We start from the raw sequence: 523,363 nt of genomic DNA, 5'->3' as shown, positions 1-523,363 counted from the left end.
GCGAAAGTTACTTAGAGAGAGTGACCTTATGTATCATCATCATCATCAGTCGATTGCGCAGCAGGCTTTTTCTAACCCTAATTCTAGGCTAGCTCCTCATTCCCAATTGATTGGTTTTCTAGAATATCTACTGTGTCAGCGCGCACCCATCACCTACACATGGCCGGCGTAGTTCGAAGTGAGTGATATCCACTTGTGAGCCATCTAAATTGTAATTTCTTACACATAAACTTTTAAACACTTTGTTTGTCGAGGCGGATATGAGGCGGATCTTTTTCCAAAAAAGCTCCCTTCTTTTAAAACCGCTCTCGAGCAGATACCTTGCTCCGTACAGGTTCCCCTCTTTATACTCATATACGACTATTACGTTACTTTTCTGCAAATAAGCCAGCCTATTGAAATAGCTTGAGTGAGCTCGATTGTTTTCTGATCCATGGAGTATCAGGCAGGCGGTAGATGCGCCTGTTCACATTGAAAAAGAAGTAAAGGCGTTCAACTTGAACTTAAAGGTGGCTTGGCCTCTGTGAAATATCGTGTTGAGAGTTGAGCGTCAGCTACGTGTCGACATTATCAACTCTACAAACAATATCGGGCGATTGTTATACAAGGTAGGGGAAAAGCTAAGATTCCTGTCAAAGAGATTCGTCCTCTCCATCACAGGAATGTACCTGGATCGACAAGGGGTCGAACCCGGGGCCTCAGAGGTAACAGGCGCTGATGTTACCAGACTGCGCAATTCCAACGGTCAATGTGCCACAGGTCAATTCAAATACCAGTAACGTGACGGGAGGCATGGAAAATACAATGCTGTAGAATATTCAACTATATCAAATGATGATTGATATCACGTCAGCTCAGACGAAATGTCTTTCCACGGGACCATACCCCATGGGTAGGCAATGTTCCTTTGAATTCGACGGTGAACTCTCGAGAATAGCTGCCCACATGTGGATGACCTACAACCGTAGGTTGTATTCGGTGCAAGTCAGCGGGAACACTTTTCATTTCACAAAAGGCGGTATCCAGAGAAGAAGTCATAATATTATTATTACTAAATTGTACATTGATATGATAAACGACTTTATGTCGATATCGGTTTTTGAACTTGCTTGACGTTTGATGTTGTAGAATAACTCCTAAAGAACAGTTCAATCAATCAATCAATCATTTTCTTTGCGTTCAGGTTGACCTGAAGTGAGAGCAAGTTTACTAGATTTCTGACACTCTTATTGGTCTCAATAGTTTTTGACTTAAAGGGGGACTATAGGGAGGAACATGCAGGTCATATTGGCCACCTTCAGGTGACTAACATACAAAGAAAGCACAATGGCTGTAGTCAAAAGTTGCAATGAGTGTCGGTGTCCCAACAGGCAAATAAGAACAAACTAAGTTTCATTTTGCGAACTCTTTATTATTGTACATTCCGAGGATGACAGGTGGCGCCTTGTTCTGTAGGAGGAAACCTACACAATCGGAGGGAGTTGCCAACTCCATCACACAGGTGACTGGTGCTTATGTTTATAATGACATCATACATGAACATCACATTGATCGTAGTCTATGTATTTGCTGCACCACTCCCACTATGAAAAACCATTAATTTACCACTTTTGAATATTCAGTATAACACTCCATGGTATATCCATCAAACCTATCTACCCTTATTTACACGATCCAGCTCCACTTAAGCATTCGTTCTCTCCAGAAGAAAATTATAAACAGACGACCTCTTTTAATGTTTGGCACGGGTAATGTTATGTACAAAATGAGTATTCAACAAGTTATTTCCGCAATCATCTAATAAAATGTCATGTATTGACAAAAAACAGCATTTTTTGAGAAAAGAGAACATGCTCTCATTGGATAGTATAGTGAAATATATATGTGGTACGAAAGGACTGTCTTCAGTTGGCTCCATTCCGAAAACTGTCATTGATCACAAAGGCTTCAATTTCAAAATGACTCTTCCTGACAAGAGCGACGTTTATCAATTCCATTTCTGAACACTGTTGTGAATAAAACATGGTTTAAAGAAGAAACCAGCCAACAGTCTCTTGTTGCGAATGTGTTAATTCATCAGAGTGCTGTTTTGAACTTTCCCGGTCTGATCAGAAATCTCCTATTCACTTCATTGAAAAAGTCGGCCGGAGGTGTAAATGCTGGAACAAAAGAAGAAAAGTGGCTTTAAAATCGGTGTTTTGCTAATTTCTTTCAGCTATGTGTGCGTTTGATGCGAGCTGTCTGCCGACCCTCTCCAAAGCAAAGACGTTTCTCCAAACATGCTATCACTCCAGAATTATTGCTCCAGAAATAATTTCCTATGGAGTATAGGTGGTGCCAGTATGTTTAGAACTTAGGAGGGGGTCAGGATTTAGGTTGTCTTGCCAAGGACATCTGCGCATATCAGTCACTTGAAAACCACCAATTCGATTATTTAGCTACCGCCTATAATTCCCCTTCAAAATACTTACGTGGCGTTTGCTGATAAATGGGTTCATTTGGAGCAGTGTAAAGCCTAGGAGATGGGTTGTTGTATTTCCCCTCGTCCGCAGCTTGGTGATGTGGGATGGACGGAGGTGGCCTGCAGGGGATGTCATTCATGACCTTGACATGAGACACGGACACAGTGGACGCTTCACGAGATTGTGATGTTGGTCTGTCATGGGGTTGAACCCTGCCCATCTTTCGTTTGTAAGGGGCTTGTGGATCGTCCAGCCGTTGGCTAAAGGATAAAGTATGCATGCCAGTTTTAATAATCTGATTGATACAATGGTGCAAAAGCACAACAAATTTGACTTATACAATCACTGCATTATAGCCATCAAACTTTCCAAGGTGACACAAAATAGATTTTGATCAACATTTTATTGGTTGCGACCAAACTGAGTCAATCAAAATATATAACAAATATACACACTTCATTGCCATTGTACTTTTGCCAAATCTTTTGGCGATGCATAAGGAAGTAACTATTCCAAGGATCAGCCCCAAGCTCATAATGAGGCCAAGGACGATATTTCCACCAATGGTATCCAGCATCCAATCCGTCACGACTGGCTCGTCACCATATCTTGTAATTGATGTGACCTTGTGGGTGGCAAACTTCGCATTTGCCGTGATTGAGCTGGCGGGTTCCTCGAGGTTGTCCTTGGTGTATGCCCTCACGATGTGGCTGGCTGTGAAGAAGACTTTCTCCTTCCCTATGTTGCCTATCTTGTCCGTTGAGGAGTCTTTCAGGAAGTACAGGATAAGGATGGCACCACTGCAACATAATATACAACGTAGTTCATGTAATTGTCGAGTTTTCTGATTTGTAAGCAATGATTAGCATAACAGCGATTTTCAATCCACTGCACTCCAGATTGTAAAAGCGACAAGCAGTGATCATTTGGACAAACACGGAACAGACAAACAGTTATCACGTTTACGATAAACAACGAACATAACGTGAAAAACACACTCATCAGATGAACATACCTCGACTTTTGGTTTATTTTGCAAGCGCAGCTGAATGACAAAGCATAAACAAAGGCTAAAGAATAATCCTTCTTCGTCAACTTCAATGAACTACGACCAAGTCCAGAAACCCTGGGCCGAAAACTTTCAATATCACTGAGATCAGTTTATCTCGAGTTAACCAACGGCTACAGCCAAAAATGACTGAAGACAATTATTGAATGCCATTACAGATAGAACGGAAACAGACCAATAACCAATAATTTTGGCAATATGAGAAATGATAAATATACATGTTCCAGTATCATTGCACTTACCTTTTGCTGTCAACGATGGAATGCAGCTTTGCAACACATGGAGTACAGAGAGAACTAGCTGCTGTGAGGAAACTATCAAGATTTGCCTTTATTTTGTAGTAAGCTGGGCTATGTGCTGTCGTCCAGTTTGTCAGTACCTTCCAACCGATGTAGGTGTCAACACGAATGGCCTGGGTCCTGGGGAGAAGGAAACGAGAACCATATAGCAGTAGGCCCTACATGCTAACACAGAACATGTTTTGCCACTTCCATGCACTTATAACCGAGCACACCAACATTTTCCCGTCCCAAGTGAAAATCCGTTGAGGTACCGTTGCCAACTCATATACCGCTCAAGGTTGTTCGTCAAAAGCCGAATTCAAGGACCACATTGATGCTGTTACATTAGGAAATGAACCAACCACAATGTGTTATTTTTGAAAGACTATGAATACATTTAGTTAGGATTCTTCCACTTTGTTTAAAAAGTGTTAACATTATGCTCACAATGAAGTCTCAATCTTCACAGGATCATTGTCCTGACACTGAGCAATAAGGACATATTCCCGGTCTGGGTCCAGTGGTGTCACAGCAGAAGCGATCTTTCCCGTAGACCTGCCCATGGTAAAGTTATCTTTCTGTTGGTCCTGGAGCCATAGGTAACTAACGGTATTGTAAACTGTAATCAATTAAGTTAAATATTGTACTATGGGCAAAGGGTGGTGATAGAACAGAAAAGCAAAAGTGTGGCAAAAAAGTGACGGCATGAATCGCATCTAGCCCGCTCTTTTGATATGACTAGTTCATTCTTCATGTCAAAAATGACCAATGAAAACGTGATCTCTATGTAAATCCTGCCGTAAGAGAGGGCCAATTATACGCAAACTTACAAACATCTTTATCGGTACAGGAAACCAAACCAACCTCCTTCCCAACAACATCATTATACATTATCTCGAAGTTGTAGAAACCTTTCAAGAATGTTGGCCTGTTGTCGTTTATGTTGTTGACTGTTACAGTGACTGTTGCGGTGTCCCTCAGCTTGCCCTTGTCCTCAACGTAGATTTTGAAGGTCATGGTATTCCCAATCATCGCCTCTCTATCAATAGGGCTCTGGACGCTCAAGTGGGCAATCGTGGCTGTTATCTTTACGGTCTGGAAATAGTTGTATGCCATATTCGCATCCAAAGGATCGACATAAAATCGTAAGATACCGTTTTCTCCGATATCTGGATCCTTTGCCGTGACGACGGTTAGACTAGTACCCTGTGTAGACCCTTCTGTGACTGTTGCTGTATATGCGGTCTTGGTAAACGATGGCCTTTCATTGATGTCGGTTATATGGACGGTTAGGGCAAAGTAACATGTCAAACCGCCAGCATCTGACACATAGAACACTGCAAAAGTAAGCAGTAAGAGTTACATCTTGAACTGTCCCCTTCAGAACTGAATATGAAAATGAATCCTTAGACTCATGTCACTATTAAAGTCTTATAAAGTCAACAGCGTACATTGCACTACCAATATCGAAAGGCTACTAATGCTAATGTGAAAAGGTAAAGAAAAATGACGGAAGGTGCTCTTACACATGCAATGTTCTTTTTCTCGCCCTGACTTACTTCCAAATATTGGGCTTTTCAGCGTTTCGTAGTTAATGCCCGTCAGATTGATTAGACCTGTATTATCGATGGTAAATCTGCCTTGGAATGCCAGGTTTTTTGTAATCTTCACGTAGGTCAAAGTTCCACCATCCTGGTCCGTGGCGGTGAACAGTTTCCAAGGATTCTGAAGTAAGAAGTATAAGTCATCATGTTTCTGTAATGGCCAAAGCAAGGGAATGAGATACACGTATTTGACAATTTTAGAATGAACAAGAAGAAAAAATTGGCACACTTGTAGATTAGTATTACGCAACATTTATCATGAGAAAAAGATATAAGGAATACGACAGTAAAATGATTTCCATTTTTGATCAGTACATGTTTTTATAAGAAGAAGAACCTCATATTTATTATAATGTGCCTGCATTGGTGAAGTTAGCGTCGCGCTGAAATGAATGTCCACTTACATATGTGCCTATTTCTGGTGTTGTGACATGCAAGGAGCTTGGAGAACATATGGGCGGGTCATTCTTATCAACAACATTCACGGTGATGTCTTTCGTTGTACAGTTGGCCGACGCACACACCTTGATAACCACTGTGTAGAGCTTTACTACCTCATAGTCGAAGTCAGGGGTATGCGCTGAATAAAAACGACCACCTGAAAATGAAATGAGATTGCTTTAATGTCTGTTTATGTCTGTCTTAACATAAGTAATGCATTACTTATAGTTTTCAATCATTCTTGGTCAGGTAATTTTATCTAGTCGGCTTGACTGAGGCAGTCTGTTCGTCATCCTAGTCTGTCTTTCTAAAGGGAGCGACAGGGATGATGAAGGAAGCAACTTACTACTGTCTACTCCAAATTTGGCTTGTCCACTGAAAGGCTTCACAAGATGACTGAAAGCAAGCGGACGATTATCTGGATCAATGGCAAACACCTGAAAAATATTTTCAAAAAAAGTATCAATATACATATTCTGTTGACTAATTCATATAAGTAGACAGGCACAATATATGTTTGTTATCCATTATGTCAATGTACACGTTTGAAGTGTTTGATGATGATGATGATGTTCACCTCACCAGTAAAAGAGTGCTTTCAAGGGCCTGGTCCTCATTTACAGAAACGGCGCCTGGCCAGTGCACATTCGTAAAGAGCGGACTGTCACCGTACGTATTGTTGAGGATCTTCACGGTCAATATGGCGCTCACAGGAGCCGTTTTACCATCACTGACTATCACTGTAATCTGGTATTGACTGGTTGTCTCGTGATCGAAGTTGGGAGATTTTACGTATTGGATGTTTGAACCTGAAAATGAAAGCGTCCAACCTACAAGGGTCAACAGATACTGTGTATAATCGATCTTCAAAATGAAAATTATTTTGCAGATCTCACAACGACGAGAGCTCACAGCAATGACACAAAATACAAACATACGTAACAAACTGCATCATAGGGAAGCAAAAAGTCAATCGGATTCCATATTACTTAATGCTGTAAAGATAATCTTACCATCCTTTGGGTCCTGCTTGAATTTGCCATCAAATGGCTGCGGGTTTATGTAATATTTCAGTGAAGTTCCCGCATCAGGATCAGTTGCCGACACCGTAAAAATATGAGTATCATAATTATTGTTGTCCGTCTCGTACAGAGATATTGTCTTTGGTAGATTCTGAATAGTGGGAAGTTCTGGAACATCAGAGCACGGTACAATGATGATTGCTGGTGTGGCTGTCTGGGGCGGCACGCCTTTGTCCTTCATATGAATGGTTAAGGTGTAAGTCGGTGGTGCTGCCGCTTCGAAATTTAGACCTGGGTTCATGATACTGATGATACCAGCTGAAATGACGACGCAGAGTGAGATGTAAGCAATTTTAAAAGAAAACAAAAGCAAAGGTTTATTGGAACGTGTAAAAACATTAGGCCGCCTCAAACATATGTTCCTTTTCTTAAAACAAAAGTGTTGAAGTAGCCCCCCCCCCCCCACAGTTGATATTTTCAATTCCTTTCTTACCTGTTCCAGTCGGGTTAATGGCAAAGGGTGCTGCAGGCAAAACAGATGGTTTGACATCAATGGACCACAGCATCGTCTGTTTGGGTAAGTCCTGGTCCGTGTAGGTCATGGTATGGACAACTGCTGCCTTATTCTCTGGGATGGCAGGATTGATGGTGAAAGGATACTTGGCATCAAACACAGGTTTGTCGTTGACATCCTTTATGTTGATGGTTAAGGTAGAAGTGGCAGTGTACAGTGGGTCACCTGTGGTACCGTCGGTAACTGTGACTTGGACTAGATACTGAGCCTTGGTTTCATAGCTGAAACTTTGTTTAGTTCTAATTTCACCAGCTGTAAAAAGAAGGAAACAGAGAGTTAGTAACCAACACTCAAGCAGTAGCTACGACTACAGCAGAGTCATCTACTACTTCCAGGCTGAAATGTCCGATGTGCCAAAGATCTCACAGATTGGTGGACTGCAAGGAGTGGCGCCAGAGCCGAGTGAACCAGAGATGGGAAGTGGCCAAGAGGGAAAAGTTATGTTATAGATGTCTGAGAGATAATCATCTTGGCAGTACCTGCAAATCCGAGCGAAATTGTGATATCGACAACTGTGGCTAGACGCATCACCGAGATTTGCATTACAAGAAGAAGTCCGAAACGCCAAACACCAATTTCACAGCCAGAGGCGACTCTAATCATCAATCGAGTAACAAGAGCGGATGTTCCGCTTTTGGTGTGACACCGGATGGCAAGGTGAAAGTCACTAGAGTAGCATTGCGATTGATTCCAGTCGGAATTGCGAAGCCAAATGGAAAGTCGGTCCTCATCAACGCGTTTTTAGACGATGGTTCTGACTGTTCATATTTGCGACAAGAGATAGCTGATGCTTTGGGATTGAACTCTACTGCAGCCAATCTGTCCATTTCAACGTTAGTAGGAAACACGCCAGTTACCAGCAACAAGCAAGGTAGTCGATCTAAAATTAGAGTAGGACTTATAACAATATTTGAGAAATATGGTCAACTCGAAAATGTTGGCAAACAGATGATGCTGCACGTGTCGCCTGAAAGTGAGAAGCTGAAGATTATCGGTTACTGTAAGTGTTTGAAGGTATCTCTTGCAGAACTTGATGACTCCGCTTCTATTTATCTGGACGCAAGAGATAAGACCGATGCTCCTTCGGACGTTGTTGAAGCTGATCCCAAGAAGATTGGAGGTAAGGCAGATGTTGCAGTTCATTGGTCTCGAGAGCTGGAAGACGTAGGAGATTGTTCCAATTCGACATCGAGTGGTGATGAGGAAGAAGTTGAGGCGGCAGATAGAGAGGGTGAATCTAGAGATAGCAGTCACAAAACTTCAAGCAGCCAACGTAGAAAGCCTGAAGTAGATGATTGGGTTGACCAGACGGCCGCTACTTCTAGACCGGGGACAAGCAAAGACTGCCAGTGCCAGAGCCAGTTATGCTAGACTTCAAGCAAAGAAGAACGCAGGATCGTAGCAGCGTATCCTCTTCATCTTCAAAATCTCAGAGATCACGAGAAGCGGCTATCAAGTCAGAAATTGCCACTCTGCGAGTAAAGCAGGAAAAGGAGACCTTCACCAAAGAGATGAAGATAAAGGAAGCTGAACACCAGTTAACCATCAAGAAGATGGAAGATGAAGCGGAGAGATCAGCTTTAGAAGCAGCTCTGTTAGATGATGAGGGTGAGATGCCACACCAGTTGTCAATCGTCACCAGACACCTGAGTAATCGACCACGCCCAGACAGAAGAATGAAGACGCCTCAACAGAAGAAAGTGTCGCCATCTGGAAGTCCTTTTGGTCTGCCCACGCAGTTCTCACTTTCCCCTGAGAAGTTATCTCACACGTTCGAAGAATATAAAGATCTTCGTCAACTTTTCCAGGGAATTGCAAAACCTCAGTTGCCGAAGTTTGATGGGAAGCATGAGAAGTACCATGACTGGAGAGCTCTGTTCGACATTTTTGTACATCAGCAGTTTGTTCCAGTTCGTTATAAGATGGTGATCCTGAAGTCTTGTTTGAATGGTCATCCTGCACAAATGGTTGAACAGCTGGGCTACACCGACTCACAATACCAAATGGCTTTGTTCAAGTCAGAACAACGATATGGGGGAGACAAGCGGCTTCTTCAACAACAGATGGACAATATCATCTCGTCACCAGCTGTGGATGATCATGATACGAAAGGTTTAGAAGATTTGTCCAACAAGTTATGTGACATCGTGGCGAAGTTTGCAGACCTTGGCCGAACACAAGAACTCGTTGGATGCTCGTCGTTGTACACAGTTGTTCAGCAGAAAATACCGGATAAGCTACTAGTCCGGTATCTTGACCGGTGGGAAGAAGATGACGGTTTGGAATGTTTCGTCGAAAGGCTCCACAGACAAGTATGCCTAGAAGCTGCCGAACTGACACATCGAAGGAAGCCTAATTTTAGATCGACTACCTTGCTTCTTAACGAGATTTTTAACTTCTACCTTGAGGCTGTCTATTTCTAAATCTATAGCCCCAAACTCCTGGTCAAGGAACTTCAAAGCCTCTTCTGGATCTTCTGGCTGATCCCAGACATTGTCTCCTAAATGTGCTGGTGGTTTCTTCGCACGAGAAGGAATTAACGTCCTTGCACCTTCCCCTTCATAACCATGATGACATCCCAACAAAGGTACAGAAACATATACTTACTACCGGGATTGATCTGAAACTCTGCGTTAAAGGTGGTAATGGTGTACTGAAGGGCACTCGGTACCCCAACGTCTCCTTGTGATCCCTTCACTGTGAACACCGATAGCCCGATAGCTTCGTTTTCATTTACAGTGGCAGTGTTTGGGAGATTATCAAAAACTGGAAAGACAATAGTCAAACATCACATACATTGGTTTCACAGGGATACATGTTGCACTATTTTGTTTCTCCAAAAACATCATTTTGTGAAACCACTTATCACATTGTTCATGTGAATGAACCGTCCTGTCTGTCAATTTTGGTTATAAGAAAGGGGCATATACCATCAAGTGATGTTGAAAATGATTTTGGCTGCCATTTTTTGCTGTAGGAAAGGGGAATGCAGGGCTAATTTCAAAGATTTAAAAAAAATTTACTTTGCTCGATAAAGGATGTGATTTTCTACTCTTTTTAAATACTCACCTGGCCTGCAGTTCTTCTTGATATTTCCCGTGATTAAACTGATGCACCTAAAGTTGTTAGAGTCATCGACATCAAGGTACTGAGCGTTATCACCCTCGGAGATATAGACGCACAAGTAATTAACTTTGGAACATTTGACCTGAGGTATGATCAACTCGTCCGCAGGGCTAGTAGTCGGGGCATACGTCTGGTCCGTCTTCGTAACAGTCTGCGTCTGCGCCGCCAGGCTCTCAGGGAATTGTACTTTATGCGATAGTTTCCCGATTGCAAGAGTATCCAATTTCCCGGACCCAACATCCACATCAGAGAAGGCCATTTTGAGTTGAAAGTTGTTGCTCCCCGCAGGTTTGGTTGGAGGGGGCAAGATGTCGTTCCCAGAATGTGCTGGAGCAACATTTTGCCATACAATGTCGAATTTAAAGGCACTGGCTTTCGAGTCCTTTATATATTGCACAGCAGTAGTTGGTTTCCCAGCAAAGGTTGAAATGGAGACATCTGAAAAGATAAGACGAATATTTCAGTCAAATATATATTTTGTAGAAAGAATAGAGTTGCCTGTTTTCAAGCTCAAAATTCTCATGTTCTTTATCTTATTCGTATTGGATGTAACAAAGGAAGTTTTTCAACATTGACAAAATGTGTTTCTCTTTTTTCAACTTGGTCAGGCACAATTGCTAGACTTACCTGGGGAACACACTTTTACTGCAGAAATATCGATGCACTTGTGGTTATTTGTAGTATCTTTGTCGCCAAACAGTAAGGCATTGTGTTCAATAACAGCACATATGTACTTGAGATCATTGCATTTTGTCTTTTCCAGCGATACCCGCACAGTTCCTCCAAGTGACAATGTACTTCCTACAGGCAGGGCGGCCTTTAGGTTTCCTGCATTAGCAGCGGAAGGCTTGTAGAGGAATGCCTTGGTGTTTGTAACTGTAGCCGCATAGAGTGCAAGATCTTTGTCGGTGAGTCTGATATCGACAGCGTAGTTCCAAGTCTTGGCAAGCGGAATGCCCGAGTTTGCCCCAGTTGCGATATTCTTGATGTCGAGTGTGAAGGCCACGTCTTGCCAAACATCTTGGATGTACCTCAGGGGGTCTGGGGTGGATGGAGGTGTAATGGACCATGTCAAGACAGAAAGATCTGCAAAAGGAATCAAGCACTCCTCGATTAAAGGAAATAGAATGCACATTCCCCGAGGCAAGGTTGGTTCTCATTCTACTCATTCTTCTCTGATATCTGAGGAAAATTTTAATATTTCACCAAAATCAACATTCAGAAGTGTGTGATAAATGAGACCTGATGGCATTATGACCAGCAACCCCCCATACATAAAGGAAATGAATTCCTGATATGAAAGAGAATGTGGTACTTACCTGGTGTGCAACCTTTCTTGTTTAGTATGTCGACACATGTGGTATTGGGCTTCAGATCTTTGGGAGTGACAACCGATGAAGAGTCCAAATAACCTGCACCAGAGCCTGGCCATAGGAAAGCGCAGAGCCACCTAACGGCCTCACATGCTGAAGAGGTGAGCGGAATCACCGCAGTGCCCGAGACGGATATTTCTGCAGCGGTGTTGAGACCAAGGGCTTTGCGGCGGTCCGTGTCGGACAAGGTGGTTGGGATCAATGGAAGTCCGAGGCTATTTGTCGTACCAGCAGCATTCATATCAACATCTGAGAGTTTCAGTTCCACCTGAAATGTGAAGTGTTCCAAATCTCAATGTGATCAAGGCTGAATCATGGATATGACAGTATTTACATAGGATAAAGGTCAAAATCTATACTTGAATGAAGTGTATCATTCATTGAAAATCGTGTTACCTTGTAGTTGTAATTCGGTGACACTGCGAGATAAATCACATCTTCTAGTACAGGGGTAGTCTTCACATTCTTTATCTTCATGGTAAAGGAAGCCGTTGTGGTTTTTCCAACTGCTAGGTTGGTTGAGAGAACAAGACTGCTCGGTTGTGGGTCTGTGAAGACAGAAAACGTCACCATGCTATATCTTGTCAAAACTATCTCTAATTACGAGCATCACCACATGTGTCAGCTATATGAGGACTTTTCCTCCAGCTAGATAAGGACTTTTCCTCTTACCTATTCATTGGTGTTTTACAGCACTCTCAGTAGCTGTGAGGGCTGAGAAAACAGTTTCTCAGGCAGATCATCAGATTGTTTCAGACGTTCTCATTAAAAATCATGAAAGAAACCGACAGGGCTTTGGTTACGACAAAATATGAACACACTGAACATTCACATATGATGTGCTACCTTTATAACCTACCCGGGGCGCAACTTCGGACTCCGGCAAGTGAATGGCAAATCGTATTGGTTCCAACGCCAGTCAGGGTGGCGGCTGCCTCAGTATAAGAAGCTGTGCCGGCTGCTACAATTTTGACACAAACGAATTTCGCATTTGGACAGTGCGTAGCTGTCATGGCTGCATAATCTATGCTACCAGAGATGGGAGTAGTAGCACCGGCCCCATTCACCCCAGGCAGACCAATCCTCAGCTCAGAGTCTGAAATCGTTAGTGTGTTAGCTTTCACACCTAACAGAGTAGCAGTTGGGATGCTTGCGGTGCTGTAAAATGATGTCAGAGCAAAGTTCTTTCTCGGAGATGAAACTGCAGGAATATCATAACCTGGGCCACTCTTAGCCCTGTTCCTTATCTGAAGGATGAATGCGATGCCTTTCTTTCCGAGTGGTCCAACGAGCGGGCTTGAGGCAGTTGGTAAGGTCGTGAAGGACACAGCCTCAACGTCTGGTGGGAGAGAAAAGTGATGAGACACAATGAAAACAAACCTTGGTAATATTTAGCATAGCATACATCTTTCATTGTATAAGCTTTGAGCTACGTTGAGCAGGTGCAAAACATGCATTGTGCTATTTAAAACTGAACAACACTTCCAAACTTTTCTGACCAAAACCAATGATTTGCTGACAAGGCTACTTGTGAAAGTTGCTTGTCAACTCCAAGTCGTCATTTTGTATTGGTGGCGATATGCGGTATGGCAGATTTTGCGACATGATTCAAGAAGCAGCTAGTAGCAGCCCAGGCAAGGTTTGCCTGATTTATTACACTCACCTATCCCGCATGACACCTGGTCCGTCACATCCTTACATTTCCAATTATTCAACAACCGAGTTTTGTCCTCAGGATATTCATTGGTCTTTGGCAACGAGTTAACACAAAGATACCGTATACCAGCACACTTGGTAGCATCATTTGGAATCTTGACCTTCACTGCGCCTTTAAGCAACTTGGTCCTCCCAGCTATGAGGCCAACTTGGACATCATTAGATGGGCTGACTGTCACATCTGCATTGTCAAAGGCTGCTATTCCAAGGATGTTTGAGGCAGTACCAGTGTTACGCACATCAACATCCGAGAGCACAAACTTGAGGTGGAAGTTCTCCTTCCCAGCACCAGCTGCCTTCTTAATATCCGTATTGGCATTGTTATTCTTGACCGTCACTTCAAATGTGAGTGTTGCCTGGACATCCATCAACATCACCACATTGTTAGGTTCGTTGAACACTATCACTTCCACATCTGAAATAGCAATACATATTCTTCTAAGATGGGTACGTGGCCAACCTGTACATCAGTAGAACGACTCACTGTCAATCGGGGGCAGCTTTCCGTACCGTGTTATTTGGGAAGTGTTTTGTAAGAAAGGGTGGCAATCAGATAGGTGGGAAGAAATTCATATCTTTCTGGGCTACAACTTAGAACAGCTTCAAATGAACTATATGATGTTTACCACTACAGGACAGAAAAACCCAACTTACCAGGATGACACGTTTTCAACAGATTTGGTGTAATGAGACTGGTAGACGACAGTAGTAGATTAATAAACTGGTAGGTATGGCATTACTAGCCGGTTACTCTTAGGTATGGCCGGTTAGGTATGGCCCAAGCATGTAAATTTTACATAAAAAGAAGTTGTAAACCACTGCAGCACAGAGTAGATGATCAGATAGAAGCTGAAGTAAGACTTACGTCTGACAAGCATTTTTGCTTGTGTTGTTTGGTTATAGTGCAGCACGGCGTGTAAGAAAATGAAGAATAGTGTGATGATTGTTTCCAACATGAAGGTCGTAGTAGATTATTTCACGAATTACGGAGACTGAACAAGTCTTTTAGCAATAACGTTCATATTATTTATGAAAGATTCAACAATGTTTACCTCGAAGCAAAACTGGTGCTCTTTTTTCACCAGGTCTGGTGTCACCAATAATCAATCTATTCTAAATGTCCTAGGAAGTTCTTGGAATGTTTTAATAAGCATATAACTCTTAAAACATATTAAACTACAGCTTCGCAGAAAAGATAATCGCCCTGATCTGATCATGTTGGAAGAACGCAAAGTCTCCATACTGAATTTAACCCTTTTCGCCCCAGGCTTGGATTAAGTAGATTAATAAACTAACCAAGGACACGTTTTTAACAATGATTAGTCTCGATAATGAATTTAACCCTTTTCGCCCCAGGCTTGGATTAAGCAGATTAATAAACTTACCAAGGACACGTTTTTAACAATGATTAGTCTCGATAATGAATTTAACCCTTTTCGCCCAAGGCTTGGATTAGATCGACAAACTTATGAAGGACACATTTTTTTTTACAATGATGAGATATAACTAATATTATTTAGAATAGGCATGCTGATTTGTTCATGATAAACACCAAGAGTTTAGTTGTGGCAAGCCATGATGTATTCTCATTTTGTAAAAGAGATAGCATTCTTCCCTGGCATTTGCAAAATACAGTTTAGAACATGTGATGTGCATAATTAGAGAAGAAACACGCAAAAATTCAGATATACCAGTATGCTCTTAGAAAAAAAAAATTATTGGTCAGGAATAATTAAAACTGATATTAGAGAAAGCCTGCAGCACAAAATCAGGTTCTCAAGGCGATGCTCTCCTATACATTAAAACACGACCAACTGAAATATATTTCTCAATATTTACCAATGTCATATTTCTCTTTGCCAAAAGTATGCAACTATAAAACACGCCAGGAACAGAATATTGATATTGCAACCTGTAATCGTTTGCTAATACATGTTCTCTGGCTATTTGCTCTTCAATTTGCATTTTACATTCCATTTGGTCCGGTCACATAGCCGTAAAACAACTATTGAATTTAACCACTTGTGTGCCAAGACATAACATATTTGTTTCAACAACAGTTACAAACTTAGATAATGGTCCGATATATGATAGACAAAGGTCACACTGGTTGATCGCTTCATAAATGGGCATCATAATTAGGGGATTGGGGGATGAAATTCACATACTAGTGGGGCGTGCATCATAATACAAAATTGGCAATGAATGGTTTCACAGTATCAAGTCAATAATGTGTAATAGCATAAAACCAATGATTACACTCAGATAAGGTATCATGACTGGATGTTCATCTTAGTCTAAACAGCAGCCTTATCCTAATTAATTGGTATCAAGACATTTTTGTTACTTATCATTGTAGGTTTAATTTTCGCCAAATTTGGTCAAACCATTTTGAGACCTTACCTGTAGCGACTCCAGAACTATATTTTACTCCTTCGCTGATGAGGATAAACATTAACAAAATTGTCCGCTCTGAATCATTCATCTCATCAGTTATCCGAAAAAAAAGGTCAGAAATAACAGCACAATAAACTAGTCCACCAAGATCAATTCAACATGCTCATCATTGTCACCACATCACACTACAATGTCGACACATGGCGGTTAATTGAGGCTAATGCCTGGGGACTGTTTTCGTCCACACCGAGAATTGATATTTTTGTAGAATGGACAAATAGAGATGGGTTTCACAAGGCGACACTCTAAATGACAAATCAATAAGAAAGACAACTGACTCGCCCAATATCATTCTCAACCACATGCCTCATACAAGGGGAGACGAAAGGAAGGAACAGAGGAGTTTTATAATGGCAACCTCCAGATCATTTAATGACCAAGGCAAACAAGTGCTCTCTCCATGATCTTAGCGACCCAAGATGACCAATAAATAAACACACAAGTATCCTGCCCAAAATCCCACCACAATTGGGAAAGAATCATTTACTTGACCAAGTGATGCAAGAAAAAAGTGACTTTGCCTAGGTCTCAAGGTAGTCTGATGCGACTGCACAGACAGTTGATGTGTCAAAAGATGGCCATGGCCTGGATGCTTATGACTGATATCAAGACACCAACATAACTCCCGAAATAAGTCTCAAATCTCACTCATGATATGACTACAAGAGAATATAGACTTTGCCCAGAATCACACTCTAATCCCCAACACTAAAAGTCCCAGGGAGCGAAACGACTGGGGGGAAACAACCACAATTAGTGTTGGGTACCGATGTCCCAATTTTGGTTAGGCCTATAAGTCATTAGTCATTAGTCATTAGTCTAACCAGAACCACCATCAGGTTGACTTTATACCCCGCCCCATTGCATAGAACTCCCTATTCGGCTTAACATTTGCTACAAGAGCTATCCTATTCTCCATGGAGTAGAAGGCTGTAATTGCTCCGATGTCCCACGCATCCTCTTTCGTCAGCCCATGCTTCTCTAAATCCTTAAAATGTTTCTCCGTTATGGTCTCTGTATGACATACGGCCATGGCAAAGCGAAGGATAGACTTTTGACGACTGTTTAGTTCTGCTTGCTTCCAATTTGTTGCAATCTGTAATGAAATCAAAGGAGTCTGCTGAGGCAACTGGCTCATACGCAGGAGCTAACGACATGCCTAACGACGACAGCTGTCCGGGAAGATGGCAATACTAAGTCATTGCACAACTATTATAACATGGATTTGAGACAAACGTCATTGGCAAGGTCACGCGCAGCGTAGCGAACGACCGCACCGGATAGTTCTCAAGCTCTCCGAGCATTATCTTGCTCTTTCAAGCACCTAGACTAGAGGCAGTCTTCTTCCTTTAGTAAGGGAAGACGCCGATCCACTGTGTCCGGACTATTTCTTCTGTAAGGACAACCTACTGTGCGGAGTCCTTGGGACAGCGTTCCGAAGGAGTGAGTACTGAGTCGGTGCTATGCCACGTCTAGTTGCATACTGAACTTCCAGCGGTATCGCCTCCGTAGCCTCCGCCCATATTGACGCCCGTTGTATGTCAATATATTGAGGGTCAATATGTGTTTCTGATGAGATTGTCAATGTCCTTACCTGCTCCGCCAGTAGCGGGTTCTTCGAGTAGTTCCGGTGCATCGCACTGTGTTGAATTACGCAGTAAACGCACTTGTTAGCAGCACCAGTAGCAATAGCTATCATTTCCTTATCCGTCTTCGTCAAGTTGCCTGAAATTAAAATGAGACTTCTTCACAATTCTGAGGGTCCCAAGACATGAACTTTGGCAGACGATCCGGACGAAACTGTTGGGATCGAAGGCTGACCTGAGCAGTCCAATTTGTATCACATCCAAAACACTGAAAATTTGTGACAGCTTGTTTAATAATAATATGAAGTGGGATAAAATATGACAACCTTGTTTGAGCTATGAAGATATTCAGAACATAATTTCAGCACTATAGGGACACTGCTCTTTCTCAGTCTCCATCAGTAAGTCAGTTACCTATGATACCTAGCTTACCCTTTCCGTCAGCCATCAAAGTATCGTGATGGTTGAAAAATGTTTTGAATTCGGCAGGACGACGAGCGAATACTTTCAAGGCATTTGGCAGAAAACCCATCTGAAATAAATGAGAGGTATAGATTGAGACGGTTTCGACGGCCAACTGTAATTCAAGTTTTCGGTGCTGTTCGTCCTTGGACTTGCTACTTTTACTCTTTTTACACATCCACTCGCTATAACACCCTTTGGCCGTCTGACAGGGGAACAAAATTTTGAGGCGAAACACCCAGATGCGTCAGGAGACTGAGAGCAAAAATAAAATTCTGAGATATTTGTAGCCGAAAAACGTCGTTTTTGCCAATGGATTTGATCAACGAGTCTATGCAGACCCGGTGTTAATTCTCTCCTCCCTCTTTTTTTTCGTATATGATGACGTACATTTCTGTAGGAGTTTAACAAAAAATAATCCGGTACGGTTTTTATGCTTGATGTGGACGGTGCTGATGCCTCGTTGTCACTGGGTAAGGAAATAAAAAGCGCACCTGTGCTTTCACTTCCATCATTCTTGCTTTGACGGTCTGGTCATTTGGTTCGAACGCCATTTCTGGAGAATCATATCGGGAATTGTGTTTCTTGGGGCTCTTGTCGCCTTCTCGGGTTGAGGATGTTACAAACAATTTTCCGTCAAGAGAATCAGGAGAAATAACTGGTTTCTTTTGGCTCTTGTTGACTGCCTCCGGTGTGGGTGTTACAAGCGTCCTTTCGTCGGGAGCATGAGAAATGGGTTTCTTTCCTCGCGGTGATATCGTAACACTGACAGGGGCTAGACATTTCAAAGTATATGTATTAGAGGGATGTAAGTAGAAGTACTGTTTTTTTGTCTCCCCTAGCAAAAGTCGGAGGGCTATATGACTGCTTCAACAACAGATAGATGAGACCTCATTGACTTAACTTTTCACTCTGTCAGACACCTGACCTGACGAAAAAGCTGTACAACGATGAGTGATACGCTAGTATGGTTCGTAACCGACGATTTACGCATCATTTTGACCTACCGGTTGCAGAGAAAGGCATCTCAGTTGATGATGTATATGTCCTCCCAGTAATTGATGATGTACCTGTCGCCCAAGTTGGTGGTATATTTGTCGCAGTTGCTGATGATGTACTGGGCGTCTCAGCTGATGATGAAGGTGCCCCAACTGACGAGGTCTCAGTTGTCCTTTTTGACTGAAACTTCGCCAGTCGTCCACATATTTTCGAAGCAATAACCGAAGCGCTCTGGATCGCATCAATACCATACTGGCTCAGAAAGAACATATTTTCTTTCGCCGGCTTGGAGACGAAGTTAGTCATGGTGTCTTTTCCTTTGTCACCGGCATAGAGAAGCCTGACCCCCATACTTTTCAACTTCAGGACAGCGTCTTTGTCCACGTCGTCTACATTTGGCCATTCGCTTGAGATGATCAGGCCAATGCGAGGTACTGGTCTGGAACCAACCTTCTTCTTGAATCCCCTAGAAACAATCCAAAAAAATAATAGAGTGAGATAATTACTGAAAAAGGCGGCCGAAACTGGACCTAGATTTTGATACAGTGACAGTGATTGATAAAAGTCATCCTCCGATATCTGGATTTTGGACACCTCCTCTCATACAGTGTCAGTGTGAGGGTAAAGTGGAGTCTCTACAAACGAGGCCGACAGAAATGATGACATGTCATGCAGAGACGGTCATGCAGTCTACAGTCATACGCGCGCCCACGAATTTGGAGATTAAAAATTAAGAAATATTTTCGTGATTTTTATTTTTGCGAATCCAGATTATGCGCGAAATCCGCGAATATGAAATGTTCGCGAAATTTTAGGAGTTTACTGTATTTGTTTACTTGTATAATAGAAATTTTAGCGCTTGGTACAAATTGGACGACTCGGGATCTCTATCACTCTGCATTCCGGCGATTTTCTGTTGAATTTCTGAAACATTATAGGTCAGGTTGGACACCAGAATGGTTCTGTCATCGTAGAAAATGATTCCTATACGTATGGCCTTTCCGCCAACTGTTAGCCTGTTGATCAATGCCTTCAAGAATTGAATGAAGTTGCTGACTCCTTGTCCCGCGTTGGCCAAGTTATTCGTGATGTCCACCAAGAGAAAGACGTCGCCCTTGACCGAGGTATTGCAAACTAAAATAGAGGAACAGTAGAGATAGAAAGCGTGATACGTTAAGGATCGAAACCCGTTAAGAGTTGCCAAGGTTTCCAAATTGCTTAAGCCAAACTTATATTGCTAACTTTATTCCATGATACTGGCAGCGGAAACATATATAATTATGTAGTGCTGCAACCTGAAAAGAAGCATGGGATAGAAGGAACTGATAAATTTACGTACCTTTTGGTTTACTTGCGTCCGGATTGTCCAAAAATGATGTTAGAAATGCCATAAAAACATAGAGGACGATCACACTGCTTGATTTCGTCATCTCTAAGGTTTCACCGCTACCACATGATTTATGTTGCCCTGCGGTGCATGTTCTAAAAGCGACTAATTTAAGCAAATCCTTGACGATACATTAAGTGTCATCATTTCTTCTTCTTTATATCTTTGAACACAATCCACGTTGCATATACGTCATAAGAAAAGCAAAATTCCATGAAAATATCAAAAGAGATGTATTCATCATCTTCAGGTTAAAGGCAAATCGTTCAAAAGGTTCATGATGGACCCCTGAGGTAGTCCATTACTTCATCAATCTCCCTTACTTTGGGCAAGGGACGAGGCAGGTCCACTGACTGCGTCCGGAGTGTAGTGTCACCTGATGGTCCAAAGGCTGCCACTCCGCCTCCGGGGCACCTCGTTCTTTCGCCGATAATAAGAAGAGACTACCAGGATGACGAAATGGACTGCCCCAGGAGTCTAGAGAGGCTGCCGTCTGTCATTCCTTCTGGTATTTTGTAGGCTAAAGAAACGGGTATAATATATACAGTGAGATTGCGGTTGTGAGACGTATCAGTAATAATTAACATGAACATTCTACCAACAACGGTTTTTACACTATATATAGTACACGTTTGACTATAACTTTTGATTGAAGTGGTTTTCCTATGGACACATTCTCATCTCGTAACTTAACATTACTTATTTAGTTAGTCACAATTTGCAACAGACGGTAGCACTTACGAACTGTTATTTCGAAATTTGGACATTTTCATAAGTCCGCGCCCTCTATCTATGATAGCGATTGCTTTTATGTGTAATGTGGCGAGCAGACGGCTTTCAGTCTTGTGCCTGTCATAAAGGGGTAAACGTCGGATGTCGTCAAGGGTTTGCAATACTTGATACAGCGCTTAGATTGGAAGTGTTAGAGAGGTCACCTCATCACTTTGATCTACGACAGCGGGAACTCTCAAAATTCGCTTGAAATGTTTAGAAATAGCGGACAGTGGTGCGACGCAGTCACAATCTCAGATCTCAAATTTAACGCGGGAGGCACGTGCAGCTAATCTCAGACGCAGCATAACCGTTAGCTATGGACTGTCAGATTTATGGATTTCTTGTGTTCGTGTTCTTGTGCGGCCTTCATGGGGGTGCAGTCCGTGGTCAGCTAGTTTGTAATGACTGTGACACAACGCTTTGCGAGAAACCGGTTGATTGTCCAGGAGACATTATCCTGGACCAGTGCAGATGCTGCCATGTGTGCGCGAGGATGGAGAACGACACGTGCGGGGGTCCATTCGATGCCTTCGGACGCTGCGCCGACGGGCTAGTATGCTTTGGATCTATACAGTCTCTGGATACTTTATTTGGAGTTTGCAAACCGAAGGACTTCAAACCTGAAAACAGGACAGACGTGATTTCTAATATTCTAGGTAAACCCTTAATTTAATTATTGCCTGCCATTCTTTGCGTTTTGCTTTAACTCTATGTCTTCTTAACGAACCCTCACAGCAGGTCATTAATTCCCTCAGCCTAGACAAGCGTGCTTGTAGAGTAAGTGGATTCAACCAAGTCAAAATTAAATTATTTTGTGTCCCTCAGGCTGGTGTAGCAGGAGGTTTAGTCCCCAATAAGGCATATGTATATTCGAACAGGTAGATCAAAAGTGTTCCAGGTCTGCCAGGTCAGGTTACTGCCCAATTGCACTTAGTTTTGGTGGTAGTTTGGGACACTGAATGCATCCCTGCCTAGTATATACAGTGGAACTTCCCTTAGTGGACACCTCTCTATTAAGGACACCCCTCCATTAAGGACACTTTTTGGTCCCAAATTGGTTGTCTTCATTCATTCTGACCAGGCTCTCTAATAAGGATACCTCCCTATCAAGGACAGCATTTGTCAGTCCCAGGAGTGTCCTTGATAGAGAGGTTCTACTGTATATAGCTATAGTCCCTAGTACACCTAGTACCTAGTACATTAATACATACATATATAGGCCTACAGTAAGAAATGTAATGATATTTTTGATACCTGGTTGACACACATATGATTATGTTAAATTGATATCTTATTAATGTGTTTTTTGTTATCATTCTTGCATTATCACAAAGTCACAATCATAGACGAAACATAAGATTTTACAGACGAAACATGAGTCCATACATGGTAACTACCTTTCCACGCACAAAGGGCCATATTGATAAATGATATTTCATGTGAAATGTAGGTCATACATGTGTAGCCATTTTATTGAAATGAATTAATAACTCTGAAATCGTGAATGGACAATTGAAAAAAGTGAATGAGAATGTCACATATAGGCCTTGAGAACATTGGGAAAATAAAAAGTGTTATGTTATGCTTTATAGACGGTTTGCTGTAGTTTGTGGTTGACTGTTGGGAACCACTAATTACTGGCAGACATGATTGATGGAATTATTGTTGGCTAATTGCATTATGAAGTCATTAAATGGAAATGTCAGATATATCATGTTAGGCAGTGATTGTATAGGAATATAACTGGACTGCCTGAGGTTTTTAAATTTTCTGCACTCATTGATATTCTACCTTCTAATATCTGATTGACCTGCATCCAGTTGGCCCCTGTCTCTATTCTAGCTTTTAAAATGTCACAGAAACTTGGATAAGCTCCAGCACAATTGGTGGATTGGCAATAATATCCCTGCATCTAACCATTTTCAAAGTACATATCGTTTATTTTTGTGTCACAACTCAATAGACTGACAGATTATCAGTTTTTTTTGTTCATTTGCATTGTAGAGACAATGTCACAACTCAAGTTGGGGTGAGGCTTTATTAAAAGACGGTCCACCAAGTCAATGTAGCAACTGAATAACTTCTGGTTTTTCAGTTATTAAGCATTGATTTCTGTCCTCAGAGTGATGGCATTCCTACATGCCTGGTATTTGTCAAGGTGCAAAGTGGATTTTAAAGTCTGTTAGTATTTTATGTAGACACCTCACAAATGCAAAATGGTAACAATATTTTGACAAGGGTGCCATGTATAAACTAAGTACAGACATTTTTGGTCCTTGTTCTTGAAGACACAAACTGTATGCTCATGTGGTCATGAAATTTGTCCACTGAATTGAGGTCCTTTTGGTGACTGGTACCAATACTGTTGGCTGGCTCTCTCTATTTGATTTAAGGTTTTAATTATCAGATCATTGCATGAGTTCAATGAAAAGCAGCTGCTTTGCATTAAACAATTACATAAGTTTTTTCTAATAAGCCGGAACAGTACAGTATGGAACAGTACAGTATGCCGTTCAGGTACAGTGGAACCTCCCTTAGCGGACACCTCTCTATTAAGGACACCAGTTTTGTTCCCAAAGTGGTTGTTTCCATTCAATTTGACCTCTCTAATCAGGACACATCTCTATTAAGGACAGCACTTGTCAGTCCTAAGAGACCCAAGGGTTCTACTGTACTTCAGACTTAAATACTTTCTGACAGCAGTACTTCTGCAATATCACCATCATCACCACCATCATTATCCGCATCTTCATTTTCAGTTTTGTGGTCCATTTGGGTTCTTTGCCATATTTGGAGAACTTTTAGTCAATTATACCATGCAGGTTACTCATTTAGCCTGTTCAAAAGGCACTCAGAAACACAAGGAATCGGTGATACATGTACAGTGGTTTCAAGTCTCAATCAAAGGATGTGAAGAACCAGGAATTTATCCCATGCACACCAGCACATCCAGAGAAATACTAATATCTATTATCATTTCAAGTTCTCCCTTGACTTCAAACCCGGGCCAAATTGTGTGTCAGACCAGCAGCGTTAACCTCCAGATAGAAGGCTTTTCAGTCCTATCTTGAAAGTCACAGTTGGTCCTCGTTGAGGTTTTAAGGCATTGACATGATATTGTTAAGAGAAATTGTTACAAGATTCTTTATCTCAAATAACTGCAAACCTTTTGATTTCTTTGTTTGTGACAGTTTGCTTGTGTTTCGAATAATTTCAAATCATCTTACCCGGCCAGCCTTTCATGCCCTACTAGTACTAGTCATCTTGAGTGTAATAATGTCTCTTTGTCACGCTTGCTCTGCTACATTTAGAACTACCAAAACCAACTCATAATCCAGTGTAATGTTATGATAGTGCCGACTACTCATGAACATAGTAGAAAGTTCATTGATAAAATAAGTTTGTTTAAATGCATGAGACAGAATTTAGGAAAACCTTTTTTCAATTTGTGGTCATCAGTTTTATTGGCAAGGTGTTGTAAAAAAGGTCTATATACTTAAATTTATGTGCATGGCGAAATGTAAGAGTTGTTCATAACAACAGTAAAGTTGCCAGACCAGTACTCTTAGCAGACCAACCCTGTTGCATCAATGAGTGCAATATCGTGTTGGGCAATGCCAATGAAACAAATAACGCAAAAGCATTTCAGAACAATGTTTTATTCCAAATACCTGCATCAGGCTACTAAACCAGGTCATTTATACCCAAAATTACACTTACACCACTTATCATTTGGAAAGAAATATAGGTTGATACTTTAAATTTATAAATAATATCATTAGATCTTCAGTACATTGTAGTAATTGTACAGATCACTTTGTTGATCAAACTGCAGTTGTTTGATATTGCACAAAAAGTTGTGAAATGTTGGCTAGGGGCCCAAGCTGAGAGGATAATTTGATGAAATTAGAGGCAAGTGGATCAAGTCCCCGATAGTTGTTGGCAAAATCACAAGTGAAAATCTAGCCCATTGAATTGCAACAACTATGTACTGTTTATATGTGCTTGATGGAACTTGTGAACCTCTTCTGGTGAGGATTTTTTTGTTGGTTAGTTCTCAGTTGCTTGTTAACTTTAAAATGTTCCTCCTGGGTATTCCCCCAATGCTAAAATGATCCCATTTCAGAGTTCTTTTACAGAGGATCTGATGAATCAAGGAGGCTTTGCTCCTGGAGACTCCCCCTGCGTTATTTGTAGAAAATCTTTAAAACTGTGTCCTTGAATTGTAGGATATATATATTGACCCTAAAAAGCACCATGGCCCCCCCTCCCTTTCTCTGACTGTTGGTATCAGGCTGCATTTCTGTGCACGGAGTTTCAAAATGTTTTATATGTACTTAGCAAAAAACCCTACCCCCTTCTAGTCAACCTGACCACAGTTTTATAATAGTTGATACGATTATCAAGGCATGATTAGAAATGAGGCGACACGTCCCCCTCAAATTCTACAAGCAGACTAATGGGGGTAAAATCCCTAAGGTAAACTTGCATGAGGGTAAAACGGAGCCATTTACTGGGTGCTTTTAGTTCACTGAAGGAAACAAGTTTGTAAAAAGCTAAGTCTGAGTTTCCACGATCCATGTCCAGTTTTGTTTTGCTGCAAGAGGGCATGTTTTCAAAATGCTTAGATGGTTCAGAAAATTCAGTTGCAATATAGGTTCACAGAGTTAAAAAGTGAATAATTTGCTTATTTTCAATTGGCATTATTGCATATGCTGCTTAAAAGTTCAATGGAAATTTATTGGTTTTAAACGCATAACAGTTGAAGTTTTGGTGCTATTCTAAAAGTTTTCACGAAATAAGACACTTGCGAAAAACTGAGTAAGGTGACATGAAAAAAAAAAGTTCTAACCCCTGGACAAACGAAAAACAGGAAAAGGCAAGGGCTTAACTGTGTCACAACATGGTAATAGCCTCAGTGGGGGTGATTTGCAACTAAAACAACCCTTACTAAGCCATTTAGACCCTGACAAAACAACAGGTGAAAAGGTGGCTTTCTGCTTATCCCTCATTACAGGGAATTTAAGGGTCCATTCAAATGACTAAGGAAACCTAATATCTCATCAGCTGGTTTTGATGGGAGGATAAGGGTCTTTAAACCAGGATATAAACATTGTTTGGGTTTAAGAATGATCAAGCAGTGGCCTTTCCCTAATCGCTACAAGCCTTTTCTCCCTCTAACAATTGAAAGTTGATGGATATTTTCGAATGTTTTTGATGGAAGGATAAAGCCCTTTGACCGAGGGTATAAAAATTGTCTCTGTCTTTAAGAGGTAGTCTTTTCCTAAGTCTTTCCTGCCTCAAACAATGGAAAGTTGGTGAATATTTTGTGATGTGACCTCAAGACGGGGTTCAGTAGGTGCAATTCCATCAGATGGTACCATGGACCCAGTGATACTCTAAGTTCTCTACTATTGTCGCTATAGTCCCTTTACTCTCTACTATTGCCATGAAAGTCCCCTTATTCCCTATGACTGCTGTTGTAGTCCCTTTAACGTTCCATTAAAGTTGAATGACCACTAAATCCAACACAAAACTGGTCACTTGCTGGTGTGGTTTTCTGACATCTTTTAAATCATTAAGGGCGATTATTAGTGTACTCATAATCTAGAGAAATAATTCACCAACTTTAGCTTTGCATTACAAGGTTGAGACAGTACTAAAATGGAAAAAGAAAGATGTCTTCAGGCTATTATATAAACTGGCTCATGTTGTTGTCATCTGACAAACCTCTCTGGCCATAGATAATATCCCCGCTGTTATTTAAGCGATGTGATGTATGACAATGGGGACCGGCAAATCATGGCCTCCCATTATTGGAAACATAAAGCTAAAAGCAGTGCAATGTACAGAGAAGGGTGGTGTATCCTAATGCTTTGTGGGGTTACTGAAAGGAGGTTTGTCTTGATATGGAGATATTTTATGCGATGAGCATGTGGAATGACACTGATAAGGAAAAATAGCTGGCGGGAGGGGGTTTATTACAGTTGATGTAATGGTCGTGAGACCCAGATATGTATTTGTATCACTCGATGTTAATACACCAGTTCAAAAATCCTCCTCCCTTTACAAAAATTCAATCAAGACAATGCTTAGACATCCTCATTATCCAGATCCAAATTTGTGCCAGTATATCATCATTAAGGCGCCAGTACATTTCATTCTCATGAGAAAAAAATTAATTTTTGTCATGCCCTGGAAAAACGCCGAACTTGAATGACTGATGTATATACACGCCAATCTGTGGCTTTTATTGCAATAATGATTGATAATGGCAGCATGGGTTATACCAGTTACTCGCCACTAACTAAGGTCATTACAGTGACCAATATAGGGCCAATGTGTCACCAAATTAGATTCCTCTCCTGTCTACCAATTTAGCACATAATAACTTTGATTGGTCATTCTGTCTCATCGTAATTGGTAAACATAGCACATAATGTGTTTGCCCAGTTAGGGGAACCACAGACCTTTGATGATTAACCCATCATCATTTTCATGTGGGGTCTCCAGGAAAATATATCATTCAAAGCAGAACGCACTCATTGGAAATTGCGGGAAATTGTTTTTTAGCTCACCTGGTGAGCTACATAAGCCGTCACGGAGCATCTGTCATCGCATTTGATCGTTAAACTAGAGTATGTATCTGTTTTGAAACACTTGGAATAAAAAGAGGCTACCACTCTCTTCCACAGCATCCAGCCGCTTCTAGTTGGAAAGAGATGTTCTTTATCTTGACAGAAGCTATCTCGTATTACTCCTCTGTGTAACAGGAGATGTGCTCGTCACTTACTTCATGATATCACAACTTGATATTTCCATTGGGATTCATGGCGCTTTGGCTCAGGTTTCTGATGCAGAGCATGAAAGAACAGAATAGTGTTTTCGGTAGTTTTTACGTAAAACCTCATGAAATACTTTTGGTTGGAAGAAACTTGATAACATTTACATTGCTGATCATAGTGAAATGTGTTTGGGGATGGGCAAATACCATTTTTTCAATAAAAAAGAAGTTATGCATAAAACATACCTCTCTTTCAGACAGGTCAACAAAGCATTGTTTAGACAACCTATTCAATACAAAATTTCACTATGTGATGAAATATGTGCGGGTGGTTGCTAAAAATAGATTGTTTTGGGGTTTGTGGTTGTCTCTTCAATTTCCGGAATGCTAGAGAGCATTCCAAAAAGTTATGATACTTGATCATGCGGATTCATGATAAGTTGTGTTGGCTTGTCAAGTGTGGTTAGGCAGGGTTAATGGGCACTTAGACGCCCACTCATGAACTTCATACCTCATAGTGATGAAATTAATTTGTTTATTGGGTGCCATATGAACTTGGTGGGTCAAATCCATCGAGTAAGTCTGTGAGAAATCGACAAGGAATCGGTGAATCATCAGATGATGAGTGATCGGTGCATATTTGTATTGGTGCGAACACCAGCCCAAAAGAACATAATGACCCAATTCTGAGAAGAACAAAAAATTATCAGTCTGAGATTTATCGGTTTATCGGGGGTTAAAATCTTGAATTAATTCATAATGTCATTGATTTTTGACCTGTTAGGTTTGTTGTCTACAAGGATGGAAGACATTCCTTTGGAACGAAATCATGCTGTAAGATAGTAGGATTTATCCTTGCTGGTTGCAAGCATATTGAAAGAACAATGTCATTAATTTTCAACTTGAACAAACATATCCAAAGTATGAGGCACTTGCGATAATAAGGTCAAAAGAAAATGATTCTGAATAGTCTGCATTTTAATCAAAACATTAACATCTGTGCATTTCTTTGTCAATTAGCTAAGCGATGCGAAGAATGCAATCTACGTCATTGAAAATACTTACGCACTTTGAGATTTGGATTGTATAAAACAACTTCCCTATCTGTAGCCAATGGGGAACCAAGGTTTTCTATCAGAAGTAATGTACTTTTCGGGTAATCGATCTTGCCGTCACAAAGAAAATGGACTTCGGAATGGAATGCACTGGAGTGCGATATCATATTTTGTTCAAAACTATGTGGGATGAAAAAACAATAAATTCAGGGTTCAAACAAAGACTTAAATGAGGTTAGAATTTCTGGCAAAATATTTACTGTTTCAGAATTGTTGGGGACATTGTGTCAGGTGTCCTAAAACTTTGATAAAATCTTTTATTGTTGAACCTGATCGCATTAATCAAGAGTTCAGTTGAGGACAAGCTCTTCAGACACCCATTGAGAAAGGACGGCAATATTTGTACAGTATTTTTAGAGTGCCCGCCTTCAACATGGAGGGGTCCTTGAAAAATGATATTCTTCTTGTCCCCTCATCTAATAATCTGCAATATGGCACAATGAAAGGTCATCAACATTATGCATTCAGTTCTCACCTAAAGGTTGGGAATGGACATAAAACTGAATACAGTGTACAAGGGTCAACCTAAGACCCTGATACAGCTCACCAAGAGTAGGTATAGTGTTTTCCTTATGAAACTTAGTTTAAGAATAGGAACATTCAGCATCAAAGGTACATCTTATGGCTGGCACTATGTTGAATCTTATCATGTCTTGAGCATATTATTTATGAATTAAAGGACGACTATACACAGGAGCCAGCGGGTCAAATGGGCCAGTTTCAGGTGACAACTATGCACAGTTAGAGGCCAGGGTCGAGATTGATTCATCATCAAATGTATTTCTTGCATAAGTATGAATAGTTTTGATGAGCTATCAGATGGGAGAGACCCCTCCCCTATTAGCGACTTTGTTTTACCTAAATCAGACCTACCTGGCTCCAGACTCCCTTTAATGCATACTTCTTTAACCTGTTGGCCCAATTTTAACATTGGAAATAAATCACATATGGCTTTAAGCCAACTACCTGTTGAATCTAATTCATCCAAGTGCTCTCAACCATTGTTATCAAATAAAAAGTATGAAATACTTGGGCATATGTGAAACAAGAAATAAGATGTTAAGAAACGGAACAGAAATGAAATGAAATAGAAATGAAATGGTAAGTGAAATTGTAGCATAGCATTGACAGAATTTATTGGTAAATTACTGGTCAGAAGCAATTCCCCTTGTCTCCTGTCCAGCATCACATTTATAATAAACTCATACCCTCTGATAGATATGAGTGAGGTTTTAAGGAATCAGCTTGGATTTCGTAGCAGACCAGATCATGGGCATCTTATCAAGTTTGACTGTATTTGGTATTTGGGATACAAAGAAGGATGTTACTTCTGACCAGAACTGTAACTAACTAACAAATTATTAGGATGAAAAAATGCCCATTATCCCAGGCCATCTTCCAAGAGTCGTGATGCTGAATTGCTCCTTTCCCATGTGCCATGGTGGTTACAGATCTGACAAAGCGCGACCATATATCATGTAGCAACAGCCAATCGAGGCTAATTGGAAAACATTAGGTAACTTTTTATAACTTTATGCATATTGATTCGTGCTGTGTACATTTGCACAGATGGCATAATTCCGTATTATGGCACTTGAGCTGTATAAGTTCCAAACATTTTTTTGCTTTTCATTCATTGTAGGTACTAGACCAGACGGTATAAAAATTGGTAAAAAATATACACTTATGTATTTTACATGAGTTTTTTCAGCAAATATTTATATGAACATATATGAATTATTTATTTTTGGGACAAGTTTAGAATGCCTTATAATGTTATTAGGTTGTTACTCTTGAGTTCTTTTGTGGATGATGTTGCAGTTGATGCCTGATAATGGTTCAAAATGTTGCATATGAAGACAGTCCAGCACCATCATTATCAGTGTTCTCCACAGAGCCATTTGTCAGGGCGTCCCCCTCATCGTAGCAGCTTTTCTATTGTAAGCTCCATATTAACCGGCCTGATCCTGATCAAATTTGTCAAGCTAGTTCGGCTTAATTCTAAACCACAAATCCATTAAATCATGAGAGTTGACATTAGAATGAGTGCCTTTCCTTGTCGTATGCTATTGAACTTGCTATCCATGAGGCATAGGATTAACTGTTAAAACCAATAATCTGGGCAAGACTGATCTACGTACATGTTAATCCGATTCCTTTGGCAACATTGACATATTGACCGAACAAGATCCCCTTGAGAAATTTAAACAAATTTATGCAAATTTTAAATACTTTCATAATGTGCAAATCCAAACAATTACCGGTACTGATCCAAATCAGCTTTTTGTGTGTTAGATCTTGGGTTAAATATCTAGCATGTCAAGCAGCTTACATCAGGCGGCTGATATGAAACAACAAATATGATAGCACTGTCTACCATCTGTGAAGTCACACACTTCTCACTAATCAGCCAATTATTAGGCAAACAATGGCAAAGTTTATGCTGCCAAATGTAATCATTTATCAAAATCATAATGTCATTATGACTAACCATCACATGGACAATCGTCAGCATATAGTAGTTACCAGGCAAGACCGTAGAAGGGTGGGCAGCTGCCCCTTCCAGTCATCTTCAAAAGACAGGTTTTCCATGATTTGGCACAAATCAGGAAAAACAAAAGGGCTCAAATATTGGACCCTTTTGGGACAAAAAAAGTGATATTCTGTCCCCCAGAGAGCCTTCTGCCCCTCTCCCCCAAGACCAAAAAGTACGGTACCATTCTTCAGTGTTGTTCCACAGTCCTCACCTTAACCCCCAAGACTTTTATTCGGCTGAAAGTATTGGGTGGCATAAAACCGAGCAAGTTCATTTCCATTGATATCTTGCCGATAGTGAGATTCTTCTTTATCTCTTCCTTGGAGCCCTTGATGCACTCTTGACATGGCGAGATAGTGCTATCAAATGTGATATTAAGGAATTCATTACAAGCTCGCACAAAATGGCATTCTTGCCAGTCACCATGTTGCACTCTCGGGATTATCAGTCTGTCATTTACTTCTTGATACTGCTTTTAAAGTTGATCATTCTTTATGTATTGTTCTTGAGAGGGGACCCATTCTGAAGGCTATGCTGCCAAGCTATTTGAAGTAAAGTGGCTGTCCTGTGGACAAGTAGAAAATCTTCAGTTTTACTACAAAACCTATTGCAGGGATTGCACCAATAAGTTGCACAAGACATCTTTTGAAGCAGTTTCCCTTCTGGCAACCGTGCAGAAAACCAGACCAGTCAGACTAGTCAGCTTCAGCATAATTGAGGTCTTATCGCTTTTAAGCCGTTGTCTCTCCATTGTACCCTTGGGGAGCCATATCAGAGAGATTGTGATACCAAGGAGCTGAGGAGGTTGCTTCTGGTTTATCGCTCAGGTGATTAGGAGAATGATGATGATTGGTGAGGCTGAAGAAGATCTCAAGCATTCCGAGTTGCTGTTGTATTCATATTCAGGAAATGAAGTGTCTTCCCCCAAGGAAAGCACTAGCCTGCTGAAGCATGTGTTTTGGGGATGGATGCTAGTATTTCAAACTACTCATTAATTTGCTTCTAGGATCTTGTCTGGAGAAGTCACAGTCCTTTGGAAGTTATTTTTGCATGGGGAAACCAAAACATGTTGGGTGAAGATATCTTATGCCTGATTGTCACATTGAGAATCATGTTAGTTTTGGGTGGATGCAACTATTTCAGTTATACAGGCATTAGTTTAAGTAGAGTCCCCTCTTGATAGAATCAACACTCCAGTGCACTTACACATGCTAACAACCTCTTGATGCCACAGTTGCCAGCCATATAACATTCGGTTAATCTCTTAAATTATTGCCTTGCATGTACTCCGGGTAGTATTCAGCCAATTAGCAGCATTTTTCCAATACTCTTAGCTAAGTTAACTGTTCATATTCCCAGTGGTTTCCATCTGATTTAGCATTGAAAATGGTGAAAAATCCAACATAAATATACATTTGTTGCTCTCTGATTTTTGCTCTGTTTATAGTCTGATGCAGAATATCGAGAAAGCGATGCACCATTTTGCTGTAATTTGCAATATATGCCATGCATGTTGTTCAAGCCAATGAGTAGTCAATTGAGAGTGGGGGAAACAGTCTTTTTTGGGATGCCACGATAGACTAAATACAGCCAGAATTATTGGGATTGACCCCCAAGTTTTAGTGGGATTCGCATACTTCAAGAGGGGTAAAAAATTGCATAATCATTTCTTCGGAAATGAATCAAAACCACTTTTCTAACAGTTGGTTCTTAAATCTTTTAACATTGCATGACCTTTATGATGATGGATGACTTAGACAAACATGACTTATTATCGATTAACTCTCACTAAATCCATTGATCAAATTGACATTCCTTTGGTCTGTGCAAATGTGGTGGCCATCAACCATGGATGAAAATACAGATATGTTTGGTGCTGTTTTGACATTGCACCGGATTCAACTTAAGAAAATGTGTAATGTGCCATATAACCTGTAATTCTGGCAGTTTTTAATGTAAGTTGGGTACTATTCCAAGTGACAGTATTTTCGCAGTGACTGCTGGTAATAACTGCTGACCTGCCCCGTTACACTTGCCGGGATTTACTAACTTTTCTCTGAAGTGGGGTCTTCTTAATCTCATACCCTGAAAGTTTCAGTGGGCAGTTTTGTGTGCTTTGACATGCAGTACCTTTCTTAGTATTCCTATTTTCCTATATTCACCACTACTGCTCTAATGATCGAACCTGTCTTGTGGAAAGGTGTAGCCATTTTAAACCAAATTTACACCATAGAAAGTATCGAATATCAAAGGGTGATGTGGTGAATAGGATATGTGCTGAATCCTTAGTGGATTTGAGATAGTTCACACTGATGGATTGACAGCATTAAGGAATTTTTCCCAAACATGCCAAAGGTACATTTCCTCATCAGCATGGCATTTCACTCTGATGGCTTGACAGCATTAAGAAATTGTTCCCCAAAGTACCAACGGTACATTTCCTCGTTAGCATCCACTCCCCGACTAAAAGAAAGTTCTCTGTGTGGGCTGTGTATTCTTTATCACTCTGGGCGGAGAAGTTAACGGACCAGATACTCTCAGGACAAATTACCTGTGTCGCCTCACAAGATATGCAAAAGTAGCAACATAAAAGAAGGTTTCACATTCTGTGTGGGTTGTTTATCCCTTTTTATGCAAATAGTCGTCATGAGGTGAAAGTTCCAAGTTCTGAAGTTACTGTCCCTGGTCATAAGTGTCATCATTTGCACGACAGAAAGGGCTGATACATTTGTGTGGGTAGATGATACTTTCGCGCTCAATAAGCTGATCAAGAGGGTATATCGTATATGTTCCATGGCTGGTATCATTAAAGGAAAGGTCTAAGTAGCATTCTCTTCTTACACAAGGCTTTGAAACAAATGGACTGATGCACTATGACAAATTGATATGGTTACCTAAACAAGACTTTTTTCGATGATTTTGCTGTTTTTGGGAACCATCCACTCTGGAGGAATTTCCTTTATGAACTGAAGGTAGACAGCTTCGTGCTTGGCACCATGTCGAGCCCTGACCGGTTATGCGATTGACGCGTAATCGATCAATATAACACTCAAAACACTCACAGGAACAGGATTAATGTTCTGTTTTGCTGTTAATTAATGTGTCATTGTAAACTGCCAGAAGGGATGATAAATAAAGCATACATGTTTATCAGATTCCCTTTGTCAGAGACCATGAATGAAGTTGACAAAGTTGCTGGGGATTTAGAGACTGTCAATATACCAATACTCTTGGCATTGTTGATTGTTGACGTCAGCAGCACCTAGCAACCAAAATCTTTAGATCCATCTCCCTGGAGAAATTAAAACTTCGGTTGAAGTTGGCAATTTAATGGGAACACTATCTGATTTTGTTTTCAGAAATTGCAATGTTGAGTAGTCTCTGGGGTAATGGTGAAAATGTCTGTCCTCAGTGAAAATACCCTCTGTAGCTGATTCTCTCTTTGAGACCTTCTTCAAATTCCTGCGTGTGTTAGCTATAGCCAACAGCATTGGAACTCTGTCAATTTGGTAAATTTGTTTTCTGCAGCTTTTTGGGAGGAAATAGGATGAAGGTTATGAATGAACCAATCAAATGATTCTTGCAGATCTCGATGTAGTGGTTTTCTTGAAATCTCAGCCGTGGATACAGAGTGGTGCACCCCCCCCCCCCCCTTATTGGAGAAAATCTGCCCCTGATTCTTCTGTAGTTTTCAAGGTTAGACACCAACAAAAATTAAATTGTGACCAAGAATGGACGTCCATAATATTCATCAGAACTTCTTTTTTCTTGCACATCTAACCTTTAAATAAACTAAGGAAGATTTGTTTGCAGTTTTTTAATCACATTTTCTTTTTTTGATCATCATTTAATGTGTTTGAAGCATTCCCAGATGATAAATGGTTGCCTATTTCTTATGGTAATTGCTTGGTCATGGTGATGTGTTATGAGAATTTGTCATCGTTTAAGTACAATGTTTAGATTATCACCAGGAACACTTTTAAATCATGTCATATCTTTCTTGGATCACTTTCAAATGACGTCAATGATAACTAGCAGACATTACAAGTGTTTAGTTGAGTTTTTGTGTTCTTCCATTAGTTTAACGAAGCGATACCCAACTGGAGATGTTGGTTGTCTCACCAATTGGCCAAATACTGCTTGATGGGTGGAGCTAAAATGCAGGCCAAAATGGGGGTGTCTCTCTGAGGTTTGGGGTGAAATGGCTGATCCTCTTGAGCAGTGTTTGGACATCTAATAGTGACAGTGAGGTATCAACTTCTATTCTAAACACCCTGAAACTACTTTTTGACCACTTCCATATTTAACACCAACTCGAGCCGTAGTTGTGGTTGCAACACAAAATTGGTGCAGTTTTTGTGTTGCAATGAGGTACAGTGTTTCAGAGGGTAAAAAATGAGGCACATATTCTTTACTACTGACATTTCTTTAAAAACGTGACTGATCTCACCTGAGGAAGCGGACAATTAGGTTAGGCCAAAGCTATCAATATAGATATCAGGATTGGGTGAGTGTAAGGAAGACTGTTGAATTACCCAGTGACCCTAAAGAATTTGTCACAATTGAAGTTTGTTGTTATGCTTTGTTACTTGAAATATCGCAGTGGCTTCACTGTAATAAATAACTGAAAACTATGACCCGCTTAAACTAAAAACATGGACCTGCTAGGAAATTTCGCACGTATTTGAAATACCTTGAAGCTACTAGACTTTAAAATTAGTTGGCAAAAGAGTCAATTTATTGTACATGTACCAGTAATGGTTTCACTTAAGTGACTAAAGTTAACATTTAATAGGATTTGGTAAACTAGAGCTGTTCTTTTTTCACTTGTTAACTTAATTGAACTCGTCTGCCTTTGAGAAGATCAAAGAAGTTTTTTGTTCTGCTGTGTATGATCTTATAAACATTAATAAAGTGTAAACTATGAAACGTGGTGAAGGATATATTATCAGTATGTAACCTGTGAAGTTTATGATTACTCCTGCGATACCACACTCATTCATCAAACTGAATGACGCTGGAACAGGAAGTTGTTGGTGTTTCTTCTGAAACACACCTTGTGGTTTCCAAGGTAAAACATTCCAGTTTCTAAGGTAAACAAGCATGATTTCACACTGTCAAGAATGGTTTATGCTCCAGCTGCATTCAGTTTAGATTTGACAGAAACCCATCGCCATCTACAATGCAACTCATCACGCAGTAACAGGTGGTAAATTACTTTTGAGACTTGTGAATTATCTATCTACGTGCTCATGTAAAAGCTTAAGTAATGAGCTTCATTTTGGATACCACTCCCATCAGTGTGGTGACTGAGATATTCATATATATATTGCTACCAAATTTTGTGTGATGTGTCACATGAAACCACTTTATTTTGACTGTCAGTGTCACATCAATTGTATGCATCGATACATAGTAAAAGACAAGTTAAATCTGGGGTGTGAACACGAAGGTATTAGAACCTTTGATTTCGTCAATGTCTAGCATTCCTCCTTCTAGTAAGGAGCAAGACAGCCAAAAGTAAATCTCCTTAAACATGTTTAAGATGGATAACAAGGCCAGTTGCCTTTCAGACTCCATTAGTGTCTTTATAGTGTCTGGACGCATCATTATAGTGCTATCAGTTTATAAGAAAGTGACAATGTGTATGAACAGGCCAGCAAGACGGTAATACAAGAATGGAATTTATGTATTTATCCAGATTTGGCTGATTATGATGATGAAGAAGATTAAGAAGAAGAAGAAGAAGAAGAAGAAGAATTAGAATATTTTCTTGTTATTTGCTAGTTTTGTTGTTCTCACCACGATTTGTAATATGCTCACCTGCAACATTTCCAAAATCAAGAAGTTTACCAAATCTACAAATTCTATCTTTACAGAGGAAGAGATTGATCCATGTGCCGACATACGCTGTCAGGTCGTCTTTGCTCCAAGATGTCCGTCGGATTCTAAAGCTATCGGGGGCAACATTTTACCTGGTGAATGTTGCCCGTCGGCTGCCAAATGTGTTTGCAACTACTTGGAATGTTTGAATCCTGTGTGTTCAGCGGGATACAATAAAGTAGTGACGAGCAGGAATACCGGAGTGCCGGGAAGATGCTGTGATATTTATGAATGCAGACCAATAAGTAAGTATCCTTCTTGATGGTGGAATGGTTCGTTCTTTTGTGTGCGTGCTTGGGACATGACCATTTAAGGCAAGAATTTTGTGACAAAAATCCAGGAACACCCAGCTAATAGGAGCGATAGCCATTGGATAGGAACCGATTAATGTTGTAAAAGCCTCCTATTGTCAGAATTGATACCTAGTGCAAGATGAGATGCTGTAGTACTACTATCACATTCTTAGTCATTCTTGCTATAAGCAACAGTGTATTGAGCAGATATCTTAACTTAAATCAATGGGCACCTGTTAACTAAAAGCAGTGTCGAGTTACTCAAGCAGTGGTTCTGCTGATCGCTTATCATTGCTTCCTGCTAGAAGCAGCAGAAAAAACTAGAATGAACACTAAGAATCTTCACTCCCACTCCATTACCTATCTAACATGATGTCCTGTCAGTAATGCCATCAGGTATCTTTTTAAAACACCCACATCAAGTCAATTCCAGTTTGAATTGGCCCAATGTCCAGTAATGAAATGCGTACTGGGGTAACAATGATGTATTAGTATTTCTATCAAACTTTGGTTGAGATTGTCAGAACCTTTAAACTTCAAAATTCTTCTGTATTTTCATATCTCCAGTGTCTACCTCAGTTCATTTTGCCAAAAATAGAATCTTATCATAGAATTTTTAGACTGGGAAACAAACACAATATCCACATACCTGCATACTGCTGATATATTTTGGGACATTCTGTACATGTCATTTAGTGATGTCTGTCTGAAGTCAGGTGTTGCCGATATTTGAATAGAAGGTAAAAGGTGTTTTGGAGGATTGGCAAACGGAATTCCTCTCAAAGCAAAAAAGCACATACTGGCCATTCCAACACTAATATGAACAAAATACCACGTCAGCTTTAAATGCACATATCCTTAGAAATGCCAACCGGACATGTGTCTCAATCCCATTGCATCTTGATTTATTCATTTGAAAATGTACTGTTTTATCATTTTGTTGTCTCATTTTGAGTTTGTATGAGTCTTGACATGACCATATGCAGCCAAAATCTATTTATCTCACTGGTGACCTGAGAAATGTAAGAAGGTCACATTATTTCGTGATTTCCGTGGTTTGTCCAGCACTGAAAGTTTGAAATAGATTTGTCTGAGTTTTCCCTAGAACAGGAAGCTATGCATGCAACATTTCATGAGCTCCATCACACAGAGCCAACTGAGAAACAATGGGACGGACAGCTAAGGAGGCATAAACATTGGAGTACTGTGGAAATTGCACATTCAAGCCAGAGTAACCTATCATTATGAGAAATAGTTGGTTGAGATGTTTATCATTATCTGTTTCCTCATTGACATTTCTGACAGAAGCTTGTCATATTTTCCTGTTATTTGTAAAAAATACTATACCAGCTTCTAACCAGAAAGGCGTAATTTCTCAATACTGGGTGAAGAATGGCCACCTGTCTACGACATTCATCAATATCTCAAAAGATGTGAGAATAACTTCTTGAAAGCTTGTTTATACCCATCAGGACATACCTCTACAAACATGAAAAGTAATAATCATGCCGCCAGTTATGTTCTTGGTTGATTTCCACCGCCTCCGTCACATTATTGTCCACTGTATCGTCGACCGCCCCCTCAATGTATGCTGCGCATAATCTAAGTGGGGTAAATTTGCAGTTGTTGCACTGTAAACAATTCAACTTTTTGATCATGCTATCCATACCTCATATGGGTTGGGGTTTTTCATTTCTTATTTATAATGTTTGAAAACACCTCTCCGGCAATTTCACCACTATGGTCATCAACCATTTTACCATTGATTGTTCCTACTGGGAATCACGTAGTACATGTATTTGGGAACAGCATCAAAGTTGAGCTTGTGGGAAGTTGGAGATTTTTCCCCGCTGGACAGATGAGTGTAACTTTGAGATGGTTCACAAGAGGATGGGTAAATGGGTAGAAAAAGGATACCATCTCTATGATGTGAATGTCACTTAGAAAGGTTATCAATTCGCCTTTGGTCATGTAACATGTTTTTGGCTGGTTTTACCTTACCACTGCCTGTCTTTTTGTCAGATTGACCTTCTCAAAATTACCAAAGCCTCCTCTGGACTGAGTTGTTGTTCTGGGAATCCACTTTTAGAACAGACCCTCATGTTTCTGATGAGTGGCTTTATTCTAACAACCTTTTTGAAAAAAATAATGGCTTTAGTGGACGTTGTACAGGCCAACTGCAAATCTGGTAATATCCAAGAATTTCATTGCATTATCAAGTTTTGTGTGTTTCTTCTGAAAAAAGATATTCATTTGGCGTGTTCAAAATTAAATTTTCTGCAAAATTAGGTTCAGTGAACTTCTCTAAGAAAATTTACTTTACTGATTGAATTTCATTATCTGGAGCTGTAATCATGCATGTTACATTTCTTTATTTCGTAATTAACTTAACATAAAACTTGGAATATTGCTATGTGTAATATCAAATCTAACAGTGGTGAAAATTTGATATCGATAATATGAAATGTAACTTCCTTTTTATATGACCACCCACATCTTGTTAGCCTTCAATGACAGTTGCTTCTCAGGGGATGTCAAGCAAGAAATCTGCAGTTATCAGCTGAGCAGCAAATTGAATATCTCCAGCATGTTGCTTTAAAAAGGTGTTGTCAGGAATATAAGGCTACCGTTTCAATCTTATGTCGTCTCACCTGCTTTTTTTGAAGGCTAACAAAGACAACTATCTCTCTTCGGTGTTGATGAATGTGATTTACCTCAAAACAAGTACAGCTAAAGAAAAGTTTACATTTATCTGACGCTTCAAAATGAACTGTGAACTCAAGTGGGTGGCAATTAGAACACAGGCTATTTTTGGCTCATGGTGGGGGAGTCTATAATACTGCAGTGTCCGGCCTCCGATGTTGTGGTCGTCTGTCTGTCTGTATCCTATTTCAGAACAGCACCATCGGTATATCTTACCGCCATTGGTTTTTGAAACCTAAAGCTACCAAATTGAAATATTTTCTTAAGAATTTCACTGAGTTAATTCTCTTTTATATCCTTAGGCATTACCTCGAACTATTTTGCAATAAAGATCTTTCTAAAGCGATCATGTTTTTGCACCAAGATCAAAGTAGAGTAGCAAGCCTTGCTGTTATTGTTCATGTTAAGGAAATTATTCCCTTTCCCGACCCCTTCTTCCTGGAAAGGCCCTTTAGATGCTAAATAACATGAAAGAAGGCCTATGTTCTCCATGATTTTCATTTGTTATGTTGGCAGATTGCGATATAGGCCATGTTGATAATACTAATGGGCTTTGTCAAAATGTAAGCCTCTTTAGAACATAATCATGTTTGAAAATGTAAGATAACAGGAATCTATAAACGGAATCTTTGATGTATTTTGTCAGGTGCACTTCTTTGCAACTGGTATTTGATTTTTTTTAGTTTGTCATAATAATTATCAGAGCCCATCGGGTGTTTTTATTCCGACACAGTTTAAAGGATATTTTTGCTGCATTATGCAAGGTAAATCTTATGAGAAGACTATAAGCAGTAAACAAGTGCTCAATATTTTTGGAGCGGGGTCAAGTTTAAAAATTCCTCAAAAATTGTGTTCAAGCACGGATAATTCACAAGTATTATAATATTAGGGAAATACATTAGAAAGGTACAGGAAGAGGTCACTTTATTCAGTAGTAAAAGCTATCAAAATCATTAAGGAAATTTGCACAAAACGTTCCTATTGAACTTTATTTATGGTCAAGGATGTAATTTGAATTATTACCAATTGGTATGAACTGCTTTGTCACTTATGTTGACATAATTTACAATATGACATTCTAGATCCTTATCCTGTTGACCATCTTGACAACTAATTGCTGGTTAGATCTATATCTTCGAAACTTTCAGGGTACATTTGAAGAAAAAACCTTGTACCAATAGAAATACTGACATCATTTGAGCCAGTATCGTTAAAGTGAAACTATAGTGTCTCCATTTTGCCAATCTACACCAGAACTCATCAAAAACCAACAAAATGGCAAAATAAGGAGTACTCTGAGGACATTGTCACCTTTGGTCTGCATGGCCTGCGGACCATATCTTGCCCGATTTTCGGTGTTTGAAAGTGTTCTGGTGTTCCTAAGATTGGCAAAATGGAGTCACTATAGTTTCACCTTAATTTGTCGGTAATCATTGGTGCCAGAAGATGAACGCATACAAGGCCATGAGATGCTTGAAATCCTCTTGCTTTTTGTATTATGCCTACATGGATTGCAGAAAATCATTATATTATTGTTAGCAAACTGATAATCCATTCAAGAGCGTACATCTTTCATTCTCGTAACATCGGTGATCTTGTCACCTTGGTAACTTTCGTGTGACTGTTTGCTACAGCACTTGTTGATGAAGGGATGCTTCATAAGTCTCTTATTTTCTTACTGGCAAGATTTTGCCGCAGATGCATTGGATTGTCTGCCAGTTTTAACCAGTTATAGGGATCTGTATAGCTTCCATCGTCATCAGATCTAGCAGGAGAAAGAGATGCTGACATTGTGGATTTCTTGTCACCGTGGTTACTTTTCTGTCGTGTGTACCATTAGCCATGGCACATGTGGCTGAACGTCAGTTGCTGTTGGCCTATGTCTTTTCATGCTAGGGTGATTTTAAAGAAGGTGATGAAGAGTTTGTAACGAAACATTCTCATTAGACTGAAATGTAGTTTCAAAATTTTCAGTGTCTTATCTGCAAGGAAACATTTTGAAGAAGTTGATGAAGTGTATTTTCATCTTGAGAGGTTTGGTTGAAGAAACAATGAAAAGTTTGTAACCAAAGATTCAAACTCGACTGAAATGTCATCACTATTGTTCGACGAACATCCTTGTCACCTTGGTAACTTACTCTTCCGATAGCTCATGGTGCTCGTGGAGAGTTGCTATGGTGTTATGAAGGCCTCTTCTTTTCTGTAAATGACGGATTTTGTAGAATCTTACAGATGCATGTTGCTTACACTCCACATCTCCTTCTTGGTTAAAATAGGGGTAGGAAACTCGCTTAGCAAACATCTCTAGAAGAAGGTCATTCTTCCTGTATACAGTCAAGCCTGGAGATGGCTAGAGAGTTCGTTTGCACAGATCTTCATTAAGCACAGATCTATTTTTGTCTTTTTAAAATTATTTATCAGATATCAATTTCACACTTTATGTTTTCGGGATAGGATCAATGTATGTTAAAGAACGATCAAAAGTTTTGTGCAGGTACATTCGCCCACCTCCTCAACTCCCTCAGTGCAGACTCTCAGATCTTTACTTCGGTTCCTATTGTGTGAAGTTGAAAGCACTTTAAAGCCCGTCTTCCGAGGAACAAACTTTATAAAATGCTGCCGTCAGAAGTACTTCTAATTGCCATGGTAACTGTGTTTATTTCAAAAAGGTTTAGGAAACACCTGTAAGAATAAAGCCTTTGAAATTTGATAAGGATAAAGATATGATGCGTGGTATTTTTCTCGATATTGTGTTTCCTTTGACAATTTGCTTAATAGCTTATATAGCTATATCTGTCTTCCTTGCTGGGATGGAACTGGTGGCCATGGCTACACAGATTCTCAGATACATCCTTCAAGAAGCCTAGATGTAGATCGCAGCTTGTGCTTGCTGCCTTAAACTTTTTAACACCAAAATAACTCAGCTTGCTATATAGTAATGACCTTTTCGCCATGCTTAGTTTGGATAAGTTTGGAGCTGGTCAGCTGCGATTTCCAACAACCATTGATGTACATGTGCCTTGAAATCAGCTTTGTATCCCCCATTCTATATGATACTCAGAAAATAGTCTCATTATTTTCGTATTTTCTTCTTAATCATGTTTATTGAGACTATACCTTCATACCATGCCATCCTTTTGCTTCTCCATTCAAACATCCAGGTCAGTATCCGTGCCTGCACAGTCACTTCAAAAGCCTCACAAATTAATGACTGACTTCAAAGCATAAATCTGGAGAATCAGATTCCAATGCTTTGATAGTCTCTAAATAACACAATATCAAAGAACAGATTGTCTACAGAGCTACAGGAATAAACATCATTGTGTTCAATCATCACGTCTCCTTATTCATACAATCATCACCTTGGATTATTCATTATGTGTTATTCTTTCCTTTATAAAAAAGCAATTGCAGAGATTCTCCTGAAGGTTTGTTCTCATTTGTCAGTTGCTTTCTCATGTTCCATTAGCGTATTAGATATTGTCACATGCAACATTAGATTATTTTTATCATCACTCCATTGTCACCTTCATAGGAACAACCACCTGTTAGTTGCACTCTCTTCTCTCCTGTATAAGGTCTGTCAATTTTCAAGAATCATCCAGTCCGAACCTTTTCTGCTCAGCATGGATCTTGGCCTATTAGCCTGATCAGGGCTTGATCCTGAAGAGAAAAAGAAGACTGTTCCACAGTTCCTCAAATGAGGGGTTTGCGCCTGGTGCACCGCCCATATCTTCACCTGCCAATTGACGTGGTATTTCTCTGACTGTTGAGTAATGTATGGGCAGGAAATGAATATTTGTCACTGACCTCATATAAGTGAATGTGGAGTATTTTATTTTTTCAGTATCAGCATTCTCTGCATTGAGATTATGTATTCTTTGGATTGAAATCGATGCCTTGTTTTCCCAGGGTTGCATGAGTGTGATAATCTCAAGATCTCCATACCTTTTAATGCTTCGCACAAACTAGCAATTTCTGTTGCTGCGACCTGCAATTTGCAACAATATTATCTCTTGTCTGCAGGTAAAACATATATCACTGGGTTTGATATTGACCTGCGATCACTGAATCTTGTTGCAGATACCTGCGATGACCACAGCAAAGAAGTGATTTTGTTATGTGCGATCATAATTGCAGGTCGCAACTACTATAAAGGTATTTGAAAAACAATGTATTTATTTGGAAAATAAGAGCTTTCTGATTTCACAAAGAATGCAGTGTATTTAATTTAGCAACAAGAGTTGACTAAGGCATAAACCTGAATCCTTCTTCAGAGTTCTAAGTAAATTTAGTAGTTTACTGGTTTGTGGTAACATTGACTTTCAACTTCAAAAATCACTTTGGTTGTTTGATTGTGAACAAAGGCTTGTTTGGTTAGCTTTGAAGCTATTCTTGTGGTGGAAAATAGAACAAGCTTTAAAGTAAAAGGCAATGTTTTTGTTTACTCTCGTTGACAGGGCAAAGAAGATTATCGGGGAAACAAAATTACTCCTTGCAAGAATAGATAAACATGAAGAATGTTTTGTACTCCTCATCTTCATCATTTATAATAAAGAGCCTGATACACAATGTAACACTCCTGGCTATCACACTATGGTTTGATATCTGGGAGAACCTATTATTGTAACTCTGGATAAAGGGCTTCGAAGTAACTTATTTTCCTGGCTCTTCACAGTCCCATGAATGAGACATTAATACTGAGGTTCCTTGTATCTGGTGAGAAACATGAATACAGCTTGTGTGGACTCTACCTCTGGTCAAAGATGGAGTCACCAGGCCAATAAACCCAATTGGTGCCTAACTTAAGTGGCACGTAAAAATGATCATTCCACCTTGGAGGAGGAAGACCCTTAAGAATAACAATAAGTAAAGAGCTGATGCTGAAGAAGAAGAAGAATCATGAAGAAGCTGATGTCTCAGGTTGTAAACATCAAGGAGATGGATGAGACAATTATTGTCACAGTGAAGGTTCCATGCATTGCCAGAGGCAATTTTTTGTCGTCGCTGATTATTGCACTCATCTCTGGCATGCAGGCTTACCCTAATGGACACTCTCTGGGCCAATCCTAAAAGGCTGAAAACACACATTGCGTAATGAATTCTAGTCTATAAAACCTTCCATGCACCTTGTCGTGTTCACCAGACAACCATGTTTACCATTCTAATCGTTGTTTTCAAATTATCTGCCCCTTAGACCATCAAATTTCTCAAAATACCCTACGATTAGCAAGATTGAAAGCTCCATCAGTTGTTTGATTTGATGCAATGCCAACACTACACCATCAGCAGCATCAACATTAGCAACCTCAGATTTAAAAAACCCATAAAATTGTGTCGTGAAATTTGTCATTCTGTTAAAGGTGAAGGGGTCACAGTTTTGCGTCATTGTGGGTTCTGAATGGGGTGTTATTTCTGTGTTTTTTGCTTACGCTGTCGCAATATTTTCCTGGTTGATTCATTACCTGCTTGCTGCTATCAGCCAAGAGATATTTAATTGAGAACAATCTTGTTTGGCTTCTGGACAAATCTGCTTAAATTGTTGGTTGTTCAGGTGGGAGAAGAAATGTGTCCATAACTTGGAGGAATTGGTCTTCTAATGGAAGTTACACCGTGTTTTCCTGGCTGGGCTTGTTCTTTGTTGAGTCAGAGCATAAAAGAACTAAATAATCAAATGATATGTGTAGGGTTTCATCATGTTTTCAAGCTTTCTTAGCCATGTTTTTGTCATCCTTTTGTCATTTAGTAAGATATTTCTGCCCAGAGCTTAGTTTACTTCGGCTGAACTATGAGATGTTGTGGACTTTGGTTGTGGTTATTTTCTCTTTAATTGTTCGGTATTTAGTTCCAATGAGTCAACATCTCCCTGACAGGGTCAGTAAGGGGCCAACTGTTCCAAACAAAGTTAAAAAAAGAAAAACATTAGAAATATTTCAGTAACTTATGATTTATACCTATTTACCATACCATTTCATGTGCACCTGTGATTATGTATAATGAATGTCCATTCTTTCTTTCAGGCGTGTAATATAATAAGATAATAGAAGTTTATGTTGGATCAAAAGCAGTTTTAAAGGAGGATGATGCCAGTAACAGCCGGTCATCAAAAGTATATTTACAGTGTTCTTTCATGACAGGCAGTATGTCAGGCATCTGAAAATGTACTCAAATGTCCATTTGATAATAAAATTTACAGATTTTCTCATCTTTTCCCTCCAGATGACCCATGTGCTAAAGTTGAGTGTGAGGAGATAGACCAAAACTTGAAATGTCCTGCAGATAGCTTTAAATTACCAAGCATTCCTTCAGCAGATGGCTGTTGCCTTGTACAGCAGGGGTAAGTCATATTTACATTCTTCATCTTCTCAGCAAATAGTGGAATCGCCTTGTACTACCATCATACTACCATTAGAAAGAAGATATGGACTTACACCGCCTAAATTTAGTCCAAATGCTATACCCAGTGGATGACTTCTCCGTATTACATACAGATCGACGATGTTTCTCCCAATACGTATTGAATAGGATACAGATGAAGAAAAAGATTATTCTATGCTCCAAGCAGGATGAATATCAAGATTACATTGGCTTACATTGTTACGGCAAGAGCATTATGTGAAAAAAGTAATGGAAGAATTCATTGGAAAGAAATGGGTGACGTCAATGGAACGTCATTTTATGTAGACTGCGGCTTGCTTTTAGGTAGGAGTCATATTCGGATTAGTGCGAGAGATCCACCTGGGTGTACCCATTGAGGATCTAATCAGACCTTAGCATCGTCATTCGAACCGTTTTTGGCTCACTGGTATGTTGAGACTGTACAATACGACTGAGTCCGTCATCATCTGTGAACAATTCACAAAACAGTGACCTCAGAGATGGCAACAAGCTGATGTCATATGCTGAGGTGTTGGCAAAAAAAGTTTCATGGCAACAATAAAGGTGATGGCAACAGTAAAGTTGATGGTAGTATTAAAGTGCTACAATCGGAACATTTTTGACTGGTACTCATTTATAAAAATACACCCGGGTGGAGTCTGGCGAGATAGACAAAAAGATCTGCCTTGTTTGACTTTGTGTTCAAACAAGGTACTATAAAATTTAGAATGCAACCAGGCTTCAAATTTCAAGACGACATTCTAAATAACCTGATATCTTCCTTTGAGAGCTACCACTTGATCAATATCCTTAACAAGACTGGTTCATCTTTCTTGATCATCTTTCCTAAAGAAGCAAAGGAGCTCAACCTTCTGTTATTAACAAGTTCAGGTCGTTGGTGTTATTGGTAACCGATGCCATGCTTGTAAACAGATATTATTGGACCGTCTTTAATTAAATCCCATGGCTTAAAGGGAGTCTATTGGCAGCAGCCCAGTAGGTCAGAATAAGTTACATGAAGTCCCCAATAGTGTCTCTCCCACCTCACAGTACATCAAGGCTAGGCATGCTTGTATGGGGAGTATATCTACTGAATCAAACACAACCCAGACAACGTGACCATATCTCTTCCATGAGTTTTGGGAGCTACCATTTGGTTGAAATGGGTCATCCAGGCATTTGATCTTTATTAGAACTACAAAGGATCCCTACTGGGGCTCCACCTTCTCTCTAATTGACAAGTTCAGGTGTACAAAGCAGCATTACTATTGGTAACCAATGCCAATCTTCTTGTAAACCGATATCATTAGACCCTCATTCTATTACTTATCGAGCCTGAAGCCTGCAAGGTGCCCAGGGCAATTATGGGTTTAACCACGCAGCATCTATGAGACCGGAGATGAAGGAAATCTCTCAACAGATGATTGTAGATGTGTTGTTTGATTCAGCTGATATCCCTCTGACCTGTTTGATTAGTTCCTTGAGCTTGCTGATAGGCTTCAGAAAAAGAATATGTTATTCTGACCAGAAGTAATGAATCAATAAGAGTGTTTTTACCTCTGGCACTGAAACATTATTTGTTGCGATAAAACCTGTTTAATGGAGACCATTGGTTATATCATTTTATCAGCTGAGCACCGGCGCTTGTGCCTCTTGTTTTATCATTTTGAGCCATTCAATTATAATGGATATGAAGTGTATTGTCTATTATCTCATGAAAGAATTACGCGTCTTTCAATCACACAATCAACGATTTTGGTTTTCCAGGGTCAGACATGTCAAGCAGAAAATCCAAACATCAGTGTTTTCTTCGCACTTCAAAGTTATAGCTTCCCAATGTTGTAACAAATTAATTAGTGGTGCCCTATCGATCTTCAAGTGTTGTGTCAACTTTGTCAATCAAACCTGTCAAAATTGCTCGAAATCAATTTGGTAGGATAACACAAGTGTGAATTTTGATAATCATCTTAATTACTTGTTGGCACCATACAGTTAAAGGCATGGTTCTTCCTTCAAAATTTGAAATTTGAAATTGAATGTAATAGTTTCCAGTATTGTCAATATTGAACATAAACTCCATTGAACATTGCCCGAAGAGCTTTGGCACTGCTCACATCATGGTAACAGGCTGAGAAATCTCACTGGATTCATTTGGACGCTCAGGCACTATGTCCTTGGCAATATCAACATAGAAAACAATGATTAAAGCGAACTGGAACCGCCAAGCCAGTTCGTATGACCTCGTTTTCATTTCCCGCGTATCGGGTGATCAGAGCGAGGCATGAATGAAACATGGCGCCTAGCTGTCAATCATTCAGTGACGTCACTACTATGGAATTTACTACGAAAATTCATGAATGAAAGATCGCATGACTCACGTGATTCTCACATGATTCTCAATAATAACAAATTGAACTGCGCATGCTCGGGCACTGGGGGCGGAGCTACAAATCTGAACTCGACTTTCTTGGGTGGTGAAAGTCGAAAAGTTGAATAAATCGCTCGGCGGTTCCAGTTCGCTTTAAGTGTCCAAGGCATGATCGTTCAAAATATAGGTGTCTTTAATCTTAGTCAGTGCCATGCTAGAAGCGAGAAATGTCAAAATATTCTTTTGGTTAAAGGAGTAAAAAACCCGATACAAATAGAAATTCAATTACTCGAGAGGTTCTTTGATGTGGAAATAATAGTTGCTGATGGGCTTTTTATATCTTTTCTTTGGGATTGCCTGTGGTTATGACTTTCTTTGGTCATGTCGATTAAGGACAGCTGAGCATGTGGTCCTTCGGCCTCTTGTTATTTTGAAACTGTCGGCCTTTGGTGATGTCCACGGTGTCGAAACAATTCTAATGGTAACAAATCAATTCTCTACTTAATCTCACCAATTATTGATGGTGGTAGTTGCTATTATCGCTAATATGATATTTGACTCCTGTCACATATTGAACAGGCGATAACAATATCATATCGAGATTACAATGTCTGTGATGGTGAAATACCCAAATGTTGAACTTGTTGCCGTCATTGGATATTATCACCATTCTGACTTGTTGACTCCTGTTGACCTTGGATGTCACATCGCAGACAATAATCTTTCATGTGACAATCTTCCTCCAAAAGCATGACACATGTCAATTTAATGTCAGTTTTAACATTTGAAGTTGTAGTATCTGGTAAGTGTGGCCAGATTAGGTTGTGGGTAGGTTGTCACCCCAGTCATCATCCGGTCATTGGCACATTAGGGGAATCGACCATAAAATCTGAAAAAGACTTGGCCTCTGAGTCTCAGATGCCTGGATCTACCTCCACTAATGCATGGCAGGCTGTTAACCTGAATACACTATTCCCGCTACTTCCCAAAATTCTATTACCCTGATCTTATTCAACATATCACAGGTGTGTCAAAAAATGTTGCCTAACTTTACTTCTCAATTATCCTCAGGAGCTTGCCAGATCATCTCACCTTCATGTCAAGCCGGAAATTTCCCCTTGTCAAGGTGATCTCAATTGCGAACAATTTATTGATATTGACCATTGCATATCCTTATTTGGTAATACAATGCAACAACGTCAACAAGTTTTCAGGAGTTGGTGACTTATGAATGAATTCATGACTATTAATCAAATTGGCTGGTATGCCGTGATGAAACGGTTGCTAATCTAATGGGACTTGAAATCCAGTGTTGACATTCCCCGACTCTAATATGGTGTAATCTTCTCACTGCGAGGAGGATGTTGGTCAATTTGAGGTCATTCAAAAGACAAAGTGGCACTTGAAATCAGTGAGCATATTTGTGGTGGATACAGGACTGGTTTTATATGTAAATAACTTTGAAATTGACTTAAGAACATTGCCATCTTCTCATATACTGCGCATTTAGGATAATATCCAAGACACATGTACATTCCACCTCACTTATTTGTCGTCAATCGTTTGTGTTTTTCTTAAGATTCCTCAAACCTGGGATGACATCGAAATCAAAAATGTTGTTCTTGGTGAATCCGTTTCATCAGTGTATCAATATTTACCCCCATAACAGATTATTAGCCTTTCTTTACCCGTGTGTGCTGGTCAACAAAGTATGTTTGGTATTTTTCTTGTGTCTTGACATTGGTGGCAACAATCGCTCCTTGTTTACGGACACACCTCTGTGACACCTTGGTATTTTGTTTTGATTCTAAATAAAGTCTTAGTGGTAAATTTGGGGTCAACTCTCACTTCTTTGGCTTGAATTTTCTAAATTGGGATAATGCCAACTGGCTAGATTGTCTGCCAGGCCCAAAACAAGGATAATTTCCAATTCAATTTTAAAGCACATCTATTCAATGCACTTGCAAAAGTTTGGGGTACATAAACATGTTTGCCATTGAATTAGTCCATCATTTCCCAAACTTATCCATCGACATAAAAAACAAAATTAAAAATTGTCCCAAAATCATAAATTGGTCAATATGAAAATCCAACTAAGAGGCCCCCAGATACCTACCTGCAAACAAAAACACTCAAAATTGTCGGCTTGAGGTCAATATATTCATCAAAGAGGCAAAATGACAGTATAGACATCTTGGGAGTAAGAAATAAACTAAATCTGCTAAAGAACCCAACCCGTTCCAGCATAGGTACATGTACATGCATCAAAGAGTTAATATTGCATTCTGTGATCCCAGGCGAGCACAATGTCCCTGATCCTGCCTTCTCACTTGAGAAATATCCCAATAAGATAGACCAATTTTGAGACCGGATGTTGAGCTAAGTTTACTCAACATATCCTGCCCCTGTGGTTTCCATGAATGAAGGTGTAGAAAAGAGTTGTACGAGATAACTTATGGAAATGTTGTGTTCGTGGTGGTTTCACTGTAGGGGTTGTTTGTAGCAAGATAAGCTTGATTGTATTTTCACTAGCTGGGTGGTTTGGTAAACCAATAAAAAAAAGGTAGACGAGCAGTGCTGTCTTGGTGTTTGAGATGTCGGATTCATAAACTGAACATAATGGGTCCAATACTCAGCACTGAAACATTGCTTGTCATTTTGGGCTACACACTTCACCTGCCTTGTCTTTTGAAACAGATGTATTTCTGTGTCCCCAATTGTGGACATTGTCTAGTCCTTATCATTAATAATCCTGTGTCTGATCTGTAAATCTAGCCATATATCGCGGGGAATCACTGCATTAATCTCCAAAATCTCATATCAAATCAAAGAAATAATCCAAAATGTCCACAAATGATGCCCACAATGTCTGCAGTTTTATGATGTTGACATTGGCTTTGATATCGCCGGTATGGACTTAACAGATTATGGTGTAATAGAGTCATCAATCAGCTGTAATCGGTTTGTGGTAGACAAATATATTTGGTGATGATTTCTCTCAAGGATTTGGCGATAGGAGATAGTGGCCCTGTCTTTGATTGTCCTTGAAAATGTAAAGGGCCGGAACTTAAAAATGTCAGTTTGGTTCATCATGTCTTCTCTGTTGAAATATTGAGTCGCTTGATAACTTCGCTCATTATTTTCTCTGGACATGACAACTAAAACCCCCACACCCATAATCTTTTCAGGATGACCTGCCATCCACAAGCTGCCAGTGCTGCCCCTAGGCCTTTATGTCCTGTTGATTTGAAGGTACAGATTCTTCAAATAACTCCAACTTCAGCTGCAACATCGACTCAGGTCAACTCATAATTATTTTCCCCATGACAATTAAAAAACCCACCCATAATCTTTTCAGATGTACCTGCCGTCCAAAAACCGCCTGCACTGCCCCTTCATGCCCTGAGGGACTGAAGGTACAAATCCTTGAAGCTGCTTCAGAAAAGCCGGGAAAATGCTGTGATACTTTCAAGTGCTATAATGGTGAGTGAAGGTTTAAATTCTTCTTCTTTGCATTCACTCTAAAGACATTCCCCATTTGATGACGATCTTCCCTGCCTACTGCTGCTGCTATTCTGCTTAGTCATCACAAGTTTGCTGTAGATTGCCATTAATCAAGAATTTACTTTGTACTCTGAATACAGCATCAGTGCTTCATCCTTGGAATGGACTTGCACTGGAACAAACGCTGATGCTGTTGCCATTTTTAGAATAGCAATGGTACAGAGAAGCCCATTAAGATATTACATATCTGTAAAAGATATATGGAAACCATTGTTGAACATTTTTAACTGTTAACCTTTTACATTTGGCTGCTTTGATGGGATTGAGGTGAAAGTTTCATGGTGCAAATATAACACCACTTTTATGACAGGATGATATCAGCCATAGAGACTGTACACTAAGCTCATTTCACCTTTGTGTGTTGCTCTTTTCCCATAGATCAGCTTTCCTATTAAAATATCTCATCCTGAGTATGCTTGTACATCAACAATGCTATCACCTGAAAAAAGGGATGGTTCCGGAAACCTTGTCAATCCTATTGTTTGGCAGCTTTAAAGAAAGATTCCCCGATTTTTTAAACCTCTGGTCAGTTTGAGTACCCCAATATTTTATTAACAGTGCGACAGTTTTTTTCGGGAGAATGATATTATTTCAGGTGTCTTTTCTGAGGTTTTCTTTTATGAATCAAAATAATTGCATTGCTCTTAGCACATATGGATTACATCACTAATCTATACTTGCTTTGAGCCATAGGAATATCTTGACTTAAAAGCTGAATGCAATTGCATCATAAGGTCTCCTTATATCAACAACAAAATGGCTGACAAGTCTTGGTATATAGTATCTCCTTGGCCACGACTGAGGACCATACCCAAGTCACAAGATCATCTTCCATTACAGAGAACCGATATATAAGCTTACAAGAACCTATACCCGCTATTTTACCAGTTCCAGGGTCTTTTCCAATATTCTTAATTCTGATGTTGCTGTGCTGCTCAAATGAGCCATGTTATCTGAGTTAAAAGCAGTATCATATTTCCTGTGATTTTGGATTGAGCGCCTTGCGTATGATGTTGCTTTTTCTCCCTGTGAAGGCAGCAGGTCTCAAATGGCATCTAGGCACTTGGAAATTCTCCTCTGGGAGTTTGGTGTGACTTCTAATGGTGTTGTGTTTGTTATCAAACATGGGTTTCACAAGATACCTGCATTTAGCTTCCAGCTAATATGCTCTTGAATTCTTCTTTGTCAATAGTGTAACAGGTAAAGTCTAAAAAGTCCATCTTCTGGATTTGAACAGGGATGGTTGCTTGTTTTCAGCAAAATAAGTAAAACAGAATATAAGAAAACAAAGCTACACAGAAAGAAAGGTTTTTGAGCCTTTTGAAAACGTTTTAGGGTTTTTCAGACAACACCATTTGGTTACTTTGTTTTATGACAGCATTGGGCAGTCTCTTCAGTCTCACATAATTAAATGAGATGCCACTAAGTTCTGAAGAGACTTTCCACAATGCTTTCAACAGACTTAATCTTACATAAGCCCACTAGAGAATGTCTCTTTGTTGCAGAATGTCTCATTTTCATACCTTTTACTAGGTTCCTTTCTCTTTTGTTGTGGAATACTCAATATCTTTCTTAACTCTTTGCTGTGAAATACCTAAGTTGCTTAACCGACTTGTTGTGGATGCTGAAGTTACTTTATCCTTTTGTTGTGGAAAGCCTAAGTCTATTCTAGAATGAAAGTTTGATGTCAAACTTCCACATTCTTTTCGCTTTCCCCAAGTTTCATATTTCTGTTTTGTGAAATGCTTATAGTTACTCTGTAAATTGAATGCAGTTGGTGTGACTTCCAATGTCGCTTTCATGGAGAGTTACACATCAGCTCCATGCTAAAGATTGCTGCAGCACCCCATTGTACAGTGTGTGTCATTTCAAAGATGTTTTTGTTCATCGTTGTGTCTTGTTTTATGTGATTCACACTTACCATTTCAGGTTCGATGAAAATGTGTGATTACCTTGGGATAAAGCTCTTGGATGGTGAATCTATCACGGTTGACAAATGTACCAAGTGCCGTTGTGAAAATGGCTTATCAATGTGTCAGACTGAAACCTGCAACGACATTCCATTGTGTGGTTGGCTTGAGACTCCAGCTGGAGAATGTTGCCCGGTGTGTCAAGGTATGTCATTTGTTGCGTCCGCTAACATTCTCAAAGTTTCTGCTTTTGTTCCAGCCTCATGGCAAGCTCCTTTTCTTCCCAGTGAGTACTTATACCAACCTGGTTTCTTCTTTTGATGGTCACATATGGTACTGTCCATGATCCTTTTTTGGAAATCTCTAATACTAGCATCCCTGGTAAAGTGCTTTGATTTTAGGAATATACCGAACTGGAGGTATTGGCTGTTTCATCAACCAACATGAATGTGGAGCTGAGGCAGCAGCCAACCAATACCGACAATGAGGTATCAATCTGTATTCTAAAACACCTCAACTCAACAAATTTTAGGAATAACCCGCCAAGAACTTTTTTGGTGAACCATGTGCATATGTGACCATCATGGCTGATCTCTCTGGGTACCATGCAGTACTGTTTTAACAGTTGTTTGAAGTAACATTGTTAAGTGGATCATGTTTGAGTATGTTTTCAATATCACTGGTTGTCTTCGTTTTTCATTGAATCGGTATAAGGATTTTAGAATAACATTGTGAGATTTTTTTACTGAGGCTGGCAACATACCCATCATGATGGCAAGTTGAGATGTGTCTAATCATGAGGGCAGGTTCACATGACATCTTCAACTTAGATTGGCAGCTATGAACCCGAAAGTATGATATAAAAAGATACGGGAATCTCAACAAAAAATTTGTTTATGACTAGTTGTTACTTCCTGTAGTGGGCCTTCTACTCTCCTTCTTCAAGTCCTCAAAATACTCCTCCTTCTGCTAAGATTTTCTCATTGAATCTTCCTCTACTTCCTTGAAAAAAAACTAACTAATGTCTGTTGTAAATTTATACCCATTTCACTTCCTTGCCGATGTTCAAATTGGCATTGGCAAGAAAGTAAAAGGGTAAGGTAAATTGCTGCAATTAACTATAATTGTACCACTTTACCTATGATTTCATTGTCATCTTCATCATTATTGGATGTACAGGTATTTGTTGACTGAAGTTGTGACCTGGGCACTTGATATCATGTTCTATTGTCACTCCATGTGTTGATGTTGATTTTATTAAATGGGTTGTAATTGTCTGTGTATTTATTGTGGCAGTTTTTATGATATATTTTCATGCATTTGCAACTGTGTTCCTGTAGTACAGGATGATGCCCCCAAAAAGTTTATAGAATTTGTATGAATTTATTTAGATATTCAAGTGGGAGGCTAACGAAGATTAAACTTTTCGATGAATTGTCCACTATCTATTTCTATATGTACGCAAAGATAGATTAGGTTTATCCTTGATATAGTGGTTTCAAAAGTCACAAAATGGGTGAAAAATTCCTAATCTGTGGAGTAAATATTTGAACCCAATAATCTTCTAGAGGATTTGTCATTCAATTCAAATGCATGAAGCTCTATGTGTGACTTAGCAGTGTGCTTCAAGTTAAATGTCATATGTTGGTCTGCTTCACGTTACAGGTTGCTTAGCATCTAGCGGCAAAGCGTACAAAAATGGCGAGCAGTGGAATGAAGGAAACGACTGTGTACATTGTCATTGTGTTGACGGAGAGGTTTATTGCCAAGCAGAGATGTGCGCAGTTCATTGCTCGAAACCGAGGAAAATTCCTGGTCAATGTTGTCAAGTTTGTGATGGTATGCATATGTTGTAAGTAGGCATGGCGGATTATGAGAAGACCAATTAGTTACATTGACTGAAGCATATCAAATAAGAATGATGACATCAATTAGAAAAAACCTTTTTAAGTCAGATGTTGGAAAAAGAAAAAGCTTTTTCGATGTTGGTAAAAATATTAAGCTTTTCCAACTGAATTATCATAACAACAGGAGGAAAGTTTGTCCAACCAAATGATAAGAAAGATTTTAACTGGATGAAGCTTTTCCGACCAAATGGTGACAAAGACAGAATGCTTTTCCAACCAGTTGGTGAAAACAAAGGAAATCTTTTCCAACCCAATGGTGACAAAATGAGAAAGCTTTGTTATGCTAAAGAGTCACGTAGCTGGTTTGTTTTTCATCACTTATCCGACATCGTGATACTTCCGACACATATTGTTGCTTTTGTGATTTTGTTGTCATTTAGTCATAATTACATTTGGTCCTTTTATCCATTCATGTCACGACACCAACTTATTGCAAAGGGGGTTACCATCGTGACTGCCGTCGGTGCTGACATGCTAGACTTTGTCTCATCAGGTGGGTGGGCGGGGTGGGTGTTGACACATGTTCTCCCATATCATTTTCCTGATGAAAAAGTTTCCTGCTAATCGCGCTGTCTCCATTTCTTCTATGACGCTGTCAACACTTTGAGTTTACATTACTTAGATTTCCCTTGAGGGTGTGCTAAAGCTTAGGTTATGTAGGTGCTGCATCTTCCTTAACTCTTTGATCTTCCACACCCACTTGCCAGCTTGATATAATGAACGGTTAAAGGAGTGAAGTTGACAGAGAAATAGGGCAGTCACCCAAGATTTTCAAGCCCTTTAAAAAAAGTTACAAAGAGGTGACTTACGTGCACTTGGAAGAGTAAACAAAGATCAAATAAAGGAGGAGAGGGAGAAGTTACCTCAGGACTTGCTATGAGTTCCAGTTTGGAAGAAACTATTGCTTTTTACCAGCAATTCCGAACTTACTGGCTCTTCCATCAATCTTGCTAAACCCTGCTCCAAAACACACAATGCCACACAGTTATGCACCGTAAGTCAAAATCTTAGATTGGCAGGTTTTGCAATAAAATTTAAAATGAAAGTCTATTACAGAACAGATAGAGGCAACTACAACATTTTTGCTTGCTTTCTCTAGACCCCGAGGTAGTAACTGTAGCTCCGAACTGTCCCCGAATGGACAACTGTACGAGGCTGTGTGCTGCAGGATGGGACAAGGATGACCGAGGATGCTACATATGTAGCTGCAGGCCACGTATGTACAATTCTATACTATGTTGACCTTGTTTTGCCTCTTTTTTGACACTCACCATTTTGTCCCGAGTACGTTTCCTATATTTGCCTTTTGCAAAAATAGTGGTGGGTGGCCTCATTTATAGGTCTGAATGTGTCGAACTCTTAATGAGAACATTGTGGGTTCGCATAACCAACACTGACCCATGGCTTGCGATCTTGGGCCATTTACTTTACTTCAAATGCTTTGTCCTTCAAATGTGACGTGAAGCTGAGATTTAGAAGAAACACCAAAACTAGTTTTAAAAAAAGGCAAGATGGGAAAAGTGATTATCGAGGACTCACCAGTGTTGTCAATATTTGTACACGTTAGAAATATTCCAGTAATGTAGCCAACACGCATCTTCGTCACATTGTTGTTTATTCTAGGGGTTGGTAGGTTTTAGGTGACCTCCATCCTTTAGTTGACTAATTAAATGATGAAGTAGACACGATAAATATCCTTGTGAACATTCCCTCACATGATCTCTTTGTAAGTGACCTAAATTGAATGTGATGTTAGTTAATTTATGTATTTCAATTTTTTTCTGAGCACTTTTAATTGTTATTGAAAATTCATTACTGTTTCAATCTTATTTCTAAGAAAGAAGAAAAGAACATGTTATTGATGTATTGTTTGTGAAAGTCAACTACCTTTGTTTGTATATTTGAACTGTTTGTCTATTGTTGAGGTATTTTTGTGTCTGTTGAACTTTGTATAGAGGCCTATAGAAAAATTACTGTATCACAGTACTTCTTTCATTCTGAAAATTTTGCAAACTATTTCAATTGACAAAATTGAAATCAGAAAAATTTGCAAATATTTTGAGAGTTGATGTTTGACCTCTCAGCATGAAAAGCCTGTGCTATTGTTTGTTCCTTTACAAGTTCTTTAGAAATTTCCGTTACCATACTGTGTACAAGTTGGTCCCATTTGTGTTTTGAGCGCACTCATCATAAAACGGACAGGCAATTTCTAAAAACTTGTACTGTTGGATACAAACTTTAGAAGTTGCATGATATTTGTTGATTGACTCTCGCCGACAAATCATGCTAACTGACCATGTCCCATTACAGCGCTCTGCGACCTCAAATGTCCATACGGGTTTAGACTAGACCAAGATGGCAACCAAGTGTGCAACTGCGTAGACCCACCCCCGGGCTGCATGACCCTCAAAAGGTGCACAAAATCATGCATATATGGATATAAACGTGGGAAGAATGGGTGCCTAAAATGCCGCTGCAACACTTGTCCGTTTTTCTCCTGCCAAAAGAATTGTACGTTTGGTTATGCGGTAAATAGCGAGGGCTGTCGAATATGTAAATGTCAAGGTAAGACTGGTATTCCATTTCGCACGCTACTCCTTCGAACAAGATCTTAGCATGGAACCCTGATCGCTATATGACAAGGCAGCTGATCCACTCTCGCTTATTTCCTGTTGTAGAATATCGGAAAAGTAGGAGCATCACCCTGTCATATTTCGATGGAATGAGGCTAAATCTGCATTTTCTGCTTGCCTATCTTGTCATCAAGCATGGACTTAATAACCAACTTAGCCATCTTTCCTTCTTTCTCGCTTGTAATAATTAGGAATGCTTAAGGCTTACAACTATTGTCTTTCTAACAAAGTCAATATCCTAGTACCCGAAACAGCAAAGGGGATGTTAATCATACAATGTACATGACACAAAACATGATATCTGTACATCTAATTATTTTCCTTACGTGCATGCAAGAATAAATGAAAGCTTTCATTCTTGGTACTGATGTAAAGGAAATAATTTCATTTGATAAACAGAGATGTCAGATAGAATGTAAACGTATACATCCAGGGATCTAATTGTAACTTCAACCTTTCCGTGGTGTATCAACTTTTGAACCCTGTTGTGCGTGTAGTGTACTGTATTCCATTTGTTTCCCTCTCAGTCAATCCTGCCCCACCTAATGGTAAGGATCCTTTTCTACAATCAGTTGTGAATGATTGTTGCTCGTATGAGTTATAGATCTGAAGGAGTACGCCATTCGTAATTACTGTTGGTTTGTGAAAATAGATATGCAGTTCTACACAATGCGGTAGTACAGTTATGTTTCATATGAAGTTGCTGAAACTTAGTATTCATAGTATTTGTATAACTGTCTACACAGCGGCAATGTTGAAATTTATATTTAGTACGTATTAACGAAATTGGGAAATTTTCAAATTCAATTACAAATCACAAATTTTCAACGAATGGCATAGGCCTTTAACCAGTTATGTTTCATAGGTAGGTTTGATATCTAAATCAAGTGTCAACCTCAAGATAACACCAGATTACTTCAAAATTTGAACTTGAGTTGACCGAGGATGTGTTAATTTTGTCCCAGGTTGAGGACTTCCAATCAGCACACATCGGTTTTCACTTTCAATTTCTTGAAATTTTGTTCCAACTTGTGCCCCTGCTTCTTTCAATGGTGGCTTCGGAGGGGTATTGAGTAATTGGGTGCCAAGACTGATAACTGGGAAAATATGTTAATTTTGTTGTGCAGTACTTGTTTTCTAATGATGTCCTGCTTCCTTTCAACAGTTACTTCAACACTGCAGGCACCTACATTAAAAACTCTCTGGACCTTTTGGTGATCAGCCTGTGCAATGCTCTATGCAACATCACAATTGTGTCCTTTCCTTCCTTGCCATGAAACATTTTATCATATACCTAACTGAATTGATCCAGGAGACAAAATCAAAGAAATCGAAAATTTTACTCCGAAAATTCAAGTTCTTCCAAAATCAAGGGAAGTGAACCTGGGCCAGTCTTTTATGTAAGAGAGTATTCGTTTCCTTCCATACCATCCTAAAAGCTGATTGCAGCTTGTTATGGTCACCAAAATGCCCAGACTAGATACACACATGAGAGTAGAAATATTCATCTAATTGTCCTCTTGTTGGCGGTGTTTGAGAAAGAGGCATCAAATTTTCATGAGATGTGCATTTCCCCTTTAAGACTTGCGGAAGAAAAACAAAGGATTTATTCAATCAATTTTTCATTGAATACGGAGTAAGACATTATCTTAACTACTTATTGTAAGAAGAATAACCAATCAGCTATAAGACTTGCAGATATTTGTATAGGGAAATACAATAGATGTATGAATTTTTCATGAGATGTTTACTATTTTCCGCAATACTTGTAAGAATAATGGACATTTGGCTGATAGAGTTCCCCCCTTGGGCCAGTATAGAAATAATGTGCTAAGTCTAAGTGCCCATCAGAACACCTTTAACCCCTTCACCCCTGAGATCCTTGACTTCTCAACTTGTTTAATGTGCCATTTCCAGGCAAGGAGCCCAAAGAAGGAGGCTGCTTCTGTTCTTCTCTTATTTTAATGACAGTAACTTTGTTTAGACAGGTACCCCTTTTCCCCCCTCATGTAACCCTTGAGAACATGTTTGGAGAAGTTCTTATGATTATGACAACCATTTTAGATGAATTATCAGACTTTTGAAATGACAACCAGTAACTGACAGTCCTTGACATGCATCAGGCATGTTAGTCCGTAATCAACGACATACATCTCTTATGCCTTGGAGCCTAAATCAATATCAAAATGACAAATGTTGCCAATTACATCAAATACGGTACATCAACCTCATTCCTTACATATCCTTATGGCATTCACACAGTCACAATTCAACATCTCATATGATCAGAAACACTGCTTTCGACAAGACATTACATTCAAAGCTTCTGCTTTGAACACCCACACACATTCTGCAGTATTTTCCTTTGCAATTCTGTGCATGTTTGCTGGCTCTTTGCTTGGCTTAATCAGAGGCGCATCCTATGCTGCATGAGGTGGTCATGTGATAATATTTGACTAATCAGATGCCATTATTCTTGTTTCTGTCTATAGTTACTGTCTTGAAAATAGTGCCTCATTAAATTTGTCTTGGCAAGTTAGATTAACCTCCCCATGTATGCAAACATCATTTGTATTTGTTACTTAGTCGATCTTAGGTGGCAGCATCTTCTAGTTCCAGGTTCGCACTTACTTAGTAGTAAAATTGAAATAAAATAACTGAGTGCAGTGAAGTCTTTTCAGAATATGACCAACAATTATGCTCTTGATGACATTGTCTTTAGTTGTCTCCACACAACCCACTACAAACCCGCTACCCAGTTTATGACCATAAGTGTTAAAATATCCTACTCTTACAAGACAGTTGTTCCAATTTCAGAAAGAACAACCACAGTAGCTCCAACAGAAAAAGCCACAACGATTGCCATGATACAGCGTCCCTCAATTTCACCACAAATGTGCTTATCCTCTGAAGGGCGGGTCTTTGATGACGGAGAGTCCTGGTATGATGGATGCCGCCATTGTTATTGCCATAGAGGGCAAGAGATGTGTGCGTTGATCACGTGCCCGGGAGTCAACTGTATCAACCCAATCATTCGAATGGGCGATTGCTGTCCATCTTGCCCAGGTAGGGATTTATGCATAAAAATGATGGCAGACCAATTGCGATTTGCTGTTTTCCCCCGCTGAGCAATCAGACAATCGGAGTACCAAGACCTTAAAATGCCCTTCATTTGTCACACGGGTCACTTGGTCAAGTTGTTTTACATCACCACACACAGGCAAGGACAGCAGAAAGATGGCTTTAAAGTCTTAGAAATCATTCATTCAATCCATGCATCTCAATTCTCAAGTCAGAACATCAACACTGCCATTAATATGGTGGTGCAAGGCAAGGACAATCAAGAAGATTTGAACGAATGATACCTTGCCGTGATGTCTTTGGATTCAATAAATCATCTATTTCACAAATCCTTACAGGTTTATGAAAATATTTTTATGTGCTTTTTCAGGTGACGACCTGTCTGGGCCAGCTGTTGTGCCCTCAAAATGTTTCTCCTACAAGGGAGAATATAAGGCTGAGGGGGAAACCTGGGCAATGGATGAATGTACGGAGTGTATCTGCCACAACAGCAACGTCCTCTGCGAAATGGAACGATGTCTACCTCTACCGTGTAAACAACCGGTAAAACTGCCAGGAATGTGCTGCCCAATTTGCAAAGGTATTTTGAGTAATAGTTCGTGCTGCAAGACAATACCCCTGGCATAAACATGCTAAAATTACTTTGAATTCCACTTGTTTAAGAGACCTTTTAATACCACATCAGCCATTCTGACGCTGACAGGAGGGACTAGAGTTAGCTGATTCTAGTTTGCTGCACCAGAAAATACTGATAATCATGCATTTGCATCAATCAGTATTGCAGTTTCTTTATGAGATATGAGCAGAAGAGCTTATGACGTACAGTCAGCATCCCTTGGGTAAAATGAGGGTAAACTCACATCTTGAATCCAATTTCAGAAAATGAAATCTCAATTGATGTTCCTGAGACGAACCAGTCGTGTTCATCAGTGAATGGTGGATCCTACAGACATGGCGACACGTGGAGGACGAACCCTTGCATGAGTTGTACGTGTCGCCATGGGCAGATCCACTGCTTCTCCCAGACATGCCCCATCCTCAAATGTAACAATACAGTCCTAAGGAAGGGGCAGTGTTGTCCTTATTGCTTCGGTGAGCACATGCAGTATTCTTAGCAAACAGAGTGGCACTGACAAATCTGGATTTATTGGCACTGGAGTTCATTTCCAGTATGCTTCAGGACAGATGACTCTCTCTTGTTGTAATGTCACATCACAAATCGCAGAGTAAGATGATGAGTCAAAGCTGGAGTCGACATCCTAAATATTGAGAATTTTAAGTACTCCTGCTACATCTACTTGAGGTTGGTGTCTCCTGAACAGACACCCCCCTATCTAGGGACTCCCTTTAGATCCTACAATACCAGTTTCATGTAATTCGAACTCTGTAATGAGAATTACTCTTCAAGGATAGGAACTCCCAATGGTGTGGACAGGACCAGGAGCTTTCATGCAGATGACACAATGTCAGAATCATTACTTCTTTTTCCAGATCCAGAACCAGAGGACACTGGGAAGTGTAAATACCATGAAACTCTGTATGATCCCGGGGAACGCTGGTCTCCCACGTTATGTAAGAGGTGCAGGTGCTCGAAGGGCAGGGTCAAGTGCCACGAGAAGGTGTGTGCCAAAATGGACAACTGCGCCCTGTCGCATATACCACCTGGGGAATGCTGCCCTGTGTGTTCAGGTATGTATTCTAGATTCATTCTATGTTCAGCTTTGATATTGGAAAGGTCTAGCAGTTCTGAGATTTTCAGCAATATGATGGCTGTCAAATTATTTTGAACAACTTCTATTGAATCATTGTCAGTTGTCTATGATGAACACAAAGGTAACAGAGAGGTTCCATGAAACTGAAGGATTGAATTTGGTGTCAAAAAAACTTATCTTGTCATGATATAGATAAATTTTCAAGGTCATAACAGTAGGTGTGCCCTGTCCAACAGCTAACCTCGACAAATGAACAGAATGACAAAATGTCACCAATCTAATGGACAGTGCCTTTGGTTACTCACTCTGTTCATTCATCTGTTATTTTATAACAGAATTCAAAGTGAAAAAGGCAAATAAAAGCAAAACTGAAAGCAGAGAACGCAAAACAGCCAATGTTTCACCACATGACAACACCACTGAAGGTAGGAGGGGAAAGTCTTGTTGAGATGTGTTGTCTGCTAAAGTCATGTCTATGCTATTTGAATGTGTTGGTGGTGAAAAGATTTGTCCTGCAGTGTTTTCCTTAATTCAAGGTTTCTTCGGTAGGTATGTGATGGCCCATGGTTGTGATCCGAAATTTAACCTTCAAGTTGTGCGACCTGAGAATTCTCTCTATGGGGTGACATTAACTCGAAGTTGACGTTCGTATCAAGTAACTTTCCTTGAAGACTAACTGGAGACAACCCAAGACACATGTCTCTATATTACCCTCTTTACAATCAGAGACGATAGCTTTGTTGTCTTAGTGGTTTGACTGTCTTCATGACAATCACAGGATTTAGTTGTCTCTACTTTCTTTGGACAATCAGTGATTGATGTCTTTACTACCTTTAGTATTTCTATTGAGAAACTCTCCAGAAAAAGATGTCCATCTCAATTGCTGACATTATTTCCTTCTTATTTCAGATGATAATGGTGGTCAGATCGAAATGACAATCATCGCAATCCTGGTGACAATCATAGCAGTTCTCTCTCTCGTAGTTCTAGCACTTTTTATCGTCTGCATCCGGCGCAGAAATAGACATTCAGTTGACATCGACTCGGTGCCAAAATCCCGGTCACATGATCGTAATCTCAACAATAAACAAAACAAAAATCCCAAACGGGCAAAGCGGGATGAAAAGCCACCACGAAGGAGACCACCGAGCTGTGCGAATGTCGATTTAACAGGTGTGTTGGATTCGTCACAACCGGATATTATATCCGTTAAGGGCATGGATCCGTATAAACTATCATTGGATGATTCAGGGAGGCATCTAGAACGCGGCGGCATTACGACTTTCACTAGCGACAAAGAATACGTTGAAGACAGTAAACGGAGATTACCTGATAAGTATAAACCAAATTCGGAGTGCGCTGCTATAATTCATGTAAAGAAAAGTCCACAGAAGTCATCGGATGTGTAGTCGGGGCTTTGGCACCACCTTGTACATTCTCACAGCTTCAATATCAGTTCTGTGGTGCCAGTTGACATTTCATTGGTTTGGTTATCTGAATGATTAGTTATAAGTTACTGGGTAGATTCTAGATCATGTCTTTAACCAGTGAAAAAAACATTTATTACGGCTTTGATGATACTAAATCTCAAGTTAAAGTTTGAGTGAAATTTATGTTTGAGTAAAACTTATTCCGGATTGTGAATTTAAGTGCAACGTGTTCTTCATTTTGTAAATAGCTCACAAAATAACTAAAGTATTGACGTATCACTGGTGATATATAGACTTTGTAACAACTAATAATATTTTTGTGCGAGGTTTGTAAATTTGTAGATTTCTAAGCGACTTCAGCTGCAATAATGCACGAAAGCAGCCTAAAAAGGTGAAAAAGGACCAAAAACAAGGGATGGGATAGATTTTATTTGTTCTCTTTTCCCACTGGAGTGCTGGCCCTTGATAAGATGGTGCGTCAATTTGATTTGCTCCTATTGAAAAGGAAAAAAAAAAAAGGAAGACGGTTGCTTGGTTTCAATTGTGATAGTTTATTACTGGTGTGACCCTGGGAGTTAAGTTCTCTTTAGGAGTTTAGGAGTTAAGGAGGCAACTATTCAAGAGGCACTGTTTCAGTAAGACACTGTGTGTACTAGTCGAATGATTTGGGAAATATATGGGGCCATTAAAGTGACATGCTCAAGAAATATAATTAGATTTTTCATGAGAAGTGAAACATATATCAATAGCTATTTGTCAAGTTAATGTTTTGAATTCTCTCATAAGTTAAAATGTGAGGAGCAGTGAAGTAGCTACCAGATGCACCCTATTAAATTTCTTTAAACACAAGTTAAAATGTCTTTTTCTCAACATTTCCTGTACCTTGATTATTTTCCGGCCATGCAGATCATATTGTTTTCTCTGCAGAGAGACATTGATTTGCTTCGGTGAGAATAGAAGAAAATTATTGTAAAACCATGGTCACAATTATGTACTGTATCAATAATTTGCTTGCCTGAAAATTAGCCATTTTCAGAGAGAAAAAATGACTTGACATTTCTGTCTTTACTAATTATCTTGACTTTATGCTAATGATGACTGTTAAAATAATATTTGTGTATATTTTGCCCATGACTCCTGCATTCTATATGAAGGTATACATTGTACATATAACTGATATCGTGTTATCATTTTATACCTTTCATGATTTGAAGAAAAACTGCCATGTCGATGTGCGTGTGTGTAGTGTGTTTGTAAAATTTCGTAAAAGTAGCTATGTCGTAATGTATATTATTATATATACATGTACTGTACTTGTGTGAATTGAATATAAAATGTGTGAGATGATGGATTGTGCAGAATGAGTCTTATCCTATGGCTATAATATTTGCTATTATTCAGCATCTTTAAGTGTGATATAATTGCAGGGTTTTGTAAAGATAGAAAAGTGGAAAGCTGTATAATATGGTTGGAGCTTGCTCAGAGTTGATATAGAGTATTCTACGGGATAATTTTTGGGCACTGGTTGAGTTTGAACCAGTTTCTATACTCCAGCTATCCCATCATTGGATATGACACTTTAAAGTCCTACGGTACTCCTTTCATTAAAAATCTTAACTTTAATGGGGACATACTGTATATCAATGTTTACAGATTTAAGGAAGTTTTCCCGAATGATTTGAAAAAAGGCATTGATGGAAAAAGAAAAAGTCGCATTTTTATGGGCATTGAGAAGTGGTTGTGATTTCTTAGGATTGTTCAGGGATGGAGGAACTTGTTGTCATAACTTGAGTCTCACATTTTGGGTGGTTGTAAATGAACGATACAATGGTATTACCTAAAATTGTATAAACACATTGCAGATATTTCAAAATTTAAAAGAATAAAAGAACTCTGGCTGTTGGAGGGGGGGGGTTACACTAATATGACTCTTGTGGGCTACATTCTTCGATGTGAAAGTAATACTTGTATATAAGTGAAGTAACTATCAAGTGGTACTTTGAAATTTGCTCAAAATACTTTTTGTACAAAATTTCTGATATGTGCTTCTTTTCATTGAATGTTTGTGTTGACAAATCGAGTGATTTACTTTGTATCTTTCTTTTGGTTTCAAGTATAATTACGCTGTAAACCCCATTGTGATCATGATTCTGAGGAAAAAGTTTTGATTTCATAAAACTTCTAGTGATGTCTTCAAAAAGGGAGACTATGAGCAGGAGGCTGGTGGAGCTGAGTAAGAGACACAAAATCACCTAGAGGTGTCTTTACCATCAATCTCACCGTATATTGACATTATTCACGCTATTACCTATTTGTGTGAGATATATTTTTCCGATTAAATGTATCCAAGCATTCTAAATTAGTCACTTTGAAATTACCAACTGGACCCCGCTCCAGTTGTACAGAATAGATTCATTGATAATGGGGTTCGCAGTTCCTTTCAGCTTACTGTTCAATTAAGTCTCAATAAACTGTTAACCCTTTATAAATTTTGTTTTACACATTTTCTACTTTGGATCTTTTTACCAGTCAATATCAAGTTTGTACCAGTAATTGTTTGATATAAATACAAGTAACCTTGTTGTCAAATAGACTTCCTTTTATATCTTCAGAGATCTTCATGAAGTTTCATTTACCCAGAATCGTTAGCGTTGTCTTCAGATTCTCCATATGTATCTTCCCTAATGCCTAGACTGTGTTAAAACTTTCACAATACATGTACTTTATGAAATCGTTGGTTTCTTCCAAATTATGGATGTTCCGTCACTGGTATTTCCACCATGTGAAGACAGCATTTCCATATAGTGCACATTGTCAGTATTGCAGAAGGAACTGTGCGTAAATACACCAACATGGATTGGACAAAATTGACCTGACATTGTCGCACTATTTGATGTGGCACAGATATAGGCTCAACTGCCAGCAACAGGGAGTATGGACAGGAGCTATCCTACTTGATTCTGGCAGTTGAGTCAAATAACTTGATCATAGGTGCCTGTTACATGTCCTGATGTGATTACAATCTATTATTCGGATTGGTATGATGTATTATATATGATGTAAAATCTTCCTGAATATAGTTGTCATTTTGTCTGTAATATTCTCATAAATGATATTTATGTTGATTCATACAAGATTAAATCTGATGTGCCTAAATAAAATATGTTTTGCATAAAGGGAGAGTCTTTGTGGTTTATTTGTGAAACTGTATCATCAGTTGTGATGAGGACAAATACCTTAAGACAATGACTCAAGTAGCCTAATAATGTTCATTGTAGCTCTTGTACCTAGATCATTATCTAGTTTCTCATAGCTGTAATGAAAACAAATATAGGTTTGAGACACCCTGTGCAGGAGACACCACCATAGGGCAAACCTTTTGTAGTTGTGACAAGCATGTGTTGTTGTTTTGAAACACCCTGCCCATATGACGGAGCACGGTTTAGGCTGTATCAATGCATGGGTCTGGCCACCAAATATTGTGATGAGGACAAAATAGGGCTTCTTTTGAGACATCCTACCAAAGAGACAACACTAACATTGGGCAACCTTCTCGTGGCTGTGATGAAGACAAATATGAGACCAGGGCACTTTGCATAGGAGTCACCATCATGGGACAAGCATCCTGCAAACATGGAATCAACCCAGTTTAGTGCAGGAAAACATCTTCCTACTAAGGGAGATTTACTCTAGCAACCATAAACACTACTCTGTTGGTTAGTTTTTCAAGTCATCATTTTCAACATTGGACATCAATGCTCAGATCATACTGGTAGTCTGCATCAAAAACGTTCAAAAATGAGAGATGTTACGCTAGTATTCTTGTTTATTTCATACAAAATACATTTTGATTAAAGATAATGTACATTAAGGTGAACATATAACAATACATGTAATATGTATTCAACTAACGAATTGATTGAGGCTTAAAAAACTAAACTACTGGCAATGCAAGCGATATCTTCTCAAACAAGATTTTTTTTATATGCACCTTTGTGAAGATACAGGATCTGGTTTCAACCAGTCCTTTCCTCAACATTTTGTAGATTGTCATCATCATCATCATTATCATTACCGGCATCGTAACCATCATGGATTTCTGCCAGAGGTATGGAGTCCACTAAAGGCAACTGTCCACTTGTGTGAGATCTTTCACTTGCCCTGGCATAGACTGTGATTATGACACTGCATAGCCACTGCCGATCTTTACAGAAGGCCGAGTATTACACAAGTGAAATTTTGCAGAATAATATCAAAATAAAAGTGGCACCACACAGCATGATTGCAAATTGGCAACAGCACCAAAACTATACAGCATAAATAATTGCCTCAGATGAACACTAACAAAACACAATAAGTCTTTGACACCAAATAATTTGGAAATTACATGTACATGACAGCTGCATTTTACAAGTACATATGAACATTGAGTACAATGCATCATGTACACAAAATGCAATAAATCAATAATAATTTAAGGTGGTATGAAAACATCAACTATCGAGTATGGCACAAATTGAACAGTTCTATCATGAGTAGAGGTCACTCACTGGTTCAGATTGGAATATTGATTGATCTCCAACTTTCGCATTCCACAGAATAGTGCCTTAGAAGTATTCAAATTTGATCCTATGTTTGATGCTCATCATCTGTCCTGTGCTGGTTGATTGTTGAAGTCCATCACAGATTGCACCCCTTGATAAGCCTGTTGGAGAAACTCCAGCCGAGGAAAAGTATGCTGAAAAAGAAAATAACTGGCTTTTCATTTTCATAAAATATATATGTTTTATTCATTCTTGTTTTGAATTGTGAAAAGCTGGTGCTGCTTTACTAATGTTTCAATAAGCATGGCATAAACATTTTGCAGATTTTAACTCACTTTGAAAAGTGGTAACAGCCGATGATCGTCCATATTTGGTTTCTTCAGGAGTATTGACAGTATGTGCAGTATACATTGCTGAAAAATAGAAAAGAAGTTATTTCAAGTTATTAGTATTTACAATACAATTACTATTTCATTACATGCCTTTTCAGGTTGCCCTGTGCAAATGCTCAAAGCAGGGGACCTGTGGAAATTGGTCTTTATAGGTACCACAAAATTATGCACCTTCCTCAGACATTTAAGAGTTTTCCAATCAGTGCCACATGCTTCTGAGAAAATTTCTCTTTAATCATAAATCTCATTAACTATTTGCTGAAGTGTGCATTAATGTTATTATCTCTTCCAGTTAATAGAAAATCATAAACCCACCATAGATATAGATTCTTGAATAATGATATCTTTGATTTCACTTCTGTCGAAGAATATAGAGGTTTGTCTTCCGGAGGCAAACTTGGTTGTGATCTGCACACCGAGGCAAGAGATCACCAGGAGAGATTCTGGAAAAAATATCAGATGATTGAAATTGGAACTTCAGGACTTTCTATACATTTTTTATGAAATACTATTCAAACTGAACACCGGTACACAATCCAGAGTATTATCAGTAGCACCATATTTCTAAAGATAAGAAAAGAATTTACAAAGCAAGGAGATGTGTATCAGTGTTTTTCTTTCAGAAAGAACAACCAAAACCAAACCAAAACAAAATATTATTCAAATCATAGCTTTAGTCTTACCTTCAATAACTTTGCGATTCAGAGTCCAACCACAAAAGTAGAGAATGCCCGCAACCAAAACAAAGAGTATTCTTTTGTCCTGAAATCAATTAGTCCGAATTGTTTATAATCATCAGCATCTTTTAACATATTTATACTTCCTTACAGTTCTTACCTAGGTCATGGAAATTCTGAGTTGGTAACCTTTTTCCGATCGAAAAAAGTGTGCAGTAAACTTGTCAATTATTGGCTTCCATTCCACCAACCCTGATCTGCCTTGTAATCTTGTCTTAGGGTGATGTTGTGTACCTAAATTGGACACCTTCTGCCAATTACTCAGCTGGTGAATATTCATGAATGCTTCTTCCCCTCCAAGGGACCTTTCAGGAGAGACTTGATAGTTGATAGACTTTCAAGATATTTGAAATATTTCATGTTTTAGGCATTGTCTTTAGGTTTGAAGTTACGGTTCAAGTCTAAAGTAAAATCTTAAAGTATAAGAACATGTATACACACCGTTGTATATAACTGGAAGTAGTACTCTAAAGCACCAACATGAAAGACAATGAAGAACACAATCCACAGCAACAGATTAGTACGCCCTCGTCTGATGATATACTCCTTACATAAATCACTGTCATGAATGATTTCCTGAAAGTTGCTTTGTTTACTGAGAACACCAGATGAGTCATATGAAAATGTTTTCCCACTTTTTGCAGGCTCAGAATCACTTGGCTTTTTGGTCTGAGTCCTTCTATGTTTCATGCTGTTATTGTTGTTCCCTGGTAATTTCTCTATGTTGTTTCCATGCACATGGCCATTGTCTGCGGCTCCATTACTTCCCCTGGTAATGAGTGCGAGGTCTGCCATCATGATGGTTTACCAAATCCTTTTTTCAAGTAGATTCATTATACTGAAAGTGTAAAACAATAAATTTAATCATATTGCTCAGACTGAATGTGCAGAGCCAACAACTATGTACAGCAGCTCTCCACTCTGATCAATCAAGTTGTCTACGTCACGACTACTCTGTTTCGAGCACAACAGAGTTTCTTTAAAGCTATCTTGCTTCAAGAGGATGAGAAGTGCTTCATATCGCAGTCATTTCTGAACTTTCTCTCCGAATCGTTAAAATACTGTGAAATCGACCAAAGTTTGTGAGGGACTGACAGTGACACGACTGAGTTTCGTCCGAAAATAGATAACTGTTTACACACAAATGGCAAAGCAGGAACACGTCAAAACGTCAACGGGTCATTGTCGGACGTAATTCGCTAAGAAAATCAAAGGAATTGAAGGATTTATTAAACTCATCAACATACCATAAGTTTTCAGTGAAGATCAACTGTATTCCTAGATAAATCACTTAGCGAGCAATTCATTCACTAAAATTTCTGTGTCATTTCGTGTGAATTTTGAGCGAAACGACTTCGATTTGGAGCGAAACGACTGGGGGCGAAAAGGTCAGGGTAATACTCCCGTTGTGAACGGAAAGAGCGTCAAAATGGCTGCCAAGCATCACAAACTGGCTGTCTATGACGAACTGATTGGACATTTGGAGGGGATTCTTTTCCAGATTCCGGTTATATCATTTATAGATCGCCACTGCCTGAGTAAGTGCATCTTTTGATCGATAGTTTTGCCCCATTCTAACGTTAGTTATTTGCACAACATTCATTGCACTGCTCCACTCAACACTGCCTGGGCCTGGGTCACTGGGCCGGCTAGTGACAGACTGTGTCACTGTCAATTTGGGCCTCCAGTGTATGCATTATGCATGCACTATGTAGCATGGCATGTAGATGTACACTATCAATGTCACTTAATGCCTACTCGGCTACAGTAACACTGTGTCTAATTCTCACACCGTCTGTGTAGTCGATGTGGAGTCAGTTACTTAATTTGCACAGTTGCGCACTCAACTCACTGTGTGTATCCCTCATTCCTTGTCTCTCTCTGACCTTAGACCATCCTCAACATCACAACTCATGATTGATAGAGCCAGTATGTGAGATAGTGTTCCAGGCAGTAGGCCCTTTAAATTGTCATGGGTTGAAACTTATACCCTTTAAGTTATAGTATATTATATAGGCCCTCTAGGTTATGGTGGCTGCCTGGGTGAATTCCTGAACATATCTTATTATTGAAACCGTGTATGATGTAATTGTAAGGCACACCCATTACTGATCGGTGTGAACACCGTATGAGGTCAGATCAGGGTGTATAAGGATAAGGCCTTGTGTTGTGAGTCCGAACAGTACAGACAGAATACAGCGTATACCCAAAGTTGAGTTGTTGACTTGTTGATATGGGAAGTGGACCTAAAGGACACGGCCACATATACATGTATATTGTCTATGATGCTATAATATCCTGACATTGCGCTTCGATCGAAAGTCCCGTCTCGTCGGCAGGGATGGTGATAGGTTGGTAATCATCATGCATGATGAGTGACAACAATGTCTTATACCGTCCTAGTCGGAATTAATTTTAATACATATTTTATGACTCTGGATGGAATGTGATGCTTTTGAGTTTTATTATCATTCATGCTGTATATAATTCTGACTATCACCATACTAGAAAAAGCAGTTAAAAAGCAGTTAATATTAATGATCATGTAAGTATACCAATACTGCTATTTTATTGCTAGTATTTTTTCCTAAATAATGTACATTCTGAAGAGTCATGAACAATGTGCGATTGTAAACGCAACTTGTATGGCAATTGGCACTCCAATGTTGCTATTAAATGAATTAATGTATTAATTTCCCCCATTGCTATGCAACTGTTACTATTTCCTCAGTAAGTTGCTATTTATTGATTAATACGGATCCATTTATCAGTCGGCTTTTTATTGCCTGTCAGGTGTTGTGTGTTGAGAAATGATGTATGGCATGCCGACTTAACAGCGGTGAATATCAGTCCTAAAGTCTCCTCTCTTCTCTGCCGACATCAAGGGCCAGGAAATCCGTCGGATGCACCATCATTATAAACGGGTGGCCAATCAAATTACTCAACACAAAGTAATTGAATGACAGTCTGTCTGGAAGTAAAGCAAACCTTGCCAAGCCAGTTCTGTTTATTTGTTCTACATGTTCTAAATGTTGTATTCCCGCTTCTTCAAGAAATCCTAATGTTGGAACCTTGCGGCATTCGCCCTGGGAAGTGAAAAACTGATAATGTGTTTTATTGTGGCCATGGTTACCAACTGCTGCAGTATTGGAGTGGATCTATATTTAGTTTGGTCCAGGGAATGTGAAAAACGTATAATAATTAACAATGAAGAATCAATGCTTTTACATCCCACATGAGGAAAAATTGAATTTCACCAGCTGATTAAGTATAAATACTTGTTAGTACTAGTAATTTTGTAATGTAACCCAGCAACGCTCCTGCAGTAAATTGGGGCCTTGTTACAGTTAATGAGCAGATCCGACTAATCAATCTTATTTCCATTCGGCATACTTGGTGTGATGCTCTAGCTAACGGAAATCATTGTGGTTGTGCCGTTGCCATAGAAACCTCTCCAGACATATTCCTAATGTGATGTCGATTTTGATAATTATCACTTGGTGGTCAGTAAAGAAGGATCTGTATCTTGTCTGTGTCAGGTTCAGCTACATCAGATACGCCAAGTTAACATCAAAATGACGACAGAATGTTTCAAAATCAGATCAGATTTCAAAACAGTGATGCAGATGATGATTTTTTTTCTGATATCTTTGCATTGTCAAATGTACGTAACTCAAATGATGAAGATAAGAAATCAAAATGTTTTCTTTTGTGATGGAAAGTTACCCAAATTTAGTGGTTAAATGGATGACCCTCAGACTATACCACTGCCAGGATCAATATGTGTGGTGAAACTCGTGTTAATGCTACAAGATTATCAAGGTCTGAACATGTCTAGCTTGTCTTTTGTCCTTGCTAGGTTGGTGGTAGTTTGGATATTACAGCACTGTTAAAATATTAACAAAAATTAAAGCACTATGGAGAAATGACTATTTCCCTTGTTGAAGGTTTATTTAGTTAACAATGGCAATGCAAAGATATGGAATGAATTCCAGTACATGTAAATTGTGATGTGGCTCACACCTATTTTACGAAAAAACTACTAAGCTTAACAATAATTTGCAATCTATTATCTTTCCAGTATTTGAACCCGATGTTGATGACAACCCCGAATATAAAAAAGTATGGGAACAATACAAGACCATGGTGAGTCTGTATATAGCATCTTGACATACAAGCGTCAGTAAAACGGCTCATCATGAACGCATCCTTATGCTGATGATGAAATAGAGGAAATGGGCAACATGTAAAGTGCATCATGACATATTGATTAAATTTGCACTCAACCATGCTGATATGTCATACATGAAAGGGGTACAGATGTGTGTCTGTTGGGGTATCTATTTATTATGAGCAATTAAAAAACAATCCTATTGCAGTAACCTGCAAATAATGCAAAAATTAGTCTGTGCTGTAAAAGTCAAGGATGAAAACAAGCATAGTCCCTCTCATACCAAGATGTTGTGCATGTGCAAAGCAGTTCATGCTCCAAGTTTAAATTTTCTTTCTACATGTGCTGGAGGTGGCACTTTTCAAGCTGTTCCTGACTGAAGAAGGTGATAAATCTCTTTGCGCTGGGAGAGAAGTTGTGCAAACTGAATCACAGTTGAAGTGCATAATAAAAGGTTTGAGGTTGTCCCTAAGATGAAAACTGCCTGTTAGATGAAGTGTTGCAGTTCATGGTGATACTGTCCTTGGTAATTTGATAGAATTCTCTTCTTATTCAGGTCGCCCAGTTACTGGAAGGCTTCCGAGAAGATTGTGGCCTTACCCATGAGCAGATCATACAGACACTGAAACAGATCGACAAAGAAATAGACTTAGAGGATAAAGTAAGTCTCTGGAATATGATGTCTAAATCCTTGCAATCCCAGTCTCTTTCATTGGACTGCCCATGTGATTCATTGTTGATGTTAAGAGACTACGATCTAAAAAAAGAAGGTCAAAGAATGCTATTCTTTGTACTATGATTACTATGTATTGTTAGTTTGCAGTATTCATCTAAATCTTTTTCTAACTGTTAGAGATTTCGCTCCTGTGTACCGCATAACATGTAATGAAGATCAACTGAAATGAATAGTCCTTTTCTCTTTCAGAGTATATTCGAACAGATGTTTGCCACCGAGAGTTACAAAGTTTTTGTGTCCATGATGGCAAGAAAAAATACAGAACTACAGCAACAGGTCAGTAAAATTTATCATAACTTCCCTGGTCCATCCTGAGAGTTTTCAGCAGAACTCAGATCAGCTGCTCAATCAGTGCTACAACATAAGTATTTCTGGCACTTACCCATAAGACATCCAAGCCACTACACCACCATGACTCTTCTATAGTTAAAAATATGTAATGTGTTTTATTCTATCCTTGTCTTTCAGGTTATTCTAGTCATTTTAAGTCAGACTGGTAGTGTTCCTGACATCTGTGTTCCTGGTGATGTGGATGACTTCAAGAAAAAGAAGACCACAGAAAAAAAAGAGCCCTCTGGTTGTACTGGTAGTGTCATGATTAATGAAGATGCAATATTAGCAGCCGTACTTAAGTAAGTTGTGTTCAGATGTTAGATAAAAAGAAATTGATTTCTTATAGATTTGGTGTCAGTTTGAGCTTTGAATACCTCTCACAGTTGTTAGGTGAATGCATCATCTTCCCTCCATCACTCTGTAACTGCCAATTCCAGAAAATCAAAAGAAGAATACGAAGCCCAGCAGGCACGACAAAAGAAGAATAATGATGCTGATGTGGAGAAGGTGTTACAGTTGTCGAAACAAGAGGCACCAAAGCTGCAGCAGCAGCATCAAGCCCAGCAAGAGAAGCTCACTCAGGTATGCATACATCTCGGATAAATATTCTTCGATTGCGCCATTTAGAATGGTGGAATGGAGAAATGGGCATCTACTGGGTTCTTATTAGCTCAAAGAAGTAGACTGTTTGAAATGTGTTATTGGGAACTGGGCATCTACTGGGGCATTATTCGCTGGATGAAAATGAATTTGGCTGCGTCGTCATGTCGTTGGTCACTTCACACTCAATGTCCTTTCTAAATATTTCTCAATTTAGGACCTGCGTGAGTGTGCCCATGATGATCCTCCTTTACCTGGGAGACAAGCTGCCAGTACCCCTAAACCCAAGGAGACAACCAAGGTGAAAACATTCACTGCATGCTCTTAGATATTATCCTTTAGTTCATGCTTGTTAACTATCTTAGTAGAAGTTTATTTCAGGAGTGTAAAAATGTGTTGGGAGGCGGAGACTTCTATCGTGCGAGTTGAAATGTATGGTTTAATTTCATACTCTTTATTTTTCATTTCAACAATGATTTTGGACCACCCTGACTTGTTATCTGCCGACTCTCTTGTTCCGTTCTTTATTTTTGCAAACTTTTGCCTGTAGAGGGGACATGTTGAAAGAGGAAAGGACTAACTTAATGACAAGTTTAAATTTATATCCTTTGCTTATATCCTGAGCTTGCTGTTGTAGAATGTCGTTTAGGCAATCCAACACTTTAATCTGGTTCTTACTTGTATGAATCTGCAGATTAGAAGTGCTTTTCAACCTGTGTAATGATATGGAACAGTGATTGTATTCAAAACAAATGGTTTGTTGTCACAATTTCATTATTTCTAAATCAATTTTAATTGATTTTTTGTCAATTTTGCGCATCAAGGCCAAACCACGGTCCAAAACATCTGTGATTGCTGATGTTCATGAAATCAAGAATGATCTGGAGCAACTTGCTGGCCCAGGTTACAGCAGCCCGAAAATCAAACAACAGACTTTCGACGAAATGAACGATACACTAGAAGCACCCTCTGGGGTTAAAAAAGAAACATCTCTTGAACAGAAAGCAACTGTGATTGAAACAAAAACAGCTGCGGTTGAAGCAATGGCTGCTCGATCGCAAACAGCCATTGAATCTGACACAGACGTTTCACCTACTTATTCTCCACTGACAACTGGAGAGGTATGTCTTTTAGTATGGCACCCCTTTACCTAGACTGTGTAGTACCCACATCTAGCTAATATTAAACAAAGTATGCTCAAATATACTGTTTTAGACCCAATTTAGCCGGTTTGGGCACATAGGCCTATTACTGTTACAGGTAAGATAGGCCTTTTGGACCGCGCCCCTCACTTGGCTAAATCGTGTCGACACAGTATATTGAAATATTTTTGAAACCTTTTTTGCTCATTCTGCATGCAGCTCTTTTTTACAGGGTTCACCTGCATGCTGCTCTTTTCAGGAACTTCAATTTGCATGCATCTTTTTTACAGGAACTTAACTTACTTGATTTGCATGCAGCACTTTACAGGAACTTCTTTTATTTTTCTTTCAGTACAATGTGAAGTGCATGGATGTGCATGCTTTTGAAGCTAAATGTGCACAACTTGTAAAGTAGAACTATAAAACTTTAGAGATAATTCTTCTTTTTTAGGATCTTTGAACCTTTTTGCATGTCTTCTAGTTCTACTTGATTCTACTTCATGCCAATGCCAACTCAACTACAATTGAGAATGGAATCACTGCTCTCACACCACTAGGTCTATATGACTTATATAAAAAGTGAATTATTTTAACCCCTTTGCTAATAGTAAACTTAACTGCCTTAATTCACTAATTTCCAGTTTCAAGTATTTCAGAGGTATCAACTTATTTCATGTCACATATTGGAAGATTTCAAAATCATGTGAAAGAATTGACTAATTTCTGTCATCCTTATTTGTACAGGCAATGCAGGATTTGACCTTGGGTTCTTCAAAACAGGTGACCAAGTCTGGAAAGAAACCGGAGACTGAGAAATCTGTAAGTTTTCATTTAATTTCATGATCTTTGATTGGCTTTTAAGCTCAGTTGCCAGTGTCATCTCTCTTTGCTTGACTTCATCCTGAGAAAATCAAGGGTCAATGTTTACTTTGAAGTGCAAGCTCGGAGAAACCGTTGCTTTCTTTTTTGTCGGCAAGATAATGAACAGTGGAAATTCGAGTTTGGATACCGTAGCTACAATGTTAATAGCTAGTGATTCTTGGTCTCTTGTTTCAGTCCTCACCGGCTGCTAAACCAGCAGCTAAGGCCCCTGCCATCAAGATCACGAATGAGCAAGCGGCAGCGAACTGGCTTGCTGGTGCGATGAGTGATGTGGACAAAGCTGGTGTCAAAAATATGGCTGTAAGTACAGATTATTAGAAGCTGGGTCGAGTTTTTCCAGACCAGCACTGCTACAGCATGTCAATTGATGAATTATCTGAGGAGAAAGTCTGTTTGTTGAATTAGCCGGGCACAATTCATTTTGTGAGTCTAGTCTTATTGTCACACATTTATTTCCAGGAGGGATATTCAAAAATGTCACAGGAAGAACTCAAACAGCGGCAAACTTTTCTGAAAGAACAACGCGATAAGTTATTGAAAATGAAGCAAGAGGAAAGAGAAAGCCGATACCTAAAGGCCGAAAAGGCAGCATCATGCCGTCCAATGTCCGCCCGTGCAGGCCGATCAGCTATGAAAAGTGACAGTGCAGCTCCTGCTGTCGACCAGAAGACTTTAGACATGCGTAAAGCTATCGCTAATAGACTTAAAGAAGAGGTGATCGGTAAGCACTGATGTTTGTCTGGTGTTGTGTCCTATTCACATCAGTGCACTTTCAAACTCTGAAAGGATGCTGAGACATTGGGTGATATGAATATAGACTATTGAGACTGGTTCATGGAGTGCATTCAGTTTGGTTTTGTAAGAATGACCGAGTATAAGTGCACTTGAAGTTTTCAGTCGGAGAAGTTACTAGAGTCTTTATTCTTATCACCAAGAATTAGTAAAGACTAATCTTTATTATGAATTCTTGATATCACCCATTGTCTTTGGTCCTTTTGAGTACTATCTCCATTAAGTTTGTTCAAACCTTTTGAGTTTTGCTGCTGCACATCTTGATTTAAAGAAGCTGCAAGTTCATGGGGCCATTTATATCGACTTCACATCTCACTCTCAGCTGCCAGCCTTCACTGATCACAGAAAATCTGACCAATTCATTTAAAAAAGAGCTGCAGTCTGCTGATATGAGAGCAGTTACTAAGACGAATGGCAGGGAAGTAAGATTCTATTTCATTTGTATTTATCCATGCAACTCCTCCTATGGCCAGAATGGTGTACATTATTCATGACTTTTAAGAGCTCAGTTGACATTTGATTTTTGTGTGAGTGAATGTCTTTTCAGTTTTCTGCATCATCTTTATCAACTTATGCAATGCCTATGATTTTTATGAGTTTTTTCGTGGACACAATTTTTATTCGAAACAATTGAATCATTTTTTGAGGCGTGGATTTGTTATGTTAGGTTCTCTCAGGATCTTTTGCGCCCCAGTGCTTGTAACTTTCAAAATGTATGTTCCGCACTTTTGCTGGATATCCAAAAAGTTGTTGCTGGCCATGTTTGTACAGATTAAAAGTAATTCCATTCCTCCAAAGACATACCCGTCCTATCACTAGCAAGTTTCTTGGTACATGTATGATTCACATCTCTTTTAGTGTGTTCTCATATTAGTACATGTATTTGAATTTTAGATAATATTAAAGCGAGATCCGTCCATGGTGCAATGTTTTTAAGCTTGCCATTCACTTAACATTGTGTCAAGTGGTAGTGTATTAGATAAATGCCCTAGATTGTTTAGAGTGATATCCTAGATTTGTTGCCTCTGGGTTCATGTTTACTGTATGAGGAGTGTCTCAAAATAATAAATGTCAGTCTGATTAATTCTTATTTCTTTTAAAAGAAATGAATTCATGCTGTCTGAAAAATCTTAACGCGACACCCTGTAAATCCTGTCAATGTATGGTTGTAAAATGTATAAGCCATATAGCTTTATGATGAAGCTTTAAAAAGTATGTTTTATGGCCCATCAGTGTCTTATATGAGTGTGTATGCTGGTTTTGTAGTTGTGACTTCTAAGGTGTATTTTCCCAATATGTCCATTTGTAGGGTTTATGTTGCCTGGTATCGATTACTTGGTGGTATTGCCAGTGTTAATAACTGTGGAAAATCAAAAAAAAATCACGTTTTTGTATAACATGTTTGTGCACACCAGAAAGGGATGACGGTGCAGAGTGCAAATTTTTTGCGTCATTTTTGACCAATCTAAAAAACATCAGAACTCATCCAAAAACCATGAGGACATGCTGACATGTTACAAACTTAGCAATCTCTCAATTTTTGGTTGATCACACAAATAAAAATTTCTAGTCGAAACTCTAACAAAAGTATCTGCAGTGGATCAAAGGTCCTAAATTTGCTCACATTGGATAAATTATGTGCCCAGGGTAGATTTTTCTTAATAGTTAAAGATAGGTTTGAACAGGGCCATCATGGTACTTGTAGTGTAGTATAGAGGTAGGCATATAAATTGATTCAAAATCAAGACAACTTTTCAGGAATGGGTTAATAGTTGTTGATCAGCTAGTCTGAGCGATTTTTATTTGTTTGAACAAGCAAGAGCAATGGAGACGATGTTTTGATAGCCTTTTCACCTTATGTTATGTTCTATTCTGTTGATGTATTGTTTCATTCTCTTATCATTTGTTGGTATTTGCATCGACCAATTACGTCTTGATTATGTTGTTTCCTAATCCTAAGGAATTGATACCTCACTGTCGATATTGTGTGCCAAACACTGCAAGGTTGAAGCTAAAATGTTGGCAAAAAGACAGCCAATGCCATCGGTGAGTTATCTATTCTTAATCACATCAAACTAAACATCGAAATGTAATTTTTGACTGCTTGAAACATTTTGCACCGACCCAAGCAGTTATGGTTGCCCAAACATCACCACTGCCTCAAGAGTGAGGGACAGTGCTGTGCTACAACCAAGGTGTTTTAGAATGTTTGACCATGACACTTTATGTATCCCAGTCTGTCAAATCAATCCAGTGATAATAATTGACAAGTTCCCCTTTTACCGGAAAACACAGTTTTGAGTTGTATGAATACCACTGCTACAAATCATTACAAAGATCTTTTTGAAACCACCCATTTGTTATTAAGAGTGAGATTAGTAGGATGATATTAATATGAGGACTGTTATTTAATAAAAGGTGAATATGATGTGATGAAATTATGGAATGTTACATTATGTAGATTGTGTGCTATCAATCTGTGAATAAATGCAGATACTGATAATATTCTTTCTTCTATCTTTATGTTATGGCACCCTTCTCTCCAAACATCACCTTTTCGTTTTTGCCCCCTCCCTAAACTCCATGCTACCAGAACAAGGACATATTCATGACTCATTTGAAGGATATTTCACACATGTGGAGCACGTTTTGGAGGACTCATAGTCTAAACAGGGAACATGAATATTGGTATGAGATTATTGCGATTACAAAGAAGTACTAGTTTGAGCCAATTGAGTGGCATCTGTACAATAGGCCACCTTGCCTACATGAAAATGATGCTCCTTTAAACCTGTCAACACGGTATACCATTTACTATGAAACTGAACAAGAACATTGTTTGGTGTTGCCGCTATTAGCTCAAGTGGAACCTTTCGGACTGATGTTGGCAGACTCCTCTGTTGACAGGACTCCCTTTCTACAATGAACACTGATGTTGGTCTGCAATTTGGCATCGCTATCCAACTTGCCGTCTGTAATTAGGACACCTTTTTATCAAGGATGGCATTTGTCAGTCTCCAGGTGTCCTATATAAGGTGGTTGTACACTTGTCAAGACCAATTGAAATGAAGAGGTTGGGCCAGGTTTGTATAATTTTCACTGCTATTTTCTTGAGTTGACCACTGTTGATAACCTTTAAACACTCACACACTCACACCTGCTTCTCACACTGAAATGGAAGTTCTGCTTTTAACCTTTTTGAACCATTTTCAGGGAATGCAGTGTTAGCAACATCAAATCTATAACATTAGAACTTGTTTGATTTCTTTAACAACTTAATCGTCGTGCTATAGTAATATATACTTCATCAGAACTCCTATTAGAACCCTAGAAGTAGTAGTATAAACTAATCACCCGATATAGGAAGGTTTGGCAAGAAGTTTGATATGTGATGAATACAAGTATTTTCAATGTGACAATGCCAATAAGTACAATTAATGAGCCTGATCTGACAAAGACAGCATGGCAGAGAAGGTGTAGTGAAAAATTTCAATAATCTTTTTTCCATTAAGTATCTTCTCTATACTTGCAGCCTTGGAAGAAGGAATCTAGCAGCTGATAATCCACAGAAGTCCCCACATTTGAATTCTTCAGTAGAGCTTGAGAACCTCACAAAACATTTGAGACCATCTGTTGAGGTATAAATGCCTTAGAAACAATATTGTGATTCCCACTCACTGACACATAGTAGAGTGCTGATGGTGCAGGCCTACTATAAGGCCATAATGCTAAATGTTCAAGCTTTGAAACTGTTTGAAGAACAATTGTGTTGGCTGTATTTCCTTGACAGGGATTCATTTGCACGTACATGTATAACAGTTTGATGACGAAGGGTCGTGTGCGAAATAGATTCATAGAAAAGACAAAATACATGACTAACTGTACGACACAAACTGTCTAAAAATCATGAAATATCAGTTTTATGTTGTGTTCACTGTCTATGCCTGCCAGTTTAGTTTTCTGTCCAACTGTCACATCTGAGTGGGTGATAGCAAAGTTGGTGATGACACCAGGCACAGTTGTAAAATGTCACAAAATGTACACCTCCCTCAAAAACCTGGTCGAAACACCAACTTTAAAATCACCCAATTCGTCCAAGTTATTAGTAATAAGTTTCAGCTGACTATTATCTTCTTTGTTGCATGACTGTTTAGGATGTGATATCATCTTGTGATGAGTGCCGAGCCAAGTATCCTTTTATGACTCTGTGATATTTGCTTTAGAAGTGCATGAATGTACCTTGCAATCACTATGATGTTTGTCTGCGCTGTAGAAATAAAGCACTTTACACGACATTGTTTTTCTCTTAAATTTGTGATTTCCTGTAAAGACTATTGGCTGCATTCTCACTGTACTGAGGAAACAGGTGCAACCTGTTCCTTGGCTCTATATGGAGGCCGACACAGCCTAATGTAAGTATGTATCACTTTGAGGACAAAGTCACAATCTGGTCCGAAGGCTGTTATCCATTGTCTTTCAGGACAAAGACACAACCAGATCATGCTGTGAAGTATTGATATTTAGAACAAAGACACATCTTAATCCAAAGCTGTTGTATTTTCATATTGAAAACAAGGACACAAACTGATCCAAGACTGTGGCTTTACATTTTGTAGAAGGAGACATCCTGCTTGAAGGCTGCCATCTGTCCATATTGGGGACAATGTCACAAGCTGTTTCAAGACTGGACTGTCCTTTTTTGGGAGAGAGACAATACCTGCTCGAAGGACACAAGCTGATTCAATACTGTGGGCTGTGCATCTTGGAGGGGGATATACTATCTACTCGAAGGCTGTCATCTGTCTATGTGTTGAGGACAAAGACACATAAGGCGATTCATGTTTGAACTGTCCATTTATAAGAGGGTGACTCAATTTACTAAGCTGTCATCTGTCCATATTGGGGACAAATGACACAAGCTGTTTTAAGACTGGGCTGTGCACTTTGAAGAGGGAAATACAACCTGCTCGAAGGTTGTCATCCATTCATATGGAGACAAAGACACAAACTGATTCAAGACACAGCCTGCTCTGCTAGAAGGCTGCTGTCTGTCCATAGATACACGATTGGACTGGGAGTTTGGCCCAGTACTCTACCATTCCAACAGCTGATTCAAAATCTGCTCGAAGGTTGCCGTCTGTCTATATATGAATGACAAAGACACAAGCTGATTGAAAACTGGACTGTCCGTTTTTATGAGAGAGACACAACCTGCTCGCCAACTGCCTTCTCTCCTTATTGGGGACAAAGACACAATCTGATTCAAGACAGGATTGTACGTTCTTAGGTAAGAGACAGAACCTGCTGCTCGAAGGCTGCAGTTTGCCCATATATTTCGGACAAAGACAACAAGCTGATTCAAGACTGGACTGTCCGTTCTTAGGTAAGAGTCACAACCAGTTCGAAGGCTGCCGTCTCTCCATATTGGGGACAAAGACACCAAGCTGACTCAAGACTGATTCCGTTTGTAGGAGAGAGACACAACCTGCTCGAAGTCTGTCATTGGTCCACATTGGTGACGAAGACACAAGCTGATTCAAGACTGTGGGCTGTGAATTTTGAAAAGGGAATTACAACATTCTCCGAGTCTGTCGTTGGTCCATATTGGGGATGAAGGCACATAGGCTGATTCAAGACAGGGATGTCCATTTTTGGAGGCAGACACAACAACTCGAAAGCTGTCATCTGTCCATACTGGGGACAAAAACACCAAGCTGATCAAAGCATATGGACTCCGTTTTGGGGTGAGAGAGACACAACCTGTTCCGTGATCCAAGGCTGTCATCTATCTGGTGGAGACAATGACACAACCTGATCCAAGAGTGTTAGATACCCATTTCGAGGAGAAAACACAACCTGACTGATCTGTCCGTCTTGAGGTGAGAGACACAACCTCCCAATGCTGCCATCGTTCCGTATTTCGGACAAAGGCAGAAGCTGATTCAAGCATAATGACTGAATTTTGGGGCGAGAGAGACACGACAGGAAAATAACACAAATTTTGACTGTAAACTGTCCGTCTTGAGGTGAGAGACACAACCTCTCAAGGCTCCTGTCATCTGTTCATATTTGGGACAATGACACAAGCTGATTCAAGACTGGACTGTAACTTCTGCCATCGGTCCATATTGGGGACAAAGACACATAGGCTGATTCAAGACTGTGGGCTGTGCACTTTGAAGAGGAAAATACAACCTTCTCCAAAACTGTCATCATTGGGGACATAGACAGAAGCTGATTCAAGACTGGACTGTCCGTTTTTGGGAGAGAGCATAACTTGCTCGCAGTCTGTCATCTGTCCATACTGGGGACAAAAACACCAAGCTGATCAAAGCATACAGACTCCGTTTTGGGGTGAGAGAGACACAACCTGTTCCACGATCTAAGGCTGTCATCTATCTGGTGGAGACAATGACACAACCTGATCCAAGATTGTTAGCTTTCCATTTCGAGGAGAGACACAACCTGACTGTGAACTGTCGTCTTGAGGTGAGAGACACAACCTCTCAAGGCTGCTGTGATCTGTTCATATTTGGGACAAAGATATCAGCTGATTCAAGACTGAACTGTCAATTCGTCCTGCTTGAAGTCTATAATCGGTCCATATTGAGGAGAACGACCGAAGCTGTCTCAAGACTGTGGCTGTGCATTTTGAAGAGGGAACTACAACCTGCTCCTAAACTGTCATCGGTCCATATTGAGGACAAAGACTCAAGCTGACCTAGACTGGGCTGTCTGTTCTTAGAAGAGAGACACAGCCTGCTTGAAGTCCATTGGTCCATATTGGGGACAAAGGCTGATTTAAGACTGGGATGTTCAACTCGCTGTCAATATTGGGGACAATTACACCATCTGATACAAGACGACTGTGGGCTGTTTATTTTGAAGAGAGACATTCTGCATCAGTATTACAGTCGTCATCGGTCCACATTGGGAGCAAAGACACAATTTGATCCAAGCATTTAGACTCCATTTTGGGGTGAGAGAGACACAACCTGTTCCGCGATTCACTGACATCTATCCAGTGGGGACAATGACACAACCAGATGCAAGCGTGTTAGCTGTCCATTTTGAGGAGAAAACACAACCTGGCTGTGAATCTTGAGGTGAGAGACACAACCTCCCAAGGTATTGGGGACAACTTTGAGCTTCCAGTTTTGAGGGGAGACACAGAGACACAGCTCCCAGGCAGCAAGCAAGCATCAGTGGGCTTCTTGTGGCAAAATAGAGGATTAATGTGACAGTGAAAGCCCCTAGCAGTGGACGACTGGTAAAAGAGGACCATAACAATCAGTGGCTAACTGGTGGTTGGTACCATTGGTAGACTACTGTTTTTGCAATTTATAAGCCTCCAGTAGGTAACCCATTTTTGCTGTCTGGGGTCCCCTGTCTTGCACAACTGGTTGCCGACTTGAGGAAAGATGGTTTCCTCTGTTTCACGGCCTGTGGCTTGTTCAGCAGGAGGAATAGTCATCTTTTATTGATATACAACACACGTCTAGGTGTTGTAGAAGGAGTAGTAACCTGTGATGGGTGTAGGAGGTACGTCCCCCTTGCTTTCACAACCAGTTGCTGGTGTAGCAGGAGGAATAATCTCCTGTCTCATAATCTGTGTTTGGTGCAGCTGAAGGTACAGATGTATGAACCCCGGTCTTTCACAACCGGTTGCATAGTTTCCAGTCATTCGAAACTTGTGCCTTGGTGGAGCAGGAGGAATAGTTCCCTCAGTCATTAGATTGTAGCTCATAATTCACACGATTTTTCACAACTTGTGCCTGGTGTGGCAGAAAAGGAAATAGCCCAGGCTTTGAAAACCTGGTCCCATCGACTCTCACAACCAGTGGCTGTTAAAAAAAGCAGGCAAATCCTTTGTCTCTCATCTGAGAGACGGAGGATCTTGCTTGCTACTTTTAGATTACAAGCCACATGTGGCTGGTGAAGCTTGTGGCAAATGAGGAGCGTGGGGGCAGCAGCAGCCCCTGGTAGTGGAGCACTTCAACCACCGTTCGTCATGATCACACATGCTCAGCGGAGGGTTCCAGAGGGGCTGACCAAGCCAATGGTCATGCAGCAGTATTAAAACTTGCGACCCTTTTTAAGCAAAGCCTTGATTCCATCGGACACAATGGTGATGATGACAAATAAGCCAACAACAAGAATATGTATAAAGCTTCACTTATTTATTAACTTGGTTATCATATTACAAGATAAAAATCCCTTGGGGCTACAAAATGTACTAGGAGATGGAAATAGTTTTGAATTTACAATTCATGATCCGAGCCATCAAGCCACAAAGGGCCATCCCATCATAAAACATTCTGTACATGCTTTAACTCTTTCCTCTCCTGCAAAAATACCCACTCGGTGTTTATGCTACTAATATACAGGTTTGTACACTGTGCCTTAATGAACTTAACTGATGCAGAATGAAGGATTTAGTCGCAACATGTGTTCCCCAGCAGACTGTTCATGTCAGATTGTTAAGACAAGACCCTTGGAGCTCTGACAATCTGAGAACCAAAGCGATCTACAGATGGCAGCAGATGCAGTATCAGTGTGGCGACTCACATATCGATGGCTGACAGACAACGAATTGTAAGAAGTTCAGCTCCAGCAGAAGCCATCCTCCCACAACAGGGCCTTGGATCACTTCTAAAATACACTCCAAAAGTGTTCGAGATTATTTTAGAAGTGATACAAAAGCCTGCAATTGAAAATGGCTAAATAGGTATTTTCTGCCACCTGAATCATCTCACCACACTGAATAGTCAAAACGAAAGTAATTTTTTCACTTTCTGTCGCTTTGTTGGTATAGTGAGAGGCCCTCAGTACAATAAGCAAGCATGTCCCTAAGATGAACCAAGTTTTATCAAGGACAACAAAAGTTCCTTGAAGTTGTAAAAATGATACGCTGACATAGATACCCCCCCCCCCCCCAAAACTGCAAGAGGAAAAAAATCCTTAAAATTTATTTATGAACTTCTTTTAATCCATGAAAATCTTAAGGTGCCCCAAGTGAAGAAGATATCTTCAGATTATTTTGGCTCCAACTTCTCATTTGACATCAATATGATGGAAACATGAGGATGAAAACTGGAACGGAAGCAAGATTACAGTGAAAAACACTGCTTCCAAAATATCCCAGACAAAATAGGATGGGTGCCCCTACATTACCAAGTCAATCTTAAACAAGATGTCCCATACATTCTCAGAAACATTCAATTACACTCCCTTAGAAAAAAGGTGATTTTCATTTGAATCGTACATCAATATACAGACAGCAACAATTTATACATAATTCATGCACTTTTACTTTTTGTCACAGGTTTCATCAGAATTGAGAGTTCCCGTTAATCTTTCTGGATATTTCTAATTCCTAAGGCGAACTAAGATTTTTCAGCAGCTTTCAAGTTTTGAAACATTTCACAGGTGCACGTACAATTACAAAAGGTTGTTATGCGATAGAGTAACCCAGACTTTTTTCACAATCCACCATAACCAAAGTCGCATTTCAAGAAAATTAGGCCTGCTCAGACTGAGGATTCTATGATGAAGATTTACGAAAAGGGGAAAATCTTGAGGAAATCTATACCCCTATCATCCCAGATTATCGAAAATAAAACAAACTAATTTCTGCACGATTTGGTTGATGTCGGAATGATTAAGGCACGACAACACTGGAATCTCTAGCTTTTACTGCGAGTTAACTCCTAGTGGCACATGCAAAGAACCGCTACTACAACTATACTTGTAGTCAACAGTGAACAGGTCAAGATCATTTTTACCAAGACCACTAAAGGAAACAAGCAAAGTGAAGTCTCTTAGACAGATAGATTGGTATGACTGAATATTCTGGTAGTGCACAGTTGAGACTTCAGACTCCCAAATAATATCTTTTAAAAGCCTCTAGTTACTCATGGGGAACGCAAACAAATGGCCCGGGGGCTCAATCAGCATTAGAGACAAATGCCATTAGCTCAACTATCTTCATTCAGTAAATTTCATTCAAAACAGTAGTGCTAATATGTGACTACTAATGCGGATAGAGCAACCAGACTGGTTTCAGATGTTACAGTACTAAACAGTGACATGGCATACATGCAGATGAATACACTGAGATGTTGGCATTGTGTTACATTGATTGTACAGTAGGTCACATGATGAACAAATAGTCCCCATTGATATTTTACACTCAGTTCACTGACTCGGTGTGGATTTTAAGTAACATGATAAAAGGACACCATCTTCAATGACAAAAATTTAACAGACAGTGGGACAGGAACAGGCATTATTTCACAACAACCAGTCTCCATTTGTGAACTGCGACTTGAAGCGATGCAAAATCCTTCACTTCACTTCAGAGATTATAAGGCACTGGGAGTATGCTGTACTCTGCATAACGCTGCCTTTCATACAGCAGTAAATTATAGGTATTGCCAATATTTTCAAAAATTGAAGAAACTATTTAAAGGAAGGAGCATGCATTAGCATTGCAACTTGCCAATTCATGACTTTGAATTATGATTCCAAATATAACAGTTCTCCCCATTAAGGACAGAGGGTGTACTTCTGAGAAGACCAAAAATTTCTATTTTAAATTTGACCCACATTTCTTCAAACTAGCTGTCATTACTATTTTACAGCTTTCCACATGTCAGAGATGACACACGGTTCTGTTAATCACCTACCCCCCAGGTAATTTATCGTACCAATGATAGAGTCTCAAGTCCTTTAAGGGTTTGAACAGTTGCCATGTGCCTGCCACACACAGGCTTTTGAAAACACCAATTCAGTAATCAGAAGTTCAGCTTAAGTGTCGAAGTGAGCTAATCAAAGCTCAAAATGAACCGTAGTGTACAGGTAGCACCCAGTTATTGAGCAACCTCATTTCCTGGGCAACCTCATCAACAAATGGGCTGGGAATTCAGCATCCCTGAGTTTGAGAATGCACAGCACAACATCTCCCAAACAGTGCCAAAGAAACGTACTTGTAAACTGAGATCAAGGCACACATTACTACCGATATTCCACGAAGAACTGACCAGTGCCAGAAGGCTGGTTCATCATCCAAAACTAAAATGTATTAAAATATGTGCATTTCATACAAAAGAGACATTGTCCATACAACGTCTGATTTCTCCCTACAGCACATCTGGTCCTAGTCAGTGGTAAACATCAACACCCGGGATACATCCTGTACAGAGATTATTTGGTAGCCAATCTATAAATATTTATACCTACTCTAGCATCACAACATCACTGTTGACAGCGCTACACATGGAGCATATCTAAGTCCCAAAAACGATGAATATTATTGAGTCGCATCAAAAAGTACTATGTTTACCTATTAAACTATTTGAATATTTCAAAATAGAACCCAAATTTGTCACAATATATTTCATTAGCATGCAATCTAAGTTGATCTGGTGATCTGTTGCCCGCCCCGCCTGCTGTTTATCTAGGAGTAAGACAAACCTTGAACTCACTCAAGTTCATCGCGGGAACGAACGGCCCCCTAAAATGCCAAGATCCTTCCAGCAGATCTCCGAGATGCACCCTTTACGGAACCACAGACATCCTGCCAACAGTAGCACAGAATCATAGGTCTGACACTGAGCCGAGGACACAGACAACACATCCATGAACTAAATCAAAAATATTCACATTTCATTGTTTTCAGACGTCATTCATTTGATTGCTGTGCTCAATAGGAGCAGTGTGTTCGACACCAGTCCTGACCTGACTGGCAACTGCAGGGAGGCCGAGCCTGACACAGTCCTAACATGACCAACCACTGCAGGGAGACATGGTAAGAGATGAATCCACATCTGCAAACCATTCTTGATTGTCTCAGCTTGTCAAATGGGTCACATGACCCATACCAGAGACAGCAATCCAACTACAACACCTCCGCAGGCTGACCAAAAGGACATGATTCTGCATTTACACTTCACAAATATTGTCTCTGGTCCTTTACGTGGATAATCGTGGACGCTTGGCTGCCGGTAGAACACCATCTTCATCCTCTTCATCGTCATCAGAGTCCTCGTCTGGATAGTCTACGAGACCAACCATGCCAGGCTAAAAGAGACAGAGTCGATGATGAAACTTTTTTTTTCGACTTGGCAGTGGTTTAGATAGGGTTGGAATGTAAGGAAATATTCAACTTCAAGGATTTAAACTTCCATCACCTCCTGACTTCTAAATTTCTAGTTCTCCAACTTAAGTGCAGAATTAGGGGGGGAGACTCTGCGTTGGTAACAGGCATCCAAACATGTTCAAGGTTTTGCCTCACAGGGAAAGGGCCAAACCTTGGAAGGTGGACCAGTGAGAGAAGTACTGTAAACTTACCTTTCTACTCGTGGCCACACTGTTCAATTTGGCCTCCTCCTTGGGAGAAGTGTTATTAGTCCCTGAAGTAACAAAGTTTTTCTGCGATTGTGTGGTCGGTGAGGATGAGACAGGAATAGTCACATTGTTTTCATCTTTCGGTGAAGCGTTTATCGTCCCTGAATTGACTGAGAAGAGTTTCTGCTGTGACACAACTGGCATGGCGTTCACAGGGCTGTTCTTTAATGTGATGTTGATTGGAGACATTTTGTTATGGAGCTTGGGGGGAGATTCGTTCAGGTCGACGTTCTCTTTTACTGAAACAAGACATGAAGTAACAACATCACAGTTTTGCCAGGAGAGTGAACAACATAGAACAGGAAAAAAGATATACACCACTTTTACTCACACAAGTTCACTGTCAAGAAATGCTGGCTTCGTATTAAGTAAAGTTGAGGTGAAAGAATAATATGTGGCATGACTAGAGTAGACAATTATCCACATTTTTTCATTCCTGCATGATCTTCATTTGCATCAACGAATAGCTTAAAGTGAATGGGAAGACACGGGAGAAACAGTAACAATACCTTTCCTATTTTCTATAAGCCTGTTTATTTGGTCTAAATCCGAATCCAGCTTGCTGCCCTTGAGCATATCAGCTACAGGCACTATGGTTTCCCCATCCTCTAGCTCGTCCTCCTGATCAAACCACATCTCCTCTTCCTCCTCCAACGTGCGAGCGTCCCGCCGAAACCGATTATTCCGCAGTATTGAGGGTACACTACAATGAGGAAGGGTTATATATAATTCTTAACCACAAGGTGTTTCAGAAAAGAATGACAGCAAACAATTACAATTGTGTCAGGCAGTGACTCCTTCATTCACCTCTTATGACTCATCATCAGAAAGAAGTGGAGAAAAATCTTAATACACAATTACTGGAGATTAACCCTGGGTATGGACTACCCCTCAAGTGACAAGGGATTGACCACTAGAATAACAGTCCATGCATACCTATCCAAAACCGGCTTATCTTTCATTCTGTCCTGCTGCTGTTCATATCGCATCTTGAGGGCCTTGAATGTTGGCACGTAGTCCACCCCGTCAAATGCATTCAGATGATTTTCAACTATATGAGCACATAACACCTTGATATCCTCCTGAAAAAGTCGGCCAGAAAAATTAAACACTGAACAACACAAGCAAAAGAGCTTTTTTTCTCAAGTAGACTCTATAGCTATGAGATGACGTCGTCTATCCTGGCCAAAAATAAAAGCCTGTAACAACAACTGGTTTGTGTTTCCAAGTGATTATAACCATTGCTAGATCAGATCCATCACTTTTTGCTTTAAGGATATCATGTTTCATTCTGGTCACTCAAGTTTTTAATCCAAGCGTGCTGCTAATGAGAACTGTGGAACTGATTCATGAGAATTGTCTAACATTAACTCACCACTTTTATATATTCGAACATTTCTATCATTGCTGAGTTTAGCAGGTTGTATTTCTTCCCATTTGCTTTAAAAGCTTCCACCACTGGAAGAAACAGGTCCCCCTTGATTATGTAGCGATTGTGAAAGTCATCTTTGAGACCAATGATTTTACGCATGAAGCGAAGAGCACCTGGAAATAGAGGCAATACAATTTTAGTTGTTATTCTTACATATACTGTAAAAAAAACGTTTTGAACAATCGACCAAGCACAACATTCCAAGGTCCATTTAAAATCAATGCAATAAAGAGTGTAATCAACTTAATTAGACGTGACTAAAAATGTCTCAAAGAGTCATTCATTGGAACAGCCAAGTTGTTAACAAATGCTCCACTTTCTTAAAGTTAATATATTGGACATTGAAGCAGAGAGTTAACTTACTTAGAGCAAGGAAGGCATGTTTTGACTTGAGTAGCACTAAAACTCTTCGCAGGAGATCTTTGTTGAATATGTAGTTTCGTATGTGGTACGTATGATGCTCCACACAGAAGGATAGCAGCTCCAGGATAATGCCAAGTAACTGGGCAGTCTGATAATCATCTCGACTTGGTTTGTCGTCGGCCGTGTTAGCAAAGAGAGGAGCAGTGAGCACATGCATGCTATGCTTGTAGAAGAAACTTAGGAACTCTGTCTTCTCCGTTTTCTGGAAAGAGAAAATTTAAAAAAAATTTTCAACTGGTAAATCAAAGGTGAAACCCAAAGCAAGCAAAAGTGCAGAAACCAAAGCAAGTTTGAAATCATAATCTTGCAATTACTTTTCTTAAAGAAATTAATTTGTATCAAAATGTTTTCAATTTCAACGCAATGTTGTTGAACACTTACATTCGCTGAATTCGGCAACATATTTTCTGGGTCGATCAAGATCTTGATAATACTAATCAGTTGCACAGCACATCCCAGTTCTGAATCTGTGATTATCTGTTCAATGACTAGGTTGATGAGGAGATCGTCCTGGAAGTACAAGGAGCAGATTACAGACATTTTTACAACAAGAACAAGGGCAATGTGATAGCATTCATGGTTACAGTTATTGTTTCTCAAAAGCAGAGATATGGCAATGAAATATCTGCCATCTTGGATATTTGGCACTGCTAGTGATTGACACCAACACCGAAACTTTACCCTTGCACACTTGAGCTTGACTTGAGGAGGACACAGGGGTTGGTGGCCAAACTGCACAGCCATAAACGGTGCACCGCCATGCCTTGCCATTGTTAACACAAAGGATTTGAGGCAATTAACCGAGTTGACTTACATCATCTTGTGTCTGTCCCTCATTGAGTATGAACTCCCTGACCATGGACGGACTGATCTCAATGATGAAGGAGAAGATGGCAATGGCAGCTTCCTTCATCACGTCATCATCTAAACCCAGGATCACTTCAATCGCTGATAAAATGCCAAGGTTGGACAACGTCTGAAAGACAAAAAGCTAAATCAGTTTTTCAAAATACCTGCGAGATCATGATGACTTGAATGGAAGCTTCCATCAAAATTGGCCAACTTTATTTCAGAACCTGGACGAATTAATTTTCTCAATTTCAAAATCGTTGACAAAAAAATTTGAGTATGGACAGCTTCAAGAGCTTGTTGATGGTTCTTCTGTAGTAGCACTCAGACAGACAGCTTCTGCTGCAAGTCTGGTCATAATATGGTTGCAGCAACTGGCTAAGAAAGTGTGACATCGACATGTAAATCCACATTTGAACAGATGCCAAAAGTCAACATGAAAACTAAAGTGCAATAACGTAAGCAAAGACACTAAATGTCAAGGGCCACGTGAATGGACTGGTTATCAATTTCCTGATGAATGTGGCATTGTCACGTTATCATCATTATGGTTCGAAAGGTTTCTTCACCACGTCCGCTTGTAAACAAATCATCATCAAATTCATTGATTTTACACATTCTTCATAATCACACTTCCCACCAAAGTAACTTACCCCAAAGAATGAGTCCCTATTATTCTGTTGTAGCGTTTGTGAGAACGTGCAGAACTCTTTCAAAAACAATACCATGTCTCTCCTTTTACTATCGTCCGTCTCATCATCTGTCAACTGCGCAAATATTGTCTGAAGAAATTTCTCATCGTCCTGCAATAACAAAACAACAATCAAGCAAGGTCAACATAACATGCTCTTTGGTTATTGGGCCCAGGCTCATTTTCATTCAGCACACAACATTTTCATTCATGCTGCATAATGTTAACAATTTGTACAGACACCTAATAATCTTTAAAGCATCCATTTGACTTTTTGATAGGAACACTAGGATTCAGCTTGTAAGATGCCAATTAGATACAATACGGGGGGGGGGGGGGGTACATCATACAAATAACAAAACTGTTAATAATTAGATTGAACATGAAGCCAAGTGCATTAATAATTGTAGAATATAATTCCTGATAATGCTATCATAGGTCTACTACATGTGTATAGGTACAATCATTTATAATAAAGACCAACCAATCTTTGCAGACACACATATCATCAAAAGGCCAAGCCACTCATTCAAGATTTAGAGTGGAGATAACAACAATGGAAACAAACAGACCAGAAACACAGCAAGTAACAATACAAACCGAATACAATGTAGTGTTTATATGTTGTATCGGGTCAAGATTTAACTGGCAGCAAGCCAAGTCTGTGTAGCCAGATGAGTACATTCTGCACTACTAACATAGGCATAGGCCCAAGTCCAACACTAAACCACTGTGTGTAAAAATCCAACACGTGCTGATCTCTCAATTAGGTAATTACATCTAGGCTTTGTACAACTAACACCAGCTGAACCAGCATTCATGACACGAACAAGTATCTTTTTAACATTTTGAAAATACATGTCCAATCTCCAGCTGACCTGCAAAAAATTACAACAGAAAACCGCAACTTCCTAATCCTAGACTAGATCTAGTAGTAAAATACCATAATGATTTTGGAGAAGTTTGAAATTTTAAGCTAAAAAGATACGCAGATCACACATTATACAATAGTAAAAAGAAAATTTTGCAATCTATCTGGATGACCATGAATATTTGCATTTGTTATTTCCAGTAAGCCCTCCAATGATGATGCTTTCCTTCCCCTCCTATTCAGCATGAATAAAACACTGGATTATGTGACAATATTTACATAGAATGAAATATATCTTCACACCAAGAATCAGTACTATCATCTTGGAACTTCTATTCCGACTCATGCCAATTATCACATCTCCCACAACTGTCAGACATGTAAACATGTGTTGAATAAAATGTTGTACACGTCAAGATGATCAGACTCGCAGTGTGCCGAGTTGTTCACAACAGTCGGGGGCGTCCATTTTACAACCAAACATCATCTACTCTTAACTTACCTGAATCATGGTCACTATTTCCACTTTCCGGAAGAAAATGAATGATCCCAGTGTCGAGAGCATGTTCTCTTCAAAAACTGAAGGTGTGGGGAGTATCACGTCCTGAATGTACTGTACTCTAAATGTCTGATGAATCTTATTCAACAGTTTTTTATTTGATATTGGAATAACTTCCTTGAACTTGGCAGTGTTCCGTAAGTAGTCTCGGTGTTTAGCAGGCTGTGGTAACGAGGGGTCATACTCTAGCACGCCTATCACATCGAAAATTAACTCATCTGAAAACATGATTTCAAAGAGCGCATTCTTGTTCAGTAAAAATGTACTTTTGAATATGTCGTACATGTGATGTAGTCCCTCCTGATTTTCCAAATCTTCACAAATGTGAAACAGGTCAAGGAGTTTGTTTAGGTATGCCTCATTTTCTATTGCCATAGCGAGTTTTTCACGACGGTTTAGGTTTGACTGCGTGATTACATTGTTGAAGAGTTCTGATATTTCCTCAAGTCGACTAAGCTCGCAGGGTGGTAGTTCAATAGGTGGTGCAGAATCCATCACCTCCTCATAGCGCTCATCTTCCGACTCTTCAACAAGGTCCTGAGTGACTTCAACGGAGGGATCCTTCCCTTGTACCTGAAGTGAAATGGTAAAACACACTGATTTTTCACTTAATTCAAATGACAAGCCGATATGACATCAAAAATATCAAATGATACGCAAATTTTTCTACTTTTCAACACCTATCAAATGGTCCTTTCAATTAGAATTCAACCAAGTTCTAATCTGAAAAAATTCGAACACTTAATAACCCCTATTGCAAAAAGATGTTTCAATCAACACAAAGGTGTTCTTCAAAATGCTTACCTGGCATATTTTCTCCCATATCTCGTCACAGCCAGCCTTTTCCTGGAAACTAAGTGCAAGATCATAGTTGTCTGCTTCTGACCAAACTATTAACGTCTCCTGCAATGACAAGATAAAGCCAGAAACATGAAATTATGTATTTTAGCTATTCTGGCTAACAGAAAAAGTGACCCATGGTTCACCAGCTCCTTGAAAATCTTTGTTAAATATAAACTGTAGTCAAAATTTCTAAGGGAGACAAGCTTACATACTATGTACATGTACATCAATACTTGCACTGCTGTCGGTGAAATTGCACCAATCCATGCCACTGGGTATTAAATTACAATGTAGGTAAAAGTGTCTGGATGAATGACAAGTGTAGACAATATCCAATTTGAAATGTGCAGTCGAGTTAACCACAATTTGAGACAAACTATGACAAGTACTCAGTAGTGTATTTTAACAATGAAAAGAACCGCTTCAGTGCTCAATGGAAATTCTTATGAAAACATGACATATTCATAAAGGTTCGTATTAAATGATAACACATTTGCACCAGAAAGCCAGGAGTTTAGCATTTTGTAGGCCACTGCAATGGAAATGCTGGCATGCACAATCTCTTGATTGAAATAAAAAAAGAGTTTTCTTATTTCTGGATGACCGCCATATTATCATAATTTGCATATATTGAAGTTGAACCAGATTACAATACCGTCACTCTATGTCTTGCCACCCCCCATATTTACATCGGACGAACATTTTTAAAAACATCCCCAGATTCTCATCCGAAAACGAGACACATGTAAATAATGACTGGTGTGGAACTGTGGTCAAGTCATACCTGTTGTTTTTGATAGGCAGTATCTGGCTGTATTTTGGATTCTAGCAACAAGCAACCTGAAATGAAGAAGATAGTGAATACACACATTTTGGCCCATAGGTAATGATACTGATATAGCGAACATTCCAGGAACTGTTAATAATTTACTTTGGAGGTTACATGTACACTATGATACTTATGGTCAACCCCTGAACGTTCAATCTATTCTAATCAGTACTGAACTGTGCTTGAAGTTGATATGGCCTCAATGTCTCACATGGCCTGGATACTATTGGTATCACAGGGCTAGGTCAATTTCAAACAGGCCTTGTGTCCAGGAAGTGAAACTCAACCATGCCCAGCAATGTACTTGTTACTAATATTATTACACTTCTACCTGAAGATGAGTCTTTGTTTGTCAACAAGGGTAAGGTCGAAACTGGCAGATAGAACATGAGAAGGGGCACAAAGAGATGATTGAACTTGGAAGTACTACTTTATTTATATAATATTATATAGAAAATGAAACCGCTCCATAAACTATACCCATCTTGTTTACAGCGCAGTGAGCGAGATAGCAGTTCACACAAAAAATTTAGCAAATTTTGGCTAAATGTCAGGAGGAAGGAAAGTGACAAAAATTCTAACTGATTTCTAACATTCTATTTCTACCATACAAATAACTAACTATACCCTCCTGTTGGCTCTTACCATCTGTTTCAGATATAACCAGGAGGGACATGCCCTTGAAGCGCTCAACGTAGGCCCACGAAACATGACCAGTTCCTCTGTCGTCCCACTGCCTTTCTTCATTCAACATGTACAATTTGACACGTCTCCGAGTATTTGTGTCATCCATTCCGTACTGAATACCGATAATACCGACCCACAATGACACAAAAAGTTCTGCTACTCTTCATAAGTCAGTATCTAGCACCTGAAACTGGAAAATTACAACGTCGTCTGACAACACAATGGAGAGAAAACCTGGGACGAAGCCACATAAATTTTGTGTTTTTGTATGAAATTCGGATGGCGGCGACGTGCCGAAATTCGAAAATGGGACAGCCGATGTATTGCGCTGCAATTGTCTGACTGGTCGTTCGATTGTTTATTCCGATACACTGGAACCTTCCTTAGATACTAAGGAACCATATACGTATTTATGACCTTCCTTTTTCATCGGTAAAGTATAAAAATATTACCGATTCTCTTATTTCAATACATCCGAGACCATTCCTATAGCCGCCATCTTGAATTCACAAAAACAATATGTGGGGTCCACAAACTCGATTTCGATGGGTTCCAGCGAATTTTTGGCAATTGAACATTCGTAATCCACCACAAATAAAATGTTGATTTCATGACCAACATCTGTATTTCAATTGTGATACTTGAATGATAATAACTTTTCTTTCACTTGTCTTAAAACCAATGTATTCGTTACGACAACGTCTTAGTTTGACTCTCCTCCGAATGGTGGCAGCATTGTGCAGAAAACGATTTCTTATTCAGCTTTTATAACATGTATAATATCACTGTTCAGATATATTAGAATTGAGGACATTCACATGAAAGGTGTGAAAAAGATGGTGAATAAACTAAAATATCCCAACATGATTAATTACCAGATACCTCCATGGAGATACTTAGAATTTTAGGTTTATGTTAAATTTAAAGCTGAACCGCATATTTTTTACCATTACAAAACCTAGATAAAAGGTCAAGGTCATGGTGTTCCACTTTTAAATCATTCATATATATATGCGCGCCTATGTAAATTTCCCTGTATGTGTGTAAGTTAACGGTATATGATTTAATGAAAATTTGGTGATAGTAAAGTCTAAAAGCCAAATTCCTAATAGTGTCTGGTAGGTAGGACAATCATTAGTTCTAGCCTGACCGAAGAAATGACTGCCAATTTTTGGCTCTAATTGTCTAAACAGCTCATGTTGATGTTTTGATTTAACATTGCAGGATTAAATTGTGGCCAACCTAATTCAGAACAACTTTGACACACACAGCCACAGGATAGGATGAATGAACACATCTCATAATGGGTAGATACCGAATGCCGCGATATTCCTACCATCTTAGCTTGGCTGGGACATTGGTAGGAGCTGTTGTGCTACTTAGGTAAAGGTTTGTCAGTGTAAGAACACACTTTATTGAATGGTATTGCTTGTCAACACTTTTTCCAGTCTGGGTTACTGAAAACTTGGGTCGTGGAGGTGGCTGAACAAGGGTATAGGTGTAGACAGTTGTGACATTGTCTTCTGGTTGGCTCCATTTCATTTCTGGTCTAGCTGGCCAGTACAATGTACTCCAATCGCAACCTGTGTATTTACCTAGTCTTTGCGATCCCCTGACCAGTTCTCATCTGTCAATAAATGGGACAAATGAATCAGGTTGAATTCAAAATAAATTTGAAAGTTTCTTCACAGATAAACTATAAAATTCTCAATTCTTGTAAATTGCAGAGAATATGTTGGTGGAAAGAAATATGGAGGAAAGGAAAAGCTTGTTGGTAAAACAGTGATTGTCACTGGAGCAAGTAGTGGTATTGGAAAAGAGACTGCTGTAGAATTAGCAAAACGGGGTAAATATGAGTGATATTTGGAGCACCTGTCCACTGCACCAGATCCTTCCTTCCAAGTTCTCCTTCTTTTGGGGACCGAGGCTCATGATCAAGCAGGCCTTGTTCTTCTCTTTCATCTTATTGTAACCACTGCCATAATCAGTCTTTCAGACAATACCAGTAAACCATTTACATTTATCGGGATATGGCCCCTTCTTCACCAGGGTGTTCTATTTTCAGGAGCAAGAGTGATTCTTGCCTGCAGGGATGAGGAGAAGGCAACAAAGGTTCGTGCTGAGATTGTGGTCGAAACAGCCAACAGGAATGTTGAGGTGAAAAAACTTGACCTGGCTTCGATGGCATCAATCAGGAAATTTGCCAAAGACATCATTATAAGTATGTGCTTCCTATTTTCATCTTATCATCATTTAACAGAGTAGACACGTTTTAAGATTGATATTTGAAATTAGTCACTACAAGTCAGCTCTTGAGTTTATTGGTTGTTACTGTCCCAAATCTATCAGAGAGAGCATGACAACTTCTTAATCTCACTGTCTCCCAAGTAAGGCAGTCATATAACAATTAACACACCAAACAGGTTGTAAAACAAGGTTTAGTGGCAGTGCAGAGTGCTAAGACATTGTCACAACCAAAGGAAGACATGCAGAGACACAGCCATGTTAACTTTGTGAGAGTTCTGTACGACTTCTGTACATATTGAGACAATATCATCACCAGCGGATAATAGAGACTTTACGAGTTGGGATTTGCCAATATGGAGAAGAGTGCTAAGACCTTGCCTGTTCCCAGTCCCAAGTTCAACCTGAAGAAGCTCATCTCTTACTTTCCATTCTTTTTCGTTTTCTTACTGGTCACACTTTTTCAGACGAAAGACACGTTGATATCCTCATCAACAATGCTGGAGTGATGCGATGTCCAAAGACACTAACCGAGGATGGCTTTGAGATGCAACTTGGTGTAAATCATTTGGGACACTTTCTGCTGACAAACCTTCTTCTTGACAAACTGAAAGAGTCACAACCTAGTCGTATTATTACGCTATCAAGTGTTGCTCACACGAGAGGGAAAATAAATTTTATAGACTTGAATAGCAGCAAGGATTATGACAAGGCTGAAGCCTATAATCAGAGTAAATTAGCAAATTTACTATTCACAAGGGAATTGGCAAAGAAATTAGAAGGTATGGTGTGTTATCATCAACACTGTTTTATCATTGTTGCAATGTAGTTCATGTGTAAAACTGGCAGCCTTGCAAAGGATCAGTATAGCGCAAGATCGAAAATTTTGAGAATCCTATAAGAGGTAAAACGTTTATTGAATTAGTACTTCTGTCTTGATTAAAACTAAGGCATGTGTCTTTTAAGGCAAGGCCACTAGGTAGTTCTTGGCTAGCTGACAACTCGTTCCTTTGAGGGTATTAGAATGACTGCAGTGTTCCATCATTACATACTCTAAAAAATCCTGCCATTTGATTTCAGGAACCAAAGTAACAGCCAATGCTGTCCATCCAGGAATAGTCAACACAGACCTGGGACGACATTTAAGTCTTAAAAAGTCGTATTTCTCATGGATCTTTCTCGGTCCGTTTCTCTGGGTGTTTACAAAGACGCCAAAGCAGGGTGCTCAAACAACCATATATGGTGCAGTGAACCCTGGGTTAGAAAATGTGTCGGGAAAATATTACAGGTACATGTATGGTGTTTTGATTTTACTACATATAGAACAGCAGTCCGGTAAATGTTGTTAAGAAGTGTAGATGAGGAACTGTTCTTGGCTGGGCTGTGGGGTAATGTGGTCTCCACATTTGTGCCTGTGCAGTTTAAATGGTGGAAAATTGCGGCAAATTCCGGCTGCCTCCGTATCATAAACTCTCGGGGACCAGGACATGCTCACTCAAGCAGGAAGTTGTAATCGGATTTGATTAATGTTGGGAAGGCTTTGTTTTATTCGAAGAAGAAGAAGTGGAATCTTAATTCATTCTATCTTATTTTTCAGCAATTGTAAGGAAACTAAACCGTCAAAGGATGCTCAGGATGATGCTGCTGCAAAAAGATTATGGCTAGTTAGTGAAAGATGGACTCGGTTATCATGACACGTGTGAGGACTTTGGAAGTATGTGTGATTTTTCTAGTGCAAGTGACATTAGTTGGTGAGAGTCAGTTGAGCTTATCAAGGAGTTCATTGGAAGAGAAGAACCTTAGTCGGGTAAACATGAACTAAACAACGTCGACTCGACTTCCAGACTCAATCAAAGTCATCTGGTGACATTTTCAAATTAACTTAGTTCAAGATTGCACATGAACTGCTTTCACATTGATGAATAACATTAACTTGGAAAAGAATATATACAAACATTTTGATTTGAAATGTGCAACAGGTGGAAATAATGAGGTCGTATTCCAAGTTGGGAGTGGCTTCCTACAAATTGCAATACAACTTTATTATTAACCCCTTATGCACAGGCCTGGATTTGTCAAACTCTTGTGGATAAAGATTTGACACAAAATTCATCATAATCTCAATATCAGCAACGCATCATCGTTCTGCTGAGGGTCCGGCATTTTTACATATGTTTATGATTGTCTGAAATATATATGGAGGAATTTCTACAACATTGTTGTTTTCATTTTTGGTAGAATAAAATGTGGACTATGTTTTCCGTGTGATGCTGCCCATTATGTGATAAATGATGCGCGATATTGATGACTACACACCTCTAATTCCTCAGCAATCTTGGGCCAGTCAAGAACAGATTTTTCCACGGGACCTTACTGTTGTCTGAAGTACTCCTCTGCAACCTTGAGATTGATGGCATCACTCATGACATCTTTCTCCTTCATTATGCGGCCCACTTGCTCCTCCGGCAGTGGATTTTCTTGTAGTCTAATTGCAGTAAGGAGGCACAGGGGCAACCTTCAGCAGGCTTCAAAACCTTTAAAATCTGTTTGAATAAAGATAGTTATGAGTGATTATAATGCATTTTATAAGAGTATGGCCAGCAACTGAAGGTCTGAGATTTGACACTATGATTAACTCCTCAACATGCAGATAGTCTGAAATCTATTGCCCTATTTGGCCGTTAGGCAAGTGTTGGATCTGATAAAGGTTTCACCATGTCTGAATGGCTGATTCTTGTGAGTGTCATCATTAAAGTACTATATTCATCTAAAAGGATCGCCTGCATTTGCCAATTCCCCAGACAGAATGTCTCATGTGAGTGTTCTGTTCACCCTATTATGACTTGAATGTGACATTGTCCACCTGACAATCCCAGACATTCACTGCTCTGTAACCCGAGTCTGACATTCCCTGTGACAGAATATATGATTGTTCTGTCTCTCCCATTATGACTGGTGTCTTGTTGGTCACAAACAGTGTCTTCACAACCAATGTCTTCGAGACAATGACGGATCTTTCTAAAATTTGTCAACAGCCTTGGAATAATGTAAATGTGACAATCCCCATGACTTGATGGTATACCAGCAAATGCAAGTCTCTCCCACTCTGACCTGAATGTGACATTGTCCATCTAGTGATCCCATACACGTACTGCTATGTAACCTGAATCTGACATTCCCATGGATGTTGGGATTGTTCTGCCGCCCCCCCCCCCCCCCCCTTTATGACATGAGTGCTGTTTGTCACAACCAGTGTCTTCGAGACCATCCGGGCCCTTTCTGGAATTTATCAACGGCAGAGAATAATGAAATTCCGGAGACACTGGCTTGAGATGAATGAGACTGATCCCATCCCCTTGTGCTCTATCGAGACCGAATATTGTGATTGTCCGGCGCAGCGACGGCCGCAGTGGATGCAAGCTTTGACGGCTCCTAGCCGGTTTTAAAAGCTTTTCCATTGGTTCAGAAAATGGACCCGCCCTATGGTGTGGGAAAGGGGAAAATCTCACAATACTAAAAAAACGAGGTCATTTGCAGCTGTTATTGCCAAAAATATTATAAAGTTAAATACACAGTCAGTTTTAGTATTATAATTGGGTTTGTGGCAAAACACATTTGGGGTTTGCTGACCCAACACCCCGCCAAAAAATGTTGAGGACCGAGCCATATTTAGAAATGCGGTCATGGTTTTCAACTGTCACGTGACCGCGCACTCCTGCACGAGGCTGCAGACGTTACCCATTTCGAGAGCTTTCTATTTTCGCATTTAATTTCCGTCTCCAAAGACAGATTTTGTTGGATAAGTAAGAAAAATTTCATGTCAGATTACTTCTTTTTGATCTCGTGATCACAGTGGATTGCATTTATTTTGATTTTAGTAAGCATGATCCCTATTTTTCAGTCGGAGAAGTTGGCGGGATGTTTTGCGCAAAATTTGGCAATGCGCAAAACGGCTTTGCTGCTCGGAGCATAAAATCTGTCATGAATGATGATCGAATCCGCCAACATCCTTGTGAAATAGATTAAATAATATTAATTTTTAGGTTCTATGTGAATTTCTACATCTATAGAGACGAATGTTGTGAAAAAATATTTGTGCGATGAAATGGATTTTGAAAACAAAAAACTTCGACGGACGCAGAGTTCACGCTAGTAAAATACATTGTTTCATGCACTTCAACGTGCAACCATGTACAATTATGTACAATAATGTACAATGATGTACAGTGTACTGTTTTCAAACATGAATTTGAATGTTTGAGAGCTTTAAACTTAAATACTTGTCAACAGAACTTGTTGTTCGTTATTGTAAGTCGTTCTTTTTGGTTTCCAGTTTGAAATCGGAAATTGACAAAATATTTTTACACGAACTTGTCCCCACTTCAGGACTTTTTCGTGAAAATGTCAGGGTGAGAGATGTTCCAGCTCACTTCCTGGAAGTGGATTGGCATAGTAAACAGTGTAGAAATTGACACTGACAGCAGGATGAGCCAATGGTAAGTTGTTAATATCCAACTTTTCTATTCTGTTTCTCAGGTGATTTTGAGTGGCCCGTCTCTGGATTTGGTGTGTTCTTCAGACTGTAAAGCAGTGGTTGATTTAGAGGGTGGGGCAAAGAAGGAGGAATAATGCCAACCTCTGCCCCTCCCCTCCCCCACTAAATACGGACCTGGTCTGTTGCCGATTGAATTGAAGGTTACTATTGCTATAGCAACAAGACTTGTGAAAGGAAAAGTTGCAAATAAATAAGTTACAAATAAATAAACATCCGGGACAAGGTGACACTACCAATTGTCAATATATGTTTTCTGTCTTCTCGATTTTAGCAATGAAACAACCCACAGTCAAGTGTTGCCTGAAAGCAGAGTTGCGAAGAAGCTTTGCCCAGAGGAAGTATATCCCCAGCTTGGAGAGCAACAAAGCCCAGAAATATATTTTCCCTGGAATAGAAATCGCCTCACTGGATATAACAGAGTTTTCAGGTGAGTACCTATGGTAGTCGTGCAATGGCCGTCTTAGGCCTAAAAAAATGCATTGGGAGGAATAAAACGAAAGACGGACACGGTGTTTCGGCAAAGTTTTGCCGGTAAAGTTTGAGTTTTATTATTATCTCACATTTGAAAAATATCTTAGGGTCGGGGCTTTTCGGTACCCCCTAGGTCAGGTGACCTCTGACCCTGAATTTCAGTCCGGTCTGATTCTCGACTTGGCCACCAGTGGGGCCAAAAGTGAAAACCTAGAAAGTGTGATATCTCGCTTATTAGTGATTCGTTTTCAATGACATTTTTATGGCAGGAACTCCCAGCAAGGATATATCACAAATTCTACGGGATTTCGATTTGACTTACTTTTCACGGTCACAGAGGTCAAATGGCGTAAATTGGTTGTTCGAGTATAACTATGGCATGTTTCTTGACCACTAAAGCTATGAACTTGAAATTTGGTACACATGACTCGCTACGTCATGTTACCTCGGACACTGAATTTAGGTAAAAAGTGCAATATCTCATTTATTAGTGACTTGTTTTCGATGATATTCTTATGGTACTTCCTCCAAGCAACGATACATCACATGTCATACCGACTTTGGTTTGACCTATATACTATACATGTACAATGTTTCTTAACCAGGATGAATTCCAAAGCCCCAAATATCTATACAGTGAGCACAATGGCCTCTGTCCGTTTCATTTCTTTTACTCACAATCTTTCCTCATCGTTATTTCAGCTGGGACCTCAGATGAGTATGTGCAGGAGAATTTAGGACAGCGTACCAAAAATTGCCTTCGACCTTATACGATGGATGATAATGACGTCAAAGGGGCATGACGGCGGTTAAACCTATTGCGAATGGGCAGCATTTTCCGTCCCAGGATTTACATCAGGCATGTGTCGGGGATCAGGCAGAATTGGGTGTAGGATATTCTGAAACCACGCACATATTTTTCTTTCCGGCCATGTTGCCAGTGCCACAAAGGACAGAATTGAAGTTGGTTCCAGCTTAAATATGAACTAGAATTATCAGAGGCTGTCCAAGAGAGCCCCCGCACCCTACAGTAAAAGGATGATGCAGCTTGGATGACCTGGAAAAAATTTCCACTGACCAGGTGCCAACATAAACATGATAGAGGGCACTGATAATTAGATGCCCAATTTGCCTCCTTGGCAGGTCCAAGCATGTTTGTTGTTTCGTGAGAAATTCACCATGCTGTAAAGCATGCATTTTGAAATAATTCTTTTTGCCTGTGATCTGCGCCTGTGCGAGACAATGATGCAGATCATAGAACTCTGTGAGACGGTGACTGCTGGTTAGGAAGAAGACTCGTCCATGCATGTTTAATAAAATTCAGAAGAAATATGGCTGCAGTCAAGACGTCCTTGAGTGAAAAGCTTGAGGTGTTACAAATTCAGGCATTCTAATAGTTTGAGTTATTTATAAGCCTGCAATGTTTCAAGGAAGATGAGATGGAGAGATACAACATACATGGAGAAACACGTTTCCGTTACATAAATGTCTGTGTGTGTATCCTGAAGAGGGATTCAGTTGACTTTGGAAGGAGCACACTTTTCGGGTAAGAAAATTGTTCTTTATATTCCGTCAAGTAGTCGAAAAGCTGTCAGCATTGAGGTTTCTTGCCCTTCATTCAGGTATGATTATCTAGGTGTGGAAAAGCCAGGGGACCATTCCGCGTCGTTGTTTATTTTGTTAAGAAAATTTTAGTAATGACAACTGTGGTCCTTTCCAGCTCCTTCATCTGATGGCACAGTTTTGAAAAGAGAAAAGCGACCGCACCATTGTCCTCCTGTAATCAAGCCAAGGTCCGTCCACATGGTGAGGGTTGCAACTCCAACACTACTAACAAGATTTCACTGTGATCAGCTGACTGGAGAAAATAATGAAGAAATATATAATGTTCTTGCAAGGTCCATCAATCTTAGAATACAAGTTTGGTGTGCAATGTGAATCTGTGCAGGATAGATGTACAGTAGCCTGCCTGCCGAATGACTTATCAGAAAGCAAGTATGTCCAGAATGACAAGCGTATAACAAGTCAAAAAGTTTTATAACAGATTTTAGTCATAATATTGGTCAAGTGTTGTCCTGTTGTGTTCCTTTGATAGAAATTTTTACATTCTAAATAGTTGTTAGTCTGTAGTGCTGGCAAGTTCCTGGCAGATAAGGTCCTAGAGTGAACTGCAATCACCGTACGATGTCCCTGTGCATTTGACAACCCCCCCTTAGTAAGCCAGAGGTCTTCATGGAGCTGTTTCTAAAAAGTTTGTCTTTGTAGAAGTCATTAAAATCAAAAGAACTTGTCGTATTTTCAGCACCTCAATGGGAAAACCACTGGTAATTGAAGCTGGTTGAGCGCCATGACATCTCTCGTAAACAAGCAACGTTATGGACAAGGATCACGTGGACCAAGTTCAAATGTCTTGAACACGATAGGCCCCCTTCCATGCTGACTGGAAAAGACATCTATCATCTATGGTTTGTGCATGATTTAAGGGTATCCACAGTTTCTTTGCTGTAATAATTTGAAAGCAGTGGAATTCAACGATAGTGCGACAGCATTTCCTGTCCTTGCCAAGGACCTAAATATTTGATGACATCATTCCGTTATATATTGCACTGTTCACAATCATTTTATTGTCATCTTTTAGGGGCTGTCGTTAATAGAAAGTTTAATAATGAATAGTAGAGCGTATTTGATAAGACCGGCTATTTCGGATCAAAGTCCCTGTCCCTGATCGAGAGAGGCTCCATCATCTATCGCGTGTAGACCACTTGGCTTTACAGCCTGCCTGGGTTAAACGTGGTCGTGGGAAACACCACAGTTAAATGAGTGCAAGAGGAGATCGTTGAAATCACTGGACAGAGAACATCTGCTGAACATCTTTTTCCTTAACTCACATTCAGTCCTTATCATTATTACAGCTTTGGTTCACCAGTTGCATCCTCAGATTATTCAGGACATGCAAGACATTGTGAACATGGAGAATATCAAGAAGAACCAAGTGGTGCCGAAAATACCTGAAGATTTACTTTTTCAGCAAAGAATGACTTTGTAGGCCTAAAGGTTTAGAAGTTATACCTAAATTTCTCAGGACTATGGCTTACTCCTATTAGGTAGCCTGGAAAACATTGCATCCTGGATGCAGAGAAAGACTGTAGTTTAGATTACTTGTCAGTTAGTTTTAGTGGTAGTTTTCACTGTTGAAGGATATATACACAGATTTATAATTTATTATATCCGCACTTTCGGAGAAAGTTCAAATATATTGTTTTCATCAAGTTTGTCCGTCCGTCCAACTTGGCTCTTTCTTTGGAGCAGTACAGTTGTAAGATAAATCCTGTTTGTAATTTTATAAATTAGTTGCTCATTAAGGGCTTACAAAGATTATGATGCCTTGCTGGCATATCTGCATACCAGTAAATATGTGCAGATTCATTTCTTGCTTTGAAGCAATATTGTTGCTACACTCCTAAAGCGGTGGCAATGTTTAGGTCTTTTCTGCCTCGCGGGCAAATCTGCATACCAGTAATTATGTGCAGACTTGGCTCTTCCTGAGATTGTAGGACTGGGTCCATTGAATGTAAACAAAAATAATCGATGCCTATTTACAAATGAAATGAAGAGTCTGCATTTTGGTGCAACTCCATATAACTGTCAGGTGATTTCGCTCTGAACTTGTGACACTCTGATCGGTCTGAAATAATCATCATCCCGCCCCTCTGGGAAAAATTTGCAGCCAGATTGCACCATTTCCTGTTACTGTCTGAGAGATGGCAATGTCAGGGGTGCATGACGGTGGTATAAACCTATTGCGAATGGGCAGCACAATTGGGTGTAGGATATTCAGAAACCATTGCACACTCCTGAATATGCGGTGGGTTGGTACCCCACGCTACGTAAGGAGTAGGTTGACGGGTAAGACTTTGTCCACGTGAATGGGTCGTGCCTTAAAATGATGAGAAGTTGCGAATTGACGCCCTGTGAAGTGTCCCTCGACCAGCTAGTGCTAATCCGGTCACTGTCTCCAGGTCACCATGCCTCGGTCAATGAGCGGGCGAAGCACCCAATGGCTCCGTCAGGAGTACATCGTCAACTTCAGCCCGTAGTCAAACCGGTACACGCACAAATATCTTAGTTGAGAGTGGGGGACATCAGTAAAGTGCTTCTCATCGGGGTAATACAGTACCACTGTATACAATGACCCCATTTTTTGTTGGATTCATTTCCACTGAGGAGTGGTCGATAATGAGAATTTCAGGCCAGTCTGATTATCACCAGTACAGAGGGCAATTATCTAATAGTTATGTGGCTTTCCCTCAAACTGTATACTCTTTCATGTCAATTGTAAATTAATGTTGCTTGGTAGTGTTCAGGGTCTTTTTGTCGAACAGGCACATCTGCATACCAGTAAATTATGTGCAATTATCATTTTTGCTTTGAAGCAATATCATTGCTACACTCCTAAAGCAGTGGCTGTCTTCAGGTCTTTTCTGCCTCGCGGGCAAATCTGCATACCCAATTATATGCAGACTTAAGTTTTGCTTTGAAGCAATATCAGTGCTACACTTTTGAAGCAGTGGCAGTGTTCAGGTTTTGTCTGCCTCGCTGATATATCTGCATACCAGTAGTTATGTGCAGACTTGGCCCTTTCTTTGGAGCAGTACAGAAGATAAATCCTGTTTGTAATTTTATGAATTACATGTAGTTGCTCATTAAGGGCTTACGAAGGTTTTGATGCCTTGCTGGCATATCTGCATACCAGTAAATATGTGCAGATTCATTTCTTGCTTTGAAGCAATATTGTTGCTACACTCCTAAAGCGGTGGTAATGTTCAGGTCTTTTCTGCCTCGCGGGCAAATCTGCATACCAGTAATTATGTGCAGACTTGGCTCTTCCTGAGATTGTAGGACTGGGTCCATTGAATGTAACAAAAATAATCGATGCCTATTTACAAATGAAATGAAGAGACTGCATTTTGGTGCAACTCCATATAACTGTCAGGTGATTTCGCTCTGAACTTGTGACACTCTGAACGGTCTGAAATAATCATTATCCCGCCCCTCTGGGAAAAATTTGCAGCCAGATTGCACCATTTCCTGTTACTGTCTGAGAGATGGCAATGTCAGGGGCGCATGACGGTGGTATAAACCTATTGCGAATGGGCAGCACAATTGGGTGTAGGATATTCAGAAACCATTGCACACTCCTGAATATGCGGTGGGTTGGTACCCCACGCTACGTAAGGAGTAGGTTGACGGGTAAGACTTTGTCCACGTGAATGGGTCGTGCCTTAAAATGATGAGAAGTTGCGAATTGACGCCCTGTGAAGTGTCCCTCGACCAGCTAGTGCTAATCCGGTCACTGTCTCCAGGTCACCATGCCTCGGTCAATGAGCGGGCGAAGCACCCAATGGCTCCGTCAGGAGTACATCGTCAACTTCAGCCCGTAGTCAAACCGGTACACGCACAAATATCTTAGTTGAGAGTGGGGGACATCAGTAAAGTGCTTCTCATCGGGGTAATACAGTACCACTGTATACAATGACCCCATTTTTTGTTGGATTCATTTCCACTGAGGAGTGGTCGATAATGAGAATTTCAGGCCAGTCTGATTATCACCAGTACAGAGGGCAATTATCTAATAGTTATGTGGCTTTCCCTCAAACTGTATACTCTTTCATGTCAATTGTAAATTAATGTTGCTTGGTAGTATTCAGGGTCTTTTTGTCGAACAGGCACATCTGCATACCAGTAAATTATGTGCAATTATCATTTTTGCTTTGAAGCAATATCATTGCTACACTCCTAAAGCAGTGGCTGTCTTCAGGTCTTTTCTGCCTCGCGGGCAAATCTGCATACCCAATTATATGCAGACTTAAGTTTTGCTTTGAAGCAATATCAGTGCTACACTTTTGAAGCAGTGGCAGTGTTCAGGTTTTGTCTGCCTCGCTGATATATCTGCATACCAGTAGTTATGTGCAGACTTGGCCCTTTCTTTGGAGCAGTACAGAAGATAAATCCTGTTTCTAATTTTATGAATTACATGTAGTTGCTCATTAAGGGCTTACGAAGGTTTTGATGCCTTGCTGGCATATCTGCATACCAGTAAATATGTGCAGATTCATTTCTTGCTTTGAAGCAATATTGTTGCTACACTCCTAAAGCGGTGGTAATGTTCAGGTCTTTTCTGCCTCGCGGGCAAATCTGCATACCAGTAATTATGTGCAGACTTGGCTCTTCCTGAGATTGTAGGACTGGGTCCATTGAATGTAACAAAAATAATCGATGCCTATTTACAAATGAAATGAAGAGACTGCATTTTGGTGCAACTCCATATAACTGTCAGGTGATTTCGCTCTGAACTTGTGACACTCTGAACGGTCTGAAATAATCATTATCCCGCCCCTCTGGGAAAAATTTGCAGCCAGATTGCACCATTTCCTGTTACTGTCTGAGAGATGGCAATGTCAGGGGCGCATGACGGTGGTATAAACCTATTGCGAATGGGCAGCACAATTGGGTGTAGGATATTCAGAAACCATTGCACACTCCTGAATATGCGGTGGGTTGGTACCCCACGCTACGTAAGGAGTAGGTTGACGGGTAAGACTTTGTCCACGTGAATGGGTCGTGCCTTAAAATGATGAGAAGTTGCGAATTGACGCCCTGTGAAGTGTCCCTCGACCAGCTAGTGCTAATCCGGTCACTGTCTCCAGGTCACCATGCCTCGGTCAATGAGCGGGCGAAGCACCCAATGGCTCCGTCAGGAGTACATCGTCAACTTCAGCCCGTAGTCAAACCGGTACACGCACAAATATCTTAGTTGAGAGTGGGGGACATCAGTAAAGTGCTTCTCATCGGGGTAATACAGTACCACTGTATACAATGACCCCATTTTTTGTTGGATTCATTTCCACTGAGGAGTGGTCGATAATGAGAATTTCAGGCCAGTCTGATTATCACCAGTACAGAGGGCAATTATCTAATAGTTATGTGGCTTTCCCTCAAACTGTATACTCTTTCATGTCAATTGTAAATTAATGTTGCTTGGTAGTATTCAGGGTCTTTTTGTCGAACAGGCACATCTGCATACCAGTAAATTATGTGCAATTATCATTTTTGCTTTGAAGCAATATCATTGCTACACTCCTAAAGCAGTGGCTGTCTTCAGGTCTTTTCTGCCTCGCGGGCAAATCTGCATACCCAATTATATGCAGACTTAAGTTTTGCTTTGAAGCAATATCAGTGCTACACTTTTGAAGCAGTGGCAGTGTTCAGGTTTTGTCTGCCTCGCTGATATATCTGCATACCAGTAGTTATGTGCAGACTTGGCCCTTTCTTTGGAGCAGTACAGAAGATAAATCCTGTTTGTAATTTTATGAATTACATGTAGTTGCTCATTAAGGGCTTACGAAGGTTTTGATGCCTTGCTGGCATATCTGCATACCAGTAAATATGTGCAGATTCATTTCTTGCTTTGAAGCAATATTGTTGCTACACTCCTAAAGCGGTGGTAATGTTCAGGTCTTTTCTGCCTCGCGGGCAAATCTGCATACCAGTAATTATGTGCAGACTTGGCTCTTCCTGAGATTGTAGGACTGGGTCCATTGAATGTAACAAAAATAATCGATGCCTATTTACAAATGAAATGAAGAGACTGCATTTTGGTGCAACTCCATATAACTGTCAGGTGATTTCGCTCTGAACTTGTGACACTCTGAACGGTCTGAAATAATCATTATCCCGCCCCTCTGGGAAAAATTTGCAGCCAGATTGCACCATTTCCTGTTACTGTCTGAGAGATGGCAATGTCAGGGGCGCATGACGGTGGTATAAACCTATTGCGAATGGGCAGCACAATTGGGTGTAGGATATTCAGAAACCATTGCACACTCCTGAATATGCGGTGGGTTGGTACCCCACGCTACGTAAGGAGTAGGTTGACGGGTAAGACTTTGTCCACGTGAATGGGTCGTGCCTTAAAAATGATAAGAAGTTGCGAATTGACGCCCTGTGAAGTGTCCCTCGACCAGCTAGTGCTAATCCGGTCACTGTCTCCAGGTCACCATGCCTCGGTCAATGAGCGGGCGAAGCACCCAATGGCTCCGTCAGGAGTACATCGTCAACTTCAGCCCGTAGTCAAACCGGTACACGCACAAATATCTTAGTTGAGAGTGGGGGACATCAGTAAAGTGCTTCTCATTGGGGTAATACAGTACCACTGTATACAATGACCCCATTTTTTGTTGGATTCATTTCCACTGAGGAGTGGTCGATAATGAGAATTTCAGGCCAGTCTGATTATCACCAGTACAGAGGGCAATTATCTAATAGTTATGTGGCTTTCCCTCAAACTGTATACTCTTTCATGTCAATTGTAAATTAATGTTGCTTGGTAGTATTCAGGGTCTTTTTGTCGAACAGGCACATCTGCATACCAGTAAATTATGTGCAATTATCATTTTTGCTTTGAAGCAATATCATTGCTACACTCCTAAAGCAGTGGCTGTCTTCAGGTCTTTTCTGCCTCGCGGGCAAATCTGCATACCCAATTATATGCAGACTTAAGTTTTGCTTTGAAGCAATATCAGTGCTACACTTTTGAAGCAGTGGCAGTGTTCAGGTTTTGTCTGCCTCGCTGATATATCTGCATACCAGTAGTTATGTGCAGACTTGGCCCTTTCTTTGGAGCAGTACAGAAGATAAATCCTGTTTGTAATTTTATGAATTACATGTAGTTGCTCATTAAGGGCTTACGAAGGTTTTGATGCCTTGCTGGCATATCTGCATACCAGTAAATATGTGCAGATTCATTTCTTGCTTTGAAGCAATATTGTTGCTACACTCCTAAAGCGGTGGTAATGTTCAGGTCTTTTCTGCCTCACGGGCAAATCTGCATACCAGTAATTATGTGCAGACTTGGCTCTTCCTGAGATTGTAGGACTGGGTCCATTGAATGTAACAAAAATAATCGATGCCTATTTACAAATGAAATGAAGAGACTGCATTTTGGTGCAACTCCATATAACTGTCAGGTGATTTCGCTCTGAACTTGTGACACTCTGAACGGTCTGAAATAATCATTATCCCGCCCCTCTGGGAAAAATTTGCAGCCAGATTGCACCATTTCCTGTTACTGTCTGAGAGATGGCAATGTCAGGGGCGCATGACGGTGGTATAAACCTATTGCGAATGGGCAGCACAATTGGGTGTAGGATATTCAGAAACCATTGCACACTCCTGAATATGCGGTGGGTTGGTACCCCACGCTACGTAAGGAGTAGGTTGACGGGTAAGACTTTGTCCACGTGAATGGGTCGTGCCTTAAAAATGATGAGAAGTTGCGAATTGACGCCCTGTGAAGTGTCCCTCGACCAGCTAGTGCTAATCCGGTCACTGTCTCCAGGTCACCATGCCTCGGTCAATGAGCGGGCGAAGCACCCAATGGCTCCGTCAGGAGTACATCGTCAACTTCAGCCCGTAGTCAAACCGGTACACGCACAAATATCTTAGTTGAGAGTGGGGGACATCAGTAAAGTGCTTCTCATCGGGGTAATACAGTACCACTGTATACAATGACCCCATTTTTTGTTGGATTCATTTCCACTGAGGAGTGGTCGATAATGAGAATTTCAGGCCAGTCTGATTATCACCAGTACAGAGGGCAATTATCTAATAGTTATGTGGCTTTCCCTCAAACTGTATACTCTTTCATGTCAATTGTAAATTAATGTTGCTTGGTAGTATTCAGGGTCTTTTTGTCGAACAGGCACATCTGCATACCAGTAAATTATGTGCAATTATCATTTTTGCTTTGAAGCAATATCATTGCTACACTCCTAAAGCAGTGGCTGTCTTCAGGTCTTTTCTGCCTCGCGGGCAAATCTGCATACCCAATTATATGCAGACTTAAGTTTTGCTTTGAAGCAATATCAGTGCTACACTTTTGAAGCAGTGGCAGTGTTCAGGTTTTGTCTGCCTCGCTGATATATCTGCATACCAGTAGTTATGTGCAGACTTGGCCCTTTCTTTGGAGCAGTACAGAAGATAAATCCTGTTTGTAATTTTATGAATTACATGTAGTTGCTCATTAAGGGCTTACGAAGGTTTTGATGCCTTGCTGGCATATCTGCATACCAGTAAATATGTGCAGATTCATTTCTTGCTTTGAAGCAATATTGTTGCTACACTCCTAAAGCGGTGGTAATGTTCAGGTCTTTTCTGCCTCACGGGCAAATCTGCATACCAGTAATTATGTGCAGACTTGGCTCTTCCTGAGATTGTAGGACTGGGTCCATTGAATGTAACAAAAATAATCGATGCCTATTTACAAATGAAATGAAGAGACTGCATTTTGGTGCAACTCCATATAACTGTCAGGTGATTTCGCTCTGAACTTGTGACACTCTGAACGGTCTGAAATAATCATTATCCCGCCCCTCTGGGAAAAATTTGCAGCCAGATTGCACCATTTCCTGTTACTGTCTGAGAGATGGCAATGTCAGGGGCGCATGACGGTGGTATAAACCTATTGCGAATGGGCAGCACAATTGGGTGTAGGATATTCAGAAACCATTGCACACTCCTGAATATGCGGTGGGTTGGTACCCCACGCTACGTAAGGAGTAGGTTGACGGGTAAGACTTTGTCCACGTGAATGGGTCGTGCCTTAAAAATGATGAGAAGTTGCGAATTGACGCCCTGTGAAGTGTCCCTCGACCAGCTAGTGCTAATCCGGTCACTGTCTCCAGGTCACCATGCCTCGGTCAATGAGCGGGCGAAGCACCCAATGGCTCCGTCAGGAGTACATCGTCAACTTCAGCCCGTAGTCAAACCGGTACACGCACAAATATCTTAGTTGAGAGTGGGGGACATCAGTAAAGTGCTTCTCATCGGGGTAATACAGTACCACTGTATACAATGACCCCATTTTTTGTTGGATTCATTTCCACTGAGGAGTGGTCGATAATGAGAATTTCAGGCCAGTCTGATTATCACCAGTACAGAGGGCAATTATCTAATAGTTATGTGGCTTTCCCTCAAACTGTATACTCTTTCATGTCAATTGTAAATTAATGTTGCTTGGTAGTGTTCAGGGTCTTTTTGTCGAACAGGCACATCTGCATACCAGTAAATTATGTGCAAACATCATTTTTGCTTTGAAGCAATATCGTTGCTACACTCCTAAAGCAGTGGCTGTCTTCAGGTCTTTTCTGCCTCGCGGGCAAATCTGCATACCAGTAATTATGTGCAGACTTGGCTGTTCCTGAGATTGTAGGACTGGATCAATTGAATGTAACAAAAATAATCGATGCCTATTTACAAATGAAATGAAATGATTATCACCAGTACAGAGGGCAATTCCAGTACAGAGGGCAATTATCTAATAGTTATGTGGCTTTCCATCAAACTGTTAACTCTTTGTAAATTAGTGTTGCTTGTTACATGTCACATTCAATGGCTCATTTTACCATGAGCAGGCCCATTTAGGCCTCTAACTGTATAGTTTGTAGTATGTGATTTGGAAAGTTGTAAATCTTGTTATTGGAGTAAAGATTGTACAATGGAACAAGTGTCATTTTGTTTGCTTTAGTTGTAGGATTGGAGTTGCAGAAGAGAGAAAAAATCCTAAGACTTCCGAGTTGTGCCTTGCATTTATAAGGGTGAAGATAGTAGTAAAATGTGCTCCACTCCTGTATTCTTTATGCAAAGAGGTCTTGATATTACTAAACTACTTCAAAGATTGGCATTGGAACTACCGGTAATATGGAGGTTTGTACTCCAGCCCAGAGTTCACCTTGTTCTGGTGGCTTGTTTGGGACAATGTCACAACCTGTGATTATACCCATCAATCTGATGCAGGTTAGTCATGTTCGTTGGTTTATGACATTGTACCAGTCCTGAGCGCCTTCACTGAGACCCGACTACTATGGTTGTCGATATTCCAGCCCAGAATTGACCTTGCTCTGGTGGTTTGTCTGGTACAGAGTCACAACCTATGATTGCACCCGTCCTTCCTAATGCAGATGCGTTGTATCAGTTGTGAGCGTCCGCACAAAGACATAAAGACTAAAGCCTCCAGTCCCTGCTCCTAGAGCAGATCAAGACTTCAAGAAGCGACCATAAATCCAGTACCAGCTCTAACTGTCATTGCTTGGAGATCTTGACGGAGAGATAGGCCTATGTTCCAGGTCTTCCTCCTTTGATCCAAATTGACAGTGCCTCTCCAAGAGCAAATTTTTGTCCAAGATGGATCGATATTGAATGGTGGATCCCTTATAGGTTATTTATGAACCTATTACATGCAAGTATATGTAAAGGACTTTTTCAAATACTCCCAACTTATGTCTAATCTACATTGGTGATAAGCGTATGGAGCATGAGAAAAAGGGGACAAGAAGTCCCAAGACCACCCTTTCATTGAAAATTGGCTTAGGCGACGGTTACGCTGTCTCGCGGTAAAAGTTAGAACTGAAAATTTTGGACGAATATTTCAGTTCCACTGTCCACCGCGAGACAGCGTCACTGTCGCCTAAGCTAATTTGACTGGGTAATGAAATGGAATCGATTTCTTTTCATTCCTTCCGAAAATAATGAGACTATTCCTATTCCCCGGGGCTTGATATAGGAGGCCTTTCTTGTACCCTTTGACTAAATATAAGTGCAGGAACTGATCTTCAAACCTTCAGATTAGCAATCTCTTACACCAAATTCAATTCAATCAATTCATCCCAAGCCAGTTTTTTGTGGGCAAAGTCACAAACTGCATTCAGGGATAGATTCATTATATCTTGTTCTCATCAAGTTGAAGCAATGGACTCCAGAAAGCCAGGAGCTGATTCAGGGGGAACATACAGAGGCTTTTTTTTCCAAAATTAACCATATGGCCACCCCCTACATTTTTTAACCTCATCCTTCCCTGAAATGGAATTAAAAACAACCCAAACCAATTTGATTTCATAATATATTGTACACTTTTTTATAAGTGAAATGTGAAATTCTCCCAGAAAAAACGCAACTCCTGCTAGGAACATTGTAAATTTACAACACATACGTCAAAGAACACTACAATAACATTATCATATCTCTTGAGAACCCATTAAAATCCCACCGGAGGTCCACTGGAATAATCTTGGAAACACCACTGGTTATGTTGAGTGGAAGTGGCTTTTACAGTCATGCATCAGCACTGCTTACCACTGGGTTAACAACCTTTTTGAAATCACACTGGAAGTCCGCTGGAATAAACATGGAAACGCCACTGTTTATGTCAAGGGGAAAAAACCTTTAAAACAATCAGGGCCTTCCAATTGTACTCTTTTTAGAACTTTCCACAAATAAGGACAACCCCTATGTAGTAGCTTTCAATGATTGTTCAATTTTTTTCTGTCGAGCCGTTTTCACTCCAGACGCAATGGACAGGCCTTGTCTTATCGCCTGGTACATAGAGGAAGGACAATCAGAATGACGAAAGGGACAGTATTGGATTCCCTAGCCTTGTTTGGCTCTGGAGTGGCAAGTACAGCAATGGATTGGGGAACAAAAATAAAGGAGTACAGTAGAACCGCTCTGTCAAGGACACTCTTGGGACTGACAAGTGCTGTCGTAGAGGTATCCTAATTAGAGAAGTCAAATTTAATGGAAACAACAACTTTGGCACTAAAAGTAGTGTTCTTAATAGAAAAGTGTTTGCTGAGGTGGGTTCCACTGTCAAAAAGTCTTACCGCAATTGCTTGGAGGTAGGCCTGGGTTCCAGTCCATCATCACAACCGTCATCAAAAGTTTTAAAATACTTGTTGAAGACATGAAGCAAATGAATCAAAATGGTAGATATGTCGAGGTTATTTGCAAGACTAGTATATGCAAATACAGCTTAAGGGCCCCACCCAGGGTCTTATGTCATTGGCAATACCAAAAAATTTATTCATGCGAAAGGCCTAAAAACCAGCTCAATTTCATGGGAAAGTGACCTAGGCAACAGTAGTGCTGTCTAGCGGTAGAAAGTCAAACTGAAAGTTTTGGGCGAAGATTTCAGTTCTTCATTCTGCCACGAGACAGCACCACCGTCGCCACAACTGATTTTACACCGCACGTGATGGAACTTATTGATTTACAATCACATGTCTTTGGAAGATGATCTGTATCCCCGGCTTGAATCAAACAAAGTAAATTTGATTAATGGAATAGCTGTTCATCATTTAGTGGCAGACTCCGGGGCTTGTTTGGTTCACACCACCTTTGAACTTTTGATTGCTTGGGTACTACTATCCCTACTCAACAAGGCTTAATGAAGAAGGCCTTCTTCATACCCTTTGATTGAATATAGGTAGGGTAAATGATCTTCAAACATTTTAATAATCAGCATAAGAATTTTTACTCACTTACACCAAGCTGGGGAATATGTAGCACTCTACAAAGCACATTATTAATCAATTTTTGGCAATTTCTAATTGACAGCAATATAACATGAGATATCCAGGAGTAGGCCAATCTGGTGTAGGCCTATCTGGCTTAATTCGTAAAAAAGACAGGCACTTCAATTCTTACAGATGAATGAACCTCTATTGAATGAAAAAGGAACTGGTTTCAATAATAACTAAAGCTAGCAGTCCCCTTTCATTAAATTCATTCAATAACAGACAAATAACAGTTATTACCCTGTCCTTTTCACCAACTGAAGTGTGTCAAATATCATGCAAATGACATCTTTTTCAATAACATTTTTGTTTCTCAGTACAGTAGATTGACCACACTTTTCCCTTATAAGGCAGCAAAAACACATACTGACAGTTACACTACTCTTAATTACACTACCCATTCACTATCAACTTCATCAAGGCAGGTTTAAATCTTGGAACCCTCTACCCCTGCCTGTCGGCCTTTTACATCCATGTTTCCTCAAGTTACTTAGGCCAGCAAATCCACACCATGCACACAAACGGTTTGGCTTCACGTATATTTCCATACATATGGTCTTTCTCCTGTGTGAATACGTATGTGAACATCCACTTGTATTTTTGGTGAAAATCTTTCCCCTCAAATTTAGCTCATATACCAGTGAATCGTCTTTTCATGAACACTCCGAAGATTGAGATACTCGCCAGCCAAATGCCTGGTCCACCTCCACGAGTTTCCTCAGTCTTTGAAGGCTTGGTCTTCGCTTCTGGAAAGAAGTGTAGCAAAGTTTTCATGGCTGTTTTTTGGGGAATAGCAAAAATACATGACAATAAAACACCTGCAAAGACGTATTTTTTAGTAGTTTTCACAACACTAGAAGATGCTGTCTTTGCTATCCACATGAACTTCACATGGTCCGGAACGTAATATATTTTAGTCTTTCCTGTCACATACATTGTACTTTTAATCTCTTTGATATGCACTGTATTGAACTTGCCAAACTCTTTCTTACCAATCTAAATACATACCTCAGCAATCAAACTTTTATCCAGTTTACCCAAGTCGATGATGGGCACCATAGATGGGCGTCCATGAGCACATTGGAAAGGCAGGTTGCAGGCCGAGAGAGAAGTGATGAGGTCTTCACATTCAGTGTGAGACAAGCGGTCTCCAAACTTTATTGCACCTGGAATGATTTTTAATAAGAAGGACCATTCTCCAAAGCAGACATAATATACAAGTAGACAGGATGATGCCATCAATGAATAAAGTTCTGTTCATTGGCGAGGTGGATGGGACGACATCATCAATGAATAGAGTTCTGGTCATGCACAAGGAGGATGCAGAAGGACCTGTAGAGAGTCCTTGCAATTCATTGGAATGCAAACTTCAACTTCATCAAAATTACAGTAATCTGTTTCTTTGTAGAGATTGTAAGAAGGTGTTTCAGAAGCCCGAAGCATTTGTTTAAGATTGAAAGAAATACTCAATATTCAATAAGTGTGAGATAGGGAAATTAAGACATTTTACAAACCATGACATGACTGGGACCAGAGAAGCTTCAGGATAGGCTTGGGGATGGCGGCTGCTGCTCCAGAACTCCTCTGCAGTGTCTGAAACAGGAAGTTAGGATTGATTTACTTGAATGGATGAAACACTTCTGCAGGCCATATCTGCTGCTGTAACATGTACTTCCAAGAAGTGGGCAGATATTGTCATCATCCTCATCAATGTCCCAGTCGTGTGGCCATTGGCAGGACACTGCACTGTTGTCCTGATGAGGCAGATCAGGTCACTCAGGAATTATGGTATTATTATGCTGTTCAAGTCATGAAGTTGCTTTGTCCATAAGACTGCAGTCCTTTTAGAGTACAGTGGGACCTCTGTTAGCTACCACTTCTACCAAGGACAGCCTCTCTATTAAGGACACCACATTTGGTCCCACGTCCGTCATTTCCATTGAACTAGACCCCTGGAAAAGGACACCTCTCAATTGAGGACAGCATTTGTCAGCCCTAAGGGTGTCCTTAATAGAGTGGTTCTACTGTATGTCTTCATTTTTTTAGCGAGATGTTCAGAGGTGGACTGCTGACAGGTTTCAATGGTTGCTCGAATAACTATAAAATCTTCTATTTGAGTGATACATGTATTTCTAGTAATAGATGTTATATCATAAGCCATATTCTCTACCCTACCTCAGCATGTTCTCGAAGAAGATCCATCACAGCCTCCTCTAATTCAGGACTACATCTTGCTGCTTGGTCATCTTTTCCTTGTTTGCAGAGACACTTTGGAAGCATTTTAACCAACACTGTGTCCCTGCTGGCCTTTTCCACTTCGAAGTGGACACCTGGGAGGATAACACCGCCCATTATCAACTGTATTACAAATTATGACCAGTACATTGCATTGAGTATTGTCTTTTGCATTAGAGACTAATTATCTTGCAATATGTCTTGATGTGTACTTTGGTAATTTGACAGTTATAACAGATTCATCTCTAACTTTTAGTTGTATACTAGTATAAAGTAAATTTCAAGCCATGTCAAATTGTTTGGAAAACCGAGTATCTGTATACCAGTATTCTGTCAGGATAACTACAACAAAAAGTCTAACTATAAAGCTATTGTAATATCGAGGCTTCCTGGTTAGGCGGCAGCATATCAAAATATGTAGACTCTTGTAGTCAAACAGTGTTAGCCCCAATGAATTGCCCTCCAATTTCTTTTACTGCATGTTAGAACAGAATTTGGTTCAACAAGCCTTTGCCTACCAATTTTCTTGAATGACTTCTCTTGTGCTACCATAGCCCGGACTTGCTGTGTTCCAACCATTAGTTTTATAGCTGGTATCATCGATACTGACTTCACATTTTCTTCATTGTCATACAAATCTACAAAAACAATTCTATGACCAATCCGATAAAAAGCATAATGGGAACCAGGACTATTATGACTTGTGCATGTTTTTTTATTATTGTAATAGTGTGCAATTTTCATCACATATCTCTTGAAGTCATTGAAATACAGCTGCCACTTAGAACTGAAGAAAGTGCATTGAGACACTTACCCATAATGGATTTTTCAAGTCTGATTCTTTCATGAGCTGCATGTTGATCGACGAAGACTAACAACTTGGGATCTGAAACAGGGCAATCAAAAAAGTTGATACATCAATGTATTAAACTGCATCCCGAGAAAAGTGTATTTTCAATCCTAAAATATCCAGAGCAGAGTATATTGAAAACCTGACTGGTTGTATAAAAATATGATTAAACTGGTACACCTTATTCAACTTTGAAAAGAATGAGAATGCAGAGGTAAATTTCCAAACATTTGCTCGAACGATTTTGATATGAGCAGGCCTGCCTTTGAGTAGGGAAGGACTTTTAATTGAGAACCAATTGGCGAGGAGATCCTTGGTGATACAACATCTTGCTGTTGTGGGGTTCTTCTGATGAGTGGAACAGCTTACCGGAGAGACATGGCTTGTCATTCATGCTCATCAGACAGGCAATGAACTTCTGATCAACTTGCTCGACCACCTGCAGAGAAAGCAGCTCATGATTAGCAAGGACAGGACATTTGAGATCAAAACTATTTTCAGGTTGTTACCTTGTCCTGCCTTGGAGGAGACACCATAAATAGTATTCAATCATTTGTCGAGTACCTTGAAATCGAAACAACTACATTGTAATTTGATACTAAACTGGTACCAATTTTTTCATCCGTCTTCATTTCTTTTCTCGTAACAGCGAGCCACAGGTCTTTCTGTTTGTGATACTATCGAGCTTTCCATTGCAAACATCTACAATGTACATGGTCACATCCCATCCACACCCACCTTGATACTGTGGAACACATCCTTTGTGAACTTAAAGGACTGCAATGAGTTGTAGACTTTTGTGGCACCCCACCTTTTTCCTGCCATTTCAATGCTCATGACTTCCTACAATAAAATAAACAAAAATTACATCATACTTAATGTAAAATGAGATGGCAACATGGAAGGAAGTGAATCGTCCTGGATTGTAGTGGATGGTCTTGACCTCTGGACATCCAGCAAGTTACTTAACTTCAATTGCCTCATCCTTTGTACGAGATGTAAAACAGATTCCCTAAGCACCTTGCATTGCCAGGGCAAACACAGACTACCATATGATGACAAAATCCTTGTTTGGCCAAGGATGAAGTCAGAGGCCATAAAACTCAACAGGCACCCAGCTTTAGTCAACAAACAGATAATGCTCACAATTAAATTGAAGAAGAACAGTGTAGTGTTACCTGCGGAGGTTCCTTGAAAACAGGATTATTCCATTCTGCGAACATTTTCTCAACCTCTCCAGATGAACATCCTCCGTCCTTTCCACCAGTTTGTCTCCACTTCACATCTTTGTCCGCATCCTGTTTCTCCTTATGCACCTGAAACAGCTTGGTCATTTTCTCTGAAGGGGTTGTGGAGAGACTCACTTTCCTCTCTTCCTTTGGTCTTGGCATCACAGGGCTGGCTCCGTGGGAGAGAAATCGATGCTGGTTAAAACCTCCTGAAAGACAACAGATGCTCCATTTACTTAATCATAAACGAATCCTATTAGTTGTTCTTTTAGTATCCCTATCTGGTTGTGGCATTGTCCTCAAAAGACCGATTTAAATTATACAGCAATTGTACTTTAAACATCAAAGAATCGCTCTCTGTGTAACACAGTTGTTACGAGGACGATTTACTTGAGGTTACATCACATCGCGTTTGTCTTGCAGCCCTTTTGACTGTAAACCCCAATGCATTGGAAACATTGGTCATCAATGAAGACAAGACATCATCCTTTACTTTTCATTTTGTCTTTGTTGTGAGCATGCACTTCTGAAGGTCTGTCCGTAAAAGTTGGCTTTTCATACGTTGTGTTCCCAGTAGTAAGATGAACATACATGGTCCTCCCTGAAAAGTAGAGCATAGACTTTAAAACTACACATAAGGATTCTTTTTACAGAAAAGGCGATAGATGACTGTTGATTGAATTCAAGCAATTCTGATGCAACTTTTAACCCCTTAGAAACTTGAGCCTTGATTGTCTGGGGTTGTGGCAATATATCAGTCCCAATACTGAAGTAATTCTCTTTTCAGCTCAAGCAGAACATCATTTTTTAACTTACCACTCTTTGGATCAATCATGCATGTATAGGCACAGCATCCTCCACTCATCTCTGTCACCTCTTTTACCACAGCTGCATCAATGCTTGAACCAGAATCGCTTCCTCCGCTACAACCATCCTCATTTCCTTTGGGCTGCGCCTTTCCAGGCACCAAGTCCTTAGCCATCCTGAACTCACTTCTACTGGATGTCACAACCTCATATTCAGGCCTGCTCTCTCTGCCATTTGACCCTCCGTTTCCTGCAGTCAAATTACAAGCTGTGAAATCTGTCTTTCTGTTATCCTTTAAGGAATCTTGGTCCTTATCACCAGCAACTCCAGCATCACAATGAAAAATATCATTCATATCAGTGCTTGGTTTTCCTTTGGAGAGTACATTTGGTTTTGAGGTGCCACTTTCCTCTACTATTCCTGGAGATCCCCTTCTTAGATCTGCCTCTGTACAATATCCATAATGGGAATCTTCAGGCAATGCAACGCTGACAGAACTAGGGAGAATCTGTGTATCATAAGAGTTTAGTGCATGGACATTGTCATCATTTGTGACAGTTTCCCCTGCTTTACTGGGTGCTTGACTGGAAATGTCTTGTCCTGAAGTCAGTGAAGGCCATGTTGAGAATAGATCTTCAGATCCATCACAACATGTCCTCGGAATTTCACCACTCTGGCCCTGGGTTGTGGCATCAACAGACTGGTCCCTGGTTATGACATCTATACATTTCTGAGGCAAAATACTTAGGGATGTCTCTAGATCATAAGCACTGCTGTAAATGGTGGTTGACTGGGGAAGTATGTCTTGGGTGCATTTCAGCCACTCAGGAGTATGCTTCTTCAGTATGTCACTCATCGGAGACCTACATCCGCTGTCCTGCAAGATGTCAGACAGACATTCTGAAACAATATGCTGCAATTCAGGTGTTTTTGTCCTCACCGTTTCATCCTTTTCAAGCGCATGGGCCCATCTATGACAAACCTCACCTCCCAGACTTGCTCCCAAGTTTTGGGCTGCATCAACAACTGATTCTGACCGAGCAACAAGAATTTCACCACCAACTGATTCGGTGTGTGAAACACCACCTTGTCCTTGATGCCACGAAAGGAAAGAGAAATTAGCATCGCACACTGACTTGTGGTCTTTCTCCGTGGATTTTGCACCATTCTCAACTTCCTTAGCAGTCGAATGCATACTGCTGGTCATTGCTGGAGAATCTTCTGTAAGTTTTTCAGTGTTTTTCTCATATTTTGATGCCTTCGTCTTCTCTATTTCTTCATTGTAGCGCTGGAGTAATAGCTTTTTTCCAGGAGGTTGTGACATCGCATTTTCAACTTGAAATGTTGAAGACAACTCTTTCTTATTTTGAGAGTTAGTTATGTCTGTTATACTAGGAGTGAAGACACAAAATTCATTGTCAACATCTTTGGATGAAATTTCTGCTGGTTGACAGTCTACATTTGGTTGGTAAACTTTAGCTATGTTTTCATCATGACAAGCAATAGAGCGTGAAAAACTTAGTTTCTGACATTTTTCCATCTGCTTAGCATCCAATGGAGTCATCTTTAGGTGGTTGCACCTAGCTTTATTAGCCCAACTCAAAGATTCTTCTTCAGATTCCTTGACTATGTTGTAGCTTTGCACTTCAGCGTCAATTTCACCAGGACAACGCTTTCTTGAAATCTGTCTTTTTCGCATGGTATCATCAAAACCTTGATGCACCCAACTGCCAGTGTCCTGAGGAGACATCCCTCGGGTCTGTTCATCAGCAATAGTTATTTCAAACCCTTGTGTACATGGAAATTTATTAGAGTCCAAAGAACCTCCAGATGGTGGAAGCTCTGGGTCAAAATCTTGAGGATGTACATGTAAATTCCTTGGACCGACAAGCCTGCCAGCACTATTATTTTTCCTCACTTCCCAGGGCCCAAGATCTCCACTCTCTATTGAAAACACCTCTCTGAATCTCTGCATGTTTCCAACATGATCCAGTTCTGAAGAACCAAAGGAAACATCAGGATTTGAAGAAGTCTGTCCTTCAACAGAATCTTTGACACCACTTGTCTTAGGGTCATCTAGTCTTTTGCAATTACCACTGTTCCTTTTTGCTTCAGGTGTTATAGAAATAGGCTCCACTGGATAGATGTTGTCTACAAATGCATCACTCGCATCTTGGACGTTGCCAGTATGGCCTATCAGACTCTGATGAGATCTGGTGCTTTTCTTATCATTGGCCCTTTGTCTACTGTTCCGTTGCTCCTTTCTGGGGAGCCAACCCAAGTCAATCAAATCAGACTCATTGCTTCTGATCGTCGAGATGCATGCGTCACCACCCATCACACCATAAATTTGACAAGACTCAGGTGTAGGTGTGTTTGACTGATCTGAGATTAACTCCATTGGTGTTTGTTTTCTTGAGAGGTAACTTCCATGAACTTGCTGCTCAACATTCTTGTCAAAACAATCAGTGTGGTGGACAGAACTGAATGAGACCTGTTGTGACTTTCGTCTATTCTCAAATCCTTTTTCATAGCAGTCATCATCGACCAAATTTGGTCTTGATTGATTCCAAGCTCCTGCATAGAAGTCAGACTCTTTACATGGGACTTCCTTGCTGCAAGGCAAAGGTAGACTGTCCCTAAATCCTGTACCAGATCCACCTCTCCCATAGTCTCTGCCAGTGCTACATGATGGCATATCCTTTGAGGACATTCTTAACAATGGACAGAAATACGGACTGCAACTACCATCTGTTAAACCTGTCTTTCCATCTTCTCTAGACTCAACTGCTTTGCTGGTGACTGACAAGAAATTTCTCCTATGACGCCCAGCTTTTGAAGATTGGTCAATCAAGTCCTGATACAAGTTCTTTGGTTCTTGGATCTCATGGTCACTGTCTCCATGTTTAAACCAGGAAGACTGGTCCAAGCTCTCTTGTCTCCTTTGGTGCAACAAGTCTTCCTCATTTTCAGTGCATACCTGCCTGGACTGCGGCACTCTTTTTGTAACACGCTCAGTTGCTTTCACATCCACCAACAGCATACAGTCATCAGGATACGGTGGACACAATCTATCTGCATCACCGACAGAATAATGAACTTTGTTACTACAAACGTTATATTTTGGATGTGTCCTTCTGATGTCCATTTGATCAAAATCCAAATGATCAACTTCAAACTCTCTGTTCCATTTCCTCCAATATTCCTCCCCAGATTTCTTTCTAGTGTCACGCTGAATATCTGTTTCAATACATTTGTACCTTGAAGTTGAATCTAGTGGGTTATCAAACTGCTTGTGATATTGGTGAATGAGACATGGTTCTGAATCAGTGCTGCTCCTTCTTTTATAGTGATATTCATTTGAGTGATCTGTCCTTGACAAGTTTTCCCTGAATACAGGATGTCTATATTTCCTTTCAGGAATTTTACTTGAGCCGAGCTCTGTACGGTCCACAAATTTCCTGCCTGAAAAATGGTCAAGCTGGCCTTGTTCAGAGGTTCGAGTAACCCAAGTCATATCAAAGGTCCCCTTTGACCTGCCAGTGTCCTTGTCATTATTGTCCATTTTCAAACCAGACCTGTATACATCATCAGTCAGGTTCTTCTGGCCCTTCGAATTTCTTCCAGTGTCTCGTCGTTCTGGTACATCGTATTCCTTTGCCTTGGACAGTCCAGTGCCATCTGCCTCCAAACAAATAACGTCTGGCAGTGTTTCCTTCGGAATAGCTTCCATCGCTCCTGTTTTCTTTGCTACCGGTTTGATTGGAGCAAGAAACATGTCGTTGATATTCTCTTGGTTATGATCATAACCATGACACTTCAATAATGCTGGTGTCTTCTTGTACATTCTACGAATCCTGCGCCACAGACGTGATGTTCTCACAGTTTGAATACAGCGTTGGGAACCCTCGCTCTGAGACGATGCAAATGATCCAAGTCCCTTTTTTTCCTGTCTGAACTTCCATAAAGAACTGTGATCATTTGCAGAAACTTCGGTGGGGATTTCTCTTGGAGGTACATCATCACTTCTGATAGGTTCCATAGGGTTCTCATCCTCATAAGGACTTGTTTCAATATATGCAAACTTTTCCTCAGCTATGTCTTTCGGTTCTGTTCCACAACTTCTAAACATTTTACTCTTGCGTAAGTTGCTAGAAACCATGGATGTGTCGTCATCAGGATTTTCCAACTGACAATGGACCCTCTCCTTCTGATTGGCACCAGTAGATTTTCTTTCACTGGAAGGCCTTGTCCTTTTATGATGAAAGAGGGTGGTTGGGGATTCCAGACAAGTTACACCAAGTTGTTTTGAAATCCGACTGTGTCCAACAGTTCCATCTTGATCATGAGTGTAGCCACAGGAAACATGTTTCTCATCTGCTGCTTGCCCAGCCACCTTTGTTTGAATGCATTTCGAAATCCCAACTTTCGAATGGTCTCTGTCCAATATCCTTTTTTGGCAAGAGTCCTCACAATTCCTTTTTGAAGTTCTTTCTCTCAAATCTGGTTTGCAGGATATCTTTTTTGAGGAAGATTTCACACTTTTCCTTTTCAAATGAGGTCTCTTCCATTTGGATTCCTTTCTGCCAACAGAATTTGTCTTCACAGAGACCAAGCTCTTCTGGCATCTCAGACTCGATCTTCTACTTTTGCGACCACAAATATCAGGAAGATCAACAGAATAATCTGGTGTTCTTTCAGAATCTGTAGATGATATATCAACATATTTTTTGTATAATTTCTTCCTTTTTAAACAGTTCTCTGTTGCTTCTTTTACTGCACAAACAGACCTGGCTTCTGATTTCGGACAATGCCTATTTAGTTCACCTCTGGATTTGCCAACTATAATATCACGACTTAGAGTTGTGACAACCTCTGGACTATCAAGGATTATGATTGATTTGACCTTACTATTTGAAATCATTTGATGATTTTGGATGTTCCAAGTTTCATCTCTAATGTTAGCCTCCTTTCTGCAATCCTTTCTTCCCATCTCCCTCTGCTGTTTGGGGATGGGTAAGGTTTCTTCATCAGAAATGTTCTCATTACAATGGTCTAGTCTGTCCTCAATACTTTTTACTTTGCTGTCAACATCATGTTGATCACTAGTCACATCACCGATTGGTTTGTCTCCCAAGATCATCCCAATCTGAGATCCATCATCAGTTGTGCCACAACCTTCTTGCTGCAATATCAAACGACTATCTCCACAACAAGCGCCCATCAATGGACTGTCGTCAGCAACAACTTCTTCTCGAGCCTCATCACTGACAGCGTCTTTCTCTGATGGTATTGCCCTCCTGGCTGTACTAGAAGCCAAAACATTACTCCTATCATAACTATTTATGCCCTCTCCATAACCAGCAGGACCAGGTGCTCTGACCTGTTCTTTACCAGCCGTATCATTCCCAATCTCATCAGACGAAAGGAAACCTTCGTATTTTTCAGAAACTTCCTTCTCTATTCTCATCAACAGGTTCTCCCTGCGGAGGAAATCCCCAACCATTCTCTGAAGTTGTCCTAAAAGAGCATTCCAGTCTCTGAATTCCACCAAAGTCTTACCAGGATCAAATGTTATGTCATACTCTGAAAGGGGACAATCAATCCTGACCACAAACACTGGATACAATTCTTTCTCATTGCCTGGGCTCCCCAAGTTTGTTGGTGACAGCAACGCTGGCACAGATTGTTCTTTGCCTCTAGAGTTCTTCTGCACAATCAATGACTTGGACAAAAGGACATTCAGTGTCTTATGTACTTTACTCTTGAGGACAAGGCGACCATTTATAAAGACATACTGGATGTTCTTGTTTGTATGTCCCTCTTTGCTGAAGTATCCTGAAACGTTAGAGCGATCGTCCTCATTACAAATCTCAACCAAACTTTTTGCCAGCTTGCCTCCAAAGATATGTGCAAAGGCCCCGAGGGTTGAACTACTCTTATGTGACTGCAAAAGGACACATCCAGCAGCATCATTCCTGAGAGAAATAGAAACATTTGGGTGTATCAAAGAGAATGCCTCCAGCCTCTCCCGTATCCTTTCAAGCTCGAGATACTCCCCAAAACATTTTTTTCTAACTGGTAAACTATAGAAGAGATCATCCACAGTGACCGTTGTGCCAGAGCTTGGTCTGCTGTAGGGGTACTTTGAGACTACAACAGGTTGGTTTCCTGTGAATTCAACACTGAATGTATTGCTTGACCATTTTCCTCTTGTTTGGATCTCCAGACCATTTGAGATTTCTCTGATGCTAGCCAGTGCTTCCCCTCTATAACCATAGTGACACAGGTTTTGAAGGTCATCAAGTGAGTGACATTTGCTGGTCATATATCTGGAAAAAGAAACCAGAGTTAGTTATTCAATTCACTGCAAATACTGGCGCCAACTGTTACTAACTCTGAAGTCTCTTAAATGTTGAAAGAATTTTTGATTCAAAGAACAAATTCAATAGTCCTTGTACCCCGACTGGAGAGAGAATAAAGTTTTCATCTGAAATCAGAGATGGATTCAGGAATAGTTAGTAATTGTACCTTGTCCCAATCTTTTCCAAGTCATTTTCTGTGATTCCATCACCATTGTCAACTACCTGAATCCAGAATCTTGAGAGGTCCACTCTGACAGCGACACAGGTGGCACTAGCATCCAAGGAATTCAGCACCAGCTCATCCACACACTGGCAGGGGCTGCAGATGGCAACAGATGAGCGCAGTTGACTCCTTGTCCGAGGTGGAAGCAACCTTAGCATCACAAAAGCTTCAAACAGATTAATGGATTGTCTAACACTAAGTCCAGTCTAACATTAGTCAGTAAATTAGTGTTCTTGCAAACGATGACCTATCATTAAAAAGAGTTGAGGTGAAATACTGAAAATCAAACACATCAATAAATATCATAATTACAAAAGTCACTGATGATAGTCACATTGATGATAAAAATAATAACTTGGGACCCCAATCAACATTAAAAACTTTGGGCCTTGGCAAGTAAACTTGTCGAATTAATTTTGTTAGCTATCAGTGGTGTTAGTGTCGAATGAAATGTGATGGTCTGATGCATGTCAATTGTCATACAGTCATGCATTAAACGCATGCAGCGCATGGTCTAGGCAGACGGCGTCAACTTCAGAGTCCTCGATGCCTGAATAAGACCGAAAGAAAGTAATATCATTACACTCATAATGTTGTCGATGATCCTATTTGTTTACAGAATGCTAACTTTCATGAATTTACTGAGTAAATAATGTGTTTTCTTTGAAATATGAGTTCGAATTTTCCGTCACGAAAAGCTTTCCGCCACGCAGCATTATACTTATGTGCGGGGCGCACCGAAAGAGTTTTGATGGGGAAGCTGGAAAAACGACAACGACCATGTTCGCTAGGGCCGGAGAAGCGAACATCAACCCCTGATTTCCTCAGGATGGACAACAAGGGGAAAAATAATTTAAATCAATATTTTTATTTTTAAATGTATTTATTTTCCTATATAAAAATAACTTGCACGCATATGAATACGTGACGTAACGAAATATTTATATTTACAACTTTTTGACGGTAATTCGATCCGCTGTCTTCTCAACTATAGGCCCCTACGTCCTTCCCGTGATGTAGGCCTAATGGGTGGCCCTTTTTGACGAAACCGTCCCGAAAGAACTGGTTTAATTGTACCACGAGAGCTCCAGGAAAGAACAACCACCCAGCACAATTCTCATTCCTCGGTTATGCAATAGCACCGTGAGGTGAGGCAGTTTTTTTATGTGAACACACGCAGCAATAAGAGAACATCAAATTGATTGTCATTAGCTCAGTCTCTTAATTCCACCTTAACCATTACACCTTCTTTTGGAATCAGTAAGGTGGCCGACTCACAAACGTCCATGGGAACAACCGTTTCTTCGCATCGACTGAGCGTGTACTTTCGTAATAATGTCACTAAAATCAGCTTCATTTCTACCAAGGCAAATCTCATTCCGATGCAATGTCTTGGCCCAATTCCAAATGGCAAGTATGCTGCTGAGTTGCGGCTGGCTTTCTTTTCTGGGAGGAATCTGAAGTGAACAGGGGAAGTTAATACCCTAAATAAGTACATTGTATAAGGTAGAATGGAATGGTGCAATTGCTCTAGGCATGTCGCAAAGTAGAGATTTGTTTTGGCAGGACGGGACAGATCCGAGTAAAGAGATATAACGATTTTGGGGACCTTTCTCTAAACACAGATTCATAGCTGACTTCATCCAATGCGGCTTGCAGTGCATCTAATAAGACCTACCTATCAGGGTCAAACTCTTCTGGGTTGTTTCCCCATAGCTCTGGATCGGAGTGCAACGTCCTAACGTCTGCTACCACTGAAAGACCGCGAGGGAAGTGGATGCCTTTCACGGTTGTTTCTTCAATGCACATCCTGGTTACACCACTGGAAGAAAAGAGCAAACTGATGATGAGCAAGAGTGCCTTTATAAAGTGGACCTCCGATTCCGAATCACTACCTACCGCACCCGAAAGCTGGGAATGATTGAATAATTGAAGGACGAGTTCGGTTGTGCTCCGATCGTCGCCGGTTTACAATCGCGCCTCTTGCCGGAGTTGGCATCAAGACGGAATATCAAAATGATTAAGAGACCACTTAAGACAAGAGAGAGAGACGACTTCCCAACTTAATCCAATACGAAACGTAAGACTAACCCATAGATGGGTTCATGCATGACTGTATTCTGATCTATTACTGCACTAATGTTTACCTTGGTGCAACGGGATGCAGTCTCAGGACCTCCGAGATCACTCTGTCCAGATATTTTAGTTCTTTCAGTTGTTCGTATGTAAAGGTGGCCTCATCGCCAACTATTTCATCGATTTCTTCCTGTATCTTCCTCTGCATCTCAGGATGGATGGCCAGTGCATGGGCGGCAAAGGCCAGGGTCGTGCTGGTGGTGTCATACCCAGCCAACAGAAATACGGACGAGTTGGCATAAAGTTCCTGGAAGAAGATACAGATGCATGTAAAAACATGTCATCCAAAAACACGCGCGTCTTCACTAAAATGGGTCCGTGTATGGAGAAGGAGGCGGCACGGTTTCAATGCCGTGATGAGCAAGAAGAAGGAAATGTGTATGGAGAGGGAGTTAGCGTTGCACGCGCAATTTAAAGTTGAAAGTAAAACATAACGGGCCGAATTTACAAAGGGTGTTTAGCATAAAACAGCGTTTAATGTCTGAATAGACAGAGTCAGGGCCTTGGAGGGTTTCTTCATGAAAACCGCATTAGGCCCTGAAACTGATTATGTAGAATTTACACGCGTCTAACTCTTAAACACCCTTCGTAAATTCGGCCCAACCTGTTTTGGACGATTTTGATCAAAAGTTGGATTCCATCAGATTATGACAGAGCGCAAACCGGGAGAGTAAAGCACTTACCCCCGCCTCAAGAGATTTCTTTCCCTTGAACTTATTGTTGTTGTAGTCTGATGCGTCTAGGAGTTGTTGTAAGAAATCTCCTCGGAGAGACTGAAACGGAAGTAAGATGATAAACATAAGTTCAACGCCAATAATGTTACAAGGTTATACGCTTTGTTCAGCAATAGATATATAGGCCTAACGCTATACATTTCTTACTAGAACGAGACACAAAGTGAGGTACGGTCATGGCTTCATCACTTCAGCAAGCAGTTAACACATAGAGCAATTAGAGGTGAACGTGTATGGAAAAGCAGTGCCGGGAAGGCTGAAGAATGGTGATGTAGCACTGAAACTCGGGAATATTCTTCAGCCGCAACCGCGGCCTCCCATTGCATTCCACTTTCACGTCACAATGTAGCAGATGGGCCACACATCGGCGGGCACAAGAAGGAGACGGTCGTATTGATTTGAAACGACAATGTGTCGGATTGGGGAACTTTTCCGTACAAAATTGGAAATCGGGCGTTCAACTCACCGCTTCCCTTTTCCTCTCTTCAATCATGCCCTTGATTGCTTCCTGAAGGATGATTGAAGGGTTGGTGTCAATTTTATTGTTGTGAAAGGCCATCTGCATCTTGTTCCAGTATTCCTTCAAGCTGGGAAAGATAACTGGAATTAGAATTGAAAACAAAAAGTTGACAACTTATTAATCATCGTTATTTATCTTCTTTAGTTTCTTTTGACTAGGACCGTCTCCTACTCAGTTATTTCTTGAGACGACACAGAGGTTGGGCATCATTTACGACTCCCACTCCGACTTCAAATTTGAGATTAAATATCAGGTGTCTAATGACAACTTCCAACTGAACTAATGACGGTGGCTTCGACGTTTTCCTATCAATTATTTGCGCCTCTAAAGAGTGAATCAACTCTATGTACTCACCTCCCAGAATAATGGACATGAGGAACACGGGTCTCTTCTTTAAGCCCTCCGGAGTGATAGACTGAAAGCAATCTCTGCAGAGTCTTCTGAAAGCTTCGAAGTCCATTCCATCGCAATCGAGCCCGAAACCCACCCGGCAGATGGTCTCCAACGTGCAGGATTGGAATTCCCTGAAGATTTAGGTACACGTTTTAGTAATTTAAAGTTGCACTCTGTACACGAGAAACCGAAAACAATGTACACCAATTCGCATTTTAGGACATTGCCAGGGAATTGAAACTGTGATGACAATTGTTATAACACATAAAGTATGATTGATAATCAGTTAAAAATAAGCCGTAGAAAAACTATCTGAGCTATATTATTAATTCGTGGCATTTCATCCGTGAATAACTTTAGCCTTTGATGAACTTACCTGTAAATATCAAACGGCTTGCTCTCCAATCGCCTGTCCTCAAGGACCTTCATGAACTTGTCGTTACACTTCTGAACCTCTGGCAACATCTGTGAACAGAATAATGATACATGTACATACATGTATATCATTTGTCGTTTAGAAGATGGCCAGGAATGACCTCTTTCGGTGGCACAAGGGAATAATTTGTATTAGTACCAACAACCCTATTCCTGGTACAAAAAGGTTTCCAACTTGTGGTCTTTTCTAATATGTAGGCCAGCCTATATTTCTGGACGGTTCGTCGCTCAGGTTGAGAATATCAATGTTTCGTAACCACGGAATTAGTTTTCAACGCCTTACCCTTCCCCTATCGTTATATATGTCGATCTCAAATAGCATTGGGGCTCATCTTGCACAAAGCTTTACCTCTCTATTTAACTATACACGTAGTTGCCAATCTTACCTGTTTTAAATTGCTGGTTCTAAATAATGGCGACATAATGTCCCGTTGCTTCTTCCATCTTTGACCGTGTGCGAAAGCAATATGGATATCCTCTCCATCTGGACCCTCACCAACTGGCAAAGGCTGAAAAGTAGCATGGGAACATGTGAGTAATACCATAAAGGTATAAACGTAAATCGTCCACTCGTGCTGCTGTTCTTGACGGGGATTGGTCGGTGTATACTTTCGCCAAATTCTAATTCACTAAGTTTTGATTGTGTAGCCTATTTCACATCCATTTAGATAACACAAATCTGAAATCTAAATGTCGTTTAAGCTCCCGACACTTTACCTTTCTGGCAGCAAATTTGCTATGTTGAGTGATGAAAACCTGCTTCAAAATTTCAATATCGGATGTAGCCAACATGGGCAGTGGACCTTCAAAGAACCCGTATGTCTTGCCGAACTTCTTTGACCAATCACGGATAGCATCGCTCATTCCCTAAAATGCAGAGAAGTTATTCGATTGGTAATAAATTTATATAGGGAGTTTTCGCAAATCCCCCGAAACGCCAACACGAACGCCTATCCCATTGTTCGAGCTCCTGATCAAGATGTCGAACAATGGGATCAGCGCTTGCGTTTGCGTTTCGGGAAATTTGCGAAAACTCACTACGACACTCGAAAGGTGGTTGAACAAATCGGGTCGGCATATGCATCCGTCACTTCATCTGCAGTTTCAAGGTTATCACGCTATTCCGAAGAGTTTCCTACACTTTCCCTTTATCTCGAAATTTCAATACTTACATCTTTGGTCTCCTGCAGATTACCAATCAAGAAGTTGGGCCTAGGCCCGTTTATGCCCCGGACCTGGAATACTAGAAAGGCTTGCCTTCGTCTCCTGGAAAAACAAATGTAACAGGCACTGTTAATCGTTTCTTCCATTGAACAAGAACTACATACTTTCCTCTTCAAAGAGAAATAAGAACTGCTTTCCTCTTCAAATGGTAACAAGAACTACTTTCCTCTTCAAATAGTAACAATAACTTCTTTCCTCTTCAAATAGTAGCAAGAACTACTTTCCTCCTCAAGTGGTAAAAAACTGCTTCTTTCTTCAAATGGTAACAGAAAAACTGCTTTCTTCTTACAATGGTAACAGGAACTACTTTTCTCTCTAAATGGTGACAAGACCTGCTTTCTTCTTCAAATGGTGATGAGAACTATTTTCCTTTTTAAACGTTAAACATGCTTTCGCAAATGGTCACAACAACTACTTTGGTTTTCTTTAAGCGGTTAATGGAACTTCTTAGGAACTGATTTCCTGTTGCAATATTGTTATAAGAAATATACTTATCTACATTTTCATTGCAGATTTCACATTTAAATGTCTAATAAGCGTCACTTACCAGCAAGCAATAACCATGAGGATGACCGTCACCAGCAGCAAAGCTCCGTTCGCACCCAAACGACCATTTTCGTTTGTGACTCTCACCTGAAATAAAAAGACGGTCCGTGCTATACAACAATTTAATTCAAAACCGTTAAACAAGTTCTTCTTCGGTTCACAGAAATACTGCGAATTCAAATGATAAAAGCGTTAGTTGCAGCAATCAAAATACGCCTGAATCTTCAAAACTGCGTTGCGAGTATTGTTTACAAGGTAAACATCGGCGATATATTTTTGAATTCATCAATAATTGTTGTGGCGAACCTTTTAAAACAAACAAAAACAAACAATTAGAAGTCTGCTAGAAACTTCAGGCCTACTAAATGTCCATCCTGTGTTCCGCGAATTCAGGACACTTAACCCCTTGTACACTAATATATATATAAATAAGTCTGACACTTCTTTGAAATAAAACAAGTCTGCCGGAACACGAAGGGAAACCCCGTATGTCGTTTTCGCCGACTGTCCAGAAAGGGCGTAATAAGTCGGATTTTAAAATTATCCAAGGCAGTCATTCATAATTAAAACGCATGTTTGGGCCTCAATCCCTGGGCATAACCTCCCACATGGTTAACCTGCTTTCAAATAAAAAAGAATGAAAATCCCGGATGCACTTACTTTAAGCGCCATTTGAGCATGTTAAACGTGCTGGCAGTTGGTGCCAAAACTTAGGCCTATGAAAATGATGCCATCGAACGATGATTTGATTTGCGATTATTTTCAAACCCAAGTTGCCCTTTTTCCTTTTAATCGGGATTTTTTATCTTTTGAATGGTGCAAGGGGGAGCATAATGCTTTTACTGAAGGGTGGGTGACCCGTGATGCATAGATCTATGACATCAGGTGTTGTTGTTCATTCCTGTCATTCGACTTGTTTAGTTGTTGGAAGTGACATTACCCAATAAAAGTGTCAAAAATGAACCAGTAATAAACATCATCTGCAGTCAATGACCCTCCATTAACATATTTCAAGAGTGTTTGTGTTTGTGTTAAAGGAACTAGCATATACCCATGGAGCGGGCAAAGTTGAAATGTAATATACATTAGTTAAATGGGCACGATGATTGAGCTACATTAAATTTCTAACGTTACTGAAGTTTTATTAAAGGTTAAACACGAAATTAACTGCATTTAGGGGGAATATACTAATCAACTCTACTATATTTGCAAGAATAATATCAAAATATTATTATTCCGTCCGATACAAAAACTAGGCCCTATACATTTTCTGTTGTCAGGGTTTTTGCATGCAGAACCAACTTAGCGGAGATGCGGCAGTAACAGAGAGGCCAAGAAATTGAAAGGGGTGTATAGAAGAGAAACAAAATACAAACATTTGCAATACCACAAAATTAGGCCTTTCCACATTACAAAAATGACGATCAATGTGTCTTTTCATGAAAGAAGCAAATGTGATTGGTTCATTGCCAATCATCATTTATGAGAAGATGGATTGAGACCTGCTGAATCGCCTCTTTAAGGAATACCCGATAAATTGAATAATTTACATTCGTATTCAACTTAAAATGAGAAAAATCTGAAAATCGTGTGGAAGTTTCGAAACAAAATACTTACCCTGTCTTTGATTAGCTCTATCGTCGTCTCCGCTTGGTCGCGGCGGAGCAATGCCCCGAGGAAGTCTCTAAGAAACTCCATTTTACAATTTGCAAACAAAATCTTTTCGTCTGGGACTGATGACAGTGTTTGTTGATATTGAACTCCACAGATGGTCTCCGCAAACGATCGAGAGAATTTAAGTACGAACCGCGTGCCGTCTGTGACGTATCTTTGAACTAATTTGCCATTGGCTGGTGAGACTCGTTCACCTTATACCGTTCTTACTGACGACTCCCAGGCCCCTATAGGCCCTTGCTCTTTGCGCCGCTAAATACCAATGCTGTCAATTTGTGAATGTACGCCATTAAGCTTTTCAGAACTAAGAAAGGTTTTCTTGGAAGTCGAAACCACAATAAAGAGATATTCCCCATTGCAGTATATCATTTATTTGTTGAATATACGTCAAGTGCGCGGAAAGTCACATTTGTGAGGGTAGTTTTTGTTTTTGTTTTATATGATAAATTGGATGAACTGCAATTGCTGAACGAATATCAGTCATTGACCTGATTTGAATTTGACCATGGGGTAGCAGAATTAGTGGTGCATCTCCCGAAGTGGTAACGGGAAAGTGAAAGCCGATTTTTCAGATGGTGTATGGGATTGTTCTGCTATTACAACGCGATCTGGAGTAAAAAATATAGGTTTTCCCGTAGTATATAGTGCATAGAGCGCGGTTGACCAGTCGCATTACCTCGCACTGCTATAATAACTAGTCGGATTTTGGCCATTTCACACAGAAGATGCAGCAGAAACAAACTCCTCACTTTATAGACGCAATGTTGATTTTAACGAATATACATGTACTTTCCGTAAATACATGTATGTAGACTTGACAGCAAATCACAAGGATAGCCTTTCAAAAGTTTTGTGATTCCAAGCGATTTGAGGCGATTGAACAGCTTTTATCAATCTCTTAAGGACCAACTGAATTACTTTATGTATTTCCAAGAAAACACCTAAAAAGCTGCCAAATATCTTCAATGTTTTGTGTGAAATTCTTTTGCTATAGTTTATGTCAGTATAGATGCGCGAAACACTGCAAATCCTAATGCCAAATGTCGATGGCACAATGTCATTTTTTTAATGCAAGGGGTCGTGATTGAAAAACCTCTGTAACTAAGCGAAAACTGCATAGCATCGGCCAGTAGCCGCAGAATCAAAGAAAACCTCACCATCCATGGCTTTAGTCAACTACGGCGCCTCCCACCTTTGGCATAGTTTTGGTATTACCATTGGAAAATTCACTGGAGCAGTGATATATGTTGGGGGCCAACTTCTCAACCGAGACTGTAACAAAATACTGTGTCGTAACCAAGCGATTTAAATCGCTGCTATACCCCCTAATAAATCACATGCGACGATAATTGCTCGTATAGTGATTGATCGTATAACTGCGACAAGAATCGGTCAATCAATATAATAATTTATATCAAAGATGGCGAGTGATTGTAATCAGTCGCTGGTCGCAGCGATTTATAAATCGCACGTTTGCACGTTTACCTACATGTATGTCTATATATCTCGAGGAAATCAGGGGCATGTCGCTGCTACCGGAGAAGCGAACATTGACCCCTTATTTCCCCAGGATGACCTCGGTCAGGAATCAAGTCGAATTTTCGAATGGTGAATCTCTTCAATCTATAAACCTGACCTGACCTCTTTTTCAGAAGGCCGCGTTCAGTAGGCAAGTCCGGGGACAAGACCTAGGACATGTTGAAAAAGGCTTTGATATTTTGAATAATCTAAATCATTTATGGCGAGTATTTCCAAGAAATGTTTACGATATACATCCAAATATGGCAACTGAATAACAGGTCTTCTGTTCTGCTCCGTTATTCTATATTTGATAATTTTGCCAGACAAGTTCTTTTGGGTTAGTTTGTCTGCGCTAAAGTGTTGAGACGGGGGGGGGGGGGGGGGGGCTTTAAACACACTCTTAAAATACTTTCTCTTAAATGGTAGAACTTGAATCGTATGGTGACCATCAGTAATTACATTGTATAGATGCCCGCAGGCAGTTTCTAGATTCATCTCATGAATTTTGAGGCCTTTTCTGCCATTTTGACTACAGACTACGGGCAGATAAAGACAACATGATGTTTCTATTTCCATGATAACAGTTAACAATGACAGCTTTTCCCACTACAATTACCTCCTAATTATGAGATCTTCACACTTTTTGGTATTCAAATTTCAAATAGACATTACCCAAAATACAAGAGCATCGTGTTCCTACGCAGGCCAAATTTTCAGTCGTAAAATATATCAACTTCAGTACATCGTATTGACCGTACTGAACTTTATTGTGGTTCAAAAACCAGGGTACTTAAATTATCAATCGATATAACTGCGTGGACTGCCCTATTAGTACTTAGTCCATGCAGTATGAAGTTCAATAAAGTGAAGTTCAGAAAAGCGAAGCTGAGGTTTATACCGGGGTATTATCTGTGGTTGTTCCCCATTTTGCAGTGTTTCCCCGATTGTTCCCCTATACATTCACGGATTAAGTGACCACTGAATACCAAACAAAAACCATTCGAGTCCTGATTTATTGTTGGGAAAACACAGGCACACTGAAACATCACAGATATTCCACCAGTAAAAATGCAATCGCCTGTGGTAATGGTAACATCCACCTCAAAGACAGCTTTCTTGCCCACTAGGTATTCAGAATCGTTAAGCTTCGAGTCCTATCCATGGGGAGAGCTTTCATACATAGGTATTCAGAGTAATTCTGCTGCTCAGGACACATCCAAGGACAGCATTTTTGCAGGCGTCCACAGACAGCTTCAGGGCAGTCAGCCTAGTCACACCCTCAGGGACACTATTCATACACAGGTATTCAGAATAATTCCACAGCTTTGCACAAGGTGCACTTCTGCTGCGAGTTTTGGCAAGTCTGTCACATCATCTGGGGTGGGTGGGGGAAGGGGTTCCAGCTTCAGGTATCTTAGAAGGGGAATATCAAAACCTTTTATACTATGGATTGATGATAAGTGATCATTTCACTGTATTTATGGATGCTATATATCAACTCATTTCATTCAATGTGTAACCGGTGAAACCATGGTCACAGCTGGATAGGTCTCAAGTCATGAAAGAGCAAAAGAGGACATTACCAGTGTGTCATTTTTTTGGCATCCCGAATTGATGAACTTCAGAAAGGATGCGATGTACAGAGAAAAAAAGACGAGCAAAACAGTTTTCTATCTCCAGATTTTAATTTAATTTATTCATACAAAATTTGCAATGATCAATTATATACACAACACAATTTCATAACAAATGTTTATCAAATACAAATCACCAATCATATACACAAAATTCTCGCTCTAACTACGTTTCCATATAAAAGAAAGGAGAAAAAACATCCTGAAATGCTAACTTGATTAAAAGAGTTCAATTTAATCCAAGCATGATGTAGCTTCTGACAAATTACCTTAGTCCATCAAAATGAATGAAAGGCTTTTTTTGAGTCGACACTCAAAATAACTGCTCTCCTTTTGACAAGTTAATCCATTTTTTATAGAAGAGCCAAATACTGTTTACTCAGCCAGGTGCTGTTGTTATTTTCAAGCATTGTAATGATATATGCTTGTGGTACCACGCAGAATGTCGTGTCTGCTCCTAACTGATTTTACAGTGAGTAAGTGAAGGCAGAGGTATCAAAAGCAGGTAATGACACTTTTTGGATGAGAGCAATGGTTGGTTTGCTAATTATCTTTAAGTAAGACAAATAGTAGCAGAAAACAAAAAAGTACTAATATAGTTACAGAATACCTTTTTGGTCAAATAAAGTTTGATTAATTTCTGTGTATCCTTTCTCCTCAATTCCTATTACAGATTTTTTGGTTGTATTGGTTAACAATAAATGTCAATATAACTAAAGAGAAAACTAGTTTTCTCTGGTTCGAAAAGGTTTATAGGTTTGCCACATGCAAAGTTAATTGACACATTCAATCAACTAAAAAGTCAGCAGAGCATTCAGTGTGGGGATTTTGACCATTGAAAGTGCCAAAAATACTCGCATTTCTTAAAAGTTCAACCAAATTCTTGTTAGTCAAGTTTTTTCATACCGACTAGAATTCCCCTTCGGCCAAAGGTGACGGTTGGCTGACCCTTAAATCACAACAGATCAATTATCAGCAGGGGGCTGTTATTTAAGGCAAGGTGTCACCCCTCATTATGCCCGACAGACTAAAACTCAAGGACTTGCCTCACATCGATAAACAAGATGTAAACAGAATTCCTGACTTTCACAGGGTTCATACACCTACTTTAAAATATTCAGCACCAACGCAAAAGTACTAGTAATAATAAAGAGGATTACTTGTCCGTTATTAATTCTTGACATCAGGTACCTAGCTCTTGAAGGTCTATGCCATCTGTGTACATGTACCATTACTAGTCTCCAATAACAAGATGCATGGGCAATTTGGTGGAATAGTGAGCAACTGTGGGGGAGTTTGGTGGATCTGTAGAACCAGGCTAATGAAGGGTAAGCATTGAGTCTGATCCACTTACTCAATATGACTAGTCAGAAATCAAACAAATCAGAATAGTGCAAATTTCGGAAGCTCTAAAATGTCAAGATGGATCTGTAATATCATTGCTCTACATCTGATGCAAGGGCGGATCCAGAAGTCGAAAAAATCAAAAAATTCCAATTTCAGAGATTTTTCATGAATGAATATGGAAGGGGGTGGGATGCATCCCCTGTGATGTAACAACCAATCCCTTTAAGCATTAGTGATATCCAGGCCAACATTTCTGATGTGAACAATACACTTTCATTAGTAGAGTACATGCTCAGCTGCAAAGCAAAATCCATCACATTTTCACTCTAAAGTGGTCAAGTGCCATTCAAGTCCACCTGTTGCTTTTGAGGCAAATACTCATACTTCCCAGATCTCAATCAAGGGTCACCAAAAGTGCATTTTTGTGGAAATGTACTGAACTTTCTGTTCCTTTCAAAATAGGCCTTGTTCAGCACTACAACCATTATAGTTATGGAAAGATGCAACTGATCATCCCTACTGTTTAGCATGGATGAGCCCCGAAAAGTCACATGACAGACTGCACCTCCTGGATTTGATGACCACTACCTCATTGGAGGGATATCACCCTCACAGTCGCTTGACACTGACACATTATTACAACCAAGCCAGATTTTAACTTTGGTCCTAATTCATCACCAGACAACAAGTTTCACTAAGGTACAAAATATCCGCTGGAATTTACAGCTGGTTTCTGATACATATAACAACCCCTTGTGAACGGTGTGTAAGGTGGCAAAATATTACAAATCACAACAATGAAACATGCCAAAACAGCATGCCGTTAATTACTCAATTAAGACACCAGAAATTACTGTTCAACCTTCTGATGAAGTGTCGTCATAGAAAAAAATTATGCTGAACAGGATACTGTACCAAAGATACTCAAATGCAAATTATATACTCAAAAGATCATTTTCTGCCTTCTTGGTTTTCTTATTTTACTCCCCAGGAGCAGAATAGGTGTAACATTACTTGGCAAGTTGTCAATGAATGGACTATTTTCCGACATAAATAAATATCAGCAGTTCTATTTCAAAACCAGAAATTTGTCGTAATCTCCTGGAAGACAAGTGGCGCCAACTGGGAATTTCTGAAAAATTTGCTGTTTTTTTGTCAGCGGCACAATGCTAGGCAGCAGAAGGGTTAAATTCAAGTTTGGTGTGGTCATCAGTCGTATTGGCAGAAGATCACGATTTTAAATAAACATTTCATTGGTGCTACGGCTAAAGGATGGGATCGAAGTTTATACAGATCTATTTTGGATCGGATTAAACTCTAATGAAGACTACCCAAGAACAACATTGCTATTTGATAGAGCATTTCGAATTTGAAGCCAAGTCCAGTCACAAAAAGGAAGGGCTTAGCAGAGCCTCATTGTTACTTCAAAGGAATACTGCAAATACAATTCACTGTTTGCACAGAAGAGCAACAATACTGGAGGATTATCTTTTGCAAAATGTTACAAACATAAGGGAATTCAGCATCTTAAACAAACACTTTGCCCTTCACAAGTATGGTAGGCTAACAATACTATAAACAGAAGTATACATCATTTACACGACACTGACATTTTCAATGCCAGATCAAACAAGCTCACATGCAGATACAAAGAAAATATTGCCACTTATACAGCGGTGTTGATCGTTGGACAAATGGAATGTATATTGAGATCATTGACTGTAAACCCCCTTATCTTCATGGACCCAGTCGTCTGTCTGGTGGGGTGTTTCCATACTGGAGGAAAAGTTTGCACTTTTGAAGGTTTTGTATTGATATTCTTTAGTAGAAAAGCTTTAGTATTCTTTACCATGGAATGTTTACACAGCCATTGTCCAGTGGTCTGTCCATTTTTCTCAAGTGGTCTGACTTGCTATTGTAACTAATTGCGCTAAACACAACCATACTCATACCAGACGGATGATTTTGGTTTTGGTTCACCTTCTGCAGGTGGAGGAGGGCGTGGTGGGGGCTCTGTGTCCGGATATGGCGGCTGGTTCTTGGGTGCCTCAGGTTTCGACCGACCAGGTGTAGCACCGGATGAGCGAGTCATCGTAGCCGGGTATGGCTTCACAGGATGTACCACAGCTCGTTGCTGTGATTGTGGAGACTGGCCATACGGTGTGGTCGGTCTCCCATGCTGGCCATTTCCAGGACGTATGGGGGTTGGTTGGATGAGGGGTACCTCCCCTTCAAGAATGTTCGGATTGCTGCCTCTACGTCTAGGTGGTGCTACCGGTTTATTTGGGCTATTTGAATGTGCACTGTCTTGATAATTTTTCACCATTCTACTCACAGAATTATCATTCTGGTACGAATTATCATTCATCCGTTCATTGTACTGAGTGGAATAGCCGCCACTGTCAGGGTTCTTTTGATTAGAATTCACTCTTTCAGGAGTACTATTACTTGGTCGGCGATCAACAGTTCCATAAGAGTTTGTGTACGTGTTCTCGTAATTTGGATTCGTGGTCGCCCCGCTAGGCTTTCTACCTAACGACGCGGATGCATATGCCCCGTATCCTGAATTTTCACCCTGAAGTTTTGAATCTGAATTGTTTTGTCTCGGAATGTCCGTTCTTGATGGCGACGCCCCTATCCTGCTATCCACACTGCCTTGGTGGGTCAGGCCTTGGCGTGTTGGTGAAGGGGGTAGCTGACGTCCTACACTCACACCACTGCTTCCACTGCCCCCTGGTTTGCGTACAAGTTGGATCCCACTAGAATGTCTTTCAGCACCTTGGGACGGACCATCACTTGATGACCGAGGCCGATATTCACTGACAGGTCTCTGCCTAGGAGCAGTTGGGTAGCTACCTTCCCTCGATGGCCTTGCTGGTGGTTCCGGCATCACACGCCGCCCCATAGCAGCACCCATAGCAGATCGGGGCCTCTCATAGCTCGGTGTGGAGGCAACCGGCGTAGAAGAGAAGTTATGCTGGTTATATGCCATAGGTGATCCCATGGCTGACATCGGCCTATCAATACCTTGACTATAATTGACACTAGCATTTGGATTAGACTCATTAGAAATCTTTGAAATGTTCACAGTGGACTGAGACAGTATATTTGCAGGTTGGGTATAACGTCTTTCATTTGAATCATTGTGAGAGAGATGTGGGCTGGTTTTCTGCGGAGTGTAACTTGAAAATCGACGTTCTGGGGTGCTGTTTTGCGATAAGTTGGAAGATCTGGACGTATCGTCTGCTGGTCTGCTTTGGTCTGATAGTGCTGCAGACACGGCCGTAATGTTTGCCAAGCTAGCTTCTAACTCTGCCTTTTCTCTCTCTTCTCTTTCTTTTTGCTCTTTTTGATGTCTTTCCTTCGCGTTCCGCCGCTGTAAAAGAGCAGACGTAAAAACATAAGTAAAACTGATCATTGAAAGAAAGAATTCAACCAGATGTCAAAGATCAAGTAAGAAAGTTGCAAAGAACCATATCAGAAACCTGCAAAATTTTAGTAACTATTCCCAAGAGGATAAGGCATGAAAACAGCAATTATTAAATTTTTTTAGCCTGCATGAACTGCACTGACAGGAACTGTATGAAAGTGCGCAACGGACTGACCTATCGAAACGCTATCAGATTAGTAAGCAAGAGCGCTCGCACAAAATCTTAGCTAATCGAAATCATATCATAATTGTCTTCAATGCAAGGTCCTGTCAACCTAAATCCCTTTAATTTGTATAATTGAGCAGTCAGTTGGAGGTTTGGGTGATTAACAGTCAGTTATATTGATATTGATTCAGGTATATAAAGGGACATGCGACAAATCTTTCGGAAGAATAAATAACAATCTAATTGACTAAATGAATGAAATGAAAAGTACATTGAGGAAAGAATAAATGCATTTTACTTTGATGATGGACATGAACACCACTTGTTAAATCCCTTTTACCGAAGTGCCAAATGCCAAAATTAACGAAAGATCATTTTGGTCAATCAACAAGGGAAAGTTCATTTTCAAAAATCAATTCGCCTTTTCCTGGAGAGTGCCCCATGCAAAGGAGCATTGTTGCAGGGAACAAAATGGCCGACTTATGGAGCCAGCCTTTGATGTTTCCAACATCACATCAGTCATGACATCGAAATCAACAGAGGCTGATCCAGTAACTCAGCGAAGTTCCGCAACTCCATTGCAAGAGGTGCTTTTCTGGAAAGAGGGGAATGCTTTTGATGCGATTGTCCAAAATGAAGACTGTCAGTTGAGGTAGTTAGGGTTCAAGTCAGCTACCCATGAATAAGGACTGAGGGTGCCATCTGTTAATGAGGAAAGAAAATGGCCCCGATCCCAAAACATTTCTTCCAACCTAAAGATCTCAAGACTCAACTATGGCTGTGAATGGCATAGATATTAGAAATCTTTTGAGTTCCCATCGAAATGACCCTCATCCTGAATTAGCTACGATAACTTGCCTTGGCATTTCGAGGAGGGAGACTGAACTCCCTAAAACCACCTCCTGTGAGAAAGGCAGAAGACTGAATGTTCAGCACCATCAGCAAAGTAAAATGTTGAGAAACCATCCATAAACTAGCTACAACGAAGGTGGCAAACACCAACCTCACTTTCAGAATTTGATCCTTTTAACAGCACTACTACTCTATCTGCCTTATTTCTGATTTCAAGCCCCTCATCAAGTGCAGAACTTATCCCCAGTCCTTATCAAGGGTTACGCTGATATTTATGCTTCGAAAAGTATCAAAACAAAGAACTACTTACAGCACAGGCAGATTGCCCAACATACAAGTGTTTAACTGATAAAATTTCAACAAAAGTTGCCACTATCATAAAGAAACTTTGTGCATATTTTCCAAAGTATTGAGGTTTCTTTCTCACATGACTGGACAGGAAAGTCTCTAAAAGCATTCACAGAGACTTGAAGAGAATATAAGTCTACCAGTATGATTTGGATCTATTTTGGTTTTACAAGCCAATGGCCATATCCAAACGTACCCTGGTTTCCGGCGAGTTGTTCAAATCATCCAAGAACTCTTTCAGACTCATCAGATTTGTCTTCCCTCTTGGTGAGTCCTCAGGAGTGCGATCGTAGATACTCATCGAACCTGGGATCAGCTTCTTCAATGGAAGGTGAAGGTCGCTGGAGTCGGTCGAGTTCGTCTTCTGACTGGACGTGGAGCGACGGTCCTTGGGCTGGTCGTAACCTGACAGAAATGGCAACAGATTTCAAGTTAATGGAGAGCATATCAATAGACTTTACATGGGGTTGTGTATAGCAACATAGAATCAGTACCTGGATCAGTGCACTATCAATGTCCAATGGCTGACCAAAATCCTACCGGAAGGTTAACCTTACTCGGAATCAGGTATAAAGCTAGTTTCTACGATTCAATCCCAATAAAATAAAAAAAACAGTAGGAAGAAGTCAGCACAATGTACAGATAGAGAGATACTGAATTTGCCTCTTTCCTGATCAATACCCATAGTGGTCAAGCAGATGTGGGGAAACAAGGCTGACCCACAACCCAGCTGAGTTTGACCACTCCATCACAAGAGGCGCTCATCTGAAAAGAGGTGGATTGGAACTCCGAAGAAATCATTAGTTCTGGCTCAGCAGTGGCTCCCATACTCCTCCTTTGAATAATGTGTCTACACAATGATATTGGTGATAATGCTTGCATGTTTAATGTCAGGTGAAACTAAAAGGTGAGGAATATTAAGAGGAACTCGGGTGAACTGAATAAATGGTCAAATGTCACATTGAACACTGTGATGAGAACTAAGATGATGAAAACTACATGTCACAGAGCAGCACTGAGAGCAACTGGATGCAACATCAAAAGCTATTGTCCACATTACAAACACACTCAACCTATCCTATCCACCTTGGACGTTGGTCACAAACCATCAATAAAACAACAGCGAACAACATAAGGATACACAAGCACCTCTACTCAGCAGTATTGAGAGAGACGGAATAAGAGCAAATATGGACACAAAGACAAATCTGTACTAGGGACAACACTGCCAAGAACAACATGTGATGTTCTGCAATGAAGGTGTATGATATTGTGTGTAAGTAAAACATGCCTTTCGGATATGAAATTTTTTATAGTGGAATGTTTTTCCTTGGCGAGCCCATATACACTGGGGACGACACTGCCGAGAACAACCTTAGATGTTCTGCAATGAAGAAGGTGAATGCATCTTTGTGGAGGTAACATGTATGTAAAAGATGGATATTCCAAATGCCATTAACCAATAATAAACATTTTGCCATAACTTTTAATAGCAAATATCTGGTATTCGATCTACTCACCAAGCCTCCTGCCTGAGGCGGGACGTGCTGACGCATAGCGATATTCTAACCTGCGCGGAGCACGATAACTGTATCTAAAATCTTTAAAACCTGAAATGATTTAGAAATCTCTCCAATATATCTTAACTTTTTGTGCATTTGTTGCAGAGGCAGAATACAGTTTGTCGTAAGGCTGCAAAGGAGTGGAGAGCGGTTGTGTAAGTTGAATATTGTTTGTATAGAGAGCAAACTCGACTTTTTAAACAAAGCGGGAAGCTCTGGAGCCTCGGGACAGCAAATCAGGAGGGTTGAGACATGAACGTGTGGAATATAAATGGACAGCTTCACCTCCCAAGTACAGCACCAGCGTGGACACCACAGGACTGAGACAGAACAGATGCCAGACAAGGAAGACAAGTGATAAGAGCTAAAATCTGTTTAGAAGCGTGCCTGATCCATTTTGTTCCATTTCTTACATCTCTATCTTCCAAGGACAGCATGCAGAAACGAGGACAACATGCAGAAACGAGGACAACACAAGATCGAAGCAAACAGAGGCCAGACAAGGTGGACTTGCGATTTGATACAAGTTAAACGAGGCGTGCAAGACACATTTAGTTACAATCCTGAAATTAAGTGTAAAAACAAACACTTCATTATAGGAACAGCACATTGATATTGATGCTTTAATGCACTCCAGTCAACTTTAAAGGTTGAGCAAACCCAGGGGTCAAAGAGCTCCACTGCATATTTCAGGTTAGATCACTTAAGATATTACTCTATGCTGGAGGATTCAAGCTTTGAGGACTACTAATATCGATGCATTAAATCACCAATATGGCTGGACTGCCCCAACAAAGATACTACTTTTCAAATGAATACGCAACTCAAAGCAACAGCCTACTGTATTAAGCTGCCAGATGTATTGCGGGCAATCAAAAGTGGTCTTGTTAATGGACTCTTAATATGTACATAGGCTTCACTAACAAAACCCTCACAATATACGATCAATTTATTTTCAATGATTGAAAACCTCCACGGCTTCATGAGAGAAACCTGGGTTGACCCATCTGCACCATGAGTATTGAGGACATCTGTTCGGTGTCAGTTCATTGATATGCACACACTGCACTTTACAAATGGGTTTATACCTTTATGAACGAGTCTAATAACTGTGGCAAAGGACATACTGGTTATGACTTTAAATCAGTCAACGGAAAAGCACTCACTTCTGGAGGGGACTAAGCCTCAGTAATTTTCTTTGTCACATGTTTGATACAATTATCAATCATAAAAGAATTGGCACCATCCCAATTTCTTGAACTGATATTTGTGAACGGTTGTGAACTCTTTTTAAAATTGAAATTCACGACAAAGGGCGTTTTCAAAGAATCTAAGAATAAGCTTTGAAATTTAAAAAAGGACTGAAGCAAAGTTGAACCGGATAATTCATAATACCCAAAATAAGCCATTGAGGACTTCTATTGCCATTTCCCACCCACTTGTGTTTACGAGATTGGTTATCCTCTTAATACATCAGTCGAAAAAAATTGACACAACTTTTTGCACTTCAAAAAGTACAAAAATATGACACTGATGAAATACGAGACGGTCAAAAGCCAGTCCCGTGACAGAGACAACAGAAGTCTTGAGATATAACCACTGAAGAAACGTCTTCCCCTTTCACTACTTTTGTGAAAAGCATTCTAAAATTTAGGTGGTATTTGGGGTATTTACATGTAGCACTCGAAGCAGGTGATAACACACAGAAGCGTAAATTTGTGAGAAATTGCTATACATCAAAAAAGGAATAAGCTGTAGACCATGAAATAGTGCAAGAAGGTAGTACACATTGTATCTAGATAATAGTTTTTGTAAAGAAAGAGTAAATGTTGTCAGATATATCCTGATAGATATAAAGAATAAAGAGGTTCACCAGGTGAAAAAAAATTCTTTGCAGATGTTTTGACATTTAGCAAAACAACAGCACAGATTATTTTATGAGTCCCTTTCCATGACAAGCAGACATTTAAGCATACAATTCGATATCCGGAGTAATTCGTGTTTTAGAGCACCAGCAGATTTTTGCATAGGCAATAAAAATACCTGGTTTTAAAGGCCTCAGCGAAGAGCTCCTTCTCGGAACATAAAAGTCTCTAGAAAGTACATCAACTTTGCCATCATTGTGATCTTTTAACAGTAACATAAAGGCTGGAACACAGAAAACATTCTCTACTTCATTTCATGAAAAAATGACTCCCCCACATGCAAAAAAGTGGCTGGGGAAAGTGGTCAGTGTTTCCAATTTAATGGCTCAGTCTCGGTCATATCTTTTCAATTCTTGAAAAGAACTGTAAGTATTTTTAGATACTTGAGATGAAATATAACATTTTCTTCATATGTTGCATTCTCTGTCTGAATTCCCCAAAAATGTAAGTGCTCTTTTTTATGAAAATGGACTATGGGTACAGACATCTAGTCAAAACAATATAGGTTTACAACATATTTCAGCACAAAACTCACAATCACATAAAAACACACTATTTCACAGTAAACAACAGGTGCTATATTTACACAACAACACAGAATTTGAGAATATTAGAAGCGGACTTGAAAACTAGTGTTGGTGAAATTGCAGGTTGTGCTTATGCTACCCAAAAATGAATTTGCCTCTTCAGGATCAAGAACACTTTCAAAACCCAAGAAATCACGTGGTCGAAAAACTCTCTGTCAATGTTGAACATGAAAATCTTTCAAAAGTCTCAAGAAGATTGATTAGACTAAAGTTTGTCCCAATTTCTTTTCCAATGCAGTTTCAACGAGGCTGCATTCAGCTGTTTTGCCCAAGGCCGATTAGCAAATCCTGAAGTGGCAAATGACCATCTAGTCAAGGCATTATAAAGTGAGCCACGAAGCACATTTCTACCTTGTTTTCCCTTTAATTGAGTAGAGGTGCTACTGGTAGAGAGCGCCACCGAGGCACGGCTAGATGACGTATCAATGTTTGTGATATCTTCGCTGGATGTTACACCTAAAATAGTATCACGAAGAATTTTCTGATACTGTCATAATTGGCTCCCACAGCGATGCAGAATTTGAAAAACTTAACACTTTATGGAAAAGTTAAAATAACACTGGGGGTGAAATATCACAAAGTTAGTCAGTCTCACATCAGAGTTTGTGAGCAACATGAGGAGCATCAATGTGCAGAAAAGTCTCAGTTAACTCTGTTCCTCTTGATCCTACTTAGCTTTTAGCTTTTCTGAATTGCTAGATTATTCCCACCAGGGTTTGATTAGACTTCTAATGCACAGCGGATGCACATGTACCTCCCTGCACCATGCAGCAACATTGCTAAAGCTACATCTCAGCAAATTGCAAATGCGAGTTCTCCAATGAACAGAACAATCGGAAAATGCCTGAAAAGCAAATTTCTCCACCCACCTCTTAGCGTGAATCCTCCTTCATCAGGCTCATCTCTGGACAAAAGATGGATGCCCGTCGTTGATGAGGCAAGACCACGATTCTTCGAAAGTTTGGGTTCCGTCTGGCTCAAGTTGTTTGTGCTTTTGCTACCCTGAAGCTGGCTGTGGACGACTGAAAGCGCAAGATAAATTTTGAAAATGGTGATCAAAATAACAACTTCTATGCAATCCATGACATTATCGGTACTGTATGATATTTCCATCTTGATATATTGATGAATCACAGAGAAGCTACTTGCCCTTGCAAATACAGAATCAAGTCCCCAAGAGAAGTCTATTTCAGTTCTTTTTCTTTTGTACATCTTTTCTCATTATCGTTACTTTATTTCAGAAAACAAATATCTGGTCAATTTTTCAAAATAAGACCATAAATTCCTCCACTTTATGACAAGGTAGTGGATAAACCTTCAAATGCAACTGCATGCACCAACAAATGACACTGCCAGTGCCATCTGTGTAAATATGTCCAAATTATTGCCAACAGTCGGGACCTTATCTAGGCCTACGAATGGCATCAATATTCATGAGCAAAAGTAGAAAACAGAAAGATAAGTATTCCCTTCACCGATCTGTATCTGTTAGAAAGCTTACTGAAGGAGACATGCATTGAATGAAGTAATTTGACACTTCCACTGCCACAGATGTCTAACACATAGGCTGTTAAGAAATACGTCAGCTTAATTTTAAAAGCATTGGCAGAAGGAAAAAACATCAACAAGTATGAAATGGAACAAAAATAAGCCATTAGATGCAAAAAGCTGAGCACAATTTTAGTGCTTTTGGATAATATAACTTAAGAGACAACACTGAGAGAATCAAAGTACTTGAAAGGTGTTTTGCTGTGTTTTGTCTTCAATTAATGACAACAACGCAATACTAACATCAACATGATGAAATTCACTAACCAATGTCAATGGCAGGCCTATGGCCATGACTTTCAAATTGTATGCAACAATTGGACATACCTGTGGACAGAGACACACACCGATACAACATTTAAAACCTGCTGCAGAAGAGACATTTTAATGGAGATGACATTTTTGCACATTTTTAATTTGGCGTAAACTAGATTCCATGTTTGCTGACGAAATTTAACGGTTAATGCACCAAAATCACTTTTCAAATGTGACATCATCTGCAGCAGGCATCAGCTAAGCACAGACATGATACAGAGGAAATTTACAAATATACAAAGAGCTATACCCCACCTCAAGTACAGTTATCATTTTTGTATGATAGATCCCGAATATCACATCACTTTTTGACAGCTCACCAGAATTTCTTGGAAACTGGAGGATTATCTGTTACTTGAGATGCAGTTTACACATAAGTGCAAAGAAGCAAGGTTGAAGCAAGACTATATTATTTTGGTGCCATGCCATGCCAAAATATATCAAAATACTCTACCGGCCGGTTGGCTCATTTTTCGTGGGGGTGGTGTACGTTTTTCAGCAGACAATGGAGCACCACTGAATAGCTGTCCCATACTTTTACTACGGTGTTTTTTGCTTAGGTGACCTGGTGTAACAGGAAGTGTATGGTTATAAAGGAGTTGTGTAGAAATGTACATGTGAATGATCAGACGCAAAAACATTGGCAAAGTCTAGTTTTTTTCTTCAAGAAATATTGCCAAAGTGGTTATTGTAGGAGACCAGTAATGTAACTAAGTTAAGAAATTTACCATAGTTAAAAGGTGTCACGAGGCCTACAAACTTCTTCAAGCAATAAATTAGGGGTTATTTTGATGACCACAGACCCAATGGGAAATGTTGATAGAGTTAAGCTTCACTGTCTCATGAACAGCGTATCATGTATAAACTTGAGTGACTTTACATGGCAATGTACAGCAACACACAACAGTTTTGAAAAAGTTTTCAATCAACCATATCCCAGATTTCTATTTCTATTCACATCTAATGCTGAGAGGAACGTGCAGCCAAACAAACGCAGCCTCCAGAGTAAGTCTCAAATGCATGATAGTGCCGAACAAATGATCACCATTTTCTCACACGGTGCATTACCCATTGGAAGTTAAACTCTATCAGTTTAACCCAGAATCAAATCAAACCAATTTCTTGGTCCTATGTATCAGTGCTCACCATTTCTCCTCCCGTCAGTAGAATCTCCGTATGAACCAAGTGATGAGTTATCGGGACTCCCGGTGGAATGTTCTGGAGTACCACCTTGACTTTTCCTCTGATTCTGCAAAGATGAATATCAAGGTATTCAACATGCAACTCCTAATCTTTTATTGACCGTAAATTTTGAGAGAAGCTATCATACCTTTATCAAGATTTATCACTTTCTCAGATCTTTAAAGCCAAAAACATTTCTATGGAGCAACATTGTTTTCGTTTTCATCTTTCAATCTAGGAATCAATATTTCATTTCGCCACCTACCCTATTGATAAATCCCCTTGCTTTTCTCACAAGATTGGCACCAAAACTACGGCTCCTGCAAAAACAAGGATAGTAAGTTCGAGAAAGTGTTTTGTCTTTGATCTCTACAAATATCTCTACAATACAGCCATGGAAGATCCTCTACACACCAGTCAGCAACAATGATGGAATGAGGGACTTTTAAGTTTATGGTATCCAGGTTTTCCTGAACCTTTTGGAACAAACAATAACCGGACCCAAAACCTAGAATAGAAAAAGTTCTTACTTTTTCGGAGAAGGCTTATAACGTTTGTACTGTTCCATAATCTTTTCTTCCAGTTTCTCTTTCTGTCTTCGAAGGTCTGCAAGTTTTTCCCTGAAAATTAAAACAAATGCACTTGTAGTTAGATTGAGAACTACACTTATCAAAACATTCTAGTGCACAAGAGAGGTTAAAGAAGATGTATGACTTCTAGTATGGCATCAACTGAATTAAATTCATTCAGTGACACCTTTGAGTGACTGAACTGAAGACATAGTGCAGACTCGTGGATGGCTTGTTCAATCTGACTCAAAGGATAAGATTAACTTACAGATATGATCTTTCATCATCATGGGCTTGTTCCTTGCTCTCAAGAGTTTGCGTTAGGAGTTCTTGGTTCTGTGTGAGCAGGGCCTGAAGCTGTAACATCAGGGCCCTGTTCTCCTCCTCCAGCTGGTTATTCATCTGTTGCAGGGCCTGTAACAGATCGCATTCAGGTTAAAACATGTCATAAGACAAAACAATGAAGCAAGTGGCATCAAAAACACAACGATTCATGTTTCTCTTTTTCGAATTGATTTTTGAGAGAGAGCAAATTATTCAGTTGCACTCGTAATGCTTATTAGTCATGTTAGTTGAGACACACTGCAGAAGCACCATATGAAATGGGAAGAGCTCATTCAAGAGCACATTCGACAGCCAACAGCAGGTGACGCTATAGCTGGCGATGCCAAGTGCCGTGATAGGAGAAACTTTGAACTCTTTTACCCATTTTTCTGTTTGATCATCTGATACTTGACTAGGAATAGCAACTGATTATGATTCCTCAATCATACCCACCTCGACCTTGTTAGCCATCTTGGAGACCTCCACGTCCATAGTGTTCAACTGATCCTTACACTCGGCCATATCACCCTGCAACTCTGTATACATCAACTGAAGATTATTATACTCAGACTTGACGGTCTTATGTTCCAACAACAAGTCCTTGAGCTCGCTGTTCAATTTATCATTCAAGTCACGTAGTCGCAAACACTCGTCTTTCACGTTGATGTAATCTGACTGCAGTGAGCCAAGCGACTTAGCCTCATTTCGGATCATATGCCGATCGTGTTCCACAGCCTCGCGTAACACGCCAATGTTCTCTTTTTCACGCAATATCTCCATGTTCGTTCGTTTCAAGTTCTTGTAGTCAGCCTTGAGCTGTTTGTGGACGGATTTTAACGAGCCATGTTCGGAGATCAAGGACTCGTACTCTGATGTGAGTTGTTCATGGAGGGACTGCAGGGCTTCGTGATCAGAGACCAGCGACTCATGAGCACCCTGTAACTCTTCGTGGCTGGACATGAGATGCTCATGATCAGACTCTAAATGACCAAACTGATTCTTCAGCGAGCTGTTCTGTGATTGGAGGGCATTAATCTGGGACTGAAGGGTTGAGGTCTCAACCTGAAGTTTGGCATTCTCCTGCTGCAGAACGTTACACTGCATCTGGAGAGTTGAGACTTGGGAGTGGAGGTTGTTATTCTGGGACTCAAATTTATGGATCCTTTCGTCCATTGCCTTCGACTGTGTTTTCATGATCTTGTTTTCTGCTAACAGGGAGGCATTCTGAAAGAAGAAGAGGGACAGGTTAGAGAGAACAGATCTCTTGGACATTATCTGCACCAGCTAACCACCAGCAGAGTAAACAATACAACCTCTAAACAGCCAATGCATTTTCTTGAGGCATCTTGATAACAAGGTGAGCTTAAAAAACATGGCCACGTCTGCCTTGGTTGTCCCCAAGAAAGCATTTGCCTCAACAGTGCCTTCCCACGCACCCAAAATCTACCCCATCCTAAAGATTCTTCAAATTCACTGACAAGAATAGTACTGGACAGAAAATGTGTATTGAAATTAAGAGAAAAGAATTGAAAAACATCCCAATCACAATGCTCATAGCAAGTGTGATGAAGAGAGAAATGTGACTGCTGTATAACAGCAAAGAGAAATGGTGCTGTTTTAAAATGAAGCCTTGATAACCCAAATGAAATCATTCTGATTCACTTCCAACAAACACTGATACAAATCGGCCACTTGTACAAAATGAAATTCCATCCACAGAATAACAGTAAATTAACTATGACATCAACCAAACAACGACGAATCAAACCTGTCTGTTTAGTTCTATACGTTTTCCATTTATCATTTCTATCTCTTTGTGCAGAGAAGAGTTCTGTAAAGGAATCAGTTAGAACATACAAAACAGGAAGATGTACTGAGAATAGGATAGTGTGAGCATAACTTGGTCCTGGCAAAAGGCTGCCTGCAATGTCATTGGGCATCAGTGATAGCATAGTGACAGAACTACATGTACACTGCATGCAAATCAATGAAGAAGACATCTAAAGACTGATTAGGTTTTAGATCATGGACCAAACAGTCCTAAACTAACCACATTTGGATAGATTCAACAGCTCATGCAAGTACAATACAAGTACGACACATAGTTCATACATGCCAAATGCTAGAAACCTGCCAAGTTTAAACCCAACCCTGCTAGGCATAGCTGACATCCACTGCCTTTCAATGAAGAAATCCCAAATTAATGATTCTCATGCAAGCCCTCAACACAATCATGACGTTTGACTTAGTGAATCTTGATCTAAGGGCAGAAACACTTGACAGCCAGAGGCAACTGTTCAATTTGGGATTTGCTTCTTGCCAAGAAGTGGTATATTACCAAATCTACTGCAGCTGTGATGAACGTCAGAAATAGACTTACTGTTCGCTCCACTTCCACAAGGTGCTCCTGTATGTGGAGAATGTCACGGGCAGGGTTGTTATGGGCAGTCTTTAGGTTCACCTGGGTAACCACTCGGCTGGAAAAAACCAAGAAAGACAAATGAAGACAAGTATAGTTCAGTACACATTTGAAAATGACCAGTCTATCTTAAAATTATCATTTCATGGTACATGACGGAGTGTCAGAAACCCTTTTAGCAGTTGAAGTTCAACTGGCACCATTTGATCTGTTCGTGTCAAACAAAAAGCTTGTCAAAGAACTTACTTAGGTTTACCATCTCCATGAGGTGACATGAGGATGGTGGTGTTCGGGGCCGATCCATCAGGAGAGATTAGCCCATCCTCTTCAACCGCTTGCTGGAGACTATCATACTTCCTCTTGGCGAGTTTTAACTCTGATGAGAGTTTCTGGTTCCTCGCCATGGACTCCTCAAGGCGGCTTTCAAGCGACTGGATTTTCTCACTTTTGATCTCAAGACTCTTCTGGTGGGCTCCAACCATCATAGTTTCAAGGGCTTTGAACCGACTGGAAGAGATGAACAGGTGAAAATAAGACAGGAGAGTCAGAGTCATGAATAAGGAGGACTCACAATTCTTCAAAAGCTTCAAGCTTTACAAAACATTCTTAACAACCTTTCTGTTAACATTAGAATTGTTGGACATCCTCTCCTCTTGTGATTGCTCACCTTTCACCCTCCGTAGATTCTGCCATCAATATCTTCTCCTTGTTGAGCCCAACCTTCTCCAAGTCTTGGGAGAGTTTATCAAGTTCATTACTCAACTGCTGTGACCTGATCTTTTCATTGACAAAATCCTGAAATTTTTTAAATAGTTTTTGAAAACAACTATAAAGGAACAAAGATTAGTCCATTCTGAAACACAAACTCTGCATACTCTATGCGACAGCCCAACATTTATCTCAACAATTAAAGAAGATTGAAGCTACCCATCCAAATTGAGGGCATCAATCAAGTGTGTGCAAAACTAAAGTCAGAGGGTTTGAACAGAAGTCAACCTTTGGTTCAAAACTAGAAGTGTCCTTACCTCTCTCAGTGTTGCCAATGTCTTCTTGTCCATCACATTCTGTTGGAATAAGTCTTTATTCTCCTTCTCTAGTTCACGCACCCGTGTCATCACGTCGCGATTCTTATCCATCGACTTTCGATTGTTCTTGTTCTCCCGATCAACGGCCGCCAACTTTGCACTCAACTCATCGATGGATGAATCCTTGACTTCTGTCATCTGCTGTAACTTCTTCAAGTCCTTCTCTAACAAAGCCTGCTCTTTATGCAGCGCACCATTCTCTTGTTCCAGCTCTGTATTTTCACGCTCCATATCTTCTAACTTCCGCAATGAGACTTTCAATGTTTCTAATGTCTTCCCCAACTTTTGGTTCTCGTTTTCTAACTCCTGATTATCACGTTGTAACTCGTCAACTTTCCTATTGGCAAGTTCCAGACTCTTGGACAACTTCTGGTTATCGTTATCAACGTCAAGAAGATCAATCTCCAACTGGTCGTACTTCATACTATCGATCTTTTGATTCTCTAAAGCTTTCTTCAACTGCTGAATCTCCTTATTCAACTGGTCGTTGTCATGCTCTAAATCCAACACCCGCGACGATGAGTTCTTGATATTTTCTATCACCCGATGCAGACGCTGATTCTCAACAGTCAACGAAATATTCTCTTGCTCCAACTGCTCCACTTTAGCCACAGTTTTCTTGAATGATTCAACATTTTTCGAAAGTTTACGATTCTCGACCTCAAGATCGGACGCCTCCTGTTCTAATGTTTCATACTTATCACAAGTTAATTTCAAAGTAGTGATCATCTTTTGCAAATTAGAATTCTCCCTCTCTAATTTTTCCGTATCACGTTCAAGATCTGATACCTTATTCATGTTATTTTGCAACCGATCGTGTGACTTTTTCAACTGGCGATTGTCAAATTCCATTTTGGACAAGTTGCCCCGTAGTTCTGTCACCGACTCATGTAAACGTTTATTCTCTTTCTCAATGTCTTTGAATCGGATATCTTGAGTCTTTTCATTGCGTTCCCGTAACGTCTCCACCGTCTGCATCAACTGTGCATTCTCCGTCTCCAATTCCTTAACCTGCCGCTCAGCACTTGCCTTAATAACCTCGATCGTCTGCTGCAACTGATCTTTTTCCCGGAACACCTCCTCTGTTGCATGCTCCAACTCGATCACTCGACTGGAATCCTTTGACATCGACGTCTGTAACTTTTCAACTTTCTTTGCCAAACGGTTGTTTTCCTTCTCTAACTCGAGTTGCCGCGTGGTCGACTCTAACATGGAGCCCTCCCTGTTTTCATCGAAGAGTTTCTGGAGTCGCTGGTTCTCAAGTTCTAATCGCAGAACCTTGGCATTGGCAGTCTCACTCAATTGGTCAGATAAGGAGTTTCCTTTTCCTGGAAAGATTTAGGATAACCAATTACCAACTGTTTGAGTGTGACGATCACCTATTTCGTTTTTAACAAGAGTGGACTTTACATCATGGAAAATGGTCCAAGACTTTCAGTGTCCTTTTCTAGTATTTGAACCTCAAGCGTCAATTATCAGCCCTGTTTATCATATATAATATCAATGGTGGCAGACTTTCTGAGTCTACCAGTGAGCTACAATTTGTTTTGCAACATCTGCCAAGAAACGCAAAAGCATTCCGACTTCAACCTAAAGCAAATGGTGAGCCCCAAAGCCCTGACCAGGAAATACCAGCATGTGCAAAGCATATGAACCCATCGGAAGGTCACAGCACTAGAGGGAATATTTTTGTGCAGAAGCAGAGGCTACAATATATCATTGGACAGAATGAATGCAAACGTTCCGGTACAACTTCCGAACAAGGTCAAGTTGTCATACAGTCATTGAGCAGGCCGAAAACCAACTTCTCAAGACCAAAGATGCAGGAAGATGATTTTCTCACATCATACTGTAATTGTCACAAATAAACTACACGTAGCAAGCCCACCAAGCACTGTGAGTGAGGTCCACATAGGAATAGTTGAAAAACCTTTTGGCAGGGAAAGGAAGGGGAATATCTAAGGATGTTCCAAAGCTTTACCTACAGTTCCAACAATGGGTGTGCTGCTTAGCGAAGATAACATGGAATTTGATTGTCAAGTGTAAAGGTAACTCTTTCAGACCGAGAGAAAATTCTGCAAAAAAATAAGCCTCACTATGCCGTGGGCTCAAGGGGATTTAGAATAAGGCAGTGGAAGCATTGACCTGAAATAAACCAATCTCCAACATGAAGCTGCTGGGTAACAGAAGGCTGGGTTTTGGAGAGTGGATGGGCTACCGGCAGCAAGGGAGCTAACAATACTAAAACACCTACTACAACATGAACATCGCATGCCTAAAACACTCACCCCAACCTGCAGATTAACAAAGGAAAAAAATCTCTGGTTTTAGTAAACAAATTCAGACGTTACAGTATTTTTTTTATTTGAAAAGATTAGTGTTCTGGATGAACCACACTTGGTCGCAATAAAAGTGATGAAATATCAGCTTTATCAATAAACTTCAGCCTCTGAATTGATTGAAATGCACCCCGAATGAACTTCGGCTGATTTCTTTTGCTTTTACAGCCTACCACTCAAGCCTTGTTAGAATTAAGATTATTTACGTGTACACACTGTTACAGATATATACAATGACTATCTCTAATTTCATGCAAAATTTATACAATTCTTCATCTTGATAGTCAGCAGGGCCGAGTTGTTCATAAGAATGAAATAAGGGTTTTGGTTATAATACTGCTGGCAAAACTTTATGTGCCGTCACATCCTGGGTTAATTCTCTTTATGAAGTCTTCAGACAATAATATCACTGTGAGAGCTCAAACTGCTATGAACAACCTAGCCATGACATTTAAACTGATTATAGTCTCGCCATGTTCTCACCTCCTGCATCCTTCATTGCTTTGGTCAACTCATGTTCCAGATTGGAGCTCTCATTCATACTACTCTTGATCTCATACTCAAGTCGTGCATTCTCCTCTACCAACTCTTGGATACGCTCACGATCGATATCACGTGCCTGCAAGAACATTAACCATGATATTTGAATCTGCGGTGATAATATTATACAGGGGATGAAACATCCTCAACTCCAACAACACAAGCAACCCAAGACTGGTTTCAGTTCCACGTCTCAGCAAGAGGTGGCAGCAAGGTTTGTCATGGTCAACATCCATGCAGAAGAAGAATCTAGGAAATTACTCAAGGAACTTACGGCAGTCGATTCCTCAAGCTGTTGCTTATATCTCATAATCTCATTCTCCAGTTCTATCACAGTTTCAACTCTCTTGTGGCTGCTCGTCAGCTGATCTTCAAGCATCTGTTTTGTCTCCATCAAGATCGTGTTGTCTTCTCGGAGCTCCTATGGACAGAAATTAAAATCATGGAAGTGACTATTTGGCAAGCCCGGCTCACCAAACTGCGCCTTTTTTCTGCCCTAGATGGAGAGCCGAACTCATGCATATTCAACCATCCAGGAGCTCATTATCATTCGTGGCAACACGGTCAGCAACACTGGAGTTACAGTGAAACGCCTTAAATGCACACTAATGCATTTAACATACTTATCAGTTAAATCATGTTTATGACTTTTTTTGTAAATCCATACAGTCATGTACATGTACATGCTTCTTCATGGATTATTGACCAAAACCCGAGTTTAGTAACAGAAATTGAATCGAGAGCGGGAAGTCGGCCATTGTTTAATATGCGCATATAAATTCGAATATGACGTCACTGCTCTCTGATTGGCCAACATGTTGTAACCTCTCCGGCTCGCCAAAGAGGGTAGTATTTTTGCCCTGTTTGGCAAGCCCGGCTTGCCGAACAGGACAAAAAAAGATGCCTGTTCGGCGAGCGGCTTGCCAAATAGACCCGGCCTAAAATCATTGAAAATCTGAATCAAGGCTGTCATTTACCATAGTTCATGAGCTAGGTTGACACTTATCTCAACCCCAGCATTAGTTACAAGGTTGAGACTTACCTCAACTCTGGCCTTGAAAAACTCCAGCTCATTTAAGCGTTCCTTGTACTTGAGAATTTCAGTCTCGTGCTTGTCTGCTCGGCTGGCCTTCTCTTTGAGGATGTCCAGTTCATCACGGTACGTCCTGGCTGCCCTGGCATCTTGACTTAATGTTAGATTCTAGAGAAATAAAAGGCATAAGTCTCTTTCAACATCAAGTGACTAAAAAACAGTACTGTTTGTACCCCGTCTTATTCTTTACCTTGACGACTCGGCCGTGGGTGGGTGGGGGGGGGGGGTCAATTATGTCTAGGGACCTCAGTGCATTCTCTTTATTGACACAATAATCAAGCTAATTCACTTATTATTTAACAATTTTTTAGGTTTTAGCAAAATATCATTGACAGGGTTAACATATTTAATGTTCTCACAACGTCCAAACATTCACCCAGACACTCAAGACCAGAATGGAATGCACTGATCAAATATTCAACAGGTCCATAAGATGGCAATAGTGTCACGAGTTCTCACCTCATTCCTGAGCTTGGACAACAATGTCTTACTCTCATCTAGTTCCTCCTTCAGCTCTTGAATCAGCTCATTCTTCTCCTCCCTAAAACACAGAAATATTTCAAGTATTATTTGCTGCTAGTATTTTTTTATATCAATTGCGAGTTGAAATATTAAACATGTATGGGTTTGATCTATTGATTAAATGCCAAACTCATTTTCTAAAATTCATTCAAACATATTTCTGCCTGAAATACAAATTATTATGAGTATCACTCTTGACCTTATCAACAGTTATAAATTGTAATGAAACGGCCAGGGGCCATTGTGCTCACCGTATACATCTTTTAGTAGGCAGGATCATGCTTAGTTTAGAGGTGAATATGGTGAACACAATCAGGCATGAAGACTTTTTTTAGATGTGTATTGATGTCAAGTAATAAGACAGGGCAGTATATATAAGTTTATGATCCAACCAATAATTGTCTATGACATCAACAAGATCAATATCGTGTGATTGCTAAGAGTCCCTGCAATAAAAAATTCATCGAAAAAAAGTCATTAATAAGCGAGATATTGCATGTCCTACTTTTTCAGTTTTGACTCCCTGGTGGCCAAATCAAGAATCAGATCAGGCCAAAATTCGGTGTCAGAGATTATCTGATGTAGGGGGTTACATGTACCAACTTTCAAGTTCATAGCTTCAGCAGTTAAGAAACGTGCCATAGTTACACTCTAATGGCCAATTTACGCCATTTGACCTCTGTGACCTAGAAAAGGAGGTCAAATCCAAAAATTGTAGGACATGTGGTGTATCCTTGCTAGAAGTCCCTGCCATAAAAATTTTATCGAAAACAATTCACTCAAATAAGCAAGATATTGCACTTCTTCCTTTTTCCATTATGGCCCCCTGGTGGCCGAATAAAGAATCAGATCAGGCCAAAATTCGGCATCAAAGGTTATCTGATGTAGGGGGTTATATGCACCAAGTTTCAAGTTCATAGCTTTACTGGTTAAGAAACGTGCCATAGTTTACACTCTAACGGCCAATTTACGCCATATGACCTCTGTGACCTTGAAAAGTAGGTCAAATTGAAAACCCGTAAGACATGTGATGTATTCTTCCTAAGAGTACCTACCATAAAAATTTTATCGAAAACAAGTCACTTATAAGCGAGATATCACACTTTTCAGATATCCACTTTTGGCCTCCTGGTGGCAAAGTTGAGAATCAGATCAAACTGAAATTCAGCACCAGAGGCTATGTGATATAGGGGGTTATATGTACCAAGTTTCAAGTTCATAGCTTTAGTGGTTAAGAAACGTGCCATAGTTTACACTCTAACGGCCAATTTACGCCATATGACCTCTGTGACCTTGAAAAGTAGGTCAAATTGAAAACCCGTAAGATATGTGATGTATTCTTCCTAAGAGTACCTACCATAAAAATTTTATCGAAAACAAGTCACTTATAAGCGAGATATCACACTTTTCAGATATCCACTTTTGGCCCCCTGGTGGCAAAGTGGAGAATCAGATCAAACCAAAATTCAGCACCAGAGGCTATGTGATATAGGGGGTTATATGTACCAAGTTTCAAGTTCATAGCTTTAGTGGTTAAGAAACGTGCCATAGTTTACACTCTAATGGCCAATTTACGCCATATGACCTCTGTGACCTTAAAAACAAGGTCAAATTAAAAACCCGTATAATATAAAATGTATATTTGCTATGAGTACCTACAACAAAAGTTTTATCGAAAACAAGTCACTAATAAGCGAGATATCACACTTTTTAGATATCGACATTTGGCCCCCTGGTGGCCAAACAGAGAATCAGATCGGACCGAAAATCAGTGTCAGAGGTCAGCTGACCTAGGGCATTCTGTGTACAAAGTTTCAAGTTCATAGCCCTAGCAGTTAAGAAACGTGCCACTGTTAGGATACGACGACGACGACGACGACGACGACGACGACGACGACGACGACGACGACGACGACGGACACAGCGCTATCGTATAGACTCCCCTTACGGTGAGCCAAAAATGCTGATGTGAAGACTGATGCACAAATGCTACAAATGCCAAATTTTACCAAATTTGCATGCATAGTAACTTGGCAATGGCAAAATGCTTTTGACCTTAATCTGATAACCATAACCATAAGACATTATGCACTGTATTCACCACAACCACTGTGTTAGCTTCTGGTCTTGTTTGACTCTTTCCTTCAGTAAGCAATCTAATGGGGTGTATACGAGGCAGGAAATTAACTGAGCTGAAAATTGATTTGCTTGGACGCTCTTCATTATATCGTTACTATATTGGTAATTAATGGAAGGAAAGGTCAGATGTGGGCAGAATGATTTATCCGTGTATGGGGTAGTGGGTAGAACATAGCGAGATCTACCCTTGTCTCGCCAAGGCGATTGGAGATGCCTGTTTATAGCTAAACACTACTGAAGTATGCATGTAAGCAAGAATTTATAAATATCTAATTCTTATAGTCTTTATTCATTATTGATGTAAGGCATTGACTGTTACTCTAACCACAAAAGTTCATTGGATCTTTTCAAATACTGGTACCAAATCCTGAAGATACACTTACAATTCTTGTCGGATTCGCCTGGTCTTTGCTTTAGCGTCGGCCAACTCAACGCCGAGGTGATGTTTCTCTTGAGCCATGGGGGAGCCACCAGCCATTGTCCCGGCTGCCTTCTGTGCTGCCTCCAGTTGCGACTGGTAGATGTCAAGATTCGTCGTGAGGTCGCGGATTTCCTGTAAAATGTGAGAAAAAAAAATCCATTTTACAACTGCAAGACACTTATAAAAACCTCAGGGGAGAGAGCCGAATCTGATCTTCTACACTTATGAAGATACACAGCCAAAACATTTTCTCTTTTTTAACCTGAATCGATTATTGCTACGATGTATGCAACAGCAAGCTGTGATCAAAGGACAATATATCAATATTGTACTAAAGTACATTTATGGGTTGTTACCACACTTAACATGCTTAGAATCCAGTCACTAATGATTATGCCGCACAACATACTTTCTAGTAATTCATAAATTAATCACACATTCATTCGAAAACAAACTGTTGCAGTGAAGGGCGGAACACAAATATTTTGCATCTAGACCATTACACATTGTCCACCATTTTGCTCTTTGGAGTACATGGACGTCAACTGGCCAGAAGCCATATAAGTTAAAAAGTTAAAAGAGGTGTGTGTCTTGAGATAATGCAGCCCGGCACTAATGATCTTTCCTGCTTTTCTGCATAGAGGGCAGTTCTGGGATGTCTGCACATTTTTGGATGAAAACCTGCAGCGCCCCTACACATGAACTCTGCGAGCAATTGTCATAAGTCCCTGCAAGGATTCTCTCGAGACACGTCTCTCCTTTTTTCTCTTTTTAGCCTTAATTGTTTCGACACCAACAGCTTTTGACAAGGCCTCAACCGACAACTCATGCATTAGGCATTTACAAACAGAGGATTTCCACATATATGACCAACATCAAGTCATAAAGCCTTTTCTAAGCCGAGCAAAGTGTTTATAAATATGGCAGGTATGTTTGAAATGATAACAATTCAGAGGTCAACCACTCTATGCCAGGCCTAAGGTCAATGTTTTACTATCAATTACTCTGTCTTTGCATTAACACATGGGTGCAAAAATGTTTTCAGGGATAAAATATCATTTGGCAACGCTATGTATTATGTATAAAAATGTCCAGAATGGAATGATATTCATCTCAATGTGTATTCATGAAGACACTGTGGCTGCATTTTGATACATAAGGCTAATGTATGTCCTTCTTGAGAAAGCAGAAGCTTTTGCTCAGTCAAAGCAGAAATGTTGCAAAAAACACATAAGCATGCAGGGAAGCATTTCTGTCGATGTTCTCAAGTTCAAAATTGTCAAAATATCTATATCTTGAATCCAGCCAACTCCAGATGATGGGAAACATAATAAAGCAGCACAAACATCTGCATGCATAGAAATGAGCCAAAGTCACCCAGGAGAATCAGCACAACATTTCTAGAGGGCAATCTCAAGCTCGGATTAAGCTAGGATTTCCTGGGAATGTCATCCCTATTCCTAATGTCACCTCATGCTACCTCAATCCGAGCCCAACTGTGCTGATTGTCCAGGTTGAGTCTCCCACAACTACCTGACACCATTGGGAGAGATTGACTACCAAACCAGCAAGAAATCATTTGACGGAACAATACCAAAACAGTAAGTCAATACTATGAAACCCATCCTAATATGAGGTTACCGTACTAATTTTCCAAATCCATGCCACAGGAAGATACAAACAAGACAAAACAGCAATCACTGAATAACCTAAAACCATTACTTACAATCTAGAATCAGATATGAAACAAAAGGAAAGGTTCCTATAAAGCTTTTTATTTGTGTTGACTGGTAAAGAGAAACCAAACAGGGCTGTCCGTAGCTAGAGCCAGCAACATCTTTGCTTTTTTGGAACGTTGAAAGCAATGGGGTTTCCACTCAATTTGGGATGATTGCCAATAGTTTGGCAAAAGGAAGGTTCAGTTTTTGCAGAAGGGCAATGGTGTTCTTATAGGAGTTATAAACAAGGAACATCAGTAGGCTAAAGGCGGATATGACCGTCAACTCAGTTTCCATAAACCAGGTAACGTTCATGCGGTGGTTTTCCACTGTAGTGGCATCAGTTACATCCACAAGAATGATTGCAAATTTCACCTCGTGATATAAGTCTACCTTGCCAGGTACTTTTCAATCACTTTGTTAATGTAGTCAATGTCAAGGAGAAAATAGTGCCTTTCTATTCATGAACAGCTGAGCCAAAACCTCTCGATTTATACACTTTTTATGATTCCACCAATCAAGCAAAACAATGCATTTTCTGCTCATTAGTTGACAATGAGGCCAACAACATCCTTGATTTGTGGCCACAGATCAATTTATATTCGTCAACTGTTTGGAGCAAGAATATATCACAGAGTTGTCAAAATTGGATATCTGCAACTGAATATTGTCTGTGCAAGAAGCTAAGGAGTGCTGAGGACAGAAAGTTGCTGTGTTCATTCTCAGTCATCATCATTCCGGTATCCTGAGTGACCATATCTATGGTATCAAAAGGTCCACATTAGTGCCTTGATTGGAGTTCAAGATGTAAACAAACCCAAGGTGCCCTGCATAATTTGCCGTGTATGGCTATAGTGAAGAATCCCCAGTGCCATCTTATGGGTATAGTGCCCAAGTAGACAGAAACAGAAAACCAAGTCTCTAGCACTAAGATTAGGGTTTCTTCTTTGACAGATCCAGTCCTAGATGATGCATATGAGTGCACATTGATCATAGAGTACAACAGATTTTGCTATGATCGTCAAGTTTGCATTTGAATTGCAGCCATATAGAAAGGGTTGAAGTATGCTAAAGCGGTAGACCATAAGAAGGGGTTAACCTGATTTTGAGATTCCACAAACTGAAAAACGAAACAATGAATATTGAAATGGCAAGGTATGAAGTGGGCTATTGTGGCTATATCATAACGATTGGTTGCATGACGGCTAGAAAGATTACAATCAATCAGTCTGAAGCTTCAAGGAGGGGAGTTTTCACTATTAAAGGAAATATCGCAGCATGTGAGAGAGCCACTCATATTATTGTAGCCTCACTCCACCATCAACAGGGAATTATGAGAAGTTAACTACCTAATTATAAGTCATGTATTTGAGCTATCAAGTATCCATGTTCCTCCTCCACAACAGGTGATAAAGAGAAAGGAACACACTACAATCACACAATATTGATTCAGCACTTTCATCTCCACAGCTTTCATCTATTGGACCGCTAAGCAATATTGATCACAGCTAGCCACTAATCATGTGGCTATATAGCTTTCCAATCAATTATACAAATATCAATAGTTGATTAGGGGGTAGATTATCATTATCAAGTGTTACTATTTTTCCAGCTGGTTGTTACCTTTAATCTTCCGGGGATATTTCCCGCAAATAATGGAAATAAACTGTAAAGGGATCAAATCATTATCACAGTACTACAATTAGAAAAGCCTTTCTCTGACCTGAAGCCTTCTTTTTCGAAACACCCCTAAGTGTGATTCTTATATTTACCTCAACGAATCCATCCCTTTCTCTGAGCAGACTCTTCAAGTGATTGCAGAGGATCTTGGTATGCTCGGGATCCATGTCCTCACCGATGTCCATCGAACAAACATTCTTTCTGTCATCCGTGATCTGAAAGAAAACGATTTAAGACTCTCATTCGCAAAACAGCAATGAGGACATCACAAAATCAAAGATTTCTCTGCAAAATCATGGTGTCTGAAAAATGCAAATGTTTTGCTTGTGACTATTGGGCAAATGCATTGCAAACATTTAATCAATCAGCTTGCCAATACACCATATTGCAGTGCATTAAGTAAAATACCAAAGCGCTACATGTACAACTGCCGATCCTGCAAGCACTGAGATGCATCATGGCCAATGCTTGCAACTTAAGAGACTAATCTCCCTCTGGCAATGAAGAGAGGACCTCAGAGTCGACTGCCAGGTTTAGAGGAGACAGGCCTGATTTTGCAGTAAAGCCAGCTAGAGATAACGGCTGAACCAACAACCTTCAGAAAAAGAAACTTGCAACAATCAAAATAAAGTTTCAGCTGATCTCAATCAAAGATTTTAGCCTATATTTTTGAAAGTGTCGTCACTGGGAATGCTCGACAGAAATACCCGGCTCCTGTGTCATTTCCAAGCAAAGCCAGGCCGGAGGATATTTGCTATGAAAATACCTAGAACAATACGACAGAGTGTAAAACAGTGCCATCACTCCATTGTGCCATTTCCATGCCTTGAAGGGATACCAAAACCGTACTACAACAATAATGCGATTACATAAAATGTGATATCTCTGTGTGATTAACACTGCAGCAATGTTAAACTCTACTGTCTCTCCTACCACAGTTCATGCTTCATGAGTTGGACCTTGTGCTCACCTGTAGTGTTGGTGATGGTTACAAAGGTCAACAGTGAGTTTAAGATGAATACTCTCACCACAATATTACAGCGGTGCAAAGTTATAGACCATAGGGGACTATCAAGTCCCTTTCAAGTTAGGAAAGTACAAGCATGGCAGATCATTAAAGCTGAACTGTCAACAATGCTTCAATCACGATTTGCACTGAAGTCATCATAACACATCCAGCTAAGGGGAAGCAAGCTGGAAGGGGAGGAGAATATGGAAAGCATCGGTGCTAAACTCGTCTCGGAAGTTGTGTCGAGAAATGAAACTTGACTTTTTCGCTAGTATGCCAACAATAGTATGCCAAAATATACAAACATCAAACATATCATAAAGACCCACCGTATTTTGTTATATGCCCTAAGCTACATAACCATGAATCGTACTACAAACATGATAGTGAATATGCAATGAGACCATATAATATACAGCACACCTGCGGTGGTAGAATTGAGAAAGGAATACGATAAACAGCTGATAATACATGATCAGTCGCTGAAAAAACATGATCTGACAGACACATCATAATCAGCTTGCAGCATGTTTCCACCATGCAATGAATGACATCATGTCTGAAGTCCTCATTTTCCTCATAGGTGTATAGTTCATGTTCAGACAGTTATTTTGGTAGTCACGCTGCACAACCAGAGCAGCATTCTTGAATTTAGAGTCAACTTATCTCTGCACTCTGGTTGTGACTATGAAAATACACTTTTGTGGATTATTTGGATGGAGAGGGGACCAGCTGTTCCATATTGCTCCTTTGGATACAACACTTGAAACTAAAGGTACAGCATCAAAATTCAAGGTCAAATGTCATGCAATGCTAAGGTACATTAAAATTACAGTAGTGATACGACCCACCGCTCAAATAAACACAGCAACCTTCACTAAGTATGCCAATTAAGCTAACCATGCTCTGATCAGTTTGCCAATGGGAGAATTATTGGTTAATTATTAACTTAAGTATGAGCTTGTCAAAATATTGATCTACTGATAGCACATTGATAATCAAGGGGGATTTGAATATTGCTTAGAGTTAGACTGAGAATATTGGGACTGAGTGACGCAGCATCCGTAACACTACATCCACCCCTGGCCTACTGGTTTTTGGCCGCGTGGGTGACTCACACATGAAGTGAGGACTCCTCCCGAACTGTTGAACCAATAGTCCACAACTGGACTGAAGCATTTGCGCATCAGCTTTAAGAGTCTTCAGCCTTAATACAGTTCACGCTCATCTGCCAATAGGTTTCCCTGGCAACGACAATGGGAATACTTGATTAACACCTGCTTACGTTAAATTTTGCTTATTTGCATTTTCAAATAAGTACTTTACATTCAAAAATGGTAAAGCTGTTCACTGTCCTTCAATAGGAAACCATCATATGACATAATCTTATCAGCATACATTGATTATAAACTCATGGATTAGTATGTTGAACAAGGTCAACCCTGTCAAAATCGAATACTTCAGACTAATAATTTGACTTTTGATGAAATTAAAGGGATTATAACTTTTGATAGATAGTATTATTATCTTGTGTAATTTACAAACTAATGATCCCAGTATGTCAATGTTATTATTCTTCAAGGCAAATCATGACGCTTTATTGTTAACTGTCTCAAAGGTTGCATCTGTTGAATCCCCAGTCTTGGGTGACCATAAATGACTAGCCGTTGGCCACTTTGTCAAACACTCAATGATGAAGTAAAGAAGACTAATGGGTGGTACTTTGGTTTCTGGTCCAGGCAATGGCCACACCTTTGACATGTTTGACCATAAACGTAAAGAGAGATAACCCTTACCAGGAATGGTGTGCCCTTAACCAAGTCTGAATGATCACAGCTTGATTCAAGGAGCACTTCAGGACAAGCTAGCAGCATATCACCACCTATTTATGACACTTGGGGCATACTTAGACCCTCTCATAATGTCCTCTTCAAGCCTTGCATTCTTGGTCAAGCAGTTTTCTAATGACACCAGGAAATACAGTGTTAACCCTAGACTAGACTACATTGTTAACCCTAGACTGAGGCAACCAAGTAGGAGATGCTCAACATGGTACAACCATGTATCATACGCAGACCTTTGGTTGGGTATCCAATGTTTTGATATTCTCAATGATAGCAAAATGACTTGCAAAAGGTCACAAACTATGACAAGACTCACCTCTTGAATAAGGTTGACCATCTCATGCTGCACTTCAATATCCAATGACTTGATATTCTCAATGAAGTCTTCTTTCTGTTCGCACTGGACGGCACAACCCAGCAGCAGTAACAACGCCTTACGGATTTCTTCTTCGGCTTGTTCTGGAAGTAGAAAGGAATATTTTAGATCACTCGACGAAGCAACTGATGAAATGAAAGTGAAGATATTCCACCAATGAACTTGAGGAATCCCATTCCAACCGTTAGAAAATGATAGTTCTGCCTCAGGAACTTCTTTGATGATAAAGTGTCCTGCCTCAGGAACCTCTTTGAGTAGTAAGTTGAATTTGATTATCACTTCAGTGCACTGCTACAAATCAATGGAAATTTTGTTTTGCAAACTTAGCAGGACTCATTTTGTTAAAATCATAATAAAACAGTTCTGCGCATCCATTTACTAAATCCATTAGTGTATTATCACTAGATCAGTACCATAATGAAATGAATAATGTCCTTTATTCTTTTTCCTTTTATAATAATATATTGTAGAAAAAAGCACACTGCGTGCACTTTATGGACATATGACCATTGAACCAGCCATGCCAGCAGTGCGTATATCTATTCAAAATGACAACTTTCAAATGGACTTGAAATGATTCAATCTTTAGGAAATGGTGTTATTTTCATACATCAAACGGTAAATATCAAAGGTTGCTTCAAAATGGGAAGCCACTCGCCTAGAACCGGTGTCAACAAGACATAAATCATGCATCAGATGTGCTTGTGCATAGACATTAAAACAGAGGTGAAAAGTGCAAAGGAAACTAAAGTAATCATGAAGAAGTATGTGCCAAATTGGGAGGCTAAGGCGCACAAAGACCATTATGGTGGCATGGATGAAACAGTAGGCAAAATTACGAGCAAAACTAATATAACGTTGATCCTAAGATTTGCGGTTCCAACACATCATCAAGATGATAATTGAGTTGACACTATGTTTTCTCCTATTGTTAATATAAACGCTTATTTCAAGAAACCACTTTTTAAAAGACTAGCCTACAAAGATGTAGTGTACCTGAGTGTGGTTCTCTGCTGATGGCGAGTACGTTTGGAAGTTTCATCACAATAAATTGCTGCAGACAATCCTGGAAAGATAAAGGAGAACAGACACATTAGCTACGTCAATTCATGTATAATATCAGTAGTTTGGCTTCATCTTGATGATGAGATTTCAACAAAACGATGACAACTTTGGTCAGGATGTCATAATATGCATGTATATGTCTGTAAGTAATGTACCTAACATTATCATATTCATAATTGGAGGAAACAAAATAATCTCACAAACACTTTATCACCAACACAATGTTGGCATCAAAATGACAGATCAATTTATCAAAATCCAAAAATCAATAGAGAAATCTCACTGGGATATAAAACAACATCAAATTTTATAGTACCACAGTGGAAGGTATATTGACCAAAACCAGTCTGGGGCACTTGTTGGAGCAGGGTGACACCTCACACATGACTCACCTAATCAGACATGAATGTTTCATAAGACACCAATTCCGTCATTTTCCTCCCGCCCAAACCAGGGTACTATTGACACTAAATAGCACCTGAGCTAGCCATATTGCTATGTTGTCGTGGTAACGTCAACAAACTATCAAACATGGCTTCCCACCCAATGAGTCAGTATAGAACAACCAGTGGAAGCTAGGAACTGCAATGAGCTGCACAGCCACAGGGTAATTGATTGGAAAGTTGGATTAAAACAACTAGAGGCGAAAGGGCCGTCTGCCTTTGATCCTTTATTCAGATATGACCAATCAAATAAAGAGTGTGAAATTACCTTCCATACTTTTAAAAAGGGCTCCTCCCAAGAAAAATGTCCTGCAAGACAATACATGCATCAAGAATGTAAGGACAGACAAATAATGTCTGTTTTTAAAGCCCAACCTGGGGTATAAAATGGAGAGGAAACAGGTCAACTTATCACTTTCTGGTTGAGCAGTATAGTGAGATGTTCTCATAGTATATTTCATGTCATGCATTATATATCATGTATGTCATGCATTATGCATTTAGTATGCACTATAGAAGCTGCCTGGATGAGTCATCACTTGGACCAAGCAAAACAATCCATTTAGCCTCAACACACTATCAATGAAAGAGCACAAAATGGTTCTTTATGAGACAGATATTCAGTAACCCATTCATCCTTTTTGTGGTTTCTCGTACATGTATACTATGTATGCTCCAGTTAAGAAGGTTTAAATGGTGCCATAAAGAAAACCTGACAAATTATGTTTGCACCATTCGGAAAATTTAGGCCCAAATACACCATAAGAATACTAGAATAGTGCCTTTTGATGCGCTGTTTAGGCCTTTGGTGGGCCTATGGCGCCCATCAGGTGCGACAAGATAACATTCCTATGCATGCAGGGCTTCCGGTGGTTTTCCTCACTTTCTCGCACAATGGGACAGCGTGAATGCATGAAAGGGGACAGGTATATTTTCCTAAGACCTATAATCGATCACAACACTCAATATCAAACTTGACTATTGATAACTGATTACAACCTATATCTGCAAAATTTGTCCATATATTGACACCGAATTTAGTGAATTATTGCATTATGAATCTGCCCAATCAAGGGTGAAATGAATTTGGAAGTTTACCAGGTTGAGGTAAGGTTGTCATCTTTTCATATGGTTTTCTGAAGAAAGTAAATTCCACACAACGACAAGAATATCATTAGGACTAGAATTCTATAGTCTCTAGTGCAAATAAGTCTGAGAAAAACATAATTCAAAATTTCTCACTGGGTGCGTCATTGAGCACTTTTGTGTCCGATTTGTGTAGGCCTACCTCATTTACTGTTGATCAATGAGTGCATGTAACTACTCTCAGGACTTTCACCCTTGATAATATGCAGACCCAATGTTATCATATTATCATGCTGTGACTAATTGTAGATTAAATTAGAAATAAGATATACCAAAAGAAAACCACCGCATGATGTTGGGCAGAGTCAACTGGGTATGATGACCATAAAATCAAAAATGTATGTATAATGACACGTACACATTTCTGAAAAAGACAGCAGCTCCTGGCTAGGTCACATTATTTAGTTTTTGGGGAAACATTGCACCTAGTTTAGGTTCCAGGATATGATAAGGCAAGATTATACCAGTACATTATAATACTACACAAAATATCACTGTAACAACATAAGGCCAACATAACCTGACAATATCAGAGTACGAGATAAAACTGTTGATTGAAGTGATGCCAGTTAAGTGAGGTGAATTGGCGAGATATTTATTCTCAATAATAAGGTTATTTATACTACAAACATATTCATTTAGGTTTATATCAATTTGATATGGTCCAAAACGAGCCCTATTAACAGTTCTGAGTCAGCACTATTTGCAATTATCAGTGTCAAAACTTGTAATCTGGTTGGGTTATCAGTGGGTGTTTCCCCAGTGAGTCACAGGATATGACCTAGACTGTCACCCCGACACCCCGGGACCTTAATAATGTGGAATTCTAAATAATTTTGGTTGATATCATAGCCAGCTTGAGATGTCCCAGAGGCACAGGTTCAGAAAAAGCTGTCATAAATTATGACTGCTAATTTGGGTTCCACGTGGCACGTCTCATTCAGAGGACAAGGCAATCAAAGTTAAGTGATTTGTCAAAGATCACAAGTAATGTCTAACAGAGTAGGGAATGATACCAGCAAGTGGGAGCCAGTCACCTTCACCACTGGTTACAGGAAAATTCGTCCCCGGATAATTCGTCCCCGGAAAATTCGTCCCCGCAAATTCGTCCCCGGATAATTCGTCCCCAAGGAAAATTCGTCCCCGGAAAATTCGTCCCCGAGGATAATTCGTCCCCGAGGATAATTCGTCCCCGGAAAATTTGTCCCCGAGGATAATTCGTCCCTGGAAAGTTCGTCCCCGAGGATAATTCGTCCCCAGAAAATTTTACAAAGTTGAAAGTTTCTGACTTTACTTTCTAAGACTCTTCAGTGTTGTCGAATGGACTGTAGTAATAACTACTACTATCGATTTTTCTCATTCAGTGTAACACCTCTCTTTACTACCATACTAGCTAGTTACCTACCCCACTATTTTTATAGTAGGTAGAAGTAAGCAGGCGAAATATTTTATTGAAGAATTTAGAGCTTTTCTTTCATTCTGACCAGTAAAAATACTTATTTAAAAAAAAAAAATTATTTCGCCTGCCTACCTCTACCTACTATGAAAAGAGTGGAGTAGGTAACTAGCTGGTAGGGTAGTAAAGAGAGATATAATGAATGAGAAAAGTCGAAAGCAGTAAGTAGTAGTTATTACTAGAAAGTAATGTCAGAAACTTTCAACTTTTGTTTAATTTTCCGGGGACGAATTATCTTCGAGGGCGAATTTCCCAGGGATGAATTATCCTAGGGGACATATTTTCCGGGGAGGAAATTTTCCTAGGGGACTAATTTTCCAGGGACGAATAATCCTCGAGGACGAATTTTCCTCGGGGACGAATTTTCCGGTGACGAATTTTCCTCGGGGACGAATTTTCCAGGGACGAATTTTCCTCGGGGACGAATTTTCCAGGGACGAATTTTCCTCGGGGACGAATTTTCCGGGGACGAATTTTCCTCGGGGACGAATTTTCCGGGGACGAATTTTCCTAGGGGACGAATTTTCCGGGGACGAGTTTTCCGGGGACGAATTTTCCAGGGACGAATTTTCCTAGAGCCTTCACCACTAGACTAAGCCATCACAATGGAAGCGCTGGCTATCAGGGGATCAAGCCAAGGAAAGTGGGAGAAGACAACTTTCGTAACCTCGTATGATATCTGGGATCAAGAAACACAGAACTCATTTCACACTGCCTCATACATTGTCAAAGGTTTGATACATAAAATGTGAATTATGAAATTCTAATCAGTCTCTTATCAAAGGTCTGGGGTCTGCAGAAATTGTAAAGGTCTGGGATACAAAGACATACCGACAATTTCAACGGGAAATTGCCCCACTGATCGAAGCAATTTGCCTTTGTGTGGCGAGTAACTGGAATTTTATGGGCACATGCATGCAGGAAAACCTGTATGGGAATGTACAAGTGAAGGGAGAAATACCATGGGTTGGCATCCTTCAGAGATATCATTGAAGATACCATCATCGAAAGAACAGGACAATCGTCACAATCACTTCAGTTTGGATTCTTGATGGAAGTAAAAACAGCTACGAAACCACGTTTTCCAATCGGAAAAGGACATATTTTTTTAATTGGGAAAATGCCCATCTGCTAGTGAAAATGAACCGATAATGACTTACAGAACAAAGAGACATGAAATATGCAATGTCCAGAACAATGGGGCCAGATATGCAACAAAGAGACCATACATGTAGCAGTAAGACAATTCCGATGTTCCCAGGGCTTAGAGACGTAGTGAAACCCAGCCCTGCAGCTCTCAATTCAATGCAATTCCATTGAAAAATTGCTCGTCTCTCCAAGCAAATACACCAAATTTCCTGTATGTTTTCAGCGTTTAGGGGAATCTAGGGCCAAGCTATGCAAGGGACACATATTTCTAGACCATGCACCCCTTTCACACAGCATACATAGGCCCTTAAGGTGAACAAATATTTGAAGAAAAACATTAGCTCAACCAGACCTTAAAAGTGTAAATTCTTTAGTATCGATTGAGCTCTTCACAGTATATAAGTCTATGTATGGCTACAAACATTGATTTTGGCCTAAAATAGGAAAGAATGAAAGCAATGACTTAATTTTTATATGGCGTTTTGTACGCTGTATCAAAAATTGTATTTGGGACATATTCGATCCATGCCATTCTGCTTTTTTTCTAGCGGAGTCAACAGCTGTCAGTGAATGGCGACGGTGACCGAAAGATGGCAGCGAAAGGGTTAAGGGTGCCAGCAGGACCGGCTAGTTCAGGTCCGACCCTCAAATTGTCCTTCACACCAAGTGCGATACACCTGTCACTTTATTTGGATAAGAGTGAAATAAGGAGTTAGTTGTGTTGATTGGAGGAAGTTTGTTCACTGTGACCTACAATACCTCCAAGTCTATCACAATAATATTCATAATCTTGATGAAAAGCCAACCAAATATAAGCCTTATGCTGAATAATTTCCCATACAATCTGTCTAAGGTATTCAGAAAGGCTTAGGCTTAACAGGGCCTACGCACCGTAAAATATTCCGAGCAAGTTAGGGCACATCTGAGTGAGTTAATCAGATTTTTATTTGAATAGCGTTTACAGGAACTAATAAAAGCCTAAAGCATTCTTCCTACATTATGATTGTACATCATAATGTGAATAATGCTCATACTGAGTATAAATTGGCTCAAGGATTTTGATTTTGGATTATTGACTTCTAAAGATTGAAGGAATGTTCTGTGCTAACCCATCTGTTTGATATCCTGTAGGTCTTCCTTGCATGTCCTGTCATCCATTGCCTTTTCCTTAAAAGGTCTTCAAGACTCTCATCTTCTTGCAAACAGAGGGTTATTCCCTCGTAAGATTTGGAAAAATGGGAAGAACCAAGTCAAAGTAAAGGCCCTGATAAGTCAAGAGGAAAAACTAAAGCCCACCAGTAGGGGAACTAGAAAACGGCAGTCATCTGCGACACCGCACGCCTCGGAATTTCTCTTCCTGTACCTGTGTTAGGGCATGAACAAATCAAATAATATCATATTTCATCAACAGCATACTACACCTTTCATTTTCACAAAAGCTGGAACAGAAGCGGTTATCTGCTGACAAATCATCTTGTAATGGTGCCAACAGCTGGTACTGTATCAATGGGACAAGATCTATCGTGAACAGGTTTCAGATGAAATCAATTCATTCCTTTCAATTGCTACTTGTGTCAATTGTGGTTTTGAAATCATGATTATGATCTCTCATTGAGACTCAATTAAACCATCAATACTACCAAGGATGAGCTGCGACTTTATCTGTGTCAATGGACACTTGACTTTACACTATTCGGTAATTGCAATGACAAGTGACTTTCCTTTCTTCACAGCAGAGCTTCATGTAAATGTACAATGTACCATCCATTGATTTTAAGTCATTCTCGCTTACCTCATAATAAATCCTGATATTTTTTAACAATATATCCCAGTTGTGAAGACGTTCCTTCAGGTCCTCTACATTAGCATTGATGTGTTCACGGCTCGCCCTTGGATCACTGAAATGACAGCAACATCAAATACATCAGACTCGCCAACGCTTCAGAACTAATTACTCTATAAACTCAAAAGAGTATACATGTACTCTATACCAAAGGATAACCCACAGGAGAAATGTTTGATTCAAAACAATAGGCTATCAATCAAGCAGTGTACCCCCTCATGCCCTACTTTTGTGTTTAAGCATTGAATTAGAAATCAAATGCATTATGCTAGCATACTGTTACATCTTCAATCAATGACACCAATTCAAAATGCTTGTTTAGTGGTAACCATGGTGACAGAGAGGGAAGTACGGATCTGACATCACCAGGACATCGATTCTACAAGAAATGTTTTGTTTGGCAACGACTATGGGTGATGCTCTACCATCATCGAGCTCTGAACTTTTAACAAGGACACAGCCTCATCAATATCGATAATGATCCTGCAAAACAAACACATGACAAAGATAGGGCTAAAGGTATGTGTCTCTAAGTGAAGAACATATTCAGACACTTTCACACACCAAACACTTCGCATTGAAAGTAGTAGAATCAGGCCAGGCCCCTACTTGAGGCCATAACTCGTTGGAAGTGGGACTCAATGAATACCAACCAAAAAAGACTGCAATTTGACAACACTGGAGCAGAAAATTGGACTAAGTCAGTTGGAATACTATCAATAGAGTAACCCCAGGCCTACCAGATTTTCACTAGCCTTTTATAATGATATAGTCACCAAATTATAGACTTGGTTGACACTAGAACATGATGGCATTCCCCGCCGCACCCCTGCAGTACAGAATAGACATTTAAAATTGAATTTCTGAGACAGGAGAGTGATTTTAGTATGTGATTGGTCTGGTTTAAAATCAATTGCAGTATAGAACAGAGATTTTTGCCAGCTTTCTTTGACAATGACTATGGTAATCATGATGGTTGTCGTGTCAGACCACCAGGCACTAAAATTTAAACCCTATATAGCCACCCTTGCTAACAAGGGTCAAATGCCTGCTCCTCCCCTTTACAAATTACAACAATATATGGGAAAATAAATACATGAAGCCAAGGATGTGGATAGCCAGAGACGCATCCTCGCCCGACAACATGTATGTATGTTCCACACCAAGCATGCCAAGTGGGTGGTATCAGTCTCAGTGTATCACACTTCATACATGCACATGCCATAATCAACCCACAGGTGTTCTGTGGTGACACAAATCGAGGAGCGACTGGTGTGTCAAGCATGTTCCTGTCTTTCAAAAGGTCATGGTCCGCTGAACAAGAAGGTCACAATGCACTGACCACTGATGAATTGTGATGGAAAATATGACAATAAACCGGAATTATGACAGTGCCGAAATAGGATTTGTTCTGTACGTACTCCCAGCTCTAACAAAATGCTACACATTCATTGATTGTAATGTAAATGTAACAGTTTAGATGGATGGAGGCTTTTTTACATTGAAGTGACATGTATGAGGCCTTATTTACACTGTTTAACGGTTCGAATACAGACAGCCATGATTAGTTTATGTGTCCTCTTGCTTCCCTTATCATTTGTTTTGCTACATCTCAAAATGAGGCTGGCCGCTGTGCTTATCTTATTAATTCTCCTCTGGTCCATACTTACATCTGGTGCATGACATCATTGAGATAAGTCCCATCAGCCAGGGTATCATAATCAACCCTGGTGTCACAGTCAGCAAATGTCTGCACCTGAAAAGTGAGATTTTAGAGAAATGAATCAAACTCAGACAATCTCTGCAAGTATGATTTAGGCCTTAATTGGGTTAGAAATATGGCATGCCTTATTTATCATTTTCATCAATGACTCAGGATATGTACTTTACCATTCAGTGAACAAACATACCTTCAATATTGATAAGTGGATAAGAAAGGTAATTTGGTCATCATTCCTAAATATTTGTATGTAACGTATGTCACATTGTAGGTTAGGTTAGGGCTGGTAAAACTGAAAAGTTACAACATCATGGCAAAGATCCTTACCCAAAGAACAAGGGGTGTCTCCATAAAACTTGGGGCAGCCATGCTGAACTCTCTTCAACAGTAACACGGACTGGCTTCACAATATATTCCAAAACGAATGATAATCCAACATGAATGACATAATCCTGCACATTTTACATCTTCAGCATCCTATGCAGGCTATATGGACAAGGGGCACAAAACGCATTGTCAATGTGTAATATTTACATTATTCCCGTAGCTCTAGCTAGCTGTACTAAAAAAGTTATGTATCGTAGTGGTTCTATACTTCACACACACATTTAGTGTACATTCATTGTACAGGTGAGCTAAATAAACAACCTGTTAGTTTTGACAAGTCTACCAAAAGTGGTCGATTTCGGGATAAAGACAAGTGAAACGTGTCAAACAACTATATCAATTAGGGAGACAGTATACAAAGTGTGCAAACTCAAAGGACGGAAATGAAATCATCTGTTTGAAAAGTGAGATAATCACTGAATTTTGGGAACAAAATGACAAAACAGAACAGCAAGTATTGTGCTAGGCGAATTACGTCGCGTGGTAACAATGCATAAATGTGCTTCGAAGTTAGTGCGGTAGATCGAACAATCGTATTTCTCATTTTAGTATCTAACATCTCAAATAAACCAACTCTTCCTTTTGTATTATTGTATCAGCAAATGTTAGACTAAATAGATATAATATTTTCCTTAAAATCTTGATTGTGATTTATAGAACTATTTTTACCTGCAATTGGGCGAAGGAATATTTCAATTAGGCAGTGCTGACATCTACTCGTTCAGAAATACACTAACTACCACCTGCTACGATAACCAGCTGGAGGAGCATAAAGTGTCTGCAGCTTCTGCATCCTCATCCTGAGAAAATCCGGGGTAAAATGTATTTACATTGCTCAGCTTCCAGACAACGCGCGTCAATATGGGCGGAGGCTACGGAGGCAATACCGCTGGAAGTTCTGCTAACACAGCCGGACATTATACAGCCTAGCCTAGGCATATGCCTCTCTCCAGAAAATACACTTTTACTCCGTAGGCTATTTCCTTATTTTTTCTCTCATTTATATATTTCGGCCTATTTACTTTCAATCAAATGAGTCGATTGATTAGAAATACCAGGCAATACATTAGCCCTTCAAACTTTCTGCAGGAGCCAGGACATCTAAAAATATGACATGCAAATAAGAAAGAAAGGTTTGAAATGCGAAATGAATTCATCGTACTGACTGAGGTGGCAGGTCTACAGTCTTCACTCCAGTGACTGGGAGTATGAATTACACGACCAGGTTTTGATTTATAGATGGCAGATAAGAACTTATATTGAAAGGGAAGTCGTGTAACATTTACAAGTATGACTAGTATTTATGTCACTTGTATCTTAATGTCTCCTATTAATTGCCGATAAAATATGTCGGCACTAAGCATGCTAAGTTTTTATGCCTGCCAACTCCAGGTACCTCCAGTGCTCCTCATGCCTAGTCTATATTTTGGTCGTGAACTGCATTTAACAGGAGAGGTCGTTCCCCGGCGAACTCGACCCGGCCCTTCTGAAATCAGCAGAAAAACCTTCAATTTTCTCCTATTATCGCCCAATGAATTATCTTCACATTTACAGGAAAGGTAGAAATGGTATACCAACTAAACGGGTGCAACTGATATTCACATAGAAGAAGAAATTGAGCCAAAAAAACAAAAATGTATAACCTTGGAGGAATTATACATACTTGACAAGTATAATTCCTCCAAGGTATAACCCAGCCGAGTTGGTTTTTTACCCAGGCCGAGTTGGTCCGGGCCGAGGCCGAGTTGGCGTTAGGCCGAGATGGCGGGTAGGTGTAAACTGTGGACAAAAGTGTGGACGAAAGTGTGGACAGCGGCCCTCTAAGTTTGGTGGGTCCCATCTCTCTCACCATATGTTGACAACTTGGCAGAGCAGCCAGGACTGATGTGGCCTGGTTGTGACTGTCTCACTCTCATCTCTCTCATCATGTTGTCAAGACGGTGGAGCAGCCAGGACTGTTTGGGCCTGGCTGTGACCGTCTCATATCTCTCAGTCTCACCATGTTGACAACTTGACAAAGCAGCCAAGACTGATGTGGCCTGACTGTCTCATCTCTCTCATCATGCTGTCAACACGGTGATGGAGCTGCCAGGACTGATTCAGCCTGGCTGTGACTGTCTCATCTCTCTCACCGTGTTGACAACTTGGCAGAGCAGCCAACAAGACTGATGTGGCCTGGCTGTGACTGTCTCATCTCTCTCATCATGTTGCCAACACGGTGGAGCTGCAAAGACTGATTTGGATTGGCAGTGACCGTCTCATCTCTCTCACCATGTTGACAACTTGGCAAAGCAGCCAACAAGACTGATGTGGCCTGGCTGTGACTGTCTCATCTCTCTCATCATGTTGCCAACACGGTGGAGCTACAAAGACTGATTTGGACTGGTTGTGACTGTCTCATCTCTCTCACCATATTGTCAACACGGTGGAGCAGCCAGGACTGATTTGGCCTGGCTGTGACTGCCTCATCTCTCTCATTATGTTGTCAACACGATGGAGCAGCCAGGACTGATTCGGCCACGAGATTTATGAGCTCCTAATAGATTTAAACTTTTGTTCTTGTCGTAGCACGGGTCACAAGTCTAAAAGCTGTCGTGACCTGCTACTCCTGTTGTAACATGGGTCAGCTTTGTCCCCAGGATATTCTTCATCCCCATGGTTCAACTGGCTAAGTTCCAATTCATCTTTTAGCATCAACATCTCCTATGACCCATCTCGCATGTAAAAAATGCTCCAGCATGATGCCTGAGCAGAAATCCCCCCTACAAGCAGCCTAACATCAACTTCGGAGACCAAATTACACCCAAATGTCATGAAATTTTCAGAAAATGAGTTTTTTACGTTGTGCTTATTTCGTTTATGGCTACTAAATTTTATTTTGATGATTTTATACCTGACTTTAAACCTGGTGAACGCTGGTGGGCGCTAGTGGGACGCTGGTGGACACTGTTTAGGATGACCGCCCATACTCGGTGATAAACCATTCAATGTGAACTCAAGTTGATGTGATCATCATGTGAGATAAGGATTCATACTGGTGATAAACAATTCAATGCAATGGGAACTCAAGTTAATGTGGTCATTATGAACCATTCAATGGTAACTCAAGTTAATGTGGTCATCTGAGGGATGTGGATTCTTACCGGTGATGAACCATTCAATGGGAACTAAAGTTAATGTGGTCGTCTGAGGGATGTGGATTCATACTGATGATGAACCATTCAATAGGAACTCAAATTAATGTGGTCATCTGAGGGATGTGGATTAATACTGGTGATGAACCATTCAATGGGAACTAAAGTTAATGTGGTTGTCTGAGGGATGTGGATTCATACTGGTGATGAACCATTCAATGGGAACTAAAGTTAATGTGGTCGTCTGAGGGATGTGGATTCATACTGGTTGTACTTGTAGGCAAAAATAGTTGGCCCTCTCTCAGACCAACTTTCGTTGATCCAAGATGGCGGCACCACTGAAGGGAAGGTGTAAACTGTGGACGAAATTGTGGACAGCGGCCCTCTAAGTTTGGTGGGCTGGCATTTCTTTGTCTTTCAATATATTTAAAAGAAATTGCAGTATATTATGCATTATAATCTTTTTAATGGGTCAGCGAAAGAAAGAAAAAAAAAATTTGATCTGTTTTACAGTATGACTTGTCTCAGTGAAACTGACTAGTATAGCTCCTGACTGATTTACAGTAACCTTTCAACAGGGCTTCAGTGGTGCCGCCATCTTGGATCAACGAAAGTTGGTCTGAGAGAGGGCCAACTATTTTTGCCTACAACTGAATGATATTGTCATTGTCATTCAAATAAAAGTAGTTTTTGTGAAAGAATATTATTTGGACTAGTTAGAAATATCACAGTTTCAACAAATTCTTTGATAATTAGTCCACATTTGGACACTAGACCTCGCATTTCCCCGTCCACAAAGTCAAAGGCCACTTCGAAAACCTTCAAAAAAGCCCGTCCACTCATTGATCAAAATCACCCATCAAAATAATTTTTTTTCTTTTTTTCTTTCGCTGACCCATTAAAAAGATTATAATGCATAATATACTGCAATTTCTTTTAAATATATTGAAAGACAAAGAAATGCCAGCCCACCAAACTTAGAGGGCCGCTGTCCACACTTTCGTCTACAGTTTACACCTACCCCGAGATGGCCCTGCACCAACGGGTAATATGTAAAATAATTGCTCTAAATGTGTATATTATTCCGCCGTGACAATAATTCATATTCAATGATTTAGAAACACTTAAAATGATTATAAATAAGATAATTTCAACAAATAATATAAATGTGAACGATTTAAATTAATCTTAAAGATGCTACAGGGAATAATATAAGAACTATTTCATCGGAGGTGTCGGGTACCTGCTGAGTAAATCTACCTCCGACCTTCGGCTGACCGTAGCGACATTGGCACCCGGCTCTTCTAATTTTTCCACTTTAATTGCGGTATCTGTATTCATTCAGCTAAAGATCACAATGGTAATACGCTTTTTATGTCATGAATATATCAGACATTCAAACCAATTCCAAATAAGGCAATGTTAGGGTGTAAAACACGCAGTACTTCACGCCGAAGTGGTCGGGAATATCATTCATAATCGAGCATCACCGATGTTGCACTGTCTGCAGTACACTCCTGACGCAGTGGACTGGCAAATATAGTATAAAGGTGTTTTGTTTTGATTGTGTGGGGCAAAGCTCAGAACCATTTACTCAATATGCTAACACCAATGGGTCAAGTCATGCAACTGAAGTAGATCCGGCGGCGACCCGCTAAACATTGTAATGTCAAATATGATTGATTTCAGGCTGAACCACTCCGTGTTGTAGTAACTGGTGCTGCTGGTCAAATTGCCTATGCATTGTTGTTCAACATTGCCAAAGGGGATGTCTTTGGTGACCAGGTAAGCATAACAAATTAAGTTGTCCACAGCTCAAATACCCGGGTTAGTTGGGCATCTTCACTGTACTTTGGTTGGTGATATTAATAATGATTATAATTATGATGAGGGTCATGTAATGCTTGTTTCCAAGATATTGTCCACTTAACTTTCAAAACCCAACTATTTTCAAGTTAGACATGATATCATGGCTGCTTATTTTTCAGCGCATGACACTTGTCCTTGTAGACATTCCACCAATGATGGGAGTTGTTGAAGGTGTGGTCTTGGAACTCCAGGACTGTGCTCTGCCGCTTGTCGCAGGTTGGTAAAAATAGGTTGTGCCTAGAAAATTTCTTCTTCGCAATGACAACTTTCTCGTCAATAACTTCATTTTGAAATGGGCCTGTTTCCACAAAAGTTAACCAAGTGGAGTGTCCGTGTTCAAATTGTCTTGAAATCTTCCTTCCATTGCAGATGTGGTCGCCACAGCCAATCCTGATGAGGCTTTCAAGGATGCTGATGTCGCATTCATGGTTGGTGCCATGCCCAGGAAGGAAGGCATGGAGAGGAAGGACCTGCTCAAAGCTAATGCTAACATCTTCCAAACCCAGGGAAAGTCTATTGACGCTCATGCAAAGAAAACTATCAAGGTATGGTCTGTCTGCATCATTTGCAGCTCTTTCATGTTTTAAAACCAATTGCAGACTTATGCCACATGATTATAATTGTTGCTGATGTTATTTTCAGGATATGACCAAATAAGTATCAGTGTTTATACTCATAGTAATATTTCTATTTATTACTTTTCAGGTCCTTGTGGTTGGAAACCCAGCCAATACAAATGCTCTCATCACTCAAGTGAATGCTCCATCCATTCCAAAAGAGAACTTCAGTGCTCTCACAAGGCTGGACCAGAACAGAGCTCAGGCTCAGGTATGTAGGGCCTCGGCCACAGGGTACTGATTGCCACCCTCAAACAATAGAACAAAAATAATTTTTTGCGTTTTAAGTGTGTTTTCAAATAAATTATATTTACGCATTTAGATCTAGTCACATTTCTGATGACAATTTCACTGTTTCCTGAAAGCTAATCCTTGTGGAAACCCTGTAGGCGTAGCATTCATTGATAATTTAAGTTTATTTGTTCATCCGCCTAAAACTCTTTTTTGGCTACAGATCATTTCAGGTCCTAAAGAAAGGGATAGGAGAGTTTATATAACTCGTCGTGATTGAACCTTCCATCAAAATCTCAACCTTTCCTGGTCTCGTTTCAGATTGCTGCACGTGTTGGTGTTGCCTGCAATGCTGTTAAGAATGTTACAATCTGGGGCAACCATTCCTCTACCCAATACCCAGATGTCAACCATGGGACAGTCACATTGGCTGATGCATCGTGTAAACCGGTTCCAGCTGCTGTCCAGGATGATGCCTGGCTAAAGGGAGATTTTATCAAGGTAAACCTGGGCTATTTTTGGTAAACTGCTAGTCTTACAATGCAGCAGGGCCTAGATTCAAATTGAGGAGAATTTGGACTTGTATCTCTGAATAAATTGGCTTGGATTTCTAGAAAAGTATTTCTCTCACTCTTTAAGAGCCCTTTCAACACAGAATTTGGTTCAACTCTTTGAGGTTTCCACATTGTAAGATTACCAGCATGTTTTTGTGTCTTTTCATCTTCAGTTTTCAACTCTGTTTTCAGACAGTACAGACACGTGGTGCAGCGATCATCAAAGCCCGTAAATTATCCAGTGCCATGTCTGCAGCCAAGGCCATCTGTGATCACATGAGAGATTGGTGGGCTGGAACCAAGGAGGTAAAGTATTCCTATTAAAATCAACTGTTTCCATCGATGACCTAAAACTGGTCATGAGAAGCTGTTATTTAGGTGAATAACACAATGTGTGAAAGGGTCATTTATAGAGTTAGTTCATGTAACTTGGTAATTTCTTTGAATAGTTTTTCTGTCGTACTTTTTTACTCTCCATTAAATTATGTTTTTGTTTTCAGGGTGAATGGGTATCCATGGGAGTCATTTCTGATGGCAATGGTTATGGTGTTCCAGCTGGCCTCATCTACAGCTTCCCAGTCAAAACATCTGGTGGCACCTGGAAGATTGTTGAGGGGCTCTCAATTGATGACTTCTCGCGAAAAAAGATGGACAATACTGCAGCCGAGTTGTTGGAAGAGAGGATGGAAGCTCTAGGCAATTGACGTGTTACTAGCAACCTGTAAAGACACACCCTAGACCCAGATACCTTGTCAGTTCGGCCATTCTCTTTTATTGCTTGTTTGGTAGAATTGTTGATATGGATTTAGTTATTTTGTAATCGATCAACGTTTGGAAAAATTCTTCCACTCAAATTAATATAAACAAGTGATCAGTGATAAAGGAGAATGACCTTTGCTGCTAGGTATTATCGCTTCATTCGGTAATAGGCCTTATCCTGTCAGTTTTAGAGTTATTGCTGGAAATATTGGCATTGCCATTAAACACCTAAAGGAATAGAACTATTTGACTCCAGATCTGTTGGGGAAATAAAAATACGTACTATGGTGCAGTAACTTGGTGTCCGAGGAAGCTAGCTTTCCACAGAAAATCGAGAATTTGATGTAATTTGAATACTCTGTTATCATTTTGGAATGGGGCAGTCTCGCACTCTTCAAATAATCGGATTTATTTCTTGCATGATATTTAAGTGTAAACTAGGGCACATCTAGTCGCCTTCTGTATCTACAATATCTATTCGGCTGTTGCATAATATTGTTATCCTCCAGGGGTGGTGTTCTATGTCTTGTCAATTTATTTTCAAGAAACAAGAAATATTTCACCATTGTCTGCTGGCCCTACCCCATTTGTATTCTGGAACATTTTCTTGTTTTGAAATCCTATTGTTTACCCTAACGAGGAATTTTGTAGTAAAAATCTTGTCATGGAAACGAATGAAATCGATAATGAAATGCAAATTGTATCAGTTTAAGAGAGAAAGAGAGAGAGAGAGATCTTTTGTGGTGTCGCTGCTTTTGTCAACTGTTATAATCTCTTCAAATTTATCCTGATTTTCCTTTGTTGGGGATGCTTTGGGTCCAACAGGTTGCTTGGTATGTTTCTTTGAAGAAGGAAAATACCAATAATGGACATTTCTACTTCATCTTCGTGTAGTGTCTCAGTGATTGAGAGACAAATTATAATCTCGTGTTCGACACCAGAAACCAATATCTCTGTTCCTCAATACATGGAGCAGTTCTGTTTGCCATAAAATGATCATGACATGTATATCCATCAAAACATTTTACATGTACGTGTATACAGCTGATTTGATGTCAAGTATCATGATTTCAGAAGCATGCAAGCTTATTAAATAGAGCAGACAGGCTTTCAACTTCAAGTTGGATTTATATAGCAACATCTTGAGTTATCCAGTCTCGGGTCAAATTAACCAAGTCTCGCTCCCTCCCTGAGAGAGCAGCCCCAAAGGTTGCGCACCTCTCGTCCTTGCCCAACGGACTTGCGTGCAATTATCTTGCATGTAACTGAAAAGGATCTTGGTCTTTGTAACATTGTATAGTGTGATTTCAATGAGACACCGTGATCTTTTGACTGTAAAGTTTGAACACGAACAAATTCCACTTGCCTGATGCCAGTGTCTATGGTGTAGTTTTCTGTCATAATGTGCTAATATAAGAATAAACTTAATACAAAAGGTGTAGATTATAATTGCCTTCTTTGAATCATTTGATCAAGCTCATTTGCAGCCCACATAACAGCTTACTGAGAGGGTTACAGAAAACGATCTACCTGGGATGGGTTTATATCTAAAAGCATGTAGGCTACATCATCATGGATTTAAGAAACCTATACGGAAAGATAGTAAACAAGAGTCAGTTATATGGAAAGAATTTGATGCCTCGTAGCCCTGAAATTACTGTCCTCAACATAAAAGTGTCATGGCTCAGATTTGAGCCTGCCTATCCCCACTCCACAGCCTACTGTGCATCTACATGCACCAGGTTACAAAAGTGGCAGAAACTGCACTGATTGTCCAGAGGACACATAACATCTGCTACCACCTGAAAGAAGGCAAGGTCTGTGCCTCGCATGTGCTTGTGCAGGGAGATATTGATTAGTGTAACATGAACACTATCATTAAATTGATGCATGAATGTCACAATCACAGCAGCATAGGAACACTGTCACAACCATGCTGTTTCCAAGTCTGAGATAACCCTAGAGCCCTGAAAGCTTGAATTTTGTCCCCTAGCCTCAATGAAAACACAATGAAATCTTGAATAAACACAATGAAAGCTTGAATCGTGAAAGAAACTGGCTTCATCTGTGCATTCATGCCATGTATCATATGTAGTTTGCATCACTGGTAGTGTTCCTCTGCCGGATGTGACCATTGGAACCATTTTGACAAAGATTCTCCAGTCCCAAACAGTTTCCTCTTTGATTATCAATAACTGACCTTCACTATCACAACCATACCCTGGTACTGAGACTGCAACCACTGGCATGGCTGTCCCAGATTTCAATTTCACCGCTCTAACGTGACCCTCTATTTGAGTGTGTCCAATGGTGAATGTCACTAGCTAGTGTGGTTGTGACACTGTCTCAATCCAATAGAAGATATTTTTGGTGGTGTACACCTAACCCAACCAAAATTGGTTCCTCTGGGCACTACATGGCCCAATCTGATGGAAATGGTGCGGAATAGGAGGCAATGTTTCATTCAGAATTGAACAGATTTGAGGGGTCCTTAGTACTACCCTTATTGTATAAGGGCTATTCTTCAACAGGATCTCTCATTTAACCCTTTTGATTGCAATTGTCTCAAAATATGACTGTGACTTCATCTCAATGCAGAATGTGTCAGGTCACCACTTGCGGGACAATCCCTTGTTCTCACATTGTGAATGCAATTGTATCAAAATAGCAATTATTGACATCTCTTGCAGACTGTGAAAGGTCAGGACTTGGGTGGACACGATCCCTTGGAATTACTGAATGTGTAGGTGACAACGTCTCACACGAAACAGACAAAAGATTGGACCTTCTAATTGCACTAAATGCCCAACTCCTGAGATGGAGTGGACCTGTCATCAATCACATGGCGAAACGTGCCAATAGAAGCATCAAATCATGTTCCATGTCACGCCCAAAGCTCTTCCAGAAAATGATATGCGAAAAAAACAAATGTTTTAGACTTAGAGATCCTCATTTATTTCATAAAATGACTCTGTGTATCTATTATCAAATCATACATTTCTTAGTTTAAAAATTGAGATGCTGCAGCTTCGAGTATTCATGACTAAATACCATCATATCTCGTTAACTGCAATTCTTCATCACTCTTTGATAACGTCTCTTTTTGGCTCAAAGTATGGATATTCGGCAACATCTCCATGTATACCTTTCACCAAAAACTCATTTTGAATTGATAAGATTTTGCGTCTGCCCACAGTTCATGTTGCCATTGGCTTAGCCGTCTAACATGATAAAGTTGAGAAACAGGAAATGTCCACGGAACTAGACAAGACTGAAACATGTCTCGGTGGTCACACATCACTTTTTGCCTTTTGGTGAGAAGTAATCCAGAATACTCTTCTTATTGGCAGCTGGACTCTGAAAGAGAGAAACAGGATAAGTGATTAATAAGTTTGGATAAAAGAATCACTACAATCTCTCATAATCAGTAACGTAACACAAGAGCACAAGCAATGGAACCTAAATACACTTTTGACTTTTGGTATAAAGCCTTTTTTATCATTTAACCCACCATTTCGGACACATTTCTTACCTTCCCCAGTGCAGGTGATCCAGGGCGACTGCTAGGATTGGAAGAAGTACGAGACACACGTCTGCTCAATCTAGGTGAATCACTTCGTTTGGGTGTAACTCGACTCTTTTGCTGCTTGGAGAAAGTTTTCTTCCATTCACCAGGACTAACACTGTTTTCTTTTCCATTCGTACTTGGAGAAGCACAGGGGGCCCTGGGCTGGGGGTCGAGAATGTAGTTTGGGAGATTGCTAGTCGGTGAGGCAAAGGACGGATCGTTAAAGTTCAGTTTCACTTTGCGTACAGGGGTTTTACAATCCTTTTCTGTCCGCATAGAATTGTCTACAACAGGACTCAAGGCCTGTTTGTCACCCTCCTCTAATTTGCGCACTTTCCCTCGGTTTTGATCTGGGGAAGAACTCCCGGTATCCATATCGATAAGTTTCCGTTTGACACCTTTAGAGGGCACTGCACCTTTTGAACTTTCTGGAACAGGATGAACGAATTTCCTCGGAGAAATAAGCAATCTCCTTGGGGACGCAGGCACAAATTTTCTTGGTGATTTTGCAGACATTTTTGAGAAATTTTGTATCCAGTCTTTGATTGTGCTGGGTGATTTTCCAATGTTACTGAACTGTGGAAATGGGTGGATCACCAGTTTACCTGTAGCACCACTAGCACCAGATGATAAATCAGTAAGTTTGTTTGAAGTATTTCCACATTTTTCGAATGACTGTGTGTACTGCTTGATGTCCTTGTTTACATTTTCAGCACCATTCATTGATGTTCCGATATCCCGATGAGATCTTTCTGCTTTCCCAACAAGTTCATTTGGCTCTGGCTGTGTCTGCCGGCGATTCAAACGCCAGAATTTGATTGTGCTATCGTCTGATAATGTGCAGACCTGAAAGAGAAAGTCATAAAGTTTCAAATCCTTAAAATCCCTCACCTACACCTATTGTTGAAGTAACAGTCCACGAAAATGCACTTTTAGGAATACTTGCATAGGGGGGGGAACTCTTTAAGTTCAGGCCTCAACCCCCGAGTTTACACAGCTAAACGTTGCAGCAAATTGGTGCATATTGATAAGTTTACCTTGCCAAAGTCTGTTGGACACCATGCCACACTTGTCACCTCTCCAACGTGACCTTTCAAGAGGACAGGACTGGCCTGGGGTTCGTTGACATCCCAAATGTAAGCATGATAATCACTGGAGCCACTGATTAAGAACTTATCCTCAGGACTTAGTGCTGCCTTGACATAGAATGTTGAATTCTGATGACCTTTGTAACAGGCCTCTGCAAAGAAGAAAATTTATTACCAACTAGGAACATGAATACTTCTTATTGAGTCGGGAAACATTAGCCACAAACAACCAATGTATACATAAAAGAAATCATACATTACCATTACGTTTTAAAGTCAGAGTTTTAGCATGACGTGGCACCCTGCCTTTTCTTAGTTTTCTCTCATTGCCCAGCCTTTTTCCATCAGTGGCCAGTGTATTGTCTTTTGAAGCAGGGTGTTGCACACTGCTTTTTTTGTCTGTGTCCTTTTCTGCCCTCTCTTTCAGATTTCTACTAGGTAGTACATGCAGTAAACTACTTTTAGCTTACCTGGTTTAGGAGAGTAGTTCGCAGTGTTGAACTGATATATTGTGTCATCTGTACAGCTGGCAAAAAGCCTTGATTTTGACTCATCCAACACAAGACTTGAAAACCCTGAAGAGAAGTGAATACACAAGTAACGCATGGCACTCAGGTCCTTGCTGATTAGAGTAGTGTTTGATATGTTTCATTAAGACCATAGAGATTTTAGAAATGTTTGACTGTAAATCACCCTTACACAGTTGGGACACCAGAGTGGTTCTATTATGTACAACAATTGTGCTTCACTCACCATGCATCCTGATACTATTTCCTGCATATGGAAATGAGAATTTTGGCATTGGGTCAGTTTTGCTATTCCCCGCTAATTTTCTTATATCCCATACTTTGATTATTCTGTAAAGACAAAACATGGCTTCAACAACTGTATGCAACTAATTACATAACTGATGAAGGACATACATGTATTAAGTTAATGCTCCACTAGATGGTTGTCCATAGGCATACCCATTTCTTAAGAAGTAACTTCTCACTCAATGAAAAAATTCATGAAATCTAAGATCTACGAAAGATAGCCCTATTCAACTTTCGTTTAGAATTTTAACCTATTTTCAAAACTTACCCGTCTGTTGCCCCTGACGATATGAGATTATACTCATCCTGAAACAGGACAGCTGTGACACTCGGTAAACGTACACTCTGGAATGAAATCATAATTTCTGTGAATGGAGAGCCACGGCTTAAGAGGTGCCCTTAGTTGGTTATGGAGTCAAGACTCAAAATTACTCCCACACTCTGCCAGAAGACAGGGTCGCTAGGTCAATGAAATCAAGAAGTACCAAAATGTGGTGGCCCATAAGAAATGATGTCCTACCTCTCCAGTCTTTTTAGGAGCTCGCTTCTTTCTAGTTGAATTATTGATAGGGCCATGAGCACAGTTGATAGTACTTATAGGCGAGACACCCTCTGAAATTGAAACACTAGAAGATGACAAAAGGCTGCAAATATGAGGCAAGCTAACTGATGAAATATTACCTTAAAAAGTGTGAACTATATGGTAGCAGATTATAAACCCATGAAATTGAGCTGTCTTGACGGAACTCAGCTAAAGTTCTTGATTTGAAGTAACGTATTCTCAAAACTTGCTCTACATAAGTAAAAGACAGACTTAAAAGTATTTATCTTCAATCTTCAAATGGCAAGGATAGAGTAATTCACAAACAGAAACATACCCAAAGACCCACATCTGTTATCCCACAGCATTATCTTCCCATCTCTAGCACCAGAGGCAAAGGTGCACTTATCCTGTGGTCGGAACTCCACTGACTTGACACTACTTGTATGGCCCTTGAAAACTGATAGCTTCTCCTCTTGGAGGACATCCCACAGGACGCATGTCTGATCTCCAGATGCGGTCAGAAGCTTCTTGTCACCTTCCATCCACGCTATGTCAAAGATAGCATTCTGGTGGGCCAACCATTCTGAAAGAAGAGTTTATTTTTAACCTGTGAAATTGAAGTAAACGTTCCTTGCATTCTAAATGTGACTTTGTCCTGAGAAGGTCGATTTTGAAGAAACAGGATGAAGAGGTGTCATTTTCACAGTCCAGAAAAACAACATAAGGGGCAAGAAAAGAACTGAAGTGTGTCTTCCTGTCAAGATTTTGACCAAACAATGAAACCTGAAATGTCTACATACCTTTAAATAAAGCAGTCGGGTTAGCCTTGTTTGTATCATACAGAACAACACATCCATCTTCATCTGCTATGGCCAAGACATTACTGTGATCCTTCACTGAAACAGTAGACATGGCAGAACATTAGAGAGGATTGTATTATATACATTTGCTTCACTTCTCATCTTTCACTCCAAGTCAAAGCATCCAATTATTGTCTCAGCATCAGTTGGTACAATCTATACTTCTTACTTGAATAAAAGCAATATATAATTACCTTTGCAGAAAGAACAGGCAAATGGTGGGACTTCATTCTGAAATCAAATACGTAAAAGTCAAACTGAGCAGCAGTCAAATGGGCTGGAAAGCATCATAATATTAAGTTTAGCATTATCAATAAGCATGAGATTATTTATTTTACAATATAATTACCCCATTATCTTGGCCTTCAACTAAATGATCATCCCATCTTCGGCATTCAAAGTTCACAAGAAGAGAATGGACATTGATATCTTTCTTGCAACCTGAAGTGAAAAAAAAAGAAAAGCCTTCAATCGAATCAGTTCTGGATAAGTCCGATATCGGAAACGTTTCCGATATCGGACTTATCCAGAACTGAAATACAAACACTGAAAAGAATTTTATCATCACAGGGATTTGAGGCAAAAACTACTAACATTAGGATGATGGTATAGTAGGTTACTTCTGACAAAGAAATTATTTCTTGCACTTGGTCATCTGTGTCACACTTTACACTTGTAGCATGATAAACATGATAAAGGTAGTGTGTAAATATGGTGAGGTGACACTGGTGTACAAAATGCACTAAAAATTTTCATTAACCAATTTCAACCTACCAAATCTTCTATTATTGATGTTGATAACATAGTTATTTCTAGTGAAGTTCATTCTATATTTATCAATACATATACCGACGTATCGATAATTTGATTATATTGCTTTTGATTCAATTGTTTAAAGAAATAGGGAAAAAGTATCAAAACAATTATCTTGGGGAAGCCCTGTCACGTTGCACTTTCGCGCCAAGTGACGTCATTTTCATTTTCTATGAAATGTTTTAGGAAATTTTTATAGTTTGATATCCATCAGCGTAAATATGATAACAGACTACATTCTCAAAAATATAAATTTATTATAATTATTTCTCAATAATGTTATCTCTGTGTTTGTTTTACTCTCGTTGTGGCGAGAAGCCGGCAGACGCCATTTTACATTCTAGAACATTGTAGAACTCGTGGAGACGACGTAAATTGTATCGGATAACATCTCATTTGTTCATTAAAATTTGACAACTTAAACAATTCTATTATAAACTAGAATAACCAGCAATTCATAATGCCTGGACAGGTTGCCAAGAGGGCTGGTAAAAAGTCCGAATATCAAGATCGTGACAAGCCAAGTCAAATTCGCTACAGTAACATCACTGCTGCGAAAGGTAAACACTGCACGTTATATGCATTGCATTTTTCATAAAGAATGTAGATTTGGTAGACTGACTGCATTCCATGCAAAATCCTATAGTCCGGATAAGTTATCTCGCCCTATGCAAACTTGTCATTATGATCCCCAACATGATTATGATATGATATCCAAGAAAGAACTGAGTGAATAAGTCTGAGAGAGTTGCACCCGACGCTTGGACCGGACAGCTTGAGCTTTACCTTTGCTTTGAACTTGAAGCATCGAGTGGATTAGGGCCTATGATTTGCTTCGTATACTTTGTGAGACTGTGTTAGTTTGCACTCTGTTGAGCCATCTCGCTTTGTGCCTATCATCATTCCAGCAGAGGCCGCGTTATGGTGTGGTGATGTGGTTTTAAATAGTTTAGGCTTTGATTTGTAGTGATTTCCAATCAGCATTCCCTGGCTTTCACTTCCAACGTAACTGCTAAATTTTCTTTGTATAATATTCCAGCTGTTGCAGACGCCATCCGGACAAGTCTGGGTCCAAGGGGTATGGACAAAATGGTTAGTCTCAGATTCCGTGGAGCTTTCAAATTGTTAGAAATGACTTCTTTGTATTTATGATGATCAACACAGACCTGTTCTGCCAAATACGTGGAGATGATATGTTTTCTGAAATGCAATAAGAAGTCGGCTCAATATACCTAAGCATACCAAAGACGCACTTTAATTTGACAGCTTTTCAACCCTTTGATGCTTCCCTGGCTAAAGATGGAGCAATTGGTCGATAAACACAATAAAGATGTCCTTCTGTAGTGGGATGCAATCAGTGAGCAAAATGTCAGCATTTGAGTATAATATACTGTTTCACTGAACAGCTACAAGATATTCATGCCTACATGTTCTTTTGAAATGCTGTTATCATCTTTTCAGATCCAGGGCAGTTCAGGAGACGTTACAATCACAAATGATGGTGCCACCATTCTAAAGCAGATGCAGGTGCTTCATCCAGCTGCCAAGATGGTATGTTTTCGGTCCAGAATGGAATAGTGTTGCATGTATGTCATGTTCACCTCTTGAATTATAAAGCGAACAGTCATAATTCTTATGGCACAAATACCGGCATGTTTTATTGTTGATTACTGTACATGTAGATCTTCTTTCTTGCAGTTGGTTGAACTTTCCAAGGCCCAAGATATAGAAGCAGGCGATGGAACCACCTCTGTTGTAGTGATTGCTGGAAGCCTCCTTGATGCCAGCCAGAAATTACTCGCAAAGGGAATACATCCGACGACGATATCAGAATCTTTCCAAAATGCTGCAGCCAAGGCTTGTGAAATAATTGAGGAAAGTGCTGTCAAGTTAGAACTCAGTGACAGAGAAACACTCTTGAAAAGTGCTGCGACATCTCTCAATTCAAAGGTTAGTATATTTCATTTTCTTTGTGTACTGTGTCTGCAAATTCTGAGTAATCCATTCCAATGGCAACCCAGATTTAATCCTTGGAATATCATTGACATTTCTGGGAGGATATTCACATTGTCACTTCTGCAGTACATCTTCATTTCCTAAACTTTTCATTCTGTTATCAAAATATCTTTCCAGGTTGTCTCACAGTATTCAAGCATATTATCTCCCATCACAGTAGATGCTGTACTCAAGGTTATTGACCCAGCCACTGCCACTAACGTGGATCTCAATGATATCAGAGTAATTGAAAAATTAGGGTAAGGATATGAACAAGTTCATTTCGTAAATCATTTCCTTCTGAGATTTGAGTGCAGAGGCATTAGTGATGATTAACACAGACCTGTTCTGGAAAACTTTGGAGACAAATATTAAGATCTGAAATGCCACCTTAAGAAAGTTCTTTTAGGAATGATATCCAGCCCTGCCCCATCTGCTCCTTACCAATACTACTGTAGGAGTTACTTATTGGTGAGGTTAATCACACCCTATTATGATATATTTTACTGTCCTGACAGAGACTGTGTCTTTAAGCTAGATTTAGTTATTAGCTAGTTTCTAAACAACTATTTCTCTTCTTTAGGGGTACCGTAGAAGACACTGAACTAGTTGAAGGTGTTGTATTTAATCAGAAAACTGCCGGGTCTGGTCCTCATCGAGTGGAGAAAGCTAAGATAGGCCTTATCCAGTTCTGTTTGTCACCACCCAAGACTGATGTAAGTACTGCTGTTGATATGGTTCTATGCTTTGGGGGAACACTTTCAAGATTATGCTCTACATGTATAAGTAGTCTAATGACAGCGCTCCTAGCTGTTTACAGTTAGGAAAATTCTTTTCAAGAGATAGTCTTAGATTTTAATTGGCCGTTTTCTATGTTATAAGAACTTCGGCACGGGGTACTATTGCCAGTGTAAGGTATGAATTTTGAATATTTTATTCATGGGTATCTTTTCTTCCAGATGGAGAATGAAGTTGTTGTGTCTGATTATGTGCAAATGGACCGCGTCTTGAAGGAAGAACGACAATACATATTGAACCTTGTCAAACAAGTCAAGAAAGCTGGCTGCAATGTGCTACTCATTCAAAAGTCTATTCTGAGGTAAGCAAAAATTGTCTTCGCGAATTTACTGTGAATGCAAGTGGACTTATTGTTTGAAACAACTTGTAATGCAGTGGTGGATTAACTTTTGTCTGTAACTTGACTTGATTGATGTCTTCAGCACATCTTCAAGGTGAATAACATCAGAATTTCTTCTGCCATTAATGATGAACAACACAGACCTGTTCTGCCGAAACATATGGAGAATATTACCTACTTCTGAAATGTAGAAGAAATGTTTATGACAGATCCTGTCAGTATGTGTGAGTGATGTTTTGACATTTTCATAATTGGCTCGTAATCTTTTCAAGGGATGCCATCAACGACTTAGCCCTTCACTTCTTGAACAAAATGAAGATTATGGTCATAAAGGACATCGAAAGAGAGGACATTGACTTTCTGTGCAAGGTATGTTTATGATCTGTTGTTTACTGAAAAACCGCAAAAAGTTGAGGTGTGTTGCCTGAACAAAGACATGATGGAAGCTGAAAACAGAAGACTTGCAGAGTGTCTGGCTGACTGATTTAGACTTGTTGAAGAACTTGACTCATCGTTAATCAGTCCACCTAAATCGACTGCTTGGAATTTCAGAGTTTAGGATGCAAGCCCATCGCTAGTATAGACCACTTCACCCCAGAGATGTTAGGATCTGCAGAGTTGGTTGAAGAGGTTCAAGCTGGGGGTAGTAAGATTGTCAAGGTATGTACAGATGTAGTTATGTTCTTGGTCGTCGAGTAAGCCAGTGGTAAGTACAGTTTACGCAAGATACTCCTCAATAAAATATAGGTACTAGAACAAGGTTTCATTGTATCCTCGAAAGACTTGTTTGCTGCCGATTGCTGATGAACTTTGTTATGTCTTCAATGTTCCTCTTCATAAGATTCCTTCTTTTTTTGTTCCAGGCCACTGGTGTTATGAATCCTGGCAAGACTGTGTCTGTTCTTGTACGTGGTTCGAATAAATTGGTCCTTGCTGAAGCTGAACGGTCAATCCATGACGCTTTGTGTGTTATTAGGTGTCTTGTCAAAAAGAGGTGAGAAAATTCATACAATTCATCTGTGAGACCTGTGACCTATTGTCTATTCTAACAAATGAAATAATCACTTGCCCAATGTACTGACATCCATGTGTGTAAGGGCAATTCCTTGCATCATGTGGCTCTGTCATATGTGGCGTATGGGAGCTGAATGCTTTATTGCTTGAGGTGTATTCCCTTTCCACAACATTGGAGAGTAACCATGTCCCCTGTCCCTCTGGGATGGGTGAGGGCAGAGTCTTGTATATTCCATAACCTTCCCATAGTCACTATGTGACCATGATTGGGGAGATAAACCATGCAAGATACATTACTTTCTTTTATGTTTCTTTGTAACTGAATGGTTGTAGCTTCTTTGAAAATATTTCATAACTTTCATCGTCTTTCACTCACTAATTATAGGCCTACCTGATGTGTTGACGTCCACATGTGTTCGGGGTAACTCCTGACATCATGTGGCTCTGTCAGATGTGGCGTATGGGAGCTGAATGCTTTATTGCTTGAGGTGTATTCCCTTTCCACAACATTGGAGAGTAACCATGTCCCCTGTCCCTCTGGGATGGGTGAGGGCAGAGTCTTGTATATTCCATAACCTTCCCATAGTCACTATGTGACCATGATTGGGGAGATAAACCATGCAAGATACATTACTTTCTTTTATGTTTCTTTGTAACTGAATGGTTGTAGCTTCTTTGAAAATATTTCATGACTTTCATCGTCCTTCACTCACTAATTATAGGCCTACCTGATGTGTTGACGTCCACATGTGTTCGGGGTAACTCCTGACATCATGTGGCTCTGTCAGATGTGGCGTATGGGAGCTGAATGCTTTATTGCTTGAGGTGTATTCCCTTTCCACAACATTGGAGAGTAAACCTGTCCCCTGTCCCTCTGGGATGGGTGAGGGCAGAATCTTGTATATTCCATAACCTTCCCATAGTCACTATGTGGCTATGATTGGGGAGATAAACCATGCAAGACACAATCCAGCATCATCACCACTATTTCTTGTTCCTCAAAGCAGCTCTGTTTTAAAAAGCACAGATATGTTATCATATGTAAGTTTGTCTTCTTTTCAGGGCTCTGATTGCTGGAGGTGGTGCCCCAGAGATCGAACTCTCCCTACAGCTGATGAAGTATTCCAACACACTCGCAGGAATGGAACAGTACTGCTTCCGGGCATTTGCTGATGCCTTGGAGATTATTCCATTCACCCTAGCAGAGAATGCAGGGTTAAACCCCATCTCCACAGTTACTGAGCTCAGGAACAAACATGCAAAGGGAGAGAAAACTGCTGGTATTAATGTTAGAAAGGTACATGTAACTTATTGAAGACTTCTTATACTTATAGTTGCAGAGCTTATTGATTTATTCAAGAAGACAAAATTGCACGACTGAGGCTACATGTAAGTTATACTACAGGTCCTGTCAGAAATTGGGGGATTTAAAAAAACATATTCAATCCTACCTGTACAGAGGTTTGTTTGACAAAATGGGGAGCTTAGCATGTTTTGTGTTATATTTCAGGGCTGCATTACCAATATTCTGGAGGAGAATGTTGTTCAGCCTCTGCTGGTCTCAACCAGTGCCATCTCACTTGCTACTGAAACTGTCAGGAGTATCATGAAGATTGATGATATTGTAAGTAACGCATGTGCCTTTTAGAATTATATCCCAGTCTTGTAACCAAGGTCCAATGTGTTGACATCCATATGTGTGAGAGTAACTCCTCGCATCATATGGCTCTGTCAAATGTGGCGTATGGGAGCTGAATGCTTTTATGCTTGAGGTGTATTCCCTTTCCATAACATTGGAGAGTAACCATGTCCCCTGTCCCTCTGGGATGGGTGAGGGCAGAATCTTGTATATTCCATAACCTTCCCATAGTCACTATGTGACTATGATTGGGGAGATAAACCATGCAAGATACATAGCATTTTCATATTTCTTTGTTGTAACTAAATGGTTGTAGTTTCTTGAAGATATTTGATAACTTTCATCATCTTTCACTTATCATATCCAATGTATTGACATCCATATGTGTTCAGGGTAACTCCTGACAACATGTGGCTCTGTCAGATGTGGCATATGGGAGCTGAATGCTTTATTGCTTGAGGTGTATTCCCTTTCCACAACATTGGAGAGTAACCATGTCCCCTGTCCCTCTTGGATGGGTGAGGGCAGAATCTTGTATATTCCATAACCTTCCAATAGTCATTATGTGACTATGATTGGGGAGATAAACCATGCAAGATACAAACCAAAATCCATTGCAGTCAATTTGTTCAAGTGAATACAAACTCCTGCAAATCAGATGTAAAGTTCAACAGTCAAGTTCATCTCAGTAACATAATGTCTATCTATTCATCATATCTGTTCACCATATATTTTGACATCTTTCCCCTTCTCTCTTCAGGTCAATGTAGTTGGACGTCATCATTAGGGATGTTTGAAACATATCTATCAACTAATTTTGGAAAGCAATGGATTTCAAGCTCATCCACACTTTGTGATGGAATAATGTCGGTCTTGTGCTTCATCAGACATTTCTTTGTTGCTTTGGTCAGGATGCATGGACTTCTGCAGTATATGATAAATAGATGTCACTTTGTTGATTATTTGTTACATAACTAGGACAACTATGTTAACTTTATTGATATGTTATCATCACAAAAAAGCTGACAAAACTCGTTTTTAAAGTGGTATAAAACAACCAATTTGATTCGGACATTTTGTTTGGTACAAATATCCCCTTCTCTTGAACCCCCAATTTGTATGTCCAAACATCAAGTCAAACTTTCTGGATGACTGTGGAAAGCCGAACTTGTACCAGGTTGTCTCCAGTAAGCTGAGAGAGCTGGGTTGGGAACTTTTGTTTTGAATCGGGAGCAAATAAGATAAAATTGCTTGTCACCATGTCTGGTTCCTGGTAGTCTGTGACGAGGATGTGATATTTGAAAATATAGTTAAGGTGTGCTCTTAATTTACATACTTCGTGTAGCTTTTTGTAAGATTTTTTTGACAAATATAATGTATCTATTTCAGTTTAAAATATTGATGTAAATTCAGTGACAATAATAACCAACATCACTGAAACTGAGGTATCTTAGTTTTGTCCTTTTCATTCTGTATGAGGCTTTTGATGGTCCAACTGATGACATCAACTTGCTCAAGTGGCTCTTCATTAAAATGTCAGTTGCCAATGCAAGTTTAAAAATTTGGGCGTTGCAAGTCGGATCATCATTCTGTCATATGCTAGGTGTATTGTCTCTGACTACAGCCAAGCAAGCTGAGAAAACTTTGGCATTGCAAGAGGAATCATATTTCTGTTGTATGAAACAAGGTAACACGGTCAGTCCGCCTGATTTTCCCAACCCCATATGAAAGTGGTAACTTAAATTGCAAAGGATCAAAATGAGATGATGACAAATATTTGCAACAAAACTGGTTACCCTCCCTTAAGCTTCAATGCCCCCAAGATGAAAAATTAAAGCGTATATCTTCCATTACTGATACGGTTTTTAAGAGACTACTCATTTGAGGTTTATAAGGAAGCGAGCCCCCAGTATTTATCACAGTATTCACTGTCCTGATTGTAACATCTTGACCCTCAATGTAAAGACATTGCTCAGCTTCCAGACTCTGCGTGTCAATATGGATGGAGGTAATGGGCAGTTCAGTGTGGATTGTAACAGTAGAGGCATAACAGCTGGAGATATTGCACTTGTTAAATAGTGCCTGATACGGTGTGTTTTATCCAGGCTCCCTCTGTTTTGCATTGCTGCATTCTTCTGCAAGAGGGATCATCTGTAATAGTGGTTGTGTTGAGAAACTGGTAACAAATCAACTGAACTTTCCTTTCTGCTGACATACTGGTAGAATGGTGGCATACTATTAGTGTGGTGGGTCCAAAGATGGATTCTAATACATGTCTGCCTGAATACTGTGGTTGGGACATTAATTGTCTAAATTAATACAAACCAAACAGAGTACCGCCTTATTCGATCCATGGTCGATTACAGGGAGTTTATCTGAATAACCATTCATAATAACAAAATAACCTGGTCTCACTTAGCTGGTTGTGACTTTGTCTCATAGACTACCAGAAGACGCATTGCAGCAGACGACAGTTTCGTGTCGGGCGCAAATCAGTGTTCCGGAAATAACCGAGTGGCTCCGACTTGCTGGTGCCAATAGCGGGAAATTTTGAGTATCGACCACGTGGAAAACTGCGTCGTTTCGGAGCCATGCCAAATTGCCACGTCTCGTCGGTGTGTAAAATGTACATATTACAGAGGAAATCATGGGTTAATGTTTGTTTCTCCAGCGTTTGCAGGGCTGGAGAAGCGAACATTAACCCCTGATTTCCTCAGGATGCCCATTCGGGGTCGGATAAGCGAACATTAACCCCTGATTGCCTCCATCCGGCACCGGCGGTTTCAATATACATCGCCTGACGAAGGCGTGAAAAAAACTGAACCTCTCAGATGGATTTCCTCAGGATGCGATTCAAAAGACCGGCGCTGACCCGCCCCACTACAAAGCTCATTCCCTCGGCTGACTAGCGATTCTGTGAACTGACAAACGAAATTCGTATTCCAAGTCACGAGCTCGTTATAGCGCATGTCGATCTGCAAAGATACATATCGTATATCAATGTGGTATCATCGATTATATCACGAGATATTAATTCAAACTCTTATTCAATCTCGGAGATGAAGTCGGAGTATAGGAGCCCGGCATAGCCCGGAGGATAGGAGTCGGAAGGATGCGCAACCTCTCTATTCTAAAACCGTGAGAAATATCACGAAATGTGCGGGTATGTTTTCTTGTGCTTAATCGTTCCCGCGCGTCCAAAGCATGCTTTCGACTCGAGAGAATTCTAGAAGTCGGGTTAGGGAAAAGTTATTGTCTTTTTGAAATCAAATATATAAGGTGTAACCCGGGGTGCATCACTTCCAGCATCGGCGGGTTCAGAAACCAAATGATGATCTCTATCGTTGAAAATGAGATGGTCGTATCTGATAAATCAATTCTTATCTGAAGAGGCATGAGCCAAACTCACCTGCTGATATCTGTATTTTTGCCCGAGCCATGTGCACCTTTTATGTAACCGCACTGACTCTCCATGTTAATTGTATCTTAATTGTCTCGCCGTCATAATATCATGTACCATTTTCCAACAAATATAGTAAATAAATAAGTTCCCAGTGAGATTTGAATTAGTGTTTTCTTGTTTTCTCAAAAGTAGCTGAAATGAGGATAGATGGAGGACAGATGACCTCAAATATTGATAAAAGCAATAACTGTTTACACTAAGATCTTTTATACGGCTACCGTGACACAAACTATTGATTAAAGTGATGCCATTGTTACATGCACATGACATAGTTATCTGAATGGACAAATTGGGTAATTCTTTCTCTGATCGAGCATGCGCGTATAGAAAATGAACGATTGACTTAATCGTTTGAGCGGAGGAATGCGAGGTGAGGTAATCTTTGCTGGGGGTCAGCTCGTCTGTGCGCGCGTTGCGCTCATCATTCAGGTAAAAATAGCGCGCTCCGTGGAAGGCCCCATGCAAGAAGAAAATAGTCCTTCGGTTATTCGGTCTGCTGACGCGCGGATTACCTCGATTGACTGCGTCTTGTTGTATATCGATTATGCATGAAATCATCCTCTTAAAGTGGTCAGGTGATTTTTAATGCCCATACTTGCACCGCTATAAAGCCAAGCATTATTTCCTCAGCTGAGAGATGACAAAGTGTATTACTCTACTTTCACCGATCTAAGATTAAGAACGGACGGAGCAAAAAGCTTACGAATCGTTTGTGAAAGGCACCGACGAGTCACGTAGGGCCAGGCCAGTATTGAATATGTGTATAAAAGATATCAATACTCATTGGGTGGGCGGGGCCGGGTTGGGGGTTTCAAAGTCGAACTCTAACTTGCATCATTGTAGGAAGGGAAAACCAAACTATCTCTCAAAGTTAACCCTTCGAATCTGATTCCGTCTAAAATTTAGCAAGGTTCATCTCAATCTGGTCGAATTGCATTGGGTCTGGACCGCGGAATGCGATTTCCTGTAACAAAGCGAGTCATGATCATGATCACTCACATGCCTTTTGCATTGTTTAAATGTTAGTGAGCAGGACATCCCGCTCGCTATCAAGGACACATCGCTATAAGTATAAGGACACCTTCACCCAGTCCGTAAGGGTGTCCGTTGTAGTGTTTTGGTCCCAATTACAAAAATATGTCGTTTTTATTCACCTCAACGCTGTAATCAGGACACTGAGGAACATCGTCAGTCCAAGAGCTCCGCCTACCCCTCGTCAGGTGTGAAAATTATAAGGGGCCAACTCACAGTCATTACTGCTGTCCCGTCATCTTTTTACCAGACCAATGGGTGATTAGAAACGGATCGATAATCCTCAGAACTTGATGTTAACCTAGAGACAATGTTTTCATAACTACGCAATTTCTTCAACATATCGATATCAAGCTGCTGCTACTTCGGATCGGAATTCCATTCCAACTAGAGTTGACCATGAACACCAATGGATTGTACATACATGAGACATGCATATTTTGGTAAGGTTGGGTGGAATAGACTTTGGGTCATTAAAGGGCTGAGAAAGTACCCCTGTATTACGAACACGGCAACCCATCGCGGGCCTCAAATTAACCATTTCCTTGCCAAAGCTTTAATCCTGAAATACATGCACCTATCGTGTGCCCCATTAACCCTTAACGGCACGGATGAGTACACCCTATTGTGTTCCCCATTAACTCTTTCCTACCTGGATGGCTAAATGTCCATCGTGGTCCCCTTTAACCAGTTACTGTCAGTAGGCCTAGAACTCCGACAAGGTGCACCGACGTATACGGAATGGTTAAAAATTCTCTCTAGCTATGACGTATGTCACACCGGTATTCGTCACCACCATGTTTCACAATCAATCGATACTATAATTCCCGTCATATATATCAACTGAGCTTCATTTGGTCAGACACTTGGGTGATGTTGCATCATTGGGGAAAATATTTTCGTTTAGGCTATATACATGTACATGTATACTGGGTGTAAAAACCGTCATGATATCGATTTTTTTCCCCATTATATATGCGAATAACTGCTGACTATTAGGCCTAGCTCCAAAGATTAAAGATTCATATGACTTTTGATCAGACCTGAATAGAGTAATGTGTTGCTGAATTGACGTTAGTAGGTATTAGCGTTGACATCAGTAAACATTAATCCCAAACGCTCTCCCTCTAAAGCCCTGCGGTGTTAATGTCCACGGATCTTGTCACGGAAACTAACTACGGTAAACATGACGAAAGGGGGCATTACGAAAACATAATTCTATCTGCCCATTTTAAACGCAATTAACACATACAGCATGACCCCCCCCCCCCCCCCATTTGATTTATGGTCATTAGTCCTTCCTGAAGAAAAGGGATATCATTGGCCTAATATTTCAAACCCGATACTGATCTAAATTACGCTGGATCATACATGGGGAGCAAAATTCCCATACACCTTCTCTCAATTCTATGTTATGCTTCATTATTGATTTTACCTCAAAGCATTGGCGCATTTTCGCCTGCAAAATACTTTTGTTTAGATCCTGAACTAAAAAACATTGAAAAGAACCCCAAAATGAAGGCTAGGGACAATACCCGCTATATCAAGATTGATTTTTTATCGCTTTTGAGACAAAACATTTATCATTGATTGTGCGCTCTAATACCGTTTTTGAAAGTTGCATGATAGTTAGGTTCATTGAGAGCCCGATTGAGCAGTTGGCGTCAGCAGTAATATTGGCGCGTCCTGCTACTAGATAACGCTTAGTTTAGCTTACGCTGGCGTTTTTCTTTAACACCATTACCATGAAGGTATCACTAAATGGTTTCAGAAGGTTGCAATTGTCGATATCAGCTTCTTAAGATAATAGCAATCGTTAAAAACGAAATGAGTTTTGTTCTGTTTTATTCCATTTGGTACTCCTTTAGAAAGAAACGTGGTCCAGACAATGAGAGTGTTGTAACTTCTGACGAAACTTCGATGTCAGTTGATACAGTCCGTATATTCGACGAGCGCACTTTACCCATTCAAAATCACCCTATCCTGGGCAATCCAATTCGCGAGTCATCTCGTATTCCCACGCCGATCTACCGGCGTTGATCGTTTATTTGTACGTATGATTCGTGACGTTCACCGCCGGTAAGTCGCGGTTTGCGTATTCCTGAATTTCGAAGTGTGCGTTATGTCTCGGAAAACAGCTTTACTTAAAAGACGCGATACATTGTACATTCGGATCTGGTGATCTTACGTAACACAATAGTCGAAGTTCCGTCTGGTATGAAAAACTTTTCTTGTGCATGCTTGTGATTTCTTTTACGGCGATCTTTCGCTTTGAAGGATTTTGATTGTGAATGAAATTCACAGAAGGAGTATGTTAGCTACGCTGGCGTTTGACTCTAACGCAGAGTTCCTTACGCATTCAGACAGGTGTTGAATTCGTTGACCATTCGCCATTCGCGCCTTCGTCTTTTATTCGGGTTCTCAAAAAGGACGGACCAACGACCATAAAAGAAAACAGGCACCGTCGAGGGGAACTTGACGGGAGAGTGACTGAGGAGAGCCGGTGGACCACCGCGTAGTCTGCATGCTGACCATTTTTGGACGAAACCCTAATCTGATGCTCTATACCATGGCCGACGCGTGATCACAATCTGGACGCTGTAGCCGTTGGGTAGCGTTTGTTAGTGCGTTTTCGTCTTCACCTTCAGAATTTGACTCGGTGTAGCAGTCACAAATGTCCCCCTACAAAAGTGTCCGATCCTATTGTATTCTCAGTGACGCTTCTCCTGGACCTCTTCAGTCCGTGTTCACCGTCAGAATTTGACTCGGCGGTGTAGCAGTCACAAGTGTCCCTAGAAAAGTGTCCGGTCCTGTTGTATTCTGACACTTCTCCGGGACCTCTTCAGTCCGGGTTCATTCGCTAATTCTAAACAAGACCGAGTCAAATTTTGGGATAAAATTACGTATACGGGACAGACCCACCCAGCTTCAGAGCCGAGTCACCGGTATAGAAGTAGAAATGTGGAAATATACGAGAGTCCGGTCCTGTTTACACTCCGGATGTAGTGGACCGGCCTCGCCCCTCACACTTACAAGATCCAATTAGGATGACGCAATGGGCTGCCCCAGGAGTCTATTTGTATTTTGACGGGGGGGGGGGGGTATATAATTGTTCTAAAGATTATGGTCTATGGTCCCCGCGGGGTCCTAGTACAATTCAAACGTTTTACACCGGCCGTATTCACGGCGTGCCTCAAACCTATACTCACGGGGCAGTCCATTGCGTCATCCTAGTCGGTCCACCTCGTCCGGAGGGCACCAAAACCTCGACGCTAGAGAGTTGCACAGAAATATCTCATTCATATCGCACAAGTCATCGAGATTGTAAAATATATTCACCTTTGCACAAGACTATATCATGGAACTTGAAGATGGTCAATGAAAATTGTTTGCAATAAATTCCCGATTCCCTGCGCAGGCGAGGCAGGTCGACGTCCTTATTGAACAATCGATAATGCCACGTCAAAAAATCTAGTAGGCGCAAAATCCCATTCGCTCAAAATATGTTTTTGACCCCTCTGGGACGCCATGGAGTGAAGATTTTCAGCTAATTCTGAAAAGAAAAGTTTATTCGCACCATATAAGGCCAAGTTCCCCGTGAAGTTAGTCACGGACTAGTATTGTGTTCTGAACTAGAACCAGACCCAGAGAGCGAGCGTTAATTCGATTCTGATAAACGTCTCCATATTGATCTTATTCCACAGAAGTATGAAGACGAATGATGTATGTTGGGCGTGGCGCATTTTGGAACTGAGCCGAAGTCATTCAGGTGCCCGTTTAGGTAGGAGTCCGAGTGAAATGTTGAGTTTCGCATATGCTATCTACATGTATACACTGCAGTTTCGCCTTCATAGCGCTTTTCCAATCCTGGCCATGAGCGCTTCGGAACATCTCTGACACAGCAGCAGGCGGCTTTTTATTTCAAAAAAATTAAAACTATACCCGAGGTCGGTGGGATCCACAGGCAATAGTGCGCGCAGTGACTTTCTTCCGTGAATAAGGCTCGCCCGAAGACACGTCAAAATGTTTTTCAATTCTCCCATATAGTTTTTCCTTTTTTGTTTTAATGGATTTAGATTGTGATTGCAAGTACAGAAGAGATGTGAAGCAACTTTGGTGATGCAGAAACAGTGCCTGAAACTGATTCTGGTGATTATTGCCTACAGCAAGTAATACATTCTTGGTTAGATTATGTAACCAACGGGCCTTATTTTGAGGCTTTTGCGAAGGAACAGGAAAACTTTTTTGACAATATTTAGTGGCCGGGAATTGATTTTAAACAAATTGTGTTAGTACCCGTCACGAATGAATCGAATCAGAGGCATTATTTTTCCCTTATATGATATATTTTTTTCTTTTCTCAAAATATCTTGGGGACTCATCCGCTCAATATGGGTTTGACCCAAACATTTTTTATGAATGAGAACTATATCTTTTCTAATCGTATTCTGTGGTAAGAGACAGGTGTTATCTGGCTTCACGTCAATCACAGTTGCATAGCAACAAGCCTCTTGGCTAAAGGCGCATTAATTGAATGTTTTTTAAAAGTAAAATCATAGTACACAAAGAGGCCCAACATGGGGTGTCCTATAAACCCTAACGGCGCAGAGTGGGTTAGGAAAATTCTGGAAACTGATTGATACGAAAAAAACTTTTCAAAAGTGCGTATATGCAGATGCCTGGTCATGGATAAATGCATGAATGATTTGAGGGCCACTCGGAATTTAATGATGGCATTGACCTTTAACCTTTAATTTTGGAAATGACACCATTAATTAAAAAAAATCAAAACCTTCCACGGGATGTTATGTCTTTACACTGAAATTTTGTACTAAACTAATGATGGGGTTAGATAGAGTATTTCAAACGCTAGAGTTTGATACCATGGAAGGTACCACTTTGACAAGAGTCATCATATGTCTAAATAACTGACTGTAAACGATTATAGCCGAAGGACGCATGACGTCACGTGTGAAAAGAGAGGAGGAAGACAGAGAAGACCGGGGAGAAATGGCGATTCTGTGATCTGTCTTTTGACCCCGGTTGCAGTTCAAAATTGGACTACATCATCTAACCAACTTCTTCTGGCAGTTTATAAGGATAATAAACGTATGCTGGGGTCAGTAGAATCACTTTAACTCAGAAATGGCGGCAAATATGTACAGAGTTGGAGGTAAGTGTATTTACAATGGAAAAGCATGGAAGAGTCGATATGCCCTGCATACCGCGATACCGCGGCAGAATTTCACTTGACCACTCCATCGATTTTGAAGATTAGGGCTTCCCTAACAGCTAATTTATGATTCCACTGGGGTCTATACTTTATAAGTAACTTCTAGCTAATTTCTTATGGCCAACTTTGAATGACATTTTTGCGAAAATTGTAAAAAGTTGAGGGTGCCGATGCAAATTGGGTTGTGATGCGGTCCTAATGAATTTAAGATTTTTAATTGCCGAATATCACTCAAAGTCATCAAGCCAATTTAAAAAGTCAGGTTTCCTGTCAAGGAAAGGAGTCAGGCCCTTGCTTTTGAAACAGAGATTATCGCGAAATTCGACCTATAAATGATGAAATCACGCACACGCGCACTATTTTTTGTTGCGGTTGGTTATTGATCTCATATTCACACAAAGACCTTTTTGTTGTTTTTTTTTGTTTAGACTATGTCTACTTTGAGACGTCTTCAACTACTCCGTTCCAAATCAGAAGGATCGAAGAACTCAATAAGGTGAGTCTATGGTCTCTTTTCTTTACTTTGACGTAGTTTCAGCAAAATCAGTTGAACCAGTTTATCAGTAACTTTGAGAATGAGATGAAGCCACATGCATTTTGTACATGGTGGCTATGACACAGTATTTACTGGGATACACTGTATAAAATCTAGGAAAAGGCGAAACAGAAAAAAAAGTGTCATTTCTCTGTGGATTAACATTTTGTTTTCGTTCTTTCTTTTACAGACTCCAAATGGAAATGTTGAGGCCAAAGTCATGTGCTTTTACCGGCGGCGAGACATTGCCAGCTCACTTATTCAGTTGGCCGACAAGCATCAAAGTAAGTAGCATTAAAGGTAGAGTAGTGTTACTCTGTTTTCAATCTTTTTTCTTGATGAATGTTTTTACAGTTTGAGTTATGCTTAGAAGTTTGGCGATGTCAAATCACCGGTTACTCATAGGCAGATCACCGACGGAAAAATCATAGTTGGTGAAGATAATGGTATATTTTGGACCAAAAAATGTATTTTTGAAAAAAGTATTGTCTAAAAAATGTTTGGATATTGATGCAATTGCAGTTAAGCCAGTCATCTCTGATCAAAGATAACAAAATCATGATACACAAGTTGAGGTATTAAAACAAATTTTCTAACTGGTTTTCAATTAATTGGTTTCTTATATCAAATATAGGTCATTGGGCCAGTTGTATTATTCCAACTTGTATTATAACATTATTGGATGGGATAACTGATGGGTGAAATAATGAAATTGGACGTATAACATGTTTCAAAAAGTATTTCAATAACCTTCCAATTCCACCTGCTTAAATTAAAAATTAAATTTTGTTTTATCTGGTTAAAAATTACTTTCCTTCATCTAATATTTCAAAATCAAAAACCTACAGCTTGTTTATTTATCCTCTGACATGGTGTACATTCATAAGTGTCCACTTCCCGCAGCGTGTGACATTACCGCCTAATGTGACGTATCACTCCTCCATCGGCGGAAAGTTATTGATCTGCTAGTGCTAAGTGCTTGGGTTGTCTTGAAGCATTAAAGGATAGATGGCAGCACTGCAGGTTCCCTATAGTTTCAAATGGCAATAAACCCATGTTTCCTCATCTTACTCCAGTTAGTTCGATCCCCACCTTCATAACTGGCGTGTTTCTTGCGATATAGGCTTATTTAAAAAAAATTAAGATGTTGAAGGTTCCTGTATAGGACAGTTTGTAATTGGTTGTGTTTTGGCTTGGTCCGGAAATAGTTACTTTACACATGCCTAGTGTAATGGAAATCGAATGCGTTTGTCTGACTCTAGCGCTAAATCTCCCGTTTTCCCGCGATGTTGATGAGTATTGACTGTGTTGAATTTGCACTCTCCGTGTCAGATTTGGATCGAGTAATCAGTTGTTTTCTATGAACTTTGGCTGCAGAGAGTGACTGAAATCATAAATTTTTTCATAGTTCCCAGGTTCATTGAGGATGTTTTTGCTTCAAATATAAAAGTTTTACAATATTGGCTGTTTAAAGTACTTTAATTTAAACAACTTATCATGATTTTAACCTACAGTTGTGAAGGAGTAAGAATGAGTATAGGAGTTATAGTACATTACATCTCAGATTCATTTTCCCAGCTGATGTTCAAAACATTGGCTTTAATTTATTTCATGAATATTTTCAGTTGGTGGGAGCTCTGAGTTTTGCTTTCATTCCAGGACAGGTGACATACTACATGCTGCTCTTTCCTTCCCCTCATCCTGATGACGCATGTATCTTATCTTCTCTAAATTATTCTCATTCCAACAGGTCAACATCTTTTTGATGATGATGAGGAGCCAAAGTCACCGACTGAGAATAATGAACATGAGGAAAAATCAAATTCAAATACAAGTGAGTTGATATTTTTATTGACTAAAAAGAACTTGTTAAGGTTACACACTCAAGTGTCAGTAAGTCCCGCCCCCCCCCCCCCCCCCCCCCCCCATGACAGTGACGCATACCTTTATTTCAGCAACTTGGCAATGGGTTCAAGTTACTATATATTCAAGTTGAATACACATGATTTAGATAAGATTCTCAGCAAGGTGGGGAAAGTGCCTCGCTCAAGGACAAAAGAAAAAAGTGGAAATCACAACCCCCTGATAGTCACAACCTATGAGCCCAGTGTTCTAACCAATGTGCCATTGATATCTCCAACTCCATTGTCATTGTGTGAATAACCCCACTATTGATCTGTTGTGACAATTGGTTAACCTGTGTGTCTGCAAATAAGGCCTGCTTCATCTTCTCAAGGAATGCCTGTACAATGATGGTTGCCATGGTTACTACTAGTCATTAGCTTATCAGGAACTTTCTTCTCATATCTAAGCCGTCAGTTGAATAAGAATTTGAAACAGCCTCTGAAATTCTTTTGCACTATTATTATAGCTGCCCAGTACCTGGAGTCCTCCACCCTGTACTTGTGGTACCTGTGCTGGCTAATCCCTTCAAGCATTGACCTAGTTTCTGTCGGGAGGTGTTATAGGGTTAATGTTTCCTTGAAGCTGCTGATCTGATATCTACATTTGAATAGGTTATTTAGTGGGGTTGAATTCATGTGGAACTGGTGGGCTGCATCAGCTGTAGAATATATGGCAGGGAGGTTCCCACTGTCTGTGAGCTGCTTTTGTGGTTGGGTGAAGGTGCTTGTCATTCCAGGTCTGGGTTTGTACTGTAAATTTGGATTGGTGTTGCTGTTGGATTTGTTTTTGGGGTAGGAGGGGGTTGCTTGCTTTGGTCGGGCTAGGCTACAGAGCCAAGGAGTTACCTTCAGGAGACTCTGGTGTGTGGGCGAGTTTGGCACTAGTACATGGGTCATCATTTGAAGAATGATGTAATCAAATCCTATGACCATGCGGGTGGTATACCATCATATCTCAAGACAGCAGCCTTCCTCTCTCTTGTTGTCGAGCACTGGGAAACCAGAGAGCTTCATCACTGACAGCAGCTTTTATAATGGATCTCTCACTTGTCATCTGAGCACTGGGAAGCCAGAGACCTTCATCACTGACAGCAGCCTTTATAATAGACCTCTCACTTGTTGTCTGAGCACTGGGAAACCAGAGAGCTTCATCGCTGACATCAGCCTTTATAATAGACCTCTCACTTGTTGTCTGAGCAGGGCTTCATCGCTGACATCAGCCTTTATAATAGACCTCTCACTTGTTGTCTGAGCACTGGGAAACCAGAGGGCTTCATTGCTGACATCAGCCTTTATATTAGACCTCCACTTGTTGTCTGAGCACTGGGAAACCAGAGACCTTCATCACTGACAGCAGCCTTTATAATAGACCTCTCACTTGTTGTCTGAGCACTGGGAAACTAGAGAGCTTCATCGCTGACATCAGCCTTTATATTAGACCTCTCACTTGTTGTCTGAGCACTGGGAAACCAGAGACCTTCATCACTGACAGCAGCCTTTATATTAGACCTCTCACTTGTTGTCTGAGCACTGGGAAACTAGAGAGCTTCATCGCTGACATCAGCCTTTATAATAGACCTCTTACTTGTTGGTACTTTGAGACCAACAGAGAGCCTTGTCTTTAGGCCTCTCACTTGTTGACTGAGCTATGGGCCCCGATCTTGATCAGTGTCACTGGCATCAGCCTGTAGACATATCCCTTGTTGTCTGAGCACTTGGATTAGTGACGAATGCCTGACTTCCTCAAATGTATTCCTTATTGAGAGCACAGCACCATTGATTGTTTGTACTCGGGAAAGTTTTTCTTGCTTATTCAGCTGTGCTTCTGCTAGGCTTTCATGACCATAACAATTCATGCAAATTAGCTACATCTTTGTATGAATATCATTTAAATATTTAACTTTTGAAAATCAATAATTTCAGAAATTATGTTGAGGTGTTGGGCACTACTCTGACAATCAGTGACAAGATACACCTTCATGATAATTGAGGACGAAATTTTAGAATTAAGAGTCCCCTTGTCTCCGAAATTGACCCAATATCTAGGGTGTTTAACTGCAGGAATTGGACCTGTGCTGAGAGTGTTGCTATGGTTACCAGATTTAGCATTTTTTCTGCCTGATGATAGATTTTCTTTACCAATATTTCATACCTACTGGTGTTGGTTTGAGACTTGTTACAAAGGTGTACAGCTCAACAAAGATGTGGTTTTTCACAAAAATATACAGACTTCTTGATAATTTATTTTCAAAAATCACTGGCTTGCTACAAGACATTGCACGACCCAGAAAAAATGCTGATGCCCATTTAGGAATATGAATATCTTGTAAGCCCCGCTAACCCGTCCTTTGTCAGTGGCAGTGAAATAGTCCGGCCCTGCCATCACAATAACAGTACAAAGAACCCTCAAACAGAGGTGTTCCTAATTCAACAATAAATTAATGGAGTGGCTGTCGTGAAGCAGTTTTGAGTGATGAAATTTTAATGTTCACTTTTGTCTTGTTGTGTTTTACCAGATGTACCCTTTTTGGTGTTGCATATGAAGTTCCTCACCTTTCTGCCCTTCACAGACTTGTCCACTGACAATATATTGAGCTGGTGGAAAGCTGTTGTCCTGTTCATCCTCCTTTTCATGGCTCATGACCAATCTCACAATCTAACATGGAAGGGACCATGGACGATTTGGGGCTTATGATGGTTTGTCATTGATCAGCGTCGTATGGGGTAGGGGCACGGCCAGGCTAAATTTACCTTCAATTCAACTCCCCTCTGATAAACCTAGGAACTTGGCACATTTTTATGACGTTTCCAGTTAAAAGTCAAACGTGGTTATTCAGCAGAAGCCCTGCCTGTGCAGTGCAAAAGGGGAGCAACAGAAAGAGGGAGAAGCATCCTGAGCTGAGGTCGACTATATCTAAACTCAACTTGAAGTATTGAACTCTGCTGACCGAGGCTGGGTTGTTCAAAACCATAGTTCTAACATGACAATTTTGATGGGATTTTAACTGAAAGTTATAACGTCTGTAAGGATACTTTTGAATAACTAACTGATACAACATGATTTTTTTGGTTTTGAATGCCTGGGCCCTGAAGATTTAGTTCCAACATTGGTGACACATAAATTCTGTCACACTGGAAACTGAGTAATGTTTCAGACTGTTTTATTTTTGCAACTTTCTCAGGGAAACAGCACTTTTTGGTTTGTTTTCTGTTACAATTTATTTGACTTGTTGGTTGTTTTGTAGGATACACTAACTGTGCAGAGTTGGCAGAGTCTTTATGAATTCTTGGTTATACATGTACACACTCAATGTGAGATTTTGTTGTAAGAGCTTTATCAGCAGTCCTTATGCTAGCTTCTGTGGTTGTCAAGTCCGAAAAGTTGGGCATTGGATTGGATGGAGGAGAATTAGCCGTCAAATTTGTTGCTGATATCTACATTACAGTATGACTGGATAATCTTCTTGTCAATTCCACTCACCATTGGGAGCAGAATTTCTGGTGTGTTGATAATTTTGCATTTGAAGTGTTCTGCTGGTTTGGATGTGAGGCACCATTTGCTAAGGCATGACACCTGTGTTGACTGCTTTCAGCTGGTATCCTAAAATGGATGTAATCTTATCCATTTCCGACTAATACCAAATGATAGATACTAGGGTTGGCGAAAAGCATCGTTCTAATTTGGCGACTCACTGCAATAAGACTATACCTTGTTGTCATACTGCTTCTTCTAATCAATTGGCTGGTCAGGCCACATGTTTAAGGCCAAGAAAGTTAATTCCATTGTTGAGTCCCATGAGTGTGATTTTTCACCATTTGGTCTGAGCCAATTGGCTAATTCCAATCAAATTAGGGGTTATCAGTTCCCGTTTTGGTCACTTAGCTATTCCTTACATTGTATTTTTCAAAAGATAACAATTTCTTGATTATCAATTAAAATCTCAAAAACTTTAATTCCTTTACAACAAATTTGATTTTTTTCAGGGGCTGGGGTGACCCCTCGGTTTTGGTCTTATGTAATTTGTGATTTGAACTGACCATTAGTTTTTGTTGTCGGTTGTGGACAACCGGGGATTAGCATTTGAATTACCATACCATGTGCCAGGTCAATAGGAATGAGTGAAGAAAGAAGAAGAGAAAACAGAAAGCAAAGCATATGTGCTAGTCATGTGATCAGTTATGTTCTGGCTCTTTTAACCCTTGGCATTGTGCCATTATATAAAATTAAATTAAAGAGCTGTTTGAAATTATCCCGAAAAAAGAGGGAATATTGTTGGATGCGCCTGTGCGGGATTCTCCAGTGTTTAGCATGTGATCTGTAGATGTCATTCAATTGTTAGTTTTTCGTGCTTGGGTGAACTACTTTTATGGTGCAGTCTTTAGGGTGGAGGGATACATGATGCAGCCCTCTGGGGAACATTGAGGACTACTTTTTGAGATGATCTAAAAATAGTGAAGATGCGTGAAGGTGGCTTTGGTTGAAATAAAATAAAGGTGATTGTAACACCACGCTCTGGGGGAAATGGGGCTTTAGTTTGTTAGCCACGGAGCGTCATGGGTGACATTGATCTGGCGGAGAGGTGTCTGCTGTGTACAATGCTAAGATGTAAAATATGTATATATATAAAAGTATTGATTGGACTGCAGTTATGTAAAGACTAAGTGCCTTGTATCATTGGGGCCCCAAATGGGTGACACACAAAGCTAGACATGCCATGGCTGCCCTTCATGTGACCTTGGGTCCAGTCTTCATCTCCTTCCAATGGTCACCAAATTTTATTGATTTTTTAATTTTATTGATTTTTGGTTTGGGAACAGTGATCAGTAATTGGTTAACCCTAGTATCCCCATTCCTTGACTGATTTTGTTAGAATTTTGTTATCAATAAAATCAATGCATTTGCTATCTTCTTAACCCATCGTTAGCTATCATCGGCTTGCGTTGTTCAAGAAAAAATGGGGCATGGCACTATTGACTACACTGCTGACTATAGTCATGATAGTCTCATGGAAGTCTTGTTAGCCGTAGCCTACACTAGAACCTCTGTTGTCGGGACGCCGTGTGAACATACAAGTCTGGTCCATTACTGGGAGGTGTCCTGATAACAGAGGCTAGAATAGATGGAGGTATCATGTATTGTATTAGGGTAACTGTGTTACCGTGTCCTCGTCCTAGATTAGGTATCGATTAGCATGGTTCTGCTGTGGGGACAGCAGTCGTTAGCTTGGCAAATATACTCTTATACAGGGGCACTGAATAGTCAATTTCCCGATAGAGAATTTTTGCGATCAGCAGATAGTCAAAGAGGTTCTACATGTATGGTATTTTTGTACTGCGTATTACAATATATGAGTAGGCCTACATGTCATCTACTTGGTAAAGGTATGACTACGTAGATTATGAAATTATTAACCCTCCCAGCTGAGCACGCATGTACATGTACAACTGGTTATGTCATCTACGATAACCTGAATGAGCTTTGCGTAGCCTGCTGGTTATTTGTCTATGTTGAGAAAAACCAGTAGCTGCATATCATTGTCTGCTAGTGTTGTGGTTAACCCCTTCCTGTAGGCCTTCTAGTCTACACATTTCTGGGGGAATTTGCTATGGAAGATCATGTGTGTTTACACATGTGCTTCCAATGAATGACTTCCAAAATAGAGTCACAACCAGGCAAGGACATTGTCACAACCAGGCGAGGACATTGTCACAACCAGGTGAAGATGTTGTCACGACCTGCCAAACTACACTTTGTTCACAGCCAGTACAAAATGGACATTTTTGTATCTCGGCTGCTAATGCTATCAACACTCATGTTCCTTTCCGTTTTCTCTTTGCCAGGTGCCTTGGAAGATGGGGAAAACGAAGATCCAGAAACGTCCGACCAACAGCGCCACCAGCTGAAACATCGGGAACTATTTCTTTCACGGCAGGTTGAAACATTACCGGCCACACACATCAGGGGGAAGTGCGTCGTTACACTGCTCAATGAAACAGAATCATTAATATCATATTTAAATAAAGAAGTAAGTTGATCATGAGATGTCCCTATATGGGCAAAAAATAGGTCACATCTCTGTCGCCATTTTGGCGGTAGTTTTGTTGGTTCATCTGACTGATGAGTGAACAGGCAGTTTGAGATCCACCTTGTGAACTTGTGAGGAATTGTGTACTTATCAAGATAAACCATCTTGTGTGCTTCATTTGGCTCTCAAGGGCCTATGGGTTGACCTTGAGGTGTCTACAGACAGTCACTTGTATGATCAAGTTGAGGACCTGAAATATCGCTTCCAGCTGCTGCTGAGTGTTGTTCAGAACGCTGCTAAGCCTCCTGTTTTCGTTCATTGATGAATCGGGGATTACCAAAGTTGTTGGGTATTCTGAACCTCCAGAGGTAGTCCCTTGTGTAGCCTGTGTTCATACGAATGGTGTAACGAAGTCTGAGGTGACTGGGAGTCCCAAACTCAAGGGTCAAGATGGTAGATGTGATTTATTCACTGATATGTGAAAGTGTCTGTGAAGAAATAGCGTGCTATTTTTATTATGTTGTTGTAACTTTCTTTTTCAGGACACATTTTTCTATTCATTAGTATATGACCCACAACAGAAAACACTTTTAGCTGATAAAGGAGAAATTAGAGTAGGTTCTAGATATCAAGCAGATATAACGTCATTATTAAAAGAAGGTACGTAATATCCACTTTGTCTTGAAAGAATTTGACGATAGACTGTTCCAATGAATGAATCCAACATTCCAGTTGAAAGTGAACTAATTCTCCAAAGACTTGGGGGGGTGTTGAGTAGAACTTGGTCTGACCATGAGGTGAAATTTTGACTGAAAAATAAAATATGTAGATTCTGCAGCGACAACAGTCCATTGAGTAAAACCTGTATTAAATTAAATTAAGGCCTACTTCCTAGTCTCTCGTGCATAAAACCAAGGATGGTTATGTTTGTTAGTCATACATGTGTAAATCATAATTGACCCATCGTTTGATGTTCCAGGGCAAAGTGATGATAGGAATATAGAAGAATTGGAAGAATTAATATGGAGTCCTAGCCCTGATAACGGTCTTTCAGATAAACAAACAGATCAATTTTTAGTAATAGCAAGGTAAGAAAATATAATGGCAAAAAAATATGACCAGAATATTGTCAACATTTGGAGGGAGTTTGCATTCTTTGGTAATGCGAGAATGAAAAGACTGCTTAGAGTGTGTTTTGTTTTAGAATTTAGAATGTTTATTATCATTTGGTCTGGGACAAATTCAGAAGACATTGCTTGGAGTTGTTACATCTCGAAGTAGCCTGAACTTCCAAATACGCTGTGTTTTGACCAGAAATAGATTTAGAGAATGTTTGTGTTTTCCTAGTCCTCTTTATTCCCATGACCAATGGTGTTTTTTGTCTCCTACAGGTCGGTTGGTACATTTGCCAGAGCATTAGACTGTTCAAGTACAGTCCGACAACCTAGTCTACACATGAGTGCAGCAGCAGCATCTCGAGATGTAACACTAGTAAGTTAAACCTGTGAAATCTGGTCAGCATCAGTTTTGATATCAATCATTGTACTTCTTGACCAAAAATTCTTGACTGGAACAAATGAAAACAACTTTTCATTGTTTGTGATTTCCTTCTCTCGAGCATGAAATGATTGTAAAAACTCAAAAAGCTTTTGGCAGAGTCGACTAAATTAAAGATAAAGACAATGTTGAGAGTTGTTGGATGAAAAGCTTGATAATATAAAAAATATCGATCTTTTCCAGTTCCACGCCATGGATATATTACACAAAAGTTGCTACGAGTTGGCCAAGGCAATCGCTAGTTTAGTTCCACAGGGCGGTCCAGTGTTATGTCGAGACGAGATGGAAGAGTGGTCAGCGTCAGAGGCAAATCTGTTCGAGGAAGCTTTAGATAAATATGGAAAAGATTTTAATGATATTCGACAAGATTTCGTAAGTTGAAGAATGTTATTTTGTCAGCTTCTGTTCTGAAAATATAGTATTTTGAAAAGGGCTCTTGACCTTAGAATTTTGACGATTTATTTAAGCTTTTGAATGTATTGTTGTCAGTTTCATGATGGGGAACAGACTGCGACACAATGCCGTGAGTGGTTGTTTGGAATCTTGGGTTGTCGACATGGCTCGCTGCTGGGGGTCGAACGAAAAGACATGTGTAGGATAAATATGGAAGATTGAAGGAGACCCCTTAAAGAATCATTGTGTGGGCGAGGTCGTCATGACTTGCTTCTTGAAGTCGGATTTTCATTCTTTATTGCATCTTTTCTGTCTTCTTTTCAGCTGCCATGGAAAACGCTGAAGAGTATTGTTGAATATTACTACATGTGGAAAACAACAGATCGATATGTGCAACAGGTGAGCTCAGTTTTCTTCTATATTTGAAATGTTTGAGATAATTGATTTATAGCCTTTTGCCTGACTGCATTTCTGTGCTTGCCAAAGATGATTTTTGCAAAGCCCAATTCTGGTTTCTTACACACTGGATATCTTAGCATAACTGCCATAAGTCTTGTCGGTCTGAAACTTTTGTTTCATCATTATTTTTCTTCACCAATCAATGAATAAGGATTATTTGTCTGGCTCTGAAATTCTTTACCAAATGTTCCCAAACAGTCCACAAGGTGTAATTTCGTACTTAGATAGAAGTTCATAATTTCATGAATTATCCCTAAAACTGATTCTATTTTCTGTTTTCAGAAACGTATCAAAGCAGCTGAAGCTGAAAGTAAACTAAAGCAGGTTTACATTCCCAACTAGTGAGTATAGAACATTTAAAAAGTGTGCTACAGGCTTTTTTTAACCCTTTAAGAATGGTCTTGATTGATGCAGCATTCCATAATGTCCAGATCCTGACTTGAATTGAAACTAATAGCAGAATGGTTGTTAAAAAAGTATTGATCAGCCAAGAGAGTCCTTGGGTTACACTGGTATGAGAACAGAGAATCCCTTCCTGCTCCTACTTTGGTGCAGTTTGGTGTGATAAGCTTGATGTTCCCGTGAAAAGTAGATAGATGAGAGAATGGTACCCGGGTATCTTTTGTTGTGTCAGTGCTCAGTGTCATGTCTCTTTTTGCAGTAATAAGCCCAATCCAGCTGCGATCACGAATAATTCGAAAGGATCTGATGCCATCTCAGGAAGAGCTTGTGAAAGCTGTTATGGTAGGTTGCAGGCTGAGTTGTTGTCAGTGGTGTATGCATGTCATGGTGACAGTAAATTCACGTAGCGTTTTTGTTTCAGGAAGCGTTCGTGTCTTGACCACTTTTCTACTTGTTCATAGAAACGAAGCTTCAGTGTATCAGATGACTTCACATGTTGTCTTACTCTGATCTAAAAGTAATCCGGTCCATCTCTTGTGTGGGTAATATCTCTCTGTTCACAGTAGGTTGTATCTGGTGACGTTGAGTACGTTGGTTTTTGATACTGGGGTAGACCTTCAAATGCCTATTGAAAACAATGACAAAATCTCTCAACTGCTGTACTGTAATGATAGATTTTGAGCACAACATGTGTAAAAATTGTAATGTTTATAATTGATTTGTTTTAGCTGCTACCTCCCACCAGTGGTACTCGTGGGGTCCCATCCACATGCAGTGTCGGTTGTGTTCAAATTGTTGGAATTACTGGAAGAAGTATGGTGGCCTACGGATGCCAACTCGACTAGGTAAGCTCAATTCAGACATGACCAACAAAGTTGTCCCCTATTTGAAATAACTTTTTCTGAACTTGTGGGTGGTACTGGATATGCCATTTTAACACCATAAAACTACAAGCACACTGCTGGTAGACTGCTTAATATCTGATAACTCGTTTACTCCCTGGGCACTTATTTCATTGCCGAAGGAACTCTCGGAGAAACGTCCTATTACCCGTCGTTAAAAAAGGCACTCGATGCACTGGAAGGCATGGAGATATGCAGAGAAGCAAGCTCACCGAGGCAGCTTTACTGGATGGAGGTGCCCAACTAACTAGGCTGCTTTTGGGAAATGGACCCTGAAGCCTCTGGGAGCATATTCATAGAATAGCTTACGTCGGATGACTGAAAAACATTTAATTTCTTCGTTAGTTGTAGTTTTAGAAGTGTACTTGATTTTGATTTGTTCATTTTTGATCTGAGCATCTCATTGGCTAGGTTGACGATGCTTCAAACTCGAATGGTCACATGGCCTTTCGCCTGTCCAGATTCTTCGCTCATTAACTCTCCATGGAGCTTTTAATGCGATTAATTTTCTCGGTAAACTTGAAAACTCATCGCTGATAATTGAAGGACATCTTTAAAAACTGCATGAAAATAACAAATTGTGTTGTCTATCAATTTGGAGAAATCTGAAACAAGCCGTTTTGGAAATTTTCTAGTATCGTTACAAAACCTTGAACAATGGGGGACTCAGTTTAGCATAACATCGTAATGAAGATATCTAAAAAAATCTTTGCATTTTGTAACTATTTCAGATTTTTTGGACAGCAAACCTGGTAAATGCTTTTGTTATCGATGTTGTGGCCAATCCTCTGCAAATCCAAATCACTCATTCTTAACTGGGGTGTTAGTTGATTGAGTACAACTTCTTTATAATCCTATTTTCAATACTGTTAACCTCGTGTGCTCAGTTCATAGTCGTATCTGCATGACACTGTACCATAGGTTACACCAAAGACCCATTACTTCAATATGGGTATTTGGTTACACCATTTTACTTGTACACCCACACAACAGCATGAACTCCACGTACATTAACAATGCTGTTACATTCATGTCACAGAGTCAAAAATTCCGCTTTAATTCAGATTTCACCTCCGAAATTTGGTATCTTCCTGTGGTGGACGCCCTTTAGCTTTTGTACAATACTTTGCTAAGCTTCTGTAAAAGTCTTTTATTCTTTGAATTTGGTGTAAAAACTTGGATGTTTTGTCAAGCCTCCATGGAGGGTGTCTTGTAGTGCAGCATATTGTAACTTATGATTCTGGTAATTATCTGTACACTGCCATTCAGTACTTCAAAACGTCTGTTGTGGAATTTTGCAAATAAGTATTTAAAAAATAGAATCGTTAATGACATTATACTACAGGGAACTCATACTTATTTTGTATCTGAGCAGTCTTGAATGGCAGTGTGGCTTTGCTTCATGTAGTTTTGGCTAGTAATGTGACACTTAAAATACATTAAGTCTCACATTTATGAATGATGTGTTTGGTGCAACCCAGAACAGAAAACAAAGTCCCATGTGGCCAAGTGACTTACTGGTCTGAGCAAAATGCAGTTGAAAACTTGTATACGGTGAAAAAGTCATAGCTTGACACTGACAAGAAGATCTCCACATCAATCCAAAGGTCATAAAGTAAAGATGTGGAAAAAAAGTCAGTTTGCATTTTCATGTCACGGTGTCTCCTCATTTTGTTGTAGTCTCTTTTCATCTGTTAGAGGGCAGCACCTAACAGGCATAAATCGGGAAGTCTCTTGTCATTGGTTCACTTTGATGAAACATCTGATAAAAATTGTCTCAGTTTTTACCGATTGAACTGACAGCTGAGCATGGCTGAGCTTGGTGTGGTAGTATCAAACTATCGTAGGTGATTCTCTGCTGATGGCAATAATTGTTGTTTCAAAATCGCGTCAGATAAAATGAAATGGTCTGATATCATAATGATTTGCATGTCTTCGCCTGTGTGTGCTGCCTTCTTCAGAACTGAGGAATATCCTGTATTAAAATGTCGGCAAACTAGATTTCGCCACCTAGATTATAATAGAAAGCATGATGTGTGTAGTAATTTCCGGTCAACTTCCAACTGGTTTTCTCCCTCAACCTCATATAACCCACCATAATCTCGCGACGTTGCACTGACAAACTCTGAGCTCATACTAAAAAATATTGCTATAATCATGACCTGTTACCTATTTTGTGAAAAGTGCTTGTTGAATAACCCATGGAACTCAGCTCTTCTGAGCTTAGATCCATTCATCTGCCAGCAGAAACCTAACACATAGTCTGGTCGGAGCTCCTAACAAAGTAGCAAAGAAAGCACCTTGTTCACCCAAACATCAGTAGAAATACTTTTCTGCTACTAATATCCCAACAGGTACTTGGTTTCCCTTGATATCACAGCAAGTACTTTATCTACCCTTGTTGATGATGTTTTATATCTTCCTTTTGTTTCACATTCTTCTTGATTTTGCAGATGGTGAGAGACCAAACCCAAATCAAAGACAAGGTTAGTTTCTATCAAACGAAATATATTTCTGTGTGTTCTTGCAGGGAGGGTTAGTTCAGTTTGAGCAATATTGGTCCTTGGTGAGCTACTTCCTGGCACCGCCATTGCCTTTCATTCTGTGTAGTATAACATGTCATGATGTCGGTTACTGAATAGCTTTACTGTGCGTGTCAGTCAGAGTTTTGGATCGGCACCAGTCTACACACGTCACTTCTCCAACAGTGTACATATATGTATGTGTCTCACTTCCACAAAATGCACAAAACTTCCTGGTGTCCTCGATCATTGTGAGAGTTAAGGTTAGCTGATTGGGTGGGTGGGTGGGTGTAGGGGGGAGGGAGATTAGAGCCCCTTAGAATATGTTGTCATTAAATCAGTGGGACTGGTCCCTAAATTTTTGCCACAAAATATAATGAGAAGAGGTAAACATATCTTTAAATAGGATATGTATCTTTAAGAAATTGGTGAGACCTTGATTAAGAGTACAGCAAAGAAAGAATTTAGACCAATTTCCCACCTCTGCTTCTCTGATTTTTTTGGAGCATTCCTACCTGTAGCACTGATTGGTTCACGTTTTCCTGGTTTCTCACTTTGTTTTTTCTTTTGTTGTTGTGGTTGTCATAGAAACCGGAGGTTATGGTAAGTTTGTGGGTGCTGGCATAAAATACCGCCCTTTTAATTGTGAATGTATCAGTTTCAAAGATATCGTAGTATTATTTACCCTTATTTTGTGTGTTAAGTTAATTTTCAAGTCCTTGGCTATCTGCATGCTTAGCCAAATCTGAATTTCAAATATTTCTGCCACAAAAAAGGTTGGGTCAAAATATATGGAAATTTCGTTGTTACATGTCCATTTATTGTTGTATGTAGATGTATGTTCCATTCCAAATCTTTAGTACTCGTGGGCCTTTTGTTTTCACATGTTTGCGTTTACAGAAATTACTGTTAAGTGGTTGTCAAAACGCAATTAAAAGGATTCAAAAGTTGCAATTTTACAAAACCACGACATCCGGGTTACTGTTCCAATGACGTAAAACAAGCATTGATTTCCTAGGTTGCAGAATTGCCAAAGAGCAGATGTACGCCTCTTTTCTGTTGTTTTTCCCACTGACTTCCCTTACCCCTGTCAGGCTATATTCCTGCACTCACTCAACAAATACATACCAAAACTCTGGCAGTTTGATAAAGAGTACCCTCAGTTTGGTTGCAGTGAACTGTCACAAACTCACCCAATCTTCAGAAAACACCTTTTGAGAAACCATTTCCTTGGTGTATTAATTCATTTGACGGAATTATGAGACCTGTCCATGAAAATATGAGACCTGTCGCTCGGTGTTTAATTGACACCTTCTGAAAACGAAGATAGGTGTTATAGTTGCCCCTTTATAAATGTATTTTCATTTGCTTTGTAGACGCATCTGTGTTATATCTTTTGTTGGTTTGCTTTGGTTATTTTGAAACATGCATGTTCTGTACACCGACTGCAGAAATGACATGAACTGTGAACTACACATTATATTCATCAAATCTTGCTCTGGTGGCAAAGTGTCAGAAAGGCCTTTGGTCACAGATATCAATGTTTGTAATGAAAATAGTTTTAAGTCCATTGTGACTGCAGCAGTCCTTGTGATCGCAGCGAAGACCAGCTAGGTTTCAATTTGATGGAAGATGTTCACTATGAACCCTTTTAAAATGGAAATTAGGAATGGGATGGAATTACCCTCGTGCCAATAAAATTCTCACTTTACCACTGCCATAATAGTAAACTGACCAACCATGATTAACACAAGTTTTAAATCTTTGTTCTTCCAGAGCGTCTTGCTCATATGGCAGCATTGAGGATGCACCGTTGTACAATCAGCGGCTGTGGAAAGGTAGGTTGTTTGTCCAGCCTCTCATCTTACTCCTGATGTCTTGTAGAATGAGACAGCAGAGTGTCTGTCAAAGCATCATGATCATGTCTCCAGTAAAGAAATAATGAATTCTTTAAACCAAAAAGAAAATCCATTTGTGACTCTATAATTGTATCTTTTTGCAGGAGTTCAAGTTGAAAGCCCACCTCGCTCGTCATCTGGCCACTGCCCACGGATTAGCTGTTAGGTCTGGTAGTCCACGACCAGTCATGAAGACGCGAGCCGCATTTTGTCTCATCACTACGGCGCTCACTCGCTTGTCTCGGCGCGTTTGTGACGACATTCTTAGGATACGTCACTCTGCTAGGAACCCTTTCCAACAGATCAACATTGCTGGCATCAAACAGGAGTGTAAGTAAACTCAAACAATTTTTTAAAAACAGAAAAACATTCAGAGATAGCTTTGTATTGTAGAATTTTGGTAACTCGCTGTTTCCAAGATTTGCTTGCCATCCTTGGGGCTGTGAAGAACATTTGCTTCTAGAAGTAGATAATATTTTTGAACTGTGAAGTTGTAATTTTAACAGCTCATTTAGTAAAGCTGACATCCTTAATATTAGAGTTGCCAAATCTATGTATGCTTTAGTTAAATCGTCATTGGAAATGTAATAGTGCTGCTGTTTCACCTCAATATGTCCAATCTCGATGATTGCAACTTAAAAAGCCTTATAGATTATTTGGTAGTTAACTCTGGGAGTACCAGAGTACGTAGGTGAAGGTCGCCAGAAAGAGAGGGCAAGTTCAGTAAAATTCTTGTATTGTGATATCAACTGAAAACTCCTCATTCTTTTTTGGTTGACTTTTTACTCCTTATTATTTTGAATTACTTTCATTTCGTTAAATTTCTGCTGATACAGTAAATGTAAGAAATCACATTTGATTTTGCCGTGCACCTCATGAATGTTTTCACCTACATGACATGTGATCAGACCATGCTGCCACCTTGTGTCTGTGAAGTAAACTATTATGCAAAGATTTTAGTTCTATTATATTTCGGTGATTTTTAGGCAAGGAAAGGGGTTACCTAGACATGTACAATGAAGATGGTGAACGATTGTCGACTCAAGGTAGTTGTCCTCTCTTTCTGACTGATGCCTGTCATCACTGCTCCCTGCATTGGAAGTGATTGCCTAGGCCAATTGGTCTGCATTCCTTTATTTTTAACCGAATTTCACAGAACATGTGCTGAGGTGATAGATAACTTGAAATGCAAGCCAAAACACTCTTGAGGTGTTATCATTTATGTGTGGAGGCACTGCACGATTTCCCTGTTGATGCTTGCCTAGGGATTCCCCACACGGTCATGGCTGCCGTTTTGTGAAGACGTCTTAAAGGGTTATTCACTCGTTGGCCATCATGAAAGGCAGGACGTCATTGCTCAAGTGTAGATTTAACGAATTCAATGAATTATGGCGTAGAGTTTTGCAGTGTTTGAACAGCATACAAGTGAACAAAGCCTGCATTACAAATCATTTCACCACCTCAAAATTTGTTCTATGGGATTCGGTCGAAAAAGTATGCTGGCCACATTGGCAACAGCAGTCATTTCTGATTCGGAAAGTAGTCATTACTATACTAATATGCTGTCAGAGCAGTTGCAGAAGATATCTTATACAATGGCCATAGTGGGTGTGAAATAAAGCCACCACGTTCGTCTGATCTTCAGCTGTTGATATTGCTACAACTGCTCTCTTCTACAAATTCTTTTCTTTCCACTGGCGCGCGTGAAGTTCACCATTTGAAAACCGTGCATGTCTTATTGGATGAGATCAACTGCAGTAGCACAGGTGCTACTATAGATTAATAAGGGAACTTTCTAGTTGGGAGTTCAGGGCTGATGTATTTGCACACACTTATCTATGTCACACTTATCAATACGGAATACTTTCTGAATGGTTATTTTCTTCAGAATCAAATCATTTCATGAATTGCCTTCTGAAAAAAATTATTATTCTGTGGGAAATGGTTTTTTTGGTAGTCTATTACCTCTTTCTTGAACACACTTAACAATTTTTCCTGTTTTATCATTAACACAAACTAAACTGGTTAATCTGTGATACATGGCACAGAGTAATTAGCGACTAGAAAGCCAACACCTTGGCCTATAAAGAGTCATAATGTGGTGATGAGTACAGACTCGCTTTTAAATCTAATCTTGCCTATTTTCATCAGTGGAGATCAAGGAAAGACTCCTCTGCAGCGAAGGGGCACGCTGTCAATGGAATTAGCAAAACACTGGACCTTCACAAAAGCTACTTCTATTAGCAAGATTATTCGGTAGTTCACTCTACTCTTTGTGCTGCGTGTAATGAAGACTTATCTAGAAGCTTTCCATCTCTGATATATCAAGATCATCAGAGATCTCAAATAGAATTTCCAAGATTCTTGAGGATTTTTTTGCTGATCCTGTATAAAATCCTTCTTTTTCAGGCCAGACTCGTCTCACTGATGGAAAAGTCCTCGATCAGTTGAAGCCCAAAATCCGTCAACCAGTCGAGAAGATTCTGAGCCGTCTTGGCATTGATGTCAAGATGGAGAAACCACCGTTACTACACCGTGCCGACAATCCGGATCGTAGGCCTAGGAAGCATTCATTCCCGATGTCCTCCTCAAGTAGGAATGGCAATGCCACCAATCAAGGTCAGTGCGAAATGAATTTCATTCTTCATGTTAATGGGTGAAACTGACATTTGTTGGTTGCTCAAAGAGTCATTCAAGTAGCAGATTCTAACTCCCAGGAGCAGATTCGGACTCGATTGAGACATTTGTTTGTTGCTGAAAGAGTCTTTCCAGGAGCAGATTTGGGCCAGGCGTTTGGAAGATGTACTCAATATGGAATTTATACTGTTCTTCCTTTGTTACAGAAACCAACAACCATGCCAACAATGATGTGATGGTATCCAGCGGGACTCCGTCCATCATGAAGAAACGGGGATATGAACAAACTAACGGCGTTGATGGTAGGTCATCATTTTTACACATGTTCAATGAAACTTAGTGGCTCTGATAAACAATGACGCTATGCTGTCATCTAAACTACTCAGTCTAATTTCATATCATAGAAATAGCTGCATTTGTAATAAAACAGGTTGGTGCTTATCCCTGAGAGCAGACAATGGTGTGGGGAGGACAATTTGTGGTCATACAAGCATTGGTAGTTGAAGGAGGCAATTGCTTTTGTTTACAAGATTTCTGCTGCATCTAATTTCATAGGACTATGAACTAAAATTTAAACTTTCCATATTGCGGTTGTAGGTTTGTTTTGATTTTCTGTGGTTTGGGTTGTACAATTGTTGCATTGTGTTGGTTTTCAGGCGGCCCGGCAGCAAAGAGACCATCAATAGGTGTTATCCGTCAGGCTGGTTCCATCAAACCTCAGGTAAGTGATGTATCATTCGATGTAAGTAGCATGGTGATAATGAGGCAAAAAGCAACGTCGGGACAACCACGCAAATATGACGGCCATGTTGTAAATCTTGTTGCTTAGATTTGTGTCAGTCATTTATTTGAGATGTTGCGACATAAAACGTGACCGCAGTTTACCGTGTGCTCTTCAGTTCAAACCTTTATGTTGTTGCTGTACTCCTTTCATTGACCTTTGACATCATAGCCCCACCTTTGGCAGAAAAAGAAAAAGAAAACAATTTACCGCAGCATTATAATGTTCCTGGCCATGTCAATTAACTATGGCTCTGATCAACTGAACAGATATTAGTGCTGCGTTCAAATTGTTTCTTTTGGTGACAGTGGTGGTGCTATGTATTGATTGGTGAAAGGGGTATGTAGTCCAGCATGATCCATAACTAACTAAACCTGAGCCCGCCCTGAAGTCAGACCACAAGAAACGGCCAAGAATATCATGTACATACATAGAAAAGAAGCCTAATCCTAACAACATGGACTTTCTCCGTTGAGGAAACGACAAAGGGTTGACCTTTGACATTGCATGTTCTGTAGCTCATAAATATTCATCATATTTGCATGTTTCTTATTGCCTCATTGCAACCATGCCTAGGTGGCTGGGTTTTTACATCATCATCGTCATTCAAATGTCTCTGGACACAATGCGTGCGTGTTTTGCACCCCAACTTTCCTCCAGTGTCTGCCCAAAGTACACATTGATGGCTCATCTTGAAAGTTCTGAGATTTGGCAAAAAACTCTTTTTTCACCCGTTTAGATCATCCAAATTCTTCAAAGGTAGCTTAGCCTAGTTATGACTGCTTGCAGTGATGGCAATTTGCTTGTGGTTTGTCCTCAAAATTCCTTTGTTGAATGCTATCAATTTTGACGTGTGGAAATTCTTGCATACTGCATGCTTTTTGGCCTGGTGGTCTTTAAATAACAATAATTCTTGCGGTGGGTTGGCGCTCTTTATAAAATCTTGGCGTTTGCTTCTTCGTGATAATATCAAAGCACTCACTTGAAATCAGTGGTTTAAACACTCGGTGGTTACTGCACTTCTTTCTCTTTGCGATTTGGGTTTTGTAAAAAAAAACTATGTCCTTGTCTTAAAAAACAAAAATTAACTCGTCTAACTGTAGATAAGTAGTCCTGTGGCTACGTTAGATAAAACCTCTTTAGAATCGTGAACTCCTCAAAACTGTCCAAAACTTTCTTAATTCCGATCTAAGCGAATGCATGTGAACTAAAGGGTTTACACATTCCATTTCTCAGGGCTATAACCTGATGAACCATCATGGTATGAATGGGCGTGGAGGGAAAAACCCAACGAAGATAGGCAACCGAAAGCTCCTCAGTTGGGTAGACGCACCTGATGATGTTTACTTTGTGTCCACAGAGGCAACTAGGTAGGTTTCTCGTTCTATCTCGGTATTGTGCGTCGTTGAACTTGGGCTTCTTCATCACTCGCCACCTCACACCTTTATATGTTCAATCTTTCTCCTTGTTTTCCAGAATAAGGTAACAGTTTGGGTGAAGTTGGTGCGACTGGTGGTGAAGTCCATTCTTGAATTGGTTTGCTGGGCTCAAGATAAGATTCATCTAAAATACATTGCCTTTTTGAAAGGATAGGGTTTTGAGACATGCAGATAGCAAATTTTAATGCACATTCTAAAGAAAATTTTATTTGAAGGGAATGATTACTTTCTCCCTTGAGTTTAATAGATGTGCAACTGGAAGTGAAATGTTTAGCGAATTGCTTAGATTTACTTCTTATTTTGAGCCTTGCAGCCTGCCTTTTCATTAGGGCCATGTTTTGTCTTTACTCCATTTCACAAAAAAATGGCACAGCAGGCAAAAAAAAGGCGAATGTGCCCTGGAAAATTTGTCAGTATTTCACTTCAAATGGCTTTTTCTTGGCCATGCTTTGTCTGATTCTGGCAAAGGAAGTATTTTCAGATACTTCGGACTTGGTCGTTTTTGAAAGGAGAATGGCAATGCCTTGTTACGAATTGAGGCCCTCTAAGACCAAGAAGTGTCCTGAGAGAAGTGTTATGTTCTAATAACTAATTGTAAATTTTCAAAGTTTTGTATCTTATTTTCCAGAAAACTGAGGAAAACTCTGACGAATCACGAGTTCCGTCGCGCCGCCCGCAAACCGTGGAGGAGGATTAATGACATGAAACTTCCTTCATTGACCACTGCACCAAAGGACCAACCAGTTGTAGTGATCGAGTGAATAGACACATTTATATCGTAGAATTGTTAAAAATAGGATGGAGACCATTGATTTTGTGTGGTTCTTGTGGTATCTTCGGATGATTTTCAATTGACTCTGGTGCAGGCAGACGGAGGACTGTACTGGTTGATCCAGTGTAGCATATTCAAGCCTTGTTCTGTAGGAGTTTTAGAAGTTACGTAGATGGAGGGAAGGTTTCCTGTAACATGGAGACAAATATGCTTGTTAAAGTCAAAACTGCCAGGGCATGATTTTGCGTACTCCTAAGTCACTCGTTTTGGATCCTCAGATATGCATTATGGTGATTTAAGTAATCAGGTTAAGTGATTTTAAGAGTTGTTATTCCGGGTTGTATGCATACATGATGACGCAGTTCTGCCCTCGGTTCTGATGGCTTTGTCATTGCAACGCAATACTTGTGTGTGCACAAACGATTTGTTGGTTTGCTGTACATGTCGAGTACTGCGCATGCAGAGAGCTGTACAAGCTAAGTGCTGTACGAGCTGAGTGCTGTACATGCTGAGTGCTGTACAAGCTGAGTGCTGTACATGCTGAGTGCTGTACATACAGAGTGCTGTACACGCTGAGTGCTGCACCAAGTACACTTCAGGATCTTTGCATTTGAGAAATATGATTATGGAGAGGTAAAACGTCGAGGAGTTTGCTATAGTGAAACTTAAGATAAACTAGCATCCTATACATTAAGTTGACTATGCCTCGGGCAACACCATACACCATACTAACCACAGCTTTGCTCATGCAGGCCTATGTTCAGGCCAGTGGGTGTGGGTGGGACTAAGATTAAAAAAAACACATCTGCATGATGCATAGTTAATAATTAAGTCCAGTTAAGTGCACAAATTGAAATACCCCACAATTCAGGGGGAGGGTTGCATTACTTTTCTAAGAGATCGGTGAAACTTGTCGATAATTCAGTCTTCATCTGTGTGTCTTACTGCTTTGTGAGTTTGATTTGGAAAATATCATTAAAATTCACATTTTTAACTTCTTCTGTGTAAATGAGTTTGATTAGGTTTCCCTGAGGGTAGTTTTCAAGGAATATTTTTTGCTAATTATTGTCCAAATAGTTTGCTTTCCTTTTGAATTGGTTGAAATAATTCTCAGACAATCATGAACCTGGGAGGTTCTCTGCCGGTACACCTCAACTTTATGTTGAGATCACACCAAATTAATTAATCCCTGGATAAAACGAAATGACTGTTATATCATTTGGTGTGATCCAGGGATTAATCGTCACCCGAGATAAAATTATTGTGGAATAGGTCATTTCTATCCCTTGCTCAAAATAAGTTAGAAGTGGCCATTCAGATTTGATTTCTTACCTAACACTGCAGTCAAGTAATGTTAAGATTTGCTGAGGACCATTTTGGACAACTTAAAATCGTGTCTGTGGTATTGTCAATCACTGATTTCTAGCAGATGGCTATATTTTCAGCAAATAATGTGCAGTCCTGATTGCCAAAATTGACCGTTTTGATTGAACAAGGAATATTACTCTCCATAACGGCAAAGGTCAGAATGCTGTATTGATAATGATGATATGGTGATGCTGGGAAGGCATTGTTATTATTCCTATTCGCTCTCATCTATGATAATATTGTCCCACCTATCTTTTCTCAATGGGTTGAAAATCCCCAAGACGCTGCGGTTTGGTTTGTTCAGCGTGGTTGGGTTCGCATAATGTTTTTGTAGAGTTCTTGCTGGGGCAAGTACTACAGTGCATTTTATGGTGAGGGCCTGCTGCATTTTTCATAACAGGGTCACCACTGTGGAAAAAAACCCACATTTCTCCCTACATTGTGTGAAAAATCACTCTGCAAGTTGAAACTTTTCCTTTTAGCCATGGTGACAATGAATGTGAACAGTCAAGCATTGACTGAAGTTGCATAACAGGTTTTTCCTTGGATTTTGGCAAGGGGGTGTGATAGAGGAACAGGCTGTCAAAAAATATTTACAAAGTTGCGTGTGTCCTGACTGTTTATAAATGAAGGATGCTTGACAGGAAAAGCCCTGCTACTGCAGTTTGTTTTAATTTTTGCACGAAAGTTTTCATTTTTGGTTAAGATTGTTCATTGTAGCAAATCAATATGCAAATCAAATTCAGTCGGGCTTTGTAGGATTTCGTCATAAACTTCTTACATATCTAAGCTGATTGCGTTTCAAAATCCTAGGGAAATTCCTGTTCATGTAACCTGCGTGTATAGCTTATTTCTAGTGTTTAATTTGTACTTCATGATTTTGATTTTTGTCTGTAGTAGGTTTAGTGCACAGTATGTTATCCAGTTCATCACCACACACAGATTATTATTCGCAGGGGTTCGCCTTGTTTTGTAAAACGAGTTGAATCTCCAAAAATATCATTAATTCATTGTAGAAATTGTTGCATTTCTTACTCAACAAGTTGTTACACAAATGTGAGCCAGCTTAAAACTTGTTCCGTTTTGGAAAGGTGTTTCCATCAAATGGGTGTAGATAGATGTGAAGTTTGAAAAAAGTTGAGGGAAAGGCTTTTCTGAAGGCTTGGACTGATGTTTTTTTCAGAAATGTTTAGGAAAATGAATAATCAAGAATTGTGGCAAAGTCTCAAATACTTCACCTTGCAAATCATGTATGCTGTTTAAGATTTTATATCTATTACAAAAATGCCCTTCCTTTGACCAGTACTTGAATTTCTACAAAGATTTGGATGCCCTTTAGGTGATTTAGAAATTTATCTGGGCATGATCTGTAAAGAATGTTTAATGAGTAATTCAGGTTTTCAACAATTTACATGGTTTAATCTTTTTGCCTTCCTTTTTTGCGTCCTTCTTTTTCGAAAACACTGTTGAACTAGCACAAGCCTGTTTTAATTTGTCTGTAAATCGTAGAACAATATGGTCGTAACTCGGGACTGTGATGATACAGTTTCCAAACAATGAGATAATTTTTACCATGGACAGGAAGCAATAGGTAGAGGTCCAGTAAGTAATGAGTTTTGGTCTGATACAATGAACCAATACTTTAGCATTGACACATAAGCACATGAAATTGACATGGACTTGATTTGTATTGTATTGGACCGCTTAAACTACTGCTGCCACCCGCATGTTTTGACAAGACACGGGAGGGAGGGAAGCTTTGGGGGGGAACTCTTCACTGCTCGAGTCCAAAAAAACTTCTGGCTTTCTGTTATCTTTTGAAAAATGAATTCTTAAAGAAACAACTAAACAAAATTACCACAGGTTATTGCAAGAAATAAGGAAAGATCAAAGCTGTCTATAAATGGGAAGCATGCTTTTACATTAACTGCATACTCGGGAGAATTTATACATTCTAGCTGATTAGCGCTTGCTGCAATTAGACTTAGAATACTGGCAACAAAGAGACACCAATAAAAATCTTTGCACTTAGCTTTCTTGCAGATGTAAACCGAGTTCTGAAACAACTGAATGCTGTTAACCCCTTTTACATTATGTTCTGACTTTGCACTTTTGCTGGTCTACAATCTCTGTGCTTGCTTCTTTCCATTTATTGTGCAGTCTTCATTACTAACTGCTGGTCTGCAAGTTAAACACAGGATGGTGTACATAAGTAATTTATAGCTTTTGTGTTCAGTTCCGCAATTATAATGACATGGACATGTACAAACTTCTGTAATATTGGTATGTCGGTATACTGGTACATATTTATGTCATCGAACGTTCGGGCGATTCTCGTTGCTTCGAGCGAGGTCAGGTTTTCTATAGCCCTCGAACTATTTATATATTTTAGAAATCTTGTGTATAAACATAGTCTGTACTACTGTAAATAAACCAAAAAAACAACAGGAAAATCCTACTAACCTTTGAGTGGGCAACAGATATACAGCACATTGTGGTTGTATCATAGTGTAGACTTTTGCCAGGAGGTAATGCTTTGTTGTACGGTTACTTTATTGTAAGACAAAGGTGCAGGAAATGACACTGGAAAATCTACCCTATCCAGATTTGGCTGGAAACATATATCAAGGAATTACTCTGGCAATTGATGTCGTGCAAATGGGTCATGTTGTGATGGGGTATTGCAGCAGTTTGTGTAATTACCTCCTTAGGACAGAAACCAGGACGTTTTCAGATCATGTCTTTAATATTTGACCGTCAGAAACAGTGGAAATCTTGTAAAGTTATTCCTTTCTCCAGAGAAGAGTCACCTGTCATATTGTGTCATCAGCTGATCTCTTTGCTGCTGACATAAAAGACATTTAGTATTTCTTGTTGACTAGCTCAGTTATGATTCCTGTTTCATTTCTTGCATCCTCCAAAGCCCGCCTTTGTGTATTACCACCAATACTTTCAGAGAAGACTGATAAAACTTTTAATAGCTTGTACATCATTAGAACCTTCCGTAAGTCTTCTGCCGTACTTGAATCAATCCAGCAACAGTGTATCATTGGACTGTAAGGGACGTCACTGGTAACATTTTTGGGATTTTCATCAAAATCTATCAGTGATAAAAAATTTATTTTCCTAAAAGTCATTGTCAAGGTCATTTCTCCAAAAAAACAGTATTTTCAAGCCAATGATCGTTTCTGGACAGAATCCGGCATAATATCTGAATTAAAAAAAATAATGATTTAGAATGCAAGTCTCAACCTTATCAAAATGTGAACTCGCATTGTTGCATATGGTCAATGTAAGTTAATACCAAAATCTCTCATTTATGTGAAAATTTACTCTGGACTTGAATGATTTTGGATTTAAGGATTTAAGGTTTACTTCAAGACGACACTTATGGTTGTTGATTAAGTACCTGGGCAGACTTGTTGAAGTTAATGGTAAAATTGCCTCAATAACATGTAGACAATAGTTCTTCAATTTGGGATGGTTCTTTAGTGAAGTTCTCTGAATATCTTTTTTTCTATTAATTTTTCAATAAATGTTCTGGAAAATCAGTAATTCATTGTCTTCTTCTTTCATTTCACTTGGTTTTGTATTTTGGAACTTATGATGCTGAAGGAAAGAGCTGTCAGACCAGATCTGTGGAGAACATACATCTCGTATCCGTTGTTTGATAAAGCGTTGTCATGAACATGTTAGTTCCTTTACTCTGGCTTATATACATGACACGATTGACAAGTGTGACCTCAATGTAGCCCACTCTGGGAAAGTCCAGTTCATTCTTCATGCAACAGCAACCGGCATGACTTGAAAATGTCACTAGTGACTATGTTAACCCGCCCAGAGACAGGTGGCCAGTGTGTCTGTCCTTCTTGCTGCCTGGAGACATTCAGGCGTCTGGGCATCCTTTCACCTCTAGTCTGCATTTCGAGTGAGAAAGGCCCAGTCCAGCAGGGCTATTTTCCTCGAGACCAACCCCTTTCCAAGTAGGTGGAGCAGGATGCGAAAATTAGCGAAGCCCTATTAGGTTGGTGGCAGGTTGAGAGAGCTTCCAGTCTACTGTTTGCCCACTGCTTTCATTTTAAGCCCAACCAGCATTTGCTACCAACAGAATACATCATGACATCTTCTTCATCTGGTTACGAGAAATAGGAACAATGCGACTGCAAGCACAAATCATGAGTGGATTGATAGGCAAAGTGAAGGCAGTAGACTGCAACCATCATGTAGGCCCTCCTATTGTGATTTGTGTGCCGCAGATTGTGGCTGGTTGTGCTAGCTTGCAGTCGGTACAATTCCGCCCATCACTAATCAATACATTTGCAGCCCCATCAGCATTTGCTACCAATGAAACACATCTGTTTCGTCTTGTTACCAGAAATAGCCACACTGCTCCTGCAAGCACATACTGAACTGTTTCAAGGAGATGAAAGAACAAACACTGAAATTTGAATTGACTGATATCATCATTTTATTTCATTTTTCTGTACGTCAGGAATCCGGCAGATATATTCATGATTCTGATCAACATGGACTGTAGGGAACAGCTTGATCAATTCAATAGTTTCTTGATTGCTTGGCTAAAACAGTCATTGAACCAATGTTCCTGGGTTCCATCTGTGTATGAGCTCACGACAGTACAGCTACGTATTACGAAAATAGTCCTATCCAGTTTCAACAAGACCACTTCAAACATGAGCCAGCCGAGACTGTTGCTGTCTTGCTAACTGTGCCGCCTGCAACTGTTGTTTCTGCAGGTTATCATCCCAAGATTTGATCATGAGCGTTGTCCGAGGTCCCGTCTTCCAAAGTAATCCATTCTCGTCAATAATGGATGCCTCGATATAGATCATGTGGAGTCCGAGAACTGGGAAGGAAAGCAGGAACTCGGAGCTGAAGTAGTCGTTGTGTGGTTCACTTGTATAACTCATCTCATTGGGTGGATTTTCAATGGGCTGCGAATAGAATGGATACAGCTAAGTGATATTATCAACGTGTGAATACACTTTCAAAGCAAGGTCTAAAATCACTGAGAAGAACTGATTGGTGATCAGAGGCTACACGAGGATGATGAAAATGACCCCAGGATACAGACTGGAGTTGACATCATCAATGATGTTACGATGCCTCTCCAGTAATACAACCTTTTGACAGATCCTGAATGCTTCTTTAGCCAAGGATGCTCACTGTAGCTGGTCTTTTCAAGAACCAACAGCAAACAAAGGTAAATTAAAACATAAGCAGAGACAGATGTCATAGTGATGTGTATGTAAGTACCTTGACATCTTGTGCTGTTTGGCTTCTGCTCTGTAATGATGAGCTAACCTCGATTTTGACCTTGTGGATTTTACGGAACAGCCCAGGTCTATCACCGTGCTGAATGACCCCTTCAACTTTCAAGGTCAAATGTGTATCAGCCTGGATAGAGATGGGGTCATTTGGATTACGAGGCTGGGGGGATATTGCAAGCTGGAAGAAAAAAAACAACATAAGATTTCATGTCGATCAAAGGTTGTGACTTCCAAGTTTGAACAGTGAAGGGATGCTGTTTCTGACTACCCCACAGAAGTGAGGTCAAAGTATGGATATATATTGGACATATGCTAATCTTGTGGCTTTTCTGAGTTGTCAGAACAGATATTTAGTCAAGAATTTGTCATGGGCAATGGCTCCAATGGAGAGCATCTACATAAGAAGATTTTCAAACAGAGGTTTTACTGGTGTCTTTGATGGCAAAAGTCACTCGGAGGCAGAAGGCCAATAGCATTACATGAACACCTACCTTAATAGTGGTTGATTGTAAAGTCTGGAAGAAGTACCGTGGCATGCAGAGTGGAACACTGGCCAGTTTGATACATGCTTTCATTAGGAAATCAATGTGCTGAAAAGGAGACACAGATCTAATCATTTTCAAATATACTAAGGCCACATTTATTTGTGTTTTTCTTTCCAAACTTCAGAGTCAATTCAAACAAGCATTCCCTCAAATGGGTTTGGACTTTATAATAGACCCTAAGCCTCCTGGCCTAATGATACCCATGAAGCTTGAGGAATAGCACTCCTTGTCCTTATCCCAACACAAAATGGTATAAGCCGAAGCCAGGCCTACCTTGTATGAAATTACAGAGCTGTCTGTTGATAAACAGATTTGCCTGAGCTGGCCAAGGAGGTTCCTAAATGCATCCGTCAGGCCCTGGCCTTCAAGGCTGGCAGTCAGGTGGCCGGCAACTTCTTGATCAACGATGTCACTGAAAAAGATGGATGTAAACAGTACATTCTCGAGTTACAGCCTTAGGACCAAAACCAGTGCCCCTAACATTGAGGGTGTCCTGCTAACCAAGGTACCTGCTTGGGTGGTTTCTACCAAAAGTTACAGCAATGGCTGCCGAGATCGCATCACTTTCGTTGTGTTATGAGTGTGTCTTGGAACTTATCCTATAACGGACAGTGAATTCAAAATGAACCTTTGCTGCTTACCTAACCGACTTTTTATTGAGGACCGTTTCGATGATATAGACAATGAGCTGACATGATTGTTGTAGTAGCTGAACATTATCAAGGCTGGCAGGGTCAGCGTCAAATGACTGCTCATACAATGTACTGTACTGGGTCACCAGATTGGAGAACTGCTCAACACTTCTTTGAAGCTGTAAAGGTGTAGAACAGCTACATATAGGAAACATCATGTGAAAAACTTGGAAGATGTCTTTTATCAAATATGTAAACCCTGTGAGGATGAATAACCCTCTGGCATAGCGAGGGTTGGGCAAACCATCTGACATTGGGCACAATGATCCGCCAGTTAAAGATGTATGGTCTATTCTTATAGGTGAAGAAGACATGTGTTTATATGATTGAGTAGTTTGGTTCCCTTCCTACAAGTAGACATGTCGAGTTTTACAGCGAATGCAGATTTATTGCTAAATTCAGCTCACCTGTTGAGCCCCTCGTCCACACTTGTGTTGTTCTTGACCAGTTGACATTGCAAAGGTCGTAGCTATGGCAGGGGGTGGGTTCGTTCGGAAACAGGTACAGGCATTGATCAGCTGGACATAGGCAGTGAGAGTCTCCACTCGCATTCTTGTGTATTCAATTTGGAATGTCAGTGGATATGTTGGTGTCGTAGCAGCCTGAAGAAGAAAGTAACATATCAATTTCTGCAAGTCCAAGCAAAATGCAGGAATCAGTATTGCCTTGCCCAGGAAAGCTGTGGCACAGGTAGTAACACAGCCATTTCCTCTCAAGCAAAAGAAGTGTCTCTGAAAATTTTCTTACTGTGGGTTGTTAGGCTGATGTGAGTGCCCTCTCCCCAATTGATGTTACATTCCCGAGTCATTGCAATGTGTGCATAGCTTATTGCTCCCACACATCACACTCAGTCCTGCGACCAACTCCAGCTCTCTGATCAGTTGGCTGTCTTAATGAAAATTTTTCATGCTTATACCCAGAGCACAATTAGCCCAGCAGTATTACCCCCCATTTATCCCAAAAGGGATTGTCCCACGTACCGTCAAGCTTGAGATGCCTTTATAATAATTAACAGTTGCTTGGTTGATGGTGTCTATAGGACTCATGTGACCGCTATATTCAAGATCACTCAGGTAGTTTTCCGCTGAACTAAAACTCTCTAACGCACCAACCCAGAAGAAGAAATGTTCAGTTGAAACCTAAAAGAAAGGGGAAAGAGATACCTGAATAAAAAATTCTGCCGCAAGGATGAAAATTTCACTTAGACCAAATATTTTCCACACAAACAAAACTACTTAGTTTGCCTACGATGCAAGTTCTTTCTGTAGTCTGATCATACTTATAGGTTTATATCGAACTGAAATAGTTCAACTCCTACCTTTGTCATTGTATCCCTGCACAACTGTGTCGCAACCTGGTGATGTCCGTATCGGAGGGCTTGACGTATGATTCGGTATGCAATCCAGTAGCTGGTATCGTCGACAAAGTTCCCAATGAGATCGCACACTTCTTCTGGTACGTTGCTCTTGGTGAATGCTTGAAAGAGGGTGGTAATCAAAAGAACCTGGGAGAGAACAAAACGAAGGCTGAAGAGGGGCTGTATAGTATTTTAGGATTGAGGATATCCAGAGAAAATCGGAAGTAAACATTTCTCCAAAATTGCCAACTTAAACTGCGGAAGAGTTAGCACAACATTCGCTCAATTCAAATTGGAGATGAGTATGGCAGAGAAGACCGAATGGACCACAGTTAACGCTGTAACGCCAACAGGCCCCTATGTCCAGTAGGGGTCCAAAGTTCATCAATGCTAAAATCCAGCAAGAGGCCTGTTAATTATCAACCAGAACCAGAGTTTGGAAGGAGTGAAACGCACATGCACATGATGTACATGAATGTACACACAGCACATGAAGAGATTTCATTGTGTTCTCCACCTACCCCTAACATTTCTCCATCCATATCCTCTGGTTCCCCCAACTCTTTCAGCAATGTGACGACATCAGCCATGGAACTATCTAGCACATCTTTCTGCCTGCTTCCAATCGCTGCCAAACTCTCCGCTAAGTACAGAGCTTTCTTGCCTGATGTGATGTGCAGCACACCAGTAATAGTGCTGATGAAGTTACGACTCAAAGCTGGACATACTGAACACAACTTTACCACTGACTTTAGGCAAATCTGGAAAGAAGGACATTTGAAGTGATTGTTATAATGATTCAAAAGACATCATGAATAGTCCAGTGTTTTGAGATTCAATTTTTATTCATGCATCTGACTCTTGTCAGTTAGCGACTATGTCAGCTCAATCAAAAACAGAAACTATAGTTAAAATTGCCCTACCTGAAGTGATTCCTTGCTGTGTTCAGTACTCTCAGATCCTGACAAAATAGCCAGGGCATCCAAAGCACTGGCAGCATCATCACACAAGGATCCTCGGTTTGGTTTCTGTGACTTGACGTTGTAAACAGCCATATCTGTGAGAAGTTCTGCTGCTTTGGAGGCAAGAAGGGTGTTGCTGGTGTTGCAGTGTTGACACACAGTCAGTGCTGGTGAACCTGAAATTCAAAACATAGCTGATCAATACAGTCTTTTGAGACTTGAACCAAAAGATAATATTTTAGGAGAGGAACAGATTTCTCCTACATGTACCTTTAAATATTCATCCTCGGGCCTACCTCTACCTGGATATTTTCTTTACCAACATTTTGGTAAAGTCTCATGTTCTTTTGGTCAATAAACTGATAACAAATCAAATCACTTCGCAGAAATCAATGTCAACAAAGCAAGTGCAGACGTCACCTCTTCCTACCTGGAGATGAATCAAATTTGCTATTGGCAACAGTCTTAGACAGAGTCGTCAAAACATGTAGAGCACCCATCTTCAATCCATCATAAGATGTACTTGTAGTAAACTGACATAATGCCTCGATATCTTCCTTATTCCATAAATGTGCCCCTTCCTTGGCTAACATCTTCAGATCTTGAAGCACTTGAACCTTGACTGCTCGTCTGGGATCATGCTCAAGGTAGTTTAGAAGGAGTTTCACCTGAAAATATTAGAATAGGTAAGAGCCAAAATGACCAAGGTGCATTTCTGTGTTTTGAGAAAACAGTAAAAGCGAAATCCACGCAGATGTTTTTGTAAATAACAGGCTGTTTTGGCTGTCAGTTCAATGCATAAGATAAAGTCGATCTCTCAGAATGGTTTTAAGACAAACAAGTTTCTATTGTGGAATAGGCTTATGCTCTACATTTTGCACATCTCTTCGAAAATAATGTATGTGGCACATACGTTATCTATCAACCATTACTTACCTGATGTGGTATACTGATAAGTGACTTGGCCGAAAGTTCGGACAGGGTATGAAGGGTTGTCAAGACAAAGTTACAAGCTGGATAAGATGGCAGAGATTGTATGCAGAGGTCACGGACCAGGGTGGCTGTCTGGGCATCATGATACATGTACTGGAAGATCGGGATCACTTTCAGTTTCATCTCCATTGGATTTTCGATGCCTTTGATGATTTCTGATACCTTTTGGCATACTGTGGTAGCAAAGGTTCTGAAAGTAGATAAATACTTCACTGGCTGTTGATGCACATACCAAATGTTTCTAATTTTACTCCTTAAAATGTAATATCCTCATATCAAAAGCCATACTATCACCAACAAATATTCACTGAGACTGCGTGAATGACCTTCATTACAAATGTCAAAATGTTAGGCTAACACATTACCAAAAAATCCTATTAATGATTTTTTTTCCCAAAACGTTGTGATTTTTCAGCTTTACTTACTTTGACTGTGCAGCGAATCTTTTGGCTGCTACGATAGCAGCTTCTAGTTCCACGGAATCATGAGAATCGAGACCACTCATGATGCTGTGATGAACATTTTTCCTCTCGGGGATGATACAGGCCATGCTACCGAGGGTTCTGAAACAAAGCCAAATAAACCTGAATGATGATTGTTTGAAAAAATGTTTCTTGAAAATGAGAAGGCAGTTGACTCTTATTGAGGAAGCAAACCATTTACAAGAATCTCCAGTGCAAATGCTGATTTCATAATATCAAATTCAGCACCTACCTGACTTCCTCCGTCACACTTGGCACCAATGACCTCATCCTAATGCATAAAGCATTGTTATAACCGGGTTCTTGGTGTTCTCAAAGTTAGGAGATAAAGTGAATAACCGCCTTACCTGAGAGTAATTGCCCTGGCAATTGGATCATTGCTGTGAATGACCGAGAATATCCTCCGAATGAATTCATCCACATTAATGACTTTCTCAAGATGCTTTTCACTCTGCTGGGTGACTTTGAGAATGCAAAGCCGAAGAAAATTGGTCCTAAAAGCAAAGTATGTAAGAGTGAGACTTCACTTGATAACACAGAGGGTAGAGTAACAACGTTTTTATATACATGTACCGGAAGTAGAAACTTTCCCTTTATTGATAATAGAAACTTTCTCTTTTCACTCTGAAAATGTCTTATTCTAAATATATCCTGCTACACGTACAAGTAACACTGATCCACAAAATACAAGAATGTTTTTGATGGGACACCCTTGTCAAACCTCTTGGTCTGATACTTACCCAAATCTAAAGACATCTCCAAGCTTTAGGAATGCAGAATTGATGAGGATGGGAAATGGATATTTCTCAAATAGTCTTGGGAACCTGATGATTGATTCACATTGTTCCCCTACTTTTACCGACCTCAGACCTGAAACAAGAATTATTTACTTTGGGAAATGACATGTCTATCCATCATCAATTATAGAATGGGGTTTAAATTCGCAATCCCTGTGAGCATTTTCTCATGCGCAACTGTATATGGCCAGGATCCTAATCTGCCATCGAACAATCGGGAGGGACTTGGTTTTCAGGGGACTAATTTTACTTCCACACCACCAGCTGTCATCCGATAAATCAGAAGTAGGATTCCAACAGTACAAATTCGTCCGAAAATAGAAACATCGGGCAACACATATTCACGTTTCTGGCGTGAAATAAGACCCCGATCGTTTTAAAACTTGTGGGCGATAAAAGTACCTTTATCAAGGTCCATCAACAATGCGTTAGCATCTTTTTCAGGCTCTCCAAGTAGGCCTATTTCACCTATAGCACTGGCAACAACTCGGCCAGATCTGCCGGTAGAAGCCATGGCCAATCAGTCTCACGCAATACAAACTTCCTCTTCAATTCATGTTCCAGTTTTCGAAACCGAAGTATAGCGCACGACTACATGGACTAATCATCAAAAATGGCAGGAGAGGAAACAAAAAAATTTCTTGGGCTTCTAAATGGCCTTGCCAAACGAATTTACTATGGAGAATCTGACATTACTGATGATTTCCTAAAGGCAGAGTTATACCCCAATCTGTCAGAAGAAGAATTCAGGCTCCAAACTGCAAAATGTCAACGTTTGATAAAGGTGAATGCAGAGACAGTGATAGATGGATGGCATGCATGGATGGAAGTGACACACCCCTTTTTCAATTTAGCATTAAATTGCAAGTAACAGAGTGAATTAACTCTTGCTGACATTGACACATTGTCACTCCATGTAGCTTCCGGGGTGATGAATGATAAAGGGATAGAGATGACGGAGGGCTCCCGATCGGGCGATCCTGTATTCCTCGGCCTCGCCCTCGGTGCATGATCTCGTCTGTTCAGCTGTATAGAGCATGATAAAGAACAAAAAAACACATGGCATGCCACCACACAGTCTTTTGTTTGCAACACTGATGCATCCACAAACATTGCTCCATGGTGGTGTTGTATAGTAATTGTAAAACCTTTCTTAATTCTTATGAGTAGCACTGTAATGTGTAATTCTTGGAATTAAGTGTGCGAGATTATTGGAATTGGGTATCAGATAAGATACCTGTGAAAATTCCCACGGTCTACTTTTAATCCTCCATTCTCCCCAGCGTGATCAATTACGTCAGCATTGATGCGGCTCCTCATTGGATGGAGACGCATCAACGTTGCCCCCTGATTGGTGCAGACAAAGCTGCGCGTGAATACAAAACAGCTATCCGCACGCTCTCGGCAGAGAGAGAGAGAGAGAGAGAGAGAGAGAGAGAGAGAGAGAGAGAGAGAGAGAGAAGAGAGCGATAGAGAGTTATTCCAGTCTCCCGAGTATTTTATAATCACGTGCACGAATCGTCATCCCGACGAACTATTTTATCAATTATGACTTTGGTGTGTATAATTTTGTGAAGCAGTGTTAGAATAAAGGATCCGGACGTTAGAAGGCAAATTCAGGACTTATTACGTTTGTAACCTGTGCAAATACAACAGTGGAACTCGTCTGATTGCCTTACATCATGTAAATCAAACTTATAGTACTGTAAGGCCTATTCATTTTTAGAAGAATTGCAGCTTTATCTGCAAATATAGAAGATGCTTAATATTCCCTATTCTTTTTTCAGACTATGGCGTCTTCAGATATGGACTTTGACAAGTTAGAAGCATTCTTGATATCACAGACGAAGAAGCGAGACGGTGCTATCACTGAGGAAGAAGCCAAAGTTTTCTCAAAATTCTGGAGAAATCACAAAACTAAAATACACGATACATTAATTGCTGCTACAAGTTGGAACAATAGTCTTAAGAGCGTGAATTGGCGAATTGATGTGAAAAGTCAGTCAAAGAACATTGATCAATTAAACATACCCACTGCCATTATGGAATTCCAAGTTACTGAGGGGCTGGACAAAGCTAAGGTGAGTTGAGTTGATCACCAGCTCTTAAGTAAATCCAAGTCTCTTTGATTAATGCAAAGGAAGAGCTTTCCTCATCAACCACCAAACTGTCTGTGGCATCCGCATGCACTCTCACTAAAGCTATTTTGTTGATGAAGGTGAAAAGAAAATAATAAAGATTGGTATTCCTCCGGAACTCTTCACTTTCTACCTGTAGCAGATTAAAATTAATGGTGCCTAGACCAGGGTTCAAGCCTCACAACTCCAGACTCGAATACTTACGCAGATCACAATAATGATGTTATGTGTTATCTTTACAGGAACCTGAAGTGGTGCTTTTCGAGATGGACGAAGAGAAACTGACAAACGTGCTGTCGAATATGCAGGAAATTGAAAAACAGATCAATGCCTATTGTAATCAGTGACAATCACAAAACATGGAGCAAATTTCCATTTATTCAAATCGAGTGGATTTCTCAGGGAATGCAGCTTGATTGTTGTGACATTGATTGAGCTCTGCATAAAGGTATTGGCTCATCCACAACGGCAGACAAGATGATTAACTCTGCAGATTCCTGTTGATAATTTTAAAAAATCTTTCAATCTACCCGGTAGATGATAGTGAGGTTCATGATTTGCATTTGTACTACCAGTACTGTGATGACATTCCAATGAAAAAATGGGAAATTTATTGTAACAATCTGATGACAGTGGTCCCCCTAATTGCCTAAAAGAGTAATAATGATAGAGTCTGAAGTTTCAAGAGAACCTTACCATCCGTGTCTGCACTTGTAAGAGAATTATAGGTTTGTATGTCAACATAATATGTTGATTTTAAACCAGTGTTAGAACTTAAATGCCAGAGTTTATCCAGGTGTTGGAAGTAAACACAAAAATCCTGTTGTAATCCTATTGCTTACCTGTGTAAGGTGTTTATTGTTATAACTTTAGAAAGAGGTGTATTCATAATAAAATAGATCAGTCATATGCTTTCCTTGTTTTCCCCTTACTTTGGCATCTGAGGAGTGAAACTGCATTAAATTATCTTGAGATACACTGCTGGGTGGGTGTGGCATCGTCTTTTATCATGTTTGTCATCTCACAAGATGCTGGGACAGAATTCCTAGTGTTTTCCTATTGTAGTTCCTTGCTCTGTCATTGTCTCTCGTGGCTACATGTATAAGTTTGTCCCTGGATGGTTGTACTGTAATAGTGATTAGGACATTGTCCCAGTTGATATCTTCATTTGGAGACCTGGATCAAATTCTGTCACCGAGTGGGGTCAAACTGGGCATACATTCGATCACTATCACTATCAGTCGTATTGTGTCAGACATATCTAATCAAGGTCAAAAACTCCCGGTTCTTTAGATGACCTATTGTTTTAATAAGGTGGTCTAGTCCAGAACCTGGTCTATTCATGATCTTTCTAGGCCACTTTTTGTCTGATCATGCTAAATGGTGATCAGAGTGATAGTCACTTCATGTAACTACCAGTAGTAAAAACGGGTTGCCAAAGTTTTGTTCCTTGAAATGCTAAGGGACTGAACATTACTGTAAGGTCTCCCGATTGACTGGAAATTCAGAACCGAAAGTCTTTAAATATAAGAAAGATGCTGTCCTGCAGACAGAGGTATCCACTTTTGGGAGATACCACATTATCATGAAGCTATTGTTTCCATGTCCCCAGTGGTTTTCATATTTGTGTTCCCACCTGCAAAACGTTGTGGAGCAGTGTGGAGTGGGGGCAATCATGATTTTTGTCCTGCCAAGTGGTTTGACAAAACAGTTGAGGTCCAGAAAGATGCCAAATGCCCAAAGCAAAAAAGCCAAGACGATATCAATCCTCACCCATATTTTATTTTGTAAAATAATCCATTTAAGTTACATGGCACTTTACAAATGGTCAAGCAAAGAAAATTAGGCCTTTTCCATTTGGATTTTTCGCTATATGAAGTGATACGGTATCTTAGCACTAATAGTGTTTTGTACGCACAAGTGAATTCCAAAGACCACCTTTTTTAACATGATCAATGGTAAGGTTTCTGAGACTAAGTCTCTTTTTGAACAGCATATACATATGGTAAATAGCATAATACGGCAAACCGGGGAAATCATTAACATCACATCAAATTCTTCTTACAATCAGCTGTGTATGAAATTATGAACAAATAGAAAAAGTTGCCAAAATCTGGGTAATGGCTGATAAAGAGTTGAACAGAATCATGCTCGTATCACCCCAACAGGCAACAACCACAGGAATACTTTATTCTTTCATATCTAGCAAGCACATAAATAATAACCAATTTTATGCATAACTACAACATAAAATGTAATAGGCCTTACTAAATTATTACTTATGCCGAATGATGGCCGTAGAGAGTAAATCGACCCTGATTTTTTGGAGAAAATCACACCTTGATCACTTCTACTAAGTGATAATGATGTAGCGATTACAACAGCATCACAATATTAGCGAAATCACCGATACATCAGGTGCGAACTAGCTCTTTTCAGCCAGTCTATAAAGCTCAATAAGCCACATATATACAGCTATTTACATCCACTGCTAATACAGAATCATAGATGACTATGAACCCTCCCCCCTTGAATTGAATGGAAACAACCAATTTGGGACCAAAACTTGTGTCATTACTAAGGGAGCATATCGAATTCAAATGACTCAACAGTCTAGCATATGGCAGTCTCACCAACCCATGATTACCATTAAAATAAACAATTGCGAGAAACAGCTGGATGAGGAATAATTCAAACATATAACAAAAAGGTTTACCCAGAACCAATTGAATTTAATTCAGACATATCAAGAGACGTGAATTTAGAATTGAGTACAACCTGCAAGGTTACTCAGAGGAAATAAGCCCAAACTGTTATAAACAACCTCATAGGAACATCATTGTTCACTAGATGGGGTGATCCGTTCATAAAACATGGACACCCAGTGATGAGCAGTGATTGTGTCAATGACCTGAATTTTTGAATAACATGAAAGGACCACAACAATGAGATAATGAATGCACTGTGTTGAGAACTGAATAGCAGTGTCCATGGCAAGAGGTAAAATATTGACAAATTTTCGCCATTGCAGTTCATGAATTATTCTGAGCAGTCAATTTAAATCCTCTCATGGTCCCAAAGGAAACTCATGCACTCACTATTAAAGTTGACTAATAGATCTTATCGATACAAGTACTCTATCTCATCTGTACTCTCTACAGCAAAGTAACTATTCTAGGTTCTTCAATTTTTATAAGTTTTTATTCAAATTGCTAATCTCCAGCTCCATTGATGTGTATGCAAATACGCAATGCTTGAATTGATAGCACTGTGAACTGAACAGTCTACCCTATGACTAGTGTCCAATCTCTCAACAAGGCTTGAACTATTTTTAAATTTAGCATCTTACATGTTAACTTTTAATACCAATTTTTGCATTTTATAGCAATTGGTTTGTTTGACCGAGCCCCTTTTTCGTCAAGCAAAAGGATTGAAATGCATAACCAATGAACTTATCCAGTTTAACTGAGTCTTGCTAAGTCCAAGTTGAGAACAAAATATACAATACATTAATACAACTTGGACTGAAGGAATCATCTACTATTGACAAACAAGAACTAAATACATAGTTCGAAACTTGAAAATTTAAATCGAACTGACCAATCGATCAAACTGAAGTTAATAACCAAAGGAATGTTTTGAGAGAAAACTGAACAGTTAACTGTTGGTAAATGCTAGTTGACACACTACACACATGATGAAGAACTAAGTGGATCTAAGATTTCGACTTGCCTAAAAATTAACCAATTGATACCAGTGTCAGTGAGTTGCATTTTCCAAATTATACAAAATTAATCTACTCAGATCAGGGAAAATACTGTCCTTTCTTTAAAAAATGAAAAAAATTTAGTCCAACCTAAAAAGATACAAATACATGCACATACTCAATTTTTCAAAAACCCACTATACCCATATTTGGTTTATTGGGCTAATATTCAGTGTGAACTGTGGTTCTCTCAATGCCTACGTATCTAAACACCGCTGGTGCAAAGTAAACAACATTAAAAGCGACCATGGTATAGGTGATATACTTATAGGGCAACTCAACAATAAGATGCTGCAGAGATCTGTTTTCCTTCTTGTAACCAAAAATATAACAAAGCATATGATATGTTAGCGCTTTCATCACAGTCCGGGTTGCAATAAGAATAACAATACCGAGCATGGTACGAAGCATCATTGTACCGAAGTATTCGGCATTCGGAATTTTGATGCCATACGGAGGTAGATCTGTTGTAACCTGGTAAATTTCCCATTGGAAGTTTACCCAGGATGCAAGGCAAACACCAACGCCAACGGCAAGAATCATTGTCGTGTCTCCACGCGCCGTGCTCCATTTGTCCAACGTCGGGTAGAATATACACATCGCGAGCGAGACGACAATCACGGCTGCTGGGGAATACGGGTGCGACAGGATGAAGGTGTCTAGCGTGTCCAATAGGGGGTGCATGATGCCAAGAATCAACCCAGCAAACAGGAGTCCTGCAATGATATCCTGAAACAGACAAAAATATACTGATTAGTTCATGAACAGATGGAGTTGAACTACAGCAAGGACGGTGACCAAGACATGCAATGACCAAAGTACATGTAGTTGCTATGTCCAGCAATTGATACCCTCTTCCTCTAATTCCTCTACGTTTTGTTGATAGTTGCACTGCCACTGCTCCAATCATGTTACCTTCAACTTGTATGTCATTCATGTAGATATTTTAACTGATGTCTGACATAAGTATCAGAAATGGGTCAGTCATCCACCAGACTCATACATGTCATATGATGTTTACAAATGTAACATGTCTGTTTTCCTCAAGTGTAAACATTCACCATGCCGGCAAAGTGTGGATAATGTGAATTGGTTAATGTCGCCACACTTTACCACTGTCGTACAAAATAGCACATTTTTTCTCCCCTCTTCTTTCCATAATCAACTCAACTTATTGGTCAAGTATTTTTCAACTCTTGGTGATCAACACATGAATTTTACTTTTGGAACAGTAAGCACAAATACTCACGAGCACAGTGTGCATCCCAAGATACAGTCTGCTCAAACAGACAAGTGTACACCAAGCTGTGGCCAGTGCCAATGCAATCACATGCTCATACTGAAACATAAAATAGATAGATTTTATTGACTCATGTAGACCAGCAGGATTTATACCAGAAACATCTTTGCAGCAGGGCTCACTATGTTGGTAGTAGTTGGGTGGGATCACGTGTAACTGTAAATATTGTCATCTGAAAGAGGAATTCAATTCATTGAAATATAGTGGTATCTGCTGCCAATAGTGGCATGTAGTTGTAACAGACGTCTTATTGCATATTGTATTGCTGTCTAGAGGTTAGGGATATCTAAAAGCTTAGTCATTGAATTCTATATATTCCTCAGTATACCTGGTCAGCCAATGGTGAATTAATCTGGCTACCGGGTAACTATTTCAATATTGGTCGAAAGATTTGCCCTTGACCCTTTCGCCCGCCCAGACACATTACATAACAACTCTAAATATACATATCCATTGTACAAGGTCAAGGACCATGCTGTGTTTTCTGAGACATTTTCTACATTTTTTGGCTGGCACAATCAAGATTTATTTTGGGGCTTTGGGGACTTTACATATAGCTAAACATAATTTAAAATGGATGAATGATTCATAAAACTTTAATGTAAGTGCCTGCCATATCGTCTAGGATATTTTGATAAAATTCATGAAACCCCCACATGGGGATTAGCATCGATCTAAATGCAGACTAGCCTGCCCTAATAGTCTTATTACTTGTACTAAATGTACCGGTAGACCGCCAACCAACGACCATGACATTTAATGAAGGGGTCAACACATATTTGCATTCTGTCTAGTCTTGCCCATTTATAGTTCAGCAACCACTTTCATGCTTGACATAAATGTGACATAAATAGTGACATGACAAAGCCAAGTACTGGTACTTGTGGTAGGCCTAGTATGTATTAATTTACAATTCACAGCACAAAGAACATTGTATTCAACTTGGCATTAAATGAGTGAGTGACTCAAAAATACTACTTAATCTTACTGTTCATTTCTATCAAATCAAATTCTTTTTAAAAGAATACTATAACAGTAACACTGACAACTGTTTTTGATAACCGAGAAAAGGCATGATACTTTCAAGGCAAGAAGAATTTCTACTGTTTTGATTGTAATTCAACAAAAGTTTTAAAGAAATTTAACGACTGCAGATCAGATTAGAAATGAAAATCAAGTCAGAGATTACAATTTGTCACTTCAATCACTCTACAATACTACAATCAAGATGTACAGACCGGGGGAGCTGGCTGTACGTACCCATAAGTCTTTGCGGTAGTCTCGCGCGTACTTGATATAACCCATCAAGCTTTTCTCCTTCAGAGAAATACTGCGTTGCGCTCAAGTGCCTTATAAGGCTGTGAACAAAATTAACGTTCGACCAATGAGAAAGCCACATTACCCTGCATACGAGGTTGGACGCGTGATCACTAAATGACAAGTAAAAATAGAATCAGACCACATGTTTCTATGTCAGAATGCTGCCGTTTGCGCTGTAGTACACGTGTGTTGTCCAAATTTTCGATTTCAAGCAAGTTTAAGGCCAACCTCGTGTCCACCAGACTAATGCATAATTGGCAGTTGAGCGCAACGCAGTATTTCTCTGAAGGAGAAAAGCTTGATAGGTTATATCCGGTACGCGCGAGACTACCGCAAAGACTTATGGGTACGTACAGCCAGCTCCCCCGGTCTGTACATCTTGATTGTCGTATAGTACCACTCACTGACCCACCTCATATCTATTCCAGGTAAAGACCAGTAGTGAAAACGGGACAGCCGCACCGACCATTGCATGAGTTGATGGCATTCCGTATTCGAGTTCATATCTTTTCTCCATTCGAACAACAGGAGGGGACGCAGGTCGTGGCCAACGAATGAGGTCTTTAGCTGCCTGACCAAAGTACATGATGGCACACCAAATATAACACACTCTACGCCCAACGAAGCCATCGACATTCCATAGCCAGAATGGAAAGAAAGCACAATAAAACACCTCATTGCCAAGGTTAGCTCCAAAACAGAATAAATAGTACAGAAATGAGTTAGTGACATCATATGTTGTCAGTTCCTTTCCATTGGCATCTTCAATCTCAGAGCCAGACGTTGACGACTCGCTGTCTTCAGCAGAATCTTCAGTCAGTTCCTGCGAAACTGGGTCCCCGTTCAGCGTACCATCCGTCTCCGTAGAAGTTTCAACAGTCCTAGATCGAAGCCTGTAAGCATGACCATTAGTGTAGTCACCATGTCCCCCAGCATCACCATTCTGGAGGTAATGCTTTGCATCACCATTCATGAAGCCATTTGCTTTACCATTTGCATTGGCACTTCCATTTGCCACTCCATTTTGCTTGGCATTTTTTGCCGGGCACGGAATGATCCCACACAAGCGTTGAAAAGCAATGACAAGCTCGGGCCCTTCGAGCCACTCCAAAGTTTCCAACATGTTGTCGGATTCGTGAGGTTCTAATGAACGATATGATGATCAAAGAGGTGACAGATATGACATAATTTCGTGCTTAGTCGAGAAAATCGGGCCACAAATGTCAACAAACGTGCCAGATCTTGGCCATGGAATGAGCTGATCGAACCTTGACGATAGGACTCGTAATCATATACATCATGTACTACAAAATACACTACAGGATTTCTGGGAACGGGAGTACAATCGACCGGGTCAAGGCGAGAAATTAAGCGGAATATTTTTAGTGGCGCTTCTCTGACTAAGCATCTTGACACACAAGCATCCGACAAGGGGGTTGGAGCATGGATTGGAGTAATGAAAGGTGTGAGGGTGTGTGTGTGTTAGTGACCTGCCAGAAACCAATGAAAGTGTGGGGTCAGAAATCTTTGACTAGGCCTATAGGCCGGAAGTTTAGCTCGCGTTCAATTCACACCATGAAACTTCCTTGTCCACACTGTGTATTGTTCATGACATAATAATAAAATAAGGAGTTATGGATGATGGTTGATAGTTCACACTATTCATTAAACAAATTTGAAGATAAAAAAAATCAAATTTCAACATTTATTGTAAATCAATCATTGTCTGATTACATCCGTTATTCCCCATTCCCCATTCGTTACTAAGGCATCATACATGTACCATCATATCATCAATCATCATGATGTATGGCAGTATGTACATGTATACACCACAGGGCATTCGGGGCCAACACGAAAAAACGTGATTGTTACTTTTTCATGCTTTGTCCTGATTGCTTATATCACATAAAAACATGATTGTTAAAATTCACACAGAAACATGATTGCGGAATCACATAAAAGCATGATTATGGTATTCACTGTTTATTGATAAAAATGTGTTGTCCTCCAGAAAAAGATGAATAACAGGTTCATTTTACATATTATGATATAAATTTCAATTGGTCGCGCTAAAGTGCCTGTACAATTTCTCTATTTTAAGTAGTCTGCTAAAAATGGCTGACCACACGAATTCGTCGACCAAAATTTTTGATATTGTGGTGTTTGGAGCCAGTGGATTTACTGGCCAATATGTTGTTGAATACCTTGCAAGAGTGTTTGAAGAGGAAGGAGGGTTAAAATGGGCTGTTGCTGGTCGTAGCAAGAAGAAACTTGCTGCAGTTCTTGAGGAAGCTTCCAAGCAAACAGGTGCCCGAACTTCAGCTCATACTCATACACTTTCATCACACAGTAATCGATGCATTGGGCAGATGTTCGGCGGGTCCAAATTTCATCTGATATCGCTGTGCATAAAGTTTGCTTAGTCACTGTACGTTTTTACTGGCGAGAGAGATAACCTTAATCACAAATCATAAATGTTATGTTCACATCTTGATTCGTTGGGGCCTTACGGCTACGCCTACGGGCCGGATTTTTGTTGATCTGATCTTCTTCAACCAAACAGGGTTTTAGCAATTGAATTAGGGTTGGCCCTCAGGATAGGCCTTTTTGAAGAAGATGAATCGGCGCCAAAACAAATCAAATGCGCACACTCAGAACACATCGGAAGGCCTAAGGCAAGCCGATTTCAGACAATGCCTATCGAGACACGGAGATCCTTCAAGGTGTCAATGTCTAGGTGAAACGCGTGACTGGTTAGTGCCAAAACAAACTTCTTCGAATTCGTCTTTTGTCAGTGCGCACACTTCAAAGAAATCCGAGCATTGGTTCGAACTCCAATTCCACTATCAATCATTGTCAAATCATACAAACATATTTTATTGCACTTTTCAGGAAAAGACCTGAGGAACATGCCCATCCTTGAGGCAGATGTTTCCAACGAATCCTCACTGAATACCATGTGTCAGCAAGCACAGCTTGTTCTGAACTGTGTTGGTCCGGTAAGACTGACTATGAAACAAAATCATATGATTGTTTTTATTTATTAAAGAGTTCATCAATGGCAAATGAATGTTCAATGAGAAGAGATCACTTGAAAAGAGTCACCTGTAGTAATTTCTGGCTTAGAGGGCCAAATTCTTGTCGAGACACAGTTTTATCCACCCCTCCCCTTGGATCAAAAGGAATATCTGATTTGGTATCAAAATACCTAATTGAAAAATTCAATGTCTTCACACATTTTTAGTTGTGTGCTGTGCAACCTAATTTTTGGCCTGTACAAGGCACTTTCTGAAAGTGAACTTTGATCACTGTTCATTATGCAGGCATTATTTTGATTTTTTCCTCTTTTTCCAGTATGTTTTCTATGGTGAGAAGGTGGTGAAAGCTTGCATTGACAACAAGGCCCATCATGTTGATATCAGTGGGGAATCACTGGTAGGTTCTAGAGAATTGCTAAGACAGGATCACCATATGTTCATTTCTCCTGAGGAAGACATTTGAATGATAGTATTTTACCACTAGAAAACTAATAAAATTTTGAAATGAGAATCGGGAGGATTCAAAGCCATATAGATATCAGCATTGAAATATTCATCTTTTCCTTTTTAAGTTCCATGAGAAAATGGACCTTAAGTACCATGATAAAGCAGAAAAGGCTGGTGTCTATGTAGTAGAAGCATGTGGATTTGACAGTGTTCCAGCTGATATTGGGGTTCTTTATGCAAAGAAGCACTTTGATGGTGAGTAGAAATAGCTTCATACTTTCTATTAAAAAGAGCAGCAAGAATTCAAGTTGTGGAGAACCATCCATGGCTATTGTTGCTGATGGCATTCTTGGTCTATTCATCAGTTACGTGTTATCAGGCAATCTTCTTAAATCAAGACTCCTTGTTTAAAATGTTGCCAGATTCAGAATAGGTCCTGAAGTTCAAATATACCAGTAGTAGGGCCAGTGAGATCGCATGTTAGTTAAAGGTCAAAATAGCATAACATTTCCAAGGAGTAGCTTTACGTCCAAGCCAAATATATGTGATTATTTGATTGTTTCCGGCCTTTGCTTAACTTCCAAGGGGAGTAAAAGATCAAAATAGAGTAATATTTGCTTAACTTTCAATACACATATTTCTTTATGTTTCAGGTGAACTTAATTCCATAGAAAGCTTTGTTGGGCTTCAGGTAAGTTGTGTTTAGGGAAGTCTTTCAACACGTTTGATCAATATCAAATACTGGCTGTTTTCCAGTTTAAATTTCTTCAGCCAGGTGCTGTATCAATCCAAATTTTGTAATTATTTGACCTAAATTTGGTTTAAACAAGCCAAAAAGACCAACAAAAGTAGCAGTATGTCTGGAAGAACAAATACCATGTCGATTTCGCCACATTGTTTAATTCTTTATCTGTTTGTTTTGCAAGGGTGGTGGCGGAAACTTTGGAACCTATCACACGGTCGTTACGCTGCTCAATCCAGAGAAGGGAGAAGAACTGAAGGATGTCAGGCGAGATCTTTTTAAAGAGAGATTGCCAAAGCCAGATTATGCTCTGCCAGCAAGGTTCGTGGTTGTGCCTGTAGTCCGTACATTTGGTACTTAACTCTTTGTGGGGATAACAGCATTCACGGTTTCAGTTAGGGCATGGGATGGAATGATTATAAATGAATAATCCGTTATCTCCTAGTATTACGTACAACAACGAATTTTGATAAAGATAGCACAGCAAAAAAATGCACTTTTTCAGGAGTGCACTTTCCTACAGTGACGAGGTGAAGGGCAGATTACTTCCCTTCTTTCAAGGCGACCAAGATATTGTCAGAAGAACAGCGAGACACAACCTAAATGAACACAATGAAAGGCCTGTAAGTTGATTATAATACATCCTAATCCTATTTCCAGGACCCCTATCTCCTACAGTACTGAAGCAAATGGGAGGGTATTGCCATTCTTTCCACAAGACTGTGACATTGTCCGCAGGTCGACGAGACATAACTATTTTGAGAATAAAGAAAGACCTGTAAGTTGTGAGTTACTTCTGCCTTTGCTGTAAAAATCAGAGCAAATCTCTGTATTCATCAAATAACCTGGAGTTGAAATGTTTGCTCTCTCAGAAAGATGCCAGCATTGTCGATGTAAAAGACAGAGATTTTGGAAAGTTGTTTTGCTCAGTTGAACTGACATGCATTCGTTAACTTTCTCAAATAAAACCAAAACAGTTTTTTATAGCTGGACTGTTTATTCCTCTCTGTTGCAGATTCAATACCGGTCATACATCCGTATGCCTGGTATTCTGGCATGTCTTGTTGCCATCAGTATGGGAATCACCCTCAAAGTGTTCTCCACATTCCGACTTGGTCGACGCCTCTTGTTGAAGGTAAGTTAACTCCGATGAAATCTGTGGATAACAGAGGAAGACCTGTAGGCCACAGCTGGATTCGTGATATCCACCTACCTAAGAATTTGAAGCTGTTGTCTCACACTAAGAATAAGAAGATATTGGAACCATTCTTAAATGTTAAATCAAACTGCTGAAGACCAAAAATCCATTTGCCTGGTGCATTGGGTAGACTTCTTTAAAAACTCGTCTCGAAAGTGAGAAAAAGTAACCTGTGGTGGCATAACTCTTTTGGCAGTTACTAGGTGTTTTCCTGTCATCAGCAACAGTACAAAACTGTGATAGTGGCATGTGTTTTATAGGTAGCATGCTGAATATCCTTCAAATGAGTTCTTAGAAGCTGTTTCACTTTTTCAGTATCCGCGACTATTCACACTTGGTGCTTTTAGCAAGAATGGACCAGCACGCAAAGTGGTGAGTAAAACATTGATGTACAGTTTGATGTCTACTTGATGTAGAGTATGATGTCTACTGTTATAAACCAGGTGCACATGCCTTTGTCTCCTGAAGAAAGGGTTTAAATCCACCGAGAAAGAAATTCTGTATGTAAAAATATACAGAAGAATTTCACGCCGTGACAGAGTCTCGTGACATCAAAAACTGGCATGAAGTAGCTGAGGGTCACCACCTGGAGAACCCAGTATCCCACATGTGCAGTGATTATTTGACATATTCTTTCATAGATTGAGAAGTCGTCCTTCATCCACACAATGGTTGGCCGAGGCTGGGGAAAGAAGCTGCCTGTTGGTGAGAAGCATCCCCAAGGGCCAGACAAGAATATTTCATTCAGGATGATTGCACCAGGTAGGTTAAACTCTACTCGGCAAATCATTGTCCATGTCTTTGTAATCATTCAAGAGTTCTGTGTCTTGAGAGGAAAACCTCCTTTCGGGACATCTTTGTTATTGACAATTGTCTGCAGTTGGTGGGTTTGTCTACCCATCACATGTTGGTCATCTGGAGACCAACAATCATTCTGAATCCCCTAAAAGTTGACAATCACCACAACATGACAGTTTACTCGATTACATGTAAACAAATGGATATAATCAGAAATCCATTTGTGAGCCTCACTTTAATGCACATGACTGCTGGTAAGATCAAGTTATGCTTATTTTCGTCTCTTCTGTTTCATGCTAAAACCTATTCTTCAGATGCTGGTTATGCCTTCACCCCTCTTGCCATGGTTGAATCCGGACTGACCATTTTGAAAGAAACATCCAAACTGCCAAAAACGTTAGTAAAAATTGAACTTGATTGACATTTGATCTAACGTGGGGAGCTGCAACTGGTTTTTTGGGAAGTTGAGCTCAGCAGAAACTTGGTTTGGAGCCTTTGATGCCTTGATAAGTAAATCTCAATCTTTTGATTCATTCTGACTTAAGCGCCGTGGAGATGAGAAATTTAAATCACTGCGATCTACGATTACAATCGCTACTATGTGTGACAAATAATCTCTTGTAATCAATTCTTGTTGCAGGCATCTGCAATGACCACTAGTCTAGTTTCTAATCAATGTTTGTAAGCTCTGACTTCTTTTCCAGTGGTGGTGTTTACACTCCTGCCGCAGCCTTTGCAAACACAAGCATCATTGAGAGACTTCAGAAGGGCGGAGTCAAATTCCAGTTGTTGAACAAGCTGTGAGGAGATAGTGTGTACTGATTCCTTATAAGGACAGATACGTAGCAAAAGTTGGACTCTGATGAGTGAGCGAAATGATCAGCGATTGATTACAAGGATATTGATCATGAATTGATTTTAGAATTGATTGTAAGACGTTGCAAACACAAAACCATCATACCCTGTTGACAGCAAGCACAACGTAGTCAAGGCCAAAGTTACGCCTGTAGGCCCAGCGACTTAATTTTATACATCTGTACACCCAACTGTTAGGTACTGAGTGATGTCAATCATTGTCGTCAGGCCATTGGCGTCAGGCGAGGGTAAGGGGTCCAATTGACAGTGGCAATCTTCTCTTTGAAGCAATGTAAACAACACAAATGCTAGCAAAAGTCGTGAGCAAAAGCAATTGTGCTGGATTTGTTTGTGCCTTTGGGAGGGATTGGAACGATCTGCGGTGGGAAAAACGAGACACAAACCTCAAGTGTATCTATGTAATTGTATTAATACTTCCCAATCAAACTGATATAAAAATTGTCAAAAGACAACAAGATATTTAATCATATAAAAAATAGTCTCAGAATATTTGTCTTGTCTGTTGAGTATTGAAAGACAGGTCATTATACCAAGTACCTTTATAGTTACTTGATTATACCCATTAGTGGATCCGCTCATTGTCAGGATGAATGTCATAAGACGCATAGAAGGACGAAAGAAAAGATGCCACAGAAGAGGATGATAGTCTGGAGAAAAGAATCCTTATGACATGTGCCAGTTAAAAGTCATTGATTTGGTACAGGTATTTGGATCAGAATGTGCAGCAAGCGGTGAGAATGGATGGATGAGACACTTACAAACCATGAAATTAAGTACATGTAGTTCATTTTTAGGCCTAACGCCCGTTTAGTAAAAGTCACAACCATAGATTATGACATTGTCACAACCAAGGAAGACAGGACAAATTGTCTAATGTCAGCTGCTGCCGTCTGTACTTAACAAATGGAACTAAAATAAGTTTCTAGTTCGTTGCACTAGCACCGGTGGCGTTCCAATTGCTGAGATTTGCAGTTTGTCACATTTCCTCAACCAGTGTGGAAGCAGAGATGGGCTCTTCAGATACTTATGATTTTGTAGTGTTTGGTGCTACTGGCTTCACTGGCCAATATGTCGTAGAGGAACTTGCAGTTGCCTGTGATGGCACTGAATATACCTGGGCCATTGCTGGGCGAAGTATGGAGAAATTGCAGAAAGTTCTGGCCCAGGCCTCCAAACAGACAGGTAAAATTTCACTGTGGTGTAGAGTATATGTATACATTGTTTCTATATGTTGTGTAGATTTCATTGTAAACTTTGTACTCCTTATTGCATCCTCTATATGTGGTCAATTGGTGCATAAGCCTAGGCCTTTATTTTTATGCAGTAGTCTTACTATAAATATAATACTAGGATGAAATCGGACTTGTTGCGGAATTTTTTAGGCCTGACGTCGGAAGCTCCAAGGTGATCACTGCAACAGTCCTATTTGGCAATGATATGATGTGACATTGCAATGAACTGGCGATGAAAGGATCACTTTGACCCTTTGTTCCAGGTCAAACGCATGATTTGTCAACGCCTAAACAATCTTTTTCGAAAAGGTAAATGGGAGTGTGAAACACGATTTGGCAGGATGACCTTATACTATCACCTTGGCAGCATATTCGTGCCTTTATGACAAGAAACTGTTCCTATATTAGGATTTTGTCTTTCCGTTGCCTTGGGTTACACGTAGTATTAGTATTTATCCTGCATTACCTGAATCTCCGTCTGGAAGTTTTTGTAAATTTGTACAGGCCTATTGCATGTCAAGTCCCCAGTTGGTTCTTGGATCAAGTGTTTTGATTGAATTATCTAGGTCACATTCTGAAGATCTTCATATAATGGGCCCTACTCCATGTACTCTTCTTGTGATACAGTTGAATAACATCAACTGAACACTTTGGCCGTGCTGAGAATAGGTGACATTGTTTTCGACATTGTTTTCCTCGGTCTAATATGAGGGTAACTTTTTAAACAAATCTGTCAATTTTAATTATGTCTTTCCACAGGTTGGAGCAAGCTGAAAAATTGCTTCCGCAATACAGGGGTTAATGGGAGGACTTTGCCTTTAGAGTTTGTGTTTAATTGTCTGGCAGACGTATTGAGTTTGTTCAGCTCTTTGATTATTTAGTGGTTGATGATGATGTCCAATTGATACCAAGTATTTAGGCAGTGTCTAGATGACATGCAAAGTCATGGTTTTCTCAGACATGACTTATTTGCATTAAATGACTAGATCTTCTGTCATGTTTATCGATTTAGTGCCCTGGTATATAAATATTTATAATCCAGGCAGACCATGCAACTGAAGACATGCACTATCAATTCAGGCCTGAAGTACTTTAGACATTGGCTCCGTAAAGATTTCAGAAAAATTCTATTATTATTATTGTCAGCCTTTAAATAGAGTGTCTGAGGAAGTCACTAAGTCAAGTCTGCAAGGCTATAGCCCAAGCCAAATGGCTCATCAGGTCCGAGCTTACCCACTTTACGTAGCATCAAATGTTTAGGAGTATCATCCCTCTGGATGGGATGCTGGTCCATCACACATTAACATCTCAGTCAGGACAGGTACCCATTACCTCCTGGGTGGAGAGAAGCAGTGTATTGTTGGGTTCTGTGTCTTGCTGAAGGACACAATTTAGATGAAACAGCACTCCTAGTTCTGGGAGTGTCACCCACAACCTTATCATAAGCTCCATCAACTACGCTCAAAGTCCAACCACTATGTCACTGGTCTCCCCTCCACTATCATAACAAGGTTATTATAAACGCAGACAGTCATTATCAAAAAAATATTTTCAGTCATGTTTGTTTTCTACACTGATGTATGTCAAGGTCACCTTCAGGAAATAACAAGACGGTTATGATCCGTTTTTTTTGTCATCCACATCGTCATTGAAATTTATGCACTGAATGTCTGGATTCAATAAGGCTACTGTGGTATGCTGCGTAATCCAGCATGAATTGACTTGGTAAACATGCAGTATTGGTATTGTCATTCTCTCTTTACACAGCTGTGGGATTGGACAGATATATGCAAAAAAAGTAAATATGTGATATAACATTTATATTGGTTCCTTACAACTGCGCTATGATTTTAGGACAGTGACCGTGGGTCAAATTTCGAGAAGAAATAGGGTATAGAAGTCATCTAATTCCAAAATAAAAAGTAGAGACCCTCAAAATCATTCAAAATACTTTGATTGATAAAGATATTTTGATGATTTGCATAAAAAGTTCTGGTTAAAGAGATTTGCCCATGTCTCACTCTTGAAGAGAAGCCATCCTGTCAATATATTGATTTTCATTACTTTAGAAGGTCAATTAAATCTTCCTGCAATAAGTGTCTTGAGAATAATCTATCTGCAACCGATTTATGACAAAAAACCTTCTTTATATCTATTTTCAGGACTCGCTCTTGAAGAAAAGCCTATCCTGATGGCTGACATGACCAGTGATGAAGCACTGATGGACATGTGCAAGGCAGCCAAAGTCCTCCTGAACTGTGTGGGACCAGTAAGTTTACAGAACACAAAAACGTCCATAAGTGAACGTCAAATTCCCAAAAAGTTATTCTAATTATGCACAAAGTTAAGGAAACAGCAGAAGAACGAGTCCAAGGAGATTTCAATAAGATTAACATGACAGTCTTGGCAGCCCACTTGATATAGTGATGTGTTTCTGCTTCGATACTCGCAGGTTATACTAAATAAAGATATTGAAATATATTCATAATATGATGAAGTTTGATATCTGTTTTGTGATTTCATTTCAGTATCGTTTCTTCGGTGAGAAAGTGGTGAAGGCGTGCATTGAGAATAAGACGCATCACCTGGATATCAGCGGTGAGCCACAGGTAGGGAATGCAAGGTAGAGTCTGCCTCGCTAGATCACCAGGTTCCTATTATTGTCATGAGCTTATCCTCATACTGACTCATCAAGTCTATAGTTTATGATCCCACCTTGATGGAATGGAATACCAGTTCTTTGCTATTTAGTGATTTACCTGCCAAAGTGGAAGGATAAACACATTTCTGGATTTCTCGAATATTTGAGACCAATATGTCTTGCATTGAAAGTTTTTTTATTCTACTTCAAAGTTTGCTGTAATGAAAACCTTTTTGAAGATGACTAAATCTTTGAAGATCAGATACATGAAGAGTAATCATAAATAAGAGAAAAAAAACCTGATTTTAGAGCACAGATCTATCTTGTATTGTGAGTTTAATGCTCACTCAGTTTGGATAATCTTTGAATCTTTGAAAGACATTGTCAGAAAAATCTTAAGTGGTGGGTTAATTGGAATGAACTATCAGGATGATTAGCTATTTCATTTTGATTTTGTCCCTTTCAGTATCTTGAGAAAATGCAGCTTCTCTATCACGGCAAAGCCAAAGAAAACAGCACCTACATCATTGGTGCATGTGGTTTTGACAGTATTCCGGCAGATATGGGCTTGATCTTCCTCAAGAACAACTGGGGGGCAGGCGAAGTGAATTCTGCTGAGAATTATGTTGAAACGGAGTCAGGCCCTGATGTAAGTAATAATGAAGTGCACATGGTTTTGTGCCTCAGTTTCTGTACCCATTTGTCCTGCTAAGGAGACTCTGCTACAAGGATACACCCTCTCCATGTGAAGGCTAACCAACCAATGTGTACAAAGAATGATAAAGGTAACAAGAAACAATCTATTTGGTTTTTCTTGCATCTTTCAGGAATATCTTGTAGGAATAATCTGATATTTGCTTTAAGTTTCTTATCGAGTTCGCACTCAAACAGTACATGTGCTTTCAATTGCATTACCTTCATTTACTCTTCCAGGGAGGTGGAGCTCATTATGCAACCTGGCAGTCAGCCATTTATGGATTTGCTCATGCCCATGAATTGAAGTCACTCAGAAAACAACTCTATCCATCACCACTCCCCAAGCCATCATTCAGACAGACCAGGAGGTGAGTCGTTTTATGTTGCATACATTCGCTTGCCCTGCACATATATTTATTTACAAGGAGCTGTATCTGTTATACTGATGGAGTGTCTGCTAAGACATTATTAGCTCTATTAAGTATTTGGCTGTGAGAGAGAGGGAATAGATCAGATGATGTTAAATTTGAAACCAAACTGCTCAACTGCGCAACATTGATGTTTGCTTTGCCAATTTAACTTGGCTCCTTTCATGTTACCTATGTTACATTGATAAATCTTCGCAGATTTCATGTAAACATTGTTTGAATTTCTTTTGCTGAACCGGCATTTTTTTCATTTTAGGTCTGTGGTGTTCCACAGTAAAGACGTCAATGGTTACTGTGTGCCATTCCCTGGGAGTGACCGCTCGGTTGTGCAGCGCACAGAGAGGTACATCCACGAACAGAAAAACACAAGACCGGTATGATCATCTTAGTTACTTGTTCTTTTCCTTCTATCAGAGTTGACCTGAGACTGCTAGGTCCACAAAGGCATTTTGGGTAAAAAGCCCTGTCTACAGAAAAAACCCATCTGGGACCAAAGTCACGGACTCAATAGTAGATAGGGTGTCGTGCTAACAGAGGTGTCCAGTAAGAAAGGTTTCACTTATATGTAATGGTTTAGCATTTCACTCTATTGTCCTTTCTTTCAGGTTCAATTCCAAGCTTATTACAGGGCAGGCAATTTGCTTGCTACACTTGGTCTTTCTGTCTTTGGAATCATCTTTGGACTTCTGGCAAGCTTTAGCTTCGGAAGGACATTGCTCGAAAAGGTATATTGTCATCATTAAGATTTCCTTCTTAACACTTGAAATGTTAGGAAATTATAAGCAATTCATTAACTGATATTCTAATTTAGCTCTCTTTAGTAACCATTCTGGTCCTACCCTTTAACACCTTTAAGGCAGTACCACAGGAATCGAACTTGGGTATGACTTTTTAATATTTGCAAAATGTTTCTCAACAAATCCATGAATAACTGGCCAGCAAAGAAACAAAAATGATAGTTTTAAGCGCATCAAATTTCAGTTCCCTCGCCTATTCTCTGCTGGCAAATTCTCGCACGAAGGTCCGTCAAGAAAACAGATTGCGGACTGTACGTTCTGGATGTTAATGATCGGGGAAGGATGGCAGAAGAAAATGACGCCCGAAGAACAGCACAAGGACCAACCGGATAAAAAAGTCCGAGTGAAAATCTCCGGTCCTGAGGCGGGATATGTGACAACTCCAAGATGTATGGTTGCTGCTGCTCTTTGTCTGGTGGAGGAACCAGATAAACTGCCGGCAGGGTAAGTTAGATATGTTAAAAGAGAACTGACATGCAATAAAGCCAAAATTTTTTGCAGTGCTAAAGGTTGGCAAATTAACTCATTTTTGCTTGGCAATGGACTTCATATCGCCTTTGCTGCCAAAATTCAAGAGGGGCTCATCTACAAGAGGCAAACTTGAGGAGAACAAGTCGAAATGTGGACGTCTTTCTGGGTGTCTTACGAAAAATTGGCCCCCAGAACTCTTTGCTTGGGATCGGAACTCATCATCATCATACTGTTAACTCTTTATTTATGTGCATATCATCTTTTATTTCAGAGGTGGAGTCTACACCCCTGGTGCTGCTTTTGCGGACACACAGCTAATGGACAGACTTCAGAAACGTGACATCAAATTTGAGGTCCTCCCAGAGGAATAAAGGAGTCACGATGATATTGCTAGTACTGTATATGATATGCAGATGACATCGTCATCGCCATATTGGACGGCAAACACATTCCTGTACTAGTAACACTGCACTCAATTGCTTCATAACGCAAGTAGTGCAACTTAAATTCACCCTGAGGTGACATCAGTGATTCGCAGTTGGAGACCAGGTGTTTGTCGACCAACATGGAAGTCTCAAAATAATAAAATGTGCTATTGTTAAAACAGGTTTAACCAACTCTATTCTTTGAATATGGGTAAAATTTGCTGTCTTATCCTTCAAAATGAAAGATCTGTTCTACCACGACCGCCTTATACATACATACCGTCCTTATCTCCTAAAAAGGAGATGAAGTTTATGCAGAGAAAGCTAGTTGAATTGTTCGATTATAGGTTCAGAGATGGTGGACAGTTGAAGGAATTTTGGCATGTCCTTCATGCTTGAACCATGTTCATTTCTCATTTTTCATCAGTCAGTGTATTCAGAATTTATTGACTTGGGCCTAGGTCCATGTATGTCTCTGTTGGAGAGTCATGTTTATTGATATTCGAGATTACATCATGTATTTGCATGCTTTGAGTTTTATGGTCAGCTTAAGGGTCTATGCTGTTCATCATGTTCATTTGTGTTTTTTTGTTGCTCATTAAATAGAAATATACGATTTGACCTCTCTAGTAAGGACACCGCTCTGTTAAGGACAGCATATGACAGTCCCAGGGGTTTCCTTATTAGGGAGGTTCTACTGTAGTTCGCTTTTCTTGGCTTCATATATTGAGACATTGTACTTAAACGGTTTGATTGAATGTTTGACTACTTGGGAAGGGTTATTGCCCGGCCGGCACTAATTTACTAGACATAGCTCCTGTATAAAGACCATTCTCCGAAGTAAACTGTCATAAATGACGCAAGTGACTGTTATATCACTAATTTGGCTTGAAGGTGACTGGGTGCCTTGTACTTGCGTATAATTCTATGGGACCTGCATTTCTGCATAATTTTTTATTACATTCTAAGATTAATGTATGTGCCTGGTATTTAAGTTATATTGGTACAGATGAAGTCCTTACTGCATGGAATGCAGCATGATTGTGAAGTATTACAATAAAGGAAATACTAACCTTATATGTCTTTTGATATTAGTGTTTAAGGTATTAACATGCGCTGGGAGGTCCTTGAACTAAAATCAAGACATGGAGGCTGTCCAGAGCTTAAAGACATGGGGCGGAATCTGAGCTCCACTTACAGACCCAATAGTGCAGGGCTAATTTCAATTCCCACACACCTCAAATTTCACGCGTTGCCCAAACAAATTTTACTGGAATGACTATCTTTGGTTGTGGCTGCATTCTATATTTGCAACCCTTCTCTATTTTGGACAACAAATAGAGATTGAGGCTCATCAGTTCTTAGGAAATGGATAATGTCCTAAAATGTTCTCCTGTCCTTCAACCAGTACGAGATGTCCTTGTATCCTTTGACCAGTTGCACCATTTCCTTGTGACCAGCTGTCTAATGTCTTTGTGACCAGTTAAACAACGTCCTGGGACCAGTTGGCCAAAGTGCTTGTTGTGTGTTGGACATTGTCCTTGTAATCAGATGGACAATATCTTTTATGTCTCTTTGAGTTCTTCACCAATGTCGTTTTTCCCAGGGAACCAGCTGTCTGTTGTCTCTGGCAAGTTGTGATTTGTCCCTTTTTTGCATTGTGGTCCTGGATTCTGTTGTCTTTTTAAGGCCAAAGCTGAGAAATCACAGTGCTTGTGGTGTGGTTGGGACAGGTTGTGACAATGTCCTGGGTGTGTTACATGAGTATAAACAAAGACATAGGCCTACAAAACGACATGCTGTTATCCCAGCAAGAAGCCGTCAAAACCACCAAGGACTGGAATCTATTACCGGCAACGGTCCCTGGTTGTTTTACAGTAGTGGTAAGATATTGAAAATACAATTACTCCAAATTCTAAAAGTCGGGCGCAAAGTTTATTCTGAGTGCAATCACAAATGGATTCTGTGACCTTGCGTACGACTAAAAAGCTGAAGTTTTCGGAGCGCTGTCAGTCAATCCGGAAGTTCTGCAAACAAGACTAAACAGATACATTGTAGTTATATTGTGTCCGATTTTTCACCAAAACCTTGTATGAGTTGTAGATAAAGGGTGCAAAATGACGCACTCTAAGAGTAGCGTCCCTGATGCCAGTCATGAGCATGAAAAGGGGAAAGAAAAGGGTCCACAAGCTCAAGCTGACCAAATCCAAATCCAAACTGACCGTCCCAAATCTAAAGGGAAATGTCGGAGTTGGTGCTTTTGGGCGATGTCGGTGCTGGTGGCAGGACTTGCCATTGGCGTTGGCCTTGTCAGACTATGGTAAGAATTTAGGGAGCTGAATTCAGTTTGAAATAGGATAATTTGTCCTCGAGACGAGCAAGCTAGTTGGGTTTAGTGTCCGCCGCGGTAACTATATTATGTCACAGGACACTTTTGACAGCAAATATTGTAGGCAGAGGTGGCGGTGCATGACCTGTCAACTTCACTTTCAGCTTTAAAGGTGGTAGTGCCTTCATGCCCGGCGAGTGGTATAGAGGCCCTTGGGGTCTAAGGGTCTATAGCCTATGCTAGCACGGGCCAGGGGAGGGGGCACAAACGATGTGCCAATTAGATGAAGGATTATTCTGTAATTTCCTTGCAAAATGTGAATAAATTTAATTAAGGCTGTGAATCTTTTTGATAATTTCCAGGGCTTTTCACCTCAAAATGATATCTATCACACATGAAGCAGTGTGGGATGTAGGAATCGAAGGGGTGAATATGTTCCGTGCCTATGATCGGGATGACGATGGCTACTTGTCCATTGAAGAATTTGGCCCTATATTTCACATGTTAAACATAGCTAATGTAAGTGTAGAATTTAAACATTACAAAAAAAAGCACTGCAAGATATCTATTTCTAAAATTAGAATTCTCGTTCAGAGGCAAAAAAAGAAATATTGTGATGTTGGGATGTAAATCGCATTGTAGCACTTAACCTAATTAGCTGAGCTGAATTGTTCTTGTGACTTTCTGGAAATTTTCAACCATCCCAAACATCGTTATCATCTGAATGTACAAGTGCAAGGTGTCCATTCTCACTGTACAGTTGATTTATATCACCCTTCTTGTCTTTCCATTAGTTATTTCCTTTCAAGCTGATAAGATATTGATTTTATTGATTAGTTCATGAAGTATCTGGCATTCAATGCAACTGCCACAGATTTCAGTCTTTGCAGAGGCAATTTAATAGGAAAATCGAGTACTGTCAGTTTCCAGTGCGATGTGATGGTTAAAGTAGACCACGGTCCTTTGATTAAGAGTCATTCACCTGTTGCATGTTTTTTAAATGGTTGAATTCTGGTTTTAGGGCACTGTATCAACTGTTGAATATGAGCAATACATTGAACATACAGACAACGTGCTGACCATCAGGACTCACTTTGAACCATTCAATCTCTCGTCCCTTTCAAAAGATCTGCAAGACAAGGTAATTGTTTGGTAATTTGACTCAGATAGAACTGAATTGATAAATAGCATTTCAGAATTCGTTCATACTTCTAAAGTTGTAGAGTTCCTTGTACAAAAGGAGCCGGTATCTTAAACCAGGCAGTATTTCGTCTTTTTAAAAAACATACCATAGTTTCTGATTCATTTGGATACATTTGATAGCAGAGGTCCTTGATTTACCTGTCTCGTCAACTTTGATAAGAATTTGATCGAAATATTTGCTTCCTTTCAGCATGGCAGTCTTGAATGCCTCCATGGTTTAAAAAACTGGAGAACAGTGCATGCAGAGTGGAGAAACTTTGCAACCAGACATTTTCAAGTTTTTGCACCACCAGATCACAATTACATCAGCCTCGGTCGAGTTTATGAGATTATAAGGTTCCCTGCCGTAAATTCAGATCGTTCAAATCCATTGTTGACGAGTAATCGTTATGATCCGCCAAAATATGAAGAACATGAGATCACATTCCAGCGTCTGTTGAGCATGTTTCATCCTCGTCTTTTTCTGCACATGAGATTCCCACCTCAAGGTGGATATGCTGCTGTTCGAGCATTCAGTATAAAATATGTGGACATAGTATTCAGGTATGTGGATTGTTGAGGAAAAGTTGATTGAAAGAATCTTCTGTGAATAGAGTTACTCTCAGTTAAATCATTGTTGTTAAATTTTTCGCCATTTTTAGTCCCTAGAATTTAAATACACGTACTACAGTGTCAGGTTGAAAAGTAGAGCATCTCTTTCTGGTCATCTGTTTTCAATTCTATTTAGTGGAACATTAAGGATCTTTTCAGTATTAAAAGGGAACTGAATTGTACCATTGTGATTCCTGGTGTAATAACTGTGAGATTGTTAACACCTTTTCGAACATTAATCTTGGCTACATTTACCTTTATAACAATCTCTCCATCAAGAAGTAATATTTGGACCTGCCTCAATTCCAGGATCCATGCTGAGTACCAACTCAATGAGCCTCCATATCATCCATTTTGGTTTACCCCGGCTCAGTTCACAGGCAACATCATCATGTCTCGAGATGGATCAGAGGTCAAGTATTTCAATATGTACGTTCCAAATGACAGGAGGCTGAATGTAGGTAAGTATTAAAAAGTGACACTTGCACTGTATCTCGTCACACAGAGGTTATTTTCTCTAGAATTTCCAGAATAGGCTCCTTTAAGGATACAATCAAGTGTTCGTCCAATTTAACTTGGGTTTTCATCATATGTAGCGATGCGACATCCTAGGACAACAAACTACGCTGTCCAGAATGACTCCTCAGCCATTCAGACTTTTGAACCATGAGCATCTGGTTAGCTAAAGCTTACCTTTGTCATCTTTCCTCCTAAAGTTTAACATTTTGACTTGTTGACCACAGATATGATTGTTTTCAGACATGGAATGGTTAATAACAACTAAACAGCAAGACATGGAAGTAGACATTGGACATATACCAAGGATGGAGCTAAAGACGGTGTCCGCATCCAAGCAGGGTCAGATGTCGATGATGATGGAGGATATGCAACAACACCCTCTGGCTGAGGAGCCCCAGCATGAAGTCGAGGCTGAAGAGATACAGTGGTTTGATGAAATCTCTAGAGAGGAGGCAATGAAAGCTATAGAAGTACAGCTCTACCCCTTTAAAACGGTAAGCAATTGCCCATGGCCATGGCAAGTTCTGCAGCAGGTGGCGTGCTTTGCTTGACAGTCCATCATTGTGAGGTAATGTTTTCAACCTGTTTGGTCTTTCGTCCTTCGTAAAGCAAAAAGTGTAAAAAAATCTGTAAGAATTATTGGAATGACAAAGCTCCCTCAAATAAAATGGCGAAAATAGGACTTCTGACAATAGTCTTGCATCATTGTACATTTCATCTTTCAGGTTGAATACTACAATTTTACCAAAGTGTTTGACGTGGCCAAAGAACAGGACAAGCTTGTACACATGATCATGTTGTGGGGGGCACTGGATGACCAGAGTTGCTGAGGTTCAGCGCGGACTCTTCGGGAGACTGCTCTCGAGAGTCCGCTTGTTGTAGCTTTGCTGCAACAACACTTTGTTAGCTCGTGGGTCCTCAAGGTTGATATAGACGTAAGTATTAAATGTGCCATGCATTTCATCAACATATGTGTGTTGATACCTGGTGGCAGATCCACGACTCTTGAAAAATGGATGTAGTATCTGTGTTTCCGTGTGTGTTTCCCTTATGATAAAAAGATCAGGCTTTGAGTGGTTCTTGATCAATTGGCAGTCCCCTACTCCGTGAATGGGAGAATAATATAGGAGCACTGAAATCAGTGAAACACTAAGGGGTGTTACAGAGGCACCAGGCCCTCGCTTTTTTTCTCTTCGAAAGGTTGAAATTTATTGGCCAACTTTCAACCTTGAAATTTGCCTGGCCTTTGCATATATTGGATATCAGTCAAAACACAAATGGTCTGATTATTGAGATGCCTACTCACTCTCTGCAGTAACAGGAGATAAATATTTCATATTGTTATATAAGGGGGCTACCTAATAAAAAAATATCCATTTCAGTCATATGTAAATGATATGAGCCTTCCTGAGGAGACCCGGAGAATGGCAAAGATCTGTGATGAGGCGTATGACTTCCCTGTCATGCTAATTATCCTCGATAGCAATGGCAATGTTATCCATAAAGCTAATGCTAACACGCTGATGGATGAAGAAAACGGCTTAGTAGCAGAAGCACTGGCCGCATCAGGGTAAGCAAAACTTCCCATTTTTTGTGGAATATTTTGGATGAAGAAAAAACACAAGTAAAAGTAATAGTATTTGAATGTACCATTCTCATCTATCTTGCCCAACAAGTGCTGGTGCACTTGGTTGAGGTGAAATTACTCATCTTCTCCTCCACTGAGGAATTGCACCCAGCCCCTGAGGCAAGGTTGTTTGCAAAATATTCACTCTCATTTGTTTTATTTGCAGCATGATGCATGGAAATGCAAACATCTACGATAAATTCCTAAAGAGAGGATTGGGGTTGGGGAACCGTATCTAGAAGACATCATCAACATTATATTTGTCTTGAAATGTAGAGAGAATTACGTGCAGAAGAATTTGAAAAGGATTTGATCTTTGATATTATTCTATAGTTTTGGATAAATTTTTCAGAAGATATTATTATTTACTGTTAAGAGCAGCGCTATTTACTTGTATTGAAGATGGAAGAGTCTAAACCACCAAATTGAGATTGTAGAATTAATCTAAATAGTGTATGTTTGTTGTCACTTTTTATCTATGCAGTGCTCTTGACCAATTTTCCTTTTCTTTGTTTCACTACCAGTCCAATGTCTTGCCCTCTGAAAAATTAACGCCTGCCTGCTTGAATCTCAGTCCCACTTGCTGATAGCTGATGCAGGCCTTTGAAACATGAACTCATTCAAGAGAGAATTTTAAACAAACATTCCAGAAAAATACTCTTATAAATCTTGCACTGTCCAAGAAAATGTCACATTTGTATTTTTGAGTAAAAGAGAAAATTCCATTGAAAATTTAACCTTTATTTTCTCACAATTTGACTCAAAATTTAGCCTCTTCTCTTGTTTTGTATACTTGCATCTCTTCCATTTATGTGTGCTTTACATGCAGGGTGCTGCTCTTTCGACTCGTTTGTTTTTGTTAGATTCTAAGAGTGATCACATTTGAAGAGCTTGCCATTGTTTGTTGGCGTTTTAACAAAACTGTATCAGCTTGTCTTATATATTATTTTGCTATTAACTTTAAGTGTGTTGCTGCCATTCTTTGAAGTTTTATTGTTGGCAGGTATCAATAAGCTATACCAATAATAAAATTCAAATTATGGACCATAGTGTTCTACATGTACTGCTGGAGACTATTTTGGATCTAAAACAATTGTTAAAACATCATCTTATCATGCTAATTTGATTGTGTGTGTGTGTGTGTTGTCGTATATTTTGTGGTTATTTCTCGACTTTCTATCTCAAGCTAGCCTCAATGTGCATATGACGGCTGATCTTAAAACACCTTTGGTGTGGGGTCTGCCTGATGTTCCCACATCACGGCTTACTTGACTTATAAGTCTGAACATCCTACTTGCTTTACGATTTGTGTGATAATCATATCGGTGTGATCAATGCACCTGCCATTTATCATCTCTAGAATACATACCAAAGATGATTCAGATTTTGCCCAATTGAATTGGCATGGGGCATGGCATTTATCAATATGTTGGTTGGATTCTCCAGATACTTTGGAATGAATTGCAAAGATAGTGTTGGATCATTACGTGTGATATTGAAGTTGATTTGGCAGCTGGTCTGTCTCCTGTATGTGAAGAAAAGGGCTGCATTCCCACAAATTTTATTTTCATATTCATTTACGAAAGATCTTGTGTTTACATATGAGATGATGATTGGCAGGTGTCTTTATGTCGTGAGAGTTTATTTTGTAACAAAGATGCATTTGGTTTGGCTCAGAGCTAACATGTTTGTTTGACTTTATATTTTGTAGCAGATTAATCATGACACCCCACCGCTTATTGCAGAAAATCAAAACTGTGACCTGATAAGTACCATATAGGCATAGGTATAAAATACATTGTCTGTAAAGAAGGAAATGCCTTATAACCATTTATTAGTGCACATATATCCGTTACCACAGCACTGATAAAGAATACCTCAATGGCTGATGTATTATTGGAGGCATATAAACATATCATTTGGCTGATGTGCTGCTTAACCTTTACAACCTAAAACAATACAACTATTCAGAGCTTTTCTCTGCAATTGCCTCCAGTAATATTGAGATTTATACAGTACAGCAATGTACCCTGGGCCATCTTGTAATAGGAACTAAGTAGTCTGGTGGATATGTTTACTCTCAACAGATTTTGGTACATTTTCATGTTGGCGACATTAATTGTCTTCTTCCCAAAGGGCATGCTGGCCTACCATCAGACTTACGCCTCAATATTTATAACACGGCAATCTAGAAGTTTGATAGGTAGGCCTGGATGCCTAAAAGGGGTACATGTTAAGAGTGTTATATTAAAGGGTGACACATGTAAGTGTTTTCATTGCGGATACTCAAGATATTGTTTTCTCTAGTCACAGAACACTTTGATATTAGTAGTTGTTATAATGATGTTTATGTGGACTGTTGAGTTTCTTGCCCTAGACATTCTCTCGGGCTACTTAGTTGAATGGGGATTGCCCGACACTGAAAGTGTTGTGATTGGTCCAGATTTGTCAGCGATGCAATTTGCATTGTGTGAACCTCAAATCCTCTGGTGAGGACCTAAAAAGCTCTTGGACAGAAATCCCCATCATCTGGGTGCCTCAAAAAAGATCCGATGAGTGAAATTTACATGCAGCATGTGCATACAGAAGTGTAACCGAACGTGTTGATATGCTGTAAACTACTATGTTTATGCAAGTCATAAATACTCATAATACATGTACTTATATTTACCTTTTTCACAAATTGTATGTTTAACAGATAGTATCCAAGTGTGTAACATCAGAATATGTACTTACAATCGAATAGGCTTCCAAAATAGAAATCATTTTGCAAATGATTTGTTTTGTTATTTTCATAAACCTGTAACACAGTTCAGTTATTGCAGCTTCAATTTAGACTAATTTATGTACAAAGTCCTCTCATAAAGCTCCATATTCAGGTTCTACCCTGTTTACATTCACATGTCACTCGATAGTGGGGGAAATCTCTTACATATCATTACATAGTGGCAAGTCCTATTCATACCCGCTTCCAATCATGTGAGCAGGGTGTCAGTAAGTCCTGCTTAACTCGTCTCTGATATTGTTTATAAAGGCCCATGTTGGAGACTTCAAAACAAATGTTTGCTGATGATAGCTTATCCCCTAGTGATACTTCAACTTTCATTTTGTCCAATTTGGATCGTAAACTAGTGGATAGAGTTGACCTCCCATCTTCTCTCCCTGAAAAACCACCAAAATTATAATTGGCAGGAATGAATATAGAAAGGTGCAGTGAGAGAGTATGTCGGCATATTTGTCTTGGTGACACCATTAAAATGGTAGAACATATTCTTGAAGAGGATCTCTTTCTTGCCCACTCATAGCGTTGGATGATCTCATTTACAAGAGATCTACTCTTCCTTAAGTAAAGGATGAGATAATTGATTGACTTGCCCGAGGTGTGTCAGTGTCTGGTTTAGAACTCACGGCTTTTGAATCCTTGGTTGGAAACCTAAACTACAAAACAAGGCTGTCCCTCTCATGCTTTAGCAAGTCCTATTTACCTTGGGTATTTTGCTTCCCTTGAGGAGCTCTTCGTCTGTATTTGATAGAACACCATCGGCAAAATAGTTCAGTACTGCTGCACGACGTGGAGATGGAGATCTGAAAGAGTACATCGGCTTAAAAAATCCTCCCAAAAAATGAAAAGTCAAGATTGGTTATTTAGCTCCAGCATGGCTGAGACAAAGCACCTACCTTGTACACCCATCTTTGCTATAAAACCAACAAATACTGATTGATGAACATTAGTGCTTGATAGTATGGTCTCAAAGAAAAGGTGTTTCTGAAATAGCCTTTGTAACTCACTTGTTTCCGTAAGAACCATGAACGGCAAGTGGATGGTGAAAGCTTGCCTCTCCCTTCCTCAGGTTGCCACTAATTGGCTTGAATTCTTGCCTCTCTTCATCTGTGAGTATCGTCTGCAAAAAGGGTTATATGTGGTATGACCAGTTGCCTCTTTATAACAAATCAAGTGGAGGTCCAGGATTGGGGCGCGTAATACTCACTTCCATTGGAGGAACGATTTCTTTTGCTGCAGATGGGTTATGAGTTATAAAGTCTGCACTGCTATATGTCTGGGTCATTATTAATTAAGCCAAAATTGATCTAATGGTGATTGGCCTGTTTGAATTTGGGTTACCTTGATGGACTCCATGTCCTTGAAGTTGAAATCTGTTACAGGCAGTGGTAGTCCTCCATTCCGCGTCCACCGGTGAGAGCCAGGGATATAGTGGAGGGCACCATTTTGTTCAGTTTGATCATCTAGGGCAATGTGGACTGTCATGTGACGCATGGGAATTGTCCTTGTCCAGTAGGAGTAGTCTTGGTGCCTATGATGGAAGGAATTGTATTGAGAAGCTCATAGGAGTGTGTTGGTGGGTTGTGATATTCCATTCCATAGAACAAATTCATGTCGGCATGTATACAAGGATGGCTGTGATGCTCTTTCCAAATGAACTAATGACCATGTTTATTGGTCTTCAAATTTTCATTGATTAACTAGACCTAGAATTGCTAAGACCCCTGGAACTACCATGTATGTCACCACGGTATTGTCTCCTCCAACTACAGAAATTGCCAATCCCAAAAACATGCTTCTGCGTTGGGATGGTGGCTTGCTGGTATTAAATTTCAAGACAAAAAGTATCAAAGAGATTGCTCAATGTATCAAAATGGCTCTTACCATGCCACATTGCCACCACATCTTGCTGGCTTTGCAAACAACTGATCATGCCAGAATCTGACTGCGACCTCTCTCCGGTCAGGGTGGATGAGTTGTGAACAAGGCACCTGAAATAACCAATAAAATATCCTCAGCAAGCAGGAAACCTGACCTAGTGATCTGAGAGGATAGGCTCACTACCAAGTCTGTCGCTTGAAAACGTCCTCGTAATGCCTGTCGGGCACAGGCCCACCAATTAAATGTTCATCGTCATCTTGAAGACATCCTCTAGATCTCTATAATCTGCAGGACTCCCTCAAGTAGCCTGCAACTATCATCCTCAAGATATCCTCATAATTCTGGCTGCATTCAAGATGTCTTTGCTGTTGTCAAAGATCAGATCTATACTCACAACAACTTGGGGCAGGAATACTAAATCATGGAAGCGTTTGGTGAGCCTCCAGTGACCCAGGGCATGCATGAGGACATTCTCAGGATCATTTGCCTGATTTCTGTGGAATTCATACAACATTTTTTCTCCTGGGTGGCTGTGGTTTTCATCCTGTAACAGTCAATTAAGGATAAGCACATCACACGGAATAGGATACAGCCAGGAGGGGGAAAGACACATTTGTCTGCTATTTTAGGAGAGACTGTGAAAATAGAAAGAAAAGCTGATAATTTACTGACACAATAAAAAGACGTGATTAAAACTAGTCTTTATCAATTCCTGGGGCACAAGTTCAATACCAACACCGACCCGTCTAACTGACACATCCCTAGAATGGATTGGTCTTCAGTCTAATTGTTGGCAATTGCCCATTAACTCACCAAGAAATATCTGTAGTCCTCAAGGATTCGGTCACAATCTTCATGAGAAAGCACAGGCACGTGAAGGAGAAATCCATCTCGCCAGAAGGTATCAATTTGTTCTTGGCTCAATTTAAATTTCGACCATTCACTGCAATCCTATGCGACAAAAAGGAAATCATTCTCATGATAGGATAAATGACTTAAAGTTCTTCAGTACAGAGTTTGCAACATCACTATTGATTCATGGTTCTGGGGGTGTGACTAACCTCAGCCCTTAAACGATTTTACAGAATCAGTGGTGATAAAGATGTAGAGGGAAAATGTGTCCTCAGCTAGGTTGTGACTGTCTTTGCAAGTGGAAATCAAACAAGCCAGTGGTTAGCTTTTTGTTCATGGAGGGGGGGGGGGGGTTGATTGCATATTTAGAGAGGGTAGATCTGATTCCAAATCAAAGGCATCACGGTTTCACATACCTTGATAGGTGGACCAAACTCCCCTGTGGGCTGATGGACGGTACTCCAATCTGGCACCCCTGGAAGGTGATCCACTGGTGACACATCGGAACTATACTGAGCAGCCATTGTCCTATGACCTATGCCTTGTCTGTTATGCCTAGTTGATAATGTCGTACTAGTATATCTGCACAAATGGTCACGACTTTACATTTAGGGCATTTTTACATCACTTCACAGTGGAACCTCTCTTACCAGACAGCTCTCAATTTAGGTCCAAAATTATCAGAATGACCTCTCTTATCAGGTCACCTCCCTATTAAGGACAGTACATGTTAATCCCGACGGTGTCCTCAATAGAGAGGTTCTACTGTATATGGTTATACAAAGAGCCTTTGGTAATAGGACTTTATGATAGGATCCTATCAATCATTATCAAGGTCAAGGACAATGACATGATTGAATGACAAAATATCAACTGTAAAAGTTATTCATCTATTGCCTTTTATGGTGCTTTTGAGAAAACAAGATGCATACTGTAAGATGGCTCAGCAAAATATCTTATCGATTACTAAAACCCGGAATCACATATCATGATAGAATGCTAACCATTGTCATGCAAAAATGTTAGGAATGTCATGCATGTCATGGTCATGATTGATGGTGTAGTGACAATCAGAATGTGCCCCGCCCACTTCAGTTATACTCCGTTAGGATAGATGTCGACACTGTCAAAAATTTTCTGAATTGCTTCCGCCTCACGTGACCTCCAATCTTCCTGACGCGGACAGCGGGGTGGTGGATGTTTCCCACGTTTTCGGCACAACATTCCATTTTTGCGAGGATTTTAGGGGGCAGATCCCGTGTTTAAATTTTCGGAGACCAAGATGCAGTATGATGATAGTGAAGATTACATGACGCAGGAGGAGGCGTGGGACTATGAAGGACTCCTCGATCCGGCTTGGGAGTTGCAGCAACTGAAGGTAAAATTCCTGATCCCAAAAGTCACTCACTTATTTGAATGTTTTGGTTGACTTTCAACCCTTTTTGACCGGATCTGCAGTGGTGGTCTCGAAGCCATGATCACAAACTCTATCTAATTTCAAAATCAGACCGTGTCCTCTTGTTATTAATGTGTAAACATGATTATTTTTGGGGCTGATCGAGGATTTAGGCGGACGCCATGTTTGGTTTGCAGGCATTTTGATTGGTGGGTTTCCACTGTACAAAATGTACACGGTTGATACACGATACCTTGTCCATCCCAAAATAGGCACCTGTAATCTAAACCGACTACTGTAGATACAGGTAAACTACATTGTGGATACCAGATTTGGGTGGGATGCTTCAGAGTGTGTTATAGTACCAGTAGGCAGTATGAGGTTTATTTCAGTATTGAATACAGAGTCGGAGCCGATCGGAGAAAGACGAGTTTGAACGTTTTCGTTTTATTGATGTTTGTGAAGGCGGTACTACTAGTACTACTTCTCACTCTAAGCTTGAGTCAGTAATATGGGGCCAGGGTATTGGAAGTGCGAACAGCTAGTAGAGGCACTGGCCGACAGGTAACGCGGGCCAGGCAGGGCACTAATATTATCAAACATGCAATTTTAAAACTGTTGTTGCCAGACGATATTGTCATTAACAGTAACAGCAGCTGGGTGTATCCAATTGAAAGATCAGTCACGCTGTGAACAAACAGAAATGACAACATGCCTAAAATAAAACAATAAAGTTTTGTTCATTTGTGGATTGATCATCACCCAGATGAGAGTCACTCCTCAGTACCACACTATAAAGGGACTGGTGGTCTGGGGTGATTGCATTGACGGGAGAGATGTTTAAAAGTGGTTGGGGATTGCATTTGCAGCCCCACACACTTTGAATATCTGCCCATGACTCAAAGCCACGAGTTTAGGCCAACGAAACCTGCTGAGGGTTCAATAAGGAAGCAACGAGTTTAGGCCAACGAAACCTGCTAAGGGTTCAATAAGGAAGCCTTTCAAATAGATCGAAGTGTATTGTATTGTAATTTGGATGATTGACATGAAGAACAGTGTTGTCTGTGTGTAGGGCTGCCTAAACACCTACACAATGACCAAATTTTTTGGCCCATGATTGATAATTGTTTACCAAAACATACCTGCGTACATGCCTACAGAATATTTACCTACTGTCCAGTATAGTTGTCTACATAGCCTTCTTCTATACTTGGGGTATGTAAGTCAAGGTCATAGTACTTGACCGATGTACTACATGAACATTCATAATGTAATGATAGTAGTGTACTGTTGTGATGATGGCCAATAATGAACTGGGATCAGGAAGCCAGCTTCTTCATTGATTGAACAATTAGTGAATCACACTTATTTTGAAATCATAGTGTACATATAAGATATCTCATCTCACCAATCCAACCAAATCATGGATTGTAAGTCGAGGAAGGGGTCAGTGTCAGAAACCACCCCCTTCACTTTTACCAATACAGGTTCAGCGACTCATGTTATTGTTAATGCCATCATTTTCAACCTAATAGGTGGCAATACATGTACCCCCAGCAGTATGTTGGCTCGGCGTATGAATGAATATATTAATGATTTGCTGTCCTGCCTATGTAGCCTAGGCCTTGTGTGATCTATTGCTTTTGTCCATGTCCTAATTTTCTGACTGCCGGGTTCATATTGAATCGGTGAATAAAACTACAGTTGTCAGTAGGCCCTGCATGTACATATATCACCTGGTGGTTGGTGTTTTCACTAGGGCATCGTCTCTAGGTTCCACATGCACCTGTGATATTCCTGGCCTTTTGATGCATATATGGTCAGTACGGGATATTTAAGGTTTGCCAAAACTGGTGTGGTCATTTGGCAGCGTTGAACCTTTTGACTCCTCAGATCATTATTTTGACAACCCAAGACACTTTACCTCTGCAGGTTGTCTTCCAAAATATGGTGCATTTGGCCAACACAAGATGTCCCTCCTTTCAATAGGCTTTGTATTGAGGTTCTTGGCTGAGGGCCTAAGTATGTTGTCAACTCTAAGCGTAAAAAGAAGTTGACTTGGGCTTTTGAAATCCTCGCAAAGGTAACTCTGGCCTAAGACTGAACTTCTCAAAATAAAATCAAGGAAATGTGGGTTCCTTGATCATGTTGATGAGTTCCTTGTTGTGGAATGTACGGTTATGGTAATGCGAATCAATCCATACCAAAATAGTTGTAGATACCTCAACCTGAGATTTCAAATATTTTCAATTGTCATTCCATTCTACATGTTCTATCCACATCACCCGCCTGGCCATGGTGTATGTATTTGTCAGATTCCGAAGGAAATATGACAATGACAAGAATTTTTTGTGTTTTCCTTGACCCAGATACTGGCTGAAGTTTCTGTCTAGGCTGTGTGATGACAGATCCTGTTATTTGTCCTCTTAATTTGAATATTATTTACCAAATAAAACCATCCCTTTCTTGATTCCTTTCTTAGCGGTCAATTGTCCTCATTGGGACATAATAGATACTGTGCTCTATTTATTGCATGTCCCATGTTCATCGCACATTTCGATGTACAATACAATCAAGCATTCTTCTGTTGGTTTGCTGCTTAACCTCTTGGTGGCCAGATAGGGACCATTACATGTACGTGATGATCATCATGATTTTTCTTTTCCCATATGAGTCTAGCCAGAAAAGGCACAATTGATATTGTTCTACCCTCAGGACATACCAAAACTATCCCTGCCCTCGGTCAAACCTCACACACATTATAATCTATTTATCCTCCCAGCCCACCTTGCACTTGTTGTATTGATTGGGTCTTAAAAAATCGATTGATTTAATCTGAGCCTGTTACTGTTACAATAGAGATATCACTTTCAGCTTGATGTTGTATTAAATAGAGCCTTTGGAGTACTTTTCATTGGTAACAGGATTACGAATTGATGAACTTGTAAATGTCTGCCTGTTGTGTTGCTGATCAAGTAGGGTGGTGTTTTGATATCGATGAACATTGCAACAGTGCACAATCTCTTTACAGATAAACTTGTTTGGTTCATCTTCAACTTCAAGTACCGGTAGTCTTCTTTTTACTTTAGAGATTTCCTCTTACATATCAATGTCAATGATTTGTCAGAGGAATGTTAAGATTTTATGCTTATTTAGTCCCAAAAAATGCAAGGCCTGATTCAATAGTTTTGTCATGTTTGAGTCGATGAAATCACATGGTTGTCTGAAGATTGGTTGGGACACCTCTCTTATACACTGTCAACATTTTAGCTCTTCGATGCATCGATTATATCATTAGGCCATGATCTATTCAGGTTCAGGTTTATTATGAGATCAAGGACAACATACTGCAATTTAAAGTCATTAAAAGTCTGTAGATTTATAAGATATCATCGACAAATTTCACACATCATTTGCTTGTCTAATTATCGTTGACTATTTGTGAAATTTGTCATTCCTAGTCAAGTATAAAAGGAAGATTTTGAATGTGTTATTACATTAAAACAAGGATCTTCACTTAAAAAGATAACTTGCAAGTGATCGGTGTTAAATTTTGTTTGATTAGGTTCACATACAGTCAGCACGACTTGTTTGATTTCCTTTGACATGTTTTTTATTCTGTGTACCAATGTTCATCTTTGGAATGGGTCAATTACGCCCAACTTTATGGTAAATTAGACGTTGTCACCTAAATACTCAGAAGGAAGATTTGTGTCTACTCAATTTAAATTAAAATGTCTGCTGACAGTGTTCTTCATTCTATAGTTATTTCTGTTGAAGAAAATGGAAACTGGGGTAAATTTTCACTGGATGGGGTGTTGCTGCATGGCAGGTAAATTTGGAATTGAAATTTAAGAAAAAGAATGTTGCCCATGTGACTCATCACGATTTGTTCCTTGACAATGACATATTTCAAAGCACTTGTCAGCAAGTAGGCCTTGTTGTACATGTAAACCTTGTTTTGTGTTGCACAGAAAATGTTTTCGTTTGTGAGTAAAATCAGATTACCCTGCCCTGTTAGTAAGCTAACTAAACAATCTGATTGTTGCTTCATTCATTAGCCACTTCTATACTCTAATTATGACGTAATCAGATCAACAAATTTTCTTAGTCTATTATCATAATTATCTGGTGCATTTGGAAATAATATTTGGACACGCCCGATCTCCAGAGAAATATGTTGGCAGGCGCTCGGCTGTGACGGAAATCATAAGGTTTTGGCAGCACGCTGCTATGATTAGGGTCCTAGTTGCAGACAGTGTAGAGGTCAAGAATGTATGGCTTTGGCATCAGATTGTTGCATCCTTTAAAAACATCAATGATTTGTTTTGATCTGAAAATCCAAGGTTGTGACTGCAAATTTTAAAAACATATTAATATTGAATGATTTTATGTAATAAGTATTTTACTTTAAATCTCACTTGTTCAAAATCTGGGTTTATCTTGGCTGGTGTCCCTCGAGTTGGATAGCTTTCTAAAGTAAAAATCAAATCATGCATTTGTAGTATTTTCTTGAGTGGACTTGTTTGGGTTTAATACTTTGTCACAACCAACATGAAACCTCATAACCAATGAAATGGTCATAGCTTAACTTTTGAAAGTGTTTCATGAAGTCCCTGGATTATATCGTTTATCCGCATATTGTTTCCCTCCAAATATGCATGTAACTACTTTAGTCCAATTATGACATTGTTAAGAATAGTGCTGTGTTCTTATGTTGGTTTATGCCAGACTTCATCCAAATCATTAAATGCCAAATAAAGTGAAAAATCAATAGTATTAAGCATTTCAATGGGACCCTTCATTTGTGGCAACAAAATTTTGAACTGACCATTTCAACAGTGACCATGCTCAGCAAACGATCTGAAGGACATTAGAAGCCGTGATTTGACCTCTGATTTCTGTGTTTTTTTCCCCAAATTTAACTTTTTGTGGATTTGTCAGTAACGTAAAAGCCTTCAAGATGATGGAATTACAAATCAATATGAATCGCAGGATGAGCCAGGGCCAACTGAAAATGCCCAACAGCTTTCAGAGACGGTTGAGCCAGACCGACCAACTGAAAACGGAGTTGCAATCGAAGTCAACACCGACTTATATGGTCAAAAAGGTAGTTTTTATACAGCAGGCAACTGAGGTGTTTAAATCGACAGTCAAGTCTGTATTGTGGAGTTCTGCATTCTGAAGCCTTGGCACACCAAAATCATTTTGTAGTCACTCATGTTTTAACAGACACCCGATTGAAATTCAATCATACGTGAGTTTTGGCCTCGATGTAGGCTGCAGTCACAGTCCAGTGCTGTTGCATCTCCTTATGAGACATGTAGGATCGTTGGACAGCGACATGAAAAAAAGTTTCACCAGTTGAAACATTTCTGTCCATGTTCATGCAGTTGGAAATAAGACTTCAGTTGATGTGGACAGGTTAATAGGTGACTGGATTGAACCATGAAATAAAGGTCTTGCAGGGCAAATCCCTTCAACACAGCTTAAAAGCAATAGAAACATTTTTTTGTTATAAATTTCGAGTTCCTGGGTGTCAAAATCTCACAAGCTTAGTACTATTGGGTGTTAAAACGTGAGTCATACTTGCTGCAAGGAATATGGGTCATGTCGGATTTAGACTTATTGTATTTTTATGCCAATAATTTCAGCGTAGTTGAACAGAGACTTTAAATTTGAATTGGGATAAATCTGTATTGACAGTGACACAGGTGAACATGGCAAGCTTTTGTGCTTAAACTACTAAAGCCCAGCGATGAGCCTCGGCTCATGAGGCAGCCGCTGCCAAGATCACGAGAATATTGCCACCCATTGATTGAGGGAAGCATTTGGACACTCAAGTACATAACAAGTTGTTTGATTGAGTCAGTGGTGTTGTTGTTGTGAATCAGAAACCTTGGGTTCCTCCTAAAATATGACTCATGAGGCTACAGATCAATAACAATAAAGCATGAGAACTGGTAAAATCTTGATTCACTCTGTAATTTGGGGACATTAAATTACTATTAGTGAGATCAAAGATACATGCTGCTATTAATGCATGGTGATGCAGTCACTGTTGGGTGCAAACTCAGATTCGATGTTTTGCTTCATGCTGTTTGTCACTGCATATACATATGTACATATCATGGTATACATACGAGTTCATCGCTGGCTTGTCTCCAAGGAAGGGCGTCAGTGATATTGACCTGACCGGAGCATGCATGGATTGTGATATATGACCATTATCTGGGCGTTGGGGTTAACTAATATTAGCGCAATGTCATGTGGGAAAGTTCCCTTAGGACCATGATGCTGCATGTAAAAGTGATTATCGGGTATGATGATGACTGTTGCACTATGTACAATACAGTAGTTACAATACAAAAGAATAGCCGTAAAATATAAGAATGAATGAAACACACTTACCCTGCTCCAGAGTTATTAGAATTTCATGTAGTTATGGTTTATCAAGAGCAGTCCCACTTCAAAAGTTTCCTGAGCCAAATTTATGAGTTGGTATTGATTTTGGTTTCGGTCATGTTCGTGAAAAGTTTTAGTTGCCGTGGTGTTGGTTGAAGTTGAGCATATCAATAATATTTCTCTGTGAGTTAAGTGTGCTAAGTGTAGTAGAAGAGATGGTGTGTAGCCTGAAGTACTGTGCTCGGCTTAGCATAGCCATGCGCTGCAATACAAACAAGTGCAGTCACAGCTATTTCAGGCCATTACAAGGTCTTTGATAAAGGAAAATAATAATTTATCTCATTTCTTGTCTTTTCAGACCTTCACTGCTTGGTGCAACTCCCATCTCCGCAAAGTTGATGTACAAATTGAGAGCATCGACACAGATTTTAGAACAGGGCTCAAACTCATGCTTCTCTTGGAGGTCATTTCGGGTGAAAACCTGCCCAAGCCAGACAAGGGCAAAATGCGTTTTCACAAGATTGCCAACGTTAACAAAGCACTGAATTTTATCGAAAGCAAAGGAGTAAAACTGGTATCAATAGGTGCTGAAGGTATGTATTGCAAGTTCACATCTTTTTTGAAAAAAGTTCTAAGCTATAAAACTTGTGGGGGTTTAGGTGCGGTTCTGTTTTTAGTTTACCAATAAACTTGGCAAGCCGGCTTGAGACTTTTGATGGAGTAATTGGAGTCTGACGATGCTGGTTTGTGTACCCCGAGTTTCATTGATCGGGCTTCAATAGCATTCAGTTCATGTGATTAAAAAGTAATGACAGGCCTTGCTGACTATATTTGTCCTTAGCTTTAATCTGTAACCTTTGAAGTTTCTGTGCCAGTCTGTTATATAGCCCACGCAAGTTAAGATTTCAGCCAAGTCAGGAGGGATAGTAGTCAAATGGATTAGAAATAAACTTTACTGTTGGATTTAGTTCTGTTTTTAAAGGTGAGTAGTAAATTCCAAAGACAGCTGGAGTGGCTTAAATGTCTACCACGGGAAGATTCCAATTGCCAACAAGTGATGGTTTTTCAGTCAATTACTCAATAGACCACTCAGGGGCATAGAGAAAAATGAGGTATAATGTTAATGTGAGTAGCACAAGTATAAAGACATGATCAAAACTGCATGCAAAAGGAATAAATAGAAATAATGAGTGAATACAATATCATTTTGATATAGCTATAAATCCCAGAATTGCCTGTCTGTGCAGATTTCCAAGTTGTATTGGAAAATATTGTTGTGATTTGCGAGCTTGGAGGCTTAACCCACGTGGAAAGTAATGTCATTTTAGCTGATCAATTGTGTGTATACATGGTGTACCTTCCTGGCGTGTTGAATTCTGCAAGTGGTTGTCTAAATATTTTGCAATGTCTGCCTTGGTGTAATGCCCGCCAGTAGGTGAAAAGACTTGTAATTTTTTTTTATTTTGATGAGACAACTACATGTAGGTCTACCTGGCACGAATGGTAAGATATAATATCCAACAAGTGTATATGAAGGCTAAGCATTTCTGTGTCTATCTCTTGATGCAGGTGTACATTGAAGTCTGGCTGTTACTGATGGGGAGTTGCAGCAATGGAAATTGGCTCTGGCTGAAAATGGATTTGAACTTCACATTAGCATAGCTGCGATGGGATGCCAGCACTGTAGGCTCAATAGAATGGAAGATGGGAATAAGACCCTTGCATCCTGGTCACAGTAAAACTGATCCTTAATGCAGGTTTGAGATGGTCAGAACAACTCTGTCAGCACTGCCGGTCCTTTGCCACTTTGTCACGATGTGGTTGACAGTTAGAAGATGTAGAAAATCTGTAACTTTCTGAATTCAAACACCACCTCTGCAATAATTCGGTGATATCCCATTTTCTCAATGGTAGAAGTGATCAGTCATTCTAATGGATAATTTGGCTTTAGTTCAGTGATCAATTTATCCCTCCTGAATAATCCTGATTGATTATAACCACACCTGAGTTCCATGCACCTAGGTGTAGGCTGTATGTTTGGGCTGAGAATAGATCTAGTTCAGTCATCCTGGATAGCCAAGCATCCAAATCGTATCTAATCGGCAAACAGGGTTTGATTTTATATATATGATCAAAAACCAATGAGGTGAAAGGTTATTGGTGTAATGTATTCAGTTATCAGGGGAGCAGTGTTGTGGGTGGTTAGAGCCACAAGATTTCTGACCAGCTCGAATCCCTTCCAGTCGACTGCACCCTCTCCACATTGAGGTTAGTAAAACTGGGTGTTCGAAAAAGCTCTATCCATGGAAAATCGATAAGTTGTCTTGAACGTCGTCTTATCTATATATAGGGTCAAAGAGGAAAGTTGCAAATCTTTTTAAAAAGAAAGTTGTTTTGATTTTCCAACTTCATGTTGTGTCTCTTAAGGATTCATGTCACCAAACCCTCTGAGTGGCCTATTCCATGTCTTCCTGGTGCAATGTACTAAGGCCGGAAGCAGAAAATGAGAATGATGCCTTTGCTTGCTAAGTAGTTTTTAATGAACATAGATGTCTACTTGACATGTGCTCATGTAGACGCTTGAACAATTCCTATCATGGGGTCTTGGGAGTTGGACTAGACGTTAGTCATCATCTTTTGAAGATGACTGATGGAGGATTGGACAATGGTTAAAATAATTATTGATCTTGGCCGATTGATGTCGACCAATTGATGCCTAGCCTAGTTCTGCCCAGCCAGGTGAATCTACATGCTAGCATGGCTAGCTGTTGGCAGCATAGCAGTACTGGTATGCTATGTAGCCACCACATGTTGCTCACTGTTAGCCTTGGGTTAAAGCAGGTACCAAGCCGCAGTTCCTAATGGTATATTGCGTTTGCTTCAACTGTCAGCTGTACAGTTGTGCTATGCTACGGCAGCTTCAGTCAGGTAGTCTGAGGGCAGAGGTGTACGTGGGCTTAGGTCTGAGCTAGGAATAGAGCTGTATCTACAGGAGGCCTTTTCAAATTCATTGCTTTGAGAGGAAGAATTTTATGCAGATTGAAGCTCCTCATCCACAATTTCTTTGCTACCGGTTTTCATTGAATGTTTTCTCTTGCTGCAACCCAGTTAGATGGCTCCGAACTTCACTGTGTTGCCTATCAGCAGTGCTCAAACTTAAATCCCTGGCAGTTTATCTGAAAGTCTCTGTCTATGATGGCTTGAGTGTGGGTGTCAGTCTGGTATGCCCATCACTTAAGTAATGTTTCTAGTAAGTGTAAGATGAAACTATACTTATCCAGGGTACGAAAATACAGAGTGCATCGGCCTGTAGTGTAATGCATTTACCACCCATGCATCTTTTTCTCTGACCAGGGTATGAATGGTTTATTGAACAAATTGAAATAAGAGATCGATAGGCCTTCAATGATTGAACTAATGCCAATCTGAATCATTGATATTTCTTTCTGGTGCACAGGTGTTTCTGCAAGGCCTCATGCCAGGTGCCTGTGCTGACCTTAGTTTGAAATGCACATTTTGGTTGTAAACTTGTAAAAATATTGGCCATAAAAAAGCTTTATAAGCATGTATGTAAGCCAACATCTCTACCTTCATGCTGAAGGAAACTGAATGCGTATAAATGCATATCGGTTACCAGTGTCATCATCAGTTGGATGTAAATATACAATCAAATCCACCAGCTGTTTCAATATGACTTGGATTCCAGGCAGGCAGAAAATGGTTCTACTACTGATGAATAGTGCAAATGTAATAAAACTGTTGGCTATTTTTGGACTTGGGTATATTCATGAGAATGAAAAATGTATAAGCTCTGCAAGGAGCATGTTGCCCAATTATGACTTGACAAGTGATAACTAAATCGAGCACAATATGATCTTAAACCTCAAGCTGTTCTCAAAGTCAAGGTGATATCGTGGTCATGATATCAACTCTTGTAATGGTGACTTTGCCCTGACTAAAAGTATATGTGCACAATGCAATCTGAGCTTCTTGGGCGCATGCTTGCACGATGATGTAAGATTGGATGCTGCATGACCAATCGGACTAAATCATGTCTGGAATAAATATTCTTTCACATTACGTTTCTCATTACAAGTCTCAGTGTAATATCGCTTGTAGAAAATACATTCTAAATATAAAATGTTTGCCCATCCTATCTCCTACCAAGATCAGCTTGGGAAGCATTCTTCAGGTATTTTGAATCGTTTCTTTGATATGGAGTGTCTATGTGCAGTAGTCTTGAGTTATCATATACTGAACACCATTCTGATTCATAACTAGTTCAATGAGGTTGCCAGCATGTTCAAAATATATCGATTAGTTTGGTATAAAAGCTGCAAATTTTGTGAACGAAAAATTTAATTTTCTGACTCCTGAACTATTAAATCGAAAACAAGAATATCATTTATGATATATATTTCATATTTGAATGAGAATGCGAGATACAAACCAATTGGTTTCATTTTCTATTTCTATTTGGGTTATTCAAGGATGTCAAGTGGGTGTCATGCGATGTATTTGACCTAAAATATTGGTGGCATGTTTGAATCAAGTATGAACAAATAATCATATTTAATATTAGGTCTACCGTACCTAATGAGTGATTTAGAATAGGCCTTTCATCTTGCTCTCAAGATCTTACCTCATCCACTCAGTGGTTGAGATGAAATGAGGGTGAACAGCATTCTGCTGTGCAATTGGCAAGATCGAAAATCATGAATGATATTGACCCTGGGTTTCTAGAACAAAAGTATAAATAAATATTCAAAGGCGCAAGCCATTTTATTCAAATTTTCTGGGTCAAGTGTACAATCATTATTTCTATCTATCAGTGTTTTATGTTAATGGTATTCAATGTTCTCATATATTTGGTCCTGTTGGTCAGAATATGAATGCGCTGTACCCTGAGCATCAACTTGATCGTTGATTTGAAAGTTCTTTGATTGTGTTGCATGGTTCTAACTTGTGGAGTTGAAGCAGTACCCTCACCATAGAGCAGTGGACTGCAAACACCCTTGCAACCCTGCAAACACCCCTTCTAACCCACAGGAAACACCCCTGCAATTTAATGGTGAATTATAATATTCTAGCTGCCTGTAGAACTTCGTGTCAAACCTGATTCATACATATTTAGAAAACGATTCAAACAAGTTGTACATCACCTGGGAAATTCGGTCCTCGGGCACTCTCTCTCTGGTCTCTTCGATACTGGTTCATAAGTGCTCTCCTTGCTGTATATGATAATATTAGCATTCCATCTATTGTTAGTTTTTGGTAAAAGACATATCACAAGTGTATATCAGTATACGTCCACTCATTGTAGGCCTATGCAAGGCTATAAGTACATAAATATTCAACACCTTTAGTTTTTATTAGCCATTTTATTCAGGGAGATTAGGTAAAGGTCATGAAATCTTCTGCAACCATATGCACAGCCAAGTGCCATGTAGGCTCTGAGACCACCAATTGCAGCCATCTGCAATGAGGCCCTATCTATGATATGTGCTTAAAAGAAAGTAGCAGAGTTGTTGATCTTGGCTGTATTAATCGACCCCCTTGGTTGGCATGGTTTAGTTCAGATGTTGCTTCTTATTCTGTGGATGTTTGGCCACAGAACAATTCAACTGATATCAGCCGCTATATTGTAGAAGTTGGTGCATGTTTAGGTTAATTTCTCTAAGGTATGGCAAAATTTACCTATAGTTCATGAAGATGAAAATGCTGGCATATAATCTTTTATAACTTACAAGTCTGCTTGAAGAAACGTTGGCAATCTCTCATTCGGTGTAACCATCTGTTGTGTGGAGCGATAATCAGGGATGAATGATGAATTGATTGGTTGTAATTTTAAGGCTAACTGTACTACACCATTGTTTCTTTGCCAAAGCTTGATGATGTTATTCCTGATGACATCAATTGGAAGTGGAACCCTGCCTTTGTGTAGCCTTCTGTTCATTCTGTTTCCTGTACATCTGTATAAAACCTTGAGAGTCAATTAATATGGGATATGCTGGGAATGGGTTAAAAGAACAAGTTTCTTGGCTGGTACGTTATTGAAATGAATGCATATCTATGCAGTGGAACGGCTTTCCCAGCCAGACTGCTATTAATAGTGCATACATGTACCATCAATACTTTTTAGTTGGCATTCCAGCTGAGCTGTGTCTACCGATGTTCCACGGTTATTCTAGTGGCTGTTCTTCATGAGAGATCATTGTGTTCTCCTTGTAAATATAAACTTACCTGCAAAGGCCTAGCAGTGTAGGCTGCTATTGAAAGGAGCAGACTGCAACATCATCATTGCCAATTGCAAGCACTTCTAATGCAATCTGTAAAGTAGTAGTGTTGTAGCCTTTAGATTTGTGTCGCTTCGCATATTAGTTTCATTCACATGCCCCTTCCCCTGCTTAAGGAGGTGCTCAAAGAGTGAATATGAAACAAAGCTCAGGAGGGATTTTTGTATGCCGATATTAATACCTCAGTGGTTACATTTGCATAGTTAGAAACAATCCAAAGGCCTGTTATGGGGGGTTGGAGTTCAAGGTACTTTTAGATGCCAATGCTACAAACCTGTAACCCATTGAAGTTGTATTCAGTTATAACATAGGGATCGGTAGTCTACGTAATTAAAGATATTGCATTGCATCTGTTTATATTCCTGATTGATCCTCTCTTGGGATTACATTATGAGCTGAGGTATCAAGTACATGTTTTAAAAGTATAAATATTTGGCCTGCAATTACTATCGATTGCTTCCGTTGTCATTTATCAAATTTTTTCATGTCCTATCATCTTATCATCATCATCATCATCATCATCATCATCATCATCATCATCATCATAACCGGCATCGTAACCCTACTGGATCTTTTGCCGCAGCTGGAGTCCACTAGGCTGCTAAAGTTAAAATGTAACATAGTCTCTTATCAAACTCTATCTGCTAAAAATGTTAGAGACTGCAGAACCTAGTTAATTGTCAACACCATCGTGTGTACTCTCAGCACAGGAATTGTATACGTTATTGCAGCTAATAAATAAATGCTTGTCAAATTTTATCACATTTTATATCATTACTACCATAACTTGATCGACCGTATTGGCAATCAATTTCTGTTGGTAAGGTGTGTTGTAATCTCAGTGTAGGCTCATTTGCTTCTGCTATTTTTGTATTGATTCTCTATTTAGTTACTTTTGCAGACAACTTCCTGAAATTTATTAGATTTTAACCCATATAGGGCAAAATAGCCTGAGAAGTGCCTCAAACTCACAGCTTTGTGTGTCCAGATAAGATGAACAGAGGTTGGGACCTTCTCTGAACCTTCAGTGTAGTGAGGAGGAGTCCTGTGGTGTCTTCTCTAGGAATCATTTGGTACCAAGTCGTTAGTTTGTTGAGCTCATGACTCACAAAAATGCTGATTGACATGGTTGAAATGGTACCGTTAGAGAGTTTTTGGATGATAAGTTTCATCTGCAAGGTCAACAACAGTATTTGCATCAGTATCTCTTCAAATCAAGTAAGAGCTTCCATCTCTTGTTAGAAGAGGCCATCTGAGAGTGCTTGTCCTATCCCAAGTTACGTCCACAAGTGTCACTTGGGTCAGTTTGCTGTCACTTATGGTCTAGAAAGGATACGGGTGCTGATCCTAGAAATTAGAAATCATACTAGAGGATTGAAGTGCTGGCCCAAAGATTCTACTTGACCTTCTGCACCAAAATAAGAAGGCAATATACATGACTCTAAGTGACCTTGACTTCTCTTAATGACGACTCAAGTTATATATACTGCAGTTACTCCTTTCTTTGGGTTACTGGTGTCAAATAGTCGACATTACTCTGGAGATTTAGTCTATGTGAAAGGCTGAACATGTCTTTCCTACTGAAAATTTGTACTGCATCTCTGAATTGTACACATCTGAAGGTCTAGTGCATGATACACGGTATGGAGGTCAATCAATGTTATCGTCCATGTTTGCTATGTCAATTTACTCTCGTTTCATCTTCTTGTGTGTTTAGCAGTTGTTCAGAAGTTGTACTCATGTCCTTGCACTTGTGCGATGAGTCACAATATTGTCAAGGAGTTATGGTTAGAAAGATACATGCAAATTTTCTTGGAATTGATGACTGTGAAAAGGCTCGCTTTGACAAATTTATTTTCTTTGCTGATTTGTACAAATATTCTGTGATTTGGTTGATGGTGATAGAATGCTTTTGGAATGATAACCCTCTTCAGTTCCATGCAAAGGCATGGTGGAAAACTATGCAGACTTTGACCAGTTGGAGAACTACATTGTATTAGCGACTGGTGGGAGTGTGGTCACACCCCTTAAATGGGAAATGAGCTTCTTTATTGATTTACTTACTAATCGGTTGTTCACTTTCTTCTCATTTCAGAAATTGTCGACGGAAATTTAAAAATGACATTAGGAATGATCTGGACCATTATTTTGAGATTCGCTATTCAAGATATTTCAGTAGAAGGTGAGTCAAGGATAAGTGTATAGAAATGCCAAAAGATTTTGTCAGTTGTCGCCTTCAGTACAATATATGTGCCCTACACCAAGCAACACTCTGAACCATCATGAAGGGTTGGATAGGTGACAATCTCTTAAGAATGTGATGCATTTGTCGGTGATCATGGAAAAATCTCACCAAAATCGTCATGTACTTTCACTTGTAAGTCTTGTTTACCTATGCAGCAACATAGATGGTTTTGAAAATACATAGTGGAACATGAAAACAGGATAACAACTTTCGCCTGCGGGCCCTTATTTGTATGACCCAGTTTCATAGTGAAAGATCCCACCCAAATTATATTCATGCGCATAGCATCCTTGGAGCTTTATTGTACTCTCAACAGTTTTTTACTACTGTGTACTGAAGTGACAATGTGCATGTGGTGTGATACTGGAAAAGAGAAATGCTATAATGCCGACAAAACCTCTGTAATAGGCAAACAGAGTCATAAATCCTGTCTTGTATGATGGTGGCTTTTACTTGGGAATTGCACCTCACCATTTCCATGACTGAGGGAAAGGGGAGTCTTCTGCAGATAAGTTTATCCCGTCGGCCTCCCCCAGTAGTCTCTAATGTCGTGTTCTATTCTGTTTCCAGAACTAACGGCAAAAGAAGGTTTACTCTTGTGGTGCCAGAGGAAGACCGCCCCGTACAAAAATGTCAACGTCCAGAACTTCCACCTCAGGTATTGTATTGGGCCAGAAAATGTAGAAACTAAAATAAATAGCAAGTCCATGCAGTTGAAGGCATTGGGTAGCCTTTCTTATTTAATTGCCTGATGGATTCCAAATTGCTTTCATCAGCTAGTGAAGAGAGGTATATCTCTTTGTCGTTCTTCCTCGCTCAAGTAGGCTTGCGGCTTGCGGTGTACTTGAAAATGTTGGGGAGATATGAACTTGTACCTTGTGTGTACAATGCTGGAAGAGTTCTCACATTTCCCTGTTGCCTGTTGAAGCAAGAGCAGTAATATTCTTATGCTTTGTCCCAAAATCTGTGCTTCCACATCTTGAGAAGCCTGCTGCTCTTGATGTGTAACAGACTGAAACTTGACCAGAAAATGGTAGGATAGGTGAGGGAATTCAATGAGTTAACCTGCCTGAAGAAATTTCACACCTGCCGAAGGATGCCTGTGTGATATCATTTGACTAAAATTATCCTGATATTTTAAACTTGAATTCTTAGACAATGTCAACTTATCATGAAGCCTTGCGAAAACAGTCTGATGATAAAATGTGCAATGAAATCTGCATAAAAATGTGATAAGTATTCATGCATACACTATTAAAACATCAGGGGTATTGGCAAGTTATTACAAGTCCTGTGATAAACTTGACAGCTGGACATGATATAGAGGAAAGGAACTGAGCTGGTCCATACTGTCAATTATTGCTAATATTGAAACAGCTGCTGTTAGATTTGCCATGATGGTCGAGTTGTGCTTTTACCAACACCGGCCAGTGGGACAGACTACTTTACCAAACAATCATCACGATAATTAGCAACCAGTGAGTTCAATTCCGAAACCCCAGTTGTCAATCAGTCTTAATTTTAGCAAGGCTATGACACGGGCTGGTTGCTGAAAACAATGTTAACCTTAGATTGAACTTGTCAAATGTATGGTGATTGAATGTTTAACTTTATTGCCAATCTTGGCATGTCTAAAGTGTGTATGTATGATACCAATTTACCTCTTAAAAACTGTTTAGTATTAACAACGAAATTCACCCAAGTAAAAAGTTCATGAGTTGTCTAATAAATGGTTCAAAGCACAAGTATTCTATTGCAATTTGTTTAGTAAGACATTGTTTCCAAACTTATATGCTTAGTCACTTTGTATCAAGATTGGAATAATTCATTAACACCAAAAATAGTATTGATGGTTTAGATGCGTGAATTGTCTTTGCCCCAATGTGATTTATGCCCAATGTATATTCAGGCTGCTCCACATTGCCCTAATGATGTCTATTGAGGCCAGACCATCCTATCAAATCTCACGATTACCAAACAATTAAATCATCTCGTCTAATAATGAAATCATTATTAATTGAGAAGATAATTAGTGTGGACAAATAGCCTGTCTATATCTGTTAGTTCTCGGTGATTGCTGGCATCAGTGCTGGTATCAGTGCTTGACAGCCGCCTACATTACCACCAGCATTTTGTGTCATTCAAACTTACCTATGGAACACTTTTGCATGTTACTCCATTTGGGCTCAAACACAAGAGTATCCCTTTAATTTTTTTAAAGGGAGAACTGAGTTAACAGCTCGGCCGCCAGGCGGCGCCCTGACCGATCCCGCGAGATCGCGCCGATCTCATGCCGCCATATTCAGTCTTTACTCTTGTGCTTCTACGAAGCACATCGTTTTTTCAAAGCTGCCGTGAATTCGATTTAAAACCAAATTCAACCAGCCAAGTCTAGACGATTTTTGGGTTCATTCACCTACGGAGTAGACCGCCAAACTAATCTTGGCATTAGTATTGTCCAGTCTATTTAATTATAGACATTTTCTTAGCTAGCTTAGTCGACCCGGCTCCATTATTTTGATCTTGGTAGGGTAGATTTAAGTAGGCTATTCTCCGCTCTATTGTAATAAACAAGACTCAGATCCATTGCAATAGTGTTTAATTCAAGTAGGCATGTTTTCCTTTCCATTAATTATTGCGTCCTTTCTGGCCTACTTGGGGTTCCCAGTGTTTTTATTGTCATTGGTACCATTTTTTATATGGCGTACCCCTCCGACGGCATCCTTTGTCTTACCACAAAGGAATGCGTCTGGTGGCGGGAAACGGGCCGCGAAGACGCCAAAACCCTCTTCCGGTTCCGTTTCCGGGCATATAACCCGGAGGTCTAGCAAACCTCCCGCCACCACCCCTTCCGTCAGCCGAGTTCCGGTTCCGGCCGCGGCTGCGAAGGATGCGGGATCTGACATTATTAATGTATGTGGTCCCAAGGGAGACTTACACCCAATAAGTCTCCAAGGGTTTAATATACCCCGGACCTCAGGGAACCTTCCGGTTCCCCTGTCGTCCGCTCCCCCGAGTACAAGCCCTTTGTACCCGCGGGAGCACCCTGCTTCCGGTCCGCCGATTGCAGTTCCGGTTACTGACGCGGGTTCCCGTTTTTCAGTAACCGAAGACTCTACTGGGGGTTTTTCTCAGTCTTTACTGCGAAATAACCCCAGTCCTCACGGACACAGTAGAGTAGGGCCGGACCTTATAACGCCACCTCCGAAACGCCATGCGTCTTCGGTAACAGCGTTTCCGCCCTCCGTACCTCCTTCTAAAAGGGCTTCCGGTAGCTCCATACCGGCGAAGGAGTTACGGGCATTTCCGGTTTCGGACTTCGTCCTACCGGAAATGCAGGCACCTTCCTACGTTGGCCAACCTCTTGGGTGGAACCAACCGGAAGTGCCACCCCCTCCTCGTAGCAGAGGCGTCGTTCCCATGGAACGAGCTACGCAGAGAGGACATCTGAACTCTGGTTCAGAATATGGGCAACTTCCGCTTCCGGAAGACCCATTCGCCCGCACATACGGCTTCCAGGGTTCGCTTATGCGCTCACCCTCGCCTCAACCGCCCGTCGTTGAGAGAAGCCGCACGTCGGGTCCGGAACCCGAGTCAGGACAGCAACTGTCCCAGCTCATCCAGATGGTAGCAGGTCTTTCTGATAGACTCAGCCATCTGGAGCAGGGTTCCGGTTCCTCTGGTGCGCCTGGTCCCATCGGATACCCACCATCCGACTCCTCTATTTTAGAGGAATTTTCTGAGAACGAGAGTTCTCAGCCAGGCTACCGCTCCCCCAATCAGGAGGAGCTGTCACCAGAGGAGGCCAGTATCCTGTCGGATATGAGGACACTCAGATCCTTGATCAGAGCGTACCTCCCGCAGGATCTGTGCCCTACCCCGCCGGAACTGCCAGCCTTGTCAACACCGACCTTTTCACTCTGGGGACAGGAAGTGGATCCCAATCCACAGGTTGCTCAAGGCTCCACTCGGGCACTTGAATTCCTTCCTCCCTCCCCGTCGGTGTTAGCAGTCTCTGAACTTTTGGAGCGTACAATCAGAGACTCACCAGGCGCCCACCAACGTACTTCCATCCCTGTCCTTCCGGCAGTCGGACCGGAAGCTTGGTGTAAACCGGGGAAGTTGTTCACGGCACAACTTCCTCCCGTTAGGCAGTACCGCGCTGACTATTATCGAGTCAGCTCGGCCGGCTGTCCAGCTGCAGCATCGACTTCCATATTAAAGGACGATGTACAGCTGGACCAACTCGTGCCTAGGGTGACCTCCTCCTCGGCTTACCGAGACCTTAGAGCACAAGAGGGTCTGGCCAAAAACACGTTAGCGGTGCTCTCCTACGCAGAGCACACTAACCTGGCCCTAGCCAGATCCCTAAAAGATAATGAGTCACTATCTGATGACACAAAATCGCTTGTGACATCCTTGTCACATTCGATTAGGCACGCTATTGCGCTGTCCGCCAAGACCGCAGCAAATAGCGTCCTACTCCGTAGAGACGCCGCACTGGGCTCTCTCAATGTCATCAGATCCCTCCAGCTGGAAGGGGCCTTAAGAACCGCTCCTATGGACGGTTCTTTCCTGTTCGCAGATTCTGTACAAGAGGCGGCTCAAGCACAGAAAGATTGGGACAAATTATATGCCCCCACTGCGACACAGAGGGCCAAGACCTCTCTACCTAACGCTAGAAAGATAGAGAGGCCCCAGCAGGCATCGGGTTCAATCCCGTACGCCAGGCAGGTCCTGCCTAGGCCTACCCCGCCTAGTCAGCCTGCTCCTGCTGGATCCTTCCGACGGGAAGCGGAGGGTCGCCGGACTGGAAAGAGGAAAAATACTTCCTCTAACCAGGGTGGATCCGGTCCGACTAAGCACTCCTTTCGCCCAAGGGGTGCTGGCCGGAAGAGGTGACTCCCCCCTCCTTTCTCCTCCCGGACGCAAAAAGGAGCCGACTCCGGTAGTCGGGGGCCGTCTGCAAAAATTTGCAGACATTTGGGACGATTGGTGCCCAAAGGGGTCCCCAGTCCCAAACATGTTGAGGTACGGAGTGAAACTAGATTTCAACCGTACCCCCCCGACTACCATATATCCAACCCCAGTTCAGCCACCGAAGGACCCAGTCAAGGCCTCTGCCCTCCAAGCAGAGGTCGCGACATTACTGGAGAAGCAAGCTATCCAGGTCCTTCAAGATCCATGCTCCCCCGGCTTTTACAGCCACGTTTTCTTGGTTCCCAAGAAAGCAGGGACATGGAGGCTGATCATAGACCTTTCCAGGTTAAACACCTTCTTGAATGTTCCTCATTTCAAGATGGAAACCACCAGGTCTATAGCAACGGCGATACAGCCCAACGATTGGGCGGTATCGATGGATTTAATGGATGCGTACTTACATGTACCGATCCATCCAGACTATCAACACTTCCTTCGATTCCATTACGAAGGAAAGACGTATCAATTCAGGGCCCTGCCGTTCGGTCTGGCATCGGCACCCCTAATTTTTACGATGATAGTCACAGCCTTCGTCGCTCCCTTTCACGTGATGGGGTTCAAGCTCCATCACTACCTAGACGATTGGCTACTCCGTTGCAAATCGCGGGAACTACTACTGCAACAACTTCAGGTTCTAAAGCAAAAAGTAGTTTCCGCAGGTTGGATTATCAACGAAACAAAGTCAGAATTCATACCATCCCAAGACTTCGTTTACGTTGGAGTTCGGTTCCTTACGGCCATTGGGAAAATGCTGCCCCCCCTAGACAGGATAAAGAAAATTCTTCATCTCGTCGCAGAATTCAGAGGAAGGACTCAAGCTCCCGCAAGGCGATGCTTGAGCCTTTTGGGACTTCTGAATTCGGCAGCAGACCAAATCCCCCTTGGCCGTCTATATATGCGTCCCATCCAGATGTTTCTAATGTCTCTATGGAAACCCCACAGGGACCCATTAGACAAGTTGGTATTGATACCTCAATACCTACTCAAGAACGTCTGGAACTTCTGGGAGTCGGAGACTCGTCTCCAAAGCGGTGTAGATCTTGCTCCACCGCCCCCAGAAGTGTCCCTGTTCACAGATGCTTCCCTACTAGGGTGGGGAGCACATCTGAACAACGGGGACATGTCCATAAGAGGTCTATGGACAAGGGAGGAGACCATTCTTCCAATAAATATATTGGAAATGAAGGCTGTCCTTCTTGCCGTGAGGGCTCTTTCCCTTCGCCTGAAGAATCGGAGAGTAACCCTGTTCTCCGACAATTCTACAGTAGTAGCATATGTCAGGAGACAGGGAGGCACAAAGTCCGGCATTCTTTGCCAGCTAACTTGGGAGCTTTACCATCTTTGTGCCGACCTTGGAGTATCGATATGTGCCAGACACATACCGGGCAATCGCAACATCCTTGCCGACGCCCTGTCCCGTCAGAACAAGCTAGTTCAGACAGAGTGGACACTCCATCAGGAGATTGTAGACGACCTTTGTCGCCTTTGGCAATCTCCGAAGGTAGATCTGTTCGCCACCAGGCTGAACAATCGCCTTCCCATCTATTACTCTCCACTTCCGGACGAAGAGGCCCTGGAAGTCGACAGCCTTACAGCCTCTTGGGTCGGGCTGAACGCATATGCGTTTCCACCCCTCCCTCTCATCCAACCAGTCCTGAACAAGATCTTGACCAGCCATCCGGTGAGAATAACTCTCATCGCACCTTGCTGGCCAAATCAGGCCTGGTTCCCAGCCTTGCTGGAGCTCCTGATAGATCACCCCAGGAGTCTTCCTACTTGGAAGCACCTCCTGTGGCACCCCCTGGGGAGATGCTACCACCAGAACCCTGGATTTTTCAAGTTTCACGCCTGGAACTTATCCAGTTGCATCTCCACCAGAGAGGCTTTTCGGACATCGCTGTCAAGCGCATGTCCGCACCTCAAAGGGGGTCTACCCTTGATGTGTATCAAGGAAAGTGGTCTACCTTCACTTCCTGGTGCAGGGAGAACGGAGTTAATCCGATCTCTCCCTCTATATACAGATTAGTTGATTTCCTTATTGAATTATTCACGGAAAGACAACTATCTGTCACGGCTATAAAAGGGTACAAGTCCGCCATCGCTTCTACCCTCCGTGTTTTAAGCACCTGGGATCTTCGTTGGGAGGACCAAATAACCCCTCTTTTCAGAGGAATGTTATTAGAGCGTCCTAGACCGGTTCACAACACCCCTAAATGGGACCTTTCTGTTGTCCTTAAGGTGCTCATGAGGCATCCTTTGGAACCCATGTCTATTTCATCCATGAAATATCTGACACTCAAAACGGTCTTTCTAGTAGCCTTGGCTACCGCCCAACGGAGATCAGAGCTCCATGCACTTTCTTTTAAGAAGCTGGCTTTTAGAGAGGGAGGGGAGGTTATCCTGGCTTTTATACCAGGATTTCTGGCGAAGAACCAGGGACCGGCCGCCTCTCGGCCCCCGGTTACTATTCCCTCTCTGTCAGGAACGATCTCTCATGATCTTCCTGACAGAACTTTATGTCCCGTCAGGGCCCTAAAGTTCTACATAAATAGGACAAAACCTCCCGGTATCCGCCAGGGGAGAGAGCGTTTGTTTTTGTCCTATAAGGAGGGAAATAAACGAGAGATAGCGGCCGCCACTATTTCAAGGTGGATTGTGGAGACTATTCGTCTTTCCTACAACACCTTGACGACTTCCTCTGATCTTCGTGCGCTAGCTAACATCTCAGCGCACGAAGTTAGAGCACTAGCCACCTCCTGGGCTAACTACCGAGGAGTTGCTCTTCAAGAAGTCGTTTCCGCTGCATGTTGGAGTAATCACTCCACATTCTCTCGTTTCTACCTACGAGACGTTTCTTCCCTCGTAGATGGCATGCACACAATCGGCCCGATTGTGTCTGCGGGGCATGTTGTTTGATCCTGGCTAGATCAAAAAAGGGGGGGAAGCCCGATTGAAGAGTCAAACGCGCATCTTGCGCCATTTTTGATATGCCCTATCTTCAACATCCAGGCAACCCCTAGTAGACTAGAAAGGACGCAATTTCTTATTGTTGTTTAGCAATAACTCATTCTACACCCTTCAACATGCCTTACTTGCTCTAAGCTCTGTTGCCGGAAAGAAGATGGTTTTATTACGCAATTCTAGCGCTTTCCGGAGAATGGGTCTATTACTCTCTATAATATGATTGTAATACCGAGATCAAAATACCGGTCCTCCGGTTCTCCCCATTTCTTTCCCCTGGCGGTCCTCCTTAGCTAATATGCCGGTGGTGCCTCCTGGATGGAACAACAGCTCAGCCTTAGGTAAGTCCTCGTTTCCCACCTCCAATAGGTTGCTGGGATTCGATGCAAAAGTGTTCCATAGGTAAGTTTGAATGACACAAAATGCCCATTTCCTTACAAGAAATGGCCATTTTGTTAGTTCATACTTACCTATGGAACACGGCCCTCCCGCCGTCCCCACAAACGGGACATACTCTTTATTAACGCTCAAGAGTAAAGACTAAATATGGCGGCATGAGATCGGCGCGATCTCGCGGGATCGGTCAGGGCGCCGCCTGGCGGCCGAGCTGTTAACTCAGTTCTCCCTTTAAAAAAATTAAAGGGATACTCTTGTGTTTGAGCCCAAATGGAGTAACATGCAAAAGTGTTCCATAGGTAAGTATGAACTAACAAAATGGCCATTTCTTGTAAGGAAATGGGCATTTTGTAATCAACGTCCTCCGTGTGGCAATTTGCAATAACGTATCTAAAAAAGTATTTTTGTGGTTGTTAAATCAGGTCTGCCCTATTGTCATTATTAATTTGTCCGGCTTTGCTTTTCTTTCAGTTTTAAAGATGGTTTAGCGTTCTGTGCCCTTATCCACAGACATCGGCCAGAACTTATCGACTACAATAAACTATCTAGGGTAACCACACATAGATGGCGTGACATGTTTTATCCACCCTGCTCACTTTCAACGATTCAATTCGTATCATTATCATCTGTCCCGTCATCTTGTGGCAAAACACAGAACTCTCAAGGAAATATCGTCAGCAGAGTTTCAATGAATACTGTGATGGAGTTGTCTTTCCACCTCTAGAATTGATGATATTTCATCCGACCTATACTGCTGGCCTAGCACTGATGTTCTAGCTGAATATAAGACAACCTGCTTACGGAGTGTTGCACTTGTGTGTGTAGTTAAGCAGTTAATTATCTCATTGATAGATTATTGGCCAAATTGTAGAGATACCACATCAACATGTGTACACTGTACTACACTACGATACAATGTATAAATAAGCCAACGAAATTAGCCTTTCCTCCACTTGCTTGATCATGAGGAATGCCATTGCCATTCTGCAGATTATGTCATAGTTCACAGTTTTGCCACTAGAGGACAGGAGTGTAATGTTGTAGCCATGTGTAGTGAGAGCTAGTGCACTGCAGTCGGTATTCTCCAAGTATTGAAGTTCAGTTGTCGCATGCTGTCATCTAAAAGTCTGGAATAGTTTGACTCTTTTGTACATACAACAGTATGAAATGCAAATACCACATTGGATAAGTTGATAACTACTGGTTTCCCCCTATGGTTCTGGTTTCCTGCCACAATGCATTAGAAAACGGCTGTAGTTAAACGAGCTCACTATGTCTTAGGTCATACCAAGCTCCTAACTTTACATCAAAAGGGAAAAGTCGCAGTGGGAAAAAACAGAGTAGAAACACACAGATTTACTCCCTAGCAAATTATAGAAACACTCAAATTTATTCCCTAGCAAACTATTCCAGAAGAAAATCTTTGAATGAGCCATTTTTTCACCCGTTTTGAATTGTCACCGTTTTGAATTTTGTATGTTTGCCATGTTGTCACATTTATGCATCCATGTCCTTGTCGTCTTCTTATCCTTGAGAACTACGCAATATTTAGAGAATACCAGATTTCACTAGAAATGTTTCAGTGGGGAATGCGAGTACCGGTATGTGGAATTGGGGCTTGGAGTTCTTTTTCCAGAATGAGACCCCAAAGTGAGATGTCAAATCTCTATTCTCAAAACGATACTTGACCACACACTTGGGTACCACCCCTGAAACGTTTCATCTCTTTGCTTCATACCATCTATCTTCCTCAGCCTGGTGAAGCCTCCTCCCTCAGGAGTTGTGCTGTCACCCCGAACAGCTTCCCTCAACCTCTGCCGCATGCCACCAAGTCATTCTTCCTTTTCAATGGTTCACCCATGATATGATATCCTTATTCCCTCACGCAATCGATATCTTTCCAGTTTTAAGGACGGCTTGGCATTCTGTGCCCTTATTCATAGACACAGGCCTGATCTTATTGATTATAACAAACTGTCTAAGGTGAGTTCAGGTCGTAAATATGTTCAAGTCAATACAAAGTTATCAAAATCTAAATAAATAATGAAATATTTGAAACAAACAACTTAACTACCGGTAAATCTTCGCTCTTGCGATACTAAAATATGATGCATTTACAAATTTCCCAGATTATCAATATCTTGTTTGAGTTGATTGTTTGAACAGTGGGTACCAGCATGCCTGCTACCAAGTCATGTCATTGCACCAGGAAGGTATCTTTTAATGAACCACAAAGAAAATGGTAAAAATCATTTAATAAGGCTAGCATTTAGGAAAGTTACTCAACTTTGTTGATTGATGAAACCAAATGACTATTATTTCTACTGATCATTATCCTTTCTTCATTTTGGTTACACCAGAGTGTGAGTAGTTCGATATAATTATGTGAGATATTGCAAGGAGATGGATTTAGCAACTCTGCATAAATTTGGCAAACAATTGAAGATTTTATTTGTTGCATAGTTTGCCTTATTGCTAAAACTGGTCAAAACTATAAGTGATTCGGAACTGAAATCTTGATACTGTGAACCGGCAAATTTTCGTAAATAAAATATTAAAATATTTATTTGATTGAAAAATGAAAAGAAATTTGCCAAAATATTGAATTGTGAAAATAAAATGTTGACTTGATGGTTAACAGTAACAGTTGGGCATCAATCTATTTGGCGTTAGAAGACTGTCAAAAATTGCCGAGCAATTGGTGGTAATCATATCCTAAGATGCCAGAAATACTATAAAAAAGATGCTGTGCTGAAACTGTTTAATTAATTAATCTGCCACAAGCTTATTTCATCTACGCTTTACATTCAATTCGTAAATACAATCTTTCGCTTGTTCTTGACATAGTCTCAGCATTTTCTCTAAAATTTAAAAGAAATGCCATCTTGCTTTGAGCAAGGGTTAATGCCTTAGCTAGTACGCCTGCTAATCATGTGCAATGTTGTCATGTTTCAAAGAAAATTATCTCAGATACTCTTACAGATTATTCATATCAGTTTTCAAGGTAGAGATTTTTTATCCATCTTACAAACCTCTATAAAGGAAGAGTTTGTGTCACACTCTGAAATTTAATCTGAAATTACCTGCATTTATGCCATAAATGTTGCATGTGCATCCTTATGCCCTGTTTATTTCTGCCTTTGATGTTTAACGAGTAACTTTCAAGGAGATTTGTCTTCATCAGTAGTTGCTGTTTAACTAATTGGAGCCGCTGTGGACTGTTGGCTCGGACTCTCTGCTTTTGCTAAAGAGATGCCTACAGTTTTCAATTCCCCAAACTTGGACTTCAAAGTTGCTCAGGTGTCTGAAGCCAAGAACGGTTTTCTTGCACTTCTGCTATTAGCTTGATGCTTCTTGTGCAGATGATCAGAACACTTGCTCAGTGCCCTTGTACTAAAGTACGTCAAGGTGTAGTAATGTGACCTGTCGAAGCGGCTAGAAAAACCTGGTTAAGTTCCAAACACTTTGAGACTGAAAAATATTGAAACACTGCCTTAAAATTTTTAACTCCTTCTATTCTGGAGCTGTTGATCTTATGCAGTGATATAAAATCAAGCGTTCTGTCTTTAGCAGAAGATTAAATTGATGACAGTCCAGATTGTGTCGTTATGCTGCCTGTAGCTTTATTTCAAATTCACAATGTACATCATCCTGCATGTCTTTAGTCTGCATTGATGATTGCAGTCGACTTTTGTTTTATTGCCTCACTGCATGTGTAGATGTTTGAGTCAGATGTCATCATGTAGCCAATAGCTCCTTCATTTCCTGTTCAATTTGTAGTTAGATTTCATATGATTATCCATTTTATTATTTTATAAGATTAAAGCAGTGTTAAATTATCATTCTATCGGTTCAACTAATGCTTTATTGTGTTAGATGATTAAAGAAGTTACAGTTAAATCTTCCACTAATATTCCTCCACTGTGACTTTAAGTGGCTGATAGGTCTTAGAAATATTCTGTTTTATTTCTCTCTTGGCACTGATTGGCTGTAAAGTATAACCTGGCGAGTTTTAACCAAAAAAAATTGGCTTCAGTTGATATTTCTTGATGATATATTCCCTGTTTTGGTAGCAGGCCATGCCAGTATGCCACCAGAGGTTGATTAAGGATACGGCACAAATACGTTTTCCCATGAGGTTCATGATCCACAACAGAAAGTTCTAATTCACCAGTAATCCGGTGACTTTTAATGGAAAATCAATGTAATTCTTGTGAAATTCAATTAAGAAAGTTGTGGCAATAATCAAGAAGGATTACAACCTCCAGACATTTTGGTCAATGCAGCTTAATCCAGAATACTAAACAGTTGCCATCAGTGCCTAGTCTTAGTCTGTTACTTTACTTCAAACTGACTTAACAGAGTATGGAGTTGGCTTCAAAAACTTATCTACTTGAACAAGATCTAACAAACTGCTAAGTGTTTTGTTATATTTGATGCTGATGTTCCTATTGTTTGATTATAGGACAACCCCATGGAGAACCTCAATACGGCCTTCGATGTAGCAGAGAAGCACTTGGATATTCCCCGAATGTTGGACCCTGAAGGTGAGTCAGTGAAGCTCTTTGACATATTGTTCAAAGTTCTGCCAACAGCGGCGCCAGTTCAAAATCCTCAAAGGTCAATTATGACATCAGTCGTACTTGAAAAGGGTTGGAAAACTCATGGTACAGTGTTGCAAGACTTATGGTCCACTTGATACCTCCTTCCTAAAATTGGGGTTGATGCAATATGATTTAGATTGAATACCGTGAATAGATGGATAGAGGTTCTTGTATATAACTCCTGGGATGAGTGAGCGCCGAAGAAGACAATTTCAGGTGTGAATATGTTCATCTTTAGGTGATTACCTCATAGATATATATATATAGCTAAATGATAGTAAGTACTGGTAAGTAGATGTTCACAAGCATTTGGTAAAATATTACAATAATAAAACCAAGTATCGTTTCTATGAAAATGATCTCAAAATAATACTTCACCTTAATTTCACTTTCAAGAAGCTTGAAATTTTCATACATTCCTTGATTTCGTTAAATTTATAGTTCCTTGAGACAAGTATCATAGTTATCATTAAATCATTCCAGCTGTACTACCTTTCAAAAATGGAACTGGGTTGACGTTCCATGATGATCAGATCATGCATTTCAGATTTCCTTTAGATCATTGCATTAATTCACCACATCGTTATTTTCTATAGACTTGGTCAACAGTGTCAAGCCGGACGAGCGGTCTGTTATGGCCTATGTGTCTTCATACTACTATGCGTTCTCTGGTGCTCAAAAGGTACTGTTATGTTCATGGGTCGATAATCCATCTTGTGATATATTGCTGTGGACACACTATGGACTATGGGTACCTCTCAGGACTCCGAACGATTACAAATTGTTGAATCAGCAAAATGCTCTGTATGCCAATGGCATGTTTTTCTGTAAGTTTGTTTCCTAGGAGGTGTCCCTTAGTTGCCGATAGTCCCTAACGTGTCAGGACACTGGCTATAAAATGGTGTTTTCTTGACTTGTGAATATTTGTGATAGGATCCGCTGATGATTTTAAGATATCACTAGAAATACTTGAATTATTCCAAATCTTTGATGAGATGAAATGATCTGATGTTGCAACTCAAGAACAACCATTTTCTAGCCAGGTGGTTTTTTGTCAGTCCATGTGTCTGATGTTGGTTTTTGGTGAACGGATTGGTTCAAATGTCCATTTTGCCATAAACCTTACATCGGAAACAGAGGATTATTCTTTCTCATTATTGGTCTTTGCTTTATCTTCCCACATTATTGTCTTCTATAGACTTGATTGAAACCGCCAAGCCGGACGAGCGATCAGTTATGACCTATGTGTCCGCTTATTACCATGCTTTCTCGGGAGCTCAGAAGGTATTTTAGGTGTATATGCATGGCTCAAGCTCGGAATGCAACATTGAAACAAAATGTTTTGACAAAGCTTGAGATTTTACTAGTCGTTCAACCTGCATTTTCCCTCTCGAACAACTGGTCACATGGATTTAACATTGAAGTCACTTTCAGTATAAGAAAGTTAACATTAGAGCTTTTCATGGGTCATAAAACAATTAAACATAAAACAATTATCATTGTCTGTATTGGTATTTTAGAGGAGGGCGATTTCCAACCTCAATTCTCAAACCTGGAAAAAAATTGAAAGCTGGGGACACCATTGGCATCTGACATCACCAATTTTTTCATCAAAGACTTGACCAGTCTAGAAACAACAGAAAACACCTTGAAAATGGTTTCCTCCACTGTTATTAGACATGCTATTCATGTGACCAGAAACTGATTTCATCAATTCATTCCATGATGTGAATAGAAAGAAACAACATTTTGCCCCTCGATTCCCTATTTAGTGTGGTATCCCATTTTTTCAACGCCAACGGTTTTCAATAAGTTTTCCCCTTTGCCTCGGCTAAAAGTGGATTATAAGGGGTAAGGTAGCTTCCTACAAGTATTACTTCTGCATGGAAATGATTCCTCATCACCCAGCAGAAGGAAAGAATCTCACTTTATTTATTTCATAAAGATGGAGTTTAGGATGTACGGAGTCAGATGGAATAAATAGTACTTCTCCATGATACACATTTTTTGAGATGCACTTTACTAACTTCACTTATGAGGATTTTACATTTGTTATTCATTAACAATTTGGCAGATACAACTCGAAGTAGAAAGAAATAGTTGTAGATTATTGTGCACTAAATTTTGTGAAATTCATACTAAAAACACCTATAATAGTTCCAATGCACAATTGGATCCATTTCTAATGTTTTTATAGTGCAAATGAAAATAATAACTTTTGGTAAAATATTATCTTTATTTTGGACCATCGATTCATACAAAGATATGGGGGGGGGGGGGGGGGGGGCTGAAACATGAGGATCATTTATAGTCCTTCAGTATTTGGGTAACAAATTAAAGAAATGAGTTTAATAATAGATTTTATCCGAGATTTTTTCCAAGGCTCAAGGATAATACTAACGCCACCATAATAATTCATCATTTGTTCAGTTTGCATGGTGTTGTTTGCTTTGTTATATCAAAATGGTCAGGATAACCCTGCCGTCTGCTTATAAGTGCAACCCCCTGCTTTACCGGGATGTTCCCTACGATGTCACTTTGGAGGGCCTTATCTGTTTGTCCTGGTATTGGGCTTTAGGAGCTTGCCAAAATATCAAGCGTCTGTATTCTGCTACAGCATAATATTTGGATTCAAAATGTTTTCATTTGGAGTGATGAGATCAGATTGCCGAAAGACTTGGTTGGTCAGTAAGCAATATAAAGACCTAGCCCGCATCCACACCAAAATTCTGCTTCAACTCCGCTCAATGTTAGAGTAAGTCCTCTGTACATAACACCTTTGCCTTATGATATGCACAGTGACTTTCTCTGACATTTCTGCATATACTTCTAGTTCTAAACAATCTCTATTTAAAGATACCAATAAGTAAAACTCTCCTCCCTTCAAAAAAGGCAACACAGAGTTCCCAACCTCTAGCATTAAAATTTGGTTGATTCTCGGGTAGTATGAAATGATATGCAGACCTAGCTTTCAGCTTATATGCATATTTGTTGTTTAGACTAAATATTTTACAGTTAAGAAATTGTTTTGCCCCTGAAATTGTTAATATGTACATAATTGGTCCCAATGAACTTGATTTGCCATGAGATGTGGTGTCGGTATCTATCTCTCCCGAGCCTTGTGTCTGTGATGTTGCCATGCCATGCATTCTGAACACCTCGTTGAAAACGGCCACAAAGAATTGACCGGTATGCCTAAAAGCAAATGTGAAGTATCACGGCAAGAGAAATGACCCTCTCACTCAATCAAGAATTGGCTTGAAGTGTGGATGTGACTACTGCAAAAGTCATGACGTACTATTATTAATGATATTCTTGGCATGGGTATGATTATGGGATCAATGAATTGGGAAAGGCATAATCTATCTTCTGTGTGTTTCATAGGAAAAAAAGGTCAGGAAGCTCAGTGAGAACCTTGGCCTACCAACTGTTGTGCTTCGAGTGTCTTTCTGATCCTCAAATGGATGTTGGACATTGGCTCTAAGATTTCTTTCGAAAATATAGAAGTGTACTGCTATTCAGATAGATCAAAAGTCCATATTTTGACTGCTTTTTAACAAGGATGGTAAGTTTCTGTTATCATAGTTTTACTGCAATGTCGTTGAATACTTGTAGAATTTCTAAGTTTTGAATGTGCTTCCTTCCAGGCTGAAACTGCAGCTAACCGAATTTGTAAAGTGTTGAAGGTCAACCAGGAGAATGAGAAGTTGATGGAACATTACGAGAGACTTGCCAGCGATGTAAGTAAACATTTGGATTCATTCTTCATTGGGTATGTTTTACAAATATCCTTTGAGAAGTTGTGGTTGATATTGAGGTGATAGTCAGCTGGAATACGCTTAAAAGGTCTAAAATCTGGCTAAAGATGAAACAACTTGTTTTGATTGCAGGAAATCACAGTGAGGTGACTTTGCGCTTGTCCTGAATGGAAAACCAAAGTTGAGGGGGAAATATTGAGATCACAATACCTTTCAAATATGCCAGTAAAAGAATGTTGCTAAATACCGTCGATTTGTACTTACAGCTTCTGGAGTGGATCCGCCAAACAACTCCTTGGTTAGAAAATAGAAAAACTGACAACACCTTACCTGGCACAAGACACAAGCTTGATGAGTTCCGTGACTACAGACGAAAACACAAGCCCCCAAAGCTAGAGGACAAAGCCCGCCTTGAAACCACATTCAACACTCTGCAGACAAGGCTCAGGCTGAGTAACAGACCTGCATATATGCCGACAGAAGGAAAGATGGTCTCGGTAGGTATTCGAGTAGACTGTGCTGACCAGACTGTTGTTCTTGCAGGTGTCAGGGAAATCTTTTTATGATCAAGTAGATGGCAGCAGCATCAACTTTTCTGTCAACAATTTTGGTCCATAATAGTCCACCCTGTAGAAGCAATCCATTGGCAATCCATACTTTTCTAGGTGTTCAAAGCGTGCTACAGCTCTGGCTGGTTCAGACTCATGGCTACCTTAATATGCTCTCCATAGAGCTATGAGTTTGATGATGGTATTACATGTACTTTTCATTTTCCAGGACATTGCTAATGCCTGGAAGGGCCTAGAGCATGCAGAAAAAGGTTTTGAAGAGTGGCTGCTATTAGAACTTCAACGATTGGAACGACTCGATCACTTGGCCCAAAAATTCAGGCACAAGTGTGAAATCCACGAAGAGTGGGCCATCGGCAAGGAAGATATGCTGGAAAGTAAAGACTTCAAGCGGTGCAGACTTCACGAACTCAAAGCTATCAAGAAGAAGCATGAAGCATTTGAGAGTGATCTTGCTGCCCATCAAGAGAGGGTGGAACAGATTGTTGCTATTGCACAAGAACTCAAGTAAGTTGAGCAAGATGACATCTTTCTACACCGTGTTCAATAACCTGACCTTTACTGGCAACCCTTCTCCTACATGTGTCTACAAGTTTCTGAAAAAACTTTTCAAAAACTTGACCAGCCAATTTACTTAGAAGTTGTGTGTTTTATTTTCAGTGCGTTAAGTTACCACGACTGTGTGAATGTGAATGCACGATGCCAGGCTATCTGTGATCAGTGGGACAAGCTAGGAACACTAACGCACAGCAGGCGCATTGCACTCGAAGAAGCAGAAGAAATATTGGATAAGATTGACCGATTGCACTTGGACTTCGCTAAGCGAGCCGCTGTAAGTTTCCTCTGCATTCTAATGTGGACCTCAAATTTTCAGTTGCCATCACGAATCAGGGAATTTGCAACATGTCACTTTGACTAGGACACAAAACTTTTGTCTATTTCTTTGAGTCGTCATGCTATATGGCTATGGGATGTGGAAGAGAAGAGTTCTGCCCAATGTTCCTTGAGGTTTTGGTCTGCCTCGACTCCAGTGCTGATAATGTACTGTAGCAGTTGCTTTTTAAATTGCACCCTCTCTTTCAATATTCGTATCTTTGAATGTTGACTAACTGTTGCCGATTGTTGTCCTTCTGTCATTTGGTGGTAAAATGTGTCCTTCTTTTCTATTCCAGCCGTTCAGCAATTGGTTAGATGGTGCAAAGGAAGATTTACAGGATATGTTTATTGTTCACAGTGTGGAGGAAATTGAAGTAAGTTAATATCCAGCGAGCACTTGGGGTGAGGGTGTGGGGATGAGCAGTGAGTTTCTCACCCAGTGTTGTCGGTAGAATAGAAAAAGGATTTGATGGCTGGTTATTGCTGTGGAGCTGATGAGAATGAATCACTTGATACCTTCGAGAACCTTCCTCCATGATGTGTTCCGCCGTCTGTTCAGAGGGGCTAATCATGTTGTCTCTTCCAGGCCCTTGACGTTGCTCACCAGCAGTTCAGACTGACACTAGGAGAGGCAGAGAAGGAGTACATGTGTATTGAAGGTCTTATCAAGGAGGTGGTCAGGATAGCGCAGACACACGGCCTCGACAAACACGTCTTGGAAAATCCTTATACCAACTTGGCAGCACAGGTGAGTGAAAACTGCAGAAAGTTTCTGCACTATAATTTCCCTTTCACGTTAAGAGAGAGATAACCAGGGCCCGGGTGTTTGATAACACAACATTCATTCTGCATACCGGTAACTGTAAGGTTCTGTTCAAATCTAATAATCAGTCAGTTTTAGTTGAATCTGCATGATTTTGATAATGTCTCTTTACTCATTCTATAATAATTCCCCACATGTATGTTCCGTGTTAAAAAAAGTATGGATTCCAGTAGTCTTGAAGTTTAGTCCCTACTTTTCATAGTAAGTTTATTGTTTACCTTTTAACTGAATGTACTACCCATTCGAATATAACATGCTGACCTTCCTACCAGCCAATGCATTGGATCAGGGGTAGAACCTACCCCGGTCGTCTTCAGGTAATTTTTTACACACTTTGAGCAAAGTACTTGAGCACTGAGTTGCTGTGCAAGTACTCTCACTTGGTTTGAATCGTCACTTTTGTGATTTCGAGTTTTGTCACAAAGTTTTACAATATATCAGGTTCGTTGGATGATGTTTCATGAAAGCAATACTGAGAAGTTTAGACTGGTAGCAGTTAAGTGAAGTTGATGAGCCTGAAGTGAATGAACCCGATTCAGTTTGACCTCTGATGATTCTCAATTTCCTTTGAAAAGGCTTTTTGGTAGCCTTTTGTGAAATCACCCAAACTTCTCCAGGTAGTTCTATGCATTGTATCCATCAATGAAACCAGAATTGGGTATACAGGACGATAAAAACCCATGAGCTGTTGATCAGCGACTGGTTATGTAATGATGAAGATGACAATTTGGTGGCTTCTGTGATAGTACTTTCAGTGCCCTGCAGCCTGTCCCTGTACGAATCCAGTAATCCATATAAGGGACAGCAAACTGCTACATCCAGTGGCCCTCAGCTTGTGTTTTATTTATAGTAAGTGTGATAATAAAGATGACGATTTCTTGTTGAGGCCTCTAACAGTCGGAGAAGGACAATCAGAGGAGAAGCTTTGGTACTCTAATCCTATCTCAGTGGTACTTGTTCTCCTGTAAGCCTGTTAGATGATACGTGGAGTATCGTAAATCTGTTCCACAACACTGCTGTGCACAACGAGATCGACATCCCTTGTTGATAAAAAGTCTAGCTAGTTGGATTAATTACCTTGTAGATTTTTCATTATATTCAGGTCCATTTCACCTTTTGTCGTTGTTTGCATACGATAATCTTTTTGTTGGCTTTCACACAACACCTTCACCCTCTGTGCATTTACTCAAATCACAGTTGCGACTAATGTTGATATGATTTCAATCTTGATATCTTATTTCATTTAGATTGGACACAGTAAAAACATCGATTTCACACTATTGAAAATGCCGTTTCTACTACTACAGTGGCAAATGCGGTGAACCATCTGGCATTCACAGGTGTTAAAACTTCTTTCAGTGCTACAAGTTTTTGGCTTAATAACCAACCCGAAAGACTGTTAGTCTTAATCGATGATGTATATTAAGTCATCTACCCTGCTCACTCTGATTTGAGTAAATGTATTTTGTTTCCTGCACTGCACTCTGAGGTGAAGGTTGAACACTCGCTTGCATTTGGTTGACTCACCAATGAGTGGTGTCCAGCTGAACGGGCGACGAAACCATTGGCACCCAAGGGTATACACTGGTGCACAATTGTTGGGGCGGTGAAAAATCACGAGCAGTTCCTAACTGAAAATGAAAAGATAATGGTAATGTCTGTGTGTGCATTTAATTTGTTCCTGTTTAACATAGATATTATCAAGTGCTACTAACCTCATGGGAATTAGTAAAGTCCTGATGATTGACATTACACGATTTTGTGCCGTTCATTTTCAGCCACTTTGTAACGGCGATGATGATTCATACACAGTATGTCAATATCAAATTTTTATCGGCCGATGTACGTGTTGCTGAAGTTGATAGGACACCGATAAAACAAGTTTCTGATTCCTTATGATATGATATCCAATTTGGTTAGACCGGATTTGATTTCATTTGTTCTTTTATGCTTGCCTCAGTTTGCCCAAAATATTGAAAACAGGGTTGATTTTCTCAGTGGTTATGCAATCAAAATTTTATCATCTCAAATTCTGTCAGAATCCTAACCTTGCTTTGATTTGAAAATGAAACGAATAGAATGCAATGTTTTATTGGTGTCCCTGGAGAAGTCCACTTCAGCATTTGATGTATTATATGGCTCATTAAGTAGAGGTTCTAATGTTAACTGTTGCACTGCAAGGTGTTTCACAAACCGACGACAGCAGAGTTGTTACTGTGAATTACGTTTTGTTTAAGTTATGCATTGGCATTGTGATATATACATTCCAAATCTTTAAAAATTTCAATTTGCATTGCTTTTTGTGAAACACTCTGTATATTATTTAACATGATGGTTGTCTGTATTGTTTACGTTAAATGTTTGCCAGTTTTTTGGAGCAGAAAATGTAATAACAGAAAAAGGGTGCACATCACAAAGCACAACGCAAGGTCTCAATGGGAGCACAACCAGCTTTTGCACTTTTTTGTCATTCATGTTAGAACTATTTTTGGAATTTCTTTTTCGAATTAATTAAAAAATGGTTAGGTCTTCTTAAGTGGAATCGACCTCGAGTTTATATTAGATGCTGCGAAGGATCTTGACACATTTTTGTTGAATAATTAATTGGAACATTGGTATTGGTGGAATTCTAAAAATTACGGAAGAGCTAACTGAAAAAATCACGCTCTTTTTGTTTCAAAGTCTTACCACTAATTAAAAAAATTAAAACCTCCTGATTTTGAAGTCATTTGAATCAGGTCACAAAGTAGTGCTTCCTAACGCCAACCAAATTCTCACCCCAATGGCTATAAAAAGTTCCAAAATGATTTTATAATTGATCTATAGCTGTAGTGAAATCAAACATGTAGCTGTTAACAGTCCCAAGCTTTAGTTATTCAGCTTCATGACACATTTCCAGAATATTTCGTGAACATCTTTCATGTGTTCTATAGCATGCAGTCTGTATATTATTAGACATGTTTGTCGTCTGATGTGTTGTCATGTACTGTAACTCTGGTCCAAGTAGTATCAACTACTCTATTGTATTGCATTATCAGTGATGCAGTATTGTCCAAATCTCTGCCTGTAATCTGAAAATTAATAATTTTGGGAGAACAGAGAACAATGTGTTTTAGTGATGCCTCCTTATCCATATTTCCTACCTTCAGTTGAAAACATTTATACTAAGTTACCCAGATAAAAATGGAAACTGCTTTAGACAAGCTCTTGAGTATGCCTATTAAAAAGAATCTACTCAATCAGAGTTCTGTTCTTTATATCTATTCTCGACTGTCGAATAGCCTGTTTCAAAATAGAATAGCTTGTTACAAAATAGAAATTGACAAAGTCGTCAAATCCTTGAGAGTTCAGATATTTAGGTATGTTTGTAATACTAGTACTTCGTTTGGATTGCTTTTAGTTAAATCAAAATTGGTGATATACTTGGGGTAAATTGAAACAATGTAATACTGACTTTCAGGTCTTGATTGTTTGGCGTTTGTATTTCAGGATATCACTTCCAAATGGAACGACGTCAGCCACCTGGTACCCGCTCGTGACGAGACGCTCCGACTTGAAAAGGTCCGACAACAGAACAATGAACGTCTTCGCCGTGAATTTGCCCAGAAGGCTAACACAGTCGGCCCGTGGATTGAACACCGCAATGACATTGTTGGATCTATTGGCGTACAGCAAGGAACCTTGGAATCAAAATTACAGAAATTGGGCGGACACGAACAGGAGCTTGCTCAGTTTGCTCGTAATATGGAAGATCTGGAGAAAATTAACCAGGTATGTTCAGACACATTCGGAAGTACAACTTATCCCTGCAGACACGACCTTAATTTAGATTGACTGTATTGTAGTATAATGTGTTGATGTCTTTAAAAGATGGAAAGTGTGACTGTTGTAACACTTATTCAGTTATTCAGTCGTAGAGATTCTACTCAAGCACACTTGGTAAGTTAGTGAAGCAAATTTTAAAGGATATTCTTTTATTTCAGGAAGTACAAGAGGCGATGATCTTTGAAAATAGACACACACCTTACACCATGGAGGTAAGTAATTGGATGCAATCTTCTAATGTTGTTGGGCTGTAAGTGAGAGCCTGTGCCAATGCTATTAAGCCGAGGGGCAAATGTGTACTATAGCCAGTACAAAAGGCCTATTTTATATGCAGTAGGCCTATGTGTAACAGATGCTGCCTTGGCTGTCTATTAAGCAGTCGAAAAAGAAGTAGTACCATCACTGTCGGGAATCCATCACTTTGTTATCTTTTGAAACATGACCATATTATTCAAATTCAAGCTCTCCAGATCAAAGCCTAAGGTGACACTTGACCCTTTACATAATGTGAGGACACCAATGTTCCCATGTCTAACCTCTCCTTCTGTCCGGCCAGGAAGACACAGCTGACCAAGCTGTGTCTGAAAAGAGCGGTCTGGTTCGGGTCGAGTCAAAAAGAGGAGGATGTTTGCTTTCATCTTCCTCGTATAATATCACTGACGCGGTTTGTCCCCTTAAATAATAATCATTTGAATTTCACAATGCATTTTAGCTTTGCTGTTCAACGTTTCACTTTGGTATAAATCGACCATGAATGGTAAAATTGCCATGGTCTTGAAGTGCCCTTTGCCTTTAGCTTCATCTTTTTCAGATTGAATATCGGGTAGAGCTTTGTCAGTTTCTCATTCATTTAGTTTAAAGTTGATTTCTATGCCTGCAGCTTTAATAGTTTTTGCATTGTCCATCATGATAATGAATCAAGGTGTGGAATATTTATTTTACAATTCTCATAGGTTTCAGCACACTGCTTGTTTGATTAGCTTATAGTTATTTTGATTTCTCATTACAATAAATGCTGAACCTGCCTTTCATTTGTTATCATACGGATATGAACATACTTTGGCTTAATTTTAGAAGAGAATCGGTTGAATAGACCTAACAATTTAAACTGGTGTTGTTTACTAATCTATATCTTATTCATAATCAGGTTCGAAACATGAAATTGTCAATTTTTCTTTTTGCAGACGCTCCGGGTAGGCTGGGAGCAGCTGGTCACATCCATTGCCCGAGCAATCAACGAAGTCGAAAACCAGATACTGACACGAGACTCAAAGGGCATTAGCGAGGAACAATTGACCGAGTTCCGCCGATCCTTCTTCTACTTTGACAAGAATCACACGCAACGCCTCGAAGCCAAGGAATTCAGGGCTTGTTTGATGAGTTTAGGTTACAACATCAGGGAAGACAGACAGGTATTTAGAAAAATTCTTTACCTGGCGAAAGTCAGGATTTCTGGTGATGTTTTCGCATACGTCAATTGTTTTGTTTATTTGGCCCCTGCAGAGAATGATGTGGCTCTTCAAATTTTCACCTCAGCTACAGGTGTCGTCTATTCATGTCCTTCTTGCAGGGGTATGAAGGGCTTGTTTGATTTTCAACCAGATTCTGCTACCAGCTTCTGAGGAATAAGTTACATTTCAAGGCCAACAGTTACACTATTGCTAAAAAACCATTTCATCCTTATTTGCAGGGCGAGCTTGACTTCCAGCGAATCATGACAACTGTAGATCCAAACCACACTGGATATGTAACATTTGATGCTTTCTTGGACTTCATGACACGCGAGACAACAGACACCGACACGGCAGAACAGATCATGCAGTCATTCAGAATTTTGGCTGGAGATCAGGTAAAGATCATTTTGAGTTTGAATTTTAAAACTCATGAACAGAGCCTAATTTAGCAATTATGGATTAGTCATTTCTTCCTAATAGTGGGATAGCTGACAAGTGGCTTTCACACTGAGGTTTATGTTAAAGACTGTGAAATGGATAATTCAACAACGCTTCAATTTATTTAACACATCTTTGTTGCCATTTCAGCCCTTCATCACTGCTGAAATTTTGCGCCGAGAGCTGCCGCCAGACCAGGCTGAATATTGTATCATGAGAATGACATCATACAGTGGTCCAGATGCTGTACCTGGGGCTCTTGATTATAGATCTTTCTCAACGGCACTTTATGGCGAGAGCGACCTGTAGACAGCGCTACTATAGGCGCGTTGTGATTGACTTTGTGCAGCATGAGAAAGTCTTGTCAACAGGAAGTATCGTTCGGAACTGCTTGTGTTGATAGTCCAATGATGGGGGTGTTAGCGTTGAACCGTATACTAGAACTTGCTCTGTATGTTACCCGTTCATCCATCCATAATAATCTGATCTTTTTCACCTCTGCGTGTTTGATACGCCGTAGAATGTAGAATGCCAAACAATGGGTTTGGCAGCGAGTTGAATCCAAGATGGTGTGTGCCTTAAATTGTGCTGTTCTTTCAAGATTAGGGGTTCAATCAACATAATCAAAATGAAGTTTTACATGCAGTTTTGTAAAGTCTGTATGTGGTCCGAGGCAACAGTTTCTGTAAAGTTGGTGATGGAAAGTGTATTTCCGTGCCTCTTCAGTGAACCAGTTTGCCTCTTAGTTTTGGAATGGAGTCCTGACGTAGAGTTGTGAACTTCGAATCTTGAAAGTCTGACAAAAGTAGCATTGATGTCTTTTGACTGTAGGATTAGCTCTGGCGATTGACATGAAAACTCATCATTTGGATGACAACCAGTGTCGCAATGTATTTGCCTGCTTTTGTTCGCTGCGTGTTCGTCCATCCCTAGTCTCAGAGTGAACCTCAGCAGTTTGGTTTAGCGCTAAGTCAATTAGACCATCATTATGCAGTAAACTTACTTTACATTCAGCAGTGTGATATTCAGCATGAAACCTGTGTACTGTTAACCCTTTGAGGTACCTTTTTTACCATTTTCATTCAAGTTAGTTGAAGGGACTCTCACACGTTAGATGTCATTCTCAGAAATAGTTCCTGTGGGTAACCGTTTTAGGATGCCCTATTTTTTTCACACTTTTGTACAAAAATAGAACTGTGAGGTATATTCATTGAATATCTGTATCGAAACGAATGTGGGACTTGAATCCATCGGATATAGGCAGACACTTTTGGGAGTTTCCAAAAATGTCGGAGTTTTTGAAATCCATGCCTGGATACTGCTGGTGCTCGAGTGATCTTTCTTACTGATAAAAGCAGTTTGTGTCAAGCTAGGTTTGCAGGTTCTGTCAGACATTGGAGTGTACTGCGCTGTGTGTAATGGCTGCACGCAGTCTACCAAGTCGGTTTGAAATGATTATGAAACCTCAGGATCTCTGCCGCCCAGTCGAGCAGTATGATGTTAGAATCTTGCATCTTTTATTGCTTTGTTAATATGACAAGTTGATGAATCAAAGAGTTTTAATTTTGTTTTATCTGTGGGCATGTTTAGTTGTGACCTCAACAATGTTAACCCAACTGTCAAACGAAGGCGTATGTGATGTGATTGGTCATTTTACGAATTCAATCATTTGTGGATGATTGAATTTCCAAATCAAAATCAAACTTTCCCATTTTAAGAATTGGTGTGCAGTCGGTAACGATTTTACCCCAAACTGCTGCAAGTTTCTTTCACAAGAACCAGTTTTAAACCTTTTTAAAATGGCATTGAACATGTGCCCAATGTTTGAAACAGTTTTAAGGTCTGTGCTTGATTTCACGAATAGTGTTATAACCATTGCTGACAATGCAAGCCTGGTGACCTTCATTATTTTTCCATTTGTCCATATTCAAGCTCACACAACTCTAACTGGCTTCATTAACATTAGCTTCAATTTGTCTATATGCTGAAGTAAAGGCATACTATGTAGTGAGTACAATGTAATTAGATGTACACTTTGTAAATTCTGAATGTAGTGATGTTTTTATACATCTTGTTCTTAGACAACTACTGTATTTTCTGTTAGATGGTCAAGTTAAGGTATCCAAGTTGACTGCCTTTGAATCTACATTTCAAGTGCATAACAATGATTTAAAGGCCACAAATGAATGAGTAGCCTGTGTTGATACTTGTTGAATTTTAGAATAGATCTAAATGAGATAATGTATTTTTAATAGTTGTATAGATGCCCAGATTCAGGCGGAAATAGGATGCGTTAAATTCTCCATTGTGTAAGAAACAGTTATCCTGTAGAAACTAATTTCATGTTTGTAAACTTGTTTGTAAACAGAGTCCTAATAGCATGGTTATCTCGGGAGTTTGGTGCTGGTCTGTACTCTAGAATTAGGTGATTCTAACTCCATCAGTTCATTTGGTAATAACATCAGTTTATATGTGCAGTCATTGTGAATCATCCAGCTAATAAGCGATTTTCTGAAAAGTTAGAAATATTTGTGTACGGTACCAGAATTTTATAAGATATTTGATAGGAGAATCTTCCTTTGCAATTAATTATTTAAGGCATAAAACTATGATAATTGAACATACCGGGTAAATACCAGCAGGAAATATTGTGATCCTGTCCACCATATTCAACGAAAATAAATTACGATGACAATTTTAATGAATAACTTATTGAAAACTACAAAATTATTGAATTTGTTTATATTGTATTGGGACTTACTTGGGGTGGCACTGTTTTGAACCGGTCTCCTTTGCATCTGAAGTAGTCTCTATCCTGGATGGATGCTGAAGAACAAGAAGTCTGTGCTGCAATTGGTTGCATTGAAGTTAGGTTCTGTGCTTCATACTTAACGCCACAAAATCTTGCTTCGATGAAGGTTTTTGTTGAAGTAGAAGTATTTTTGGATGAGACCTCTTGCTACACAGTCGAGGTGTATTGTTGTTGACTGATGGCAGAGTTCATTCTTCCGCATGATGTACAGAAGGTCTTATCGTTTTAAGATTCTGGTTGGTTTGAAGCGAGTTGTTTGGAAATATGCTGTCAAGATTTGTATTTAGGTATATCGGACGGAATTTAGTCCGTGCCATGACGAAATTATAGTATTTTACTGGGATGTTGCTGGCTAACCTCAAGTCGTTTTATGATGTGTAAATTGATTATTATCCTTACCGCTTTGATTCTGTTTGCCCGCAAAAGTTTTTTAGGAATCTACTTTTAATTGTAGTGCAGATAAGGTAGCAGATCGAATTACGAATTGTAGCTTGTATTAGGATGAAGCTGAGGACTTTGTAGATATTTCTGCTTTTCCTAATTTAAGACTGATTGACTGGACTATGTTTCGGTATTGTGTTTGGATTCTCAAGACTAATTAACCCTTTGAGAATTAACAGCAATTCTCTTGTGAAATGTCAGCAAAATTAAGAAAAAACTGCCAAATCCTCGCAAAAACTTGTCATGAAGAACTTATTCAAGTCAATTGTGATATCAAGATTCCTCATCGATATTTCGACACTTGAGTAACAGAACTGTTACAAGAAAATTGTTATTTATTCACAAAGGGTTATATGGTGCAGGGTTTACATGAGGGCACTGCCCACAAGATTTTGTGTCTACGATCATTATATACAACAATTGTATCATCTATCTCATCTCTTCATGAACAACAGCTGTATAACTACATGTATACTCATTCAACATCGTAATCGGCAGCAATGTACCAATATTATCATATGACAACAGTACTTGTATAAATCAGATTTTACATACACCAAGATAGAATTTGTTGCACCATTAGACAATTTTATGTATACACTGCAATGTTATTTACACCAGATGGTTCAAGAAAGCCCAGGTCATTCCAACAAGATACATGTGGCAGATTCACCCATGTAGAGATATCAGATGGGACCGAGTTGAAACAGTGATGTCCACTAAGTATGAGTCGTATTTTGAGGAAGATTGTTTTGTAAGAAAACACCAATGCTGTCCGTGCAAAACAAGGGATATAACACCACCCAGATTTTAAAAACTTGTTCAAAATAGCTAAAATCAGGTTCTTACTTGATGGACATCTTTTGAAGATATTTATATGATAAAATCTACCATTGTAAGTTCTATTTACCTGGCCTACATGTAGTAGCATATATGAGAATATACTGTTGCAGAGCGCCATCTTTAATCAAATCTGAGAATCGGAACATGATGCCCTCTAACAAGCACGTAATATCTACGAAATGTACTTGTAGGATATTCATGATTATATATATTATGCATCATTGGCTGGTCATTCAAGTCTCTCTAGATTTCAGTCACGTTTTTAAATGTATTTATATTGTAGTAGACAGGAGACTGATTTGAACCCAGGTGGCATAGCCTGTAATGCCACCAGCATGCAACCTTTGCTTCCAGAAATAAAGCAATATTCTTACCAAATTGTTCTCATGGTTATTTACATTTATTCTATCTGCCATCAACCCAAATCCAAACCACAGGTGGAGATGCTAGTTGGGTGTTGCTACACTCTGGACAGTGGACAGGCCTTGTTCCTCGCCATAAGGACACCCGATTAGGATGAAGCAATAGACTACCCAGGGGGGTCTAGCTGTTACAGGAAGGGTGGACTGTCTTCCATTATTTGTACCTCATTCATGAAGATAATGTGGCAGCCTGTGACAATTGAATACATGTACAAGCCTTCCAAAATGCTATGTCAATAACTCATTACAAGCTAAGTCTTTCTGAAGGATGTGACAATGTCTACAGCATGCAGGAGTCCAGAACTTAGCTGGCCTTCCTGAGGATGAAGAAAAGGTTACTGTCACCGAATCGTGTCGCAAGAGACATATGTCCAAGCATTCATTATTGATGTCGCAGTAGTGACAAATGGCACAGTCGAGACGGCTCCTATACAATTTTACAGCTTTCCGTCCCTTTTCGTTGGGTATTTCAGTTCTTTCCAATTCTCAAAGATGTCAGCACTCACCAATTTGCTTATAACAAAAACAAAAAATCAAATTTTCGGTAATATCTCACAAACTAGAGAGGTTTTACAATTATTGCTATTATATCTTAAAACATAAACATCTTCTTCGTGCACAGTATGATTATAAGACAATTCATAGCAAAATAATTTTATTTTCCTTTCTTCAGTCAACGAGCGACGTACGTTTAGCGGCCATTTCACAATCGCCGCTTTTCTCAAATTTTTCAGAAATAAAACCATTTTATCGCACTAATAACAAATGATTAAAACAACTGAATATAAGGTGAGGAGAAAGAGTTTTAAGTTTTCTCATTTAGTTTTGGTTGAAGCCAACATACATGACATGGGCTATGGGCTGAAAATTGTTGTGATATTCGATGGATTGATTGAAGAAACGAAAATAGAAGTCCGCTCGCGCTTCAGTTTTTGGCAAGAAGACAATGAAGAGGGTCGTGGGTGAGGAGACCAGGGCCGAGGGGAGGTGGGCCTGCCTACTCCAGGATTAGGAGCCCTGTGGCATGACCCAGCAGAATCAACAAATCATCATGATGAACGCTACCGTACCCCTCTGCCTCGGGCAGTCTGCAGGCTCTGCCCTCGACCTCGAGCCACTGCAGTCTGCATCCTGGTTCGGTAGATGCCAATAGTGTGTGTGTGTGTATGGGGGGATGCATGCCTGTGACATGGTTAGTTACTTTATCACATTCTAGCTGCGCAAACACACTGTGCTTGAGCTAACGAACTGGGTACATTATTTTGTTTCAGGACTGTGGTCCAGTAAGTCTGGTAGTGTTGTAACTTTTTGACTTTTTTGCAGACCAAATCGTGAAAAACATCATCTAGCTGTTTTCTATAAATTCTCCTTTCTGACAGTTGGAATTCCCAGCTGTTCAGGAAGTTACACTGACATAAGAAAACGGTAGACGCCACTACAAAGTTTCATCCTCAATTACCAACATGGACAACAGTGGCCAATTCCAGTCATTCCATAACCCTGCCGCACAACAGGTTAGTGTACATGTAATGCTTCTAATAGTTATCCACAACTAATCATGAAATCCTCAGTAGTGAAGTATCCTGCTACAAGCTGTCTTTCAACAAACAGAAAATGTTCTGCTCATGAAAGTCTGAAACATTTCCCTATTATGCCTATTGCTAATGCTAAGTAAGAAATCTTTGTCACAAAAATAACAATGCTGAATTGTTAATACTATCTTTTCAGCCCACGATGCCCCATGGCTCTGTTCCAAGCACAAGTGGGGGCTACCCCGCTACAACGACGACCACTATGTTACCTGGTTCATCGATCTCCAATATGTACCCACAAACACCTGCCACCCCCATGACTCCAGCCACACCAGCCACAGATACAACTGGTGGTGTGCCTCTTCCACAATTACAGTAAGTTTATGAGGCTTTAAGGAGTAAAAAACTCAAGTATATAGATCGCCTTGCAGAAAAAACCCCAAGAATGTCAAAATTAAGCTAAAGAATAAGGTGAGAGCTGTGAGTTACCATCATGTTTGATCTAGATCTTGATGTGTGGCTTTTACAGGAACACCAGTCTTGAATTCAGATTATATTGTCTTCAGCCTAAATTTCCTACCTCATGCTGTTTATTGATCTATCCCCTCAAATGCGAATTAATGAAGATTAGTCTTTGTTAAATAAAGACAAGTCTTTGTTAATTCTTGATGTAATGAATTCATCAGTTTAGTGTAAGTTATCAAGAGACAAATAAGTTACCATTATCCTTTCAGAAATATAGTCTGTACAGTGAACCTTGGTTGCAAATTGGACCTTAAACGGATAGCTCTTCATGCCAGAAATGCCGAGTATAATCCGAAGCGGTTTGCAGCTGTCATAATGAGAATTAGGGACCCAAGAACAACAGCTTTAATCTTCAGTTCAGGAAAGATGGTGTGCACTGGAGCAAAGAGGTAGGAATACACAGTGGCTTTGAGTGCAGAAAATTTCCATTTGACTTGGGAACAGAGATCCTACTGAGTTTGATAGTACCAGAACAGGAAATTTGATAGAGAATGCAGTAATTGTGTCCTGCAATATGTTTTATTGGTTTAAAGGCCATTCAACCAAAATTAATTGTTTATCATCACCATCCATTCGGACTTCAAATACAGATGAAGCGAGCAAGCTCATCCATTATTGATGATATACAATACATTTTGTTTTTCTCTTCTAAAATTTAGTGAGGAATTTGCCAAACTAGCTGCCCGGAAATATGCAAGAATCGTGCAAAAGCTTGGTTTTCCTGTAAGTATTAAGTCATGGTGTGGTTGGATTATGATGATGTGTTCATTTGGGCAACTCAACCCAGAAAAAAACCAGCATTTGTCACCAAAGATTAAATTCTGTCAGTTGGTTGAAAAAAGTAATTCTCTGTTTTGTCTAATAAAGTAATAAATCGCTTTCCAGGCAAAGTTTTTAGACTTCAAAATACAGAACATGGTGGGAAGTTGCGACGTTAAGTTTGCCATTCGGTTGGAAGGTCTCGTTTTAACACATGGGCAGTTTTCAAGGTATGTTATACAGTACATGTGTCACTAAAATATTTCATAGTTGAATAATGTTTGCTTTGAAATGTCTTATCATAAACTCCGACATCAAACCACACATAAATGAGTGCAACTTTAGGAATTAGTAATAGTACTTGATCTGTGAATCTGGTAAGTCTCACTTCTTGAGTGGTGCCAGTTGTTTCTCACGCTGTGTCAGGTAGAATGTGCAATGCTCAAGGCAAGCAACAAAGGTGACGATGCTGGACATGCTTGATGGATGTTGTTGCCCGCGATGCAGAGACCACAGGAGTTGCAAAAAGGTGTTGACACCGATTGCGGGATTCCTGGATGGATGTGCTGTCTCAGTTGATATCGATATGCTCAGTTACAGGAGTGGGAGTGAGATTCTAATCCCTGTATGTTTCATTGCAGTTATGAGCCTGAGTTATTCCCAGGACTTATCTACCGAATGGTGAAACCAAGAATTGTTTTGCTCATATTTGTATCAGGAAAAGTTGTGTTAACAGGTAAACTTTTCTTTCATTCATTCACCACCAAAAGAATTTGTGAGTTGTACATTTTGTAGTATGGGAGTAGAGTGTCATAAGATTTTGGCTGTCTGGTCTACATCATCTGGCCAAACCTGGTTCCTCTGCCACCCAGACCCAGATGGCATAGGGGTGGCAGTCTTGAAAATATGAACAGGAGTCAGTTTCTTGTATCCACAGAGGCATTCTTGTGTATCAGCTATCCCGATACGATGGAGGTGACTGCGTAGGACATTGTAACCAGTTCGGAGGCGGAAATGATGCTCATCTCTTTCCAATCCATCTCACTAAAGTAACTGATTATTTACTTTCAGGTGCAAAGGTGCGTTCAGAGATTTACGAAGCTTTTAACAACATCCATCCAATACTGAAAGGATTCCGAAAACAGTGAGGAGACATGTTTAACTTCATGCAGGAATAATATGGACTCTTCGCAATATAAGTTCCCCCAGGATAGAAAGGAAGTGTTGAAGACAATCAGTGTGGACTCTCTTCACCTCAGTAGGTCAATATGTGACATTGAACAGTTGGCAAAGATCTGTGCATATTGCATTGTAATGGAGCATCTGCAATTTTGCATACATATAGTAGGATGGGAGTTGATGATGCATTTCAGCGAATCTGTATATACTTAACAGTTAGGTTGTTTCAGGCACAAGGTCCAATTCAATGGGTCTTTTCGATCTGTTGTGGCCATTGACACTTTCTTTTTCTGAATAGTCTTAGTACTACCAAATGTCAATGTGTTTGGACTCTGGAGTCTTGCAGTGGTCAATGCTAACCCAGTGTAACCTTTAGCACTAGATCAGTGTTGAATTCTGGGTGAATTGTTTCCTTTTACCCATCGAATGAAATCCTGTCAATGAGAAAGTAAGTAGTGTGGCCTGCATCATTTTTGATAGTTTTTTTGTAAAAGTTTTGAGAAATGTACTTGGTGAATTGAGTGCAAAATTTTTCCACTGTTGATCACCTGACTAGAAGGGCTCAGGTTTACATTTTACATTGACTGCTGCATGTATCTGGAGCTCTTTTTTATGTTCTGTTCATCCTTAAGCCAGGTTGCTTGATCAGGATGTGTTTATATTTTTGTAAATTATCTTTCTTGAGGTATTAAAAGTTACCAGGTTAGATAATGTGAATTGATTTCTAAGTGAAATTGCATTTGAAGAGTTTCATCTCAAAACGAGAAGTACATGTGTCTGTTTCAGTCATTTTGAAAAATGTGGCTTCAAAGTTTGGAATTGAACATGCACTTGAGTATGTGTTATTAAAGATCAAAATCATGGTTATCCACTGGCACCAGATTGTGTAGAAATGGAAAAAAATCTGAAATACTTAATGTATATTTGAAAAAAGGTACACAGTGCAAAAATTTTACCAAGTTCTGAAGAAATTTTTATGTGACAAGTACATGAGGTGCTCATTCTGGGCCTTGATGATGATGATGATGATGACAATTCTCAGCCTGTTGGTTCTTGTAGAGGGAGAATAAAATTGTGTTCAAATGCTATTTGAATTTGTGTATTCTGTGCAAGACATCAACCCATGAGGATGGCATTTACTTTTCGCTTCATTACCACCTGGACGGGAATATTTTGGGGCAAAGTAACATTTTTACCAAACACATGCTCTGTTTAGCAGACGATAGTAGTTCACGACAGCCTGAATTATTTTCTTCATAGTTGACAGACCGAGAATCAGACCAAGATGGACTTCATGAAGGGTGGGACAAAGAACCGTCCCTTGGAAAAGTACCTCAATATCAACACCCCCCGTGTCACCAAAAATGAGTCATTTACTCTCAATGGCATTAAACAAAGACAATCATAATAGTCTGTGGATTCAAACTTTGTAACACCCATAATGACCACCCCATCTTCTATTTCCTTCCACCTAGGCACCCATCCTGAGGAAATCGGGGGTTAAAGATCGCAAACATTAACCCCTGATTTCCCCAGGATGAAGGCACCCAGCAGTGGCCAGGTGACGTAGACTCCAATGCATACCGTCAATTTGGTGGGAAATCCTGATCGTCTTTCGGTACCGGGCGACCGGACGAGGCTGGTCCACTATACGTCCGGAACGTACCTCTTGGGAAGGGATGAAGCGTATTCCGCTGCAGAGTGTACCTCATTAGAGCAAATGCAATTCCCTGGTATTGCAAAATAACCCATTTCAGCACCGAACCTGGTTGACGAGGCCAACTGTCATCACAAGAAGAGCTTGGCTGGCATCACTGATTGACACCACTGCTCAGCTTCCTGACAACGCCCGTCAATAAATATACGGAGGCAAAAGCGCTAAAAGTATGGGCTATCTCAATCCATGCGAACGACCAAGGCCATAAGCTATGGTCAAACCAGCAATCGAGTCTGACACCAGGACAAGCGAGACCGAAACCACGCTTTCAATATCGACAGCAAAAAGCATTGTCCTCGGGTCCTCACGAACTCGCGTATCATTGAACATTACAAAACGCATCTGTTGATATTCGTTCGGGAGAAAAACCATTTATCATGTTGACAGCCCCAGTTAAAAACAAATTTATGTAATTCAAAATAATATCAGTCTTCATCATTTCTGGCCGCGCTAATGGTTGTTACGGACGAAAGAACGTGCGGGAGATGAAAGGACTTTTTGAATTATCCCGCCAAAAACTTCAGGCATCATTAATATGCTAGGCCTTGTGGATACATGTAATGGGGTGGAACCAACACCACCACGGGGAAAACGAAATATGGGATCTTTTGACACGGTTCACATGAGGCAGGAGACAACATCAACTTCGGGCCAAATTATCATGGTTGTGACAAAGATAAAACTACGATAACTTTTGAGACACACTGTCCGGGATAGCACATTCATTGGGTAGACTTCTTGTGGTTGTGATGTAGAGAGATGGGTTCTCTTGAGGCACCCTGCCAGGGAGATAACTTCCCATGGTTGTGACGAAGACAAATGTGGGTATATTTGGGACACCCTGTCTAGGAAACAACACAAACAGTCGGCAGACTTCTAACTTTTGCGATGACGAGAAATATGAGACTGACCAGGAGACAATTTATCATGGTGTGATGAAGACAAACATGGGTTCGCTTGAGACGCCCTGTCCAGGAGACAACACCAGCTGCAAATGTCTCATGGTAGTGACACCCTGTTCAGGACAATGTCATTATGGGACATCATTCCTTGTGACGGGGACAATTGGTTCCTTTGAAACGCCACTTCCAGGTGACAAAACCATTGTGGGACATCATTCCCATGGCTGCGACAAAGACAGATATGGGTTCATTTGAGACACCCTGTCTAAGAGAAAACGAATCCTTTCAAAAGACACATCTTGTGTAGGCGACAGTACTAACATGGGACAAGCTTCTCATGCTGTGAGGAAGAGAAATACAAGTCCTTCTGACACGTCCTGTCCAGGAGACAACACCGTCATGCGACAGGCTTCTCATGGCTGTGTTGAAGAGAAATGGAGTCCTCCTAACACATCCTGTCCGGGCGACACTACCAACATGGGACAAGCCTCTCATGGCTGTGATGAAGAGAAATGCGAGTCCTCCTAACACATCCTGTCCGGGAGACACTACCAACATGGGACAAGCCTCTCATGGCTGTGATGAAGAGAAATGCGAGCCCCCCACATCCTGTCCGGGAGACAGCGCCAACATTGGAGAGGCTTCTCGTGTCTGTGACGAGTCCTCCTGACACATCATGTCAAGGCGGCAACAAGCTTCTCATGGCTGTGGTGGAGACAAAATATGGGTTCTTTTGAGTCATCCTGTTCAGAATAACCATCATGGGGCATCATTCTTATGCTTGTGATGAAGACAAAATATGGGTACTTTTGAGATGCTCTATCCGAGAGACTTCCCATGGTTGTGACGAAGACAAATGTGGGTATACTTGGGACATCCTGTCGAGGAAACAACACCAACAGTCGGCAGACTTCTAACGGTTGCCATAACGAGAAATATGAGACTGACCAGGAGACAATTTATCATGGTGTGATGAAGACAAACATGGGTTCGCTTGAGACGCCCTGTCCAGGAGACAACACCAGCTGCAAATGTCTCATGGTCGTGACACCCTGTTCAGGACAACGTCATTATGGGACATCATTCCTTGTGACGGGGACAATTGGTTCCTTTGAAACGCCACTTCCAGGTGACAAAACCATTGTGGGACAGCATTCCCATGGCTGCGACAAAGACAGGTATGGGCTCTTTTGAGACACCCTGTCTAAGAGAAAACGAATCCTTTCAAAAGACACGTCTTGTGTAGGCGACAATACTAACATGGGACAAGCTTCTCATTGCTGTGAGGAAGAGAAATACAAGTCCTTCTGACACGACCTGTCAAGGAGAAGACATCAACATTGGACCATGGATGGGATGAAGAGAAATACAAGCTTTCTGACACGTTCTGTCCAGGAGACAACACCGTCATGAGACAGGCTTCTCATGGCTTTAATGAATAGAAATGCGAGTCCTCCTAACACATCCTGTCCGGGAGACACTACCAACATGGGACAAGCCTCTCATGGCTTTGATGAAGAGAAATGCGAGTCCTCCTAACACATCCTGTCCGGGAGACACTACCAACATGGGACAGCCTCTCATGGCTGTGATGAAGAGAAATGCGAGTCCTCCTACATCCTGTCCAGGAGACAGCATTGGAGAGGCTTCTAGTGGCTGTGAGGAAGAGAGATACGAGTCCTTCTGACACATCCTGTCAAGGAGGAGACAACGTGAACATTGCAGAGGCTTACCGTGGCTGTGAGGAAAAGAGATACGAGTCCTTCTGACACATCATGTCAAGAAGGAGACAACGCCAACATTGGAGAGGCTTCTGGTGTCTGTTAGGAGTCCTCTTGACACGTCATGTCAAGGCAACAAGCTTCTCATGGCTGTGGTGGAGACAAAATATGGGTTCTTTTAAGTCATCCAGTTCAAAACAACCATCATGGGACATCATTCTTATGCTTGTGATGAAGACAAAATATGGGTTCTTTTGAGTCATCCTGTTCTGAACAACCATCATGGGACATCATTCTTATGCTTGTGATGAAGACAAAATATGGGTTCTTTTAAGTCATCCAGTTCAAAACAACCATCATGGGACATCATTCTTATGCTTGTGATGAAGACAAAATATGGGTTCTTTTAAGTCATCCAGTTCAAAACAACCATCATGGGACATCATTCTTATGCTTGTGATGAAGACAAAATATGGGTTCTTTTAAGTCATCCAGTTCAAAACAACCATCATGGGACATCATTCTTATGCTTGTGATGAAGACAAAATATGGGTTCTTTTGAGTCATCCTGTTCAAAACAACCATCATGGGACATCATTCTTATGCTTGTGATGAAGACAAAATATGGGTTCTTTTAAGTCATCCAGTTCAAAACAACCATCATGGGACATCATTCTTATGCTTGTGATGAAGACAAAATATGGGTTCTTTTGAGTCATCCTGTTCTGAACAACCATCATGGGACATCATTCTTATGCTTGTGATGAAGACAAAATATGGGTTCTTTTAAGTCATCCAGTTCAAAACAACCATCATGGGACATCATTCTTATGCTTGTGATGAAGACAAAATATGGGTTCTTTTGAGTCATCCTGTTCTGAACAACCATCATGGGACATCATTCTTATGCTTGTGATGAAGACAAAATATGGGTTCTTTTAAGTCATCCAGTTCAAAACAACCATCATGGGACATCATTCTTATGCTTGTGATGAAGACAAAATATGGGTTCTTTTGAGTCATCCTGTTCTGAACAACCATCATGGGATATCATTCTTATGATTGTGATGAAGACGAAATATGGGTTTTGAGTCATCCTGTTCAGAACAATCATCATGGGACATCATTCTTATGCTTGTGAAGAAGACAAAATATGGGTTCTTTTGAGTCATCCTGTTCTGAACAACCATCATGGGATATCATTCTTATGATTGTGATGAAGACGAAATATGGGTTCTTTTGAGTCATCCTGTTCTGAACAACCATCATGGGATATCATTCTTATGATTGTGATGAAGACGAAATATGGGTTTTGAGTCATCCTGATCAGAACAATCATCATGGGACATCATTCTTATGCTTGTGATGAAGACAAAATATGGGTTCTTTTGAGATACTCAATCCAGGAGACTTCTCATGGTTGTGACGAAGACGAAAGGACAGTTGTTGGAGACATTGTACTTCAGTACTACCATGTATAGGTGAATCCATACTTGGTACTACTTGGGTGGTACCTGATGCTGCACAACTGGTTTGATTGTACCCAATACAGGACAACCGGTTTTGCAAAGTCAGATGTGACCATTGTCGGTGTGAATTTTAATAATGCCATCCTAGTCATATGGCAGGATGCTAATATTTATCAGACAACACCATATTTCAGATATACATAGTTTTTTTCATCTGTACACTTGACATTATCTACAATAAGTTTACAAATGTTCGTTTATAACACCTGGTATAACAAATAGAATTGTCTTGTCTACTAAGTGTGACTGTATGTGCAAAAACATTCAATTTATTTATGAGGCTATATAAACTTGAACCTGCAAAAATGGACTTTCTAACATCATCTGTCTTCTTTAGGTTGTGGACCTATTCCAGTAATTCACTTTTTCCAATTACATAACCCAACCAATGACATTTGCGGAGAGTGTTGAGTGCAAAATTAGGATTATACACATCAATCCTCTGTATATGTTGAAAGTGAAATAATTTTTGTGCAATCACCATTTCAACCCATTCCGATGCCTCTCAGTCTCAGTTACAGGCAGGATGATCGTTTTAGTAAGTAAGTTTTAGAAGTACATTTTAGCTCAATCTGAATCAAATCCATATCACTAACCATAGCACTCCATCATCAAAACGAAGAGTTCCATCACAAAATGTCCTCAGTTTCAACAATATTCATGCACTTGAAGTACATGTAACAAACTCTCCATGCACAGAAGAACCCATCCTCCACGCACGGGAAGTACCACCCTTCCTGTGTGCTGGAGGTATGATCCTCTCTGTGCAATAGCATGACATTCATTGCACAGGCAGTACCAACTCTCCACACACTGGAACTCGAGATTCCATGGCATGTCGTGGCATGACTGGAAGCACCAATCTCCATGCAGTGAAAGTATTCCTTTTTTGTGCATTGGAAGTACCACTCTTTTGTGAATAACTGCTGATCAAAAGCACTTTTTCACAAATCTCTGACACAATTTCCAAAATGGCAGTAACATTACGATATCAGAAACACCAGACACCAAGAACAGCTGGTCATATTTTCACATTCTGACTGCTGTTCCTTGGTAGTCTAGAGTCGCTTTTGACATGTTGGAATGCCATAGATAAGTCACATGTCCAAGACCAGAAACATGAGGTCTTATGATTAATTGTGATCAATATGGCACTTTCCGTATCGTATATTTTCCTTTTTGCAGTTGTGCAATGTAAAGTTTTGATTTATTTCCATCCGATTTCTTCACCCATACCTCCCCTGTGTTGAGAGCTGTGATCTGTGCACTGGAAAGAGAACAAAGGGAAGTAAAGAACCATAGAGACAAACAGGAGTTATCTATTACAAAAGTACTCCCTACTTGCATGTTCTACCAAAGTATTACAACTGTTCTCAAATGGAATTTGTCTCTATTTTTTACTGATACTTGCTCCTAACTTTTATTATAAAAGCTGAACTTCTGAAAAAAAACCTCTCTAATACTTACTGAACAGGTGAATCCTCTTTGTTGTCGATGATGACATGGTTGCCTCGTTGATACCAGTCATTCTCATAATATAAACGACCATCTTCGAATTTAGCACTGTACGGAAATTTTTCAGCTCGATAAACATCTGGAAGATACAAGTATTCAGAGATTTTATTTTATTTCAAAGACCAGCAAGGTATGAATAACTGAAGGAGATTATGAGTTATCTGAACTGATATATTCTTTGGATATGTTTTCAAGACTTACGTTCCGTTTTTCTTCTTTGTGCCGACTGTTGTTTTAAAGCCTTTTTTATTGTCGTCCAGTCTTCAATGATTTCCATGTCAGGCAACAAGTAAACAATATATGGACGTGAAAAGGTTAAGGAAAATAGAACAAGACTATATACCCGGTACTGACTACATTTTAGCATCTGGAACCCCCTTATAAATCCTGTACTTTAGTATCATCAATATCAAAAAGGGGCATATTTGGAGCCTGCAATTATAGATTCACCAGTACTTGGTTTCACAGATTACCCAGGACTGGCAATTTAGATTTCAGTCATTTACCAGTACTTGGTTTCACAGATTACCCAGGACTGGCAATTTAGATTTCAGTCATTTACCAGTACTTGGTTTCACAGATTACCCAGGACTGGCAATTTAGATTTCAGTCATTTACCAGTACTTGGTTTCACAGATTACCCAGGACTGGCAATTTAGATTTCAGTCATTTACCAGTACTTGGTTTCACAGATTACCCAGGACTGGCAATTTAGATTTCAGTCATTTACCAGTACTTGGTTTCACAGATTACCCAGGACTGACAATTTAGATTTCAGTCATTTACCAGTACTTGGTTTCACAGATTACCCAGGACTGGCAATTTAGATTTCAGTCATTTACCAGTACTTGGTTTCACAGATTACCCAGGACTGGCAATTTAGATTTCAGTCATTTACCAGTACTTGGTTTCACAGATTACCCAGGACTGACAATTTAGATTTCAGTCATTTCATAGATGCACCAAAAACATCACAGCTCTTACAAACACGCTCATATAATTATAAGCCTGCCAACTAAAATGGGGGAATAGTTTTTTTTCAAAACAGCAGTTAAAACTGAAAAGGATATCAGTAACAGTAACAGGTTTTCTTCTCCGATCTGGATTCATGGGGTCGTGTCGACTCTTTTTCTTCTTGAGACTCTGTTGAGATTCATTCCAAAGATCTGAAAGAGAACAAGAGAAATTTGAAGAGGAGGATTGTATTCGAAAACAAGCAGGAGAAAGATCTTTTAGATTATTTATCACAAAGTTTAACTTTCGGTTTGATTGCTCTAAATGGTTAACTCCATGCAATAAAACTCTTCATGTACTGCACTTGATTTATAGGTGCACATGTGGACAAACCAGTAGAGCATACGTTACCTGATGATATGTCAATGTTGTGTCTGTCTTCTTCCAGCCGCCTGATTTTCTCCTCTAATTCTGCTTTGATCGAATCAAATAAGATGATTTGGTCGCTCTGAAAATAGAAGATGAAGATAAAATTTTGCTACCCTGTACAAATATCGAAAGTTTAAACTCCAGACAGCACCAAAATAGAAAAACTGGATTAGAATTCAGCAGAACGTGTATCTCCTTGAGGACTTACAAAGGTAACACTACAGAATACTTACATGTAAGGAGGTACTATTACTTCAAATTACCGGTAGCAATGCAAGAAAAGGTAATGACATTTAACTTTTACTTACCTCATAATTTTGTTTAGCTGCTTGGCGCTCGCATTCAAATTTATTTTTTATGCTGACTATTCTTAGTTCCCGTAAAATACCTGAAATGTCAGAATGTGTACATGTAAATTTAAGATGTAACATGTTGTTTGACAGCACATAAGATATGGTTCATAATGACAACTCTCTGCTTGGGCATGCCTCATCACAGGTGGATAGCTCTTCAAGGTGGGTGTATTAGATTAAGACATATCACCTTTTGATAGCCGACCAGAAGGGATATAGCAGATGTTTAGGCCATACATGATACTCACCAGCGACTTGAGTTCGTACTCTCATATTTTCTTGTAGTTGAGCCAAAGGATTAAGGTATTCCTGAGCACGCCCTGCTTTCACCTCCTCCAATTTTGCCTCGATTTGCTGCATTCGTTCCCGAAACAACCTAAAACAGAAGATTTTGTGATTTTTTAGAAATGGTTGGAACAACTTCAAAGCTGCCAACTCACTTCTATGACTCATGAGGGTTATCATGTACCTTACTATTTGTAAAAAGATACCCTTTTTTAATACTTATGACAAAATTATCCTTTCTCAAGACAGGTTGGAAAGCCTGCTTGATTCTCTGGAGGCTGGGAAACTGATTGTCCAGAGTGATAAACTGAGAAACTTACTGATCCTTGAGGTCTGAGAACTGCCTCTCCAGATCAGCCATGTTATCTATACATTCTGTTCTCCTTTGGTCACATTCTACCTCATCCAATTCTGCAACAGAAATGACCCATTTAAATATTTACCAAACATACCATATATTGCACAAAGAACAATTTAAGCTGTATCATATCTGAGTGCTACAGTTCTATACTGTGGTAAAGTGTACCACAAGGCTTGTGTGACCATCATAGGGTCAGCATCCAACACCATGTAAACATAAACATACACCCTAAAACAAGTTCATGACTTTAGAGTTTGGATCTTTTGCATCAATATCATGATGATATAGACCGATGGCCTGGCGGCGGCATTGGATTACATAAAATTCATGGGGATATCATTATTATAACGCTGCAACGGTCCCTACTTTGTTCAAGAATCAAGGAATTAGGAAGGGGGCGCACTACTATGGCTATGCCCATAGAGATAGACTGCCCATGGGTATGACTTCCACTACGAGTGAGGACATCAGTGGTAAACAACCAAAATCAACTAACAATCATAACTGATCAAAACTTCAAGCAACGCATTGATGAACTCATCATCAGCATCCCCATCAAGGGACTGCAGTCAGCATGCAGTACAGTGCCAGTGGATAATCTAAAATCTACGTGTACAGTGCATGCATGCATGTGTCCGACTGTGAAACGCCAAAAAATGACGACGACTGTCCAACTACCTGAACTTTCTTCGCAGGATTCTGAAGTATCAGATTCATCATCGTCGGATTTGTCACTTTCTGGGGTATCTTGGTCCATTTCTTCATCTTCTGACCCATTCTTTCCCTCGACAGAAGGCATTATCATCGAGAAAATCACGATTTAATTCGACAAAACCCAACAATTTCATTCAAAACACCGCTTGCTTCAGTGCAATCTACGCATGCGCCGAAGGAAATCCCTGGGAATTCCGCCTCGATTTCATTTTCAGGAAACTCCCAGTTAAAAATAGAATTTGGACCTGCCGCGCCACTTTGAACTAAAAAGGTGCTGAAATCACACGTTTTGAGGAATAATGTGTTTTGAAGAAGGAAATTTAAGGAAAACAAACATCACCCATATCTCCAACAGGCCATAAACATACTACCATACCTGGGGGAAGAGGTGCCAACCTTTCTGGCGGTGGAAGCTCAGGGCGTGGTCATCACCATGACGACAAGTCGTGTTCCCGCCAAAGGTGATAATTTGACTTGTGCGCGAACAACCGCGCAAAAATGGGAAAACTTCCGAATTTCGTCCACAATGATCAAATTTGGTGGGTATACTATTGACCCGGCCCTGTATTGACCCTATATACATAGTTCAGGGCAGTGGCCGACCAGCCATGCGTTTTACCCCCGTTTCAATGACAGGCCGCAAGTGCAGTTTTGAATTTCTCCCCTAGGCCTACCCTACCCTAATCCTAGTCTTCAAGATTTGTGATTAATTGAATCTCTGAGTGCCAGGCCAGGATCTAGTAATTTGCTTTTTGTGTAGAGCAGGCAGGAGCTCTGTGAAATCATTGCGCTCGACGTCCGAGAAAGCGGGGGGGGGGGGGGGGCGAACTTTGTTTTATGACTATTCTGCTCTTTCTAGGAAGGACCATGTCAAAACGGAGAACTATTCAGTCAGGGTCAGATGGCCGGAGAGATGGGGGCATCTTACAGAGGAATATAGGCGGGTGAGTGTGATGCCAGGCACTGCACTGGTACTCCGGTCCGTGGAGACAATGTCACAACCAGAAGGCCAGAATGAGGGGGACTCACCCCCCCCCCTCACACACGCACACATCGTTTTTTCTAGCGAAGATTACACTGTGTGTTGATGCTGATGGGTAGACTGTGTGTCTTATCTGGCCATTGAATTGCAGAATACATGTGACTATCCTGAGGAAATCAGGGGTTAATGTTCGCTTCTCCAGACGAACATAAGCCCCTGATTTCCTCAGGATGGGATGTGACTGTCTTCTAGCTCTGGTGACTGAATGGCAGAATACATGTATGTGACTGTCTTCACTAGCCACTGAAAGGCACACTATGGATGTGTCTGTCTTCTCTGGTCACTGAATGGCAGAATACGTGGATGTGACTGTCTTCATTAGCCACTGAATGAATGGATGTGACTGTCTTCTCTGGTCACAGAATGGCAGAACATATGGATGTGACTGTCTTCACTAGCCACTGAAAGACAGAATACATGGATATGTGACTGTCTTCTCTGATCACTGTGACTGAATGGGAGAATACAGGGATGAGACTGCCAGAATCCAGGGGTTTAACAGTTGCTCACTAAATATTGCCTCATTTTTCGGTTGGATTCTTTGGTCAATAAAAAGTTCCTATGCACTATTCCGTTTCAGATGCATGAGATTCAGTGTGGCAGTTATTCATCTCCATCCCCCGATACAGCAGAGTGTGAAGACTCCCATCAGCGATCATCCCAAGTGGTCAAGCTTCCCCCGATCGAACCTGCCAAATGCCTCAAGAGAGTCCCAGTGACAACAGCGCAGATGATTGGCTGGAGATCAGCACGGCCGGACTGCCAGCTGGAGAGGTTAGGCAAATACTCAAACACCGTGAGCCGGCAGAAGGGAAGTCTTCTGAAGAAAATGAATTGGCCAAGAGAGGGAGTAGAGTAACATTTTGAGGTCCTTCATTCAATGTCATTCAAATCTCTTCAAAATCACACAATTTGGTCATCAGTAGTACTTAATATCGAAACAAAGCTTGGTACCAATTATATAAATGTCTTTCAATGGTCTCACTCAACACTTAGAATTGTTTATGCGAATGACAAGAAAGAATAGATCATCAACAACAATTCTTCAAATGAACAGTTGATTGTTTATTGGAAACAACTACAGTTTGGTGTCTTCATAATCTATGAACAGTAATAACCCATTGCAGTACAGAATGTCTTTTGGCCTTAACAAAACCGCAAATCCAAAGGCATCCCTTTTTCAGGCCTTTAGTTGTGCTGTACAACTATCACCAAAAATATATAAGCGAGCCTTATATATTCATGCTATCACCCAACTCCCCAAGCCATGACATTGGAGTAAAGTTTGAAGAACTGCAGCACCAATGAACTTATGAAGCCATGATCGACAGTTCATTTCGTCAGCACAACCACCAACATTCTTTTACCACGCCTTAAGTTAGTTTATGAGTTGGAGACCCACGAGAATCATCACAACTCTCAATGATGATCATAATATCTCTCTAGTTAAGAACAGGGTACGTTACTGGAAACCAAATATTGCCATGTTTAATTGTACTTGGATTGCACTAAGATGTGAAGAGAGCAACCATTACAAAATAACTGTAATCAAATGGTTACGTGAGAGAATGCCATTCTGGCAAACGGAACATGTACATATAACTGACTCTAGCCTAACTTCAACTCTAGATTAGTTTAAGCACTACTGACGTCCATCATCACGTTGTTTCCAGGGACAACTTCATCACATTGTTTCCAGGGAAAACTTCATCATGTGGTTTCCTGGGACAACATCATCAGGTTGTTTCCAGGGGCAACTTCATCATGTGGTTTCCAAGGACAACTCCAGGGCTTTCTGCAACATTTCTTTTTCGTCATAATCGTATCCATCATCTGAAAAATTTTAAACATCTTGCATTTATAAAAGTACTGAGCAAATAAGGACCTACATGTTACACTATCGTAAAGGTAACAATGTCAATATTTTCCAAATTTCATCTATCCATGTAAACCTCAAATAGATGTAGGCATTGCAGGAGACAGTGACAATGTGGTGTGTGGAACAATCTAACCATTTTTCATGCATAGCAATTAAGTAATGTTGGTTGTATGTTACTGTGTGAGCAGACCATGAAATATGCAGTAACAGAAAATGGAAAATATTAGCATTGTTTATTTGTAAATGCTCACATCATATTAGACTGCATCAGCAGTCATACACGGCTGCTGCATACAGCCAGTTATTTTTATCAAAGCCTCAAAATGGTGGTGGTCAATTTTAAGTTTATCATGAGGACTGAATGGCAATGCAAAATCTGTGATGTGATGTGAAGAAAAATAAATGCTTTCGATGTTACCTACCTACCTGGCTCTGTGTCAGCAGTTTTGGTTTGCATGGCAGTCTCCCCATCAGGTTTCTTATCTAGGAACGCTAACCGTCTGGCTCGTAATTCAGCTAAGCTAAGATTTGAAGAGTCTTCAGTGGCAGCACTGCATTTTTGACCATCACAGACATTAACTGAAAGGACCAAGAAAAGACGTTACCGACTTGTTGGACCAATGTGACGCTTCTTGCCAACGTTTGCTAAAGTTAAGTTAGAATTTTTTCTTTTCAAAGGTGAAATACCTAATCTGATAACTGACAGACTTCTCACCTTGTGGTTTAGCACCATTGTCTTCAGCAGGTTTGCCCTGCCTACTCAGATCTAATGCCCTTTTAAGATCATCACTCTCATTTACACCACTTCCCCCATCAATCACAGAAACATCAGCTTTCCTGCCTCGATCCTGAACACTCAAGTCCAGCGCAGTATTCATAGTCCTTTCCTCCTCCGCAGCGACTGCTGCAGCACTTAATTTTGTCACTTTTTGAAAGGTTTTATCGTCGCTTGTTTCTTGTTCCATGCTCAAACGAATAGCAGCTTGGAGGTCGTCATCCTCTTGGCTGCTCATGAGATGTTGACTTTCTTGCAGCGCCCTCTGGAGGTCATCAGTAGAAACACCTGCCCCAGATTTGGCGCTCGTGCTGGCCCCAGCACCTGCGGTAACAGTCTGTGATATGAGTTTAGGTTTGACTGGTTGAACAGCAGGCACCATCTTCAGGAGTTGATCAGCTTCACACTCCGGCACAGCACCGACAACAACAAATATGGAATAACCTGAAAGGGTAACAGTTGAGAGGAAAAAATATTACCATCATTGATGGTCTTAATTTGTGTACTACATAGTTGCAACAAAAATTTTACAGCAACCAAAGCCATGCAAAGGTCAATTTTCAATGCCTTGATAATGCCATCATTGCAAAGTAAACATGTGAGTCAACACAAGAGGCAGCAAACCTTGAGGAAATTGTGTGTGTTGAGAAGACGTTATGAGCACATGCTGGGTCACAGCGTAATCATCTGACCACGTATACCTCAAATGCCTTAGTGATGTTTCTAGATCTTACCTTCTTGCTGTAGTTGGGTTAGAAATATTGACAGGTAAGTATTGGATAACAGCTCAGGGCCTGTGAGCAGCGAGTTCAAGTTAAACCATTGGTTTCCTAACTTCCGGATAGAAAACCAATGTTCTCTAAAGTTGCATACATATGCCTTTTGATTTCTGAAAATAGAAAAGTACAGAATGAATAGCACAGATTGTTGAGGTAGTGCATATGAAAAATGTCAACAATGCAGGCGGAAACAGGAATTAGGAATACCTGATCTTAGGGATGCAAGGTATTTTTGGGGTCTGGCAGTATTTAAAACTACTAGTTTTTGAAATTCTGGCTAAAAACAACACTGGTGCTGCATAGGTGATTGCCAAGAAGGACTGAGGACCAAACCACTTTGATGGAATATAACAGACTTAACCACACACAATTTTTGTGAGTGTTTCTTTGTAACCATTTTATGAAGAGGAAAAAACTTACTGTGGGACAGTCCTTGCATCTGAAGCTACAGGATTACTACTACTGTAAGGTATAGCTTCCAATCCCCAGACACTCAATGCCCCCTCTATGACTTGTATGGAAAAGAAGCCACTGTCATCCATGTTGGAAGAGGCTTGCTGAAAAAGGCGCAGAGAATCATCTTGAAAGATAAAGGCAAATGCATCAAAAAGGCACAAACTACACAAAATGCAAATTTGACTTTATTTTTTGTGTGTCCACCTAATCCAAAACCATTATATTATTCTAAAAAGATTACTTTTCATGTAGATGTAGATGGAACAAGATCTTCCATCGCTCTGTCATCTATACATCAGTTAAAAGCCAAATTGTCTGTACCTGTACAAACATTTTGTACTCTAGAGTATCCACTCCTCCCTCAGCCATCTGTTGTCTTTCGGTGTCATCAAGCTGACGGGCTATCTCAGCGAGATCGACAGCAGTAAAGTAATGTCCCTGCAGTAAGGCATTGAGGCAGTGTTGGGCACAGAGGGAACCCTCTTGCTGAAAATACAAGAAAATATGTGCATGAAGGGCATCTCTTTTTATATATATATATGATTCAAGTTCAGCAATCAGTCACTGATATCGTCATAGGTCTCAGCCTTTGGACGGATGTCAAGTACAACAATGATGGCCATTCTTTTTCAGACCAAAGGTAAAGGTCAGTATGGTGAGATCAGTGACACAAAACTCAAATAACTGCTGCAACAATGGGATAGTAGATCCTTTGAACTAGGCAAAATAATCTCGCGCTACATGCCAACCCTTGCTTATTTTTGGCAGTGCAAAAAAGGCATTTTGTCTTTCAATGGTACATCATTGTTTGGACAGTGCCTGCGCATATAATGCCATATGCCGATGAGATGGAATGGGATACCAATAGTGATGGTGATGGCATAAGCAGCAAGAATGAGGCCAGGCCCTGGGCCGGGGACAGGGTAGTGAGGGTCATGCAAGTCACTCAGTGAGTCAGTCAGTGTGCCAGAGAAGTTTACGATTTTCAGTTTCTTCGTTCTGTGCAGAGTCAGATAATAGAATCTCATTCTCAGTCGGTTTTGTTCTTATCTTTTGTGAAATCCTGCTGGCCCTGCTGACAGATAATTTGAAAATAAATAGCCTGAGGATGAGCCCTGCCGGCATGCATCTGCCTGTCATTTTGACTTTTCTCTTTTCAACACAAAATATTTCAAGAAAAAGCAACATGAAGCCCATAAAACTATATATATTTATTTTCTATGAATAACAATGGTTAACCTCAATCACTTTTGAAAGTGAAATGATGATTGAAAACAGGGTGTTTTTGACAAAAAAAGTTGAAAATTGCCTTTTCGTGAAAAATGGAATCCATGTTGTTTTTTTCGCTCTCCGATGCCTGAAAACCAAGAAAAGCCTTCCTCCGACAGAGGGTCATACTAATTCCCGACCTACACCGACTTTTCCCGACCTTTACCGCCTTGCGGGAAATGCTGCCAAAATATAGTGTTTTTATCATCAGAATATTTATATTTGTACTGTTTACATACATATACAGCACGTCTGTTAATTTCAAGACTTTGAACGATGCTAAGTTGAGCAAATCAACTCCAACGGACCGCAATTAGTCTTTGTTAGTTGTGGTTGTCGCTTCTTGTAAACTGTACATGCATATGCTCGTGTCCGGAAAAAATAGCACGTGGCTGGCTTTGGCGCGAGTTGTAATGGAATTTTTAAACTATTTTTAAACTTTTCGTTTACTTTCAGTTGATGGCAGTGTCAATGAAAATCAGCTGAGATATTATCATCAGATTTTGAACAAGATTCTTTCTCATGTGAATTCATACCCAAAGTCATAAAAAATATGAATTTCTCATCGTATTCTGCCATTTCTGACGAGCGCTCTACCAACTGCTCTAATGTTTCTAAGACGTCTGACGTCATGTATTTGTCGAAATCTGATTGGCTAAAAGTCCCTGTACGATCTACTGCCCGAAAGGTTCAGGAAAAAAAATTCGCTTAGCGGCTTGTGTCATTCCCTGGTGGGGACTGATAGAACCTGTTGGCTGTGGTAAACGAGAAGTCTCCGGTCTTTCACAGCCGGCGGCTGGTGTGAGCATCTTGACCCTCAAGCCTTGGAGCCACTCCGCCGACCCGGACTCCGTTACACCAACGGACCGATCAACTCTGATGGTTCAGAATGGGTGTGAGGGGCGAAACAGTCTTGTATGAATTGGGCCCATGTCTTGATTTTTAAAAATCGTCGATAAAATGCATTTACATCGTCTTTTGGCTTACGGAACCTGCCTAATGAATTTCCACAGCTCAGCATATGTACATGTACAAGTGTATGCTAAAGCAAATCCCACATTTTGATTGTATTGTCATATTGATCATTGACAGAACAAAGGTCTCGCTTGAGCAGATAACTACTAGCCGACCTGGTTCAAGGGGTGCCCGGATGCTCCGTCTTCAAATGTATTGTCTTTGGTCATAATCGGTCGCGGTTGATTTGAACGCCAGTCGGTTGGTGTGTGAGATGCGGAGAACATCGCGGGAACACTTTCTCCGATTTCAAACGTAAAAATGCCTTAAATTTTCCGAAACGAATCAAAACGGCTGCAGCAGAAGGTAAGGCACAGTATCTATTCCTGATAAAGGTATGGGTTGGTTTCAAAGGGTTTTTATTGTAGAAATAGTCATACAATCAAGGCGGGAATGAACTGCGCAGTTTGAAATTTCAAGCCAGACATGTTGAATTATGTACATCACTGTACATGTTCAACGGCAATTTTAATTGCCATCCCTAATCAAATACCATTTGCTCAAAGAAACTAAAGGCGCACGTCCAAGTCATGATGGTGAAGATGGAAGTGATCATGTTAAATCTGCGAGATCCTATATCACTGCTCTTCTATCCTGTGATGTGGAAATCTCCACTAAATTCATGAAGGTTTGTGTAATTATGTAAAATTGACGTAAACAGTTAACAGTTTTAAATTCAACAACAATTCATTTGGCGGCCACTATCCCGACTGTGGTGCAGCACCCGACTATAACTGGCATGAAAAGGGGATACGCTGGTTATGGATGTCAGATCGTGGTTCCCTGACCTTTGCAAACAATTTCACTGGACGTAACCCACGCGGCGACACCAAGGACCTAATCTTACATAAGTCCCAGAACAATATCATATGTCTTTATGGCAATATTTATTACTGGGACCCAGTACAGTGCCGTTCTATCCAATATTCCTGGGGCTGTTGGAGAGGCTTCTTGTCTAAACAGTGCCATTCTGCCCCCTCTAAGGCATACATCGGTAACTAATGAATTGACTGCGAAATGAAAGAAGGTTAAATACAAGGTGTTAATTCTTCAGTCTGGGGTTTGGTGGAGAAAACTAATCTTAGTCCCAAAATTCCCAAGATTTGCTAAAAGTCTGGAATTAACAGACGTGCTGTAGGTAAACGGTACAAATATAAATATTCTGAAGATTAAAACACTTTATTTTGGCAGCATTTTCCGCAAGTCGGTAAAGGTCGGGGTAGGTCGGGAATTAGTATAACCGCCGACAGATGGCGTTTGAAAAATGGATGTGATGGAGGCGATTCCTCTCGATTGGCAACTGGTTGCCCAAACTCTACTCTATTTTACATCTGTTGCGTTAGGTTTAGTAATCGCAATACCTACTGGAGTAACTACTGTAAGCATCCATAAAGGTTTTATAGCGAATCCTTGCCTTGATTACTCGGAAATCACATCGGGAAGAGGGGGTGGACACTTTATTTTTTAACACTAGCTCTAGTCTGGCTTCCAGGTCCCCTGTCGTATCCGGTAAAGCACTACAAAGCACTACTTTATGTCACCTGGAGACGAGGTTACAATAACTGGCTGATAAAGTAATGTAATGTCATGATCATGTTCATGCTGTCAACTTGTGAGTGTCAGTGTCACTGACAACTCTCACACTGTCACTGTCAGCAATGTCCACTGCCCACCATGTTTAAAATTTACAATCCCTGATTGGAAATTACCTAGTTTGAATTTGATTGCATTCAACTATGAATCGATTGAAGAGTTTAGCAGGTTGTTCGTTTGGCCTCGGCTTTCACGATAGAAATATCTAGTTTCAAGTTTTCCACCAGACGAACCTGGGCTCAATCATTAAACAAGACCGAAGGCTATGATTTTAAAACTTCCATAAATCTTATATCCATTTGTCATCATGCAGAAATATCAATCATACATCATCATCTTCATTATTTGTTGCCTCCGTTTTCAGGATAACTTCGGAGGAAAATGTATCCTGTATGGATCATTTGATTGGTACAATGCCACTGACTTCACGTACAAGTTCGGGAGCCTCAGTACTTGTAACTTCCTTATTTATCTGAATGTCTTCGCAAGCATTTTCTATGCTCTTGCTATGGGAATCTACCACACATATGCCTTATGCAGAAAGGACAAAACCATTGGGTAAGAAAATATTTTTTTCGTTCAAAGTGTACTTAGGTTCGTGGTTTGATTGTGGTGATACCAACTTATGATTGACGAGTCGAGAAGATTGTCAAATTGTTGTGAACTTATGTCCAGAAAGGGACAAAAACTAAGCTGGTTAGTTTATATGATGACGAGGTTCAAACCTGATGTGATAAACAATAGAGGACACTTCACATAGTGCACTCTTTTCTAAAATATGCTCTTGTCTTCATTTGCTATCATGTCAATTTCATTCTTTCAGCACACAGATGTGGGTGATGCCATTCATTTTCATAAATTCTGTTGTAACCGTGGTGATATTCATAGCAGCCTGTGTTGTCAGTGTAGGCTTCAGTCAGTGGTGTCAACATTTTATGACGGGTAAAGAAAAGAAGGCAAATATTCAAAGGTAAGGATTTGATCTAGAACAAAAGCAATTTGTAAATCAGGATCTAAGATTCAGCTTGGCTTAAACTAGGCCTACGCATGTGGCCTAAAGCCAGAGGATTAAAAGATGTACACCCTACACATTGATCTGATTCATGTATCTCTTGCCTTCACAGTTGTCGCGATGGCCAGTCATCTACGTGGGATTGGAAAACAGCTCATAACTCCAAGGTCTTTGCCGGGACATATTATGACTACATGACTGTAGTGCAGGTATGTTACCCTAAGTCAATTCATTCATTTGGACCACTGTGAGCTTATGGGAAGTTAATTCAATGGGAAATTTGTTTGAATTCAACTGTGTCATTGTGTAATGCTTATTGCATTAGCCAACAGCCTCGGATCACCGAGAAACTCCGTTATTATGATGTCTCATTTCGATCACAGGATCGGTTAGAGTTAAACTGCCAACCTTTGATTTGAATTTGGAATGAAATTGAAGCCTGTTTCATTAACATGCTCAACTATACATGTTTCAATACTTTCATTCTAATTCTTCCGGTTCCCTTACAGACCGCCTCCTGGGTCGCCTTCTTCATATGGCTGGCACAGTTCATCTTCAGTGTGCTACGAATGTTAAGAAACCGCTGGATCCGACTGCGTGATACCTACTATGACGAACCTCCAGACAGAACAGCCATTGTGGATGAAGAACCCACCGCATAGGTTTGATTTGCATGTCTTGCATGAAATATAAAATAACTTGTGTATGCCAACTTCTAAAGGAGGAGTAGGAAGAGATAAAGCCCTGCCAGCACTAATGTAGTTTACAGGGTTCCCTAATTGTGAGGAAGATTCTTGGATGCATCAGAAATGCACACAAACATTAAACCATCTGTGTGGCACACATTCTGATCTGTACCTGTAAGTGCTCTCTCCTTCTACATGCATATCTCATTGTGTAAAATCAAAGGCCCTGGGGGCCAAATTAACTACAGTAAATGAATTGCAGTCTATGCCAGTCAGTATTGTGGTGAATCTCAGATGCTTACTAGTGACACTTCGCTTGTGTAAAGTGGAGTTGCTGTTGTGTTGGTTCAAGTATTTCCACTGGTTGGAAAACACAAAGTGCTGCCGGGGTAAAAAAGACTTTGCAATTAGGTCTGCCCCAGTGTTGCAAAAACCTAGCAGAGATCATTAATGAAGGAAGCACTAGAATAATCTCTATTATTATTATTTCACACTTTACAGTTTATTTTCCTACTTTTTTATTGACGCTTGTCTTGTGTCTTTTTGCCTTGGGTGATTGTGTCTTAAAGAAGAATTCATCTGCCCATCGACCACAAAATATTAAATATACGAGTGTTGTCATGTGATTACGGTACTTTATTTGTTTTTGTTTGTACATAATGATTTGTATTATGTTTGTGTTCATGTACTTGTCAGTTGCAAAGTCATAACATGAATGTCATGTTTGGATGAATTTGATTAGGCCATATCTGAATTAATTTCGATATCCTGAATGGGTGTCCCTAATCACAGATATATCAAATTTCTCTATAAATCTTCTGAAATGTTTGTGGTGTGTTGCATTGAAATTCAAATGTTGCTAATTTGTATGACATGTGTTGTGAATAGAATAGAATCAGATGTGAAATGTTTTGATGGTTTTGATGGTTAGATAAATATTAAGATGAAATGTTGTAAAGTGAAGAATGTTGTCTGTTGATACAACTGCTGTCTGAAGTTTTCTTTATTGATTTATTCAAATTTTTTTGTGTATCTTTTTCGGTAGTTAGATGCTTCCTGAAAAGATTAATTCAGATTTAAACTTTTTTTCTCCAAAATCAAGACTTAATACAGGTAATAAGGTGTTTCATTTTCAGCTTTCTCTTATCACTTGATGTCACAGTATTTAGTGAGAAAATTCCCATGGACGTGTAAGAGAAAGTTTGATTGTAACTCATTGATTATGTAGAGGAATGTTAGACACTAATAGTCACTAATATAATTATGTTTATACAGTTGCGTATAAAGCAGTACATTCATAACCCAGTCTTATTTTACATGAATCTTTGGCAAATTAGAACTAGTAACAATAACAAGATGTTAACCTATGGAAGAAAGGCTGAGCCTGTCGTGAGGGAGTTTCTGCTATGTGGTTTCCAGGATCAATATCAGCACAAATTAATAAAGACTAGTCTTTATTACTTCTTGATTTCAGAAAGAGGAAGAATCTCATTTTATATTGACTTACACCCATTTATTACAATAACTTATGTGAGGTGGCAGCAACTCAGAAATATTTCACAACTCTTTACTCATATTTTGATTCATATCAGTATTTGCCCCTTTACCCTGATCTCCATCCCAGAAATGACATAGCAGACGTATCTATTATTGATGTTTACTTGAGGCAACTTCCATAATTATACATGTATTATCAATCATAATTTTACCAGTTTCAGCTGTGATCAGTGCAAATGCGAATGAGAATTTGGTTTACTTTTCCAAAAACCTACCGTTGTTTGCTGAACTTTGTGGTTACATCTTTAATCTTTTACAATGTTAGCATCTCTTCCTACAGCTGACAATATCATGCTATGCAGTATTTTTTGATGGGAGTTTTCATTATCTTTGCAAGTCAATGGTGCTAGATTAGTATAAGGTATTATCAATACCCTTTTCGTGTTTAAGTATTATCATCGCACAATAACCCCAACAATAATGTTTTGGAGGATGATACGTCAGCGCCACAAAAGGCAGAAGTGTATCAATAAAATATCAATTTTCATTATTTTGGATTTTTTTCATATTTTACATTAGTTTTGTAGTTTGACACCAGGGTGCAGCGCTGCAGATCAAATTCCATTCACATCATCAGTAGAAGGGTTCAACAGAGTAACAATTTCTTCCACTATGTCCTTTCTCAGCTGCTGAACAGTTTTCCCATTTATAGCTTTATACATCGTCATTTCATACAGTTTTACAATATCCTTGCGCTTACTTCTTATGCCAGTCAGCTTGTTATTACCAATTTGCAATGTGCCTTGCAATGATCTGATCCCAAACTGTGGATCTGACCTTTTGTATGCCAATTTTTCAATCAATAAATGTACATTTCACCAAATTTTATCTCCTGTTGTCTGTTTCTTTACTATTTTATCATGCATTTCCTAAACATATCAAACAATGTGTCTCCAAATGGATATTGAGCTCATTATCAGCATATTCAACCTGGTTGTGACCTTCCTTCCAGTAACCCAAACGGGTTGTGATCTTTTCTCCTGTGTCTCAAAACTACTTGTGACCCATGTTTCCTAAGTCTTCAAACTGTTTCCCAGGTCTCGAAACTGGTTGTGATTCTGTTTACAGCATCACCAAACGGTAGTGACCTTGCCTCGTATGTCTCCCAACTAATAGTGACCTTGTCTCCAAACTTGTTGTGACCTATGTTTCCCACATCTCCAAACTGGTGGTGAAGAAGGACGATCAGTATGACGAAATGGGCTCTAAAGGAGTCTACTTCAACCTGGCTATGACCTTCTTTCCAGTGTCTCCAAAAGGGCTGTGATCTTTTTCCAGTGTCTCCCGACTGGTAGGGACGAAGTGTCTCCAAACTAGAGGTGACTTTGTTTTGAGTGTCTCTAAAATGGTTGTGCTTTTGTTCTCAGTGTGTGTGTCCGTATATGGCAGCAATATTGTTTCAACTGACTGGTCGCTGCGACCTGCGATGACCACCGCAATCGAGCTACGGTTATCGTTGCATGCAATTCAAATCAACTGCACTGTGCCTTTAAAGGGGTACATCATATCATCTCACACGATCTTCACCCCGTGTGATTTTTACCGCCCATGCGGCACCGACGCTTCTCCCGCCGAGAAAATTGCAGACGCTCTTCACGCTAATTTGGCCCCAACAAAAAACTTGTTCAAAGGTTTCACAGGGACAATTTTATGCTTGGGCAAAATGGTATTATTAATTTGGCTGTATCGTGGTTTACCAGCCGAAATACCTTTATTAGTAAACAACAGCTATATTACCGGTTTTAGAAGAAAAGAAAATTCCTTTAAAATGCGGCCACCAACGAATTTGCGGTGAACCAAAATTATAACAAACTGTTGAACAGTTGTTTACAAATTTCCGTTAATTCACATATGGGTACAATGAGTAAATCGCCAAAATTTAACCCACTGTAAGATTTGTTGGTGTTTTAAATGACTAAGGACTTCAAAAAGGACAAATAAATAAAGACCCCGATACCTAATCGATTTGTCCCTTGTATCACCGCGCAAAAACTGTCTTCCCCGCATGTTGACTCGTCGCGCCAGACGTCACCGGTGTCGATGTGAATGTCTCGTGCTCTTGTCAACCAACTATCTTAGGATTTACATGTCCTTGAAGACCAAATATCATTGTCAGGTCGTTGAGCAGCAAATTAGTGTGGTGCCTTTGGGCATGGTGGATTCTCGTCGCAAACACTCGTCGGCTAACGAAAGAAACAATGAATCGTACTAAAAGTACAAACGATTGAGACGCAAAAGAAAGCGTATACTTGATCGGTTGATCAGAGGAGAAAGTCATTACGCGGCTATTAACCGAGATCAAGAAAGAGATGCTGGAATTGGAATAGTTGAGAAAGGTGGCGGCAAAGTTTGGCGCCACTTTGGAACACGCGTTAATGGTTAAGGGAGACGCCAAGAGAATGGTACTAATCAAATCAAATGATTGAAATACACCTGGATTACTAGACTAATGATCGGCGGAGTATGATAGAGATTCGCGCATTTTTCGCCGAATGAAATTTGCAAAATGAATGAAATAAAGTTTTGGTACTATCTATGTATGTCCAAGGTCGAACATTTTCATCAACTGAAAGATATTTAGGTGCACATAGTCTTCTTAAATATTGGTCATCCCTTGAGATTTTCTGAATCGCATCATCAATGATACCAAGAATTATAGATACTAGTTTTTATTCATTCTTAGTTAGTCGGTGAAATGAAGGGCTGCGCTTGGGATCGCCTCAGCAAAATATATGGGTTGGATGTGGTCTTTGCTGCGCTCAAAGCTCCAGGAACACGTCGGGAGGTAGTGCATGGGCTTACAAGTTTAATGAGCTTGCTTGTAATCTTGAACAAGTCACTTGGTAGCGATTTTCACTGGAATCTTTTAACATATCCGAAGGCGCCAGTCACTTAAAATCTCCTCGAACACAGTATGTTCTGCATCTCTGACTCTTGAGACAGCCATGTGGTCTCCTGGATTAGTAAGGTTACAAATCCCTCTCCCTTGGCGCTGATTCAAGAAGCTCTTTAGACGACGTCTTACAACTTTACGCGCCACTCGGACTCGCGGAATGTTGTAGAGAAATGTTCTTACCAACATGAGTAAAACGGCAACAATGTGAATAAATGTGGAACACTATCAGTAAGAGCTGCCAAACATGATTCCTAGAAGTGGGGATGATTGAATTTGTGAATGGAACTAGACCACATTCAGGTGAAGAAATTTTCGACACGATAAACTTAGAGATAAGCATATTGTCCTGAATGAAATCATTTAAAGTTTTGCATTAGATTTAGTGTGTCTCTTGTAGTTCCTGCTCTCTGGCGTCGATGGTTTGGCAGCAGAAGGCCTAACCAAAGACTCTATCGGAGTCCCTAGGCGGTGGCATGGTCTGATACCAAGGAGGCAGCAATTTGCGGACAGGGTCGTATATCTTATCAAAAAATTAATACCCCCTCCAAAAGGGGTCCGTTTATCTTACTCGATGACGATTCAGGCGCATTGCTGTAGAGACCAATTGCCATCTAAATCAAATGTGCGCAAAAGAGTCTCTGTGTGTAGAGACATTTTCCTTCAAACGGCTCTCCTGATTGTCTTTCCTCGGGCGAAGGACGAGGCCGGTCCACGAGTCCGGAGTGTAGTTTGCATGTACTATATAGGTCGACCAAATATTCTCCAGTGAACCAATGACTGGATAAAATTTGCACCCGCCAGAAGCTAGTTTATGCAGACAAATCGGCATGATGCCGATTAGTATATTACAGAATGTATCTTTTTATCATATTTTCTACTTCACAATCTCAAAACACCGTCTTCATTATTTACTGTTGAGAAATAAGTTATTTATAATTACAGTCTCCAAGAACATTAATTACTAGACGACATTCTTACCAATCAATCATAGACTATACATTTTCATATCGCTAAAATTGCCAGTGCATTATTATTCTCTCCAACCCCCCGCCCTCGACTAAATCAGAAGGAGTCAAGCCTCGGCCGTCCTTATGCGCACTATCGCTTCAGTATCGCTGTCTTTCATACTCAGAGGATGAACAAATAATGGGCCATCAGATTTAGACAAGGCTACATCCCGAGTGAAAGGCCCTGTAGCTCAGGATGCCAGTTCATTGGCCGAAATATACGTTATTAACATGTATGGTCTTATCTAATAAAAGTAATAAAGATTAATAGCCTAATTTAGGTTTGAATATTAAGTCAAAAGACAATGAACGTGATTCCATGGTTTAGATTGTCCCTAAAATGGCGTCACAACCATTCATTTCGGTTGCTGGATCGGTTAGAGGGGTAACCTCCATAAAATGGCTTATTCGATGATTATTTGTGAACAATTTGTATTCTATATCATGGCAATACAAATATTCTGGAGTCAGATCTCTGCGGGTCCGATGTTCACCGTCGCCAGCTCGGGCACTCACAACAGATAACAAGACTTCGCCACGAGTCTTCACAAACCTTCGGACAATTAGGCGCTGCCACAATAAACTCGCGAATTCGTTGCTTATAAAGCCTTGGTCGAGTCTAGGGAGTCCATACTGTCTCCTTTAGCACACGGAACATGTCCTGGACGACTTCGTGGCGAGTAAGATTCTAAAGTGTTGGTCGAGTTGGCCCCGGTATTGAAGGAACAATCAACGACCTTCGCATTTCACACCCCGGCTTTGTTTCGTCGTCTTCAGCCGAGCCTGATTTTAGCCCGACCCGAGACAAGAGCAGACGACAGGTAAGCTAGTCTTTTGTTGTGACACTTTGATGTTTGTGTTTACCCGCGTATTTATACTAATTGCTAAATACAGATCTAGAGGTTATCAGAATATCAGAATGGTGTCTCCTCCAACTGTCAATACAAATTTAGTTGTGAAAATGACAATTTCTTAGTTACTAGTGTTTCTTAATTCCCTTTCTCCAAAATCTTGGTAAAGTACGGTATTGGAAATTTGTGAGGAAGGCTCGATAGCTGTAGTGCTGGCGGGGATATCAGCAAACAAAAACGATTCCACAACAAAATTCAGTTGAAAACGCACTGACCCAATGGACTGTTTTAGTGAAATTAATCGAGGGAAAAATTAGATTTTTCCGAAAACAATATGTACATTGTTTTACGTCGAAAGCGGGGCAGATTACGTCCGAGAGACATAGTCTACTATATGAAAGCATTTTTGCTCACCGCGGTACTGTCAATTTCGTGATCTCGGCGAAACATTAGAAAGACAAACAACGCCTCAATCTGCGCAGACGTCCTCGTCTTCTGTGTCTTCGGGCAACACCGAAAGACCACGCCCAAGGACGCCGCCTCTTTCGCGCACGATCAATTCACTTATTAGCATAGCCAAGATATTGTTTCAAACATGGTTTAATTTACATCTTGGTTGTCTTCTTTGGTCAACATAGTCCCCGGGACATTGTCAACCAGACAAAAAGTCTCGCAACCTCGCCATGATCGATGACTGTCAAGATACCTATCTCTGTTTCGGTACCTCCAAAATCGTATCGCATTTTAGTCTTCCTCCATCCACCGGCTCTGCGGCAAAGGCTGTGACTTAACAGTATAATTTCTAAAGGAACCTTAGGTACATTGTTGAAATTGAAAATTAACACACATTTTTGAATTTATAATATATAAGTTCTATAAGTCCTTGAGAGTAAAACGCACGCGCTTCTTTACTATCCGGACACCATTCACCCGCGCGAGACTATTCCACTTGCGCTGTTCGGAGCTTCCACCCAGGAACGATCAAGGCTGTCGTCTGTCTAATGATTTGATTGTTTGTTTACATTTTCCCTTTCAATACCTTGTTATCATTCAATGGATCAATTTGTAAATATCCCTTTGAAGTTGTCTTTGCGGTAGACTTTCGTTGGACAACCCGACCGTCTGTGTTTATGGCACCCCTGCCGATCAACGGTTCCAGAGTTAGACAATAATCAACGTATTAAACTATTATACTGCAATAAACCACTTGTTGAGCCAAAGTGGAGACCGGATCTTGTGCTCTTGATAATCGTTGACCGTTTAAGAGCATTTAAGAGCTGAAGAAATAGAATAAAACTTGACAAATTGGCGACATTTAAAAATCATATCGCACCAGAATGACTCGCCCGGTGACCTAATGGTTAACCAGATGGTAGATTTTATGATAGGCAAATTCCACTGCTATTTCCGAGACATAAGTCCGGTTATTTCATAGAAATGAAGAGACAATTTACCGCTCAAAGATAATATTGGCCATCGATCGGAGAGGCCAGCTATTACAGCGAGGTGTGGACATTGACGTATTTACGACAGTAGGATGTGCATATGTCTTCTCTCAAGTACGATCCTGGAAGACGACGCCCGATGCCTGATAAACTAAAGCAACACCGTAGTGTGTTCCCTCTGAATGGAGTTGACGGCCAGGGGTTGACCGCTCAGAGAAAACTTAAAATTACTAGTATTAGCAAGAATTCATATCAGGCATTATATTTTGGCATTGCATGGGCACGATTGGAAAATTTCTTTTGTTTTGTGATTGGACAATATTTTCAACCATTCTATGAAATTTCTGAAACATTCTGTCTTCGCTTTCAATTCAAGGCACGTTGTAATCAACAAATTCTGAATTTCTATTCTATCTTTCAATTCACTTTTCAAAATTCTTCAATCTGTAGAACATAACAAGCGTTTGGCGCCGAAGATACGCAATCCGCATTCCAACATATCGCACCCAAAACCGCAATCTCATCATCAAAATACCTCTGAGTAGGCTATTACCTTGAAAGATAACTCACCCATTACATCCCCTCCACCGGTTTCATCCATTCTCAAGAATTCTTTCGCGAGAAATCTTACCGACTATGTAATCCCTTTGTTACAAACCGTGCAAATATTTTGGATTTATTGGGATTGGTGTTGCCAATGATTTGAACATGGCTAAACATGGGTGCAACAACTCACCAAGAAACGGGGATGTAGCCGGCTGTCTTCGCACATCGTGTTTTATTTAGATCATAGAACGTTCTGTTCTGTCGTTTCCGATTTCCAGCGGGATTTTTAATCATTACAAGCTCTGCAGCGGGAATAGTTCACTCGTTGAGGGTGGTGACATGAATGGACCGGTTGAACAGGGTTTCTTCAAAAAGAGTGCTAAATGTCCAACAACAGCGAAGCCATCATTGAAAAGCAAAAGGTTCCAAGGTGGGAGTCTTGATAAGAATGTTACATAAAGCTCATTACTCCTTTTCATGAAAGAAGAAGTACATTTACATTGCGACAACTTGATAGCTCACAAAGCAAACAATCCCTGTAAACACTGGGTTATTGCTATGATTCCCATGTTCTCATGGACATTTCTCACAACCACCTTCAAGATCCATCAGGAGTCTGAATCACAGGTAAACACTTGTTTCATGAATGCAACAAGTAGTTTCGTTCCGGTTAGGCAATTAAAAACGTGTTCACCTGTTTAGCGACAACCATTCGGTCGTTCTTGGTATTTATGGAGTTCTCTGCGGTCAAAAGAGGAAAGCTGTAACCCTTTCACACCACAACGACCTTACAATTTCATAATTACTCACAATTTGATTGGTTGTTCCATAAACACTGGTTATTATTACCAATGAGAAAAATCTTCAGGCTGAAGTGCGAACCTCCCTTTGGCGGAACAACCTCACCTCTTGAAACATTGCTATGCCAGATCTTGATACGTTTTACACCAGTCTGAAATATTGGCGCGTCGCAATCTTTACGACTCAATCGTCGAGTTGACTGTTGTCTCGAGTCGTCTTGAATTGTCTCAATAACTCATCGTAATGTTTTATTTGAGGGATTAAGATTCCACTGATCCCTGGATTAATGGATAACATGAATTAAACAAGATAAATACAATTCTTGGATTAAGTGACATGATACTAGACCGTCTCCTCAGGACAGTCTGCCGTCGCCCGACAAGACAGCCTGTCCTCCCATGTCGACATGCGACACTCGCTGACGACTCATGGGCTGGAAGCAGGGTCCGAGCAAACGAGTGATTAGTCTTAAGATTGTTTCAGATATTTTTTCCACTTTGAATCTTTCCCGACGAAGGTAAAGCCCCGGGTAAAGCTTCAAATGTGCGTTCTTGCTGTTTCGTCCTGAAGACGCAATGGCGCGCCCATATTAAAGTTTGGCGCCAAGCACACTGTCCCCATGAGGTTCTTCCACCTCTCGCCGCCATGCTGCGGTAAAAATGATCATCGCAGTTTGATTGTCTCCTAGACTGCTAGAGGAGTCCTTCAATGACATACGTGGCAGAAGGCAGTCTCTCGGAATGAATGAAACAAAAGGTTTCAATGAACATATGCTGCAAGTTTGGCGACTATCAAGACACAAGATATAAATAATTATTTGACAACAAACACGTTTTTGTAGTTCTCACCTCTACTTTCATTGAAATATGACTGGAGCAGGCGACCAAAATATTGACAAATTGTTTGAGAGGGGCACTCCATAACTTTCAAGTGGGTTAGAGGATCCTCCGTGGCCTATAGAGGTCTGAAAGTCAGTGAAATGGCGAGCTGCCTGCGTGCCGGAGAGAGGCGCTATATGTTCCTGGCGCAGAGCACTGGCGCCTTTGAGAATGGACGCCTCGCATGTCAGGCGAACCTGTCGTTATTAACCTAATAATGGTTAAGTTTATATCCCAGTGATTATAAGATTGGCCAACTTATTATATCTTAGCGCTGAGTGAAAGACCGGTTTACCCAGAACGTACGTAAATTAGGTAAAGAAAAAGAGAAACGCCGGCCTTATTGAGACAAACTTTAAGTGCCGAATGTTTAAAACAAACACACAGGGGTTATAAATAAAATATTTTCGTCAGTGAAAAAAAATCTAATCAGCTGCACAACATTCATTTGAGGCGACTGTCTTCGATCATCCCGGTCTCCAGTGCGATCGTCTTCGGTCCTCGCTCAAACACGCAATGGATATGACGGTGCGAAGACTCCTATTTTGTGATCGGACGGATACCTTTAACACTAATGATCGTTGTGTGAAAATTCAAATTATTCTAGATCTGATTTGCTCCTAAAAGTATTCATTGGTACTTGGATGGGTTTCACCGTGTGGGATATAAGAAAACCAAACACGTGTTTGGGGACCTGTCGTCGTTCAATTCCGTCATGACTTGATGTCCTGTAGTATATACGGACTGGGCTTGTCTCTGCCATCCGTCGTCTTATTTCGTGTATCATATTGTCAAATAGCGACAAGAGTCCGCCAATTACAGAACGACTGTGATTATTGTAGGAACACGTATGGTCTTGGCACCATGCCACGGAGATTTTAGGCGGCGAAAACTCTCACCTTCAGAGACGAATATATTAGCACCTTCTTCTTGCCCGCGGGAATAGAAATTAAACAAGGCAACAGACCTTGGACATGAATGAAAATTTTTTTGTGTCAAAAACTCATAGTTGCTTTTAAAAGGCTTCTGGATAACGTGATTATGATCTTGGCCTTGTATCCTGTCTCGATCCGCGTGAGATGGAGACGAATTTCTATTTTTGTTTTTTTTGACGTCACAAAATTCTCTGCTTGTTTCGCTGGGCTTGCTTGGAGGGTCTGGCGCCAGTAATTCAAATTTGACTAGAGATAAACGTCAAACTTGGCCTATCGAAATCTGAATAGATTTATTGCATGGTTAAGTGCTTTTGAACCACGAACCTGGCGACGCGTCTGCAGGCAAAAAGGCGCGCAGACGACATGATGTTCACAGGTGGTGTTGTGAACAATTCCAAACATTTAGGATAATCATTTTCAACTATTTAGACCAATCAAGATGCTTTATCGGTATCGAATCAGAATCGGTGATATTCGGAACACCACTTCGGACAATGTTTGGCGAGTTCGTGAAAGTCCGGCAGACACCCGAAGTCATTAAAACTACCTGCCCGAATGGCGGGCTGCTAACACACGGAGGTTTGGCGCCCGAACGACTGATTCTCATGCTTGAATAAATAACAAAACTGACTCAGGTTTCCCCCTTAACATATATATATACCTGATTGTGATAATAAACTGATCAGTGCCTTCTTTGCTCTCCTTCAGAATGGTGTGCCAAGCGAAATCGTGGCTGACATTGACAGTCTTCCTCCTTATGGCTGCCCACCATGTGATGAGCGTGGATACGAGCAGACGACTCCGCCGTAGGCGCGGACGCAGCCAAGCCGTTGTTTTACCACCGAGTCTACAGGAGAAAATAGCAGCTAATCCACTGAAGGACCAACCGAATTTGAGTTCGAAGACACCGGATTATGACGAGGATGTTATCCGTGGCAGCCGTAAGGCCGTCACCGTCACCAGAAAAACTTACCTCAAAAAGGAATGGTGTAAAACTGAACCGCTAAAACAAGTCATCCGAGTTGAAGGATGCTTGCGAAGTACAATCATGAACCGATTCTGTTATGGACAGTGCAATTCGTTTTTCATCCCAAAAAGTGACAAGAAAGACATTAGTGGGAATGCCGCTTTCAAATCTTGTGGTTTCTGCAAACCAAAGCGATATTCACGGATTACGGTGACGCTCCGGTGTCCTGGGATGAAACCAAAGTTCCAGAGGAAAAAGATCAGGAGAATCAAACAGTGCAAGTGCATGGCTCAAAAACTTGACTGAATCCATTCCTGGTGTTATCAAAATAGTGCAAGATACCTTAAAATCTGAAAACGACGGGATTTTCCCTGCATGCGACCACGAGTGCGTCTACAGCGGCTCATCCGAGGACCGTCGTTGGATTGTGACTAAATCGAGGACGGTGTCGGGACATCGCGCGGCGCCTGCTGAGATTAGATGCATTAAATCGGAGCTTGAGCGCGAAGTGAAGGACTTATTAAACAAAGGTGCTAATTTTGTTTGTTTGGCGAGTTGTTGCACTTCGTGTGAAAATGGCATGAGAAACTGACATATTGACATAATAATTCTACCAAAATAGGACAACCTGGAACAATCGGGCATCGTGTAGTTTCGCCTGGAATAAGACTATCCTCGAGTAAATTGCCCAGGGAAGTTGTGCGATAATTTAATTGAATCTCAATTCGTTGTATGATTTCGTTAGATTTGGATACGAACAGTCCAATGCCAGAAACCAGTCAAGGATGTCATGAATATAGTGTCCTAAAATGTCGCCTGATTTCCTCATGATGCCAATGATGATGCTGGTAGCGAATGAAGACTGTCTTTTTTGTATTTTTGCATTTCGGTTTACCTACGAATTCCATGGGGTTTAGGTCAAATCGACTGAGTCATGTGCTAAACCCCGCTAGTTTTTTCAAGCGAATTTGAGGAATTATAACTTTGATAGGGTCCCTCTTTACCTGGACCACTAATGAATTTGTACATGAGATCGAAATCCCAAGGTAAACAATGCGAATTGAATTCAAGATCTTGAGATGGGCCCCAATTGATCGTTTATCGAACGGTTTGGAGGCAGCCAATGTTCTTGTAACAAGAGTTGGGCTGACTGAGTGGCGGGCCTTCTTGGCGCTGAGAAAACCTGGTTGCCATTACGCCCCGGTAACAACTACACTTTAATAATGATTGACTAATTAAGATAAGTGTTTGTTGGTGAAATAGTTTTCAATTAATGTAAATATTGTACCTTATAGAAAGTGTAACTATGTTGTGGGTTCTGGAGGCGAAGTCAGTTGTCCTTAGACTGGCGCCATGGATCATGAACGTACCGGGTAGGACTTTCCTTAAGCCATTTGGTTTTGATAGTCTGATTTACATCTCGGTTTATAAATCATTGTTCCCATGGGCGAAGATTTCCTGTAAAAATAGAGATGTTTAGAAAAACCTTTGAAATGTAATCAGAATTTATCCATGAAAAAATAACTTCTTTTACTTCACAACAGGCGCGTGTGTGGGTATAGGGAAGGGCCGGGGGTGACACGCTTACTCGGGAAGTGAGAATGAGAATGAAAGTCCTTTGAGCAGTATTTATTGATATCAATTGCATCCACGATGTATTAAAATATAGTTGTAAATATGAAGATATTGTGCTGTGAGTGAATGTTTGGCATTGCTTAAGTTTTGTAAATAAACAGCAAGTAAAACTATTTTGTCTCATTCTATAAATATTCTCAACGTTTCTCACGATAATCAGCAATTAATGATGATATTCAGTTGATCATCGTTAATTTTCAAAGCTATCAGAGACGCTGAGATTCCCGAACGTATTCGTAAACGTATGACGTATACGAAAATGTTAACTCGACAGAACAGTCAACATGTCAAGGGTGACACTAGCAGGCCGTCATGGTGACGCACCTCCCTCTCCCACCCCGGATGTCCCTACCCCTCACCAGAGTTTGCCTTCCTTTTCGTCCGACAACTTCTCCCAACCCATCAGATTATGTTCACCGCCTTCTCGGAGCGGGCCATTTTATGCATTCACAAAAGGCGTCGTGGGAATTGAGACCAGTCAAAATGTAAATCACACTATGACGAGGGATATGTCGACCACTAATTGTGCTACTGTCCACCAATTACCTTATTTCCATGAGGCCTTTTGATATCTCAACATATCTGGGTCATCTCAATCTGCCGGAAGTGGGCTGGACAATGTCTCCCATGTCACATCCTTTTGTTCGTCTCTCGTCTGCTCGGCGAAGACACGAGTCGTTTGGAGACATCAACCTGCGTGACGGAATCTCGGCGACGATAAATGTGGAAAGTCTGTTTAGATAAATGTTTATAAATGCCATTTATATCATTGATTAGGCTTGTTTAAATGAAAGCTAGGCGGGCGAAAATAGCAAGAAGCGACGGAATGTCCTCAGCCAGGCCGATTTGGCACAAGATTGGAGTCACCAATCTGATTATTCAGCAAGATCTTATCCATTCGCCTGTTAGAGTCTTTCATATCACGGAATTAAATGGCATGTCTATATCTAACCTGGAAATCACTAATTAGTCTCATTAATTGCATTGAAAAACATGAAAGGTTGTGGTTCACTAAAGGAACAACCGGTGTTATATTTGCTGTGTGCAGGACTGGAGAAGCGAGTGGCAACTCCTAATTTACTCAGCAGGATGCGACAAGGCGTGACAGTTCATAATAATTGTAGTTTTTTCATCTTGAAAATTATTCTTTTTTAGTAGTCTATAGTGTTCAAATAACACTATTTCATGGTCGTTCGCTTCAACTCTCCACATCATGTGGTTAAGGGCAAATTCATAAATGAGCCAAAATTACATTTGAACTAACATTATTATTCAGTGACAGTCACACATATTTTCCCAGATTATGTCTCCTCTTCGTTTTGTTGTCCTGAATGGAGCCTGAATGGAGACAACAGTAAAAGAAACCGATAAAATCTTTAGGCCTGGGATAATCATAACTGAAAAAGTTCGAAACATAATTCAACAATCGGTTTTGAAAGCTTCTTTTTCTTCATAATTTCCTGTCCCGAGGCGCCTTGCCTCACACCACATTCACATTGACATTAGTTGGCGTTCTTGGCCGGGGTGGAATAACCCTACACGGGGTCGAAGACAACGCAGTGAGAACGCGAAAAAGACGAGTTGTGACAATAAGTGAAACACAGCCGTGGCGTCGCCTTACCTAAGGGGTGGACCACGACTCTCGAGGTTCGTTTAATCTCAACATAACCAATCAGCATTGTTGCGGCTCAAATTTTCATTTAATTAGTTTCTCGACAATACAACATTATCCGCTCTAGTTGAAAATAAGTTTTAATGAACCACTGCGCGAGTATTGTCCCAAGACTACCGGCGTCTATGAGGCGGGGCCTAAATATGACACGCAAATCAAGTGTAAAACTTGGAAATATTGCCCTAAAATCTGGCGGCTGTTTATTCAGGTTGTGTTTATTGTGAGACCATGTCATCTGTTGTATGAACCTTCCCTGTGTCCCCTGGCCAGTCGACACGCCTACTACCTAATTCCCGTAGGCTACAAGTCCCAATGTTGTAATTTTACCCTCTCATTTGGTGGACAAATAAGCTGAGCGCCGTTCATACGTTGCTGAAGATTTCATGGGAGAATCCAAGGCTCCGAGATCGCAAAGGTCTGCCTGTTATAACAGCGGGGATTGGACTTCTAGTGTAAGATGAAAAAAGGCAGTTACGGCGCCTCCAGAGACACAAGGACTCAGGACCAATGTTGCGGTAGACCTCCCAAGCGAGAGGACTACAGTCAGTTCTGGAATAGAATATAATGGACTTATGGTTGTCGCCAGACGCGCGATGTGATTGTGATTGGGACAGAGAGGGCGACTCCATCTCCATCATTTTCGAGGACAGTCCAATCGATAATTTTCCCCACGAGATATCCCACAAAAGTGTATTTTCTTCGGCTGTGAAATGTACCCAACTACTTCCACAGTGTCTTTGACAACTGGCCTAGCTGAGCACGACGATTGTTGTAATGGCGAGACATGACAAATTGCTGTGTTGCACAGAAAGATATTCCGTATATAATGGTTAATTGTAACTCCCATTTGTCCCCAATTGGTCTTTTGAGGACAATGTCACAACCAGACATGCCATAATGCTGGGATAAGTTCACTTTACGTCAAGGCCTATTAAAATAACACTATTTCATGGTTGTTTGCTTCAACACTCAACATCATGTGGTACAGGCCATCCGAGTTCATTCATGTGAAACAATTACCTCTTTTGAATAGGCATTTTATTCAGTGGCAGTAATAGCCGATTGATAACCAGCTGGAAGAGTCAGAAACCCAATGAGGACAAAGACACAACCACAAGACCTGGAGAAAATCTCTGCAATAGCTGGTTTCTGACTCTTTTTGCTGATAAAGGAAGTCAGGATACTTCGCTCACCTTGAGATGCAGAAAGCACCAAAAATAGACACCAAGGATTTCCAAAATCCAGTTCATTGTGCTCACCTGGGACTAGCAAGCAAGGTGTGGGTCTGTCATGACTAGGAAAGTTACAAAGTATTACAGTGTCCAGCTTACAGAGAGAAATCATAAGGAAGATTCCAGCTATTTTTCTTGTAAATCATTTATTGCACTTAAAATTTGTAAATTACAGAACCTACTATGAACCCAGACAATGGCCATAATATATCAGTCAATTATAGCAATAGGACTTGCTGACAGAGGGAGCATTTTAGAAATCTTTACATGGTTCCCTTCCTTCATTTACAATGGTTTGTTTTCCCTTCTGAGAGAACTGAGCAACTTAGAAGCTGTCAGCTGGCTATGGAATCTGAAGCATTTACAAGTAAAATTACTAAACCAGTCAGTTATAAGTACATGTTGAGAATATTCCCAATTCAATCTATCAAACACAACAATTTTACCCTGCATTCATTCATATACATGTAAGCACTGGAATGATATTTTCAAAGCTTTTTGAAAATTCTTACCAGAAAAAGACAATTAGGATGGCACTTAAGTGTCCTTTTTAAAGCTATTTTCTCAACTGGTGTAAGTACTTGACTACAGTACAGGAGAACATCTGTATGAGGGACACCCTGTAGACTGACAATTGCTGTCTTAGAGGATGCCCTGCTAAAAGAAAAGGTCTACTGTTCAGCTGTAGTTAGATTGTCTAATAATACCTATTCTAAAACAGCACAGTTACAATGAACCAGAGTCAAGAGTGTACAATGCACTATGTGCACACTGTGCCTTGTTTTCATGGCAGCGGTTATGGGTACCCATAACCGCTCGAGTCAGTGCATGACATGGAAGCAGTGAAAAGCAGTTAGAATCACATTTCATGGTTAAGCCTGTAGTATTTTAAAATAGAAACCGATACCTCACTGTCAGTATAGGTCGTCTCATAAACACTGCTTGGGTTGAGCCGTCTTTTTGTCCAAAACCTTGACTGCCGCCTTGGTTTTTGGCCTGCATTTCAGCTCCTCCATCGCAGGGTCTGGTGAGACAACCAATACCTCCAGTTCAGTATCAACAGCAGCATCAGCTCTTATCTCTAAGAGATATCAATAGAGATTAATGAAGCCCCTGTACTAAATTTTGAAGAAACCTCAACATTTCATGCCTTCAATAGGACACTATTAAAATGACATAAGGCGGCTCGTTTATATTTTTTGTATAATTAACATACATGTAGCGGTATTTGATCAAGGTAAACTGTTAAGACACCGGTACCATAATAATCTAGAAAATGCATGATCTTGAAGGGCTGAAAAAGAATTTGGTTCATAATCATGGCACACAAAGATCAATTACACCTTTGATTTGAAATGCAGAAATAATTTTAGACGGGGTTTGGATACAAGCAGCTGAAAAAAAGGCACCGAATTTAAACTTGCGTACAAGTGAGTTTCTAAATGGTTATCAAGTCGATAAATGCAATTTTATTAGAAGAGATCAAGCAGTGATTATTGAAAGAAAATTATCCCGAAAAAATGCCAGAAGAGGACTTCTGAGCAGTTCTGTCATGTACCAGAAAATCTACACAAATGTTGTACAAACTGTCTGTGTGCATAATGCCAGGCAGGGACTCGCACACTTTGAGACAGTATCTATAGTTTATAGATATAAACATATGAATAAATAATAGCAATATGAAATAGACATCAATTTACAAAGCTTATTGGTGTATAATTTTAAGTTATAAGCCATAAGTCTTAACACTTTTATTTCAATGAGTCCTCAAAATGTATGCATCAGTTTCAAAGCCTGAAACGCGAGAGGTAAACATTTTATGTGTACTGCCCCATCTACCCGTATCAAAAATTGTGCTGTACACATTACAAGTGCAATTACGCAGAAACTATCTTTCAGTACAAATCCATAGTGTCAGAAATCAAATTGTAGATCAACATGAAAAGTTTTCAGAGCATTTCATACTCCATCTATTGAACTTGTGATAAACTAGACGAGCAGACCACATAACAGGGGGGCTTGGTTCACAACCCAATTGGCATCATATGCAGAGAAACTGTTTCATAAACAACTAACTGTCGGACAAGATGGGGATTCTGCCATGTTTCTAAAAGATCTGTACAGACATGTCATTCAAATCTTACAAATCTAACAAAATTGCAAATCAAATCCTTGGACATGATTGAGCATAAAAGTCAATTCAAAATATACAGTTGCTCACAAAATAGCCATAATTCTGATACAGTTTATCTGACATAGTCTTGTTATCACAGAATCATCAGCATACTCCATGCTTGGACATCTCGAACACACCTTTCTTGAAAAACGTGGAGAATTCGCATAAGACATGCTTGGACAGGAATTTATGGTTGGCAGGATTTAATGGACATTTCAGATCCACCTCACACACTTTGATAAGATTTTGCATAAAAGTCTGAAAAGAGAAAAATACTCAGCATCAAATATTCTCTCAAAAATCATCAACTAAGGTTATCAAATTCAAAGACTAGTCTCTATCAATTCTTGATAGAACTCACCTCAAGTTTGCCTTGTCTTTCAGACGCAATTTTTTCAGATCTGTTGCCAAAAAACTTCCTCGGAGGAAACTCCAGCCCCGCAACCTGCAAAAATATATAATACATTCACAATGAATTCATTCACAGGGGCATAGCCAGCTTTTTGGTCGAGGGGGTTTAATGTTTTTGTAAATAAACCCTGTACTCTTTGCAAGGTTAGCTCACTGAACTGCACATGTGCCTACTTACCGCAGGGTAAACTGTCTTCATTGTCTGTTGTAGGTCTCTGAACTTGTTGTACCTTCTGTACACGGACCACGTATCACCATTCACTGATATCTGTAACACAAATATTTTAGCAAAATGTGTACTAGGATTCACTAGACCAGGGACAAGAAAGCATCAGACATGCGAAAATTGCCATCAAATCTACCCAGGGGACTCTGAATGTACAAACATTCAAGTCTCAGTTCTCAGGAAAAAATATAATTGAAACTGCAAGACTGCAACAATGACTGACAGTTACACATGAATGAGGGATGACTTTGGATGGGGACAGAAAAAATTAGTGCCAAAACAAGGAACCAGCTGATCAATAATGATTATGTTACTTACCTTGACTTCATACTCGTAATGTGTATCAAAACCATAACCACGTAATGTGAAGGACGGAATATGAATTGCGGTTCCCTCTTCATTGCTCTGTGGTATACTCATCAGGGAGCTGTTTCGACTCTGAAAAAATATCTTACTATTGTGAAATATGACTTTTTTAAACACATTGCGGAACAAGTTGATGATTTTGCATTGGAAAAAGAAATATTACACTCTTGTAGTAGGGCATCAACAAAATCAAGTGCTCAAGGAATGGTATATCACTTCTCAGTTGAAGTAGCAGAACAGTTTCCAGGATATTTCCAGCTGCTAAGATGGCCTGAACCTTTGTAACAAGTTGTTTATGTGCGTCAGTTGGAAGCTTACCGAATATTTGTTCCTTAATATAGCTGGCTTTTGCAAGTTGGCATCTGTATTCTGAAAAGTTAAAGACGAAACTTTAATAGTTTATTTATTTGCATCGACGTAACTATCATGAAATACCAGTTTGGAACATTATGTCTTTTCTTTAACGGAGAAATATTGTCTATTGTTGTACGCATGTGTAACTTACCATGTGGACTGCAAAAGGATTGGCCTTGCTTTGATGGGTGACTGGAGGTGATGGGGCGTTAACTGTTGGTCTGAAAGTACAAAGAGGCAACTAGTGAACACCAGAGCCAAACATCAGCTGACATTCCATCTCCGACATGAACTTTTAGAATCAAAGCACTATCCAAAATCTAAATGCAGATCACCTGCTCTCTAGTCATTGCTTAAATTGCAAAACCGCCACTTTCTTACAAAAGCTGTGTTCCCAATCTTTGAGAAGTTTACTGATCTATAGTACTCAATAAACAGAGAGAGTAAAAAACCTCAAAGAGTGCTACTCAAACATAGGACTCACCGGTTTTCATACTTCTGCCTTAGCTGTTCTATCTCTCTGTCATGCGCTCTCTTCATCTTCATCATCTCCTGTTCTCTCTCCTTACGATCTTTCTCTCTCTCCATTTTCCGTCGCTTCTCTCGCTCAACTTTCTCCTCATATAAACGCTTCTTAACTTCTTGTTCGACGAGGGCATTTATTCTGCGGACAGAAAATAATCATTTCAAGCCAATCCAAATGGGAATTTAACTAAATGCAAATCTATGTGCACTATATCCATTGACTCATGTTAGGCCTCAATTTACAGCTCAGGGATTTACAAAACGTCTGCTGGCAACTGATTGTGGTTCTTTTTCATGGGAATTTGGTGTAAGGGATATGAGCTGTTTATAATGCCCCCCCCCCCGTCCAAAGTTCAGGAAATTCGATGGTATACAGTGTGGTATCATCCAAACCATTTGCTGACCTTTCCTGGTTCTCCAGCTCCTGAAGTTTGAACTTTTCCACTTCGATCCTGTCCAGTTCTGCCTGCCTCTCGTATTCAAACTTCTGTCTTTTCTCATCAAGTTCAACCTCACTCTTCACAAACTGATCCTCAATGATTTTCAATGCCTGAAAACGCAATCAAGTTTCAGTGAAATTACGTTTTACTTATGATGTATCTTCCTTTGTATAGATGTTTTCAATGATGTAACAACGGGAAGATGTCAGAAAAAATGTGACGCAGTTGATACCGCTCAAATCCTGTGGCAACTACAAAATGGTGGACTGGTTATCACATATCTAAATTTGGACGTCACTGGCCAATATCGTTCATTTTGTAAGAAATCTGCCAAAATTTTCTACAATTCTTTCAGACCTTTAAGTTCAGGACAAATCCTTTAAAACAACACATTCAAAGGGTACACAGGCCAGGAAAGATCTCCTGTTTTGCTCACCTCCATTCTCTTCTCCAACTTCTCCAGCTCCTCTTGGAACATGCGACTCCTGCTGCTCTCGAGTTGCTGCTGATTGCTCTTACCCATGTTACTGCCAGCATCCCCACCCTCAGTGAGCTGCTCAATCAGATTGGGACGCTCTGTTACCTCTGGCAAAAAAACATTAAACATTGGCAATTTTCATAAAACAAATCCTCGAAAAAAGGTGAGAATAATTTTCTCAAGAACAAACTTCTAGTCAATTTACAATCATAAGACATGATTTACTTAAATGAATAGTTTATATCGAAAATACTAAGGCTTATCTAAACAAATAGGGTACTGTACTACAGTTGATATCAATGTTCTGAAGTCTAAAGATGAAATATTTTGTAATGGCATTATAGTTTGGGATAAGGGATTCCATGAAGCAGCGTCGGGGTCATGCAATGGTCACACGGTGTCAGGTGCCCAGAAATAGATTCAGTTGAACTTCTCTTAACCCACTGTTGGCAGGAAAACATCTCTATAGTATACATGTAAAGCCTTTACATATCAGGTACGATTTGGGATATCTCATTTTTGGTGTGGTCTTTAAAGCCCTCCGTTGCTTAGATACTACTAATCCAGTTACTTGTTGCAAATTTCCTGGACCACTACTTACTTCCATCCTCTTCTTCCCCTTCAGCTTCAAATATAGAATTTTTCCTTGTAAGTTCAGCTTCCGATTCTTGGCCCATTTCAACCAGCCTGGAATGAACCCAAAACATGTACTTTCAAGTGTTCAAGCTGTACAACTGTTTCAAGGAATGCCACACAAATCATTTCTAGATGTGATTTTATTGTCAAAACCTTACCACATGAGAGACATCTGCAGAGCACTGCTGATAAACCATTGTATAATATGGTTTAACATCATGGTCCCTTTTTTGTGCATAGATTTTTTAGTGTGAATAATATCAAACATGGCTCATTGAAAGGCCTATAAACCTTGGTTTTAAAATAATATAGGCACATAAATCCCACCATTATTATCTAGAAACGAAAACCTATTAGCTATTTTGAAGTACATGCACATGTAATAGGTTTTTGCTAGGAGCTTATAGTGTACAATGGTAGGCCTAAAAAACTGTTATTGTCATTAGGCCTGGCCATAGAGCTATGTTCACATCATGTAGTACAACGTACTTCTTTCTTTGTTCCTCAATGCGACATATCTCCTCTTGTGTTTGTGACTCCAGGGCCGACTTCCTCTTGTCAAGTTCAGCCTTGGCTAGTGCGGCATCTTCCTCCTGCTTCCGCGCCAGATCAGACAACATCAACCTGAAAGAAAGATATAAAGCCGTCAAAAAGATAGGTGTCAAATAAATTTTAGACCAATCCACAATTTTTGTTCAAAAATCATTTTGGAAAGTTTAAGTCCTTTCAGTAGGTCAGACAGATACCAGTAAAAACTCTTCGTCCAGACAAATCCAGGGAAATTTATCTTTGAATGCAATTACCTCTCATTTTCAAGTTGTTTCTTCCCTTCTTCAGCCTCAACCACCGACTCAAGATGTTTACTCTCCAGCTGCGAGATCATCTCTTCGTCCATCGTCAGCTTCTTCTTCTTCTCCTCCAATAGTTTATTCTTCTCTTCGATCTCCCTCTCAATCACCTCCACGCTCAACCTTTCCTTATCCAACAAAACTTCCTTCTCCGCATGCAATTTCTTCAACCCCTCATTCTTCTCCGCATCCAATTCTTGAAACTCCTTTTCAAACAATTTCTCAACCTCTTCTTGCCTAACGTCCCAATCAGCAAAAGCAGTCTTTAACTTGTCCCGTTCTTCTTCCATAATAACCCTTTCCCGCTCCAAATTCTCTTTCTCACTTATGCAATTGTCCTCCTCCGCTTTACGCATAGCTTTCTCGAATGCTGTCCATTTTGTTTCAAACTCTTCATGCAATTTCTCCAAATTTTCCCGCTCCTGCCTCATCTCCTCTTTCCGTTGTTCCATCCTTGCTCCAATTTCTGATTCTCTACTTTTCATCTCCTCCAAGAGATGGTGCTTCTTTTCCACAAGTTCCTTGCTCTCCTCAACCAGTTGGTCACTCTCGGCGTCATATGGCTTAACAAGACTTTGCTGCAGTTCACTCAACCCCTCTTTCAGATTCTCTAGGTCCCTTCTCTCCTCTTCTATAAGTTTCAACTCCTGGAATGAAAAATAGAACATTTTGTAGTCAAAGACTGAATATGTGACACAGATGTTACATTGACTTGTGACAAATCAGTGCCTACCTTCTAAGGCCAACAGGGATGGTGTGTCAGTCTCATGACATAGAAACAGGTTATGATGGAAACCTCTCCCATGCCTGCCAACGAGGTGACAAATGGGGCTATAATGCTTAAAAGAGCAAATTAAAAAGAAGAGGAGTGACTACCTGCTCTTTTTGTATCTTCAACTGTTCTTTCTTCTTCCCGACTTCTTCTTCAGCTTCCTTAAGTTTCTGCTGCTGCAAATTCTCTTGGTCTTCCAGTCTTTTCCAATCTTGTTCAAGTTTTAACTTGTGTTCACGACTTTCTTCCTCCACCTTTTGCAGGGCCTGGAGAGGGAACAAGGATTTATAACATCATTAATGACATAAGAGGAGATCAGTGGCATAGTGGTTAGAGTACCAGGCTCACAATCAGGAGTTCATGGGTTCAATACTTAGATGGGTCACCACTATTTTGTTTTTCTTCCAGCTTGGTTTCTCTAGGCACATAGAGATGGCAGCATAGTGATGGTCTCCAAGAATGTGAAGCGTACACCACCTTTGAGTGTTTTGCATAATAGTCCTACCTACCTCAGCAAGTTCTTCCTTTGCCTCTTGTGCAGCAGCAATCTGGAAAGCCTCGTGTTCTGCCAACTCATTGATAGCATCCTGAATCTGAGCCATTTGTTCTTCTTTCTCTGCCTCAAATGCAGCTCGCTCAGCCTCCCGTTCTTCTAAGTCTCGTGCCTGGAATTGAGTGAATACAAAACTAATCAAGAGCAAACTGATCACAAGGAAGTTATTACCTGTATCAGCATATGTTATCAGTAGATTTATATCATACAAGTGACTGTACCAAGGAAGCAAGTCTAAACTTTTACCTTTTCTTGTTGCATTTTCTCTCGCTCCTGCTGTGCCTCCTCATGGAACTTTTCCTTCTCAGCAAAAAAACTCTGGAACTGTTTCTCAATGTCAAGGCTCTTTCTCTTCAGGCGGTCCTCTTCTTTTTTGATACGACTGTTGATCTGTAAAGATTTGAGTGGCAGAGAGACAATGTTATGTGTTTAGGACTGTGTCAGATTGGATTTTGAGCTCAACAATATTATGCCATAGAGACTGACGTAGCATCACCACCACACTGCCAGGTGGGAAAACTTTGTTATGAAATGAAACCTGTCAATATCTCACCAGTTCTGCCTCCTTCCTCATGGCGTCTGCTTCTTGCTGCATCTTCTCCAGCAGCATTCTCTTCTCCTCGAGTTCCTGTTCCTTCCCTTCCTGCTCCAGCATTCGACCTTTCTCAGCGGTCTGGTGACGTGCCTCCATCTCCTCTATCATACGCCTAGAAACAGACATTAAACCAGTCATCGGTCACAAGTTTTATCACATCCAATTGACAAAAAACAACAACATCAGTGCATGACACTCTGAGGTTTAGAGTTTCATCCCCTGGTCTTACCAATACCTCATGTGACAGAGAGGGCAACTCACTCTTACAAGTACCTTATTACTCTGGGTTCCAGTTTCCTCCTTGATATCAATGAATAGCGCAGAATGATTTTAATCACTTTGCTGTGCAAAGAAATGGCAGTTGGTTGAAAGATTTCTCACATCTGATTGCAAACATTGCATGGTAATTATACTGGCATCTCAGGGCCTATTTGAATTAATTTCAAGGTATGTAGACTAACATGTCAGGCCCACTAACCTCTTTTCCTCAAGTTCTTCAACTTGTAGCCGATGCATTTCTTCCATTTCAAGGCTGAATTGAAAATTAGGACATAGGTTATCAACTTATACCAATGAAGAGATGAATGGGTGAGGGATGTGTTGTCTAAAAATAGATAACAAAGCTGAGGAATAACTTGCTAGACAAGGCTAGTATCAAATTAGTGTGACTTGAATTCTGTAAGACAGCTAAACTGCCTCATAACTGCACAACAAGAAGTGACTGGAGTTTTACCATATGAGGGAGGGGAGGGCTACTGCAACAGAAGATAGAATCAGTTGCACTTACGGGGCAGACATATAAAGACTCTCTGTTGACTTTGCCAAGTCACTCATGGACTGACTCAATAAAGACCATCTGGACAGATTCAGGTTGGACTGAAATGAAATCAACATTATTAGTGGAAATACCAACAAAGTCACATTACTTCTCTTGAATTACTCCTCCCATCTAGTCTAGAAATGTTACTTGCAGACCAAACTGACACATCATTAATATTTGATGTTAGCTGTTTCATTCATAATTGAAATCACTATTTTTTGAAACAACCATTTGAGTGGGTGGATTGCACTTTACAGAACAAATCGATTGTATCAAACTATCAATGATATTTTCAATTGTAGCAAAATTAAATAACCTTTGGCCTTGTACTTTTGTACCTTTGTAATACATGCAAACAAAGCTGATGAAGTCATCACCTTGGAGAATCATTCACGCAGCAGAACTTGGGGAAACAAAAATTAGGTCAGCAGATTACAGATAAAGATAGAGTTCTGCAAGGGAGGAATGAACTCTCCTTGGTGATGATGAGCAAAACAAATAGGAAAGCTAACAAACCAAGAAAGTATACACACAATGCAAACAAAACATACCGCAGTGAGAAGAAAAACTGTGCCATCTCTGTTTTAATGAGCTTGGAGCCTTGTCTTTAAACACTAAGGAAAGGTAACCTTGCTCATTTAACTGAGTGAGTGCAGGATAGGACATGAAAAGTGCAAGCACAAAATGAACAGAAAAACGCAAAATAACCGCATTGTGATAGACTTATAAAAGCAGGAGAAGAACTAAAATGATCAAAATACAGATCATTTTGGCAGTGTTTCAGTGAAAACGTCTTAAAGCCAAGCTATTAAGTAACTTGACTTTATGTGCTGTGAGTGTGTGATATTGGTGAACTTTTGTAAGGAATGCGGGATGCCTTGATGATGATAAACATGTTGTCTTCACCATCGACCCATTCGTATCATGCGTATGATAGAAGTGCAAAAGAAAGAGGAGGTCAGGGGCACTCGTATTAACACTTATTTACAATGCAATAGGATAATGACCCTTTAAAAAAATATACCCTCGATCAAGGCCTGAAATCAACAATCCAAACAACCATGGCATATGCCACTGGAAAGTGAATACTTTGATTGTGTACATCAGGTACCCAAGCTGTGTTGTAGGTAACCCGGGAAACGGGATATGTACAATTTCCATGTCAGTTTACAAAAAACAGTGTCCCTAACCATTTAAAGCTCAACAGTGCCCACAAATGCCCCATGACATCCGTTCAGAAGGTTTGGTCTAGGGACTTGGCAAATGCCCCAAAAATTAATCCAAGGGTACAAATGAAGATACATTTCTTTGACTCCTTTCTTGATTTGAATTTCATTTTACATTTCCATGCCTAGAACTGGGTTGATGAAATTAACGTTTACAAATCTACCAAAGATTTGTAGAACTTAATTCAAAATCAACTATAGCTATTCGGTTCAAAAGATCATGTGAAACTGCATGTAATATTCATTTGGTTGGTAAGACCATGAGGAAATTGTATGAATCATTCATCCGGTTCGAAAGACAATGTTCAAACTGTCAACTTTCAAGCCAGTTGGAAAAGGCCATGTGCAAAGCATGAAATATCCAAGCAGTTGGATAGATCAAATGTAAATTGCATGAGAACCGCATCCCCTTGACCGAAATAATCTACATGCACCCTGGATCTTCTAACACATTCCAAGAGGTCACTGACAACTCCATAAAATGACATGGAATACTATACATCATCAAGTGATTGTTGAAGTACCCATGTCATAGCCCTGTGTAACTGGCCATAGTCATCTACCCTATCTACGGGACTCGGACAACCGTCTGACCGACTCTGAAGCTTCTAGAAAGAAATGACGAGATATGTACAACTTACAAGTCTTCTACATCCACTCTGGTCATCATAGCGCTTTGAAAGAGGTTAAGGGGATCGTATAAGCAGGGAAATATGGTACATCTCAGGTCAAGAATTATTAGATTTTAGTTGCTTTTTCAAAGTGGTCATGATTGGCTATGCGGTTAAATCAATGCATGTTCTTGATTTAAGTCCAAAAATCGCTTTAAACACTGTTTCTGGGTAAGTCATGCATGCAGACTTCAAAATGTCCTATTACCTGATTCTGGGGCAGTTTAGCGCCAGAAAGACGAGGATACAAAACTGCTCACAAACAGTGAAAAGTGATCAAAAAGAACATAAAACACAAATGGGTGTGGAGAGGTGACCGCGGGAAGGTTGTCATTAACAAGAATTAACGAAACAACAATCAACATAATACATGCACAACTAAAAGAACGTCTTCTTTCCTCAGTAGGGAAAAGAACTGGATGAATAGTTCTTGATATTTTGATGGATACAATATGTACATGTATGTACCGTGTATTTTCCAACTGGCCCTGCGCTATTAGAAATCATTACTCATGAGTGACACTGCGTCATCGTTGAGCTTATAGCCACAGATCCGCATCACAACCAAGTTCTACTGCTCCTCATTGATGTGAATTTAATGAACGAAATCAGGGTACTTACCCCCATCTCCCTATCTCTCCTCAGCTGCTTTGCCTCGGCTGGATGATTGAATCTGAACATGTTAGTCTTCCCCAGCAGGATGACGGCCCCTTGGTAGAGGCGGACAGGCTCGAGGGTGTACATGCCATTCACCATACACAATGCCTGCTCGATCGGGTGCAGAATGACTTTACCATCCTCGTGGACGAAGAAGCAGTGTTCATCCTCAACTTCCAGGCCAGACAAAACTGGAAGAAAAGATAAAAATATTTATACCGTCCAACCAACAGGGAGACAGTTTGATAAAATGTCAAGCTCTTTGATTGGTCTATATATCTCCTGGTCATCTGCAAACATCAATAGTTTCCCTGAAAATCATGCATTCTTGACTACTTACCAATGTCCCTGGGCACATCCGCATTGCTGGCACCAACTGTAGTCACTCCCTCCTGAAGGACAATTACAACAACATCACAAATCAAGCCATTTAAAACACAAGTATATTTAAGACGTACCAACAGCATTTAGACCAAACCACAATTGAGTTTATTGAGTACGCAAAATTTATCATGAAATTTACCAAAGAACTTTCTGTCCTTTTATGCCCAGATCAAACAGCCAATCAGACAAAGTCACAACGCCAAATTTTGATTAATCAAGACACAGTAAATACTTAATGCCTACCTTGAGATGGTACAGCATGATGCCAGTGCTGAGGATGTCGTCGTCAATGCCTATCAAGTGAGGCAGCTCGGAGTCGAGGATGACACCAAGCCCTTCCTTACGGAGAGCCATCTTCTCTTCCTGAAATCAAAACAGCATTTTTGTATTAAAATGTTTTGAACAACCATCACTGAATTGTTCTCCAACTTACACATACATGTATTCTGTCAGAATTCAACTATGACAACTTCCTAAGGCTAAGAAATATTCACCCCAGTCATGATGTCAAACAACATACATACGTCAAAACTAAAAACGAACTCTCCTTACCTCAAGAATGTTATGAGCTTCCTTCCACTTCTCTGCCCACTGTTCAGTCAGCACCTTCACTCTTGCTTCATTCTCACACAGCTTCTCCTGCACTCGAGGTGTTACCATTTTATCCTGAATACAAAAGGAAGGCAATGTTAATCCAATCAGTACATAGGTTGACTTAGCTATGGTGTATTTCTTCACTACCGAGAGGCATACATGTATGTTGGCAGTGGAGACAAAAGCCTTGCCAATCACTTGATTAAGCTATGTTCGCTAACACAGGTCATTCTTTGGAGTTGTCTACCACTCTGTGGGTCAATGGTAGCGAAAGGGCTAATTTCATGGTACTTACTATATTTCCACCCAGTAAAGTCTTCAATCTTGCAATTTCTTCTCGTAATTCTCTGATCAGACGCACATTTTGATCCTGAAAAAAACCCTCAAATTTTACATGATATAGAATTCTAAAACTATCCAAAACTCATAAAAAGGTGCTTCTTATATATTTTTGCAACAATTCAATGAGTTTCGCCTGAACCAATCTCACAGAGTCAAAATTTTTTGAAGGTGCATAAAACGGTGGATGATAACTTCTGTTGGGCTGATAAGGTTTACTTAGCATGCAATGGGATTACGCACCTCATTGACAGTGGGTTTGTTGATAATATTCTTTGCTCGGTTGGCATAGCGTAATGTACTCAGGGTCTCACCATAGTTGACATCAGCAGGTGACACAGCTGAAAAAACAACAACATTTGATTATTTCTTTAACTAACATTTCATTATTTCATAAACAACGTATTGTTACACTTGGCAAGGAAATAGCCATTTCTTATGGTCACTAGTGCCCTCCCAGCTACTCTTTGTACACACCCATCACATGCAAAGACAGAAGCCCACAAGCAATGGCTGAAATGAATATATCAACTTGGCGTCCTCCAATGGGATTTGACTTACTTGCAATCATGACAGTTTTAGCATTGCCGCCAATACTGTCCTTCAAGAGCCAGGTTAGCACAGAATCTCGATACGGTATGAACACTTGTCTTCGCGTACCGGACTTGTCCGCGAGATCAGCTGCAAGAAATGTATGATGATTAATACCAGACCAATTTATAGATGGTGTATCAGTCTAAATACCATTCAGACTATCACAGCGAAAATGGCATGCCCAAGGTATTCTGCCTTTTTCCTCATTTCTTCAGAATGAAATCATCATCAAGTTGACATTACGTCATAGTGATGTCCTGAGTAGATAGAGTACAGAGACCTAAGAGTATGGCGTTATTGCACATGATAAACATTAATTCGATAAAATCAAGCCTAATGTATGAGGTTGACAGAGACATCAACATGATTAGCAGAGCTATCTTCCTCACCAAGAACTGAAATGACATTTCCTAGGGTGACTAATGATTTGTTGATACTGGCTCCTTCCTTTAACCTTTGACCTGTGGCACCAGTTGAATCTGCTCTCTCACTTAAAAGAAATCGGTGAAAATTAATTTATTAATTCTTCATCAATGTCAGAGGAAAAACTGACCCTGAGGTTCAAGCCCCAGGAGCCAACTGTTACAAATGGACCGATGGTCGCCAGGCCACAAGAGCCAATGCAACTTTCAGAATTCATGTACAGAATCAATGCAAGCCTTATGGTTAATCTGTAATGTTCTTCCAGTGAGAATGCATTTACTTGAATGTTGAGGTTTTATCATTAGCAGTTGAACAGACATATGATTTCAAACCCTACCTTCCAGCCAAGTCCACTAAGTGAATCTTACTGCTCGTCTCACTTGGCATATTCTTATGAAACTTAGCCTGGAAAAGAGATTGGACAGTTCATTGTAGTTGCAAATCTATTGTTGATATTATTCAGAGTCAAGCAAACCAAGTAAGCTCTTGGCATGGCCTTACAAATCCCAGTTTCAAAACATGCTTTAAGGCAAGAAGGTCCACTGCAGGTTTTCATATATGTATACTGTTTTCAATTGTAGGCTGAGAGAGAAATGACTAAAATAGATTTATTTGGTGATGGCTTACTAACTGACCTGTGTGAAAACAACAGTGAATATGGCATGTGATCTGCTGCTGACATCATTCATATTAGTGGATGCTGTGGTGCGGTTGAAGTTACCCTTGTTCATAAGCTCCTCTATGTCCTCGAAGTTGACCACTAAATGCTTCGACAGATCTGCAAGGATAATAGCAAGTTGAAAGCACACTGTAATCTTTTTTATCCATTTCAGATTTATAGGAGAAAAGTTGTACTTAGGCTTGGATAACCTACAAATTTTCTGAGCCTGGCTAGTGCGATCCACATTTCCCCTACCCAGTCATTGAGACAATGTGTGGCGGAAGGGGTGAAGTGGATACATATCCATTTGACCTAAAAAATGTAATATTTCATGGCAATACTTAAAATTTCATATTAATAAGCATCCCGTTTTCTTTTTATAGCCATGCCTGCAACTCAGATGTCAAAACCTTTACCAAGCCTACCTTGTACATACGGTCCGTCTTTCGGGTGTTCTCTGACACGAAGCGTGTGATCCTTGTTCTTGCGCAATAAGTCCCTCACCCTCTCGTTATAAATCTCTAAGTAACTGACCTCAGTCCGGTAAGTAATGTTCTCGTGGCCGCCGGTCTTCATCTGAGAAAATAGACCCTGGAAACCAAACAAACAACTCTGTAATATTGAAAAAATTTCATAATAAAGAAACGTTTGAGATGACAGGCCGGCATTAATGCAGTTAACAGGAACATTTTAACTCAGAAGTAGAACAGTAGAAGACAACAACAAAGCCAATATAAATATATCATCTTTGGTCAGAACTATCTGACAGTCATGGGTGAAAACATCGTTTTACATACCCCACAGATCCTTGGAATTAAACCCTCTTCTTCCTGTAAAAGAAAATATCATTTTAATCTAACGTCCACAAAAAAGACTGAGTGAGTTCATTCCTCATCCCTAAAAAGAAAAGGAAGCCGGAGTAGCAAAAGTAAGAGCAACCGATTTGGGCAAAAGTATGAACGAGTCACCAGACCAAATTGAAAAGGCCACCTGCAAAACTCAGTCATTTCGGTTTAGGTGCATATCAGGACTTGTGGCGCAATTATAAAAGGGTAAGTTAGACCACTACCTAGATTAGCTTGAGAAATGTTTAAGAAAGATATTTTAATATCGTGTCCAACTTACTGGATCATGCTGAAAGGTGTTAAAGAGTGACACTTTACACTGGTGTTCAGTGAGACAACCTATACCTCGAGTTCAGTATCAATTCTTTAAATCCACTTTTCTGAAATACACTCAAAATAACGCCAGAGATTTCTATTTCAGTAAATTAATTTCAAGTACCGGCATAAAAAATTTGATAGATGGAAGTGAGCTTACTGATTTTGACAGACAGGTGCACATTTTTGCAGTGACATGCATGAAGCACCTGGCATAATTTACAATATTCATTTATATATCTAACAAATCTGCAACCTGCATGTTACACTTACCGTTTTACCCATCATGGTGTAAGACTTGCCAGATCCTGTCTGTCCGTAAGCAAACACACAGGCATTATAGCCTTCATAGGCACTCTTGATTACATCACGACCAAGATCTTTAAAAACCTGAAAGCAAAAAAAACATTGAACAAGTCAAGAGCTTACAATGTCTTGCATAAATCTGAGAATGCAAGAAGAGTTCCAATTGTGTGAATATAGCAGAACATATATTTCAACAAAGCCGTTGGATTGACTGATATAAGTACTTTACCTGCCAAGTTTTAGTGAATTTGCATGCATATGACATCTAATTTCTTGCATTCTTCAGTTATAGGTATGATTGCCTTGTTTCAACATCAACTTGATATCATTCCTTAACGAACAGAGGAAGAATGTTTTCATACCTGATCTTGCCCTGCATAGTGAGGGTCAGCCCGATTGGCAGACCAATGCGAATAATCAAAAGTGAAATCTTTGACTCGTTCTCTGCCATGGTCAGCATCCGTCCTTAACTCAGACTTTGGAAGCTGAAGAAGAGAAGAGAGACGCAAATCAGGACGTTAACTGATACAAGTCACAGAATTAAAGACGACAGTTGATTTTGCGCAACGTCATACAGTGTGTCTCAGAATCAGACCATATTGTATGGGGTTTTTTAAACAAGTAAATAACAAGGCTAACCTTTAAGTTAGTTATTTGTGTCTTCTTTCCTTTTATATCAATGATGATTTTACTATCCAGTGCTTTTTCTCTGAAATGACATTAAGATGGAAATTTTAAATGTTACTTCATGCATATAAATACTGAGAGCTCTACTACAGTAAATGGCTATTAGTTGTCTTATTCATTCTCCTTCCGTCATGTCCTTAAGCAAAGCACTTCACTTCACTGCCCTCTGTCTCCCAAAGAGTAAAGTGCACAGAAATGAGTGTAGGTACCAATACCACATAATTATTTTACAAAAGGGATCTGCCTCTGAACTTGGACTAACATTTTTTCAATGGAAATGTGACATCCCTTATTCTGTTTTATTATTTTTACAAGCCGAACGGCAGTCTTTAAAACACAAAAAATGTGTAAAAAATCATCTCAAGACTAAGAATAATGTATTGACTTTGCAATTTCATGTATGTTATTTTTGACTAGACCTTGAATGATTGGAACTATTTATAATTGTCTATGACCTTTTTCTCTAATCTATACTTGATAATAGTGATATACAGTAGAACCTCTCTACCAAGGACACCCTCGGGACTGACGAGTGCTGTCCCTAATAGAGAGGTGTCCTGATAAGAGAGGTCAAATTGAATGGAAACAATGAATTTGGGACCAAAACTAGAGTCCTCAATGGAGAGGTGTCCGCTATGGGAGGTGGACACTGCATATCATTTTGAAAAGTCAAAGTACACATAAATGCAGTACTTCCTAGAATTTACAAATCCATTCTGATCAGCCACTCTAGCCTGACCATATCCTTTTATCCAGTGTCTCGAACTCATCTATACAATAAGTGCCATAACATGTCAACCACAAAAAGAAGCCATAAAAGTGCCACAGGTGGAAGGATAGGGGTCTCCAAAAAGCTGTCAAAAAGTTTACCATCAGACATTTAAACAATTTTAACAAACTTTCGTCTCACAAGTTTGAAACAGTCCCAACATTTTGATATACTAATGCGAAAGGTGTTTTCAAAGTATTTATAGGCAGTCATCAGAGGAAATCAATTAAAGGGTCAGGCTGATGGTTAACTTTAATTTGGATCAGTGAAAATGTTTTAGCATTGACCTAGCAACTGTACAACATGTAGGAGTAGGGCACCAAAATAATATGCCATAAAGAAAAATCATTGACAGCATAATCGATAGGACATCAAAGACAGGCTACAAACCAATCATCAGCTTTGCCGAGAAATGTTATTGTGACCTCATGAAAATCATGTGATTGGGAAAATGATGTGATTGTGACACAAAGAATTTGAATTACCATTCAGTTGAAAAATCAATTATTCAAGGTCTACATCATTCACGTTCATTTTATTTTCTTGTGTCTCAGGTATTGAATTGGAAAGACGCATTGCCGTAGTGCAGTTATTATGCACACAAATTTGCTGAAACTTGGCACAGTATCAGTACACAGGTGGGGCGACAAGTTGAAATTTATGTTTGTATTCACACAATTAAAAAATCTCAAATGCAATTTCATTTTTAGAAATTTTGAGCGGAAAGGCCTTTAATGATATCAGCCACTTGAAATACTTCACACTTCACACGATCTAGACATGCACTGTGGATCAATTCATGCACACCCTTAAGGTATTGATGTCACGGAGGAGGGGCCACTCAACCTACACGATACAACAACTCTCCACAGACATGGTAAACAATCTGAACGCAGCGAGAAATTGCGTTTCATTCTCCAGATAACACTCCAGATGTTTAGTTGTAACATGAAGCAACTTGTTCGACCATGGAGGTATAAATAATATTTATACCTCCATGGTTCGACTAAGGTCCCCCAGGAGGAAACTCAATCCAGGGCTCAAATGGCTTGCTAAAAAGTGATCATTGGCTTGCTCCTGTTCTGGTGCCCAAGGAATAGGTCTCGAGTTGGCCTCAGTTTCAGTGCCCTCCTTGTTGGCCTCAGTCCGTCACTCAATTGTCCTCCTTGTTGGCTTCAGTGCTCTCCTTGTTGGCCTTAGTGTCCTCCTTGTTGGCCTCAGTCAGTGACCTCATTGTTGGCTTCAGGGCTGTCTTTGTTAAGCGCCTTCCTTGTTGGCCTCAGAACATGTACACCAGTATTATGTACACAACAATGTATACCCTTGGCCTTAGGCTTATCTATCTGCAACTTTGGTCAGTTTGAAAACCGACTTACCTCTCATTCAGAGGCCTAACTCGGACTGCAACTTTCACAGATGCCATAGTTTATCTCTGGCTAAGTACTGCACCCATTTATATTCAAGATTATTCTGTGATTCGTTGATTATCGCCTAAAATATTGGCACAAACGTCAAATCTAAATTCCACTCCGCCATGACAGTAACCTCGATCCCAGGTCACCTGAGATGATTGTAGTTGAATACTAAATTGATACGTGGCGCTATAGTGTTATGTCACGAAAACTTCGTTGTCCTGCATGTTGTGCCTCTGTCCTCGACTGCCATGGTTTTAAAATTGATCGTTGTCCACATTCATATTATAAATGATAAATTATATAGCATCATCAAAATGGCTGTCAAAATGTATATAGCGGCTCATACTTACTGGGGTCGTTGAGAAAAAATTGTCCAATTGCAAAGGTATGCAAGGTTGTGACTACTAAAATGGTGTAACATATTTTTGAGATATATCCTGCAGATTCAGGTGTAGCTCATATAGATACAAGGCCAAACATTTTAGAGTAAACGTAAACATTTTTTAGATTGTGTGGTGGACACTGGAGTGGGAGTGAGGGCGGGGCGGACAGGGCACTGCAGCGGTAAAAGCAACTTGATACCTGCCTTACAGTCGTCTCCAGTTAAACATTAGGATTGTGTAAGCACTAGATAAGCAGCTAATGTTCACAAGGAGAGACATCAAGGTGGCAGTCTGTAATATTGCGCGGGCAGAAACCAGTCGATTTGGCAGTTCGGCACCGGCATCGGCACCGAAAGTGGCAGGAGGATCCAGGAGGAAAGACTGCCGAGCGACCAGTGGTGACCAGCGCCATTAATGTGACCGGTGTTGAAGTTTGAAATGTCCTGGGATAGAATAAACGAAGAAAAAGGATTCTACTATGCGCTTTAATTTCTGTGCTATTGACGGTCATGGCGACATCTATGGAACCATATTCAATAATGCGTCAGAATACAAGAGGGCCGGACACTTTCCCAGGGGTGGGACATTTTCACTCTACACTGGCCCTGTTCGTAGAGTAAATGGAACAACATTTTGTTCCAAAAGCGGAGCGGCGACCTGAGGAACAACACAACTCAATCCATTTATCTACCACTGTACATTGTATTTCTTATAAAAAAAGGTTCCTAACTCTGATCAGCCGGCTGTACAAGTTTGAAATGGACAGAAGGTCCGGACAGAAGGTCCGGAATGGACTATCTCTGGAGTATATACATGTAGTAGGTCCGAGAGGATCACGTACTTCAAGTTAATAGGTCCGTGATAATTTCGTATTCATACACGACGTGGTCCGTGACATTTATGTTCGTGTGCAGTTAGCTGTCCGGGTGAGAGATAGTGGAAGGAACATGCCCTTTTCGGTTTATATTCTCACTGTAAACTAAGCCACAGGAGCCGTCAAAACATCAAAGGCCAAATATTAACTCTAACTGTCTCTGTCAGCCGCAACGGCCCCTGGCCATTTTACAGCAATGTGAAATGAAAGCGGTACAACAAATGGAAAGATAGATCCTGCAGCAGTTTGTGTCTGATCGATTTATACTGTCTTTCGTGTCTGGAAAAATACCAAACAACAATTTCATTAATTATGGTTCCTGGTTCTTTCAGAACAGGAACCATATTGTGTTTGGTCATGGTGTCTGTCTGTGTGTGTGTGTGTGTGTGTGTCTGTGTGTCTGTGTGTCTGTGTGTGTGTGTGTCTGTCCAGTCTTATGACTGTCACAGCTCAATTAAAATGAGGGTTAGAGGTCTAGAAACAGTTCCTACCCCTAGGTTTGTGGACACTAGCAATCTAATGAGCCCATCATTGCCAACTTACGACACGGGGATCATGGTGAAATTGACATTTTGAGATGTGAGATTTTGTCTGTCACACTTTTCAGATGCGAATATCTCTGTCCCTATTCAAGTTAGAAGTTTGGAAACAAGGTCTACCCTAGGTTATTGATGTGCCTGATTTCAATGAGTGCATCAAATTCAATCTCAGTTATCAGGGTCATGGTGATATTGATATATCGAATTTGATATTTTGAGATATCTTGACATCTGAGTAAGTTAGCAATGTGCAACCAAGTCTAGGTAATGTGTAGTTACCAAAGAGTTAAATGACATGAAAATGTACAGTGTCAGGCATTTGGATCATTAAGATATCATGAGATTTTCATATATCAATTTTGATAATTTGAACTATCTCGGTCTGTGGGAGGAGTAGAGTCATGGAACCTTCACCTATGCCCAGGTTATTGAGGTTGCCCATTCAGGTTATGCAATGACCTTGAAGGTCAGAGGTCAAGGTCAAATCACCTGCCAATGAAACCACTGATATTTCAACTGTTTAGTCTATGACACGGGAACAACATGCCAATCTATATCTTCTGTGATGCTTTGAAGGTCAAACGTCAAGGGCAAGGTCGAAAGTTATGAAGCAGGCATCCTCTCCTATCTCGGTCTGTCGAAGGGGTTGAGTTGTGGAGCCTTAACCTTAAAACCATTAGAAGCCCGCCAGATTCTCCTTTTTGTCCTGTCATGTGTCGCCATCTAGTAGCATACGTCCACGGCCTCTAGCGGAGTGATATAGACTATTCTATTAGACTTTATCAGGGTAAAAGGTGGCATCACCTGACTGTAGTAAAGCAGCTGCGGACAATGCGATCAGTATGCCACGTCATTAGAGGAATAACGTTGAAAACAATTTGGAGACGTCTTTTCTGCCGTCATGTGGTGCCACCTGTTACCCTGATATGGTCTATTCGAATCAAAAACTGATGTCGATAAAACGGTTCCGCATCGTGCCACACCGTTTTCAGTGTGAACACTCAATACGAATTAAGGTTTAAATTCAATTCGAATTAAAACTAGTGTCAACAGAACTTTATTTCAACATTCAGCACATCGGGAACCATCAGACATTTACAATGTCATCTTGTTTTAGTTTTTGAAATCAGTCACAAATCCAATTACTTTGTAGCCGTTGTATTTATTTCATACATTTTTGCATTTTTGGTTGGGTAAGGCATCTTCAAACACCTTCCCGACATATACTGTCGGCCTAAAACTATGTTCTTTGGTCGCGGTTCTCCGACTAGAGACTGTGCTTCCTTGGTCGTTGGAGGTGACGCCCTTGTTGATGCTGGTAGTAATGCGCTGGCGGAATAGTAAAGGTCGGCCTCGGCCCAAAGTCCGGGTGGTGCTCACCTAATGGGTCTACTTCCTGCAAACAGAATACAGAGACAGATAAACGGAACAGGAGAGTGGTGAGAGATAGGATTATCTAAAGAGACACAATTCACCGGTGTTTAGTCGTTCTCACAGCATGTGTCTGACGTTCACAAGCAACTGCCTGGGCCAGAATGCCTAAAATAAGTTAGCCGACACTAACGTGATGTTGACTTCAGCACCAAGTTGTCTGCAGATGTAACCCAGTCCCGCTCTTGCAGGCTATGTCGCCGTACTGCAATCGTAGAAGAACTGTACTGATGGCATGTGTTCTACGTAGGCTGTCGTATTAGGATGTGCAGATAAGATGAATTCCAACCTGCCATCTTTTCACTACGCCACCAGTATAATAAATTGGTATGGTTCATAAATTAAGGAGAGACATGGTCGCATCGGCAGAGACAAAGTGTAATTAGGTCGGGTATGCGCATGCTTGATTAGCTGATGATAAAGTGAACATACCCTGACTGATTCACAGACAAGATCACCATTCTTTACAGAGTAGACACCCAGATAGACCTTCCGATGCCGCGGTCCTTCGAAGTAGACATAGTGGAGGTTCCGAGCGAACAGGCGTGGGTCAACGAAGCGTTTCCGAGTCTGTGTCGGAAGATTTACATCTTCCAGTTGAGACACATCCAATCCGCCGATGTTGTTCTGGGTGGCCCCGTCCTCTGGATATCCGTCCTGGTGATGATCGTGCCATGCATACGGGCCCATAGTTGTCTCAGAATCTCGAGTTGTCAGATGCGAAACGTTTGCAGGCTTTAAGACTACAATTTTCGGTCGTTTCCCGGCGGTTATGAAGAGCTCAGTTCTTTCTACACAGGCTTCTGCAGATTTTGAACTATTTAACGTGTACTTTGAAAATAATTGGTTATACTTCAGTAAAGGTTCCAAAGACATCCCTTGATCGGTAAGACGGTGGGACGAACGAAATCGATTACAATCTGCTTCCTTGGCGTATTTGTGTGCTGCGTATATCCTCAAAATATTGATATGAGGACGAATTACTCAGCTGAGTAACTCTGACTATATACCTTTGTGTCCAGCCAATGCAGGATAGTGATATCAATATGTTCATATTCACAAAGAGAGTGAAATTCGTCATGCTCACCAAAATTGAGGACAACCACCATTGAAAAACTGATTCTCTACTGAATAGCCAAAATCTCCTACATACAATAGCTCAGAATGTTTCGCGATATTCTCATAACTATACACATGATAGTATTGGCTTGAAGGCCTATACAGGAAATAGAGCGTAAAGTGATTTGATTGCTGGATTCATTCCCGGGTTCGTTACTTATGTGACATCTTCTCAGCCCAGGCGACGTTTATTGACAAAATAAGCTGTTATGAAGTCTTGTCATGTCCAAGTACAGCGATCTATTAGTTATTCTCAGGCACTTCATCACCGAGTCCTCATCATTCTGATCTCCCGCATTGATGCGCTGGAAAGTTTGCTTCCTTAAAGGGGGCCATAGTCATCAGGAGTTTGGGGTGACGGTGACAAAGATGGGCAGTTAGAAAACTGAGCAGTCTGCAGTAGCCTATCTTGGGGATTACTATTTTCAAAGGTGAATAGTGCCAATGCACGGTGAGATAGAGGAGACACCTGTCTGGACCTCAGTGTAAATTAATCTGGCCCACCTGTCTCTTCCCCATGTAGTCTCCCTTGAAACTTTCCCGCTGGTGAACTGGCTGAACCAGCCAACTGGTAGACTCTCGGGACAACCCATTGCGTCATCCTAATTTGGTCACCTCTGGGTGAGGAACGAGGCCGGTCCGCTGCATCCGGAGTGTACCAACTGGTGCCCGCTGGCCATGGTTACGTTGTCTTACGTAGGGGGTCGGTCAGACATGCATTAGTCAGTGACATAACAATTCGTAACTTTTCGTAATCTACTTCAGTTGCGTACTGCTTAGTAATGTAAGTGTTGTTCAATGCATGGATTCGTATGCATAGTTTTACCATTCAACTGTAGGCCCTAATTTGTATTTCTGAGTTTTTGACGGACACAATGCCGGAAAGCACCGCATCTGCGGACGAAGGCCAACGTCGCTACGTCCAGAACCCCCACGTCTACGCCAGGAACCTTCAGTATGTCTACTTTGACGGACCATGGCCTGAGAAACGGTCATACCTGGGGGTTTATGCATGGAGGAATGGCATAATGACGTGTGAAGCTGTCAGGGTAAGTTCATTCAAGCGTTGCACCATGCCACTCTGGCTGGCTACGTCATCATTCGATATGATGTCGTCAAAATCCTTTCATCCTGCCCAATAAAGTCATCTATATATGAGCATTTGATTAATCACCCGGCTCAACGAACTTTTTCGTTGTTAGCTTCTCGAAGAAAAAAACGAAGAAGATTGAAAAAGAATTGGTCGTTTGGTTGGAACATCCAGTCATGCCGACTTATCGGCGGTGAATAACAGTCCTAAAGTCTCCTCACGCACAACGACGGTGGATCGGCATGATCCTAGTCTTTGATTGAAGCCTTGATATTTGGAGATATCGTTTCAGGAGGTCGACCCAAACGGACGCTGGCATCCTGAGCACGGGCCCCGCCCAACGTTCATCGTCCCTCATCAACAGATGCACAGGCCGCACCTGCTGCCCCCGCCACATTTCCATCGCTACCAACCTGGACCGGGGGGACCGGGGCAATATCAACAGCAGCGGCAGAGGAAGCATAGTCTTTGAGGAATCACCTCTTGAGGATGGGATGCGGAGTGTTTCATCCTAGCGTTCCATCGCGGTGGTTACTTGGAAGTTTCATTTCCCATTCCCCAAAGGCAAGGACTCAAAGAGACTCGGAATAGACACTTTGTGGTGACTCGATGACAAACCGATTGTGAATACGACATTCTCATGATTATATTAAGACATCAAATGGCGCAGTTGCTTGCTTGATTCACAATCTGATAGTCGTGTTGCAATACCATAAAAACTAATAGTCAAATGCTGACCTTGCTAAAATGTAGTTACGTCTGTCCAATTTGTTCCATGCTGGTATACTGTGCGAGACGTCATTGGAGGGGCTGTCAAAGATATAGGCTAAATAATGACTTCGCGGCCCATACAGCATCCGAATGACGCAACAACTCTTACTGGCCGGATTGTTCAGAAAGTAAAATGTCTGGACCGTCGCAGCGGTATATGTATTGTCGCCAAACGAAGTTTGATAAGAGGATATTCCCAGCTCGGATGACACCCTGCACATCGTCAGTCAGATAAAAAACTTGAACGATGGGACTAACATTTCGTAATGCCTAACTGGGATCAATAGTGGCCCACGAACACATTCTCCATAATCTCAGACAAAGACAGGGAGCATTACTCGGCACATTGCTTATAAATCCTAATTATGCCTCTTGCTAAGCGTATGGGTGCACTACAATAGATAAAATTCACATTTTGACTGCATTCCACAATTAATAAATAGGTTCCTCTCACAAAAAAAATAATGTTGTTTCTCTCTATAATGTCTCAGCAGTGTGATCGAACAACTTCTTGCCAGACTGTTGAAGTGTCACTTGTCACATCGCAGAATGTTCACTGTCTTTCTACCGTGTGTTGTGAAAAAGTTTTATGAGAGAAAGTGGCACTAATTCGGCCTGAATAGGATTTACAGTCTGAACTGGCGACACAGTTTATGACGTAGGATTGTCAAAACCCTGAATCTCCGGATGCTGACATCCAAGATAGCGGCAATCAATTTCAGTCATGTGTCTGAATGAAAGATCTAATACTGAAACCACATGCATGGCATCATGCCTAGTTTCTCTTAAAGCACAGTCAACAGACACCGCTATATCCCCTCACACTCAGAAACCACAAACGCCCACCCCTTCCTGCTACCTTAATACTTCTGGGTTGCTCCAGAGAATGCTGTGTAACCGATTCCATCCCCGACCCATCTTTAATCCACGCAAGGACTCCATTGAGAGGGCAGTCGAAACGTCTTCTGTCCGGTTTTACAGCTATAAATTTTTATATCATTTTCTCTGGAGATGGCGCTGCAGTAGTTGCCAACACATGAACTAATGGTGGCGTCACCTGTCGTTTCAAGGAAAAATCCGACATCCCTCGAAGTTGTCATCGAGGATGTAACAAATCGCCAAAATGGCAGACTCAAAGTTTTTGTCGACCGTCCCTCCTGCCTTAATTGGTTTGGGTCTTGTGGCCGGTGTCAAGCTTGCTGCTGCTTATTACTTCCACAAAAAGCAGAATGGTCTTGTTGGCAAGGTTTCCGGACTTTTTATTCATCCGATCAAGTCATGTGGAGGCATCATGGTGCAAGAAGCGGAGTGTGATCACTTCGGACTGAAAGTTGGTCCGTTTTTGGACAGGCAAGTATATCTATTCTAGTATTGGTACACAATCAGGATACGCCGCATGCATCAGTGAATATGACCAAGTAGGCCTACCCCTATGCCGTGTGTATGTACAAGTAGTAGCTAGAGTACTTACTCTAAGGTTGAAAGTATACGATTCTCTGTTTTATTTAGTGCAAAAGAATTATGACACTGAAGTGTAAATGCTGTAACTTGCATCAGAATCAGTTGAGTAAAAACTAAAAAGTCTTTGTAAATTGTCACTGTCAGCCAGAGAAAAAGTTTAAAGGTACCCTGCTTTTTGAGACGCCACTACACCATCTGACCATGGGCTGGGGACCTTCAGTGATTTTAGTGGGGTTATTTAAGATTCATACTGAAAATCTTTTGCTGGCATCTCGTATGTTTTATGTTACCAACTCAACACATTTTTTCAATTACAGGCATTGGATGGTCATTGATGACAATGGTACATTCCTGTCTCAGAAGACAGTACCTGGGGATCCACGCTTGGCTATCATCCGCACCAGTTTCCATGGTGACAAACTGCATGTTGATGCACCAGATATGGACACCCTCATCTTGGATCCTAATGCTCCTATTGATACAGAGAGGATCAGGATGATGAAGTAAGTAATGATACCAGCTCCATTTCACCAAAAAAATGGCATTTTGATTTTTCCAACTGTCTTGGGCGTTTTCCCCCTGCAGTGCCATTTTCAACTTGGGTGAGGTCATGTAATTCTCAATCATATCATCTGTTAATCTCTTTACCGTCTTTTCCTTTGTTTCAGAGTATGGGGTGAGCCTATCGAGGCATTGGATTGTGGGCCAGAGCCTAAGGCTTGGATTTGTAAATTCCTTGGTCGTGATGATGTGTCATTTGCCTATGCAGATCCTAGACTTCCAAAGAGGGACATGACGCTTGCGAAGAAGTCATTCGACAATCTTTCCAGGAAGGGGGATGAGGTACAAAGTTTCTAGAGTTTTGAGTTAACATGGATGTAGAGATGTTCTAAACTTGTTATAGCATGTCTTTTGAAAATACGTGTACAGTATCACCCCATTGCCCATCTTCTCATGCATTGCTCTGAAATAGCAATGCCTTACATATTCTCTTAGTCATACCTGTTAGGGTGGAGATTTCGGACTTAGTTTTTAGGCGGGATACCCTTTCATTGATTGACCATTGATCCATAATTGATACTTTTCAGGTTGGCTTCCAAGACTTCAGTGCCTACAATCTCCTAAGCCAAGAGTCCGTTGATGACCTCAACTCCCGTTGTGAGAAGCAGACTGATGCAAGTCTCTACCGTGCTAATATTCTCATTGATGACTGCAATCCTTATGAGGAAGTGAGTGTTTTCTGTAAACAGGTACCCTTAACTGGCATGCATGTACATCAGGAAGGCTGTGTAACGTGTTACTTTGTGATCAAATTTTCAGTCAGGCTAGTAACGTACCATACTTCAATCCTTAGTTCAGAAATATACCCAAAACTCGAGTTGGAACAATTCCAAGTGAATTGACTCTACATTCCTTCATTCTCTCCTTTCCAGGACAAGTTTGAATATGTGACAATTGGCTCAAGTAAGTTCTTCCAGGTGAAACCATGTCACAGGTGTGTGGTTGTGACCATTGACCAGGATGTGGGGAATAAGCCTGACGATAAAGCAGAACCACTCACAACCATGAGAAAGTAAGTCATCTAACGGATTATTCAGAGTTATTGAAAATGATCCATTGAAAAGTGTTCATCCCTGAGCAAAAGACGTAAATTTCATTTATTTTGATGCAAAAACAGTGTCCTTTATTGAGAGGTGCCCTGATTGGTGGAGGCATCAATCTTCCTACAAGTTTCATATAGTTTTATATGAAATGTGATGGAGAAGACCATCATATTGGCAAATTCGTCAAAATTATTCCAAAGGTGCAAATATTTGATAAGTGTGCCCATTGGTGTATTGTACCTGTGTTGTGACAGACTACTTTTATTTTGCTTCAGGTATCGTCTTGGACGACCAGAGCAGAAATTTGGCAATGCTCCACTCCTTGGGGTGAATCTGGCCATCAATGGTAAAGGAGGGAAGATCAGGGTTGGCGATGAAGTATTCGCTGCATATTATTAATTATTTACACTAGAGATTCTGGTGATACCGGGTACTGCACCAGCAGCAACTGTTGATTAATGGACTATAATGTTGTTAAAATGAAGTCCAATGCCATAAGCTGCAAAATTCTTGCTGAAATTTTTTCAAATGACAAATAAAATTTTTTTTGGGGATTGAAAAAACGAAAGGAATTTCGTATTGCAACAAAATGAAAATTGTGAATTTTTATATTTGTAGAAATTTTTGCTAATGGTCAAAATAAAGCAGCATGAAAATTGGCAGTTTACAGCATAGGTAGCTAACCAGTACATATCCTTAAGATGACGTACAGCATCGCACAGCCTAGCAGCACGATTGCATAAATCATGAAGGCCTGATTCCACTACCAGCAATTTGCTGCTGCTGTATTTCTCACTGCAGGGCACATTTCAAATGCAAAACAAGCGAACGAAGCAGCAAACTGTGGTGTAATCAGGTCTTTAAAAATGGCACCTGTGTGATAAACCCATCAACATCAATGTGTGTCACAATCCTCACAACTTTAGAATTGAATTTGACCCCTCCGCAAGTCCCATCATAAAGTATTTATGACTACCTAGTGTGTAGGGGCTACAATCGACCAATGTTTTACCTGAAAAGACTATCTTAACAAGGCCTTACCCCACCCTCCTTTGTGAAACATTGATGTTTATGGATGAGCGCTAAAATAAAGTTGTCGGCACAGCTGATTGAAAATGACCAAACTTTTTTGTACGGGTTCATGATCATTTGCATCGCATGTAATTTACACTTAGATAAATTGTTAATGTATGAATAGTTAAATTGTTAATGTATGAATAGTCAAATTGTTAATATATGAAATTTTTGTAAAGATTCCGACCCTTACTACGCTACTGCACATGACTTTGATACATGTATTGCATGTGCAGTGAATTTGTGTTCATTATCACTTCGGCAGGGGGAACAGGCTTTTAAAAGTGAGTGTGTGATTTTGATCAGCCTATTTGTGTAAAGATGGCGATATTGAAATGGTGTAGTCCTATATGCATGGCGTAAACGGGGTCGAAATTTTTCTGGATAAATTATCGGTCTCCGATGAAATGAAACCAAGGTTTATTTTGACATAATCAACTGAATGAATCACCTTCGTGTTTCAGCCATCTTTCCTCAGGAGTTAACTTTCTAATTCTGTTGTTGACCATTAGATACAGCAGACAAAATTTGGTCCTATTCTGTTGATTGTTTTTAAAACAAACTTTCTTCAGGTTTATATAAACTTCATACTACTCAATAGGAACTTACTGTGAACCGTGATAAAATGCTAGCAAAAATTTCACGGTGTACAGTCTTCAAGAAGTCTCTGATAAGGATGGAGATCTAGAAAATTCTCTTTACCTGAAATCTTTATTCGACATGGTAATCATATATTTATATTTTTCTGAAATCAATATTGTATTCAATTTACACCTTATAATCATTGTTGTGATCAAATAATCATTTAGTATTGTTATAATAGATTGAACTAGGGATATAATTATTTATAGAAATATAAGTACTCTGCTGACAACTGATCTCAACTCTTGAACTACAAAAATCATCATTCCTTCATGTTCCGTATTGCTGCCTATTCTGTATGAAACTGTTTTCTTAATCATTATCACATTTATGTCATAATATTTGGGCGTTCACAGCTAAAGTGTGCTAATTGGCCTTCCAAAGGTCATGGGATGGTGATTTAACCAATGGAGTTGTTGACCTTTGGAAAATTGGATGACAAAATATAATTGTTACATTGTTCTATTTAATCTTTGTAAAAGTTTTCTTGACACAGTGTAGGAACTTTAGCGAATACAGAGTACATAAAATGAATTCTCCTTTGAATGTTGCTGTTTTCTTTTGACTGTCTTGCACTATGAAGAGATGTCCTCATTACAGAGGTGAAAATAACACATGATATTTTTTAATTTGGAAGTGTCCTCATTTACAGAGGTGAAAGATTCAAAAGATAGTCTTCATAAAGAATTGTCCGATTATCAGAGGTGAAATATACAATGTGTCCTTCGCGAGGAAGCGTCCTCGACATTGCAGATCTGAAGCAGCCAGAGGATGTCCTTATAAGAGGTGTCCTCGTTTTTTTAAATGATTTAGGACGTAGCGATGGAGCCACAGCCAAAGCAAAGATATGCGTCCTTGCTATAGCAGTGTCCTGGTTAGTCATGCTATAGTTATATCAATGTTCCACAGTGATAAGGGGATGTTGTATTCATATGACTCTGCCCCTTGATAATGGACAAGCTGTCTGCCGTGTGCAGACTCTTCATCTCCTGATGCACTCTGTGTCCTCATCCTGTCATCAAGTTCCGTCTGGGCGCGGTATTCATTCAGATCCCTGTGCAGTCCACTTCGTCATCCTGATCGTCTTTCCTTGGCGACAGGACGAGGCCGGTCCACTGCGTCTGGAGTGCATATTCATGTGGAATGATGGTAATAGCACGGATATGTGCTATACATCCGTGGTAATAGGTTCATTCGATTGGAAAAGAAATAATGAAACAGCTAGTAAATGAGTTTTCCGGTTGTTCCTTCTCCATTCCCCTGGCGTTCGACCCAGCGTTTAACAGATGGTGGCAACATATTACTGCTTAATTTTCTCACTGTGTTGTCCATGGGCCGATTTGTCTCAAAAGCACAACCAATCGTGTGTTCGCATTGAAGACTCATCAAGGAAAGTTGATTGAGTACCAGAAGTTCTTTGGCTGCGTTGGTTGCAATGTTGTTGTCCTTGTTGCAAGATACAGGTTACAGGTACCCGTATTATTGTCGGAACTGAAGCCATTGCACGTTAGGTGGTCTTTACAACTTCTGGCACAATCAAAGACGCTACCAGACAGATGCGATTGTAACAATGTTGTGACGACATCGATGTCAGATTCGCCTCCTTGACTGACGAAAGACTCCTGGCAATCAGTACCTGAAACAGAATGAGAGTCAAAGCTATCAAGCACCACAATTATGGAACAACCAAGGAATGGAAAGACAGTAAAGACTGACCGGGAGACGGCTGGTGAGACAGATAATCAATGACTTGTCATCAGATCTAGAACACTGAGCCAAACTCATCCGGTCCATGCCCTGCGTAATTATCTCGGCTGTAGGTTTTTCACAAGGGAAGGGATCGTTCATGATGGTGAGTATAAGTAAGAAGGGTTGTGTTATATAATTGAGATTGTCTCATCATATGTTCAGGAGGGAGGGGTCGTTGATCTAGAATTCTAGTTAGATTTGATATACATGTAAATCGTTTTATGGGCAGACCCTGATCAGTATGTAATGTACCTCCTTCGGCGACCATATCCATGACGATAGCCCTCAAACTGGTATCCTTGGTCCACACTTCATGACCACTAAGGTAGACTCTCTGGTTGAAGACCAGGTCCGCGTTGACTTTGGTTGAGTCCGAAATAACTTCATCATTGCCCGAATCGAATCTGCATGCCAAACCATATTTGGCATTGTTGCCAATTTGTGCGCTATGGATGCCAATATGGTCACCAGTTTGAACCTGAAGAAATACCAACAAAATCATATGCGCCAGGCAATATTTCACAACCGGCGTACCAGGAATTATTGTTCCACTCTTATCATTGAACAATGATGAACTAATAGCTAAATAAATCATCTTGATCGTTAAAAATATGATCTATTCCGAGCATATGGACCATGGTCTGCAAAGACAAAAGACTACGGAGACAGCGATTATACGACATGATTGTGCAGCGACCATCCCGACACGGACGCAACCATAATACAAAGACACGCGAGTCGAAAATATCAAAATACCTTGAATGGTGTTATCATCGGGATGATATTGTTACCCCACCCATTATAGGGGGGTACAACTTCCGTCGAATGCACCAAGTCAAAGGCCGCATTGACACCAGAGACGGGCCTGAAAATGTCCACAAAATATGAGGTACTATTCCATTTATTGTAGAGTTCCCATCCGATAAGATATCCCTCTTGTTGAAAGGTGCACACCGCTGCAATGCAGATAGTCAACTTTCCTCTATATTTGCCTGGCTGGGCTTTTGGCTCAGTCCCTCGGAAGTACCCCTTCTTACATTCTGGAAGCTTTTTTGCCCTTGAAAAAGTTGAATGCAGACACAATGTGAAAATCGGCACAAACAGGAGTGACCAAGTTAAAAACAACATGGCGGTCTTTGGCACGGATTATAGACAATCGCCACCATGCTTAGCATGCGGAGACAGTTTCGCTTGGGAGAAGATACTGTACTTTCAGATGCAAAGAATTCCAATGATAAAAAAGCAACATCACTCCAGACACATATAGTATTATGAAGACGATGGTCTTTTACCCAAAGTCCTCACAAGTTTGCGTTCGCATAAATATTTTATTTCAGCAATTATCGGCGCTTACAGCTTTATTATTTGCCTGTTTTTCTGAAAGGCTTCGCCGATCAAATAATGGAGTTGGCCAGGATGTAAAATAAACAATAACGTGGCTCTGCTATAATACTCCAGTTTCACCGACCAAATACTGCTTCAGTAATTGCTATTCTACGAAATCTACCGAGGACATAACGTAATGACCATCGGATAACTTGGATCGCACACCCGTGCCCATTTTCTACTGTACACGCACACCGGACCAAGTCAACCTAGATCGATCCAGAACATTATCTTCAGTTATATACGTGTCATCATTGTATTGTATATGTATTGATAACTTTAGACCGTATCTCCTGAATTTAGGTCCCGATGGCCGGGGTGTCTCCGCAAGATCTTTTGGTATTTGACAGCAACGAAAAATTTCACAAACCCTCTAAAACCCTCCGTTGATACAGGTAGATTTGTTTTGGAAAGACGCTGATACAGGCATGTTATTACCTTGGTCACAGCAAACGCCGGACTTAATGTTAACATATTACATGTATTTTAGAGCAACCAGGGTCTGGTCCATATATTCCCTGTCTCAATTGTATTCATACATTTGTACATGTATTTTGTATTAATGTCTTATGAGGACATAGTCACAACCAAATGACTGACGTGAATATCACCTCACACCAAACACGACCCTCTTGGATCTCGTTTTTTTCCGTTTTTCCATTTTAAAACGAACAAATAGGGCAAACTGGGATGGATTTCGGGTGTGGTCCTTCTGGCGAGCTACCTGATAGAAAAGCGCATTCTTGGGGAGTGGAATGTACCAATTGGTACTTCTAGTTCCTTCAACAACAGGGCTAGCCGCACGAGCGCAATGACCATTGTTGCAAACTGAGATACTTCACAAACCATCCCTTCATCCCAAATCGGTCTTTTGAGGACAACGTCGCAACCAGATGCAAGGACAAGTACATTTGATAGAGTAATTAGTTTTCCTGTGTTACCTCGATTTCTGAGGTTAAGGGTTAGTGTTAGTCCACTGTTTGCAGGGACGGTTGTCGATATTTCTGTTTGTGGTGTCAATAAAAACACATTTGCCGGAAGAGGTTGCATCTTTGAATGTCACATAGCGAAACGGTGTGAAAACATGAGAGACAAATATGTACTTTTCGTATTTGGGTGAGATTTTCAGTGATTTTGTTAAAGAGAATTACATTTTCCCTATAGTGTCCGTAATCCGATGGCCGTCATCGACGCATTGGTACACTTTCGCTCGCATAGCTGTTTTAGATTTTCATCAGAAACCTTCTAGAATTTATAAAATTGGTACTTTTTAAGAAAATGTCATATACCAGAACTTATAAATGTAAAGTTGCAATTTTATTAGATGATTTGTGACGGCCGTCAACATAGCGGTGGGTCTACTCAACCTTTAAGAACACCTAGTTGAGAAAAGCATCCAATTGTATTTGAAGTCACAGTCATGTGCTGGGGACAACTTGAATTAGTCCACCGAATTACACACAATGATCAAGCCCACACAGACGACTTCCTTATTTTTTGTGTTCGTTTTGTTCCAATTTGGATTCATCTACTCGGATTCGCTACCCTGCAAGAGTGTAGTACTTCAGGGAGTTGAGCCAGATGGTTCCGTATCCATTTACAAATATCAAGGATGGTTGAATATTTTCATTTCCGACGCGTTCACATTCAAAACGCAGGCATATCTCATCGGATGGCAAATGTTTAACCTATGCAACAGCGGCAGTTATTATTTGGACGTCTTCAGGCCCGTCCCAGGGGCGAACCTAACCCTTGACCTGGTACATTCTACGAAAGTTGTAAAGCCCCCAAAGGGGAACGGAACCGTACTTGTGACAACGCCCTTTATGGTAGGTAAACATGGTCAAACGTATCTTCATCAAAAGGTTGGCCCGCGGTGTTATGACGTTTATATTGGGCAGGAGCTACGGAATCATTCGTCTCCGTAGGGATTAGGGTCCACTGTGAAATAGTAGAGACACCCATGGGCCATTTGATAACTCACTCTTGCCCACCTGGCTCCTACCTATTATGCCTATTGTCTCCCTTTAGGAAAAGTTCTTATCACCCGATGCGGCGGACGCAGTAGATCCTCAAACGGTAAAAGGAACTATTGGTAAACAAGAGTCTTATTATATTGAAAGACTGGGTAAACTATATATACGCATTACCACGGATCAAAATGTGTATTTAGGCCCACTCCGTGATGCAGACAGATATAGACAGCCATCGCTCGAAGGACAGTCCGCCGATCTATCGTTATCCAGCTAACATTTCATTAGTGCTTCTTATTAGTTAATGGAAACCTCTTGAATAGAATAGGGAGTGACTGTGGGCAGCCGAGAGTTTCTTGGTGACATATGTGATATTGCCCTTTATAATAGCAATGGTCCTTTAAATATTTCTTCACACCCAGGTCCAACCCGGCGATTGTATTGGTGTCCACGCCAACAGAATAACGCCTTACGGTCTTGCGGTTAGGAAGATGGAGGCAGGATCCACGGACTGGCCTATGATTTTTAGCAGGGATACCAGCGACTTCTTCAGTACGACTGCGAGGGTGAATGTAAAGGGCATGGAAGAGGCTCAGAGGAGCATTGCGCTCAGGGCTATTCTTATTAAAGCGGAGCAGATAAATGGTAATTATAATTTATCCCCCGCATGCAATATCCTTGTGTCCCCCTTTTTGCTCAATACATGCAGATATCTTCACCACTTTGGTGTTTGGACCACCTTACCCCACCCAGTCCAGAATCCACACCTGTCATCTAAGCGAGCGCTGAAGGGGCGTTGCGACCCCGGTTGTTGTTGATTTTGGATGCACATGTACAGTGAGATATGAGAGACCTCAATTGGGGACTTTGTGCGACTTAGTCTGACCAACTGGCTCTTGCCTTATGTCCCCCTTTAAGTATGCCACCGATGCTGTTTTGGCTGGTTGACCCAATGTCTTACAGTGACGGTTACGGGAAGTGCCACCCATTTATAAACTGCACCACAAAATTTCATGCCAGTATATAGTACTTTGTCACTTTCAGGGGACGGGTGTGACCAGTCCTTCACCAGGCTCGAGACCCAATCCACCATCATGACAAAGCTGATGAACTCCGAGGCATGTGGCAGCCAATCGATTTGCTCCATCCTCTGCGTCCGCAATACGTCCTGCAATGGCTTCAGCTTTAACGAGACGAACGCCTGCAATATGTATCTGGCTGTCGAGACCCTGGAAACACAGGCGGAGCAGACAGAGAGCATTTTTGTTCATGGACATGCCATAAACTGAGTAAGCTTCAGCAGCCAGAGAACACCGAGGTATCTGTACAGGATCAAGAGTCAATGGAGTACCGACGAGGTATATGTACAGGATGAAGAGTCAATGGAGTACCGACGGAACAGGCAAGGTATTCATACTGAAGAAAAACCATTCAATATGAACTCTTCTGCGACTTGGACCGAGGAACCCAATGGACTTGTCAACCCTCAGAAGATACCATCCTGGAGATAGGACATCAAATGGACATTTTGGACCAAGGCAGTAGTAGTGAACGCTCTCTGCACAAGAGTATCCATACTGGAGAGATATAAGTTCTTCATCTTTCTGTGTGTGGCAACTGAATTTGAAAACACATAATTTCTGAAGGAATCGAGTCGATTTATTACGCATGAAGTCGATCAAATTATAACATCAAAAACTAATAAAATACCAATGCTTTTATCAGTTTTGATAACTTGTATAATGATAACCTAAGACTACATAACGGTTACATATTCCAAACAAATTATATTCAAAAACCACTGACTTCACAGTTACTTATTACACCTACCACCTGATGAAGTACTTGGGACAGTAACAATGGAACTCTCAACAGAAGGAAACATTCAATGCAGTTGTCTTGGATACTGTTCCAAATGTAAACATCAATCAATGTCTGGTAAACATCAATCAATGTCTGGTAAACATCAATCAATGTCTGGCAACCCCCCCCCCCCAGCCTTCCTGCTAACACAACACTGCCGCAAAAATGTCAAACCTTAGCTTTAACAGCTAAAAAAGAAAAAGCAATAGAAGAAAAGGAAAATTGTGATAGTGCTGATAACGTGGATGTTACAACAAAATATTACAAGAATTTTAAAATGCAACAGAAAAAGATCCAAAATTTCCGTAGGTCTTAAATCTGGATACATCACTGAGGCAAGGAGAGATGGCTAACAATTTGGCAGCAATGTCTGCCGTCAATCGAAAAGAAGCAAATTCAACATATTTTATCTTTCGTGGAAGTTTCACGGTTGACATATTTCGAGGTCAAATAAGACTGAGTTGTCTTATCTCGATTCAATCAATGACGATTAGTGATACAATACTTTCGCATTGGTCTTTCAATTTGTGTATCTTTTATACAATCTACATAGTGTTCAAAAGGTACATTTACATACAATACAATTTTAAATGAAAACGATAAAGACATAAGACATTCAGCTGATCAGACAACCTTTTTTTGGACTGGTCAAGATTTTTATTAAAACCTCTGAAAGTAAGAAGGCACACAGAATGAGGGACTTCATTGCCACTGGTGGTGGGACAGTGCTATTTAGTGGTCGAGTAGCACCGGTAATTGATCTCTTCAGTTTAAAATCTTTCAGCGAACTGGTACAGGCAGGTCAAAATTTTCAAGAGAATTTTACAGGGGTGACACTTGCTATTAGTATTAGGTGTCACTTAAAGCAACAGTGGCCTTTAGTCTCCCATTGTACCTTTTTTCTAACTACAAACTACAATACCAACAACTACAGTACCAGTATCCGTTACTTCGCATTGAAGTGCTAAGTAGTATCTACCAAGTTTTAGTTCAACTCTATTATTTTATGGTCAAAATCATTTCATTTCTTGATTCACAGAGCTATCTCATGCTATATGCATGTACTCCAAGAAGCCAATATGTCTTAAAAATTCTCTTCAACCATTGTCTGGTCAGAAGATCAAAGACTATGAAAACATTTTTGGGTTTTAAGAGGGGCACGGCGCATTTTGTGGGTAAAAAAGGGCGGCAGGGTACCATATCCTTCTTAATATGCCTGAATATAAGCATTTAGTCCTTTTAAGTAATATCCAATACAATTTTCTCTCACAGGAAATACCAACACGATTGTCATTGAACTTCAAATCCGCTATTTTTGTGAAAAGCTCTGCAAACTAAGGAATGAAATGTAGGCTTCTCACCACATCATTATAAACCACCAAGACAAGAGTCCAAATGACCATTGATGTCAGTTGCCCTGACTCTAGTAGCACATACTGGACAAGGGACCATATCATCTGGATCATTCAGGGCAATACCGGTCTTAGGCTTATCACCACGGAATTTGCTTGTTCTTCCATGACCGAACACCGTCTCTTCTCCGTGTTTTGCCTTCTTGCTACTCGGCTCACTGTTGCTGCTGTTGCTACTCTCTGTACTAGGACGTTTTTTCGAAACCGATTTGTCCTTCTCCTTGGACTTTACCTTCTCCTCCTTATGACGATGTTTTTCTTTTTCATGCTTATGCTTTTCTCGATCTCCCTTGTGTTTGGCGTCAGAGCTAGAACCAAGCACATTGCCCATACCTGAGAAGGCTACAGCAGACGACGAAGACTTCCCCTTTGAACTTTTGTCAGTACCTTTGACAAAACCATGCACATTGCTCCCATGAGCTACAGCACTTGGTTCACCGAGCTCAGAACCTGATGGACTGCTGTCAACGCCATGAACATTTGACTTCTTAGGCTTATCGACAGACGATGAGCTACTTTCCTTTTTCTTCGAGCTACCACTAGCTGCAGAAGCTGAAGAAGAACCTTTACTGGAGGACGAATGTTTCTTTGAATCAGAATCCTTTGCAGAGGACGAGTGTTTTTTATCCGAGGACGAATGTTTTTTATCCGAGGACTTGTGGTGATCCGACTCCCCTTTTGAGCTACTTTTGTGTTCCTTATGTTTTGAGTGATCATGGTCCTTAGAACTGCTGTGTGAGCTGTGTCGATGTTTATCATGACTGCTACTGTCCTTATGCGACTTGTGATCATCAGACTTATGTTTTGAAGAACCTGAACTATGTCCTTTAGAGCTGCCACTGACTGAATTTTTCTTTTCTACTTTAACTACAGTCACATCATCGTCATCTGAATTACTCTTTGAAACTGTCGAAGATGCCTTACTCTTTTCTTTATTGCTATCTTTCTTGCCTCCACCTAGGAGCTTCCCTGGACCCATGAAAGCACGAATATCTTTGAACTTGCTGATTTCTTTCTTCTTTTCTGAAATAGTCAAATAAATAGTTATGTAATAGTTTTGGAAGTTACGTGTTCCCCGCGCAACAGGTACACGAGGTGGTCAACAGAGCAGTAGAATACCAATCTGCATGATTTTTTGCTGATTTCAGCTGTACATGCACATACATCTATTCATCAAAGAATTAAAAAAACTTCGCCACTAAAATGGTCAGATTTCTACTAAATTGCTGGCTGCAAAACTGTCGACAGCACTGTGGTTCACCCGGAGACCAATGTTGCATATTATGGATTTATTAATCAAATAAGCTTTAGAATAACAAACCTTCAATCTCCTTTTGTTTAGACTTGGATGTTTTCTTTCCATAACCCTCTGGTTCTCGCACCTTAGTATAAGAACCTCCACATGATGCTTGGTGTTGTGACCACCAGGTGTCTCTGGAAGATGGTGCACGATTCATCGCACGCTTCACAAAACCAAAATACGGAGGACGTTTTTGACAAGGACCATTACAGCGCCACCAATGTTGTCTGTAGGAATCGACCTCATCATGGAATGTGTGATAAATCTGAAGTTTAGCAAAAAGAACTTAAATACAAAATGCAAAATATATTTGAAAGAAATTCACCTAGTAAGTACATGTGTAATAGAATTTTGAATCATGAATTCTCCTTGCTAGATATTTAAGGCAATTGCTATGGTGAGGACAGAAGGCTTACCGAGATGCTAGAACCACAGGAGGAATTAAGTCTGTTCATGTGTTTCTGGAACTCTGGGCCGTGGCCGTCATGGTCCTTATTATTGTCTGTCACAAACAAGTAGGCATGGATCATTTCATGCTGAAAGGAATATGAGGAGACATTTATCTCTTTTGTCCTCAATAAACTAAAATACAGTGACAGGACATACACTGAAAGTAAACACGGGTGCAAAAAATCTTCGAACCAATTATTGATGATTGAATCATGGTGGATTGCTGGACACCAGCGTCCACAAAACTTAGAGCTCCATCTCTCAAATGAGCGCATTCTGATCAATGTGAAAATGCATGGTGTGGAATAATTCAGGTATTCTAGAAGGTAGGTTAGGAGTTACCAGTAATGTTTCCACCAAGTCTTTCCTAGGCCTCAGCTTAAGTAGTGGTAAACTCAGTCGGACTGAGCATAGTCCGCCCCTTCCCTCATAGACACAAAGGCCAGCACATCTGAAATTTTAAAATTCTAGTACAGTACAGATTTAAAACTTCCGATTTTATTCGAAAGGCCTATGCTTGAGGAAGTCAAGGGTGTAAAAAATTGTAGTTGCATACATATTTTTCACAATCAAATTGAAACAAAATAAATTACTTGGGCCTCTTGCTCAGCTGATTAAAGCACCCCCCTCTGGAATACTTGGAACAGCCTTTGTAGGTTGGGGATTCTGAATTGCTTACAAAGTCATTCTGGGGCTCCATTTCACTTCAATTCCAGTCAGCCTGCTCCAGAAGTACATTTCATTAAATTGCAGGAACAGAGCGCGTATATCAGGATTAGGATCAAGCAGTTCCCACTCTTTATCAACAATGGATTTGGGTGATCCTGGGCTGCCTGGCAGTGGGAGGTGGGAGATGCTTGGAATAGCCAAAGATGGAGACCCATCGGCTCCGACAAAATAGATATCGTCTTCAGCGGCACTTGCTGCCGTTTCCTGGTCATATTCGGCCTGTAGCAGCAAGGCTAATTGATAATCATCATCTGTGTCCATCTCTGGATCGATCAGATGATCTATTTTAGCAAGATATCTTATACAAATGCAGATAAAGTGGGAGCGCCAACGATAAAATTCACTTCACATGGAAATGCGACAGTGGCGTAGCCTGTGGTTGAAATAAGTAACCACATATAAATTTCTGTATAGAGAGCCACAACCGACAAAATCTACAAATAGCGTTAGTCTCTAACGTCAGCGTTATTGCTTCTACCGAGACCTTTCGGGGCCACAAAATTTCGAAAAACTGGACTTTTATCAATATCCAAGCACTGTCTCAATGTACGCCGATACCTAGTTGCATTAGACTTAGGCCTAATTGAATGCGATGACACTCATCCCGGACAAGACTGCCGTGCATTGAGAAGCAACCCTGTTGCATGGCTATCTTTACGCACACTAGCCGAAAAAAGACTAGGCTAGATGTATACTGTTTGTCTTGGATCCTGACCTCACTCTTGCTGTCGTAAAACAAAACCGAGGGTGTGGATGGGACCAGGCAAATTTAATGTCCAACCGCACGCGGCTCACTTCTGATCTGATTGGCCATATTACAATGTCGCACACTCCCCACCGACCTGTGCAATCTGGTACCCTCATCATCATACTTGGCCAACATCACTGCACGCAGATTAAGAAGAAGTCAATGTAGGCCGCAGTGTAGGCCGCGCTAAAAGATGGTGCCCAATGTGACAGAAATGCAAAAGAGTCCCCCTACAATCTATTAGACTGGCACAGTCACGTAAGTGGCTACAGGCTACCTGATCACCAAAATCAGTTATTGTTTCACAGGCATGACAGAGTCGGCATGGTCTTCAACACTTAGATTACTGGTAGCATGCTACACTCTAGATCTGTGACAAACGTCACTAATCAAAGCCCTGTCGGTAGCATGTATCGGTATAGCTAAATCGACCCGTTTTCCATATGAATTACCGTTGCTACGGACGCACAATAGGTAGTGCCAACGGGTAGGCAGCCCGAACGAAACTTTTATACACAACTATAAGACTTAATAAGATATACCCGGAGGGACAGGACTATGTCTCCGGCTGCTACCCAACCTTCAGCCTCCAGTGCTGCCGGCACATCCAAATATTCACTCCCGAGTGCCAGTTCGGAGCGGAGAGGACGTTCAGGGAGACGACGGAGTGCCCAGACAACCAGCTCTTCTGACAAGGACAAGGACAAGGTTGGTCTTTGATCTTCAATTAATCTGATCCCATGATCGAAAACCTCGATCGGACAATCGTGGCTCATTAGAGGCATGATTGAATTATCTCAGCCTCTTTCTATCAGACACCATTGTTTCATTTTTTACCCCGAGTTTATATGTAGTCCGCGATTGGGTTTGAAAGAGCTGTGAAGTTTATTCCTTAAAAGCGGACATGATTGTGCTAGTTTGAGTATGTCTTTAGGCTCATATCACATAGATTGTGACACTGCTTTCAGAGGCCTTTAGATTCCCAACGTGGCTTATGTGCCCAGTTTTATTCTACAAAACATGATATTCAACGGGGACAACGTGATCTCATTGTATGTATATAATGTGACATTCTAAAAAGAAGACCCACAGTTTGTAGTTCTTTAAGTCACATTTTATGGGCCCGTAAGTGGTGATTTGCCGAGATTATAGGCCCTGTGCGTATATGTGTTTAGGCCTAGCAATGTTTTGCCTATGCTAAACTGAATACTTTATTTTTGTAATCACGTAAGTTAGTAAAATATGGAGCACACACTGGGCTTTTGAAATTTTTAAGCACATTTATACACAGGCCTCCAAGGAATTGAGCTCAAGGCTTTATAGTTGGATTATCGATGATATCCCAATTCGCATGTATTTGATCGGATTGGGGGCGACGTATGCGAAAATGAAAAATCAATCAAAAATACAGTATATATATTGTCACAACCATCATTCTCTTCCGTCGCGTCGCATGTTCTTCGAGTTTTCGACTTGCGTATATTATAGATGTACGACTCCATGTTTAAGGCAGACATCAGTGGGCGTAGCCGGGACGCCTGCTCAGTGTAAAGGCGGGATATTGCCTTTAAGACCAACTTGTTGATAAGTTATATCGGACTTTATGCGGAGGATAATTGAATTTTGATTAATCTTATAATCTACAGATCAACTGAGATATTGATTAAAGAAAATGTCATACTTTATTTATGTGGGTACTGAATAGGCAAACTATCAATCTTCCCCAATACGCAAAGCGCGTTCATGTGGACAGCAATTCAAATGATAAAGAGCTTCGACAGCGCTAATGTTGATTAAATCTCTGGCACGCTATTATGGTTAATAATATTTTCCCAATTGACATTCTGGGCCCAGTAGTGGTCACTGGCGTTAACTGAACTTAATGGATTTAAAAGAATCTTGTTTTGAACAACCAGGACCTGAAGTTCAAGCGATATCGCTGGATCGTAACCTTGCTTGTAAGAAGCGCGTCAAAACATAGAGAGCCAAGACGCCCAACTGGTAAAACTTTAAGAAATGCGCTTATAGTAAGTAGAAGAGTTCCGGGCCCTCTTTCGCGCCGAGATCAGGGATTTATCTGATCGTTTGAACTATGAGCGTAGGGGTCCTTTTCAGCATGAATCGAATTTGGCAATCAATCTGTTGACCGCTCTTTGACACTCTGAGCAGAAATACAATTACAAAGGGATTTTGGGTGAAGAGAATTAGTAGAATCATGTAGACTTCGTCTGAAATTTCACAGCAATCCAAGGGTTAATTTCAAATAAATTATTAGGCTCATTTGATGAAGGAGAAAAAAAGGATTGTGGGAATACAAAATTAGTAGCTTGTCACCAGAGGCAATTCATGAAAAAAATCTTGTACCTCTTTCTTGGGTTTATTTTTATGTTTTCCATTAATTTACGCGATGAAAGGCCATATCTTAGAGCAATATTTTGAGTGGTTCAGACGTGATTATGCGAATTGAAAACAATAATTCAGGCCATGTAGATATGACGACGACCAGGGATTAACTAGGACTAGGTTGCTTAGAACATTATAGTCCCTGCGGCTAAAAGATTGTGTATAAAGAGGCCCCATTAGGTTTTATAAAATACAGTTGGTATTCGGTCCTCTGACATTCAGGCCGGAGTGTCGTTTGAATTTGATCGCGATTTGGTCGCACAGACGAACATACGACAGAACGTTGCGCAAACAAACGCATGATGTCAGATTTTCTGTACCCACCAATGGATGGTGTCTGAATATGTTCGAAAAAGGAGATCCAGTCTAGATTATCCGAAAAAGGACATCTCTCGAGGAATATTGTCTTTACCTTTCGCTCCGAATCGCCTCTCCCTATTTTGGTAGAAATGTCTGCTCTTCGAGGCTGGGAGTTCGGTGACAGGTTTCCAAAGGGATGGGAATTCATCAGGACGCCGGATTTGCACCTGAATAACCAGATTCTTAGACCCAATAGCAGGAAAAACGAAGGGGTTGGTTACGTTTCAGTAATTGTCTTTGATTTGGTCGTAAAACTGTCATTCTAACGTATCAATTATTTTGAAAACGGTGCCGAAAAGCGGAAAGGCGGTAGGCTGTATTAATTTGCGTGGGTGCGTACACCATCGCCATCAGTGATGAGACCAAGACGTTTAATTTGAGAAGAAATAACTTCACGACTCTCATAATCGCCTGAAAAATGTTGATCCAGTGCTTAAAGTGCTCCCAAAAATTGAGAAGGAGAGGGCAGACTACAATATAACCTCTCTTCGCGGACAGCTCTGTATAATCAGGACACCTCTCAATAAAGAGCAGCCATTCTTAGTTTCTAAACTTCTGGTCACCAAGGGGAGAATTTCGGCCCCGTGGACCGATTTAACAATAATTTGACCCCGCATCCTCGCTCTTATTGCAGGGTCGCCAGGGACTGAAGGAGGGCTATGAAGAACCCGTGTCAAACCGAGAGGACTGGTGGAGATCTACCATCAAAGTAAGTAAATTAGCCTACATTGTCCTTCAATAGACAGATGTACCGATCACAGAGAAGACTGACGATATGAATCTACAAATGCACATGTATCAAACCCCCATATCTTTGTCCCCGGGACACGTTATCCGTGGACAGATTTTCCTACCACACCGCGATATGCAACACAATCCATTAAACTTGCTTTCGTAAATTTTTCAGGAAACGCCCGTGCCAGGTGCTTACGAACTCGATGATTTCTTGAAGGAAAAGGAAAAAGCTAAGATAACGTATAATTTCAAAAACGAGGGAAGGAAAAGGGACCCCACGCCGCACGGAAAAGGATCAACGCTTTTGCCGGGGGCGTATGCTCATAGAGACTTCATCCACGAGTAAGTCATTCTCATCTTTCTTCATAAATCGTGAGGCTCATGAGAAACACGAGTCTGCGGAACCTGACACTTGTCTTAACTTGCGCCGGCGTTTGCCTTATGTGTACCACCAAATCGATTACATATATGCACCTCAATCCAAACCTCTCCAGTACATTTTAACAAACTGGCTGAGATTACAAACTAAAGGCCAAGGCGATATAGAGTACAGCCTAGGCCTCCTAATTCAGCCCTCAAGAAGTCAATGTTTTCCTTATCTCTTCAGGCAATGCTCTTTTGCTCTTTCAGATTAGATAAGAAACGAGTTACATACAATTTCAAATCAACAAGTCGAACCTCCCAAGATTTTCTCAACAAAGGAATAAAGGACAAGGATGTGAACGTCAGTCCCGATAGATACCCAATGGAGAAATATCTTTCATGTACAGTTGAAAAACAACCCTCAAAGTGAGTAGAAACTTTAATTGCGATGATATCAATCATTTTGGCTCACCAGCACATAACTGGGAATTTGTCCTTGGCTTATCTATTCTTTGGGAGTGCACACCAGGGATTTGTCCTCCGAGCACATCTCGAGATTGTCTTCAACTCACCAAGGCTCTAAACCTTGGTATTGCCCTTTGGGATCACAATCCTGGGATTTTTAATAGGCACACACACATACTGACTCTGCTCATTTTCAACAAAAAGCTTTTCTTCTTCACTTCCAGGCATTTTTTCTTCCGATCTCAGTCACAACGCTTCCCTCCAGCCTTCTACAAACCTGTAAGTACATCATCATTCTACCACTCCTCCAGACTGAAAATCATCAATTAAGATTTAAACATGGAACCCATCATCAAGTATCCAACAGGCCCCAGTGACACTACTTAGATAAATAAATAAAGGCATACATGTACATGTACATGTATAATTCATAGTGTTGCATGTTCAGTTGATTGTATCTTCATCAACTATTCATGGTTAACCCAATCTTTCTGTGTTATGCTCACATTATGTTTCATCATTTATTACTGTCTGACAAATTGGCCTGGTGCAGAAAGTTTCTACTGATTTTAAGATCAATACAAACAGGAGCATTTGACCTTATAGCTGGATTTATTGAGTCAATATATATTTTTACTTTCAGAGAGAAGGCCCTCCACCTGGTGCCTATGGTACAATGACTGCATCCTCCCCAATGATATCCTCAAGCTTCAAATCAAAGACGCCAAGATTCTCATCAGCGCACACAGTATGTATCAACACTAGTTTCCCTAGTTATGCCCACTTCCCCCTTAGTAGTGAAAAGCAGAAATCTCCTTTGTAACACACCTAGCCACGGCCCCTGGTGACATTGTTAATCAAAGTAAAGTGTTTCCTTGGTAACACCACCCACCCTAGTTACACACCTTTGATCAACTTAGTTTGATCAACATAGTTTCCTTGGTGATACATATAGCAACTGCCCCCAGTTACAAACATGGTGTGACGCAGGTAATTTACTTGTCTTCAATTGTCTTCGGGGGTTGATTGTGCCTCTGCACCGTGGATGTGCCCCGGCCAGAGTGGAACCTCTTCATCAACACGAGATGCACACAACAGGTTCCACTCTGGCCGGGACACACCCACGGCGCAGAGGCACAATCAACCCCCGAAGACAATTGAAGACAAGTAAATTACCTGCGTCACATATGATAACCAACCACAGCAGTTTCCTTGGCAAATCTCCTAGCAACTACCACCAACAACTACAAACTTGGTAACCCATCAACAGCTGGCTAACTTTACATTCTCTCTTGCAGAAAGTGCCAGGCCCTGGCTCCTACGAAAAGACCTACCAATCACCTATGCCAGGAACTATTGCCAAGATGGGGAGACAACATGGACTCTTCTTTGCGTGTGCCTTCCACTGAGGGATCAACTGCTTTGCAAGTGGACACTGCTGAATTCAAAGTTCTTGCCGGAGTTCTGCATTTGATAGTGTGGATGTCATCGCATCATTTTCTTGATACTTGACACTTAGAGCCTATTTATTGCACAACGTGTTATAGATCACTGCTTCAAGAAAAGGGACCTTTTAGTTGAAATCCGAGAGGAAATTTTTGGGGATTATTTGTCTTTAAACTCAGCCAAAAGAGGCCTGTCAGTGGATTTACTGTGCTCACACTCCTAACCTGTTGGTAAAGAAGATTCTCATTCATAAAATGCATCTATGATGTGTTTGAAACATGTGCTACATGTCGTTTTATTTAACCACAAAACAAACACAGCAGGGGCAAAAGAAAATCTTTCGAATAGAAAAAGATATATTGATGATTGACACATTGTGCTACAGGACTGTATCTTATTGATGACCTGATTATGGAAATGAGCAAAGTAATCAGTGTGAGTATTGTCATACTGTACTGTAGGGCAGTTGAGAGCTGGCCAGAAGAACCGACCAGCACACCACAGTTGCCGGGGACGGTTTTGTTGTCACAGATTTTGATGCATTTGATTTGTCATGGGTTTGGGTGGAAATTTCTATACATTGTTACCCACCAGATGAATCAAAGCATTAGAAACGCCAGTATTTCAATACTGATCACAGCAGCTCCCACTGGGTTCTCCATTGTATGTCTTCCTTTTTAGGGCGGGTGGACAAATTTTAGCAATTCTGTGATATCTTGTCGCCTCGAGGCTTCAACTGTGATACTGTAGAAAAGGGTTTTTCCACCGTACTGACATCCAAGATGTGGATGAATGGTAGAATCAGCCCTTTAGTTAGGTTAGCAGTGGACTTTAAACATCAGAACAAGACAAAGGGACCACGTTTTAGAATAAAGGAATCATCACCATGTCAAATACTTTGGCCTTTGCCATGTGAAATCTCCTTTCATTGTACAAATCCTGTTACCTAGTGTACAAATGTAAATAAGGCTGATGTTTTCAATTTTGAAATGTTTTATTAATAAATTAATAAACTATACATGTCGACATCACTTTCTTATATACATGTCACTATTTGCAAGTCGATCTGTTTAACAGGTTTGATCTAATATCTTATCAGCAGGTCTACAGTATAACAGGCAACCAAGTTCTACTCTACTAAAAAGATGTGATAATATCGCAGTTTAGTTTCCGAAGTTCATATCCATTTGAAGCATGATTTGCTACTAAACTAGCAAGCAATAAGTTTAACCCTTTGTCATAGTGCCCCAATGGACACACCTCAAAATGGACACGCTTGCTTGCAAGGGCATCTTTTGGAAGGTCACATACAAAGATCTAGACATACATGTATCCCTGCCACTGAATAACATAAATCAGTGCAAAATAATCTAAATGGATTTGTACCTATACTAGCTTGACTAGACATCAAATGATAAAATATCTTTAAAACATTTCATAATCACAAGAATTGCACCATTCTATAGTGTTCACAGAGCTATCTCTAATTGCATTGCACACAATTAGCTGAACCTATAAGTAGTAAAAGCTCTAGAAGTAGACATCTATTCATCATCTCTAAGTTACTATCAAACCCAATTCGAAACAATAGTCCAACATGTCTTTTTAAACAATAAAGTATAAATTTCTTCATAATTTTTATACAAACATAACACAAGCCTGAGACCAAGACAGGAAGTTTGGCTACAAAACAAATAACCAATAGTTTGCGGTAGCTCGATATTACCCAAGGGATCACACATTTTCATAGCCCTGATTGTTTCCTAAATCATCATTTCTTATGACTGGAAAAAGACACAGGGTTTTAAGGATTTAACTCCAATCAAACGTGATGGAAGTTTACCATACCAGATCTAAAGCACGATCCCAACTCTCACTGGGATGGACTGGAATGAAGCAGCATGTCCTCAGCATATGGGACGAGGGATAACATGGAATGGCACGATAGGATTGGTAGCTTCAAGGTCAGACGCGGTGAACAGACACTCAGAAGCAGCATCGCAGTCTCCAAGAGACTGTAAGACTTCACCAAGGCAGTGCCTGAAAGATAGAAGGGAACAATGACGAAGAGGGAATGTTCAGTGTGTACAGCCACTCGAATATCTCTCTAATTGGTTTTTAATTCCAATTGAATTAGATTCAACCAATGCAGATATCCAATCCATTGGCTGGATTAGAATTTACTGGAGATCGTCTACACTTTCACGATTGTCCACAATGGCTTCTTCAGGACTGACATTCACGTCAGATCTCACAACTTTCTGCAAGTCCAGTGAACAGATCAAACTCTCCAGCGTTACTGTAAAACTGCCTGGATGACTGAAAGTATGCACCAGTATATAATGATCAAGGAACTGAATGCTACTGAAGACTTACCATGACTGGCCGGCAGTGGGGTCAGCATTGACAGCATCACGCAGAACCTTCTCAGCTAACCTATTTTGCCCTATGTGATGAAGGACTATGCCCTGTAACAAAACAGAAAATATTTTACCACCACAGGCTTGAGGTCTTATTTACAATATGCAAGTGTCATGGACTTCTGTCTGAAGTGGGAATCACTGGCTGTAACTGGCACTAACTGAACCCACAGTAACATACAGCTAAAAAGTAAATGCAGAAAATGCTTGGGAAGGGTTTAAAACCAACTTACCAAATGTTGTAGGCAGTTGACATATCCTGGATTAATTGATGCCGAGATATCGTAATATTTCTTGGCTTCGTAGAATTCTAACTTGTGTTCATGAACTCGTCCACGCTAGAAAAGGGAGACAATACAATTAGCAATCTGCACACTTAGAAAATAGAAATGCTTGCACAAAACCAACAACTACACTTTTTATTTCTCCTACAGATACGTAATATCACATGCAGCAAGGAGATACATTGTACATGCTTATGTACCATTACAACTGCGGTAAATTCAGTGAATCTACAATGTACATACATGGAGACAAACTTAATATTCGCCTGATGAAAAATAAGCTCACCGATTGTAAAAAAACACTGGTTATGAGCCAACGATGAACTCCTGACTTACCATGTATGAAACTTGATGAGACAGTGGTAGTAATGAGCTGGCCTCCTGGACGCATGCCATCGCATCAGTAGGTTTGTCCATGGTTAAGTACAATTCAGCTAAAATTTAAAACACAGCAATATAAATTCTGCTCTTCTATGATTCATCAAATTACTTCACACTGCATCTGTCTCACTTTTGAATGCCACTGGGACATTCGTCTACCCACAACCAAAGAAACCAGGAAATAGCTTTGTATACTTATGTCTTCAATAAGAAAGATAACTTGACATTATCAATGAGTTCAACTGAATCAAAGTACTTGGTGGTTAACAGAACCAAAACCAAGTATGGGGACCGAAACTTTTCTGTTGCTGCAGCAAAACTGTCGAACTCGAACCCAGAAATCTTAAAGACACTGACGAAAACAAGTTTGTTTCAACTTTAAAGGCACTACTTTCTTTGCTTTAGTTTCAAATTTTGCAAACGCAAGGGGAACAAGTATCAATGTACCTAGATGTAACCATATCTGTGACTGAATGGCCCAGGACTGGTGTGCCGCTTGTTTGGGTAGCGTGCTGTGCAGTGAAGACGCCACCTCTGAGAGAGCATGTTCGACCCGGGAGGCAGCTATAGATTCAGCTCGAATGGAACCTGAAGAACGGAGAACAACGGTAATGATACAGTCAGACATCTAAATCATTTCAGTAAAAGAATTAGTAGCTTAAAAAACACAAGCCATGCTGACAACCCTTTGAGGAATGAGTCTGGCGTAAGGTCCGACAATGTACAGTGTACAGAATCAATGTTTTCAAACTTTTGTCAATGACATTTTTAAAAGCATGAATTAATTTCTACACTGTAATGAGGCCAGTTTTCAAGTCAGTTGATTTAATATCACACTTTTACTTTTAAATCCGTGGTACCTTACAGAGTATATCAGCTTGTTTAATAGTTTACAAAAGATGCCAACTCGAGTCCTCAAAGGGCTAACCTAAACCTCTTTTCAGTCAAGTGAAGCAGATTAGATCAATAACACTCAATCCAAATTAAAAATGCAGATCTTTACCAGAAAATTAAGATTGGAAGAATAACCAAACTTAGAAGTGGAAAGCAAAGAATATCTAACTATCACCCAAAGTTGTCAAGGTGCATCATTTTCAATATTCAATTAACTAGTTATCAATTTAGGGTGTGCTCAAAAAGTAATAACTGGGGTTTAAAGAGCATGCTAACACAATCATCCATATTGGTGAGGGAATTTATTGAAAATCACAAATATGTGCATAGTAATTTAAAACTTCAGTTCAGATCCGGCAATATTTTTTTTGGTAGTAAAAGACGTTGAAAAGGTGTGGAATTTAAGATTCGATGATATGATTTAAGAAGAACATTCCAACATGTAATTAGCATCAAAATGCAAAAACTGGACTTTATAACAAGATAATTTGAAACAAGTCAAATGCCATTTTGGGGACCATGCAGAAATGTCGTTGACAGTTAACCTGATCTTTCAAATATGAAGACGTCATCTGAAACTGCAAAACAACACAGAACGTATTTTTGTGCATTCAAAATTCTTCAGGCAAACCAAAAGGTGAAGACCGTCGAGCTGGTTAACTTGTCCGCGTTTGAAATGTCCTAAGGTAAGTCGTAGACACATGTATCAATGACGGTCACTGTGAACTATATAAGGCGACGTTCAGTTTTACAAGAGGCAGGAGATTTTCATGTTGTTTTCAACTTTCACAACCACCAACAACACAGGACCAACACAAAGATGAGTCAAATATGATGGTTGAATGTCACAGAACATATATAGCAACAAAGAACATACTGAACAACCATCACATAATCCTAACTTTGGCTTCAACAGCCTCCCAGAAGACATGATTCAATCCACATGTCGACACTCTCTCAGTTTTATGCAGACTTTACCTTGTGAGCGAATGTGGTTGTTGCTCTTTGGTGAACAACGTCAGGAGTCGGTCCGGACAGACATATTACACAAGACAAGAGAACTAAAGAACACTTTGCGACACTCGAAATTTCATCCTGGGAATTTTATCTGATAATTGCCATCTTGCTTACCTGAATCTCTATCACTGAGTTCTGTCAGCTGTAATTGCGTCAGAGCCCTCTTGTCGGACATCACCTTCTCAAGTAAACCAGTGCCACGAGGCTGCTCAAGCCTGAAACAAGTCCAAGTTCAAAAGATGAGTTCTTTTCGATATTCTGATCAAAGATCTAATCGACTGATTTTTGCGGCCAAAACCTAATCAAATCAAACACTCGTTGGACCAGCTCACGAATTCCAACTATAAAAGCAACTTACGTTTCCTGTGGTTGGTACATGGTCTTCCAGACACTGAACATATGTCTGCATGTAACTAGCGATGCCTGGGGACTCAGGAAAGCCTGTTCTAATTTGGATTTGGTAAACAATAAGCTGAAATAAGGAAAATCACAAGAATGAATTCATGTAGTGATGTACCTTTCGGAAAAATCTGAGTAAAATGTTTTACTTGAGGCATAAAACGAACTTAAAATAGTAGTCTTACAGACAAAAAGATGATAATATTACGGCATAGCCATGCCTTATTCACTTGTAGGCCCTTTAACAAATACATACTTGAGATCATCGGGATATTCATCTAAAGCAGCATTCACCAATTCAAGGGATTCACCATACTGTTTCTGTACGGACAGCAGCAGTGCCAACAAGTGCAATGAGTGCAAGTGGTCGTTCCTCAACCTCAGGGCCTCCTTGACGTATTTCATTGCCTCGGAGATATGGCGCATTTGAGCAAGCTGGAGCGCCAAGTGGAACACGGCCAAGTAGTCATTGCTGTCAATTGAATATGCCCTGCAAAAAGTAAGGAAACGAGGAATATTTCAAGTTCTGTCACAAAAATTACAAGCACAATTTAGTGTTGGCTTTGTCTGGTATGGTATTTTTTTCATCAGGCCTTTCACAAGAACTGTGATGGATCACCAGCATGCCCTGGCACAGCCACTCGGTAAAGGAAAATTTCAGCTTCAATTCTTCTTCAATAAAAGGATGTTGCAATCAAGCTATGTGTCTTACCCAAGGTCAAAAGTAACAATTTGTCTAAAGAGGAATTTAACCCCAACTTCTAAGCTTCTGATTTACAGCCTGAGACTGGAACTTCTTGTCCATCTTTCTTTTATACTCACTTCGAATAAGAAACCATGGCCTTTTTTGTCAATTCCTGTCTCTCCCCTCGTATTCTAGATTCATTTGCCTTCAATCCGTACCCTGATCCTAACACCACACAGGCCCTTGCAGCTAAGGGGTGGCATTCTCCTAGAGCAACGGCAGCCTCTGCTGCTTCTATCCCCTTATCGAACTGACAAATAGAGATAACGTTCAAGATTAAAGTTAAACTTTCAAGAAAACTTGTCAAACACAAAAAATTGATAGTGTTGAATAAATCCTTTATTATTTGTAGCTGTTACATGTATTATAGGTGCAATGGCCGCAAAGTGAAAATCATGCAATTGCAGTCTTACCGTACTAACTAATTCAACTGGACCACTTTTGATATGCAAGCTAATTCTGCGATGTAAAAATCTCACAAATATGGAGAAAGAACAAGTCAGACAGAGCTTTACCTACCATATGAAGATGATAAAAGTAAATATCCGCCTTTTGTAAGTAAATAACAGGATCCTGGGGATTTAATCTCGAGCATTCATCGAGGACTAAGACTGCTCTTGTGTACTGAAATTGAGGCAGATACTAACATTGGTACATGAGGCTCACAAGTGTCATACTTGAACAAACCTGAGTAAACTATGAACTGAATTTTATACTTTCTACATGATGGACGATTCACTCCTTTCACACATAGACACAAGAAAAGTAAGAACCTAAAAGATATCCAGCAAATAAAATTCCAGGCATTGAAACACACCTTTTCCGAGCAGATCAAGGAGAGAGCAAACTGATACCAGATGTGGAATTCATCAAATGAGAACTTCATAGCACGTTCAAATATCTGGAAGAAAAATACGGAAAATAGTTATCATCCTGAACCTGTATGGCTGTCAAATGAAGTGAAGAACTCAAAATGTATGATAACCATATTGCTAAAACCACCTAACCAGACTATGGCTGTCTAACCTTTAGCTTCAGGAAAAGATGACAGAGATACTTCTATGTGATATCATGTTTATTAAGGAACTTATTTCCCCATTCTCCAGGATTGATCAAATTCAATGTTTTACACAGTTAATTATAACCCCCAAGGAATTAAGTGTACTGAACTCAATGCAGCATTAATTATAACCCCCAAGGAATTAAGTGCACTAAACTCAATGCAGCATTCTGTTTTGACTCCTCACATTACTTACATCGCAAAGCATGTGACTCTGGGCTCGCTTAACGAGAACGATTGTCAGTAGATCATACACAGCTGCTATATTAGTGTACCTCCGCTTCCTGGCATCCTCAAACTCTGGACTACGACTCAAAATCACATCACGGTTGGCCTAGAAATGAGTGAAAAAGAACATTACAGTACTAGAACCTCTCCTTAGGACTGACAAATGCTGTCTTTATCTGTACAGAGACGTGAAATTCAATGAAAGTGGAGGCTTGAGGATCATCCCTGTCCTCTTCAGCCCATCCATGATAAGACAGCAAGGTGACACCTTGAAAATTGCCCTGTGACGCACACCGCCCAGCACAGTGAGACTAAAGTGCTTTTAGCTTTACACATGGCAGCAGTATTTAAATTCAGCGTTTCAATTTTTAGCAATGTACTTGAATTTCTAAATGACCTACCATGCATTCTGACATCAACAGAAGTAGTAATGATTCTTCAGTTTCATTTCTTGGATTGAATATTCTGAAAGCAGGTAACAATTTTTGTTTGTATGTGGGAAAGATGACAATTGTGGTGAACAACAATATGGAGGTGAAGCAATCAACCTCTTCTTTGCATTTTGATGTGAATAAAAAACTTGAATGCCAAGTTCTGGTGGCCCTGTCAATTTCAAATACCCCGGTAATCAAAATCTTTTATCCCCCAGGCAACTCCAACTGTGACAATTCATACAACAGAAGAAATCTAAAATTAAGAGATGTTGAAAACTTCAAAAATAAGTAAAAAATTCAGGGAATGAGAATATGAATGAAATTAATGAATTGTGTATGAGGTCTACATTCAGTCGTCAGAGCAACTTGATTAGTAGATAATTTGAAATCTAGAAAATACAAATATAAGTTAAATCACAAACCAAAGGATTAAGTAACTTCGGTTTCATACTGCAACAAGTGCATTTGGCATTCAAGGAAAAAATTTCATTTACATAAGTAGTGTTAGGACTGACACCACTGATACTACTAAAGCAACTGAGCAACTGGGCTCAGCCCTTTATAAAGGCTTTAGACGTCAGAAATAATCAATTTTAAATAGTGCAGCTCAATCACAAACTGATACTGACAATCACCTCACATCTGAAGCAGGATAACAAAATCATTTATATGATTAACTTCCCCCATGTGCAAATTATAAGTGCATATGCACAATGGCAGTTTACAGGTGCAAAGTATACCAAATGATAAACAGTTAGCATTAGAGGATGTTGCCTATCGACTCACCTGTGTCTGAATTAAGAAATGTTCAAAAGAAAGCAAGAACTTTAAATAAAACTTCACATTTTTCTGAGCTTTCAAAAGCTTTAATGATGTAATAAGAATTATTTCTTCCCTTAATCAACACTTACACTTAAATTATTTAAATATAAGCATAATGTTGTTGTTGAGACATATCAGTGTATATCTAACCATTTAAACCTTTAAGAGTGTTAGATGGGTATTTTTAGCAAAGCCAAAAACTCAGGGAGAGAGCGCTCTTCAAAATTGGGAGATTGTTGTCTGAAACTAATATGGGTGACTTACCTGTCCCCAGAGTATTTCCTTGGCTTGGTGCTTATCATGTCAAGCCTATCATCTGAGGAATCTGACACATTGACTGGAATGTATGTCTTCTCACAAACACCTCGCAGTAGCACCTCTGCTAGCTGTCGAGCAAGAATCTAAAATGAAATAGTTGAATTTAATCTTTCGAGTATTTTGGCAGTAATGACCTAATAAGGCAAAATACAGTAAGTGCTTAGACTTTGAGTTGGGCCCTAAATTATGAATGAATATCACAAATTTAACTGAAAGTGTTCTAATCAGTAGCTTACCTGTCTAAGGCTAGCCGTTGATCGGGCTTCCACTGCTCTTAGAAGTTCTCTAAATCTCCCCACTGCCTTCGGTAGTTGTCTGAAGGTAAAATAAAGGTTTCTAAAACATTTATGATGTTACTTACATAATCATGATTTATCCTGCTGGATTTAGGAATTCAGCAAAATAACCTTGAGTTATTTGGTCAAGATTAACATGCGGTAGGAAGGAGGATTTCCTCTGCTGTTCTTCAAAAATAAATTCAATCAAAGACCAATGCCTTACTCACCCAGCCTTGATGTAAAGTATAGGAGAACGTTGCAGAGCTGATTCTAGGATAGGACCAATTTGTTCATCGTCAGACGGGACAGTGGCATTAGATTGCGTCAGGGTGCCTGTTGACCTCTGACTCTTATCGAGCTCTTGGAGATGAAGTAACGCCAGATCACCAGCAACTTCATAACACCTGATTGTTTTTTCTTCACGTTCTATCATTTTGAACTTGCTGGTTGAGGTCAGCGGTATCTTCTCCAAACACATGCCTGAAATATCATTGTGGAAGAGATAGGTCATAGAACCCCAGAGAAGCGGACACTAAAAAAACGTTTGTTAGACATCTCGATCTCACTCTTTCTGTACTTGAGAGAAGTTGAAAAAATATACCATAAATATAGATAAGATACCTTTGATTGCGTAAGACTCGGCAATAATCCTCAACATCCGACTTGTCACAACCTCCAAAGAAATCTGGTCCATTTGAGTATCCTCAATGTAGGATAGAGCTTCATTGCACTTTCCCTTGTAATATTCCAACTTAGCAAGCAGAAGCATTGCCTCTTGCTTTGTTGTTTGCTGAAAGATACAACAGATGTGATGTTATTGTTAAAATCATAAGCCTGCTAGATAAGCAACAGAAAATATTTAGGTATATCTTAAAGACAAAGTAAGTTCAGGTTTAGCAATTATTGGGTTCAACATTTCACCAAGGCCATTACTGGAATTACATGATCGTACCTTGGAGTCATCCTTCAGAACAAGTTTTAGGTATTTTTGAGCTTCATCTAATGTTTCGTTAGTGGCATCATCTTCATCACCAGGATCCCTAGCAGTATGCTCCTGGATGTATTCTTCCAACTTGCACTCTCCTATTACTAAATTTGCCAACGTCTCTGAAAAAAAAACATGCGAAGATTTACACAATGTATCTGCATCATCTCTTCAACACATCATCATAGTAATATACTGAATCAAAGCTCCTGTTGAGATGCTCTATTTCTGATGAATTTAGAGAAAAAGAAAAGTTGCACTTTTTTTGAAACGCCCTGTATAGAAGCCACATACACATGTACAAAATGTACACAACATGGACATGTAGCAATGATGTACACAAAAATGTACACCTGTATTGTACGGTGCCGGTTCCTAATGTCAACCGCCACACAAAAAGACTGCATACAAAAAATATGGGTACCTAAACCAGATGATTTGGTAGTAATCTGTTTTGCAAGAGACACAGCTTTACTCCAGTTGGCATCTGCACGACATTTATCGATCTCAGTCTCCAGACGAGTGAGTTTTGATTTGTGATGGGCCTGGTGAGGCGATCGCAAATTTGCCATTTTGACAATATTGACATATGTGAAACCCTCTACACTATTCATCATAAAAAAGTAATATTCGTCTGCTATACTCGAATAATAATCAGCTTTAGACACATTATTACAAATTTTCAAAATATTTTTCATCATTAGTTATTCACTATTTATAATGGTGCAATTTTTCTATCTAAAATACATGGAATATCTCACAAATTTTAGAGGCTGAAACTCCATGTATTTCGTTCATGGGAACCCTCTTCCGGAAGGCCTCTCAAATCGTGTCCGCCGCAGTTGAGCGTTTAGTGGTAATTATGTACTATGAAAAACAATGAGAAAACTAAGCAAATGATGAATATTTTTTGAATAAAGACGATTTTGATAATCCTTGATAATCAGTAAATGGTCCCATGTAGCCAGATTTGATATTCATTGATCCTTTCGCCTTTCTTTTCAAACTTTTGTGGAGGGATTTCGTGTAGGCGATTCCTATGGTTCCGCTGTGCATTTACACTACTGCACTGCACTGCACTGATCAATGGCAATGCTTGCCTCTTTACATCATACAGTACACCTACTCGACATGTACTAGGCCTAACATACGCTATGATTATCATAGCAGTAGCTAGCTAGGTAACTCCAGCCGTGGGACTTTCTGGGACAGCGGAGCAACTGCGGAATACCGGGACACTGCTAAATGATAGGAATGTGTACAAAATATACAGAGGGACTGAGTGTACATAATGTACAGAACCGAGCTACTACTGTCCTGGCTATTCTGCAGTTGAGTTGGGCCGGGACAGCAGCATGAGGATGTCCTTTATTTATTTCAAAGGATTTTTGAATTTAGTGATGTTCCTTTAATCCTTAACTAAGTCTCGCCCTAAACATTTTGTCTTGCAGGCGGCAAAATGCAGATCTTTGTGAAGACACTAACGGGCAAGACTATCACCCTTGAGGTAAGATCACTGATCAAGTTGGGGTTAAAATTGCTAAGAATTGAGCAGTGCTCAACATATTGGTAGCTGTGTTTGATCTAACCATACACTTCAGTGCTATGATTATGATAGGCTATGGTTCAGATCTCCTAACAATATCAGATGAGTCTCTTTTGGGATACTTACTATCTTGTCTATTTCGAAATGATTTGTGTGTGGCAATGTACTTAAACTTTAATTTTGCAGGTGGAAGCCAGTGACACTATCGAAAATGTCAAGGCCAAAATCCAAGATAAGGAAGGTATGTGTATGAAATTGACCTTCGAGGAAAGTGGGAACTTCTTCCTTCTCCATATGCCTGTTATAAACCTCTATAGTAAAAAATAAACAAAACACATGTTATGAATGGAAGGGTGGTTGCTGTGCTTTAGGTGATCCCAGGCTTCTATCAATTTGATTGAGGCGAATTCGATTGGCGCACAGGCGTCTTGCTAAGTTGGCGAAAAAAATTATGTTTATCACCATTGAATTCTTCTTCATTTCAGGCATTCCACCAGATCAGCAGCGTCTGATCTTCGCCGGCAAACAGCTGGAAGATGGACGAACCCTCTCTGACTACAACATCCAGAAGGAATCCACACTCCATCTTGTGCTGCGTCTCCGTGGTGGTGCCAAAAAGCGTAAGAAGAAGAATTACACCACTCCAAAGAAGAACAAGCATAAGAAGAAGAAGGTCAAGCTCGCTGTTCTCAAATACTACAAGGTATGTTGCAAACATGAGGTCTGGTGTCTGGTCTTCCTCCATACATACCATCTACAAATGAAAAGAACAAAAATTATAATCCAGCTGAGACGTCCTTTGTGGCCAGTGGTCAATTCCATGGGATGAAAATTGATTCCCCTCTTGCTTGGTTCCGTATCTGAGGCATGTCCTTTGAAAACCCTTGGTGAAGAAAGTCTAATGTTGATTCAATTCCTTTTTCAGGTTGACGAAAATGGCAAGATTTCCCGACTTCGCCGTGAATGTCCTAATGAAGACTGCGGTGCTGGTGTTTTCATGGCATCACACTTTGATAGACAGTACTGTGGAAAGTGTTGTCTAACATACGTCTACAACAAGCCCGAGGACAAGTAAAGACTGTAAAAATAATGTAAATTAATAATAAAAAAATGAGGAAATCTAATATGATTGTTTGTTTTTTGTGTGGTTGGTTGTCTTTGTTGTCTGTTGTCTCTGGACCCTTTTCCAGAGGAGGAAGGCAGTGGGACATCGACTGCTTTGTTGACTTCGCTCCATGTCCCCATCACTTGTGTCTTATGGGGATGTCTTGCATCCAAGGTGGAGCATGGCATTGTAAAATTGTTTTGCCGAGAGGCTAGGGACAGATGTCCTGGCACTCTGCAAAGCAGTATATTTTTCTGTGTCGCACCATTTCTTGTAGGCTTCAGTGGTGATTGCACACTGTCAATGGTACAACTTTCCAGTCATAACTTCTGGCTGTATCAGTACTTTTACAAAAGTACATGCAGAGAAAGACCATCACCTAAGTCTTCCCAGACCAGAAATCTGACCAACTCCATAGAGCTCACATTAACCCCAAATCCGAGTGACGTCTCAAAATTTTTGAACATGTATAGTATAAAAAAAACTCCAATTTACCAGCACACCCATCTTTTTCATTCAGAGACAACTAGCATGTTGATCCAACAACAGTGCAGCCGCCAGCTTAATTTTTACCAAGTGGTCCCGATTTAGTTCTCCAATCAACTCGAGCACAACTGTCCAGATATATCAAATGGGATATCCATTATTGAATAAAATCACCTGCTCTAATTTACTTCCGTGCAATTCCCATTGTGTAAATGATGCAAGAAAAGATGTGATTATAAGAATGAACAATTTATTGAGTCAACATTTTTACATTATTTGCAAAATCAACATGCATCAGGCAGAAGTGAATAAAAATACTTGAAAAACATCTATTATCAAATTTGACATGCATACATGTACATAAAAAGGAATCGATGTCCTGACAGCATTATTGCACACACTGACATGAAATAAATGGTAAAATAATAGCATTTTCATAGCTATTCACAAACACAAAAAATATTTGGCAGTGAAATTAGTAAAAGTAAAGCTGGCTCTCAATAACTTTTTGAAAACCCTTGTCTCAGGAATAAACAGACATGTACCCCTTAGAGCAAATACATGTACATGTAGTTATATTATCAATCACTAACTTCAGTCAAACGTAAAAAATCCTGAAAGTTTCTAGTATTGTCATACTAGTACAATACATATATGTACATGTAGTACCAAGTATATATTGCCCAAATATGGCCAAAGTCAGTCTCTTTCAGTGATCTGTGAAGAACATGGAATGAGATGATGGGTTCTCTATACTTCCTCCAGAATCTGAATCGTTGATGAGGACTTTATTAAGGCACGGGTGCATCGGGAATAACGTGATAACCTGGAGACATTCCTCGGCCGACATCACACGCCTGAAATCATCGCTGTTCAACACGCGTGGTTCGTCCAGCTCCACACGTCTTCCACCTTCATTTGAGTATACCTGATGAAAAGATGGTTAAATTTGTCACAAAAAGTTATCTGTTACAAGTCGGGTTCTGTCTTCATTTCAATCTGGCACTCGGTACAGTGAATGGGCCAGCTGTCATCAATGGAATGTGAAACAAATCCAGCTCCATGTTTACTGCTACTTGACCCCGCTCGATATTTATTAGGTCCTTTATTCAGAGCATTCCCATTTTAATAGCCTTAACTTAAAGCAACTTGGCAACCTTCCATTCTGTCCATGCTGAAACAATGCTGGTTAGCTTTGACAAGGATGACAATTAGATCCTCACCTGAACATTGTGTATATCCAAGTCAAATACAAATGCACCACCTTGAACATGAATGCAGCCACACATACTGTATACTTTCCCAAGTCCCTGTAGAATGAAAAAATGGCCAGGGCCATTGTGCTCACCTCATGTGGAGGAAAGATGGATAAAGAGCATGGTATTGTGTCATGTAGTGTTAGGTTTGATGTAGGTCCAAGCAATTACAATTTCCCCAAAATGGCCAATTTACAGTACATTCGACCTCTGTGACCTTGAAAAGTAGGTCAAATCAAAGAAGACCCGGGTGACACATTGAATGGTTGTTAGAATTAGATGTACCTATGATATAAAATTGGTGCCAATCGGGCAAGTCATTACTAGGAATAATGGCATTTTGAAGAATTTAGGATTTGGCCCCCTCCCTGGAGGCCAAACGGCAAATCAGATCGGACCAAACTTCGGTACCTGAGATCACCTGACCAAGGGGTACATGTGTACTTAATTTGTGATCAATAGTCATTGCAGTTAAGAAATGTGCCATCGTTACGGCCTGACGGCGAATTTACGCCATTTGACCTCTGTGACCTTGACAAGAAGGTCAAATTAAAAACCTGTGTGACATATACTGAATGGTGGTTAGATGTACCCATGATATCAAATTGGTGGCAATCGGGCAAGAAGTTAAGGAATAATCACATTTTTAAGGTTTTTGGATTTTGCCCCCTGGTGGTCAAGTGGTGAATCATATTGGACCAAACTTCGGTCCCTGAGATCACCTGACTAAGGGGTAAATGTGTACCAAATTTGGTATCAATAGTCATTGCAGTTTAGAAACGTGCCATCGTTACATCCTAACGGCCAATTTACACCATTTGACCTCTGTGACCTTGAAAAGGAGGTCAAATCAAAAACCCGGAGGATATATGATGCACCTTTGCTAGAAGTACCTACCATATTTTTTTCAAAATTTCCCGACTACTATTAAGGGAGATATTGCATATTTTCACTTTTAACGTTTGGCCCCCTGGTGGCCAAACCATGAAATGAATCGGACCGAAACTTGGTCTCCAAGGTGTCATTACATAAGGGTACATGTGTACCAAGTTTCAACTCAATAGCTCTAACAGTTACGAAACGTGCCCTGCTAACGGACGACGGACGACGACGACGACGACGACGACGACGACGACGACGACGACGACGACGACGGACGACGGACGCCACGGTATGGGATAAGCTCACCTCTGCTAAGAGGTGAGCTAAAAAGAATTGAGTACTTGGTGGTAAAACAAAGCATCTTGAAGATAACGAAATATGAAACAAATGAAGGACCACTTGTATCAGCCAATGTATCATGTAATTGCATCATCTGTTTATCCGTTAAGGGGACTCTAAGGACAACATCACAATCAGGTTCTGGACAACAGCATGCTAATGCTAGCCAAATATGCCAGATACAGTCTCTTTAGCATGATATCAGAAATGGATAAAGTTGATAATATACATGTACATTGTAGACTTACAGCTAGTCTGTCATCTGCCTTGTTGAAGTTGTAATACACTCGTTTGCCAGATCTAGCCAACTTAAGAACTTCATCATAGGCTGTGCTTTTACCACTGATGCTCAGCTTGGAACCTGTAGAAGATAATTGTCATCAATAAATAGCTTTTTCAGTGCCCTTAGTCATAAAACTATGAATCAGACCTGGCTGATTTTCGCTGGCAAATAGTACCTTAACTGATAATTGCTGTCAATTTAACCAAATATCAAAAGAAAATCACCAAACAGTCTCAGTCTCCGAAGTATTTACCTCGTCTTGATGGACAGACAGATGCTGAAGAAAACTACATCACACCTCAATCATTCTGGTGACAAAGGGGTATAAATTGTTGGTGCATACATGTACATGGACACTGCACTGCAGCAAGAGAACATATTGCTAATTTTGAGGCAGACCTTTGAATAAAATAATATTAGATTCCTACTTACTCCGGTTACTACTCACTGCAGCACTAGGTGAAGTTGTTCCAGCTGATTGTATGGAGCCTTGATCTGCACTACCAAGAGGTGATGAACTTTCGGATGAACTGGCTTTCTTAAAAATTAAGGAGCTTATTCTTGACCTAACAGAACCTCGGATAGTCCGCTGAGAGAAAGGTATTGAATATTTCCGGGCAGATCCTGGATATTCATCTGAGCCACCAGCTGAAGGTTGTTGAGACGACTGACCGGATTCATTCAATCCTTCCAAATCTTGAATGCTTCGATCCTGTTTCCCTTTAGTGCTTTTTGATGATGACCTTGAAAGAGTCTTCAATGTGTCAGCTGACCCACTTTTAACTCTGTCTGTATCGTCACTATTTCGATCCAGTTTCCTTTCCTTGCTCTTTGATGATCTCGACGATGTCTTCGAAGAGCGACCTGATCCTACATGTAAGTTTCTTTCTGAACCTCTACTATCCTTGCGTTTTTGAGATGTCTTTGAATGTTTCCTGGAGGAATGGGCAGAGCTGATCTGTATGTCCGAGTCTTCAGTGATCTCACTCAGCTGCAGCTCAGGGACAGATGTTTTCTTTTGATGTGAGCCCTTCCTTTTCGACCTCCGCCTCTTCAGGGTGTCTCCACTATATATTTCCTCTTCAGAATCCTCTGTAAATGTAAAATAAATCCCATCTGCCGTGAATTTCTGCAACCCAAATTTTCAGTAGACATACACATATGGCATGGTTTTTATCTCCATCTCAATTTCATCTTATTGTTTGACTAAAAACAGTGACTTCTGCCCCCCCCCCCCCCTCCCACTGGCTACATCCATGAATGTATGTGATAACTTACGTGAGAACAGTTCTTCATGGTTGGTGGTGTTACTGCCATGATAATGGGGAGCATGTCCTGCATTAAGATATTCCTGGCTGTCTTGAGATGTCTTCTGTATAAAAAAAGAGAAAATTCATGGTGATAATATTCTCAACAAACAAATTGGCTCAAGCAAATGCTGAAATTTATATTCAATGTGTCTATATATAAAACAATGAAGGCCTTCAAGGGCCACAACTTGGGAGGGTTCTTGATTCACTCAGACCTTTTCAACTTTCATCATGACTGGGGTGAACACATTCTCATAGATCGGATCTTCTTCCTCCTCTTGGCTCTCTTCATCAACTGAGGGCAATTCTGGACGGAACTTCTGTAAATGAGAAAATACCTGGCAATTAAGGTTGCAATAGGGGTCAAATTGGTGGTCTCCACGTGACTTGTGATACCGATGTGCAGTTAAGACAACTGTGTAATTCACGACAGTGGCAACTTTCTTACCTTGGGCTGATAATCTGCTTTCTTTTGGTCCGGATTCCCCTGGAAAGTTTTCAATAAGCAGTAGTGGACCCCGAAGAATGGTATGTAGAAGAAGAACACTACGTTTATGAAGAATTCCGTGGTGAGGCCCATTCTTTGCACTGCTTGGCCGCTAAAATATTGAGAGGATCAGAGGAAGAAACAGTAATGAGAAGTTTATCAGAATGGCAAAATGAAGGGTTTTAGACATAGTCTATTGATTAGGTGGAAAATGGTCTGAACATTGATAATCATATTTGCCCAGGAGAGGATGCTTACCTTACTGGATGTACTGGAGTTCCCTCGTCATTGTAGACAACTGTCATCCCCCATAGCTCCTTTTCATGATACCTGGGCAGACGCTTATTGGTGGTGAAGAGAGAAAGACCAAGATGGCTAATGGCCGGCCACACTATCCCCAGAAGACCTTTGCAAATTCCTTCAAAACGAATGATAAATCGGCTCGTCATACTTGAAAAAAACCTAAATTTTAACAAGGCACTTGAAGATGTACAGATCATAGAGGTCATTAGTTTACTTTGCTGGATTATGCCCAAGAGCATAACGATGTGAACTTCCACATTTTCAATGAGCTTCAAATCAGTACAGAAATGCTTGAATTTATAAACGTGAACCGTGGGATTGTAGATTAAAAGCTTGAGCCTTTTGTCGAAAATTTGAAATGATTGAGATTTCAAAAGCTTTGCCAAAATGAAAACATGTTGATCAACACTTACCCAGAAGAAATAGTAGAAAACAAGTGACAATGAAAACCAGAGCCACTTGGTAGCCAACATGAGGAGAATGAAACATGAGATTGGGAGCCAAACCACGGAATCCAGCAACATGGTATTCTTCTTGAGACATTGGCCGGCACACTAGGTCACTTGACAGACACTGAAAAAAATTGGTTGGTATTAGTGCAATGGTCATCGCAGGTGCCTGCAGCAAAAAACAGGTGATTGCTGCAACTTGCTGCAATGGTGATTGCAAGCAACAAAACTCTTGCTTGCACCGGTCATTGCAAGAGCACAGTGATTCTGGCTTTCGCTCTTGTTTTACAAAGACAGAAAAAAGTAACTCAAGCCAAAAACTGTAAGGCTGGTATTGAAAAAAACCAGTTACAGTAAGCGTCTGCCTTAAATCTGAACTGTGAGGTGCTTGTGGAGCAGAAACTATCGCCGATTCTGAATGTAGGAACATAACTTACTTCACAATGGCAATGTGCCTCACAAATACATCTTTCCCCAAGTCGGAATTGGACCTCTCTTGCAGCAACTAGACTGTCTGCTTCATTTAATAGTTCAACTAAAAGAATGATAAAACACATGTGTAACAGGAATAGGAAAATCATCTCTGGGTACATGTATGTTGCCCAAAGCTACCATCATGACAAGTTTTGGCGATCCAGCCCTAGCGGTTATGAAACCTGCTCTGCTAATGGACGATACCAAAGGACGAAAAAGTATTGTATAAACTCCTCACAGGTGAGTTAAAATGCCAAGCTGAACTTTCAACACTCAGGATCACTACATTGCAATGGAGACACATCTCCTTCCTCTGTTTAGACGTGGATACGACCGTGTATTAAACAAGAAACCCATTGCACCCAATTTTCAAAAGAATGACCACAGGTTATCTGCGATGGCTTACCTATGCAAGATGCAGTCTCAGTTTCTTTATCGGGCGGATTCCCCTCAACGGTCATAACATACTGCTTCGATTCATGAGGTTCAATTTTCCTGGCATTGACTTCCTTCTCTACTGCTGTGGCATTTTCGCACTTGACTAGACTGGTGTGGAAGACAGCACTCACCCAACCTCTGTTCAAGACATTTGCAAAGACCTGCTGTTGGTTGGCACAGCTGGGCCCAAAATATACTTCAGAGATTTGTGCATTTATACTGAAATGAGAAAATTTTTCTTCATGGCCTACTTTTATAGTGCAAGTGCAAGACAATTTGATCTCAGACTTGAGATGAAGTGTAAAATGTAAGTTCTTGATAGCGCTTTAACTGCACCATGAACGTTTTGTACTTACCCTTCGTGCATTGGCACGAGTCTGTCAGCATTAATCTCAAAATAGAGAATACTCTGGTGAGGTTGAGTAACCTTGACTACAAGTTTCTCCTCTCCAGTCTGCATGTTCCTTAGAACAGGATTTGTTGGCAGCTTTGCAAAATTTGAGAGGAAATATTTGCCTTTTCGACCTGCATTGTAATTTTGCTGCAAAGACAAACAAATCCAAAAATTGGTCAAGAAATACTACTACTAAAACAGAAGGGAAACGATATGCATGTAAGGCAAGAGTTAAACATTGGAGGTGTGATGGTGCCAAGATGATTCTTTATTAGGCTGGGGTTGCTATGACTTAATGTTGTAGAAAATATGCAATTTCTAGAGCCTGATGTGACAATTGTCTCCTGGTTTCTTGAACAAAAACCTCATAAGCTTCACCATATTTGAAATGAAGATGCTTACATCTTCCATTATTAGTATTCTATTCAGAGTACATAGAGAAATCGCTGTCATCTGACACAACAACAAATGAATTACTGTCTTCACTTACCACATCCTCAAGCCAATAATACATGGGTTGCTTGTCCAAACAACTGAAAGCACACACAAGAAAGACTTATATTCAATACAAATTCAAACAACATCGAGGTTGCAGGTATCACTGTCAGTTTCATTTCATAAAACTTACACAATTTTTTTCACTCTTTTACAAAAGAAGTGAAATTTTAACAAGTTTTTCCTCTCCATCTCTTTTAGTACCGGTATTCATAGTCATTCAAGGTCAAACATCAAAGTCAAAGCAGAATTGCCAAATTTTCATTGACATCATATTCTGCCAGCATTAGAGGAAGATTAACTCTATTTACCTTTGGGCTGGACAGGTGCACTTGTCTGCTTGATTAACAAATGCTTCATACGACACGCCAGCTTTGTTACAAGTTTTTCCTGTCATATCTATCATATCATGATCAAGAAGAAGATAGCGTGATGGTCCCTCCTGAAAGCATACGTTTGTAAATGATTCTTTACTATGAGTTTACTCTACCTGTGGCAACCAAGTAGCACCAATAATTTTGTCAATTGCATCCCTTTGCTGCACCCACCCACTTTTGAGGTGAAATATTGAAGAAAACGTGGCAACATTACAAGTAGCAAGTTTTGCATATCATAAAATGAATATTGAAGTGTTGATTAATTCAGGTTTCTCATACGAACATTCTTTGTCTCGTCCTATTCTTTATTCTAATTACGCTAACCTCGATGCCAAGACACAGCAGAATGCCATTGCCAGACACCAGTGCACATCCTACAAGACCGTTCCATATACCAGGATTTACGACTGAAATTCTGGCCTGCAGACACCGATGTTGAGGAAAATCTGGAGGGAACACAGCAAAACCTCGATACGAAGAGCCACTTCAACTTCGCGACAGGACTGAAGATGATATTGTACTGGTAGGCTAGATGCAGAGGAAAAAGAAACTGACCTTGATCTGTAGGGGCATAATATTCTCCATTAGGACCGGATTCAGCCTTGGAATTAGCAATCGTTTATGAGTATGATTGATTAAGTTTTCCTTGGCCCCCAAGGAACAATCCGTGTAGGTAGCCGAAATCTGGAACAGACAATCAAAATTTTCATGAGTGCTGATGATCACCCCAACAAAATACTCATTCTCACTGTCAACCCCAGAGCTATAATAAATGCAAGAACAAATTTACCAGACAACAAATATAATAAACATATCTGTCAATCTTTTTTAATCGCCAAAAGATCTAAAATTGCCATGCAACTCATATTTCAAGTCCTGCAATATATTTACACTATTTTAGGACTTGAAACGTTGGATTTCATGATTATTGAGCCTAAAATCATTTCCCTTCCCTCCGTGAACAAACCAACGAACTTACCATTCCATTGTTTGTTGATACAGAGTGCGATTCTGGACTCAACAATATCTCGTTTTCACCACCAATAAACAACCAAGAATGCTGCTCCTTTTCTTTGTTGACAACATAAGCTGTGACGTGTATGATGTGCTCTAGACGTGGAGTGTCAAACTCGTTTACAGAATACCTGCAAGACACATCAGAAAACGACTTCTCTATACTTTGTCCAATGTAGGATACAGTAACAATCTTTCAAATCAAGATACTAGTAAAGATAACAAAGATGACAGATACTGCTAATGTATGAATAATTTTGCCTGATACTGACATGTACTTTCACTCATTCTCATTCTCACTGTCAGAATTATGTAATACATATCAAAGACTTGGTCTTTTTGATATGACTCAATGTAAGATAAAGTGAGCATATTCTTACCAGACAGGATCAAATTTGAGACAATGAGCACTTGAGTGATATGTGTCTTTTTCAGTATCACCTGCCGTTTTATTGGTACAATCCTGTCCTCCTCTCAAGTGATACCGGCCGGTTTGTTGTGCATCTTTTAAACATGGACAGCAGAATCCCTGCCAAAAGAAGGAAGAGTTTGATGTAGGTGTGCTCCATGCTCCACAAGAGCCAGGCTCAAGACAACCCAGCCCCAAAAAGTATCTTTTGAAGCACGAAACTTGGTCTGACCCTGAATTGGAAATCATTTGACAATCTATCAAGAGAGTCTATCAACTCGAGCCCTGCAAGGGGAATCTGCCAGTGACTCAATCTATTTGAATATTATTACTAAGATTACTGCAGTAAAATGTACAATCTGATATGAACATTAAACCAAGCAAAGTTAATTTCCTCACCTTCTGCTTCAGAACAACTTCCTCCTCAGGACTCACACCCACAATTGCATACCCACATAGACGAGGCAAAGAAAACTTATCACAGCCAACAAAGTCATCCGTATTATCTTTTGTAACAAAGACTTCATATGCCTTGTTGTTGACAAGCTGGAATACAATGACTACATATTATATATGACTAATCTTTACTTAAACATTGTTTAAATCATTGAAAAGATTTTTATTACCATTTATATCAAACAAACTTCATCTGCTTACAGAACAATTTCTTAATGATCGATAATAGAACTATTGGAAAACTTACTCCTATCTTATGAAACGGATAAACAAAGGAAACCTGTTCCTGTCTGATCTGTAGCACCACAGCATTATAAAGACGGACATCCTTGCCCGATTTTTTGTCAAAGGCTTTGTCAATTTTCAAGTACTCAGTTGTGTTGTCAGTCTGCAAATAAATAACACATGTGATTGCGCATAGACCAGCATCTCATGGCATAAGAATTTATTAGATTTCCCTTTCCACTACTTGCAATTATTGAAAGGAACATGAGTACTGGAAACCACAAAATGTTTTTAGCTAGTCTAACTTGTGATTTTGTGAATAGCATCATTGCAGGGCCGGCTGCCAAAGCCCGGAGGTCTCCTAAAAATGTGTGTTTATCATTGCAGATTTGTACCATTTGGTGTTCTGCCCATTAATGGCATTAAACTTGGGTGAAAATTTACCTGTCCTGCATTCAATATTTTCAGTGATAATTGTAGTTTGTATTGACAGTCTTCAACAAACACATCTGGATTCACCTTCTCCTCACAGAAACCGATTTCAGCAACCACATCAATTTGAGGTTTTTTGGTAGATATCAGCGTAATGGTGATAGACAAAAACAGGAATATTTTGATCCAGAATTTGAATTTGATGACTTTGATCTCCATCATTTGGATCAGTCATTTGTGGAAATAAACCGACTTCATATCAAGGTAGCCTAGTATTTGGTGCTTGAGAATGCCTGAAGCAAAAAAAAACAGTGGATTAGATTTTAGGGCTAACCAGGCACCAGCATTTTGGCTAGACTTGATATCCTATTCCTAAAGCGATTAGGACTCTTTCATTCAAATCAAAGTGAATGTCAATTTCACTTACAGCAAGCTGGCTGATATTGGGCGAGTCCATGGCATACAGATATTCTCCGATTCAGACACTGATAGTGATATACTGACAGAGTGACACAGAGATCTATTAATATTGCTATTGCTTCTCACCAAAGAGTTTCAAATAAGACTCCCAACTTCTAAGAGAGGTAAGTCATTCAACATACGACCGGTACGTCATGTGGACATGACATGAAGATGAACTACTAAAACTGTTCAATTAATCAATAATGAAAATGATATGATCATCATAATCACGATTGATAGCAGGCTATAGGGCCTACTACTAGTCTAAAATAGTGATGATCGATGATGGAATAGCATGATAGAGAGCCTAGATTTACATGGGATAACTAACAATAACATACATCTTAGAAAAAAACTTCCTTGCATAGGCTACATATATACTACATGGCATGGCATATGGCCAGGCCTAACATGCGATGCTCTGATTGAGTCGGACTCTGAGTGATTATCTTATCATTATGTGAAAGCTGTTAGCATTACCATAGCTACTGCATGAAGATGATGCATGCATGAATGCACATGACATACGCATTGCATGGATGATGCGTGGATGGAGTGCATGGCAACAGAAACTGGTCCCATTCAGCCATTGACCTGTTATTGACACTTTATTGATTTAGCCCATACGGCACGCTGTGTCAAAAACAAGGCATAAGCATGCTTTTACCGGAGGTCTTTGAGAACGAGTTTCAAATTCGGCGCGTCTAAAACTCTTTTTGGAACCCAGGGTACATTGACATTTCGTATGTTTCGTGTACAGCACTGTAACACTGACTGTACATTTTCCGACCTTTGGGAGTGAGACTGCAGGTGCTTGCGCAAATGGATTTTCAAAAGTTAATATTATTGGCTAAAAAAATTAATTGTTCCTTCGTAAATCAAATCGATATCTTAGAGAACTAGTGTCGATTTTCGGGTGTCTCTATAATCTTTTGGCGTCGTTTTATTATCTGTCTTGTTTTCTTGGCGTTGACAAACCTTTATATTTGGTGCAGAACTGTGAAAGTGTCACATAGAACAAAAATGGTTTCCCGAATTTTATTCGGTTTGCTTTTCCTCATTTTATCGCTGAATTGTGCAGTCTGTTTGCCGGAGCAAGGCGTTTGGACAAAAGTTTTGAATAATGTTGGTATTTAACTTCTTAGTGAACCATGTATATGATATAAGAACGATGTAATTTAGTGGTATTAAGGAGAGAGATATTTCCTCATCAACTTTTCAGTCCTCATCAGGCCCAGCTTTGCATGCATCATGCATATGCACTGCACTGCTGTGCTGTGCACATGTACACATGCACTACTAGACTACACATCCTGGTTAGGCCCAGGCTTTATGTACAAGTTACGGAATGAGTTTGCAATCCCTGTTCACGGTCCCAAAAAAGGTCATCACCATAAGCTGGGTAGACACAACAGTAAGGCCTGGCAAGGCCCACTGTACGTGGTGCACCGTGCTCAATCTGTTGCATCGGTTACGGTAACAGATCAGAAGAGGCGATTTTGAGGAAAGTGAGAGATATCATTGGTTGACAATGCTGAGCCTCCTCCCTCAGTCCATCAATTTTCTCCGCATCAACTCCACTCTGAAAAAACTTGAATGGATCTAATGACCCCACAACAGCACCCCTGCTGCTTTCCATTTTGGATCAAATTGACATTAAGGTTCACTGCTTTTGTTCTCCTTTCAGAAAGACAATTACTTTGCAATATGGAAGAGTATGTACAACAACTCATTAGTGTCTGTGAACAGTAAGTACTGGCTTTAGTATTTTATTTTGTGATAAAGACTGGTTGAAAAATTATTTTATGACTGAAATACCTCACCAATGACAAAAGAGCTTCCAAGGCAATCAGAACTTCACTCCCTACTTTGTTCTCAACTCATTTACATCTTCTTATTTCCGGTCACAATGTCAGTGTTCTCAGTCTTTGCTTTTCCCTTTCAGTTGAATGCCAATCAACCGGAGAGCTAACGTTGGGGATTGGCTGGGTTTTCCGCATGACACAATGTGGGGAGGAGTATATTGGTGGCGACTCACTGGTTGGTATTTTTAAATAGAAAGTCTACATCATCACTCTGAATTGACTTCAAATGTCATAATGTTTATTGTCTGCTCTAGTGTTAACTCTTCTCTTACATTTCCGAGGGTAGCCATAAAGTGCCTTAAAATCATCCAGTTAGCCTCACAATTTGTCCGTATCTAATTAGCCTAACAATTTGAACTTTTTGATGTCTGTTCAGACATTCCATGACTGCGATAATGATGAGACTTATACTCGTGTTCACATTTGGCCATCTCTGGCAGTCAGGTTGTCTTTTCTCCTGCGCTGTGGGAAGCAAGTAGGGCTAAGTGCCTTGATCAAGGACACACAGACAAAACAGTGGTGATCCTTCCGAAAGTCACCCCCACTTGGAGCAAGTGTTTAAAGTAGTACTGTACTGAAATTATCTGTACTTTCCTTTTTAGCAACGAGCCACAATATATTTTCGAAGTCCTGAAATTGACCAATTTGGATTGGGCTATAAACAGGTGAAATATCAGAGATCTACTGGAACTGAAGTGCGTGGTATCAGTGGAATGACAAAGTATAAATGTACTAATGGGAAAGCTATCATGTTAAAAGTAAGTGTGAATTTATTATACCTAATTATACTTTTGGCTCACCAAAAATGAGTCTACCTAACAGCGTAGTGTCTGTTGTTGTAACCTCACTCATTAGTTTTGACTCGCGACAAGAGCTAACTAGCTTTTGCATTTTGACCAGATCTTGAACCATTAAAGTCCCTGTCAAACTGATGGCATTTTCAACGTTAACACAATTGATTCATTCCCAATGCTAATATGTTGTTGTGTTTTTGTTGTTGATTTTTAGGATGAGAGTACAGTCTCCTTTGATGAACGACCAACAATTAATGTGAAAGATGCTGGTAATCAGGTAGGTTTTAAAAACATTCTGCCCTAATCCCTTCCCATCCCATTAGACTACATTTCTTGAATTATGCTCCTAACAGGTTCAATCTTATAACTTTCTAAGGCTCTTGGGTGTTCTAACTCTTTCCTGAGTACCTGCCAATCACTGTGACGTTCACCTAAGAAATAACCCGCACATGTTTGAAACTAGAAGCATGATTCATGGTCATGGTCATTTGTCGTTTTTGCTTTAGTTTATGTGATAGTCTAGCAGATGAATTATAAAATTTGTGTGTTTCTTTATAAATTGTCGAGTTGATATCTGAAGAATTGAATGAATGTTTGGCTGCTGTAAGTACTGGCTTATGACAATGCTAGCAACTGCACGACTGTAACCTTATCCAAATGCTGTTGAGATGGCCATAGCAAGGGTGCCATATGCAGGAGGTCGCAGGTTCAATTTCCTCTTTTTAAAACCTTCATGTTACCTAAAAGATGTCTCTTAAAAGTTCAAAAAGGTTCCTCATCTGACTTTCTCGAAATGTGATATAAGAATGAGAATCATCATGTTGAATTATGTTTTGTCATTAATGATCACAATACTATAGCTATTGCAAAACACAAATTGATGGCTTGTTCAGTAGCCCTATTTGTCGATTATCAACTTCAACTAATTCAGTGACCACTTTCAGTTTTTCTCCTTTATTGTTTCCCTCTATCATTCCTTTTTCCTTCAGACTATAAACGCAACGGTACCCACAAGCACCCACATGGTATAATATTCATTCCTGAACCCACGTTATTTGGGCATTCACACGGTTTGGTCTACGTTAAAACCTTCATGCTGTGTTCAACTGCACCATGTATCCCCATCAGCATACACTCTAAAAATGTTCATCCAATTTTCTTATTATGCTGGTTCAGGTCTTGCATTGCATTCGAGCTATCATTACGAAATGTGTATTTTAAAAAGCACTATTTAAAGAGCCCTGAGGCTGAATCAGCATTGTCAGACATAGAAAATTGGATGGAAAATTTGATTTTGTGCAGCGAATCTTGAAGTAATAGGTTTTTGGCATAATTCCTTCAAGGTGGCTATGCTTCAGGCCTTACCAGGTTGATAGTTTAACCTGCCAAATCAGGTCTTTCAAAAAAACAAAATATTTTGGTCGCATAAAAAATCTAGTGTTTTCAATCTAAATCAAAGCATAGTCACATTGCTTCATCGAATTTGTAGCATGGTACTTTATTGGAGATCAGTTTTTTTGTAGGGGCACTGGTAATCAGGTTTTTCTTAGTCCAGCTTCACTTCTCTGCTTGTAGATTCATGTATATTGGTGTCACCAACAGTTCGCATGGTGTGCATATCACTCAGTCATAAATGTGGTTCTCGGTGAGGCTTTTCAAACAGAGTCCGGTATGCATATATTATATACATGTCATCAGCAGTGTATGACCCCATGATACTCTCAATCATCCAGGTGTCTTAACAATAACATAAGTTAAAAAATGACAATATTTGAGTTGCATTGATACTTGCTGTGAGAGTGTATTTTAAAAAGGATCCATGGGCCTGCTTTGGGAGAATGGTGTTTAAGTGGTGGAGTTTCAACTAGAAGTGAGATTTCCAAAACTTATCCCGAATCTGTCCATTTATTCCAGGTTGTGACGAATGCCAGTACTGATGACAAGAACTTCTCCAAACTGACAACTAGTGTCCCTGGCACTTCACCTCCTCCTAAGGCAAAGGTAGTTATTTATTGATTCCATTGATTACATATAGTTATGTCAGTGACAGCATCTGTCCAAACCATCATTATCTTGCCATTATTCGTGATGTTTTGAAAGTTATACATTTGGTCATGGTATTTTTTCGAGAATTCGACATTAATTTGACTCATTGTAACATACTAATAACATGAATAATCTTTTACCATCGATTTCCTCAAGGTGACTGAAAATTCAAAAACTCGTCGAAAGCGTGCTGCTGCTGTGCAGGCAAAGCCGAAGACTGGGAAAACTACTGCTAAACCTGCAACAGACCCAAAAAAAGTAAGTTGTCAATGGTGTGACCTGTCTGACACTGATTATGACTGACTGATACCCATTTACCTGGGTGGAGTAAGGCAAGTTAGATGGAGACCATGCTAGACAAGAGCCTCACCGAGAGTCTAAATCACTAGATCTCAGCAGCTCCTTAATCTTTGTAACTTTTTCTTGCAGACGACAAAAGCGACTCCTCATCTAAATCCAGCAGAGCCCCATGATCCCTCACATGTGGCCAAGACTTGGGAGGATGGTCTCTATATGTTTGTCTTACATATAGAGCAACTAGAAGAAAAGGATTTCTCTGCAAAAGGTTGGTGAGATTTCGTGTCTCATTGTAGGAAGGTTCAAACATTACGCAATCATTTGAAATTTTAAAGATGTGATGTCATTCTGTCATGTGTAGTCATTGACTTCATTGAAATATTGTACGGAGGTTTACCTCTGATTGTGCTCATACTATCTTGTTTTTACTCTTTTTGTCCATATTTGCAGTAACTGTGTGGATGAAGGCCAATTATGGGTATCTTTCTGCAATGGAGTGGCCCCTGTTGCCGGTAAGCATTGTTCTTATGATAATTTTTATAAAGCTGATTATTAGGATTTTGTTATCTTCATCAAGGAAGCAATATTCGTCCATTGTTACATGAACCTGTACCGGGTAATTTGCTATAACACTAACTTGGTCTTGTGGAATCCATTGTTCTTGAAAATGTATTGATGTAAAGTCCTGTGCTATGAATCAGGAAAATAGATTCATGGCTTAACTTTTCAGGCCTGTGTAGCCATAAGTCAGAAAAGGGTAAACAGGATGATGATAAACAGTTCATTATTGATGAGGAAGTTAACAGATTTTAGAGTAATGCCTTAATTAATTGAATGATTCTATTATTTACCTATATTAATTCATCTTTTAGTTCTACGGAGTCATGTGTGGTATTTACGTCATATTCGGCGTAATCTGGCTCTTCCTGTCTGCGTGCAACTGGAGAGATCTACTGAGGATACAGTTTTGGATTGGCGGTGTCATCATCCTCGGCATGCTCGAGAAGGCGGTGTTTTATGCAGAATATCAGACTATCAACAGCACTGGCCAGTCTGGTAAGCAGACCCATGATTTGTTTGCAAGGAATTTCTCTTGTGCAAGCATTATTGACACAATGACAGCCTCTGTTTTACATTTTTCACCTTTTCTTTGTTTCAGTTCGCGGAGCCGTGGTGTTTGCTGAAATAGTCTCATGTGGAAAGAGAACACTTGCCCGCATGCTTGTCGTGATCGTCAGTTTGGGATTTGGAATAGTCAAGTAAGTAACACCATTGAATAAGTTGTCTGGAGCTGCGTTGGGAAAACAACCTAGTCTCTGTGCACATCAGTACTTTCGGTTTTGGTATGGTGTCAATTTGATGCTGGTTACATGTATTCTATATTGGAAATTGAGGAACTGATACCAAACATCGCTCAGGTGAAGCAGTCGTATCACCCAAAACCTTGACAGAAACGGAAACATGAAAGAAAACCTGGAGGGCACTAATGATCCAGGCCATTAAGGGATGGAACAGAAGTCAGTGGTCGACTGCCTTGGCTAATGTCTGGGCCTGGTACATTTCTAACTGCATCCTTTGCCAAAATTTTCCGGTTTAATTTCTGTTTCAAGGATTTTTTCCTCTCTCTTGCAGACCTCGACTGGGTCCTATGTTACATCGAGTGATCGGAATGGGAGCTTTATACTTCATTTTAGGCTCCGTAGAGGCCTGCCTGAGAACACTCAGGGTAAGTAGAATGTAGGAAAGTTATCTATTGCATTTTTTCTACAAATCGATATTGGGTTGCTTTTGCTGGATCATGCCAAGGACTTAAGTTCTGTTGCACTCATTTCAAGGCTGATGACGAAAGAGTGGACTTGATAGATAACAGATCTGATAACAAATTCGGGGACACCATGGCCAAGCCAAGGAAGAGTGCCTGTACAAATGGCCATCTAGCCCTGTGAATGCCTTGGGATGGATGAAGTGAATCATTTTGCTTGTATTGAACAAGTCCTAATCTACATTTAGCATGAACAGAATTATAACTCTTTGTTTCATTTCCTTTTGCAGCCCAAGAGTGATCCATCCAACCAAGCTCTGCTTGCCAGCATTCCTCTTGCTGTCCTTGATTCAGCCATTTGCTGGTGGATATCCTTTTTTAAAATGCTAACAGATACTTCATCAGCACTTGTTCAAAAAGTTTTAGTTGATTAGCTTCATAGCCTTGAAATCTATTATGAACGTGTTGTCACAAGGATTGTGACAGGCCCTATACAAATTTTAGAGACCTGGATAATTTCAAAACCAAACCCTGCTTGACGAAATGAAATGAGTTCCGGCACATTATCTACTGCACCATACATTATCATGATATTTGTCCTTGACCTAGACTACGTATTTACCAGCCTTGTACAGACGACAAGAACGCTTCGCCTCCGAAGGAATGTTGTCAAACTATCTTTGTATAGACATTTTACAAATACGCTTATATTTGCAATTTTAGGTAAGTTGAACCAGTTTTGCTTTGTACCTTCAGTCTGGTAGGACAAAAACCACTTTGAATATCTCACGTGAATATTACGCTACAGAGGTTCATTCTCTTGGATTGGTGGAATTTTGAATAGTTTGGTATTTATGTTGCTTCAAGTGTACAAACCATTCACCAATGACAGTATGCTGGAGATCAAAGAAAAATTATTTCTGCTCTGAAATTTTAAAGTTTGAATATTCGAATCTGTTTCACAGTCACGTCATATTTTTCCATCTCAATCATTTCAGCTTCTGTTGCGTTCATGATTTGGTCTATCAAAGAGCACAAGTTTGCCAACTGCCTTACTGTAAGTTGTAGTCTACCCATTTACTGTTTGACATTTTAACTTAACCGGTATAGAAAGTGATGGAAATGTCATTTTACCCAAAACCTCGACTGCTGCCGATATTAGTCCAGCTCGGCATGGTATCAACTCCTTAATCCACTAAATCTTCGATGGAAATACATTCTTTACTGTCCACTCCCACAACTGTCTCCAAAGGGAAATCTTTTAAGTGATATTTTGAATATATCTTCAGGACTGGAAGGAGATCTGGGTTGATGACGCCTACTGGCACATGTTGTTCTCCATCATCCTGATGGTTATCATGATCCTGTGGCGACCCACCAACAATAATCAGCGGTACGCGTTCTCGCCGCTACAGGATGCTGCTGATGAGGAGGATGAGGAGCCAATGCTGAATGATGCTTTTGGTAAGTTCTCTTTCTGGATGGAATGTTCTGTTCCGTAACCAACAACTGAATCAGCCATGCAGGTAGCAGTTCTAAGAAAGGGCTGTTCGAGAAGCAGAGTGGAAAGATCAGCCCCTCTGCTGGCAGCTCAATATTTAGAAAAGTGCTGATTGAGAGCTTGCCTTAAATATATTTCCACAATTTGTATATTTTGGGACAATGTACATGTACTGGTTTCTATTATCTTGCAGATGGCATGAAGATGCGAGGTATGAAAGGCCAAGCGAATGGGTCACCCAAGCCCAGAGAGGGGAAACCAAAAGATGCTAAAGCGAAAGTGGAGGACGATTTGAAGTGGATAGAAGACAACATTCCATCATCTGTAGCTGACTCAGCTCTACCAAGTCTTCTTGATTCTGACGAAGAAATCATGACAACAAAATTCGAGATGTCTAAAATGGAATGAGAACAGATCTAATTTAAGAATATATCAATAAAACAGTGATAGGTGAGACCTATAAGGTTTTGGTCTCTTTAAAATACAGTTCTGTAAACCCTTTTATATTTCATGGCTACTTGTTTGAGGAACATTTTAGGCTCACAAAGATTAATGGGTCTACAGTATCCCTCAATATAGCACCAGCCAGTAGGGTAGATGGGGCTGTTGGCAAGGGAAGTTGATGTTTTTTGTACTGCATGTTTAATGCTTGTGGTAGCGTTCTGGGATGGTGAAATCAAATACATGTAGAGTGATTGGTTGCCAATTTCTATTCAAGACCATTTTCATGCTTATCTTCATATGTTTTGGTCAGGTATGTCACATTCCATGTACATGTAATTGGTTTATACATGAGGTGGAATCATTATATTCAAATCCTTGAAACTTATTAGAAATATTACCTACGATTTCATGACAGTACCTGTATTTCATCCATAAGTCTGAATTATTCTCAATGGCTTATTGCTTCGAAATGAATGCCATTGCTGCAGGTGGGTGAAGTGGGGAGGGTAATGAATGTTATTTTCATCAGCAAGTATCTTTGTAGTGTTAGTGTTCTTTTAACCAGGTTCCCTGTCTTCATTTTTAATTCTCGCTCAGTGTGTTTTTGTAAATGTTCAAGAATCAATTTGGTGAAAAAGAAAAATATATTGTACATATTTGAGTCTATACACTTTTCCAAAATGATGGGATTGTTTGTAAATTACAGAAAGCTAAGTTATGGGATGGTTATCATAGGTCTTGTAAATATAAACGTATCTCGGTAATTGTAATCGACATTCATGTATACACAGTGGACAGCATACAAAGCTACATGTATAGTTATTGCAAAATGGGACCATTTCACTTTCAGTTCAGATTTGTATGTTCAATGGGGTGAACCAAAAAAAAAGTTTGATATGACAAACTTTTCAGATTTGTCAACCTACTGAACAAACAAAAGAATCTAAGAGTGGATTGGTCCTATGCTGTATAGCTTTGTGGTGTTGTCCTCCATGATACAATTTAGTATATGTGTTCATGTTCATTGTGGTGTCAGGTGACACTTGGCAGTCATCATGGTTTACAAACAGAACAAGTCGTGGAAGGGGCGGGGTTCTGTTTGTTTCTGTGTTGTTGTAAACTTGCATCTTGAATTTGTATAAATGATATCCCTATTCAAGATATTTCTGGGGAGAGGAAACCTCTGTACTGCTTCATCATAAAATGTGGTCACATTTTGTTTCATATCAAATGGTACAGCTTTATATTATACCCTAGCTTGTTTAATGGTTACCTGTACTTGCATTGCATTCTTAGTTCCTCATTCTCCAGAACCATAAATTTCTGACTTTAGGGTCAAGATGAACATGTGCATGATGCATCTTTTCTTTCTCTACATACATGTACATTAGTACAATGTAACTAACTGTGCCCCTTGACTAAAACATTGACAAAGACAATGTTAACATTGTATACGTTTGTAAGGGTCTTGTCGTCCCGGGTTGTGATTAATACACAAATGCATTGTATTTATATTGTTGACTGCTCTGTACATTTATTAGCTTTTGACTTTGAAAATGAAAACAAGAACTAGATTCGTGTTTGAATGTTTGTTGGAGGGTAGGTTGAAGTCACTCAGATGTATTCTCCATCACAATCATTTAGTGAAGCTGCCACAGTATCGCAATCAGTGATAATTCTCTTTGGGTTGGCTTTGGTGTTTTCTCTAAATCTGATCAAAATCACCGTCAGTATAACCTTGTATATTCAAATTTAACATAAATATACTTTGCTTTCATAAATTTGTGTATTTAAATTTATTTTCTCTCACTGCAAGTGTTGGGGTCATCGGTGGTCATCCTTATGATCTGCACACTAGATTGACATCGTTGCCATTTCTTGCATCCAAAATCATTCTGTCTGCTCCCAACTTTAAGTCTGAATGGTTTGGGGGCAACCTACTAATGGCTGGATGAATTTTATAGACTTACAAGGTTCCTTGGCACTAAAGGAACCATTCTTCAAGAGGGCGTCACTTGGAAAGACAAGAAAACCAGGCAAATGTTGATTGAGGGGCTACTGAGCTCTTATTGCCACGTGCCTGTGGCTGACTTAAAGGCGATGTGTGCCTGTACTTGAGGGGCCGGAGCCAATTTCCTCAGGATTGACAAAACAATGTCCGGTGCTATCAAATCATCCATTCCTGCAGGTGTGGAACCCCAATATCAACACACTGTAAACTACCATGTAAATTATTTATCCTTCATTGAAAACAAAATAACACCAGGAATATTTGAAATGAATTGAAACTTTATTATAAAAAAATCACTTTTTCAAACAGACAGTACATGTACAAACATATTGAAGACAGAAGAAAATAGTTCATCCTTCATCAGGCGATATAGGCCTTGGACCTTTCTCCCCTTGTAACTCTCTGGCCTCTGAGAGTGACAAGAGCTTCTTTTTGATGTTAGCGTTAACGTTGTGAAGATCAGTCATCTTGCGAATGGCAGTCTGGAACAAGAACAAGAACAAATGAAACCAAGCTGTTCAAATGTTGATGGGAGAAGGAGAGTTGTTACCACTGCAGGGCTTGTGTTAGTCTTTTTGGAATTGGGGGGCCCCCTCTTCACTGTTGCCCCCACTTGGTATTTTGTGTAGAACAGGCCATTTCTATTAAACTTGACCTCTGTGATCAAGACAGCTCCCTGATTCAAGGCAATATTTGTAGGTCCCAAGGACCTTATTCATAGTCATGATAGAGAGGTTGTATTGTACATTGTCCTTACATACCTCTATTTTCCACACCAGATCCACATCCCATTTGTGCACGATGAAATTCGAGACATGTCCCACATGTTTACTTCCTACCCGGCCAACACGCCCTACTCGATGGATGTAGTCTGACATAAAGAGAGGAAAGTCATAATTGATGACTCGCTGAACCTGTCCAAGCGAAGAAAATGAGAAATATTTAAGACTTTCATTAGATACTGCAGAATGCAAATGTACATTATTCGCCAACTGATAGTTAGTAATACTCACATGTACGGTGTCTAAACCCCTCGAAGCTATGTCAGTGGAGATTAGAATACTTTTCTCCTTATTTCTAAATCGTTCAAAAATATTGCGTCTGAGCTGAAAAAGAAAGAAAATACAAAATATTAATATGCTTGTTAAACGCATAACTGCAAGTCTGATGAAGTATGGGCAAATTTAGACAAGGATGAAATAGCGCAGAAAACGTTCTCACCTCTTCTTTCAGTGACCCTTGCATGAGCAATGATTCGACGCCACTTTCTTGAAGGAAGTGACATAACCAGGCAGACGTTGATGTCTGATTGCAGAAGACCATTGTCGGAATGTTGCCCCTTGAACTCGATTTAGCCAGTCGAAGCATCTCAGCTAAAAATAGAAGCAAGCTTAATTTTTAACTGGATCAACTCTGGTGAGAGTGGAAAAATAATTCACAGAACACAGACACATCATATTGGTCTAAATTTTCTTCTGGTATGGAAACATAGGAGAACAGATCATCCACTGAAGAATGTCAACAAGAAGAAAATCGAGACTTACCAGGTCTTTGTTCAGACGTAAGCCTGTAGAACTTTTGCACAACATGAGGCATCACTCTGTGTAAATAAGGCGTGGTGACTCTTGCCAATGAGTCCACCTGAAAGAAGACAAATGACATCCACTACTAGAAATTTGCTGTAAGTTTTTCCTTTAAATCTTGATGGTATTATTCATTTACTGATGTGACCATGAATACAGTCATCTACAACGGCATGAGGGAGCATGTAGCTATTTCCAAACAGATAATGTACCCCCCTTTCAAGACAGATTACAATTCCAAGACAGAAAACATGTTGCTATTTCAAGTCAGACAAGACATACATGTGGCTATTTCATGACAATTATTCACCTTCCCATGCAATGATTAACTTACAGAAACAAGCCCTTCAAGTATATTCTGCAGATCTTTGGGAACTGTAGCACCAACCATGATAAGCTGAGCTCCATCACCGATGTCACTCTTGCGTATTGAACTCTGGATCTATGGAAAGATAAAGAGAAATATTTTTAACCGTTCCGGAGAGATCTAAATCCCATAAAAAATTGTGGAATAAAAACAGAGGTTTGTCTTCGTACCTGCATTCTCCTCATGATGAACTTGATGAGGCCATTAAAACTATCATCCATCAGCGTGTCACACTCATCTATCACAAGATGCTGAGCTCGAGATATTGTGTAATGCCCTAACAACACAAGAAAGGAGAGATACATGTATGTAAAAACACTCAAAAAACCATTAAGGAATGACAGCATGTACATAGTCTAGGTCGTTCAACAAGTGACCTGATATACATGTAAGACGCTAAATATGAAAGTTGAAATACACTACTGTTACCAACAGTGTAATTTATTGTCCAAAAGCAGCCATGGGTTAACAGGTAACGTCCTTTTGAGTGCTCCTTTTGACCCCTTACCTGCCATTATAGCTTTTCTCAACACACCAGGAGTCGCCACTAGTATATCCACTAGCTGCGACTTACACTGGCCATGCAGACGTTGTCCTCCTTTCAAGGACACCACGTTCAAACCTAGAGGACCAGCAAATTTTTCTGCAACATCCTAAAACGAAGAAAGGCTTGTCAAAGAAAAATTGTAGGACTGTGGAAAGACATTAGAGGCTGAATAATGAAAGTAACCCAGTTTCCCAATTCCTAGTTTTGCTGTGCAGATTCCCAGATAAATGAAGGTAGACATACTTCAAAGTCACATCAACACCAACAAGAAATCTTAGTGATACACACCAATGAATGCAGGAGATGGAAAATTAACAGAAAACTCAAGATGTTTCCAATCGACTTTGGGCTGAAAACTTAACCAGCTGGAAGAGTCAAAAGTTTGAAGATGCATAACCAACTGAAAGAGTCAAAAATACTGTGTTTCTTACTGCAATTTGTAGTGCGAGTTCTCTTGAGGGAGCTAATATGACAGCTTGTGGAGAACGCACTTCCTCATTTATCCCATAGGTGGTATGGTGGTGAAGGATACTCTCTATCACGGGTATAAGATAGGCCAACGTTTTACCACTGCCAGTTTCTGCGGCAAGTAATGTGTTGTTGCCTGAGCGTAATTTAGGTATAGCCTCCGCCTAAAAAGAAAAGATTTTCAAATATAATAGAGTGACAGAGATCTCCTAGCTGATGCATTCAGCCTGTTACAATTTAATTCTATGCACTTCTACCAAAGAACATGAACAGGTTTTAAATGCTCAATCAACACCGTCAATTTGTTCTGGTGAGGACAGCTCTATTATTTTCTAGAAACAAGCCAATATGTGGTTCAAAATGGTAGTGACGATCATATCTGGGTTTCTTTCCAAGGAGCTAATAACCAATGAGACGAGTCATGCTTTCTGGAATGGAAGACCCACCTGAATATTTGTTGGATGTTTTAGATTCATATCTTTGATGATTTGTAAAACATCTGGCTGTAGTTCCAATACCTCAAACGAGCCTTCATCGATGTTTCTGAATGCTGGGATCTGAAGATAGAAGGAAACATAACGCTGGATCCAAGGGTGAGACTTAGTTTTAATACCTCAATACTTTAAATGGGGTGTTCTATGCAAAGGACAAACAGCACCCTAATTTTTTTGCATCAACTCACCGAAGCAAATTTGTTGATAGTAAAATGGTCTCCAGGAGACTGTTTATGTTTCCATCCGTGCGATGCCAACATCTGCGGTGTAAAGTCGCTATATTCTTCTCCCATGTGGTGATTGTACTCCTTTCTTTTACAACTGATGACCACAGCATCACTGTGGCATTTCTTTGACGAGGTTGCAGCGACTATAGCCTGCTTCTTCAGGACTTTGTTTATCTTCTTCACCATCTGCTGGGGAACTCTTATCTTTGGTAGATTATCATCCATAGCATGGGTGAACTGGAGCCAAGGAAAAAAAGTTGAAACATCTTAAGAGTCTTAAGTGAATAATATCAGCTGTAATCAGATCAAGATACAAAATATAGCATACCAATTTCTAGAGCATGCAGCAACAAAAGAAAGAAACTGTGGAATCATGATTTCACGATGCAGTTGCAATTCCTTATTAGATATATCGACAATGCATTCTTAATAAATTTTCAAGGCTGTCTCGACTCCCTCTTCCAGCTGGTTATTGATCCCCCAGTTGACTCGTCGTGCGAGAGAGGTAACTCATTCGATACTTCGGTCATGATACTTACTGCCTGCCTTTGGATAATTCCAGTGATTCCTCTGATGAGGCCACTGCTTCTTCTGCTTAAGGTGGCACACAGCATGTTTATTTGTTAGATCTGTAAAATACAATTATACATTCAAAAGAAGAAGCAAGCAGACCTAGGCCTTTCATCCTTATAACTAGCCTAATAACTTAACAATTTGAAATCCCCCATGTCCTCTAAAAGTTCTCACATTACGTCACAACTATACACGCTTGTAGGCTACAACGAATCTAACATGACCCAGTGCCCTAACTGAGAACAGGCCTATAGAGTATAGTCACCCAAAGATGGCTAATTTAACCCAACTGTTCCTTGCCTTTAGTCCCCCTTTAAGAGCGGGACATTTTTTCGAGGGGATATTTTCTACTTCTACACCGAGTCCAATACAAGGGAGCGAAACGACTTCGATTTGGAGCAAAACGACTGAGGCCGTGAGGGCGAAAAGGTCAGGCAGCGAAACAATAGCGATTCACAACAGTCTTGCGCAATCGTTGGAAACGCACACGGGGAAATGTTTCAAAATGGCGGATGAAACCTAAAAACAATTTTTAGTGAATAAAAAAGGCCCTTTTCCGTCCATAACGCCGAAATTAAAATTCAAATGCTTAGATTGAGGTAGGGTGTTATGAAAATAAGGTAGGGCCTATGACCTAATGTCCTTTGCCAACTCTTCTTCAATTGAAGAAAATGGAAAAGTTTGTGACGTTGTCCGAGTTTAGATACATTCCAGTGAACAATTTTATGAATTGTTTGTCGAATGTTATGACTTAAAAATCCCTGTCCGACCAGAATCACTTTTAGATTGAAGGGTTGGTAGATGATGGAGTCGAGTTGACTTTTGTTCTTCACCTTGGGATGATACCTTTCTTAATTCTTGCCTAAATTCATGTCATTTTCCTATAGGACACAACTACACTGGCATAATGAGCGATAATTCAAGCACTGCCCAAACATCACCACTCCCAAGACTACCTCCGATCATCTCGAATGAGAGGGACCGAATATTCCTGAAAGAACTGAGTCAATTTATTGAAGATGAGCTGATACAAGTCAACACTGATACTCCTGAACAGAGATACATCATTCATAGAGCTGCATTTGATAAGGTTGGTAGAGTAAAGTTTGGGTGACTGACCTTCTAAGCCATTTAATTATATACTTGTTCATTGTACATCTTTCACTTCAGTCATTGGATTTGGAATACTGTCACCTATGCATGGTATGGGGGTTGCTGATAACACCAATTTACAATACATGTACATACAATGTAGACTTATGCTTTGAAGCAAAATGATGAAATGCTAAGGGTCACACAATATAATCAAGCCTACAGTTTCCAGTTTTGCCTTAGTTCATGAAGATGTCAATTTGGCTTCTTTTTGTAGGTCATAGATCATGTGACTGCATACAAGCCTATTTTGACAGCCATCAAAGCAGAATATGAAGAATGTATTGAGACCATTTTGAGGGGGAAGAGGGAGGCATTCTACTTGAATGGGAAACTAAAGGCTATGGCATCAGAGCCCAGCACAGTCAGGAATTACAACAAAAGAACTGAAGAATTAGATGCAAGGTAGGTGTTTTGCCTAAAGTATGACTCAGAAAAATGTGCTACATGCAAATGGGATATGATGATAGAAGCCTGATTGATCAGTACTATCTAGTAACATATAAAGATTGTCAGAATCTGAGGTTAACCCTGGCATTAGAAAAGCTTTCACTTGGTATTGATGTCCTAGGTTTATGCAGAAACCCTGGATTGTCCTTTTACAGTAGCCAAATAAACAATCAATGAGAAAGAAACTAGAACCTACAGTGTATTGTATGTCATCTGTTTCAGAATAAATGTTGTGCATGACAACAATGATGAGCTACAAGCTGAGCTTGATCAATTACGTGCTGCAAGGAGGGCAAAGGAAGAGGCAAAAAAGGCTAAGGGACAGATCCAGAAGACGGAGGTCAAGATTGATAAAAGACAACTACCAGGTAGGTTTTAGCTATGCGTTACATTAAGAATTTGGCTATCATATCTCATCTCCTAATGCTGGTATTACTGTTCGAGTCAAGAAAATTATCTTCTCTTTGTCTCTGTGACTTCCAGGCACTGTGTAACTACAGTGTGAGACCAGTTTTGCTAATAATGATGCATAACTGACGTTATTTTTATCTAGCGTTATTATAACTAGAATATCATGTATGATGTTGTCTTTTGGGGATTGTGTCTGCCGCTTAATTTCTTAATTGACCATGCATATAATAACTAATTTCTGTCAACTTTCAGGGTTATCTATGGAGCAGAGCACAGATTTGAACATCCTATTATCACAACTCTCAAAAGTAGAAAAACAACTGAGAGAACTAAAGGGAACCCAAAGGAATCGATTCCAGCCAAAGAAGGTCAAGGCCATTCTAAAAGAACACTTAGTCATGAAAGCGGACTTGAGAGAACAGTTGATTATTGATGAGGAGACAATAAAAGCGAGGGTCATTAGGCTGAGGGTTGCCCTGGAAGCTGGACAGGCTTATAATAAAGTTCAGCCATTTCATCAGAGGATCGGAGAGACGATCATTGCAGCCTTGAAGAGATATGAGAAAGGTCTGCCAATAGAAAATGAAAAAGGTGTGTTGTGTTTCTTGCTGTAATGAAGTTTTCTGTTCTGCAAAGTTTTCATAATTTGATAACAAATACTGACGAAAGAGAATTTCTTACAAGAAGTTCCTCATTGCCCTCAAAAGGTTTGCAGATCTGAAGACCAAGGAGCATGGCCAATTTGATAGAAAAAGTCCCATTTTACTTTTTGTTGTTTTAAACCTGATCATAGCTCTCAAGTTGTGCTGATAAGTTTAGAGTACTGCCATCTCGATAGCACTAATTACCAGCTAGACAGTCCTTAACCACTACTTTTTCCAATCTTCTCAGGAGAAATGCAGTTGGGTCAAAGAGAGACAACCGCCACATCATCCTATGAGGATGATGATCCATCCAAAGAGAAGGAAGCTGAGCTGATAATGGATTATATTGATATGTTTAATGCCCTGTTTGATGATGAGAAGTATGAAGCTGCTGCCATCCATGCTGCTAACAGTCCAAAGGGGATTCTTAGAACAATGGATACTTTGAACAAATTCAAAGGTTGGTGTCAGAGTACCTTAGAAACATTAGCCTTAGTAATCCTTGCTCCAGTTTCGTACACATTTGACAGGAGGACAGGCTGTTTCGTTCACACTGCTTTGTCAAGTTTTGTATGAGCGGTGCTGGCATGGTAGCCAACAACTGGCAAGAGATAGCTCATGGTTAGATGTTGCTCTCTTAGAAAACTTTTCAATTATTTTAATGTTATTTCAGGTGTTGCCACTCCCCGCGGTGAGAGGCAGCCATTGTTGGCCTTCTGTGATGCAGTGATGTCTTCCGTCCTGGCACTAGGTGTCCTACCGAGTGAAACCATGTCGTTAGAATGTGTCAAGTGCGCCCTGGAGAACAGCAGGCTTGATCTGCTCTCACACTGGATATCACAGGAAAGGTAGGAACAAAGATTTTTGTCATGTCTCAAACATTTTAACCTGTTTAGGAGGGGAGGAATGACACACTGGAACCTACATGTACATGTACATTCATTTAGAGAATTTATCAAGTACTTGTGAAAAGTGGTTGTAACACTCTTTTGTGAGACAACCTGTACATTCAAGTTTAGAATGCTGGTGTGATCAAATAGATGTTTGGTGTGATAGAAGTGCAAGTCCCCCTTGGAATGCAAGTCCTGCTACAACAGATTTTTGGCGATAGACTGGCAGAGTCCTTGGTATAGCTAACCCAGAACCACACCTTGCCATTATAATTCCCTTATGTGACTCGGACCGCTATAAAAACATCTACTCTTAATACTTGTACTGCCATGTACTTTCCCACCTGGTAATCTCAATAGTATTATCATCTGGTCGGAAGTCAATGAATATTTGGATTGTGTCCTTTCTAGGGTGCTAATTGTTTTGTCAGCATCTCCTTTGATTATTCATATTTCAATAGCTTGCATTGTACTAAAGGGTTAACAAAACTGTTCATCCTGTTATGCAGCCATTAAATGTTTCTCAGAGCAGTTATAATTTCCCAATCCAGCTCATTAGTGGTGATATACGGTAACCTAATCACCTTCCTATGTCATCCATTTCGTGTTGACGTCACAACTGTCATCGCAATTTTTTTTTGGTATGCTACTAAGCTGTCGTTTAAGTTTGTGTTTCCATAGTTCCCAACATCTGCAATGAAAGTTAGGAAATCACCACATTCCAAAATGCCTTGTAACCTCAAAGTAATGATTTCTAGAATTTTCAGCGTGCCTTGCCTTAGTCAGTCCTACTTGTTGGATGACAATACTGAAATGCTGAGATTAAGCTGTCAAAATCCGCTCTCAAGGACTGGACAGGGTTTTAATAAATGCACTTTTGCTCCACTGAAGAAATCAGCTCTCTCTGTCCAGTTCATCTTCCTAAAGTGTCTATTCTGATTGTCCAAATCTGATGCAGAAATATGATTAACCCGGGTCATTTGAAACAATATCGATACCAATGAGATTATTCATCTGAATTAGTGTCATGTTTATTGATGTCCTTGTTTTAAATGTTACTGTCCGCCAAGAGGATTTCATCCATGATTATTTTCTCTCCTTTCTATTTCTCTGTGTCCTTGTGTAAATCGCTTTGGCTCTCTTGCTGCAAATAACGCAGATGTCACTTTCTCTATGTTGTGCTTGGGGAGATGTGCTTGGTGGCAATTTTGAATGCAATGCCCTGTTGATATGTATGATTGACAGATGTGTACCTGAACCATGAAGGGTGCCTGGCCTTGTACATCATTTTGTGTACTAACCAAATGATATTTCTTTTTATCAGTTCTGTGGCCAATTCATACCTGTTGAGCAACTTGAGTGCAAGGTTGCTAAGAATCAAGTCAAAAATTAATTTGTTTAAAGCGAGCTTCAATATTTTCATTAGAATAGCTCAAATAGCAGGTTTACCTTGTGCAAGTCCTGGCGATCAAATAACATGGTCATGTAAACAATTTGTCTAAGATTTCTTAATGTAATGTTGGTTCACTTGACCAAAGGGAGCAGTGCAACTAAGCACAGGATTTTTTCAATTTCATGTCGTGTTTCCTTTAATTGTAACATGAAAACAAATACCTTTTAAAATTAGTTTTTAGCTTTAGTCGTGTTAGCGGCACAAAATGTTTCAATTACAAAGAATGGTATACATTTATGCCAGTGGTAACATACTCACAACGTGCTGAAACTTTATCGAGCTGGATCTCAGAGTGAAATTATGTTCACTCTTCCAGCTGGTTATTGATTCTCCACAAGAGCCGGTTGCTCTTTTCCAGCTGGTATTAAATCAATTTCCAGGTTACTTTGATTCTTCCAGCTGCATGGTTATGAATTTTCTAGGAAAGTGATTTTCGGTTCATAAATATTCCATCATGTATAGTTCATGCAGTAGTCCCTGCTCCTGGCTGTTGTGGTGATATCACCATCATTGTTGAGTAGCCGTGGATGGAATAACATCAGGAAATAATCAGGGCCGTATAACCGGAAGATGAGGAATATTTGAGCAGCTTGTTTCCTTACGGCGTGAGTGGCATTGCATCAGGGGGTGATCTCGATGGGTCGTGATATAGTGCTAACAGTATTTGAATGGTATCTGCACTATGGTGATATCTGACATCTGATCAAATTGACCTGTCATGCTAGTGGCTTAGGTCACGTTGTAGTAAAAACCTCTGATCAGTAGTCGATAGTCACTAATCCGTAGCAGCGTTATCGAGATCTCTAATTGTGGGCCATCGAGGATTTGAGTTAGGCGTAAAATTCCTTCACGTGAGTATAGCCATCACTGTGTACATGGTCTGCAAGCAAATTGTTGTCTGCTTCGTCGGGTGCAAGTCGTTTATAATCAAGTACCACATACTTGGTTGTAAAAATGGTTGTTCGTTGTTGGTGGGCATCATTTTGGATAAGTTTATTCAGATCGGATCTTTGCATATTTATGTATTCTTATTCATCTGGTGTACATCTTTTATATCTAAATCATTATATTCCAGTGAGATGTTGTTGCATTAATAGAAATGATATGATTGGAGCATTTGTGATGGTGGCTTCTCTTGTGGTCTACGTTTACCAACAAAACCAGATCAAGGTCCATTCACCAGCTGTTTTTGTAGGTTTTGGTGCTTGCGTTTCAGTAGCGAGAGTTTGTATTCCAAGGTGACGTCTCATGCCATGTTTTACCCTCCTAATTTTTTGTTCCGGGCTTAACTGGGATTGGCTGCGGTCGTGGTGATTCTCTTTGATTACAGCAAATCGCATTATTTAACATGAAGGACGTGATATGGAATAGCAGATTAGGCTTTTATTGATATGATTTCACAGATTTATATTGCATTTCCTTCCCAAAGTGGAATTAAAGCTCCCAATCATGTTTTTGCATCCAGGATCCCTGTAGCAAACTGCAAGGGATCTATTTTGATTGAAAATAGCAAAGAATGTTTGTCACCAGTGTAATTCGAAAATTCAGTTTTCCTGACAAGTCATGGTGAACTGAAAATGTACGTCGTTCCTGATCTGAAACTGGTGAAATTGGTGAAATGACCAATTTGGAAAGCTCCAATAAATGAAGCATCAAGCTTTTTGATTAAAATATGCTGAGAATTTCAGTATTCAGAGATGAAGTTTTCATCGCAGACCATGACGAGTGATGCCTTTTTCCATGGTTTTTGATTAATGAAAACCTCCTAGTTATCCAGCATACATGTGATAAATCCATCAACCAGCTCAGACACTATTGAGACATTTTGATTAAATCGTGCTCAGAATCTTTGTGCAAATTAAAAATGAGCTTTTCTTTATCAGTCATTACAGTTCATATATTTTTATGTTTAGAAGTTTGTTGCAGGGGCAATCTACATGTAAACAATGGAGAAGACTGGACCAGGCTTCGGGGGGGGGGGGGTTGGGGGATAGCAGCTTCACTCATTAAGCCTATTATGAGTCTTTACAAACTTCATTATTTCACACCAAACTCGTGATTCATTCTGTCTAACTCCTTAGGTTTCTAAAGAAGTTTCTGGAGAAATCCCTAAGATATTCGATTTATAACCATGTAATCCATCTCTGTTCTGGTACCACCAATAAAATCCTTGGTTCTGTATTATTAAAGAAAAGATGATTTATGAAAGACTGAAGCCTGAATGTAATTGTAATCTGTACCACTTTTCTTCTCGTTGTAGATTGTGTATGACAGAGCCCCTCGGTGACATGATCAAAGAGATATGCAAGTGCCGTAAACTCTGTTCATGCAGTTGTCACGCTCTTGCCCAGAGGATCTACACCGCAATGTCATCCCATAAGAAAGTTGTGCAGTCTATGCTGAAACAGGGGAGGGTCCACCAGGCACTAGAGTACGCCCAGCAGAAGGGGCAATTCAAAGCAAACGATTACAGCGACATGTTGAGAGAAAGTCCAAGCCCTCAGTTGGCACAAGCTTTGTTGAAATTTGAGGAGGATTCTGGCGAGAGGTTGGTACCGTTGGGGATGGCTGTAAAGACGTTGCTAGATACTGATCTGTACCATGTGGGATTCCAGATTCTTGAGGATACAGTACTTGCACCAAATGGTAAGTTGTTGCAAGTGCTAATTGCTGTTGCTGGCTTCTTGATCATGTTTTCTTCTTCTCCTTAGTTTTTTCGGTTGCTTTGCTATTTCTTTGTCTTTCTAACTCTTCTTCTTTCCTGTTTCTTCTCTAATGTTTTCTTCTTTGATCTCCTTTACTATCTCTTCTTCATTTTTACTATTTCTTCTTCTCTACTGCTTGCTAGGATCTGCGCCTTATGTGTGTCCAGCTTGGGGATTAAATGGTACTTAATTGTTGTTGTTGTTCTTCTTCAATTAACAGTCGGTAGAGGTTCATCCTCTTCTCCAGCAATGAACCGCAACGCCATGGTAACGAACCAGTAAATCTCAACTGGCCTCATCCTATACCATGTTCATCCACTCAATGTGTTGCCGGGTTAGATAGCTAAATCAATAGAGTGAATTATAAATCTTGTCATCCGCTTCCAACCTCAGTTGTCCAATGTATTATAGGGTTTGAGTTTCGATGAAAGTTGCTTTTCATAGCATTTTTTTCCATTGACTCGAATAGACTGTTTCCAGCTCAGGACTGAGGCCATTGCCATGTTATGTAGCCGTGGGGTTGAGGGGGAGGATTGAGTGGAATATTATTTTAGCGGTCGAATGAAATATTGCTTTGGCGGAATGATTGCTGGAGTTGCATATGATGTTGTAGTCATGCATTCGATAAAACAGGCGTTTCTTCAAGTGGCAATTTTAAAGGTGTTTAGAAAAGCTGAGCGGTTGCATTCATACACTTATGATTGGTTTTCAGGTACCGAGAGAATTCATCAGGAGATGCTGGCCGACTCCTCAACAACGGAGCAAGAATGGTTGGAGATGATCAAACTGTGTCAGGAGCATGGACACGGTGATGTCTCAATAGAACTGTTGGCTGCTGTGACTGTTGTTAGTGCCATGAAAACGGCAAAGGACATCGTTAAGGCCCAGGAGGAGGAGGGAGTCCTGTAATGGATTATACCTTTGGAATCGTTGAAATTAGTTACTTTTTCAATTTTGGAGAATTTATGAAAAATTAAAAACTGTTAAAATATTGGCTGCTCTTTGACTTTTGTTTATATTACCATGGAGACAGTAAAAGACAAAATGGACAGAGACATTGAATGGATTCCTGTACCCCTTCTGTTGGTCTATGTTTGGAATGAAGGACAATTGATAACACTTGAAAATGTTTATAAAAATGTAACCATTTAAAACTCTTGGCTGCTGTTACTGTTGTAAGTGATATGAAAATGACATTTGGATATTGTTCAGTTGCAGGGTAGAGAAGGAATTCAATTACGGATAAGTCCTTGATGCTTGGTGTTTTTTTTGTTGAAAATTTGAATTAATTCAAATGTGATGAGATTATTTCTCAAATTTTTGTGTATCTAGGGCAGTTACCAGTTGTGACTTGAGTACTCATATTCAAGGTGTTTTCATGAATTTTCTTGGAAATCTGTTTGCAGTTTGAAGGTGAAACAAATCTTCTTTAATAGGATGCTGTGAATAAATACTGCTGGAAATTTACTGTTTTCTGTGTGAAGAAATATGTGGAGTATTTCAGAGGAGTTTCTTCTGTAGGAGAATTCTTCAGTCTTCACTAGTATCAGTTGTGATAAAAGGATATTTAATTACATGTACCTTTATTTAGATGTAAATTGTAACATTTTATTTTATCTATATCTAGCATTGATCACAAATTTTGTTGATTTATTTCCATATTAAATTATTTTGATAGTATTTCAAAAAAAAATATGTGTAGTTTTCTTTTCTATGACAGTTGAGTTTTCGGTTCTGGCTTAGTTAAAGTCACTATCAGAGCCACAAAGGCAAGGCCACAGGAAAAGTGAGACACCTAAAAGTATCACAACCAGGGTTGACCTTGACGTTTTTGGTTGTGACTCAGTCAAAGTCACAATCAGAGCAATAGAGAAATGACAAGGCCATGGGAATTATGAGACACCTAAAAAAGTCACAACCAGGGTTGGCATTGACGTTTTTGGTTCTGGCTCACTCAAAGTCACAATCAGAGCAACAAAGAAAAGACAAGGCCATGAGAATTGTGAGACACCTAAAAAAGTCACAATCAGGGTTGACCTAGACTTTTTTGGTTCTGGCTCACTCAAAGTCACAATCCGAGTAACAAAGACGATGCAGAAGCTATTTCGAAAGCATCCAGATTATCACAACCAGGGTGAAAAAAAGACACTGATGTTTTAGGTTAGAAATAGCATCTCCATCAAGACAACCATATGGCTAGTTTGATTGCTTATAGGGTCACAATATAGTGAGGACATAATTGAAGAAAAACCCTCTGGTCTAAAGTGGAGATTAATGCTGAACCTTTTTATAGAGATTAATCTATTTCGACGAAGACAGTAAAGATTATCAAAATCTGAATCCGTGTCTTTGGAAGAATTTATTGGATTCATGCTGTGACTCCACACCATGCAGCAACACCCTTGTTGACCATGAAGACTGACAAGTTATTCAATTGTTTTCGACTTCAGTTCGTTTACAGCTTATAGAATTATTATAAGTCTTTAATGTTTGGACGGACCAGTGACAGAGCGTTTTATTTGGCCGGATAATTGTTTTTGAAGAGGATGAAATTTTCCAGTTCATCAAACTGTTGAGGAGATTAATAATTTTTGGCTCAGCTGGCACAGTTGGTGGTGGCCAACTTATATTTGTTTTTTAGACATTTAACTGAATCAACAAGTCGCTCCCAGTGGCAATGATCAAGGACGGACAAAGAACTTATCTCCTAAGGACATTCGTTTCAGAGTTGGAGTCCTTTTGACTGAGGATATCTAACATACATGGACAGTAGATCACGCAACAATGTAATTAGCTTCTTTCCTTTCAACAACGGCATGTGATTGTAGGAACTCAGACCTATAAGATCTAGATTGTTCTCTTGAATTTAGTCGTTATCATAAATCGGATCACTCTCTAAGAAGTCCTCCCCTTTATAGAAGACGCATCTCAGGGGATTCATCCAGTAAATGAATTAAAGACGCATAACCACAATACGTCAGGTCCGTGTAATAATAATCCTGATTTGACTCTACGTACACAGCTGAATTGAAACTCTGGTGTCTCTGTCGTGGAATTAACATTTTATATGTAAATTCATTGGGGCAAAACGAAAATGACTGACGTAGGCTTTCCTGGGATATCGGACATAAATACGCCTACGAGCTGATTGTGCATCCTCTGTTCAATGTTCAATGAAGACGAGAGAGTGGGGACTCCTCTTCGCCCAGAATGATCATTGATTCAGATTGTGACATTTTGTGAAAACTCGATAATAGGACTTTGCTGCGCGTATCATGATCAATGATTCAGGCTGTGATATTCAGTTAAGATACCGGAGGGACCAGTCTTCATTCAGTTCAACCTATAGGTTGTGATATTTCGTAAAGGCAATGTGGACTAGCTGCGTCCACTTTTGCTATAGTCACCCCTGATTCTGCTACGTTGTGGCATTCCGTAAAGTCGAGACAGTCTGAATTGTTTTCTGTTCACCCAAGACACCAGGAACCAGTCATCTAGGTTGCGATATTCTGTGGAAGAAACGAAAGGACAATTTGGAATTTGCTGCGCCGACAGTGACCAAGTTTATTCAGGTTGTGACAATCCATCATAAGGTGTCTTTATATCGAGGATGATGCGACATGGGATATTCTTTATAAGAAGAGTACATGAGTGGAAAGCTAACACTTCAAAGTAAACAAGACACTTGATAAAAACTCCAATGTGAAATCTTCTCACTGACAGAAAATTGCAAAACGAAATCGTGTCGCATTGTATTCGAGTCCAGGGAAAACATACACTTGCAATAGCTTACCACAGGGTTATTCAAGTTACGTATTGGTCGACTGATACTTTCTCAGGTATTGGTTAATATGAGTGTGGATAAGTTGTCCTCCAGACGTAATCGAGCAGAGCAAGTTCGTCTCTTAGATTTCATATTGGAGACAATGAACGGATTGTCCGAGACGAACTGTGTGGTTGTTACTTCAAACGCCGATTGTGTCTACGGTCTATCAAGACCGTTATATGGAGCTGATTCAAAATCAATGTTCGTTTCGAAGATATCAGATTCTATTGATCTTTTCTTTTGTAAATCGTGACAATTCGTGATAATCTGCATTTTCACTGAAGTGGTCGTTGAGTCGCATTGGGGATCGAGTTGCGACATTCCTGCGTCTATTTTTAATCAGAGAATGATATTCACAGAGTTGGCCCGGAGACATAGAAACACTCTGAAGGGCTTGTCATTTTCTGCGTGGCTGTGGTCCTGTCACTAATCACAGGGGTAAACGAGAGCAACTTAGATTGACTTGGTTGAAAAACTTTGCACGTCGACGTCTTTGATCCTATCATAAGGTCTGTCCAGGCTTGGATTAAAGGATATGTCCAGGACTACTTCATTGTTTTTAGACAGTGTAGCTTTCTCTTAGGCAGACCGTTCACTGTTGCCGGAGTATAAAAGCAGAACCAGCGAGTTTCCGTTGTTTTTTAGCTTTGAACTGCAGACACGTTTTTCCCTTCTCAAAATGACGACGGAATATGCGAAGGCGAAAGCGGAGGACGAGATTCGCAACCTGTCGAAAATGAAGGCGCATGCGGACGAATCAACAAGAAGACAGAATAGTGTGGAGCAGAAGAACTTTCAGCGGAAGCTACATAAAATGGAAATTGATAAGAAAATGAAGGCAGGGGATATCTCGAAAGAGCAGAGGGTCTGGGTGCAGAAGTTAGACAGGTTAGAGAGTGAGAAGCGCGTGATACAACGGGATCGGCGCAATAGTTACATTCAAATGATTATGGCCGAGCTTGATTCTGAAGTGCAAAACGCGACCCAAGGTCGTCAGCATAATAATTCAGTGGATGAAAAAGAATATGATAAAGACAATGTATCCCCTGTGACTAAAATGCTTCAAAGGTCAAGTCTTCCGAAGGACAGTCCGTCTCCTTCGGGACTGCGTCGTTCCTCTTCAAACGTCCACGACTTCAGACGAAGTGGTCCTCTAATTCCGAAGTTGTTTTTGAACAGACGCGGAAGCTTAGATGCCAGTTCGATCAAGCAGTTAGTCAACCACTCCATTCAGACGCCCTGTCGGCGCCGGTCCTCCACTTTGACTGTCAATGAGCCGCCTGCGACCAGACCCTACATAAGACGCCGCCGAGGTAGTCTTCCGGTCAGAGCTACCACAGTTGACTGCAGTCCCCGCCCCTTCTCACCCGAAAAAGATGGGATAACCTACCCAAGAGATGCCCCAAACATGGACCAACTTTTCCCCTCCCTTGACTTTGAGATTAGGAAACAGGTGGAGGCGGAAAGATTCAAAGACATCCAAAGACGCATTGCGCTCTTCAATTCCAAGCCAACAGAAAAACCAGCAGACGTAATTTGTGCTGATAAACAAATTGAACCAGAGAAAAAGAAAAAGAAAAGGAAAGGATTAAAAGCGAGGAAGGCGTTATTTTTCGATGATACTGAGTTGCCTGATTTGGTAAAACGCAGACGTCCTCGAGGTCACCACGTTAAATTTGAGCTGCCTGATGGTGACGATGTGATTGACTCTGATATTGAGATAAAGACGGGAAGACATGGGTCGGACACGCGACGCCTGTCCACACCATTTTAATTTGCGGCAGCGGCAGTTACAGAAATCACTGTCCTCAGATCCCTTCAATTAAGGCGACCTTAGAAAGCGATGTCCCTCTGGAAAAAGTGTAATCCATTGTCCGTTGGTGGATACGGGGTGCATGGCTATTGAGATCAGTGACTTTTAATAGGTCTAATAAAAGTGCAAGATGAGTGTTCATCTGGTTAAAATGTGATTCTGCTGTTCAGTAATGGATTTAGGTACGTGACTATAGAGACCAGTAAGTGAGCTCAGGTGTAGTTTCACACACAATTTCTCCTAGAGTAACAATATCATTTCCCATCCTCTGCCGGAGAGAAATTTGTTCCGGGTATTTGAGCTGGCCAGGCATATGTGGGCGATATCACAGTCGTTTCGGCAATGGTCACCATGGTCATATAGATCGTGAATGATTGTCAAAAATTTGTTTACAGGAAGTTTTTAATGTTATAATACATGTATGGCAAAGAAGTGACAAGCACAGTGCCCGCCACTTGGTCTATTGTGAGCATGCCAATGATTGGTGGGTGGTGGGTGGGGTATTTCATCACAGGGGATGGAATTAGAGTTACACCAGGGGCTCTTCAATTGGACATGCATCCTACCAATACCTGATGACTGTTGGGTATCAAAGCACCATTTCATGAAGTATCAGGAATGCCACATGCAGTGGGACATTTCATGAAAGAAAAGAAAACAGACAAGACCAGGTTTGTATTTCAAGTGTTTATATGCGGAAACAGTAAAAAATAAACAAAATAGAGCAGTTTTTGTCCTAAAGAAATCTAAGTGAAACAAAATGTAAACAAAAAGCATCACCTGAAATGCAAGCACCAGTTGAGTTTGAGGGGTTACATGTAGCACAAGATAACAAACAGGTTGTCCCAGAAAACAAAGCTTGGAAGAGTTGAATTTAGTTTCTCGACAATATACAATACAGTTGGGCTTTAATACAATATTATGTGACATCATGACACATCAAGGGTTGATTGAATGGTCAGGTTATTGCGTTATTATGCAGAGGCACATGAAATAATGACACTGTTAACACTGATGCGAAGGGCCAATCTGTTACCGCCTTACAGAGCCAAATTGATAAAGGAAGATCAGCTTTAACAATGTTTCAAGTCTACCTGATCAGTGACAGGGCCTACGACCTCAGGCTGAATGTAAAGTCATTTATGTTTAAGGGAATTCATTTACATGCAACGTAAATCATTTTACATTCTACATAAAATTATCATTTACATAAAGTTTCTTTTCTGATATTTAATGCACAATGTGGAATGTCAACTGGGTATCTTGCTTACCAAATCACTTGTTTCTTCTGCATTTTTACCAGCACCCTGCCTTTGAAAGCAGACAAAGTTCGATTACCGCTAAATATTCACGGGCGATTATTTTCACAGATTTCACAAATAACCTGGACTCAAGAAGATCGGCTAAAATAAAATTTGTGAATTCTATTTTTGAAAATTGGTGCAATTTGAATACCGACAATGACACAATGATAAGTGGAATGTTTGAAGCTGAACATTAGTAACTAACTTCTGATATGCAAATTAAATAGTATCCTTTGAAGACAAATCCAAATTTAACGTCCTTGGAGTATACATGGATTGATGAATTGGTACAACATGCTTGCAGAGCAGGCGAGGCACAACAAACGAAAAATAATTGAAAAAATGCAGAAGACAAATTCTTCGTTTGAACTGAATTGTTTCCAAAAATCATAGTCCATTTACGTTTCCATGGTCATCATTGTCTCTTTCCATCCATTCTGACCAATAATTAGGTGTTCTTAGCAACATCATGATGCTTTCAGAAAACATGGTCAAGTTCACAGAGTTTAGTGCCACAGAAAATGTCTGTCAGAACTTTCTTTCTGGGGGTATTCTGTTTTGAACAGTAAACTATTTAAGACCTGATGCTTTCGAATTCATTTCGTTCTTCATTATTGCATTTGCAACTAGAGCCACAGTTCTTAGCAACCAACAAATAAAAGCTGTTTTCAATTAAGATTACACCACGAACTCAACTCTGAATCCATCACCACTGCCCTCAGTCATCTGCACATCTTCGAAAGCAGTTGATATAAATGAGAAATACTGTGTCAGCGCATCTAAGCCGTTTAAGGTGCGTCTTTTACACAAAGGCCAGTTACAAGTAAGTAGGCATAAGACACAGGTGACCCTCAGCTGGCTTAAACACATCGACACAGAATATTGTATTAAAAATGCGCACAAATGATCATTTTTTTTTCAAAAGCAGAGACCATACAACAACTTCATCATCGAATTTCATATTTCACGCCACAATAAAATGATCTTAACTGAAATCAAGTACAGTTCATACTGATTTTAACGTAATTTTAATTTCTGATTCTTCATCATAGTCTCTTCTTAATTTACCGAAAAAGATATTCTTTCTTACACCAGTCAACTTGCAAACATTTGGCATATTGTGTACCGTCGCAGAGTGAACAATTTTCAGTGCACTTTTTTTGTTAAAATTTGCAGTTCATGCACAGATAAAATTCCTCAGGAACAAATAAACTGAATTTGACAAAACCTGGTATGGCTGGGTACTTAATCAAATAAATAATGACAGGTTTTAATTGTTTGATCAGAGATAACAGATTTAAATACCAGCAGTTAGTTCTTTGAGAACGTTAAATCCGAAGCCGAGAAAGACATCTTTTGGATTTCAAATAATTCTTCAACAAATAGTACCATATCATTGATTAATTCCCTCGTTACAATTCAACTAGATTGAAAAAGTTCCTATATCCATACCAAACGTTTAACATAACTCCCTGAGACAACACTTGTGAAATTCGTTGAGAACAAAATGATTAAAATTTTGAGATTTTTCCCATTTATGATGATTTGGTTAAAAAAATGACAGTACACAATATGCCGTCATCATTCCTTGATCCCAAACAGGTGCGAGAGTGTGTGTGCAATTAAAATCGTTAGCATAACGTAATTATCACAGAAAGAAGATTAATAACAGAACAATAAAATATAATATTAGATTTGGTACGCTAATTAACCAGGCTATGCTCATCGACAAGACTTCATCCAAGACTGAGTTTGCATGGGATTCAGGTTGTCACTGGTCATGATGATTCACGTTCCATTTGTTACTTGTCATGAGCACCGCATCGACTGACGTAGGATTGAAAACAGGACATGAGGGTGAAAATAAACATAGTTAATTGTATGTAGTGCACTCTCATTGACCAAGAGTCACATGTTACATGTACAAACATGAACCTTATATAAACAAAGCATAAGATAATGATTTGGTGATCATTTTGCTGGAATGGAAGTTTACAAAAATTGTATTATAAATGCATGTTCTTCAAACAATTTAAAACTAGAATGTTAGGTTGGCGATTATCACCAGAGAAACTTCATAAAATCGTTAAAATGAACGGTTAAATAACATGGTTATAAAAACGTGTAGTTTCCGACCTTGAACGTTGGAATAAATAACTTGGTTATATGTAAACCACAGGCCAAAAACCACTGTTAAAATGTGCCGTTAACTGTATGTTAATGTACCCAATACTACTTGGGTTATGAACCAACTATTTTTTCATTTTCTCTTAGAAAGGCGCAGTACAGAAAAATGCTGTGCTCGAATAAAAATGTGTGTGCATGCAATATATCACAACAATGTTCTTGCAAAAATGATGAAGACACTTGTTCAAGCCAATATCTGTTCTTCTGTTCTTTGCTTGGACTTTCATTTAGGCATCTTTATTGACATGGACAAATGCCTCATTAATATGTTAAACAGTGAAAAGGGATCAAACTTTCACAGTTGATGCATCGACACAAATCCCATCTTACTGTCCCTACAAACTGTTAAATTTTAAACACATCCTTGAAAGGACTTTCAGCAAGAACACTCTTATTTATCAACCAGATCTTTACTTCACACAAAGGTTTAAAACAGTAGATTAACTCTCTCTCTCTCTCTCTCAAAATGAAATTCGCAGGTAGTGAATAAAATTTTTAGAAGAGCTAACTTGATGTTTTTGCACACAGCTCTCTGCCTAAAACAGGCCAACTGATTAAACGAATTATCAAACTCTGAGACATATTCCAAACCTGTTCTAAAATATCCGTCTTTTAATCAAATTCAAATTCAGCGCATCTATAGTGTACTTTTGTTCCAAATAAATAAAGTTTTGTTTCTCACAAAAGTATACCTTTTTTGATGTCCTGTTACAGATAATGAATGTTAAGAACAGAGTACTACATGTAATAATGTTACAAAATGCATAATCTGCTACGAGTTACCACATGTAAGGCAATAAAATATTAAGATGACTTACAATGATTAAGATATCATTAACTAATGCAGCTATAAACATATCTATGAGCTATATATTTATCGCAAACAAAGCACTTTATAACGGTTTGATAACGTATGAAACAATATTAAAATAAGTTAAATGCAACTGTTCTACAGCTAGAGTTAAGATTTTTTCAATTAAAATTTTTTTTTAGTTTTAAAATTTTACAAATACATGTAATAGCAAGTGATATTTTCAACTGTATACAATACAGGTCCTTATTTATACCTTACATTTATGAATGAGCAAAACCTAGTACAATATATCAAAATGCTATTTTGCATGATGAGCAGTTATTACACAAGTTCAATCACAAGTTTAAAAATACATTTTATTTAAAAAATCACTCCAAATTGACACTCAAACCCAACCTCAAACCCTTGCACAAGAGACTGGATTGTATACCACATGTACGCTTATAGCACTTGTTGCAGTCGTCATATTTTAATCAAGTTTTGAAAGTTTGAAAAGGTAAGGTTAAACAGGACCACAAGATACAAAGAAATGTTGAGCAACGATAGAGTAATCGGACCAAGTAACAATCAAATAAACTCTGTGCATGATAAATAAATAAAAAAAACTTAACGAGTGCATGAAAAAGAAAGAACGCAACATGAAAGTGCAGCTCAAAATATCTCTTTGTGTCTTGGGGACCCATTTATCAAAAGGTCAAATGCTTCCAGTTCCACTGGGATAGGGATTAATACTCGGCATTGGGTTGCAGTAACTTCTAGCATTTATATAAGTTGTCTTACAATACATACGTAGGACTAGAAAATAATGAACAATGTTCTGATTATCAAAATGGAATACGTGTGATCACCAACTTATCCACTCATAAAAAAAATTGGATTTTGTATAAAAATTGCATATAAAAAAATACAAAAAATCATTGGCCCATGCGTTAATATTAGAACATAAGGCCAGTTCTAAATTACAACGCACATAGAAATGGAATAAAAAGCACCAGATGACACCTTGGAATGATGTCTTATTCAAATGCCACAAAGTCAATATTTGTTTAAACCAAGAGAAGACAAGGACTTCAAGAGAGTTTCAAGAATGGCAGTCGTAATGATTCTATACAATGCAGGTTGACTGGAAATGCTTTGTATACTTGCAAACACACACACTGAAACCGCTAGCACAGAGAAATGTCTGCGTGATCGTGTCACAGAGGTCACTAAAATCCCGTACATGTATATTGATAGAAAAAGCATTTGTCAGCCCCAAGGGTGTCCTCAACAGAGGGATTCTACTGTATTTTTGTTTGTTTGCGTCAGTAGCATTGTGTTGTCTAAGTCTTAGACCCACTACCAAATGTTCGGTTTTCTATTATAAAGGATTTTGAAGACCTCGATGACATCATCTCACAGACATAAACCTGTGTGTTGCAAGCTTAAGGCTTTAAGGTGGAAGCACACTGGTCAAGCCTAGGCGAAACAAATATACATCCTACAATGATTCTGTCTGTATACAACAAGAGTTAGAAATCAGAAATGTCCGATAAAATCTGGATACATTTTGGCAATACAAGCCTTAAAGGATTATCTAAGCATGTGAAATTATGGGTAAAATCAACAATGGATTAGAGACACATTGTTGGTAAAATCACAGTTCAAATTCTCAAGGGAAAATCACAATGTCAAAATCACAAGGCAATCCTTTTGGCCTTTATCACAATTATATCTTGGATGTCCATTATCTCGAACATGATTGCATTGACAACTGCAGCATATGCCCTTTTCACCATCCGGTTTGGAGAGATGTGTACAGGTAAAATCACAGTCTGGGTTTCTTCAAATCACAAGTGTACACCAAAAGTCAAATCACAAGTGTACACCAAAAGTCATATCGCCAGTGTACACCAGAAGTCATATCGCAAGTGTACACAAGAAGTCATGCTTGACTTAAAATCACAATTAATATCCATTTCCAGAAAGACTATTACATCAAGAAATTGTTCAAAGGTGTCCACCTTACCCTAAAGTTGAGTGTTTGCTTACATTGAGAAACCTATAAGTGTTTGTTCTCAACTGAGAACGTTTATCACAGAATATCGGGGTCTCATTTCAAGTTTATCACAGTTCGGAATATCTTGAAGGTCATGGTCATCGAGGTCATGAGGACAGCGCCAGATGACGTCGTTTTTGCATCGAGGGACGAACTAGCAGGGCCCAGTCATGGCAGCAGAGGAGGAGACCATTGGTGGAATGTTGTCACTGCAAATATTACAATCATAACTGTTAAATTCTTGGGATACTATGGGATGCTACTGGTGGTATTTTATATACTGTGTGGATGCGTTTAAGCCAGTGGAGGTGCATCTATCAAAATAGTTAAAACTTTCAGACAACCTACTTCAATCTTGTAAGGCCGGAGTTAGGATTCACTTGTCACAAAGTCAACTGACTTGGGCTTGAAAACACAACATGAGGGTGAAAGGTGACATCATGAATTGTGTGTCTTTGGAAATGACTTGTTTTTCATGTCATGCATGAATAGTGAACAGTGACACGTTACATGTAAAAACATGAACTCTTTAAAGTCACAGCCAAAGGGATAAATTCACCTTCCGGTAGAGAAGGAGACTACTTTAAGCAAACACAGCCAAAATATGTGACTTACTGTTTGACATTGCTCCTGCTGTACCTCATAAGTGGCTTGTGGTGGCGCAGCACGTCCAGGGCATGCTGCCACTGCCAGCATGAGCGGCAATAGTAGCGGAAACACTGCATGTCACGGCAGAAGAATGGTCCTTGCTGGATGTTACACGTCTGACAGAGAGAGTCCTCCAGGTAGGGATCAATCTGGATCTGAAACAAAGATGAAAATCTAGCAGCATATGTTACAGGGGGAGCACGGCGTTAGCTCAACTAAGCAAACTGACAACGGAAGAGCACGTCACCATCTCTAGGCTCCGTAGTCTAACAGGATGCAGCATCATCTGTAGGACGCACTGACCAATGCTCTTGAAACACAAACGTACCCAATGACAACATAATATTTGTTGTAAAGCTGTCTACTGCATATAGCCCTCGGAAGACAATTTGCCCAATAGAACTGACTGACAGGAGCACCTCGATGGAGAATATAACCAGTGTGAAGGAGCGACGGCCTAAGTCAGTAAACGTGAAAAGGGAGACCTACCTTCTTGGTGAACTTGGGTGTCTTCACTTCCACAAATGCAGCACTTACAGCCTTCAGGTAACTCTTGGCACTACTGAAGGTCACTCTTCCTGAACCTAATGGATGTAACAAAAAAGATATTGCATATTTGTCTGTGGCACCTATTTTTTTCAGTCAAATGTGCTCAAGCTCATATAACCAGGCTTTCCCTCTGATTACGCCCAGGAAGGTGCCCCCTTTATACTCCAGCATTGAGGGAAGCAACCGGCCTTCAATCAATGGCACACCGACTCAAGTCATCCTACTGATACTGGTTAAAGCCGAAATCTCATCTATGCGAGTCAACAGTTTTTCTCTATCAGCCCGCTTTTGATCTCTTTAGCAGTATCTTACCTATTGGATACTTGTGTTTATCTGTGTCGATCCCTGCATAGACGACATTCCCAAACAGATCGTTCATGATAGTGGCCAAGCCTTCAGCGTTCATCATTCCATGTAGGGCTCCAACAAATACAGTCTTGCTCGTGTCAAGTCTCTGAGATGGCTGCCTCACGTAGTTACTATCACTCAGCACCCAGGGGATAATCTGGACCTGTCAATTGAAATGAAATTAGCGTCAAACACTGGAAAACCAAAAGTCAGTTAAAGCTTGTTAAAACTTGATACTATCAACCTGCAAAGTGATGAACTTTACGCCATAAAAGAATAAAATGCCATCTACTGTCATGGTGGCTTAAACTCATTTCAATTCTAGTACCATAGAACTAAAGAATTGGGTTTGGATTCACAGTTCTGTAGAGAAGTTTCTGCCATCATCTCTATCATATTTCTAATATAAACCAAGAATTACACAACCTTGACAAGAAAGACGTCCAACCCTACCTCCTTGCAAGGCATTCTTCTGCTTGAGATCTTGAAGTAGTACTCTCCACCGTTATCATAGTCATGGGTACAGTTCTGCAGCAAGCCTTTCACTGACTTCTCACATTCGAACAAAGCGTACACATAACCTGGGGGAAGAAAATGATCAAAACTTTTCAACAGAAATTCTACTCATTCAACTGAGCAGACTCAGAATTAGTGGGTAGTTCTAATGATACACACTAGGTGTCCTGAATGTAAACCCTTACAGGCAGAGTTCATTTGGTTTTGCAAGTAAGGTGGGTCCAGGGTTTCACCTTGCTGGTGTCTCTACTATACTCTCGGCTGGAAACCAATACTCATGCACTTAAGTGAAGTTCACCTTTGAGTTGAACAAGTGGCGTACCTCTGATGCCTTTGGTAGCAAACCTTGGATGCTTGCCATCCTTGCCCGGCCATTCAATCTTGACTGGTCCAAAAGGTTTGAAGCACTTCTGCAAGCCGACTGAAAGAGAATGAGATCGAGTTACTTCTGGGTCCATTTGTGTAGATCTTGACACTGCTTCATGTGAAAAGAGTTGATCCAATATGACAAGAAGGTTTGTAGCTGGTGGTTTAAAGTGCTAGACGCATGACTTACAGCAGAGAATTCATCACTTGAATCCCTCTCAAGCTACTTTGTGTGTTATCCCCATGTAAAATGACGTGCTTTGCTGTTGTTTTCCCCCAAAGACCACAACCGATATTACACTTACTTTCTGTGACGTCCCATGGTACACCACCGAGGAAGACTTTGCACGAATAAACCGGTTCTTTCTTGTAGAGTCTTGGAGGAAGATGACCACTCCATGTGCATGTTGCTTCAAATATAGCTGGAAGATCGAAAACACAACTTTTATAACCAACGCTGGTGCACTGCTTCTGACCTTGCCAAAGTAACTTTACTTTGATTGCCATGTTGAAACGTAAAGCCCAGATTCCTTTTACTTGAAGCCTATGCCAGCCCCGGGCTAGCAAAATACCCTATTCAAGTCATCCTCCTAAGTCAAGGGAGGGGTGGGGATGTCACTAGACCATTAAACCAAATTGGTGCCCAAATACAGTGACAAACAACAGAGACAAGACCGAATGCTGCGGGGGATGGTCCTACTTACTAGCAGCGCTCCTGTAGAGTTTGGCAGCTCTTTCAATAGAACTGGGATCCGAGTCGGTCATGAAGAGTTGATTGACGTCTGTCACAGCTCGCCCAGTCATTATGTCAGGACTAAACAGAGCACTGGAAGGCATGGTGGATTCGCTGTATGACCTCTGGGGCTGGGGAGTCTGGTTACCTAAATTAATGTAAAACAACATGAACAGTGGACCCCTTTGTACCTCACCGGTTTGCCGTTGAACCAGTTATTTGCAAGTTCAATTCCGGTATCCAATAGTTTACTGAGCTCATGATGAATGCCGACTTACCGAAACTGGATGTTGCCGACATTTTCCTGCTGTCATATGCATTGGGGTAGGAAGGATATGGTGTGGAAAGCGATGTGGAGCGGATGTTGGATTGTAGCGAAGTACCAGCTGGACTCGTCAAGTTCATAGCATTCTGAAAACAGTAACAACATGTCTTAGTGTGAATGAGGTTGGTTGCTGCCAAGGCACTTGAAATGTCATAAAATCTTGATGCTTCAAATGCAAGCAAGCTTCACAACTTACCATCAAATCCACCAAGTTCTGAGTGCCACTATCAGATATTCCAGAAGTGTTACTACTGATACCACTCGTATCTGAATCGTGGTATCCAGATTGGCGACCCATAATGCGACTAGTTCCAGTTCCCCCACCTAGCAACAACTGCCTTTCCGATGCGCTGAGAACTCTCTCAAATGGCCCAGTAGGCGTGTCACCTTCGGACTTGGAGCGCTTGCCATTGACAGTGTTGCCGAACAGTAAGGTGCGCTCTGCAGCATTGAGAGGGCGTTCCATGAGGGGAGTGCTGAAAAGAGATGGCGATAAAATAAGATCGCATATCTGACCAAGGAATGGAAGAATGCTCTTCCACAGGTGGTGTGCAAGCATCGTACCGTGGTAGATTGTGACAGCACTGTGTATTTGATTGCTATTTCTGTCTATCAGGCCTACTCATTTACTGACAAAAATTACTTGTTGATGCACTACCACCCCAATTCGAAATTAAAGGCTCCAACCATTGAGGTATCTCACCCCTCCTTAAACAAGGTGATTTTAGATAGAAACTGACCTCGTATAACCCTGATCACCACGGATGGGTCTGGCACTCTTGTCTGGGGTTTCATAATTCTCAAGCGCTCTATTTGATATTGGGCCAGGAATCACATCACCAATTGTACCGGCATTTGTTGTCATGGTCTGGCCGAAATTCCCCATGTTTGATAAGCCACTTTGGCCGACATTGGTTAGGTTTGCTTGGCTAACGTTGGTATGGTTACTCAAACTGTTCAAGCTGTTCAAGCTGTTTGTGTACAGTGAGTTGAAAGCTTGAATTCCTGAAAACAAAAACACAGTTTTTCAGTTATTCAATCAATTGAAGGAAGGTCATGCAAGAGTTCTGCCTGAATCAAGTTGGTAGTGGGCAATCTATGGTCCGTAGAAAAATCTCCTGCTGCCCACCAGGTCTCCACGGTGGCAAACTTGAAAACAGCAGTTTCTTTTGCTCAGACTGACTGGCCAGACGAAGTAGGGGGCTGATGGCGTGATTCTCATCTTTAATGCTCTTGCTACCCTGCAGGGCTGACATGGGCTTCTTTAAGGAGGCCTCCAGCAAGATCAACCTCTATCCAGAGCCGGCAGGTGAAGGTATGATTTCTGTTGGAAAAACCTCATAATTCTCACCAAGCCTGGCCTCCAAGTGTAGGGTGCACAGGGCGAGTAAAGGAATACTCAGAAATTTGTACAATACAACAGGTACCTTGAACTAGGTCTTGCTGTGATGGCAATGATGATGCACAGTACGTCTGGCCAAAACTCTGCGGGTTCATTCCCGTACTCGGGACTTGGTTTGTGTTCTGTGTCAGGGAAGCACTACTGAAAAGATTCTGCAGCTCTTCTGGGTATCCAGAAAAGTTTGTGCTGCAAGAGGCAGGCAATGTGTCTGAAAAGGAAGAGCCGAGAACATAAACACTAGACTGTAACTCTCAAGGACATGTCCTTGCAAGACGTCCCAAGACTAGTAACCATTAGGAGGAAGACTTGGCCTCAAGGTACTTGCAAACAGGACCAAGGGAAGACATCCTATTCTACCCGAAGGACTCCTATTATCGCCATCTATGTCATTACATTATACACCACATTTGAAAGTCGGCCCGCGGGTAATCAAAAATGGGCAGGACAGTGCGTTGTCATTAAAATCAAAAAGCTCCTGGCACTGTGACACAATATCACAGAACAGCCAAAGGTAAGATCGAATGGGGTATAAACACTGTTGTTTTCAATGGCATTTCTGGCTAGTAACCGAGTAAATTCAAATACTGTACCTATCGGAAAGCTTGTGGGTATGTTTGTTGGGATTCCGCCAACGCCCATGTTATTCAGCGTCTGCATAGACTGAGCAATGCCTGTCAAATTGATATTGGAAAGATCTAAGGAATCGCCGAGGAGGGCGCTGATTTTACGCACAAAGTCTGAGTGGGAGCCATTGGACATGTTTGTGGTGTTCTGGCGCGTTGAAGCATTGGTAAAGAAACTCAGGGGATCCTCTGTCGACTGCATTATTTCATATGTTGATTCTGAAAAAGCAAGCAACAAACTTCTAATATTATGATAGGAACACACTGAAACATCTTTGGAATCATCAAATAAGCAATTCAATTTCATTTCCAAGGTTCTGTAGCACCTGACTGAATATATTTATTCAGTTGTACAACACAAGCATTAGAAGACCCAAATATGAAAGAAATCTTTCTAAAATCAAAGACACCATGACTTTCTATTTCATGTCTTCAAAACCGTCATATTAGATTGCTTATAGAATATAGACCTATACGCAGCAGAATAAACCTAGCATCAACAACTACAAACAAACCTAGAAAAGAATGTAGAACCATTCAATAAAAGAAAGGGAAAGAGCTTTCTGAAGAAGGAAAGCAGAAATGTCCAAAGTAGTTCTCTCTGTACAAGTGGATCCTTACCCTTGGATAGCATGAACCTAAATGAGAAGAGCAGCTGACCAGGCAGACTAAGTCAGCTGATGTGTTAGGCCTACTGAATAGCAGACTTGGCCCTGAGCCAGCATGAAACTATTTCCATGAATGCCAGACCGGTAATGCCCAAATGTGAAATGAACATGATGAAACAAGTTAAAAGGCAATCATACTTGAATGTACAATAGAATTATGGAACACTGAGTCTGATTTGGATTTATATCAAAGAGCTGATGCCTCTACTTAAAGTGGCACTCGCAATAAATAACCAATCTGTGTCGGGGCATACACAGACAAAGATTGACATTACTGAAACCAGCCCTTCCCAGGGTCATCTAGACCCTTTTCTGAATTCCATGCTGCACAATCATTTTATAGTACACAAATAGAAAGGACATAAAATAACAAGAAACAGAGCACAAGCTTTCCACAATTTAGAAAAGGGAATCATTATTGGATTCCAAACTAACCCACCCAAACAACAAATGGATGAAAAGAACAGGTAAAGAGGTGGTCATTCAGATATAAAGGTGGTCATTCAATCCCAAAACGAACCAAAATAGGCACAACAAATAAAAAAAGAACATGTTGTATGTAACCATGCAGTCTTTTGTTTGCTGATGGGTTGTTGTGGCCTAAAACGGCTACCACTGACTGATGCAAGGATATATGTTGTCTATTTCCTACAAGTATCATAGGCTCGCTTCCAGATACGCATTGTGACTGTCTTGACACCACCTGGAAAACAACATCTTTACAATGGTCAATACATGTAGATCTTCAAGACAGAAGTTCTAGTCACACTGTCTGGCCTATTTGACTGTGAATACCTAAAGTAAAGAGTTTCATTATCCAGACCCTATTAAGTAGGCCAAGGATCGGATTTGCTGGTGCCCTCTCCCGGGCCTGGAGGCATGGTCTGCTCACCCCACCCCGACATTGGCATCGATGACACTGGTATTAGGCCTACATGCAAATGCAACATCAAATATGTTAAAAAGATGACAGTGGCATTTCAACTTGTGCTATGCAACGCTATACCAACGTACATCAAAAGCTTCCTTCCAACCGGTCCAGTCCAGTGCATGCAGTACCCTAAATGACTGTAGTGTAGTGTATAAAATGTATCGCAGCGTTTAGGATTGGCTCCAGTTCGGAGTGTTTCCGAGAACAAGTTCATGTGACTTTTATGTGTTTTTCAGGATACTTATGTAATGTATTAAGGCACACTTGCAGCGATCAATTCAATAAAAGGGTAGCATAAAATTAGCATATCAATGGAGAGAAATCAAACCTTCCTTCGGAATTTATTTCTGCAATTTTGGAGTTTTGGAAAAAGACCGACGTACCAAAAGCCACGTGCTTCCGGGTTTACGTCAACATAGCCCAATACTTCGTCCCCAAAAGGAACGAAGTGCGAGGTGGCTGTTGCGAAAATGATTGGTTGACGAAACAATGGCCTGATTGGTTGGCTAGCCTTGTGACGTCAAACTATTTTTACACCGAGGGGTTTTATACTTCGTCCCTTTTGGGGACGAAGTATTGGTCTCGTGGACATGTACCCCCACATCCATCTTCTTCTAGATTATGGGCCGGACTGGTGAAATAGAGTGTGGAAGCCTATATGGCTAGTTTTTAGCTGCCTGCTCTCCATTCTTTTACTTTACGACCGAGAAAAGAAATACCCAGTTACTGCAAAACTGGCCAGGAGCCGTCCCAACTTTAGATACTACTGCATCAGAAGCGGGTCATGGGTATATATATTCATTATCCTAAGCGGACAATGATTTCAAGCATAGTAGAACCGCCTGATCACACTGCTCCTACTGCGCCTGGGTATGGGGTATGGCCGGTGGGAACAGAGTCAGGTTGTGACGAGGACGTGTCTGTTACTGGCAGACCTTTCAAACAAGATAGGCCTTGTGTACATAGTGTCGACGTTAGGCGTATGTGAGCCGTTGAATACGTACCGGTGTGACAGCGGATATAGTCCCCCTGGAGTCATAGTCCGGTAGCATTGTATTTGATCAATTAAGCAGCATGATCTATTGTACCGCTAACCCTAACCAAAACATTTAGCAATGCGGGCTATTGTTACACGGACTATCAGCCCTAGGACTACTATCCCTTGCACACCGGTAGCCTACTGTAAAATCTCACCAGGAGCCGACATATAATCAAAGAGCACGAACATTTAAAAAAGTTATTTATTATGCATACTGAGACGTCACAATAAATCTTGTAATCAACAAAATGTGAATACCTGGCATAAAATAAACTATAACAAATAAAACATACATTGACATGTGGTCCGATCACTCAGTCTTCGTCAGCTTTGTAGACTTGGTAGGCATCGGTGCGGGAAATGTTGCCAAACTGGAATTCAAACATCACCGCGCGTTCACAGAGGCAATGAGTGAATCAATCAACTGCATGTATTGTCAATATTGGTCACTAGTTACATAACCAATTACGACCGTATTACCGTACGGGAAATGAAGAATGCCTCTCAAAACATTCTTCCATTATTTTTTCCTTCTTCGTTTTCAATCTCTGGGCCAAAGCTACCAGTTCGGTTTGGCTGGTTACTGAAGACACGGACTTATCAAAGCACCGTCCGGAAGTTTGTGCAGTGCGGAAGTACTCTGATTTCTGGTCGGCCTACTGTTGGTAGCTTGGCGAGGTGAACTCTGTCGCCTCTTCATATGAAACGATTTCCTTTTCTTTTTCTGAAAAGAAGTGGGGGAAAGGAAAAAGAGGTTAAGCTATATCGATACATGCATGTAGTAAATTGTTATATCAGTATTAGCAAAAAGACATAAGAGCAATTGCTTTATCGTTCCACCAAATCTTTTGTCTGTGAAAGGCAAAGAAGGACAGTCTTTTGTCTGTGAAATATAAAGAAGAAGAGAGACGATGTTAGAATAGGATTTGGAAGTACAGTACAATCTTTCTATCAAGGAAACCCTCCAGACTGACAAGTGCTATCCTCGATATAGAGGTGTCCTTATTAGAGAGGTCAAATGGAAACGAGTGTTTTTAGTAGAAGGAACTCATTGAGAGGTGTCCGCTGAAGAAGGTTCCACTGTAGAAGACGCTCGCCAGTCGTCCCCAACGACGTACAGCACAATGACGGCTAGTACATATATCTCCATAATAGTGTTTCACGCGGCGTATAGTGAATGCTGCAGTTTTTTGTTGTCCACATGCAACGCGGCCGCGTTGAAAAAAAAACATAGGTGATGTACGCCGCGTGAAGCACTTTTGTGGAGAACGGACGTACTTGTATTTTGCCCCACTTGATGAGCCAGCAGAGACAAACCAATACACGTACGAAAAGGGTATTGTTAAAGAGAAAGCAAAACCTTTTTTAACACCTTCAGCGCCGAACCACGTTGATCTACGTAGCCAAATCCCCCCTCTTTGAGCTGGTTATCGGAGTCTCATGGACTTCATGAAAGAACTACGCCATCGCCATCTTCAGGGCAAGATAGAAACTGAAAATACCGTGAAATACCGTTTGGTATTTTCAGTTTTTATCTTTCCCTGAAGATGGCGATGGCATAGTTCTATCATGAAGTCCATTAGACTCCGATAACCAGCTCAAAGAGGGGTGATTTGGCTACGTAGATCTACGTGGTTCGGCGCTGAAGGTGTTAATGAAGTCAGTGAATAATATTTTCTAGCTGTAAAATCTGAAGTATGTTTATTGAGGTTTATAAAATGAGTCAGTTTTCGTACTCGTCTGCGGATTCGTTCAAGGATCTCAGCGGTTGGTGTCGGGCAGGATCTGCTTTATTTTTGCCCGGCCCTAGAACAACTGTTGACAATCTCTCTCCTGCATTGTCTGCTGCTCGTCCCTTCATGGCGGAAAGCACCGCTTCAATATCCATCCGTCCATTGTTGGCTACCATGGAGCCCTTTGTGACACTCCTTTGGAACAATCGCCGACCTTGAAGGGCAGGGCGGGTCTGAAATACGAATGTTAGTAAGAACCGAAAACATGCAAGGCAGCGATTATAATAGCAGGTCGCAGCGAAAAAAATCGCTTGGCGTTTGTGCGGCACTTTACTGAGTAAGGTGTTAGGTGTTGAACGAGTTTTAAAGACCATTTGTGCCACCTTCATATTAAGCAGCCGCTTCTGACGTCCTGTCCCGCGATAATTCCCCGTCGGAAGTCACATCCATGTTATACTTATTCGGCAATCTCCGTGGCAAAATACGCGGTAATGAATGATCTCACACACCTGGTGCAGCTGACTCGATCGTCGTCCCAATGCTTGAGAAGTGGCAAATGGGACTCGAGATGCCGCTGATGATTTGGTGGCACTCTACCTACACCTACCTTTTGTGCGAATTTCGAACTGCCACCTTGGTCTAGTGATGTCGTCAAATTATGTCGTTTTTGGATTTCTTTCAATTCTGTAGATGCCTCGCACTCCTCTTGTGGGGTAAGGTCGTTGAAGGGGAGACTCGAGTAAACCACCACCTAAACACAGCAGAAGAAGTGTTTTAGACCAAAGAAAGAATGCTTTTTAACACTAACGTGGAGTTAAGTCGTAACGTTCGGATATTTAAAACAAACATAACCTCACCCCAAAACCTATTTAAGAAAATAATTAAGTCCGGAGAATACCAATGAGCTTTGAAAAAAATAAATATTGAACTCATTGAATTGATGAATTGGTGTCTGAATATTGCATTATTTGACTAACCTGGTTTTGCGAATGTTTGATAGGTGGCAATGTTGGTGCAATCTTATGTCGAACTTTAGGTTTGTAGTATTTCCCAAGGATGCTTTCGCTGACCACGCTGACAGGCGATTCCTCCCTTTGCGGTTCAATGTCATGAAAACTTTTTATGTTGCCATAGCTATCCTTCTTGGACTTGAGGATCCACAGTAGCACGACGTTACGTGCCATCTTCCACCTGTTCCTAGTGCCTCCCTTCAAGACTTGTAGCGTGGCAGCGGACCCAACCTTTTTGACGTCTGAAGGCGCATAATACGGCAAATCCTTTGGCTTCTCAACCGGTCTAATATCCCACGGTCTTGTTTGGCCAAATGTTCCGATGTAGCGTCCGCAAAGTGTCCAGAGTCGAGCAGAACAATCAGAGCTGCTCGATATAATCATATCCCTTTTCTCGATGAAGTCGAGACAAGTGATTGATTTCAAATGAGCACGGAAAGAGTTGAGTAATACAGGCATCTTCATCGTCCGTAGCGGGTCACTGTTATTATTCGGAGTCGGGAGCTGATCGAAGGCAATACATCTGTCCCGAATCTCTTTGGTCTTTTTATCAAATCTGAAATATGGGAACCTCCTCTGTCTTTCCTCCTTCATTTTTTTCCTGTCACCTGGGAAGATCTTTGCGAATTGTTCATCCGAGATACAGTAATCACTTATGTCCCAGACCTTGACGTACCCTGCTGAATCTCCAGTCGCCAGGAACTCATTGCGTGGATCAACGAACATAGATGTGACGCACTCGTCTGGCTTGTGCACCGCAACAAACTGTCCCAGGAGGCCACCTTTGTGGTGTACGGACCATGCTCTGACCCAACCTTCTCCACCACCGGTCATCAAGGTTGCCGTATCCATACCAACCTCCCGTCTAGTCAAGAATAACACTTTATCAATGGAGTAAGACCTGCCGTCCTCTTCATCATCATCAGCAGCACTATAGCTTGTTCGAACGGTAACGGGCTGATCATGTTCATTTCTTGGAGTTGCGGGGACCGCTTCCTCGCTCGATATGGTCGCTGCGCCATCTAGAGACTTTGTACCATCCTTCGATTTCCAACCTCCAGAACTCTTTTCTTCCATGTAAACTGGATGTTGATCAACCGATGACTGGACCAGATTTCGGCTTTTAGTGCCGAGGTCGGGTAATTTGACAGATGGGTCTTCCTCTTGTTGTGATCGTCTTCCTGATGAAGACGCCGGCAAGAGTGTCTTGCGATTCTTGCTTTTCTCGTTCACCCACTCTTTGACTGACATGAATGTCCTCTCCCTCTCAACTGCCCTGGGCGTATCTTGGTTGCTGCTGGGTACCAAGGAGGACAGTTGCTCCTGATTCATATCCGTGACACCACGCGAAGTCATCGAGAACGCGGTTGGTGGTCGAGGTTGTTTGATTGGTTTCACGACGGTTTGAGGTTTTGTGCCTTCGCGCGGATTCAACCTGCATAGAACTTGTCCGGTCTCAAGCGACCATAGAATGACGTCGCCGTCGTAGGACCCAGTCGCAAGACTGCTGGAGCCATTGTGCGCCATCGACAAGATATCATCATGATGTTTCACATCCCAAACCGTCGGCTCCTCGTCCTCCATGTCTTTCGCGTCGATGTAGGATGTCACCCTCCTGTTCCAGCCGCTGATCAGTATCCTCTGTCTCGGACAGACCAAACCAGTAATTTCAGAGTCTCCAACTGTCTCGAACTCCCGGAGCATAGCTCCGTTATTAAAGTTCCAAATCTTCACCGTCCCGTCCCGCGCGCCCGTGATCAGTCTCCGGCCCGTCGGGTCAAACACCATCGCAGTAATCTCAATGCCTTTCTCTTCTCCCTTCTCAGTGATCTTGTGCGCATTTGTGTACTGGATCACTTTCTCTCCTGTGTTCAAATCCCATACGCTGACAGTCGATTCATGACATCCAATCACAACCTGGTTGAACAATGTATTGTAAATCGCCGATGTGATTGGTGCGTTGTGTGTTTTGACCACCTGTTGACGTTCTTCGTCCTTGCGCTCGAAGATAGCCAACTGGTTCGTTCCGAGTATAAGAGACTGTGTCCTCGCGTTCAAGAACACTGCCGTAATATAGTGAGGTCCGATCGTAATCTTGCTCCCCGGTATGGTTTGCGCGCAACTTTGATCAGACAGGTTGTACACCCGGATCGTCTTGTCTTTAGCGATGCTGATGACCTGCTCATTTACTGGGTTGATGATCACGTGTTCTACAGCCTTCGTGTGGCCCTTAAAGACCACAATCGCTTTGCTATTAACGTATGGATTCCACACCCTTACTAAATGATCCATTCCACCCGTCACTATGATGTTACTCACTTTGTCATAGTCAAAACACAAGATGCCTTTCCTGTTCACAAAATAAGATGTGACCTTCTTCTGCCCAAGGTCACCCATGTACATGGCAGTCGGGCCGGAGACACAGCACGAAATGAAACAGTCTAGAGTAGGGAAGAAACGGACCTGACATATCCAGTCGTCATGCAAGGCCGTCAACTTATGCGCAGTGACGCCTTTCACCTTTCCCTTTAGCAATTCTCCTATGGGAATCCTCTGACCGATTGATACCTTCTTACCCGCGTAATTCGCAAACAGTCCTCCACTGTTCATACATTCCTTGAACACGATAGCACAGACGTTACCCCCGGCGTCTCCCCACATGAGCACAGCATTGTTGAGATTCTTGTTATCGAACCAGTAGTCCATACTCAGCACGCAGTGGTCCAGTCCGCTGATCCGATAGCTCCGGTCGAATTTGTTCGCGTTGAGGTCTAAGAGAGAGACGTCCCGTTCCGTGGACGCGATAGCAAGCATGCTCACATTTGGCAAACAGACGAGATCGGTCACCCACAACGTTTTGTCTTTAGTGTATTCCAGCACATTCGTCTTCAGATTGTTCATCTCAAGAGACCAGAAGTTCACAACACCCTCACGACTGACGGATAAATAACGTCCATGAAGGAAGTCCACCTTGTCTGAGCGGTTATCATGTTTGTTTTGCAGTGTTGGCAGGAATGTGATGCGGCAGATGTCGTCGCGATGGTTACTGGAGATTTCTCGCAGAGGTTTGGGGAACGGTTTTTCCTGCAGCATCGATGTCATCTGATCTTTTTCCTTATACTCCAGCAACATGTAGGAAAGGTATTCATCCCAGTCAACTGTCCCGTCGCAATTTGTGTCAACTTTCATGAATATGATCTCGAGTTCATGTGCATCAACTCCAGGCATCGTTTGCTGCATAGCTATCCGGAATTCATCAATATCCAGGCCACCTCCACCATCTTCATCAGCTTCCTCAAACAGCCGCTGAAGATTCCGTAGTTTTTCATTGGTGATTTGTTCCTCCAGTTTACCAGCGTTCATCGCACCACTCTCTTTTACTGCTGGTCCCCGGCCGATTGTGCTGGCAACACCAGGACTCTGGCCGGGAACCCCATGTTGAGATGAATTCATATCGATGGAGTCTGCCTTGTTCCGATTCATTTTGTGTCGCGATTTTAATCCATCGATATCATGTTTACTATCCAAAGACGGCTCAAGCGAGACGCTGGATCGCTTTGGTCTGTGAAAGCTCTGCGTCGGAGACAGTGTTCCGTGTCGGCTGGTCTGCGGTGTGAAAATAATGGTCGACTTTCGTTCCTGTAAACCGAGGTCCTCTTTAGTTGCCATTGGATTCACGTTTCACCTCACAGAATTCAAATCCTGAAAAATAATATTGTCAATTCAATATATTGGTTTCCAAGTAAAATTCCGTAGGCAATTAGTTCCAAGCGAACATAATGGCGTTCCGATATGTTGCGTTGAATTGTCAAATAAATATTTAATATTCCAATGGGACCAATTATTAATTTTGTTCATTGTCATGCCGTAAAAATTAATAATGTTCCAGTGTCCAAGTTTCAATGTTGCTTCAAGCGTCCGCTGGCAATTGTGGCATAGGTCAAATTATAAAATAAGACTGGTTGGATTTTTAAAGCATTTCATGAAACATATCACTAGCCTTTGTAAAAATATCACGCAGAGCTACTTCTATGGTAATGGTATAATTCAACTGACCCTTGCTGATTTTATTAAGTACCGGGTCTAGTTTAATGAGCGCTTAAATCGCGGTTGGATTAAGAGTAAAACCCTTTCGGAATTTTTATATTTCTCAACCTCTCTTTGTTGATGTAGTTATTACTGAATGACATGTAGCCATTTAACAGTAAAAATATACTCCGAATAATGACACTTTAGATTACTACCTAATAGAAATTGATCTTATAACCGTCAACGCTTTCAATGGAGTTGCGTTAATTGTAGGATCAATAAGTTCTTAGTTTGTGGAAGTGATCAGGGACCAATGAGAATGTCATTTGCTTCGAGAGCATGAGGTCCGGTTATAGATAATCCGTCTGGTTGACGATCGCAGCTCAATAACCTGAGGCCTCGATTATGATTCCGACCATCCGCCTTGTCGCACGATTTAAACGTCATCCGCCGTCAAAACCGCATGCAAGGCCAAGTTTTTCATGATAATATACTGTCAATAAGGTGCGCTGGCGTTACGCGTCATCCCCAGCCCTATAGACAGTGACAAAAGATGTTTTGAACAAGCGGGCCCTGGTCGGAATCGTCGAACAGTCATAATGCGGTCGTCAGTCAGAGACGGTTGTGTTCACCAACTCGAACTTCCAGTGTGTGTTATGGACTCCCGAGGTTGTCCATTTGTGACGTTCGTCATCAAGATAATAGTCATGTAGGGCCCATGAGGGACGAAGCCATCGAGTCCACTGCGTCCGGAGCCGCGCGTAAACCATGGACCGTGAAATCGTGAGACAGTAAATCCTTACAACAATTATGTTTCATTCTCACGTATATATCATGGGATCCAAAAGCGACTCCGGGTCCGAGTTCAACAACTCGCGGAGTGGGAGTGTAGGGAGTTGTGAGGGTGCGCAACCTCTCTTGACAAAATCATGACTGACTATAAGTAGGCCTAAATATACTACGTAATCATGAGGATGAGACTGCGATTCGCGAGCTCGGGTGAAGATGACTGTCTTTGATTGTTGTCTTGAAAAAGGCGAGAATGAAATTGAAATTCCCCGAGGCTGAAGTTATCTGGGCAAGAGAAAGCAACAAATTGCGGGGATTTGGACCTGTGGTATCGCCGTGCCGTCTATAGCCTAAGTGGCTGTCCCATATTCACCTATTCACCCCATACTGGAACTGGAACTGCAAATTATTTCATATACCTTTATCTTTAGCCAACGTTTTGGAGTAGCTCTAGGACATTTTTGTCCAAGACTGAGAGCGTGATGCCCATGCTTCTTTCAAACTTTTGTTTTGACAACACACCCACGTGTCATGCCTGTTGTCATGGTCAAATATCCCGCCTTAGCAACGATCTTCTGATTGGACAGCAAATTGTGAAAATTATAAATATTGCCTAAAATATCAATAGTCAAATCAAATATCGCTATTTGAAAGAAAAAAGATAGAAAATATAAAAGGCCAGATGTTCCACACCGGAAAATACATTTTACAGTTGTTTTTTTTCGATTGAGCGTCTGCTTATTTGCTGCTGGACTGATTTGTTTAAAAATGGCGGTGTTTTTAATTTGATCGCGACGGTGAACTCAAAATAATCGCATCAAAAGTGCCTTTTCAATCAATATTGTCTTGATCCGATGTATGTAAAGCAAACTTTCGATATCCAAGATTTAGAATCTTTAAAAAAAATCTCATGAACCGCTGTTAATTTAATTATCAATACCCTGTTTTAGATTGACCGTTAGGCGTCCATATGCCGTAGTGCTTTGGTGTACATCAATGTACAGTGTGTATTGTGTACGTTCGTGTCTGTACATGTCTTGACGAAAAAGCGTGCCTGATTAAAATCAGCCTGTGCCTTTTGTGTTTATATAATTTAGCTCGTTTGGTGAATGTGTGTTGACGCAGCTTGTGTTCAGTTTATGGTAGGCATTTTGTTTTTAACTTTCATGTGAATTTTGTATTGGATTGGTTTAGGTTTTTATTCAGAATCAGATTCAATACTAAAATAAATTCAAACACCATTACCAAAAAGGCTAAATGAAAATTCCTGGAATGATTCCCTGATTCAGTCAGACCAAGGAAGGAATAAACTAACCTCCTTGGTCAACGAGCCTACCATCCCCGATCCAGACCATGGCCCCCCAAAATGTCATCAATTGATGATTTAAGTTCCATGGTCATTGATGAATCGCCAAAATGTGAATGTTGATGAGTTGCATCACATGTCATACATTATGCATAGCTGGCTAGTTGTTTTGTATGTTTGTAATTGTAAAATTAATGTATTTCAGGATCAACCTACTGATACAGACAAAAAAGTACCAATCCAACTTCACTGCCAGAACGAACATTCGCCATAGCCTTCGAGATGGATGACACAGATATATCGACCGACAATTCTGATATCTTTGGGGACACAGGGTCCCCTCTGACTCCAAGGATGCTATCAGACTCCAGCAGGCAGCCTCTTACACATAAGGTGGACCAGATATCATCAACACTCAAAGTAAGGCCCTTGACCAAAAGGAACTCTTACATTATCATTAGCCAATGATTTTCAAGCTAAGACTAAACATTACAGGAAACAAAATATATAGTGAATCTGCAGACTAATTAGGCCTGATTAGGCCATCATTTATGTTTTGCAAATAGCCTCTGCTGAAGTGCAGAATGGTCTGTGTCATAAGGCTTAACTTCCTGTCTGTGTTATAATGAATGAATATTTCAAATTATGATGGTACCAATTATTGCATAGTTATAGTAAAATATGTACTATCGTATTATATGTGATTGTGCAGATGAATGATTCTACTGGATGAAATCATTCCAGTACAAAACTCCCCTGGTCGCGATCCGATATATTATAGTATAATATGATATTGTGCTGCATAAAGACTTGTCTCTGTGGATTCCTATGCTAAACAGCTAAAGGCCTAGGTGGTTTTGTTATTGTGGTGAATAGATAGTCCTGGTCACGGCATGCAAGTGTCTCCCAAAGTCTATTATTCTCACTCTGCTTATGAACGTACGTTGAGACGGTTTATCGGCAGGATGGATTCTGATCAGGAGAGTTCAGTGAGGTCAGACATTTCTCCAGCTAGAGCCGGTGCTCGGAGTGGACTCCATGCTGGTAAAGTTGGTGGTGATAAACCTGACAATGATGTATTGAACGCAATGAAACTTCATGCTGCATGCTTGGTGAGTACTGCAGATATTTTTGCATGGTATTGTGTTTTTTAGAAGCCAATTGGTCATCTCCAGGCTGTCTTGATCATGTTCCAATGCCATGCAGCTACTGTGGTGGTATCTTTCTTATGTTTGAATCAAACATGTTGCTTTATTTTCACTTGGGTTTCTTGAGTTTGGGGTCAGACGACGATTTCGATGACAGCTAGGGGGTCTTCTGATAGAAATTTCAAACCAGATACCCCACCACCATATGTATATGAATGTTTACTATGTAGCATGACAATGTATCACTGGGATGTTGTGCTTCGAATGCCCATCAAATCTTAAAACCCCTGAAATAATATAAAATTTACCAAGCTGTGGACTGAAGACACTATGATTTTTAATGCACCTGATGACACTCAGAAAGTGAGGTTAATCATGAGCGTATCACTGACAATGCATAGTAATTGATTAGCTTGTCAATATTGCCACACTTTGAGCTAATAAAATAAACAATGGGCTTGATCTCAAGCATGAAACAACTTGTCCATAAAATTACAGGCAATGTTGTGGTTTTTGCCTTTGTGTTAGATCTCACTGCTGTGTGGTATTATTACTTATTTGACACACAATCAATTGTTCCTAGGCCTTTGGTTGGGTAATTTGTTCTAGGCCTGTTCGAGTATCGTACATGTATTTCGGACTTTCATGTAGAACTTTGTGGCGAATACATGATATCAATGAATGTGTGGTATCCTATTACGATAAAGGTGTAGTACACTAATCACACTACATTGTATCACTAAACTGTGATTATAACAGGGACTTCGCATTCCTCCACAATCGTTGGCAGTGTGCTGTGGTAGTGCGAAGATTAAGAAGTCGTGCCCAATTTTGTTTCACATGGATAACATTTAGTTGCTCACTCCATTACACAATGTCTGACAGTGAGAGGCAGGCTTCAACTGAGTCGGAACCGCTACCTGGCATCCTCAAGGTAATACATAGCAGTTCTGGGCAGGTGTCATGGGAGAGTGTTGGGTGCAATGTAGATGCAGTATTAGGTAAAATCTAATCAGACACACATTGACACATCAGGGATTGTGTAAAGTTGTCACCAAACTCAAAAACTTGGATGATTTCATTTTGAAGCAAAATTAAATTAATTCCCTCCACTGCATTTGATTTGGACACAATATCATAATCAGACTCTCAACTCCCTGGTGACTCATGATTGCAAGCCTGCCTTTATGAGAGCAGTGTGGATTAACAATTCATTGATAAATCATTGGGCAATTACGCGCTCTTTGATACATCGGTTGACAACTGAATGGTTCATGGTCACTAATCAGTCGGAGCAAGAAAGTTAACTGAGTATTGATTATGTGGATACTGCAGGTGAATTCATTGAGGGGAATTCTGACTTCTGTGAGGTTGAAGCTGGTTCTTCGAGGAAATCATGGCATTGAGCTTTCGCGTTGGACTTCTTCCAGGTTTTCTGGTGAATATTTTGCCTCTGTTGGATAGAGTTGGAATGTGGGCATGGGAAAGTCATGAACAGTCTCCCCCTCTCTGTCCGGTAGGCCTACTCGCAGTAGAGCTCTTTCATAATAAAATCACAATGTTTGGCCTCTTGCCTCACAATACCGATTGTTGCCTATGGGTCCATTAATTTGCTTGTTTCATCTTTTCAGGACACCAACCGCAACCTCAAGTCTGTGGACAGGATGTTGTCCTCGTATCGTGACATAAATGAACAGCAGACAACAGCTATGGACAAGGTAACTTAAAAAGCTAATATCAGCAAGCTGGTGTCTCTCAGCTTAGCTTTGATTGTTCTCAAGATGAAGACAACAGAGAAGGAAAATTTCCCTCTTTTGAGGCCTTGGGCATGTTGGAAGAACCCCAGGCCTAGGTCCTGCATTGTGGTAGGCCCATGGTAGGCCCCATCCTTTGACTCTGGTGTGTTTAGAATTCGATACAACCTCGGCTCATACAGTCGGTTTCGTAAAGGGACTGCCCTCGCAATGTCAAAGCCCTTTTCTTGAAGATGTAGATAACTTTCCCTTGACTTTCAAAGATCAAACTCCTGCCACTGTGTCAGGTTAAGAAATATGTCATGAAAAGTATTTTTGTTCATAGTACATATCCCAGGGCAATGTGAATTCTTTGACTTGTAGACTAGTATATCTCTTATTGATCAAATAAGCCTGATCATATTCAGTCATTGAAAGTGATCTTTATGTTATTTCTTTTCTTGTCACCGTGTTTAGATTTAGGACTTGACAGTTCACTGACTTGCTCGTTCATGCAGTAAATTTTGATTTGGAACTTTGCCAATGATCGTGAGAAATTTGGATTTCACTTTTAAGAACAGATGGTAGTGGTTTCTGATATTTGTTTGATGCGTCTCCCTATGCTCATGACATGACCTTGTTCTACTCTTTCATTCAATATTCATACATTTGCTCTCAATAGTTCATCAATTCATTCATGGCTTTTCTTGTGGCACACTTCCACTGACCATAAAATATGACAAGTGGACAATTCAAGTTGAAATTTTATGGGACCATGTGATTCTGGTTGGAATAGAGTGTGGGGTGTCATTCATTTCGTTTTTCATGTGCAGTTGCACCCTACCAATTATAACCAGAAACTCTTTTATTCTTGTGTCCATTAAAAATGATATATTTATCTTGGTTGGTGTCCTTTTTCAAAAATATTGTATTTTTAAATTTCACTCTGATCTCTGTTCCTCTTGTCCATTTTGAGAACTTCACATGCACAGATTCACTGTTCCTAATTTCACAGCTCTTTTTGCTGTCATCTTCAGCTGCGTGGAGATATGAACAAGACGATGGACCAGCTGAAGGAAGAAAGGATGAAGACGACCTTGTCCAAAAGTCACGATCGCCCACTCAGATCGAGCGACCTTGATGATGATGAGGAATTCAGTGGTAAGAAACCTGTGGTGAAGCATGGGCTCTTTCCTCTGTTTTTAATCTCTTCGTCCTCAGTCCCTGGGTTAGATTTAGAAGGTCCACAGCCAGTTTGCTGAAAATAAAATAGTTGAAGAAATGTTCTGTAGATTGTGAATTGGGCTAGAAGTAAATACTAAAGGGAAATGATGTGACAGTCTTATTGCTGTAGATATAGCTGATGATAAGGTAGAAATTTCCACTTTGAGGTAAAGTTTGATGGCTTTGTTTCTGTACATTTTCAGTTCCTCACAGAAGGCCACCAAGGAGGAGAGCTTCACCATTTCAGAGAGATTATTCGGTTAGTCGACAACTTTCATCCGGCATAAAATCCGGGCACATCATTCATAGCATCACACCTCCTGAAACAGTTACTTGCCGAAGAAATGCTGTGCTTTACTGGGACCAATTGACTTCTTTTATCTGGGGAGTGAAAAATGACATGAGGATCCATATGCAGTAATTTCATACCTCTCGAAATCAAGGAAGGAACACGAGACATCAACCAGATTTATCAGAGACATTGGCTTGGACCCGTTGCAAAAAAAAAATAGAATGATATGACTATCCCATGAGGAAGAAAAAGTGTTTGACTTATAAATTACTGAATTGCAATTAGTTTGTTATGTCTGTACTTGAATAAAGTCCTATTGTCTTTTCAGAGTGATGCCGAGTACCGTGGGCGGAGTCACAGGCGGCCTGGAGGGCCCGGTGTGAGGTTCCAGGATGACACATTGCCGCCAGACCAGATCCATGAGCTTCACCAGTCACTCCGTGAGCTCTCCACCAATCAGGAACGCCTGCGTGATGAACTCAAACAGGAGCTGGAGAAGCGAGGAAGGTAGGGTGTCTCATTTATAAAATAATTTAGATATGTTAGTCTTCTTAGTACCCCGAAAATAGTGATAGCCTATGGCCAAACAGCAACTCATGCAGATTATGCTACTAATTGTAGGCTTTGATAGCAATACTCCCCAATAGGGCCTTTGTTTTGGAAGAAGTGAGAAGTTTGTTTTGACAGGGATTCACTAACTGATTATATAAATGTTAGTCCATTTTCGCTTTCCAGTTGAATGGAAAATATATTTCATACCTACCTATTAAGTGCATCCGTGTGTATTGTTATTTCTTAAATCGAGTGCAAGTGAAAGGCTATTAGTATAAGCCATTTCAAATTCTTCTGCTAAGTAATGGCGGTTCGACTGCCAGTCAGACGCAATGGTCGTATCCAGCAAGAGATCTGGACGTGCACCCAGTGACGTTTCTAAAAAATAAATACCGGTATTAGTCAAGTTCGTGAACGACAATCCCTTTTCTATTCCATCAGCCGATTTAAAGCAAGGTATGATTACACATTCAGTCATGTGATTTTCTTGTTTTGTTTAGTTTGATGTCAGCATCTGTAGCAATAGGATGTGCCTCCCGTGCACATCATTATGACCCATTTCACTCACATTTTTACCAGTTTTGTACAGAGCGTTTCAGTTTGTTCTACTAACAGCTAATTAAGCATGGTGTGAATATTATGATTTGCAGTTTGAATAATACATTCTTCTATCTTACACGAAACGGTGAGAGTGTGGACAGGACCCGATTTTGCCTAGCCAGCGTTTGCACCCAAATGCCTCCCTCTGAGACATTTGTTTGCACCTAAAAAACAAAAGATCACGATACCATTTGCAGGAAAATGACACACACTCACATTTCCTCCATGCATATTATCAACTATTTATTTTCCTTTCAAATAATGGAAACAGTAAGGCAGACTCATTACCGAGTTCTGATCCTAACGCAGAAAGGTAAAACATTGTCATAAATATTTTCACGTCGGTCACGGGGCATCTTTGGGAAGGCAGCCACTGTACATAAATGTAGATTAGACACCTCCTAGAGATCAACCCTATCAAATGCTTTTGCTATACTAACTGCTTGGTTCTTGCAGGTATACCGTGTCTCAAAATATATGCAGACATGTTTTTAAGACGTGTTCCTTTTAAATCCATTTTCATTTTCATTTTTGTTTGCCATTGTGGCAATAGGGCCTACAGTGGGTCGATTTTGGCACACTTTTTAACCCCCTCCTCAATTTTCCAGCTTGGCTTCTTAATACATCGTAACTAATATATCACTACTGTGAAGCAGTTTTCCTGTGCAGAATTTGAGTTTCGTGTTATAATGTATACTGTCGGCTAGGCACAGTGCTGAAAGTATCAGCAATGGGTGGTCTTCAACTGTTGACTATAGTCCTAGCTTAGATAGAGCAAAGACAAGCTCTGTCCTTTGGCTGGCCATGGACTCAAAGGTGTTCCATATGCCAAAGGTGTTCCTGAAGTCATTACTTACATGCTTATTTTAGCTCACCCTTTTCACCCTAACAAAACTGTTTGTCAAATGTTTGTTCACTCACTGTCATTCACTAATACATATTTGTTGAAATCTACCGTATGTGCATAACCTGTTTTTGAATTTCTTGAGTATTTGTCAAATAACTATACAATGATAATGTTGAGGACATCTTAACTTGCAAGCGAAGTCCTAGATTAAAAAAGCGCAGTTCTTTATATATTTGTCTCCCCTTATCCCACCAATGTTCCCTATATGAGTACCAAAGCCAGAAATCTTTTCCTGGGCAAAAGTTATTATTTCAGAACAGGAATGGTAACTATTTTGTTGCTCCTTTAACAAGACTTGCATCAAATAAGGTACTATGTAAATGTAGCTTCTCGTGAAAAAAATACACGTAACACATTTTTTGGTGTTTCTTGATCATATTTTTCACAAGAGGTACATACCAGATTCAATGACTTGTCAAGTACGTCTTGACATTACCTGGATATATTTGGAATACTCCGTAAATTACTGCGATCATGCAAAAAAACTTCTTTCAAACGAAATTCAAAGGTTGTGTTTACATTTGCCATGATTGAAGAATACCCAATGCCATATGGCATTTGATAGTACAGCTACAATTAATTTCTGTAATCACTGAACTGAATGTTGGTTTTATGAATATTGATGTCTTTTTTCTTGTGCCTTGCTGTGCGGGCACAGACTTGTCCTGTTAAGACTGAAAGTTGTTTTGGCCTTAGGACTGTTTGGATATTTGATCTTCTCTCCCACCTGCTGGGCCCAACACTGCACCATTCACTGTCCTGTCCATTGGCACGAGATGACATGATAATACTAGTATATTCATCAATAGACCTTATGGAAATAATCTTTAGCTCCCTGCTTTAAACTTCAAAGATTGGACTCGGGAGTACACTTTTACCTAGGCCTCAAGGATTACTATGTCGCTAGCAGGCCTAGCTGGCTAAATATGTGGGTTAGTGGTCATCTTAGAAATGCAAAGTGGAGGTCTCTGAACAGATTTTATGAGTAAGTTTTTGAGAGGAATTTGAAATATTTTGGCTGATTCTAGAACTTGTCAAAAGTTCGCCTTTAAATGATACTGCTCTTTTCCTATCACCTGGGACTAGTTGTAGCTGCCTATGACAATGAGGGCGCAGTCCTTCACAGCAATGTTAGATTTTCTTTAAAAAACAGCTCTTCATTTCAGAGATGAAATAGAGAATCGACGACACATACATGATCTAAGTGACAATCTGAGAAGATCACATTCCGATACAGTGAGTATTTCATGATGGAGTAAATTTGTCTGGAAATTTGAAATGTCCAGCTTTGTTGGTTATCTAGAGATGAAAACGTCACCCTTTGTCAAGTTTGTCAATTCAATGCTGTAAACTGCAGTAGAGTTAATTGACTAAAAATAAGAATAGAGAAGATAAATTCTGAAACTTTCTGTATTTCAGAATATGAGTGTTGAACGCCGCCTTGCTGCGATCCAGGATGAGTTGAAAAGTGAGCGCCGGTCGTTTGATCAGCGCAGAAATGAGCTTGGAAAGTTATCGTCAGAACTCCGCACTGCTTTGACTCAACACCAACAGCAGCAACACCAAGCTAGCAGTCTGTCCGCGTCGGCAACAGCAGAGGAACAACTGTGGAGGAGTAAACTAAGTCATGCGGAGTCGCAAAAGAGGCAGATGGAGACAGATATGGAGAACATCAAGAGGAGATTTGATCAGTCGGAAGGGAGCAAGACAGCGCTCATGAAACAGGTACGTGTGGAAGCAGAATTGATAAACAAATTTTCTATTGCTGTGGTCAGTCTCTCTGTTTCCAAGGGTAAGATTGTACGAATAAAAGTGCATCAAAACCATACTCAAGCCATTTCATTTGTCTGTTTTTGCAGATGGATGAGTTGCGGCAGCAGTTGTCTCAGGCAGAGAGGGAGAGGAGCCAGATGAGGAACAGGGTGGAGGAGATCAGGACAGAGGAGGACATCAAGGAGAGGAAGAGGTTAAAAGCTGGTGAGTAGACATCTCGGGCATGGGAGTCTTCAATGTTTTTGATCAGGATCTACTTTTATATGCATTACCAGGTATTCCATTAGGACTTGTAATATTACGCATAAACAAAGGTATCAGTCTTTTCTCCGAGTTCTGCTAACTTAGTAATTTACCAGGCTTTAGTTCCTACGAAATTGTCTCTCTTCATTTCAGTCCAAGAAGAAAAAGAATACGAGAGGAAATCCCTGGAGAAAGAAATCCATGACTTAAAGGTGCAACTGACCAGATCCACTCAACATGATTCGGCCGAGATCGAGGACTTGAAAAGACTGCTGGACCGGACGGAGAGACAGAGGTCACAGATGTCAGACCATGTCGATGTGCGTATAAATTCCTCAATAACGTCTTCTGAGACAAATAAAAGTATAGACACATCATTATTATCATTGGGCCCCGACAGAACAGTGCCATCTGGTGGAAATTTTGGCAGTCTTTCAAACATCCCTGCAGCCGAGCATCTGCTGTGCTCATCTCATAACTTAACTGTGGTGTTTTGGAATTTCAATGATGTGTTTCTTTATCAATTCAGGTTTTAAAAAAGGACGTAGAAAATAAGGAGAAGCATACTCTGAAGCTGATGACGGAACTACAAGACGTGAAGGTGAAACAAGAACAGTGTGAGAGACAGCGTGACTCCTCCATGTCACAGTTGGAGGACGCGCTAAGGCAGCTGCGGGACGTGACACGTGATGTTGAACGATATAACGACGAGTTGAAGAACACCGAGCGACAGTATCATGACAGTGAGAAGAAGAGGGAAGAGATGAGATGCAAGGCTCAGGAGACAGTCAAAATGTAATTATATTCTGTACTTACTGACATGTGCTTGGAGACTGAATCTCAAAAAGAGCTTCTGGGTGTCAAGTGGCAACTACAAAATGCTCTACAGAACCCTGCAGTCATTCCACCGGGAACTAAATATGTGATTATCTTATATTTCAGGTGGAAGTTAAAGTGTAAACGCCTTGAGAAGGAAGTGGATAAGTATCGAGGTGACACAGACGGACTCAGCACCAAACAGGAACAATTGCTCAAGGAGAATGAATGTCTCAAATGCCATTTGAACACTGCCAAACATCAACTGGAAAACATGAAGAAAGAAATGGGGGACATTTTGGTAAGTGATGTTTTGATGTTGAGTTTGGAGAGGCCTGCATCTCTGGCCACGTAGGTCTCACATCAAATTTTGTTAGTATCAACCACACTTCTGTAATCTCAGCCATTTTGACTGGGGATGTGTCTGCTTATGTGATGTTTTTTGAAACAAGGAGCTCTAGGTTTATCTGTTGTGCCAGGTAGTTTGCGATTTAGAAAGCTTGGAAGGCGGATCATTTCAGAAGTATAAGAAGTCCTGTATAACAATCCTAATTCGAACTTTTTATGTTTGACTTTCAGTCATGCCGTGCTCAACAAGAAGAACAACTAAGACTCAGGGATAATGAAGTAAGTTGTAACACTTGTTTGTTTATTTCTTATAAGCTTGGAAGTCACAGTTGGATTCAAGTTGTGACCTTTTATAATCACAGGCTGGAGCTTAGTTCAGGAATATCAGAGCCCAATCCTGCCACCTGTAAACTTTCATTCAAACTGAACCTGGATAATGGGTTTCTGATGTCCCTTGTCACCACCAACAACATAGGAGTCTAGTTTTGTAGAAGTTTTCATTATTCCTCCTCCATGTTTCCTTTCAGCTTTGTGATGTGCAAGCGCTCAAGCATGATTTAGAGAAGGATGTGAGAGATTACAAATGCATGAATGATAGAGTGAGTACCATATAATAAAAACGATTCTGATTAACAAAAATCAGGAAAAACGAAGAAGAAAGAGGAATGGGCACATTAAGACTCTCATTTGCATTAATTTGAATGTACACTTGTCCAATCTCCGACATTATTTGTGGCAAATCTGTTGTGGTTTTCAAGACGTTAAAACAATGTTATGAGATGTTTGCGTATCTGAAGATTTGGATGTTGCCTTCCTAGTGTTCCTAGACCGCATCCTATTCTCATTCAAATCACCAAATTATTTTCAGTTGAAGGAAGAGATCCACTCTCTGGAGATGACGATAGCAACATCAAGAGATGAAAAGGGACATCTAGAGGAGAAACTATCGACGGTGCAAGCCTCGAACCTTGTTGCTCAAGATGAAAATAAGTCATTGAGGGTAAGATTTTCTTGTACCGGTAGATGTCTCTGACCAAATATCATCACTTGACAGTTTCATTGCATATTTGTAGCTGTCTTAGTCCTGTCTTGCCTGGTTCATATGCAGAGGCCATTAGTACAAATGGATCTTCATAACAACATACCTTATTGTCCATCTTTCAGAGGGAAATCCAAGAAGTAGGGGTCCAGAAAGCAGAACTCTCGGCTCAGCTCAACGAAGTGCTTTTACAAAGACAAGAACTCAAGAAAAGTCTACAAGACTGCCATAGAACAGAACAAAATCTCAGGGAGGAAATATCTGCACTTACTAGACAAATGAGAGAGGTAGGGTTGGTTTTTTTGGTCAACTTACATTGTAGGACACCTCAGTACATGCTACCGGACTGAAACCTTTTAGAATCACAATGTTTGGATTATAACACCTTGCTGTCCCTCGCAATAAGATTGGCGTTTGAAGGTATTTGAAAATGTTGTATGCCTTCTCTTCTCCAGGACAGCGAATGCCACTTGGCCACTGTAGATGACCTACGGAAGCAGGCAGAGGAGGCCAAATGTCGAGAAGCACGAGTTTGCCAAGATATCAACCGCCGTATGAAACGAGACCAAGCAGAGTATGAGGCTCATGTACAGGCACTCCAGGTGAGATTCCCTGGTCCCATTGCATACTTACTTAGCTCTTGCTCCCTTGTGGAAAATAAGTCAGGAACTCAGTGGCTCAACTATCATCTGTGGATTTGCTTGCCTTCCTTATCAGATGCATCGCATGCATTAATAGCTGTCATCATCCTTCTCCATGTGGTTCTCGGGTGATCACAGTTTCTTTTGCCCTGAGCCTGTCCACTTCCAAGGCAGTCTTGAGATGCTGCTGACCATATTCTGTCGAGTGACTGAAAAGACTATTGTGTTCACTAACAAACGATAACGTATTCCTGTTCTGCAGATTGAATTATCTGAAGAAAAGTCCAACATCAAGATCATGAAACGGCAGGATGACAAATTACGCACGGATGTTGATAGGCTACAAGAGGAGGTGAACAGGCTGGAAGATGAGAACATGAGGGTGAAGAGGAAGCTACAGAAGACAAGACAGGAGATGGACACCAAGTTACAGATTGCTGATGACGACCTCTCAAAGTAAGCTAACTAAACGAGTTACAACTGGTTTCCCATCAGCATTTGTAATGGTTTACTTCACCTAGTACGATTTACCATTCCCAGTTGAGCACTCCTGGTGGCAGGAAAAACAAGTTGGCCAACTTATGGAGTGAGCCTGCCGTGGATAAGATGTCACATCAAACTACCGCTGTAACATTTGTGCTCGTTCCCCGTATGTCAGTGTCTCCTCACAATAGACAGCGAGAGAGGCCGTGACTTTTCAATAGGGGGAAACACAGAGAACTGTGTCAATCCGTCTTTCACCGTTCCCAAAAATGCAAAATATCTAGTGATACTATTTTGAAGTATGTAAGGCGCATTTGAATAAGGGTCGATCAAAAACGCCTCCTGATATCCTGAACGTCATATTTTCAAATTCTAGGTCGAGAAGAATTGAACAAGAGGTGATGAGTTTGCGAGACAGTCTCAAAAAGTTAGAGAGAGATCAAAGAGTAAGTTATCCAATTGATTATAATACTAATTTGATACAAACCCTTTTTGTTTATTGCCCTCTCACCTTGAGTTGAATGGATCTTTAGGACATCCTGGATTGCTTCCTGTTGAACAATCATTGTCGTAGTTGTCTTCTTCTCATTCTATCACTCATATCATCTTGACCTCCGTGTAAGTAGCCATCATATGCTAATTCAATGACATCAGAAACTTATGTCACATTAAGTCCTATCTTAACCTCAACCTTCTAATAGAGACTCTCCATCTTACTGCCCTTTGGGAAAATTTGAATGACAAATCCAGTCCTCACCTTATGTTTAACACATCATCTAACCCCAGTCACTGGCCCTCAGCGTTGTCAATACGTCCATATAATCGTCAGCCATACTAACCTCATCCTGCATGTTGGTTTTAACAGAACGTGTTGCATACAGTTGGATCAGAAATCGATGCTGTGGTCGAGATTGCCTCGTTGGGTTCAGCCGAGGCGTATAATTCCATCTCCATATCGAAGGCATCAGTGTCGGATCCCGTCTCTTGGATGGCTGAAATGAAGGTAACACTGGCATTCATATCTCACAATTCATATCTCATCACCATTTCTACTATTTTCACCATGATTAAATCCCTACTGTACATACCAAAAATCTTGCCGTCTGTAGCTGTTTTTTAGCCTCACAGACTGACATGTTACCGAGTTGTGTTCTAATAGATAACCCCCTCCAAATATATAAGTGCTGCTCAGTCCTGATTATCTGACGTCTCATTGCAGAGTAAACTTCAGTGGTTACGTAGCGAGGTACAGCACAACAAAGAAAAGGAGCAGCGTCTGAAAATGGATGTGAAAGATGTCGTCCAGAGTAGCGATTCGGATCGCAAACATCTCGTCTCGGAGCTTTATAAGCAGCAAGATGTCGTGGACGATCTGGTATTGGAAAAGAACATCCTGGAGAGAAAGGAACAGGCTAAGTTAGACGAGGTGATCGCCTTGGAGGAACAGGTTCTGGAGCTGTCTGATACGCTACGACATCAGAAGACCAACTCGCTGGTGAAGTCATTGGAGATGGAGAGGGAGAAGCAGCATATTATTGATGACATTGAGGACATCAAGGTAAATTTGAGCTAAATTGATACAAGTAAAAGCTTGTTCACTTTCATCTGTTCCTGTGATCAGCAATCTCCTTGTAACTGAAGAGTCTTGGAGACTTCTGGTTACAAATATTTGTCTTTTGTTCATTGCTTTGTTTATCATTAATTCCTCCTGGTTGTCCATTTCAGGATTCTCACTTAGAACGGGAGCGTATACAAGAAAGATATGAAAGGTAGGAATTCTCATTTCAAGACATCAGTTCTTTTGTATGACAAATTCATGAATGTATTGGAGGTTGTTATTTAAACACAGTTGGTTTGCATAGGTATCAGATGGTCTCGAATCAATAATAATCAATGTCTTTTCTTAATTTTTTATCTCATTCAAGAAATATAAAGGGTTTTTGGTTGAAACATGCTTTCTCAAATAGTAACAGTCTTTACTTTGTTTTGAAGATACCCCTATAGCTTTTTACGAGGTAGGACAAATTCAACCTAAAACCCCCCGGTGTGAAGTCTACCCAAGTGTAATAACTGTGTCATAACTTAACACCTTAAGTACCCCATTGGTCATTAAAATTAGTAATGTCATCCCTAATTAAATGTTGTCGAAAATATCAAATTAATTTCGTTTATTGATACGTGTATGCACAGAGTATATTTACAGGTGCCACCCAACTAAATGCATCTTTTTAGCTCACCTCTTAGCAGAGGTGAGCTTATCCCATACCGTGGCGTCCGTCGTCCGTCGTCGTCGTCGTCGTCGTCGTCGTCGTCGTCGTCGTCGTCGTCGTCGTCGTCGTCGTCGTCGTCGTCGTCGTCGTCGTCGTCGTCGTCGTCGTCGTCGTCGTCGTCGTCGTCGTCGTCGTCGTCGTCGTCGTCGTCGTCGTCGTCGTCGTCGTCGTCGTCGTCGTCGTCGTCGTCGTCGTCGTCGTCGTCGTCGTCGTCGTCGTCGTCGTCGTCGTCGTCGTCGTCGTCGTCGTCGTCGTCGTCGTCGTCGTCGTCGTCGTCGTCGTCGTCGTCGTCGTCGTCGTCGTCGTCGTCGTCGTCGTCGTCGTCGTCGTCGTCGTCGTCGTCGTCGTCGTCGTCGTCGTCGTCGTCGTCGTCGTCGTCGTCGTCGTCGTCGTCGTCGTCGTCGTCGTCGTCGTCCGTCGTCCGTTAGCAGGGCACGTTTCGTAACTGTTAGAGCTATTGAGTTGAAACTTGGTACACATGTACCCTTATGTAATGACACCTGGGAGACCAAGTTTCGGTCCGATTCGTTTCATGGTTTGGCCACCAGGGGGCCAAACGTTAAAAGTGAAAATATGCAATATCTCCCTTAATAGTAGTCGGGAAATTTTGAAAAAAATATGGTAGGTACTTCTAGCAAAGGTGCATCATATATCCTCCGGGTTTTTGATTTGACCTCCTTTTCAAGGTCACAGAGGTCAAATGGTGTAAATTAGCCGTTAGGATGTAACGATGGCACGTTTCTAAACTGCAATGACTATTGATACCAAATTTGGTACACATTTACCCCTTAGTCAGGTGATCTCAGGGACCAAAGTTTGGTCCAATATGATTCACCACTTGACCACCAGGGGGCAAAATCCAAAAACCTTAAAAATGTGATTATTCCTTAACTTCTTGCCCGATTGCCACCAATTTGATATCATGGGTACATCTAACCACCATACAGTATATGTCACACAGGTTTTTAATTTGACCTTCTTGTCAAGGTCACAGAGGTCAAATGGCGTAAATTCGCCGTCAGGCCGTAACTATGGCATGTTTCTTAACTGCAATGACTATTGATCACAAATTAAGTACACATGTACCCCTTGGTCAGGTGATCTCAGGTACCGAAGTTTGGTGCGATCTGATTTGCCGTTTGGCCTCCAGGGAGGGGGCCAAATCCTAAATTCTTCAAAATGCCATTATTCCTAGTAATGACTTGCCCGATTGGCACCAATTTTATATCATAGGTACATCTAATTCTAACATCCATTCAATGTGTCACCCGGGTCTTCTTTGATTTGACCTACTTTTCAAGGTCACAGAGGTCGAATGTCTGTAAATAGGCCATTTTGGGGAAATTGTAATTGCTTGGACCTACATCAAACCTAACACTACATGACACAAGACCATGCTCTTTATCCATCTTTCCTCCACATGAGGTGAGCACAATGGCCCTGGCCATTTCATTTTACTTGTCTAAATCATAATTGTGTCATAATACTTGTTGTTGATCAATTGTACTGTGAGATAGGCGACTTTGAGTGATATATATGTTATCTGACCTACCTGTCACTGGTTGTTGTCGATAGTCACCCTTTAAGCAACTTGGCTGTCATCCAGAAAATCTTTTCAGACCTTAATATATTCCATATTTCTTCTGCTCTTCCAGGTTACAGAAGATGGTGTCATCCCTGAAGGATGAACTGGCTGACACAAGAAAAACATCAAGTGATTATAAGGTCATTATATTTTATTGTTTATTAAAAATTCGTTCCATTCATTCCATTCCAATACATAAGACTTTCTAACTTTCCCTGTTTTCTTCATCTTTTCAGACGGCAGCCCTTGAAGCTGAACTCCATGCTGTCCGATCGACTGCCAGAAGTCCCATCTCGTCACCAAAGCCACGTCGCAGAGTGCGCATAGACCACACGCCCCCGACATTAGATTTACCTACCTCTAGACCAAGAGACAGGTCTCCATCGCCCACCAGAAGTGCCCTGCGTTCATACAGCCGCAGTCCCTGCCGCAGCCCGAGCAGTTTAAGCCCGGTTCGCTTCAGAAGTGTCAGTAGAAGTCCCATCCGTAGTCCCAGGGCAACGAGCCCGTTGAGAACGAGCAGTCCAAGCCGTTATTCTGCCAAGACACCTCCTCCTCTTGCGATGAGTGATGAAGAGTTCCACCGCAAGTTTGTACCTGCCTCTCCAAGATTGTGTGAGCCTCTGGACGATTATTGATTGATTGAAATTGGAAGCGCTTGTGGGTGATGCAAATTATGCAGACAGTATTGGATCATCATGTAATTTGGTAATCTATTTTTTGAGTAATCACAACTGCCTGATATTCACATTGCATTGAGTCTAGTTGTTTGAAAGAGCTGTGAAGTCTGATTCCTAATGCCAAAGCAATTCCTGTCATTCCAAGCTCCTCTTCATGACCCTGTATTTGCCTTCAGGTGACGATGCATGTCGACAGTTGGCGCCTGTTGCCACTGTAGACCAAATACTTTTGCAAAACAATAACAGTTGTGAAATATTGGGAAATGAGGGGGAGCTTTTAATGTTGTTGCATGAATTTTATTTTCTGGTAAGATGTGTGAAATCAGTCATGCCTTATGATACCAGCTCAAGGATTTTTTTATTATTTGTATGATAAAAAGAGCCTTATGAAGGAGGCTCTCCTTCAATTTTTTCTGCTTATTTTCGTTGTCTGGAATCTTTTCTGCAGCAAGACTAAAAAAAATTGAATCACAAGTGAACATGGAGTATGAATTGGTAGAAGGAGTTTCTTATAAGGTCTATGCTGTGTAAAAAGTCTCAGATAATTACTGGCTGGTCCAGCAGGTTGTAAAGTTAATTTTTTTTTCTTTAAAAAAATGCAAATCAAAGTATAGACTGGGGGGGGGGGGGGCTTATCACCGCTGTGTGCAACAAAAATATCCCTTGTTAGCGGGTGAACCTGGTAATTTCTGGGTTTTTTTAGTGAGAAACTTGAGATTGGATACTAGTATGAGCCACTTGAACTATCAAATTTGAAGTCATGCTCAAGGGTAAAATACATCTAATATTTATTTAACTATCATTACTAGATTTTTGATACAGTATTTTGTTTTCTATGCTATTGTTTTCTATGCTACTTGCTTTATGTGCCTGTTTCTGTATGTATATCTAGAGTATAGGTATTTTATTTGCTAATAAAGATTAAAGCTGTCTTTAAAGCAACGGTGGACAGTGTCTATAAGTCTTAAAGCACAAGTGAAGATAGGTGGAATAAAATTATAAAATTTCAATGTTCCCATCCTATTTTATTCCAATCTTACTTTAATGAGATTGGGAAATTGAAGTTCTATAATTTTTTCTTAGAAGTACATCAAAAGTGTCATTTCAATAGCAGAAGATAAATATCATTATTGTAGTTTATTTCAATTAGTCATAAAACTTGCTGGATTGGTGTCCTGTCCGAAATGGGTTAAATAGGATCAGAGAGTCGACATATTTCAAATGGTACGTATGGTGATGACGTTACATGTCCCATAAATCTGTACTTGAACATAGTCTATTACATCGGTGGACATAATTGGTAAATTCAGCAGACGTCATGTGTTGCTGCTGGCATTTGGCAATGAAAATGATTTGTGTAACGACTGATTTGGTTGGCTGATGAAATTGTCTGATTTACGTGCTTTAGGCCAGGTCATAATTCGTTGGTTGGCGATGTGTGAGAGAAGCAACTGGTTGCATGTACTGCATGACTCCTTGGGTTTGATTTTACAGCAAAAGAAATTGAAAACCTCTTTTAGAATAGGCACCGCTTTAATGTTGTTTTGAATTTTAAAGGTCGAGTGCCTTAAAGGACCTCTTCTGTCAGGACAAATATTGGCTTGAAATGGTTTGCCTCATTGCCACTAGGGGTGCCAGGATCTTACCCAGTGTACATAATAATGCAAACTGTGTGTATATTGCATAATAACACCTTCTACAATACGATGATGCCAAATGAATAATCCAAGTTAAATGCTACCGCCACTTGCCAGTGTTGGCTGAACCATCCCAAACCAGGTCGATTTCCAAACATAAGGGCCAATTTGATATCTAAATTGACTATTCAGTGGCAATACAATGCCAGAAATGTTATATTCCTGTGCCACATTTACACAGCAAACCTTTTGTCGTATTCACGCCTTGATCTGATTGCACAATCGGCAGAATTTCTCATTTCCCGGCAAATACGGCTGTTAAGTCTATATACTCAATGTAACAATATTTCCATTGTTTCCAGTCTGATGACTCTGCTTCACTTAAACACATTTTGATTATCTCTATCCTCCCGGATGGTAGAAGACAAATATCAATAAACTTATGAAACTTGTAGCTCAGGCGATAAATGTCATATTTGATGGAATGCCACACAAATTTGTTAGTTTTTCATTCCAGTTTTCGATTGTGACATCCCGTTGTGGTTTGATATTTTCTTTTTTGGTTGCTTGTCAATATTGACGTTGGCCTTTGCCAGTTTCCCCACTAACTGCTGTAATAATGATACATTTTACTTTAATATTTTTGAATATTTGTTAATTGTGCATGGGCGAGTTGTGTATTCCTGGGGAAAGTTAAATGTTAGCATTAGCTCATTTGGGAAAACTGCACTAAAGATGCCTTGATAATGGTAGATGGCAGTTTCACACTTCTGATAAAGTCTGCATTCACAAGGAAACCAAAAGGCCCATCCCATTCATGTGATTCCACCTTTATACTCCTAAAAACTTGTATGATAGAACCACCAGAAATTTAAACCTTAAACTATTCTGACAATGAAATTCAATTGAATTGATCCCCATTTACCTCCAATCTCCATTATGATATGGCAGAGTAAACTCCCCAGGTACGTCACTCATCATCCTTTAGATACTTCCTTCATGGTTAAGGGAGGGAGTGTAATAGCTGAGTAGTGCATGTGTCTAACTGAGGGACTCTGGACTCATGTCGGGTCGAAAGGAAAAAAATTCAGATTAAATCCTGTCCACTATAAACTCTTTACTCAACCTGTCTTCCTGTGCTGTAGATACTTGTAATTTGCTTCAGAATCTGTTTAAAGGTTTAGTTTTATTCTATTGCATAATTTCATATGTTTGTACAAATCTTTATATTGGCTATTTATGATGATCATAGTTAAAAGATATGTAGATGTTTTAGATTATTTGTTGCATTGCTTGTATACAGTGAGGGGTGGTACAAAATATTTGCAAAAGTTCAGTGAGCACCGGATAGAGTGTTTTTCACTACTTGATTATGGGAGTGGGTTATCTTGATACCCCACTTCCATAATTAAGTAGGTAAAACTGTACTCATGTGAAGTGCTACCCCTAAAAGAATGAAGATGGTAGCTGTTTTGTAAATTTATAATGGAGCTGTAGCTATAGTTGTTTGAGACAAGCATAGGTTTTTAGATATGATTATGTGATTGTATCACATTCCTCTTTTATAAAGTATTTTTTTCCAATAAAATATAAAAGATAGATTTTACTTCTGTGTGCTCACATAGTTCCCATGATTACAAACAGAGGTCAGATTTCCTCCTTTGGGAGTGAGTGTCTTTCTCTCTGAAGTCTACTCCTCCATTATTGCTGCATGCAGAAATTTCAGTCTCATACAGTGGACCCTCTCTGTTGAAAAATACAATAGGGGCGGACACTTTTTCCTTGGGGACATTTACTCCTTCTACACGGGCGTTACTTTGAGACACTGTTGAGAAAATATAGTAGGGGCGGACTCTTTTTCTTTGGGGACATTTACTCCTTCTACACCGGTGTTATTTTGAGACACTGTTGAGAAAATACCAAGTCCACCACAAGCCCTTCTTTTTGGGACACCCTTTACCATTGAGTCTTTCCGAGGGTTCATCAATAAAGACAACGCCTGCATCGCAAATTATGACCCAACGCCGTCCGTAGTTATTGCATCCCCTGAAAACCAGTGGCGATGTTCATCCCAGCATCTAATTGAGGGTTCCCCTGGGAATACAATGCATTATTATTATTAACTCGTGATCATCAATAGATCATTTACTCGGTCTGAATGATTCAATCACGGACATCCGCATGTTTCCCACATATTTGTCCATGGCCAACTCCAGTGGTTGTGTCGATTGATTGAGATGAGGAAATGTTAAGAGAAAATAGAGGCAGACATATGGCACAACTGCTGTTGTAGGATTCTTCCAATGACACCATTGTAGGACGACATGCATGTTATGAGAGGTGACGTGTCTTCAGTCATACCAAACAAGCACAACCAGTTAGTTGTCCGGTGTCTTCATTGCATCTTCATCCCATCAGCAGTAGTGCTGTGTTTTGATTCAAACCAAAATAGGACAACCACTTGCTTGGTGTCCTCACTGACACCACGATTGGGCAACAGCTTGTGTGTGGTGTGTCCTCCTAGTGGTTTCAAGGAAGGACCGCCGTTTGTTGAGTGTCCTCACTGATGCCAAGATAGGACAACTGCTTGAGGGCCCTGTGTCCCCACTGGTAGGACAATCGCTAACAGCATGTCTTCATAGAAACCAAGATTGGGAAAGCCGTTTATTGAGTGTATTCCATTAAACTAAGGTACCACAACCACATATGGGGTGTCCTCACTAACCAAGATAGGACCACCGTTTGGAAGAGGGGGTCATTTCTTAATACCAAGGTGGGGCAACTGCTTTTGGTATGTCTCTACAGAATACAAGGTAGGAAAACCGTTTGTAGGTTGTCCTTACTGATATCTCGGACACTAGTTTCTATGCTGGTGTCCGTGTTGATCCAAGATAGGACAACCAACTGTGGCGTGTCTTCCATGAATCCAAGGATAACCGTCTGTGGGATGTCCTCGCTGAACCCAAGACAGGGCAACCGTTTGTGGGATGTCTTCACTGGTGCCAAGGGAGGCCAACCGTCTGCCGGGCGCTCTCGCTGAAAGCACGACAGGACAACGTTTGTGGGATGTCTTCACCGGTGCCAAGATGGGACAGCCTTCTGTGGGGTATCCTCTCTTATACCAAGGTAGGACAAACGCATGTGGGTTTTTGTCACTGATACCAAAATAGCAAAACCGTTTATGGCGAGTCCTACTTATGAGGAGAGGCGTTTGTGGTGTGTCTCCATTGATACCAAGGTAGGACAACCTTGTGTTTTCATCAATACCAAGGTAAGACGGCTACTTTTAAAGTGTCTTCAATGGTGCATACGAATTCCCTGTTGTGAGTCGTGATGACACCTAAAACGAAAACACATTGGACGGAGGACCATCGTACCTGTTATCGAGCTGGTTATCTATCTTGACACGAAACAGGGAATTCCAATGCCCAAAAGTAGCTGATCTACGATGTGCATTCGCTGATCTGAACCAGGGAATGGTCAAAACATATGGGGAATCCTCCAGCTGGAAGAGTCAACCGAGAACTGTATCCTGTTGGCGCCACGACACCGGACGCAACTCTCTGCAACCGGTTGAAAGTGTCAACTGATACTAGGGTACGACAAGCGTTAATGTGGTTGTCCTCACCAATACTAAGATGGGAGAGCGTAAGATCTCTTACGCAAAGTATTTAAAAATACGTCTTTGGAGTGTCTTCTATAAAACCATGGCTTACGAATCGTTTGTGGGTGTCCTCAGTGAATCAATGGAAGGACAGCCGTTTCCGGTGTATCCTCACTAACACCAAGGCAGGACAACCACTCGTGGCGTGTCCTCGCTGAAACTCAAATGGCACAACCGTTTGTGGTGTGTCCTCGCTGAAACCAAGACAGGACAACCACGTGTGACGGGTGTGAGGGCACTAACAGACGTGTCCTCGCTGAAACCAAGGTAAGACAACCGTTTGTGGGATGTCCTCACTGAAACCAAGGGAGAAAACCGTTTGTGGGGTGTTCTCATTGATACCAAGGTAGGACAACCGCTTGCTGCGTGTCTTCATTGAAATAAAAGGCAGGGCAACCGGTGATGGGGTGTCTCGCAGGAAAGCCGTTGTAGAGAGTCTTCACTCTTACAAAGTTAGAATGACAAGCATGTGTGGGGCGGCCTCACTTTTAGGCAGGGCAACCACTTGAGCTTGGAGGTCCAAGATTGGGGTGGATACCATTTGTGGGGTGTCCCCACTTAAACCAAGGTCTAGTAGAGCAATAGGGTATCATTCACATCAGGGTGGGACAACTGCTTGAGGCGTGTCTTCACTGAAACCAAGGCATGACAACCGGTTGCGACCGGCTTGACCCTTACAAAGGGAGGACAGACGTCTGTGGTGTCCCCGCTGTTACCATAGGTAGGACAGCCGCATGTGAAGTGTCCTCACTGACACCAAGGTAGGACAGTCGCACTTGTATGTGGTGTGTCTTCACGAAATTGGTGTGAAGTCATTGAGACCAGATGGACAACCTCTTGCGGTGTCTTCATTGATACCAAATTAGGATGGCCACATTTAGGCTGTCTCCTGTCGTCTCCACACCAAACCCAAGGACAACGACTTATGGCGTAGGTAAACACTGTCGGGCCCAGAGCTCTTTTGTAAGAAATTTTCTGTTGAATCAGTCGTCAGTTCATCAAAACACACCACAAGGAAGGCACCCTGAAAGTCTTACATTGCTTCTAATGAAGACACACCACATGTGGTTGTTCTACCGTGGTATCAATCTTTTAGTGACTGTACTACAATCAAGACAGGACCAATGTGGTGATTCTTTCTTGCTGTCGGGTCCCAATAAAAGGATTTTACTCTTCCCAATTTTCGTCTGTCTCAAAGCAGTCCGTTTCTGTTCCTCGTTGAAACGGGCGCAGTTTGAAATACCATAGGACAAGAAAGTCCGATTATGTCGCCCCTTTCCCGAAGTAATTGTGGAGTTATTGACGACATCAGAGTGTACCTATCAAAACTCATGGATAACGTTAACCAGCTGACCGAGGGAAGAAACCTAAACTCTCTGCGATGTTCCGAACTAGAAGATTTGAAAACAATTTTTTTTAATCAACAACTTTATTGACATGCCAAGTGTTGCTACAGTAAATTTGTCCCAGGTTTACTCTCGTATAATGCTCGATAGAACTTTGGATTAAAAGGAAAACTTATTTTAAAGGAATTGACAATACCACCAGAGCCGCTGTTGATTGCATATAATTTCTGGTTTCACATCGCGTTTTGGCCCGTGTACTGCGCCCATCCTGATATGGACGGAATGTCTCCGATATCGATCGTGCCCATATGGATGTTATGATTTGGTGATTCGCTGCGGAAAACACTCGGGTGGATTGAGATGTTTAAAGCCTACCACTGTATCAGTTCAACTCCAGCAGTTCACAAGCAATGACGACACTTATTGAATACTAACTGGTTTCTGGCCTCACATCTCTATGAAAAAAGCACTGTGTGATACGTGACGCCACTTCTTAAAGGCGTTCTCCGATAAATTCAACTCCACGCGAGCATCATCGAATAAAGCAGCAATTGAACATTTTATACTGAGATAAAAACATAAAATAACTTAATAATGAGGCCTCAAAATATACATCTATGATTTTGAAATAATACAAATCTCATCACAGAGGATTGAGGCGGTGACCATTTGAACCAATACCGGTAGCGCGTCACATCCGCACGGACGCGAAACGGACTAACATATAGCAGCACCATCGAGTCACAATGTTCAGGTGAACCAGACGACTCTTTTTCGTGCACTGCAAATGTCTCAAATCATTCGTGTAGCAAAAGATTTCAGAGTGAAAGTATTGTTTTCATATACAATACTTGAAATAACATCAACTTTGTATTATTGTTCTGGTCCCACCCCAATCCTCCATGACGCGGTGCGCGCGGTGCGCTCTCCACAACTTCTCCACGATTTAGAATAAGTCCGCGCCTTTCCGCGAAAAAAAGTCAACCGGCGCCGTAATGTTACCACCTGGGCTCTTTCTTGTAGTCCGAGTTATCAGGCTCTCTTCCCGATCCCGAGGCAGTAGTAGGAGCTCTTGTTTTATAACTCTCGATCAATATCCGACAGACATCGTTATAGAAATTCGTAGACTTTCGACAGCACTTTTTATAAATTGACTCCGCAGGGTCAGTTTGCACAACGATCTGTCCACATTTCAAACAGTGCTCCGTAATCAATGCATTCGAGACACATATATCCATCTCATGAGGTGGCCTGGCACTCACGCAACACAAAATGTACAAACAGCAGACGACCATAACATACGTCATGGTGCGCGTGACGTCACCCAGTCTCATTCTGAAGTTCAGAAAAACACAGGGTTAAGAACCGGGAATGTGATATAGTATCGTCTCTCAGTAATCCCAAACATGCGTTTGTTGTCCGTATGACATGATATGATACAACTGATATGATAAGATGATATGATTTGATGACGTCACAAGATGGCCACCACCGCACTACCGATATGTTCGTCCCGAGTAGTATGAGCTGATGCTGTTGTAGGCCCTGTTGTAGTGGCTCTTCCTCCGTTTGACGGGTCGTTTGTACCTGTAGCCTTCAAGCCAAGACAAGCAAACAGCCCCGTAGAAATTACCGCGTCGTTGGCAACAAAGTGAGAAAACGGACTCATCTTTGCTTTTCTGTTCGAAAATGCGTGCACATTCCAAGCAATCAAAGTATCTTCTGCTATAGGGAGCGCAAACCCGCCAGTTGATAGTCTTGCCCACCACCGCAGAGGCTAAAACGTAAAGCAGGATGAAGAGTACCGCAAAACAGCGTCCTCTTGTGGTCGTCCGTTTGTACATCCTGGAATATCAGAAATAATCCAAAATAAGATAAAGCGACGGAAATAATCCTGGAGTTAATTTTACATGCAAGTTTTTGTCATGCTGGTTGAACATGCCATGCAAACCGTGCTAGAACGCCGACTGGACTGTCTGAGGACGCCGAAAAGCCGTGCCGAAGACCGCCGAGTGTAAGCCTCTAGACGTTCCGTTAGGAGCAGCTGTACTATCGTCGAAAGTAACTCTTAACCACCTTCAAATAACCGCCGAGAAAACGAAGGCACTCTTTTTCATAGAATGAGAAGTCATTGTCACAACATTGTTCATATATCGACAATGCTTCTCCCTTTTGTACAAACACCTCGGCGCACATAAGACATTGGTCGCCTCGACCTTTGTATCCAAGTAAGCAAACGTTTTTCGCCTTCGCAACCAATGGTAGTTGCATAGCAACCAGAAGCAAAGCCAGAGTTGTGAACATAATCTTGTTAGTTGCCATGGTTACTGGAAGAGGAAAGGAATGTTAGAAGTTAGTAGTGTCAGTTGCAGGATTAGAAAACTGGAATGGTGCAAATCGATAGGTTGTTATACAAATACAAATTCAGCCATTTTGTTATAGGTACATTTAGGAAAAATAGAAAAATGCTCATCCCAACTTGAGAAAAAGTCCCTACAAGTACAACATCATGTTTCATGTTGATTGAGCATTCCAATCTGACGAGAAACGTGTAAATAACCATAAATGTACAAACCAATTTTTAGAAGAAAGGCCTACAAAATTGTATATTTTTTGTTTATATGTTGCATAAATGAAGAAAAGTTCTTGATGAATTCAAACATTAAACACGAGTGTCACGTGCACTCTCTAAAATGTAGGTATACATGTGTAAGCTTGAGTAAAATGCTCACGGGTGCCCAATCGTACGACCATATTGCGTGGGGAATATACTTCCCGCAATAATGGACTCGCCCGATCCTTTCTCAAACGAACTTTAGAGGGGTGTAATGCACTCCTCACACCCCTCAATTTCACCAGTAACAAAAGATCGGGCGGGTCTATTATTACAGAAAATCTGTTCTCACCAAAATACGGTCGTGAAATTTGGTGACGTGAGACTGGAGCTTCCATCGCCATCTTGTTTCGTCTCACTCCTGTCTCACACGTCTCACTCCTGAGGCAATGTAAAAGACGTGCTCGATCAAGTGCAGTCGTATATTATTTACAAAGAATGACTGTGTTTGGAGCGGGTGACCTTCGAAGGAAGCCAAGTAACCTCCCACCTTTTGTCTGTCTTAGATCGTTTACTGTCATATCTCCTTCGATCGATGACCATGTCCGGAAGATCAATGCAAGTTTTGTAATTTGCTTTGTAAATTATGTACCATACCATCGGGTAATTACGGTGGCCCATTAGGGACATCATGTTTTTTTTTAGATTCAAATACGATTTTTTTTTCTCGAATTTTCTCCACGGAATTAAGTATTTTCTCCGCGGAAATAACATTTATCTCCACGGAAATAAATACTTTTCTCCACGGAAATAAATACTTTTCTCCACGGAATTAAGTATTTTCTCCGCGGAAATAACATTTATCTCCACGGAAATAAATACTTTTCTCCACGGAAATAAATACTTTTCTCCACGGAATTAAGTATTTTCTCCGCGGAAATAACATTTATCTCCACGGAAATAAATACTTTTCTCCACGGAAATAAATACTTTTCTCCACGGAAATAACATTTATCTCCACGGAAATAACATTTATCTCCACGGAAATAAATACTTTTCTCCACGGAAATAAATACTTTTCTCCACGGAATTAAGTATTTTCTCCGCGGAAATAACATTTATCTCCACGGAAATAAATACTTTTCTCCACGGAAATAAATACTTTTCTCCACGGAATTAAGTATTTTCTCCGCGGAAATAACATTTATCTCCACGGAAATAAATACTTTTCTCCACGGAAATAAATACTTTTCTCCACGGAAATAACATTTATCTCCACGGAAATAACATTTATCTCCACGGAAATAAATACTTTTCTCCACGGAAATAAATACTTTTCTCCACGGAATTAAGTATTTTCTCCGCGGAAATAACATTTATCTCCACGGAAATAAATACTTTTCTCCACGGAAATAAATACTTTTCTCCACGGAAATAACATTTATCTCCACGGAAATAACATTTATCTCCACGGAAATAAATACTTTTCTCCACGGAAATAAATACTTTTCTCCACGGAATTAAGTATTTTCTCCGCGGAAATAACATTTATCTCCACGGAAATAAATACTTTTCTCCACGGAAATAAATACTTTTCTCCACGGAATTAAGTATTTTCTCCGCGGAAATAAATAATTGATTCCGCTGATATGATTGGTCCTGCATTTTAGAGGACGAGGTCAAGGTGAAACTATTAACCCTTAAACCCCAACCTTGCGGTAGGCTCGGGAACCAAGCTGTACAGGCGCTGCCCGCTGGAACACGAGGCCGCTTGTCAATCCCGTTTGACATTGTCAGATCTGACTATACGTGTATAGTGTTGGCATGAAGACTGTGGAAGATGTAAGTAACACGATGATTGTCAGATTTGATACGTTTTGAATCATAAAAATGCAGTTGGTAGCATCTTTGTAGAGTGGCCTAGTATCAGTGAAGAAAACGGTACGTGGAGACCCACTGCCGATGTTATGTATAGCTAGCTACTGCGCGCGATAGCTAGCTATACATAACATCGGCAGTGGGTCTCCACGTACCGTTTTCTTCACTGATACTAGGCCACTCTACAAAGATGCTACCAACTGCATTTTTATGATTCAAAACGTATCAAATCTGACAATCATCGTGTTACTTACATCTTCCACAGTCTTCATGCCAACACTATACACGTATAGTCAGATCTGACAATGTCAAACGGGATTGACAAGCGGCCTCGTGTTCCAGCGGGCAGCGCCTGTACAGCTTGGTTCCCGAGCCTACCGCAAGGTTGGGGTTTAAGGGTTAATAGTTTCACCTTGACCTCGTCCTCTAAAATGCAGGACCAATCATATCAGCGGAATCAATTATTTATTTCCGCGGAGAAAATACTTAATTCCGTGGAGAAAAGTATTTATTTCCGTGGAGAAAAGTATTTATTTCCGTGGAGATAAATGTTATTTCCGCGGAGAAAATACTTAATTCCGTGGAGAAAAGTATTTATTTCCGTGGAGATAAATGTTATTTCCGCGGAGAAAATACTTAATTCCGTGGAGAAAAGTATTTATTTCCGTGGAGAAAAGTATTTATTTCCGTGGAGAAAAGTATTTATTTCCGTGGAGATAAATGTTATTTCCGCGGAGAAAATACTTAATTCCGTGGAGAAAAGTATTTATTTCCGTGGAGATAAATGTTATTTCCGCGGAGAAAATACTTAATTCCGTGGAGAAAAGTATTTATTTCCGTGGAGAAAAGTATTTATTTCCGTGGAGATAAATGTTATTTCCGTGGAGATAAATGTTATTTCCGTGGAGAAAAGTATTTATTTCCGTGGAGAAAAGTATTTATTTCCGTGGAGATAAATGTTATTTCCGCGGAGAAAATACTTAATTCCGTGGAGAAAAGTATTTATTTCCGTGGAGAAAAGTATTTATTTCCGTGGAGATAAATGTTATTTCCGTGGAGATAAATGTTATTTCCGTGGAGAAAAGTATTTATTTCCGTGGAGAAAAGTATTTATTTCCGTGGAGATAAATGTTATTTCCGCGGAGAAAATACTTAATTCCGTGGAGAAAAGTATTTATTTCCGTGGAGAAAAGTATTTATTTCCGTGGAGATAAATGTTATTTCCGTGGAGATAAATGTTATTTCCGTGGAGAAAAGTATTTATTTCCGTGGAGAAAAGTATTTATTTCCGTGGAGATAAATGTTATTTCCGCGGAGAAAATACTTAATTCCGTGGAGAAAAGTATTTATTTCCGTGGAGATAAATGTTATTTCCGCGGAGAAAATACTTAATTCCGTGGAGAAAAGTATTTATTTCCGTGGAGAAAAGTATTTATTTCCGTGGAGATAAATGTTATTTCCGTGGAGATAAATGTTATTTCCGTGGAGAAAAGTATTTATTTCCGTGGAGAAAAGTATTTATTTCCGTGGAGATAAATGTTATTTCCGCGGAGAAAATACTTAATTCCGTGGAGAAAAGTATTTATTTCCGTGGAGATAAATGTTATTTCCGCGGAGAAAATACTTAATTCCGTGGAGAAAAGTATTTATTTCCGTGGAGAAAAGTATTTATTTCCGTGGAGATAAATGTTATTTCCGTGGAGATAAATGTTATTTCCGTGGAGAAAAGTATTTATTTCCGTGGAGAAAAGTATTTATTTCCGTGGAGATAAATGTTATTTCCGTGGAGATAAATGTTATTTCCGTGGAGAAAAGTATTTATTTCCGTGGAGAAAAGTATTTATTTCCGTGGAGATAAATGTTATTTCCGCGGAGAAAATACTTAATTCCGTGGAGAAAAGTATTTATTTCCGTGGAGAAAAGTATTTATTTCCGTGGAGATAAATGTTATTTCCGTGGAGATAAATGTTATTTCCGTGGAGAAAAGTATTTATTTCCGTGGAGAAAAGTATTTATTTCCGTGGAGATAAATGTTATTTCCGCGGAGAAAATACTTAATTCCGTGGAGAAAAGTATTTATTTCCGTGGAGAAAAGTATTTATTTCCGTGGAGATAAATGTTATTTCCGTGGAGATAAATGTTATTTCCGTGGAGAAAAGTATTTATTTCCGTGGAGAAAAGTATTTATTTCCGTGGAGATAAATGTTATTTCCGCGGAGAAAATACTTAATTCCGTGGAGAAAAGTATTTATTTCCGTGGAGAAAAGTATTTATTTCCGTGGAGATAAATGTTATTTCCGCGGAGAAAATACTTAATTCCGTGGAGAAAATTCGAGAAAAAAAAATCGTATTTGAATCTAAAAAAAAACATGATGTCCCTAATGGGCCACCGTAGGTAATCGTACGCGCTGCAGAGAGAAGTTTCGCCTGAAACCCGAACTTTTGCTACTCTGACTAAGAGGTTGCAACGGAAGAAAAGAAAACGTCGTTTGCTATACT

The 523,363-nt window shown here is 40.3% G+C and overlaps 39 protein-coding genes, 3 long non-coding RNA genes, 5 other non-coding genes and 1 pseudogene across 96 annotated transcripts; 29 read left to right on the top strand and 19 right to left on the bottom strand.

The window, feature by feature from the left end:
• Positions 1–1,402: 1,402 nt before the first annotated feature.
• On the bottom strand, positions 1,403–16,924 carry LOC135485573 (uncharacterized). 3 transcript variants are annotated; one of them, XM_064767733.1, is made up of 21 exons: positions 16,072–16,924; positions 13,616–14,083; positions 12,812–13,291; positions 12,349–12,500; positions 11,899–12,220; positions 11,207–11,665; positions 10,523–11,017; positions 10,061–10,219; positions 7,373–7,705; positions 6,871–7,197; positions 6,440–6,666; positions 6,204–6,294; positions 5,821–6,014; positions 5,372–5,537; positions 4,643–5,149; positions 4,260–4,431; positions 3,774–3,950; positions 3,478–3,507; positions 2,918–3,262; positions 2,472–2,722; positions 1,403–2,159 (listed from the first exon to the last, which is right to left on the bottom strand). In XM_064767733.1, exons 1-21 carry the CDS (start codon positions 16,151–16,153, stop codon positions 2,077–2,079), a joined length of 5,520 nt encoding a protein of 1,839 aa, XP_064623803.1. In that variant the 5' UTR covers positions 16,154–16,924; the 3' UTR covers positions 1,403–2,076. The 3 variants fall into 3 exon arrangements, with proteins under 3 accessions (XP_064623803.1, XP_064623805.1, XP_064623804.1); XM_064767735.1 differs by lacking the exon at positions 16,072–16,924 and adding an exon at positions 14,721–15,101; XM_064767734.1 differs by lacking the exon at positions 3,478–3,507 and having other exon boundaries at positions 16,072–16,923.
• Positions 16,925–16,929: 5 nt separating this feature from the next.
• Positions 16,930–20,569, bottom strand: LOC135485575 (uncharacterized). The gene is made up of 7 exons (XM_064767736.1): positions 20,512–20,569; positions 20,009–20,306; positions 19,181–19,638; positions 18,668–18,948; positions 18,144–18,243; positions 17,720–17,850; positions 16,930–17,221 (listed from the first exon to the last, which is right to left on the bottom strand). The coding sequence occupies exons 1-7, from the start codon at positions 20,561–20,563 to the stop codon at positions 16,961–16,963; spliced, it is 1,581 nt and encodes a 526-aa protein (XP_064623806.1). The 5' UTR covers positions 20,564–20,569; the 3' UTR covers positions 16,930–16,960.
• An 823-nt stretch (positions 20,570–21,392) lies between these two features.
• LOC135485572 (cysteine-rich motor neuron 1 protein-like) lies at positions 21,393–68,795 on the top strand. 6 transcript variants are annotated; one of them, XM_064767726.1, is made up of 15 exons: positions 21,393–21,989; positions 37,648–37,896; positions 46,867–46,984; positions 52,752–52,876; positions 54,887–55,072; positions 56,533–56,706; positions 57,874–57,990; positions 59,085–59,339; positions 59,935–59,955; positions 62,225–62,473; positions 62,859–63,068; positions 63,368–63,580; positions 63,980–64,177; positions 64,536–64,625; positions 65,110–68,795. In XM_064767726.1, the coding sequence occupies exons 1-15, from the start codon at positions 21,650–21,652 to the stop codon at positions 65,607–65,609; spliced, it is 3,045 nt and encodes a 1,014-aa protein (XP_064623796.1). In that variant the 5' UTR covers positions 21,393–21,649; the 3' UTR covers positions 65,610–68,795. The 6 variants fall into 6 exon arrangements, with proteins under 6 accessions (XP_064623796.1, XP_064623802.1, XP_064623799.1 ...); XM_064767732.1 differs by lacking the exons at positions 54,887–55,072; positions 56,533–56,706 and adding an exon at positions 55,127–55,153; XM_064767729.1 differs by lacking the exon at positions 56,533–56,706.
• Positions 68,796–69,455: 660 nt separating this feature from the next.
• On the bottom strand, positions 69,456–72,605 carry LOC135485571 (phosphatidylinositol N-acetylglucosaminyltransferase subunit H-like). Of its 2 annotated transcripts, none has more exons than XM_064767723.1 (6): positions 72,551–72,605; positions 71,745–72,141; positions 71,250–71,328; positions 70,882–71,009; positions 70,510–70,587; positions 69,456–70,368 (listed from the first exon to the last, which is right to left on the bottom strand). In XM_064767723.1, the coding sequence occupies exons 2-6, from the start codon at positions 72,099–72,101 to the stop codon at positions 70,276–70,278; spliced, it is 735 nt and encodes a 244-aa protein (XP_064623793.1). In that variant the 5' UTR covers positions 72,102–72,141; positions 72,551–72,605; the 3' UTR covers positions 69,456–70,275. The 2 variants fall into 2 exon arrangements, with proteins under 2 accessions (XP_064623793.1, XP_064623795.1); XM_064767725.1 differs by lacking the exon at positions 72,551–72,605 and adding an exon at positions 72,399–72,421.
• A 118-nt stretch (positions 72,606–72,723) lies between these two features.
• On the top strand, positions 72,724–84,236 carry LOC135485570 (cilia- and flagella-associated protein 36-like). 3 transcript variants are annotated; one of them, XM_064767720.1, is made up of 12 exons: positions 72,724–72,841; positions 75,385–75,449; positions 76,031–76,135; positions 76,400–76,486; positions 76,679–76,842; positions 76,981–77,125; positions 77,361–77,444; positions 77,968–78,264; positions 79,030–79,104; positions 79,342–79,467; positions 79,627–79,888; positions 83,492–84,236. In XM_064767720.1, the coding sequence occupies exons 1-12, from the start codon at positions 72,733–72,735 to the stop codon at positions 83,509–83,511; spliced, it is 1,539 nt and encodes a 512-aa protein (XP_064623790.1). In that variant the 5' UTR covers positions 72,724–72,732; the 3' UTR covers positions 83,512–84,236. The 3 variants fall into 3 exon arrangements, with proteins under 3 accessions (XP_064623790.1, XP_064623791.1, XP_064623792.1); XM_064767721.1 differs by lacking the exon at positions 77,968–78,264; XM_064767722.1 differs by lacking the exons at positions 77,361–77,444; positions 77,968–78,264.
• A 3,884-nt stretch (positions 84,237–88,120) lies between these two features.
• Positions 88,121–100,069, bottom strand: LOC135485568 (serine/threonine-protein phosphatase 4 regulatory subunit 3-like). Of its 2 annotated transcripts, none has more exons than XM_064767713.1 (14): positions 100,004–100,069; positions 99,510–99,741; positions 98,820–98,875; positions 97,997–98,095; positions 97,136–97,765; positions 95,725–95,874; positions 95,037–95,198; positions 94,604–94,732; positions 94,163–94,424; positions 93,743–93,912; positions 93,304–93,449; positions 92,877–93,070; positions 92,311–92,606; positions 88,121–92,040 (listed from the first exon to the last, which is right to left on the bottom strand). In XM_064767713.1, exons 2-14 carry the CDS (start codon positions 99,655–99,657, stop codon positions 91,933–91,935), a joined length of 2,550 nt encoding a protein of 849 aa, XP_064623783.1. In that variant the 5' UTR covers positions 99,658–99,741; positions 100,004–100,069; the 3' UTR covers positions 88,121–91,932. The 2 variants fall into 2 exon arrangements, with proteins under 2 accessions (XP_064623783.1, XP_064623784.1); XM_064767714.1 differs by having other exon boundaries at positions 99,510–99,735; positions 100,004–100,045.
• On the top strand, positions 99,758–103,992 carry LOC135485569 (retinol dehydrogenase 13-like). Of its 4 annotated transcripts, none has more exons than XM_064767719.1 (7): positions 99,758–99,983; positions 100,776–100,934; positions 101,279–101,397; positions 101,617–101,772; positions 102,263–102,577; positions 102,876–103,083; positions 103,393–103,992. In XM_064767719.1, exons 2-7 carry the CDS (start codon positions 100,855–100,857, stop codon positions 103,487–103,489), a joined length of 975 nt encoding a protein of 324 aa, XP_064623789.1. In that variant the 5' UTR covers positions 99,758–99,983; positions 100,776–100,854; the 3' UTR covers positions 103,490–103,992. The 4 variants fall into 4 exon arrangements, with proteins under 4 accessions (XP_064623789.1, XP_064623786.1, XP_064623787.1 ...); XM_064767716.1 differs by lacking the exon at positions 99,758–99,983 and adding an exon at positions 100,278–100,376; XM_064767717.1 differs by lacking the exon at positions 99,758–99,983 and adding an exon at positions 100,285–100,390.
• A 1,535-nt stretch (positions 103,993–105,527) lies between these two features.
• LOC135484900 (uncharacterized) lies at positions 105,528–106,714 on the top strand. The gene is made up of 3 exons (XR_010446490.1): positions 105,528–105,598; positions 106,129–106,291; positions 106,622–106,714. It is a non-coding gene; the product is annotated as an uncharacterized LOC135484900 (long non-coding RNA).
• A 115-nt stretch (positions 106,715–106,829) lies between these two features.
• LOC135484899 (uncharacterized) lies at positions 106,830–110,759 on the top strand. The gene is made up of 5 exons (XR_010446489.1): positions 106,830–106,881; positions 107,524–108,367; positions 108,542–108,627; positions 109,124–109,286; positions 109,734–110,759. It is a non-coding gene; the product is annotated as an uncharacterized LOC135484899 (long non-coding RNA).
• A 23,119-nt stretch (positions 110,760–133,878) lies between these two features.
• Positions 133,879–140,681, bottom strand: LOC135485566 (cytochrome P450 3A24-like). The gene is made up of 12 exons (XM_064767710.1): positions 140,544–140,681; positions 138,928–139,013; positions 138,329–138,422; positions 137,874–138,023; positions 137,543–137,665; positions 137,098–137,186; positions 136,683–136,852; positions 136,275–136,408; positions 135,758–135,847; positions 135,086–135,321; positions 134,617–134,760; positions 133,879–134,395 (listed from the first exon to the last, which is right to left on the bottom strand). Exons 1-12 carry the CDS (start codon positions 140,622–140,624, stop codon positions 134,152–134,154), a joined length of 1,641 nt encoding a protein of 546 aa, XP_064623780.1. The 5' UTR covers positions 140,625–140,681; the 3' UTR covers positions 133,879–134,151.
• Positions 140,682–143,800: 3,119 nt separating this feature from the next.
• LOC135485563 (girdin-like) lies at positions 143,801–184,764 on the bottom strand. 4 transcript variants are annotated; one of them, XM_064767702.1, is made up of 26 exons: positions 184,245–184,764; positions 183,868–183,953; positions 182,147–182,252; positions 176,092–176,161; positions 175,036–175,178; positions 171,959–172,081; positions 171,286–171,306; positions 168,431–168,600; positions 165,846–165,927; positions 165,336–165,494; positions 164,568–164,714; positions 164,237–164,372; positions 161,355–162,742; positions 160,997–161,124; positions 160,576–160,836; positions 160,291–160,387; positions 158,364–159,134; positions 157,855–158,000; positions 157,548–157,637; positions 157,283–157,337; positions 156,982–157,084; positions 156,290–156,400; positions 154,842–154,994; positions 154,324–154,428; positions 150,095–150,303; positions 143,801–148,478 (listed from the first exon to the last, which is right to left on the bottom strand). In XM_064767702.1, the coding sequence occupies exons 1-26, from the start codon at positions 184,284–184,286 to the stop codon at positions 147,033–147,035; spliced, it is 6,348 nt and encodes a 2,115-aa protein (XP_064623772.1). In that variant the 5' UTR covers positions 184,287–184,764; the 3' UTR covers positions 143,801–147,032. The 4 variants fall into 4 exon arrangements, with proteins under 4 accessions (XP_064623772.1, XP_064623774.1, XP_064623775.1 ...); XM_064767704.1 differs by lacking the exon at positions 154,324–154,428; XM_064767705.1 differs by lacking the exon at positions 156,290–156,400.
• Positions 184,765–188,680: 3,916 nt separating this feature from the next.
• LOC135485562 (malate dehydrogenase, cytoplasmic-like) lies at positions 188,681–192,917 on the top strand. Its single transcript, XM_064767701.1, has 8 exons — positions 188,681–188,798; positions 189,128–189,223; positions 189,427–189,523; positions 189,677–189,852; positions 190,013–190,135; positions 190,477–190,656; positions 190,902–191,015; positions 191,210–192,917. The coding sequence occupies exons 1-8, from the start codon at positions 188,796–188,798 to the stop codon at positions 191,411–191,413; spliced, it is 993 nt and encodes a 330-aa protein (XP_064623771.1). The 5' UTR covers positions 188,681–188,795; the 3' UTR covers positions 191,414–192,917.
• Positions 192,918–194,434: 1,517 nt separating this feature from the next.
• Positions 194,435–199,169, bottom strand: LOC135484619 (denticleless protein homolog A-like). Its single transcript, XM_064766254.1, has 12 exons — positions 199,118–199,169; positions 198,693–198,784; positions 198,538–198,574; positions 198,284–198,379; positions 197,818–198,066; positions 197,460–197,551; positions 197,208–197,284; positions 196,878–196,981; positions 196,595–196,699; positions 196,074–196,276; positions 195,001–195,882; positions 194,435–194,825 (listed from the first exon to the last, which is right to left on the bottom strand). Exons 1-12 carry the CDS (start codon positions 199,167–199,169, stop codon positions 194,766–194,768), a joined length of 2,049 nt encoding a protein of 682 aa, XP_064622324.1. The 3' UTR covers positions 194,435–194,765.
• Positions 199,170–199,479: 310 nt separating this feature from the next.
• Positions 199,480–206,386, top strand: LOC135485561 (T-complex protein 1 subunit delta-like). Its single transcript, XM_064767700.1, has 13 exons — positions 199,480–199,716; positions 200,196–200,248; positions 200,618–200,707; positions 200,855–201,106; positions 201,290–201,411; positions 201,735–201,867; positions 202,111–202,250; positions 202,562–202,658; positions 202,842–202,949; positions 203,153–203,283; positions 204,366–204,600; positions 204,814–204,927; positions 205,703–206,386. Exons 1-13 carry the CDS (start codon positions 199,617–199,619, stop codon positions 205,727–205,729), a joined length of 1,602 nt encoding a protein of 533 aa, XP_064623770.1. The 5' UTR covers positions 199,480–199,616; the 3' UTR covers positions 205,730–206,386.
• LOC135485755 (small nucleolar RNA SNORA73 family) lies at positions 203,359–203,599 on the top strand. The gene has a single exon (XR_010446628.1). It is a non-coding gene; the product is annotated as a small nucleolar RNA SNORA73 family (small nucleolar RNA).
• On the top strand, positions 203,695–203,936 carry LOC135485762 (small nucleolar RNA SNORA73 family). Its single transcript, XR_010446635.1, has one exon. It is a non-coding gene; the product is annotated as a small nucleolar RNA SNORA73 family (small nucleolar RNA).
• Positions 204,032–204,273, top strand: LOC135485763 (small nucleolar RNA SNORA73 family). Its single transcript, XR_010446636.1, has one exon. It is a non-coding gene; the product is annotated as a small nucleolar RNA SNORA73 family (small nucleolar RNA).
• LOC135485760 (small nucleolar RNA SNORA73 family) lies at positions 204,980–205,220 on the top strand. Its single transcript, XR_010446633.1, has one exon. It is a non-coding gene; the product is annotated as a small nucleolar RNA SNORA73 family (small nucleolar RNA).
• LOC135485761 (small nucleolar RNA SNORA73 family) lies at positions 205,306–205,547 on the top strand. The gene has a single exon (XR_010446634.1). It is a non-coding gene; the product is annotated as a small nucleolar RNA SNORA73 family (small nucleolar RNA).
• Positions 206,387–211,352: 4,966 nt separating the features above from the next.
• On the bottom strand, positions 211,353–284,333 carry LOC135485567 (phytanoyl-CoA dioxygenase domain-containing protein 1-like). 2 transcript variants are annotated; one of them, XM_064767712.1, is made up of 9 exons: positions 283,898–284,333; positions 283,443–283,580; positions 283,024–283,173; positions 282,633–282,739; positions 282,090–282,279; positions 281,756–281,868; positions 281,452–281,551; positions 281,065–281,128; positions 211,353–211,363 (listed from the first exon to the last, which is right to left on the bottom strand). In XM_064767712.1, the coding sequence occupies exons 1-8, from the start codon at positions 284,003–284,005 to the stop codon at positions 281,069–281,071; spliced, it is 966 nt and encodes a 321-aa protein (XP_064623782.1). In that variant the 5' UTR covers positions 284,006–284,333; the 3' UTR covers positions 211,353–211,363; positions 281,065–281,068. The 2 variants fall into 2 exon arrangements, with proteins under 2 accessions (XP_064623782.1, XP_064623781.1); XM_064767711.1 differs by lacking the exon at positions 211,353–211,363 and having other exon boundaries at positions 280,610–281,128; positions 283,898–284,332.
• Positions 214,429–241,820, top strand: LOC135485560 (metastasis-associated protein MTA3-like). Of its 7 annotated transcripts, XM_064767692.1 has the most exons (24): positions 214,429–214,610; positions 215,099–215,166; positions 215,396–215,489; positions 216,956–217,039; positions 222,951–223,135; positions 223,678–223,795; positions 224,115–224,223; positions 224,527–224,626; positions 224,876–225,064; positions 225,410–225,484; positions 225,827–225,885; positions 226,206–226,288; positions 226,675–226,791; positions 227,580–227,600; positions 229,302–229,334; positions 229,959–229,973; positions 231,147–231,208; positions 231,373–231,598; positions 232,255–232,314; positions 233,678–233,887; positions 234,112–234,207; positions 234,562–234,626; positions 235,923–236,056; positions 236,754–241,820. In XM_064767692.1, the coding sequence occupies exons 1-24, from the start codon at positions 214,583–214,585 to the stop codon at positions 236,884–236,886; spliced, it is 2,364 nt and encodes a 787-aa protein (XP_064623762.1). In that variant the 5' UTR covers positions 214,429–214,582; the 3' UTR covers positions 236,887–241,820. The 7 variants fall into 7 exon arrangements, with proteins under 7 accessions (XP_064623762.1, XP_064623764.1, XP_064623763.1 ...); XM_064767694.1 differs by lacking the exon at positions 227,580–227,600; XM_064767693.1 differs by lacking the exon at positions 229,959–229,973.
• On the bottom strand, positions 242,716–249,905 carry LOC135484686 (integrator complex subunit 7-like). Its single transcript, XM_064766317.1, has 16 exons — positions 249,784–249,905; positions 249,325–249,454; positions 248,932–249,078; positions 248,528–248,665; positions 248,046–248,292; positions 247,540–247,777; positions 247,071–247,285; positions 246,669–246,908; positions 246,109–246,294; positions 245,771–245,929; positions 245,198–245,392; positions 244,740–244,909; positions 244,372–244,510; positions 244,045–244,143; positions 243,540–243,731; positions 242,716–243,217 (listed from the first exon to the last, which is right to left on the bottom strand). The coding sequence occupies exons 1-16, from the start codon at positions 249,893–249,895 to the stop codon at positions 242,951–242,953; spliced, it is 2,874 nt and encodes a 957-aa protein (XP_064622387.1). The 5' UTR covers positions 249,896–249,905; the 3' UTR covers positions 242,716–242,950.
• LOC135484901 (COMM domain-containing protein 1-like) lies at positions 249,986–252,431 on the top strand. Its single transcript, XM_064766599.1, has 3 exons — positions 249,986–250,165; positions 251,169–251,462; positions 251,762–252,431. Exons 1-3 carry the CDS (start codon positions 249,995–249,997, stop codon positions 251,864–251,866), a joined length of 570 nt encoding a protein of 189 aa, XP_064622669.1. The 5' UTR covers positions 249,986–249,994; the 3' UTR covers positions 251,867–252,431.
• On the bottom strand, positions 253,293–259,146 carry LOC135485559 (sphingosine-1-phosphate phosphatase 2-like). The gene is made up of 3 exons (XM_064767691.1): positions 258,318–259,146; positions 256,535–256,624; positions 253,293–256,014 (listed from the first exon to the last, which is right to left on the bottom strand). The coding sequence occupies exons 1-3, from the start codon at positions 259,026–259,028 to the stop codon at positions 255,448–255,450; spliced, it is 1,368 nt and encodes a 455-aa protein (XP_064623761.1). The 5' UTR covers positions 259,029–259,146; the 3' UTR covers positions 253,293–255,447.
• LOC135485557 (saccharopine dehydrogenase-like oxidoreductase) lies at positions 260,018–265,494 on the top strand. Of its 3 annotated transcripts, none has more exons than XM_064767686.1 (12): positions 260,018–260,215; positions 260,801–260,907; positions 261,263–261,343; positions 261,519–261,648; positions 262,047–262,084; positions 262,320–262,456; positions 262,796–262,913; positions 263,151–263,270; positions 263,649–263,705; positions 263,975–264,095; positions 264,446–264,527; positions 264,836–265,494. In XM_064767686.1, exons 1-12 carry the CDS (start codon positions 260,023–260,025, stop codon positions 264,933–264,935), a joined length of 1,284 nt encoding a protein of 427 aa, XP_064623756.1. In that variant the 5' UTR covers positions 260,018–260,022; the 3' UTR covers positions 264,936–265,494. The 3 variants fall into 3 exon arrangements, with proteins under 3 accessions (XP_064623756.1, XP_064623757.1, XP_064623759.1); XM_064767687.1 differs by lacking the exon at positions 262,796–262,913 and adding an exon at positions 262,641–262,758; XM_064767689.1 differs by lacking the exon at positions 260,018–260,215 and adding an exon at positions 260,466–260,661.
• Positions 265,597–272,774, top strand: LOC135485558 (saccharopine dehydrogenase-like oxidoreductase). Its single transcript, XM_064767690.1, has 9 exons — positions 265,597–266,189; positions 268,402–268,508; positions 268,768–268,848; positions 269,347–269,529; positions 269,814–269,944; positions 270,261–270,378; positions 270,610–270,729; positions 270,986–271,245; positions 271,544–272,774. Exons 1-9 carry the CDS (start codon positions 266,015–266,017, stop codon positions 271,641–271,643), a joined length of 1,275 nt encoding a protein of 424 aa, XP_064623760.1. The 5' UTR covers positions 265,597–266,014; the 3' UTR covers positions 271,644–272,774.
• Positions 273,724–280,740, top strand: LOC135485565 (selenoprotein N-like; annotated as a pseudogene).
• Positions 284,334–284,622: 289 nt separating the features above from the next.
• Positions 284,623–328,981, top strand: LOC135485553 (alpha-actinin-like). Of its 8 annotated transcripts, none has more exons than XM_064767679.1 (19): positions 284,623–284,859; positions 291,641–291,875; positions 299,674–299,760; positions 300,394–300,481; positions 310,065–310,143; positions 312,626–312,707; positions 313,963–314,048; positions 316,412–316,504; positions 316,789–317,019; positions 317,300–317,598; positions 317,752–317,923; positions 318,264–318,341; positions 318,554–318,715; positions 320,569–320,601; positions 322,280–322,561; positions 322,774–322,827; positions 323,800–324,027; positions 324,306–324,464; positions 324,658–328,981. In XM_064767679.1, exons 1-19 carry the CDS (start codon positions 284,764–284,766, stop codon positions 324,814–324,816), a joined length of 2,703 nt encoding a protein of 900 aa, XP_064623749.1. In that variant the 5' UTR covers positions 284,623–284,763; the 3' UTR covers positions 324,817–328,981. The 8 variants fall into 8 exon arrangements, with proteins under 8 accessions (XP_064623749.1, XP_064623747.1, XP_064623746.1 ...); XM_064767677.1 differs by lacking the exon at positions 313,963–314,048 and adding an exon at positions 313,361–313,446; XM_064767676.1 differs by lacking the exon at positions 310,065–310,143 and adding an exon at positions 308,632–308,710 and having other exon boundaries at positions 284,624–284,859.
• Positions 328,982–329,706: 725 nt separating this feature from the next.
• LOC135485556 (uncharacterized) lies at positions 329,707–334,098 on the top strand. Of its 2 annotated transcripts, none has more exons than XM_064767684.1 (8): positions 329,707–329,814; positions 330,349–330,539; positions 330,754–330,932; positions 331,292–331,471; positions 331,742–331,805; positions 331,968–332,071; positions 332,483–332,577; positions 332,913–334,098. In XM_064767684.1, exons 2-8 carry the CDS (start codon positions 330,489–330,491, stop codon positions 332,987–332,989), a joined length of 750 nt encoding a protein of 249 aa, XP_064623754.1. In that variant the 5' UTR covers positions 329,707–329,814; positions 330,349–330,488; the 3' UTR covers positions 332,990–334,098. The 2 variants fall into 2 exon arrangements, with proteins under 2 accessions (XP_064623754.1, XP_064623755.1); XM_064767685.1 differs by having other exon boundaries at positions 329,720–329,814; positions 330,405–330,539.
• A 4,919-nt stretch (positions 334,099–339,017) lies between these two features.
• On the bottom strand, positions 339,018–343,649 carry LOC135484749 (breast cancer metastasis-suppressor 1-like protein). Its single transcript, XM_064766421.1, has 9 exons — positions 343,465–343,649; positions 342,746–342,836; positions 342,389–342,516; positions 342,096–342,175; positions 341,770–341,866; positions 341,475–341,570; positions 340,606–340,710; positions 340,357–340,483; positions 339,018–340,156 (listed from the first exon to the last, which is right to left on the bottom strand). Exons 1-9 carry the CDS (start codon positions 343,589–343,591, stop codon positions 340,033–340,035), a joined length of 975 nt encoding a protein of 324 aa, XP_064622491.1. The 5' UTR covers positions 343,592–343,649; the 3' UTR covers positions 339,018–340,032.
• A 349-nt stretch (positions 343,650–343,998) lies between these two features.
• Positions 343,999–345,401, top strand: LOC135484618 (ciliary microtubule inner protein 1-like). The gene is made up of 3 exons (XM_064766253.1): positions 343,999–344,039; positions 344,360–344,444; positions 345,123–345,401. Exons 1-3 carry the CDS (start codon positions 343,999–344,001, stop codon positions 345,399–345,401), a joined length of 405 nt encoding a protein of 134 aa, XP_064622323.1.
• A 210-nt stretch (positions 345,402–345,611) lies between these two features.
• On the bottom strand, positions 345,612–349,799 carry LOC135485551 (ataxin-3-like). Of its 2 annotated transcripts, none has more exons than XM_064767673.1 (7): positions 349,741–349,799; positions 348,753–348,917; positions 348,396–348,532; positions 347,931–348,085; positions 347,137–347,640; positions 346,844–347,000; positions 345,612–346,375 (listed from the first exon to the last, which is right to left on the bottom strand). In XM_064767673.1, exons 1-7 carry the CDS (start codon positions 349,762–349,764, stop codon positions 346,372–346,374), a joined length of 1,146 nt encoding a protein of 381 aa, XP_064623743.1. In that variant the 5' UTR covers positions 349,765–349,799; the 3' UTR covers positions 345,612–346,371. The 2 variants fall into 2 exon arrangements, with proteins under 2 accessions (XP_064623743.1, XP_064623742.1); XM_064767672.1 differs by having other exon boundaries at positions 346,848–347,000.
• Positions 349,800–351,971: 2,172 nt separating this feature from the next.
• On the top strand, positions 351,972–356,385 carry LOC135485550 (transmembrane protein 179B-like). The gene is made up of 5 exons (XM_064767671.1): positions 351,972–352,092; positions 352,672–352,865; positions 353,131–353,277; positions 353,432–353,528; positions 353,829–356,385. The coding sequence occupies exons 1-5, from the start codon at positions 351,979–351,981 to the stop codon at positions 353,979–353,981; spliced, it is 705 nt and encodes a 234-aa protein (XP_064623741.1). The 5' UTR covers positions 351,972–351,978; the 3' UTR covers positions 353,982–356,385.
• Positions 356,386–360,155: 3,770 nt separating this feature from the next.
• LOC135485552 (gremlin-2-like) lies at positions 360,156–367,636 on the top strand. The gene is made up of 2 exons (XM_064767674.1): positions 360,156–360,286; positions 365,630–367,636. Exon 2 carries the CDS (start codon positions 365,631–365,633, stop codon positions 366,192–366,194), a length of 564 nt encoding a protein of 187 aa, XP_064623744.1. The 5' UTR covers positions 360,156–360,286; position 365,630; the 3' UTR covers positions 366,195–367,636.
• Positions 367,637–370,556: 2,920 nt separating this feature from the next.
• Positions 370,557–389,633, bottom strand: LOC135485564 (kinesin-like protein KIF16B). 3 transcript variants are annotated; one of them, XM_064767708.1, is made up of 35 exons: positions 389,475–389,633; positions 387,282–387,351; positions 387,005–387,127; positions 386,610–386,726; positions 385,974–386,006; positions 385,602–385,767; positions 385,151–385,293; positions 384,853–384,920; positions 384,482–384,582; positions 384,060–384,179; positions 383,742–383,839; positions 383,455–383,529; positions 383,118–383,231; positions 382,809–382,928; positions 382,522–382,573; positions 382,146–382,372; positions 381,495–381,527; positions 379,595–379,683; positions 379,286–379,339; positions 378,766–378,919; positions 378,459–378,602; positions 378,169–378,324; positions 377,764–377,925; positions 376,843–377,534; positions 376,529–376,663; positions 376,005–376,090; positions 375,362–375,510; positions 374,890–375,035; positions 374,445–374,624; positions 374,112–374,181; positions 373,925–373,975; positions 373,559–373,678; positions 373,193–373,282; positions 372,965–373,048; positions 370,557–372,861 (listed from the first exon to the last, which is right to left on the bottom strand). In XM_064767708.1, the coding sequence occupies exons 1-35, from the start codon at positions 389,519–389,521 to the stop codon at positions 372,706–372,708; spliced, it is 4,425 nt and encodes a 1,474-aa protein (XP_064623778.1). In that variant the 5' UTR covers positions 389,522–389,633; the 3' UTR covers positions 370,557–372,705. The 3 variants fall into 3 exon arrangements, with proteins under 3 accessions (XP_064623778.1, XP_064623776.1, XP_064623779.1); XM_064767706.1 differs by lacking the exon at positions 381,495–381,527 and adding an exon at positions 381,378–381,461; XM_064767709.1 differs by lacking the exon at positions 381,495–381,527.
• A 7,185-nt stretch (positions 389,634–396,818) lies between these two features.
• On the top strand, positions 396,819–401,035 carry LOC135485548 (mitochondrial amidoxime-reducing component 1-like). Its single transcript, XM_064767667.1, has 6 exons — positions 396,819–397,070; positions 397,499–397,684; positions 397,850–398,024; positions 398,270–398,410; positions 398,615–398,754; positions 399,061–401,035. Exons 1-6 carry the CDS (start codon positions 396,844–396,846, stop codon positions 399,182–399,184), a joined length of 993 nt encoding a protein of 330 aa, XP_064623737.1. The 5' UTR covers positions 396,819–396,843; the 3' UTR covers positions 399,185–401,035.
• A 4,068-nt stretch (positions 401,036–405,103) lies between these two features.
• Positions 405,104–406,722, top strand: LOC135485547 (uncharacterized). Its single transcript, XR_010446588.1, has 3 exons — positions 405,104–405,465; positions 406,032–406,254; positions 406,654–406,722. It is a non-coding gene; the product is annotated as an uncharacterized LOC135485547 (long non-coding RNA).
• A 613-nt stretch (positions 406,723–407,335) lies between these two features.
• LOC135485546 (DNA-dependent metalloprotease SPRTN-like) lies at positions 407,336–411,721 on the bottom strand. Its single transcript, XM_064767666.1, has 5 exons — positions 411,314–411,721; positions 410,977–411,085; positions 410,601–410,720; positions 410,206–410,449; positions 407,336–409,907 (listed from the first exon to the last, which is right to left on the bottom strand). The coding sequence occupies exons 1-5, from the start codon at positions 411,622–411,624 to the stop codon at positions 408,841–408,843; spliced, it is 1,851 nt and encodes a 616-aa protein (XP_064623736.1). The 5' UTR covers positions 411,625–411,721; the 3' UTR covers positions 407,336–408,840.
• Positions 411,722–412,589: 868 nt separating this feature from the next.
• On the top strand, positions 412,590–418,901 carry LOC135485545 (protein STPG4-like). Of its 2 annotated transcripts, none has more exons than XM_064767664.1 (7): positions 412,590–412,819; positions 415,509–415,583; positions 415,782–415,951; positions 416,240–416,398; positions 416,662–416,716; positions 417,081–417,185; positions 417,736–418,901. In XM_064767664.1, exons 1-7 carry the CDS (start codon positions 412,670–412,672, stop codon positions 417,844–417,846), a joined length of 825 nt encoding a protein of 274 aa, XP_064623734.1. In that variant the 5' UTR covers positions 412,590–412,669; the 3' UTR covers positions 417,847–418,901. The 2 variants fall into 2 exon arrangements, with proteins under 2 accessions (XP_064623734.1, XP_064623735.1); XM_064767665.1 differs by lacking the exon at positions 412,590–412,819 and adding an exon at positions 414,747–415,086.
• Positions 418,859–428,240, bottom strand: LOC135485544 (tetratricopeptide repeat protein 7B-like). Of its 2 annotated transcripts, XM_064767662.1 has the most exons (19): positions 428,116–428,240; positions 427,785–427,953; positions 427,391–427,643; positions 427,122–427,200; positions 426,832–426,968; positions 425,713–425,776; positions 425,280–425,417; positions 424,841–424,924; positions 424,543–424,647; positions 424,101–424,273; positions 423,535–423,768; positions 423,238–423,351; positions 422,994–423,094; positions 422,408–422,440; positions 421,416–421,556; positions 420,924–421,021; positions 420,537–420,641; positions 420,260–420,351; positions 418,859–419,923 (listed from the first exon to the last, which is right to left on the bottom strand). In XM_064767662.1, the coding sequence occupies exons 2-19, from the start codon at positions 427,930–427,932 to the stop codon at positions 419,791–419,793; spliced, it is 2,232 nt and encodes a 743-aa protein (XP_064623732.1). In that variant the 5' UTR covers positions 427,933–427,953; positions 428,116–428,240; the 3' UTR covers positions 418,859–419,790. The 2 variants fall into 2 exon arrangements, with proteins under 2 accessions (XP_064623732.1, XP_064623733.1); XM_064767663.1 differs by lacking the exon at positions 422,408–422,440.
• A 681-nt stretch (positions 428,241–428,921) lies between these two features.
• LOC135485543 (ubiquitin-ribosomal protein eS31 fusion protein) lies at positions 428,922–430,818 on the top strand. Its single transcript, XM_064767660.1, has 5 exons — positions 428,922–429,004; positions 429,600–429,655; positions 429,881–429,935; positions 430,180–430,397; positions 430,620–430,818. Exons 2-5 carry the CDS (start codon positions 429,608–429,610, stop codon positions 430,767–430,769), a joined length of 471 nt encoding a protein of 156 aa, XP_064623730.1. The 5' UTR covers positions 428,922–429,004; positions 429,600–429,607; the 3' UTR covers positions 430,770–430,818.
• Positions 430,819–431,546: 728 nt separating this feature from the next.
• Positions 431,547–441,595, bottom strand: LOC135485542 (hapless 2-like). 2 transcript variants are annotated; one of them, XM_064767658.1, is made up of 20 exons: positions 441,321–441,595; positions 440,899–441,039; positions 440,595–440,741; positions 440,167–440,315; positions 439,752–439,917; positions 439,328–439,456; positions 438,707–438,837; positions 438,391–438,433; positions 437,863–438,047; positions 437,475–437,725; positions 437,032–437,129; positions 436,559–436,718; positions 436,101–436,260; positions 435,804–435,954; positions 435,571–435,675; positions 435,324–435,417; positions 434,478–435,137; positions 434,011–434,123; positions 432,509–432,595; positions 431,547–432,213 (listed from the first exon to the last, which is right to left on the bottom strand). In XM_064767658.1, the coding sequence occupies exons 1-20, from the start codon at positions 441,528–441,530 to the stop codon at positions 431,995–431,997; spliced, it is 3,399 nt and encodes a 1,132-aa protein (XP_064623728.1). In that variant the 5' UTR covers positions 441,531–441,595; the 3' UTR covers positions 431,547–431,994. The 2 variants fall into 2 exon arrangements, with proteins under 2 accessions (XP_064623728.1, XP_064623729.1); XM_064767659.1 differs by lacking the exon at positions 440,899–441,039.
• Positions 441,596–442,787: 1,192 nt separating this feature from the next.
• LOC135485541 (transmembrane protein 87A-like) lies at positions 442,788–452,260 on the top strand. 2 transcript variants are annotated; one of them, XM_064767656.1, is made up of 18 exons: positions 442,788–442,895; positions 443,458–443,518; positions 443,716–443,810; positions 444,238–444,393; positions 444,644–444,706; positions 445,419–445,454; positions 446,344–446,430; positions 446,632–446,733; positions 446,905–447,040; positions 447,223–447,284; positions 447,645–447,828; positions 447,932–448,031; positions 448,405–448,498; positions 448,825–448,902; positions 449,149–449,257; positions 449,533–449,591; positions 449,824–449,998; positions 450,229–452,260. In XM_064767656.1, exons 1-18 carry the CDS (start codon positions 442,794–442,796, stop codon positions 450,441–450,443), a joined length of 1,914 nt encoding a protein of 637 aa, XP_064623726.1. In that variant the 5' UTR covers positions 442,788–442,793; the 3' UTR covers positions 450,444–452,260. The 2 variants fall into 2 exon arrangements, with proteins under 2 accessions (XP_064623726.1, XP_064623727.1); XM_064767657.1 differs by lacking the exon at positions 445,419–445,454.
• Positions 452,261–452,750: 490 nt separating this feature from the next.
• LOC135485540 (probable ATP-dependent RNA helicase DDX28) lies at positions 452,751–457,179 on the bottom strand. Of its 2 annotated transcripts, none has more exons than XR_010446587.1 (13): positions 457,050–457,179; positions 456,716–456,805; positions 456,138–456,413; positions 455,902–456,012; positions 455,419–455,619; positions 454,949–455,093; positions 454,611–454,717; positions 454,408–454,515; positions 454,035–454,131; positions 453,712–453,863; positions 453,504–453,596; positions 453,252–453,361; positions 452,751–452,972 (listed from the first exon to the last, which is right to left on the bottom strand). XR_010446587.1 is itself a non-coding variant. In XM_064767655.1 (13 exons), the coding sequence occupies exons 2-13, from the start codon at positions 456,788–456,790 to the stop codon at positions 452,841–452,843; spliced, it is 1,650 nt and encodes a 549-aa protein (XP_064623725.1). In that variant the 5' UTR covers positions 456,791–456,805; positions 457,050–457,177; the 3' UTR covers positions 452,751–452,840. The 2 variants fall into 2 exon arrangements, 1 of the variants encoding a protein (XP_064623725.1); XM_064767655.1 differs by having other exon boundaries at positions 453,252–453,404; positions 457,050–457,177.
• A 56-nt stretch (positions 457,180–457,235) lies between these two features.
• Positions 457,236–466,068, top strand: LOC135485539 (clathrin heavy chain linker domain-containing protein 1-like). Of its 2 annotated transcripts, none has more exons than XM_064767654.1 (9): positions 457,236–457,369; positions 457,637–457,839; positions 458,119–458,306; positions 458,574–458,719; positions 459,015–459,353; positions 459,654–459,866; positions 460,080–460,254; positions 464,010–464,395; positions 465,167–466,068. In XM_064767654.1, exons 2-9 carry the CDS (start codon positions 457,657–457,659, stop codon positions 465,361–465,363), a joined length of 1,827 nt encoding a protein of 608 aa, XP_064623724.1. In that variant the 5' UTR covers positions 457,236–457,369; positions 457,637–457,656; the 3' UTR covers positions 465,364–466,068. The 2 variants fall into 2 exon arrangements, with proteins under 2 accessions (XP_064623724.1, XP_064623722.1); XM_064767652.1 differs by having other exon boundaries at positions 457,252–457,348.
• A 4,712-nt stretch (positions 466,069–470,780) lies between these two features.
• On the bottom strand, positions 470,781–483,861 carry LOC135485538 (cytoplasmic polyadenylation element-binding protein 1-like). Its single transcript, XM_064767651.1, has 14 exons — positions 483,629–483,861; positions 481,914–482,165; positions 481,349–481,531; positions 480,662–480,926; positions 480,118–480,397; positions 479,875–480,007; positions 479,568–479,744; positions 479,169–479,285; positions 478,820–478,918; positions 478,435–478,562; positions 477,946–478,144; positions 477,574–477,668; positions 477,052–477,239; positions 470,781–476,645 (listed from the first exon to the last, which is right to left on the bottom strand). The coding sequence occupies exons 2-14, from the start codon at positions 482,146–482,148 to the stop codon at positions 476,591–476,593; spliced, it is 2,154 nt and encodes a 717-aa protein (XP_064623721.1). The 5' UTR covers positions 482,149–482,165; positions 483,629–483,861; the 3' UTR covers positions 470,781–476,590.
• Positions 483,862–485,157: 1,296 nt separating this feature from the next.
• On the bottom strand, positions 485,158–490,772 carry LOC135484617 (WD repeat-containing protein on Y chromosome-like). The gene is made up of 4 exons (XM_064766252.1): positions 487,295–490,772; positions 486,925–487,068; positions 486,321–486,550; positions 485,158–485,308 (listed from the first exon to the last, which is right to left on the bottom strand). Exons 1-4 carry the CDS (start codon positions 490,688–490,690, stop codon positions 485,281–485,283), a joined length of 3,798 nt encoding a protein of 1,265 aa, XP_064622322.1. The 5' UTR covers positions 490,691–490,772; the 3' UTR covers positions 485,158–485,280.
• Positions 490,773–492,914: 2,142 nt separating this feature from the next.
• LOC135485537 (centrosomal protein of 128 kDa-like) lies at positions 492,915–513,028 on the top strand. 7 transcript variants are annotated; one of them, XM_064767648.1, is made up of 26 exons: positions 492,915–493,001; positions 493,657–493,871; positions 496,231–496,317; positions 497,370–497,493; positions 497,760–497,815; positions 498,177–498,355; positions 498,842–498,856; positions 499,272–499,313; positions 501,074–501,143; positions 501,327–501,632; positions 501,767–501,884; positions 502,077–502,243; positions 502,453–502,718; positions 502,866–503,040; positions 503,319–503,366; positions 503,615–503,686; positions 503,956–504,087; positions 504,252–504,413; positions 504,582–504,728; positions 505,030–505,223; positions 505,627–505,696; positions 506,116–506,253; positions 506,470–506,808; positions 506,976–507,019; positions 509,176–509,245; positions 509,342–513,028. In XM_064767648.1, the coding sequence occupies exons 2-26, from the start codon at positions 493,734–493,736 to the stop codon at positions 509,741–509,743; spliced, it is 3,561 nt and encodes a 1,186-aa protein (XP_064623718.1). In that variant the 5' UTR covers positions 492,915–493,001; positions 493,657–493,733; the 3' UTR covers positions 509,744–513,028. The 7 variants fall into 7 exon arrangements, with proteins under 7 accessions (XP_064623718.1, XP_064623719.1, XP_064623714.1 ...); XM_064767649.1 differs by lacking the exon at positions 492,915–493,001 and adding an exon at positions 493,238–493,287; XM_064767644.1 differs by lacking the exons at positions 492,915–493,001; positions 493,657–493,871 and adding an exon at positions 494,285–494,563.
• Positions 513,029–523,363: the final 10,335 nt, after the last annotated feature.

This window comes from Lineus longissimus, chromosome 3, assembly GCF_910592395.1.
Source record: "Lineus longissimus chromosome 3, tnLinLong1.2, whole genome shotgun sequence".
NCBI lineage: Eukaryota > Metazoa > Nemertea > Pilidiophora > Heteronemertea > Lineidae > Lineus > Lineus longissimus.
The sequence above is the reverse complement of the archived record's forward strand: the minus strand, read 5'-3'. Positions and strand labels throughout refer to the sequence as shown.

Coding starts and splice junctions, on each gene's coding strand:
- LOC135485544 (XM_064767662.1), bottom strand. CDS start 427,932: ATGCTTCTGCTTGCTAAGTTGGAATATTACAAGGGAAAGTGCAATGAA. Junction 427,644..427,784: donor CGAGTCTTACGCAATCAAAG/GTATCTTATCTA, acceptor ATGATATTTCAG/GCATGTGTTTGGAGAAGATA. Junction 424,274..424,542: donor ACTTTTATCATCTTCATATG/GTAGGTAAAGCT, acceptor TCTATTTGTCAG/TTCGATAAGGGGATAGAAGC.
- LOC135484618 (XM_064766253.1), top strand. CDS start 343,999: ATGGGAAAACTTCCGAATTTCGTCCACAATGATCAAATTTG. Junction 344,040..344,359: donor GTCCACAATGATCAAATTTG/GTGGGTATACTA, acceptor TGCTCTTTCTAG/GAAGGACCATGTCAAAACGG. Junction 344,445..345,122: donor TTACAGAGGAATATAGGCGG/GTGAGTGTGATG, acceptor ATTCCGTTTCAG/ATGCATGAGATTCAGTGTGG.
- LOC135485568 (XM_064767713.1), bottom strand. CDS start 99,657: ATGGATGACACAAATACTCGGAGACGTGTCAAATTGTACATGTTGAAT. Junction 98,096..98,819: donor CTGCCTATCAAAAACAACAG/GTATGACTTGAC, acceptor TTGTCATTGCAG/GAGACGTTAATAGTTTGGTC. Junction 93,450..93,742: donor TGTTCGAATATATAAAAGTG/GTGAGTTAATGT, acceptor CGACTTTTTCAG/GAGGATATCAAGGTGTTATG.
- LOC135485545 (XM_064767664.1), top strand. CDS start 412,670: ATGTCTCCGGCTGCTACCCAACCTTCAGCCTCCAGTGCTGCCGGCACA. Junction 412,820..415,508: donor CTGACAAGGACAAGGACAAG/GTTGGTCTTTGA, acceptor CTCTTATTGCAG/GGTCGCCAGGGACTGAAGGA. Junction 415,952..416,239: donor CATAGAGACTTCATCCACGA/GTAAGTCATTCT, acceptor TTGCTCTTTCAG/ATTAGATAAGAAACGAGTTA.
- LOC135485556 (XM_064767684.1), top strand. CDS start 330,489: ATGGACAACAGTGGCCAATTCCAGTCATTCCATAACCCTGCCGCACAA. Junction 330,540..330,753: donor ATAACCCTGCCGCACAACAG/GTTAGTGTACAT, acceptor CTATCTTTTCAG/CCCACGATGCCCCATGGCTC. Junction 332,072..332,482: donor ACACATGGGCAGTTTTCAAG/GTATGTTATACA, acceptor GTTTCATTGCAG/TTATGAGCCTGAGTTATTCC.
- LOC135485558 (XM_064767690.1), top strand. CDS start 266,015: ATGGGCTCTTCAGATACTTATGATTTTGTAGTGTTTGGTGCTACTGGC. Junction 269,945..270,260: donor TCATTCAGACAGACCAGGAG/GTGAGTCGTTTT, acceptor TTTTCATTTTAG/GTCTGTGGTGTTCCACAGTA. Junction 270,379..270,609: donor AACAGAAAAACACAAGACCG/GTATGATCATCT, acceptor CCTTTCTTTCAG/GTTCAATTCCAAGCTTATTA.
- LOC135485562 (XM_064767701.1), top strand. Junction 189,224..189,426: donor GGGATGTCTTTGGTGACCAG/GTAAGCATAACA, acceptor CTTATTTTTCAG/CGCATGACACTTGTCCTTGT. Junction 191,016..191,209: donor GGTGGGCTGGAACCAAGGAG/GTAAAGTATTCC, acceptor TTTTGTTTTCAG/GGTGAATGGGTATCCATGGG.
- LOC135485538 (XM_064767651.1), bottom strand. CDS start 482,148: ATGCAGTCGACAGAGGATCCCCTGAGTTTCTTTACCAATGCTTCAACG. Junction 478,145..478,434: donor GAAGAATGCCTTGCAAGGAG/GTAGGGTTGGAC, acceptor TTCAATTGACAG/GTCCAGATTATCCCCTGGGT. Junction 476,646..477,051: donor AGCAGGAGCAATGTCAAACA/GTAAGTCACATA, acceptor TAATATTTGCAG/TGACAACATTCCACCAATGG.
- LOC135485571 (XM_064767723.1), bottom strand. CDS start 72,101: ATGATGGCAGACCTCGCACTCATTACCAGGGGAAGTAATGGAGCCGCA. Junction 71,329..71,744: donor ACTTCCAGTTATATACAACG/GTGTGTATACAT, acceptor AATTGATTTCAG/GACAAAAGAATACTCTTTGT. Junction 71,010..71,249: donor GAATCGCAAAGTTATTGAAG/GTAAGACTAAAG, acceptor TATTTTTTCCAG/AATCTCTCCTGGTGATCTCT.
- LOC135485557 (XM_064767686.1), top strand. CDS start 260,023: ATGGCTGACCACACGAATTCGTCGACCAAAATTTTTGATATTGTGGTG. Junction 261,649..262,046: donor TGCAAAGAAGCACTTTGATG/GTGAGTAGAAAT, acceptor TTTATGTTTCAG/GTGAACTTAATTCCATAGAA. Junction 262,457..262,795: donor GATTATGCTCTGCCAGCAAG/GTTCGTGGTTGT, acceptor TCCTATTTCCAG/GACCCCTATCTCCTACAGTA.
- LOC135484749 (XM_064766421.1), bottom strand. CDS start 343,591: ATGATAATGCCTTCTGTCGAGGGAAAGAATGGGTCAGAAGATGAAGAA. Junction 342,837..343,464: donor ATCCTGCGAAGAAAGTTCAG/GTAGTTGGACAG, acceptor TTTCTGTTGCAG/AATTGGATGAGGTAGAATGT. Junction 340,157..340,356: donor AAAGAGGATTCACCTGTTCA/GTAAGTATTAGA, acceptor TTCTCTTTCCAG/TGCACAGATCACAGCTCTCA.
- LOC135485560 (XM_064767692.1), top strand. CDS start 214,583: ATGGCGGCAAATATGTACAGAGTTGGAG. Junction 227,601..229,301: donor TTTTTTGGACAGCAAACCTG/GTAAATGCTTTT, acceptor TTGATTTTGCAG/ATGGTGAGAGACCAAACCCA. Junction 233,888..234,111: donor TGGCAATGCCACCAATCAAG/GTCAGTGCGAAA, acceptor CCTTTGTTACAG/AAACCAACAACCATGCCAAC.
- LOC135484619 (XM_064766254.1), bottom strand. CDS start 199,169: ATGAACTTCACTAGAAATAACTATGTTATCAACATCAATAATAGAAGA. Junction 198,785..199,117: donor CATCAATAATAGAAGATTTG/GTAGGTTGAAAT, acceptor TTTTCACTTCAG/GTTGCAAGAAAGATATCAAT. Junction 198,575..198,692: donor TTGAAGGCCAAGATAATGGG/GTAATTATATTG, acceptor ATTTGATTTCAG/AATGAAGTCCCACCATTTGC.
- LOC135484686 (XM_064766317.1), bottom strand. CDS start 249,895: ATGGCTTCTACCGGCAGATCTGGCCGAGTTGTTGCCAGTGCTATAGGT. Junction 244,511..244,739: donor CTCAATAAAAAGTCGGTTAG/GTAAGCAGCAAA, acceptor CATCTTTTTCAG/TGACATCGTTGATCAAGAAG. Junction 243,732..244,044: donor TACAATCAACCACTATTAAG/GTAGGTGTTCAT, acceptor TTTTTCTTCCAG/CTTGCAATATCCCCCCAGCC.
- LOC135485546 (XM_064767666.1), bottom strand. CDS start 411,624: ATGGACACAGATGATGATTATCAATTAGCCTTGCTGCTACAGGCCGAA. Junction 410,450..410,600: donor CCTGTGGTTCTAGCATCTCG/GTAAGCCTTCTG, acceptor GCTAAACTTCAG/ATTTATCACACATTCCATGA. Junction 409,908..410,205: donor TAAACAAAAGGAGATTGAAG/GTTTGTTATTCT, acceptor TGACTATTTCAG/AAAAGAAGAAAGAAATCAGC.
- LOC135485542 (XM_064767658.1), bottom strand. CDS start 441,530: ATGATGGAGATCAAAGTCATCAAATTCAAATTCTGGATCAAAATATTC. Junction 435,676..435,803: donor AAGCAGATTATCAGCCCAAG/GTAAGAAAGTTG, acceptor TCTCATTTACAG/AAGTTCCGTCCAGAATTGCC. Junction 435,418..435,570: donor TCATGATGAAAGTTGAAAAG/GTCTGAGTGAAT, acceptor TTTTTTATACAG/AAGACATCTCAAGACAGCCA.
- LOC135485559 (XM_064767691.1), bottom strand. CDS start 259,028: ATGTTGGAAACTTTGGAGTGGCTCGAAGGGCCCGAGCTTGTCATTGCT. Junction 256,625..258,317: donor TTACCTGGAATAGATATGAG/GTGGGTCAGTGA, acceptor TTTATGTTTCAG/TATGAGCATGTGATTGCATT. Junction 256,015..256,534: donor TTGGGATGCACACTGTGCTC/GTGAGTATTTGT, acceptor TGTCTGTTTCAG/GATATCATTGCAGGACTCCT.
- LOC135485537 (XM_064767644.1), top strand. CDS start 494,345: ATGCAAGTGTCTCCCAAAGTCTATTATTCTCACTCTGCTTATGAACGT. Junction 497,494..497,759: donor TGATGATGAGGAATTCAGTG/GTAAGAAACCTG, acceptor GTACATTTTCAG/TTCCTCACAGAAGGCCACCA. Junction 502,719..502,865: donor GCTCAGGAGACAGTCAAAAT/GTAATTATATTC, acceptor CTTATATTTCAG/GTGGAAGTTAAAGTGTAAAC.
- LOC135485575 (XM_064767736.1), bottom strand. CDS start 20,563: ATGGCATTTCTAACATCATTTTTGGACAATCCGGACGCAAGTAAACCA. Junction 18,244..18,667: donor TGATGGAAGTGAAAGCACAG/GTGCGCTTTTTA, acceptor CATTTATTTCAG/ATGGGTTTTCTGCCAAATGC. Junction 17,222..17,719: donor ACCCGCTACTGGCGGAGCAG/GTAAGGACATTG, acceptor ATTTCATTACAG/ATTGCAACAAATTGGAAGCA.
- LOC135485540 (XM_064767655.1), bottom strand. CDS start 456,790: ATGCTGTGTGCCACCTTAAGCAGAAGAAGCAGTGGCCTCATCAGAGGA. Junction 456,013..456,137: donor CTATCAACAAATTTGCTTCG/GTGAGTTGATGC, acceptor TTCTATCTTCAG/ATCCCAGCATTCAGAAACAT. Junction 453,405..453,503: donor GGGGTTTAGACACCGTACAT/GTGAGTATTACT, acceptor TCGCTTGGACAG/GTTCAGCGAGTCATCAATTA.
- LOC135484617 (XM_064766252.1), bottom strand. CDS start 490,690: ATGAACGCTGGTAAACTGGAGGAACAAATCACCAATGAAAAACTACGG. Junction 487,069..487,294: donor TCAAACATTCGCAAAACCAG/GTTAGTCAAATA, acceptor TGCTGTGTTTAG/GTGGTGGTTTACTCGAGTCT. Junction 486,551..486,924: donor GTTCGAAATTCGCACAAAAG/GTAGGTGTAGGT, acceptor TTCGTATTTCAG/ACCCGCCCTGCCCTTCAAGG.
- LOC135485539 (XM_064767654.1), top strand. CDS start 457,657: ATGAGCGATAATTCAAGCACTGCCCAAACATCACCACTCCCAAGACTA. Junction 458,720..459,014: donor TGATAAAAGACAACTACCAG/GTAGGTTTTAGC, acceptor GTCAACTTTCAG/GGTTATCTATGGAGCAGAGC. Junction 459,354..459,653: donor GCCAATAGAAAATGAAAAAG/GTGTGTTGTGTT, acceptor CAATCTTCTCAG/GAGAAATGCAGTTGGGTCAA.
- LOC135485561 (XM_064767700.1), top strand. CDS start 199,617: ATGCCTGGACAGGTTGCCAAGAGGGCTGGTAAAAAGTCCGAATATCAA. Junction 201,107..201,289: donor CGACATCTCTCAATTCAAAG/GTTAGTATATTT, acceptor ATATCTTTCCAG/GTTGTCTCACAGTATTCAAG. Junction 202,251..202,561: donor ATTCAAAAGTCTATTCTGAG/GTAAGCAAAAAT, acceptor AATCTTTTCAAG/GGATGCCATCAACGACTTAG.
- LOC135485567 (XM_064767712.1), bottom strand. CDS start 284,005: ATGGCTGCTCAGTATAGTTCCGATGTGTCACCAGTGGATCACCTTCCA. Junction 283,581..283,897: donor AGTTTGGTCCACCTATCAAG/GTATGTGAAACC, acceptor TTTGTCGCATAG/GATTGCAGTGAATGGTCGAA. Junction 283,174..283,442: donor AGGACTACAGATATTTCTTG/GTGAGTTAATGG, acceptor TGACTGTTACAG/GATGAAAACCACAGCCACCC.
- LOC135485541 (XM_064767656.1), top strand. CDS start 442,794: ATGGTTTCCCGAATTTTATTCGGTTTGCTTTTCCTCATTTTATCGCTG. Junction 446,431..446,631: donor CACCTCCTCCTAAGGCAAAG/GTAGTTATTTAT, acceptor GATTTCCTCAAG/GTGACTGAAAATTCAAAAAC. Junction 447,285..447,644: donor TGGAGTGGCCCCTGTTGCCG/GTAAGCATTGTT, acceptor TTCATCTTTTAG/TTCTACGGAGTCATGTGTGG.
- LOC135485553 (XM_064767679.1), top strand. CDS start 284,764: ATGCAGTATGATGATAGTGAAGATTACATGACGCAGGAGGAGGCGTGG. Junction 310,144..312,625: donor ATTATAACAAACTGTCTAAG/GTGAGTTCAGGT, acceptor GTTTGATTATAG/GACAACCCCATGGAGAACCT. Junction 317,599..317,751: donor GCTATTGCACAAGAACTCAA/GTAAGTTGAGCA, acceptor TTTTATTTTCAG/TGCGTTAAGTTACCACGACT.
- LOC135485572 (XM_064767726.1), top strand. CDS start 21,650: ATGGACTGTCAGATTTATGGATTTCTTGTGTTCGTGTTCTTGTGCGGC. Junction 64,178..64,535: donor ATGCTGCCCTGTGTGTTCAG/GTATGTATTCTA, acceptor ATTTTATAACAG/AATTCAAAGTGAAAAAGGCA. Junction 64,626..65,109: donor ACATGACAACACCACTGAAG/GTAGGAGGGGAA, acceptor TTCTTATTTCAG/ATGATAATGGTGGTCAGATC.
- LOC135485563 (XM_064767702.1), bottom strand. CDS start 184,286: ATGGCTGCCCCAAGTTTTATGGAGACACCCCTTGTTCTTTGG. Junction 183,954..184,244: donor AGACACCCCTTGTTCTTTGG/GTAAGGATCTTT, acceptor CTCACTTTTCAG/GTGCAGACATTTGCTGACTG. Junction 161,125..161,354: donor CATTGGCAACACTGAGAGAG/GTAAGGACACTT, acceptor AAAAAATTTCAG/GATTTTGTCAATGAAAAGAT.
- LOC135485543 (XM_064767660.1), top strand. CDS start 429,608: ATGCAGATCTTTGTGAAGACACTAACGGGCAAGACTATCACCCTTGAG. Junction 429,656..429,880: donor GCAAGACTATCACCCTTGAG/GTAAGATCACTG, acceptor TTAATTTTGCAG/GTGGAAGCCAGTGACACTAT. Junction 429,936..430,179: donor CAAAATCCAAGATAAGGAAG/GTATGTGTATGA, acceptor TCTTCATTTCAG/GCATTCCACCAGATCAGCAG.
- LOC135485564 (XM_064767706.1), bottom strand. CDS start 389,521: ATGGCATCTGTGAAAGTTGCAGTCCGAGTTAGGCCTCTGAATGAGAG. Junction 378,920..379,285: donor GAAGAACTTGAGGAAAAGAG/GTTAGTGGGCCT, acceptor GTCTGTTTCTAG/GCGTATGATAGAGGAGATGG. Junction 373,976..374,111: donor ATCCTTTTGCAGTCCACATG/GTAAGTTACACA, acceptor TTAACTTTTCAG/AATACAGATGCCAACTTGCA.
- LOC135485550 (XM_064767671.1), top strand. CDS start 351,979: ATGGATGTGATGGAGGCGATTCCTCTCGATTGGCAACTGGTTGCCCAA. Junction 352,093..352,671: donor TACCTACTGGAGTAACTACT/GTAAGCATCCAT, acceptor CTCCGTTTTCAG/GATAACTTCGGAGGAAAATG. Junction 353,278..353,431: donor AAGAAGGCAAATATTCAAAG/GTAAGGATTTGA, acceptor TTGCCTTCACAG/TTGTCGCGATGGCCAGTCAT.
- LOC135485569 (XM_064767719.1), top strand. CDS start 100,855: ATGGGTAGATACCGAATGCCGCGATATTCCTACCATCTTAGCTTGGCT. Junction 101,773..102,262: donor TGCCAAAGACATCATTATAA/GTATGTGCTTCC, acceptor ACACTTTTTCAG/ACGAAAGACACGTTGATATC. Junction 103,084..103,392: donor GTGTCGGGAAAATATTACAG/GTACATGTATGG, acceptor CTTATTTTTCAG/CAATTGTAAGGAAACTAAAC.
- LOC135485570 (XM_064767720.1), top strand. CDS start 72,733: ATGGCTGCCAAGCATCACAAACTGGCTGTCTATGACGAACTGATTGGA. Junction 72,842..75,384: donor TATAGATCGCCACTGCCTGA/GTAAGTGCATCT, acceptor TTATCTTTCCAG/TATTTGAACCCGATGTTGAT. Junction 76,843..76,980: donor ATATTAGCAGCCGTACTTAA/GTAAGTTGTGTT, acceptor TGCCAATTCCAG/AAAATCAAAAGAAGAATACG.
- LOC135485548 (XM_064767667.1), top strand. CDS start 396,844: ATGGCAGACTCAAAGTTTTTGTCGACCGTCCCTCCTGCCTTAATTGGT. Junction 397,071..397,498: donor GTTGGTCCGTTTTTGGACAG/GCAAGTATATCT, acceptor TTTCAATTACAG/GCATTGGATGGTCATTGATG. Junction 398,025..398,269: donor TTTCCAGGAAGGGGGATGAG/GTACAAAGTTTC, acceptor GATACTTTTCAG/GTTGGCTTCCAAGACTTCAG.
- LOC135485552 (XM_064767674.1), top strand. CDS start 365,631: ATGGTGTGCCAAGCGAAATCGTGGCTGACATTGACAGTCTTCCTCCTT.
- LOC135485566 (XM_064767710.1), bottom strand. CDS start 140,624: ATGGAGTTTCTTAGAGACTTCCTCGGGGCATTGCTCCGCCGCGACCAA. Junction 139,014..140,543: donor TAGAGCTAATCAAAGACAGG/GTAAGTATTTTG, acceptor TTTTTATTTCAG/GTGAGAGTCACAAACGAAAA. Junction 138,024..138,328: donor ATCTGCAGGAGACCAAAGAT/GTAAGTATTGAA, acceptor TCTGCATTTTAG/GGAATGAGCGATGCTATCCG.
- LOC135484901 (XM_064766599.1), top strand. CDS start 249,995: ATGGCAGGAGAGGAAACAAAAAAATTTCTTGGGCTTCTAAATGGCCTT. Junction 250,166..251,168: donor AATGTCAACGTTTGATAAAG/GTGAATGCAGAG, acceptor TTCTTTTTTCAG/ACTATGGCGTCTTCAGATAT. Junction 251,463..251,761: donor AGGGGCTGGACAAAGCTAAG/GTGAGTTGAGTT, acceptor TTATCTTTACAG/GAACCTGAAGTGGTGCTTTT.
- LOC135485573 (XM_064767733.1), bottom strand. CDS start 16,153: ATGAATGATTCAGAGCGGACAATTTTGTTAATGTTTATCCTCATCAGC. Junction 6,667..6,870: donor CAAGCAGGACCCAAAGGATG/GTAAGATTATCT, acceptor TTTCATTTTCAG/GTTCAAACATCCAATACGTA. Junction 2,160..2,471: donor CATTTATCAGCAAACGCCAC/GTAAGTATTTTG, acceptor CTTTTGTTCCAG/CATTTACACCTCCGGCCGAC.
- LOC135485551 (XM_064767672.1), bottom strand. CDS start 349,764: ATGGATTCCATTTTTCACGAAAAG. Junction 348,533..348,752: donor AGTACAAAATGTTTGTACAG/GTACAGACAATT, acceptor CGCCTTTTTCAG/CAAGCCTCTTCCAACATGGA. Junction 347,641..347,930: donor AACCCAACTACAGCAAGAAG/GTAAGATCTAGA, acceptor TTACCCTTTCAG/GTTATTCCATATTTGTTGTT.